The 576,716-nt window shown below is 44.5% G+C and overlaps 4 protein-coding genes and 1 long non-coding RNA gene across 7 annotated transcripts; 4 read left to right on the top strand and 1 right to left on the bottom strand.

Annotated features, from left to right (window-relative positions):
- Nucleotides 1-93,277: 93,277 nt before the first annotated feature.
- Nucleotides 93,278-395,772, top strand: KCNB2 (potassium voltage-gated channel subfamily B member 2). Of its 2 annotated transcripts, XM_088471445.1 has the most exons (3): nucleotides 93,278-93,602; nucleotides 116,211-116,906; nucleotides 392,650-395,772. In XM_088471445.1, the coding sequence occupies exons 2-3, from the start codon at nucleotides 116,328-116,330 to the stop codon at nucleotides 394,768-394,770; spliced, it is 2,700 nt and encodes an 899-aa protein (XP_088327571.1). In that variant the 5' UTR covers nucleotides 93,278-93,602; nucleotides 116,211-116,327; the 3' UTR covers nucleotides 394,771-395,772. The 2 variants fall into 2 exon arrangements, with proteins under 2 accessions (XP_088327571.1, XP_088327572.1); XM_088471446.1 differs by lacking the exons at nucleotides 93,278-93,602; nucleotides 116,211-116,906 and adding an exon at nucleotides 193,310-193,397.
- LOC148525012 (uncharacterized) lies at nucleotides 150,420-179,436 on the top strand. Its single transcript, XR_015878324.1, has 3 exons — nucleotides 150,420-150,505; nucleotides 156,746-156,813; nucleotides 178,511-179,436. It is a non-coding gene; the product is annotated as an uncharacterized LOC148525012 (long non-coding RNA).
- Nucleotides 395,773-443,699: 47,927 nt separating the features above from the next.
- On the top strand, nucleotides 443,700-517,715 carry TERF1 (telomeric repeat binding factor 1). Its single transcript, XM_088471444.1, has 12 exons — nucleotides 443,700-444,201; nucleotides 451,198-451,293; nucleotides 453,876-454,006; nucleotides 455,376-455,462; nucleotides 459,586-459,735; nucleotides 480,712-480,803; nucleotides 487,181-487,258; nucleotides 490,791-490,862; nucleotides 492,469-492,534; nucleotides 497,411-497,499; nucleotides 509,698-509,765; nucleotides 517,414-517,715. The coding sequence occupies exons 1-12, from the start codon at nucleotides 444,045-444,047 to the stop codon at nucleotides 517,579-517,581; spliced, it is 1,254 nt and encodes a 417-aa protein (XP_088327570.1). The 5' UTR covers nucleotides 443,700-444,044; the 3' UTR covers nucleotides 517,582-517,715.
- Nucleotides 517,716-521,623: 3,908 nt separating this feature from the next.
- Nucleotides 521,624-571,516, bottom strand: SBSPON (somatomedin B and thrombospondin type 1 domain containing). 2 transcript variants are annotated; one of them, XR_015878330.1, is made up of 6 exons: nucleotides 570,966-571,516; nucleotides 550,752-550,946; nucleotides 548,172-548,262; nucleotides 540,208-540,384; nucleotides 533,291-533,819; nucleotides 521,624-521,689 (listed from the first exon to the last, which is right to left on the bottom strand). XR_015878330.1 is itself a non-coding variant. In XM_088471571.1 (5 exons), exons 1-5 carry the CDS (start codon nucleotides 571,204-571,206, stop codon nucleotides 533,702-533,704), a joined length of 822 nt encoding a protein of 273 aa, XP_088327697.1. In that variant the 5' UTR covers nucleotides 571,207-571,516; the 3' UTR covers nucleotides 532,868-533,701. The 2 variants fall into 2 exon arrangements, 1 of the variants encoding a protein (XP_088327697.1); XM_088471571.1 differs by lacking the exon at nucleotides 521,624-521,689 and having other exon boundaries at nucleotides 532,868-533,819.
- On the top strand, nucleotides 524,650-529,817 carry LOC148525009 (uncharacterized). The gene is made up of 2 exons (XM_088471491.1): nucleotides 524,650-525,970; nucleotides 529,627-529,817. Exons 1-2 carry the CDS (start codon nucleotides 524,650-524,652, stop codon nucleotides 529,815-529,817), a joined length of 1,512 nt encoding a protein of 503 aa, XP_088327617.1.
- Nucleotides 571,517-576,716: the final 5,200 nt, after the last annotated feature.

The following is a 576,716-nucleotide window of genomic DNA, read 5'->3' as shown; positions in this document are numbered from 1 at the left end:
TCAGAATACAAAGTCGTACATTTGATGTAAATTTATTGGTATCCCAAAAAAAATTAATGCACATATTTAACACAAACATTTTTGGCAGTGTTCATTCCACAATATTTATTAATTGTGCAAACAATAAATTGTTGGTAAACGTAAATGCAAAAATTAAAAACAATTCACAAGAAAGGAGAGGGAAGTTTTGGCCAGAAAGGAATATGAGGCAAGCACAGAAGGAGTGTGGGAAAAGTAGCCAATGCTGTCACCGTTTTTTTCGGCCGTTTGGCTGGGGGAGGGAGGGCGCCAGACCGTGTCCGGGATGTCATCGGGCTGGCCTGTCCAGAGGCAGATGTTGTGGCCTCTGGACTAGGCCCAGGGCTAGGCACATTTGGAGGATTGGCTGATGTTGTGCCAGAGGTGGAGGATCCTGATGTTCCGGCAGGAAGGGAGGTCGGCTCCACCATGTGCTGGCGAACGAGCTGCTCCAGGGCATTGGCGATGCGGATGTTGGCCCTGGTATTTTCCACCAGGGCCTGACCAATGGTCACGTTGGCAGCAACATTTTGCTCCAAGGCTTCAGCCACCCGTACCAGACTGGCGTCCATCCTCTGCAGAATCTCCGTATGGAAATCCGATTTGAAATTGAGTTCTGTGAGGAGGGACACTGCCTGCGAGGGGGATTGCCCAGGACTGGCTTCTGCAGGGTCCTCAGCCGGATGTACTGGTTCATCCCCTGCAGAGCCTGCAGAAATTCTGCGGCCAAGGCTCCCCTCTGGAGCAGACTCATCCGCCTGTGTCTCTGTTTGAAAAATGAGAAAAGAGTCACATTAGAATCTACATATTGGCACAATAACATTTCAGAGTTGGTGACATCACAATATTTACCTGGGACAACATGAGGAGCCGCAAAGTCTGGCATGTCCGTATCCATGTTGGACACGCCAAACACCTCCACAGGCTGCACACACCCCTGTGCCAGCTCTTCTAAATCATTCAATTCCAATGACACAGGGGTGGGACCCCAACCTGTCCCCCTTGCATGCCTAGCCCTGTCCGCCAGTTTTTGCTTCAGGCGATATTTGAAGTCGGCCCATCTGTGGGATGAAATTGGAACCATTATTTTTTGGGGGATTTGGTTTTTGGTTTTAGGGTGGTCAAGTGTTTACTTACCGCCGTTTGACATCCCGGGCTAGACGGACATAATCACCCACCCTATTGACATCAACGGCTACCTCTTCCCACATTCTCCACTTCTGGCTTGCACTCATATTCCTGTCTGCCTGTGGCAGGATGTCCACACACTTCTGAATCAAAACCTCCATCTCCTTTCTTGTGAATTGTGGCTGCCTTTTCTTTTTTGCAGCTTTGCCCGGAATACTGGGCCCAGCAGCCTCTTCCGTGTCATCCTCCTCACCTATTTGTGTAAATTTGGAGAATTCTCAACTTCACAACTTGCACAATATTATGTTTCTAATTAATCATTGAGTCAAAATGCCTGAAATACTTACCGCCAGACTGTTGTCCATTGTTTCCCTGGTCTGTAGCCATGTCTGAGCTCCAAACAAGAAATACACCAGAATGTTTGTTTTGGCTCGTGACGTATTTATACATGCGTCCTTATTTTTCGGCCGCATCATTGATTGTGCGTTTTTATGATCCCTCCTTAATTTGTGCGGGAAACTAAACACTATTTATGGCTTGGGGCGTCTCGAGTCGAGGTGGCGTTTTTTGAATGTTGGAGGTTACGTTGGTTGGAGTTGATTGTTGGCTGGTTTAGGAGTTTGCGTTGGTGGAAGTAGTTTATTTTGGATATATTCGCTTTTTTATTTCCGTTCGCTTTTTTTCGGGTGTAATTTTTTTTGGCGTTTCCTGTTTTGGTAAGTTTTGGGAAGTCTAACTTTGGTTCAATTTGTGTCTCCTTCTGTTTCTGAATTTTCTAACGTTTTTTTGGCGTCATTTCATCTCTCTTAGGTTTTATTTTGGGTCTGCCCCAAAGACCTTTTGATCCGGAATCTTATATATTATCTCTTGGTAAGTTCATTTTTTAAATTGTTTTGTAAATGTTCTTGTTTGTCTTTACGCAACTTTGGTTGGCCTTACACTTGTAACTTTTGATTTTCTAAATCCGAAATCTGTTTAATTTTTTTTTTTTTTTTAGCTGCGTTTTTTTAACTTGTATTTGCGAACTAATTAGCGCATTTTTATTACTTTCTATTGTGACTTGTATTTGCGAACTAATTAGCGCATTTTTATTACTTTCTATTGTGACTTGTATTTGCGAACTAATTAGCGCATTTTTATTACTTTCTATAGTGACTTGTATTTGCGAACTAATTAGCACTTTTTGAAATGCTTATTCATCCCGTAAAATTGTTTGTGTTTTCTCTTTAGCATGTGTTGCTTACATTTGGCCTCAATTTGACGTAGTGTGCGCAATGTCGTTTTGCTCTTTGCCCAAATGTGTGTTTCTCCCCTTTTATGTTTTGTCTTGCTCAAAATTTGGAATCAGAAATGGCCAGCATAAAATGATGTATATTTATGTTGTGATTATTTCCAGTTTGCACGTATCATGACAATACCCCGGCATGTAAGCATCAATGGATGGTATCTTCAAGCTAAGTTAAAATTTTTATTTTTGGGGGGGTTAAAAAGCCTGACATTCAAATCTTGCCATTTCAGGTTGATCTGGGTCGGATTGTTCTGGCCATGCTCCCGGAAGCCGACCAACCTCAATCTCGTCCCAGGCGTAGGCATCGTAGGCGTGCAAGGCCCCAGATATTTCGAACATGTGTCACCCTTTATGGAATGCCCGATGATGAGGTTTTAAGACGCTACCGTCTTCCTCCCAAAATCATCATAGACACTCTCTCATTAATAGAGAGTGATCTTGAGCGGCAAATTGACAGTCCTACAGCAATACCACCACTTACGCAATTTATGGCGGTGTTACATTTCTGTGCCTCAGGATCGTTTCAAACAACGGTGGGAATAGTGGCGGGAATCTCACAATCCTCCTTTTCCCGGATCCTGAGGGCAGTGATGGAGGCACTTCTCAAGCACCTCCATCATTTTATTCAAATGCCTTTGGATATGGGTGCCCTTAGTGTGGCCAAGGCCAGTTTTTACCAAATAGCTGGCTTCCCGCACATCATAGGGGTTGTGGATGGTACTCACATACCACTTCAGCCTCCAGCACGGCTGGAGGCAATATTTAGAAACCGGAAACACTATCACTCCCTCAATGTAATGGTGGTATGTGATGCCTCCCTCCAGATCCTGTCCCTGAATGCAAAATTACCAGGAAGTGCACATGACTCCTTCGTCATCCGGCAATCAGGGATATGGCACAAATTAACCAACCTACAAGCTGGTGATGCGTGGCTTCTGGGTAAGTGGAGACCTTTAGTACATAACAATGTTAAGCTTCATACAGAGTGATCCTGATGTTGTCTATTCTTTTTCACAGGAGACAGTGGCTACCCTTGCACGCCCTGGCTGCTCACTCCTTATTTGGCTCCCACACCAGGGCCACAAAGTGAGTATAATTCCGCACTTACAGCCACCAGGCAAGTGGTGGAGAGCTGTATCGGCCTTTTAAAATGCCGATTCAGATGCCTCCACCGCTCTGGCTCATGTATTTGCTGGATATGGTTTCGAAAATTGTGGTCCTGTGTGGGATATTTCACAACATCGCCATAAGGAGTGGTGTCCCAATGCAGCCAGAGGATGCCTTACCTGAGGATGGCCCCCCCGAGCTTGGTCGGAGGTCAGTATGTGGGGGGGCCATACGCGATGATGTGGTGGCCAGATTTCTTAGGTAATTATTGTCAAAACAACAGTGTTTATACCCAATGTGGTACGGTTTGTTTGAGAACATCTAATTAATTTTTTTTATTTTCTCCATCTTCTGTTTTTTCCCAAAATCTTTGGCACTCCAACGATGACTACTTCCTGCTACTCTTAAAAAACCTGTATGTGGACATTTTGGGGATATATTATGGAACCCATATTGCAACGCCATATTTTGGAATCATGTTGGCATGGTCCTTCGTCAACCAGTTCTTGATTTGTTGTGTATTTTTTTTGTTTTGTTGGTATGTGTTGTATTTGTGATTATCACTGTGTGTTTTGTTTGTGAGTGACCACTTTGATTTTTGAGTTATGTTGTGAATAAATGTTTTGAGAGTGAAATTTTGTACCTTTTTTTGAACGTTACAAGCAAGAGTAGCCAGGTTCACACACGTTACATTTGCCTAAGGGGTAATCCAGTAATGACGCCAGTTGAGCTAAAATGTAATATGTTTTCAGGGTCCAAACCAACACCCAAAGGAATCCTGTACAGTCAGTTGGCTTCGTAATATTGGCCTAAGCAGCTTGCACCCCAACTAGGAACCTGTAAAATGTAGTAATATCTAATTGTGACTACACCAAAAAAGGGAAATGAGATTGTTACTGTTAGGTGTTTCTTGTGCCTGTTTTACATAAAAATACAACACACAATCTTATTGACAAAAATTGCAAATCCTTGCAGGAAGAGTCTACTTATGTCAGGGTAAACAATCTCTGATTTAGAAATAACGAATGAGACAGAACGTTACTTTGAAAATATTAATTTATTTAAATTTGGCAAAAAAACAAAAAAAACTAGTCCCTAAGGAGGACCGACATATGGTCAAGGACCACCAGCAGACAGATTATATTGTGCCGCATACGGGCCACACAGGCGGCTAATTCAGCCCGACGCCTCTGTTCCTCTGTGGGTGAGAAAAGTGTGGGGATTAATACAACAATAATGAAACCACATTAAAAAACAAGCCAAAACCAAAAAATAAAAAACACAAATATTTAGAAACTAACCATAATTACACCATTAAAACCCATCCACCCAAAATGGTGTAGGCCAAAAATACAAGGCCAATCAACAAATTCCGACAGGTGTGATATGTGTATGTTGAAATCAGCAGTAACAGGTAAAGGCAATCTGCAAAATCACCAAAAGTCTAGCAAAAAACTCCAAAAAAGGGAACAACACATGATTACATACAAACAGTTTGTGGCGAAAAAGAAACCAAAACAAAAAAATACCGGAAGAAAAAACGGCAGCTCCAGAAGGCCCTCCCTCGTCCTCCTCGGAGGTGCCTCCATTCCCCAACGATCTGGGCGGAGTAATTTCCGATTCCGGGGAGGGGGTAATTCGAAGAGGGGTGGTTGGAGGAGAGGGGGAATTGGGACGGAGGGGAAGGAGCCCCGAAATTTCCCCCAGAGGGTCTTGGAAGGCTGGGTAGGAGTGGGGAATAGGGGAATTTGGGGTTGTGGAGGGTTGGCTGGGGGTTGGGGAGAGTGGCCGTGAGCGCCGTCTGGGCTGACGATGACGGCGTAGTCTTCGCTGTGCCCCTAAAAGATGTGAAACAAATTGTGGTTAGTTTCAACACAAATCCGAGAAAAACACCATTTTCTGATCTCAAAAAACAAAAAAATGGCCATGCAGATATGAGTACAATGAATAAATATGACCTACATGGAAAACATGGCCATGCAGATATGAGTACAATGAATAAATATGACCTACATGGAATACATGGCCATGCAGATATGAGTACAATGAATAAATATGACCTACATGGAATACATGGCCATGCAGATATGAGTACAATGAATAAATATGACCTACATGGAAAACATGGCCATGCAGATATGAGTACAATGAATAAATATGACATACATGAAAACATGCACACGCAGTTAGGGCCACAAAGACAAACATGAAAAGTCCCTAAAACTTACTTTCTGTGATCAGCATGCAAAAGCATGCCAGCAAGCTGCAGGTCCGACCACCTGCGCTCCAGCTGCCCGATCTGGCGGCGTGAGCCGAAGGAGCGCAGGCGGGCCCGTACCTCCGCATATGCGGAACACTTTTCGCGGTTGGTGATGGGTGGAGGCTGGCTGGTGATCCGCCTATCCATCACCTCCGTTAGCACCAGCAGCTCGCGCCTGGTGAATGCGGAGGCTCTCATGATGGCAATGGTGTATTTGTTAAAAATCATTTTTAATAAAGTGCCCCAAAAATTTTTGATTGGCTAATGTATTTGGGTAATTAACAGGACCAATTCTATTGGTTAGTGTATGAGTCATGTGTTCGACAGGGCCAGAAATCTCTTGAGAGTTATGATAGGCTTGATGCAGTGACATGCGTAAGCAAATTTAAATAAAGAAATGAACTCTGGGAAATATGCGGGTAGAAAAACAAATAGAACAATTGTTTAATTGGGGCTAACATGTATTTTGACAAATAAATGCGAATGTTTAAGCCGTACGTATTCTGCGGGTAAATACAAACACGGACAAGAATTAAGTTTATTGCATTGTGTTAAAAAAAAAAAAAAAACCAATTAAGCTAATTGATATATTGATTGGCATGATACGATTGAGGGAGGTAGGCAGAATAAACGAGCAGTTAATCGAAATCTGACAGTCCCACTTCCGGGTAGTACTTGTGCGTGCGTTCCCTTCAAGCCACTTCGGGGATGTACGCTCGCTATTTGGCACGCTCGTTAGTTAGAGGAGGGGTTGCTTGAGTTTGGGGAGGATGTTTGGCTGCGATCGAAAATACGAGCGAGTGCTTGAATTTAAATATTTTTTTACGTACGCCGAACGTACGAACGGCCACTTGCGTCCAAGTCTGAATGAGGGCCTTTGTTCACATATCTCACAACTATTGCTAGTAGGGGTGAGCGGGTTCGGATTTCTGAAATCCGAACCCCCCCGAGCCCCCCCGATCCGAGGCAGTTCCGAGTCAGGCTCGACTTTTCCCGCCTGACTCGGATCTGAAATCGAGGCAAAACGTCATCATCCCGCCTTCCGAGTCTCGCGGGTTTTGGATCCTATATAAGGTACCCGCGTCGGCGCCATTTTCTCACTCGGCTGTGGACAGTGAAGAGGGAGGGTGGGAGTTAGGGCTGTGTAGTGTAGTGTAGTGTAGTGCTGCTGTTGTCCACTACTTCAAAGTCCATAGGGGCTGGCTGTGTTGTGCTGTGCTGCTGTTGTTAATAGGGGCTGTGTCCACTACTTCAAAGTCCATAGGGGCTGGCTGGACTGTGTTGTGCAGTCAGTTCTCTATAGGGGCTGTGTCCACTCCAAAGTCCTGTGCAGTGTCCCAGTCCTAAAGGGGTGCTGTAGTGTTGTCCAGAGGGAGCACTGTCCATCAGGGGTGCTCCCCCCAAGTGCTAAAAAAAAAATATATTTTCTGTGTTTGTGAATTGTGTGCGCAGTAGCCGCACGTGCATCAACAAAGTAGTGACAAGCGTGCGCCTGTGTCATAAGTAAAGGGCCGGCTGGCTTGACCGTTAAAGGGTGCTATAACCCCCAAAGTACACTCCAGTCCAAACCAAAAAAATAATTATTTTCTGTGTTTGTGAATTGTGTGCGCAGTAGCCGCACGTGCATCAACCAAGTAGTGCCAAGCGTGCGCCTGTGTCATAAGTAAAGGGCCGGCTGGCTTGACCGTTAAAGGGTGCTGTAACCCCCGAAAGTACACTCCAGTCCAAACCAAAAAAAAAATTATTTTCTGTGTTTGTGAATTGTGTGCGCTGTAGCCGCACGTGCATCAACAAAGTAGTGCCAAGCGTGCGCCTGTGTCATAAGTAAAGGGCCGGCTGGCTTGACCGTTAAAGGGTGCTGTAACCCCCAAAGTACACTCCAGTCCAAACCAAAAAAATTATTATTTTCTGTGTTTGTGAATTGTGTGCGCAGTAGCCGCACGTGCATCAACCAAGTAGTGCCAAGCGTGCGCCTGTGTCATAAGTAAAGGGCCGGCTGGCTTGACCGTTAGAGGGTGCTGTAACCCCCGAAAGTACACTCCAGTCCAAACCAAAAAAAAAATTATTTTCTGTGTTTGTGAATTGTGTGCGCAGTAGCCACACGTGCATCAACAAAGTAGTGCCAAGCGTGCGCCTGTGTCATAAGTAAAGGGCCGGTTGGCTTGACCGTTAAGGGTGCTGTAACCCCCGAAAGTACACTCCAGTCCAAACCAAAAAAAAAATTATTTTCTGTGTTTGTGAATTGTGTGCGCAGTAGCCGCACGTGCATCAACAAAGTAGTGCCAAGCGTGCGCCTGTGTCATAAGTAAAGGGCCGGTTGGCTTGACCGTTAAAGGGTGCTGTAACCCCCGAAAGTACACTCCAGTCCAAACCAAAAAAAAAATTATTTTCTGTGTTTGTGAATTGTGTGCGCAGTAGCCGCACGTGCATCAACAAAGTAGTGCCAAGCGTGCGCCTGTGTCATAAGTAAAGGGCCGGCTGGCTTGACCGTTAAAGGGTGCTGTAACCCCCAAAGTACACTCCAGTCCAAACCAAAAAAAAAAATATTTTCTGTGTTTGTGAATTGTGTGCGCAGTAGCCGCACGTGCATCAACAAAGTAGTGCCAAGCGTGCGCCTGTGTCATAAGTAAAGGGCCGGCTGGCTTGACCGTTAAGGGTGCTGTAACCCCCGAAAGTACACTCCAGTCCAAACCAAAAAAAAAATTATTTTCTGTGTTTGTGAATTGTGTGCGCAGTAGCCGCACGTGCATCAACAAAGTAGTGCCAAGCGTGCGCCTGTGTCATAAGTAAAGGGCCGGCTGGCTTGACCGTTAAGGGTGCTGTAACCCCCGAAAGTACACTCCAGTCCAAACCAAAAAAAAAATTATTTTCTGTGTTTGTGAATTGTGTGCGCAGTAGCCGCACGTGCATCAACAAAGTAGTGCCAAGCGTGCGCCTGTGTCATAAGTAAAGGGCCGGCTGGCTTGACCGTTAAGGGTGCTGTAACCCCCGAAAGTACACTCCAGTCCAAACCAAAAAAAAAATTATTTTCTGTGTTTGTGAATTGTGTGCGCAGTAGCCGCACGTGCATCAACAAAGTAGTGCCAAGCGTGCGCCTGTGTCATAAGTAAAGGGCTGGCTGGCTTGACCGTTAAAGGGTGCTGTAACCCCCAAAGTACACTCCAGTCCAAACCAAAAAAAAAAATATTTTCTGTGTTTGTGAATTGTGTGCGCAGTAGCCGCACGTGCATCAACAAAGTAGTGCCAAGCGTGCGCCTGTGTCATAAGTAAAGGGCCGGCTGGCTTGACCGTTAAAGGGTGCTGTAACCCCCAAAGTACACTCCAGTCCAAACCAAAAAAAAAAATATTTTCTGTGTTTGTGAATTGTGTGCGCAGTAGCCGCACGTGCATCAACAAAGTAGTGCCAAGCGTGCGCCTGTATCATAAGTAAAGGGCCGGCTGGCTTGACCGTTAAGGGTGCTGTAACCCCCGAAAGTACACTCCAGTCCAAACCAAAAAAAAAATTATTTTCTGTGTTTGTGAATTGTGTGCGCAGTAGCCGCACGTGCATCAACAAAGTAGTGCCAAGAGTGCGCCTGTGTCATAAGTAAAGGGCCGGCTGGCTTGACCGTTAAGGGTGCTGTAACCCCCGAAAGTACACTCCAGTCCAAACCAAAAAAAAAATTATTTTCTGTGTTTGTGAATTGTGTGCGCAGTAGCCGCACGTGCATCAACAAAGTAGTGCCAAGCGTGCGCCTGTGTCATAAGTAAAGGGCCGGCTGGCTTGACCGTTAAGGGTGCTGTAACCCCCGAAAGTACACTCCAGTCCAAACCAAAAAAAAAATTATTTTCTGTGTTTGTGAATTGTGTGCGCAGTAGCCGCACGTGCATCAACAAAGTAGTGCCAAGCGTGCGCCTGTGTCATAAGTAAAGGGCTGGCTGGCTTGACCGTTAAAGGGTGCTGTAACCCCCAAAGTACACTCCAGTCCAAACCAAAAAAAAATATATTTTCTGTGTTTGTGAATTGTGTGCGCAGTAGCCGCACGTGCATCAACAAAGTAGTGCCAAGCGTGCGCCTGTGTCATAAGTAAAGGGCCGGCTGGCTTGACCGTTAAAGGGTGCTGTAACCCCCAAAGTACACTCCAGTCCAAACCAAAAAAAAAATAATTTTCTGTGTTTGTGAATTGTGTGCGCAGTAGCCGCACGTGCATCAACAAAGTAGTGCCAAGCGTGCGCCTGTGTCATAAGTAAAGGGCCGGCTGGCTTGACCGTTAAGGGTGCTGTAACCCCCGAAAGTACACTCCAGTCCAAACCAAAAAAAAAATTATTTTCTGTGTTTGTGAATTGTGCGCGCAGTAGCCGCACGTGCATCAACAAAGTAGTGCCAAGCGTGCGCCTGTGTCATAAGTAAAGGGCCGGCTGGCTTGACCGTTAAGGGTGCTGTAACCCCCGAAAGTACACTCCAGTCCAAACCAAAAAAAAAATTATTTTCTGTGTTTGTGAATTGTGTGCGCAGTAGCCGCACGTGCATCAACAAAGTAGTGCCAAGCGTGCGCCTGTGTCATAAGTAAAGGGCCGGCTGGCTTGACCGTTAAAGGGTGCTGTAACCCCCAAAGTACACTCCAGTCCAAACCAAAAAAAAAATTATTTTCTGTGTTTGTGAATTGTGTGCGCAGTAGCCGCACGTGCATCAACAAAGTAGTGCCAAGCGTGCGCCTGTGTCATAAGTAAAGGGCCGGCTGGCTTGACCGTTAAAGGGTGCTGTAACCCCCGAAAGTACACTCCAGTCCAAACCAAAAAAAAAATTATTTTCTGTGTTTGTGAATTGTGTGCGCTGTAGCCGCACGTGCATCAACAAAGTAGTGCCAAGCGTGCGCCTGTGTCATAAGAAAAGGGCCGGCTGGCTTGACCGTTAAAGGGTGCTGTAACCCCCAAAGTACACTCCAGTCCAAACCAAAAAAAAAATTATTTTCTGTGTTTGTGAATTGTGTGCGCAGTAGCCGCACGTGCATCAACAAAGTAGTGCCAAGCGTGCGCCTGTGTCATAAGTAAAGGGCCGGCTGGCTTGACCATTAAAGGGTGCTGTAACCCCCAAAGTACACTCCAGTCCAAACCAAAAAAAAAATTATTTTCTGTGTTTGTGAATTGTGTGCGCAGTAGCCGCACGTGCATCAACAAAGTAGTGCCAAGCGTGCGCCTGTGTCATAAGTAAAGGGCCGGCTGGCTTGACCGTTAAAGGGTGCTGTAACCCTCGAAAGTACACTCCAGTCCAAACCAAAAAAAAAATTATTTTCTGTGTTTGTGAATTGTGTGCGCTGTAGCCGCACGTGCATCAACAAAGTAGTGCCAAGCGTGTGCCTGTGTCATAAGTAAAGGGCCGGCTGGCTTGACCGTTAAGGGTGCTGTAACCCCCGAAAGTACACTCCAGTCCAAACCAAAAAAAAAATTATTTTCTGTGTTTAGCCGCACGTATATATCAAATTGATATAACATAAATGGAGGACCAAACTTTCTCCGATAAAAATAAAATAGAGAAAGATCAAGAACCACTTCCTCCTAGTGCTGAAGCTGCTGCCACTAGTCATGACATAGACAATAACATGCCATCAACGTCGTCTGCCAAGGCCGATGCCCAATGTCATAGTAGAGGGCACATACAATCCCAAATGGCAAAGTTCAGGAAAATGACCTTGAAAAAGACATTTAAATCAGCTGAAGAGAAACGTAAACTTGCCAATATGCCATTTACGACACGGAGTGGCAAGGAACGGCTAAGGTCAATCCCTAGTATGTTCATGACTAGTGGTTCAGCTTCACATGACGATGGAAGCCCTCCTCCCACTAAAAAAATCAAAAGAGTTAAGCTGGCAAAAGCACAGCGAAGAACTGTGCTTTCTAAGAAGATATCACAAATCCCCAAGGAGAGTCCAAGTGTGGTGGTGGTTGCGATGCCTGACCTTCCCAGCACTGGACGGTAAGAGGTGGCTCTTTCCACCATTTGCACGCCCCCTGCAAGTGCTGAAAGGAGCACCCACAGTCCACTTGCTGATATGCAAATTGAAGATGTCACTGTTGAAGTACAACAGGATGAGGATACTGGTGTAGCTGGCGCAGAGGAGGAAGTTGGCGAGGAGGATTCTGATGGTGATGTGGTTTGTTTAAATCAGGCTCCGGGGGAGACAGTTGTTGTCCGTGGGATGAAAAAGCCCATCACGGTCATGCCTGGGCAGAAGACCAAACATTCCACCTCTTTGGTCTGGCAATATTTCTATCCAAATCCGGACAACAACTGTCTTGCCATATGTACCATATGTAAAGGTGAAATAAGTAGGGGTAGGGACGTCAACCACCTAGGAACATCCTCCCTTATACGGCACCTGCAGCGCGTTCATAAAAAGTTACTGTCGAGTTCAGAAACTTTGGCTAAGACCGTAAGCAGTCCAGGGACACCTAAATCCCGTTGTCCTGTTGTATCCAAGCGCCTGCAAACCACACCGTCAACTCCCTCCTCGTCAATTTCCTCATTAGTCAGGATCGGAAGTAGTCCTGCAGGCCATGTCACTGGCATGGCTGACTCTCCTATCCGGGATTCCTCTGGAGGATCCTGCATTGCTACGCCTACTGCTGCCGCTGCTGCTGTTGCTGCTGCTGGGAGTCGTTCATCATCCCAGAGAGGAAGTAGGAACACCACTACTTTTACTAAACAATTGACCCTCCAACAGTCCTTAGCGAGGAGGATGAAGTACGACAGCAGTCATCCTGAAGCAAAACGTATAACTGAGGCCTTGACTGCTATGTTGGTGTTAGACGTGCGTCCGGTATCCGCCATTAGTGCAGTGGGATTTAGACAATTGATGGAGGTAGTGTGTCCCCGGTTCCAAATCCCGTCTAGATTCCACTTCACTAGGCAGGCGATACCGAGACTGTACAGAAACGTCAGAAAAAGTGTCCTCAGTGTCCTGAAAAATGCCGTTGTACACAATGTCCACTTAACCACGGACATGTGGACAAGTGGAACAGGGCAGACTAAGGACTATATGACTGTGACAGCCCACTGGGTAGACGTATCACCTTACGCAGCAACAGCAGCAGCGTCACCAGTAGCAGCATCTCAGAAACGCCAGCTCGTTACAAGGCAGGCTACGCTGTGTATCACCGGTTTCAGTAAGAGGCACACCGCCGACAACCTCTTAGAGAAACTGAGGGAAATCATCGCCCAGTGGCTTACCCCACTTAGACTCTCCTGGGGATTTGTGATATCTGACAACGCCACCAATATTGTGCGGGCATTACATCTGGGCAAATTCCAGCACGTCCCATGTTTTGCTCACACAATAAACTTGGTGGTGCAGAATTTTCTGAAAAGCGACAGGGGCGTGCAGGAGACGCTTTGGATGGTCCGAAAAATTTCTGGCCACTTTCGCCATTCAGCGACTGCGTGCCGAAGACTGGAGCGCCAGCAAACACTCTTGAACCTGCCCCGCCATCACCTGAAGCAAGAGGTTGTGACGCGGTGGAACTCAACCCTCTATATGCTTCAGAGGATGGAGGAGCAGCAAAAGGCCATACAAGCCTATACATCCACCTATGACATAGGCAAAGGAGGGGGTATGCACCTGACTCAAGCGCAGTGGAGAATGATTTCCGTGTTGTGCAAGGTTCTCCAGCCCTTTGAACTTGCCACACGTGAAGTCAGTTCAGACACAGCCAGCTTGAGTCAGGTCATTCCCCTCATCAGGCTTTTGCAGAAGCAGCTGGAGAAAGTGAAGGAGGAGCTAAGACGGAGCGATTCCGCTCGGCATGTGGGACTTGTGGATGAAGCCCTTCATTCGCTTTGCCAGGATTCCAGGGTGGTCAATCTGTTGAAATCAGACCACTACATTTTGGCCACCGTGCTTGATCCTAGGTTTAAAGCCTATGTGGTGTCTCTCTTTCCGGCCAACACAAGCCTGCAGAGGTGCAAAGACCTGCTGGTGAACACACTGTCAGCTGAAGCGGAACGTGACACGTCAACGGCTCCTTCTTCATTTTCTCCCGCAACTGGGGCTGCCAGGAAAAAACTTAGGTATCCTAAGCAACCCGCTGGCGGTGATGCAGGGCAGGCAGGACCAAGTTTGGACATCTGGTCCGGACTGAAGGACCTGGCAACAATTTCTGACATGTCTACTGTCACTGCATATGATACTGTCACCATTGACAGAATGGTGGAGGATTACATCGGTGACAGCATCCAAGTAGGCATGTCAGACAGTCCATACCTGTACTGGCAGGAAAAAGAGGCAATTTGGAGGCCCCTGTACAAGCTGGCTCTATATTACCTGAGTTGCCCCCCTCCAGTGTGTACTCCGAAAGAGTGTTTAGTGCAGCCGGGAACCTTGTCAGCGAAAGGCGTAGGAGGTTGCTTCCACAGAATGTGGAGAAGATGATGTTCATCAAAATGAATTATCAGCTCTTCCAGGGAGACCAGCCTCCAGAAGGTACAGAGGGACCTGTGGTGGTGGATTCAAGTGGGGACGAGTTAATACTTTGTGAGGATGAGGATGTACACACTGAAGAGGGTGAGGAATCGGTGGATGAGGAGGATGAGGATGACATCTTGCCTCCGTAGAGCCAGTTTGTGCAGGGACACATTAATTGCCAGCTTGTTTTGTGGGGGCCCAAACGAACCAATCATTTCAGCCACAGTTGTGTGGCAGACCCTGGCGCTGAAATGATTGATTTGTTAAAGTGTGCATGTCCTGTTTATACAACATAAGGGTGGGTGGGAGGGCCCAAGGACAATTCCATCTTGCACTTCTTTTTTTTCTTTGCATTATGTACATTTTGGGGCCTAGTTTTTCAAACTGCCATCCTGTCTGCCACTGCAGTATCACGCCTAGATGGGTCACGTGTTTGTGCCGCCCACTCGTGTCGCTTAGCATAGTCATCCAGCTACCTCGGTGCAACCTTTTGGACATAAAAACACTATTGTGAGGTGTTCAGAATAGACTGGAAATGAGTGGAAATTAAGGTTATTGAGGTTAATAATAGCATAGGAGCAGAGAAACCAACAAATTCTGTGATTTTAGCTGTTTTTATGCTTTTTTTCAAAAAAATACAGATCCAAAACACAAAACCCAGAACCCAAAACACGGAAGGGTGGTTTTGGCAAAACCAATCCAGATCCAAAACACGAAGAAAGATCCAGATCCAAAACCAAAACACAAAACACGAAAAGTGGCCGGTGCACACCCCTAGTTTATATATATATGTTATATATATATATATATATATATATATATATATATATATATATATATATATTAGGGGTGTGCACCGGCCACTTTTCGTGTTTTGGTTTTGGATCTGGATCTTTCTTCGTGTTTTGGATCTGGATTGGTTTTGCCAAAACCACCCTTCCGTGTTTTGGGTTCTGGGTTTTGTGTTTTGGATCTGTATTTTTTTTTAAAAAAGCATAAAAACAGCTTAAATCACAGAATTTGTGGGTTTTTCTTCTCCTATGCAATTATTAACCTCAATAACCTTCATTTCCACTCATTTCCAGTCTATTCTGAACACCTCACACCTCACAATATTGTTTTTATGGCCAACAGATTGCACCGAGGTAGCTGGATGACTATGCTAAGCGACACGAGTGGGCGGCACAAGCACGTGGCCCATCTAGGAGTGACACTGCAGTGGCAGACAGGATGGCAGTTTGAAAAACTAAGCCCCAAACAGTACATACTGCAAAGGAAAAAAAGAGGTGCAAGATGGAATTGTCCTTGGGCCCTCCCACCCACCCTTATGTTGTATAAATAGGACATGCACACTTTAACAAACCAATCATTTCAGCGCCAGGATCTGCCACATGACTGTGGCTGAAATGATTGGTTCGTTTGGGCCCCCACAAAACAAGCTGGCAATTAATGTGTCCCTGCACAAACTGGCTCTACGGAGGCAAGATGTCGTCCTCATCCTCCTCATCCACCGATTCTTTGGATAAAACAGGAAAAAGGGATTTAGGTGTCCCTGGACTGCTTACGGTCTTAGCCAAAATTTCAGAACTTGACAGTAACTTTTTATGAAAGCGCTGCAGGTGCCGTATAAGGGAGGATGTTCCTAGGTGGTTAACGTCCCTACCCCTACTTATTTCACCTTTACATATGGTACATATGGCAAGACAGTTGTTGTTCGGATTTGGATAGAAATATTGCCAGACCAAAGAGGTGGAATGTTTGGTCTTCTGCCCAGCCATGACCGTGATGGGTTTTTTCATCCCACGGACAACAACTGTCTCCCCCGGAGCCTGATTTAAACAAACCACATCACCATCAGAATCCTCCTCGCCAACTTCCTCCTCAGTGCCAGCTACACCAGTATCCTCATCCTGTTGTACTTCAACAGTGACATCTTCAATTTGCATATCAGCAAGTGGACTGTGGGTGCTCCTTTCAGCACTTGCAGGGGGCGTGCAAATGGTGGAAAGAGCCACCTCTTCCCGTCCAGTGCTGGGAAGGTCAGGCATCGCAACCGCCACCACACTTGGACTCTCCTTGGGGATTTGTGATATCTTCTTAGAACGCACAGTTCTTCGCTGTGCTTTTGCCAGCTTAACTCGTTTGATTTTTTTAGCGGGAGGAGGGCTTCCATCGTCATGTGAAGCTGAACCACTAGTAATGAACATAGGGAAAGACCTTAGCCGTTCCTTGCCACTCCGTGTCGTAAATGGCATATTGGCAAGTTTACCTTTCTCTTCAGATGATTTAAATGTTTTTTTCAAGGTCATTTTCCAGAACTTTGCCATTTGGGATTGTATGTGCCCTCTACTATGACATTGGGCATCGGCCTTGGCAGACGACGTTGATGGCATTTTATCATCTATGTCATGACTAGTGGCAGCAGCTTCAGCACTAGGAGGAAGTGGTTCTTGATCTTTCCCTATTTTATTTTTATCGGAGAAAGTTTGGTCCTCCATTTATGTTATATTGATATATACGTGCGGCTAAGGCGCACACAAACACAGAAAATAATTTTTTATTTTTGTTGGAGACTAGTGCACTTTGTGGGTTACACCACCCTTTAAGAAATGAGCCAGGTGGCCCTTTACTTATGGGACACAGGCGCACGCTTGGCGCTGCTCCTTTGTTGATGCACGTGCAGCTACTGCGCACACAATTCACAAACACAGAAAATATTTTTTTATTTGGTTTGGAGTGTACTTTGGGGGTTACAGCACCCTTTAACGGTCAAGGCAGCCGGCCCTTTACTTATGACACAGGCGCACGCTTGGCACTACTTTGTTTATGCATGTGCGGCTACTGCGCACACAATTCACAAACACAGAAAATATTTTTTTATTTGGTTTGGAGTGTACTTTGGGGGTTACAGCACCCTTTAACGGTCAAGCCAGCCGGCCCTTTACTTATGACACAGGCGCACGCTTGGCACTACTTTGTTGATGCACGTGCGGCTACTGCGCACACAATTCACAAACACAGAAAATATTTTTTATTTGGTTTGGAGTGTACTTTGGGGGTTACAGCACCCTTTAATGGTCAAGCCAGCCGGCCCTTTACTTATGACACAGGCGCACGCTTGGCACTACTTTGTTGATGCACGTGCGGCTTCTGCGCACACAATTCACAAACACAGAAAATATTTTTTTATTTGGTTTCGACTGGAGTGTACTTTAGGGGTTACAGCACCCTTTAACGGTCAAGCCAGCCGGCCCTTTACTTATGACACAGGCGCACGCTTGGCACTACTTTGTTGATGCACGTGCGGCTACTGCGCACACAATTCACAAACACAGAAAATAATTTTTTTTTGGTTTGGACTGGAGTGTACTTTCGGGGGTTACAGCACCCTTTAACGGTCAAGCCAGCTGGCCCTTTACTTATGACACAGGCGCACGCTTGGCACTACTTTGTTGATGCACGTGCGGCTACTGCGCACACAAATCACAAACACAGAAAATAATTATTTTTTTGGTTTGGAGTGTACTTTGGGGGTTACAGCACCCTTTAACGGTCAAGCCAGCCGGCCCTTTACTTATGACACAGGCGCACGCTTGGCACTACTTTGTTGATGCACGTGCGGCTACTGCGCACACAATTCACAAATACAGAAAAAATATTATTTTTTTAGCACTTGGGGGGAGCACCCCTGATGGACAGAGCACCCCCTGGACAACACTACAGCACCCCTTTAGGACTGGGACACTGCACAGGACTTTGGAGTGGACACAGCCCCTATGAAGAACTGACTGCACAACACAGTCCAGCCAGCCCCTATGGACTTTGAAGTAGTGGACACAGCCCCTATTAACAACAGCAGCACAGCACAACACAGCCAGCCCCTATGGACTTTGAAGTAGTGGACAACAGCAGCACAGCGCAGCACAGCACAGCACAACACTACTCTGCACTACACTACACTACACAGCCCAGCCAGCCCTAACTCCCACCCTCCCTCTTCACTGTCCACAGCCGAGTGAGAAAATGGCGCCGACGCGTGTACCTTATATAGGATCCAAAACCCGCGAGACTCGGAAGGCGGGATGATGACGTTTTGCCTCGATTTCAGATCCGAGTCAGGCGGGAAAAGTCGAGCCTGACTCGGATCGGCCTCGGATCGGGGGGGCTCGGGGGGGTTCGGATTTCAGAAATCCGAACCCGCTCACCCCTAATATATATATATATACACACACACGTAAATACAGTATATATATATATTTATATATACTGTATTTCTCTGTGTGTATATATATATATATATATATATATACACACACATATATACTGTATTTCTATGTGGGTATGTATATATATATATACACATATATATACACATATATATACACACATATATACTGTATTTCTATGTGTGTATGTATTGTGACACAGTTAGGTTAGGGGGTCCCTCTCCTGGGTAGAGGACTCCTTCCTTACACACACACACAGCAGCAGGGAAGCAGCACACCAGTCTGGATGCAAGTACAAGCTGGTCGGCACCAGTCTTTATTGTACAATGTCAGAAATATAAAGAAAACATAAATATAAATCCTAGCCCTGTTGGGGCACTAACTTCACAGGTAGTTCCCTCACTACTAGAACCTGGCAGGGCCTAATGCCCTCGCCAGCAACAAAAGCACAGCACAACACTCACAGTTAGGTTTCCAAGAGTCTCTGAGCAAACTCCCTGCCTGCTCTCCCAGGTGAGACCATCAGCCCTCAACGCACTAGGCTTATATTGGCCACTCTCAGGTGGAAACCCTAACAAGCCTGTTACCAGGCTGCGAGAACCAAAACCTGGAGTGGCCGTGGGTGGAGCCCTCCCTCTCCTCTCACCCACAACCCCCAGGTCCCAAACCGGCTTTTCAAAAAGCCGAAACTCAAGCCTGCTATACTGCAGACTTTCTCCTGGGGGTTTAAAACACATAAGACAGGAATCTGGGACAAATGTACCTGCCACAGACCACTTTACCAATGATCCTATCACATATCCCCCCCCTTTGTTTCGACCTGTGCGGCGGAACAACTGAAGCCCCCAAACAATGAACGCGTGACAACGCGTCAGCATTGGCCAGCTGGCTTCCTGGCCTGTGTTCCACTGAAAATTTTAAAGTTTGTAATGCCAAGAACCATCTCGTAATTCTCGCATTACTGTCCTTATTTTCGGACATCCACTTCAAAGGGGCATGGTCAGTGATCAATTTGAACTTTCTTCCGACCAAGTAGTACCTGAGAGCCTCTAACGCTCACTTTATGGCCAGCGCCTCCTTCTCCACTGTGGCATAGTTTCTCTCATGTACATTCAACTTTCTACTTAGATAGAAAATTGGGTGTTCCTCACCCTCCTTGTTCTGGGACAGGACCGCTCCTATACCTACTTCTGATGCATCGGTTTGTACTATGAATTCCCTTTCAATATTAGGAGTCATCAGGACTGGTTGGGAACACAATGCTACTTTCAACTCCTGAAAAGCTTTCTCTGCCTCAGGACTCCATTCTACCATGACTTTTTGTTTGCCTTTGGTCAGGTCAGTCAGTGGGACTGCCATGGTGGCAAAGTTGGGTATAAACCTCCTGTAGTACCCCGTAATTCCCAAGAAGGCTCTCACCTGCTTCTTATTCAGAGGCTGTGGCCAGTTTTGTATGGCATCAACTTTATTGAGCTGAGGCTTTATCAGGCCTCTGCCAATGGTGTATCCCAGATATTTTACTTCCTCCATGCCTAGACAACACTTTTTTGGGTTGGCTGTCAAACCTGCCTTATAGATGGAGTTCAACACTGCTTGTACCCTGGGTAAGTGAGACTGCCAATCAGGACTATGAATGACCACGTCATCCAGATAAGCAGCCGCATACCGTCTATGGGGCCTTAGAATCCTGTCCATCATTCTTTGGAAGGTAGCAGGTGCCCCATGTAGCCCGAAGGCAACATCTTGTACTGAAACAAGCCCTCTGGCGCTGAAAAAGCTGTCTTTTGTTTGGCGCTCTCGGTTAACGGTACTTGCCAATACCCTTTGGTTAGGTCAAGAGTGGTTAAAACCTTGCCGTCCCTAGTATCTCAATCAGTTCATCCACTCCGCATCGGGTAGGCATCGAATTTTGAAACACTGTTCAACTTTCGGAAGTCATTGCAGAAACGCACACTCCCGTCGGGCTTTGGAATCAACACAATGGGACTTGACCATTCACTATGTGATTCTTCAATAACCCCTAACTCTAGCATATTTTTAATTTCTTTCTACACCGATTCTCTTTGTGCTTCTGGTAACCTATAGGGCTTTAGATTAACTTTAACCCCTGGGTCAGTGATTATGTCATGTTTAATGACCGAGGTTTTCCCAGGTACGTCAGAGAACAGCACCCTATTTCTGATCAGAAACTCCTTGACCTCTTGTTGTTGAATTGCCGACAGGGTTTTTGAAACTGTCACTTCGGGAACTAAGGGCCCTGGATTTACTGGAGGGGCTCGGACGGTCGACAGTACCGTTCTATCTTTCCTGGGCTTTAATAGATTTATATGGTATATCTGTTCCGGCTTTCTTTTCCCCGGCTGGTAAACTTTGTAATTGACCTGTCCCACTCTTTCTAAGATTTCAAAGGGCCCTTGCCATTTAGCCAAAAGTTTATTTTCCACAGTGGGAACCAACACTAACACTCTGTCCCCAGGAGCAAAGCTGCGTAACCGGGCATTGCGGTTGTATACCCTCTGCTGTGCCTGTTGAGCCTGTTCCAGGTGCTCTCTCACTATCGGCACTATCGCAGCAATTCTCTCCTGCATTTGAGAAACATACTCAATCACCGTTTTGTAAGGACTAGACAGCCCCTCCCATGTCTCTTTGGCAATGTCTAGTAACCCCCTTGGGTGTCTTCCATACAACAAGTCGAAGGGTGAAAACCCGGTGGAGGACTGGGGAACCTCTCTTATGGCCAACAATAAATACGGCAATAAGTAATCCCAATCCCTACCATCCTTGTCGACCACTTTCCTAAGCATGTGTTTTAACGTCTTGTTAAACCTCTCGACCAGCCCATCGGTTTGGGGGTGATAAACCGAAGTTCTTAACTGTTCAATTTTGAATAGGCGGCATACCTCTTTCATGACTTTTGACATAAACGGTGTACCCTGGTCAGTTAGTATCTCCTTGGGTATACCCAGCCTGCTAAAGACATGAACTAGCTCTCTGGCAATGGTCTTGGTTGACGTATTGCGCAACGGGATCGCTTCCGGGTACCTGGTAGCGTAATACATTATGAACAGAATATACTGGTGTCCCCTTGCAGACTTCATTAAGGGTCCCACCAAATCCATCGCTATTCTTTCAAACGGCACCTCTATGATAGGCAATGGAACTAGTGGACCCCTAAAATGTGGCCTGGGAGCATGATACTGACACTCAGGGCAGGATGCGCAAAAGTCAGACACCTCTTTATGAAGCCCGGGCCAGAAAAACATCTGCATTATTCGCTCAGTGGTTTTCTCTACCCCTAGATGGCCTGCCGTTATATGACCATGGGCCAGATCCAACACTGTTCTTCTGTAGGCTTTGGGAACTATTAGTTGTTCCACAATATCTTCCCCCTTCTTAGTCACCTGATATAACAAATCCTGACACATTGCCATGTGGGGATAGGACAAAGGACTATCAGGGTCTACGGGTTTACCATCAACTACTTTTACATTCTCCCTGGCTTTTACCAAAGTAGGGTCATTCAACTGCTCCACGGCAAAGACCTCTCTTCTGACCTCTAATTCAGGCAGACGATCACCTGGCCCAACAACACTTCCCACCTCAATGGGAGGCACATCAGCTGGCGGGCCACCGTCACGTTCCGCATTCTCTAGTTCGCCAACCATAGTAGAAAAAGGGAATAACTCTGACTCAGAAGAAACTCCCTCCTCCACTACATCGACAACCTTCTCAAATGGATCGGGGTTGTTCCCCTCTGGAACAAAACGGCTTTCCCACAACTTCCAGTAGTGAGCAAAGTCTCTCCCCAATATTGCATCGTACACCAGACCATGCACCAAACCCACAGAAATGAAAGCAGAGCCACATGGTGTCTCGATGTTCACCTCGGCCGTAACATAATATCGAGTATCCCCATGTATGCAGGTCACACCAACAGTTTTCCCTGTATGCCTCAAAGGGTTCACCAGCTCAGCTTTTATAAGTGTCACCAAGCTACCAGAGTCTAACAGTGCCTCTACTCGGTTGCTATCTACAGTGAGTACACACATGTGCTTATCAGTCTCAGCCTGCCGGTCGGCCGTACAGGCTGTCTGTGCAAAGAAAGACCCCCTGCGGTACACATGAGCAATATCACATTGCATAGGTTCAGTTGTAAGTGAACAATTAGCGGCAATATGGCCGAAGCCACCACATCGGAAACACTGAGTCATATTAATATCTAGTCGTTTACGGGGCAAGAACCTTCCTGGCCTGGCAGGCCTGTCTCCAGGTTCTACACCCTCAGTCTTAGGTACATTCCACCGCCCAGCACCCTTCTCCCCTGGAACAGTCTTACCAGTGTCTATGGGAGTTCGCCGGTGCGCCATCGGGACTTGGTGGGGCATACTCATCAGCTCCTCAGCCGCCACGAACCTCTCCACCAGCTCGACCAACTGGTCCGCGGACTTAGGGTCTGCATGGCTCACCCACTTGCGCAGAGTCACAGGTAATGATCGCAGGTACCGGTCCATCACGACCCTTTCCACGATCTGTGGTCCTGTCAGCGTCTCGGGCTGTAGCCATTTTGAGGACAGATGGACGAGGTCATGCATCTGTGAACGTGGAGGCTTGTCCCTATGGAACTCCCCGCGGTGGACCCGTTGGGCACGAACAAAGGTGGTGACTCCCAAGCGAGTCAGGATCTCCTGTTTTAGTTTTTTATAGTCCTTGGCATCAGCCAGGCATAAGTCGAAATAGGCCTTTTGTGGCTCCCCAGACAAAAAAGGTGCCACCAGACTTGCCCACTGCTCCTTGGGCCAACTCTCCCTTTCGGCCGTTCTTTCAAACGCGGTGAGATAGGCCTCCACATCATCGCCCAAAGTCATCTTTTGGAGGAAGTGACTGGCTCGTACGGAGTGAGTGGGGGTGGGAGGACCAGTAGCAACATCTCTGGGCCGGGCGAGCAGGTGCTGTACCACCTCTTTTATGGCCTGGCAGGTTTCCTCGATGGCGACCTGTTGTTGCCTCTGGGCTGTCTCCAAGGCCAACAGTTGCACCCTGGTGGATTCCTGCTGAGCTCTGGTAGATTCCTGCTGAAGTTTGTTTGTCTCCTGCTGAGCTGCTGTAGCTTGGAGCAAGGCCTTAATAATGTCCTCCATTTTGTCCTGGGGTGTAGGTTGGAAGCTGAACCTTGCCTCTCTGAGCATTGGCTGACGCCTCCTCTATGGGACTCCAAGGACACAGCGTTATTTCCACACTTACAAATTGGGTGTCTGTCCCTTTAATTTTTAAATGGAAAGTTTTCCTCTTGCTGCAACTTCAGTGTGTGTGGTTACCCGCATTCTCCACCATATAGTGACACAGTTAGGTTAGGGGGTCCCTCTCCTGGGTAGAGGACTCCTTCCTTACACACACACAGCAGCAGGGAAGCAGCACACCAGTCTGGATGCAAGTACAAGCTGGTCGGCGCCAGTCTTTATTGTACAATGTCAGAAATATAAAGAAAACATAAATATAAATCCTAGCCCTGTCGGGGCACTAACTTCACAGGTAGTTCCCTCACTACCAGAACCTGGCAGGGCCTAATGCCCTCGCCAGCAACAAAAGCACAGCACAACACTCACAGTTAGGTTTCCAAGAGTCTCTGAGCAAACTCCCTGCCTGCTCTCCCAGGTGAGACCATCAGCCCTCAACACACTAGGCTTATATTGGCCACTCTCAGGTGGAAACCCTAACAAGCCTGTTACCAGGCTGCGAGAACCAAAACCTGGAGTGGCCATGGGTGGAGCCCTCCCTCTCCTCTCACCCACAACCCCCAGGTCCCAAACCGGCTTTTCAAAAAGCCGAAACTCAAGCCTGCTATACTGCAGACTTTCTCCTGGGGGTTTAAAACACATAAGACAGGAATCTGGGACAAATGTACCTGCCACAGACCACTTTACCAATGATCCTATCACAGTATATATATATATATATATATATATATATATACATATATATATATATGCACACACACACACATATATATAGTTTATATATATATATATATATATATATATATGTGTGTGATGTGTGTATATATATATATATATATATACACAGATACACAGTATATATAGAGAGAGCTATATATATATATATATCTATACTGTTTATGTGTGTGTGTATATATATATATATATATATATATATAGTGTGTATCTGGGCATGGATGGACCATGGTAATTAATTCAGGTACTACTACTTGTTGTTGCTGTCTGCTGATGGGCGGTGGCCGCGGAGAGCTTTGAAAATTAAGGTTGGAGTTGGCAGTGAGTGACACTGTCAGTATGGAATGGCTGCTGGCTGGCTGGGGCAGGTCGCGGCAGGGCTTGCTGGCCTGCCCTGGATGATCATGGATCTGCTGCCTGGGACAGTGGGACTGGGACTGGGAGGAACAGAGCGGCGGTGAGTTAAACACTTACTTACTTGAGACGGAGTCTGGTGACTGGTCTGCAGTCAGTGTATGTGCCGCGTGCAGGCTCACACGCCGGGCCGCATACACAGTCTCTCTCAGCCGCGGGACTCTGTGGGATTTGGAGGCGGGACCGCGTGATGTCATGACGTCACGCGGTACTCGCACAGTGCTCCTCTGGGAGCACTGTGAAGTTTTAGAAGCCGGGTGGTAGTGATTACTTCGGGCAAAGGGGCCCGTCCACGGGCCCCTTGGGTCCCGCCGGGCCCTAGGCGACCGCCTAGAATGCCTAGCGGGAAATCCAGCCCTGCTTAAATGTATCAAAGGGCTGTGGGAGCAATTTTTGTAAAAAAAACTTCTCTGAGCAGATCACATTTTCTATACTTGTAATGGGAAATCCAATCTGTTTCCGATTTACTAAGAGAAATTATAAAAAAAACTAAGAGAAATTATAAAAAAAATACTGTGAGGGAGCCATGCAATAATAATGCTATCTGGAGATGGTGTTAATCAGTATATCATGGTATCCTGAGTGCTAACACTATATGAGATAAAGGGTGGGATGCAGCAAAGGGAGAAATGCGCTCAAACATCCAAAATGAGGATTTGACCGCATTTCTCATATGCACCAAGCCCCGGAATGTGATGCATTTCGGGGTTTGGTGGCGGTGGGTAATGCCATCTTACTGATGGCATTACCCTGTAGAAGCTTATGGGCTTCTATCGGGAGAGTGCTGTTTGAGGGATCCAATTGGATCCCTCCCAGCACCCCCCACAGAGCATGTGTCCTTCTGCGCATGCCTGAATTACAGGGAGACCCTACGCACATTTTTCTCTGTAATTCCAGAACCAGCCCTGGTTCCCATAGCCCAATGCTGGTTGTACTAAGTACAGGGAGACCCTACACAATTTTTTCCCTGTACTTAGTCAACCAGAACTGGGTTTGAACAGTCCGGGGCTGGTTCTGTTTTGGGGGGTACCTCACGTCATTCTTTTTAAAGTTTTAACTCTTTATTTGCTTGTTACAGTCAGATACATGCAGGCATCTCACTGATGTCTGCATGTATCTGTGTGAGAACGAACTGCTCATGCTGAAAGTGAAAGCATGAAGCAGTTCTATGCTGTCGGGAATTTGCAGTTCGGCTTGAAGTGTGATTTGCCGTTCGATTTGTACATGAACATCCCAAATCGAACAGAAAATCACTGTTCAAAACCTACTCAAATCGAATTTGTTTTGCAAAACAAATGGAACTATAGTAATTCTGGCAAAAACACTGGTTTTTCAAAATTTGATTTGAGTCGGTTTGAGAAGAGCTAAATCACTCTTTAAATCGACCAGCAAATCGACCTTTCATAAATTTACCCCCAGGTCTTTTCCTATACTTTGTAAAGTGAAGCTATTTGCACCATCCAGTTACTTTTCCACAAAAAACACATTCCTAGGTGTGCTGCAACCAATGTAATCCAAATCAATATACAAAGGTTACACCTCTGGCCATTTACAAGTAGGTGCATTGTGGGTCCACACTCAGGGCCTGATTCAGAGCCGGACGCTCTGACCAGAGCGCTCGCTCTGAATCAGGGCCCTCCTACCTGAAAATGGAGCGGCCTCATGGACGCTCGCATAGCTGTGGGTTACCACCCACAGCTATAGTGAGCGTCCATGATGATGGTCGCGATGGTCAAGACCATCGCGACCATCGGGCTTGCGACGAGACCCTGCGGAAGGGTCTCGCTGCCGCAAGCCCAGGAGTGATTTTGGCTCTATCAGAGCCAAAATCACTCCCACTGACATCATTACTGATGTCGGTGGGGCCGGACTCAGACGGTAGGCGTTCCCATGGAAACGCCTCCGTCTGGCAGCCACGCCCCCGGCACGCCCACCAAAGGGGGCGTGCTGTCAGTCACCATCGACAGCACGGCCCCTTTGGTGCGAGACCCATAAAGCCGTCGTTATTCGGGTCTCGCGTATGCGCACGACGGAGCTCCCTCCGTCGTGCGCATGCGCATTAGGGCACCATCGACCCGCTTGCGAGCGTCCTATGCTCGCGAGCGGGTCTGAATCAGGCCCTCAGTTGGGATCATAAATGATCCTCATTGTGTTTCTTTTGAATACCTCTTACTGCACTATTTCATGCTTGCCAACTCTCCCTGATTGTCAATGAGACTCCCTGAAATAATAGCAATCTCCCTGACTCCTTAAAGAGTCTAGGAGGTAAATTTACTAAGAATTCAGTTTGGTTGTGTTTGGTTGTGTGTTTAGTTGTGTTTGTAAACTCATGCGAGTTTCGCCTTTTTTTCAAACTCGCAAATTTACTAAGACCAAACCGGTGCGAGTTTAGAAGTGAGTTTTCTCTTCTCACTGTTAAAACTCATGCAAGTTTGCAAACGAAACTAAACTCACCATCGGCCAAACTTGGAAGTAGTTTACATGGAAAACATGAAACTCGTAAATTTGCTAAGAATCAAGTTTACAATATCGGGTGAGTTTGTAGAAAACTCACTGTTAAATTGAAGTTTTAAACACTTACCTCCTGAGCTGTGAGTTTGGCAGAAACATACACAGATCAGTGTGATTTGTGTATGTTTCTGACTGAATACCTAATATAAAGTTTTTTTATTTAAAAAAAAAAAAAGACATAGGGTCCCCAGCCCCAGACTTGCCAGCCAGTCCTGGTTCCTAAAATTATGGGGAACAAAATGAATAGTGTTCCTCCACAATTTAAGAACCAACACCAGACAGTAGGGCCAGACCTACTGCCTCCAAAGAGGGCATCGGAGACACTGTAACAAGACGCTACAGCATATTGTTATAGTATCGCTAATGACGGCTGCGGGCTTGAGCTATCATTAGTGCCAATCAGTGGCAGCTTCCATTATCGGCCGCTTATTGGCTGGGACCCACGTGGGCTTAGCCAATGAGCGGCTCCTCCACGTGGGTCCCATCCAATGAGCGGCCGCTAATGGAAGCCACCGCTGATTGGCTGGCACCCCAGCACTTATGATAGCTCATTCCCAGAGCTGTCATTAGCGATACTGGACCAATATGCTGTAGCGTCTTGTTACAGTGTCTCCGGTGCCCTCTTTGGAATACTGCGGAGGACATCGTGGGACAAAAGGTGAGTATTGGATCTTTTTTACAGGTACAACCATTGGATACTTTACATTGAGAAGGGGACATGAACATCTGGGAGCAGGTGAGTATGTATGTGTATATATGTATGTAATAAATCTTTAGTTTCACGGTGTGTGTGTCTTGTTTTATTTTACACATTTCCTTACAGGTGAAATACAGGTAACAGTGGCCCCTTAATGCCCCAAATGCTGGTACTTGTGGTTCTCCAAGTACCAGCATGCTGGGGAGGCTTGCTGGGACCTGTAGTTCTACTGTAAAGGCAATGTTGTTATTTCAATTTTTATCACTACACCTACACTATCAACCCGCCACCCACCACCCAGGGGTGGCGGGGATAGCCCTGGGCTATCAGCCTAGCCAGGGGTGCCCTGGAGAGGGGGTCCCCTTTATTGGAATGGTCCCCAACTCCCCAGGCCTGAGCTGACTAGCGGTCAGGGCTGATGCTGCGGCTGGGGGGCCCGGTGAAAGGGCACCCCAGGCTGTGGCATCAGCCCCCAGTTAGAAAGGGTCCAGTGCTGGTTTTAATTTTAGGGGTACCTCTATGCAAATTTTTTACCCCTATAATTAAAACCAGGACTGGCCCTGCAGCCAGTTTATGTTATGGTGGAACCCTACTCATTTTGTTCGCCATAATTTTTGGTACCAGGACTGGCTGGCAAGTCCGGGGCTGGTTATGCCTTTGGGTGGGGACCTTATGTCATTTTTTTTCTAACTTTTAACAATTACACTGCACAACAATGAAAATGTTTCCGATGTGAAAATAGTTACATCTAATTGATTTCAGCATGGAAAGAATGAATATGACATTTAAAACTCTCAGTTAGGTCTGAGTTCCGAGATACAGCCCATTTATGACGATGTAGGGGTATTCCTAGTGACGTGGGCAGAATGGAGAGAAACTTACCAGCAATCTGCGTTCTGCACAGAGGGGGCGGGGCCTAATGCCCAATTAAATGAATCAGTTATTTGTCCCCTCCCCTATTCAAATATATGCGATTCCCGGGATTACCCACACAAGATAACTGTGGTGCACTGAGTGACAAGCATAGTGAGTGATTCCACCAAGACATTTCAGCAATGGAACAAAGATATCAGGGTAGGTGACTCACTACTGTTGGACAGTGACAAGAGATGCCCCAGAAGAGGAGTACAAGCGACAAGCAAAGAGAAAGCACCCCCATGAATAGGTCACTATATTAGATAGTACTTTCGTATGCTGTATGTTTGCTTTGTATGCTGTATGTTTTTTTCGTTTTGTGTTCTTATTTGTGATTGATTGAATTAAAACAACTGTTATTTATTTTCTATCAAGAAAATATCAGATTATTTTAAAATAGCTTTTCACTATGACTATAATACTAATGTACATACAGTATAGTGCAAGTAGTGTAGCTCAAAAAATAGAGCTAGTAAAAACATTCTGAAATCATTTTAGGTTTTCTTGACCTCAAATTAGTAATGTATGACTATTTTTAGAAAGGAAACAAATTAAAAGTATTAATTTGTTGTACAGTGTTATTTTACAGGTTCAATACACAAGCAGCCTTCACATATTTCACTGATATGTGCAGGCTTCCAGTAAGTAAGCTCATCTAAACTCTCATCTAAACTTGCATCAAAACTCGCAATTTTGAGGAAAAAAACTCACTTTGCTTCACCATCGGAAAACTCACTTTCAGCTAAACTCGCTTCATAGTAAATTTGCGAGTTTTAAAAGGAAAAACTCTCCCGAGTTTTGGTGAAGCAAAGTGAGTTTATTTAAACACAACCAAACTCGATTCTTAGTAAATTTACCCCTAGCAATCTCTCTGATTGCACCTTACCCCAATTATATATAAATGAAAACAGAGATATATAGATTCAAATGGAATCATTAGCAGCATTTCCCTGCATTGGTTAAAAAGGCACAATGATCCCTATGGCTACATGCATTTCCTGAATAGAATCGTTGTGTTTTCATCAACAAGTAGCTCTTACTAACTGCTTTGGGACTCATTTACAATTGGATGTAAGTCAGTATTATAGCACGCCTATCAGATGTAGCAGTACACGTCCACTTTAACGCGCGCTCATAGGTGTTTCTTTCAAAATCTCCCTGAAATGCTTTTTCAAAAGTAGGCAAGTGTGCTGTATTTATTCGCTGGAATGTGAAGATTTAAACAATTTGAGGAGGCTCAAGGAGGTGCTTTATATTACCTAAGACTGCACAGTTGTGTGCCCAAAACAGGCAAGAATAAATGTGCGAGCAAGGGACAAAAATAAACAATTACATTTTCCTGAATATAAACAATGCTTGTAATGTAAATGGAAGACCTGCAATATTTACACTGCATACACAAGGTGAAATTTCTCCACTGAGTGTTGTCTCTTAAACTCACTTTCAGTGTGATCTGTGTTGTGTCTGTTTTGCAGTTTGGAGCTCTGCTCTTTCCATGGTCTCACTTGCAGTCAACTACAAGATATAATCCCAGTGCACATGCCATTTGGGCCTATATGTTCATGAATGCACCCATTTTAATGAGAAGGATCATGTATTTGTAAATCCAAGATGGCGACATCCAGGGCCGTAGCTAGGGTAGTGCGGCCAGTGCCATCGCACAGGGCACCACAGGTCAGGGGGCACTTTTTGGTCCTGTAAAATTCCTGTTTATATTTATAATCATTCTCACTTGTAGCTTCCTCTTATTTCATCCCCAGCATCTCCTGGCCTCCCCTATCTCTTCCCTGGCCCTTCCCCATGAGGCCATTCCCCTTTTTTGGGTGTATTATGTCCCTTTGAAAAATGAAGGGGTGCCAATGTTCTTTCTGGCACAGGGCACCAAAAAGTCTAGTTACGGCTCTTGCGACATCTACAGGTGTGCATCATTCTGAATGTGTAGATCTGGGGATTCCATGCAAAGCTAGCTTCTGTGCATGTCACACTGCGACCACATACAAAGATGAGATTACACATTGTGGCATTATACATTTAAACGTTATTGAAGAACAGTTATGATTGAGTTAATTGTTTTCAATTTTACATCTCATCAGAAGTGGTGGAAATCAGTTTTTGGCCTATACTAAAAACAATAGGACACAACATCCAGGTCCTTTTCATGTGGGAGAGAGCACACAAATACCAATGTGATAAAAACATGTTAAATATGACATGAATCAAATGCAGTCTCAATATCAATTAGCTGTAATTATTAAGACTTATTTTTATGATGCTGCAAAAAACTTTATTTTAGTAGAAAAAAACCCAAAAGACAAAATGAATTAAGGCTAGCCAAAAAGTGAAAGCAGATGTAACTTTGAAGACATATATTTTACTTTTCTAAAAATGCATCAGCTACATTCACAAAATCAGCAATCCCAGGTACAAATATAGGTGCACTTCTACCAATGTAATGAAATATTAAAATGGACAACAGTGAAACATTTAAACAATACCGACCCTATGTCCACTCACTCTCATGATTTATTTAAAGTGAACCTGTCATGGTGACATTTGAGAGACGGCAGGACAGTAGCTGCTTAATAGCACAAGCTCTTTCCGAAAATCTTTATACTAGAATTATGGCTGGTGTCTGCATAATTATATGCCAAATGGTAGTGGGCAGGCAATGGCAAACACACGATTTCCAGAGGGGGGTTCCAAAGGCTTAATTTTAGAGCGAGTTCGGCCTGTCAATGAAGAGGGTAGAATTAGTACTTAACCAGCTTTAATAAGCGTCATACAAAGTGTATTGTGTGTATTAATACCAGCATATACAATTAGATGCACCAGTGGGGCCATCCTGCCTGAGCTGAACGTATTTATTTTAGATGTGGGCACCATTCCAGACTATTGGAGCAAGTCTGGGAGCCTGGAGGAGCAGCAGAAGAACCTAGCACTGCCCTGGACATATATGTACATATTGGGCTCTATAGCAGTGCATCCCTAATAGTGCATGTTTTCCAGATCTCCTAGTTGGTGCACAGGTTATTTATTACTGGATGATACATGTTAAAAAGGTGGTGCTAATTATTTAATTTGTGATAATGAGAAGAACATGCAGCACTAGTAACAATCCATTATATTACTATTTCTATTGTGGTCATGGTGTGGGACTGGGGAGGGGGGTTTCCAGGCAGACAGAAACCCCCCCTGAGTTGCCTATGGCAGGAGTGATGTCATGCTGTTTCACACAGCTAATCTCACGGTACTACTTCTAAAGAGATATGAACAGAGGGCCTGATTCAGAGCCGCTCGTAAGCGTTCGCTCCGAGCGATGTTCGCACATCTGCGCATGCGTATGGATTGTAATGCACATGCGCCAACCAGTCAGTGCGGTCGGAAATTGTGTGCTCGCAAAATAGCGAATGCCTGCTAATTTGAGTGACAGGATGAGGCGTTTGTGGGTGGTAATAGGGGAAGGTGCTTGAAAACGGGGAGTGAAGATCTGAACGCAGGCGTGCCAAACGGTCAAAACGGGCATTTTAAGGGTGTGCATAATTAACAAAGCAGCGTCATCTACCACGTCACTTGGTTGTCTTTTAGCCTGAACTGCTCGCATGATTGCGGTAGGAAAATGCTACCACAAGCACTGCGAGCAGTTCATACGCCTTTCGATGTACTCGATTAATCAAATAAATAGCGGAGATGACATATGATGCGAGCGGCCAGGGGGCGTCTTTACAAAATAGTGAGCGCATGTTTCATTCGCTCGTTCAGACATAGAGGCGTCAACAGACCGCAAAGTGTGAGCGCTCAATTTAAATATCCGGCCTGATTTTCTGAACGAGCGAGCGCAAATAGCGTCCGGCTCTGAATCAGGCCCAGAGCTATAACAGGTGGCAGAGGGTATATACAGTATTTCTGTAGTTGAATTGAAGTTCTGTAGTATGTAAAAGGCACTCGCTTCAATTCCCAGTATATCGGGGAAGCTCTATCCTCCTTCTTCAGTTGCACAAGAGACTTGCTCAGCTTTACAAATCCCTAGTAGAATGATGACACTCAGAGATAATGGAAACGGCCCTGGAATGTATGTAAAATGGTAAATACAGTATGTTTTATATTTTATGATATAATAAACAGTGGAGATGAGTAAAATCGTATGTAGCGGAATAGGTTGTTCTACAGGAGGTGCTGAGGGCCTGATTCAGAGCCGCTCGTAAGCGGCCGCTCGTTCGCCCCGAGCGATGTTCGCACATCTGCGCATGCGTATGGGTTTTAGTACGCATGCGCGAACCAGTCAGTGCGGTCGAAAATCGTGTGCTCGCAAAATAGCGAATGCCTGCTAATTTGAGTGACAGAATGAGGCGTTTGTGGGTGGTAACAGGGGAAGGTGCTTGAAAACGGGGAGTGGAGATCCAAACACAGGCGTGCCAAACGGTCAAGACGGGCGTTTTAAGGGTGTGCATAATTAACAAAGCAGCGTCATCGACCACGTCACTTGGTTGTCTTTTAGCGTGAACTGTTCGCATGATTGCGGTAGGAAAATCCAACCACAAGCACTGCGAGCAGTTCAGAGTCTTCAGACACCTTTCGATGTACTCGATTAATCTAATAAATAGCGGAGATGACGTATGATGCGAGCGGCCAGGGGGCGTTTTTTCCAAAATAGTGAGCGCATGTTTCGTTCGCTCGTTCAGACATAGAGGCGTCAACAGACCGCAAAGAGCGAGCGCTTAATTTAAATAGCCAGCCCCTTTTTCTGAACGAGCGTCCGCAAATAGCGTCCGGCTCTGAATCAGGCCCTGAGGACACGATTTTCGACCGCACTGACTGGTTCGTGCATGCGTACTAAAACCCATACGCATGTGCAGATGTGCGAACATCGCTCGGAGCGAACGAGCGGCCACTTACGAGCGGCTCTGAATCAGGCCCTGAGTTCCAATGCTACAAACTTGTTTTGTTTTTTTTTATTTCACCTTTCTGCGGAATGCCATGCCACAGTGTAGAGTCGCATTTTGCAGAATAAATAGATATTTGCTGACGATGGGCAATACATTCTACCGCACCCCCAGTAAAACTTATTTTTGCCATGTGTGGAATGGGGCAAATATTTTGCGGAACAATTTTGAACATTTACCAGATTTTTACAGATGGTCTAATAAACAATGATAGACTCAGATAAGCCATGTGTACTATAAGAAATAAAGCATGAATGAAGTGTTTGTGGGGGGGGTCATAACTTGCTAGTATGCTGGAATTTGAAGCACACCTATATATATAAGTGCAAGGCTGATAAATAGGAGCATTTGCACTTAATGAAAGGTAATACAGGGCTGCAGTTTAGCATTTTTGTACATGTTGTCCCTGATTGTCCCAAACTGATGGGTGACATTATATTACTGAAAGTGTAAAAGGTGCTTATAACTTACTTAAAGCAAAAAGGTATAGTAGCCAAAAAAAAATAGTCCTAAGAATTTATTTTTAACATACTAAGGGTTAATAGTATTGTCCCATCATTTGGTGTGTCGAAGCTGGATAATTGGCTGAGACAAGATCAGCTTAAAATTAGATCGAAACGACGCCATCTTGCGAATGGCCGCAAGACACCATCTTGAAAATGAGATCTGCGAGATGCCATTTTGCGACTGGCCGCTCAGCGCCATTTTAGCTAACCTCACACTTAAGTACATATGGCGATCCTATTATTAGCATCATGCGATCGCATATTTTACCATACCCCATACACACATTAATACACAGTTGCGCTGTTAACATGTCGCACATTAGCGAATGCATAATACCCCGCATGCGAACGCTGTTTATTAGCTTTGTGCGGACGCATCTGCCCCAAGTTAACTAGCATCTTTTCCCAAACCCCTAATACTTACACAATGTACACTCACATAAAAGGTTCCATAGCTTCAACGTATAAGATTCAAGTTTTATTAATTTAGCACTATTGCTGTGAAATAAAGACTATTTGGTATCTAAGGTTTAATACATGATAAGTAAACCGTGTTTGGTGTTATACTGATCTGCACTTTCTCAACAGCTTTCCGGTATCATCGGTGTGAAGATCGCAACATGCATTCTCAACTTATGGACCGTAGAAAGTTAAAGCACCAAAATTTACTTTGTAAAATTAACAGCTTAGGTTTGCATGAGGCGGGAAAACGGAGATAACCAGCTGTCGGAGGCTGGTCTGTGTCCATTTGAATCGACCTGTTAAATGTTCTGTAACAGAAGCACCGCGATGGAGAACCAATGGGATCGCAACAAACCTCTCTATTGTATAGTCTATTTCTGTAAGGGTATAATTATGTGTGTTCTGACCCCAGTCTTCATGCTGATGCTGTTGATGGAGGTTTCTTGTTGATGCTGGAATCTGGTCCCAGAGCGCGTGCGTATGTATAACTGTACCTTGGGTCTGTATAATTTCTTTGCGCTAAATTGTATTTAGATCACAGCGTGTAACTATCTGTACTTTGCTTGAATATTACCGTGTGCGTTGGAAACACATTTTCTCATAGTCTGAGGGTATTTATTTACTGTATGACTGCGTAAGCAGTCCATCGCGACCATCGCCAGTGTGACCAGAAGCCTGTGGTCGGGGTTTTCGACCACAATTTTAGAAGGTATAGGCAGGTTTTAGAAGGTATAGGCAGGAGCGTATAGAGGTTCAAATTCAGAATCCTTAGGTGTCACCACTGAATCAATGACAAAATCTGTATCCAACTTTGTTGCATATGTTCTCACCTCCAAAATGACAATAGTGGACAGGCTGCTGGCTCCCACAGAATCAACACACTTACATTAAATACCTCCCAACTGCCCCCAGACTAATGAAAGAGGGGCGAGCCATGAGACCACGAGGCCACACACCCTTTTGGCTATGCATCCCGGCTGCATGTACTGAGTACCTATTTACAAGTATGCACTTATCTTATTAAGTAGGCATCAGAATCAGTGACAGGCCACACTGAGTGGCCCTCTAACTTTAAAAAGGGCCACACAATACTCTTAGGGTGGGGAAATTTATCAAAGCTTGGAGAGAAAAAAAGTGGATAGAGATAAAATAAAAAACAATCAGCTTCTAACTGTTATTTTACAGGATTTTTTTGAAAAATGACAGGAGCTGATTGGTTGGTACTTTATCTCTCTCCACTTTATCTCTCTCCAAGCTTTGATACATCTACACCTTAATCTCAATTGGAAATTAAATGACTACATTTAATCGATGAAAGAGACGTCTATGTGTAATAACATTTCTGCAGGCCCTTTAATCAAAAGTCACAGCCTAGAACAAAGAAATATGACAACAGCGCAGGAAGGAGGTAAGGGCTGCAAGTGGAGGCTTGGAGGGCCGGTCCCAGGGCTCCCCGTTGCCCATCCCTGAGTTGGATAATTAAATTTAAGGCATGTTGTCCTTTCCCCACTCACTTCAAGACTAGGCACAACAAAATGTGTAGGATGTAAAGAGTTATAATAAGTAGGTGTATTAATGAACTTTAAGGATAAAATAGTCATGTTATGGAGCAGCAGGTCTGATTCAGACCAGCTCGCTAAGATGCGTTCACATGCAGCCAGTCAATTGTTTGCATTCTGCGCATGCATACACATCGCAATGCGCGTGCGCGAACCAGTGCGAGCAATCAGGATGCGTTCGCTCGCTGTGAATAGACAGCCCGGCTGAATGAGTGACAGGAGAAGCCGTTTGTGAGTGGTAATAGGGGCAGGCTGCTAGAAATGGGGAAGTGGAGGCGTGGCTGAGCATCCTAACGCCGTTTCAGAGGCGTGCATAATTAAGAGGCAGCATCATAGTACACGTCACCTGGTTGTATTTCACACTGAAGTGATTGCGGTAGGGTGTGTTCAACCACAAGCGCTGCGTTTGCTTCCGATGATACCGATGGTTGCATACACATCCCGGAGATGACGTGTATAAGTGGGCATCTTAAGACTGGCTGGTGGTCATCTGCATACACAGTGCGATCATATGCCAAGACATAGTGGGCATGCTAATGCCTTGCCGTGCGATCGCCTGCCTTCCTGGTGATGTGCCAGATTTACATACAATGGGTGCGCATTTAGCGAGCAGGTCTGAATCTGGCCCAGTGTCTGTACCACTTCATCTCAGAGATAAAGATGCTGCCTATTACTGTGCATTACATAATACATTATCCACCAAGAAGAGCCTAACACACGCTAAAGGTAATTTACAAACAGCAATGCAGTGTAAATAACCTGCTACTGTTGTGTCATGAGAGTGTGTTTGTGGACTTATCTGCTTTATTCTATATGACTATACACAAAAAATTATGGCCCTCATTCAGAGCCGGACGCTCTGAGCAGAGCGCTCGCTCTGAATGAGGGCCCTCCTCCATAAAAATGGAGCGTCCTCCTGGACGCTCGTATAGCTGTGGGTCACCACCCACAGCACATACGAGCGTGCAGGATGATGGTCGCGTTGGTCTTGACCATCGCGACCATCGCCAGTGCGACCAGAAGCCTGTGGTCGGGGTTTTCGACCACAAGCCCTGGAGTGATTTTGGCTCTATCAGAGCCAAAATCACTCCCACTGACATCACTAGTGATGTCAGTGGGGCCGGCTTCTGACGGTAGGCCTTCCCTTGGGAACGCCTCCGTCTGGGAGGCACGCCCCCGGCACGCTCACCAAAGGGGGCGTGCTGTCAATCAACATCGACAGCACGCCCCCTTTGATCAGACACAACAAGCGAAGGAAAGTCCTTCACTCGTCGCATCTGGCGCATGCACACCATCGACCCACTTGCGAGTGGACAGCCGCTTGCGAATGGGTCTGAATGAGGCCCTATGTTCCATTTTGCAAAGTACTGTATGATGGATGGACATGTATAGATCATGGGCATTTCTAATTGTTGCAGGTTAGTGACAATAATGGCTTTGATTTTTCCAGAAAAATTGCAAAAACAAGAATTAACTTTTTGTGATGAGATATCTCAATGAGCTGGAAAAGATATACGCAAAGCACTCTTATCACAGAGATTACAGAATAACCAGTTCTGATGAAGGTATTTGACCCATGAAACGCGTCATAGCATTATGCTATATAATGACTCTGTCAAAAGCTAGCTATTGTGCTTTTACTGTTATGTACTGAAAAAGACATTGTGACCAACTTTATCCTTTTAATGGGACACCAATTAAGAAACTATTCATTTCATAATTTCCTTTCTGGTCTAGACTATATTTTCCTAAACTGGTAAAGCCTGCACTCAAGAGAAAATTCCATATTCTGGATCCCTCTACTCTGTGAAAGGCAGCAGAAATTAACCATAACACAGTAGCAATAGCGGAGAGGTGCAAAAATCTTACTCCAATCATTTTAAATGATGCAGGGGGAATTTTAAGTATTGAAAAATGGCTAGAATCCAACGCCAGCTACCAGGCTGCAGAAAATAACTTTTAAAATATTTTTTAAAATTGAAATAAATGAAGCCGTGATAACCCCATGTTGGCAGGAATGATATGATAGATGATTATTAGTAACTGAACAGTATATTTGTATAGAATATATAAATATAGAATGTAAGCTTTAGAATGTAAGTTCTCACGAGCAGGGCCCTCTTCCCTCATGTGTTTTTCCTTCCTTTACTTAGATTTTTATCTACTCTATACTTCAATGTTTATACACCATGTCCTTGTCCTGCAATGTCTTGTAGTGTATGTCACGGTTTTCTTGCTCTGTTCAACTGTTTATGCACTGTTTCTGTACTTTGTTTATGTACTTTGTAAGGCGCTGCGGAACCCTTGTGGCGCCATATAAATAAAGGATTAGAATAATAATAGATATCAGTGATGGAAACAGGACAAGGTTTGATTCTGAGTTGAGCGCAATGGCAATATTCCCACAAATGGTCAATGTTTTTTTAATGTGCATGCATCTAAGTTGCTAAAAAGTCACACAGTGCATGCCTCCCATGGTGTGTACACATAGAGGTGCAGTAGTGGTTGAGACACATGGGGGTCTATTTACTAAGCTTTGTTAGGAGATAAAGTGAACAACGATAAGGTACCAGCCAATCAGCTCCTAACTGTCATTTTTCAAACACAGCAGTGTTGACATGGCAGTTAGGAGCTGATTGGCTGGTGCCTTACCACCGTTCACTTAATCTCCTAACATAGCTTAGTAAAAAAAAAGACCCCATGGTCTTAGAAATGCATCTGAAATGTTTTGGGGCGCTACCGGGCGATGACCGGGGGTGAGGTGGCAGGGGCGTTTCTAGAGAGGAGGGGGCCCGTGTGCAGTCTCCGACATGGGCCTCCTCCTCTCTGTCCGGCGGCCGGCAGCGCACTGAGCTGTGCGCAGCCAGCACCGGAGTTATAGACTCTGGGCACTAGATTGCGCCCATAGTCTATAGAGTATGCACAGGTCATCGAGTAAAGGGCCGCTGCGGCCATTTACCCTGTACTGAGCATGTGCAAATGACGGGAAAATGTCTGCGGCCCCCGTGCCGACGTGGGACTCCGGAGAGGTAAGTAATACTATGGGTGCAAGGTGTGCGGTGCAGGACCCTCCTGGACCCAAGGGCACGTGTGCCCCACACACTCTGCACCCATTATAGATACGCCCCTGGAAGGTGGCTATTCAGATGCACGGAGATCCACTGTCTTAAGTACAGGTTATGGGAGTGTTGCAGGCGTGTCACATAACTTGTTGCAAAAAGTTGCAGACGCAACTATAACAAAAGACACTAAAGCAGCAGCAGCATTTTGCAAATCTGAATCAGTCCCCAAAATGTGATACCGTGACGCAGAGCCGTAACTAGCCTTTTTGGTGCCCTGTGCCAGAGAGAGCATTGGCACCCCTCCTCCCATTTTTTAGATAGGGACATAAGATAGTGCACCTGAAAAAGGGCCTCATGAGGAAGGGCCAGGGAAGAGATAGGGGAGGCCAGGAGATGCTGGGGATGAAATGAGAGGAAGCTACAAGTGAGAATGAAAATAAACAGAAAAATATACAGGCCCAAACAGCGCTCCCTGCCCTGCGGTGCCCTGTGCCATGGCACTGGTCGCACTGCCCTAGTTACGGCCCTGGCGTGACGCTCGGAACAGTGAGTATTGACTTATAGACATAAAGCTCAGTAGAGTCCCATCTAACAATCTGAAGTATCCCCATCACACTGAAAGTGCTGATATCCCATGGCCAATCTCCGTTTTAGTGTAATCATATTTATGCACTGAACTGTTAAAGTAGGGGAAAATGCATTTAACTAGAGGTGCTCTCAGGGCCGGATTAAGGCTTGTGGGGGCCCCAGGGCAACTAAGTTGCGGGGGCCCCCTTCAAGCCACACAGAGCCGAGCCCAGCCGTGCCCCCAGTAGCAGTCCCCCTCAACAGTAGTCCCCCCAGAAGTACCCCTAGTAGTGATCCCCCCTCTATGCTGTGTCCCCCAGTAGTGGTCACAGCAGTGTGCAGTGCCCCCACTAGAATCCCCAGCAGTGCCCCTAATAGTAGTCCGTTCCCCCCAAGCAGTGCCCTTAGGAGCAGTCCGTTCCCTCCCCAGCAGTGCCCTTAGTAGTAGTCATCCCCCCCCCCGACCGGCCAGACACACACTCACACACAGGAAATAAAAAAATCTCCACTTACCTTAATCCCCGCTCTGGCATCTGTTCCTCCGTCCGGCATCCTCCCGGGCCAGCCCGCTCTGCATGATGGGAGAGAAGTCGACGTCTCTCCCATCAGCCACTGCGGGAGCCGGAAGACGGAGGTTCCGGCAGTGGGCCGCAGCACAGCAGCCGATGAGAGTTTGTCTGACTCTTAACGGCTGCTAAATCAAAAACACACAACTGCCAGTGCCGGCGGCTGTGTGTTTGTGCTGTGTAGTGCGGACGGCACTTATGTGCTGTCCAAACTACCGCCCTGCCCCAAGCTAATGCAGCACCACTGAATGTGCTGCTGCATGCAGTAGTGTGGGGGCCCTCTGTGTGTGGGGGCCCAGGGACGACCGCCCCTGTTGCCCCCCCCTTAATCCGGCCCTGGATGCTTTGCCTTAGTCTTTGCAACTCTTTTGAAAAACATTAAAGGGGCCTTATCTGGCTCCCGATAATAAAGTATTCAACTCGGTCAAGTAGCGGTAGCGGATACATAATTAGCAGCTGCCCGCGCTATGTCCTAACAAGGGGCGGATTGGCCATACACCTCACAGGGAGTTTTTCCCGGTGGGCTGGACAATTTTGGGGCCACTGTAAACAATTTATTTTTCTGTTTCGTTTTTTCTTTTTTAAATATGTGACCCAACATACCCAGTCGGTCCTGCCATATTAATGGCTGAAACCGACATGATTTGTTCATGGTGGTTGTACCCTCCCCAAGGACCAGCCACCTATGGCTGTGCTTCTAAGATCAGTCCATCCCTTACTTATCCACTACTCACCCTCCCTTGATTACCTGCTAGTGGCGTCAGGTGCTGAAAAGTATGGATATCAGCTGAGCAGTAAAGTCAGCGTCTCAAAGCCGGGGGTCACACACATACACTGACTGCCTGTTGATCTATTCTGTGGATGCTGGGATTGGTGGCTGCTTCCCCTCCCAATCGTTGCGGCAGAGGTCACCCATTGCTCCTTCTCCCCTACCTGCAGATCGCCGGAGATCATCTTCTCTTTCATCACTGGGTATGAGCTAGCGAGCAGTGGACACCAAGCATTTCCTGCCGCTGGGTGAATGCCTCTGTGGAATTCCTAGGTGTGAATGCACCTGGGGGGCTGCTGTCTGGGGCACTGCTGGGTGTTTACCCACCTGGTTGTCTGTGAGGGCTGCAGCATCTTTCATTGCTTTGTAATACAGGCCCCTGGAAGTATGCCAGGGCATATAGCCAGGCAGACTGGAAGTACTGTATGGTAGGGTATAGGCTGGCGGTTTATGTGTTCCCCTCTTTGCCCTTACAGGACTTGGTCAAATTTTGAGGCTTTGGAGCTGGGTGACCTCTACTCCTGGTAATCTATCTCCAGTAGTGTCTGCAAACATGTGTGAACAAGTTGCGACTCTTGTTGTTTGTGTAGCTGGGGACAGCCCCATGGGTACTAACTGGTGCAGGGGTGCCTATACTGCCTTCATCCCCCTGAACACTCACTGCTGAATGTGTACCTACACTGGGGCCAGCACACTGGACTAACTGCTGAGAGGGTCCCTACACTGCGGTTGGCACTCTGGGCACTCACTGTTGAGGGGGTATCTATATTGGGAGCAGTCATGAGCATTCACTGGTGAGGGAGTAACTACACTAGAGTTAGGCCCATGTACACTCACTGCTGATGGCATGTGCGGATTTGCCATAGCTTCACCAGTAATTCCCAGTGTACTGCTTTGTGTTTTTATTTTGTATATACTGTAAATAATATTTTTAAGTCGCCCAGTGGTGTAACTTCCCTATGTGCAGCCATTCGAATAGGCTGCATAACACAGAAATGTCACCACTTGTCCTGCCCCCTTTGAAGAATAAGTAGCCTTGCTTCTCCTAACCATGGCTGACAGGCAGGGCTGCATTAAGGGCTACATGGGCCTGGGGCTGTAATTGTTCAATGGTCCATATTGAGAAGGGGAGAATCTGTGACCAGTGCTGTATGGTGTGCCCACCTCCTACACTCTCAGCCCCACTGTCTCCCTATATACAGAAAAAAAGAAAAGTTGCTACATTTTGTGAAAAAAATAAATAGAAATACCATTTTAATAGTTAAGATATCTGGCCGAATATTTGATGCAGCTGGTCACCATCATGTTGCCATGATGATAGATCTATTTTTATGTGGAGGCCTTAAGCTGTAGCTCCATCCATTGTTAATCTGGCCCTGTAGACAGGAGTAGAACAAACGCCCCAAGTCCAGAAGCTGGGAAACTCCCTCACAGAAAGGAAAGTCCTGTCTACATGGTCACCAACCAGCTAGAGGATTCATCTCTGGGGATTAGCAGAGTGGGTCCCAGCCAACAAGACCTCCCCTCCTCAACATTTAATTGACATCCTCTCTCATAAATGGGGTGAGGGAAATATTACATAAACATCCAAACACACAGTGCACATATGGAGATCCCTTTATCAAACTAATAGAAACACGTTATTATGCCAGCAATCAAAATACAATTGTGATTAAACCAACTCAGGGATACGTAATTTGGTATTCTCGTACTCTAGTCTGCAAATTACTAACTTTAGCTACTGGCAACTTATGAGAAAACATACCTCTGTATAATAACTTAGATCAAAATACTGGCTAATTTTACTAAACTATAGGAAACAATTACTTAAAATACTGATGTAGACTAGAATAACTAGCAGGGTGGATTGGTCATAGGCTTCACTGGTAGATGTATTATATTGTTTTGTCCAACATGCAATAGGAATTGGGCAAAAAGGGTCACTCAAGTATGGTGATCCCTCATGCTGGTCTCCACACAGTATATGGACTTGTACTATGGCCAGAATGCTGTTCCATGAGTTTGTCATCCAGAAGTGATCAAGCTACATGTCTGGGGGGCTATGTATATTATGATGTTCTGTATGGCATCACCTTGATGCTCAATGTACTGTATGACTTTCGATGGATGCTGTCTGTACATTATGGCACTGGAATGCTGTATGGTGATCATGGGATATAGTCTTTGCTGTATGGTGGTAACTAGGATGCTGTTTGTGCTGTATTGTCACTAGGATGCTCAATTTAATGTGTGGCAGTCGCTAGAATGATCTATGTACTTTATTGGGGTAACCAAGCTGGTCTCTGTTCTTGTGGTGGTGACTGAGATGCTCTTTGTACTGTATGATGTTTACTGGGATCAGCGGCATAGCAAGACCTATAGGGGCCCAATAGTTAAAATTTCCAAAAGCCTTCCCCTCCCCCGTGCAAATTATTTTGCAGTTTATTCATTTGGATTGTAAATGATCTAATATCTACCTACTTAGTTGACATGCAGGATTACATAAATGGTAATTAGCATATAGTAAGCATTATAAACAAAAAAATATTTTTAAAAAAATGATATAGTGTCTCTAATCCTAAATGTTTCTTATACAACATGGTATATAAGAAGATTATGATTAATTAATCAGTTAATGAAGAGAGATGGAGGCAGAGACAGTTGGGTCAGTGACAACAAATGCCCTGCAGCAACAGGGCAGGCTGGCCCCATAGCAGCCCCATTCTCTGTACCTACTGTCTGAGATTTGCTGCAAAATTGGACAGGTGTGTAGGCATATACTGGGTGTTGAATTTGCTTCCAGGTCTCCAGTAGGATTGTGTCAACAGTCTGACCTGGAGTTAAAACCTCAGAGGATTGAACAAGTGTACAGTATATCCATCTTAAGTCATGCAGCGTCATATCAGATTAATAATTTGCTTTATCCATTGTTTCTAAATTAAAAACCATAGATAAAATGGAGGGAGGTGTCTGAAAAGGTAAGGGTAGTGCCGTAGCTAGGGTAGTGCGACCAGTGCCATGGCACAGGGCACGGCAGGGGGCGCTGTTCGGGCCTGTCAATTTTCCTGTTTATTATCATTCACACTTGTAGCTTCCTCTTCTTTTGTCCCCAGCATCTCCTGGCCTCCTATCTCTTCCATGGCCCTTCCCCATAAGGCCATGGCCCTTTTTCAGGTGCACTATCTTATGTCCCTATTTAAGAAATTGGGGGGGGGGGTGCCAATGCTCTCACCAAAAAGTTTACGGCTCTGGGTAAACCTGGCCATACATGGCACAATATAGGTGCTAAATCGTGCAATGTATGGGCACGATATCGTACCTGATATCGTGCTCCGCGCTCCCACAGGATCGTACATCGCATACCCAGGTCTTCCTGCAAAACCATCTGACCTGGGATGCGATGTACGATCCCATTCAAATGGTGGAGGGGGGAGCCGGCATATCGTGCGGTCTGCGGGGACTGCACGAATGCCGGCAGTGCCGTCTGCTGACGGATCGGCAGTCACACTACACGGTGCATCGTACCGTGTATGGCCAACATAAGGGTGACCAAAATTTGTTATAAAGTCCTTACCTGAATATGTTATTCAGATTCTTTTTCTGAAAATGTTGCTGTTCAGAGCCTTATTGGGAGATAAAACCCAAAGTTCATATCAGTAGTTGTTATCCAAAGTCACCTAAATAAAGCAGGAACTACTCAGAGAGTATCAATGTAGCAAAATGTCACCACAAAATGGCTGCCAGTAGCTGGGCATCCTTTATATAGGGCTGTGACCTGCATTGTGACATCACAATGCATGCAGGCAGCAGCTAGAGATTGCTGTAGCTTAGATCATCTCTGGGCTCAGATACCCTGCAGCAGCACTCTGGTGAGAATAGAAAAGCCTGGCCTCAGGGAGAGGGTGCCCGTAGCAGCCGCACTCTCCTACTATAGCTACACCCTTGACTGTGATGCTGTTTGTGTGGATGGCAGACACAAAGATGCTCTCTGTATTGTATAGCTGTCAAGTTGGCTGTTTGCTAGCACACCTTATGATTGTTTTGGGGGCACCTGCAGTTTAAATTTGAATGAGGCCACTCTCAGAATTTTTTCCAGGGTCACTTTAAGTTCCCAATCCTGCCCTAGTCCTAACTGATACTTCAGCAGCAGCGTTACTTACTGGATTTACCGGATTGTGCATGCCGTCAGCGCATACATGAACTTAGGTCAGACATGCACACAGCCAAAGGTGATGCTGTGCGGAGACAGCGGAGGAATCCACTCAGATCTCTCTTCGCAACCCCGAAACTCCTTCCCATAAGAAGGAGCAGAGCGCTGGATCTCAGCATCATTTGAACATGGCGTTGATTCTCGGAAGCAAACTCTATTTAAGTTTGCTAAATATTATACAGCCCCTAATAATGAATGGACCCATTACATAAACCACGTGGAAACAAGCGTTTCCGCATGTGTAATGGTCCATTAGTGCTGATGAATAGGCCCCTAAGTCTAATACAGAAGTTAAAGTAACACCCTATGTTAAAAATTGTTATAACAGTAAACAAGTTTTGAATGTGATAAACTGTATATATTCCATATAGCAGAGTAAGGGAAAAGAATCACAACTTATTTAGGACGTAAATAAACAATAAATAATTCCTTTACTGCTGGGAAAGGGGAATGACATCAGAAAGATTTATTATATAGAACTTTGCTCAAAGCAATACAATTAGATTAGTGAACTGTGATAAATATAGTGAACAATTTCATTTCAAGGGCAGTTTTATTAATAATTCTTATGAGTTGGCCAAATCTGTTTTAATATGTTTTAACCATAATTTGAATCAACACTTTAAATAGCATACCAAGGCCCCCCCTGGAAAAACAACCCTGGTACACTGTAGATAGCTAACCTGCTGTGAGGTTTAAGGTCCTGATTCATTAAGGATAGGTATTGCGATCGCAGCTCCGTAATCGCATGCAGGTCTGCTGCAAAGATATGCTAATTATTGCAATCGCAATGCTGTCGCACTGCCAGCATGGAAACGCCCATTGCCTCCCACTACCGCTATCTCACATCTGTAATACTTTGCAAACCTTCCCAAACATCGGTAACATCGAGTACCATCGGTCCCTCAAGCAGAATTACAGCAGCCCTGACCTTACTCAGAAATTGCTAATCTCGTTGCACGCAGTGAGTACACAAGTTGTGTATGCCATCGCACTGGCTAATTTATGCACGCCCATGCAACGGTGTTCAAATGGTCAGGCACACTTGCTTTTATCCGATCCCCCCCCCCCGGAACCACCCCCAAACGCTCACTGCCTGTCAATCACTCTGCGTGGTCTCTGCGATCGCAGTGCAATTGCACACTGCGATGTATACGCATGTGCGGTACGCAACAATCAATAATCGACCAACTGCGAGTGCTATTACAGTTGCGGTCCTTAATGAATCAGGTCCTAAGTACAATTCTGACCTTTTGGCTCCTCAGTTAGATTCACTTTTTACATTTTCTTACAAATCTGGTATTTTTCTGATCTCTATAAGAGAATCAATAATGATATAAATTCTTATGGATAGGAGTGACAGAATTGAGGATCTTTATTTCTACTCTTTTTAGAATTTTTTGTTAAGGTGCTGACCATAATTATCCAATTAGATCTCTTAGGCCAGGCAATTGAAACTTTAAATTATTACATTCCAAAATCTTCTATAAGCATGGCCATCCAAACTTCGGGGGTCTCTAGCGATTACTGTTAATCATTTGATCAGTTTAAGTGGCAATTCATCTGGGGAGTCTGGATAAGGTATGTCTTCTGTCCCAGGTTAGTTAACCTTGTCAAAGGTCTTCACTATTTAGCCAGTATACATAACCTCTCTACCCGTCACCTGAGAAATGTACTAAAGTGAGAGTTTTTTTGTTTTTTTAATATATTATGTACAGTATTTCTGCGTATATTTTCCCATAGCACCTTGAGTACATTTGCAGATCTTTCTCACAGGTATGGACTTGCTATGAATATGATATTTAGATATATATATATATATAGATATTGTGCGTTGCATCATGTGTTTGTGGCGACTGCTTGTTACACTGTAGCTAGATTATGTATTTACTGAATGGGAAGATGACATAGGGGTATATTTACCAAAATGCAGGTTTTCAGAACAGGAGATGTTGCCCAGAGCAACCAATCAGATTCTATTTATTCTCTTCTAGAAGGTGATGTTTAAATGTTATGTAAAATCTGATTGATTGCCATGGACAACATCTCCACTTATAAAAACTCTCACTTTAGTCAATTTACCCCACTGACTCACTGAGGTATATTTAGTGCAGGTTTTTATAAGTAGAGTTGTTACCCATAGCAACCAATCAGATTCTACTTATCATTTATCTACCACCTTTTAGAAGATAATAGCTAGAAGTTGATTGGTTGCTAAAATCATAAAATGTCAAAAACGACCAGTGATGAGCGCTCCCGCTGGTCGTTATCGCCATCTGTCATCACCGGAACATGCAGGCCAACCTGCCGATATCGTCAGGTTGTGCATGTTCGGGGATGAGGGAGGGACCTGCACTGAATGACATATCGTTCAGTGTGGGCACATTATTCACTACACAAGGATGATGAACGACTGCACGATTACAATGTTGTAATCGTACAGTCGTTCCACTCTCGTGTAGTGGATATGCACCTTTAGGCCACAGGTGAGGGAGGGTAATGTGTTGGTACAGGTGTGAGGGAAGGAGTGTGTTACTACAGAGGTGAGAGAGGAAAATGTGTTACTACACAAGGGAGGGAGCAAAATGTGTTACAACAGCAGTGACAGGGGAATGTGTTACTACACAGGTGAGGGAGGGGAATGTCAAATGTGTTACTACAGGGTGAAGGAAGGGAATGTGTTACAACATGGGTGAGTGAGGGTAATGTGTTACTACAGGTGTGAGGGAGGGATTGTATTTCTACACACACAGGTGAGGGAGGGAAATGTCGAATGTGTTACAACACAGACGAGGGAGGGAAATGTGTTACTACAGAGGTGAGGGAGGGGAATGTGTTACTACAGAGGTTAGGGAGGGGAATGTGTTAGTACATTACTATAGACAGTGAGGAAGGGGATGCATTACTATAGAGGTGAAGGATTTATGTGGTACTGGAGTAGTGAGATGGAAATAGTAAATATCTAAGGTCTGCCCAGGTGAAACCGGGTACATCAGCTAATTAATTAATATATATATATATATATATATATACACACATACTTCGCAGTATTAGTCATAAACTATTTCCCTCCGAATGTGAGATGGCTGCAGAATTCTTCAAATGTGATTATATTCAGAAATCATCAAAAATAGTAGTGAAAAAATATGAAGAAATTAGCTCCTTCAGTGTATATAACCTTATTATTAAGTATATAGAAAGCACAACAACCAAGTCCGTATTCTCCAATGAATGTCCTTATACGTCCTTTATTTTCAACTGATGATAATGAATATGTAGATTATAAAAAAAGAGAAAAATCTATAGTGTAATACTGAGATGTACAATAATTAAGTGCTCCCATGCAGAGTGCAAGCGGTGAATAAACCATTACATACTGTAACTGTGATACTATAGTGCAACTGTTGTGAACACAGTAAGTGCACAAAAACACTCCGCTCGTGTTCATAAAAATCACTTCCCAAAAATGAGGTATGATCTTTACCAGATTATTAAGTCAAAATTATGTTGAGCATCTTATAGGTACATTTCAAAGAATAATGCAGGGGCTCATTTAAAAAAAAAAAAAAAAAAAAGAACAGCCTCCAATGGTGTAGCCTAAGAGATACATACACCTTAATACAAAACAATAAATAGTAGAGTACTGGAGGCTTCTATGGGGGTACTCCTTTGAGGGCCATAACAATAAACTACTCAGATAAGGTTGCCCACCTGGTGTGGAGTCATTACCCTATACGGAGGTGTTTAAGATGGCCAAGGCTAGGATCATGTTACCACTTATTGTGCAATAAGTTCCCTCCTCCAGACTTCTGTTTATTTTTTTTAATACATGGTATATGTATTTCTGCGTATATTTTCCCATAGCACCTTGAGTACATTTGCAGATCTTTCTCACTGGTATGGACTTGCTATGAATATGATATTTAGATATATATTTAGATATTATGCATTATGCGTTGCATCATGTGTTTGTGGCGACTGCTTGTTACACTGTAGCTAGATTCTGTATTTGCTGAATGGGAAGATGTTGCCCAGAGCAACCAATCAGATTCTAGCTATTATCGTCTAGAAGGTGCTAGATAAATGTTAAGTAGAATCTGATTGGTTGCTATGGGCAACATCTCCACTCTAAAAACTCTCACTATAGTAAATCTTCCCCATAGGGTCTTTTACCCAGAGGACAGAGATAACATCTTACAGGTACTTCCAGAAGGCGATCGTCTTGACAGGTGTCCATATGCTGAATTCTAGTCAATATATATAACTCTGTGTGGCTGTATAGTTCAAGTGCCTGGAGGTGCCTGGTTTTAGGTATTTTACATTTATTCCATACCTCTCCTTATTTTCTCTTCACTTCTCCTTCCTTCTTGTAGTTTATATTGTTTTAATGAATACAGTTTTGCTTATTAAAAAAAATAATCACATTTCCCCAGATTATGTTGTAAACCATTTTCCTAGTATCAAAATAGTAACTATGAATAAATTGGGTGCATAAACTTTCTATAAAATAGAAGAGTTTTATACAAGTCTTTAAGACAGTGGTTCCCAAAATGTGTGCTGTGGCACCCCCCTAATTGCCCTAATGAAAATGCACCAGCATTGATACGTTAGCTTTTGCTACCTGGTGGTCTGGTGTGTCTTTTAAAACCCTGAGTGCCACCGATTGAGTGACATATATATATAAATCCCCCCCAAAAATCCTGCATTTGCCCCTGGCGCCCGGCTCCTTCCCTGCAGCGCCGCGGTAGCTGGATGTTGGAGTTCTCTACTGAACTCCAGCTTCAAGGCTCTCCCCACAGGCCCTATGGGAGCAACGTCATGACGTCTCTCCCATAGTTCCGAGGAGCAGCCGAGTGGACAGGACGGCGGCAGACGTAAGAGCAGGGTTTAAGGTAAGTATTGTTTTTTTTTGTGTAAGCGGCACTACAGGGGCATTTCAATGGGGACATTACTATATGGGCACTACTTCAGGGGCATTACTATGGAGGCATTACCATATGAGCACTACTACAGGGGCATTACTATATGGGCACTACTACAGGGGCAACACTATATGGGCACTACTACAGGGGCATTACAATGGGTGCATTACCTCAGGGGGCATTACTATAGGTGCACTGCTGAAGGGGGCATTACTATTGGGCACTGCTGCAGGTGGCAATACTATGGAGGACTTCCAAGGGGGCACCAAATTACTGTCTTGCCCCGGGTGACAAAAATCAAATGAGGTGTGCTGTCGCTGGGCCATTCCATGGAATTACATTCTGTGCCGTATTTGTAAATTTGCATTTAGCTGAATTCATAGCCTATGAATAGAGCTGGAGCGGGGACTATCAGTAATACTGATTTGATATAGGTTAGGGGGTGCGTGTTAAATGTAAAGAATGTGTGGGTGTGCAATACCTGTAAAAAAATTAGAGATATGTGTGACACCCATGAAACGGACACCCCTAGGACTGTGAGGGGTTAATACCACCTTGGGCAAGGAAGGAGTTAATACATATCTCCCCAGCACGTGTGAAGCAAGGGGACAGCTGGTGCTGATTGGATGAGCCTGTCCTGTCTCTCAAGCGGTGGGTGTGGTCAGGTGCCCGCGAAGAAGAGGGTGAATTATAGAGGGCGTGCCAGGAGCTGAGGAGAAGTGTGGCATGCAGCACGAGAACAGCGGGCAGAGACCGTCAAGCTGCAAAGCTCTAGTGGAGTGTGGAGCAGCCGAGCCGGGAGCGTGGACGCCGGGGACCCGCGGAAGATAGACCAGTCAGGTGAGCCACAGCAGTGGGAAGTTGGGACCAAGAGCAGCACACCATTAAGGCGTCCAGCACAGCAGCAAGAGCCGCTCGTGGAGGTACACAGCCACAGTGGCAACACGCAGTACAGGGTAATCATCCTCCCTGCGCCATACCACAGCAGCAGCCATCATAGGGTAACTTCAAAGCACCCTCATTTGTTATACTACTTATAAGAGAAGGCGCTGTCCTATTGTGAGTTATAACTTTTTCTGCCAACCACAAGATGGCCACAGGCCAACAGCAACACTTGCTTTGAGTTGCCATGCTGCCAACCACAAGATGGCCACCGATTAACTGCAGTGTAGACATACAGCTCCAGCAGTGAAGAAGTTACATAGCCTTGCACCAGAGGTAACTACAGGAGTGGTGAGTGGAAGATTGATTGCACCACAGGCAGAGCTGCACTGACACTCAGTAGTACTGGACTTTCTCATACCTTGTTGCAAATAGCAGAACCTCAGTGTTACTTTCACTTTCAGTATATAGGAGTTATCTGCTTCACTGACCGAGCTCACCAATATTTACCCTGTATGTTTTCCGGACCACACCAAGACTGTCCTATTTCACAGCACAGTGATTCTTTGATACTTGAAAGCTGGAATACACTACTGAAAGGAGATAATATAGCCCTTCAACCTGGGATAGAACTGCGGGACACTTTACAGTAACAGTTGTTTAGGAATATTGAATAACCTGATTGCCTGAGAATTGAATGTGCTTATAGAGAGAAAAGTGGAATTAACATTCAGTGACTGAATTGCTGCACTGTGTACAGGACTTCCATACACACATTGGCGATTCTTCCCTCCCAGATTTAATACTAACAAATGCTACACTAAGTGGGACTAGTACCATGGTCAACTTAAACTGATCTATAAGAGCTCCACCAGCTGCAGCAGCGAAGACGGGTAGGAATACAGTGTTTTGTGTTTAAGGTCATCTGGACATTGAAACTGTTAGTTTAGTACTGACATCATTGCTGAACTGTTTTCTTGTAGTGTGCAACCGTTTGAGATAAGAATGTATGCTCAATACTGAATTCAACTGTGAATAGTAACGTAAAAGTTGCCTTACATTGTATGGTCATACTGCCGAAGTATTATTACACCAATCCGTATGGTGCCATGCAAATGCCATTGTTTTTATGTGTAATCTCATTATTGATGTTTTTCCCACTGATGCAATACAAAGGCTGCCTCATTGAATGCGGAGTGTTATTTATGCAAGTGCCCTGCCGACTCTCTAATAAACCTGTGTTCACAAAATAAAAACCACAAGCTGCCTCGTCACCCCTTCATGTGCTTCCATTACTCTCACCTCTCCGTAAGTCGAGTGAAGATTGAACCACAACACACAAGGTAAACTCTTTACTTACCACATAAAGTCAAGGTTACCACATATGGAAAGAATTTACCTTTTGTTATCTCTCTTTCTATGAAGTCCACAGGGTCCACAGGGTGACCTTGGGGTATAGGTGATGCAGAGTCATCCGGGCACCTTACGCAGTAAAGTTTTCTCCCAGGATGCACTTGGGTCTCCCTCTATACCCCACCCCCAGGCCAGAGGCACCTCATTTTCATAGCAAGCCAAAGGCCGGAGGAGGATAAAAGAGAGAAGACAGGAACACACGAGAATCACATTCTCACACAGAAGGAGATGGAAAAACCGGTGACCAGTGCGAAGCACAGGTGCGAGAGGGTGGGTGCCCTGTGTACCCTATGGACTTTGTAGAAGGAGAGATAACAAAGGTAAGTTCTTACCATATTTCTAATTTTTTACTTCAGGGTCCATAGGGGGTCCACAGGGTGACCTTGGGGATGTCCCAAAGCAGTACCCTCATGGATGGGGACACTCCTGTGCAGAGAGGAGAATCCGCAAACAGAAGGATGCATCCTGAGAGACAAAGGTACCAAAGGCATAATACCTCAGAAAGGTCTGGACAGAAGACCACGTGGCCGTCTTACAAAGCTGAACAGCCGAGGCGCCACAGTGAGCTGCCCATGAAGGACCCACAGACCGAGTAGAATGAGCAGTAACAGAGGGCAGCACTTGAAGGTCCTCATGAATGTAAGCCTCAGAGATAGCCATGCAAAGCCATCTAGCCAAAGTTTGTTTATTGGCTGGCCATCCCTTCTTGTGAAAGCCGTAGCGAACGAACAAGGTGTCTGACATCTAAAGGGAACTGGTACAAATCCTGAGGGCAAGTACCACACCCACGGAGGCTCCTGCGGAGTGGCTGGGACCATAGAGGGACCAGGGGGAGCATAACACCTCAAACATAATCCCTCCAGTACCGTGTCTCCCACCCCTAAATCCACTGTACATTTGTTACAGGACAGCTGGGCGGGAGCCAAATTAGACATATCACTCTGCCAGACATAGTGAAGAGGATACCAATATACTGAATGTGACCCCCTACACAGAAATAACAGTCTGTGAGGGTGTACCCTGAGAACACCTGTGTTAGGGCTCAGAGAGAAAGAACAGGCACAGAGAAAGTAAAATGGCTGACAGTTCAGAAAGTGAAACTCCGACAGACAGCGCTAGCATACGGTCACATACAATATGCGTTGGAAACGACAATCCCTACCACAGGTTTGGGAAAGAAGTCATCGTATCACGCCGCTCAGCGAGAGAAAGAGACGCACACGGAGCGAACCAGCCGGTAACATTTGGATGAATAAATAAGACGCACACGGAGGGAACCAGTCAGCAACGGCAAAAAATTGCAAATGAGGTAGGCAGTAATAGGGCCAGTTATTTAGCTCTCATCTGCAGCCTTCCAAGCACGGCCAATAGCTGGCATTTTTGGAACCCCCCCTGCCACCCATTACGGACTATCTTTCAAAATAAACTAAAAAGAGCGTATAACCATTTACATGCACTAATTTTTATTTTTTACAGGTATTGCACACCCACACATTATTTACATTTAACAAGCGCCCCTAACCTATATCATATGCTAACTCTTGAAGTGGAGCTGCTATATTTATGTAACTACTATTAGCGCTGTGTTATTGACATTTTTATAGTAATATTGATTTGGTTGGAGTAGGCCTTGGAAAACGTATGGTCAAATTCCACTTGTCAAACACCATAATTCTACAATCAATGACAGAATGAGAATACTCAGTTTGAAAAATGTTACTCTATAGTCTCTACTGGTGAGTAGTATGTGCAGCAAAGCCCAATAGAGGTAGTACAGTATATACAGCAATACCCCATTTATGGTGCCCATTATACATAGCACAGCCCCATTCCCGTGACTACTATAGTACAAGCAACACAATTCATGAATATGTGGGATTTCATTATTACTGGTGGAAAGGGGGGCCAACGTGCAGTGGTGTAACAAGCATTGGCGAGCGGGGCATGTGCCCTGGGTGCTGAGGCTTAGAGGATGCAAGAGCAGAGTGAGAATGTACGATTTTGATCTATTGGGGCAGGCCAGCTGTCTGCTTCTCAGTATATACTGCATGAATGTGCCTGGAGCTGCTATCCATGTCCATGCAGAATAAGAACAGGACGGAGCTATTGTGGCTGCGGAATGATTACTCTCTGTTTCCGACTTCCTCCCCCCACAGTACAGAGGTCTCTGGAATAATCTCCAGAGGCCAGTAACTGACATCCCGGGGGTTTCCTGGTCCAGCATAGGCCCATAGGTATGATACGGCTGCCAGAAGAAGGAGCTCTACCTCTGCAGTGTAGACTCCGCCTTCTAATAGGGACCCCTGCTGCCTGCACACTGAAAGATCACACAGTGCGGATCCTAATCACACTACAACTTAGGTGAGTGTACATATCTAACACTTCTTCCCTATCCCACCACTCACCCCCACACACACACACACACATTTGCCCCTGAAGGAGGCAGTAAATTAAGTAAGACTTACGTGTTTTATTTAAGTATCAATAGAATGCTTTAGCCAGAAGTTTAAAGAACAGTTTTTATTTTCCCTGGGCGCCATCAACCCTAGTTACGCCTCTGCCAAGATGGATTGTGATATTTAAACCTGTGCAGTAACTTGTTCACCGCACAAAGCAAAATCAGAGTATATAATTTCTGATGGGTCTTTCTAATCATATGGATGTCGTCCAGGCTTCTCTTGCTACTGGTATACAGTAAGTGTCAAGAGCTACATCAGTTTCTGTAACTACAGTATGCCTGCACAGCCCACCTGTAGCGTGCCTATTCTTCTATCATCCACCAACAGTGGTGAGACCAGACGTGCAGGGTTTTTCTTTCTATAAGAGTTCTATGTATTTCATACTCTACTCCAGTGGTGTAACTAGGGTATTTGGAGCCCAGGGCAAATGTGAAAAGGGAGCCCCCCCCCTCCCTCCAACATCCCGTGGGGAAAAAAATGGGCGTGGTCACTTAAAAATGGGGCGTGTCAACATGACATACCCCTTTATTTTCACGCTGAACATTCCTATCCATATGCACCTTAACCCCAGTAGTACCCCTTATACAGTACCCCCAGTATGCAGTTGTGGTCCCTCTTATGCAGGCCCATAGTAGTGCCCCTTATACAGTATCCCCAGTAGTGGTCTCCCTTATACAGCCCCCAATTAGTTCCCCTTACTCAGTGCCCCCAGTAGTGGTCCCCCCAAATGCAGTGCCCTATGTAGTGTTCCCCCTTATGCAGTGCCCCCAGTAGCAGTCCCCACAATGCAGTGCACCCAGTAGTGGTATCCCCTTATGCAGTGCCCTTTATATAGTGCCCCCCCTATGCAGTGCCCTTTATATAGTGCCCCCAGCAGTAGTCCCCCCCATGCAGTTTTCCCAGTAGTGGTCCCCCTTATGCAGGCACCCAGTAGTGATCACCCCCTATCTAGTGCCCCCTGCAGTGGTCCCCGCAGTGCCGCTAGCAGTAAGCCCCTTATATAGTGCCCCCAGCAGTAGTCCCACCCCTCCCATGCAGTGCCCCCAGTTGCGGTCCCCCTGATGCAGGCCCCCAGTAGTGACCCCCCCTATCCAGTGGTCCTTCCTGTTATTGCCCCCAGTTGTGGTCCCCCCAGTGCAGTGCCCCTAGTAGTAGGCCCCTTTTATAATGCCCCCAGTAGTAGTTCCCCCCCAACTAGTGGTCCTAAGTTGAGGTTCCCCCTCCCGATTAAGTGCCCCCAGTAATAGCCCCCCCCAGTAGAGGTCCTTCCAATAATGGTGCCCCCAGTAGTAGCCACCAACCCCCGTTGTGCCCCCACCCCAGTAGAGGTCCCCCCAGTAGTAGCCACCCCCCTCCCCCATTGTGCCCCCAGTAGTGCTGACAGATTTAAAAAAAAATATATATAAAAACATACTTACCTGAATCCACGCTGCTGCTCCGGACCGCGACACCGCTCCCGCCGCCGCCGCCAGTCCTCCTGGGCTGGCGCGCTCAGCATAATGGGAGAGACGTCATGATGTCACATGACGTCTGTCCCATTACCCACTGCAGGAGCCGGACGGAAGTCCGGCTCTTGCAGTGGGTGCTGCAGCAGTCAATGAGAGTCTATCTGACTCTCATTGGCTGCTGTTTAACACACGTATCGCTGCCAGCGCTGGCGGCGATGCGTGTGTTATGCACAGCCTGAGCCCGCCTCCTGGCGCTATTGGGCAAGCGCTCAGGGGGAGGGAACGGGCTCAGGTGTGCAGCACAGGACCGGCGCTGGAAGCCTAGCGCCGGTCCTGTATAAATGTGTAGCGCTGACCGCACTCATTGCGGTCGGCGCTACACTGGCTAACTAGGGCGGGCCGGCCGGTACCGTGGCACCCAGGGCACGCACCCCGCTCGCTCTGCCCTAGTTACGCCACTGCTCTACCCTGGTACTATTGTCTCTTGTAAGAAGTTCTGGGTTGCGGTTCTCCTCTCTGGGAGAAAGACTTTTTCTTTTGTCTGCACCAGAATACTATCAATGCTGATTCATATGTTAGTCAGTTGACCACGCTGGTATCTGAACTTGCCTGGAATTGTGAAACATTGGTAGCTGCCTTCTAGCAAGGCCTTCATGAGCTACTCATTGAAGAATTTGCAATCCATTAATTTTCTGACAGCTACTGATGACCTCATTAATCTCTGTAATAACAAGTTTATGATTCCTTTTCAAAACAGTATATAAGGGATCACATTACAATATCTTTGTTCACTCATTTGGGTCTAACCTGCAGAAAAATGTTACTTCTCCGACAGATGAGTCAATGCAGCTAGGACAATCTTGGAGAATACTCACACAGATGCATACCTCCCAACATTTCAGTTTCCCAAAGTGGGACAGGTCACGCACCATTGGCGTGCGCAGCTGAAAAGGGGGGGTGAGGCTTCGTGGAAAGGGGAGGCACCCCGTTTGAGTCACCGTTGGGGCGTGCCCAGCACTATCCGAGATGCTGAGTAGCCCTCAGGATCTCTCTACACACTGCTATGCAGAGCAGCGGTTTCTGCTCCCCCCAACTTCCCCCCCACCGTGGGACACTGCGGCCCGCAGGTGGGACAGCGGGACTGTCCCGCTGAATGTGGGACAGTTAGGAGGTATGCAGATGTTCACTTGATCTTTATATACAATGTAGCACCTAGTGCAGTGGTCTCCAACGTTAATTAAGGTGTGAGCTACTTTAGAAAAATGAAACCTCCTGAAGAGCTACAGTACAGTACTAAAACTGAAGGAAAATAAATCTAGCTAATAAACAAACAATTGAAGGTAATTTAATGAAAATGAAAAAAAAAAAAATGTTTCATAGAAAATAAAAATGCTTTTATTTATTACAGTGATATTGTTGTAGTTTGTAAGTAAAATTTAAGCACAGGCACATTTCACTGTTAATTACCAGCTCCAAGGAGGTACGTGCAGTACAGGAGCAAAAGACAGGCAGGGCTGCTGTGTGATTTTCCGTCAGGTCTGGGCGGGAGTCACTCGCTCTGCCGTAGCGTATATGTCGTGGGTGGAACCACGGGGAAGCAAGTCAGGTGATTGCTGCAGAGGCTGTGGCAATCACCTAACATGCTTCCCTGTGGCTCCACCCATGGCTTCGATGCCACAGGGGAGCACACGTCAGAGGTTGCTTCCTCCTAGTTGACTTGGCAGTACTGCAGCCAGGTGAGCTACCAAAATTAAGACCGCGAGCTACCGGTTGGAGACCATTGACCTAGAGGTTATTTATCAGTAATTTCTTTAAAATAAACAGTGTTATAAATTGACTGTCTTGGTCTAAATTTCTCACCTGCTTCTTTTTTGGCCTCTATTTTCATGGATTCTTGAATTTGGCAGCTGCGGAAAATTTCATTGAGCACATCCCCTTTTTTATTGCTGGAAAAACTGTATAACCTCAGTCACTGCTCTACAGACATCTCAGGATGTTTCTGTTTATTCCACTTTAGTAATATGTTCCTGCTGTATGGTGGCAGCCATCTTGCCTGAGGTCAGTTGACACCATTGCAGCCACTCACAAAGACTTACTTCTCACATGACTCCTGTGTTCAATCCCAGTGCAGCAAGTACTATATTAACCTTTCCCAGGCACCTGTGCTTTGCTAGTTCAATGGGTTGGGTATGATATCCCGGCAGTCAGGATTGCCTGCTGTCAAAATTCAGACAGCAGCATCCCGATGCTTGGAATCCTGACAGGGGTCGGGTAAGTATACTAACCCTCCCCCCTTCTCTTCCTAACCCTAACCCCTCCTTCTTGCACCCTAACCCTTCCAACCCCACACCCTAATCCTCCCCATTAGTGCCTAACCCTATCCCTCCCCTCTTGGTGCCTAAACCTAACCGCCCCCAGTGCTGCCTAACCCCCCCAGTAGTGCCTAAACCTAACTGTCCCCCCAAAGCCTAACCCTAACCCCTGCTGGTGCCTAATGCTAACCCTCCCCCCCTCCGTCCCCGCGGCTAACCACTAAGGGCGTCATGCTGTCTGTCAGGGTTTCCGGCATCAGTGTGTAGGCTGGCTTCTGGATTTAGCCACCTATGTTTAGTATCGGGCCGGGATTCCAACAGACGGCATCCCGGCCGTCTGTATTTTGACTACATCCCAGTTCAACTAGTCTTCTGAGCTCTAGTATCTGTATAAACCTGAGCAAACTCTCCAACATGATCCCTTCCATCCAGTACAAAAAGCTCTGCTCCTGGATTTCTCTCTTAATTGATGATTGCAGCCACCTGTGGTGATACACCTGCCTCATCTATTAACAAGCTCAACACAGGTGTCTGCAATCATTCATTAGGTGGGAAGCCCAGGAGCAGGGCATTTTGTACCGGATGGAAGGGGACATGTTGGAGCTTGGAGGGTAGGCCTGAGCAGCTTCCAACACTGCTTAAAACACCTGCAGCTCCCTCTACAAATCTGAGCACTTCCCATATTGCTGTTTTACCTGTTACAGCACTTAACTACTTTTCAGCTGTATCCTTCCATTAGCTTCCCTGCTGCAATCAACTCTCAGCCATCACATCTGTCTGCTGTCTCCTGCAAGTCCTGCAGATCAGCTCCAGCTTACAGCTTCATCCTGCCTTCAGTCTGCTGTTCCCACACTGCAGAGTAGCACTCCAGGCTGCTGAATATATTTTCTATCCCTAGTCACTCTGTCTACAGTCTGCATCCAACATTCCTGATCCTATTTGCACTGTGCTAGTGCTCTCCTGTGGTGCGCAGCCTTCCATACACCAGTGGTGCTCCTGCCTGCATTCCCTGAAGACCTGCTGGAAGCCTTGTTCTGTTGTATATAAATATGCTGCAACGCATAGGCCGTATTCAATTTGAGGCGAAAAATCCAGACTTTTCGCCTGCTGGACTTTTCATCTCCTTCGTCTGTTTTCCAGGCGGAAAAGTATTGCGCATGCCCGCTATTCCTCGTATTCAATTCCAAAGTAGGCGAAATCGGGAACTGCCGAAATCTGGATCAGTGAAAAGTCATGTACATTTTTGGGTTTTGTTCCTAGGACCCCCATGTCCAGATATGGGGGTTCAGTCTGGGTACCCCCGTTTAGCCCTGCAGAATGTGTTCTGCATTTGTAAATAGCCGTGGCAGGTGTTTTTTTTCCGTGATGCAGAAGACCACTTAGCTTTGTTTTGTTTGTTTTTTAAAAGTGGTCCCATCAAGTTTGGGGTACATGAAAATGGTTACTAGCATATTTTGAAGTCCCTAAACTAATTTTTTAGAAATTCTGCAAAAAAGCACCTGCCGCTAATACTAATAGCCTAGAAAATACCTGCCGCATACTTACAGAATACCCCTGAACCTATTTCACTATTTTTAAACACTGTTCCCCTATTTTTATTTTTCTCCCCAAAATTTTAAATACTTTTTTGGGGTTGTCCTGATTTTTTGCACTTTTCATTTTAAGGGAGCATTCCCAAGGGTGCAGGCTATTTTTTTTAAGCCTGCACCCCTAAACCCCAATTCTGCATTTTTTTTCCACCTGCTAAAGGCTGGTGAAAAATTATCCCCGTTTTTTTACATTGACTTTTCGCCGGTGAGAAAGTCAATGTAATTGAATACGGGGATATTTCAAATAGGCGAAAATGATGTAATCCGACATTTTGCCTCAAATTGAATACGGGCAATAGACATCTCGGAAACTACTTGCACCCATTCAATCTGTGGAGTTACAGGTTCTCTGTGCATAGTCTCCTAGTGGGTTGGGTACATGATGCCGGTGCTCGGGATCCAGGCAGTCAGAATCCCAACGCCGGCATCCTGACAGGGTTAGGATACTGACACCTGACTGTAAGTATCCTAACCTACCCCCTACCCCTCTTGCTCAGCTGCCTAAACCTAAGCCACCCCTCCCAGTGCCTAAACCTAACCTCTCCCCAGCAGTCTTAACCTCCCCCCCCCCCCGTGCCTAACCCTCCCCCTAGTGCATAACCCCTAACCCTTCCCCTAACCCTACTAGTTACATTTGGGGTTCTGGTGCCGGGATTCTGACAGGTGTCAGGATTCCAGCTCCAGCATTCTAATCTCCGGCATCCTGACCGTTGGTATTATAACTACATCCCATCCAAGTGAATATATTCCTGCAAACGGCTCCCCTTGTCTGCTAAACCAGTGCAACTTCCAAAACACAATTTCAGTATATTGTTACTTCAGCTAAAACTCCAATTGGCTGAATTCCTATCATACACCTGTGCTGTATACAGACATCCAGCTTCTATTACAGACCCTACTTGCAGAGGGCGCATGACATATAGTGCATCCTGTACTTTTCGACTATCAATTCATCTGTCATTCAACCTTTATGTCTTTGTAATAAACGGGGATAAGTTTTCACCATTTTTTACATTGTGAAAAAATGTGCAGAATTGGGGTTTAGGGGTGCCTGCTTAAAAAAAAAAAAGCCTGCACCCCTGGGAGTGTCATTTAAAAATAAACTGTGTCAAAAACTGAAAAAAAATTGCGACACCCCGAAAAAATTAACTTTAATTTGGGGGCTAAAATAAATAAATTAGGGAACACACTTCTAAAATAGCCAAATTAAATTCAGAGGGGTTCCCAAGTATGCAGCAGTTGTTTTCTTCATTGCGGGAGTAGCGGCAGGTGCATTTTTGCAGAATTTTTTAAATCATTTTAGGGACTTAAAAAAAAATGCTTACCCCCATTTTCATGTACTGCAAATTTGATAGGAATAGTTATTTTTACCAAAAAAAAAATCCCGCAAATATGCACCTGCCGCGGCTATTAGAAACCCTGACTTCCTTCATCAGGTAAAAATGGGGGTAACCATAGTGGTCCCCCATGTTTAAACATCTTTAGGGGGGTCCCTGGAATATTTCCCGAAAATTCCCGTTTTTTGGCTATACCTTTCCGCCGGCTCCCGTTTTCGTTGATTTCTAATTGAATACGGGGATAAAGCGGGCACGCGCCCGATACTTTATCCCCGGAAAACCTGCTCCCAAATTGAATACCCCCCTAAATTCTTATTGCAAGCAACAAAGAAAATGAAACCTGCTGAATACGCAGATCACCAATAATGGCTCAACTGCGTCAACACTGGCATCGCATCCATCCCTGAATCTGGCCCAGAGACCATAGAAATAGACATTTTTTATGAATGTCAATAAATCATATTATAAATTACATCTCATACAGCAGCAAAAAGATTATTTATAAAATAAAAAAGATTAATTAAAACATTATTCAAAAACTTAAAAAATGTAATTTACTTTAATAATTTGGTCTCTCTTTCAGCTTTATGTGTCATATTACCAGGGGTAGGGAACCTGTGGCACTCTAGCTGATTTGTAATTAAGCCCCCCCCCCCCAAAATGCTCTGCCACAGTCTTGCCATTAGGGCATGCTAAAACTGTGGCAGGGCATGCTGGGATTAAATTCACTTAACCGAACTTGACACAATATTTCCTAATGGGTGTGTTGTATACTCGCATACCCTCCCAGAAGTAGCGGGAGGCTCCCGATTGTTCAGGTAACCCCTCAAACCCCCAGGAGGGTAGGCACTTCTCCCAATTTCTGCTCTCTTCCTAGTGAAGTGGGCAGATTGGGGAGAATATTACCATGGATCGGCAATTCCGTGCATTGGGGGCGGGACCCAATGATGTGATTCTATGAGAATTGCATCATTTAGCCCCTCCCCCTTTTTTAAATATCTGCCATTCACGATGAATTCCAGAGGGGGCAGGGCATAATGCCACAACCTGACCGGCCCCACCCCCAACTCCGCCCACCTGCTTCTCCTCCCCAGGCTTATCCCCGGGAGGAGAATTTAATAGTCGGCAAGCATGGTGTAATAGTAACAATTTGAAGATTATAGAGGGTGGTTTCCATTTTATGCTTTTTATACTCCACAGTGGTGTTATGTAAAGGCAGTTTTTTTTTAGAAGGCTTGCCTCTAGTAACAGGTAGCATAAAGGTTCCCTGGAGTGAATGTAGAGAAAAGGCGAGCTCCATCCCTGAGGCCCTGATTGGTCCTCATGGCCTCTCAGCAAAGCAGCAGGCTAATTAGCAGCTACAGCTGCACGGTGTAAATAACAGGGTGTGTCGGTCTGCAGTGTGTTTCTCACTACCTGAGGATAGAGGCAGGAAGCAGAGGCAGATACAGATATCTGTGATCCTTGAAAGTCAGACAAACTGTTATGTCTGTAGGTTGGATTATGGATACTGGGCATTCCACAAAGACAGAGGCTATGGGTTAGTAAGGGTGCAGTCTAGGATTATTTTTCTTATTTTACTGTGATGTCTAATAAAACTAGCTGCACAATATCACTGGACTTTTGTGTCACTGATGCCCCTTTCAGACCTACATCAAAGTCCCGGGTTTTTGCTCGTGAACTCACATCGACCCGGGATTTGGTATGTCTGAAAACAAACAACCCAGGGCGAAGTCCTGGGTTCACGACACTGCTCTTTACCGGGGTCAGGCTGAGACGAGGGAAGTTGCTGGGTGGCAGTAAGGGGTATAACTGACTGCTGCTGTGCTAAGTGGCAACATCTACTACAGGAGACTGCATCGGCTACCTGTTCCCAGGACAAGGGGACATTGCTTATCATGCAATGTGTGCCAAACCAAGCATCTAGATTGTAGTATATTGTATTCCTCTTGGAAGTCAGTTTGGTTACGTATATATAAATAAAAAACAGCAAAACTCACAAAAGCCAACTGCGATTAACACATTTTTATAGACAAATCGATTGTACATCCTGTTCAGAATCACCACACCAATTTCAGTCTACAAGCAGAGAATGACAATTGCTAATTGGCAACACCAGGCAGAAGTACAGAGCATGCTGAGAGCTGTAGTTCCACAAAATCTGGGAAAGCTGTAGGATGCCTAAGAGCTGGCACCATGCCTACAGATCATAAAAGAAGCCTTGAGATGACAGCCTGTCACATCATTAGCTGTGCCTGAGGGAGGCCAGAAGCGGAGACTGTCAGCGAGGAATCTATTGCTATAAAATGACGGCTTGTGGAAGCCAGAATTAGCCCCTGGGATGGCAGCTTGAGACACCTGCTGAGTCTTTATGATAGAAATTGCCAGTATAGGAAATTGACTTCCAAGTGATTTTTAACAATTTCATTTCATGCCCCAAGTGAGGGACTGTTTGTACACATGAAATGTGCAAATTAAATATTTCAAACTAAAAATATTTTCCTTTGCAGTATAAAATATCATACAGGACATACCCAGTAGCACTGCAGTCATGACCAGCTCATCTATTATACATGACGTTACCTAAGGCAGAAAACGTCTAAGTGCATACGGCCAGCAGACTTCTCTATAACGTGACAAAGGTGAAAACTAAATAACAGGGATGGAAATTTTCCAAACCAAAGTACAGAAAACAATAAGATGTATATAGTGTATTATCTTATCATGAGCTCTGAAGAAGTGTTCTGGATATGTTTTTCATGTTTTTAATGTTTTTAATTAACAAATGTTTCTTTTGTTAGAATTTTTCCACTCATTGATAGTCTAAGGGTCCAATTACAAAAGTATATTGTGTCTCATATAGTTAGAATTTGCAGGCTTTCTTTGCAGGAGCAGATAACCATGTGAGACGTGATAGGTTCGAGTCCCGGGTATGACAGTATTTTTAAATATGTGTGTTAAATAAAGGAGTATGTGACTTGAGGAGGTGGCAAGATGGAGGGTGAGTCGGCCAGGGAAGAGATTAGGGGCGACCAGGAGATTCCGGGGATAAAAGAAGAGGAAGCCACTATTGAGAATGATTATAAACAGAAAATTGACAGGAGCTGCCGAATAGTGCGCTGCGGTCGCGCCACCCTAGTTATGGCCCTGCCCTGAACACCATAATGTCTCATGCGCAACTCTATGGTGTGCAAATAAAAACTAGCACCTTCTACAAGATAATAGCTAGAATTTGATTGGTTGCTCTGGGCAACATCTCCACTTCTAAAAACCTGCACTTTTGTAAATACAGTGCGTCCGGAAAGTATTAACTACGCTTCACTTTGTCCACATTTTGTTATATTACAGCCTTATTACAAAATGGAATAAATTCATTTTTGTCCTCAAAATTCTACACACAATGGCCCTCATTCAGAGGCGGTCGGAGGATGCAAGCGGTCGCTCAGAAACTGGGCGGCCGCTTGCATCCTGACTGGCCGCCTCTGTTTCGGTCGTTAGACTGTGAGTTTACACCCACAGCTCTAACGACCGCTAGGGTGATGGTCGCAATGGTCATAGACCATTGTGACCATCGGGGCTTACGACGAGACCCTAGGGTAGGGTCTCACTTGTCGTAAGCCCCAGAGAGCTTCTGGCTCTGTCAGAGCCGGAAGCTCTCCACTGACATCACTAGTGATGTCAGTGGGGCCTCCCCCAAACGGCAGGCGTTCCCATGGGAACGCCTCCGTTTGGGCTGCCACCCCCCCGGCCCGCCTTCCAAACGGGGCGAGCTGTCAATTAACATCGACAGCTCGCCCCCTTTGGAAAGAGACCTGCTACGACCGGCGCTGTCGGTCATAGTGGGTCTCACGCATGCGCACGTAGGAGCCGGCTCCCTCGTGCGCATGCGCACTGGACAAACATCGAGGCGGCCGTGCGGTCGTAGACCGTACGTCCGCCTCTGAATAAAGCCCAATATCCCATAATGTCAACATGTAAAAAGTTTTTTTGATATTTTTTGCAAATTTAATAAAAAAAGAAGCACTAAGAAATTACATGTACATAAATATTCACTGCCTTTGCCATGAACCTCAAAATTGAGCTTAGGTGCATCCTGTTTCCACTGATCATCCCTGAGATGTTCCTACAGCTTATTTGGAGTCCAACTGTGGAAAATTCAGTTGATTTGACATGATTTTGAAAGGCATACACCTGTCTATATAAGGTCCCACACTTGACAGTGCATGTCAGAGCATAAACCAAGCATGAAGTCCAAGGAATTGTCTGTAGACCTCTGAGACAAGATTGTCTTGAGGCACAAATCTGGGGAAGGGTACAGAAAAATATCTGGTGCTTTGAAGGTCCCATGAGCACTGTGGCCTCCATCATCCGTAAATGGAAGAAGTTTGGAACCACCAGGACTCTTCCTAGAGTTGGCCAGCCATCTAAACTGAGCGATCAGGGTGGAAGGGCCCTATTCATAGAGGTGACCAAGAACCCGATAGTCACTCTGTCAGAGCTACAGCATTCCTCTGTGGAGATAGGAGAACATTCCAGAAAGACAACCATCTCTACAGCAATCCACCAATTGGGCCTGTATGGTAGAGTAGCCAGATGGAAGCCACTCCTAAGTAAAAAGCACATGGCAGCCCCCCTGGAGTTTGCCAAAATACACCTGAAGGACTCTCAGACCATGATGAGACAAAGATTGAACTCTTTGGCGTGAATGCCAGGCGTTATGTTTGGAGGAAACCAGGCACCACTCATCACCGGGCCAATACCATCCCTACAATAAGCATGGTGGTGGCAGCATCATGCTGTGGGGATGTTTTTCAGCGGCAGGAACTGGAAGACTAGTCAGGATAGAGGGAAAGATGAATGCAGCAAAGTACAGAGACATCCTGGATGAAAACCTGCTCCAGAACGCTCTTGACCTCAGGCTGGGGTGACGGTTCATCCTTCAGCAGGACAACGACCCTAAGCACACAGCTAAGATATCAAAGGAGTGGCTTCAGGACAACTCTGTGAATGTCCTTGAGTGGCCCAGCCAGAGCCCAGACTTGAATCCGATTGAACATCTCTGGAGAGATCTGAAAATGGCTGTGCACTGACGCTTCCCATCCAACCCGATGGAGCTTGAGAGGTGCTGCAAAGATAAGTGTGCCAAGGTGCACAAAGATAGGTGTGCCAAGCTTGTGGCATCATATACAAAAATACTTGAGGCTGTAATTGCTGCCAAAGGTGCATCAACCAAGTATTGAACAAAGTATTGAGCAAAGGTTGTGAATACTTATGTACATGTGATTTCTTATTTATTAATTTTTTATTAAATTTGCAAAAATCGTAAAAAAACTTTTTACACGTTGTCATTACAGGGTATTGTGTGTAGAATTTTGAGGACAAAAATGCATTTATTACATTTTGGATTAAGGCTGTAACATAACAAAATGTGGAAAAAGAGAAGCGTAGTGAATACTTTCCGGATACACTGTATACACCTTAGAATATTCTCTGTACTTCACTGCATACTATGGTGGCACTATTGCAATATATTATATGAATAACATTTTGGATGAACTTATTCAGTGTTTGAATCACAGCAAGTTGTATCCTGGTAATCTTACTGATATTTGCAGTTTCAATTGCGTCTGGTTTGCCTTAAACGTGATACCTACAGTAGTCTAGCACTAATCTTGTTACGGTGTTTGCAAGCCCGAACAGGATGAGATCTCTCCTCCATTGTGTGTTCTTGCTAAATAATACATATGACTTTTGTACACATCGTGTTGGGTGTTCATGTATTGAATCTTAGTAGAAATTAGTGTTCTCTTTCCAAAATTCTTATTCATTCATGTTATCACACTTCTTAGGGGTAGAGCTTTGGTAGTTTTTTCAATATAGAAAGGATCAGTAAATGTTTCTCAAAGGTAAAAATAATTGAGAGATTATACTTATTTTAAGTGACCAAAGGGCCTATATATAAAGTAATATTTGTGGGATATTCCCCAAAACCAGTCATTTTCGGGGATACCTGCAAATATTAAAGATCCTCAATGTATTATGGAGGGACCGCAACAGATATTCTGTAGCTTGACCCCAATAGAATAACACCATCTCCAGATGGCATTAACCCATAGTAACCTATGGGATACTATTCAGCAGAAATTACTGGGAGGGATTCCTCGGGAACCCTCCCTAACAATTTTTGCTTTTGCGATCTTTTCATTTCTTTACAAATGGTAGGGACGGGCCCTTTTCTGAGCCCATATCCCTACATGTGATTCAATACATTAGGGCAAATGTGAATTTCTTATTTCCGCAAATAGCGACGATAAGAAATTCTAATTGTTGATTCTAAAACCAAATTAGTAAATATGTCCCCAAATAACAATGCAATGAGGGTCTTTTACAGTATTTCCAACAATTTAGATTGATATTTCAGTACCATGGACAGAGGATGTATTTCCATATTCCTTATGCACTGGAAGAATACATGAGTACAGTAAGTGGGTGCAATATTGTTATGTTCGTACAAAGATTATACACATGGTTGTTCCAATAATACATAGATTATACGCATGGTTATTCCAATTATACATAGATTATATGCATGGTTGTGCCAATTATATTCATATACTCATTGAGTAAGTATGATTGGCATAACCATGACAGCACATGTTCTGGAGTTGTGCTGCAACCAAGAAGAGAAGGACTGAAGATAAATCCTTCCTGATATAAAGCACCTGGCAAAGGCAAAATAAATCCATTTTTGGAGCTATTTCTAGTTTCTTATGAGCCTTAGGAAAATGTCAATATGCGTCTAGCTAGCAGCCAAAGAGAAACAATGTCTTGCATATCTCCGAAGATGTTAGTACAAAATATTCTCCAAAAACGATATACTCGATTTCATAGTAACATTGCATAGACTTTTACTTGGCGTGCAAATGGTCACAATTCTGAACTTTATTGCAAATTGGATGAAACGTGAAACATACACAATAATATCATGTTAGGAGAGGGGGAAAGGCAGAAGTGTTTGGCTCACAGTGTATCATTACCACTCACATGTTTACAATAACAATAATGTAGTGGTTACAATTCATCAGAGCTGTTGCTGAGTTCTAAACCCCTTTTTTTCTTGCACTCGTTACACCACAGCATTTATATCAATCATTTTGTTATGCGGTACCCACACAAATTGTTTATGTCCGGAGACTTTGGGCATGATTCAGTACAGATCGCTACTGCGATCGCAATTACGCACGCAGTCTCACTGCGAAGATATGGTAATGATTGCGATCGCAATGGCATACACAACCTAATACCCCTTTTCCACCTAAATTCCGGGTCTGACCCGGAGATGGAACAAAGGCCCTCATTCAGAGCCGTTCGCTATTTGTGGTCGCTCGTTTAAAAACAAGGGGTGGCTATTCAAATGATCCGTACGCACATTGCAGTCTGTTCACACCTCTAAGTCTGAACGAGCGAGCAAAACATACGCTCGTTTATTTGTTAAAAACGCCCCCTGGCCGCTCGCATCCTACGTCATGTCCGCTATTTATTAGATTAATCGAGTACATCGACCAGCGTATGAACTGCTCGCTATTCTTGTGGTTGGTGTTTGCTACCACAAATTTGCGAGCAGTTCTGGCTATAAAATAACCCAGTGACGTGGTCAATGACGCTGCTGTTTTAAATATGCACACCCATAAAACGCCCGTTTTGACCTTTAAGCACGCCTGCGTTCGGATCTCCACTCCCCATTTTCAAGCACCTTCCCCTGTTACCACCCACATACGCCTCATTCTGTCACTCAAAATAGCAGGCACTCGCTATATTGCGTACCAACGATTTTCGGCCGCACTGACTGGTTCGCGCATGCGTACTAAAAACCGTACGCATGCGCAGATGTGCAAACATCGCTCGGAACGAGCGTACTGCCGCTAACGAGCGGCTCTGAATGAGGGCCAAAGTTCCTATCCGGATCAGACCCGGAATTTTGCCGGCGCCGACTTTTCCGGAGTGAAAGTGGTCGCTTGGGGATGACATCATCTCCAAGCGCCATTGAAGCCGGACCAATTGGCCGGCTAGCAGCGCACTCCAGGTCATCATGACCCGGAGTGTGCTGTTCTCACAGTAGGGTTTCACGGGCGATGCCCATGTTAAACCCTGCTAGTTACCTGGGTTGGATTGCCGGGTCACTCGACCCGGCGATCCAACCCTCTCCCCTTTTACACCAGGGAGCTGCCGGGTTTACCCTTCAAAAACCCGGGTTTTAGCTCCGTTGTAAAAGGGGTATAACTTAAGGATGCCCCCTTTACCTTACACACATCCGTAATACTTAGACTGCGAAACCATCGGTAACATCGGATACAATCGCAGCCTCACGCACACTTGCACAAGCTGATTTTACTCAGGAACTTCTAACCTCATCGCACGCAGTGTAAGCAGAAGCTGCGTATGGCATTGCAATAGCTAATTTATGCATGCCCCTGCAACGGCATTCAAATGCACTGGCACGCCTGCGTTTTGCCGGCCAACCCCCCATCACCACCCCCAAAGGGTACTTCCTGTCAATCACTCTGCGATGGGTCTGAGTAGTCACTGTGATCGCAATCCTGATCGCAGTGGAGTGTTCACGCACGTGCAATTAAATGCATGTGCAGAACGCCACAATCGGCCAATTGCATTTGTAATCGCTTCTGAATTAGGCCCTGTGTACAGTATTTTCAGAAAATATCATTAGTCTTTTTACTCATTCTAACACATCAACAAAAAAAAAGATAAATTGCCAAAATAGTATTTTTCATTGAAATTTACAAAAAGGGAACCAAAAGCAAATTTGTTTTTGTTTTATAAACACCACAGAGAAATACTTTGAGGTTCTTGTATCGCCAATAATCCACCTTTCCAAAATTGAAAAAATGTGTAGGGTTTGACAACCAAAATCTGCACTTGAATTGAAAATGCATTTTGTCATAAATTTTTACTGCCTGAAATAAATGTCTAGGAAGAATATTGTAGCCCAACATGGCCACCATTTTGAAAACAAGACAACCTACCACATTAAATGAGGCATCACTTTTTTTTTTGTTTGGCACAGTATGGAGGGAGATATGGGCTGTAGATGTTCCTCCCATCTGTGGGAAAAATAATTTTTTTGTGTATTGTTTCAGTTATTGTCTGGTAGGGCTAACATCAGAAATGATGGGACCCGGGACTGACAAAAAGAAGGCAGGGCTCCCCAGCCCTTCTCCCTCTGTATCCACTGGTCTGAAATTGACTACACATCCATCAAAATGGCCTGGCCCAGAGTCTGGGACAAAGGACACAAACACACACACAAAGACACTCACACATACATACACATACACTTAACTTACCTATCTCGCTCCTTCTTCAGTCTCAGCCTCTATGCTCCGGACGCTGGCTCCTCACAATACCCACCCGCCGCAGCTAGCGGCGCTGCATGACGTCATGATGTCACGCCACGCCTGCTTCAGCGTAAAAAAAAAACGTTATTGGGGGCAAGGTAGTGGGCACAGCGGCCAATGCGGGAGGGCAGCTCGGCTGGGGCTGGGTGAAAAGTGACTCACAACGAGTCACTTACTCACTGTATTGTGCAGCGGGGAATGAGAGCGGTGGGCACTCACGCAGGTGGCTGCAGGCCTGCAGCATACTGGTACTGGGACACCCCCCAGGCCTTTCACTGCAGGGGGTGCAGGCAGCAGCAGACGCCAGGCAGCCCCCCGAATGTTCGGGCTCAGAACTTCAGTCCCGACAGCCCCCCCCCCCCTGATGGCGGCCCTGCTGTCTGATGATCACCAGGCAATATCTACTAAGGGGGCACAGTGTTTGAAAGAGGACACTCCCATCTTTTAAGACAGGGTGTCCCCATGTGTGTGCAGGCCAGTAAAGTGGAGATAGGGTACAATGTGTTCTTTCCTCATATATGGAAAACGACTTTTTCTTTTGTAGCGCTAGGTAATCTGGTCTGGTGAAAGCCACACTGGTATAAATGTTGAGGTTTACTATATGTATGAATATTGGTATATATTGTGCTGCGATTGATTACACAATTGTATGAAATATAAACATCTATCAACAAATAATTATGTGATCAGGTGCAGTCAGCGCCAATCACTCCTATTTTTTTACAACAAGTCACCAGACAATAGTTACTAGTGGGCCACATATTATTTAAAAGTGGGGACTGCCGCTTTGAAATATGGGTGCCCACGTAGTTGCTGATGTCATTAGGGGATGTGATAGGACACGTGGTGCAATCCCCGTTTTCCTTTGTGTGGGGTACTGTACATTGTCTTGTGTGATTACCAGGCAAAAAGTACTAAGGGGCCCCAACATCTGAAAGAGCAGATCCCCCTCTTTCTAAAATGGGTACCCCTTAATTATTTGTAGCCTGGCTGGGGGAGATCAACTCCCATGCATGGACTACACTATGTTTCTGTAGTGCAGGGGGTTAATGCCTGATGCTCATTATGATCACCAGACAGTGGACCTCATTCAGAGCCGCTCGCAAAATGCGAGCGCTCGCCCTGAATGAGGGCGGCCGCTTCTATGGTCAGAGCCGGCCTCCTGGCCGCTCGCTAGGCTGTGGGTTTAGCGAGCAGCCAGGTTGATGGTCGCGATGGTCAAGACCATCGCGACCATCGGGGCTTGCGACGAGACCCTTGTGGTAGGGTCTCGTCTACTGCAAGCCCCAGTGAGCTTTCGGCTCTATTAGACCCGGAAGCTCACCACTGACATCACGAGTGATGTCAGTGGGGCCGCCCCCAAACGGCAAGCCGCCTACAAAACAGGGTGAGCTGTCGATCACCGATGACAGCCGCCCCTTTTGTAGTGAGTCCCGGAGCGAGAGAATTTCTCTCTCACTCCGGGGCTTGCGCATGCGCAGTGCGGCCGCTGCGCGTGTGCAGGGCCTCAACATCAACACGTTTGCGAGTGCATAGGCGCCTGCAAGCGGGTCTGAATGAGACCCAGTAGCTTTTAGGTGGACACACTGTCTGAAAGAGGGGGGCTCCCCTCTTTCAGATGAGGATACCCCCATCTCTCTAGGTGGTTGGGGAGTTAGATGAATTTCAAAACCGCTCCCCCCCCACCACCACCACCACTTTTATTCTTTTTTTTTTTCAAAAGTGACATTGGCGGATGGACTCGGCAGCTGCGGGGGGTCTCCACCGATTAGGACTGGCGGGGGACCACTAAGTAATTTAGCTTTTTGTTTTATTGTCCCTCATTGCGGAGGACAAGTGGAGCTCGCAGTTTTACTTTATATACGGAAGACGAACCCCACTCATTCTTCACAGCCAATGGGTTAAACTACTTCAGGCAAGCGGGTCCCTCTCCCTCAGAGATATTCAGGAAGATGGTGCACAAGAGAGCAAAGGCTCTGCACAGTGCCAGAGACTTTGTTTTCATTGCACAGCGCCATCTTCCTGAAACTGGCCCTGATTCAGACCCACTCGCAAGTGGGCGTACGCACGTTCGCCGTACGTAAAAAAATATTTAAATTCAAGCACTCGCTCGTATTTTCCTACACAGCTAAAAATCCGCCCCAAACTCAGGCGACCCCTCCTCTGACTAACGAGCGTGCCAAATAGCGAGCGTACATCCCCGAAATGGCTTGAAGGGAACGCACGCACAAGTACAAACCGGAAGTGGGACTGTCAGATTCCGATTACCTGCTCGTTTTTTCGGCCTACCTCCCTCAATCGTATCATGCCAATCAATGTATCAATTAGCTTAATTGTTGTTTTTTTTTCAACACAATGCAATAAACTTTAATCTTGTCCGTGTTTGTATTTGCTCGCAGAATACGTACGGCTGAAACCTTCGCTTTTATTGTTCAAAAGACATGTTAGCCCCAATTAAACAATTGTTCTATTTGTTTGTCTCCCCACAATTTTTCAGTGGTTCATTTCTTTATTTAAATTTGCTTACGCATGTCACTGCATCAAGCCTATCATAACTCTCAAGAGATTTCTGTCCCTGTCGAACACATGACTCATACACTAACCAATAGAATTGGTCTTGTTAATTTCCCAAATACATTAGCCAATCAAATTTTTTTGGGGTGCTTTATTAAAATTATTTTGTCAAAAAAATACCATTGCCATCATGAGATCCGCCGCATTCACCAGGCGCGAACTGCTGGTGCTGACGGAGGTGATGGACAGGAGGATCACCAGTCAGCCTCCACCCATCTCCAATAGGCGCAAGCGTTCCGCATATGCGGAGGTACGTCGACGCCTGCGCTCCTTCGGCTCACGCCGACATATTGGCCAGCTGGAGCGCAGGTGGTCGGACCTGCACCGGCGGACGCCCCGCTTGCTGGCATGCTTTCGCATGCAGATTGCGGAAAGTAAGTGTTCTGGACTGTGGTTTTCAAGTTTATCTTGTGGGCCCTAACTGCGTGTGCATGTTTTCATGTCTGTCCTATGGAGTCATTGTAGTCATATCTGCATGTGCATGTTTTCATGTCTGTCCTATTGAGTCATTGTAGTCATATCTGCATGTGCATGTTTTCATGTCTGTCCTATAGAGTCATTGTAGTCATATCTGCATGTGCATGTTTTCATGTCTGTCCTATAGAGTCATTGTAGTCATATCTGCATGTGCATGTTTTCATGCCTGTCCTATAGAGTCATTGTAGTCATATCTGCATGTGCATGTTTTCACGTCTGTCCTATAGAGTCATTGTAGTCATATCTGCATGTGCATGTTTTCATGTCTGTCCTATTGAGTCATTGTAGTCATATCTGCATGTGCATGTTTTCATGTCTGTCCTATAGAGTCATTGTAGTCATATCTGCATGTGCATGTTTTCATGTCTGTCCTATTGTGTTTTTTTTTTTTTATTATTTTTTTTTGTTTTTTTTTTGGTTTCCTGTTGAAACTAACCACAATTTTTTGGTCATTTTTTAGGGGCACAGCAAACACTACGGCGGCATCGCCACACAAGACGCCGGTCCCGGCCCCTCTCTCCAACCCCCAATTCCTCTATTACCCCCTCCTCCCCAGACCCTGTGGCCGAAATTTCAGGCCTACTTCCCCTCCAGCCCAATTCCCCCTCTCCTCTATCCGTCCCTCCTCCAAATACCCCCTCCCAGGATCCCGAAAACACCTTGCCCCTCGGGTTGGGGAATGTAGCCACCTCCGAGGTGGTCCAGGGAGTGGCTTCTGGCTCTGTCGTTTTGGAGAACGGTATGTTTTTAAAGTTTATTTTGGACACCACAAACTGTTTGTATGTAATCATGTGTCGTCCCCATTTTTTTTTACTTTTTTTCGCCTTAGGGTATTTTTGGGGGTTGTCTTTACTTGTTCCTGCTGATGTCACCATACACATATCACACCTGTGTGCCTTTTTTTAGGGCCCTTGTATTTTTGCCCTTAGACATTTTGGGGTGCTGGGTTTTATCCGTGTAATGTTTTTTTGGCCCACAAGCTTGTAAGTTTTTGTTTGCTTGTTTTGTGTTTTTTTACAATGTTGCTTCATTATCGATTTATTAATCCCCAAACTTTTGTCACCCACAGAGGAACAGAGGCGTCGGGAAGAGATCGTGAATTGTGTGGGCCCGTATGCGGGAGCAGGTCACCGGGCTCATGCAGGGCCTTGACCATCTGTTGGTCCTCCTTAGGAATTAGTTTTTTTTTTTATCTTTTTACAAATTGTTTCTTAATAAATCTGTTTTAAATCAAGCTCTGTGTCATGCGTTTGGAGTAAATCCAAGATTCTTTACACTGACATAAGTAGACTCTTCAAGCAAGGTTTGCCCCAGAATCTCACTACAGATTGTGTGTTTTATTTTGAATGCAAACAGGCACAAGAAACACCTCCCAGTACCAATGTCATTTTCCTTTTTTGTGGTGGTCAACATGATAGTTTACACCATTTTTCAGGTTCCTATTTGGTGGCCAAACTGCTTAGGACAATCTTACGAAGGCAACTGATTGTACACGATTCCTTGTTGTGTTGGTTAGTACCCCGAAAACTTATTACATTTTAGCTCCACTTGCTTCATTACTGGGTTACCCCTTAGGTAAAATTAACGTTTGGGAGTTTGTTTACACTTGCTTCTAACGTGCCCAAAAAGGTAACAAATTACACTCTCCAAATATTTATTCACAACAGAAATCAAAATACAAAGTGGTCACTCACAAACAAAACACACAGTGATAATCAGAAAAACACCACATACCAAAAACACTAAACAAACACACAACAAATCAAGAACTGGTTGACGAAGGTCCATGCCCACATGATTTCAAAAACATGGCGTTGCAATATTGGTGTCAGAATATATTCCCGAAGTTTCAACAGAAAGGTTTTTGAAGGGTAGCAGGAAGTAGTCATCGTGGGAGTGCCAAAGATTATGCAAACAAACAGAAGATGGTGCAAGAATTAATATCAAAAAAGATGAACGTTAAAAAACCGTAACACATTGGGTATACATACTGTTGTTTGATCAATAATTACCTAAAATATCGGGCCACCACATCATCGCGTATGGCCCCCCCACATACTGACCTCCGACCAACCTCGGGGGGGCCATCCTCAGGTAAGGCATCCTCTGGCTGCATTGGAACACCACTCCTTATGGCGATGTTGTAAAAGATCCCACACAGGACCACAAACCATATCCGGCAAATACATGAGCTCGCCACCAGAGCGGTGGAGGCATCTGAATCGGCCTTTTAAAAGGCCGATACAGTGCTCCACCACTTGCCTGGTGGCTGTAAGTGCGGTATTAAGCTCACTTTGTGGACCTGGTGTGGGAGCCAAATAAGGAGTGAGCAGCCAGGGCATGCAAGGGTATCCACTGTCTCCTGTGAAAAAGAATAGACAACATCAGGATCACTGTGTATCAAGCTTAACATTGTTATGTACTAAAGGTCTCCACTTACCCAGAAGCCACGCATCACCAGCTTGCAGGTTGGTTAATTTGTGCCATATCCCTGATTGCCGGATGACGAAGGAGTCATGTGCACTTCCTGGTAATTTTGCATTCAGGGACAGGATCTGGAGGGAGGCATCACATACCACCATTACATTCAGGGAGTGATAGTGTTTCCTGTTTCGAAATATGGCCTCCAGCCGTGCTGGAGGCTGAAGTGGTATGTGAGTACCATCCACAACCCCTATGATGTGTGGGAAGCCAGCTATTTGGTAAAAATTGGCCTTGGCCACACTAAGGGCACCCATATCCAAAGGCATTTGAATAAAATGATGGAGGTGCTTGAAAAGTGCCTCCATCACTGCCCTCAGGATCCGGGAAAAGGAGGATTGTGAGATGCCCGCCACTATTCCCACCGTTGTTTGAAACGATCCTGAGGCACAGAAATGTAACACCGCCATAAATTGCGTAAGTGGTGGTATTGCTGTAGGACTGTCAATTTGCCGCTCAAGATCACTCTCTATTAATGAGAGAGTGTCTATGATGATTTTGGGAGGAAGACGGTAGCATCTTAAAACCTCATCATCGGGCATTCCAAAAAGGGTGACACGTGTTCGAAATATCTGGGGCCTTGCACGCCTACGATGCCTACGCCTGGGACGAGATTGAGGTTGGTCGGCTTCCGGGAGCATGGCCAGAACAATCCGGCCAAGATCAACCTGAAATGGCAAGATTGTAATGTAAGGCTTTGGACCCACCCCAAAAGAAAAATCAAAACAACTTAGCTTGATGATACCATCCATTGCTGCTTATATGCCGGGGTATTGTCATGATACGTCCAAACTGAAATTAATCACAAAAATAATTTGACAAATTTCACTCTGCATTTTTGTTTCTAAATTTTGTGCTAGACAAAACTTTAAATATGCGAAACACACATTTGGCAAAAGAGCAAAACGACATTGCACACAGTACATCAAAATGGGTTGAAATGTTTGCCAAAAAAGCGAAAGGGCAACCACAAAAAATTTAAAAGGATTAATAAGCATTTAAAAATGCGCTAATTAGTTCGCAAATACAAGTCACAATAGTAAGTAGTAAAAATGCGCTAATTAGTTCGCAAATACAAGTCACAATAGTAAGTAGTAAAAATGCGCTAATTAGTTCGAAAAATACAAGTCACTATACAAACTGAGAAAAATGCGCTAATTAGTTCACAAATACTAGATAAAAAATGGACTTACCAAGAGCAAATATATAAGAGTCCAAATCAAAAGGTCTTTGGGTCCGAAATTAATCAAAAGCTAAAATATATGAAATTATGGATCCAAAAATTAAAAAAAAGAAGAAACACAATGAGACAACAATTGATCAAAAGTTAGACTTCACAAAACTTACCAAATCAAGAAACGAGGGCAAAAAAATAAAAAACAAAAAAGAGAACGGAAAATAAAAACACAAATCTACCAAACAAAATAATCTCCAACCGCCAACTCCTTTATCCGCAAACAATAAACTCCAGCCAAGGTAACCTCCAACAATCCAAAAACGCCACCTCGACTCGAGACACACCAAGCCATAAATAGTGTTTCGTTTCCCGCACAAATTAAGGAGGGATCATAGGAACGCACAATCAATGATGCGGCCGCAAAATAAGGACGCATGTATAAATACGTCACGAAAACACATTAAAATTCTGGTGTATTTCTTGTTTGGACCTCAGACATGGCGACAGACCAGGGAAACAATGCCCAAGAGTCAGGCGGTAAGTCTTTCATGCATTTTGTATCAATGATTAATTTGAAACATAAGATTGGGCAAGTTGTGATTTTGTGAAATCTGAATATTTACACAAATGGGTGAGGAGGATGACATGGAAGAGGCTGCTGGGCCCAGTATTCCGGCCAAAGCTGCCAAAAAAAAAAGGCAGCCACATTTCACAAGAAAGGAGATGGAGGTTTTGATACAGAAGTGTGTGGACATCCTGCCACAGGCAGACAGGAATATGAGTCTAAGCCAGAAGGGGAGAATGTGGGAAGAGGTAGCCGTTGCTGTCAATAGGGTGGGTGATTATGTCCGTCTAGCCCGGGATGTCAAACGGCGGTAAGTAAACACTTGCCCCCCATAAAAACAAACACCATTTTAAACAAAAGGATAATGGCTTCCATTTTTTCCCACAGATGGGGCGACTTCAAATATCGCCTAAAGCAAAAACTCGCGGACAGGGCTAGGCATGCAAGGGGGACAGGTGGGGGTCCCACCCCTGTGTCATTGGAGTTGACGGATTTAGAAGAGCTGGCACAGGGGTGTGTGCAGCCTGTGGAGGTGTTTAGCGTGTCCAACATGGATACGGACATGCCAGACTTTGCGGCTCCTCATGTTGTCCCAGGTAAATCTTTTGATGTCACCAACTCTGAAATGTTATTGTGCCAATATGTAGATTCTAATGTGAGTCTTTTCTCTTTTTTTCTAACAGAGACACAGGCGGATGAGTCTGCTCCAGAGGGGAGCCTTGGCCGCCGAATTTCTGCTGGCTCGGCAGGGGAGGAACCAGTACATCCGGCTGAGGACCCTGCAGAAGCCAGTCCAGGGCAATCCCCCTCGCAGGCAGTGTCCCTCCTCACAGAACTCAATTTCAAATCGGATTTCCATACGGAGATTCTGCAGAGGATGGACGCCAGTCTGCTACGGGTGGCTGAGGCCCTGGAGCAAAATGCTGCGGCCAACGTGACCATTGGTCAGGCCCTGGCGGAAAATACCAGGGCCAACATCCGCATCACCAATGCCCTGGAGCAGCTCCTTCGCCAGCACATGGTGGAGCCGACCTCCCTTCCTGCCGGAACATCAGGATCCTCCACCTCTGGCACAACATCAGCCAATCCTCCAAATGTGCCTAGCCCTGTGCCTAGTCCAGAGGCCACAACATCTGCCTCTGGACAGGCCAGCCCGATGACTTCCCGGACCCGGTCTGGCGCCCTCCCTCCCCCATCCAAACGGGTGAAAAAACGGTGACAGCAATGGTGACTTTTCCCACAATCCTTCTGTGCTTGGCTCATATTCCTTTCTGGTCAAAACTTCCCTCTCCTTTCTTGTGAAATGTTTTTAAATTTTTGTTGTATGTTTATGTCAACAGTTATGTTGGGCCAATTTGTTTGATTTTGGGGCAGATCTTTGCCAAAAAAAGATGTCCCCAAATTTTTAATTAATTTTTTTTTTGTTTGAGCAATAAATTGACACCAAAAATCTGACATTGGATTGTGAAATTATTGTACAAATGGGTTACATTTAATCCTGGACCAAAAGGCAAAAACTGGCAAAAAAAAAAAAAATGGCCTCTTTAAGGAACGTTTAAAAAATCATATAACGAGGCAAATTCAAGAGGCAAAAATAAAATGGTGCGAAAATTAAAACATGATGACATTATTGTTACAATAGGCCCTAACCACCAAATTGAGGGCAAAATAAACCCCCACAAATGTACGCAAATTGATTGTGTCATCCTGACATTAGCAGCTCTGATTTCCACCTGCGTACGGTTTTGTGCTATCCCAAAAAACTGATTTCAAAACACATACCAAGCCGGTTTTCAATCCAACACTAATTGCTTTTCAGCCCTCCCGCGATTAATCGCAACAACATCGTGGAGTCCCGGGACGGAGGAGAAGGCCATCGCCAATGTGGTCGAGTAATCCAGACCCTAAGCTGTGCGAGCATTTTGAAGGGAAAGAGGATCATCCAGTGACGTATGAGTCGGTCCGAACACATTTTACGCTCGCATTTGCTAATGTATGTACGCCCCAAAAACGCCTCGCCACGCCTGCGTTTTTCCATCTCCACCCCCGTCAACACCCAAAAATGCCCTGTTCTGTCAATCACATTTGACATGTCACTTCCTGTACGCTATTTGACGAACGAGACCAAAAAAGCTCGCAATCTGCCATACGCACATGCGCAGTGTTACACCGACGCATGCGCGGTTATTCAACATCGGAACGCAACGAGCGTACTGCTGTTTGCGAGTGGCTCTGAATGAGGGCCACTGTCAGTACTTCCTATCAGTGCTGCCTAACTGGTGGTCAATGTTTTATTTAAAAAAACATATCAGAATTCACAAATTAAATTACTTTTTAAATATTTTAACAAAATTGTATACAATGTCTTTATTGCAAAGTATAAAAAAAACAACAACATCATAAATGAAAACAAACCAATGATGCATGTTATAGGGGCTGATTCTGAATTGGATGCAAATGACGAGGCTTAGCAGTGTGCAGTAGTAGGGAAGTCTGTTTCAGATGGATCTCTTGCATCCAGCATGGGGCCGGTCCAAGTGCCGATACTATTGATGACGTTTATGGCTGAGTGGACAGTGGGCGGAGCAATTTACTGTTTGAAGCCATACCGAACCTGGCATTAGCACAAGCTGTAATTCTAGGTTCTGTGGCATCAAAAACAGCCACTTTGTGTCCAACTCAGGTTCAGGCCCATAGCCTCAAAGTGTTCTTGTATTTAAATCAGTAATAAAATATATGTCAATTGAATTCAAGGAATATGAAAAATACTTCTGTGAACCGATTAGATGGAGAATATCCTAATCTGGGTTTGACATCTACATGTGTGTGTGTACTTTATGCGTATGCTATTAATATTTCAAAACATGTAGTTCCTCAATATTTGCTTAGCACAGTGCTAAGGTGAATTTGCACCAAACGCAGCAATAAAGAACAGAGGCCCTGATTCAGAGCCTGACGCTCTGACAGAGCGCTCGCTCTGAATCAGGGCTGGTCTTTTTTTTTTTCTTAGAACGGCCTCCTGGCCACTCGCATAGCTGTGGGTGACCACCCACAGCTATAGCGAGCGGCCAGGAAGATGGTCGCAATGGTCGAGACCATCGGGCTTGCGATGAGACCCTTGTGGTAGGGTCTCGTTGCCGCAAACCCCAGAGAGCTATCGGCTCTAACAGAGCCGAAAGCTCTCCCACTGACATCACTTGTGATGTTAGTGGGGCCGGCCCCAGACAGTAGGCGTTCTCATGGGAACGCCTCCGTCTGGGCAGCCCCCCCCCCGGCCCGCCCACCAAAGGGGGCGTGCTGTCACTCAACATCGACAGCACACCCCCTTTGGTGCGAGACCCGGAGCGACGGCTTGCCCGTCGCTATCCGGGTCTTGCGCATGACGGAGCCGGCTCCGTCCTGCGCATGCGCTCTGGGCCACCATCGACCCAGTTGCGAGCGCTCAGCGCTTGCGACCGGGTCTGAATCAGGCCCAGATGTCATAAAGCAGCAGTAGGAGTAGGATCCTGTGCCACTTTCACCCCAAGTGCAATACTGGGCCTCTGGATCTGCAAAAAATGCTAAAAACAATAAGTTATTGATTTACAATCCTGACTTTCACAGTATGGAGTGGGATAGGCGGACGTTTTCACTTACTGTCTTTATATCAATCTATTGTGATCATCAACTGTGTTAGCACCTTGTGACGCATTGGCAACAATCTACAGTAGTAAAATGTTCTGTACACAAATATTTCCATCAGGGACATTATTTGGTTGTCAAAAAAAAAAACCAGAGCCCAGCTATAAAACCAGGGCCGTTTCTAGGGGCAGGCGACCCATGCAATCGCACGGGGCGCGCTGCCTCCTACCCCTGCTGCAGAAACAGCCTGTTAACTGCCGGGCGCCCGCTGAGATTCAGTTACCAGCGGGCGCCCGGCAGAGCAGCCGGAGATGGAGACGGAGGCTCCGGCTTCCGGCTCCGGCTCCCACAATGTGCACTATGGGAGGACGTCATGACGTCTTTCCAATAGTGCAGAGAGAGGAGCAGCCGAGCGGAGCGGACACCAGAGCGGGGCTGAAGGTAAGTATTACTGGGGGGGGGGGTTTTGTGTGTGCAGGCAGCCTGGACAATACTTGGGGGGAGGCACTACCACTGGGGGCACCCGGGCACTACTACTGGGGGCACTTCTGCTGGGGGAGCCACCACTACTGCGGGCACCTGGGCACAGCTACTAGGGACATTACTCTGGGGACACTTCTACTGGGGGAGACACCACTACTGGGGGCAACCGGGCACTACTACTAGGGACATTATAAGGGGGGCACTTCTACTGGCGGAGGCACTACCACTGGGGGCACCCGGGCACTACTACTGGGGACATTACTCTGGGGGCACTTCTGCTGGGGGAGACACCACTACTGGGGGCACCCGGGCACTACTACTACCAGGTACATTACTCGGGGGGCACTTCTACTGGGATTACTGCTTAGGAGGCACCACTACTGGGTGCATTACTCAGGGGCCAGGGGCACTTCTACTGGGGGCACTACTACTTGGGGTTTTTCTACTTGGGGCACTACTACAAAGGGAGCATTACTATTGGGGGCACTAATACAGGGGCATTAATACTGGGGAGTTTATAAAGGGGACACTACTACAGGGGGCATTACTATTGGGGGCAATACAACTGGGGACACTACTACTGGGGCACTACAACAGGGACCATTACTATTGGGGGCATTACTGATGGGGGCATGACTACAGGGGACATGACTACAGGGGGCACTACTAATGGGGGCTCTGCATAAGTTACACTACCACTGTGGGCACTGCATAAGGGGCATAAATACAGGGGACACTGCATATGGGGACAACTATAGGGGGCACTGCATAATGGGCACTTTTGCCTGAGAGCCAGTGAGGGGGGAACCTAAGACCTGTCGGGATGGAATGGCAAGGGAGAGGGCTGGAATGAAGTGTGTATTTTGTGAATCATGTTTTTTCAATGTGTTTTATGTGGTTCTGGATTTAATAATGTATTTGAGGTGGATGTGGTTTTAAAACGTAGTTTATGTGCCTCTGGCTTTTCCAATATATTTGGAGTGGTTTGTTGCAGTGTATTTTATGTGGATCTGGCTGGGCTCGCTCCCAACGCGACTAAAACCGGGTGTGATGCAAGGTCATACTTCTGCAAATGTCACACCAAAGGCATGCACACAGAAATGCGGCGTGGGCTTGTGACAGCTAGGCCACACCCCATTTTTTGACCGCGCGCCTCCGGCACGCGCATGCTGTCTATCTTTTGTTTAGCTACATATATTTTTCAGCGCTTTGCCTCTGACAGGTTAGACACCCCTGTACTCAGTAGTCACGGTGGCTGTCATTCTGTGGTCTTTCTAGATCACGCTCCCTTACTGTGATACCACACCCCCTCACGATGACACCACGCCCACTCCACAATATTACTGCTTCGAGGGGGGGGGGGGGGCGCATTTTGACTGCTCGCACTGGGAGCCTCAGACCCTAGAAACTGCCCTGTATAAAACCAACCATCCAAGCTTCCCCATTACAGGTATGAGGTACAGATCGCTTGTGGAACTGAGCTCAAGATACACCCATCTCTACGACGAGGATAGCACATGTGCCAGTATCATAGCAGGACAGACGAGTGATATATGCTCAGATTAATGCTAAGAGAAAGGAATAGTAAATGTGTCTGAGTAATGCAAGGAGATTTGTCATGACAGCAAAGAAGTAAATGACAATGTTACAGTACACAATTAGTCAACAATATAGTAGCTTAAAGAAGCATATACAAAAGGCAGTCTCTCTGAGTCTGGACAGTGTTATTAATAAATAATATCTTGCATTTACCATGTAGAAAACATTTAGACACTGATGCAACTAAACATTAATGTACTAATTAAGATCAATTTAAAACAATCATCCATTGTCTTCCTTTTTTATAAAAAAAAAAAGCAACTCGGAATTTTGTCCGTGGACCAATTACATATCTATAATAAATAATGTGAATAGAACACAGTGGCCACGCTTATAAAAGTAAAGGTATCATTGGGAGGGATCTTAGGCCCTGATTCAGACCCACTCTCGAGCGGCTGTCCGCTCGCAAGTGGGTCGATGTTCTGCACTGAGCATGCGCACGACGGAGGGAGCTCCGTCATGCGCATGCGCCAGACGCGACGAGCGAAGGACTTTCCTTCGCTCGTTGTGTCTGATCAAAGGGGGCGTGCTGTCGATGTTGATTGACAGCACGCCCCCTTTGGTGGGCGTGCCGGGGGCGTGCCTCCCTGACGGGGGCGTTCCTAAGGGAACGCCTCCCGTCAGAAGCCGGCCCACTGACATCACTAGTGATGTCAGTGGGAGTGATTTTGGCTCTGATAGAGCCAAAATCACTCCGGGCCTTGCAGTTGAAAACCTCAACCGCAGGCTCTGGCTCGCAGTTTCGATGGTCGCGATGGTCAAGACCATCGCGGCCATCAAACTGCACGCTCGTATAGGCTGTGGGTGGTGACCCACAGCTATACGAGCGTCCAGGAGGACGCTCCATAGTTATGGAGGCCGGCCCTCATTCAGAGCGTGCGCTCTGCTCAGAGCGTACGGCTCTGAATGAGGGCCTTAATGCACTCGGTCAATCAGAAATGACGGCCAATTGTCATCATCAGTGTGTGTTCTGCACCAGGGTTTGAGCACTCACAAGTGATATGCCTCCTGACAGGTCTGTGTCTGTGATGTGTCTGTGTTCTGGTCTGGATACTCTGGCGTATTCCTAATGATTGCAGGGTGTGTGGTGCATATGGGTCCCTGGGTCCATGGGATCTCATACTACACAGTCCGCAACCATTTAATTATACTTACCAGTCCCACTTTGGCCGGCGCTGCAGAGCAGCAGAAATCGCCGGGAAAAAGGTGCGGCTGACATTTTTGCAGAGACTTGTGTCTGCACGGTAGAGAAGTCACCAGGAACATTCAGTGGGCACCATGTTCCCAGAAGCTCGCGCATGTGCAGCATATTCTGGCACAATGCCAGAGTCTACTGCCCTGCCAGAGAGGAGAGGGCTTGCAAGGAGCTAGCACACAGGCCCCTTCCTCTAATAAACTGCCCCTGTCTGGATAAGTTACTTTTATGTGAATACGCTCTTACTGTACTCAACCTGTGTTTCCACGCCCCCTCCATGGTCTGTACCGCCTCCCTAAGTGTAAAGGCACGCAAGGGCAAAACATATCTGACGTAACCTATGGATGGAAGGATAAGATTTTTTTGTGTGTGCAGTTCAGCAAATTGCGAACTGTGCTTAAAAATATGCTTACATCCAACTCTACATCAATCCTTGTATTTGTAAACTCACAACTTATAGACCCTATAGTCTATACTTGTATACCGTAAGTCTATACTAGTATAAATAGAGCTGGGATAATCACAGTCAGTTCATTCTGCTATGGATCTCTTATGGGTAAAACACAATACCAAATATTCTGTGAAAGTTTTGAAAATGTTGCCTTAAGCTGTTGAGCTATTCAGCTCTGATGTCCAGGGCCGGCTCCAGCTTGAGCCGCACCGACTGAAAATGGGGCGTGGCCTAATTACCATAGGCCACATCCCTAAATGATGCTATTTGGGGTCGTGCCTGTATGGTACGCCTCCCATTTAACGTCAGGCTGGGGGCAAGCCCAGCACTACGTCACTAGCTGGGCTGCCCCCAGCTCTCTCCCAGCACTGAATGGAAGCCCCGCGCATGTGCACGGCATCCATTCTTGTTCCCTGGGGCCAGCACCACCGCACAGCTGCAGCGGTTGAGGTGCCCAACATCCCGACCACCAGCGGGACACTTCGTCCCGCGGGAGGAACAGCAGGGCAGTGCCCGAAAGACCTGACTGTCCCGCTGAAATCGGGAATGGCTGGGAGGGGTGCGCCCTCTATGGGGTGGCGCCCCAGTTCGACCGCACTGATCCAACATGCCTCGAGCTGGCCCTGCTGATGTCAATATATGTAGTGATGTAAACATAATGTATTTACCGCTTTCATATTACAAATCAGCAGTTCCGGTTACTCAATCAGTTCTCGTTGAACTGCACCTTCCCCTTAGTGGGATCCCAGAAAGTTGAAACTAAATGCTGTTTTTCCAGGGACTCCGCTGTTTCTGTAGTATAGCCATACTTGCCTACTTTTGTAGTTTCCCACAGGTTTCAGGAGAGTAGGCAAGTGTGAGTACAGCAACAGAAAAAGAGAGTCTTGTGCGCAGTCTAACATGGCCATAAGGGCTGCCATCAGGAGGGGCCGATCTAGAGTCCCGGGCCCAGCCGGGCCCACCCAGGGACGGACTTACCGGCGATGCAGTAGGGGCCCCTTGGGAGTAATAGCCCCGCCGGGATCCCAGCACATACCAAATCATCACTGAGGATCTGCAGCACTGGGCAGCAGTCACTGACAGCTGTCATAAATATACTTCCTGGTGGCTGGCCCCTCCCCCAGACCAGCCACCTTACAATGAGCTTAGAGCAGCCAGCTCAGCATATGCCTGAGGTGTGACCAGCGCACTCTTTCCTCCCCAGCGTGCTCCGCTAATTGGACTCCTCCCTCTTGCAACAGGCTGTAGTAAGGGCCCACAGCGCACTAAAACAGGTAAATGGGGGGCACAGAACAACAGAGGGGAATGTGTGTATGTGGGGAGGGGGTTGGGTGTCACTGACAGGCAGAAGGGAATGTATGTGTGTGGGGGCGGTTGGGTGTCACTGACAGGCAGGGGGGGTTGTGTGTGGGGGTGGTTGGTGTCACTGACAGGCAGAGGGGAATGTATGTGTGTGAGGGTGGTTGGGTGTCACTGACAGGCAGAAGGGAATGTATGTGTGTGGGGGTGGTTGGGTGTCACTGACAGGCAGAAGGGAATGTATGTGTGTGGGGGCGGTTGGGTGTCACTGACAGGCAGGGGGGAGTGTGTGTGTGGGGGTGGTTGGTGTCACTGACAGGCAGGAGTGTGTGGGGGTGGGGGTGGTTGGTGTCACTGACAGGCAGAGGGGAATGTATGTGTGTGGGGGTGGTTGGGTGTAACTGACAGGCAGGGGGAGTGTGTGTGGGGGTGGTTGGTGTCACTGACAGGCAGAGGGGAATGTATGTGTGTGGGGGTGGTTGGGTGTGACTGACAGGCAGGGGGAGTGTGAGAGGGTGGTTGGTGTCACTGACAGGCAGGGGGGAGAGTGTGTGTGGGGTGGTTGGGTGTCACTGACAGGCAGAGGGGAATGTATGTGTGTGGGGGTGGTTGGGGTTAACTGACAGGCAGGGGGGGTGTGTGTGGGGGTGGTTGGTGTCACTGACAGGCAGAGGGGAATGTATGTGTGTGGGTGGTTGGGTGTAACTGACAGGCAGAGGGGAATGTATGTGTGTGAGGGTGGTTGGTGTCACTGACAGGCAGAGGGGAATGTATGTGTGTGGGGGTGGTTGGGTGTCACTGACAGGCAGAGGGGAATGTATGTGTGTTTGGGTTCTGGTTGGGTGTAACTGACAGGCAGGGAAGAGTGTGTGAATGTGGTTGGTGTCACTGACAGGCAAGGGTGTGTGTGTGGGGGGGGTGGTTGGGTGTCACTGACCGGCAGAGGTGAGCTTATGTGTGGATCACAGAGAGACAGAGAGGGAAGCGTGTGTTGTGTGTGTGGGCTCACTGACATGCAGAGGGGAATGTGGGGGGGATCACTTACACACAGAGTGGAATGTGGGGGTATCGCTGAGAGAGAGATGGGAATTAGGGGGGGTATCGCTGAGAGAGTGGGGAATATGGAGGGTATCGCAGAGAGAGTGGGGAATATGGAGGGTATCGCTGAGAGAGTGGAGAATATGGAGTGTATCGCTGAGAGAGTGGGGAATATGGAGGGTAACGCTGAGAGAGTGGGGAATATGGAGGGTAACGCTGAGAGTGAGGAATATGGAGGGTATCGCTGAGAGAGTGGGGAATATGGAGGGTAACGCTGAGAGAGTGGGGAATATGTAGGGTATCGCAGCGAGAGTGGGGAATATGGAGGGTATCGCAGAGAGAGTGGGGAATATTGGGGGGTTCACTGACAGGGAGGGGAATGTGGGGGGATCACAGAGAGCGGGGAATATGCCTTCCTACCTATATATCTGTCTGTTATTACCCAGTTTTGTTCTATCAATGTTGACAATTGTAAAGCGCAACGGAATATGCTGCGCTATATAAGAAACTGTAAATAAATAAATAAAATAAATAAATAAATGGATGAGATTGTTGAGAGAGAAGGGAATGTGGGGGGATCACTGAGAGAGAAATGTGGGGGGAGGTTGCAGCTGTCTGGTACAATAAAATTATTTTTCTTTCTTATTGAGACAAGACGCACGTGATATCACATTCACCGCACCACCTATAGGGAAACCAGCCGCAGCACAAAGAGGAGCAGCCAGAAGACACAGGAGAAGGTAAGTGCCTGTGGGCTGTAAAGGGCTGCATGCAGGGGCTGGCTGGAGATACAGAAGGGGTGCTGACTGGAGAGACAGAAGGGGTGCTGACTGGGGAGACAGAAGGGGTGCTGACTGGAGAGACAGAAGGGGTGCTGACTGGGGAGACAGAAGGGGTGCTGACTGGAGAGACAGAAAGGGTGCTAACTGGAGAGACAGAAGGGGTGCTGACTGGAGAGACAGAAGGGGTGCTGACTGGGGAGACAGAAGGGGTGCTGACTGGAGAGACAGAAGGGGTGCTGACTGGGGAGACAGAAGGGGTGCTGACTGGAGAGACAGAAGGGGTGCTGACTGGGGAGACAGAAGGTGTGCTGACTGGAGAGACAGAAGGGGTGCTGACTGGAGAGACAGAAGGGGTGCTGACTGGAGACAGAAAGGGTGCTGACTGGGGAGACACTGTGGGGTTAGAGTTGCAGAAACACAGGGAGGGGAGGGGGCTGCCTGTTTTGTCAGTCACGAGCCCCATGATTTCTGATGTCAGCCCTGATGACCATTAAGGTACGGGAGGACCAAAAAGACCTTAGGCCCTCATTCAGAGCCGCTCGTTAGCGGCAGTACGCTCGTTCCGAGCGATGTTTGCACATCTGCGCATGCGTACGCTTTTTAGTACGCATGCGCGAACCAGTCAGTGCGGCCGAAAATCCTTTGTACGCTATATAGCGAGTGCCTGCTATTTTGAGTGACAGAATGAGGCGTATGTGGGTGGTAACAGGGGAAGGTGTTTGAAAATGGGGAGTGGAGATCCGAACGCAGGCGTGCTTAAAGGTCAAAACGGGCGTTTTATGGGTGTGTATATTTAAAACAGCAGCGTCATTGACCACGTCACTGGGTTATTTTATAGCCAGAACTGCACGCAAATTTGTGGTAGCAAACAACAAACCACAAGAATAGCGAGCAGTTCATACGCTGGTCGATGTACTCGATTAATCTAATAAATAGCGGACATGACGTAGGATGCGTGCGGCCAGGGGGCGTTTTTAACAAATAAACGAGCGTATGTTTTGCTCGTTCGTTCAGACTTAGAGGTGTGAACAGACTGCAATGTGCGTACGGATCATTTGAATAGCCACCCCTTGTTTTTAAACGAACGACCGCAAATAGCGAACGGCTCTGAATGAGGGCCTTAGTTATTAGTGCACTCCATCTCTTGCCCTGTACATGAAAAGCTTATACTTCACTGAAAAAAACGAGGAGCTTCGGGGAAAACTATTTCAGCGTTTAGTTTCTGGGGCCCCAATAATGGGAATAAGCAGGACAATGAGAAGACAAGTAGTCATGCATACTGCTTTAATGTTATTGTTATGTTAATGAAGGTTTTTCTTTTGCTTTTTTCACAGAAAATTGTATTTATAGCATAATAAACAAATTAAATATAATACAACATGTACTGTGATGTCCAAACACTGTATGGGGCTTATTTAGCAATATGAACAGATCCATTATACAAGTACAAAAAGTAGCTTCCACATGTATTAAAGTTTTTGCATGTTCTTTGCAGATTTAGAGTCTGGACCCATTCATCAATATACCAACAGAGTCAAGCTCAAAAAACGTGTAGGTTTCGAAGCTTGATGAACAGTGTAAATAATTAGTATCGGTAGGCGTGCGGTGAGGGGGGGGGGAGCGGGTACTAAATTCCCGGGCACAAGCTTGTTGGAGGGGCCTGGCATCATCGGAAAATGAGGTTGGGCTGCTGTAGCCTGTTGGCTAAACTTCTAGATGGCCACGGCGCATGCATGGCCAGTAGACCGTGCCTGTGCGGGAGTCCCGGGACAGGAGTGAAGAGACTACTGATACCGGCTCTTCACCCTGAGCACATCGCACAGACAGGCTCTTTTCAGTCACACCCAGATCGCATTGCAATTGATAAAGGGGCCCCTATGTCCCTATACTAGTGTAATGAGATGCATGACACAACGGGTATTTGCTGTACGAAGGAGATATCCAATCCCTGCGCCTCTTCCAACCCTCACTGCGTGACCTGAGGTTGGGAATGCACAGTAACACTGACCGGATGGAACCTGGCAGTGTAGACTTCCGCTGCTACTATCAGCTGTGAAAGTGGTAGCATTAGGGTTCGTGAGAGCGGCTACTTTCGAAGCAGCTGCCCCAGCACCGGCGCAATGATGAATTACTCGGGTAGATTTACGTGTGAGCCATATAATAATCATTGATGAATAGCTCCCTAAAACTGTACATGTAAAAGCATTTTGTTTATATCAGAGTATCTTTTAATATTGGCACTAGTAAATAAATATATAAATAAATATTAAACAGGTCTTTCTACAGCTGTATTTTATTTATATTCTACCTTTGATATTGGGGAATCTTATGGTTTGCAGTATTAGTAATTATGTACATGTTCTCCTTTGAGTGTCTTTAAAATATACTGTGATCCATTATTTATTATTATTATTATTATTATTATTATTATATTATTATTATTATTTCACAACATTTGTCCTATTTTGTGATGATCAGACAGTATTCATTTGAACGGGTTAATATCACAATATCTACCAGGCACAGGCGTTCAATGGATAAAACATTTCATGCACCAATAATGTGCTTCTGTAAACAGAGTCATGCAATATTAATGTGAGCAGCAGCTACAATAACAAATATGATATTTAGACCAAAAGCAGGGTGTACGCCTGGTGACATACTGTCCATAATAAATGGCTGCTGCACACAGGCTCATACAGTACAGGGAGCCAGTGGGGTTTTCCTAGCAACCTTAACACCGGGATTCCTCCTCCTCCTCCTCCCAGTGTGCTCAGGCTGGTGATTAGCAGTGAAGCAGCAGAACCTCATGCACTGTGTCATCATTCATGACACACGTTGTCCTTTACCCCTATTCTCCCTCCTGTCAGTCACTAGCACCTTCACACACACACACACATGATCCAGCCCCTGAGCTGCGCTTACTGACACTGCCGGTACATGGCCTGTGGCCTCCATACTGCAAAAGAAAAACAATATCTATTCTATTCACATAGATTATCTCCTTAGACCTCAAATTTCTATTTTTGAAACCCCCTCCCCCCATACATTTAATAACATGTATTTATATAGCACCAGCATATCCCTTTGTGCTTTACAGTTGAGAATATATAAGTGCAAAAAAAACCGTATAGCTGTAATGAAACAGCAAGAGCACGGTGCTTGAAAGGAAAAAAAAACTTTAAATTATTACTATTATTTTATTTATTTATTGGTCCTTGGAACAAGCAGGGAAAGCAGCGAGCAAAGGGTTACCGAGCTCTCCTGCACTGTGCAGCATGCTCTCTGCAATGATACACTGTATCACCTACAGCACTGTAACAACGATGTGTGTATCAGCCGCCTGGGGTATGGTTCACACTCCGGGGCAGTCATCTGGCTGGGGGGAGGGAGACACGTGTATGTGACCCTGACCAACACAACCTGCACCCTCCATCTGGCTGGCAGTGCCACCGGCTATGTCCCATCGTATCTCAGCACTAACACTTTCACGCATCTCCCTACTGCTCCGGGGAACCATAACAACCAAGCCTATAGTTATACAGAGGCAAATATAGCTGCTTATTAACCCCTGACGTTATAGTGGGCTGCACACACAGCTCTGCCATCCTGCAATGGATGCGCAGGACTGATCTCACTCACACTGTACTGTATATCATGTAACTGACATAGGGGCTAATTTGCATCTTATTATAAGGTGTTTTCTCAGGTATAGTACAGAGTGGCATGGACTATGGAGCATGTGGGGGCTCCTTACTTTAGGGCATGGAGGGGTGGGCTGCAGGCATAAATGTGTTACACTGTATAGAAGTGTCACTGACAGCAGAGAGCTCTGGAAGGGGGGGGGGGGGGGGCGGCACTTTAATAGTTCTGGGCCGAAGGGGTTAAAGCTGTTCTCAGAATAGGATTCCCCCGGCCCCCTCCCCTCCCCTCTCCTCTTCTTCTCCTCGGGATTTCTTGGCTTTGGTCAAGAGCACTTGCCGATCTGTTGCTGCTGTCCTTGGTGATGCAGAGCTCAATCCAATTAGCTTTCACCTCTAGATCCTCTGAGCCAGATTGCGGGAGATGCAGCCCGGTGTGTCCCTGAGTGTGTGATGGTGGCGGTGTGTGAGTGTGTGTGTGACTATCATGTATCTGCTGCAGCTGACTGTGTCTCCAAGCTGTGCTAGCTGAACTGCTGCCTGCTCTTCCATTCCACAGTCCGTCCACAGGCGCAGCACATGGAGAGGATGCACCCCACACACCACCAGGGCTAGGCTGCCTGGCACTGCATGCCACTCCTGCTCTAGCCCCGGGCTTGCACACCTTCACCCCCTTTAGACTTGTTGAGCTGTGGAACGGTCCAACAAGCACACCATGGGACAGGACAACATTGTCCAAGGCAGTATGAAGGGTCTTCTCTTCCTACAGAACATCTAGTAACCTCTGTATAAGGGATGAACCCACCCTTCCTGGGGCTGGACAGTTTGCAAGGTAAGTAGATGGGGGTATATCACCCCCAGGGATAAATAATCCATGTTTACAGCACCTTGGTGTTAGTTCTCTTAGGAGTCCAATGACAACAAGGGTCAAATGGCATCAACTTGAGAGACTTAAAGGCTTTTCAAATCTTATAATGTAGACTACATTATTATTATTATTATTATTATTATCATCACCACCATCATATTTTTTTAAGGGACAAGTGATCAATAATATTTATGTTGTGATGGAAAAGTGTGAATGATCCATGTTACTTATTTATCACTGTCATATGCGCGTTTTGTCAATGTATGTATTGTAATCAGTCACCCATACAAATATACATTTTCTCCTGTGTGTGTGTGTGGACCGACACTGTGTCCAATCTATTATACTAGGAGAGAGATGCTTTTATTTTATGCACAATTTAAGTATAGGCTGTGACTATTGTGCCAGAGTGATCTTGTTACTCTGTGTAATCTAGAATTGTGTTTTATATGTATTTATTAGCCTCAATGAAAGCAGGAGAGTGGAACGTACTGGCTGATTATATCTGTATAATTATCATCCTAGTCAGATTAATAAAACCTTCGCCATGAACGTGACACATGAAAGTGTTTGTTTTAATTAATGACACAATGATGAAACAGTGTTCTCTGTGTCATAAGCTATAAATACATGGAAATGTACACACAGGGGGATATTCTCCTACTGCCGCTGTAATCCAGGCAAATCAAGTTATATAACATTTAATCTTGAAGAATCTGCTGTTTTGTTGAGGTCATACAATGAAAGTCTCTTTTACGACCATTTTGCCCCATGATGCTGGGAATAAACGAAAGGGTGGATTCTCTGCAAATAATCAGTAATGAAAGTTCAATACTAAAATGTAGGATGAAAAAGAAGTCTAAAAAAGAGAGATGATTTCAATCAATAATAATCCTATCCGGTGCTGGTAAGCAGCTGGCAGAGCCTATGAGAGAAAAAGAAAAAAATATCCAGCACAAAATGTACTTGTCTATAAAAAGTTTTACAAGCGTATGGCTTTGTGTAACTTACCAGTGTAATCTGTCGTTTCTCTACTGAACAATGGGCCTGCATTGCTTAGCAACATTATGAAGGTCCATAGACATTTACCAATACAGCTAGAAATCCAGTGAAAGAGCATCGATGGTATTGTACCCGTAGACAGCTTGTGACCTTCATACCAAGGTGGTTATTGCATATCGCTAGTGGTGCTGAAAGTCGGGGACAAACATTCGCTATATGGTGCTATAACACCATATAGCGCCCTATAGCAAATGTTTGTCCACAGCATGGCATATAATGTATCCTACCTACATAGTAATTAAAGCAATATACTGTACATATTGCTTTATGACCAACATAGAACCCATATATAGGCGTATTTAATTACATGGTGCAAGCAGAACTGATGTTCTGTAACCAATGGCAACCAATCACACTGCTTTATGTAAAAGGGCGATACAATGACATTGCATTTGTTTTCTTAATGGTGCATACACACATAGCGATCTGTCAGTGATACGATATCGCTGGCAGATCGTACTGCACCCTCCCTAGTGTGTTGGATGATCTATATAGATCATCCAACACACCACCAACTTGCTACCAACTATAGCGACCCGCAATCAGCATTTGTGGGTCCCTATAGTAACCTGCTCGGTTACAGGTTGGCCAGCATGCAGGGACGATGTGCGATATCGATATCGCACATACGTGCCCGCGCATCGCTGGTCCAAGGTAAGTTGGTAGGGACCATTTAAATGGACAATTTGATAGATAACAGGAACGATAACGATATCGATAGCATTATCGTTCAAATCATCCTTTAAAATCGCCACGTGTGTATGCACCATTAGATAGAGACCTAGGTGTGTGGATTTGTTTAATGGATTTAAATAATTTACTTTTGTCTTTATTTTCATATACAAACATAATGTTTGCATTGCTTTATCAGGTAGTGCATGTTTTGTTGCTGTTGGTATTATGCGCATGCTTAGACCTAGGGATCTATTTATGACGCTGAGAAAAGTCCTTTCTCTGGCGTTTTTCCGGAGAAAGGGGCTTATTTCAGCTTCTCTCAGTTTAGGAAAAGGTGTACACCAGAGAAATCGGAAATTTCTCAGTGATAAGCTATTCTGCGCCGCTTACCACCATTCCCATAGCTCTCTATGGGATTGATGCACTGAGTTTATTTAGCAAGTAGCGAAAAGCATAGTTTTTGATATTGGCTAATGTTACGGATGGCGTTCGCTATACACGGCAGCGGAAACCCAGGGATGGCGGAGAGGCTTAACTGGATCCCCGCCTGGTCACACTAATACACACATGTGTGGACGTTAGTCACCCAAGAGTACAGTATAGTGCTTTAGCCCATTGCCAGCAGCATCAGACTGCTGGTGAACCCCACTGAGCAGAGGGGCTTTCGTGATAAATTGCTGAAGTAGGACATTCTGCATTGATGTGATTAGCGACAGTACAGAATGGTGATTAACGCAGCGTCATGTTAAATAGGCCCCTTAGATTTCATATATTACTTTTTATTTATTTATTTGTGAATACAGTCTTTAGTGTTGTTATAAGTAACAGTTATATCCTGTGGTTACAGATATTTTACAGACAGGAGAGAAGACACGTTTATGTTATTTAGGGAATCAAAGGGAATGTTGAGCAGGTTGTTTTAGGATTGAGGGGTGTGAAACGAGAAAGGTAACTAACTGGTCAGTGACTTGTCCATATCGCCAGATTATTAAAAAGTGTATGTAAATGAAAAAGAGTCAGTTTATTCCATAAAAATTGCAAATTGTACATTTTTGTTGAGTATATGTAGTTTGTATGTTATGTTGGGTCAGGTGCCAATTGGGTAACTGGGTGTTCATGAAGTGACTGCAGGTTACATAGGAGAAGAATAGTGATAGGTGTTATAAGATGTCCAAGCGCTATACGTAGTGTATTCACATTAAGTGCAGTCTCTGTTTTTTAGACTGAACAATGTACCTTATTCCCATAATAAATAGAATTGGTATTTGCAACAGTTCTGCAATATATAAAGTAATTGGTGGAAATACAGCTTTTGTTTATGTAGAGTGTTCTGAATGTAGGGTTCTAAATACAACAGCAGTTTCCTCTGTGAGAAATATTACTTTAAATTCACCAGATTTCAACCTCAGACAGGAGTTCCTGTAGGTCAGATTCTGGTTGGGTTAGGCCTGGCAAGATGTGCGTCTGTATGTCCCTTCTGTCATTCTCATAAATGTCAAATCTGTAGCTATTAGGTAGGTCATTTGTTTAACACACAAGCACACAGCCCATGCTATATAACACACAAGCACACAGCCCATGCTATATAACACACACGCACACAGCCCATGCTATATAACACACAAGCACACAGCCCATGCTATATTGAGAGAGATGACATATACTGAAATAAGCCAGAACACAATCACTTATACTGTATATCAGCATATTAAATGCATTTACAAAATGAAGTAAAACTGCTCTTTGAGGGGACTGTTGTGTTCATGGGTGTAACTACAAGGGGTGCAGCTGCTGTTGTGGCCGTGGAACGAAGTACTGGACCTACTGGTGGGAAGTGAGTGTGCCGTTATAACATGTCTAGCATAAGGAAAATGGTAAAAGTGATTTTGGCAGTTCTGGTGTCTCAACGTTATCTTATTGCGTTTATTTAGTGGATTTGTATTTAGGGAAATTTGTGTGTGTTACATAATATGTATTATTATGTGCTCTATAAAGGGTTCTTATAATTGGATTTATTGTGGCAATTCTGCCTTTTTCATTTTGTTTTCATTGTTTCTTTTATTTCTTTTATTGGATTTATTATAGGCCCAAGCAACTCCAGTCCGGCTCTACCCTTGTCACTTCTTCATGCTGTATGTTATTACATTAACATTACATCTAAGTGAGCTGCATTCTGGTTGGAGTCCAGAGTGACAGCACCTGATTTAACGTTGGATGTAAATCCTTATGTCTGTAATTTAAATTGAGCATATTTGGTTACAGTGGTACAGGGAGGCTCGCTATGTAAGCTTAGTACAAAAGCGGAGAGTAGATGTGAGTCAGTCACAACCCTTAGAGCATTTTTCTTTTCATACATTCTTTAAATATGCCCTTTGGGAGGTGTGTCTTTGCACGTCCTAATAGGCCAAGTGCACTTTTCAAGTTGACCATAATGAGATGTAGTTAGTATGTCGGCAGACGGGATGCTGGTTATTGAAATCCCGGCGTCGGAAGCCCGACCCGGGACTAAAGATAGGCATCGAAATCCCGATGCCAGTCTAGATCCCAATTCCGGAAACTCAACAGCCGCCATCCCAATTGAAGGTACACCAGAGCGTCTTAGTTGTTAGCCGCATGGGGGGGGGGTTAGGTTTAGGCCCCACAGGTGGGGGTTAGGCTTTGGGGGGGAGGTTAGGGTTAGGCACCACTGGGGGTTATGGGTTAGGCACCACCTGGGGGAGGTTAGATTTAGGCACTAAGGGGGATAGTTAGGTTTAGGCACCGGGGGGGAGGGTTAGGTTTATGCACTAATGGGGAGGGATAGGCTTAGGGTGTGGGGTGGGGAGTGTTAGGGTGCAAGAAGGGAAGATTAGGGGGAGAACAGGGGAGGGTTAGTATACTTACCGGACCCCTGTTGGGATACCGAGCATCGGGATGCCGCTGACGGCATTATGGCAGCAGGCATCCCGACTGCCGGTATTTCATACCCAACCCAATCCCAACAATGGCAGCATTTTTGTGCCAGGTCTATCTACAGGCTAAATTTAAAGTTAAACCATCTCAAGATGCATGCTACTCATATACAGCAATATAGTGGGCACATTTGCATGAAAAAGTTGCAACTTTATAGTCCGAAACTGAGACCATATTTGGTGAAAACAGTAGATTTTTCAGATTCCGTGCATAAGTGAATATGGGCGCATATCTTTCAAGTGCTAATTTTTTGACTTTCAACAAAGTGGACCAAGATGTGTTTGGTTAAATAAAAGAAAGAGAAAATAGAGTTTAGTTCATATTCCAGGAAATATTTTACATAGATTGAAATTATTATTATTATTATTATTATTATTATTATGCTTCATTGTTTTTGTTCAAATGTTTATTAAGCATAACAGTATAATCATACTGCAGGCATGTCAGTCCCTGAGTCTGAGGAGATGACACACACATACAACAGGGACAGTTTAGTCGGAGGCCTTGTTTATCTGCCAGTTTGTCTGGTAACTGTGGAGTGAACCAAGAGGAAGTGGATCAAACCTGAACATGGGAAGAACATACACTTCACACAAATATCCCGCTGGTCAGAACTAAAACCAGGATATCAGCACAAGACTGATGCATCCAGATAGCTTTCCGCATTCGTGTGTCTCAGTGCTGAGACTGAATAGCAGTAACCTCCACATATGGCTTGCTTAAGATGTGTTATGTAGAAAATATATGTATCTAGATGGTGCCTTTCTTAAAAATTTGAATCAGTTAATTTATGTTTCGCTATGTAATTATAATTGTATATCTGTCATTCCATAATAATAAGAAATTGATGTCTGTGTCTGGTGCTAAGAGGCCAGAAAAAACGTTGCTTAAGGCACTAAGGGCCTCATTCAGACCCACTCGCAAGCGGCTGTCCGCTCGCAAGTGGGTCGATGGTGTGCACTGCGCATGCGCACGACGGAGGGAGCTCCGTCGTGCGCATGTGCCATACGCGATGAGCGAAGGACTTTCCTTCGCTCGTTGTGTCTGATCAAAGGGGGCGTGTTGTCGATGTTGATTGACAGCACGCCCCCTTTGGTGGGCGTGCCGGGGGCGTGCCTCCCAGACGGAGGCGTTCCCAAGGGAACGCCTACCGTCAGAAGCCGGCCCCACTGACATCATTAGTGATGTCAGTGGGAGTGATTTTGGCTCTGATAGAGCCAAAATCACTCCAGGGCTTGTGGTCGAAAACCCCGACCACAGGCTTCTGGTCGCACTGGCGATGGTCGCGATGGTCAAGACCCACAGCTATACGAGCGTCCAGGAGGACGCTCCATTTTTATGGAGGACGGCCCTCATTCAGAGCGAGCGCTCTGCTCAGAGCGTCCGGCTCTGAATGAGGGCCTAAGACCCCTATTTACTATAAACCGCATTTAAAATGCGTTTGTAGGGTGATATTTTCGACTAAATTCACATTGAGAATTTAGGAACTATCACATACATGTACTAACATCTGCATGCAGGGAAAGAGCTTGCGATAAAGCTCTGTGCCTGCTAATACCGTAGGCACCGTAGGCACACTTCTCTCTGTATATTTCGGAAGGCACGCGCTGCCGCCAGATACTGCAACCAACACCCCCCGCGCGCGACAGGTGAGGCCCTCTCTCTGGGATTCCGGTCAACTGGTCTCCCACCTCCTGCACTGTGACCCTGGTCAGCTGCTCTATGCAGCAGCTGACTAGGGTCACAGTGCAGGAGCCCGGAGACCAGCTGACCGGAGCTCCATAGGACCTCACTGGAGCACAGATCTCTGGTCCCTGGATTCAGGTCAGTGTTTGGTTTTTTTTTCAACTATTTTAATTTTTTTGCAGTAATCACCTTGTGGACTATTTAGACCACAAGGGTCGGCTCCCACCTCTGCTCTGCCTGCCAGATCAGAGCAGGAGTCGGGGGACCTGGAGAAACCCTGGATAATGCCATCACCAGGTGCCGTTATTATCACAGTGCTTCCCCCGGTATTTTTTCATAATATATTTTTAGTAAATCTGGGCAAATCACATTTCCCATTACAAGTATGGGAAATGCACTTTGCTTACTAAATATATGTGAATTGAAGGAATTGGAGTAAGTTTTCACGAAAACTACTCCAATTGCCCTTTACTAAATGTATGTGATGCTAAAATAATGTGGTTTTTAACATTATTTTAGTAAAAATAATGTTAATAAACATGCCCCAAAGGAGTCTATGTGCTAAGCCTTGGATGGAGATAAAGTGGACAGAGATAAAGTACCAGCCAAACGGCTCCTTATTGTCATTTTTCTAATTGCAATTGTTTTAGTTTGAAAATGACAGGAGCTGATTGGCTGGTACTTTATTTCAGTCCACTTTATCTCTCTCCAAGGCTTAGTAAATGAACCCCAAGGAAAAATGGGGCATCGTTAAACACTTTCTATTTCACTCTACCTGCAGCACTAAAACTGCTGTCAGGCTACTCATTAGGATTATTCACCATTATGGTGCCTGTGGGTAAAACCTGTGGCCCAGATTTATCAACGAGTGGTATTCTTGTTATCACTCATTATTAATCTTAAATGGTGCTCTAACCAATCAGCTCCTAACTGTCATTTTTCAAACACATGAAAGTTAGGAGCTGATTGGTTGGAGCACCATTTAAAATAAGTAACGAGTGATAACAAGAATACCACCCGTTGATAAATCTGGGCCTGTGGTTTGTTGCCAGTTGTCCCAGAGAGAGTATACCATACCTATTTACTTTCTTGATATATCCGGCAGACTTAGGGCTTTCGGGAGTTCTCTCAAACTCTCAGGCGAGTAGACCAGCTTCCCAGATCCAGCTGTCTTCACTGGGGAAGTGGGCGGGCTGTGGGTTTGAAGAAGTGAAGCACGTTATTGTAGCCCCGCCTCCCCACTGCATTGTACAGTGGTGGGTGGGGCCAAGATGATTCAATTCAGTGCACCATACACCCTTCCTGCACCATCCCGTCTAGACTTCCCCCATGGGATCTCCCAGAGGGCAGTAATAAATAATTGGCAAGTATGGAATATACTACACACAGGGCAAGTCCGATCGGGCCCATAATCAAGACAGGAACTTGCATCACCATTAGACTCAGTTAAACTTGAAAACTACTTGTATACAGTAATTTAGTAAAATTCACTTCCTTGCCAAGAATTGATCTGCTGTCAGAGAAATACATGATAATACACTAACGAGTTTATAATCTGTTCAGCAGTCAGTCTCTAGGCCTTCTTTTTGGCGTTCTAAAATACAATTTGAATCTATTTACATATTACAGATTTTTTCAGTTTGCACTGAAACCATTTTGCATCTGCCCACAAATGTCTTTTGGAGTCTACTAAGACATTAACCTTTTCTACTAAAATAGCATGAAAACATGATGATGCCAGATTAAAAGTACTCACTGAAAACTAATACATAGCTCTGCCATCCAAGGACTAAAGAAAATTTTGCCAGAAGTTATATCATTAGCAGTAAAGCAAAGGCACCATTTTAGGATGTTGTTTGGAAAAGACCATACAGACTTATTTCAGTCATAAATATATACAAGCAGATAATTAACATAGCCGATGCTGTAGCCTGAGTACAACATTTACCACAGTATTAAACATTATAATACGGTTGCAGAGTATAGTATAACAGCTTAAAGGGAAAAAACAAATATATGACTAGTTGAAATCTAATTATTATTAATTAATATGAGTATTATTATTAATTATTATTATTATTTAGTATTACTACCTATTTTTATTTTTTATTTTCTTACACCTTAGTACTTTTTTTTAATATCTATCTGCTAAGCGCAGAACTATTAACTGTTTGCTTGGCAAGCATTTTTGACCATCATCTAAAGGGATGTAGCCTACGCTCCATTGGGAACCCTGATCGTATGACATGAACAAGTCTAGTACTATTGTATTTTTACAAATAATGCACAATCACTAAATAAAATAAAACATGGACTAGAAAAACGATGATGCTGTCAGCAGAACTTCCGCGTCTGGTCAATCTAGTGATTCTTCCCTGAGGCCAGTCTTGGAGCGATATTCTCTCAAATCACATATTTTCCTCTCTTCAACATACAATTGGTGATCAGAAGTGGCATAAGCCAGTATCTGTGGTGCTGGGAATAGTCAGGGGTGTTCTCCTTTCCAATATGCCTTCTGAGCAGGCCTGTCCCTTCTAGCACCCACAACCAGGCCCAGATTAACAAATGGGCAGATGGGACTACAACCCCAGACCTCCACATAAAATATGCCCATCTTCACAACAGCATGCTGATGACCAGCCAAAAGCTGGCTACATAGTTGTCCATAAATTATAAGTGTTCAAATTGTATTTCTGTTCTCCTCACAAAATGAAGCAATTTTTCTACTGTTATGTATTGCCAGAGACATTGGGATAGGGTGTGTACATGCCCACATGGCATGGGCCACACCCACATAGCACTGACCACACCCACACAGCACTGGTCACACTCATATGGCAGGGGCCACACCCACACAGCAGTGGTCACAGCTCCTCTGCTTCTCACAATAGACCCTTGATCATTTTCAGCCCCAGGCCCAAGTAGCCCTAAATCTTGCCCTGCCCACAACGCATGCTGGCTGGAAATTACCTCTCCTCTCCAGTACTTCCACTCCTCATATACTGATTGCAGGAGGAAACACGCTGTGACAACCGTAGCAGTCTCTGTGCGCTTCCTCCAGCTGTGTGTCAGTGACTGACAGCAGGAGAGGAGAAGACAAGATACATCTCCTTCCTCTTCTGAACCTCTTATTCTCAATGTACTTCTCCTCTGTTCTTCCCTATAGTCACCATCCTATCCTACTGGTCCGACCTGATGACCAGCACAGGAGTACTGAGAAGGGAGAGGAAATGGGCACATAGCTGGGAGATGAGCACGCTGTCCATAGCATTTGTACACCTCAGAGGAGATGTCCACGGTAGGGATTCCTCTGTGTATGTGGCAACTTATGATTTGCCCTTCTCTTTGCACAGTTGCTACAGTGTATGATAATGGGAGTATGTGGATATTGCTCACTTTTATTGAAAACAATTTTCTGTATTTTAAATGTACACACCCAGTGCCCAGAATTAGTTATCTGACCTGGGGGTCTATGTACTAAGCAGTGATAAGTGACAGAGTGAAAAGTGATGTCTGTGATAAGTGACAGCCAATCAGTTCCCAACTGTAATTTTTCAAAAACAGCCTGTGAGATGACAGTTGGAAGCTGATTGGCTGGCACCTTATCACAGACTTATCACTTTTCACTCTGTCACTTATCACTGCTTAGTACATAGACCCCCTGGTGCTTTAAGCTTCACTAGAAATCACTTGACCAACAGTTTGACTTTTGTAGCTAAAGTCACAGCTACATATGAAGATCTGCTCCAAATAATAGAAAACATATCGGCATACTAATAACATCTTAACAGTCTGCCTGTTTCCTGTACTTCCAAGTTTAGCATCAGTAGCTGCTGAATCAGATTACTGCCTGAAAAAATCAATTGCAGCCAGAATGAGGCACTTTTCCCTCTGGCCCTGGTACCCCAACGTTGCTGAAATTAAGGGTGAGAAGCTTTCAAGGCTGCAGTTACACCCCTGCTCCCTATTACCAGAACCACAACCTCCTATAATGTCAAGCAGTGTCAGGATGTCTAGGCCAGTGACCAAGGATCAGGTCACTAAGATAGTCCACAGTGTCTTATTTCATACTATAATCAGCGGTTTGCCATGGTTCTCAGTTATCTTGGGCAGATACTCTTCCTGTTTATGGGACAATGATTTAATGAGGCTTTCTGTGTATATAAGTATACTGGGTGTCATGGTGTTTGTTCTTCTGAAAACATTTTCTGGAATCATTTGTGCAAAATTATATAAGCTTTTTAGTAGGTGATCAGATATGTGTAAAAGACTGGAGTGTTTATAAAGTGGCTGTCCGGGGACAGACTAAAGCTAGAATTTGCAGCATTCAGTTTTATGTGCAAGGGATTTTACAGGCCCCACCACTACCTTCCTTTTCTATGCAGCTTTACATTACTGGAGCTGCAAGAGCCCAAAGAAGAATGAGGCACAAATGGAAACTGCACATCTATTTAAGTGTCTGTGTATCAACCCTCAAGAGGCTACAGTGTGGGAGCTCCACAGGTGTCGTGGGTCCAGTTTAGGGTTTACAGTAGTTATTATTACTTTCTTTTAGTGTGTGACACGGCAATAGACTATGGGCCTATCTATCAAGCCTATCAGCTCCTCGGATTATTCACAAAGAACAGTATAATAATAAAGTATCCCTGCAATTTACCAAAGGCTGAGTGCAAGATACTGTATTTCCTTATTTTAGCTAAGTAATAATAAGATACAATAGTTCCCATATTCTGAAATTTGGACTGTCGTCAGCATCTTTTAACAAACTTGACCCCATTAACTAAACACTATTTTCAGATGACATTACCCATTTTAGCCTATAATGTACATTTTTGCTTCTTTTTTTTTTTGTGCCAGTTAGGGATCTTTGCAGTGTGTACATGCCGAGGACCGTTGCCTTCTTCGCTGCTGCAATAAGCAAGCAGGGAAGGAGGTTTTGTTGGGGGAAAGCTGTCACTGGGACAGCCTCTTATACATAATAACCTACTTTTGAAAAGCATTTCAGGGAGAGTGTGAAAGCACCACCTATGAGCGCAGCGGTAAGGTGGGCGTGTACTACATCTGAGAGGCGTGTCAAAAAAATGATTTACATCCAAATGTAAATGAGCCCAAAAGCAGTTAGTAAGACCTACTTGCTGATGAAAACATGCTGATACCTTTCAGAAAATACATAGGGATCATTGTGCATTATAACAAATGCAGGGAAATTATGCTAATGATTCCATTTGAATGCATATATCTCTGTTATATATATATATAATATATATATATATATATATATATAACAGCTTCATAATGGGGTGAAGGTGCAATCAGGGAGATTGCTAGACTCTTCAGGGAGTCAGGGAGATTGCTACCATTTCAGGGAGTCTCCCTGACAATCAGGGAGAGTTGGCAAGTATGCTCTTATAAGATGCATTTCCCAGACTTCACTTCAGTGATAAATAGCCACATGAATTAATCTGGTCTTACTGGGAGTAGCAGCAATAACAGGTGTCAATTAACGTGGCAAAAATGTGGACATACAGAGAGCATGTACAGGTGCATAAATATTGGGACGTTGACAGAATTTTCATATTTTGGCCTCTATTCACCACCACAATGGCTTTGGAATGAAACAAACAAGATGTACTTTAACTGCAGACTTTCAGATTTAATTTGAGGGTAATTACATCCAAATCAGGTGAACGGTGTAGGAATTACAACGGTTTCTATATGTGCCTCCCACTTTTTAAGGGGCCAAAAGTAATGGGACTATCAACTCAAAAGCTATTTCATGGACAGGTGTGGGCTATTCCCTCGTTATTTCATTATCAATTAAGCAGGTAAAAGGTCTGGAGTTGATTCTAGGTGTGACATTTGCATTTGGAATCAGTTGCTGTCGACTCTCAATATGAGATTCAAAGAGCTGTCACTATCAGTGAAGCAAGCCATCATTAGGCTGAAAAATCAAAACAAACCCATCAGAGAGATAGCAAAAACATTAGGTGTGGCCAAATCAACTGTTTGGAACATTCTTAAAAAGAAAGAACGCACCAGAGAGCTCAGCAACGCCAAAAGACCCCGGAAACAACTGTGGTGGATGACAGAAGAATTATTTCCCTGGTGAAGAAAAACCCCTTCACAACAGTTGGCCAAATCAAGAACACTCTCCATGAGGTAGGTGTATATGTGTTAAAGTCGACAATCAAGAGAAGACTTCACAAGAGTGAATATAGAGGGTTCACCACAAGATGTAAACCATTGGTGAGCCACAAAAACAGGAAGACCAGATTAGAGTTTGCCAAACAACATCTAAAAAAGCCATTACAGTTCTGGAACAACATCCTATTTACAGATGAGACACAGATCAACTTGTACCAGAGTGATGGGAAGAGAAGAGTATGGAGAAGGAAAGGAACTGCTCATGATCCAACACATACCACCTCATCAGTGAAGCATGGTGGTGGTAGTGTCATGGCGTGGGCATGTATGGCTGCCAATGGAACTGGTTCCCTTGTATTTATTGATGATGTGACTGCTGGCAAAAGCAGCAGAATGAATTCTGAAGTGTTTCGGGCAATATTATATCTCATATTCAGTCAAATGCTTCAGAACTCATTGGACCGCGCTTCATAGTGCAGATGGACAATGACCCGAAGCATACTGCAAAAGCAACCAAAGAGTTTTTTAAGGCTAAAAAGTGGAATGTTATGCAATGGCCAAGTTAATCCCCTGACCTGAATCCGATTGAGCATGCATGTCACTTAATGAAGACAAAACTGAAGGGAAAATGCCCAAAGAACAAGCAGGAACTGAAGACATTTGCAGTAGAGGCCTGGCAGAGCATCACCCGGAATGAAACCCAGCGTCTGGTGATGTCTATGCGTTCCAGACCTCAGGCTGTAATTGCCTGCAAAGGATTTGCAACAAAGTATTAAAAAGTGAAAGTTAGATTTAGGATTGTTTAGTTTGTCCCATTACTTATGGCCCCTTAAAAAGTGGGAGGTACATATAGAAACTGTTGTAATTCCTACACCGTTCACCTGATTTGGATGTAATTACCCTCAAATTAAATCTGAAAGTCTGCAGTTAAAGCACATCTTGTTTGTTTCATTTCAAAGCCATTGTGGTGGTGACTAGAGGCCAAAATATGAAAATTCTGTCAATGTCCCAATATTTATGCACCTGACTGTAGGCCTGATTCAGAGCCGCTCGTAAGCGGCCGCTCGTTTGCTCCGAGCGATGTTTGCCCAACTGCACATGCGTACGGATCGTAATACGCATGCGCGAACCAGTCAGCGCGGCCAAAATTTGTTTGTTCACTAAATAGCGAATGCCTGCTATTTTGAGTGACAGAATGAGGTGTATGTGGGTGGTAACAGGGGAAGGTGCTTGAAAACGGGGAGTGGAGATCCGAACGCAGGCGTGCTTAAAGGTCAAAATGGGCGTTTTAAGGGTGTGCATAATTAATACAGCAGCGTCATTGACCACGTCACTGGGTTATTTTATAGCCAGAACTGCTCGCAAGATTGTGGTAGCAAAAACCAACCACAAGAATAGCGAGCAGTTCATACGCTGGTCGATGTACTCGATTAATCTAATAAATAGCGGACATGACGTAGGATGCGAGCGGCCAGGGGGCGTATTTTTTTAAAAAACGAACGCAAGTTTTGTTCGCTCGTTCAGACATAGAGGCGTGAACAGACCGCAAAGAGCGAATGGTTCATTTGAATAGCCACCCCTATTTTCTGGACGAACGACCGCAAATAGCGTCCGGCTCTGAATCAGGCCCAGTATTCCCTAATCTGCAAAGCATACAGCATTTTTTTTATTATTTGTTTAGACCAGAATTTCCCAAAATTAGCCATTACAGTCCAGGTTTTAAGAATATCTATGCTTGAGCACAGGTGGCTTAATTAGCAGCTCAGTCAATTTGATTTAACCATCTGGGCTCAAGCGGAGTTTGGGAACCTCTGGTTTAGAGCTTGTGGATCTTGTAAACTTAACAAAAGTAGTAAAGATTGTCTGAAACATTAATGCTGGAAGTACTGACACATATAAAAGGGATGTGAGGGAAGGGGAGGGGGATACAGGACAAGCGGAGGCAAACCAATAATATCAGAGATATTTCTCAAGTTGTAACTTATTTTGCGCCACTTACCACCTTGCCCATATACTTCTATGCTGACGGCGGTCTTGGTCAATTTATCAAGCTAAGCTTTTTACCCCTTACTAATACCATCTCATAATGCCATTAGCTATACCCAACAAGGGAGACCTGCAAAGCCAGGCAGACGTTGCTGGTTACATTACCAGTTAAGTCACTATGCACATGCAAAGAAGTTAGGGCCCGATTCAAAGATGGACGCTAATGCGATCGCAGCTGCGATTTGGTACATAATGCAACTGCGAAAATATGCTATTGCATTCCAAAGCTCAGCCGGCATAAAGACGCCCACTGCTGCCTTCTTTCATGCGTAAGACGTCGCTTACCTGTGGAAATACAGTCAGGTCCATAAATATTGGGACATTGACAGAATTTTCAGATTTTGGCCTCTATTCACCACCACAATGGTTTTGAAATGAAACAAACAAGATTTGCTTTAACTGCAGACTTTCAGATTTAATTTGAGGGTAATTACATCCAAATCGGGTGAACGGTGTAGGAATTACAACTGTTTTAATATGTGCCTCCCACTTTTTAAGGGGCCAAAAGTAATAGGACTATCAACTCAAAAGCTATTTCATGGACAGGTGTGGGCTATTCCCTCGTTATTTCATTATCAATTAAGCAGGTAAGAGGTCTGGAGTTGATTCTAGGTGTGACATTTGCATTTGGAATCCGTTGCTGTCAACTCTCAATATGAGATCCAAAGAGCTGTCACTATCAGTGAAGCAAGCCATCATTAGGCTGAAAAATCAAAACAAACCCATCAGATAGATAGCAAAAACATTAGGTGTGGCCAAATCAACTGTTTGGAACATTCTTAAAAAGAAAGAACGCACCGGAGAGCTCAGCAACACCAAAAGACTCGGAAGACCACGGAAAACAACTGTGATGGATGACAAAATAATTATTTCCCTGGTGAAGAAAAACCCCTTCACAACAGTTGGCCAAATCAAGAACTCTCTCCAGGAGGTAGATGTATATGTGTCAAAGTCAACAATCAAGAGAAGACTTCACAAGAGTGAATATAGAAGGTTCACCACAAGATGTAAACCATTGGTGAGCCACAAAAACAGGAAGACCAGATTAGAGTTTGCCAAACAACATCTAAAAAAGCCATTACAGTTCTGGAACAACATCCTATGGACAGATGAGACAATGATCAACTTGTACCAGAGTGATGGGAAGAGAAGAGAAGGAAAGGAACTGCTCATGATCCAAAACATACCACCTCATCAGTGAAGCATGGTGGTGGTAGTGTCATGGCATGGGCATGTATGGCTGCCAATGGAACTGGTTCCCTTGTATTTATTGATGATGTGACTGCTGACAAAAGCAGCAGAATGAATTCTGAAGTCTTTTGGGCAATATTATATGCTCATATTCAGTCAAATGCTTCAGAACTCATTGGATGGCGCTTCACAGTGCAGATGGACAATGACCCGAAGCATACTGCAAAAGCAACCAAAGAGTTTTTTAAGGCTAAAAAGTGGAATGTTATGCAATGGCCAAGTCAATCCCCTGACCTGAATCCGATTGAGCATGCATTTCACTTGATGAAGACAAAACTGAAGGGAAAATGCCCCAAGAACAAGCAGGAACTGAAGACATTTGCAGTAGAGGCCTGGCAGAGCATCACCAGGGATGAAACCCAGCGTCTGGTGATGTCTATGTGTTCCAGACCTCAGGCTGTAATTGCCTGCAAAGGATTTGCAACAAAGTATTAAAAAGTGAAAGTTAGATTTAGGATTGTTTAGTTTGTCCCATTACTTTTGGCCCCTTAAAAAGTGGGAGGCACATATAGAAACCATTGTGTTTCCTACACCGTTCACCTGATTTGGATGTAATTTCCCTCAAATTAAATCTGAAAGTCTGCAGTTAAATCACATCTTGTTTGTTTCATTTCAAAATCATTGTGGTGGTGAATAGAGGCCAAAATATGAAAATTCTGTCAATGTCCCAATATTTATGGACCTGACTGTATCTGTAACAGTGACACACAGCAAGTGGCCATGTAACGGCGTTTAAACGCTAAGACACACCTGCGTTTTCCTGATCACCAACCTGTTACCACCTTCAAATGCTATAAACCTGTCACTCGCTTTGCGATGGATTCCTATGTGCTTTCGTAATTGCAATGCGAATGCTGCACATATCCAATGCGGCTTATACGCTTGCGTGATGGCAACAATCGCTCGATCTGCGTACATAATGACCATTGGGTTCGTCTCTGAATCAGGCCCTTAGCCAGCGATGCACATATCACTTTAACCTTCATTAAGGAGCAGGGTTCTCACTGGACTTCTAAAGCAGCCCCAGTGTGATAAATAGCTGTGGGCCAGCAATCTTATCGCTGCAATAAGTGGTGATACAAAATGTTAAAAACCGCAGTAATATAATAAATAGACCCCATACTCATCTAAGGTATTCTCCAAAGGCAGCATAGATAGTGCACTACTGTCAGCAGAAATTGTTGGCTATTTGTGTTTTTTTCAATGACTATAGCTGTGACCTGGAAGATCTCTAATAAATGCTGACATTTGTACTGTAAATAAAAGACATTGAAATCGACTCAACGTTATAAATAAAAAGCCGTTGAAAGGTTACTCGTCGCTTAATTACTGTGAAAGCAGCCAAGCAGTTCCGGTAAAACTTTATGAAAAAAATGTGACTACCCAGCTGAAATCATTCATAGATGAGATAAATCTGCTAAATGCAAACTGCCTCCAGGACTGAGCACAGCACATTAATGACCCTGGCCTGTGTGACATACACAGCCTCCTTAGGTTCTTCACACAACTACCTCTCTAATAAGCATCAACAGGTCAGAGCTGAATTAGAATGTTCCCAAATGTCCTTTTTCAAATGATCAAAACAAGACCTTTAGTGGCAGAGTTTACCTAGAACTGCAAGAATGTAGCCCCGTAGTAATATCCGCCACTGCCATTATCTACACTGGAAGTCGCTTCGCATTGGAAGCACTTACTGCTAATCGAACGCTGCAGCCCTAGAAGCCTTAGGGGTCTATTTACTAAGCAGTGTTAGGAGACAGAGTGAAAAGTGATAAGGTGCCAGCCAATCCGCTCCCAACTGTCATTTTTCAAACACAGCCTGTGAGATGGCAGTTATGAGCTGATTGGCTGGCACCTTATCACTTTTCACTCTGTCTCCTAACACTGCTTAGTAAATAGACCCCTTAGTCCCTAGAAGCCGGCCTTTTGATTTGCGCAGATTTACAGTCCGCTGGAGGCCTCCCACGGCGATTATGCTACGGCCACTGTTACTTGCTAATTATATCAACAATAGAGACTTGGGCATCAATGAGAGGAAAATTTGCAGATGATACAGTGTGACCTACGAAAGCCACAAAACTCTAGAGTCTGTATTATGACTTGTAAGCTGACTACAACCTACTTCAATACCAACTTTGGTAAAAAAAAAATAATAAAAAAATACTCTTTTTGGCTTGGTTTTGAACTGTTCTTTGCATACGGCTTGGACCATTTACTATTGGAGAGGCAGAGTGAAGGAATGAAGTGACCAACAAGCGTAAATGTAGTCTAAGTACAGTAGGGGGGCATTTTCACGTAATTGCCACTAGCGTAGACCTTTCAGTTAAAATAGCACTGCGGGTGCTGACAGACTGGTTCAATGAGACGAAATGGGCAATGACAGCACTAACCAGCTGCTTCTGATTGGATGTTTGCGTATTTACATCTTCAGCTTATAGAACGTAATTAATTGATGCGGATGCTATATTTTATGAGGTTGTAGCCATCTGTATTTACATTAATTTATTGAAAATGTCTCTTTGGACTGTAGTGGGCAAGAATTTCAGTTAATTTCATTAGCATTCTGTATCTATATAATAATTAGTATGGGGGTCAGGACGCAGGGCCAGTGCAAGGTTTCTCCGCACCCTAGGCAAAACTGCAACCTACTGAGCTTATCCCCACCACCAGTGAAAGTGAGAAGACATCATCTTAGTTCCACAGCTGCCACCTGCATTTAATACAACAAGAATGTCTCTCTCAGACACAGTCATAATATTGTGATGGGCAGACTCTGTGGCGCCCCCCCGAGATCCTGGCTCCGCTAGGCAGCTGCCTAATGGTAGAGCCGGCCCTGGCAGGACGCTTCGTTGGATGTGTGCAGCTGAGCATAAAAATCTGCTTTTTAATGCGTGTGCCGTTAATATCAGCGCTCTATGTGGGTTTTCCTGATGTTTTTCAATTATTTTTCCAGTTGTTTTTTTTACATTTATTTATTAATTTTTGAAGAAAGTTGAACTGGAAGCCTATGGGGAAAATTTAATGTGCCGCAGTAAATTACCGCACACTAACTAATCTCCCAAGGCTATCCAGTTAGCCTCGAAGGGCGGTCGCCGGCAGCACTTATCGAGGATTTTTTTTCAGGACCTCAGCAGGATCCGAAAAAATTCCTTTTTACTTAGCCTGTTTTCGGGAACCCGGCAGCAAAAACTCATAGGTTCTTGGACTTATTACGGATTGTATGCATATTCACCCGAAAACTGATCATTTTTCGGGGGGGGGGGGGAAATGGTCTCTAAATTAAACGCCAGAATTTAAAATATGTGAAAAAGTCCCGCTTTCACTCTCGAAAAATTTTCGGGGCTAATTGAATTCCCGTCTATATATGAATTTCCTGAATATTGAAACAAGATTTTCTACCAATTTTTCAATATACAAATGTTGTTTTTTTTTTAAATACTGTATAAACAATGCAAATAGCAGACAAATGCCTAAGTAGTTTTGGGTTGTAATTGATAGTAAATGATGCCAAAAACAATTGGAGTGCCTATTACTCAGAACATTTTGCTGACATGCATCTACATAACTTATGGCTGTACCTCTACTGAGCTCCATATTTTCTAGTCTTCATTAATTTTGATCTGACTATAAAACACAATTCTTGGTATCTTATGGGAATATTTATATTACTTTAATGCAACCCACCAATACATTTGTAGGCTGTGTTTACTTTTAAAGGCATCTAAGCATCTATCTTGCTATTCAGGGGGCAGGAAATAAATGGTTTCCTAAGTCACAGTTTAAGTTTTCCTTCTTTTCCTTTATTATTTGATGCTTTAACAATAACCTATTTTAAAAATAATGGAGGAGGAGGTGTTGGATAGAGGGAGATGAAAATATGGGCGCTCGAGGATGGAGTTAGGGCACCTCCTATCATGATGATAGCATCAACTCTCTCTCTCTCTCTCTCTCTCTCTCTCTCTCTCTCTCTCTCTCTCTCTCTCTCTCTCTATATATATATATATATATATATATGTAACCCTGCATATATTGGCCCTAATTCAGAGGTGGATGCAGATGCAGCGGTTTCAGGGGCGTCTTTAGAGAGGAGGGGGCCCGTGTGCATCTCCCGTCACGGGCCCCCTTCTCTCACCCCAGCGGCCGGCAGCCAACTGACGCAGCTGGACGGCCACTGCAGATTCAGTAGACTCTGGGCACTAGTGTGCCCAGAATCTACTGCGCATGCGCAGATCACCGGGGAAAAGGCGTGGCCAACATTTTCCCGGCAATTTCCTCACAGCGCATGTGCAAAACGCCGGAAAAATGCCCATTTCTTGCGTTTTGAGCAGCGCTGAGAGACCCGACGCGGGACCTCGGAGAGGTACGTTTTAGATAATATGGGTGCAGGGTGTGTGGTGCAGGTCCCCCCTGGACCCGGGGGCACGTGCGCACCACACACCCTGCACCCATTATAGATACGCCCCTGAGCGGTTGTAATATGGAAATGCTACATTTTCAGCCCTCCCCTTCTGTACTAGCGTACGCCAGACAGTGCAAGCCCTGAGGCGCCCACTCTCACTGCCTGTGGAAAGCGCAAATCTGCCGGTGTTTCTGAAACTCCAACATTGGCGCACCATTGCTACTACCATTGATATTTGCACCAGCCCATGGCAGATGCAGTGCCTCCTTCTCCACTTCGGGTAAGCATGGCCTCTGTGACTGCAGCTCTTCATTTGGAAACGTAGCTGTGAGCACTGACACGCTCATGACACTCCCACAGTACGTCCATGAGACGTGTTCAGGCCACCACCCAGTCACTGCCCAGGAACCCCGCATGGTGTTGCCTCGCCTGTGCTATACCAGCGTCTCCCTACACAATAGCGGACTCCATGTACACCCAGCAGAATGCATGCACTGTAGGAGTTGCCAGGACTTTTCACGCATGCGCAGTAGCAAATAATCGCACAACTGCGCAAACATCGACATTGGGTCCACCCCTGAATCATGTCCTGTGTGTGTTATGCTAACCAGCATGCAACACTCATTTGTCTGTATATACAGGAACTTTAACAACATTTCAGTATTCTTAATTTATTTTTGTCATTTTAAATCTTGTATAGTTGTTGATGAAAAACACTGATACTTTTCAGAAAACGCATGTAGCCATAGGGATCATTGTGCCTTATAATCACTGCAGGGAAATTATACTTATGATCCCATTTGAATATATATATCTCTTTATATATATATATATATATAAGCTTCATAATGCGGGAAGGTGCAATCACAGAGATTACTAGACTCTTCAGGGAGACAGGGAGATTGTTACTATTTCGGGGAGTCTCCCTGACAAACAGGGAGAGTAGGCAAGTATGCTTTACCTCATGCTATTTAGATTTCTTTTGCATCACAATATGGTACTAAACAGAAAATTACAATAGTTTATTAGGCATTAATACCAAAAGTCACAATAGAATCCTATATGATATTTTGATGCAAAATCTACAAAACACTCCATGAAGGAAACTTATGGTGCAAACACACGGTCAGACTTCTGGTCGATCAGATAATGATAACAATCGTTGTCTGATCGTCCTGCATGCGCTGGATGTTCGATATCGAACATCCAGCGCATGCACCAACCCCATATAGACTATAACGACCCACGATTAACGATCGCGAGTCCATATAGTAACCAGGCCAACCTGGTCGATATCGACCAGGTTGGCCTGCATGCACAGGCGATGGTTGATATCGACCATCCGTGCCCATGCATAGACCATCGTTTGGTCGTTTGAAGGGGCCAGAAACTGGTCGATTGGAGCAATAACGATATGATCGATATCGTTATCATTCAAATCGACAAGGGAAATCTGATCGTGTGTATGCACCATTATTCTGCATTTGTTAATACATTTCATTTGTTTCTTTAAATGCTAAATAAAAGCCATGTGTGGGTCCATTAGGGGTGGGCAATAAGTGGCCCCCTTGCTGTTGTAGAAATACACATCCCAGCATGCCCTGTCACCGTTTTGCTATTTGGCCATGCTAAAACTGTTGCAAGGCTTGTTGGGATCTGTAGTTCAAAAGCAGCTGGAGAACCACTTATTGCCCACTCCAACTGCTACCAACATTTCAGAGGGGCTTTTTAATGATTTAACCAATCAGAGCAAACATACAGATAATGAATTCCCTGCACAGTAAGTGGTCATCATTTATAAGACTAATATACTGTGCAAGTGCAACTAACCTAGTTGAAGATCTGCATCTCTTGGTCAAGTAGTGGTTACTTATAGTGGCTGAAGTAGAGTAAGCAGTTAATAATGTAGTGGTTACATTTGTCTAAATTTGGCTCAATGGTAGTTGGTAGTGCATTGTACTGTAAATACAATGGGATGTGCTGTAACAAAGTAATGGGCTTACCACATATGTCTAACAGAGACCCTCTGACGGGTAAAAGACTCGATGAAGCCTTTAAAACAGATTACCTGCTCTAATCACCCTTATATAGGGGAGGTAATCAAGTCAATCAAGCTAGAGCTATCTGTTTTGTCCTAGACACACGGTTAAAAAATGAAGGATTAATTGCAGCTGTAAACACATCTACATGTATCTAAAAGACATACTTAAAGTGTACCTACAGTAAATGCAATACAGATTAGGTGCATTTTAACATGCAATAAAACACATTGCAAATGCCAGTAAGTACAGGTTTTTTGGTGGTATTTTTACATTATATGAAACTGTCAAATTAATATGTATTTCTGTATATTGCAGCTTGAAGAAAGGGTCTCTGTCTTATCAGGAACCTGCCTGAAATTTGACAAATCTCCTCTGTATTCCCCATGACTACCAATTCCGAGAAGCTCGACTAAGTCCTGTGTTATACACAAAATGGCAGAAAAAGCTCCACCTGGGTTGAACCGGAAGTCATCAAGGTCAACTCTCTCTCTTCCCCCAGAGCCGGTGGAGATAATTAGAAGCAAAGCATGTTCACGCAGAGTGAAAATAAATGTAGGAGGCCTCAACCATGAGGTCTTATGGAGGACTTTAGACCGTCTACCAAGGACTAGATTAGGGAAACTAAGAGACTGCAACACACATGAAACTCTCCTGGAAGTCTGCGATGACTATACCCTAAATGAGAACGAGTATTTTTTTGACAGACATCCAGGAGCTTTTACTTCCATTTTAAATTTCTATAGGACAGGGAAGTTGCACATGATGGAGGAAATGTGTGCACTGTCGTTTGGCCAGGAGCTGGACTATTGGGGAATCGATGAAATATATTTGGAGTCCTGCTGCCAGGCCAGATACCATCAGAAGAAAGAACAGATGAACGAGGAGCTGAGGAGAGAAGCAGAGACTTTGAGAGAGAGAGAAGGGGAAGAATTTGATAATACATGCTGCCCAGATAAACGGAAAAAGCTTTGGGACTTACTGGAAAAGCCAAATTCATCAGTAGCTGCTAAGGTAAGTTCCATAATGATCTCTGTTTAGTATTACTCGTGTACGATCATAAAAATTAGGTATTACTTTTTCTATGTCTATCCACGAAGTAGACATGGTTGGTCATGCTTAAAGAGCTAGTGGTAAAATTTATTACAGTTTACTTATTGAGGTCTAAACTTTTAGAAATGTTTCCTTCACTACTAGGGGTATATTTCCTAAAGTGTGGGTTTTTAGAAGTAATGTTGCCCATATCAACCAATCAGATTTTAGCTATTATCTTCTAGAAGGTGCTAGATAAATGTTAAGTAGAAGCTGATTGGTTGCTATGGGCAACAGCTCCACTTCTGAAACTCTGCACTTTAGTAAATATACCCCATAGAGTCACTTTTTTTTAATTGTGTTTGATGTATTTGTGATTCACTTTTTCAAGCTGCTATCTGTTTAAAGAACATGTATGGGAGATCACATTTACTTTGACTAATACCCCTTTCAAACATCCTGTGTTTTTGCTCGTGAACGTTCTTCAACCAGGGATAGTGGTATGTGTGAAAAGATACAAACTGAGACGTAGTCCCGGGTCCACGTCTCTGCTCTTTACCAGGGTCGGCTGAAGCCTGGGAATTTCCCGAATCTTAAGTCTGAAAGGTGTATAAGTAGCCTCATCTCTACCCCCTTCAAAATCTGTCTGTCTTGTTGTATTGAAAAAAAAATCTATGCTTAATTTACTTTACCTGATAGACTTTACAGCTGATTATAATGCTCCACATCCACTTAGTCCGAGAAAAATATTTTTCAAAAGTAATATTTGTCCTTTATAGAGAACACATTTCCTTATAAGTTTCGGACAATGCTAAAGGGCAAATTTTGTAAAAAACAAAACAAAAAACGATTGTGATATAGTATATATATATATATATATATATATATATATATATATATATATACCGTACATCTGCTTAGAAAAATGCCACCAAGCCCTGTAAGAGCTTTTGAAATGACAGGGTATTTTATTTCATTTCAGTCCACATATATACTGTACAGTTGATATATTACTAATTTGACTCAATTAAGTGACTGCCTGCTCTCACTGCAGCTCATTAGTCAGTAAAGGAGTATAAGGGTTTGACGTACGTGTCGACTAAGTTGTAAATAATGGAGTCTGTATTGAGCCTGTATTTTATCAAGTAGCAGGATTACAGATGGGTTTGTCAGCTAAGTGCCAAATAAACCTTATTTTCTTGATGAATTTCATGCTGCATCTGATTTTCAGCACCTACTTTACTTGCCTAATGGGAACGTTCTTGTGCAAGCTTTTCAAAAATGTACTTCGCTCAGAGCTATGTAAATAAATATTTAAATTATTGTCAGTCTCTGTAAGAGAGTCTGGGTGTTCTGGAGACACTAAGCATTTACTTGCAATGTTATAGTCACTGTTATTTTCCAATTACAGTTCAAATAGGAATGTGATATCCTTTTCATGGAGTGTAAAAAAATGCAAATTAACTATATAAAGGTGTATTTTCCTGCCAAACTGATGTTGGAACGGGTCCTTAGTAAGGGCTGGAGGAGGGTGTGTGTTGCCTGACTAGAGACTGCAATCAAGAAGCACTATTAAATGTTGGGCTGCGGATGACCTTGTACTAAGACTAGTATTAAATTTGCAATCCACTAATAATGCATGTACTTCAGGTAGTGTAAATTAGCCTTTCAATAAAGCTTTCTGTGGTCATCCAAAGAGAAATCCTCCATTACCCAGAATTCAGAGCCACAGATGGATACCTAAGGAGAAATCACAGGCCATAGGAGGCCAACATAGTTTAGCAATCTTGTTACTTTAATTAAAGCACAAACTCTTAATTCTCATAATTTAAAATTTAAAAGAAAACTTATACATAGAGCCAACAATACCTAATTGGGATGGATGGATGGATTTTTATGTTGTTGGTGGCCTTTTCAAAGTCTCTATGTGACTCTTTTGAAGCTCATGATTTCCCCTGCACCCACCGCTTCAGTCTATCCTGAATTATATTATTGTTTTTCAAGCTATTCTTTGGATTGCTTTTGTGTGTGGCACAAAGTAGGGCTTACAGGTTAATCACTACTCTGATAGACATCAGATTCAGTGTTGACATGGGCTTCATACTGTAGATTGGCTGATCTTATGAACTTTAAAATATTTGGACCAAGTGGAACCCAGGGAGAGAATTTCCTTTGGAGCCCCCCGATTCACAAATCCGTTGCCCCCATACACACACACGCACATGTTGCCTTCATAGCCTCACACACTCTGCCCCCATAGTCTCACACACACACACACTGCCCCATAGCCTCACACACACACACACTGCCCCATAGCCTCACACACACACTGCCCCATAGCCTCACACACACTGCCTCCATAGTCTCACACACTGTGCCCCAATAGCCTCTCACACACACACACACTGCCCCCATAGCCTCACACACACGCTACCTCCATAGCCTCACACACACACTGCCTCCATAGTCTCGCATACCCTGCCCCATAGCCTCAAACACATACACTGCCCCCATAGCCTCACACACACTGTCCCCATAGCCTAACACACATGCTGCCCCCATAGTCTCACACACACACTGCTCACATAGCCTCACACACACTGCCTCCATAGCCTCACACACACCCTGCCCTATAGCCTCCCTCACACACACACACTGCCCCCATAACCTCACACACACACTGCCCCCATAGCCTCACACACAAGCTGCCCCCATAGTCTCGCACACTCCCTGCCCCATAGCCTCCCTCACACACACACTGTCCCCATAGCCTCATATACACTGCCCCCATATCCTCACACACACACTGCCCCCCATAGCCTCATACACACTGCCCCCCATAGCCTCATACACACTGCTCCCATAGCCTCACATACTTGCTGTCCCCATAGCCTCACACACATGCTGCTCCAAAGCCTCACACACACGCTGCCCCCATAGCCTCACACACATACATGCTGCCCCTATAGCCTCATACACACACACGCTGCCCCCATAGCCTCACACACAAACTGCCCCCCATAGTCTCACACACACACTGCCCCCCATAGCCTCATACACTGCCCCCCATAGCCTCATACACACTGCCCCCATAGCCTCATACATATTGCCCTCATAGCCTCACATACCCGCTGTCCCCAAAGCCTCACACACATGCTGCCCCCATAGCCTCACACACACACACACGCTGCCCCCATAGCCTCACACACGCTGCCCCTATAGCTTCACACACACACACGCTGCCCCTATAGCTTCACACACACACGCGCTGCCCCCATAGCCTCACACACGCTGCCCCCATAGCCTCACACACGCTGCCCCTATGCCTCACACACACACGCGCTGCCCCTATAGCCTCATACACACACACGCTGCCCCCATAGCCTCACACAGAAACGCGCTGCTCCTATAGCCTCATACACACACGCGCTGCCCCTATAGCCTCACACACAAATGTCTCTTAGGGGTAAATTTACTAAGAATCGTGTTTTGTTGAGTTTTGCCATTTTTAAACTCGATTTGACTCCCTGAAACTCGGGTGATTTTAGGCTTTTGAAACACTCACATTTACCAAAAATCGTGTTTTGCTGAGAGTGTGTTTTCCGATGTTGTATCTGATCAAGATTTCTGACCCGAGTTTGCAGTGTCTGACACTGAACGCAGTCAAACACTCCCCAACAAGCAGTCTGCACATAACAGTGAGACATGTGAAGGCTGCTTGTGTGTTTTAACTGTAAAAAAAGGTTAATTTTAAAAAATAAATTACGTAGGGTCCCCTCAAAAAAAGCATAACCAGCCCTGGGCGCCTCAGTAGTTCCACAAATGCCAAAGGGCAGGCACGCTGGCACCTGTAGTTCAACTGTAGAAAAACAATAGTTTACATTATTATTTCAACACCATTACCCCTGCACCCACCGCTCCAGGGGTGCGGGGAAGAGCCCTGGGCTTCAGCTTAAGAATGGGATGCTCGGAAGAGTGGGGACCCCTGTATTGGGAGGATTCCCACCTCCCCTGAGATCCCCGGCTTGGGCTGACTGGCTTGGGGTGATAATGCTTTGGCTGGGGTGACCCGGTGAAAGGGTCCCCTGGCTGTGGCATTATACCATGGCCAGATTTGAGCCCAGTACTGGTTTTAAAAATAGGGGAACTCCTACGCAATCCCCCCCCCCCCCCCTCTATTAAAACCAGGACAGGCTCAGCAGCCCAGTGCTGGTTCCTAAAATACGAGGGAAACCTACTCGTTTTCTCCCCTGTATTTTTAGAAACCAGGACAGGCTGAGGCGCCCGGGGCTTGTTATGCTTTTTGAGGGGGGACCCTACGTAAATTTTTATTTAAATGAACACTTCAAACTATCTGTAGATGCAGAAAAATACACAGATCACACTGATCTGTGTATTTTGGGGCAAAACACGCACCTCAGGAGGTGGTCTATTTAAAACTTCTATTTAGGTCTGAGTTTGCTACAATTACACCTGTAATTGTAATCACAATTCTTGGTAAATTCCAGAGTTGTATACTTTACAGTGAAAGTACTTTCAAGCTTGGCCGATGGTGTATTTAATCGTGTTTGCAATCTCTCCCGAGTTTTTCAGTGTACATAGAGAAATCTCTTTTATGGTGCATACACAGATTTCTTATCAGATATGAACGATAACGATTGTAAAAACGTTCAATCGTACATATCTTTGACATATAGGGCATACATCAACCAATGATGCTCGTTCCCGCATGTCAGATAACTATCTCTGACATTGACTGTGGACCTGATTCAGACCCGCTCGCTAAGGTACGATCGCTCGCTCTGAGCGATTTTCGCCCATCTGCGCATGCGTATAATTCGCAGTGCGCGTGCGCAAGCCATTCGTTGCGATCTGATTTTAGTAGCTCATAAGGTCGCTGCTTTGAGTGACAGATAGTGCCGTTTGTGGGTGTTAACAAGGGAAGGTGCTTGTGAACGGGGGAGTGGATGTGCGAACACAGGCGTGTCTGCCCGCCAAAACGCTGTTTAAAGGGCGTGTATAATTAGCAAAGTAGCGTCATTGTACACGTCACCTGCATGTATTTCAGCCAGCGCTGATCTCTGTGCTTGCGGAAGGCTAAGGCAACCCCAAGCGCTGCGAGCAGCTACGATGGCTCACGATGGTCCCGGTTAATCCTTCATTTCCCGGAGATGATATGTGTTGCGAGTGGCAAGGGAGCATCTTAAGATATTTGCGAGCGCACTTTGCCGTAGCTCGCTAAAACTTAGTGGGCATCCTTACGCGATGCAGTGCGAGTGCTTAATTTAAATATCCGGCCCCTTTTTGCCAGCGAGCGATCGCATCTTGCGAGCGGGTCTGAAAGAGCTCCTGTGTTTGCAGACAGATTTGGATGATTTCATTCATTTTAATACTGTCAGAAATCGTTCATCGTTCATGAAATCGTTGGTCAAATCATTCATCATTCATCGTTGATCTAGCAAGTCTGACCGTGTGTATGCACCATAAGTAGTAAATTATTTCTTAATCATATGCAAAGGGGAAGAATGGTAAATATTATATTACCTTAGGTTACATGCTGTGGGGATCATTAAGGTCTGAAAACTTATTCTCTGCCAATCAAGACCTCCCTCGCTACTCAAACAGCACTGGCAAAAACTGTACTTAACTGAAAGCATCTGAGCATAATAACTATGTGTGTCTTTTGTTGCCATCTAATAACACCCCTGTTCTACAAAATGAATATATATGTAAAAAAAAATTAGCATAGATCTGTTTAGGCATGTTATGTTTTCTTATTTGTCATTCATTTCCTTTGATAGAATGGATGATTGCTTTAATGTGAAAAGGTTTAGGAGCCTAGTCATCCTACTTGCCGCGAGGGATACTTATCACCAGAGCAATTCAGCAATGTTCCTGTGTGGGGACAGCTATTCCGAATAGCAGCTGTCCCCGTTATTAGTAGCACGGCTACTTCTGTATCAGCATTACTTACCTCCCCCGTTGCCAGCTTCTGAGGTCATGCGTGTGCAAAGCTGCTGGGGAGGCAGTGAGGAGGCAGCGGAGGGAACCATTCGGATCCCTCATTGCAACCCCCGAACTCCTTCCCATAGGAAGGAGCGCGGCTCCGAGAACTGGCACCATCTGAATATTAAGCAGCCCTAACGGACCCCTAATAATGACTGGCCCGTTACATAAAATTTGGAAACTATGTGTAATGGGCCATTTAAGTTATGATAAATAGGCCCCTTGATCTCATAAAAATGTGTTTATTATATTCAGCAATTCCATAAATTATGTGACAGGTTTTGCCATGTAACTAGTAAGGAAAAGAGCAGATGAGAGTGAATGAATGAAGTTGGCCGAGTTTCCATGCACCCTGGGGCATTAATCGGCAGCAGCTGTGCGCCTGCACAGACAGTGGCACTTATTAGAGCACATGGCAGTAATAAGTCACAGTGTACTTACCGGCAATGGGCACAGGCTCTGCTGCAACTAGTCTCTGTCACCCGACTCTCCACACTGTATGTGACTGACTACTGTGCAGGAACAGCAGCTGCACCAGGTGCTGCTCTCCCTGCCCAAACAGAAGCTGGCAATCTCAGGGCGGACCTCATTGGGAACAACAACACTGCAGCTGGGATGGGGCCGGGACCTGTCCGATCGAACAATGTCTGATGACAGCGGTGGGTCAAAGCCCAGTCTAACAGGGCATTACTCAAAGGTTCAGCTGGGGCGTAGAACTTCACCCTTCCAGGCTACGGCGCTCCGGGCAACAGCCCTGTCAGTCCATGCCTTGAGTCGCCCCTGGTGTTATCCAAGTAAATGGTGACTTTGGGAGACTGGCCAACTCTGTCGGGAGGATGGGAGAGCCCCCCCTCCATCAAATTTGGGACTCTCACAGAACTTCCGGGAATGTTGGCAAGTAAGATTTATACTGCGTGCAGGAAAATAACATATTGGGGCAGCTTCAGAGTTGGGCGCAAAGCGAAAACAGGCAAGTAACTTCACACCTGGACAAACCATGTTGTAATGCAGGTGGGGCAGATACATATGTGCAGAGATACTGTATTTAGAGATTAGAGGGGCGTGTTGAAGCTGAAATCTATATTGCTGTGTAAAAATAAAGCTGTCCAGCTTTTGTGGGCTACATGCAAAAGCAGCCAATATTTATCCTGCAGGCAAAAATAATAAATGTATTTGCACCCCTTAAATTGCAGCATGGTTTGTTCCAGGTGCTTTTGCTTTTTTGCTTTTCTCCAACTCAGAATCAGCCTCATACTGAGATTTTCATATGGAATCTGCAAAATATATACTGGACAAAAACCATAATTACGAACATCATCATAGTGTTACTGGAAATACAGAAACAAATAGCAACTAACCTATTTTAATTTGAGTAGCCATGGTATCTGTGAAGATGATCACACGTGTGAAGGGTGAGCCTGTCTTTGTGGCTCGGAGCTTTCTGTTTTCTATTACACTGTCTATTGTCTGTGCGCTTAGTGGAGTTTGTAGGAAAACGCTATCTATATCGCATGTGGTGTTATCACCTGTGAGCACTAAAGACACCATCAGACTGACAACAGGACTAATTTATCAGTACTACTAAGTGGCTGATGATTTTCCAAAGTAATGACTTCGTACACAGGAGAAGTGTTTGAGATTATACCGTATGAAGTGCAAGCTTACATTGTGTACATTTTCATTCCACCCTATGAGTAATATCTGACAACTCCAATTAGTTTTCATTGTGTCATATTTACATATAAATCAGACAACAGCAGAGAATAAAAGCTCCCCATGTATCTGTATGATGAATATTGCATAATGTTATACGGTCAACAGGATGTAGTTACGGTCTTGGCATCCTGATGGTGAGTATTAGAGTTAAGGGGAGAGTTAAGATTAGAGGTTAGGGTAAGGAACTAGGGCGAGGGGTAGGTTTAGGCTGCGGGGGGAGGGTTAGGCTTAGGCTGCTGGTGGCGGAGGGTTAGGGGCTAGGGTTAGAACACTACCTAGTAGGGTCCGGATTCTGAATGTCGGAATGTCGTTGTCGGTATTTTGAGGACTGGCATCCCGAGCGCCGGGATCCTGTATCCAACCCCGGGCAACACATAGCCAACATTGCTCTACAGACATAATGGTGAGGATAAGTGGTATAAGATCTGAGTAGAAGGGAAATGTTGGTGAGCAGAGTTAGTGCACAGGTGGCTGAGCGTGGGGCGAATAAGCATATGTGTGCTAATGGCAGGGACATGAAAATGCTAAAAGACAGTATGAGATTAACAGAAGTCGTTTCTCTGCACAGACGCAGAGAGACACCAGAAGTGAACCCTCTTTTTGGGGGCACTCTTGAAATACAATTATTTTAAAATGTAACTTGCTAAAAATTATCAACTATTTGTTGGACAATATAAGATGTAAGGATTCGTAGAGATCACAGCAACTAAGGAGCCTCAGAGTGTAGGTGACAATAGGTTGTGAGAAGCTAAGGAGGGTATATATGCGAGAGAGGAGAGATCAAGGACAAGTGAGAGGATTTGAGGATGAGGGGAAGATTAACAAGGTGATGACATGTATAGGAAGACACACACATACACACACACCATGCCACTAATGGTACATAGAGGAGAATCCCTCTCATGTTGGTTAGGTTTTCCTGTGTTTTCTTTTCTCATAATGATGTTCTGTTTTGCATACACAGTATTTGGTTTGCAAATGTTCATACAAACAATACTGACAGTGGAGCAGTGGACGTTTGCTGACTCCAAACAATATAACGCTTCAATGATCTTGTGAGAAATAAGCACACAGGAAGCCTGTCCAAATCATGGGATTTGGTGAGCGGTGACATAATCACTTGTGACGGAAGAATAGTCACTTATATGACATGACTTCCTTTGGATGTTCAGAGGTAGAATGCAGAATAAGGCTGAATCTTTTGTATGAATAGATGTGATATACTGCGCTGTCATACACCATGGTACTGATAGTAGATGCTTGGGTAAAGAGTAGTGCAGGTTATCTGTAGCGCTCACTCTGTACAGCCTGTGTCAGTTTCCCTGTCACATCTTGATGTAGTTCGGTTACATTGGTCAATGAAAATCACAACAATAAATTATGTAGCAACATTCTGGGAATGATGCCAAATCTTGAAACCTTTAATAATATATGTGTATTATAATTTATTGGTACGTTATTCAAAAAAATAAGAATTATAGGGTTACTTTTTAGTGTACAACGGCCAACGTACCTCGTTTGCAATGGCGTCCACCTTGATAGAGAGCTGCATTTGCAGTTGAGGAGTTTGGATCATCCATGAAGGAGTTGAATGGAGTGAGAGCATTCCTTGTAAAATATGGTATAGGCTCACCAATGTAGTGCTTGACCATTCCTACTGGTGACATAGGACAGGACTCCGGTACGGGAGTCACTGCGTGAGCTAGAGTTAGGAGAGAGGTGTGGGACAGCAGAGAGAGAGCCAGTGGTTTGGGCTAATCGCATCATTGGGAGTGGGTGGAGCCAATAGCGTGAACGCGCCAGATGCTGCAATTGGCTGATAACCCAAGGAACCAGAATCTGTAATGAATCTGGTTGCCCCGTGTAGAGATGGCAGCCATCTTAGTCTGGGACCCTGTACTAGAGGAGGTGGTCCAGGGTAGACCTGACACTTGGGAGGGGTGCTAAAAGCCAGAATTAATGTAAAAGGAGAGATGTATCAAACATTCTAAAGAGAAAAAGTGGATACGTGCCAGTGCGATTCTAGCTATCATTTACCTAGTACATTCTGTAAAATGATAGCAAGAAGCTCATTCACTTGTCAAATTTAAAAGGTGTGATACATCTCCCCCAAATTTAGAAAAGCAAGCCCCCTATAAGTTATTTGGACCCCTCTGTAGTGCCCCATATTACAGAGAAAGAGTGGAACGGTATTAGATGCAGCAAGGCTGGAGAGAAGAGGGAGTTGCCCCCATGTCTGCGGAAGGAAGTAGAGAGCCCCTGCAGCAGGTATGAGACCCTCTGCAGAGGATCAGAGGGGGAAACTTGTTTGCAACAGTGGAAAATCAGAGATAGGGAAGTAGACCAGGGATGGTAAATTGCAGCACAACTTAATTATGCTTCTTTGCGATATGCAGAGATACATATATAGGGCTCTTGTTAAGAATGAGTCATAGCCCCTTCAGTACTTTTGCTAAATCCTCAGGTTGAAGTACAATGCGCATCAGTCAGTAGTAACCTGTTGCCAACAAGGGTAATTAGGCTGCTGGCAACACAGCAGGAGATGGCACGTGGGAGGCATACAGTGCTAGACCCCGACGTATAGGTAAGTTACGGTAAATAGCGGCGGCATATACCTTAGTATGACTGTGATACTAAACAAAATATTTGTACCATTGTTAAATGGAGCCCATAATGCTAGTTTTAGTCAATTCATTGCCCCCAATGGTAAACAGACCCCTAAATGAGTACTTCTAATGTGGTAGGAGTATAGACTTTTTAGATCAGGGGTGGGTAATAAGCAGCCCTCTAGCTGTTGTTGAACTACACATCCCAGCATGGCTTGCAACAGTTTTAGCATTACCAAATAGCAAAACTGTAGCAGGGCATGCTGGGATATGTAGTTCTACAACAGCTAGGGGAGGGGGGCTTATTGCCTACCCCTATTTTAGATGATATTTACACTTTTGAGCAGTCTGTCTCTTCAGATTTTCTTCTCCACAAATCTAAAAAATATAGTAGACGTGCACCATCTGGTCTCACAGGTTTTCTAAAAAAGCATTTTTCACTGTGCTCTACATGTTCATCTTATATCATATTATAACGTATTAATTGGTGAGACAAGCATTATACAGTCATTATTCTGGACAAATGTATAGAGTATATAGAAGTAAATGTGTAGTAAGTATCATCAATTGTTCGCAATTCCATCGAACCATATTATTTCCTGCATAGGTAAAAACATATTTATATACCCTTGCAGGATATCTGGGGAAATCCCCAATTTCCAAGATTTCTCCTGAACTCCCCGAAAAGGCAGTCTGCCCCCCACCATCCAGCCCACTACTCTAGTAAAGTGGGTGGTAGCGTAAACTTTAAAAGCACCACTATGCCCTCAGCGCTTTGGACCTTCCAGAGGGAAGGGGGAAGTATTGGCAACTGTAAAAACAGGTAAATGTCACCGGGTGTTGTGGAGAGACTGTGCTATATTCAAGCATAACCCTTAGATGAAGGTGATTGCTTCAGTATTATTTTCATTGAAAGGGACCGAGCCAATATGGTAGCCAAAATTGCTGGCTATGTGATGATGAAATTGAAACAGGGCACAAAAATTTTGGTTATTTCTTCCTTGTATGTGGGATTACAAGTGCTATGTCTCTTAAAGGTCATGCTGACAATAACAGCTCTATTTCTTTTAACAGCATGATTTATATGAAGATCAACTATGACATCTGGCATCATGTAACTATCGATTCAGTTATTTTAAAGATCTTGAAATATCCTGAAACAATATCTTCCAACAATCCTTGATCTTTACTGTTTCTGGAAAAGTTCCAGCCCTGCTGCTCTAACAGTGAATTATCGTTTAATGCTGTGAACATGACACAAGTCACAGATCATATACAAACATCCGCAAGGATTTAATCATAGAACGTGTTCTGCAGTAATGTGTATGAACACTTTTATTGTGTTATAATTACTTCTTGGAACCAGCAATATCATTCACTGGTTCCCTCATATCAGTTTCTGATTTAAGACAATATTCTCTCTCATACTGAACTGAAAAGTTGTGTTTAAGGGGTATTTAATAAACAAAAATATAGCTTTTCTCCTGCACTTTAGCTGTGGAAAGCCATACTCTTGTGTTCTCACATTCCTGCAGTCCCCATTAAATATAATAACGGTATTTATACAGATGAGGGAAGTGTGCCGACCCCGTGTTTTGGATCTGGATCTCCCCTGGTTTTGGATCTGGATTGGTTTTGCCAAAATCTCACTCCGTGTTTTGTTTTTCGCTTTTGGTTTTGGATCTGGATTTTTTCTTAAAAAATCATAAAAACAGCTAAAATCACATAAAATTGGCCTATTTTTGGCCTATTTTTGTTCCTCCAGTATTATTAACCTCAATAACATTTATTTCCATTTGTTTCAAGTCAATTTTGACCACCTCACAGCTCACAATATTGTTTTCATCCAGTTTAGGCCCAAAATTTTCACCAAGCTAGCTGGGTGACTAAGCTAAATGGAGGCAGTGGGCGGCACAAACATGTGGCAGTTCAACTTCCAACATGGCACATCAGGGAACAAATGTTTTTATTATTCAAGAGAGGCCTGAGGGACTTGGAGTATATATGTAGTTGAAGGCAGGGCAAGGACAGGAAAGGTTGATTTATTAGTAAATTTAATTAATTTTTTGATTCCAAAGAAAATTTATGAGGGAGAAGTCGAGGGGAGGAGGAATTTACAAAAAAATATTTGACACATTCACATCAGTCCTTGATCCAGAAGAATCCTTGAGGGCCATGCCTGCTGCTGGGAGTGGATTTTCTCACCCCAGAAGGGGACCAGGAAGACTTCTAGTAGTGCTTTCCACATGGAAAAGCATTTCCCAATCTGTAGAGGGACATTAAAAAAAACATAGTTAGTGGCCTCAAAGTGGCACTTAACCAGCATATATATGTGGACAAGTGTAAGATCTATGATTTAAGGCAGGGGTAGCCAACCTTAGTACTCGAGAGCTACCAACAGTGCATGTTTTCCATGTCTTTGGTCCCCTACCCGTCGGGTCACTCCTCCCTGATCCCCCGGCCGGCTTCGCTGATCAGCATCGGGCTGACGTCGCTGACACTGATCAGTGCATACGCAAATCTGCTCGCTTAGATAGCCTTTTCCCGCAAGGGCTGCCCCAGCACCTAAAAAACTAGAAATACGGCGAGTGTTCAAAGAGCTTTGTTTTATTACCGTATATACTCGAGTATAAGCCGAGTTTTTCAGCACATTTTTTGTGCTGAAAAAGCACCCCCTTGGAGTTCGGTCAGCGCTACACAGCACAAACACACAGCCGCCGAAGCTGGCAGCTGTGTGTTTGTTGTAATCAGCAGCCAATGAGAGTCTGTCAGACTCTCATCGGCTGCTGCTACTCCCACTGCGGGAGCCATCTTCTGGCTCCCGCAGTGGGTGATGGGAGAGACGTCATGAGTAATGACGCCTCTCCCATGCAAAGCGGCCAGAGGAGCTGTTAGCGGCGGGACCAGGAGCGGGGGTTTCAGGTAAGTGATTTTTTTTTATTTTATTACGTCTCTCTCTACTGGGGGGGGGGGGGGGACTACTGGGGACACTACCAGGGGGGGGGATTACTACAGGGGGCACTACCAGGGGAGGATTACTACAGGGGGCACTAAAAGGGGGTATTACCACTGGGTGTACTACCAGGAGGGGATTACTACAGGGGGCACTAAAAGGGGGGATTACCACTGGGTGTACTACCAGGAGGGGATTACTGCTGGGGCACTAAAAGGGGGGTGTACCACTGGGGGAACTACCAGGGGGGGATTACCACTGGGGGCACTACCAGGGGAGGATTACTACTGGGGGCACTAAAAGGGGGGATTACCACTGGGGGCACTACCAGGGGGGATTACTACAGGGGGCACAACCAGGGAGAATTACAACTGGGGGCACGACCAGCTGCTGCATTTCCCACCCTAGGCTTATACTCGAGTCAATAAGTTTTCCCAGTTTTTCGTGGTAAAAGTAGGTACCTCGGCTTATATTCGGGTCGACTTATACTCGAGTATATACGGCAAATTGTCCCCTTAATCTCTAGTTATATCCCAAAAGCACAGCTAGCAAATAACCTATATATATTTTTTGTTTATTTATTTATTTGAACAAAGAATACACCCTGTGTGTTTTATTAACGCAACATTGATATAGATATTTGTACTCATATATATGTGGCCAGAAATAACACCCTGTACCAGTGCCTATCTACAGTACCAGACCGTGGGGTCTATTTATCAAAGGGAAGAAGGTTATTTACAGTATAAAAGTCTTCCTCCTAGTGGTGACTATCGCTGATGGTCGCCTTCATCGGGGCTTCCTGTGATACTTCGCCTTTATTATTAAAATCAAGCAATTTTTTCCATTTTTCTTTTATATTTGGTTTCTATTTTATTTTATTTATTTTTTCTTTAAATCAAACTTTATTTTTTTTTTGTGTAATCTGGCACTTCAGTCTCAGTGTACATGTTGAAGCTGGGAAGCCGGCTTTTGCTAAAGTACTGACGGGCCTGGCAAGTGGTACCACTTACCACTGCTGGCCAGGGTTTTGGAGGGGCATCGCTCAGCTGACCTGGGTACTTTTTTTTTCATAAATAGACCAAATTAGGATTTTTTCATAAGGTTCTTGACAAATAGACCCCTAAATTGTGGCTATATTTGCAGAGCTGGTGCTATTTTCAACCCTAATTAATTTCCTTGTAAATCGTCCCTCTTATATAAATTCCTACCTATCTTTTACAAATATATTCACATTTTTTATTTAGATTCAGCTTCACTTGGGGTTTGGAAAGTAATGTAATGTAAATTATCCCCAAACCCCCATTTAAAGACATCTACATACTTCAATCTCACAATTTCTAAAATAAAAAAATAATAATAATGAGGGAATCCTGGCGGTAACCGACTGAGGGATTTATTTATCAAGCAGTGAAAAGCTTAGTGAAGCAGACCAGTGGAGAAGTTGCCCAGCTTTGAAGTAACATTTATTAAGTACAGTCTATAAAATAATAGGTAGGAGATGATTGGGTTTTCACTGCTTGATAAATAGACCTCTTAGTTATGGAGGATATTATGGATATTAGTTACTGAGGATATTACAGTGATAATGAGTCCGTAATTTGGGGGTATTTATCATAAAGATTTCTGCTGAATATTGTGGAACAACCACATTGGGCAACAAAACCTTTCTATTATGACAGCAGTCTGAAAATGGTTGTTAATCTGCTCACCCAAGAAGTGTAGGGCCCCACAGTTCACACATTGCACATACATAGGACCCAAAGAGTAGTATTGTGAATATGTCATGTCCAATCCAGCGTATCAGTTGATCTTGTTATATGTTGTTTAAGATCTTTTAACTGTGCGCTGTGGGGATCCTGTAAGGGTTCCACTATGTTGGCTTCCTCGAGGCTGGCCACTAGGCATGTTGATGCAAACAGTGTGAGGCGAAGTGAATAATGACATAACACACAGTCAGTGATTGAGGTCCCCGCAAGACGTGCTGCTATATTTGACTGCAAACAACTGTCACAGTTTCCAGACTTCCCAGCAGGTCACATGTCCCAGGTCACCCAGCAGGTGCACAGGGAGAGTTCACCAACTGTCACATTTTCCAGAACACAATTGGAGGGAGGGGGCAGCCAGGTCAGCACAAAAGAGGCATGGTGGCCAAAAAGGTGGGCTGTGCAGGGGGTGTGTAGCACGATCACCCCTCTCCCACTATACAATGCTGAGAAAACAGGGTGCAAGCTGGTGGAGGGGGGTGCGGGAGGCTTGAGGGGGGTGCGGGAGACTTGCTCTGCAGGTAAGATCTGGCAATCTCTTTAACGATGCACTGGGAATCATTAATGACGCACGATAGTTAGATCGCTTGTCAAAATTAACATTTTATGTACGATATAGTTTGTCCAGGACTGCCAGGGTGCTGCCGGAGAGTTGAAGGGAAATCGTTAACGACATTGCATCGTTTGCGAGTCGTTCAGTGCGTGGGCACCTTTAGTCACAAAATCTGTGGCTCACCAAATGGGACTATTTGGTGCTATTTGAGGATAGGTGTAGTGGATGCATCTGTAGTTGGCAATTTACACAAACAAACAAAAAAAGATGATAGATTCTATATTACTGGGACTTATTCTGATTTTAAATTACTGAGCAAAAAGCAGTCCGAGCTAGAGTAAAATAATACCTGGAACGTCCTCTTTTTAATCTACAGCTTTATCTTCTCCGTTCTAGCTATATTAGAGCGAGCTGCGGATTATAAATCATTAGGTCCAATTAATAATTAATGGTGTCTTTCCTCATGTCTTATTTTGTTCTGCACTTGCATTTGTCTCTGGGTAGCTTTCAGCTTAGAAAATGAAAACACTGCATATTCCTTACAGTAAAATATGGGTTTAATAATCTAGATCAGAAAAATATCAACGTTCATTTTACCAAATTGACCCAGGCAGCTGGGTGTAATAATAGAATGGAAACGCTTCAGGCTCTATTGTAATATTAAATGTTAGTCGAGGTAACAGCAGCTATTTTTAACCAAGTAAAACAAGTGCTTCTTAACCTTTTCTCTGGATTCAGCCCTTCTGGCTGCCAAAGGTTTAACTACTTTCTGTTAGTGATACAAGCATGCCTCTGGGATGTGACAATAGGAGGCAAATCTATAGAACCCGCACTGGTAAAATTACTTTAGTGCAAGGTCATCTGAAACCAGCGAATGATGCAGTGCTGAATATAAAATTCCAGACTAACGCAGTTTGACATTCGACAAAGGATTATGTCTGTTTGTGATATAAAGAGGGATGTAAGAAAATGATGGCTCCTGTAGGGTGCGGTGATTTTCTCGGAGCGGGGATGTGTGTGGTTGTAATTTGGCACTGCATGCTTCACGCAGCTACTCACCCTCACCTATAAACGTGGTTTATTTTCCGAAGATTATGTATTCCTCTGCATCCTTCACATACATATTGATTACACCACGTCTATCGAGTCCTTATGTAACCATAAGCAACATTCTAAAAATAGCAGATAGCAGTCACAGCAGCCCAGTGACGGTGATATACTTCTGAATGTCACATGGAATCTATAAGATGTTCAGTATCAAGAAAGAAGGGAACGCAGTTTAGTGCCTGAATTGCCATGTTTTTTTCAAATCTGCTTCTAAGTATTCATGAAATAATGTACGTATATGTAGAATAGGCATAGAATTCGGGTTTTAACAGTTTAATTTAACATCTTTTTAAAGCCATATTTTTTTTTTCTATTGCATTATTAGTCATGCACTATATAATGCTGATTTAAAGATTTGTGTCTCAGCAAGTGCTGCAAGATAAAAAAATTATATTAAGATTTCTATCATGATATACTAAGAAATCTTAAAACACTTTGGTATTTTCTTGATAGGAGAACTACTGTATTGTTGGATACAAACATTCCGCTCACTGCATTGACGTATCTTTAAGGGGTGCAGGGTGTGCAGTGCATTGGGTCCAGGGGGGCCCACACCATAGCCAGATTTAGATCTCATAGGTCCCTAGGAAAGATACCGGTTTTGGGCCCTCCTCCCTCAAACAGTCCATAGCACTACTGTATATTTTCATTCCTGATTCATGTCCCTGTACAGCACCCTGAAGAAAAGGTCCACCACGGCTTTGAAACGTTGGCTATGAAAGTATAATACTTGATTTTTGCTTATTTAGCTAAGCTTTCTCAATTTTGGACCTGTGATTGCCCCTTCTATAGCTCTCACTGCCAGTGCATTCCATATCACACTGACTCACTGTCCTCTCACAGCACTCAGCACACTGACCTCCATCCCAGCTCACTCATGCCCTCCCATAGCACACAAGCCCCTCACAGCACACACACTGACCCAGTTACTGCCCACCTTACAGCACCACATACTGCCCCTTCACTGTCCACTCACAGCACCACATACTGCCCCCTTCAATGCCTGTTGCACAGCACCCCTCTCCCCCTCACAGCACAGAACCCCTCCCCTCACAGTACAGACCCCATTCTCTTATAGCATAGACCCCTAAACACAGACCCCTCTCCCCTCACAGCACAGACCCCTCTCCCCTCACAGCACAGATCACCCTCCCCTCACAGCATAGACCCCTCAGCACAGACCCCTCTCCCCTCACAGCACAGACCCCTCTCCCCTCACAGCACAGACCCCTCTACCCACAGCATAGACCCCCCCTCCCCTCACTGCACAGACCCCTCAGCACAGACACCCCCTCACAGCACAGACCCCTCTCTCCTCATAGCACAGACCCTCCTCCTCTCACAGCACAGACCGCTCTCCCCTTACAGCACAGACCCCTCCATCCCCTCATAGCACCTTTCTCCCCTTACATCTGCTGGCATTAGCAGCACATAGATAGGCAGCATGAGTAGCGGGATGCAGGTGAGAAAGCATAGTAGCTCCCAGATATCACCACACTGAAGCAGTCCTAATGGAGGAGAGTCTGTTGAGGGGGCGGGATACTCCCTCCTCATAGGGCCTGATTCTGAGTTGGAGGCAATAGCAAACTTCTTTGCGTCTTTTGCTGCAGTTGCGGCTAACTTTATGCTAACGCAGCTACTGTACAAAACTGGCATATCAGGGAACGGGTTCTAAACATGCATAAGCATCCCACCATCGGAGATGTATGCAAACCATCGGGTTTGAGTACATCTTTGAGTGACCCTCAAATACTTTGCTATTCTCTAGATACCTCCGAACTTTCCATCCCACAGGACAGAGGTGAAAGGGACAGTACAGTGGGAAAAGGGACAGGACAGTGGGAAAAGGGACAGGACAGTGGGGACAGGACAGTGGGGACAGGACAGAGGTGACAGGGACAGGACAGAGGTGAAAGGGACAGTACAGGGGGAAAAGGGACAGGACAAAGGTGACAGGATCAGGACAGAGGTGACAGGATCAGGACAGAAGTGACAGGGACAGGACAGAGGTGACAGGGACAGGACAGAGGTGACAGGACAAAGGTGACAGGATCAGGACAGAGGTGACAGGATCAGGACAGAAGTGACAGGGACAGGACAGAGGTGACAGGATCAGGACAGAGGTGGCAAGGACAGGGTAGTGGGGACAGTAAAGAGGTGATGGGACAGAGAGAGCAGGGCAGGACTGGACAGCGGTGACAGGACAAAGGTCACAGTGGCAGGATAGAGGTGACAGGACCAGGATAGTAAGGGCAGCGGCTAATGGATGTCACAGAGGCAGTGGCGTAACTAGGGTATATGGAGCCCAGGGCAAAATTAAAAATAGAGCTCCCACCCCATCCCATATGCGCACGCTGGAAAAAAATGGGTGTGGTCACATGCCACAAGGGGCATGTCAACATGACACACACCCCTTTCTCATCACTCTGGGAACATTCCTTTCCATTACATATGCACCTTAATGCCCCGAGTAGTAGTGCCCCTCTTGCAATGCCCACTGTAGTAGTGCCCCTTATGCAATGTCCCCAGTAGCAGTGCCCCATTTAGTAGTGCCCTTTATACAGTGCCCCCAGTAGTGCACCCTTATACTGTGCTCCCCTATGCAGTGCCCCTTATACAGTCCCCCTTTTGCAGGCCCCCAGTAGTGCCCCTTATACAGTACCCCCAGTATGCAGTGCCCACAGTAGTGGTCCCTCTTATGCAGGCCCCCAGTAGTGATTCCTCCTATGCTGTGCCCCTTATACAGTGCCCCCAGTAGTGGTCCCCCTTATGAAGACCCCCAGTAGTTTCCCTTATACAGTGCCCCCAGTAGTGATCCGCCCTATGCTGTGCCCCTTATACAGTGCCTTCCGTAGTGCCCCCGGCTAGTAGTGCATAACATACAGACACAAAACACTCACTAACTTACCTGAATCCCCGCTCCTGCCATGTCTGCCGCTGTCTGCTCCTCTGTCCTCCCGCTCTGTACTATGGGACAGACGTCATGATCAGAGCTGAGCTCCGATCGCGGCACCTGGCCCCGCAATAGTGTGAGCCCAATCTACTCATACCCTGCCCTGGCCTGTAACGCCTCCTCCTCCCCTTTGCTTCTGCTACTATACTGCCTGTTGCTTGTGTATGCTGTGCAAAACACAGCGCAGCAGGGCCAGGTTCTATTTAGGGACGGATTTCAAGGGGGCCCGGCTACCAGCCCTATGGGATCCAATGGGCCCTAGACGGCCGCTTAGGTTGCCTAGCGGTAAATCCGCACCTGCTCTACACCCATGTTTAATACTAACCTCTCTTAAGTCCCGTGTCGATGCTGCATCAGCAGCACAAATCGTGTTGAAAATGGCACCATTTTCCCGGAGGTTTGCGCTGGCGCCTTGCTACTGGAGACCTGTGCAATCCAGAGTCTACTGCACCGCAGAGAGGAGGGGGGGCCATGTTCAGTCTCTCTAAAACCAACTCATTGTCACTACAAGCCACCAACATGATTATTAGACGTGACCTGTGCTGTGTCTGGTATTCCACAAATAAATACGGTAATTAGTTAGTGCAGGTTCATGCAGCACTCTTTATTACTTCATGCACCAAGAAAAACAAAGGAAATTCATTTGAAGTCTTTTCTCTGATGTTCTCCTGATTTAGTGTCTCTGGGCCTGATTCAGCAAGGATCGCAACTGCGATTACGCACACAATCGGCCGATTGTTGCGTTCTGTGTATGCATCACAGTGCGCGAACTAGCCATTGCAATCGGGACTTCGATCACAGAGACCACGCAGACCCATTGCAGAGTGATTGACAGGAAGTGCCACTTGTGGGAGGTGATGGGGGGGGTGGTCGGCGAAACACAGACGTGCCAGTGCGTTTGAACGCTGTTGCATGGGTGTGCATAAATTATCCACTGCGATGCCATACGCAGCCTGAGGACTCATAGCGTGAGATGAAGTTAGCAATTCCTGAGTAAGTTCAGGGCTTGTGTAAGTGTGTGTGAGGCTGCGATTGTACTCGATGTTACCGATGGTTTTGCAGTCTTGCTAAACATTACGGATGTGTGTAAGGTAAGGTGGGCGTCCTTATGTAGTGCTGCGGTGGCATAGCGATTGCAATGGATTAGCATATCATCGCAGTCAGACTGCGCGCGTATTCGCAGTTGCAATCTGTAGTGAATCAGGCCCTCTGTTCTCATGGCAAGATGGTTCAGCCCACAACATGTCTGCCTCTATTGGGCATAAATGATGGGTGAAATTTAATTGTAATGTTTTGAATGTAAGGTTGCTTATGAAATTTCATTTCAAAGCCATGAATTTTCTTGCCCTTATGTGATTAGGATTTGTATGCCTGTTACTAAAGTGTTAGATTTCACATTGTGATTGAAGCTTTGGTAGCAAGTGAAAATTTGTATGTAGTGTGAGGAAAAATGTTGTAATTTTGAAAGCTTGATATAACAAACATTGGCCCTCATTCAGAGCCGTACGCTCTGAGCAGAGCGCACGCTCTGAATGAGGGCCGGGCTCCATGAAAATGGAGCGTCCTCCTGGACGCTCGTATAGCTGTGGGTCTCCACCCACAGGCTATACGAGCGTGCATTTTGATGGCCGCGATGGTCGTGACCATCGCGACCATCGAAATTGCGAGCCGGAGCCTGCGGTTGAGGTTTTCAACCGCAAGCTCTGGAGTGATTTTGGCTCTATCAGAGCCAAAATCACTCCCACTGACATCACTAGTGATGTCAGTGGGCCGGCTTTTGACGGGAGGCGTTCCCGTGGGAACGCCCCCGTCAGGGAGGCACGCCCCCGGCACGCCTACCAAAGGGGGCGTGCTGTCAATCAACATTGACAGCACGCCCCCTTTGATCGGACACAATGAGCGAAGGACTTTCCTTCGCTCGTCGCGTCTGGCGCATGCGCACGACGGAGCTCCCTCCGTCGTGCGCATGCTCAGTCCATAACATCGACCCACTTGCGAGCGGACAGCCGCTCGCGAGTGGGTCTGAATCAGGCCCATAGAGTTCTATCTTATCCAGATTCCACATGTTCTGCTGCATTTTTGTTAAAAAGTATTCAATATTTATTTTGTATTTCTATAAAAAAAAAACAGCAGAACCTTATTCCAGAGAACTTGAGAGATTGTCTAAAATGGTGCTAACCCAGAGCAGAAATCTTCTGTATGAATCCTCCATTTTCCAATCTATACAAAGTTTCTGTTACCTATGAGACTGTACATTAGAGTCTGATGAATAGGAAAAGTTCCTAAGCAGCTGCTAGGAAATGATCGTTTTCACTCATTTTGGACACAGTGGGGGAGATGTATTATAGCGGCACAGATCGTGCAGCTATAACCCTTCCTGCTTCACCTCTTTACCGAGGCGAAGCAGGAATCACTAACGATGAGAAGTATGAACATCTCATTTGCCGGAGTGGGGGAGCACACACAGATATACAATGTTGCATATCAAATTTATCCGCTCAGTCTGCTGGTGCATCCTAGTCGTATAACATGGCGACATAGACACAGTTTCAGCGGAAAAAGACTCGAGAATTACACCCCGCGCTAGCAGAGTCTCACAGGACCTGGGGATTATTAGAGCAACTGCAGCAAAGATGTATAAGGACTAGGAGTCAAGGATACATCTGTAGGAGAGGAAATTAGAGGAAGTTGTAAGGGTATATACCAGGGCTCGACAAATCCTGGGGGCCAGGTCGCCATGGCTACCAGATTTTGTTGCCTGGCTACTAGATTTTGCAGTGAGGGAGGAAGCAGATCCTCATCAGCTCTGGTGGAGATTCGTGCCTATAGTATTGCGGCGTTCATATGCACAGGAGCGCATGTGCTGAGTATCGCCTGCGGTGACTGCTGTGCCTCTGTCCGTCCTGGCCTGCACTGACGACTCCTCTCCATCCTGGCCTGCTCTGATCCCTGCTGTCTGTCGCAGTCTACGCTGATCCTCCTGTATGTCCCGGCTGTCTACTGTCTCCTATCTCCGGCTGCAAGGAGCTCTCCGGTAGTAGGGTCTATGCGTGGCCAGGGATTGTGGAGCAGCTTCAGAGGGATAGCGGTGTGACCATGAGGGGAGGGGGGTTTTGTTGTACTTTCTAGCACCATTGTTTTATGTGAAATGTGATCCGTTATTACTGGAGGGTGGGGGGTGGATCAGGGGAACTGTGCAGAGCAGTGAAGGGGCCTCCATGTTACTATATCCATTCAACTGTGACCATTTTGTGGACTAGTATAGCGTGTATAACAGTTGTATAACACACAGAGCTGTGCTCCTCACTCACTCCTGTAATTTTTTTTGGGGGGGCGGTGGTCTGGCTCCTACACTTTCATCCTGGCTCCAAGATTTTAGAAAAAATTGTCAAGCCCTGGTATATACTATTAGACATGCACTATTGGTGGTCCATTTTTCACACACAGGGTGGCATTTTCGGTGTAATGGTTAGCGTTACTGCCTCACAGCACTGAGGTCGTAGGTTCGATTCCCACTGCGGCCCTAACTGTTCAGCGTTTGTATATTCTCCCTGTGCTTGCGTGGGTTTCCTCCAGGTGCTCCGGTTTCCTCCCACACTCCAAAAATATACTGGTAAGTTAATTGGTTCCCAACAAAAATTAACCCTAGTGTGTATGTGTGTGCTTGTACATGTGGTAGGGAATATAGATTGTAAGCTCCAAAGGGGCAGGGACTGATGTGAATGGCCAGATCTTCTCTGTAAAGCGCTGCGGAATATGCGTGCGCTATATAAATAACTGATAATAAATAAATAATCTTAGAAGCAAAAAAAGAATTGCACTATGTGTATTGTTATTTTGTTTTATTTCATGTACTCACATATGTGAATTCTATGTGAATACTACAAACACAAATGATTCATTAATACACAGCGCTTTAGGAAGTATTCATTTTTAATTCTTTTGTTTAAGTGTTTGCTGGTACTTCCTACATAATAAATATGCTCCAAATTGATTAAAATCATGTTGGGGATAACATGGAACCGCTGTTCTACAAAAATAGGTAACGAACAAACAGACCACATTATGAGCCCCTCAGAGCCCTCTCGGGGGATTTGACACCGTCGCTAATCCTGTGCTACTGTATGTCCTGCTGGGAGGGTAATACTGTATGTGGAAAAATCATGTGAGGCAGGCCTGGCCAACCTGTGGCTCTCCAGCTGTTGTGAAACTACAAGTCCTAGCATGCTTTGCAACAGTTTTAGCATTCCCTAATAGCAAAACTGTAGCAGGGCATGCTGGGACTTGTAGTTTCACAACAGCTGGAGAGCCACAGGTTGGCCAGGCCTGATGTGAGGACTGTCAGCTTGGTACTATCCTGGAATCGATATGTTATACCGCAGGATCTAAGCTGTGACCAATGTCTAAGTTGCCACAAGCCAATATGGCCCCAGTGCTGGGCTGATTTCAATAAATATAATCATTTATTCCAGGTATATTATGTAGCTTATTTATACGCTGTGATTTTACTCGCTCTGTAATGTGACTGGATAGGATAAATCACTAATTAGTTTCAGAGTATGTTCATTATAATGCCATCACTTTGAAACAAGAGTCGTTTTGGCTGTCATACTTGGCAGCTACGTACGTTTGACAGTTTTGGATTTCCTTTTATCCGAATGTGTGTTCAAAAGTCTTGGTAGCGTACAGATCTTCATCATCTCAGATTTGATTAGTGTTTGCGCACAATAGAATTCTGTATACACAAAATACACAGTAATAAGAGCTATGTTAGGGACCTTAATAATTCCTTTTTAAATTGTTTTGCAGTTTATTTTTTTTTAAATGTAACTTTTTTTTCCATAGTATTGCCCACGGACTCAGCTGTCCCTGCAAAATGTTATTTCTCTCACCGCCATAAGCAGAATTTTCTTTACAGCCTGTTCCTTGTAGGAAGTGATAACCAGCATTGCAGGTGACCGCTGTACACACAGTTATCCCTCTTAATAAATTACATTGTGCGGAGCTGATTTTAGATCTTTAGCTCTAAAATAATAGAAGTATATAACACTGTACTATTCTTATGGTTAATGACATCCAGTCGTTACATATTTTTTAATACCTGTTCCACTAGGAATGTATTGTGTGTAATAATTATATGACTCTTGTTTCCTTCAGTGCTCATCACCTTATTTAATTTCAGACCAGCATTACTGGTTTATGGGCTATGAAATTAAGAATAAAAAGTTATTACAAATGTTCCACTACAAAGATAAGCAGTAGGCCAGGGCTGGTGTTTTGGGTTTTCATTCTGCACTTCCCAGGAAAGTAATCTCATCACAGTTGCACACGCTGTGTATTACTGTATTACTGCCTTTTCACTGTTTGCAAAGTGTAGCTTTTAAAAGGTTTGGAATTGCTTGAAACCACTAACCAAACACTCTACAGTGGGAATTTCTTTAATGATGTTTATATACGTTTTTATGCTGCAGCGGACTCATATCTATTGACATGGAAACACAGAACTTAGCATCACAAAAGGAGCATGCAATCTCTAGTATGCACCCTGGCAATCTATATGGCTCTTTTTCCTTTATAGCACATACAATAGTTATGCAGTGCTGTACGTAAGAATATTTTTAAATAATTATGTTTATATCCATTTTGTGATATTACAAATCTCAGAGGGGGAAATGTATCAAACCTTGGTGAGAGATGAAGTGGAGAGAATCAGCTCCTAACTGTCATTTTTCAAACACAGCCTGGAAAATGACAGTTAGTTGCTGATTGGTTGGTACTTTATCTCTCTCTAAGCTTTGATACATTTCCCCCAATATGAGAAAAAATAAATAAACAGTGTTGGCAGATGTGTCAATGACTGTTCATGTTAGTTACTTTCTATCTGATTAGTCATACTGTAGTTACTGCACTTTTTTTAAAATTTAAAAGAAAGTAAATGATTTTAATGTATTAAGGGCTCATTCACATCTATCCGCTTTTACTGCTCGTTGATAATTCTAATAAATGCCAGTTCCAAAACTGCTGGCTGAGAGGTACACTTACTAAAACTTCTAAAAAGGAAAAGTGGAAGCGTTGCCTATGGCAACTAATCACTTTCTAGCTATCATTTTCTAGACTGCACTAGATAAATGATTGCTACAATCGGAACGGATGCCATGAGCTTTTAAAAATGTAAGTAACTCTACCCCTAAAAGCTGCCTGTAAAATTGTATTTGTCATGTATTAGTGCACTACTAGTACAAAAGATTGTACTGATAAAAGCTTAACAGATGAAAAGTGCATGGAAAACATATGACTAAAGCATGCAGTAATTTTCATGCATGTTAACCTATTTTCCCAGCACATGTATTTTAAAGACTCTTAAGAGTTTGTCCATCGTTTACTGGAAACAAAAAAAATTGTAAACATGAGATTAGCAACATTCCATTGTTATACAACCAGAGAGCACTGCTAGCCTTCAAAATGCTCTCATCCACTCCATTCACACACTGATTGCTGTCTCACCTCAACTTCTTTCCACCTACTCTCTTTCCAGTTCACATTCCTAGTTACGGGATGTAGTCAGGATGCCGGCTGCCGAAATGCCGACCGCCGAAATCCCGACAGTGAAAGCCCGGCATGGGACTAAAGATAGGCATCTAAATAACGATGCCTAGCATTAGTCCCACTCCGAAATTCCTATTCCCGGCATACCGAACGTAGGTAAGCCGGGCGTCTGGAGCTCTTAGCCGCAGGGGTGGGGGAAGGTTAGGTTTAGGGACTCCCAGGGGGACTTAGGGCTCTGTTTACTACAATCCACATTTGTAATGCAGATTGTAGTGTGATATTACTGACTGAATTCGCATTGCGAATTCAGGCAATATCACAGGGATTTGCGATAAAGCTCTGCCCCTGCGAATCCCCTCCGCACATTTATCACGGTATTTTCGCAAAAAATACCGTGACAAATGTCGACGCATGCGCCGACTGACCGCTGTTAAGCTCCGCCCCATCACTAAGCCCCGCCCCCCACAATCACGATCCCCCTATCCTCCCCCTCACGACTCCCCTCCCTTAATTACACTTACCTGCAGTGTTCTGTGATCCGGTGATGTCCTCCGTGGCTCCGGTCAGCTGACATCTCATACTGCACTTTGACCCTGTCAGTGACGACCGGGGCCCCAGTGCAGCATGGGAGACCAGCTGACCGGAGGGAGGACATCACCCAGAGCCCGATCCCTGGACTCGGGTAAGATTTTTTTTTTTTTTTTTTACAGTGAATCAGCATGTGGTCTGTTTAGACCACACAGCTGATTACTGGGGCCGGCTCAGGGCTCTGCTCTGCCCGTTAGAGCGGAGCAGGAGTCCGGTAACTGGGGGAGACCCTGGATAACGCCACCTCCAGGTGGCGTTATTATCACAGGGCTTTCCCTGGTATTTTTTCACAATTTATTTATAGTAACTTACAGACAGATCACATTTCCCATTACAATTATGGGAAATGCGATCTGCTTACTAAAAAAAAGTGATAATTAGGGGTTGGAGTAGAATTTTACGAATTCTACTCCAATTGCCCTGTAGTAACTTTAGGTGAAACTTAAATAATGTGAAAAGGGTGTGAAAACACCCTTTTTCACTTTATTTTAGTAAAAATAATGTTAATAAATAGAGCCCAAGGTAATATGCTTTCTGACCAATACTCTAAACATAATTATATATTAGGATGAGAAACAGGTTTGCGCTTACAGATTTCCCTGGAAACCTGGGGTAGTTAGGTTTAAGGTGCATGGAGGGGGGGTTAGGTTTAGGCACCCCTGGGGGGAGGTTAGAGTTAGGCACTAGGAGGGGAGGTTAGGGTTAGACACCACTAAGGGAGGGTTAGGGTTAGAGGGGGGAGAGGGGAGGGTTAGAGGACTTACAGTACTTACCCTAGTTGAGATCTTCATCTGCCGGCGTCGGGATCTCATCTTCCAGGCTTAGGTCCGGAGGTATTACATACCGATTCCCTAGTTACACCCCTCCACTTAGACTGTAAGACCTATCAGGCAGGACCCTATACCAGTTTTCTGCTTGTAGCACTACCTTTGTCACCTGTGTACCTCTATTCCCCTGTCTCCCAAACCCAGCAACTCTGTTTCTGTGTGTCCTATACCCACTTTTTGGGTATAGGATTATTGAATGGTGATTTACCTCCTACTTATCCCCCTTATTACTTGCTTTCACTAGCCATAATGATTTGCTGTACCCTTCCCCTCACTTCCCCCATTAACTCCACCCTATGTTTGAGTGTATTGTTTTGTTATAATTATATTGATATTCAATTGTATTGTTAACCAGTGTACAGTGCTGCAGGAAAATACAGCAGCGCCATAGAGTGGCACCAAATAAAGCAAATACAATGATAATTCTTATAATTCTCTTGGTCTTTTAAAAAAGTACAAGTTACGTACTACATAAGTGTGGATTGAAAGATCTACATATTTAGATAGCCAATCAATAGATTGACACCAAATGGCCGACAGGGCTCAAAGGTCAACAGTTAAATGGTCGACAGATGAAATGATCGACATGGAAAAACGGTCGATGCACAAATGGTCGACACAGAACCGGTCTATACATTTTTTATTATTTTAACCCTAATCCTCCCCCTAACACCCCCACCCCTGTGCTTAACCCTAACCCTTCTCTTGTGCCCAACCCTAAGCCTCGCATTAGTGCCTAGCCCTAACCATCCCCTTCCACAACCTATTCTCACCATCCGCCAAGTGCCTAACCCTCATTCTAACCCTAAAAATCATGAAAAATCATGTGTCAACATTTTCTGTGACCATGTGTGTGTCAACCTTTGGATCCTGTTGACCTAGGTTCATGTTGATATTTAACTGACGGCCATTTGACCCTGTCGACCATCCGGTGTCAACCTATTGACTGTCTTTCTAGAATCTAGACACTGTAGATCTTCCATCCATGTATTGTACTAAACATATCTGAGGCAGCTATTTTGTGTGCAGAACAAATTATTTAGAAAGGAGTCAATACATTTCCTAGGAACTAATGACACCATTGGGCGACTTGACTAATATTATGACTAATACTCATGAAAACTGACTTCTATTTATTAGTACATATCCCTAGTACCCTAATGGTAATGGTCAAAAAATAAATATATGTGGTGATTGGTGCACTTTAAATTCAAAAAGTCTGTATACAGTACCTTATTGTTACTCTTTTAAGCCAATATTATATTAAACATCTTTTTTTAATATAGCCAAATGTGTTTAATCTCAGGACGCCGTATTGATTTGTTTGTGCTATTAAACATTGGCCAACTGTGCAACAAATTTAAAAATAACTATTGCAGCTACAGGCGTGTCCTCTGGAGTGGCTGCATCTGAATAGACCCATAAAATTAATTGTGCTATTTATGTTTGTTGATTGTTATAATTTTTATGTAATAACCTTTGGAAAGCAGAGAAAAATAACTGTTTTAAACGTAATTTCTAAGGTCATTTTGGTCAGCTTTATTTACCTATAAATGTATTGTTTTAATTACCCGCTGCTGGCTTGTCTCCTTTGAATGTGCAGCTCTAATTTCCAAATAGCATACCATATACAAAATAATAATAATAATAATAGTAATAATAATAATACATGTATTTAGCCATGAGTGTATGGACCCCAGTATTCAGTTAAAAAAATAACACTTAAACAGTTGGTTTTTTCCCCCCGTTTTTTTACACATTAATAAAAAAAAATATATGATTGGCTGAGTACATGGACAGCATATTCACATCCATTTTGTGTAACCCGATTAGTTGACTCTCTATATTTTATAGTGGTCACACACAGGGAGATCCTGGCGCTCATTCTGAATACTGAACAGGCTCAGTTTCTACCTTGAATCAGGGGCATATTAACGCCCGAGGGAATCTATGTGCAGTGGGCTCACTCCTCTGAGCAGCGGGGCCCCCCCAAGTCCCGCATCTTACCTTGTGCCAACAAGCGAGTCCCTCCTAATCCGCGGCACCATCTTCGCAGTTATATTTGGGAGGATGGTGCATACACACAAGAGTGCAAAGGATCTGGCACAGTGTCTGAGTCTTTGCTTTCACTGCGCGGTGACATCTTCCTGAACATGTCACTGGGAAGATGGCACCGCGGAGGAGATGGGACCAGCTTTTCGGTACAAGGTAAATATATAATGGGCTCAGAAGGGAGACCAGGTACTAATTACCCGGGCCTGGGCTTGATAGAGGGGCCCGGTGGGGGCCTGGGTCCACTGCCCTCCACCTTACTTTTCAGCAGCCCAGCACATGTGATGGGTTGCAGTGGGACCAAAGAGACTGCTGCCGCTGAGCAGCAGCAGCAGTCTCCTCTACTCTGCATATGCGGAGGTGGGAGCGGTCACACTGATCGCGTCCCCCCTGGATTTGCCCCTGGCTGAGGGGCTTACAGCACCCCTCTTGTCGGCACACAGCGCCGCTGCAATTTTTTTCCTATGGGGGCATGGCCATGCCTCCCATGATTAGGCCATACACCCGAGTGTAATAGGGCCCGAGCCAGCTCTCTATGGATTTGGGTGCAGGGTTTGCTGAGCAGGCCCCCCCTGGACCAAGAGACCCAGGTGTACCACACATCCTGAACCCATTATAAATATGCCTATACCTTGAATACATACCAGAGTGGCTTTGGCCTCAAGAGATTGTTCCACCTTTTCCACATATGGGGAGGAGTTTGGGCCTCCTTAAGACCCTTTCAGTCCCATGTTGACTACTGTTTGGGGAGGTTGTTAATTATTAATTGAACATGTTACGTCAGTTCATTTGTGACTGCAGTGCAAGAAAAAATGGCTGCTCCACTTGTGATTTGCAGAGAAGAAGAGAAGCGTGCAGTGATTTGTTTTTTGTGGTCTTTGTGCACAGTCCATCCATGTTCACGAATGTTGAAAACATTGAGTGTGCACGTGAACTGATTGTGTTGGATAGACGAGTGATATCGGACTATCACCTGTTTGGTCCCCTGAAAGAAGCCCTAAGAGGACGAAGATTCACATTTGATGAAGAGGTGAAGACAGCGGTGCATTCGTGGCTCGCAGCTCAGCCCAGGGACATATTTATAATGGATGCAGGGTGTGTGGTGCACACAGGCTCCTGGGTACAGAGGAGGCCACACTGCACACCCTGCCCCCATACTTTCTAATGCTTACCTCTCCGAAGTCCCACGTCAGCTGGAGAGGCGCTACACAGAACACCTGGAAAATGGCCGCAGTGGTATCGTTAATGATATCCCCAGATTGAGCTGCATGTACAGCAAACTGGGGATATCATTTTCGACCCGCAGGAGCACGCATCGTTCGTCGGTGAGTGCATACACACTGGTCGATATGAACGATTTATCGGTGAACTATATCATTATCGTTCATATTAAAGTCAAATAATAGCTTAGCTTACTCTTCAATATTACTGGCCAGTCATGCATCCAGGACCATTAACATTACCTATATATATATATATATATATAAAACCTCCAGACATCTGTTTCAATTTGTTGGATCTTATCACTGAGAGACATTTATCTCTCATCACAATGTTTGTTAACCAATTCAATTTCTGAGGTAAAATACATGGAACTGACTGATTTATGTTATGATAAAATGTCACATAAACTAGAGTGAGTATATAAATCATAAATGAACAGATGGCTTCTAAAACCAGAAAAAATTAAAGAGTGGATACTAAAATACAAAGTTGTTTGCTGTCTCTCATTTATATTCATTTATTTTAATGAGCTACAATAAAACAAGTTTTATTGTCACATATAAATGTAGCTATAATCTGATATCATTCTGAAGGGCATACTCCTAGCCTCAATACGCCATGTGACGTGAGGCGCGACCCGGCTTGCGCCGAGCCTCTTTTTTGCATGCGAAAACACGCTTCTCAAGACTGCACTGATTTATTTGACATGTGACACTTGTATATTTGTGTCTGTATAACCAAACTTGGTGTAAGAAACAGCCACGCCCGCTGCATCATAGTACTTTGTATACCATACCTCCCAACATTTACAGTTGTTAAGGAGGGACAGGTCGTGCGCCTTCGGTGTGCGCGGCCGAAAAGGGGGTGTGGCTTAAGTAAAAGGGGAGGGGCTTATGGAAAACAGGGCGGAGCCTCATGGCTTTTCCCCGTTTTTGTCACTTTGGGGGTGTGCCCAGCACTCTCCGAGATGATGGGCAGCCCCCAGGCTCTCCCTACACAAGAGAACAGATGCCGTGCACATGTGCACGGCATCTGTTCTCCTCCTGCACACCCGCTGTTCTGCTATGCAGGGCAGCGGTTTGTACTCTCCCAACTTCCCCTCCACCGCGGGGGACACTGCGGCCTGTGGGTGGGACAGCGGGACAGTGACGGAAAAATGGGACTATCCCGCTGGAAGCGGGACAGTTGGGAGGTATGGTATACTAAAATGCGTAAATATTTAAACAAACATAAATGTGTGGCAAATTTTATCGCTTGTCTGTCAGTTACTATCGTTTCACAACCGCAAACTACCGGCAAGTCATTGCTACTCCTATGGGAGCAACAGTGGTACTAACATGAGCAAATGTATGTTTTGTTGTGTCTAGTCACTGCAATGTAATAGGTAACGCTGTCTCCAGGGGTAGATGGTGGTTGTTTATAATGTAACAGGAAGTAAACAACACCAAAAGTCATTCTGCAGATAGTTTTAGTAGGCAAGAAAATGATACAGCAACAAGATAAATCCTAGTCTTTCCGCATCTAACAATTTAGTGCTTCTGTAAATATGGGAAACCACATGTGGAACTCTCAAACACAAATATTACTGGCAGATCAGTCTCACTTGCAGCAAGCCAAATGTATCTCTTTGTCAGGCTTGCCTACCCTCCCGATTTGATCGGGAGCCTCCCGAATATCAGCAAGCCTCCCAGCTGCCGCCTCCCCGCCTCCCCCGGACTAGTACTAGAAACCCCTGCAGTGGGGGGCCCGATGATGCGATTTGCGCTGAATCGCGTCATCGTGGCGCTGCCCCCTGCTTCACAATGCCTTTATTTTCGGCAATGTGAAGAGGGGCTGGGCCAAGATGATGCGATCGCGTGGTCACGCCCTGACCCTGCCCCCATATGGAGTCAGTGCCCGGCCACGCCCCCCGCTGTATGCAGGCATTCAGCTCCCTCTCGGAAGGAGGGAGCTGAATGTCAGCAAGTATGCTCTTTGTACATGCTTCCTGTTACTTTCCTCAGGTAGTGAGACTCTATTTACTAAGCAGTGTTAGGAGACAGAGTGAAAAGTGATAAGGTGCCAGCCAATCAGCTTCCAACTGTCATCTCACAGGCTGTGTTTGAAAAATGACAGTTGGGAGGTGATTGGCTGGCACCTTATCACTTTTCACTCTGTCTCCTAACACTGCTTAGTAACCAGACCCCTCACTCACTCTCTAGCACACCCTTATATTAAGCAGGTGCAAATACTAATCTGGATGGAAGGCCAGAAGACATGAAATGGGCTCAAGAATGGAGCGCATCCTGTCTCTCCATTCACTCCATGGAACCCGCTTATACTAGATCAGTGGTTCTGAAACTCGGTCCTCAGGACCCCACACAGGTCACATTTTCCAGGTCACCCAGCAGGTGCACAGGTGTAATCATTACTCACTCACACATTTCAAAAGATTCACATTTTAAGGTGGAGCTAATTATTTCACTTGTGATTCTGTGAGTAGACCTGGAAAACATGCACTGTTTGTGGTCCTGAGGATCGAGTTTAAGAACTTGTGTACTAGAGCAAAGCCTATTGGAAGGTTGTCTTTCAATTATAGTGCACAATTTCCCTGAGTTTAAAAAGCATACGATAGAACCCTAAGACACACATACAGGGAACATGTGCTCCCTCTCTCGTTGGGCCCCCAGATGAGGCCAAGCCAGGTCAGTAAATTAATTCCCACCTCTCTTTGGCTGCACCTGACTCTTGCGATTTCCACTGCATTCACCACTTACCACAGTCCTATGTACCTACGGTAGAGGGGCTTTGGAGAGTACAGTTAATGAGAGGCAGGTTTCCTAATACGAACTGGTGGCACTGTGTGGCATAATATAAACTGGAGGGCTCTACACTGTAGCATACTGTGAACTACGTTACTACTACGGGGTATAAAATGAACAACTGCTGCAGAGAGAGGTGTCTCTATAGCAAGGGCAGACTGGGCCGGGTGGCATATTTCTTTGCTGGTGCTCGACCAACAGTGCAGCTGAACATTATCTGAGGTTGCTGCCTATGTGTAGCCCACGTCATTTACTGCCTGAACGTGAAAAAGCTGCAGGTGAGAATTGATTCTACAGGGCTACAATAGCCTGGAGGAGGCTGAGCCTACTGTGTCAAGCGGTGGGGACTCAAATAGTCATGTGTCCCCACTACGGTAGAACTTATTTTCCCTTCATGCTAAGGACCTGGAAGTGACGTGCAGTGAGGGCGGAAGTGCAATTCCATGCCTATAAAGTCCACCTAAAGAAGAAACTTGAACGCTCGCCACAAGTTTATATTTCCCCTCTATGACCACGTGGATGGTAGGGAATGACGTTGGACAGTAGCTGATGACGTCAGGGTCCTCTTCGTGAAGGGTATCTAGCCACTACCCTACTACTACATCTCTGAATAGAAAAAATTATTCAAACATTTATTGTTCAGATAATGGTGAGATTATTACTATTCTTTATAGTTTTATTTATAAAGTGGAGAGGAGATAAAGTACCTACCAATCAGCTCCTAACTATCATTTTTCAAAACGCAGTCTGAAAAGTAGCAGTTAGGAGCTGAATGGGTAGTACTTTATCTCTCTTCACTTTATCTCTCTCCAAGCTTTGATAAATCTCCCCCAAAGTATTTTTTTGTTTTAAATATTTACTTATCTAGTCTCCTGCAACTGCTGGGAGACTCCCAAATATGTGTGGAGTCCCCCCAGCTCCCCTGAACAGTAGGTGATCCTCCTGCACTCCATCCTCATCATAAGTCATTAGAATCTTGTCTCTGGGATTCTCCCAGAGAGGAGATAACAAGTGAGTGTAGGCAGGTGTGCTTTAGTTCAGGAATTCCCAACCACGGTCCTCAAGGTACACTGTGGGGCATATCCAATAGCTATTTCCCCGCGTCATTGGACCGGGACTCCTGCGCGAGAACACACTGATTCCGCGAGAACTGCGGAATCTGTGTTATACCCTCTCGCACGAGGCCGAATAGGGTGGTTTCATGCTGATTTTATCACGCACCTACATGAGTTGCAAGGTAAAGCCCGACAGCAGGGACTTGCTCGCGGGGTCTCGGGGACACCCGCGCGTGGAATCCCCGCTAATTGAATCCCGACCAGCGTGACAGTTAGCCGTGGGGCTAATTGGATATGCCCCTAACAGTCCCAATTTTAAGGATAGCCATACTTGAGCACAGTTATTTTGCTTCATGGATATCACTAAAACCTGGACTGTTGGAAGGTTGGGAAATACTGCTTTAGTTGTACTAAAAATATTTTATTGATAAATAATGGTCAATTAGTGGCTATAATTAAATTATCCTTTTTGTCAGAGAAAGATTCAGCAGCGGGCGCAATGCTGATATTCATTCAGATCGAGCGATTATTTGCCATTGCGCATGCGTGTAAGTCGCACTGTGCACACGCTGCGATTGCTTTTGCGATTACATATGAACAGAGTATCCATTCTCAAAACGAGTGTCATGTGGTCAGCGTTTGGGGGAGGTAACGGGGGTGGGTAGCTAAATGCAGGCATGTCTGACCATTTAAACACCATTTCATGGGCAGCATGAGATCGCTCTGCGTGTGAGGAGAGCTGCAGTGTTTGCGGCTGGTCAGACTTGCTGTACATGCTGCGTAACTGCTTGAAGTGCGTCGATGGTACCGATGTTTATGCAAGCGTTTGTCATTGGGCGCATATGAGAAGGCAGCAGTGGTCTTCTTTATGCCGGCTGTGCTTTATCTGGCACTAGCATATTTTCGCCACTGTATTCCAAGTGAAATCGCAGCTGCGATCGCATTCGCATCATCTGCTGAATCAGGCCCTCTATAGGGTAAACCACTTTTGAAGCATGGGTGCTGGTTATAGGCCAGTGTGTGTGCTTGCCCCCCGTGCTAAAACTTTCCAGCCAGCGCCTGCCCTTTAGAAGCACAGGGGGCAAATAAAGTTCTCGTAATGTCACTGTCCATCCGTAATCGTTGGGCTTGATTCAGCAAGGATCGCAGTTGCTAATACACATGCAATCGACTGCGCATGCGTATGCATCGCAGTGTGCGTGCGCGAACTAGCCACTGCGATCGGGATTGCGATCGCGGTGACTATGCAGACCCATTGCAGAGTGATTGACAGGAAGTGCCATTTGTGGGTGGTGATGGGGGGAGGGGTGATTGGTGAAACGCAGGCGTACCAGTGCATTTGAACGTCGTCGCATGGGCGTGCATAAATTAACCACTGCGATGCTGTACGCAACCTGAGGACTCATAGCGTGAGATGAAGTTAGCAATTTCTGAGTAAGATCAGGGCTTGTGCAAGTGTGCGTGAGGCTGCGATGGTACTCGATTGAACCGATGGTTTCACAGTCTTGCTAAACATTACGGATGTGTGTAAGGTAAAGTGGGCGTCCTTAGGTTTTGCTAAGGCCGCATTGCGATTGCAATAGATTAGCATACTATCGCAGTTAAACTGCGTGAATAATCGCTATTGCATTAGCAGTTGCAATCCGTTGAATCAGGCCCTGAGTATTTAGTTTGCACATCACAATTATCGATAATCATTAAGTACAGCTAAAATCCCAGAATAATTAACATGTAAATCATTATCATCATCCTCCTCACTAAATTACATTATTTTGAATATTGGAACTGCCATCTAATTTACAGGTTTTGTATGTTTCTGCACAAGGAGACTTTGGCCCTCATTCAGAGCCACTCGCTAGCGGCACATCTGCGCATGCGTACGGTTTTTAGTACGCATGCGCGAACCAGTCAGTGCGGCCGAAAATCATTTGTACGCAATATAGCGAGTGCCTGCTATTTTGAGTGACAGAATGAGGCGTATGTGGGTGGTAACAGGGGAAGGTGCTTGAAAACGGGGAGTGGAGATCCGTTCGTAGGCGTGCTTAAAGGTCAAAACGGGCGTTTTATGGGTGTGCATAATTAATACAGCAGCGTCATTGACCACGTCACTTGGTTTTTTTTAACTCAGAACTGCTCGCAAAATAGCGGTTGAAAACACCAACCACAAGAATAGCGAGCATTTCATACGCTGTACGATGTACTCGATTAATCTAATAAATAGCGGACATGACGTATGGTGCGTGCGGCCAGGGGGCGTTTTTATCAAATAAACGAGCGCATGTTTTGCTCGCTCGTTCAGACTTAGAGGTGTGAACAGACTGCAATTTGCGAACGGATCATTTGAATAGCCACCCCTTGTTTTTGAACGGACGACCGCAAATAGCGAACGGCTCTGAATCAGGCCCTTAGATCCCTCTTCATATATTGGGCCGGAAATGGCGTTCCCAGTTTTGTTACATTGATTAATATTATTTCTTATATTGTTATTTATAAGATACTGAAATATTAGGCATTGTGGACAAATGAGGGGATCATGACATGTCACAAATTACATACAATAGCTCAGTGATTCCCAACCTCAGTCCTCAAGGCACAATAACAGTCCTGGTCAGTCCATGATTGTGCACAGATGGTTAAATCAATATAACTGAGGTACTAATTAAGGCCCTCATTCAGAGCCGTACGCTCTGAGCAGAGCGCACGCTCTGAATGAGGGCCGGCCTCCATGAAAATGGAGCGTCCTCCCGGAAGCTCGTATAGCTGTGGGTCACCACCCACAGGCTATACGAGCGTGCAGTTTGATGGCCGCGATGGTCTTGACCATCGTGACCATCGAAACTGCGAGCCAGAGCCTGCGGTTGAGGTTTTCAACTGCAAGGCCCGGAGTGATTTTGGCTCTATCAGAGCCAAAATCACTCCCACTGACATCACTAGAGATGTCAGTGGGCCGGCTTCTGACGGGAGGCACGCCCCCGGCACGCCTACCAAAGGGGGCGTGCTGTCAATCAACATCGACAGCACGCCCCCTTTGATCAGACACAACGAGCGAAGGACTTTCCTTCGCTCGTCGCGTCTGGCGCATGCGCACGACGGAGCTCCCTCCATCGTGCGCATGCTCAGTCCAGAACATCGACCCACTTGCGAGCGGACAGCCGCTCGCGAGTGGGTCTGAATCAGGCCCTAAGTCACTTGTGCTCAAGTATGGCTATCCCTAAAACCTGAACTGTTAGTGTGCCTTGAGGACCGTGGTTGGGAACCCCTGTAATAGCATATACAGAAGGTCATGCTCAAATTAGCTTAGAATCCAAAAAGTGGGCACTAGCGTAGCCAACCTTTGACACAAGGGGAAATTGAGATGGTAAAATAGGCGCAACAAAGCACATTCTAAGCATTGACTATTATGCTGCAGTAAGTACATCCCAATTAGCCCAAAAATATGACAGGTGTATATTGTTAGACACATTGCGGGTCACACATGACACTAACATAATAATACTAGTATAATATGCAGAAGACTGACAATCTCTCACGCTATTCTCTCTTCTGCAGCAGCACATACACTTACCTGCTTAAAGCAAGCTGCTTTCCTTTAATCTCCCGAGGACTTTCCTCTCCCCCAGGAGTCCTGTCCTGTTAGGGTGAGGCAGCTGTCACAGAGTCTGAGAGCCAGTCTCACTGTCCATGTGCGTCATCAGTGTCCTCATAGCTGCTGCTGCTCTGCTCAAGTCGGGACAACTAATCTTTAGACCATACTTGCCTACTTTTGAAAAAGTATTTCAGGTAGATTGTGAAAGCAACACCTATGAGCGCGGCGGTAAAGTGGGCGTGTGCTACATCTGAGAGGCGTGCCATAACATTGATGTATAGTGAGATCTACATGTTGATGAAAATACACTGATACTTTTCAGAAAATGCTTGTAGCCTTAGTGATCATTGTGCCGTATAACCAATGCAGGGAAATTACAGTATACTAATGATCTCATATGAATGTATATATCTCTAGAGTTTCTTTTTGTATATAACAGCGTCATAATGGGGGTAAGGTGCAATGAGGGAGATTGCTAGACTCTTCAGGGAGTCAGGGAGATTGCTACTATTTCAGGGAGTCTCCCTGACAATCAGGCAGAGTTGGCAAGTATGCTTAGACTTTTCCCCCAATATGAATGACCTGTTGTCTTAACATCACAATCACTTCTTAGGCGGGTCATACACGGGGCGATTTTGAAAACGTACAACACCTCGGTACATTTTCAAATGCAGCCCGATGCATTGCATGCTGCTGTGAATGGTAAACGATGCATCTTACAAGATGCTTCAGTTACCTATTTAACAGCATGACGGATCGCAGATCTTCTGGTTTTTCCATAAGATCTACGATGCCGATGTACGACGGTGGGGACGCGCATCGCCGTCGTACAGCATGCCAAACCACACACGATTGATCGTTGCGATCGATTGAAATCGTGCACCTCGTCTTAAAAATCTTACCGTGTATGGGCCGCCTTACATGGAGAAATATTAGGGAAGGGAAAACGGGAGACTCTGAGCACTGGTGCCAAATAAATTAAGATAAAGGTAGAATTACTCCAAATTACTACAGATGCAAATGCAGATAGTAGTATCAGGGATATATTATTTTTATGGAGGTGCACCCTTTAGAGTAAGAACAGCATATAGAAAAAGGGAAAAGGAAAGAAAGTACTCTCTTTTTTGGGGGCAATCTACCTTGGATAGTAAAACTTTACTTTTAATGTTTTTTCATAAAAGAATCATAGGAAACGAAAAACTTAAATTATAAACATACAATAATATACATACAATAAATTGCACAACGTTATATTAAAAAAGTGAACACTTGTATCATATCAAACAGCACATCAGAGAGTGGTCAAGATTTATGTCAATAGATTTAATAATCCAAGGTACCAATACCACAATACAAAATGTAAAGGAAACCATCCCTAATTGGTTCTGATGCAGCTGTAGCCAAGTTGAAGTTTTAAGTTTGTATGTATATTTTATACAAGGGAAAAATTATCCCAATATCTGTATTGTGCTTGTCTTACAGATATGAAAAGGCCCAAGCCAAGCAACAGTTCCCAACCACAAATAGTAACATATACAGACATTTTTATAGTAAGTGCCATAGGGTGAAAAAAATGTTAGATTTTATGATAATATGAGCAAATTTGCATATATTAATTGAAAAAAAATCTTCGGTCTTCCACTAAGCTTAAAGTTTATAGGCAATAAAAGCAATCAATTAAAGTTACAGGATATCAATCATTCCCCCGTGAGGAGACTGGCGCAGTATCCAGGCAAATACAATTCATCCAACAGAACACAAATCAGCTTCTCGTACAGGAGTTGAACACTTTATGCTGTCAACACATTTAAATTGCTGAGAGGAGGACAGATGTTCAGTCAAAAGCTCCCCATTCAAAATTTTCCTCCAGATGCAAGAGCAGCTACCTACATTCCTTACCGAGCTGTCATTTATACACATAGGACTCCCGCCAACTTCCATGCAGTTTCCTTATTTGTTTTACAGCTATATAAATATGATTGTCTCTGATGTCTATGATTAGTTGTTAGCATACACCAGCAATTCATACCTGCCTACTCTCCCGAAATGGCCGAGAGCCCCCCAAAAATTGTGTGTCACTCTTGGCCCCCCGAAAGAGTGGGCAAGTCTTCCGGCCGGTCCACCCACCCGCCCCCCACAACGGCATCCGCCCCCACCCGGTAATCTCGGCATTGTGTAGCGGGGGTGGGGCCGCAATGACACGGTCACGTCCCCTCTCCGTCCACAAAACCGCATCACGCCCCCCTGCTGTGCCCAGTTGGCTGCCTTCTCCTGGAAGAGGCAGCTAGATAGTCGGCAAGCCTGCAGCAATTGTGTTTAGTAGGTTAGGTACAAAATATCAACATGGTCATAATGTCGACGTTGACTATGTCCACATTCATCATGCAGACAGTGCTGAAATGTCGATATGTCAACATTTCTACCTGGTGACTCAGCGGCGACTTACCTTCTCCTGGCGTCTGCAGTGGCGTCTTCCGGATCTTGGCAGTCATGTGACCGTCACTTCCGGGTCACAGCTCTGATCCTCCGGCGTTCTGTATTTCTCCACTATTCCTAACCCTCCCTCTAGTGCCCAACCCCCCCACTGCAACTCCCCCCACCCTAACTCTAACCTTGCCCAACAGCCTAACCCACCTGCCCTTAGTCAACCCTAATGTCAACATTCTGACAATGTAGACATTTCCTCTGTCTACATACTGAGAATGTCGACCTGTTGCACGTCGACATTTTAACAATGTTGATGCCATAACTGTCGGCATAGTTGTGTCGACATTATAAATGTTGACATAATTACTATCGACCTTGTGACTACATCCCGTGTATAGTAACAACATAGTATAATGATTTGCTGTAACCCATGGCATCCAACTAAATGCCAGCTTTCATCAGTCCTACCCATCTACATTTTTAAGAGCTCATAGCTGATTGGTTTCTGGCACACCACAGATAGAACATCTCTGCACTCTATCATTTTATGCACTAATTGCATAACTGCATTCAGGGCCATAACTAAGGGTGTGTGAGCGGTGCCGTCTCCAAGGGCATGCAGCCTAAAGAGCCGACTGTCAGGCAGTGCTATACAGTACTTCCTGGTGTCGGTAGCCCCACCTACTAAGCGTGACATCATGACATCACATGATAGGGTGGCAGGGCCGGCACAGGCCAGCACACGCTGCATTACTATTACCAACATCCATTAGCTCACATTGGGTTAATTTATCAAACAAGGTTAATCACTTCCTGTAATATTATTCTCCATATAATGAAAAGGGGAAAAGATATTCAGGCTCTTTATTTACTTATATGAAGGCAGAGTCAGGCCCTTCTGTCCTGTGTAAAGTCGGCACACAAGCTATTACTTCTACTGCACCATTATTGCATTACTAGGTCAGCCAGCAACACAACTGGAACCACACTCACTGGCTAATAAAGAGCATGGATAATGATATTGTAATTAAATGAAAAAGATGTGTGAATTTATCAAGACACACATACCTGCCAGGCCCAAAGTTTCTACTCTATTAAATGTCAGTTTTCATTGACAATATCAAGCTGTGTTTTAAAGGTCCTGGATTACATAACTTATGGTTTAATTAAAACTTAGAGAAAAAAGTTCTTCATTGAGAAATATTTCAGTATTTTAACTTAACAGTGATTCTCCCAGCTTTTGCCTTTTTCAATTTACATTAATATGAAGGATAATTAATTAATTAATTAATTTACAGTTCTTTATATTAAACAAAAATGAATTTTCCACATATGGAGGGGATCGAATTGTCAGATCTCCCCTAAATTAATGTGGTAAGTTTGCAAGCGAAAAAAATGCATTATCAAGTGCAGATTTTATTATGAAAACCTATGTGTAGAACTCTGCTTTTTGCTGTTTTGGAAAGGAGGATTAATACAAGAGTATTTTCAAGAATAAAACACTTTTTGACAATTTGATATGTTAGAATGAGCGAAAAGAGTAATAGTGTTTTCTCAAAATGCAATGTCTTCTGAAAGAAACAATGTATCATTTGTGTGGGCACTGTATAGAAAAATTACTGATGTTAGCTTGATGCTTTGAAATCATCGACGGTTGATGGCCATCCCTAATTTATTAATCTTTTCCTCCAACAGTTTCTTAAGTGTCATATTTTGATATAAAAAAATTAAATAATTGGTTCCCTTCTATATTTTCTGTATTTGATTAATTTTTACTGAGATACTATTTAAAGTAGCTTCTGGGCTAATTTTATAGACTAGACCAGTGGTTCCCAAACTTTTTAGCATCATGGCGCCCTAGAGTATCAGCATTTTTTCCATGGCACCCCTGGGGCAAAAGTTTCTTATTGAGAAATTCAGCAAAACTTAAATGAAGTAAATTGTGCTTATAAGTCACACTTGGGTTCAGTCACGGGGTGGTTGACTTTTTTTTGTCCACATATTTTTTGACAGGCAAAACCAGTGCTGACTTCTACCAATCACACTGACTAAAGAGAATTTTATTTGTACTGGACCTCCAACCCAAGGCACCCCTTGCAAATGTACTGAGGCACCCCAGGGTGCCACGGCACCCAGTTTGGGAACCATTGGATTAGACAATCTCTCTATTAGGAGGTCAGGCTGTTACCAAAATATCTGAGAAAATCTACAAATGCATTATCTGTCCTTACATTGAGGGAGGTGACAACTTGTGGAAAGGATCAAATTATTAGCATTGTCCTTGATAACAGACATGCCTGTGAAAATATTATTTTAGTTGTCTACCTCAAACATTAAACAAATTAAGTCTTTTTATTATCCTGTTTCTATGTAAATTTGAAATTCCATTCAGCTTCTCCACTAATTTATAATTGGGATTTGTAACTTGAAACAAATTTAGGTTGCCTCTTATCTCCTCTTGGCTCTCTTTAATCTAACTATAGAACTGTAATGTGCTTTACATATATCTTTACGTATATAACACAGACTAGCAATAGGTACCAATATCTGATGTCTTATTATCTGTTGATGCTTTGTTGGTATATGTAGGTAACACTAGCCTCTATATTGGAGATATTATGAGGAGAATGAATAATTTTAAGTCATCTGTGGTTTATAAAGTACTTGGAGAATTGTGATAGATTTTGGGCCTGATTCAGCACGAATCGCAATAGTGATTACGCACGCAGTCTCAAGATATGTTAATGTCAGCGATCGCTATGCCGTGTACGCAGCCTAACATAAGGACGCCCACCTTACCTTACACACATCCATAATACTTAGCAAGACTGCGAAACCATCGGTAAAATCGTGTACATTCGCAGCCTCACACACACTTGCACAAGATCTGACCTTACTCAGAAATTGCAAACCTCATCGCATCGCAGTGCAAGCCCAAGCTGCGTATGGCATTACAGTGGCTATATTATGCACGCCCCTGCAACTGCGCTCAAAGGCACTGGCACTGTTGTGCTTTCCTTACAGAAAATTTCATTAGTTATATCCAGTTAATGGCTGAATATTATGTATTTACTTATACGCTGTCATTTTTTATTTCTAACCAATAAAATTAGATACAGTACATTTAGTGTTAAATGAATACAGCAGGGAAAATGACCTTGAATATACATAAAGGGTTTTTTTAAGCTCACAAAGTGCAGTTACCAAAGTAAGAATGCTATAAAACTTCTACATCAGTTTGATATATATTTAGTTGAAGGTCACAGAGTAATTGTTATTCCTTACAAAGACAGATTAAATGTGATTAGAAGACATCAAAGAATTTGCCTTTTGAGGGTAACCTAAAGTGGGCATAATTTGTAAGGTTTAATGAAATAAAGGGATTATGAAATTGTCCGAATAAATTGATGTTGGCTAAAGAAAATATAAACTTGAAATTGTCCGTAAAACAAATTGATTATTTGTATTTTTGTTATAATTTAAATCTTCACCAGATTCAGGACTTACTAAAAATGCCGAAATTGATTATTGTTTGAATTTTCTTCTTCATAAGATAAGGATATTGCATGTATATAACTATTTGAGATCAGTTATCATCAGGGCTGGATTAAGGATTGTGGGGGCTCCAGGACGACTAACTTGTGGGGGCCCCTATCAATAAAACTGTCAATAAAATATGCTGGCAATGTTAAAGTATAAAGTATAACGTGTAAATACTTCCAGCACCACAATTGTAATAATTACACTGTACTCGATGTTACCGATGGTTTTGCAGTCTTACCAAGTATTACGGATTTGTGTAAGGTAAGGTGGGTGTTGCGCTGCGTCTGCATAGCGATCGCAGTGGATTAGCATATCATCGCAGTCAGACTGCATGCGTAATCGCAGCCATGATCGCAGTTGCAATATGTACTAAATTAGGCCCATAGTTAATTTATTTATGCATAGCAAAATGAATAACAAAATAAAGAATATATAATAAATCTAGCCCATTTTATAATGTTTATAACTAAGCGACCAAGACATTTGATTTTCCTGAATGGGAATAGTAAATATTTCAGGTGGCTTAATTGCTTAATTAAGTGTTAATTATAATAGCATTAAACATTTTAATGCCTATTAGAAATCCATAAGGCCTGCACAATTGAAAGAGGTAGAGGTCACCAACATTAGTTTTACATTTTTTTTTTTTTACTAGATAATCAACTATTTGCCCTCACGTTTCATCATCAAGTCAAATTGTATTTCTGATGTGGTTTGAGTCAAAGGATACATTACGCTGAATGAGTATGTACTCTTGATGTGCTTCTCATGCATTAGCTAAAGCTCCATTCAATTCAGTGGTGTCATGCTGATTGCACCAAAAGCACATAACAAGGGCATACGCACATTTTTCTGCAATTAGCATAAAGCCTCCAGACAAGGGCATTGCCAGAACTTTGTGGGCCCCATAGCAACATTTTGAAGGACTCCCCTCTCCAATGCTTCTAGAGAGACACACCCTCTCTCAACAGTGGCTGTTCATTTTATGCCCCATAATATTGTCCTAGTTAATTTTATGCCCCATAGTAGTGTCTTAGGACCTGACTCATTACGGATCGCAACTGCGATCGCGGCTGCGATTACGTACACAGTCTGACTGCGATGATATGCTAATCCATTGCAATCACTATGCCGCCGCAGCACTACACAGGGACGCCCACCTTACCTTACACACATCCATAATGTTTAGCAAGACTGTGAAACCATCGGTAGCATCGGGTACAATCGCAGCCTCACGCACACTTGCCCAAGCTCTGACCTTACTTAGGAATTGCTAACCTTGTCACACGATATGAGTCCTCAGGCTCTGTATGGCATCGCAGTGGATAATTATTTCACACCCCTGCAACGGCGTTCGAACGCCTTGGCACGCCTGCATTTTGCAGACCACCACCCACAAACGGCACTTTCTGTCAATCACTTTGCTATAGGTCTGCATAGTCTCTGCAATCGCAATGGATGGTTCGCGCATGCGCACTGTGAAGCATGCTCAGTACGGAAGAATCGGCCGATTGTGTGCGTATTAGCAGTTGCGATCCTTGCTGAATCAGGCCCTTAGTTCATTTTATGCCACACAGTGTCAACAGTTCATATTATGCCGTGTTATATCGCCCTAGTTCATAATATGTCACATTGTAGTGCTGCCAATATACTTTATGCCATAGAGCACCTCCAGTTCACATTATGCCACCGGGGACAGGAATCAACCCGCTCCTATATTAGGGGGATATTTTCTAAATCCAGGAAATTCCACTTTGGGTGGAGATCTTGTTATTTTTCGCCCACTGTCCTTTTCTGGGACAGTCCTAATCTCTGAGCTCAAACCCTGTCCCCCAACTTCACAAAGGCTTTAATCAAGGAGAATCTCCTCTCCGGCAGTGCTGAGCTCGCTGATTAGCTCAGCTGTGTCTGTGAGCCTAAAGCTGGAGTGCAGGAGATGTATAATATCAATTTGGAGCTTTACTGAGAGTGAGAGACAGAGATCACTACTGACTGGTCCCGCTTTTTAGGCTGGGCAATGGGCCTGACCAAGTTCCATAGCACATAATTTCAGTAACTTGGGAGACAACTATATGAGCTGGGTCCGGGGCACCTAAGCCTCTAGGCCCCTTAGCAATGTCACCCCCTTCACCCACTATAGCTATGCCCATGCTTCCAGTTCACTAATTAACTAAAAACTATTGAATCTTGAAGCAAATGAATAAAACCTCTATACAGGGGAATTTCAGGAGAGGTGCAGTCTCCGTGCAAGCCCCCCTCTATCACTGGTGCATGTCCCCAGTAGACTCTGCCACTGTGCCTCCAAGTCTCTAATCAAACCCATTCTCAGTACACAAACCACATTCTGCAATATTACTTCCTGCTCTTTGTCTATCGATATATGTATAGCATGTCAGTTACCTGACAGCTATTTATCCTTGTGCTTATATGTTTGTTAAAAGAGATTATTATTCACTGCTTTTGCAAGCGGCCAGGTGATGGTCACGATGTTCTCGACCATCGGGCTTGCGATGAGACCCTTGTGGTAGGGTCTCGTCTGCCGCAATAGAGCCGCCCCCAAACGGCAGGTGTTCCTTCGTGAAACGCCACCGTTTGCACAGCCACCCCCCTCCCCGCCTACAAAACTGGGCGTGCTGTCAATCAATATCGACAGCCGCCCCATCTTGTAGTGAGCCCAGGAGCGGCGGAGCTGCCGTTGCTCGCTGGGGCTCACGCATGCGCACACCGGAGACGGCTCAGGCGTGGACATGTGCAGTGGGGGACCGTCAACCCGCTTGCGAGCGCTGTGCGTTCGCGAGCGGGTCTGAATCAGGCCCTGTATTCCGTATCACTTGACTCAAATTCACTTCAACATGGCTTCTCTCAATAAAAATACATATTTAATAGACACAGACACTTAACATATTTAAAACACACATATCATATAGCAAGTATGCAAATGTATTATAATAAAAAAAATTCTACATGAAAAATGCTTGAAATAATACCTCTTTTAGCTGCAATATTCAATTTAGTAGTATTTATAAATGGTTACCCATAAAAGCCCAAGTCTGTCATCTCACTAATCAGAGAGGCTAATTACAGTCTCCTGCGTGTTTGAGAGATAGATACAATGTATAAAGTGCTCAGTTGAGATAATTACTTTGTTTCCTTAATCAGCCTGTATACATGGGTTCAGATCACAAAGTTCTTAATGCAGTGCGTTGACTCACCGCACTGGTCTTTGTCTATGGTGTGCCAGACTCTACGTGCCTTTGCTGTAAACCCGTGCTTGTGCTCCAGACCATGGCTCATTATGCCTTATTGAACCTGAGATTATAAACTCCAGCCTCAGCTTGTATACTCATTCTGAACATGTGCCCATGACCCTGACCTCACTTCTGCTTGACCACTCTTCTGCCTACTTACTGTGGACCTCATTCAGAGCCGATCACAAAATGCGAGCACTCGCTCTGAATGAGGGCGGCCGCAACTAAAAGATGATCCGGTCTCCTGGCCGCTCGCTAGGCTGTGGGTTACCACCCACAGCCTTAACGAGCGACCAGGATAATGGTTGCAATGGTCAAGACCATCGCAACCATCGGGGCTAGTGACGAGACCCTTGTGGTAGGGTCTCGTCTGCCGAAAGCCCAGAGAGCTTTCGGCTCTAATAGAGCCGGAAGCTCTCCCACTGACATCACTGGTGATGTCAGTGGGGCCGCCCACAAATGGCAAGCATTCGCTTGGGAACGCCTCCATTTGTGAAACCACCCCCCCCCCACCACGCCTACAAAACGGGGCGAGCTGTCAATCAACATCGACAGCCATCCCTTTTGTAGTGAGCCCCGGAGTGAGAGAATTTCTCTCTCGCTCCGGGGCTTGCGCACGCACAGTGCGGCCGCTGCACGTGCGCACAGCCAAACATCGACCCGCTTGCGAGCGGGTCTGAATGAGACCCAGTGTACTGTGGTCTGTTCACCCATCTAGTTACATCCAAGGAGTAGCTAGAGGGCTGTGACCTATGGGCTCCCGTCAGCAAAGCCCATGCCACTTACACTGGTACCTGGTGAAGACTAGTGGGTTTCTTATACTCTGTAGCTCTACACTGCAAGTCCAAATACAACTCATGATAAGGTTTCACAATCTAGTATTCTATAGCGTTTTATAGAATACAGTGCTAGCTTGTGACACCTTATTATAAGTTGTGATAGCTTATCATGAAATGTTTTATTCATATCACCCCAAGCCTCTATAAGGACACATCTGTGTGTGTAATCCTGCTTATGACTCCACTCTTCCCAGCCTCTCAAATTTGCCCCTTGTATTAATTTCTCCGGAAGCTTACAGTAAGATACATGTGCAGTATGACTTTTTCTGTGTACACTGTAACAATGGATTTTTTAAATTATTATTTTGAGGGAACTCAGGGTCTGATTCAGACCCGGTCGCAAGCGCTGAGCGCTCGCAACCGGGTAGATGGTGGCCCACAGCGCATGCGCATGACGGAGCCGGCTCCATCGTGTGCATGCGCGAGACCCGGCTAGCGACGGGCACTCCGTCGCTCCGGGTCTCGCTCTGTCACTCAACATCGACAGCTCGCCCCCTTTGGTGGGCGGGCCGGGGGGGGGGGGTGGCTGCCCAAACGGAGGCGTTCCCATGAGAATGCCTGTCGTTTGGGGGCGGCCCAACTGACATCACAAGTAATGTCAGTGGAGAGCTTCCGGCTCTGTTAGGGGCTTGCGGCCACGAGACTCTACCACAAGGGTCTCGTCGCAAGACCATCGCGACCATCATCATGGCCACTCGCTGTAGCTGTGGGTGGTCACCCACAGCTATGCGAGCGGCCAGGAGGCAGTTCTAAAAAAAAAAGCCCGGCCCTGATTCAGAGCGAGCGCTCTGTCAGAGCGAGCGGCTCTGAATCAGGCCCTCATTCCCTAGGTACTGTTATGTACTAGCAAATTATTGTTTAATATAGAGAATATTACTGAACGTCCCAAAGATATTTCCCATTTGATGTAAGCTTTGGTATTAAAGATAGCAACAAAATAAGGCTGAAATTAGCATATACTATAAGCTTTTCTACTACAAAACGTTCTTTGAGGTCAAGCACAGAAATTGTGATTAGCAAAATAAAACTATCTATGGGCCTGATTCAGCACAGATCGCAACTGCATCAGTGTACGCAGACGGACGATTTTTGCGCACTGCTCATGTGCATGAATACCTTACTGCGATCACAGTGACTACACAGACCCATTGCAGAGTGATTGACAGGAAGTACCGTTTTGGGGTGGTGACAGGGGGATGGTCGGTGAAAAACACAGGCGTGCCAGAGCATTTGAACGCCGTTACAGGAGCGTGGATAAATTGGCCACTGCGATGCCATGCGCAGCTTGGGCTTCCACTGCGTACCGGAAGGTTAGCAAGTCCTGAGTAAGGTCAGAGCTTGTGCAAGTGTGTGTGAGGCTGCGATGGTACTCCATGTTACTGATGGTTTCGCAGTCTTGCTAAGTATTACGGATGTGTGTAAGGTAAGGTGAGTGTCCTTATGTTGAGCTGCGACAGATTAGCGATCGCAGTGGATTAGCATATCATCGCAGTGGGACTGCGTGCATAATTGCAGCTGCGATCTGTACTGAATCGGGCCCAATATATGCAGTAACTGAAGTATTGGTGATCAAAATAAAACACAGTCACTTAAGATTTGAAAGCCTCAATTTCTTATGCATTCAATTAGGTTTTACTGTAATAAAGTAACTTGGGAAATGCTACTATAAACTTTGCTTCAGTAGAATCTAGTGCTGTAATAATTGTCATTTTATATACTGCTCTTCCTTTTAATAAATGTACTCCTGCAATAAAATGATTGCCTAGCTTGTAAAAAATAATGCAATTTTAATGTTTGCAATGCACGAAGCACCAGCATTTAGTTACTGCATGAGTTCTTTTAGACATGTCTCTAATATATTGTTTATGTATACTCATTTATTATAGTCTTTATTTTATAAAAGCTTACACAACCTAATGCATCACGTTAAGTCATTGCCAGACAGTAATAGATGGATCTAGAGGAAGAAATTGTGAAACCTCAAATTCACTTCATTTTTCCCAAGGAAAACACTATATTTCTATTATAAAATTATAATCTTATGATGACTCTAACAGATATTTACTAACCTCAAAGTATGATGGCAGGCAGTACACTTTTGTTTGTGCAAATGCACCTAATTGCTTGGTTTTGGATATTCTTACCTCCCAACATTTAGAAACACAAAATCAGGTCTAAATAAGCCCAGCCTTAATCCACCCCACTCTACCGCTATCCGCCCAAACCCCAACACTATCCAGCCAGAAACAAGCACTTTTGCATGATACACCCTCCCCTTTATAGGTCCTTGAAAATTGTGTCATCGCAACCCAGCCCTGCACATTACAATACAGAGATTTGAGGCATTGTGCAGCAGGGAATGTGTCTACAATAATACCCCTTTTACACCAGAGCAAAAACCTGGGTTATTGCTGGGTCTACCCGGGTCGTAGCTCAGTGTAAATAGGTCCCTGAAAAATCACCCGGGTCAAGTGATCTGGCAATCCAACCCAGGTAGCTACGAGGGTCAGACCCAGGATGGACCTGGGTAATGGTGCAGTGTAATCGGCGCAACCTGGGTTATCAGACCTGGGTCATGTCTAAAATGAGCTGATTGGTAGCTGTGGAGCAGTCAACTCCCACTTTTTATGATGTAACAAGTTTAGCAGGGCAGACCCAAGTTCAGTGTGAAAAAGGCTGACCTGAGAATAACCCAGATCAGTGGCGCTGTGTAAACAGTGTCTGACCTGGGTCTGACTTGGGTTGGAACCATGTCTGAAAACCCAGGTCAAACCCGGGTTTTTGGTGGAAAAGATGTGTTACTGTGTAAGTGAAGTGGGCAGAATTCGGAAGGCTAGTTCCTAGAGTGCAGAAAAACCCTCCAAAATTTGGATAGACAAGTATGCTGTTAGGATCACTCCTTCACCTGCCGCAGCCTTGGGTGCTCTTCTGACACGCAGAGCTGCGTTTACAATCACAGTGGCTAATTTATGCACACCCATGTAACGGCGTTTAAATGGACAGACACGCCTGCGTTTTTGTAACCACTCCCCATTACCACCCCCAAACGCTGGCAGTCTGTCACTCACTTAGCGATGGATTCCTCTGTGTGTGCGTAATCGCAATGTGATCGCAGCGCATGTGCAGTGTGGTTCATACGCATGCACAATGGCAAACAATCGCTCGATCTGTGTGAAAATTACATTAGCATCCATTTCTGAATCAGACCCAGAGTGAACTCCTTTGAAAGTGTTGGTCAATAACTGGTGTCCACCAGCTTTCAGCATGTATAACAGGGCTGTCTGTTGACTTTTAGGTGGACTGTATATATGTCCTCATTCAGCAGTGCGCTGAACGCAGATTCCCGATCGGGAAATTGTGCAGGTGCCTGACCCGTTCTGTGCATGTGCAGAATGGGTATGCGATCACGCAAGGAGACTCGCAGCCAGTGGCGGTTCTAGGGGTGGGCTAACAGGGCAGTCGCCCAGGGCGCCGGCCCCTAGAGGGCGCCACTGAGTCCACAGAAGGTTAAAAAAAAAAAATCCCATTAGAAAAAAAAAAAACAGCGCCGGTCCCCCCTCCCCCCCGCGTTGCCGGGCGCCCGCTGATATTTGTTATCAGCGGGCACCCGGCTCCCTCCCTGCAAAGGCAGCCGAAGCTCACACCACAGCTCCGGCTCCTTCATAGATCACTATGGGAGGGACGTCATGAAATCATGACATCTCTCTCATAGATCCGTGGTGGAGCCATGGTCGGACCAGACGGCAGCGGACGCAGGAGCGGAGCCTAAGGTAAGTATTGTGTTTGTATTTTTTATTTTTCAGAAGGGAGGCATGGGGGCATTACTACTAGGGGCATGTCTATAAGGGGGCATTACTACTAGGGGCATGTCTATAATGGGGCATTACTACTGGGGGCATGTCTATAAGGGGGCATTACTACTGGGGGCATGTCTATAAGGGGCATTACTACTGGGGACATGTCTAGAGGGGGGCATTACTACTGGGAGCATGTCTATAAGGGGCATTACTACTGGGGCATGTCTATAAGGGGGCATTACTACTGGGGGCATGTCTACAAGGGGCATTACTACAGGAGGCATTACTACTAGGGGCATGTCTATAAGGGGCATTACTTCTGGGGGCATGTCTATAGGGGGCATTACTACTGGGAGCATGTCTATACAGGAGCATGTCTATAAGGGGGCATGTCTATAAGGGGGCATTACTACTGGGGGCATGTCTATAAGGGGCATTACTACTGGGGGCATGTCTATAGGGGGCATTACTACTGGGAGCATGTCTATAAGGGGGCATTTCTACTGGGGGCATGTCTATAAGGGGGCATTCCTACTGGGGGCACTACTATAGGGGGCACTAATGGGGGCATTCCAACTTTGGGCACTACTATAGGGGGCATTCCTACTGTGGGCACTACTATAGGGGGCATTATTACTGGGGCACTACTAATGTGGGCACTACTATAGGGGGCACTACTACTGTGGGCATTGTATTAGGGGCACTACTACTTAGTACTGTGGGCCTTGTGTATAAGGGGCACTAATTTGGGCATTGTGTAAAAGGGGCACCACTGTGTGTCATAACATGAATAAGGGACTAATGTGTGGCGTAATTTGAATTGTGGATACTGTATTATAAAGGGAATTACTGCATGTGGCATAATGTGCTATACAGGGCATTACTGCATGTGGCATAATGTGTTATACAGGATATTACTGCATGTGGCATAATGTGTTATAAAAGCCATTACTGCATGTGGCATAATGTGTTATACAGGGCATTACTGCGTGTGACATAATGTGTTATACAGGGCATTACTGCGTGTGACATAATGTGTTATACAGGGCATTACTGCGTGTGGCATAATGTGTTATACAGGGCATTACTGCGTGTGACATAATGTGTTATACAGGGCATTACTGCATGTGGCATAATGTGCTATACAGGGCATTACTGCGTGTGGCATAATGTGTTATAAAGGTCATTACTGTGTGTGGCATAATGTGCTATACAGGGCATTACTGCGTGTGACATAATGTTTTATACAGGGCATTACTGCATGTGGCATAATGTGTTATACAGGGCATTACTGCGTGTGGCATAATGTGTTATAAAGGTCATTACTGTGTGTGGCATAATGTGCTATACAGGGCATTACTGCATGTGGCATAATGTGTTATACAGGGCATTACTGCGTGGGGCATAATGTGTTATACAGGGCATTACTGCGTGGGGCATAATGTGTTATAAAGGCCATTACTGCGTGTGACATGTGTTATACAGGGCATTACTGCGTGTGGCATAATTTGTTTATAATGGGCATTACTGCATGTGGCATAATGTATTTATAAAGGGCATTACTGTGTAAGGCGCATTACTGCACATGGCAATTATTCGCCACAAGGGGAGAGCTTGGGGGAAGCCCAGCACCTTCATAAGTGCTGGACACGCCCCACAGTTTGATGAATTGGGGGTGTTTCGCAAGGACACGCCCCCTTTCCGGAAGCGCGTGTGCTTTCAGCGCGTGCAGAGGAACGTCATCTACAAAAAGTTGTTTTTTGGGGGGGTTTTGAGGGGGGTGGGGCGCAACTGTGAACTTTCGCCCTGAGCTCCACAATGTCTAGAACCGGCCCTGCTCGCAGCAGACTGTCACTGATTGACAGTCTGCTGCTGTTTGTGGGCGGGGAGGGGGCGGTGATGGCCCCCTGTTTCCCGAAACGGAGACACGTTGCCACCGTCGTAGGGGAGGGAAGAAGCCAGAATCTCTGTTGGCTAACGGAGATTTCCTGGCTTCTTCCTTTCATCTACGGCGGCCGGCTGTGTGACCTCATAGGTCACCTTAGCCGGCCGATGTTCCGCAGATTATCCGATAAGTAATGCAGCAGGAGGCGTGATGCCTCCTGTGCATTAGCATATCTGCACAGACGGTATTGCAAAGCAAGTTTGCAAGCAGCTTTGCAATTCCGTCCGAAGCTGAATCAGGCCCATAGTTAAATAGAAACACTCTAGGCGCTCTATTCATCATCAGCTAATGTGCCTTTTTACAATTGTTTTATGGAATTTTCTCTGTTTTAAGTGTCAATCCTATTCATGAAGCCTGTAACAAAGGAAATGTCACTTAAATCTTCTTGTGACAAAACTGGCCTGATAATTTCCACACTCCCCATTTTTAGATATGGGGATGTATAAATTGTGATATTTATCAAGTTCCAAAAATGCTTTATTTTCGGAATTTGATAGTGAAACTGTACGCCATCCTGAGATGGCGTACAGCTCCTGAATCCCTTCACAATCTGTGCAGCTGTGTCCTTCCTACCTGCAGCTACTATCTACTCTCTCCAGGCTTCACGGCACCTGCAGCACCCATAATGCCTGCTGCAGAGGATCCAGGGATGGAGAGGAGGCATCGGGGCAGGCTGCAGGCACGGACCGAAGGGAGAGGAGACATCGGGGCAGGCTACAGGCATGGAGCAGAGGGAAAGGAGACACCGGGGGCAGAGGCTGCGGGCATAGACTGGAGGGAAAGGAGACATTGGGGCAGGCTGCAGGCACGGACCGAAGGGAGAGGAGAATCGGGGCAGGCTACGGGCATGGAGCGAAGGGAAAGGAGATACTGGGGGCAGAGGCTGCGGGCATGGTCCAGAAGGAGAGGAGACATTGGGGTAGGCTGTGGGCATGGAGCGGAGGGAGAGAAGACACTGGGGGCAGAGGCTACTGGCACTGATCGTAGGGAGAGGAGACAATGGAGTTGCTGCAGGCATGGACCAGAGGGAGAAGAGACATCGGGGCAGGCTGTGGGCATGGAGCAGAGCGAGAAGAGACATCGGGGCAGGCTGCGGGCATGGAGCAGAGGGAGAGGAAATACCTGGGGCAGAGGCTGCTTTGCAGGGAGAGGAGGCACTGGGCAGAGGATGTGTCTGCTCCCCTTGTCCCTGTCTCCAAAACTATACTTTATTATATTTATATATGGGTTTTTTTTAACAACTATGCCAATATATTGTGGCTGATCTGGTACTGCGCTTGCGCAGCATGAAGTATATGCTGCCAAAAACTGCGCTGCAGGAGACAATTATAACTTTTCCGAAAGCTGTCTCCGCAAAAGAGGCAGCTTTTCGGAAGAGATCATATTAGGAGAGTCTGATAATGAATCCAATCATTTTGTGTTAAAAAAATGAGAGATGGAAACTAAACTATCACAGATGACATTTATTCATGATGAATAGAGCCCTAGATCTTACCCCAGGGGCAAGTGTTACTGCCTACAGTATATTTGTCCATATCTTCTACTGTAACTGAGTTTATCCATTATCTCAGAGCAAGAACATTTAGGTGTCAGACATGTTTATAGCTCCCAGAATTGTCCAAGGCAGTAGTCAGTGAAAGAGGAATAGTCATGTCACATTTGTGGGTGTGCTCAGTTATTCCGAAGTGCTAAGTTATAGAGTTTTCCAGCAAAACTTTTACCATATATGAATGTGCCCACATACACCTATCCTCAAACTGTTCCAAATAGCCCCATTTGGCGCACCCCAGACTTTGCCACTAAGCCGCACCATGCATCCTGCCACACAGTGTTGTACCAAATATGCATCTTATTTGCATCACTAGTGCAAACAGAAGTACAATTCACGAGTACACTGGATACTGGCACTGGCATTGCATGCACCTATTGTGTGCAACTCAGAGCAAAAGGCAAAAGACTAAGGATCAATAAGAGTGAGCCAAGCCATGCATCACGCCACGCGTTGTGGTGGTTAATCTGCAACTTTATACCAATTCATTTGTGACAAAAATACTAATCCTACATGCCTAGGACCCTATCGGTGACTGCAGCTACAATGCAGATAAAATGCTAAATTCAGAAGTAAGTATGAAGGTCCAGGAATCAGTACCTGAGTGTCCAAGTCGCTCCATGAGTCTGCTGCAAAAATGATGAGGTGTATGATGGCACTTCTGTATGGTCAATGTTTTATAGCCATCATTGGGAATTCATCAGTGGTTCACGTCTGCACATTGCACAAGCAATGAGACCCAAAAAATAACCAAAAATAAGACCCCTGCCATTGGCTGATAATAATTCACCATCAGGGGAGTACCACCAATATATGACAATCATCGGTGGTCAATGGACAACCCTACTAGGTTGAAAAACAATGGATTGGATATAATCAGCGCTTCAAAAAAGATTTTGATGCAGCACAGGGATACTAGAGTGGTCTCAGTCACTCTAAACCTAAGTACCTAAAAATACACAAATGTATCACCCTTCACCCTTGCGCACGCAAATGGGAAACAATTTATAATGTACAGAAATAAAATGAATATGTACTCCAATATTGCACACAAAAAAAAAATTATATATTTGACAAATATATATTTCACATAGTCCAATAGTAAGTTTACTTGACCACAAAAAATCCTCCACAAATCTTCTCCTTTTTTCACCTTCCCCTCTGGTTAATGAAGGTTTCAAACTTATGATTCTACATCAAGCTCCAAAAACATAAAAGGTCAGAGACAAAAACGCCTCAAATGGTGAAAAGTACCGTTTTGTTCCAATTAAAACACAAATAAAATGCAAATATTAAAACACTTCCACCATCAAATTACAAATGAGAAGGCGTACCAGATGCCAATGGTGCAGTTGCCTGACACCCATAAGCACGTATGTTAAATATCCACAAGGGCCTCCCGGAATTGATCGGACCAAGGGACTCACGGCAGTCCGGATAACTCTGTTACTTTGTTTATTCTCTAAGACCAGAGAATAAACCAATACCCCTTTTCCACCTAAATTCCGGGTCTGACCCGGAGTTGGAACAAAGTTCCTATCCGGATCAGACCCGGAATTTTGCCAGCGCCGACTCGGGATATTCCCGAGTCAGCGCCGCTCACACCGCAGTCTGGTCTGCATAGACCCGGCTTTTGCGGAGTGAAAGTGATCGCTTGGAGATTACGTCATCTCCAAGCGCCACTGAAGCCGGACCAATCGGCCGGCTAGCAGCGCACTCCAGGTCATCGTGACCCGGAGTGCGCTGTTCAGCTGACCGGGTCCCAGTGCAGGATGGGAGATCAGCTGATCGGAGCTATGGAGGACATCACCCGAGCCCCGATCACCGGAGTTAAGTGTAATTAAGGGAGGGGTGTCGCGATCGCGGGAGCGGGGCTTAGCGGTGGCCGGTCAGCACATGCGCAGGCAATTGTCACTGTATTTTTTTAGAAAATACCGTGATAAGTGTGTGGAGGGGATTCGCAGGGACAGAGCTTTATCGCAAGCTCTGTCCCTGCAAGGGAGTTTTAGTAAAACCCTGTGATATTGGCAATGCGAATTCAGCCGGTAATATCACACTACAATCTGCATTCCCAAAGCGGATTGTAGTAAATAGAGCCCTTAATGTTTCTTTTTTTTTTTGTAGCGTGTTTTCTTATTGATCTGACAGTAACAGCTTTCTGCTGCTAGAGAATCAATATTCAATGCAGAGCATTTCTGAAATACAGTATACAGCCTCTATTAAAAGTTAATGTATTTATTTCCTTTAAACTCTTTGGTACATTCAAAAACTTCTTGACCATAGCAGTTTGGTGTTGAAAGGATAAAATTCTATCTTTGGTTAGAATGTTAAAATAAAATGGTAGCATGACTCAGTATTTGCACAATTAAAGGGAAGTAACCTTATTTCTATGTTTTATACAGGGGCATTAAGGGGGGAGTGGGCAGGGCCGCTGAGAGCGGGGGCAGCAAGTACTAATTACCCGGACTTGTCTGATGCCGCCCCCCACTCCCCCTCTTACCCGTGAGCAGCAGTCTCCTCTGCCTGTGCGGGGGTGGGGGTGAGGAGCAATCACTCGGATTACCCCCAACCCCCCCCCCCCCCACACACACACACACACATACACAGCACCCCCTCCCCTGTTCGGCACCCAGCTTTGCAGCTATGTAAATGCTTTTTGTTTTTTCTAAGTGGGCGTGGTTAGATTGATTACAAAGCAATTGCAGGCTGCACACGCAATGCACCATGCGTATGCACGCAGGAAGAGATTGAAAGTGCAGATGGATTGACCTGACCATTGCCAGGTATGCAGTCAGGAAGCCGATGGTTGAAATGCCGACCGCCGGCTTCCCGACCAAGAGGGGACTAATGATAGGCGTCGAAACCCTGACGCCTATCATTATCCCTACGCCGAAAGTAAACCGGGCCTTTGCCGCGGGGGGGGGGGGGAGGATTAGGTTATGGGCTCCCGAGGGGGACTTAGGGTTAGGCACCTCACCTGGGAGGGTTAGGCTAGGGGAAGGGGGGGTTGGGCACCCCCAGGGGGAGGGTAAGTTTAGGCTACGGGGACAGGGGAGGGTTAGGTTTAGGCACTTACGGGGGTGGTTAGGCACTAGAGGGGGAGGTTAGGGTTAGGCACCCCTAAGGGAGGTTTAGGGTTAGGTGGTGGAAAGGGTTAGCAATAGTGTATTTACTTGTCTGGATTTTCACTGCTGCCGGTCTTCCGGCATCGGGTCATTCATATCGATCCCCATTGCCAGACCCTTCTTTCCATGAAAAGGGCATTTCTGGTCAGCGACCATGCAAACACATGGAAAAGATCCATCTCGTGGGTGTGTAGCCACACTTCTGTACTTGTTGTGGTATGCAGCCGGAGATGGGATGCCCATTTCAGATGGATTTTGCAACAAGCATGGGGTAGGTATAAGTCCTGATACTTATAATGACGGCTATAGATAGAAAATAATTGACTGCCCAGCCTTCCACATGCAGATGTATGGATATGTACATACTTGTATTAGTATAAGGTAGTAAGCAGGCTGCAATAGCATACGGAAAAGAGGCCAAAGATGCATCCAAATCAGGCCCTATGTTCAGTGTATATCCGGTCTAAAGATCTACAGTAAAAAGGTAGAAAATGTCTTGATAGACACCAGATGTTAGACAGACAGTAGGTCGACAGGGGTAAAAGGTCGACATGTAAGAAGATCGACAGGAACAAATGGTCGATAGGGTCAAAAGGTCGACATGAAAATGGTTGACATGTGATTTTTGTTTAGTTTTTTTTTAGTGTTAGGCACTTACCAGAGGGTTAGGGTTAGGCACTTACCAGAGGGTTAGGGTTAGACACTTACCAGAGGGTTAGGGCTAGGCACTTATCGGAGAGTTAGGGTTAGGCACCAGGAGGTAGGGTTAGCGTTACGCACTTACCAGAGGGTTAGGGTTAGGCACTTACCGGATGGTTAGGGTTAGGCACTTACCCCAACGTTTAGGGTTAGGCACCAGGAGGTAGAGTTAGCGTTAGGCACCGGAGGGTTAGGCACTAGAAGGGATGGTTAGGGTCAGGCACCTACCCTGACTGTTAGGGTTAAGCACCAGGAGGGAGGGTTAGTGTTAGGCACCAAGGGGAGGGTTAGGGTTAGTGTGAAGATTAGGGTAGAAAAAAAAATGTCAACCATCTTCATGGCGACAATATGCATGTCAACCTTTTGACCCTGTCAACCATTTATACCTGTTGACCTTCTTACATGTCGACCTTTAGTATGTCGACCTATTGCCTGTCTAACATCTGGTGTCTATTTAGACATTGTCTACCTTTTCACCGGTCAGAAACACTATTATTAGTATGTCAGGGACCAAAGTATACTTGCAAATATAGCATTACAGAATGTTCTCTGACTTATTAAAGAATAAAACCTCATACAGGTTATATAGGTCTGGTTACAAAGAAAAAAACAAACAGTCCATTTCAATATGTGGCTAAAAAAAAGATTTAGCAAACCTCAGTATAGATGTTTCCCATAGCAACCAATCAGATTCTCAATATAATGTATCTAGTACCTTTTATAAATAACTACAAGCTGATTGGTTGCTATGGGAAACACCTCCATTTGTCCTCTTTAGAAGGTTTGATAAATCTAGAATCATGACACATTGGTGTATAATGAATTGTTATTATTATAATATCATACTTTAATTACAAAACATACTACACATACTAAGTACCTCTGTACATGGTGAGAATCATAATACAAATAAATAACTTACAATTACACCAGCTTTTGAAACCATAATCTGAACATAGCCCTGCCCAAATGATGTTACAATCCAAGAGCTAGGAAAACAGTAGATAAAAAAAACGTCAGAGGAATAACAACTGTAGCTACTGGAGGGGAAGGATTGTGTCTAACTACTGTATTGATGGGGACACACTGGCCGATATATCGTTCGTACAGCTGACAAAATATATATATTCCCGACCATCGGTCACTTTGTACACACAATAAACGTGAACAGTCTTGTTCACTGATATATGACATCTGCTGCTCTGCATGGTGGGTACACACGACCGAATTATATATTCGGCGCATGATACTGTACATTGAATATGAAGTCGCAAGTGGGCGGGCATATTCAAATGGACTCTGCTGGGCCAACACATCGAGAGGATGATTGGTAATTGTGTATGCACAAGATCGTTTATGCATAGACATTACCAGCAGTTGGATTGGTCATCCGCTTGTTTGGACAGCTGATCCGTTGGCCCAGTGTGTACCCCACATAAGATAGCAGCATTATAATCCACTTATAATAAAGCAAGCAGCCATTGGTGACTGCCATTTCTGTGCATTTACCGATGATGTGGACGGTTCAAGTGAGGAGAGACAGTCGCTGGTGAACCGATGAAAATAGAGCTTCAGTACTCATTGAAGGAATCTTAAAAAATCGTTGGCATTATACAATTATGGTACTTATGGTACTTCCTCATCTAAAAGTTCTGTAGAAGGCTTTTGTGCATGCTTGGTCACTATTGTGGTTATCTGCAATCTTAGAGCAGCTACTGTATGTGCCATATATATATATATATATATATATATATATATTTGTTTGGCACAAAGATCATTTACAGTCCTATTCATCATCATTATCATATATCATTATCCCCGTTCTAAACTTCTACAAGAAATTCAGTCGCTATCATGTGTTTGTATCATAACAAAACATTTCATATTATACTTTTGTTCTACTATTCTCAGACAGAAACTTTGATTCCATTTCTTGTCTCAGGTCCCAAAAGTTAATATATATTACATGCACAAACAAAGAAACCTGTATGATGATAGTACGTTAGCTGTGCAGTAGTCATCTCTAAGAAGAGATGCACTTTGAGCAATACTAAAACATGTTTTCCTTTCTCCAGAAACTAAAATGTCACAGCTTAAAAAGAAGAAGAAAGCTTTTCCTTTGGTGTGTGATCCTTTTTAAGTCTGCATTGAAAATTCACTGATGCTATTTAAATATTTCTGAGCTGAAAACCTGCCAAGATTTCAAGTGTTGACCTTCCAATCTCTCGTCCAGAACATCAAACATGTTGACAGATCTATATTATATAATCTGTCTTTTTATGTTTTATATACAATAGATATGAAGTATTCTGAACACATATACCGCATGTGTATACTGCATGTATGTCTTACGGCCAGTCAATCGCCCTGGAGAAAAAATATAATGTATGTGGGGTCATGTATAATTTAATGGGTAAAGGGCATAAACAATTGAATCTAAGTCTATTCAGCTTCAAAGTCATTTGGGACAATTATAGGGCACTCTGGGGAGCATTTACCATGGATTTATTGACAATTGTACATAATGCAAATGAGTTTAGTCTGTATTGTGCATACATTTGCCTGATGAAGGCGACCAGTTTGAAATTTGTATATCTTTCATTTTGCAAACTCAACTGGTGCTCGTGTTTTCTCACCTTGAGTGCAAGGACAAATAATATATATATATATATATGTGTTCTCTATCTTCCAATAAGCAAGTCCATATCACTGACATAACTGATTTTTTTTTCTTCTTATGTTTGTTTTCAAATAACCCATGGAAATAAGTGTATCAGATTTGGTAACTACTGTACCTTGGTTGCTGTGATTGGGTTTTTGTGGCCACAAACTCTGCACCTGATGTAACTTTATCTCCCGACATAATATTGTGATATCACTAGCACTTTAACATGACATACAGTTATCATATTTTACATTTAATTATACATTTCCAAGCTGTCAAATGTGATCTAGCAATAAGGTATTGAATTTCTATATACTATGGCACAAGCATGCTACTTTTATATGCCTTACTAAAATACTGTATATAAACGTAAAAAAATAAAAAGCGTTCACGCATCGGTCTGAATAAACACACACATTCCAAAACAAAACAAAAAAAAGTATTTATGATACTTACATTTATTATAATACACTGCGTGTTTTCAAAAATTAAAACGGTACCAATATTATTCTTCAGTAGTAAAAAAATTACCAAACCAAAGTCAAGATAACCCTCCTTTATTTATGTCATTATGCTGTCAATATATAATTCATTCAATCCACAAATGCTATATATTTCCAGTGCATCAGCAGACGTGTACACCCGATATGTTTGTGAACGACGTCGCTCACAGACATCTCAGGTCGGCCCTGCAGCACTGCTGATGTGTCTGAAAGATATATCGTTGCATCTGGCTGTGTGTACCGGCGACCTGCCGACCGCCCGTACACATGCTGCAGGGACCGCCGTCACTGATATCTTAACTGGGCGGGCAAATTTAAATGCCCGCCCACTTGTGATGTAAGCTTAGACAGATTGAGCGGCCGATTGTTTTGTATAACTTCGGCCGCTCTGATTGTTGAATCGGTCTGCTGGCTGATCCTTTGTTAAAGTGTGTACCCAGCATTAGACTGTCCATCTATTACATAAGCTGCATACACACACAACGATTGAGTTAATGAACGATTTTAGTAAACGATTTTCTACCTTGAAAAAATGAACTAAAATCGTTTACTAAAGTTGTTCATTTACTATGTTCATTTAAATGTAATGAACCATTTTTAAGAACTACAAACGATTTTTGCATATTAACTTGAAAATCGTTGAGTTGACAAGTCTGACTGAACTACAAACTACAAACGTGAACGCACATGAACAATGATCGTTCATCGTTTGACTCAGAAAGTGAACGATTTTTTCAAACGATTATCGTTAAACGATATAGTTTAACGATAATCGTTCAAAAAATCGTTGTGTGTGTATGCACCTATAGTATTATGGAAAACAGACAAATGAAGAAAGCCAGATGACTAGCTGAGATGGTCCCTAAACAGAAAGCTCCATGTATATTTTGGTGCTTGAAAGTCTAAACTCATTCAGTGGTATACAGCATATTAGGACATTTTCTTTATCTCAGGGAGCCACCAGAGACAGTGCAGGCACCAGATACAAGAGACTAGAGATACTTATGAACTTGCTACATTTCTGTAGTAAAGATTTTTTTATCGCCACATATCACAGTGATAGAAAATATTCTGTACACTTTTCACTTTGCCAGCCAGGCCTTTTCGGGGGCATGGGCTTCCAGTGACACAGATTCGTAAAAAAAATTGAAAAGAAATAAAAATATAAGTTTTTAATATAATTAGCAAATAAAAAAATGCTGTATTTTAAAAAGAAACCATTTTTTCCTGTCAGGATCATCATCATCCTGAGATATAGCGATAGGGGATAGCTGATGGTACTACCAACTCTCCTTGTTAATTTGGCTTCCTCATGCTGGCACTGGCTGAAGGAGGAGGTGAGAGGTCTTTCGCTTGCGACAGATTTAAGGCCTTTTTCCCTATGATTAAAAGTACCCAGAATCACTAACATTATGGGTAACATTTTCAGTACTGTTTTTGCACATTGGTAGACACTAGTCATTTTATTGTAAAATGACATTAAGGGCAGTATTCAATTGTTTTTGCGGTCCGGATCTCCCGTCTAAAGTGACAGGAGATCGCGGGGCACTATTCAATTGTTACTGCTTTTTGCGCTGATCATGCCCAAAGTGGTCGGTTGAGCCGCGTAAATCGGCTTCCCCTGACCAAAGTGCTGGGCGCGATCGCAAAAAGTGCAGTTTGGGCGCCCAAACTGGTCACTTTTCGCCCATTTCAGCTCGCACCCCCCTGGGGCTGCGAGCTGAAATGGAGCATTGGCAACTGATCGCACCCGACAGGAGCAACAATTGAATAGCTCCATCGGGCGCGAAGGGGGCTGGAAACCATTGAATTTCACCCTAAACTGCAGAATTCTAGATTTCATAACATTCTTGTTTAATAGCAATATAGTATCCTTATTCACTTATTTGTCATATGCCACTGGAGGCTGTACCATTATGGGTGTGTGGATGATATTTAATTTTATCTCTGCCTATGATTCTTCACGGAAACTCTCACCTACCTAATAGTATAGTGAGAAAAGACCTGCAGGTTGCATGTGTGTTTTGTTTACACTTAGGGGTTAAATTTACTAAAGTGAGAGTTTCTAGAAGTGAGTTTTAGAAGAGATGTTGCCCATAGCAACCAATCAGAGTCTACTTAACATTTGACTAGCACCTTCTAGAACACAGGTTCTCAAACTCGCTCCTCAGGGCCCCAAACAGTGCATATTTTCCAGGTCTCCTCACAGAGGGCTCTATGTATTAACATTATTTTTACTAAAATAAAGTGAAAAGGGGTGTTTTCACACCCTTTTCACATTATTTTAGTATCACCTATAGTTATTACAGGGCAGTTGGAGTAGAATTCGTAAAATTCTACACCAACCACTAAGTATCACTTATTTTTAGTAAAGCAGATCGCATTTCCCAGAATTGTAATGGGAAATGTGATCCGACCAAAGTTACTAAAAATAAATTGTAATAAAATACCGGGGAAAGCCCTGTGATAATAACGCCACCTGGAGGTGGCATTATCCAGGGTCTCCCCCGGTTACCGGGCTACTACTCTGCTCTAAAAGGCAGAGCAGACCCCGGAGCCGGCCCCAGTGATCAGCTGTGTGGTCTAAAAGGACCGCAAGCTGATCTCTGCTAAAAAAAAATGTACTTACCTGACTCCATGGGCCGGTGATCGGGGCTCTGGTGATGTTCTCCCTCTGGTCAGCTGGTCTCCCATGGTGCACTGGGGCCCGGTCATCAGGTGATCGGGTCCCAGGGCAGTGTGGGATATCAGCTGACCGGAGGCATGGAAGACATCACCGGAGCACCGATGACTGCAGGTAAGTGCTATTAAGGGAGGGGGGTTGCGGGGGGGGGGTCTTAGCGCTGGGTGGGTAGCAGCGGTGGACGGTCGGCGCACACGCGGGCACTTTGTCACGGTATTTTTTACGAAAATACCCTGACTAGTGTGCGGAGGGGATTCGCAGGGACAGAGCTTTATCGCAAGCTGTGTCCCTGCAAGGGATTTGTAGTAAATCCCTGTGATATTGCCTGAATTCGCAATGCGAATTCAGTCGTTAATATCACACTACAATCTGCATTACAAATGCGGATTGTAGTAAATAGAGCCCGGAATCACAAGTGAAATAATTATCTCCACCTGTGAATCTTTTAAAATGTGTCAGTGAGTAATGAATACACCTGTGCACCTGCGGGGTGACCTGGAAAACTTGACCTGTGTAGGGTCCTGAGGACCGAGTTTGAGAACCACTGTTCTAGAAGATAATAGCTAGAAGATGATTGGTTGCTATGGGCAACATCTTTTCCAAAACTCACTTCTAAAAACTCTCACTTTAGTAAATTTACCCCCTATAATTTATATTTTTCCTTTAACACTTCTGTACTTACAAACAAATCCTACATAGAGCAACCTGTATCCAGATGGAAGATCAACAATGTTTAGTTAGACAGTCAATAGGTCGACATCAGATGGTCGACAAGCAATATGTTAACATTGTCAAAAGGCCGACATGGGCAAAATGATGACTAACAAATGGTCAACAAGGTTAAAAGGACGTCAGGTTCAAATGATCAACACACAAATTGAACTTTTGATATTGTTGCGCTATTACCTGTCCACCATCTGGTGCCGACCTATTGAATGGGGGCAGACAGGGGATCGACGGCATGCGGGAGCCTTGCCTGCCTTTACGGGGGGGCGGGAGCTGCACCCGTTTATCGGGAGGCTCCCGCCCGAATCGGGAGGGTAGGCAACCCTGGCGTAATGTCTGGACTCTGGAGTGTGAGCCATTTTTTCTAACTAGATATAATTCTAACCTTGTTTTTTGTCTCTAAATACCTGAGCTCCAGCAATACCATACAGAGTAACATGCAGAATTTGCAATGGGATTTTCTGTATACAGGGTCGGACTGGCCCACAGGGGTACAGGGGAAATCCCCAGTGGCCCCCACTGCCTGTGGGCACCACCCCCTCTTCTAGGTTACCTGATACAGCAGGACCAAGGATGAACATTGGTGCTTGGTATGTTTCCATGGATATTACACAAAGATTCACCCTTCAGCCAATCAAAATTAGCGGTTAGGTTAACAGATCTTCCGGTTTCTTCTGTGAAAGAAACATTTCAAATATAGCATATTGCAAACTAAGAATGTAGCTGTAAAACAAAATAACAAGTAACCAACACTTATGTGATCTCACTAGTAAGAGCTTAGGGGCCGATTCAGCATTGCATGTAAGTATTAGCTAGGATGGAATGGCAAAGCTGCTTGTGTGTGGCTTTGCAATTCCATCCTGTGCTGAATCACTCCCATAGATAATAGAAACTTTTTTATTTTTTTTACGGTAGCATGTATTTAGACTTTACTAGTCCTAATGCAGTTCTGCTTCTCACTACTGCCCCCTTCATTTCACCACAACTTCCTATATATCACCACAGCCCCTTGCATCTTCCCTCAGGCACCTGTTTCTCACTCCTGCTTCTTACCAAAGCCCCCTCCCTGCATCACGCCACAGTCCTCAGCATCTCACCACAACCAGGGCCGGCCTGAGACTAAGTTATTTGGTAAGCAAATATATATTTTGGCGCCCCTTGGTGGACCACAACCACATAACATATATATATATATATATATATATATGTGTGTGTGTGTGTGTACACACATATCTACACATGCATATGTGTAGCCAAAGGAAGAGGTGAGCAGAGAGATGGGGGGACGGATCTGTGATACCCCTAGCCTGGGAGTATCATTCAGATATCATATTATAAATCCATAGGCATAGTGAGTCATATATATATATATATATTTATTTATTAAAAGGATGGAGGGTATTAATGCAGGGTGGGTGAGAGGAGGGAGGGTATTAATGCAGGGTGGGTGAGAGGAGGGAGGGTATTAATGCAGGGGGGGTGAGAGGAGGGAGGGTATTAATGCAGGGGGGGTGAGAGGGGGGAGGGTATTAATGCAGTGAAGGGTGAGAGGAGGGAGGGTATTAATGCAGGGTGGGTGAGAGGAGGAAGGGTATTAATGCAGGTGAGGATGAGAGGAGGGAGGGTATTAATGCAGGGTGGGTGAGAGGAGGGAGGGTATTAATGCAGGGGAGGGTGAGAGGAGAGAGGGTATTAATGCAGGGTGGGTGAGAGCAGGGAGGGTATTAATGCAGGGGGGGTGAGAGGAGGGAGGGTATTAATGCAGGGTGGGTGAGAGCAGGGAGGGTATTAATGCAGGGTGGGTGAGAGGGGGAGGGTATTAATGCAGGGTGGGTGAGAGGAGGGAGGGTATTAATGCAGGGTGGGTGAGAGGAGGGAGGGTATTAATGCAGGGAGGGTGAGAGGAGGGAGGGTATTAATGCAGGGGGGGTGAGAGGGGGGAGGGTATTAATGCAGTGGAGGGTGAGAGGAGGGAGGGTATTAATGCAAGGTGGGTGAGAGGAGGAAGGGTATTAATGCAGGGGAGGATGAGAGGAGGGAGGGTATTAATGCAGGGGAGGGTGAGAGGAGAGAGGGTATTAATGCAGGGTGGGTGAGAGCAGGGAGGGTATTAATGCAGGGTGGGTGAGAGGGGGAGGGTATTAATGCAGGGTGGGTGAGAGGAGGGAGGGTATTAATGCAGGGTGGGTGAGAGGAGGGAGGGTATTAATGCAGGGAGGGTGAGAGGAGGGAGGGTATTAATGCAGGGGGGGTGAGAGGGGGGAGGGTATTAATGCAGTGGAGGGTGAGAGGAGGGAGGGTATTAATGCAAGGTGGGTGAGAGGAGGAAGGGTATTAATGCAGGGGAGGATGAGAGGAGGGAGGGTATTAATGCAGGGGAGGGTGAGAGGAGAGAGGGTATTAATGCAGGGTGGGTGAGAGCAGGGAGGGTATTAATGCAGGGTGGGTAAGAGGGGGGAGGGTATTAATGCAGGGGAGGGTGAGAGGAGGGAGGGTATTAATGCAGGGAGGGTGAGAGAAGGGAGGGTATTAATGCAGGGGGGGTGAGAGGAGGGAGGGTATTAAAGCAGGGTGGGTGAGAGGAGGGAGGTTATTAATGCAGGGGGGGTGAGAGGAGGGAGGGTATTAATGCAGGGTGGGTGAGAGGAGGGAGGATATTAATGCAGGGGGGTGAGAGGAGGGAGGGTATTAATGCAGGGGAGGGTGAGAGGAGGGATTTTATTAATGCAGGGGGGGGTGAGAGGAGGGAGGGTATTAATGCAGGGTGGGTGAGAGGAGGGAGGGTTTTAATGCAGGGTGGGTGAGAGGAGGGAGGGTACTAATGCAGGGGAGGGTGAGAGGAGGGAGGGTATTAATGCAGGGGAGGGTGAGAGGAGGGATTTTATTAATTCAGGGGAGGGTATTAATGCAGGGTGGGTGAGAGGAGGGAGGGTATTAATGCAGGGGGGTGAGAGGAGGGAGGGTATTAATGCAGGGTGGGTGAGAGGAGGGAGGATATTAATGCAGGGGGGTGAGAGGAGGGAGGGTATTAATGCAGGGGAGGGTGAGAGGAGGGATTTTATTAATGCGGGGGAGGGTGAGAGGAGGGAGGGTATTAATGCAGGGAGGGTGAAAGGAGGGAGGGTATTAATGCAGGGGGGGTGAGAGGAGGGAGGGTATTAATGCAGGGAGGGTGAGAGGAGGGAGGGTATTAATGCAGGGGGGGGTGAGAGGAGGGAGGGTATTAAAGCAGAGTGGGTGAGAGGAGGGAGGTTATTAATGCAGGGGGGTGAGAGGAGGGAGGGTATTAATGCAGGGTGGGTGAGAGGAGGGAGGATATTAATGCAGGGGGGTGAGAGGAGGGAGGGTATTAATGCAGGGGAGGGTGAGAGGAGGGATTTTATTAATGCAGGGGAGGGTGAGAGGAGGGAGGGTATTAATGCAGGGTGGGTGAGAGGAGGGAGGGTTTTAATGCAGGGTGGGTGAGAGGAGGGAGGGTACTAATGCAGGGGAGGGTGAGAGGAGGGAGGGTATTAATGCAGGGGAGGGTGAGAGGAGGGATTTTATTAATGCAGGGGAGGGTATTAATGCAGGGTGGGTGAGAGGAGGGAGGGTATTATTGCAGGGGGGTGAGAGGAGGGAGGGTATTAAAGCAGGGTGGGTGAGAGGAGGGAGGGTATTAATGCAGGGGGGGTGAGAGGAGGGAGGGTATTAATGCAGGGTGGGTGAGAGGAGGGAGGATATTAATGCAGGGGGGTGAGAGGAGGGAGGGTATTAATGCAGGGGAGGGTGAGGAGGCATTTTATTAATGCAGGGGAGGGTGAGAGGAGGGAGGGTATTAATGCAGGGTGGGTGAGAGGAGGGAGGGTTTTAATGCAGGGTGGGTGAGAGGAGGGAGGGTACTAATGCAGGGGAGGGTGAGAGGAGGGAGGGTATTAATGCAGGGGAGGGTGAGAGGAGGGATTTTATTAATGCAGGGGAGGGTGAGAGGAGGGAGGGTATTAATGCAGGGTGGGTGAGAGGAGGGAGGGTTTTAATGCAGGGTGGGTGAGAGGAGGGTGGGTATTAATGCAGGGTGGGTGAGAGGGGGAAGGTATTAATGCAGGGGAGGGTGAGAGGAGGGAGGGTATTAATACATTGTGGGTGAGAGGAGGGAGGGTATTAATGCAGGGGGGGTGAGAGGAGGGAGGGTATTAATGCAGGGGGGGGTGAGAGGAGGGAGGGTATTAATGCAGGGGCGGTGAGAGGAGGGAGGGTATTAATGCAGGGGGGGTGAGAGGAGGGAGGGTATTAATGCAGGGGGGGTGAGAGACGGGAGGGTATTAATGCAGGGTGGGTGAGAGAAGGGAGGGTATTAATGCAGGGTGGGTGAGAGGAGGCAGGGTATTAATGCAGGGTGGGTGAGAGAAGGGAGGGTTTTAATGCAGGGTGGGTGAGAGATGGGTGACCATTAATGCAGGGTGGGAAAGAGGAGGGAGGATAAGGATAGTGACTAGTAAAAAGCTAGTGGCAGGGTAAGAAGTGAACAGGGATACATGATGGAAGGGCAGGAGAGCAATGCCGGATGCAGGGACAGAGGTGTATGTGGGCAGTGCAGTACTCACACAGGGAGAGATGCTGGCGTCCAGGCTGGCTCCTCCCGGGCACCACTGCTCTGTGTGCTCTGGGTGACAGTTGCTGGGCCCAGTGGTGTGGTACTGTGACCCTGCATGTTCTGTTCCTGCCTCTGCCGGTGATCCTCGATGTTCTCCCCCAGGTGCGGCCGTCACTTCCTTAGAACCAGTCCCTTGGCTTACATGGACTGACACTGGCAATTGGCGGACAGCAGCGTGTCAGGGCCAGCGGCAGCATTGTCTGCCTAATAGATGGCCCTGAGTAATCACCCCGGGCCTGTTCTGTTTGTGTTGTGCCGGGCTGGGGCATCCTCCAGGTGGCTCTGCCTCCCAGTACATGCCTCCGGGGGCCGAGCAGAGCCAAACCTCCTCTGAGTAGAGGAGTCCGTGTCCGGGACAGCCAGGGGGCCAAGTGAGTGACTCACACTGTCACTGTCTAAATCGCCAGGCAGCGGCATGTCGGCACCCTCCAGAGTGTGGCACCTTACCGAGCAGTGTACCCGGCGTAATGGTAGGGCCGGTTCTGACCACAACCCCCTGCTACTCACTCCTGTCCCCTGCATCTCACCAGTGTCACCACAACCTCCTCTGCTGCTGCCCTGCAGCTGGTTGGGGCCCGTCCACTGGGATGTGCTGGTAAGGGCAGGAGGATTATGGATGAGAGATTTGTATTGCAGATACTGTAAGCATTATCAGCAGCATGTCCCCAGGGCTGGGGCACCTGTGCATATTTCTTCAGCCTCCATACACACCCCCGCCCCAGCTGCCGAATATGGTGATAAGCAATGTTCTTTTTGCACAATATACCCTGTATTGCCTGGGCTTCCTGTTGAGCTTCCTCGTAGTGGTGCTCCTGTCCGAAAACAGGGCCTGATTCAGGGCCGGACGCTATTTGCGCTCGCTCGTTCAGAAAAAGGGGCCGGCTATTTAAATTGAGCGCTCGCTCTTTGCGGTCTGTTGATGCCTCTATGTCTGAGCGAGTGAACGAAACATGCGCTCGCTATTTTGTAAAGACGCCCCCTGGCCGCTCGCATCCTACGTCATCTCCGCTATTTATTAGATTAATCGAGTACAACGAAAGGCGTCTGAACTGCTCGCAGTGCTTGTGGTTGGATTTTCCTACCGCAATCATGCGAACAGTTCAGGCTAAGAATCAACCAAGTGACGTGGTCGATGACGCTGCTTTGTTAATTATGCACACCCTTAAAACGCCCATTTTGACCGTTTGGCACGCCTGCATTCGGATCTCCACTCCCCGTTTTCAAGCACCTTCCCCTGTTGCCACCCACAAACGCCTCATCCTGTCACTCAAATTAGCAGGCACTCGCTATTTTGCGAGTGCTCGATTTTCGACCGCACTGACTGGTTGGCGCATGCGCATTACGACCCATACGCATGCGCAGATGTGCGAACATCGCTCGGAGCGAACGAGCGGCCCCTAACGAGCGGCTCTGAATCAGGCCCACAGCGCTGACTTCCATGGGAGGTGCCTTTTGTTCACCGAGGGTGTGTGGCTGAGCAGGAACATCCCGCTGGAGAGGGAGGAGCACTTCACAGCGGAAGAGTGGTTGTCGGAGTCCGACTGCAGGTTCAGCCTAGCGATGAACATTGGAATCCGATGGTTACTAACCATCGATGTTTTGCTCCGATGGTAGTGTTTTTACCATTTGTTGGTGGCAGTCCCATGTTTGCCACCATCTACTGAAAATTATTTGATGGTGTTCCAATGGTTGTTTGTGTTTATCAAATATCTGATAGCTATGCCTCCCCTGGCTCCTTGGTTACTGTGACTGCATCAGGGCATCTTCATGGGTTCGTTGGAGGCTGTTTCTCACTCTCTGGGCCTGATTTAGACTTGGGAATAGAGTAAGAGCAATGCAAGGGGTGCAAATACATACTTTTTTTTGCATGTGGGGTAATTACTGGGGTAATGTACTGTAGCGTCCAAACGCTGGACAGCTTTATTTTTAAACTGGAATTAAAATTTCAGTTTGGACACACCCCTCCCAAATCTAAATTTCTCTGCACATTTTAATTTTAAGATGCACAGTATTACTTGCTCTTCTTACTCTGTTCCCAAATCTGAATCTGCCCCTCTGTCTGCATCAGATGTGATCCTGCTCTAGTCTCTGACTCTCTCCCCTCTCTAAGCTGCTGCTAAGCAACAGTGCTCATTGCTAGCCTCTGATTGGCTCTCACTTTGCTGTTTCAGCACTATGGGCAACTACTGCACTTCAACTTGGTGTAAGATTAGATTTTTTGTGTGACTGCTTCACTGCAATAGTCACTTCTCAGCTCCCTTTTGTCACAGATAAATGGTTCATACACCTAAACCTTCCTCGACCATTGCTGTATAGAATAGTGAAAACCTCAACAAAACACATTTATTTAATGGTTCAAGAGATTGAATAAGTATACCTAAGTATAACTTAGGTATACTTGTCCAGGTGCCCTCCAGAGTAAACCAAACTCCAAAATAATGCATGTAAGGCGGCACTCCAAGGACTCAAAGAACAAATACACAACAAGCTGTGTCATGTTCTGTGTTCAGCGTTTCAGTCTTGTGACTTTTATCAAGAACATTGAGTCCTTGGAGTGCCGCCTTGCATACATATATAAAAAAGAATCCAAGTAAGCCCACACTCACTGCAGCCAAACATCCACTTGGGGTGCAACCTCAATGAAACCAACAATTGCGTGCTGTCCACTTGTATAAAGAATCCAAATTTGGAGGGCACTCACCATCTCAGCAGAAAAAATGTCCTTTATTATTACATACCAGCAGCGTAACAGTAAAATATCTGTGTCTGCCATTTCGGTCCCATGTTAAGGCCCCCATACATCAGCAATCTATAAACCACAATTGAACAATTTGAAGATTTATTGCCCGATCTTAGGATTTCCCAATTGAGCAATCTGTACCCATACACTACAGATCTTTTTCAGTGATTTGCAGATCGATTGCAGCAAAAACAGATCTGGCAATCTTGAAAGGCCCATCATTTTGCTAGAAACGGTCTGCAAATCTGCTGATCATGGCCATACGCTAGCAATCTACAGCCCCAATCGATCTGTGAAATCCAACATGTTGGACAATCTGAATAAACAATTCCAATCACTTTTTGGTTGCAATCTGTGAAGCCCATACATTGCATATTTTTATACACAATCGATTGCAAATTGCACGATTGCTGCAATCCATCTCTGATGTATGGGGGCCTTTAGACCTTTAGGCCCCCATACATTAGAGATAGATTACAGCAATCGTGCAATTTGCAATCGATTGTGTATAAAAATCTGCAATGTATGGGCTTCACAGATCGCAGATTGCAACCAATAAGTGATTGGAATTGTTTAATCAGATTGTCCAACATGTTGGATTTCACAGATCGATTGGGGCTGTAGATTGCTAGTGTATGGACATGATCAGCAGATTTGCAGACCGTTTCTAGCAAAATGATGGGCCTTTCAGGATTGCCAGATCTGTGTTTGCTGTAATCGATCTGCAAATCACTGAAAAAGATCTGTAGTGTATGGGCGCAGATTGCTCGATTGGGAAATCCTAAGATCGGGCAATAAATCTTCAAATTGTTCAATTGTGGTTTTCAGATTGCTGATGTATGGGGGCCTTTTGTCAAGGTAGAGATAATCCACAAGACGCTCAAGCACGTGAGAGGTCTTCTTACCCTCATATAATGTTATATAATGTGTTCTGGGACTTTCCTCTCTTTTTATCCTAGTTCATATAGAATATAAATAACAAATCTGAGGCACAGATGTCTTGTCGTAAAAAAAACAATATTAGTTGTGTCTACCAAATATTATTTATACTTCTTCTGCGGAGGTGGGAGATGAAAGTGAAACATTTATTAACTGACAACCGGCAAGCTACTGACAGGTAAGAGATACCTACGTATAAAGAATCATCTAGGTCACATACCTTGCTTTCAATTTAATTGGAGTTTCTACATTTCATTATAAATTGTTAAAAAAAAAACCTACCATGTTCTCCTTGTAGAGACGTAGTGGAAAAGCTAAGAGGGAAGAAATGTGAGTTGGCTTCTAAGGGTAGAGGGGCATATGATGATTTGCAGTATTCATTGTGTACATTCAGATAAAATGGAATTTGAAGCAGACTTTCCACTAAGGCTGTCCTGTTAAAAGAGTGGTGGGATTGTGAGTTGTAGAATGTACTATATTTGCCTACTCCCCTGGATCGGCCAGGAGGCTCCCTATTCTTGTGTGGTGCTCCCGGATGCTTGTAAGTGTGGGCAAGTCTCCCAGAGGCCACCCGCTGACAGGCCGCAGCGTCGCGGTGGCCCTGCCCCAATGCCTGTAATCGTGGCATTATATAGTGTGGTGTGGGCCAAGATGACACGAACTGGCCATCAACCCCAGTGCCGTTCATTTGTCCACAACACCCCCCCCCCCTACAGAGCTGATTTGACTACCCCCTCCTGAAGGGGGCAGCCCAACGGTCAAGCAACTATGAAATGTACTTGAGAAATGATATCGAGAGGCTGATTGGTATCATGGGCAACTTCTCCACTTGTCCTTGTTTGTAGGTTTGATACATCTCCCCCTTATACAGAATTAAAACTTAATTTTTAGGTCTCTTCCCTATGGGGGTGTTATATACTGTAGCACAGAAAAATTAATTAAAAAGCACAACATGTTAGTTATTCTTGTTGTAATATCTCTTGCCCTGACAGTCACTACGAATCCATCAATCTCTACTTTGGAGACTTACTAGTCAGTCAGCTCTGGTTTTGCACTGATGCAAGATAGAGAAGCGTCACTCTCCTAGGCAATGTCTCACACAACAGAGCATACTGGACACATTAAGCATAAACATATCAGATATTATATTTATATTACTTAACTCAATATCACAGACTTTCATTTGTGTTATAGGTTATAAATATCAAGTTTCCTTGCTCTTACAAGTCAAACAGTTTACCGACTCATTCCATCAAGAACTCCCTAGTAATGCCTGCGGTCAACCCCTAATATAGCGTATTTGATATTTTATTCCAAGTGTGCCCCATAAAACACTTAATAATAAAAATAATAATATTCAAAAAAGATGCAATAAAAAACAAGCTATTTTAATAATTAAAAAACAGTAATAATAACCACAATAATAACAATGGTAGTAAGATGCTATTTCATAAGAAAACTCCAAGCATACATATTGAAACAAAGAACACATTTAACATGAAACAATGTTGCCATACATAGAATAATGTTGCCATACATAGAATAATCACAATTAAAAATAGCTTCTAAAAGCTCTCTGGTTATATGTTCTTAAATAGAACCAAATGTTTTTTGTTGTTAGTTTTGTACAGCCGCGTCCGGCTGTTTAGAAAGAATTAATGATCCAGATTGCTTTTTTTGTATGTTTGTCTCTCAATCAATTCTCATGAATGGTATAGTTAAAAACGTTAATATTCGGCCACCAAGTGTCTCATTCAATATATCTAAAGAAAACGGGGTCACACAGAGCTTGATTAGTCCACCGGAAAAAGCGCTCTGGTGTAAGAAGATGTGATTGTCCCTAATACGTTTCTTCCATTCAGGGTTTCTTCAGAGGGGTGTGGACTAATCAAGCTCCGTGTGACCCCCTGTTTTCTTCCTCTGAGTACTGCTGTTATAAAGGACTTCGGGTATAGAGCAAGTAACTGAATGGATTGACCTCTAGGAACAGAGGCACTGCTCAGACAATCCCGTTCCCCCGCCTAATGCATGTGCACGGATCCCCAGACAGCAACAGGGCGAGCAGCCAGACAAGTGAGTTCCATACACAGCGGCATCACTGCATCTACACGTTGGTTGTTCTACTGAGAGGAGCCACTAATTTGATATTAAAGAGCAGTGCTGCAGCAGCACATCTATAACAATATTTACTAAACAAGGAGGCACTATCACTGCACGTTTTTAATTGCACCATGCAAAAAGTGACTTTTTTTGAACATTGATACAAGGTGCAGTAATATATATGTATTAAGTGGCCCCTCTTACTATAGGGATTATGAAAACAGTGGGCCTATAACCATCAGTATACACGGATATATTGAATGAGACACTTCGTGGCCGGATATTAAAGTTTTTTTAACGATACCATTCATGAGAATTGATTGAGAGACAAACAAACAAACAAAACAAGAGATCTGGATCATTAATTCTTTCTAAACAGCCGGACGCGGCTGTACAAATCTAGCAACAAAAAACATTTGGTTCTATTTAAGAACATATAACCAGAGAGTTTTTAGTAGCTATTTTTAATTGTGATTATTCTATGTATGGCAACATAAAGAGAGGCACATTGTTTCGTGTTATATGTGTTTTTTGTTTCAATATGTATGCTTGGGATTTTCTTATGAAATAGCATCTTACTACCATTGTTATTATTGTGCTTATTATTATTGTTTTTTTTATTATTAAAATAGCTTGTTTTTTATTGCATCTTTTTTGATTATTATTATTTTTATTATGAAGTGTTTTATGGGGCACATGTGTTATCACTAAACCTATATTGAGCATTTTTTCTAAGTGCGGTTAATTTTCTCTTTTTCCATGTCATTGCCCTCCAAACACAATTACAGCATCTTAAAAATTTTCCAAAAAATATAGAATAGAGTTTTTCATTGGGTGATTATAGTTTATTATTCTGTTTAAAGCGCAGAGGCTATATATATTGATCAAGCACAGACAAGCCATAGTTAGGGGTCTGCAAAGGGAATGGTAATGTAATGCCGGCTGTCAGGATGCCTCCTGTCATGATACAGATAGCGGCATCCCGATGGATGGTATCCCTACATGGGTCGGGTAAGTATACTTCTCTCCCTAACCCTCCCTTCTTGTAGCCTAACCCTAACCCTCCCCACTCCGCACCCTAACACTCCCCGTTAGTGCCTAAACCTAAGTTTTCCCCCTTCGTGTCTAAACCTAACCCTTTGGGCGCCCCGGCTTACCTTGGTTTGGGCATGCCTCCTCCTGGATTCCGATGTCGGGATTAAAATAGGCGTCGGTATTTCGACACCTATCTTAAATCCCTTGTCAGGATTCCAGCATCGGGATTGAGACCGGCGGCCGCGACATAACTACATCCCCTGCAAAGTACTGTATATTTTCCATATGCCATTTTGTAAATGCAGAGTGTGTATTACTTACCATGTAGCAGTATCAACATATTGACAGTGTAAGCCACGTTTCATTCTCTGAAATCACTTGAATAATTTACTGCTAAATTTACATTTAATACAATGCAAGGTCATCGTAAGGTTAACTGATATATCCGTGATGTCTCCTCATAGAGACACCTAACTGTACCACCTTTGAAGCCTTATTGAACTTTCTCCACAGTAATTAATTCTAAGTACCTATAAGCGAATCTGTAGAAACAGTTGACAGTGCTGTAACCGAGACTTAATGCTCTGTAAAGCACTGTACAGCTTGCATTTTCTACTATATTTTTGCTTTAAATTTTAATGAGAATTTTGATAAGTTGTTAGAAAATTGCCTCAGGCATATTTTGAAAGTCTATTAATTTGCTTCTTTCATATGAAAGAAAGAGCATAAAAAGAGATTAAACTAGTGTATTATTGGAGCCTTAACTTGACTACCAAGAAGAATGGTGGGGTTTTTACTGGGTTGACATAGATTTCAAATGGAAGCTTCCCAGTGGGAAATTGGAAATAGATTTGAATCACTTCATTCCATTACTTTAGAGACACACACAGTAGCACCAAAACACAATTAAAGACAATTTGTTTTGTTTTATTTTGCCTTTTAGAAATCCTTCACTCTGGAAGATTATTTTACCGTATTTTTCAGTCCTCATGGATACACTCTAGATTAGATAAAACAGTAGGAACATATATTTTTAAAGCTGCTTTACTGATTATGCTCCTAAACTAAAGCAAAAAGTGGTAAATTAAGATTGGTGAAACTTTAAGTCACATAGGGGGAAATGTATCAAACCTTAGAGAGAGATAGAGCATCCAATAAGCTTCTGCCATTTTATAGACTGTGCTAGATAAATGATAGCTAGAAGTTGATTGGTTGCTCTGGGTAACTTATCCACTTTATCTCCTTCTAAGGTTTGATACATCTACCCCATGGTCTTGATTTTCAATGTAAAAATAATGTAAGCTGTAATGGTAGAGGGTAATAAAGTAAAATAATTGTGAAGTCCGCTCAGCTTACTTGGAGTTCCAAAGTCCAAAATATTTATTTGCACAATGAAATAGAGTACCGCCCCTTACAATGTGCATGTGCGGTTGGCGCCAACAAAAGGCTTCAATTCAGAATGCACTGACTTCCAACAGTCACTGCAGTACAGTTTATAAGTTCACATTCAAATAGTCCTTAGGCAATAAAATCATTGAGTACAGGCAGGGATCTGTGTATACTTGACGTTGGATAGATCAGTTCCTTCTCCTTTGTGTGTGCAGCCGGATCTTCATAAGACCAGAGGGCCCCGCCGATGACTATTCCATGCTGGATTTCCTTTGTCTTACAGTATCATGGATGAGGGGAAATATTTGAGTTTCAGGGGCAGCACATTACATTGCTCAACTACAAATAAAGGGATCTAGAACATTACATCAATAATATTACATTTATATTTAAGGCAGAGATACAGTATTTATCTATAAAACAGTACATATTAAATGCTGATTAAAATAATATTCAGTTATGTAAAATTAGAAATATACTTAAAGTATATTTAAAGTAAGAACTTTGTATTAATGATATTCCATAACCGCATGGTGTGATAATTTCTGCAGGGTCACCAAAGTTATCCTATTGGAATACAGAACAAGCCCAAGGAATGGTGCAATATTATACATCACAATAGCATACAATCAGATTTCATACAATCAGATTGACCGATTATTATTTGCAATTTATATAAGTAAATGCCTTCATCCAAGATATCTAGCTTTATCAAGGGTCACTTCTGACCCCAGAAACAAACATATTATGGGGTTTTTGCTTGTTTTTTCTCTTTTGTCATTCTGCAGCAAATTTCTCAAGAACAACAAGGGGTAAATTTACTAAGGTGAGAGTTTTTAGAAGTGGAGATGTTGCCCATAGCAACCAATCAGATTCTACTTAACATTTAACTAGCACCTTCTAGAAGATGAAAAGCTAGACTCTGATTGGTTGCTATGGGCAACATCTCCACTTCTAAAAACTCTCACCTTAGTAAATTTAACCCCAAGAGTCAATAAAACACTAAAAACATGGGGTCTCATTCAGACGCGGTCGCAAGCACCAATGTGCTCGCAACTGGGTCGATAGTTAGCCCTGCGCACGCGCAGCGGCCGCACTGCGCATGCGCAAGCCCCACAGCGAGAGAGAAACTCTCTCGCTCCAGAGCTCTCTACAAAATGGGGGTGGCTGTCGATGCTGATCGACAGCTCGCCCCGTTTTGTAGGCGGGCCGGGGGGTGGTTTCCAAAACGGAGGCGTTCCTTAAGGAACACCTACCGTTTTGTGGTCGGCCGCATTGACATCATCTGTGATGTCAGTGGGGAGCTTCCTGCTCGATCAGAGCAGGAAGCTCCATGGGACATGCGGTTGCCGAGATCCAACCTTAGGGTCTCTTTGCAAGCCCCGATGGTCGCGATGGTGTTCACCATCGCGACCATCAACCTGGTCTGTCGCTAAGCTGTGGGTGGTAACGCACAGCTTAACTAACAACCAGGAGGCCGCATTTCAAAAATGAAGCGGCCGCCCTCATTCAGAGAGAGCAATCGCTTCTTGTGACCACCTCTGAATGAGGGCCATAGTCTGGCAGAGGAACATCTAATATATCCTCCGATATTTACTTCAATGAATCAGTGCATTGGTTTTGATATTTTTTTGTTTTTGCTTAATGTATCAGTGAAAGTGTTTAGTAGTTTGCTACCACATTAGTCTACAGATTTCAACAGAATTCTTCAAAATGTAATACACATTAAAGATTTTTCACCTTTTAATCATTTGTACAGATATTACTTATTTTATTAATTACGCCGTGGAGGTGAAAGTTTGACAGCTGTGTTGTGACTGGGAGCTGATGCTGAGTTGAACTTATTCCAGCATAAAATATAGCATGGATCTGACACTTGCAAACGTGACTGTAGGGGCAGGGCAGGGAAAGTCTAGCATAGACCATAGGCCAGGTACAGTATGTGTGCGGATGTGAACAGATACAGGCTGACAAATAGATGAATATACGCATATCACAGTATCAATTGTGCAGAACGCCCAACCGTCCCAAATTTGGTGGGATAGTTCCGCTTTTCATTCGCTGTCCTGCCTTACCACACACAGGTCAGTGTCCCACAGGTCTCTGCTCTTTGTGATGCTGCATTTAAATAGCATAGAGAGCTTCTGAGGGCAGCCCAGCAGGTCAGAAAGCACTGGACCTACCCCCAGCATAATGTGTAACGGTAGCATGATGTGTAGCCACAGCTCCGATGTGACGTACAACAGGGGTGTGATGCATGGTGAAATCCCTTTTTTTGGCGCACGCTCAAAGTCTAGATCCTCCTACAAAATTATGTCTAGTGGATGTAAAGTTATTTCCTGAAATAGTGCCCCTGGGCTGATGCAGACAATCTAATACCTGGGTTCATCTAAATCCTATATAAACTCTTAATAATACCCCCTTTTCACATATGCCAAAAACACTGTTTTTTCGACCCCGGGGTCTTGGCTAGGTAGGAACAGAAACTAACTGGGTCAGAGTTCCGGGACCACGATACTGCTCCGGACCTGGGCTTTTCTCGGGAGCGACACCTGTAGTGTGAACTGGCGTGACCTGGGTTTTTAGACCCAGGTTGCTCAGAAAAGTCTCTGATTGGCTGTTTGGTAAACCTGGAGAAGACACCCATACCACATGACAGGGAGCAAACGGAGCAGAGTGGCAGCCGTAACCACAGCACCAGTACAGACGCTGAAGGAGACAGAGTGGCCAGACGCAGCAGCACCAGTGGGTAGATGCAAAAAAAAGCGCCCCCTATTTAATTGGCTCACCATATTCCTAGGCAGACCCCGGTTCAGGGTGAAAGTGTCCTATTCGGGAATTTCCTGGGTTTTTGGTGTAGTGTGTACTGGCAGGCTCTAGGACCGGCACATGCGCACAAACACCAGCTGCTAGGGATTGCTCCGATGTGAACAGATGCAGGCTCACACAGAGATGCATATACGAATGTCACAGTCAAGGGCACCGAGAGGGGGGGAGTGGTTACTAATTACTCGGGCCCGGGCTTGCTGGAGGGGCCCGACGCAGCCCCCATCCTCCCTGTCAGCTGAGCAGCCCAGCACATGCTGCTGTGTGCTAGGCTGCAAAGGGAGACTGCTTGCTGCTGCAGAGCAGCAGCGGCAGTCTCCTATACGTGTGGGGGGGAGCGATCATCCTAATCGCGCCTCCCCTGGATATGCGCTGGGCTGAGGGGCTCACAGCTCCCCCCTCCCCAGCACGCAGTGCAGCTTCACATTGCTGCAACAAGGTTTTTTCTTAAGGGGGCATGGCTACACCTCCCACGATTAGGATACGCCCCCTTCACCCAGACCCGCCCTTGCTCTTGGCAGCCCTGGTCACAGTATCAATTGTGCAGCAGAATAGTCATGCTTTTCATTTACTGTTCTGCCACCTCACCCAAGGGCCACAGTGTCCTGCAGGTCTCTGCTCTGTGTGATGTAGCACAGCGTTTAAATTGTATAGAACGCTGTCATGTTTAAGTTTGTATCCTGCAAAGTTTGTGTTAACTTATTTCCACACTCTGATTTCCCCTACCGAATGCCCAAACCTTTTCACACAACTCTATACTGGGCTGGCCAATGCACACCAACGTTAATCTTCATTAAACATTCAGGAGATGGCATAACTGAAACAATCTTCTGCTAATAACATTGTAATGCTGCACAATGTTCTAACCATGGCCACATTTCCTGCTCATATATGTCCCCCCCTGTTTTGAAAAGTGAAAGTAATAGGTACTCAGACGCTAGTCAAACATTCGTCATATATAAATTGTTGTAGTGTTGGATATTCTTATATAGGTCACGGACATCAAGTAAATTGCCTCATAGATATATAGTGCATTGCTGGACAAACTAATTTTAGCAATGGGAGAGGACACATCGAGTTATCAGTAAACTAATCTGTATAGATAATTATAGTATAGATTATTGTGTCGTATGTGCATGGGGTATTATATAGAAGGTAATTTGAGTGCTACTTATCATTATTGGACATTATCTGGAAGGGATTATAAAGCCATTTCCAAAGAATTTGATGTCCATCATCATACTATAAGAACTATTATTTACAGATAGAGAACGCTGATGACAGATGCCATGCTTCCCAGGAGTGCACGTCCCAGCTAATTCACTATAAGCTGGAGGGGCCACCATATAATCAGCCAATTAGAACGGCTAGATACTGTAGTGCCGGATGCTTTAATAAAGTAGAAATCAGCTCTTTTCCGAGAAGAAAGGGAGAGACCATGTGGTGCTGGCTGCACATCCGCCCTCTTCTGCTCCCTGGTCTAATGGTGGTGCTGTCGAACACTGTGGCCTAATTCTGAGTTGGACGCAGCGGTGATGTTAGACACAGTGGTGTGATTATTTTCTTCCTAGCATGCGTGTAAGTCCAGATTCCTCGCGCACGAGTTGGAGTTGCGATTGAGTCACACTGTTCCAGAAATGTTTTTAAAATGTTTTGGGCGTTCCTCGGTACAGGGAGATAGCTTAGAGGAGGCATGGAGATGGTCCATTTTATGGGCGCATTATTGGCGTGACGCGGACGTGTCGTTGATAGTGGATGCGTACAGATGCAGAATCATTCACATAGGAGACCATATTCAGAGGGAGAAACTGCACCTGCCATAGGCCAGGTGCAAGTTTCCATGGTATTTGAGCACAAAGTGGGTATCTCAGTCCTGGCATAAGCAGACGCACGGCTGGATATCAGGGAAGGACTTGTAGCGGTATTTGCGCAAAGTCTCATAAGCAAAAGACGCTCATCTGGACCCTGCAGCGTCCGATTAAAAATCAAGTCCCTTGTATTAGGAGAAGTTAATGTGTTCCTCCATGCAAATAATATCAAGTTCTTATTCTTTATTTTGTGACCTTTAGAACGTCACCTGCTCCTCCATCAAGAGCAGCGAGTGAAGTTGGGACTGTGGGCTAGCACTTAATTATATAAAACAGAGAATAATAGTTAGAGCCAATGAAGCATAAAGTTGAGAAAAGAACAGATGACGCATAAATCAGGAAAGAGCAGAAGAGCTGCAGGAAGGAGCCGAGGAGCCACAGGAAGGAACAGGGGAGATGCAGCAAGGAACAAGGGAGCTGCAGGAAGGAGCGAGGGAGCTGCAAAAAGAAGCTGAGAGCTACAAGAAGGAGGAGATATGCAGAAAGGAGCAGGAGAGCCACAGGAAAAAGCAGGGGAGACAGACAAAGAAGCATGGGAGGTCCAATAAGGAGCAGGGGAGACACAGAAAGGAGCAGAGGAGCCGCAGGAAGGAACAAGGGAGCTGCAGGAAGGAGCGAGGGAGCTGCAGAAAGAAGTTGAGAGCTACAGGAAGGAGGGGATATGCAGTAAGGAGCAGAGGAGACGCAGAAAGGAGCAGGGGAACCACAGGAAGGAGCAGGGGAGTTGCAGGAAGGAGCTAGGAGCTACAAGGAACTAGGCAATGCAGGAAGGAGCTAGGAGCTACAAGGAACTAGGCAATGCAGGAAGGAGCAGGAGAGCCACAGGAAGGGGCTAGGAGCTACAAGGAACTAGGCAATGCAGGAAGGAGCTAGGAGCTACAAGGAACTAGGCAATGCAGGAAGGAGCTAGGAGCTACAAGGAACTAGGCAATGCAGGAAGGAGCAGGAGAGCCACAGGAAGGGGCTAGGAGCTACAAGGAACTAGGCAATGCAGGAAGGAGCAGATAAGCCACAGGTGAAGGCTTTTGACCTATTTTTGGTGTAATGTGTTGAGCTTTCAAACCCCCTGAGGTGATAAAACAGAGCAACCATTCCCATCAGAATGAAACTAACCTTACAAAATAGGACAAATCAAGAAATATAATGTAAACTGGAATATATTTCATACATTTCCTACATATTCTATACTTTTTAGTTTGGTCAATCTGTATAACGAAAACATGACCGTGAAAGAAGAGATATGCTAGATAAGAGGGAATATTTCATGGACAGATCCTTTGACCATTTATTTATGAAGTTATGCATTTTTAAGGAACATTTTTGCTATCTTTAATCTTTCTCTTCTAGTTTATGACTACATAAACTGTACATGATTCAGGTCTTCTAGTGTTAAATAATTTACTGACATCAAATGCTCTATACCCCATACAAACAGCTGAGTAATCATGTTTCCAGTCCTTATATAATTCAACTTTCCAATTCAAGAGACACTATCAATATCATCAAGATATATATTTTAGCGTGCTTTATACAATGAAATGGAGGTTAACTTATTAGTCTTTTTCAGCTGTTTTTTGTTGGTTAGTCTCTTCTTACATTACATAGTCCCTGCCGTGGTGATACAATGAAGTGAAGGGGAACGCTCCCCCATCACAAAGGTGTGATTCAGCCCTGAAGAGGTAGCATGCTGTGTCTGTAGAGCCTAATGGCTCTTGTGTAACTGGGGAGGAGCGGATGAGCTCTTATCGACATTGTACTTTTCCAGCTGGAAAATCACAACCTTCAAGTGATGTGACACCATACTTACTTTACATCTAAAAGCCCAGTGTCAAACGCAGGATTTCTACAGGGCGGTTTCCAAATGCTTGAACTTAGAATGAGTGTGGTCAGTCCATGGATAGGACATAATTAGCACTTAACAAGTTTTAATATGCGTCACACAAAGTGTAATGTGCGTCATAATTCCAGCATATACAGGACCAGTGATCACAGTAAGCCATAAAATGTGGCAGTAGGGCCATCGTGCCTGAGCTAAATGTTTTTATTTCAGATGTGGGCACCATTCCAGAGCATTGGAGCAAGTCCAGGAGTCTGGGGGAGCAGCACTGACCTGGATATTATATGTACATATTGGTCTCCTTATGCACTGGATAGTGTATTATCATACAGTGTTAATAATTAACCCTATAGATTGTCTATATCAATGCACCCCTAAAAGTGCATGTTTTCCAGATCTTCTAGTTGGTGCACAGATGTATTTATTACTGGCTGGCACATGTTAAATGATCCACAGGTGGTGCTAATTATTTCATTTGCGATACTGAGAAGAACATCCAGCACTAGTAAAATTTCTATTATATTACTGTGTCTATTGTGGTCATAGTGGATTGGGGAGGGGACTTTCCAGCTAACTGGACCCCCCCCTCCCCCTGTGTTTGCCTATGAAGCATTCCCATAGACAGCAAAAGTAGCAGCCACAAGATATAATATAGGCACTACCTAAAAAGAAAAGGGGTTCATAACACGACAAAACAAAGGAAACAAAGTTGGGAGCCTATGTTTTACTTCATATGGAATAGGCCTATTTATTTTTATTAATTTTTTAATTTTATTTATATAAATTCTAAACATTTCATTCACCCTTGCTGTACAGGGCTTTCCTGCCGGATGGCACAGTGGGCCTGATTAGCGCTCGCAAGCGGGTCGATGTAGGGGTACTGCGCTGCGTGCATGCACAAGCCCCGGTGCGAGAGAAAAATTATCTTGCTTCGGGACTCACTACAAAAGGGGTGGCTGTTGATGTTGATCGACAGCTCGCCCCGTTTTGTAGGCGGGGCTGGGGGGGTGGCTACACAAACGGAGGCATTCCCGAAGGAACGCCTGCCGTTTGTGGGAGGCACCACTGACATCACCAGTGATGTCAGTGGAGAGCTTCCTGCTCTAACACAAGGGTCTCGTCGCAAGCCCCGATGGTCGCGACCATCACTTGACCGCCCGCAAAAGCTGAAGGCCGGCTCACAAAAAAAAAAAAAAAAGCCACCCTGATTCAGAGCGAGCACTCTGAAAAGAGCGTCCGGCTCTGAATCAGGGCCGGTGTTCCAAGTATAATACTGCCAGAGAGCGGAGTCCTCCAATGCTGATGCCTAGTAGTAAGAGAAACAAGCAGACTGTCAGTGATGTATGTGATTTAGTTGATGAGCCAAAGATGGGGCAAGTTATAATTGAATTATTACTTCTAGGGGGTTAAGGCCCCCATACATCAGAAATCTGAAAACCACAATTGAACAATTTGAAGATTTATTGCCCGATCTTAGGATGTCCCAATCGAGCAATCTGCGCCCATACACTACAGATCTTTTTCAATGATTTGCAGATCGATTTCAGCAAACACAGATCTGGCAATCTTGAAAGGCCCATCATTTTGCTAGAAACGGTCTGCAAATCTGCTGATCATCTCCATACACTAGCAATCTACAGCCCCAATCAATCTGTAAAATCCAACATGTTGGACAATCTGATTAAACAATTCCAATCACTTTTTGGTTGCAATCTGCGATCTGTGAAGCCCATACATTGCAGATTTTTATACACAATCGATTGCAAATTGCACGATTGCTGCAATCCATCTCTGATGTATAGGGGCCTTTACTGCTAGTGAAATGTATAGCTGACCTGAATATTCCACCAGACAAGTTGAAAAATAGAATTTTAGACTGTAAGATATTAAAATGAGAGGGGATATTGCTCTTAAGGAAAGAGGGTATATATATATATATATATATATATATATATATATATATATGGGGCAGCACAGATGACATAATGGTTAGCATTACTGCCTCACAACACTGAGGTCGTAGGTTCGATTCCCATTATGGCCCTAACTGTGTGGAGTTTGTATATTCTACCTGCGCTTGCGTGGGTTTCCTCTGGGTATTCCGGTTTCCTCCCACATTCCAAAAATATACTGTTAGGTTAATTGGCTCCCAACAAAAATTAACTGTAGTGTGTGTGTGTGTGTGTGTGTGTATGTGATAGGGAATATAGATTGGGGCAGAGACTGATGTGAATGGCCAAATATACTGTACTCTGTAAAGCGCGGCGGAATATGTGTGCGCTATATAAATAACGTAATAATTATATATATATATATATATATATATATATGTGTGTGTGTATACAAAGTATATATATATATATATATATATATATATATATATATAGTCTTATTTTATTTATTTTTTTGCTTTCTTTTTTTTTTTCTTTAAATAAAGGTTTTATTCAATTTTTTTTAGTTACACAGTGGAACTGGAAGCGGAAGCTGAGCCTCCACTTCCATACATGCTCGGGCACCTCATGCATGCTCAGTAAACATAAATAGGGCAGTCAGAGTTACAGAGGTAATACCGTACTTATAATGCATAGTTTTCAACCTGCAATTAGAGTTTCACTCACCTGTCCAGGCAATAACATAGTGGTTAATAAATGGTGACGATAAGTCATTTCTTATTGTGGTGAGAAAGAAAAAAGTCACAGTATTCCCTGGACTATAATAAATGTAATAAATAGATCCCTATGGGGCTGATGCAGTGTCAGCAGTAATTGATCAAACATTGCGTGCACGATAGTGTAGGTGTATATTTGCACGTACTGTATTGTGCAGTGTACTTTTCTCTGCTGCCAGACCATCCCCATCTGTACACTTGGTTTCATAGCCATCATCATCATCACCAGCCCTATCCCTGGTGCTATACATCTGTCTGGAAATGGGAGCAATTAAGCCTACACACATCTCTGCATACCACAGTACTGTAACCACGCCCTCTCTAAACTTAGCCTACGTAAAAACGCACTGTAACAACCAAGTAATGCCCGTCAGTCATCAGTGGAAACGCGTTTGGTTTGCATACGACTCAGATTTGCACATAGTTGCATATGCTGGGCATACTTACATATTCTCCTGGAAGTTGCTGGAAGATCCCCATTTTCTCAGGTAGTTTCCTGCACCCCTAGAAGAGTAGGCGGATATCCTGCATCCCGCACTCTTGCTAGTGAAGTGGGCAGGATGGAGAGATTATACAGGGAATTTGCGGGTCCGTACTGAGGAGTGGGGCTAAAATGGTGAAAAATTGCATTATTTAGCCCCGCCCCAATCTCATGGATCTGCGAATCGGGTCATTTTGCAGTGACGGGGGAATGGCCTAATGTCGTGGTGAGCTCAGCCCCACCCCCCGAAGCTCTGACCTGCAGCTCCTCTTCTGGCTTCTCAAGGAGAGGAGTTAACTAAAGTCTACAAGTATGATGCTGGGTTACAGAGCGGGTTCAGAGCGATAACAAGCAAGTTATGCTCCGAAAATGGTCTCTCTGGCATTGCTTGTAACCAGTGATGTAAAACAGGAGAATTTATGTTCACTGTTCCTTGAACATTAGGACTGAAATTAAGCAAATGTTGCAAAAGTCTAAACACGAATGTAGTCATTACAATAATAAATGAGTAATGAGATGCTTTTTAGCACCTAAGGAAATGTGTGTTTTTGCCAGTAAACTACGTGTATCTATTAATGGAACTAATGCATCCTTGTAACCACCTAATATATTTTCTCAATGTCATATGAGCCTGATATGTATTTTATAAAAGGCAATATATATTTTTGAAGGTGGATATACATAGAATGTCTTTTTTAATATTATTTAAGGCAGTTATCCCCTTTTATGAGACTAATGTCTTTAGAATAGTGTAGCATGGCTTATGCTCCAGTCATCAGTTTGTAGAGAAACCTTCTGAAGATTTAGTGTAGCTTATGTGTACCTCCCAATATATCTGGTCTAGGAGGCTTGGCATTGTAGTCACGGTAGGGATGTGGTTGTGGTATTATGGGGATGTACTTAGTGCTAGTGAAGAGCCAACAAAAAAACAAAATCAAATAAATGAAGCATCCATAAAATCTTCGATATAGTTATAACAACCTTAGCTACACTTAAGCAGCTAGAACTAAATGCTGTGCACTTCATAGGATATCTATTGGGGCCCCAGTACTAGCGGGCGGCAATCGTTTGTGGGCATGTGACCTCAATGACTCCTAAAAAGATGATCTCATATGTTGTGCTGTATGTGGTGCAGGGTTTTTTTATGTTTTTAATTTACAATAAAGGATAAAAGAGACAAACCTGCACCATGTGGATGCAACATTATGTTCATTTGAAACCATATGAAATGTTAGTCCAAGGGCTAAGAACAGACAGAATCCCTCTGTAATTGGGACTTGGAGGAAAAGCGCGTTTGACTTGCTCTAAAAGAGGTCAGACATCAACTAAGACCCTGCGGCTCATGCCCATATTAACCGAAGAGCAGGCAAAGCCCCCATGACTTCAATAGCACTGACAGGCATGATGTGCACATGATTTATATTAGAGATGAGCGGTTCGGATTCTGTGGAATCCGAACCGCTCCGAACATTGGGGATCCGAGTCCACCCGAACCCTGTTCGGGTGTTCACCGCCTGACTCGGATCCCCGTTCGGGGCCGAACGGCGGCCGCCTGATGTCGGATTCTCACTAGAGAATCCGACATCAGGTCTCCTCGCGTGTAGGGCAGAGCGCAGTGATAGCGCTCTGCCCTACACAGACACAGACACACAGCCGCCAGCGGCAGCTGTGTGTTTGTTACAGCAGCCAATGAGAGTCACACAGACTCTCATTGGCTGCTGCACGGAGGGAGCCGGCTGGAGCTCACACATGAGCTCCGTCTTCCGGCTCCCTCCTCAGCGTGTGACAGAGCGGACGGCGCGGGAGCGGGGATACAGGTAAGTTTTATTTTTTTTATTTTTTTACTTGTCAAAGGTCCGGGGGCGCTACTGGGGGGGGGGGTCTGCACTACTGGGGGGGTCTGCTACTGGGGGGGGGCTATACTACTGGGGGGGCCATACTACAGAGGGGCCTGCTACTGGGGGGGCTATACTACTGGGGGGGGTCTGCACTACTGGGGGGGGTCTGCTACTGGGGGAGGCAATACTACTGGGGGGGCCATACTACAGAGGGGCCTGCTACTGGGGGGGCTATACTACTGGGGGGGGTCTGCTACTGGGGGGGCCATACTACTGGGGGGGATCTGCACTATTGGGGGGCCATACTACAGAGGGGCCTGCTACTGGGGGGGGGCTATACTACTGGGGGGGTCTGCACTACTGGGGGGGGTCTGCTACTGGGCAGGGCTATACTACTGGGGGGCCATACTACAGAGGGGCCTGCTACTGGGGGGGGCTATACTACTGGGGGGGGTCTGCTACTGGGGGGGCCATACTACTGAGGGGCCTGCTACTGGGGGGGGCCATACTACTGGGGGGGCCTACTACAGGGGGGGCCATACTACAGGGGGGGCCCATACTACAGGGGGGGCTACTACTGGAGCAGCCTACTACTGGGGGGGCCTGCTACTGGGGGAGCCATACTACTGGGGGAGCCATACTACAGGGGGGCCCATACTACAGGGGGGGCTACTACTGGAGCAGCCTACTACTGGGGGGGCCTGCTACTGGGGGAGCCATACTACTGGGGGAGCCATACTACTGGGGGGGCATACTACTGGGTGGCATGCTAATGGGGGGCATACTACTGGGGGGGCCTGCTAATGGGGGACATACTACTGGGGGGGCCTGCTAATGGGGGGCATACTACTGGGGAGCATTCAACTGGGGGCACTGCATAGTGGACCGTACTACTAAGGGGACTGCATAGGGGGCACCACTGCTGGGGGACATTGTGTAAGGGACACCGCTACTGTGGGCATTGTGTAAAAGGGTCACTACTGTGGGCATTGTGTAAAAGGGGCACTACTGTGTGTCGTAACATAAATAAGAGACACTACTTTATGGTGTAATGTGAATCAGGCCCTATGTGCGGTGTAATGCTAATAAGATTGTGCACTGTGACTCCTAGGGCCGTAGCCCACTTTGTAAACAAGTACTGTGACTCTGCTGGCCGTACCCCACTGGGTGGGTGCACTACTTTTCATTTCTGCCACTGCTGTGTGGCAATGTGTCATAGATGTGCTTTATACTGTGGTGTCTGTGTCGTTGTGCCGCTGCTTTGTCGCTTAGTAACCAGTCAGCTCACTGCAACCTTTGGCCAATAATGTTGAAAACAATATTATAAGCTGTGATATGGTCTAAATTGACTGGAAATTAATGTTATTGAGGTTAATAATACTCTAGGAAGAAAAAAAAGACCAATTTATGTGATTTTAGCTTTTTTTGTCAATTTTTGTAAAAAAATCCAAATCCAAATCCAAAGCCAGTCACCGCAGTTTGGCAAATCCAAATCCAAATCCAAAGCCGGACGACGAATTAGAACCAAATCCAAATCCAAATCCGGCAAAAATGGTCCGGCGCACATCCCTAATTTATATGTATGTTATATTATTGTAATACAAGCTACTTCTGGCTGTAGCTGCATTTGTTAGTTAATTGTAGCTTTAATAGCTTTTCTGTATTGAAAGAAAGCTTGATCCTTTGCATTGAGTTCATTCAAAAAGCAGGCCTACCACTAATATAAATAAAAGGTTACTTATTTAGTAAATGTTTGCAAATATATACATAGCATACTTGCCAACTCTCCCTGATTGTCGGGGAGACTCCCTGAAATAGTAGCAATCTCCCTGACTCCCTGAAGAGGCTAGCAATCTCCCTGATTACACCTTACCCCCATTATGTAGATGTAATATATAAAAATAAAGAGATATATTTACAGTCAAATTGTATCATTAGTATCATTTCCCTGCATTGGTTAGGTGATCCCTATGGCTACATGCATTATCTTATAAGGATCAGTGTGTTTTCTTTAAAAAATAGATCTTACCGACTGCTTTTAGGCTTGTTTACATGTGAATGTAATTTTATGACGCCTCTCAGATGCAGCAGCACACGTCCACTTTACCACCACGCTCATAGCTGTTGCTTTCACAATCTCTTTTAAAAGCTTTTTCAAAAGTAGGCAGCTCTGATACATAACCTGATTTGCTACAGCAGGATATCTTTGTAATAGGCTGGTACCTAACCGTGAGATAAACCATGGTAACTGGGTAACACTAATTAGTTAGAGCAGCCATATATGTGAATATTAAACATGAGGTTACCCAAGTCCTCCTAAAATTTGTCATGCTTTTGACCGCATACTGTAGTGAAAAATTATCAGGTACTAAGTATGTGCACTACGTAGGTAGCTCACATCTATATCCATGTACCTATGTACTAAATTAGTTCAGGATGCCCATTAAGGACAACAAAATACTAATTCTGCAGAAAGTTTCCTACACACTGTACTGGGTTTACCGGTGATGCACACGTGTATCAGTCAGGTACAGATATAATCTGGCTCATTGATTAGCTAGTTTGTCAAACATTAACAAAATCTGCAAAACAATTGGATTAAATTTACTATACAAGCACAGTACATTATGATGTGGTAGGCTACAGGCTGGGATGTGCCAGAGGTCATGAAACAGTCTCTTAGCTGAGGCGGTAACCATGAGAGCAGGACAACTCTTGGGACTGACAGATAATACGGAAAGTAATGGAAAATGCTTTTGAGCAATGTGTTTTGAAAGGAAAAAAAAATGTCTCTAAATATAAAGCAGAAGTTGACATAATATCAAAATGTATAAAGCTAAAATAATAATATACATTAAAGAGAAAACAGAAAAAATAACAATGACAATGTGAAATAAATACATTGAAACGTTGGATTGTATTTGCTGCCGTCTTGTATTACTTTTGAGAGACCTGAGTGCCACCTTTTCCTTGCAGCTATATATATATATATATATATATATATATATATATATATATATATATGCTGCGCTATATAAGAAACTGTTAATAAATAAATATTAAAAAAATTATATATATATATATATATATATATACACACACACACACACACACACACACATGAGGTGAGTCAAAAATTATCTGCACTCCAGTTATATGAAAACTTCTGTTGGCCGCACTGTCTTATCAACGCTTTCCGTACTAGGTCGTTGTCTCCCCAGTCACTGCTGTGCAGGTTTGAACTTGTTGCATCAGTTCATTTGTGACTGCAGTGCAAGAATCAATGGCTGCCCCACTTGTGATTTACATGAAAGAAGAGCAGCGTGCAGTGATTAGTTTGTTGTGGTCAGAAGGAATACGAAAGTTTGTAGACAGATGGACAGAGTGTATTGAAAAGCAGGGAGATTATGTTGAAAATAATTTATTTGCCTTTTCTGAAGTTGAATAAAATTCTACAGCCAGGGTGCAGATTATTTCTGACTCACCCTCATGTATATATACATATAATATATATATATATATATATATATATATATATATAGCCTTAGAATGAACAGCGGCACTCTGAGATTTTGCAAAGTCCAAAATGTATTTAAGACATAGTCAAGAAAAGGCTAATGTTTCAGGGCTCGTACGCCCCTTTGTCAAGGTGAGTAACTGAGGTCTGAGTAGAAGATAGAGCTGCGCCTTTCTGTCTCCCCTAGCCACACCGCTCTGTCTCTTCCCCCATCGACCCCACTCTTATTCTCATCTGCACAGCTCTATCTTCTACTCAGACCTCAGTTGCATAGACTGCATGTGTGTATTCCAGTGAGCACACAATTCTGTGAATTAGCAGCTCCACCATTTTGTGAGTGACAGCAATCTCACTCTGTGAGAGTGCTGAATCTGCAGTTAACCACAGGGTGTGATGGCATACCATATCTGTATTGCGCAAAGAACAGTCCATTAAGGCATCAGCATTAAAAATCGGGATTTAATTGCCTTTTAAGTTTGAGTGGCAGAAATTCAGTAGAATTTGTGAAATTTCAGATCTTGTCTAAGAAGCCTTAATGGGACTTGTGAAACTGTACGTTTTTTTGACTATGGAATATATATATACAGTATATATATAATTTAGCATTATTATTATTGTTTATGTACCAGCCCATCACAAAACAGCATTATTCACAGAGTATTTTGAAGAATATTTAGTAATTCATATTAGCCCCGCCCAGCCCTATTTGACATGATAGTCTAAATTCCCTACCTCACAAACACAAACACACAAGCACATATTAGGGTCCATTCTTACTGGCTGATTAACTTACCAGTTCTTGGATCGTGAGAGGATATTTAACCCCACCTATACTCACATTAACATATATAGTATGTTCAAATTATATCTCTAAAGTCTAGAGACTGATATGGATGTTGAGCACCTGTATGTAATTTAGCACCTGTATGTGACACCATTGAGTTATTAAAATGATTCACTGGTGTTATTTTTAATTTCGGAAATGAAAAAAAACAAACTTCTTAACACTTACAAAGAGTGTGGAAGCTGCTATAAAGCTTGTAATATCTTATAACGTTAGGTGAGTGCCGGAACCTTTCTTCTGAGTACTGGTACAACTCACCCATTACTACAGTAGCATTGAATTCAGAATTACCCATTATTTACAAGAAAGTATACATATTTATATTAGCATAATTTATGTATTAAATATGAAAATTGACAAGGTTGGAATTGATGTGTGGCCTTGTTGTGTAGTCTAATGCACAGCAAAAGTTTAGCCTTAAAATCACATGCTATACTGTGATATCATAATCCATACTTCTCTCTTTTAAATTGTAGAAAAAAAGAACACTCCTGTCTCTCCTTCCATCCAAATTATTTTGTATCTAATGCATACATTATGACTTTGAGTAGCTATCCTACTTCCCAACATAGAGACTTGCAAATCGTGATAAAATAATCACTCCCGAAAAAATTCACCCAAACCCTCATGTGATCCACCTGGAAATGCCCACTTTGGGGTGAAACTCCTGCTCTTAAGGGGTCAGCCATAATAAAATAATTTAGGAGGTGTGCTCTATTATTTATGTATACTACATATACAGTCTATCAGGATGGGTTTGGGTGTTTGTACTGTAGCATTGTATAGTAAAGTAAGCTGTACTTTATGATCGTTTGTATACCTCCCACCAGTTCTAATTGTCTCTAATTGAAAAGGGGTGTGGTACAGTGAGCAATGGGTGTGTTATGGGTGGTTCTGTGTATCATGGTGTGGGTTTCATTTGTCCTGATTGTCCAATCAGCAATGGTGTGAGGTAAGCATATGTGCCAAAAGGAAAATATAGTATACTGAGGCGTCTGCAGCTCTGTAAGTATAAAAGAGTGTAATGTAACAAACCCATTATTGTAGACCAGAAGAGCATTGGGTAACAGGAAAGTTACAATTAGAAGAATTAGCAGCTGTCAGATACAGTGGTGCAGTGGTATGAAGCCCCGTTCTCCCAATTTCAAGGCACCAATTCTAAAATGTAGCTCCTGAAAAGGGGAAGGGTCTAACTTGTATTTAGATGATGTTGCCTCCTCCACTAAGTAGGGAACAGTCTGCATGGATTTGAGGCTTGTTAATGTTTTAGATATTGTAATTGCTTCTGCTGTGTGCCACACTGATCAGTCATATAATGTTGTGAGTACTGGTATGCATCTACAGTATGAGAGTCTGATCAACAAATGATGTAAGAAACTCAATAATCAATATAGATACAGGTATTGTGCTAGCATCATATTAATAAGTTCTGAATTTCTCATGAATAAATAAGTATCACAGACGTAGCAGAGCAAAAATGTACTAGGTTGATACACCCGCCATCATAGCGTCGTAAGGAGGGGGCTGGCCCATCGCACGTACCAGGAAGCTGAGCTCCAGGAGCTCCCCCAAGGGGAAGGAGCTAGATCCCCTGACGTCATCAGTTACTGACCACCGTCATTCCCTACCATCCACTAGGGCACAGAGGGGGAATATATCGCTGCAGGGCGAGCGAAGCGAGCCTGCAAGGGGACAACTTTCTTCTTTTGGGGGCAAGTGTGGGCAGAAACCTGCACTTCCACCCTCACTTATATCACTTACAGGTATGGCTACTGAAGGGGATTTATACCTTTCCCTCCCCAAGGACACACAGGGCGGCTCTCTAGCTGATCTGCAGGCTGCAAGGTGCTGTTCCTTCCAGCCTGCAAGCTAAATATGGGGGTGCCATTTAGCAGCGACAGTGCCGCCCATTCAGCTTTACGCCCTGGGTGGCAATACTGCTTGCACACCCCCAATTAACTCTAGAGGAGCTTACCAGAGGATACTTCCCTATATATTTAATCAGTATATACATATAGCAGCCCAAGACAACCCAGCATTGTTTCTCATGTACATCTCAGAATTGAAGAATATATTGTTATGTAAGTTGTTCAGAGATATTGATGACATTAACAAAACTGTGTAGTAAAAGTTATGATGCCCATAGCAGCCAATCATATTATATACATACATTTTGGAAGACACTTTACTAAAACTATGCAAACTTTTGGTTGCATGTTATGGGTTACCCAACATTTCTCCATTGTCGCATATTTAACAGTTTTCATAAATGTCAACCATCGTGCGTCCAACTTTAGGAGTGGTGGTTTTACAGACTCCAAGAGGGAAAACATCTATAAATATACCATAACAGAGGCACTTAGCTGCATTCGATAGACAAGACAACTTATTTAGTTATTCAAGTTTATTACTCAGATTCATACTTAGGAGACTTTATTAAGTACGCAGACATCCACATGTAAGTCAGTGCCATTTACATTTGGTGACATCACCACTTTCTACCACCTCTAACCACATTGTAGGTTTTAAGCTAGAGTGTTAATATAGCAGTTGGAATCACATTACTTATGTATGTATGTGTATGTATATATATATATATATATATATATATTCAGTACTTAACTAAAGGTCCTTTTACCTAAATGCAGCTTATCTCAGTCATGTACTCTAGAAGAGGTTGTAAAAGGTGTAGTATGAGTTTTATCAGAAGAGATGCTGCAGCGTTAGATGGTTTTTGGATGGAATTGTGGAAACATTTCATGATGTACAGTGACATGTTTCCAAAATATGCATCGTCTCAATTAACCACTAATATATAAGGTCTTGCTGCTGTAAGGCACACTTCACATTAATATCATCTTGTAATAAGATTTTACTGCACTATGGTATATTCTGAATTTATTTATCCCAAAATACCACTGCTAAATTACTCTTCATTAAGTCTAATGGGGGGCATCCACTAGACGATTTTATCCCTGTCCAACCTCTAAACGATTTTCCCTTGAATTTTCCCTTGAAATTTGATCTTCCACTCTGAACGATTTGCAAACGATCTAACGATAAACGATGTTGTTTCAATCTGTGATTGACAGCTTTTAGCTATAGTGGGTTTGGGAGTGTCAGGGAGTGGTTCATCGTTTGATCGTTCAGCGTGAACGATGTGTAAACGATATGTAAAGGATTTGTAAGCTATCTTCAAGTGATATGAAAGCGATCAAGTGAAATTGACCTGCATGTTCAGTCGATGGAGGAGACGATCAAACGAGCAGCAGGAGCGCGCATCGTTCATCGATAGAAACAATTACTGCACAATTTGCAAACGATTTTTAAACGATTTTTAAACGATTGAACAATATCGTTATCGTTCAATCGCCTGCTAAAATAGTCTAGTGGATGCCCCCCTTAACTTTGATGTAGCCAAGCATTGGTTTAGCTTTTGTACCCATATATCCACCCAAACACGACAGAGCTTGGTATCACCTAACATTTACAATTTTAGGCTACACCTAGATGAGCAGAGACCACACACTTCCACCCTCCACCCATAACAGATCCCTTTCCCAAAAGACCAGCACCAGTCCTGTGATGGGCCACATCACTTTTCAGCAATATAGTACAGCCTAATACAGACAGTATATAAATTCAGGAAATAATACAAAAATAGAGGGCGCTGTGGTATAAATATTGAATTCTAAATACAGCTCACCAAAAAGGGTGACTAATCCCTGATTGGAAGAAGAAATATGCAAGAGATGGGAGCGCAAATAGAATTCTTAAACATTTAATAAGAAAATTACATTGTGTTAAAATTAAGTTTAAAATTAGAACTAAGGGCCTGATTCAGAGCTGAACGCTCTGACCAGAGCGCTCGCTCTGAATCAGGGCCCTCCTACCTTTTTTTGGAGCGTCCTCATGGATGCTCGCATTGCTGTGGCTTACCACCCACAGCTATAGCGAGCGTCCATGATGATGGTCGCGATGGTCTTGACCATCGCGACCATCGGGCTTGCGACGGAGACCCTGCGGTAGGGTCTCGCTGCCGCAAGCCCTGGAGTGATTTTGGCTCTATCAGAGCCAAAATCACTCCCACTGACATCACTAGTGATGTCAGTGGGGCCGGCTTGAGACGGTAGGCGTTCCCATGGGAACGCCTCCGTCTGGCAGGCACGCCCACCAAAGGGGGCGTGCTGTCAATCAACATCGACAGCACGCCCCCTTTGGTGCGAGACCCGGAGCGATGGTGAGCCCGTCGCTCGCCGGGTCTCGCGCATGCCACGACGGAGCTCCGTCCGTCGTGCGCATGCACAGTGGGGAACATCGACCCGCTTGCGAGCATCCTGCCGCTCGCGAGCGGGTCTGAATGACCCCCTAAGTTGTTAAAGACAGATCAGAAACACAACAATACATATTGCTGTACAAACATATTAAGTAGCAATATTGCAAGAATGGTGTAAATTCACATAGGTACATAATTACAGTGTGCAGTTAGCATCAGGACCGTAACTAGGGTAGGTGACCAGTGCCATGGCACTGGGCACGGCAGGGCAGGGGGCGCTGTTTGGGCCTTTTCCTGTTTATTATCATTCTCACTTGTATCTTCCTCTTCTTTTATCCCCAGCATCTCCTGGCCTCCCCTATCTCTTCCCTGGCCCTTCCCCGTGAGGCCATGGCCCTTTTTCAGGTATCCCTAATTAAAAAATGGGGGGGGGGCACCAATGCTCTCTCTGGCACAAGGCACCAAAAAGTCTAGTTACGGCTCTGGTTAGCATAATTATGTAGGCAAGACAAAGGGTAGAGGGTTAGTTTCTTAAAAAGTGGAACTGCTGGGCTATGGTAATTTTTATCATGTGTCATTTATGTAAAATAAGTAATGCTGGAATATATATACATTATGAAAGGGATGTAGTCAGGATACCGGCGGGCACTATCCTGCCCGACGATATCCCAACACTAACAGCCCGACATGGGACTAAAGATAGGCGTCGAAATCCCGATACCTATCATTAGCCCCCCGCTGAGTCTCATTCTAACAGAACCAGTCTAACGATCCAAAGCTACAGAACAGAACAAGTAAATGAGTTACCCATTAAACAAGGTTAGCAGAATACTTGGCTGCATAGGGATTACCAGTAGGAGGAGAGAAATTCACTCTATAGTATTACAGTAGTATTGTATACAGTTCTAAAGCATCATTTTCATTCCTATACAATTGGTCTGTAAATAAGCACAAATGTTACCATGTAAGCCTGATAGGAGGCAACTAGAAGCAATGGTGGCAAAGTTCTGGAGCAACGGCGCTAACACTAGTATCTCCCGGCTATCTATAATAGTGTAGAACTGTGGGAATGACACTTTGGGATATCATACGTCCATGTTTGGTTTACATAGGATAACATTGATTTGTGGAAAAGATGATGTAGTCTGCCATGATAACATACTACAGAGAGATGCTTTTATATGGGCACAGTGACTACTAAAATCTATATAATCATCTCCTAAGGTCTGTCCTATCTCATCATAGTCATGATAAAAAGAAGATAAGCCTGGCACTATGGTTTAAAAATGTAGATCAGTCATTATTTTCCATGTAATTATTCTTTATGGAAACATGTAACATATTTTTAAAGTTAAACACTATAAAAACTGATAAATAAAATGTCAGCATCATATGGAAAAGTCTCTTGATAATTTGCTTTTGGGTTGGTTTTGACTTTTCAATACTCATCTTCACAAAAATATAACACACGTTCTTCAATTGATACGAATCTTCATATACACGTCGGGGACTATCATATAAAATAGCTATAGGTTAGAAATTAGATTTCATAGGGTTAGTCATGTCTGATCTTTCTTTCCACCTTTCAGTGCTGGTTACTATTTTATGAGCTTCCTTGGCGGTTGACACAGAAAATGAAAGGCATGGGGATCCCACGTCTTATAATTAAATTTACTACTCAGGGGCCTATTCATTATACCTAAAGTATAATTTTTCATGTATTTTTACACATACTTATGTACGTGGTGTATTCATTAAAAGACTTAACGCAGGCGATATGACAAATATCTCCTTGTTAAGTCAGTCTCCGTTAATTTCCACACTCCCCATATATTAATATGGGGATGTGGAAATTACTGTATTCATCAAACACCGAAAATCTTATATTTTCTGGTAATTGATGCTGTTAATTTACGCCGTCTGCAGATGTTTAGACGGCATGGCAGCTTGTATAGCACATATTCCCCCAGCCTGTGCGCTCCCCCTCAATCTACGCTTCCGGCAGCGGCCGCCCGCTCCTCAGCAGGACACAGATCTTACCCCGGCCGCTGCCTACTGTGGGACCTCACGCGACGCTCCGGCTCAGCTTGTGTTCCCCCCGACGCTCCATCCTGCTGCATACTGAAGCATCCCCCCTCTGCTCCCCGGTGGCACTTGTAAGTAAGCTTAATAATGAACTGTTTACTTACTGTTAGAGCACTTACAAGTGCAGAGGGGAGAAGCTTCAGTCTGCAGCAGGACGGAGCGTCGGGGGGAATATGGGTAAACGTTATTAATAGAAATATATTTCATATTCTTATGGCAGCTGAAATCAATGTTGCGCATGCGCCACTTCTGTGATTAGCAGCTGCGCATGCGCAGAACTGACTACAACTGTGCTAAGGTAGGAGAAGCAGGGAAAGTACGGTAACTATTTCCCGAAAAGCTGTCATCGCAAAAATGACAGCTTTTTGGAATAGATAGTTATGGGGAGGAGGAATGATGAATTCCTCCGGTAATTAGGTAGAACTCCATGCGAGTTCTAAATCTAATTACCTCCATCGTATGTTAAGTAATGATGAATAGGCCCCACAGTGATTATTATTTGAAAGGATTGTGAAATGGTAAAGCCCAATTTTTGTTCATGGGAAGAATATAAACTGTCCCATATATCAAGCTGCAGTTTGTCAAAACTACTTGGCTAACTACAACTTTTTAGTAAGTAAAATAGACATGGTTCTCACAGAAATAGAGTAGCTTAAACCATGCCCTGTATGAGAGACCTAGCCCATGAGAATGGGGATAAAAATCATTTAAGTTTCAAAACAAAACCAGAAAGATGACTGGTCCAATGTTGATTAGCACTGGGCCTCTTCTGGTTCCCCTGCCTGATGGGTACATACCAGGAGGGGGGAAAAAAGAGTAAAATTTAGAGCCAGCAGAACTACAAGCACCAGCATCTACGTGGCCAACAGCGAGATAAGTGTACACTCCCAAGTGCTGATTACCTAAGAAATTAAATATTAGTGACCCCTTTATCTAAATAAATCTCTCTGTATAAATAAATAATGGTGTCCCCTTTATATATATATATATATAAATGTGGTTCTTCTGTATAAATTATGAATAGCGTCCCTTTAAGATAAAATTAATAATTAATATGGTTGCATTATTCATTCTGTTATTATTGCCTCAATAAATTTTAATTCAATGTTAAGTCCCCAATAAATACTTACCTGCAATAAAAAAAAATCTTCTACGAGTACTGTAATGGTATATGTTCATGTAATTGAGAATACAGTAGACCTGGGCGCAGACCCCGATTCACCTGCTAGGAGTAATCCCATGTGAGTGCTGGTGCAAAGAGAAACAGTGATGTAGCCACTTCTGGTTGTGGATTGACCTCTCCCTCTAATAGTACTTAACTTATGCTGAGCAAACACTGCCAGATAAAATGCCTGTCACCCTCCAGATATCGCGGGCATACACTGTGAGATATCTCACAGTGTAATGGCCCCAGGGCCGGATTAAGGTCTGTGGGGGCCCCTGGGCAACAAACTTGTGGGGGCCCCTATATACCACAGATTCTCCTCACCCTAGGAACATTTTTATTTTCTTTTTAATTCACCTCAGTAGTAATGCCCCTCTTGCAATGCCCACTGTAGTAGTGCCCCTAAAATGTCCCCAGTAGCAGTGGCCCTTATGCAGTGCCCACAGTAATGGTCCCCCATATGCAGTGCCCACTGTTGTAGTCCCCCCTATGCAGTGCCACCTGTAGTAATGCCCCTTATGCAGTGCAGCCAGTAGTGGTCCCCCTATGCAGTGCCGCTTATATAATGCCCCCAGTAGTGGTCCTTATATAGTGCCCCAACCTGCATAGGGGGGACCCCCAGTAGTGGTCCCCCCCTATGCAGTGCCCCTTATATAATGCCCCCAGTAGTGTCCCATATATAGTGCCCCCAGACCCAGTAGTGGTCCCCCCCAATTCAGTGCCCCTTATATAGTGCCCCCAGTAGTAGTCCCCCCCTATGCAATGCCCCCAGTAGTAGTGCCCCCAGCAGTAGTCTCCCTATGCACTGACCTTAGTAGCGCGCCCCCCCCATGCAGTGCCCTCTGTAGAGGCCCCCCCTATGCAGTGTCCTCTGAAGCAGCCCCCTTACACACACACAAAAAAAAATCACAACTTACCTGAATCGCCGCTCCTGACGCGACCGCCGCTGTCAGCTCCAGGTCCTGGCTCTTCTCCTTCAGTTCAGTGTGGGAGTGACGTCAGCATCATGACGTCTCTCCCATCACACCCTGCGGGGGAGCCGGAAGGCGGAGCTCATGAGTGAGCTCCGGCCGGCTCCCTCCGTTGTGCAGCAGCCAATGAGAGTCTGTCTGACTCTCATCGGCTGCTGTAACATACACACATCTGCCGCCGGCGGCTGTGTGTATGTCACTGTGTAGTGTGGCCGTGCTCACTGCGCGGTCTACACTAAACTAGCGGAGGGGACACTAGCGGCGGGTGCAGACAGCACACCGCTGCTAGTGGGGGCCCCTCCGTGTGTGGGGGCCCAGGGACGACCGCCCCTGTCGCCCCCCCCCTTAATCCGGCCCTGAATGGCCCCGATATCTGCGCTCCGACCCCAAGGGAGGAAACATTAGTGCCCCAGGCAAGATTTTGGGTGGTGCCCCCCCATAGGATCCTGAAAGTGTGTGGCCTCACAGAAGGGACGTTGGTCTCACTGTGCTGTGGCCCCTTCCCCATTGTGCTGCGCTCCCAGCACCCCTCACCGAGCACAGATCACAGGACACATCACCCAGCACAGTACTCTTCTACCAGCACAGATCACAGCACAGTACCCCTCACCCAGAACAGCCCCCTTCTCCAAGCACAGCACCCATCACCCCTCTCCCAGCACAGCACCCTTCTACCAGCACAGATCACAGCACAGTACCCTTCTCCCAGCACAGCACCCATCACCCCTCTCCCAGCACAGCACCCGCGCTAACAACTAGCTGTCATCCGTCGCTGCCCGCTCACTGTCTGCTGCTGCCAGGCCCGATTGGAGCTGTCAGCTGAGCCCTGATCATGAACGCTGCACAGTGACAGCAGCAGCTGCCAGAGTCTCTGCCCAGCCAGCAACAGGTCCCCCGGCCATACATGCCCCAAACCTCTGCCGGCCCTAGACGGGCTTGGATGCTCCTAGGCATTTGCTTAGTTTGTCTATGCCTAGGGCCGGCTCTGGGCTGCACCCATTATCCCAGATGATTATCCACCTAGTAACCTCAAGAAAGCAGGAACACAGGCATTTATCACAGTTTAAAATTATTGAAATTGTGAAATGCTGTCAACAAAGCTCAGGGAACATGGGTTATAGAGGGTTTTTTTCGGTTTGCATTTTATCTGTAAAAGCAAATTACAAACATCGGTGCCAAGAGGTCCACCGGCAGTGACTCATGTGTGAAGTCTCATTCGACACTTCTCCTGGCAGTGCAGATGTAATGTGCCATTTCCTGTACGGCTTCACAAAGGAAAAGATTCCTTGTTACACTTACACCATTCATTACGACAGGTTGTCATGGTATTTGCTTTGTTCTTTCCTCTAACCCCCATCAATTGTGCTGCCTGCTTCAATAGTCCATTTTCATTTTGTGGGTTACAATGTGTGACATTCAGCACAATTCACCCTAGAAATAAAGGCCTTTTCAAATGTCATGCTGTCTATATTTAGCTGCCGAGCATCATGATGTACAATTGCTGGGCGCATTTGAATGAAATACAAAAATAAATAAAATCGCAGCTTATCTCCATCTGTTGTCCAGTTTGTTTTCTGTTTATTTGAAATAGGCGACGAGTCTCAGTTCTGCAGCAGTGCTGAATGATCAGGACATCTTAGGTTTCCTTTTGAAATGACTTTTTTGTATATTCTCTACACACCTTCCCTGCGTCTCATTGACAAATCAAGAGGCTGTTGTCTGTGCCCGGTGTTTGGTCACAGAGGGAGGCATTGGAATTTTTGTTATTGCTCATGAACTTTTTGTTATTACTATTAGCAGTAATACCTTCGCCACATATAGACAACTACAGCTTCAGGGATCTATTTATCAAGATTAAAAAACATTCTCTCTGTGCTTTTACAAAATCTCTTTCCACCCAATTTTCCATTCAAATTGTGACAGGGGCAACTGGTTAATACTCAGCTTTCTGTCGATAAAGCCTGGCAGCAGCAATTGCACTGGTATAAGTAGCAAAGAGTTCCCTAAAATTACTGAGGGCTCTATTTATTAACATTATTTTTACTAAAATAGTGTTTTCACACCCTTTTCACATTATTTTAGTATCACCTATAGTTATTACAGGGCAATTGGAGTAGAATTCGTAAAATTCTACTCCAACCCCTAAGTATCACTTATTTTTAGTAAGCAGATCGCGTTTCCCATAATTGTAATGGTAAATGTGATCCGACCAAAGTTACTAAAAATAAATTGTAAAAAAATACCAGGGAAAGCCCTGTGATAATAACGCCACCTGGAGGTGGCGTTATCCAGGGTCTCCCCCGGGTTACTGGGCTCCTACTCTGCTCTAAAAGGCAGAGCAGAGCCGGGAGCTAATCCCAGTGATCAGCTGTGTGGTCTAAACAGACCGCAAGCTGATCTCTGCTAATAAAAAAAAAAAAGGAAAAAAAAAATTTACTTACCTGACTCAATGGACCGGTGATCGGGGCTCCGGTGATGTTCTCCCTCCGGTCAGCTGGTCTCCCATGGTGCACTGGGGCCCGGTCATCAGGTGATCGGGTCCCAGTGCAGTATGGGATATCAGCTGACCGGAGGCATGGAAGATAGTGAGCAGAGGGGATTCGCAGGGACAGAGGCCCTGATTCAGAGCCGGACGCTCTGACAGAGCACTCGCTCTGAATCAGGGCCGTCCCTGCTCCTTTTTGGAGTGGCCACCTGGCCGCTCGCATAGCTGTGGGTGACCACCCACAGCTATAGCAAGCGGCCAAAATGATGGTCTCGGGCTTGCGACGAGACCATGCGGTAGGGTCTCGCTGCAGCAAAGCCCAGGAGTGCTTTTGGCTCTCACTAGTGATGTCAGTGGGGCCGGACCCAGACAGTCCCAGACGGTTCCCATGGGAACGCCTCCGTCTGGGCAGCCACGCCCCCGGCATGCCCACCAAAGGGGGCGTGCTGTCAATCACCACCGACAGCACGCCCCCTTTGGTGCGAGACCCTTAACGACGGCTTGGCCGTCGTTATTCGGGTCTCGTGCATGTGCACGACGGAGCCGCCTCTGTCGTGCGCATGCTCACTTGAGCACCATCGACCCGCTTGCGAGCACTCAGCGCTCGCGAGTGGGTCTGAATCAGGCCCAGAGCTTTATCGCATGCTCTGTCCCTGCAAGGGATTTGTAGTAAAGCCCAGTGATATTGCCTGAATTCGCAATGCGAATTCAGTCGATAATATCACACTACAATCTGCATTACAAATGCGGATTGTAGTAAATAGAGCCCTAAATCTTTCTTGTCGGTCATGTATACTAAAAAGACTAATAAACAGGGATTCTTTATTTCTTTATGGGTCCTTGTTGTGAATGACTGGCCGCAGTGATTACTTACCTATCCCTTCTTTGCCTAGCCATTGCTGCCATTCACTGTGTAGAAGGAGCAAGGGTGAGAAAGGAAGGACTGGCCTACCTGGCTCTCCCCCCTAGCTTCATGACATGGCATGGTTCTCCTTTATCTTGCTCCAGCACCATTTTTCAGTACCTTCATTTCCGTATGGGGTAGAGGCCGATCTTTTTATGTGCGGTACACACCTGGCCGAACAATTAGCTGGCCGGCCGGCCCGCTGACCGATTTGATAATATACACACTTACCAATTGCCTGCTCAATGTGTCTGACCAACAGTGGCGTGACTAGGGTTTTTGGAGCCCAAGGCAAGATGAAGAATGGCGCTCCCCCCCCCACACACACACACTGAAAAGTCATTCTGCACACTGAAGCCGTGCAACCCCAAAAAATGGGCGTGGCCACATACCGGAGTGGGCGTGGCCACTGAAAATGGGGCATGCCAACATGACCTGCCACCCATTTCTGATCACTCTGGGAACATTCCTTTCCATATGCACGTTACCTATATGATGGTTTCTCACAATGTGGAACCTCTGAAGAAATGTATCCTCCCTGGGAAGCCGGCATCTTCAGTTGGCAATCACTATTCATGTAGATCACATCGTCCAGAAGTTGCCTGTTTGTGTAGGAATATTAACAAAGTCATCATCATACTATATCAGTTCAACCAGACTCATGCTCCCTGTGTAACATCCTGCCCCTAGCATCTCTCAGCCACACCATCATCTCCCCCCTGCATGTCTCAGCCACACCATCATCTCCCCCCTGCATCTCTCAGCCACACCATCATCTCCCCCCTGCATCTCTCAGCCACACCATCATCTCCACCCTGCATCTCTCAGCGCACCATCATCTCCCCCTGTGTTTCTCAGCCACACCATCATCTTCCCCCTGCATCTCTCAGCCACACTATCATCTTACCCCTGCGTCTCTCAGCGCACCTTCATCTCCCGCCGGCGTCTCAGCACACCATCATCTCTCCCTTATGTCTCTCAGCCACACCATCTCTCCCTTGTGTCTCTCAGCCACACCATCATCTTCCCCCTGCATCGTCTCGCTCCCCTGTATAATTAATCTATGCCACCTGCCTCCCTCCCCCGTATAATTAGCCTGTGCCACCAGCCTCCCTCCCCCTGTATAATTAATCTGTGCCACCTACCTTCCTCCCCCGTATAATTAATCTGTGCCACCTGCCTCCCTCCCAGTATAATTAATCTGTGCTACCTACCTCCCTCCCTCTATAATTAATCTGTGCATTCCACTGTTCAGTCCTTTTTGGGCAGCTGTCCAGGGCATTGCTTCTCCGTTTGGACAGCATTTGTCTTCTCAGTCGGGAGATGAGATGTCCTGAATGCAATGCACAATAAAATTTGCATGCAAGATCCGGTTCGTCTCAGAGACATCATCACTGAGGTCCGAGTTCAGATGGCCAGCATGGCGTGTACGTCAACTTGCCGCTTGTCAACCCCGCTCTGGTGCCAGCACCGCCCACTACGTAAGAGAGCCAGAGGAACGATATCAGAACAAAACCTATAACGCCTCTGGATACCCCGCCCACCCAATGATGCTGGCTCCGTCCCATCCTACCTCTATTGGCCCGGTGGAGGTCACCTACTAGTAACATCCGACTACCTGTCCCATGCTGCCCGCCCACCCCTGGAAGGTCTGGTGCAATGGGAGCAAAGCAAAGTTAGTAAAAACCTGATTGGATGTCAGCACCGGACACCCCGCTTGGTACACTACCCTGGTCAGTGGTGCCCCTCTCTGCCGGGCCTGCCACGGTGTCCAGAGCACATGCCCTGGCTGTCCTGCCATAGTTACGCCACTGCTGACCAAACATCACAACTTGGCAGGCATTTAAATTTTCCTCCCAGTTGTGATATAATTGTTGGCGGTTCCTAGGGCCAACATAACTGGTGGGTCGCTCATACAAACCAGCAGATGATCACACTATATCTGTAATATATCTTGCATCTGCTGTGCTGCTTGGCAACCACGATATGTGAGGAAATGAGATGTATGTTAAAAATTTAATTGCAGCATCTCATTCCCTGCAGCGTTTAATGAAGTTTTTATAGTCCTTTCGATCCCCTATCGTCTGCTAGTGTACATGTGTTCATTCACAAGACTTATAGTTTTGCATTAGCAGGTATATTATATACTGTAATAATGTGAGGAAATGTAATGTTTAATACTGTTTAGCCCTTGATGGTTTAGCCTTTGTCCATATGTCTGTTTTATCCATTCATTATTCGGATCTAGCCACACAGGTAGAAACCAGCAAAGCAATGTAACATCTCTCAGAAAAGCATCTCATGGGAAAAATTACACCTCCGCAGGGGACACTCAGGACTTAAACCTATTACCCTGTCATTGTTTCTTCTATTTGCCTTGTTCCTCTCTAGTCTTTGGTAGACTGCACGGAGCCAAGCCAGCATGAGGTCATCAGGAACATGACATCAGGGGAAAGTAGGAGGGATGCAAAGGATAAGGGACCCTCACCAATCAGGAAACTATGCAGCTCCTCTGGGTGGACATGAGCACCGTGAGAAATTGGAAGATTTTAAAAGAGGTCACGCAGGGCAGCTCCTCATGTTAGTCGCTGACCTTGGCTAAGAGGTAGCGCTCTTTAAAGGTGCATAGTGGAACGCATCACCAGTCCTGTATGGATGTATACATTTGGAAACTCCTGTGTGGAGATCTTCGTTCTCCGGTGTGGACTTATACTTTATCACTGCTGTGTGAACTGTGATAGTTTTGACGGGATCGGCATGATATACCGACGCTGGAAGACCAGCAACTGAAGATCCCGACAAGTAAGTATTTTAACTATAACTAACCTTCCCCCCTCCCCTAACCCTAACTCTCCCTTAGGGGTGCCTAACCCTAACCTCCCCCCCAAGTGCCTAACCATAACCCTTCCTGTAAGTGCCTAAACCTAACACCCCCATCCCCGTAGCCTAAACCTAAGTCTACCGGGGGGGTGACTAACACTAACTTCCCCCCCGGGGGTGCCTAACCCTAACCCCCCTTCCCCTAGCCTAACCCTAACCCTCTCGGGGGGGCTGCCTAACCCTAAGAACCCCCGGGAGCCCCTAACCTAACACTTCCCCCCCCCCCCCCACGGCTGTCTGCGCCCGCCGCCTGGCTTACCTTCATTTGGTATGGTAAAATAGGTAGGTAAAATGACAGGCATCAGGATTTTGATGTCTGTTATTAGACCCCTGCTGGGATTAGACAGTCGGGAAGTCAGCGGTCGGCATTTCAACCGTCGGCTACCTGACCGCATCCCGTTTCGACTGTGTGGTATCCTGGAAACGCTTGGGTGGACTCATACTCTATCACTGCTGCGTGATCTGTGGTAGTTTTTCCTGTGTTAAACTGTATGTCGTTAGCTCTTCTGTGGACTTGTCTTGGAACTTTACCCTCTCAAGGGACTGGCCCTATCTGGTTTGCTACCTGCATATTGACTGTTCACTGTATTTACCTTTTTTCTGTGTGGATTATCTATTTGTCTGTCCCGTGAAAAATAAACCACCGCTTTGGTTTCATCTGCTCGGTGTCTGGGTGATTGAGAGAACCCCGTATCCTAACAATCTGTGAATGACATTGTTCACAAAGATATATTGTGTGTACACACAGGCCGAAGCGCTGAACCATATACCATTCATAGGCTGTTCAAATGATATTTTGTACAGTGTGTACCCAGCAGGGGCATATCTATAATGGGCATATACTAAAAATAGAATACTATAAAACTCTCTCTCTCTCAATTAATGGGAGAGGTCAGTGATCTACTCCTGTGCATGGCAGTCAATAATGTGGGTAAGGAAGATTGTGGTGGGCATCGGGAGTCATGTAGGCAGTGCAGTGTTAGGTAATGGTGAGTATGGAGGAGTCAGGGAAGTACTGGTGAGCCACCCTTGCAATGCTGGTCAGTTGTGGGTAACCACTACACATGCACTAACATTATGCCACACTGTAGTGCCCCCCATATTATGCCACACTGTAGTGCCCCCCATATTAAGCCACAGTGTATTGCATTTACTTTATACCACACTGTAGTGCCCCCCACATTATGCCACTGTAGTGCCCACATACTATGACACACTGTAGTACCCACAAATTATACCACTGTAGTGCCCACACATTATGCCACCTGTAGTGCCCACACGGTAGCAAAAAGTGCAAGTTGCCTCTGTAACAAAGGTGCAAAGTGCTCTGGTGTCCAAATCTGCAGATAGCCCCAATGTGTCTGATTTACTTGTGATGTTATTTATATCTATATTTTTAAATTGCTTCCCCTAGACATGTGATTTGTAAAGGTAATAATCTAAATATAGGGTGTTATTTATCAGTAATTATATAAAAATAACATTTAATTGTAACACTTTGCTTTCTGTTGATGTGAAATCACCCCGGGTGCAGTGAAAGTGAAATTTTGTACTGGCGCGTGCTGATTGCTCTCTGTTTTAAGGACAAGCCCATGGACTTCTATTCCAAGTCACCACAGACCATTGACAAGGTTAAAGAGACAAAGAGGGTGTATTACAGTCTCTGCTTTTCAAGGGGGCACACAGCTATTTCTTTCCTTGAAAAGGGACTTACCTATCCCACTACCAAATAAATATTTATTTATTCGCAGGACACCCCTTGAGATTTATCCGCCTGACTGCAAACCTATGCGCATTTAGGGCTTGTTTCAGCAAGGAACGCACGGATGCAGGCGCACGCAATCGGACGATTTCACCGAATCCCGGGCGGCCCAGTCCGAGCCTGGACAGGGGGAGGGTTAGCATACCGAACAACAAGTGTCGATATGCTAGCCCTGTCAAGATGCCGGTGTCTGGATACTGACAGCTGGGATCCCGACTGCCGGCATCTCATACCCAACCCGCTGATAACACTGACAGCAATAAAAAGACCTTTTTCGTGCCTGGTTAACAAACAATTCCAATGCAGTGCTCAACTCCTCAGTACTAATGGCTGCGCTTGGGCTTCCAGGTATGGATTCGATTGAAGTTAAAAAAAAAGTATAATTATATAGATATTTGTATAAATTTAGGAAAAAACAAATTCCAAATAAAAAAATTATTTCGTATAAATAAAGCATTTTTTTCTTCACTGATCACCAACCATGGATGGTAATATAGGGAAAGTGGTATCACTTGTACTGCCCCTGTACTTCTTAAATAAGCATTGCCCACCCTTGGCATTTGTCTTTGATAAAGAGCAAAAAGCCCTATCTATGGTGAGAACAGACTGCGATAGGGATTTTTGAGAATTCATAAATGGACCTCTAAGAGGCATATTCAATTAGCCGCGAAAAGTCTTGTACTTTTCGCATGCCGCACTTTTCGCCAACTTTGCGTGTTTTAGCGACGGAAACTTATCGTGCGCGCCCCCACTATTCGCTGTATTCAATTCAAGAGGACACGAAAACGCGTCCCGGCGAGACCCAAACGTGCAAAAAGTGCTGTCAGTTTTGGGTAAATCAGCCTGACACCCCCCAAAAGATGCACTAACAGTGGAGCTATTTGCGGTACTTAAGTGCTTTCAACTGCCTCTAGATAGCGTCTTTGCACAAGTGGTGAAGAATAGTATTTAGAATTTTTTTTGGGAGGAAATAACTAATCCCAGCAAATTTGGGGTACTTGAAAATGGGTGCAAGCATGGTTAAATATCGCTAAAGTGAAGTTTTAAAAAACGTAAAATAGGCACCCTCGGCAAGCACCTGCAATCAAAAAAGCAACTCCCCCATATTTGCAGACCCCCCCAAAAGCTTATTTTGCTAGTTTTTAAGTTTGTACCCCAACTTTATACTTTTTTGCCCCCTTTTTCAAAGTAATTTTTTGGGGTGTTCCTTATTTTTTTTAAGGATTTTTTTTTTTTACACAGTTAACCTTTGGGCTCTGTTCCAAGGGTGCAGGGTGGCACCATTTCACCCCAAAACCGCAATTCTGCACTTTTTATCGACACCTATTCATAGTAAAATCTTTTTCGCCTATTACATTGCATTGCCTTTTGTGCTGGCGAAAACTGTTTGGAATTGAATACGGGGGAAACTGTCACACTGGCGAAAAGTCGCAATCAGCGATACTTTTTTGCGGATCTCGGCTTTTCGACACTAATTGAATACGGCCCTAAGTGTGTTGTATTATGGCCTATTACATTGCATTGTGTTTTTTGCATCGACGAAAACTGTTTGGAACTGAGGGGGTCATTCACTCCCGCTCGCGAGCGGCAGTACGCTCGCAAGCGGGTCGATGTTCCCCACTGCGCATGCGCACGACGAAGGGAGCTCCGTCGTGCGCATGCGCGAGACCCGGGGAGCGACGGGCTTTCCATCGCTCCGGGTCTCGCACCAAAGGGGGCGTGCTGTCGATGTTGATTGACAGCATGCCCCCTTTTATTGGGCGTGCCGGGGGCGTGCCTGCCAGACGGAGGCATTCCCATGGGAACGCCTACAGTCTGAAGCCGGCCCCACTGATATCACTAGTGATGTCAGTGGGAGTGATTTTGGCTCTGATAGAGCCAAAATCACTCCAGGGCTTGTGGCAGGGAGACCCTACCACAGGGTCTCCGTCGTAAGTCCGATGGTCGCGATGGTCGCGACCATCGCGACCATCTTTTTGGCCGCTCGCATATGCTGTGGGTGGTCACCCACGGCTATGCGAGCGGCCAGGAGGCCGCTCCAAATTTAGCTGGGACAGCCCTGATTCAGAGCGAGCAGCTCTGAATCAGGCCTTGAATACGGAGGAAACTGTCACACTGGCGAAAAGTCGAAATCGGTGATACTTTTTTACGGATCTCGGCTTTTCGCCACTAATTGAATAAGGCCCTAATTGTGTTGTATTATGGTACAGTACTGTAAAAATTGGGATTATTGAAGTGGCTGTCACAGTTACAGTAGTAGGCTTACTGGCTAAGGATGAACTGAATATTTTCTCTTTATATCACATTGGACTAGCCTGCATTCTGCAAGTCTCTCAAGTATTAGTTTTGTATACAGAAGCATATGTTAAAATGTCACATTTCAAGGTCAGATTATCCAGTTTTTGGGTTGACGGGCCTGCTCAGAAAAAACTAAGGCCTAGATTTATCAACGATTGAAATTCTTGTTATCACTCGTTCCTAACCTTAAATGGTGCCCCAACCAATCAGCTCCTAATGGTCATTTTTCAAACACATGACAGGAGCTGATTGGTTGGAGGGAGCACCATGTAAGATTAGTAATGAGTGATAACAAGAATATCAATTGTTGGTAAATCTGGGCCAATTAATTATGGCCTTCAAAATACCAACGATTAATTACCTGTTTGGAATGGGTATGAAATACCTCCGGCCGCATGGCCGGCGGTTCGATTCCCATCAGCGGCAGCCCGACATCAGCAGATTGCGAAGCAGCGGAAGCCCGACAGCGCTGGAAATCCCGATCGTGGATAGGTGAGTATCCACTAACCTAACCTAACCCCCCTAACCCTAACCCTCCTAAGGGGTGCCTAACCCTAACTTCCCCCCCAAGTGCCTAACCCTAACCCCCCCTCTAAGTGCCTAACCCTAACTACCCCCTTCCCCGCTGCCTAAACCTAAGTCCCCCGGGGGGGTGCCTAACCCTAAGTCCCCCCCGGGGGCCCTAAACCTAACCCCCCCGCGCGGCTGTCCGCTCCCGGCGCCCGGCATCACTACGATCGTGATGCCAGGCGCCGGTCTTCTGGCGTCGGGGAAATGCGGGCGTCTACATCTAGACACCCGGCATTTCACCCTTGCCGGGATAAGACAGTCGGGAAGCCGGCTGCCGGTATTTAGGCAGTCGGCTTCCCGATCGCTTCCCACCTGTTTAAATATCCAAAAAGGGCTCTTATTCCACCAAATGACTAGCATCCCGTATATAAATCATATTTAGAACCCTTTCACATGTGCATAAACTGATGCACATTGCTAAGCATACTCATTAGTTATAAAATGGACAAACATTCCCATGTTATATCTAAAGCACATCTAACAGTTCCATGTAATGTAAAATGCATTTGATCAGGTTCCCTTGTAAAAACAGCATTTCAGTATCTGCTGTCCCTGATTTAATAATGTTCATATAGCCCTAAATATTCATATTATATAATTCATGCATTTATCAAACTAGACATTTGGCTAAATAAATCTGTATATTGATGAACATGTGAAAGGGATGTGCCAGCCCTAGTGGGCTGTAGGCTGTCCTTGGACTGGACCCTTTTTCTAAACCCCTTGCACTCATCCAGACAATTATAGACGTCAGGTCCTATGATATACATGGGTACATCACTGCACCTACTTGTACACTATGCACACGCCGTTATCTACAAAGATGGCACGAGAGCCGTAAGTAGACATTTTGGTGCCCTGTGCCAGAAAGAGCATTGACGCCCCCCTATTTTAAAACAGGAACATAACGCACCCGAAAAAGGGGAATGGCCTCATGGGGAAGGGCCAGGGTAGAGATAAGGGAGGTTAGAAGATGCCTGGGATAAAATAAGGGGAATATTCAAGTGAGAATAATAATAAACAGAAAATTGACAGGCCCAAACAGATCCCCCTGCCCGGTGATGCCCTGTGCCATGGCACAGGTTGCATCACTCTAGTTACGGCCCTGGATGGCACACACCAAAGGCAGCTTTGCAAATCATTGACATCAGCCATATAGGCAGATTTTCTGCAAAGAAAGAAAATGAGTCATATTTTGAATGGGAAGCTCTGTATAGCTTTATGTGTGTTTCTGAGTACTGGGAAGCAATGTTATAAAAAGGTTTGTGACGACATGAAACACTTATGAAACACAAATGGGCTTCAATCTGCTGTGAATTCAGACCAGACGATAAATAAAATCCCGTCACTCCTCCGTTTCCCATGGTCTAACTGCAGGAATCCAGGTCTCAGTAAATTAAAAGGCCAGAAAAGCTAAAAGTCACTGACTGGGTAGGCGACAGTTCTTTCTCTGCCCCCAAAAGTCTGCCTTGACGTATATAGATTTGATGTGGAGATGTTCTAAATTAAGCCATGTAATTTGTACCTAGAGAACGGGCTTCAATTCCATCTCAGACAATTGAAAGAAACTAGAAAATGTGTGTACTTTGGATCATATTCAGATTTGAACGCAAAGCCGCTTTGTAGCTGAATCGATCAAATGTAGGATAAGTGTTCTATAGTCATGTAGACGTAATTGCGGCCAATTCAGAGATGTGCGTTCGAGAGAGTTATCAGAAGGCTCTCTTGTGTCAAGGATAGGGCTCACACAAATACACACTGGTAGTGATGACGGATATTTCTACAAGCGAATGTATAGAGGTGGTGTGTCCACAAGGATGCGGGCCAATTCAGAATACAGGAGGAGATCCCAATTTATTACCAAGCTACCAATGTGGCCACAATTTCCCAGCAATTTGTAGTTATTGTGATCTGTCATATCTCCGGCGTTGCATTATTCCAAACTTTAATTTTGCAATAATCAAGCATACTGTCCATTTGCATATGATTTATGGCTTAAAAACGTTTTCAGAAATAGGCCGCACAGTCCAGATATGGTAAATGCAATTTTAGTTGGCATTTAGTATGTTATATATAAAATTAAGTGGTCTGTCTTATCTGTTTGCTTGTTTATCTGTCCGGTTATGCATTCGGTCACACCTGCACATATTGGGATGAAACCTATGCGAGGTGGTCCAGAACTTTTACCCAGGGAGCCTGTTCTGGGCCTTCCACTGGATGGATTTGGATGGAGTGGTAATATTGGATCCCAGAAGACATACTAGGAGGGTTGAGGTCCTGGGCGGACCTCCCTTTAGTGTACTTTGGGCAGAACTTTGACCCAGGGAGGCTTTTCTGGGCCTTCTACTGTATAGAATTGGATGAAAACTTCACAGAGGGTGGCAGTTGATCTGGGATGCCTAATGGGAGTGGTTGGGGTCCCAGTCTGACCTCACGGTGGAGTTCGCCTGGCAGAACTTTGACCCAGGGAGCCTGTTCTGGGCCTTCCACTGGATGGATTTGGACAACATCACATAATGAAACGTAATAACTTGAAGATTTAAAATCGGGCAAATGCCGGGTAGTTCAGCTAGCTAAGATAAAAGTCAAAATATTTTTTTTTATTACCTCGTCATTACCCAGATGTGGTGGGTGCCTTAAGAGCAGTGATTGGCAACTTGATATGGTTCAAGTGCTGCATGTGTGGCCCACGAACCTTCAAAAGAGATCACTTGTTTCAAAATAGCTCTGCATGCCCTTGTATTTCCACCTATCACTAAAAGCTCCCACATGAACTCTGACCCATCATGAACTCAAACCTACATCAGGCTTGCCTACCCTCCCAATTTGGCCGGGAGCCTCCCGATTTTCGGGTGCCGCTCCCGGCCCCCCGGAAAGGCAGGCAAGCCTCCCGGAAGCCTCCGACCCTCCCGTCCTCCCCCCTGAAAATATTAGAAACCCCCGCAGCGGGGGAGCCGGTGACGCGATTCGCCCTGAATCGCGTCATCGCGGCCCCGCCCCCTGCTTCACACTGCCAAAAATAATGGCATTGTGAAGAGGGGCGGAGCCACAATGACGCAACCATGCGGCTCCGCCCCCAGCTCCACCCCCAATGTACCACCTTCTGGCTGGCCCGCCCCCAGCTCCGCCCCCAATGACCGACCCCGCCCCCCCGCTGTTAGCCGGCAATCAGCTCCCTCCCGGAAGGCTGGAGATGATTGTCGGCAAGTATGACCTACATTCATGCCCACTTGTTTCCTGACTTCTTCACGGGCCAGTGACTTTCTCATGTTAGTAGTGGTGGTGGTGGTGGGGGGCTCATTACACGGAGCACACAGAAGAAGTAGGGACAGCACAGTCCACTCCATCCTCTGGTATGGAGCCTTAACTCCCTGCAGTGTGCTTGAAGTCAGCTTTTCCATTTAGGCTTATTCTTCATCTTATAACAATTGAGATCGGGAGAAGCAGACTGGTTGCTGTAAGTGGAAGCTCATTGTGTCACTATTGGTCCACGGGCTGTTTGTTGCCCATTACTGCTTTAGAATGTTCAGTGGTCTACTTTTGTGCCTTTTCCACATTTCAGATCATACCACAGGTTGAGTCTCCCATATCCAAATATTCCAAATACGGAATATTCCGAAATACGGAATATTTTTAGCATGACTGAGATAGTGAAACCTTTGATTTTTGATGGTTTAATGTACACAAACTTTGTTTAAAGTGCAAAATTATTAAAAATATAGCATAAAATAAACTTCAGGCTTAGTATATAAGGTGTAGATGAAACAAATTAATTTAATTTATGTACACAATTTTTTTGATGCACAATATTATTAAAAATATTGTATAAAATTACCTTCAGGCTGTGTGTACAAGGTGTATATAAAACATAAAAGCATTCTGTGTTTAGATTTGGTCCCATTCCCAAGATAATTCATTATGATATGAAAATATTCCAAAATGCGGAATATTCCGATATCCAAAATACCCCTGGTCCCGAGCATTTTGGATATGGGAGACTCAACTTGTACTGTTATCCTTTCATCTACTAAGCTGGGGATTCTTCAAACTAGCAGTGATGTTGGGGATGCCTCCTCCTTCTGACCATTCCTTTCACTTGAATGGAAAGTTCATGGCGGAGGGATATTTATAACATTGCTGCCTCTTCTAATTAGATAAATAATGGTAGAGATAGGATCATAGCACTCTGTATGTCAGTTTATCAAAATGTCATTTATCTCAGTATTAAATACATATGCTATATCACCACTTATTGGAGCGATACAGGATGTCTTTGCCCAGCAATAAATGAAAACAAAAGTCGCCGGAGAGATATTGTGCAAACTTACCCCTCCAGCAAATAAACATAAATGTGAATGTGAATATATTAGTTTAGATTTGGGGAATCTAAACATAGGGATCTGCAGCACTTATACCTATTTCCCCTACTACTACCAGTGAGCGCCAAGACACGAATCCACGTGATCTCGCTATATATTACCCCTCCAGCAATCTGATGACCTCCAGTATTGTATCAGCGTAACACTAATGCGATACATTGTCCATATGCACAAGACTACACAGCATGCGATGATATTGTTTCTGGACTGCGGAGATGCGAGTCTATCAGAGCGCGAATGTGCATTAATCAAATAAATAGCATCCTCAGATAGCATTATATTTTTTTTTTACAAGAGACAAAAAGCTACGCATGTGCGCCTCCCGTGTTTCGGTCTCTGTTTTTTTTTCTTTTTTTTTAAATGTATAAAAAATAGCTAATATCACATAATTTGGACCTGTTGTGTTCTACAGTGTTATTAACCTCAATAACATTAATTTCAAGTACATTTTGACCACCTCACAGCTAACAATAGTTTTAATTTTTCACCAATATAGGCCAAAGGCTGCAGCGCGCTGGCTGGCTAAAGTAAATGACAGCGGCACAAACGCACGGCAGTTTAAAAGAATATAGACCATGTAGGAAATATTGCCACACAGCAGTGGCAGACAGGACGGAGGTTTAATAAACTATAAAAATATTTGTCGTCTATGAAAAATGACAGCCATCAATGCCCCAAACAGCGCATAATGCAAAGAAAAGAGGTGCAAGATGGAATTGTCCTTGGGCCCTACCACCCTTATGTTGTATATTAAACAGGACAATGCTGTTAAATTATTACCTATGCCCAGGCTTGGACTGGGCTGCCGGGGATTCGGGGAAATCATCAGGGCCCACCAGCGTTTGCCAGTGAGTCCAGGGAGGAATGAAGCAGGGTCCAAATGATAGATCAGTTCTATATACAGGAATGCAGAAAAGGTTTCAATGCGTTTCACTGGGCAAAATAAACCACCCAGCTTCATTCCTCCCTGGACCCACTGGCAAACGCTGGAACTATTTTCTATGTGGATTTCCCTTACAGCCTACAAAGTTTTGTGTCTTGGATGCTAAAGACTGTGCTGGTGACTGTGATACCACTTCATGGTAAATAAGTGATTGCCTCTCATCTAACTTCATTATTTGGGACATATTGGAGGTTGTCCTACAGTAGGTCCAGCTGCGAATAATACAGGAGCAGATATTCACCTTGGTTCATATTGTGAACTTTTTACTGTGTCATTTGATATGCATATGTGTTACCTTTTAATAAATTAATGTACTTTTGTCATAACAACGTCCATACTTTATAGCGCTGGTTATAGTGGTTTATGTGTTTTCTTGTATTTAGGGACTGACTATCCCTTGTTGCCAGCTGCCTTGTGACAGCGCTTTGACACCCATTAGATTAGGAGGGTGGTTCGGGAATTTGGATGGTTGATGCTGGGTACACATTTGTCAATATATTGTTAGTTTGAACGATGAATGATATATTTCCTGTGCATTGCAGGTGTGTATACCCGATATGTCTGTGAACAACATCGTTGACAGACATATCTGGTCGGCCCTGCAGCACAGCAGATGCCTGAACCACCCTTTTTTTTTCCACTTTGCAACATCTGCAGGCGTGTACGGTCAACCCGCTGACTGCCCATACACTTGCTGCAGGGACCGCCGACACTGATATCACAACTGGGCAGGCAAATTTAAATGCACGTCCAGCTGTTGCTGACAGATGTGTGATTGTAGTGTGTACCCAGCAACAGAGATGCAGATCTTATGCAGAGCAGAAACATGTTGGAAGTTACAGTATATTGAGACAAAGGAAGAGCTGATACATTGTTGTTAATGGCTTTGTATAGAAGTATCTTATATTGGCTTGAGTAATATACAGAAAAAAATGTAGTGACTGACAGAAGCCCTATCAGTCTACCCACTGCTGCATTCAAAGCAAATTCTAAGGGTGAAAGTCTGGTGTAATGAAAACCAGTAAGGGGGAAATTACAATAGTCAGTACTGGAGATAATGGGCCTGAAATGCAGATTTCTGTCTGTACTCTACAGAACAATCAGCAAACCTGTCACTCACACACTGCCTGTACAGTTAAAGAATCACTTTCTCTAGGATGGCAATCTGCCCCAGAGGGGGGAAAAAGGGTAAATTGGACATATTATGTTAAGAAGAGATGTATGAAACCTTTGAGAGAGATAAAGGGGAGGAGTCACTTATAGCAACCAATCAATTTCTGTCATTTTACTGACTGTACTTGATAAATGACAGCTAGAAGCTGATTGGTTGCTATTTGCATCTTCCCCACTTTATCTGTCTTGTACATTTGATACATCTCTGTTTGATGAAAATCAGTTATTTCCATTAGATTATTGAGGATGTAAATTAAACGTATGCTATGTAGCTGTATATGCTAATTTGTACAATTTCCCTTTCCCTACCCTTGTAAAATGCTGAACGTCCACTATTTTCATAATGTGAGGTCCGGTGCTTACTGTCATTGTCAGTAATGATCTTCCATTCCCAGAGGTGTCACCGGACCTGGTGACACCCGGTGCGCAGTCTGGATAACCCCTGCGCGCCGGAGGTGCGCCCAGCTGAAAAGGGGATGTGGCCTAAATAAAGGCATGGCCTTGCAGGGGATCACTATAACATCACTCGCATCACCGGAGATGCAGGGCTGCCCCCGGAGAATGGGCAGTCTGCACTGTCGGCTCCTCTTCTACGACAGGAGCCGGGTGCTGCAGGAGAATGTCAAACTGCAGCACCCGGCTCCTGTCACTGCAGAGGAGCCGGCATTTTGGTGTCACCCCCTCCGGGCCCCCGCACCCCACTCATGACGCCACTGTGCAGTCCATAGTAATGATGCAACGCATAGCTGTTGTTTAAACATGTGCCATAGATTCTTCAGCACATACACATTATTACTGAACCCTTCCAGCCGGATGTCCACTGGTAGAAAATATGGGACCTTACTGTGTTGGTCAAACATAAATAAAAACCCAAGGTGGGGACCCACACTCATTTATTAATCTTAAACTGGGTACCCACCTGAACGAGGGTTCGACCCAGTGATGCACCGTACACACTGCACGATCCGGCGTATGATGGCATGATGTATCGTTACATGCTGCATCTAACAGCACAGCGGAGTTCATTGCATTGTCACAACTGCCGTGCACAACAGCAGATGGGAAGATGTGATGAACGACCATGGAGATCGGGCATACACACTAAACGATGTGTACGATTTACCTTTCCGATCCATGTTGGAATGATATATCGTACGTTACATCGTATAGTGTGTACGTAACATAAGGGGCGTTAATAAATAATAATAATAATAATGTGGTTGTTAACTCCGAAAAGGTAGTAAACCAGCTTAATGTCATGTACAAATACAGTGTAATGGATCTGCTTTGTTTAACTTGTATTCTTTTATTCTTGCTCTCATAGGGCCTGATTAAGTAAGGATCGCTATTGCGATCACAACTGCGATTATGCGCGCAGTCTCACTGCGAATATATGCTAATGATTGCAATCGCAATGCCGTCTCAGCCAAACATAAGGAAGCCTACTTTTGCCTTACACACATCTGTAATAATTTGCAGGTCTGCAAAACCATTGGGAACATCGAGTACAATCGGAGCCTCAGGCATACTTGTACAAGGCCTGGCCTTACTGAGAAATTGCTAACCTCATCGCACGCAGTGACAGCCCAACCTGCATATTGCATCACAGTGGCTAATTTATGCACGCCTCTGTAATGGCTTTCAAACGCACTAACATGCCTGCGTTTCGCCGACCATCCCCCCCCCCCCCGTCACCATCCCCACACGGTCACTTCCTGTCAGTCACTCTGCGATTGGTCTGCGTAGTCACTGCGATGCCAGCACTATAAACTCCCCATCGCCTGATGAGTGGTCTCTCCTAACAGTGCAGGGTAAATCATCAACCATAGTCATAATTAAATAATGACACAGAGACTTATATAAGGGGAAAGGAAGGTCAGCTTTATTTAATTTTAAACTAATTAAACTATTTAATGTATAACTGAACTAACTAATAGAATAAGAAAGAAAGACAGACAAAGTATGGTGGCGCAGAAAGAACGGCCCCACAATGCAAGATCACCAACTGCATACTCACATCGATCGTCTAAATGGGAGGCGAGCAGCCAGCCCATTACCACGCCCAAGGTATCCACCTCCCACCCCAATGACACGACGTGAGGCCCACCTGGTTAGGTGGTTGCCGCTGACCCCAGTAGGGTAAAATCAGCCTAAGCCATGTATTGGAAGGGAGAGCACCTCAAGCTCCAAAGACAGATGGCGACTGCTACCGTTCTTTCCCGCCAACAGCGGTTCCCAGCTAAGAACCGCACCGCCACCATACCCTAATCTACAACACCTTGACTTCTTCTAACTAACTCCTCAATAACTCCATTCCAATGCACCATCCATCCTTAACGAGGAAATCAGTGGATGAAATCAGTGGACCTAATCAAAGCATGTAAAAGGACCACTCCTCCAAAACCCTGGACACTGCAACTCACAGCCAGGTTTATCCATCTTCTGACCACCTACAGGGTCCCAGGAGACAAAACCAGTTCTCCAATTCACAGCCAGGTTTATCCATCTTCTGACCACCTACAGGGTCCCAGGAGACAAAACCAGTTCTCCAGACCTGCTGTGGAATTATATAAAACCACAAAACTCTGCAATAGGGGGCACATGGCAATGATCATCCCCAAATGAGCTGAAATGGAACACTCCAAAAACCCTAAACCATCTAACCCTCTCCAAAACGGAATAAATTCTGTATATTAAATAAATACACAACAAAAACACAAATAGGAAAGAAAATAGCAAAGACAGAAGCCTAATACAGGGAGAGAGAGGGAGGGCGGGGAGTGGAGGGGTGATCCTAACTTGACCTGAGGCAAAACACAAAACGTCCACCAGCCGGCATGCAGCAAAAGTTATAAACTAGTGGTAAAACAAAATTCCTCAGGACCCCCAAATTTGACGAGTAGCTAGTCCTCAAGTTAGGATGTAAAGCAAAATTTTTACCGAAGTCTAAGGTACGTTTTTAAGCACTAGACTTTCCTCAGCTCATGGCCTAACTGTGATCAACGAAAAAAAAAAAAAAAACCCGACGCAATAGTCAATGCAGCTGCATCTGGACTCTAAAACCAAAAAACTGCCGAAAAAACTTGTAATAACCATGCAGGAAGACGCAAATAGAGTGGGCGCTGACCAACAGGAGGAGCAGGGACCAACTTGTCCCACCCACTTCAAAGCTCTCTTGACCAAGAAACACTTTGGAAGGTCCTCCAGGCCCAAGACACAGAAAAATTTGGGACAGGCCTGCTAATATCATTACCACTATAGCACTGGACCTGTCCCAATGCAAAGAAGCTCTACGCAAAAGCAAGAATAAGCTTTCAACTGGTCTTACCTCGGCTCCCTCCATGGGCCAAAATGCAACGCCATGCCCACCAAGCAACCTGATAAATTGCATGGTCCTGGGAGCTAAGGACTGGTATGCTAGTCCCTCCATGCTGGCTTGATAATATGCTGTACAGCAGAAGGGCAAAAATCGCTGATCTAACTAGGCTAGCAGGGCCAAATCGCAAAAATGCAACTAATCAAAATAAGACGAGGCATAGGCAAGCATGTTCTAACACCAGGGGTATGCCTGGCCCAAAATAGACTATTAGAACAATGTACGGCTTCATCCAGGTCCTCCAATACGGAAAAACTATGGCTGCTAGGCTTATGCCTTCGCCGTTGCTTTGACTAAGTACGCCACTGAATCTGCATAAAGTGCAAAAGTTGTCTCATCAGAGCTGACCATCTGTTCGCTATGTCCAGAAACTGCAGTTATATCTCCATCCTGAGCGGGAGCACCATTCTCTGGCACCGCAGCCTCTGAAAGAGAAACAGAAACCAAAAGAACAACAGGACCAGCCATTGTAGACCTTGCACTATCCTACAAAGGAGTGTAAGAATATTGCCCGCATTTGTAGCAGTATTAGGGCTCCCTTCATGGAATATCGTAAGGGGGGGGGAGGCTGTGGTTACCGCTACTGCCAACGGGGTCAAAGTGTATTATACGGTGTGGTGTGACCAGTGCAATTATCCGAGAAAAGTAGGTTCAGGAACTGTGAGTGGCGCTACTGGGGGAGGAGCTAAAGAAATTAATTATAAACACACACATAGCCCTGTGTGTGACCATTATCCGTGTATACTTAGTATTACCATACAGAGCGGTGTGCTCACCATCAGTTCTCACCTCAGTGTTATAACTACAAACCGTGCATACTGAGTATCATTATACAGAGTGCGCTGTGTAGAGAGTGTTGTGTTCATCATCAGTGTTATCACTATACACTGTGCATACTCAATAATATCATACAGAGCAGTGTGCTCATCATCAGCACTATTATACAGAGCAGTGTATCTTACCTTAGTGGTGTAACTATACAATGTGCATTTTTATACTCAGTACCATCATACAGAGCAGTGTGTACACCTCAGTGTTACAACTATATACCATGTTAACTCAGTACTACTATACAGAGCAGTGTTATAACTATACACTGTGTATACTCAGTGCTCTTATACAGAGCGCTCACCTCAGTGTTATCAATATACCGATAGCTATATAAATAACTATATATAAAAAACTATATGCAATATGTTCTATAAGATCCCATTTATGAGACATTTTACCACAGTATTCGATATTCCGCTGTGGGTCCTGTAATGTATGTATTTCTCCTAGCAATCAAACCATAAAAATTTAAGAAATCACATCTTATGCCACTACACAAATGTTTAAAAATTTAAGATTTTATTACATGCCACAGTACCAATTGTATTTATTTAATCGAATGCTTGTGGCCTCCAATATATTTGAAAAGCCACAAGGAGATTCCGAAACAGATAGGCAGAACACCTGCGGAATATTAAAAAAGGTGTTGCCAACCATTCCCTCAAAAATTTCAAAAGCATTATAGGGATTAAAAAGATTGAAGGCAATTGGCGTACAAAAGGTACTGATACATTTTTAGCGAAGGCAGAAACGAAATCCATATACGAAATTAAAACACTACAGCCATGGGGTTTAAATACAGATTTCGAACTAAAGTGGTTTTTATAGTTTTTAACATTTTTAAATGGTAAATGGTTTTGATTCATATAATAACATGATTTAAAATTATTTTTATATTGTGTTTTTATGCTGGTTATTTTATAGATCTTATTACTGTTTACATACATATATGCACTTTTATTATAATTGATATGCAGTTTTATATTTATTGTTTAGAATACCAAAGCCGTTTGCTATATGCTAATTATAGTAGAGAATTACCTATTTTGCATTTTTATCATGTTATACAATGATGTCCCCAGGGTAGTTATTTCCGGTGGATGGACAAGTGCTGGAACACAGACGTACACCCTGACTTGTCCAGTACTTTGCCGTAATGTTAGACCTAGTGGTCATGTGGTTTGCGTCATGTGCTCCATGGCGTTGCACACACACCGAGTCCCCCGCCACCACTTCATGTCCGTGGGTCACGTGGCCGGCAGTATGCGTTCCATTACTAGGCACGCAGGAAGCGTCCTCGAGTTACAGGAAGTGATGATTATCACTAACAAAAGGGGACCTAATTAGCGGTGAGTTTATATATTAGTACTTTGGATGTGTAGAGGTTTATTTTTATTTATACCTATGTCCGCACACAGGGCAGTTTCTGGCCCATTTGGCTCCCAGTGCGAGCATTCAAAATGCGCCCCCCCCCATTATAATATTTTCACTAAAACCTCTGTTGTGTGATTTTGCAGACAGCCTGCACCCCCCCCCACTGATATTGCGCAGTGCGCACACACAAGCAGCCTACACCCCCTCCCCCTTCGCGGAGGTTACCTTACCTGGTGTAGCTGCTTGTCCCAGGCCAGCCAGTCCAGACTCCGGAGTGCGGCACTGCGGCAGATGGGAGCGGTCGGACAGCCGGGGCCCCTGCTACCACCATGTGACTCAGTCACTGTGTAGGGCGCTGAGACCTGAATGAGGCGGCGGCCGCGCCCGCTGCGGGAGTCAATCTGAAGCGGCAGGCGGCAGCAGACGGAGCGGAGGCAGAAGCCAGACAGGGCAGGGAAGCGGACCCTCCTACAGGACTCAGAGTCCGGCTGCGACCCGGGGGGAGTGGTCTAGCGGAGGACGGAGGTCTCTCCCTCTTAGCCGGCGCCCAGAGTGTCAGTGCGGCTGCTGTGAACGCCGAACGGGAAGAGCGGCTTCCTGTCATGTGACAGTGCCACCCATGACGAGAGTAGGGAGGCGGTGATTGGACGTTGGCCGCGTATGTTGAGATCAGTGACAGGGTGGAGCGCCCCATGCGATTGCACGGGTCGCCCGCCCCTAGAAACGGCCCTGTCCGCACACTAGACAGGAAATGGGTGGAGACTTGAATCCCTATAAAGACCTGATCCTGGTCTGATATACAAACACACCTAGAAAAAGACCTATAGGTTGAAACTAGGGGTGAGCGGGTTCGGATTTCTGAAATCCGAACCCCCCCGAGCCCCCCCGATCCGAGTCCGATCCGAGTCAGGCTCGACTTTTCCCGCCTGACTCGGATCTGAAATCGAGGCAAAACGTCATCATCCCGCCTTCCGAGTCTCGCGGGTTTTGGATCCTATATAAGGTACCCGCGTCGGCGCCATTTTCTCACTCGGCTGTGGACAGTGAAGTGGGAGGGTGGGAGTTAGGGCTGTGTAGTGTAGTGTAGTGTAGTGTAGTGTAGTGCTGCTGTTGTCCACTACTTCAAAGTCCATAGGGGCTGGCTGTGTTGTGCTGTGCTGCTGTTGTTAATAGGGGCTGTGTCCACTACTTCAAAGTCCATAGGGGCTGGCTGGACTGTGTTGTGCAGTCAGTTCTCCATAGGGGCTGTGTCCACTCCAAAGTCCTGTGCAGTGTCCCAGTCCTAAAGGGGTGCTGTAGTGTTGTCCAGGGGGTGCTCTGTCCATCAGGGGTGCTCCCCCCAAGTGCTAAAAAAATAATATATTTTCTGTGTTTGTGAATTGTGTGCGCAGTAGCCGCACGTGCATCAACAAAGTAGTGCCAAGCGTGCGCCTGTGTCATAAGTAAAGGGCCGGCTGGCTTGACCGTTAAAGGGTGCTGTAACCCCCGAAAGTACACTCCAGTCCAAACCAAAAAAAAATTATTTTCTGTGTTTGTGAATTGTGTGCGCAGTAGCCGCACGTGCATCAACAAAGTAGTGCCAAGCGTGCGCCTGTGTCATAAGTAAAGGGCCGGCTGGCTTGACCGTTAAAGGGTGCTGTAACCCCCGAAAGTACACTCCAATCCAAACCAAAAAAAAATTATTTTCTGTGTTTGTGAATTGTGTGCGCAGTAGCCGCAAGTGCATCAACAAAGTAGTGCCAAGCGTGCGCCTGTGTCATAAGTAAAGGGCCGGCTGGCTTGACCGTTAAGGGTGCTGTAACCCCCGAAAGTACACTCCAGTCCAAACCAAAAATAAAATTATTTTCTGTGTTTGTGAATTGTGTGCGCAGTAGCCGCACGTGCATCAACAAAGTAGTGCCAAGCGTGCGCCTGTGTCATAAGTAAAGGGCCGGCTGGCTTGACCGTTAAGGGTGCTGTAACCCCCGAAAGTACACTCCAGTCCAAACCAAAAAAAAAATTATTTTCTGTGTTTGTGAATTGTGTGCGCAGTAGCCGCACGTGCATCAACAAAGTAGTGCCAAGCGTGCGCCTGTGTCATAAGTAAAGGGCCGGCTGGCTTGACCGTTAAGGGTGCTGTAACCCCCGAAAGTACACTCCAGTCCAAACCAAAAAAAAAATTATTTTCTGTGTTTGTGAATTGTGTGCGCAGTAGCCGCACGTGCATCAACAAAGTAGTGCCAAGCGTGCGCCTGTGTCATAAGTAAAGGGCCGGCTGGCTTGACCGTTAAAGGGTGCTGTAACCCCCGAAAGTACACTCCAGTCCAAACCAAAAAAAAAATTATTTTCTGTGTTTAGCCGCACGTATATATCAAATCGATATAACATAAATGGAGGACCAAACTTTCTCCGATAAAAATAAAATAGAGAAAGATCAAGAACCTCTTCCTCCTAGTGCTGAAGCTGCTGCCACTAGTCATGACATAGACGATAACATGCCATCAACGTCGTCTGCCAAGGCCGATGCCCAATGTCATAGTAGAGGGCACATACAATCCCAAATGGCAAATTTCAGGAAAATGACCTTGAATAAGACATTTAAATCAGCTGAAGAGAAACGTAAACTTGCCAATATGCCATTTACGACACGGAGTGGCAAGGAACGGCTAAGGTCGATCCCTAGTATGTTCATGACTAGTGGTTCAGCTTCACATGACGATGGAAGCCCTCCTCCCACTAAAAAAATCAAAAGAGTTAAGCTGGCAAAAGCACAGCGAAGAACTGTGCTTTCTAAGAAGATATCACAAATCCCCAAGGAGAGTCCAAGTGTGGTGGTGGTTGCGATGCCTGACCTTCCCAGCACTGGACGGGAAGAGGTGGCTCTTTCCACCATTTGCACGCCCCCTGCAAGTGCTGAAAGGAGCACCCACAGTCCACTTGCTGATATGCAAATTGAAGATGTCACTGTTGAAGTACAACAGGATGAGGATACTGGTGTAGCTGGCGCTGAGGAGGAAGTTGGCGAGGAGGATTCTGATGGTGATGTGCTTTGTTTAAATCAGGCTCCGGGGGAGACAGTTGTTGTCCGTGGGATGAAAAAGCCCATCACGGTCATGCCTGGGCAGAAGACCAAACATTCCACCTCTTTGGTCTGGCAATATTTCTATCCAAATCCGGACAACAACTGTCTTGCCATATGTACCATATGTAAAGGTGAAATAAGTAGGGGTTGGGACGTCAACCACCTAGGAACATCCTCCCTTATACGGCACCTGCAGCGCGTTCATAAAAAGTTACTGTCAAGTTCAGAAACTTTGGCTAAGACCGTAAGCAGTCCAGGGACACCTAAATCCCGTTGTCCTGTTGTATCCAAGCGCCTGCAAACCACACCATCAACTCCCTCCTCGTCAATTTCCTCCTTAGTCAGGATCGGAAGTAGTCCTGCAGGCCATGTCACTGGCATGACTGACTCTCCTATCCGGGATTCCTCTGGAGGATCCTGCATTGCTACGCCTACTGCTGCTGCTGTTGCTGCTGCTGGGAGTCGTTCATCATCCCAGAGAGGAAGTAGGAACACCACTACTTTTACTAAACAATTGACCCTCCAACAGTCCTTAGCGAGGAGGATGAAGTACGACAGCAGTCATCCTGAAGCAAAACGTATAACTGAGGCCTTGACTGCTATGTTGGTGTTAGACGTGCGTCCGGTATCCGCCATTAGTGCAGTGGGATTTAGACAATTGATGGAGGTAGTGTGTCCCCGGTTCCAAATCCCGTCTAGATTCCACTTCACTAGGCAGGCGATACCGAGACTGTACAGAAACGTCAGAAAAAGTGTCCTCAGTGTCCTGAAAAATACCGTTGTACACAATGTCCACTTAACCACGGACATGTGGACAAGTGGAACAGGGCAGACTAAGGACTATATGACTGTGACAGCCCACTGGGTAGATGTATCACCTTACGCAGCAACTGCAGCAGCGTCACCAGTAGCAGCATCTCAGAAACGCCAGCTCGTTACAAGGCAGGCTACGCTGTGTATCACCGGTTTCAGTAAGAGGCACACCGCCGACAACCTCTTAGAGAAACTGAGGGAAATCATCGCCCAGTGGCTTACCCCACTTAGACTCTCCTGGGGATTTGTGATATCTGACAACGCCACCAATATTGTGCGGGCATTACATCTGGGCAAATTCCAGCACGTCCCATGTTTTGCTCACACAATAAACTTGGTGGTGCAGAATTTTCTGAAAAGCGACAGGGGCGTGCAGGAGACGCTTTGGGTGGCCCGAAAAATTTCTGGCCACTTTCGCCATTCAGCGACTGCGTGCCGAAGACTGGAGCGCCAGCAAACACTCTTGAACCTGCCCCGCCATCACCTGAAGCAAGAGGTTGTGACGCGGTGGAACTCAACCCTCTATATGCTTCAGAGGATGGAGGAGCAGCAAAAGGCCATACAAGCCTATACATCCACCTATGACATAGGCAAAGGAGGGGGTATGCACCTGACTCAAGCGCAGTGGAGAATGATTTCCGTGTTGTGCAAGGTTCTCCAGCCCTTCGAACTTGCCACACGTGAAGTCAGTTCAGACACAGCCAGCTTGAGTCAGGTCATTCCCCTCATCAGGCTTTTGCAGAAGCAGCTGGAGAAAGTGAAGGAGGAGCTAAGACGGAGCGATTCCGCTCGGCATGTGGGACTTGTGGATGAAGCCCTTCATTCGCTTTGCCAGGATTCCAGGGTGGTCAATCTGTTGAAATCAGACCACTACATTTTGGCCACCGTGCTTGATCCTAGGTTTAAAGCCTATGTGGTGTCTCTCTTTCCGGCCGACACAAGCCTGCAGAGGTGCAAAGACCTGCTGGTGAACACACTGTCAGCTGAAGCGGAACGTGACACGTCAACGGCTCCTTCTTCATTTTCTCCCGCAACTGGGGCTGCCAGGAAAAAACTTAGGTATCCTAAGCAACCCACTGGCGGTGATGCAGGGCAGGCAGGACCAAGTTTGGACATCTGGTCCGGACTGAAGGACCTGGCAACAATTTCTGACATGTCTACTGTCACTGCATATGATACTGTCACCATTGACAGAATGGTGGAGGATTACATCGGTGACAGCATCCAAGTAGGCATGTCAGACAGTCCATACCTGTACTGGCAGGAAAAAGAGGCAATTTGGAGGCCCCTGTACAAGCTGGCTCTATTTTACCTGAGTTGCCCCCCCTCCAGTGTGTACTCCGAAAGAGTGTTTAGTGCAGCCGGGAACCTTGTCAGCGAAAGGCGTAGGAGGTTGCTTCCACAGAATGTGGAGAAGATGATGTTCATCAAAATGAATTATCAGCTCTTCCAGGGAGACCAGCCTCCAGAAGGTACAGAGGGACCTGTGGTGGTGGATTCAAGTGGGGACGAGTTAATACTTTGTGAGGATGAGGATGTACACACTGAAGAGGATGAGGAATCGGTGGATGAGGAGGATGAGGATGACATCTTGCCTCCGTAGAGCCAGTTTGTGCAGGGACACATTAATTGCCAGCTTGTTTTGTGGGGGCCCAAACGAACCAATCATTTCAGCCACAGTTGTGTGGCAGACCCTGGCGCTGAAATGATTGATTTGTTAAAGTGTGCATGTCCTGTTTATACAACATAAGGGTGGGTGGGAGGGCCCAAGGACAATTCCATCTTGCACTTCTTTTTTTTCTTTGCATTATGTACAGTTTGGGGCCTAGTTTTTCTAACTGCCATCCTGTCTGCCACTGCAGTGTCACTCCTAGATGGGTCACGTGTTTGTGCCGCCCACTCGTGTCACTTAGCATAGTCATCCAGCTACCTCGGTGCAACCTTTTGGACATAAAAACACTATTGTGAGGTGTGAGGTGTTCAGAATAGACTGGAAATGAGTGGAAATTAAGGTTATTGAGGTTAATAATAGCATAGGAGCAGAGAAACCAACAAATTATGTGATTTTAGCTGTTTTTATGCTTTTTTAAAAAAACATACAGATCCAAAACACAAAACCCAGAACCCAAAACACGGAAGGGTGGTTTTGGCAAAACCAATCCAGATCCAAAACACGAAGAAAGATCCAGATCCAAAACCAAAACACAAAACACGAAAAGTGGCCGGTGCACACCCCTAGTTGAAACGCATTGGTGGAGTATTTTTGTACAGCTCAGTAGGGGGAGCTAATGAAAAGTTCCCCTATATGTATTGATTTGTACCTTTTCCAAAAAGGACTTAAATGGTATGCAGCCATTTATCATGTGTATTTTATGTTGCAATAAATTATTTACTGCTTAACACTATGGATGTGTTCCCCTTATATTTTTTATGACGTCAATAGAATATTAAGGGACACATAGTATTGAAAACTGCTTTTTGGAGGATTCAAGTTTGGATTACTTTATGACTTTCTGGATCATATTGAAGTATTGGTGACATCACTATCCGGAGGAAATTATCTTCCTATAAAAACCTGACTATATATCAAAGATCTTATATTTGTATCTTTGAAACTATATGTATTAATCCTTACCCGTTAATTCTGGATTGTGGTGTACGCTTGGACCTTTTTATTTTTTAAGAATTTGTATCTTGTGATCTGGTGTTTATCACTTAGGTATTAAGCAGCCTTCCTTCAGTGTGAGTGCACAAGTGTGTATTTATAATGTGTATACTCTACTATAATACACAGCAGTATGCATACCTCAATGTTATCACTACACACTGTGTATACTATGTACCATCATACACAGTAGTGCGTACACCTCAATGTTATCACTACACACCGTGTATACTTTGCACCACTATACACAGCAGAATGCACACCTCAATGTTATCACTACACTGTGTATATACCGCACTATTACACACGGCAGAGTGTACAGCTCAATGTTATCACTACACACTGTGTATATTCTGCACTATACTTAGCAGTGTGTACACCTCAATGTTATTATCACTACACATTGTGCATATATACTGTACTATTATACATGGCAGAGTGTACAGCTAAATGTTATTATCACTACGCACTGTGTATATACTGCACTACTATACATGGCAGTGTGTACAGCACAATGTTATCACTACACATTGTGTATATTCTGTACCAATATACACAGCAGTGTGTACACCTCAATGTTATTATTACTACACAATGTGTATATACTGCACTACTATACATGGCAGTGTGTACACCTCAATGTTATTATCACTACACAATGTGTATATACTGTACTATTATACATGGCAGTGTGTACAGCTCAATGTTATTATTACTACACAATGTGTATATACTGTACTATTATACATGGCAGTGTGTACACCTCAATGTTATTATCACTACACAATGTGTATATACTGCACTACTATACATGGCAGTGTGTACACCTCAATGTTATTATCACTACACAATGTGTATATACTGTACTATTATACATGGCAGTGTGTACACCTCAATGTTATTATCACTACACAATGTGTATATACTGTACTATTATACATGGCAGTGTGTACAGCTCAATGTTATTATCACTACACAATGTGTATATACTGTACTATTATACATGGCAGAGTGTTTACCACCAGTGATCACCTCAGTGAGGATACTTTAATATATTTATACAATGGGAAGAAGGAAGACAGGGCAGAAATGGAGGCAGATATATAAATAAATGGGAAAAGAAAAAGGCAGAATACAGGGTATAAGAACAGTGAAAACATGTAGAGGGGCAGAGAGAAGGAGATGACAAGACAGAGAGAAGAAATAGAAGTAGGTAGAGATAATAAATAGAAGTGTAAGTCACATAAAGTGAAGTTTTCCTGTCACTAGCCCAGCACCTGCTCAAACAGCCGACCAGAGAAATTTCTATAACATGGCTGCCAAGCAGCAACTCTGAAATAGCACTGACCCACCCTCTGCCAATCCTATAGGCTAACCAAACCTAACCCAACCCAACAACACTACCCCACTAAACAACTAGCCCCTTCTTGTCTAGAGGCCGACACCCACAGGCTCAGGTGTTTACTTTAACTCCTTGCATATGAAATGCACTCCGTCCTAATTATTACCAGCACCAGAATCCTGACGCCTATTACAATCCCAGCGCCGATATCCTGACCGCCAGGATACCGAAGGTAAGTAGTGGGTTGGGGGGGAGGATAGGGTGCAGGGTTAGGCACTATGGGGAGGTTTAGGGTTAGGCACAGTGGGAGGAGGGTTAGGGTGCAGGGATTGGGGAAGTTAGGTTCAGGCACCAAAGAGGGAGGGTTAGGGTAGGGAGATGGGGACGGTGAGCATACTGAACAACAAGTGTCGGTATGCTAGCCCTGTAGGGATGTCGGTGTCAGGATTCTGATAGCCGGGATCCCGTCTGCCGGCATCCCATACCGATTTCCCCTTCACGCACTGAGATGCATGCGCAGACTGCAACAATCGACCGATTGAATGCGTAATTGCAATTGCGTTCGGTAGTGAATCTGGCCCATAGATATTAGATTACTGTACTTTTTTTCTTACAGTAATGTTTTACTAGTAACATTGAATCATATTGCATCATCATGTTACTTGTGTTATTTGTAGTTATTACAATGAAAATAAAGCTCATAAGATCATTCCCTGTGTATAATATTAGATGGATATCATTCTAACACATTCTGTAGGAGAAAAATCAATAAGTATGGCAATTAAAAAGCCTTAGAATTACAGTGCGGGGAACATCCATCAAGGAGGCTTTATCAGTATTACATATATCACTTAGCTCTAGTTCCTGCCTGGCATCGTCACTAAAGGTTGCCAGGAGCTGTCCATTCTCTGTATTTCAGGTTACTTAGTGGGGAAGTGATGCAGAGTTGTGTAAAAAATTAACTTAGTAGATTTGCTCTCTGGGGAGCATATGTCCATAGACTGTGATGTCAGACCCAATTAGAATACAGGCGAAAGTGGAAAGTGGTTAGCGTTAGCACTGTTATGCCAAATACAGGATCTTTAGCATTGCCATAGAAAAAAATCATTAAATTCCTCTATTATAAAGTTAGAGAAACTTTATGCTGAAATATATATGTATATATATAAATGTTTTTCTTAATTTAAGATGAGCCAAAAGGCATATAACTCCCACCAAATGATATTCATTGTTAAATGTATTATAGGGATGGCTGTATTTATTGTAAGTAGAATTGCCGAATTTGCGGGAGGAACTACTTTCCACCAGATCCAGGAGGGGGAGGGTTTTGCAACAGGAGACGCAGCCACCACGAATTACAAAAGCTAAGCATTTTGGAGCTTGTGAAATTACTACTTTGTTGTCTCCAGCGTCAACTATCAGGACAGCAGTGCTTTAATTGAGATATCTGTGATACGTCCGTTATAACATAAAGAAAAAGGTCTGATATTAGGATGAGGCAAGGTGAATAGGGGATGATTTCACGTGGCATAAACAATATGAAATTGCAAATAGTTTCTAAAGACACAATGTTACTAATGCTGCAATAAACTCACACAATGGCACCTCATAATCCCCTGTCAATCACTCACGTAGCTATTTATATTTATATACCACTTCAGTTAAACACAATAGTGTAGTATTAAATACAAGCTGGTACCATTGATATACATATATGGTTGGTAACCTGGGTTTTTGTAGATGGGAATTACTTATGTCTGGGGAACACAGATATCCAGATTAACACTTTGGCAAGTCTGCACACTCAGGACCTGATTCAGACCCAGTCGCTAAGTTGCGCTCGCTCTGAGCGATTTTCGCCCTTCTGAGCATGAGTATAATTCGCAGTGCGCGTGCACAAGCCTGTATTTGCGATGTGATTTTGGTTGCTCGTAAGCCCCTACCAGGTCGCTAATTTGAGTGACAGATAGTGCCGTTTGTGGGTGGTAACAGGGGAAGGTGCTTGTAAACGGGGGATTGGTGTTGCGGACGCAGGCGTGTCAGGCCGCCAAAATGGCGTTTAAAGGGCGCGCATAATTAGTAAAGTAGCGTCATTGTACACGTCACCTGCATGTATTTCAGTCCGCACTGATCACTGTGCTTGCGGCAGGTTAAGGCAACCTCAAGGGCTGCGAGCAGCTCTGATGGCTCTCGATGGTCCAGACTAATCCTACATTTTTCGGAGGTGACGTGTGTTGCGAGTGGCAAGGGGGCATCTTTATACACTTGTGAGCGCACTTTGCCGTAGTTCGCTAAAATATTGTGGGAGTCCTTACGTGACGCAGTGCGAGCACTTCATTTAAATATCCGGCCCCTTTTTGCCAGCGAGCGGCCGCAACTTGCGATCAAGTCTGAATGAGCTCCTCAGTCTCTGATCACAACAGAAGTTTCTGTTCCAAAGGCAATATTCGTCACTGACTTATCCCGTATACTACTGCCGCTATCATCCGGTCAGTTTTGTTATTCAATAATACCGCCTGTACTTAGATTGTGAAATGGTAGGCAAGGCCGTAACTACGGTAGTGCGGCCTGTGCCATGGCACAGGGCACCGCAGGGCAGGGGGAGCTGTATGGGCCTGTCAGTTTTCCTGTTTATTATCATTCTCACTTGTAGCTTCCTCTTCTTTTATCCCCAGCATCTCATGGCCTCCCCTATCTCTTCCCTGGCCCTTCCTCAAGAAGCCATGGCCCTTTTTTAGGTGCACTATTTTATGTCCCTATTTAAAAAATGTGGTGTGGGGGCGACAATGCTCTCTCTGGCACAGGGCACCAAAAGGTCTAGTTACGGCTCTGATGGTAGGCAACAACATGAGCTGGAGATGAGCTCTCTTAAAAAGAATGGGGCTTATATAATGTTCTCATACACACTTATAAGACAAATTTATAATCTGTGGGCGGTAAAGTGTAACAGAGATGATGTACAACAGCTGTTGTTCTCACTGATCCTTCTCTTACTTCAAGTCCTGTGCTCACTCAACATTCACCATGGCCAGGGGTCTCCATCTGTGACCATGGACCATGTTTTGCAGTTGTCCAGACAGGTTGTACTTGTTATAAACCTGTCTGGAGTTATTTTTTACCAGTTCCCAGCCAATCCTCACTGATTCTCTTAGGGTGGTCTCTCTCTACTGGGGTGCACCCTGCTCTCCACACTTCCTCTCTAGTACTCTTTACGTCCTTCTCTGTGCTCCTCACTAACCTCACTTATGATATGGACACAATCACACCCGGTTCAACCAAAACTGTGCTTCTTCTCTCTGATTCACACATACCAATTATCTTCTTCTTCACCCCTCCTCTTCTCCCCCACTCACTTGGGAGCACCACAAACCCACCCTGAATTGTATTTGAGTACTGTGCCAGAACCCTATGGTGAGTGGAGCATGGCACATGGGCTTCCATATTGTTCTGGGCACTACAGAAATCACATCTGTACTTCATATATGCAATAATAAACCTTTAGTGACACTGACTACTCTGATTTGTAAGTATGACATATATATATATATAGAACTCAACAGTTCAGATTCTGAAATGGGTGGAGGAGAAGGGGTGTTGCCCCATGCTCCCCTTTTATATTCTGCTACTAATATAAATCAGTTTGTAAGATTGGGCCCATCAAAATTAAAAGATCGTTATCTAACATTGCTAATATTGTGCAAAGTATTGAGGCAAAAAGCAGATTTTTTTTTATTAAAGACATCAATCAATGGTACAGTATTTCATTGTTTCTGTTTTTCATAGAGGAAAAATTAATATAACATGTCTGATTATATAATACACTGCACTCAAGTTACAACTAACCACACACTTACTAGCAAGTCTTGACTGAGGTTTGCTGCCAAGCAAGATACAAACTACACAATTGTACAGTATAATCAGGTTGGTCAGCACATGACCGGTGCTGCTTTGGCTGCGGCTGCAGGGAAACAGGAGCCACATCAGTTTGGTAGCCTGCAAAGCTACTACCGATATAGGTCCCCAAAACTCCTGTTTTTGTTTTTTTTTTCATGAAAAAAGTGACATGAAGCAGGTGACCTAAATGTTCTGCTTTTCCATTTCAGAATGTTGTGAGGTTTGCAGGCATAACAGATTGAGACAACTGACCACATATTAGAACTTGCTGTATACCCATTATATATACTTACACCACTATTAAGTGCTAAGTAAACTATACTCTCCTATACAAGTACTCCGGTATTACACACATCAGTGCCAAGAGAGTTAATTGATAAATATCTGATAGAGACGGCATCCTTCTATTTAATGATAAATCCACTTTAGATTTTATTTAAAAACTCCTTAATCCCTAGTCTACCTCTTGGCTGTAGTTTGCAAAATGTAGGCACCACTAACAACTCCTGCTAACAAAATGGTGACCCTGGGTTGTTAGGGGATATCCTTCCTACATCTGGGGTCACTCTCCCCCTGGCTTTGAATCCTGTCATTGTCAACAAAATCTTAACAGGGACACGCGTTATATTATTCCAGCCAGGAACTGAATGTATATTTCAGATGTATCATTAGTAAATCATTTTGTCTATACACATCTTATTAATTTGAATTGCAAGAATACATTCAGTCCCCCATATTTAATGCACACACATACAGTATATATGTATTGTCTAGATTTCTTTACCATTTAATTTTTAATTCTATTTTTAACATATCACTTTGAATTAGCATAAGAAATTCTTCTGTGCTTACATGGTCATTTATTGTTTGGTTTCTAGAAATGGTATTGGCAATATAGATGTCATTGTAAAACTAGTGCTTAAAGAGTAGCATAGCAGGCAACAAATGTACATACACTAAAGCTTAATGTTCCATTTCCTCTAGCGGAATAATTAGCAGTGATTAATAACACTTTGTATCATTTCATTCCTTTTTAACAGAAAAATGTAACCAGTACTTAAGCGGATTTATAGTTTGTTCAATTGAAGTATTAGCCTAACACAGATGAAACTGGTTGATATTTTTCCTTTCTTTGTGTAGTAGGAAATAATTTAGATTGATATTATGTCTACTGTACTATAATGTATAACACACTGTCCCAGCCAAAGTTTCTTCTAATTCACTATTCACCACCAAAGGAAAGTCATAAATACCCACAGTATGGTAAGGTCATCTGCACGAGGTCCCTAAGACGTCACCAGTAAAATATTATTATTATTAATATTACTAGTGGTAGTAGTATCACACAGATAATGACCTCTCTATGCTTTTCTTACGCACCCCATTGCTCCACAGTCTGAATTTAGTATTTGATAAAACAAAAACAGGATTTTCTCATGTTATCATCAGTTAAGCAAGATATACAGGTCCTCATTCTGAGTTGGACACAAAAAGTGTCGACAAACGCGGACGGCCGCGGCAGTCAGATCTAGGAGTTTATTTAGTAAACTGTACATACTTTTGTCAATCGATCTCATTGTTTATTCTTTTACCGCCATATTTATATGAAACCAGCTGCCTTGTCTGTAAGTCACACACATATACACATACAGTATATACTTATAGATAGTGTCCCCCTCTTATCTTACATCATCACTTGGCACCCAGACACACACTGTCTGAAGCTGCTCCTGCCTCCTCCTCTCCTCTCTCTCATGCTGCTTTCATTGACCTATTGAGCTAAATGCAGGAGAAAAGTGATTATTTTGTGTATGAAATAGACCCCTTACTACCTTATGCTAATTTGTCCGTCTGTCTTCATGCATATAGACTCGCCGCCAAGTGTTTTTCTATCTGCAGCTGAAAGCGTCATCATTTGTGTCGGCACTTACTCCTACCCTGTGCTGGATGCAAAAGATCCATCAGAAACAGTCATCCCTTCTCTCTCTGCTCGCATCAGAATAGCACGGAAATTCGGCTACATGCCCACGACACTCCTTTGAAATGGTATCTGCACAGTTGAGATGCGGCTCCGTACTGAACAAGCCGACCTCTCTTATAGCCTCTGTCACTGAGCGTGTGCATCGTGCAGTCTGCAAATATGCGCTAAACACTCACATTCACACTTGCATCCGCCTCAGAATCAGGACCACAATCTGTGGTGCAAAAAAAACCCAGATACAAATAGAGAACTTTCAATCAATAAAAGGGCAGATAAACATGGGAGACACAAGGAGTGGTGGCGATGATATTTGTGAAGATGATTCCCGTATAAAGATTCCCATAAACAGCGATGAACAAGGAACAGGCGACATGCATCCTATTACATAGCTTGGTGTGGTCAGCGTGGCAGATATTGTACTTGTAGTGTATTCAACTATTAACAGTAATGTATGCCAGAGCAGTACCATCTGCTTTGAGGGATGTGGTATGAGCTGACATTGCAGACGTGATATAACTCTTTACATGATACCCATTTTTACTTTCACATTGCACTGTAGTAATATATCCATTTTACATGGAGTTTTGATTCAGTTTTTAATTTCTTTTTTAATGAACGTATATTTCTGTAGTAAGCATTACCACCCACTAATGTCCGCACCTAAGAGCCGACTTGTTTGCTTCGGTACAGAGACTGCTTCCTTCCATGCCTTGCACAACTACATGCAGTATTTTTAGAAGCAGTGAGATATGGTTGCTATGCCGGTATCCATAGATACAATAGGCTCCATCCTATACCGTTGGCCTGGACTGGCTGGCTGGTATCTTAGGTAGCAATTAGCAAAGAGAATAGGAATTCTGAGTAAACAGTTATATGGGACATGCAGCTGTTTAGTAGCAATAAAGATTTGCACTCCTGAAGTTCTAAATTGTTTTCCCTTTTATCATTTTACATTGTGGAATCACCTTTTTGTAAGTAAATACATATCTTCTTGCTTGTTGTTTTTCTCTTCAGATTTCCACATTCATTTTTATTTTACTTCACCCTTTACCATTTAAAGAGCAAGTAACTCCATTACTCTATTTTACATTAATGAATATCAAAGGATGCGCATAACTGCATTGGTTATGTACAGGTATATGTCCATCATTCTCATTCTGGTATATGTTCATCATTCTCTCTGCAGTAGCCATAGTGAGAGGGAAGTGCTACTCTAATGCCGGGTACACACTAGACGATATGTTGTCCAATCCGGCGGATCGGACGACATATCGGCACATCGGCCAGTGTGTACCTGCAAGCATCGGCCCGTCGGACCTGCAAGCAAGTGTACTGGCAGGGGCAATGTACTGGTTTGGTACAAGACAATATTGTTGTTACACATTATTCATTTAGGCATGGTGATATTTTGCCATCAGTACACTTATAGCATACCTCCCATGCGGGACAGTCCCGTTTTTCTGGCACTGTCCCGCTGTCCCGTCCGCAGGCCGCAGTGTCCCGCGTTGGGGGGAAGTTGGGGGAAGCATACACGCTGCTCTGCTATGCAGAGCAGCGTGTATGCAGAGCTAGAATAGATGCTGTGCGCATGCGCACAGCATCTATTCAGAGTACGGGGGGAAGCCCGGGGTGCCCAGCATCTCGGAGATGCTGGGCACGCCCCATTAGTGATGTAAAGGGGGGGTGTCATCAAGCAAAGCCCCCTTTACGGTTAGGCCACGCCCCCTTTTCGGGCGCACACACCTTCGGCACGCGCAAGTCCCGACTCCCTCCCAACAAATGTTGGGAGGTATGCTTATAGTGGTCTATTTATTAACGGTATATAAGTCCTGTCTCCAGCAAAAAAAAAGGTGACCAAAGGGATGCCGGGCGCCGCGAGCAGACAGCCGCCGGGGGGGCGGGGGAGTGTTAGGTTTAGGGCTCCCAGGGGGACTTAGGGTTAGGCACCCCCCCCTTCCCGGGAGGGCTAGGGGGAGGGTGGGTTAGGGTTAGGCACCCCCGGGTGGAGGTTAGGGTTAGGAAGCGGGGAAGGGGGGGGTAGGTTTAGGCACTTAGAGGGGGTTTTAGGGTTAGGCACAGGGGGGGAGGTTAGGGTTAGGCACCCCTAAGGAGGGTTAGGGTTAGGGGGGTTAGGTTAGGTTGGTAAGTACTTACCTAGGGATGATCAGGATTTCTAGCGCTGTCGGGCTGCCGCTGCTGGGATCTCTCCAGCTGTCTGACTCACGCTGCCGGGATTCGAACTTACGGCCATGCGGCCGGCGGTATTTCATACCGCTTCCCTATGTACTAACCCCCCTTTTTGTACTGCTTGAAAATCACCTCTACCATTTTTATTTTATTTCGCAATTACAGCTTGTGTTTTACACCATGTAAATGTATTTCTTCACGTTGATTGTCTCTTGTTTCAGGGGCATGTGCTATACTGGCAATCCTGCCTATCTCACACACACACCAGCTTTTAGCAACTCCCATGTATTCATCACACAATGCAGCAGGCATCAAGCCCACCCTTTTACTTGGCTCCACCCTTTTTAATAGGCACTTGAATACTTCCTGACTTCCTGTCATATAGAACTATATCTCACAGCGAAACATACGTAAATTGAGAGCACCCCTCCCAACACGTTAAAAATCACATCCCTCTGCATCAACCTCACTTAAACTTTCTCTTGTCACAGCTGATCGATATAACTTGATGAAAACCAAATACAAACTTTCACTGCAGATTCACTTGACTTTCTCTCCTCACTTACATACATGAGGTAATTATACAGTACAAACTAACATCTGTTTCATTACAGCACTTACAGTTTTAAGGCCCCCATACACGGCACGCTATACCTGCTGATCTGACGGATCGACATGATATAGGTGCTATATCGTGCCGTGTATGGGCATGATATCGTACCGGATATTGTGCTGCGTGCTCCCGCAGGGTTGTACATCACATCCCCAGATCTTCCTGCAAAACCATTTGATCTGGGATGCAATGTACGATCCCATTCAGATGAAGGAGGGGGAAGCCGGCATATCGTGCGGTCTGCGGGGACCGCGCGATTGCCGGCAGTGACAGCACGATCCGTCTGCCAACGGATCGGCAGTCGCCCTATACGGTGCATCGCACCGTGTATGGGCACCTAAAGTCTCTACACAATTCCAAACATTCCATTGTTATCAGAATAGTATAACAGAAACTATTCATGATACAAAGCTTATGGTTCTGCAATAGCAATACTGTGAAAATACATTTAGAAAAAATACTAGTTTATTTAAAATGCAACATGCCTTTGGGTCAAGGGGTCTATGATTGTCTCATTCTTTTCTTCTTCACACTGCCTCGCTGGACAATGCAAATCATCTTATCACTGCAATTTCAACTCTCCTTTACATTTTCTGTACTTATGCTCTGCCAATGTGTGCAGGGCCGCCATCAGGGGGGGACTGCCGGGCCTCCTGTCCCAGGCCCGGAGAGATAGGGGGCCCGGGTGGCAGCGGCGAGGAACAGCATCGGTGCTGCTGCATTTGCACTACTGTGGAGCCGGCCGCGAACCAATCACAGCTCGTGGAACGGCAGCCAATCAGGAGAAGCCGCTCCTGATTGGCTGCTGTTCCGAGAGTTGTGATTGGCTCGCGGACAGCTCAATAGTATTCAGCTGGCCGCGAGCCAATCACAGCTTGTGGAACAGCAGCCAGTCAGAAGCGGCTGCTCCTGATTGGCTGCCATTCCGTGAGCCAATCACAGCCGGCTCCATACTTCTAATGCCGCATCGCAGATGCTTTTTCTCCGCCTGCCGCCCGGTGCATTGCTCGCCGCTGCCACCCTGGCCCCTTTCTCAGGTAATTGTATGTTTGTGTTGACCCTGTCTTGTGTCTCCACTCAAATACAGCCAGACTTCCCTAAGCTCTCTCCTTGCCTGACCACCCCCCCAGTCCAGCCAGCCATCCTTCCATGCCCCCCCATTGCAGCCAGCCTTCCTTTCCTGCCCACCCCCCCTAGTACAGCCAGCCTTCCTTCCCTGCCCACCCCCCCAGTGCAGCCAGCCTTCCTTCCCTGCCCTCCCCCCCAGTGCAGCCAGCCTTCCTTCCCTGCCCACCCCCCAGTCCAGCCATCCCTCCCTACCTACCCCCCAGTCCAGCTTGCCATCCTTCCCTGCCCATTTGCCCCCCAGTGCAGCCAGCCTTCCTTCCCCGCCCACCCCCCAGTCCAGCCAGCATTCCTTCCATGCCCACCCCCCAGTCCAGCCTCCATTCCTTCCCTGCCCACCCCCCAGTGCAGCCAGCCTTCCTTCCCTGCCCACCCCCCAGTGCAGCCAGCCTTCCTTCCCTGCCCATCCCCCAGTCCAGCCAGCCCTCCTTCCCTGCCCACCCCCCCAGTGCAGCCAGCCTTCCTTCCCTGCCCACCCCCCAGTGCAGCCAGCCTTCCTTCCCTGCCCACCCCCCAGTCCAGCCAGCATTCCTTCCCTGCCCACCCCCCAGTCCAGCCAGCATTCCTTCCCTGCCCACCCCCCAGTCCAGCAAGCCTGTCCTGCACTACCTCCCCCTTCTAGTCCAGCCAACCAGCCTGTCTTCCCTGTCCTAGTCCAGCCAGTCTACCCTGCGGCACCCCTATGTCTAGCCAGCCTTCTCTGCCCCTCCCCTAGTCCAGCTTGTGTCTAGCTTGATCTTTGTAATGTTATTCAGTGTTTACGGCACTTCACTCATATCTCCCGACTCAGAATTTTGACCATTCAATTTCCACACCTGCTAGGAATTTAGCCAACCAAGCATACATCTTCTCTCTCGTAAGTGTAACATTTTCTAAATGTGCTTGTGTGTCGATGTTGTGGGTCGCTTTGTATGAAGGAGCATCTGGGCTGTCATGAAAATCATAACAATTCCTCTATATATGCCCCCTCTTCCCACCACAGAAAGACAGTTCCTTGTATTGAGCTGTCTGTGGATTAACTTTATTCTTCCTAGATCTATTTGATCTACAGGTATGTGGATTATTACACAGTGGACTGTCTACATGTTCAATAGAGGTATTTAGAATTTAACTCCTATGACTTGTTCTGTCTGTGGGTTCTGCTATGGGTTCACTGAGACGAGGGCAGTGAAAACACAAACCATTCTACATATAGGTTTGGGATCTTTGACTAATTTTAACATTAGATAACATTATAGCAACAGGTGACACTGTTAGCCTATATATATATATATATATATATATATATATATTTCTTTTTTAAATGTGCGCCAGTATTTTGCACTAACTGTTGCCGTTTTCCTGATGATTGCACAACATAAATAGGCAGTGATGCTAATTTAGCCTTAGTCAGATAATCTATAAATGTCTTATCATGTCCCTTTTCCTATTCAAATGCAAGTCTGTTGCACTTATCAATCCAATCATCTAACTTGTCATTCAAATCATGTCTATTAACAGAACCCCTGTTTCTCTTTCTCACATCCATCATTCTGTGGTGACCAAACCAATCACATCCAGGGACATTAGCTTTGTGGAACACCCTCATCATCTTGTCAGCCTTATACTCGCCATACAGCTTCTTAACAACCTGACAGGCAGTACCCACGGGCACATTCTTACTCTCTGCGCTCCCTATGGTCAAAAAGAAAACAATCTCTCGGTTTGACCTTTCTTGCGCAACCAAATTACCTTATGGTCCCTTAAAAATCTTCGAGTCAAAGTAACCTTATGACTCAGGGGGTCAAATTAACCTTATGACGCCCTTATCTTCGAGCCAAAGTAACCTTATGACTCAGGGGGTCAAATTAACCTTATGACGCCATTATCTTTGAGCCAAAGTAACCTTATGACTCAGGGGGTCAAATTAACCTTATGACACCCTTATCTTCGAGCCAAAGTAACCTTACGACTCAGGGGGTCAAATTAAACCTTATGACGCCCTTATCTTCCAGCCAAAGTAGCCTTATGACGCCCTTATCTTCGAGCCAAAGTAACCTTATGACTCGGGGTGAAATTAACCTTATGACGCCCATATCTTAGAGCCAAAGTAACCTTATGACTCAGGGGGTCAAATTAACCTTATGATGCCCTTATCTTCGAGCCAAAGTAACCTTATGACTCGGGGTCAAATTAACCTTATGACGCCCATATCTTCGAGCCAAAGTGACCTTATGACTCAGGGAGTCAAATTAACCTTATGACGCCCTTATCTTCGAGCCAAAGTAACCTTATAACTCAGGGGGTCAAATTAACCTTATGACACCCTTATATTCGAGCCAAAGTAACCTTATGACTCAGGGGGTCAAATTAACCTTATGATGCCCTTATCTTTCCTGGAGCTAAATTCCCTTATAACTCTGGGAGCCAAATTACCCCCCTTAATTGCTGATATTAAGATCAGTCAATTAAAAGTTCTCTACCTCCTTGAGGCAATCTGAGAACTGATCTGTGGTTTGCGCAGATCTTTCAGTCTGACAATATACAGTATGTTCCAGCAAAGCTCATGGTCCAGTCATCTTCCTCATGAACAGAATGCGAGTCACCACCTAACTCCTGACACACTGTTATCCAAGGTCTACCTTGATGACTGTTACCAACCCAAAAGTGACAACAAACACACTTCAGTAAATCAAATCCTTCCACCCAGACACCAGAATCTGCACTTTCGGCACCGAGTGGGGGTCCCCCTTTTCAGTAACCTCAAGTACAAACTACTGTTAGTCCCCCTATTCACTATCTAAAACAGTTGGGCATATCAAGGTAATTATACATATGCAATCTGGACAGAATATCATCATTGCATTAAACAGAGACAAACAAGGACATATCCTCTGGTCTTGGGCTGCACGGCCCCTGCCAGACATCCAACTTCACACAGACGAACAATAGATTCAGACTTTCATACTCTGATGCACAAAACACATAAGTTATAACAGATAAAAGAACATGGAAAGAAGTTGAAAGGTGACTATCACAAAAAATACTAAGATATAACCCACCTGACAGAGCGTAACATAGGGTGACGGGATAGACTCTGAAATCCGAGCAAAAATACTCACAACGCGGATGTTTCAGCGTCTCTCCCTCCAGCCAGCGTCTATGTGTCCGTCAGAGAATTAGAATTCATGAGTATCTCGGTGGAAATTCCTCCATTGCTGCCGAAGTTCTGATTAATTCAAGATGATAAACCTGTAGTCTTTTGCTGTGAGTTCTGATAGCCACGCCCCAACTCTTTGTCTGCAGACTGCCATGGGAGACTATACATAAGCATACACAGAGTATGGTTGAAGTATATCTGAACTTTATTGTATTCAAGGTGTGGTATTTATAGGTTATTGTAACATGGGTGCTATGGAACTCTAAAATCTGCCTACTATGCACTAATTTCTGGCTAATATCCTAACCAATCACCTTATAGTGTATTTCCCAATTATAAAATATAAAACATACTAATAATTGATACATTCCAATAAGCACATGTCAGAAGTTACATACTCCCAGAAACTCATTAAATTAAGAGCTTGCATATTCTCAGAGAGTTTAGATAACAATGTAGCTGTGTACTTGTCCTTGACCCAGAGAAATTCAGCATTTGAAATAACTTCTATGTCTGTTCCACACAAGAATATTAGAAAATGGAAACCTCTTAACAAAATGGTGTCTTGAACAAAATGGCGTCATATCCTGACTTCAACGATGATAACTAGAATCTGATTTGTAAACACCTCCAATTGTCAGTCTTGTCAGTCTCTACATGGGCTATCTGTACCACTGTAAACATTTGGGCTCTATTTATTAGGTAAAGTCCTATCTCCAGGTCAAACATGCATGTGCATAGCTCCCAACATGACCCTCTCCAGGAGGGACACAATGCTCTGGTCCTGGACTTTTTCGCTCTACCAAAGACTGTCTTTGATAAAGCCCCTATCTGGTGGAGAGAAACACGTCAGAGGAATACCTGTGAACCTGGCAGGATCAGCTACACACTGACCTTAATACTTTGGACGAGGAGGACCGGAGAAATTGTTTGCAGCTTTGGGGGTAGAGGCCGGGATAGAGACGCGGCTGGAGCTCCACGTATTTGCCGCACACACCCTTTACATTGGGTCTCTCCTAGCGTGCCTCCCCTTTTTCTGCCAACCCGTCTTCACTCGTGTAAGCTACCATATATTTTGGAGAGATCTACAATCACATCTACCTGATGGTATGAAGCTCCACGGAGCTTAATACTACTAACTTTGTTGTTCATTATTACACATTGGATATAATTGACTTCATCACTCTCCAAGTGTGGACACGCTGATTATCTCCATTCCCTTTCTATTGGGATTACATATGACTGTGCTAATAGATCCACCTCTTTAAGTGATTTATACATCGTATATTCACATTATTGACAGTCAGATTTTTCTATTATTTAGTATTTTTATTATTTTTTATTAGGATTAATGTACTTTTGTACTTTATACAAGATTTTGCTTACAATATGACTGGTCATTTAATAGTATTTATTTAAGATGATTATTGACTTTGATATGCATTTTTATTAAATGTGCTTATAAACTTATGTGTAGTGCATGATTCATTCCATACCGGTCTCATTCTGGTTACATTTAGCGCAAAGATATATTTATTTATTTTTTTCTATGTTTCACCTTTTTGGTGAATATTGTCTACCCACAGGCACATTTTTTCTTTGCCGCTGTAGCATTATTATTTGGAATTATCCATTGTTGAAATTTATCACTGTATAGCGCTGGGTTTCAGTTCTTTCATTTTTTCCTATTTGGTAATTAACATACAAACAAACCGAGAACCGTCCATCACTTCAAATTGTAAAAACAGATTCTCACTATATCCCACGGTTATAAAAATTCAAGGGTCTTAAGAACATTAAATATAAACATTATAAAAACCATATTGGTATTACCTTTAAATTTCATTAGAGCTGATCAAAAACCAGCTGTGTGCTTAGCAGGGGCCCTGGTCCGTGTGCCATAAGCCTAAAATAGTTTGTTATTGACCATTAACCATCTGGTTAGCTATTGCCTATTTAGTTTGCTTCCCTTAAAAGCCAATTCTTCTCTGAACAACACAAGCCTTGGTAGTTTATTTAGTGCAGAGGTTAATATCAAAGTCATTACTTGCATTGTGAAATTTATATTGATTAAAGGTAACAAATGGCTGTGCAGACTTAATGGTTATTCCATCCACTGGGAAGCAGGGTTGACTACTGCAAAGGATAAAAATTTAATGAACATCTTTTTGCCTGCTCTAACATGTATAGTACATTATGAAGAGACATTTAAAATAAGAATCTTGTTTCAACTTGTAGAGTTTTACTGTCATTCTCAGAGAAAACTTTCTGTACATGAATTAAAGTCTATAAAACCGAGTTATTTATTATAATTATATTATGTCACTTTACCCCCAGTAGAAAGCCTATTCTGTAAAGATGGTGTGATATTTCTTTTGGCAAGTCTGAGTAGATAAAAATAGAGTTTTATTAACATCCCGGTCTCAGATAAGAAACAGAAGCTAATGTTGCTTCCTTCTGTCTAAAGTCCTATGTTTTGTGTCAAAAATCACATCTACTCTACCAATAAACTCCACAGTTGGGCTGCCGAATTGATTTTACATAGTAAACACCATGCCTAAACCTATATATATGTATATATATATATATATATTTATATATATATATATATTGTAATAAAAATGCATCTTATTACAATAATTGTATATGAACTTAGGGCCAGCATGGATCACAATTGCAACCACATACACAGATCAGCCGATTGTTGCGTACTGCGCATGCGTATGTATCGTAGAGTGAGTGATAGGCCGTGAGCGTTTGGAGGTGGTGACGGGAATGGTTGCAGAAACGCAGGTGTGCCTGTCCGTCTGAACACCATGCATGGGCGAGCATAAATTATCCACTGCAATTGCCAACGCAGCTTGAGTATTCACTGCGTGCAATGAGATTTGCAGATTCTGAGACAGGTCAGAGCTGCTGTAGTTGTGCATGAGGGGCCGATGTTCTCCGATGTTACCGATGTATACGCAGGTCTGCAAGGTATTACAGATGTGAGAGGGCAGTAGATGGCGTCTTTATTCTGGCTGAGCGGTGGCAGACATCATATTTTCGCAGTTTCATTGCTTGCGATTACACAGTTGTGATGTGTGCTGAATCAGGCCCTTAGTTTGATAAATTTAATGATTAGATATTCTTTGTATTTTTTGAAAAATAAGGTCAGCACAGACGGTGTAATGGTTGGCATTACTGCCTCACATCACTGAGGTTGTGGGTTCAATTCCCACCACGGCCCTAACTGTGCAGAGTTTGTATATTCTCCCTGTGCTTGCGAGGGTTTCCTCCGGGTGCTCCGGTTTCCTCCCACACTCCAAAAATATACTGGTAGGTTAATTGGCACCAAACAAAATGTAACCCTAGTGTGTATGTGTGTGCGCATGTGGTAGGGAACATAGAGTGTAAGCTCCACTGGGGCTGGGGCTAATGTGAATGGCCGAATATTCTCTGTAAAGTGCTGTGGAATATGTGTGCTCTATATAAATAACTGGTAATAATAATAATAAATAAGATTTATTTTTTATTTTTTTTAATTTCTCTTTTTACATTTTTATTCTTCCATGAACCTTATGATGGAATTTCAGTTGGAAAAGTAACATGATACAAATGAATTTCGTATTGTGTTGTTTTTGTGTAATCTGTATTTAACTTGTTTTTTTTTTTAATAATTATGGCTTACTTACGTTATTATTTGCGGTACCATACTCTGACCAATTGCCATATCCATGCAAAGAAGGGAGCAATTTGAGACTAACTCCATCCTTTGTGGCGTGAAGGGTAATTCCATCTGTAAATATAATCTGTAGCAAAGATAATATTTGCACCATTATTTTTCTGAATTTATTTCTAGTAATTGTGCCATCACCCTCAGTTTGGTGCTGGTGGAACTTATGGGGAACTGGAACTGGGTGTCCCTTAGTCAGAAAATGGAAGAGCTTGGTCAGATTAGGGCGGGTGTGCCCAGAAAAATGTTGGGAGTATAAAGTAAATTTTGACTAATATGTATATTATGGCCTATGTATATTACAGATTTGATCATATTTAACACCTGCACTTGGAAAGAGTACAGCTGCTAGTTAAGTGAAACAGAGTACACCTAAACTCTATATGGATATCGTTATAGTATAAAAATCACAAAACCAGCGCTACCCTTAAAATGGTATAACAATAGGAGGTAGAGGTATCCACTGATCCTTTAGAGTCTGTTCAGTTTATTTACACAATAGACAGACACTTACATTAACTTCCTCACCCGCCTGATAGAAAAGCACTTACATTTATTTTCAGTCTCGAGTTCCCATTTTATGACATGGATGTCCATATTTTTTGTATACTTTTATTGAATAAATTCTCTACTTTTTCACTGGATGTGCGTGTCCAGAGGAATTGTCTATGGTGGTCGATACCAACCTGGGATAAAGAAAACTTTATGGGAACTCGAGACTGAAAATAAATGTAAGTGCCTTTCTATCAGGCTTATCATATATGATATATGAGAATCTGGGTGACGTGGAATTGAAAATATACCTTTATGTGTATGCAGGTGAGGAAGTTAATGTAAGTCTTTCTGATATTCCAGTCAGAGGAAAGATACAGAAACATAATGTAAGTGTCGGTCTATTGTATAATACCCCTTTCAGACATACAGCAAAAACCGAGGTCTTTGGATGTGAACGTGCATCAACCCAGGCATTTGCTATGTGTGAACAGCAACGACCCGAGTCGAAGTCCTGGGTCCATGACCCTGCTCTGTCCCAGGGTTTTTCCCAGGTGAAACCTGGGTAGGCTCTAGTGTGAATGCATCCAAACCAGGTTTTTAGACCCGGGTTTTTAGAAAACTTTCTCAATGGCTGTTCTGTGCACCTGCAGTTGACATCAACTGCAGTCACCCGGACCACATGGCTGGGGAGCAAACAAATTTAAGTGTGTATTATTTTATGTTTAACTTTTACTAATTTCCAGGGTTGATAGACACAGGAAGTACCCGTACATTTCCCGGGTCCTATGTCTGAAAGAGGTATAAAAAAAGCTGAACAGACTCTAAAGGATCAGTGGATACCTCTGCCTCCTATTCTTATACCATTTAAAAGGAAGCGCTGGTTTAGTGATTTTTATACTATAACTATATTACAGATTTAGTGGAAATAACTTGTAAACATTTCTGCCAAATACTTTGCGCTTTGCACACAAATGCATCTCGATTATTATGTGTTTCAATCAAGTGTGTCATCCTGGTCATTATTCACTCTGACCCTGTGCATCTCCAGAGAAGCTGCCGTATAGGCCCACAAATACCTATACAGTGGCTGGCACATTAAGTCAAAAACGCTTTGTAAGAAAAGATGCAATCTGCTTGCAGCTACTGTCAATGCTGTCCTCCTCCCCCCTTCCCCACAGACACATTAAAGTGCCAACAATTTATTTACATCTATACAATTTATAAGATGTATACCTGTACAATATTTACATACTAATAACAAACTGATACGTGCTTAGATGGTTTATTAAGTATAACAATAAAATAAATTAAATAACACAACATCAGTTCATTAAACATATAACATAAAGAAAAGTTGAAATGGTTGGCATTTAACCATCCTGTGCCATGATATTTAAACAGCAACTCTTAAGCTGTTTAGAGAAGAAGAATGCAAAGCACTAGGTTAATCTTCTTAAATCTCCCAGAGCCAGATGTTCCAAGGACTGTGGTAGACCAGAGGTCATAGTTAACCTGAAGGCTTTCTCAGCAGCAGAACATTATTCCTTGTGATGAATCAATCTCGAAGGGAGATTAAGGCTCCCTCCAACAGTATTTAAGTTCTTTGGGAGTTGCACAGTCAGGAGATTGCACCATTAAGAACTCAAACTTTTTTTTTTTTCAAGAAATCAAAACATCACATCATTTTTACTGGATAACAATATGGCAGACAGATACCAAATTTGGGATTACCGTCTGTACCTCCTTGCATTTTATATACCTAGATGTGTCAACAGAGGAGCTTTTCATGATTATTTGTCTGACTGTACTTGGTCTCTATTTAGGCATTATGTACAGGATTCTTTTTTATGTTACAGACAATGCTTCTAAAACTGAACTAATTGCCAGTTGTCACAGGAATAAATATTTATTTTGTAACTGGGACAGTGGAATTGGTACACTAATTTTGGAGTTGCTCCACTCAATGCAGGGCTAATGGATATCTCTGGAGCAGGGCTGCAACTAAAGGGCGGCTATGGGGACTTGTGACCTTGGTGCTGGACTTGAGGGGGTGCCGGGGAGAGGCTGCTGGGAGGCTGGGTTGCTGCTCTTGCGGGTTTGGAGCCGCATCCCGGCCTTGAGAGGCACAGAGACACCGTCAATCTAATGTGGTGCCGGTCGCAAGCCAATCAGTGTTTGCGGACCAGCATCTAATCAGCAGAGGCTTTTGGCCCGTGAACTCCAATGGGTTCGCAAGCAGCGCCACATTACAATGATGGCAGTACTGACAGTTCCCCAGCGCGTGATAACCCCGTGCCGCGCTACCCCGAGCTCACCCACCGCACGGACGCGGCAGGTAAGAGAAGGAAGATGGGGCCTTACTGGGGCATAATGTGTAAGGAGCCTTACTGTGTCATAATGTAAAGGGGGCCTTACTGTGGCATAATGTGTAAGGAGCCTTAATGTGGCATAATGTGTAAGGAGCCTTACTGTGGCATAATGTGTAAGGAGCCTTAATGTGGCATAATGTGTAAGGAGCCTTACTGTGGCATAATGTGTAAGGAGCCTTAATGTGGCATAATGTGTAAGGAGCCTTACTGTGTCATAATGTGTAAGGAGCCTTAATGTGGCATAATGTGTAAGGAGCCTTACTGTGGCATAATGTAAAGGGGGCCTTACTGTGGCATAATGTATATGGGGCCTTACTATAACATAATGTATATGGGGCATTCCTGTGGCATAATGTATAAGGGGCATTACTGTGGCTTAATGAATAAGGGGCATTACTATGGCTTAATGAATAAGGGGCATTACTGTGGCATAATGTGTTGTAAGGGGCATTACTGTGGCATAATGTGTTATAAGGGTCATTAATGAGTGGCATAACGTGTTATAAGGAGCATTCATGTACTGTAGTTTTTTTTGGGGGGGCGCCAAATTATGGCATTGCCACGGGTGACAAAAATCCTAGTTTCAGCCCTGCTCTGGAGCATAGATACTTAGGGGTAAATTTAATAAAGTGAGAATTTTTAGAAGTGAGTTTTAGAAGTGATGTTGCCCATAGCAACCAATCAGATTCTACTTAACATTTAACTAGCACCTTCTAGAATATAATAGCTAGAATGTGATTGGTTGCTATGGGCAACATCACTTTTAAAACTCACTTCTAAAAACTCTCACTTTAGTAAATTTACCCCTTACAGTGCAATTCGGCAGGAGATGGGGGAGCCTAGCACAGCGAATGTGCGTCATCCCATTGCAGGGGAGAGCTATGGGGACACAATTCACCACTAAACACTGCGGAATTGGGTGTGATCAGGATGGGTTGTCTAGCTAGCCCAGGAGAACACTCTTTAATTTGTGATTCTCTAGAAAATTCTGGAAGAGTAAACAAGTGTAATCTAAAGTATATCTTTAATAAGTCTTACAGTGTATAACAAATTCTGGTGTTAAGTATTCAAGCCTAGATATATCTATTAATGCTAACAGTATAAGATATACATTAGTGCAGCCTTATAATACAAGTGATACATTTCAATCCATCAGAGATACACCAATAAAGGGACAGTCAGTCTTTATCTCACTGAAAATGTAATGGTGCCCACCTACAGGGGTACCGAGAGGGGGGGGCGGGTACAGATTACCCGGGCCCGGGCTTCCTGAGGGGCCTGGCACCGCCCCCCCCCCCCTCCCTCACAGCAGCCACAGCAGTCTCCTATGCCTGTAGGGGGGAGCGATCACACTGATAGCGCCCCTCCTGGCTTTGAGCAGGGCTGAGGGGGCTCAGAGCTCCCCCCCTCCCCAGCGTGCAGAGTTTTTTTGGGGGGGTCGGGAAGGGGGCGTGGCCACGCCTCCCGCGATTAGGCCACGCCCCCTATTACCCGGGCCCGCCACGGCTCTCAGCAGGCCTGCCCACCTATTGCAACCCACACTTAGCCAGTCATAGCTTGTAATGTGATGCTGGTACTTACATATAGATTCTTAGAGGTATATTTACAAAAGTGAGAGTTTTTAAAAGTGGAGATGTTGCCCATAGCAACCAATTAGATTTGAGCTATTAACTTCTAGAAGGTGCTAGATAAATGTTAAGTAGAATCTGAATGGTTGATATGGGCAACAACTCCACTTCTAAAAACTCTCACTTTAGTAAATATACCCCTTACATGCTACTATGCATATTTAAAGTGATTTCTTTCTTACCTCGCGCTGCTCTTGTCACTACCCCTCATTGTATAGCTGTGCTCCTCGCAGTGACTAGACCGGAACACTTGGACATTATGTCTGTGTGACATTATTACCATGTAACAGCAATTATTTCCTTTTTTTAATTTAGTTTTCAAACTTTTTGGAATAGTAGATTTTCCGTATTTTCTGGCTTAGCGGGTTTTCGGGATTTTGGCATAGCATGTTATCACAGAAAGAATACTGTATCTTTTATTTAAAAATTATATATAGTGAGAAGAAATTAAGTGTCACTAAAAATGAGCACAAGGTCAATATTGTTAATGAAAGCCTTAATGTGTTATTAAGTATAATGAATTCTACTCTGTCTTCAGAAGATATACCATACTATTTTCTTCACAGTTCCATTAAGAACGCGATGACAGAACACGTTAGCAGGAGCTTTTGCTTTTTGGAATCAACTTTAATAAATATGTCAAAGCCTCATCCTACAGCACCAAGCAACACACAATTAAAAATGTGTTAATAATTCATAAAGCAGTTACTGGTCCATTAGGCGGGCACACCCTCAAGCATAGCTCTACACGCCGAGGAAGTTAAACAGAAAATGGCTTTTCAAATCAGATGGCATGTATGTTCTTTGGAGTCAATTATGATTGCTGATATTGCTGTGTTAAATCATTTAAGAACCTAGGTTAAAATGGTTTGTTTCCATCTACCATCATAAAAAGTAACTTTAAATAAATGATTTGTAATAGGTTAAATTCAGTACAGATGTGTCTTCAGACATGCCATACAGCCCCTTTCGGCGTGCCAGCTCCCAGGAGCCACGTCCGTGCTGAGCGTCTTATTCGCTCAAAATGTGCCTCTGATTTACATAAATCATACTTGCCGACAATCTGGCTGCTCCTTCCGGGAGGGAGCCGCCAGATTGGCAGAACAGGGGGCGTGGCTGGCAAAAGGGGGCGGGTCCAAATGAGCTGAGGTCAGTTTGCGGCCGTGACAGGGGCGGGGCCACGCGATCGCGTCATTTTAGCCCCGCCCCTGCTACACAATGCAGAAAAAAGGCATTGCGAAGCAGGGGGCGGGGCCAAAATGACGCGAATTGCATCAGCGACCCCCCCCCGCTGCGGGGGTTTAGCAGGTAATGGGAAGGGGGGTTCGGGGGATCGGCGGCAGGCGGGAGGCTTGCCTGCCTTTCCAGGTGGGTGGGAGCTGCATCCGTTTATCGGGAGGCTCCCGCCCGAATCGGGAGGGTAGGCAACCCTGACATAAATAAAACAACTGTAAGCACCAAAATTATTCAGCTAGACTACACTGGTCAATCTTATATGCAACATTTGTTCATCTGTGTGGGCAGCGGCTGTAGCTTTTTCTTAAAACTAATTTCTGTGTAGTTAAAGTTGCAGCCCAGCGTCTCTTGTACAGCCATGGCCAAAAGTTTTGAGAATGACACAAGTATTGGTTTTCACAAAGTTTGCTGTTTCAGTGTTTTTAGACCTTTTTGTCAGATGTTACTATGGTATACTGAAGTAAAATTACAAGCATTTAATAAGTGTCAAAGGCTTTTATTGACAATTACATTAAGTTTATGCAAAGAGTCAATATTTGCAGTGTTGACCCATTTTTTTCAAGACTTCTGCAATTCGCCCTGGCATGCTGTCAATCAAATTCTGGGCCACATACTGACTGATGGCCGCCCATTCTTGCCTAATCAGTGCTTGGAGTTTGTCAGAATTTGTGGGTTTTTGTTTGTCCACCCAACTCTTGAGGATTGACCACAAGTTCTCAATGGGATTAAGGTTTGGGGAGTTGCCTGACCATGGACCCAAAATTTCGATGTTTTATTCCCCGAGCCACTTAGTTATCACTTTTGCCTTATGGCAAGGTGCTCCATCATGCTGGAAAAGGCATTGTTCGTCACCAAACTGTTCTTGGATGGTTGGGAGAAGTTGCTCTTTTAGGATGTTTTGGTACCATTCTTTATTCATGGCTGTGTTCTTAGGCAAAATTGTGAGTGATCCCACTCCCTTGGTTTAGAAGCAACCCCAAACATGAATGGTCTCAGGATGCTTTACTGCTAGGGGTAGATTTACTAAAGCTTCTAAAACAGACAGGTGGTGGTGTTGCTCCTAGCAACCAATCAGATTCTAGCTAACATTTCTCTATTGTATTCTAGAAAATAATATACAGAAACTGGCAGCTATGGCAATATCACCACTTGTCTGTTTTAGAAGCTTTAGTAAATCTACCCATTGGTGTATGAGGACACATATCTATTTTGGTTGGTTGCTTTTTGGGGCATATTACTGTCTCATACTTGCCTACTCTTTCCAAAAGTCAGGGAGATTCCCAAATTGAGCAGCAGTGGGGTGGGCCCCGAAATTGCCTTGAGTATCCCAGAGTACATTCTTAAAATGTCATTTGGAGTCATAAAGTGACCACTAAAATAACTGGGATCACCATATGTCTGATTAAATTGCCATATGGTCTATGTATTATAGGGAGGTAAGCCCTAAATCCCCACAGTCACTGATAGTTATCACTGGATTTTGCCTTCACCAATTACCTCCAGTGATAGCCTTTCCATGCTTGCCTACTTAAGAAAGGTTGTGATAGTACAGCGCTGTAACAGGGCTTTACAGCGCCCTGTGTTGACCACGCCCCCCTGAGTGAATGATGTCATGCCAGGGGGCGGGGCTGCCAGCCGCTGGGGAGAACAGCACTTCCCAGAGCATCCTCAGAACTGTACCTATACTACAAGCTGCTTGTGCATGTCTGGAGCTTCCAAAGGATGCTCCGGACGGCACTTCAGCATTAAAATACAGTCCCTGCTAGCCAGATGCAGGGAAGGTGGAGCAGAGACGATGCCGCTCACAGAGTCCTTGGCTCTGTACGGCAGCATCACTCGCACACCCCTAGTTATCGCCATGTGGCAGTTCATGTACAGCCGCAATCTTATTATCGCTGTCATCATCTCATATTATTGCTATTCCAAGCATTCACCACAAAATATTGTTCTACCAAATATCTGCATTTTTGTACAAGGTTTTACGCTGTCATTTTAGCTTGGATTGCAGCAACATTTATATTCTGCATTTTTAAGGTAGTATGGCAATTCTGATATAGACAAGAGTTTCTAACTGAAGAATTACATTATTGAAGAATAAAATCAATGTGACACAAAACAAACCACTAGAATAATTGTTGCTACAACAGCATCGCAGTGATTGAACCACTCCTCCTATCAAAGTTAATCAATCATAGAATTTTAAAATACTCCATCATGTTGAGAAAAGTAGCCATTAGTAATGTGATTTGTGGCTTAGTAATAACCTAAGTGGTGCGTGCAGAGTCAATTAGGACAACATGGGTAATTATTGCCAACCGTATACTGTACCATATTTTGTTTGTTCCTTTTCTCTAAGTTAGACATTTTTCATAATAATTATTAGAATTAATTTTACACTATGTCTCTGATGCAGCGGTTATATATCACCTGAAAACCTAAAGCTAATTAAAATGCAATATTTCTTCCATGATTCAAGGCACACATGAACGCCCACCTTCTAAAAGCATCACATTATGGTGCCTATTTATAATAGGGAGAAAGCCGCAGTATCACAGGATTTATGGACTCTCCCTATGTACTATTCCTCATGGGATGCAATTGGCATCACTGGGTATTGCCGTTGGTAAATAACGCAGGGGCTCTTTACAATATCTTCCCTATGCAAAGCATGGGGAAGCTGTTTAAGGAACATTTTTAAAGAAAAGTAGCCTAGGGCTGGTTGTCCTTGGGGATGGGGAATCCCACTTCCCTAGGGATTCCAGCCCTGGGCTGACCAGTTTGGGGCTGGCTGCCATTATGGTAGGGGGACACCATGCTCTGCCCCCCTGCTATAGCATCAGCTGTCCTGGTTGGTTCAGCACAGTACTGGTTATTGGAAAATTGGGGGGACCCTACACCCTTCGCCCACCCACGATCACCCCCTCTAATTTGCCTTTCCTCTACAGCAGCAGCCCACTGCAATGATCGGCTTCTCTGCTGGGAACACTACTACTATTACACATTAGAGCAGGCAGCGCAGCAGCTACCTGCCCACTGAGCTCCGCCCCCTCCCCCATTTGTGGAAGTGTCTTCAAGGACAGTCCAGTCCCACAGTGCCCTGCACGAAGGAGCCATTCCTTCAGCGTTGGGGCCGGGCTGCAACCCAGTCAGTGCAGAGAAGGAGGTACAGGCGGGGACAGAGACTGCGGCTTTCCCTGGCATAATGTGTAAGAGAGAGGGGTGGGGGGGGCGGTGTTGCACTGTATGGCATAATATGTAAGGGGGGAGGGGGGGAGTTTTACTGTGTGGCATAATGTGTAGTGGGGGAGGAATTTGTACTGTCTGGCATAATGTGTAATGGGGGAATTTGTACTGTGTGGCATAATGTGTAATGGGGGAATTTGTACTGTGTGGCATAATGTGTAAGGGGGACTACTACAATTTAGTGCAATGTGTATAAGGGACACTACTACAGGTATGTAGTGTAATGTAAATAAGGGGCACTACTGTGTGGTGTAATGTGAATTGGGGGTACTATAGTGTAGCCACGACCTTTCCCTATGAGACCATGCCCTATTTTTGGCCCACGTTCCCGAGGGGCGCATTGTCCCTGCTTGCGATGAGGGGGCACCCAAGCTCTTTCTGGCACAGGGCTCCAAAATGTCTAGTTCCGGCTCTGTCCCCCCCATCCTATTTTACACCTTTTTAACAATTTTTAAATCAACAATGCTTGGACAGATCATAGTGATCTGTATAGTGCTTCACAATCTACTGCACATTGACAGTGGAATCATGGCAGATTTATGGCGGAACAGGGGATTGCAAACCGATAGCCATGTCTGCAGCTTTCAAATGTCAATCAAAACCAATTAGTAAATCCTGTATTTTTTGGTACAAAACCTGATGCACATCAGTTTATAATTGAAGTTCAAACACTGCTTAGTAAATCTACCCCCAAAGCTTTACAAAACAACCTTAAAGGTGTGTGGCTGTACTGGTCAATGATTTAGTTATCCAGATGCCAGATTACCTATAGCGTTGCATGTGACGGCAGCTTTAGACTTAGGCTGGGTACACATTAGATGACCTATCATCCGATATATCGTTTTGAGACGGATCGGAACGAGATATATCAAGCACATCGACGTTGTGTGATTGGCCTACTGCACGGCCAATCACACGACATCACATGCAGGGCAGTGTAGTTTAATGAAGGATGGAATGAGTGATTGTTCCATCATTCTTTAAATCTTTTCGTGTGTACCGGCAATCTTGCTTGGTCAGGGCGAAAGTAAATCGCCCCGACCATCTTACCGGGTCATTTAATCTGTACCCGGCCTTAGTGCAGGCCAGAAAAAACACAGGAAACTAAACCTGAGTGACACAGATGTGTTTGCAACTTTCCATTAATTCCGATTGCTGTGTTCTACAGGAAACAGTGGCCTAACCCTAACCTCCCCCCTTAGTGCCTAGCCCTAACCTGCCCCCGGGAGTGCCTAACCCCCCTTACCGCTGCCTAAATCTAACCCTTCCGAGGGGGTTGCCTAGCCCTAACCTCTCCCTGGGAGTGCCTAGCCCTAACTCTCCCCGGTACGGGTGCCTAACCCTAATCCCCCCCCCAACACCTAACCCTGCTAGACTCCCTAATCCTAACCAGGGCTGCCATCAGAAATGGTGGGGCCCGGTACTGACAAATTAGGCAGGGCCCCCCTCACCCCGGAGTATGGGGCAGAAGTGGGTGGAGCTGTGGATGTGGGTGGAGCTACTTTGGGGGTGAGAGACAGGGAGGGCTGGACCTATTGGGGGCACAGATTAATCGTTCGTAAATTCTGTTATATTACTTGCTGTGCTGACATTTTTAGTTGCATGTTTTTAATTTAACATATCTAAGCACAAGATGTTTTGTGTGTGTATGTATGTATGTATATATATATATATATATATATACATATACATATATATAACATACATACAACAAACAAAAGCCTCTGGTGCTTAGCTATATTAAATTAAAAACATGCAAGTGTCAGCACAGCAAGTAATATAACAGCACTTACCCACATGTATGTGTATGATTTTATATATATATATATATATATATATATATACATACACACACTGTATATACACAGTGTATATACTGTATATATATATATATATGTATATATACACGACTGCTGCTGATTGGCTGACAGCCGTTCCGCGAGCAGCTGTGATTGGCTTGCGGACGGCTCCATGTATTAAATACCACCAAGTCACTTTACTTCTTTGGCTGCCTCCGGTGCATTCCAGCAGTGATGTGCGGTACCGCACATCACTGCATTTCACAACTTCACACTTCCGCTACCCGGGCCCCCTCTCTCTGTGGGCCCGGGACTGGAGTCCCCGCAGTCCCCCCCTGATGGCGGCCCTGATCCTAACCCTTCCCCCCCCACCCCCGCGGCTAACGCTAAGGGAGCCCCGGTCTTACCTTCATACGGGATGGCGTCCTCGGCATTCCGGCGTCAGAATTATGATAGGCGTCGGTATTTAGACGCCTATACAGATCGCTATGATCTGTGCAAGCATTGTTGATTTAAAAATTGTTAAAAGGTGTAAAATCGGATGGGGGGGACTGAGCCGTAACTAGACATTTTGGAGCCCTGTGCCAGAAAGAGCTTGGGTAAGACTACATCCCGTTCTACCCCCTTAGTGCTGAGTGATAACCATTTTAGGAGACATCCTGCAAAGAAAACATCCCTGACACTTTGATTTCAATATATTCACAGTACAATTATATTGCATTTATGTTTAGGTGATGTGCTAGAGTGACATAACCACCACCAAAAGGATTCTGCTAGATAAAGGAATGGTTGGCAGATATTTAGGTCTGGAATACAAAATTAGCTGATATAAAGATGCAATTTTGCAAATAATAAAATAAATAACAGCATGAGAAATATTTGTAATACCAATAAAAACAGATAATAGCTGTACTGTACATAATTGCCATGTGATGTGTAGCTAGCCAGCTGTTTCTTTTTTTACAGCATAGGTAAACAATATTTTGGTGTAAAGCTAATTTTTCTCCAGGGACTTCTTATTTTTCAAATAGATTCCTGATTGCACACATGGCTGATGATAAAATCCTCTGTGTATTACAAATCATTTCATAAGAAGGTGTATAATTTGTAGCAAATCATATATGATGATGGGAAACCTGTTGCTATGACAGCCCAGCTCAGCCTCTAGCACTCTAGCAAACCTTATGAACGATGTCTCCATGTTCTGCTGTCTATAGCCTCCATCCCCAGCAACTGTTACAAATCTAGTGCAATCATTATCTATTTACTAACATTTATTGATATAGCGCCAGCATATTTCCTAGTACTTTACAATTGGGAACCAACAGTAATAAAACCAGACTGGGTACTAACTGATATACAAAGCAGTAAGAGGGCCATTTTCCCAATATGGCAATATACAGGATTATAGGAGTTTAATACATAAATTCATATTGCATAATTGTCCAGTGCTTAGCGTTTTATATATTATCCAGTCACACAGCAATGCTGGTCTGAGGGTCAGATGAATGTTTGAATTTAAAAAGTGAACATATGTAAATTTTGTGTGAACTGTGTACAGAGTAGGTAATCTGGTAGAAAAGAATAGGGGGGGTATTAGTTGGGTAGAATACCCTAAGGAGGCTATCTTGGGAAATTAATATGTTTGCCTGAAGATGTAAGTTTTCATGGAATGCTTGAGGGTTTGGAGGCTAGGCAAAGTCTTGTGCCAGGGAGGGAATTTCACAGTGTGGGAACAGTCTGAAATAACTCCCGTAGCCAGGAGTATGAGCAGGTAATGAGTGTGTATGACAGATGCAGATCCTGCACTGAGTGGAAGGGATGAGTTGGGAGTATTTTAATTTGGATTTGGTAAGATCAGTGCATTATAATGTCATTACAATTGCTGGAACTTAATGAAATTTAGTACAAACTAGCAATTAGTGACAAGGTCTGTGCCCAGTTTTGAGGTAAAAGTAAACATTAAAAAGTTATTAAAATAGATCAGTTGAGATTAGAGGGAGTAAACAATTGCTGTGAATAGTGTCTGCAGTGGCAGGCACATGCATACTACATATGTGGGTACAAAAAGATCCCTATTTAAGGACAAATTAGTCTATGCCTCTCCGGTTGGAGACTACTTTACAAAGAGTCTAGAACGGCGTCCTTTTTTAAGCGCATATGGGAGGGTTATATATTGTTTGCCTCTGGAGTTCAAGTGTCAAATTTATCGTTTTAATATAACTTCATGGTATGAATTCACCCATTTTGTTGCCATTTGACACTTAAATATTTATGTTTTTGCCTTACCCTTGGGATTCACATAATACCTGTGACAGTATGTCGGCCATGTCTGGTTTGGAAAAGATTGGGGAAGAGTTTCATATTTTTCTGTTAATTCTTTATTTTGCTTTTATATCTTTGCTGGGTACATTTTCTTTTAATTTTTGTTGTTGCGCCCGCACACCCTCCCTCATAATGTAATATCTGCGTGACGCAGCTAGACGGCCAATCAGGAGCCAAACTGGGCAGAACATAAACAGTGTCCGCACATGGCTAGGGCGCCGGGTCCATGTGAGAGCACAGACCACCAGTAGTGCGTGAGAACAGCAGCCGGCGGCGGGCACCCCAATCCTGCTTCACCCGGGGCACTGTGCCGGCTCTGTGTGCTAGTGGGTTTTTTTTTTTACATTTTCAGGTTAGCTATAATAAAGCATTTATTATGCTGATTGAAATCCGTTGCAAAAGAATCAAATTAATATCTTAATTAGTCTTTGAGATATTCAAATTGAAAGAGCGTTCCGGACAAAGGGACTAAGCAAATTATATATATAAAGTTTATTTTTTTATTGCTTCAATAAAAGGAAAAAGTAATAGATCAGTTGATGAACAATGATAATTGGGGAACATTACTCTACAAACATACATGTTGGTTGGTGGCTGGGAGAGAACTTTGCATGGGTACTGTAGCTTTTTTTTTCTTCAGAGGGTAAAGAACTGTTCAAATTTGCACTGTAATATTGGTGAATTAAGTCTAGTATGTTAAACTGGGTACACACTATAGGATGTGTACACTCAGCGACGGTGCCATGCGATGTAACTATACATCGCGCGCACTGTACACACTACACGATCCGGTGTATGATGACGCAATGTGTTGTTACATGCTACATGTAATAGGACCGCATTGTTGACTGCATCGTCCCATCTGCAGATTAGCAGATGAGACGATGCCATAAACGACCATCATTGACGACGGATCGGACGTACACAATATACGTTGTGTACGATATATACAGACATCCGTACGTAGATCGTAATGATATATCGTTACGATCCACGTCGGAATGATACATCATACGATATATTGTATAGTGTGTACCCAGCTTTAAACTATATAAAGGGGTCATTGGTATTTTGTAATGGGAGTATACTGCTTGTTGTGGCGGACAATTTAACACATTGGAACAGTGCTCTCACTATAATGGTGCTAACACTGGTGGGTGGGTGGATGGTAGGAAGTGTTGGAACTGGTAGCTGAGAAAGGGGTTGTGCTTGGATACATGTATCATTAATTTATTATTTTTTGATGATTAATTAGGGTATTTATTGTTTATCCTCAGATATTCATATAGCTTTTCACATATCTTTGTTAAGATTATTTATAGCTGCCTGTATTACATTTTTGGATTTTAAAACTAACTATACAATTACACCTATAAGTATACTATTTGTATTCTAATTGTAATCTGTTTCATTTATTAAATTGTTTTTTTTGGGGAACATTTCTTATTCCCATTCCTTACTGTATATTACACTACAATATTACAGTACATCAAGTGTCATCCTATTGGGAAACTACTGTACTGGCATTTAGTAAATAGGACGTAAAATGCCTCATGTGGCGAATTCATTGCAGAGCTTCTCCTTTACAAGCCAATCACCTCCACTCACCTCTGATTGGCTGAAACATTGCTTGTCAGGAACCACCGACGCTGGGCTTATGGGGCAGGTATATATATTTCATCTCTCGACAATTAATTTTACTTTTTGTTTCACTTCCAAAAGTACAAGTAGTAAGTTATAAAGAGGAGTAATAATCCACAAAGCATACCTATTCCTTAAAAATGTACTGTAACTGATACCGTTATTTTTGTAAAAATTGTTTTTCTTTTAATGTGTTCTCTATACACTGTTATTTATCTTATATTAGAGCCAGCTGAATTGCCTACAGAGAAACTGGCAGCTCTCAGTTATACTGCTGTAACATGTCACCTTTTATTAATTTATTTACCTAAAATACTGCCTGGTTGTGTTCTTTGTAACGGATGACAACGAGGTATTAAACATTTTATATATTTGTTTCTTCATTTCTTGGCTTTATGCTGTAGCTGATGTAGCTGTAACTTGCCACCATATATCCTAAAATAGAAGCACATCATTTATTTTTCTTTTGCGTGTATATTGTTTTAAGGTTTGATAACACCTTTTCATTTCTTTGGGTGCTCTGGTATATTTGCACAGTGAAATACTATATTGTTCATATGGCTATATATGTCAATATGTGGTTTTTTTTGTTTCCGCGTATAAACACAAAGATTTTTGATGGGATTATTTGCTAGGGGGCACCAAATTGGCTAGGGCCGGCTCTGCCACCGTGTAGCTGATGTATATGATAACACTGTGGCAAGTTATTTTTGTCATGTTATATTAACGCCACTGAAAGAAATCACTCACACGCATGTCCAAAGCCACCATTACAACAATGGGTTTTAAGACAATTGAAAAGGGGGGGTTATATTTCGGGAGGCAGTACCAGTTATATGACATTGCTGTCACCTGAGTTATTTACACACCTACCTTTCATATTTCCATCACAAACACCATAGTATTACGGACATTACACTAGCTCATTAGACGTAAGTACACACATTAAAATTCCATACTTTTTTAATTTATTATTTAAATAACATTAACTCCATTGGAAATTCATAGGTTGCACTAGGGTCATCAGATTTGAAACTCCCAAATAGGTAAAGTATTCCAGTTAGAATCTTAATGTCCAATGAGGTTAGTAAGATGGTGTTAGAGGTAGGGCAATAATCTGCTGTCTATTTGTTCTCCTGGATGACTACCATGGAAGACTTTTAAGCTAGGTACACACCTGAACGATGTAACAAGCGATGCAACAGCCAATACAACTTCACTTACAATGATATGATCCCAGAACATAAAAATGTATTGCATCGGGATCGTTTCTCCTGTACACTAAGGGCCTGATGCAGAGTTGTACGTAAATGGAGCGATTTCTTGATACTGCGCTTGCATCACACTGCATATTTGTCTGTGTCATGGTACATTACCGTAGTCGCACGCTGAGAGTCTTTATTCATAGTCAGATTGACAGGCAGGGAGCATTTGGGGGTGGTAACAGGACTGTCAGCAAGGAAGTCCCAGCCGCTGTTGCAGTAGCATTTTTTCGTACATCCATAGCAGAGAAAATTGCACTGCTGCAGCAGTAGTGTACAGCCCCTGAATCAGGCCCTATGTGTGGTCGTACGTACATGCTACACGATGTGCACCACAACGTACATTGCATGGTCCCATCTGACGTGCAGCACATCAGATGGACGATGTGTGTGAACGATAGATACACACTATATGATGGTTGTGCAGATTGGTCGTAAATACCAAGATTGCACAATACAGTATATAGTTATAGTGTGTACCCACCTATTTAGAGGGAAATGTATCAAGCCTATTAAAAAACAGTGAAGTGGACAAGTGCAGAAGTTACCAATAGCAACCAATCAGCTTCTAATTAGCATTTATTATGTACATTATATCAAACCACAATTATTCCACTTTTTCACTCTTAGATATGACTCTCCCTAAACATTTTTAGGCCTCCTGGTTGGAATTGAGAGGTACCAACAGGACTCTAGGGATGACATCCCCTTTGACTAAAATTGCACTACAAATATGTTCTCCATTTCCATCTGTACTTATTTATCATCTAATTACGATCTCCCACTGATTATAAAAACCACCTTTCAGGGAGATTTCTGTATTCCAGGTCAGGGATAAGCAGCCTACGACACTCCAGGTCTCACCACGGGTTGGGTATGAAATACAGATGGCTTAAAAGTTCAAATCTCGACCCTGGAAGCCCGAGACATCATAATCCTGACACCGGCTGGTAAGTATCTTTGACCCTCCCTTGGGGGTGCCTAACCCTAAGACTCGGGGGGTGGTGCCTAACCCTATGTCTCCCTCGTGGTACCTAACCCCCCCTCCCCGCACTCTAAACCCTCTCTCTCAGGGAGGTGCCTAACCCTAACCTACCCCGGTTGTGCCTAACCCTAACCCTAACCCCCCCTTCCCCTATCCTAACCCTAACCCTCCTGGGGGGGTGCCTAAGTCCCCCCGGGAGTGCCTAAACCTAACCCTTCCCCCCCTCCCGCAGCTAACATGTGGCGACGCACAGCTAATCTACGTTCGTTATGCTGGGCGTCAGGATTTCAACATGGGGCTAATAATAGGCATCAGTATTTAGACGCCTATCTTTAGTCCCATTCCGGGCTTTCAGTGTCGGGATTCTGGCGGTTGGCATTTCGACCGCCCGCATCCTGACTACATCCCCTCACCACTTGTAGCCAGAAAACACAGTGAATAAGGATGATGGGCAACATTCTGGTTCAGCAATAACAGCTGTAATTATGCTAATCCTGGTTCTAGGTGATCATAATCATATCCATTTATATCGCCAGCAGTAGAACCTTCTGACACTAATTATCGCCTACTAAAAAACTGCCTAGTAGACAAATGAAGGGCTGCCACATATTAATCATTGAAGCGTGACCTTAGTTTAACCACCGCCAGAAATACATTATACACCTTGTACTTAACAGGAAAATACAGGGTAAACACACAGATACAAAAGCATCAGAGCTTTAATTGTCATCAGTATTTTCTGACTACACCTGCATAGATTAGCTTCCAAGAATTAATAGCAGGGTAATTAATGTACACAGTGCTACCATCATCGTGAGGTCCTCACTGCAGCCCCCGTCTCAGTCTATGCAATCCACTTAATGAGGGGCTAAAAATACATATTCCATGTTTTGTTGAATGACTGTGCAACAGTGGAGGTGTTTTTGCCCCGTAATAGAGTTCTGTTTATTATTAAAATCTGTTCTTTTTGTATGTTGCTAACCAGACATGAAAGGGAAGAATCGCTAAAAGGGACTGCACAGCAGCCGTGTTTCAGATGAAAGTCATCTACATAAGAAAGCAAGGCTTTTTACAACATTTCTTCAATACTGCTGTTGTAGACAGAGGGAAAAAATTGTCAGTACATTAATAAAAAAAAGGTTTAACAATGGTGCAGGAAATCTACTTATTTAATAATGTATAAGAGTGTATAAGAGGTTCTTTTGTAATAGTGAAATAGTCTGTTATATCTTAAACAAAAATATTTACTGTATCTTCATAAAGGACACTCAGGGGCCTATTCATCATAACTTAAAATTCTCTGGAGGTAATTAGGTTTAGAACTCGCAATAGGTTTTAGAACCTAATTACTGGAGGAATTAATCATTCCTCCTCTCCATAAGTATCTATTCCAAAAAGCTGTAATTTTTGCGATGACAGCTTTTCAGTAAATAGATAGTTATCTCTATCTACTCCAACTTACCGCAGCTGTAATCAGTGCTGCGCATGCGCTGTTACATTCGTAAAACCAGTGCATGCGCAGCACTACCTATAACTGCGGTAATTTTGTGTGCCCCCCTCCGAAAATCTCCCCCCTGTCCCACACTTACCTGGCCGCTGCAGCACCTCTGCTGAGACACGTGTTCTCCCTGCAGAACACAGTACAGTTTAGAAAAAAAAAAACTTTTTTTTCTTCTAAACTTTACTGTGTTCTGCTGGGAGAACACAGTGTCCGAGCAGCCACCGGAGCCAGAGTATGGACCAGAGCGCCGGAGGAAGATGCCGGGGGACCTCACCAGCTGGAAGAAGGTAAGTCCCACCTGCTATTCGCCACCTCACAGTGGCGTATTGTAACCCCATCAAATTCCGAAAATACATTATTTTTGGAATTTGAGGAATACCATAAATCCATATCCCCATACTAATGTATGGGGAGTGTGGAAATTAACGCAGGGGGACTTAACCAGGAGATATCAGTGATAACCAGGAGATATCAGTGATATCTCCTGTGTAAAGATACTTCATGAATACTAAAATAACAGTATTTAAGGAAAATGTCCTTAAAAACTTTATTTTAGTGTTGATGAATAGGCCCCTCATTTTTATATAACCATAATGTAAGATCATCCATAGTTGTTACATTTATTAAAAAAACAAACAACAATTTTCAGTAGTATTTTCCTTTTAGATTTCTAAGTTGCCTACTTACATGTAAGATATACACTATTGGTTCAGTTCTTCTCTAAATGGCTGCCTTCATTGTATGAGACAGGTGTATATATAATAGCCCACTTTTGTGGCCTCACCTCTGGGGATCCCAAAAGGGAAGGTCCATGTGGAAAGCACATAGGGCATGGCCAGATGATTCACATCATCAAGGGCCTTCTCCCCACCGAGCAATGCCTCCATTTACCGGGGGTGGGCCATGATAACACGGTTCGCAGTGAATCGGGTCATCAAGCCCTCAAACTGCCCTATTCACCATGGAAGTGATCAGGATGGTAACCTGCTCTTGACAAAATTTGGGAGTCTCCTGGACTTTTCACATTTAACAGCCAATGCAGCATATACTGTACATATACGCAATACGGTCCCCATAGGTTTCTATGAGAACTGTGAAAATGCCCAATGTATCAAGCTCTGAAAAGCATAGCTTCTTGGAACTTGCCTCTGGATAGCTAAAACCTGTGGCAATTTTATGGTCCTGCAGACCTCCCAGTAAAATCTGCTATCCCAGTGACAGCCTGGCAGTGGCTTCCCATTGGACACAGTCCCTACTGATCATATGATGGACAGGTTGTCCCAGGGGAGGTGTTTTCTTCTCCTAGGACTGCTAATCCTGACTGCAAATAGAAGAGAGAGTACTTTCAATGGGAAGCCACACCCCTGCTATTACGGCAGCCCTATCCGGCGTCTAGGGGCTGCAGCTGATGCAGTCCCCAGAAGCATGCTTGTTGATTTGTGCACTTGTATGGGATCACAATCCCGCACATGCGCACACTTGCAGCCACACACCTTCCCCCGCCCTTCAGGAAATACAGGTAGGAACAGCCGCTGGCTAACACTATATCTTCAAATGCTGCAATTATAGCCCCAAAGTAATTTTAATGTCCAAGTCTGGGCCATATTTTAAGCCAACATTATGGGTTTAGCAACTGCCAAATTTCGAAGGAACCAATAAAGTCAAAACATGTCAAGAAGATCTGTAACATAAAAATATAAAAATAAATTATTTGGCTATCAATTGCCTGATCCATCGGCTTTCTGACAATCATGGTTTCTTCTGGAGTTAACAAGCAGTAATCTGACACAATATGTCTGTACATCGCTGTCTTTTCATCCATCATTCACCTTTTCCAGTCACATTTGAATTGGCATAAATTCCTCTATTTAATGATCTGAGTCAAATATCAAACACATAATTAGCTTGTGACATGCTGTGTAACACTAATCCAAAGGGGGAGGCAAGCCATTACAATCTATTTTAGTGTCTGGCAAATAAAAATTAAGTCATTAAGCACTTAACCCTAAATCACTGTGACATATGACCATAGAGTATGTATTTTTGCTGACCTCTCAGTCAGGCCTGAATTCATGAATAGTCACAGGGTCAGCCAACTGCCCTTAGTTATATATTATAAAGAGTCTATAGAAAAGTGACTGCTAACTGTTTACTTCCAGGTTCTGGCCCGGTCACTGCATGCATTGCTATTTCACTAGGAGGTTGTCGGGATGCTGGAGAGTAACCTCCTCTGCCTAAAGTCTGTGGGTACACCCCAAATTCAGTCCCCTAGGCATTCCAGGAGAGAAAGCAAGTTTACTGGGGATGGATCAGAAGATGACATCAGCTTTGTGGGTCCAGACAGCCATCCACATTGAGGATTATGGGGCATGCGGTTTTCTGCGTTAGTTTGCCTAATACAGAAGATATAGCGGATATCACTTGCATGCAGATTTGGCTAAATGGCCTGACACTAAAATATGCCTAAACTATGTAGAAACAGTAATTTAGTATGTTTTTTGGCATGAAAAATAGGCACAGAGGACTTTTGAGAGTCGGTAAAAGTGTAACCATAATTGGCCATTTGGTTTCCCAAGGAAGGAATTAAAGGTCGGACTTTTGAGACACTTTTGCAGAGTGGTCCTGTTGTTTCCACCTCCATGCATGCCTACAGTAGGTGCACCTCTAGTTTGCAGTTGCAAAGAGTTCCCTGAGAGCAGAAGTAGACATGTACCTCAATGGGCATTGGGTAGACTGTTTACATGTGCTGAGCAAAACGTCTGCAACAGCTTTTTTTCATTAGTGTTATAGAATTACAGGGTGACCTCCTTAAGTGGCCACTCAACAGCTTTGCTTGCTATCCTGTAAGCCCGTGATTTCCAACCAATGTGTCAGTACATGTAATTGACACAATGTTGGGCTGCATGTTTCTTATGAATTTAGGGATAATTCTTAAAATATGTATAATATATACAATGGAGATTCTGGGTCTGATGCTGAGCTAGATGCACGGTGGCTGTAGTTATGGACAGCCGCAGAAGCCTGATTCTGTACAGCTAATGCGAGGATCAGTGCCTCTGGCAGTGGGAAGCCTGAACATCCCACAAATTTTAAACCAATTGGCGTAACCGTCACCATTAGTATCATTAGTATGGGCACTTGCACCGGCCCCGTGCTGGGTACAAGTGTTCCCTTTAGAATTAGGCTTCCCTTCCCGTATGCACAACTCAGAATCGCAGGGACATCACGCTACACGCCCACGACACGCCCACAAGTCAGAGCAGTTTCATGCACTTGAATTGTTGCCACCCAGATCCCACCCCAAAACACCCATTACACAGAAGGACAGATCCGGCAAAGGTCCATCTGACGGACGGACGTAGATAAAATTGCGTAAAGTCACATCTGCGCAAGCGCTGTATGATAAAACTCGCCGTTTGCATCCATGCACAGAGATCCCTCAAACTCAGAAATAGCCCCTATACCTGGACAATTGAAATTTACACATATTAGATGCAATTCACTTGTTTTGAAGTATAGAGACACTTATTCATGATTCTGGTTTTATATATTACAATAATTTAACATTGGTGTCACAAAACAATTACTCATGTGGCATCTATGTTGGTAAATTTGTCACAAATACAAAAACATTGGGAGCCAATGTAGTAAGTCTTTATCCTACTTCTTAGAGCATGAATTCCTCTGTCTAATATGTAATGTGTTAAAATAAAAATGGTAGTTTCTTAGACCGAAAACATGGAATGGAAATGATAAAATGCAGAGTAATTTGATTGTTTTTAAATGCAGATGACTAGTATATAATGAACCCCTTCATGACAAATCTACAGGGGAGTTAAGAGAGGCTCGGCTGGTACAAAGGACATGGGATTGACAAGGGTACAGGCCAGCTAAGGTCATTCCCCCTCAAGAGTCATTCTGCTGTTTTGCAGGTGCATAGTATCTCCATGGGGACCCGATATGTTAAAGTTGTTAATTGATGGTTGATGTTTCTAAACCATTGATGTTCAGGGACCGATGTCAGATACATTTGCTATAGATGGCGTGAGATGGACCGTTTGCCACCATCTATAGCTTTGTGCCTATGGGGTTTATAAATATACGGTATTTCATGCTCCATTAGTCAGTGGCAGTGCTCCTTTGTGTACATGCATACCATAGATGGTTCCAACCAGGGGCAAAACTAGGTATTTGAACGCCCCATAGCAAAAGTTGGTAAAAAATGTATATAACACATGTAACTTTGACAAGGAAGATGGGCCCCACTAAGCTCTGGGCCCCATAGCACCTGTACCCCTTGCACATATAGTAGTTATGCCCATAGTTCCAACCGTCAATGGTTTTCCGGCAATGTTAGTCAAATAATGACCACTGATGGCTGCCCCTTCGATGCACATCCCAACGATATTCACAATGGTGTATGGCATGGCACTGATTGACCAGGCCCCCTTAAGATATCAGGGCTCAAAAATTTTAATGGTGGGGTTGGGAGCAAAGCAAAAAAAGAGCACGTAGCTTTGCACCTTGGTCAAACCACGTTGTAGAGCAGCTGTAAAATGTGCAGAGAGACTTAAATTTGAGAGGGGCATGTTCAAACTCAAATCTAAATATTGCAGTGTAAAAGATATTGCATGTAGCCCACAGTATTTGTTGGCTACATGCAAAAGCAGCCAGTATTTATTCTGCATGCAAAAGTAATAAATGTATATGCACCCCTTGCATTGCATCATTTGTTTCTTCCACATGCACAGTCACTTACATTTTTTTGCTTTGCTCCCAACTCATTAACACAATCACAATCAATCACAATCAAATCTGTGTGCCGATCCAATAAACGTTCCAATTCGACTGAAAGATTATCAGTTAAGAATGCACTGAGCACACGCTATCTCAGCTGTCTGATCTGAGCTTTGCAGAAGCATTTGAAGACATTTATAGGCTAACGCTCCTGCATACACACTATCCAATTATCGGGCCGATCAGCCATATATCAGCTGATCGGCCCGATAATTGGAGAGTGTGTACCCGGCTAAAGATTTGTGCTCCTTACTCTTAACTTTTGATAATCAGATTTCGGATAATCTATGCGAACAACGGAGATGTACAATATTATCTGAGAATATATTAACATTTTCTCCATTTGCTATAATGCATCACAGAGTAATGACTTGTGCTTTGCAAGGATTTCTCTTAAATCCTTCAATCCATTAAATTGAAGGAAAGCACTTTAACATTTATTTGCATGTACAAATATGTCACATTACATCATATAATGAAATTGAATCATAATGATAGACATTTTCAGCCATGTAAAGCATTCATATGTTTAATGTATGTTTAATAAATGATATTTAATTGCTATTGACATTCAAATCCAAATCTGGAAATATAGGGAAACATAAATGCTTTTGTTGGGCGTCAGATAAGCCTGCCAGATGGATCTATAAGGCACCAAGGCAACACATTAAAAGACCACATGTGGAATGAAACAACTCCACAACATTAATCCAGAAGTTAACGAGGCTTGCTAAGCTACATAAAGGAATACATGGTATCTCTGATTTCTCTGAGATTGAAAACACATAGAATGCCTGAATGGCATGGGCAGTATTAAAAGGCAAAAAGCAATTTCTAGGGTTAAAATGCTGTCTAAAATGTATTGTAAAGCCATAGCTTCAATCTGCCATAAGACTATTGTTTGTGATGTACAAAAGGTAGAAGGGACTTCTTTTTGTTCAGAGCTGTCAAGTTCAACTACTTGCACCTTGTGCGTAGCCTTAAATCACGTGGAGGGGATATATAATAATAGACTTTAGCCACAAAGAAAGAAATTGTTGGTGCCAACCATTGGTATACAGTAGGGATGCAGCTAAAAGGACCTTTGGATACAAGTTGAAAATGAAATAGCCAAGGAAACAATTGTGCACTCTGTCATCACTGACTTTAACAAATGTCATCCACCCTTATAGTTTCTCCCTAAAAAGAGACATCTGACTTTGGCCCTCATTCAGAGCCACTCGCTATTTGCGGTCGTTCGTTCTAAAACTAGGGGTGGCTATTCAAATGAACCGTTCGCTGTTTGCGGTCTGTTCACGCCTCTATGTCTGAACGAGCGAACAAAACTTGCGTTCGTTTTTTGGAAAAATACGCCCCCTGGCCGCTCGAATCCTACGTCATGTCCGCTATTTATTAGATTAATCGAGTACATCGACAAGGGTATGAACTGCTCGCTATTCTTGGGGTTGGTGTTTGCTACCACAATTTTGCGAGCAGTTCTGACTATAAAATAACCCAGTGACGTGGTCAATGACGCTGCTGTTTTAAATATGCACACCCATAAAACGCCCATTTTGACCTTTAAGCACGCCTGCGTTCTGATCTCCACTCCCCATTTTCAAGCACCTTCCCCTGTTACCACCCACATACACCTCTTTCTGTCACTCAAAATAGCAGGCATTCGCTATTTTGCGAGCACATGAATTTCGGCCGCACTGACTGGTTAGCGCATGCGTATAACGATCCGTACGCATGCGCAGTTGGGCTAACATCGCTCGGAACGAACGAGCGCCCGCTTACGAACGGCTCTGAATCAGGCCCTTTGTTTCCTTTAATGTCTAATTAGTGTTTTATTTCTATGCACTAATGCCAGGTGTCACATGACAAGTAGACAGTTCTAAAGTTCACTGTGTAATGTCTATTTGACTGATTGCTCCGATGATTTGTACTGTAAGTGGATGGCTGGGTTTCTAATGTCACTATAGCATTAGCATCACAAACAGAAACACCAGAGTGGGGTGCAGTTAATTAGTTAAAAATAGCAAAATTTAAAGATACGATTAACTAGATCAGTATGTTATTATAAGCAATTTTTATCACTAATAAAGAGCTGAATGATGAACAGGAAAAAACAACAAAATAAAAGGAACCTACACAGAGTAGATGACATGTACATTGCATTCCGTTATTGGAGTTCTTTTTGTCTATGAAAAGTCGGCTTTTGGTAACCATGGTTACAGTTTAGGCTATTGTTACCATAGTGACAGTCTGGAAATTCTGCCATGTTAAATGCTGTTACTGATTTTGTTACAGTATTTTAAGTATGCTCCAAGATTTTGCAACATCCGAGACAATGACAAAAGACAAATACATTCACGCATATAGATACACTAAGATTGTCTACAAGCTGGTATAGAGTTAACTACCAGAAGTGATGATGGGACATGTGCCCTGAATGAAAACTGAGGGTCAGTATCAAAGCTATGGTCCCAAAATCTGTATTTATCTCCTCTGAGTATATTTTGGGTTGTCCGGACAATAGCAGAATGACTCTAATGATACCAGAACAGTGGCACAAATACACTAGCCCTCCCAGAACAAGGCACACTGATACTAGTGGTTCCACAACAAAGGTACACTGACAGTAGTGATAATGAACAATTGTACACTGACACTAAGGATCCCAGAACAATGATACACTGGCATTAGGGATCCCACAACTATGGTACATTGGCACTAGGGATCATAGAACAATGGTACACTGACCTTATGGATGCCAGAACTATTATACATTGATCCCAGAATAATAGTACACTGGCATTAGGGATCCTAAAACAATTAGATACTGACACTATGGATCCCATAAATATAGTACATTGGAATTTGTGATCCCAGAACAATAGTACACTGACATTAGTTGTTCCACAACAATGGTACAGTGACACTAGTGATAACAAACACTGGAGCACTGACACTAGAGATCACAGAACAATGATACACTGACACTACTTATACCAGAACAGTGGCACTAGATGGTCCACAACACTGGTGCACTGGTACTAGGCATCCCATTAACATGTTATAATGACACCAGGGGCACCGAGAGGAAGGGGTGAGTGGGTACTATTTACCCAGGCTTCCTGAGGGGCCCAGCGGGGACCCGGGTCCGGCGCCGCCCCCTCCATTCTCTATCCCTGTGTGCTGAGCTGCAGTCTCCTATGCCTTTGGGGGGGGGAGCGATCACACTGATCGTGCCCGCCCTGGCTTTGTGCCAGGCTGAGGGGCTCACAGCGCCCCCTTCCCCTTGCGGCGCTGCAAAAGTGTGTTTTGGGGGGTTTTTTTGCTCAAGTTTTTTACCTGGGCACGGCAGGGCTCTCTACACCCCTGAATGGCAGTGATTCCAGAACAATGGTGAACTGACACTAGGGGTTACATAATAAAGGTATGCTGACATTTGGGGGTCCTTGCTTTAGACAGGGGCGCCGAGAGGGGGGGGTAGGTACAGATTACCCTGGCACGGGCTTCCTGAGGGGCCCGGTGGGGGCCCGGGTCCGGCGCCGCCCCCCCCTCACAGCAGCCAGCACACAGCGTGTGCTGAGCTGCAGTTGGAGACTGCTCGTGGCTGCTGAGCAGCAGCCACAGCAGTCTCCTATGCCTGTACGGGGGAGCAATCACACTGATCGCGCCCCCCCCCCGGCTTTGCGATGGGCAGAGGGGGCTTAGAGCGCCCCCCTCCCCAGCACACTGCAAATCTTTCTCTTTTTTTCGGCAAAGGGGCGTGGCCACGCTTCCCACGATTAGGCCACGCCCCCTATTACCGGGGCCCGCCACGACTCTTGGCGGCCCTGGCTTTAGATGATAGTCTAAAAAAAAACAGTGCATGCTTTTTTATCCTATTTGTCCTGTTTTGTCCTCCTGTATTTTTTGATCAGTGTGGCAATAGACCAAACTGAAATTTAGCACTATAGAGATTATACATACTACCCTTTCATGAGCAGCGAGTTTTGTAAGCCGCACCCCCTCGGGCCCGGGCTTGTTGGAGGGGCCCGGCGGGGGCCTGGGTCTGACACCACCTCCCCCCCTTCCCTCTTAATTGTCAGCAGTTGCTGTGTGCTGGGCTGCAGTGGGAGACCAGGGAGACTGCTGCTGTCACTGAGCTGCAACAGTCTCCTCTCCTCTGTCTGTGAGAGGGAGCGATCACACAGGGAGCGATCACACTAATTGCGCCCCCTTGGATTTGCACGGGGCTGAGGGGCTCACAGCGCCCCCCCTCCCCAGCATGCAAATAAGTTTTGTTTTGTTTTTCTAAGGGGGCGTGGCCATGCCTTCAGCAATTAGGCCACACTACCTCGACGGTAATGGGGCCCGGGCCGGCTCTTAACAGCCCTGGATGCAGATGCCGTGGGGCAGCGACGGTGCTGCCCCCTGGCCTCGCACATCCCTCCCTACGGTCATGAGGCAGAGTGACATCAGGCATGCTTAATTACAAATAATGCATCTAGATCTCTGCTAAATTACTCCCAGGTGCACGCACACACCTAAGGAGCAGAGCATATGGTGGGCATGCAAGGACTTTGTAGTAACAATGAGGTGAAATTCATAAATTTGTGTAAAAGCATCTAGATTTTGACCACATCGCAAGGTCTTCTGGAGTAAGATAACAGCGTTTCCAGAGGCTACTTGGCAGAAGTTGATTGGAGTGAGAACATTCTGGTATCCGGTTGTCTGATCGACCTCAGTTAGATCGACAATACATACATCGACCACCGTACATCGACTCCATCACGGTCGACAAACTATAGATCGACCGCACCTCTATATCGACAAACACGAGATCGAAACGGACATTAGATCGACACTGCATATGATCGAAACATAGCATACCGACAATATGAAGATCGACAACACACGATAGACATAATAAAAGATCTAAACTAAATAGGTCGTCAGTTAATAGATCGAAATATAAATAGGTTGACAGTTAATAGGTCGACGTATAAAAGATAGACGACTCCAAGTTCGACACCAAATAGTTCAACAGTTAATAGATAGACATATCTAAGATCGACGAGTCTGCATAATGGTGGGTTTCGTTCTGATCGAAATGAAATAGTACACACATGTGACCAAAATGAGTGCGTACAAATGAACACACTTTATTTACAAGTATCAAACAAACAAACAAACAACAAACAACATACAAAGTATACTGTATACTCAACTTTTGTCTAAGTATTCAGATGACACCGGTAATTCATCATCTCCAACATAAGATGTACTTCATCTTATCTTCTTCATGGGGTATGGTACCAGGGATCCCTCGTTTCTTCAATGCCTGATTCAGTCAATATACATTGGCAGCACCCTACTGCAGTCTCAGGTCTACCATGAGCTAAAGGGTCCTTTGTGTACCTCTGGTTTATATACCTTAGTCTGGGGTGTTAGCTTTCCGGATATTAAGCCCATATTAATTACATACAGTGCTAGGTATCAAGCACTCATTGGTCCGAGGTAGCATTGACCAAACTTATCACTCTTGCACATGCTCCGTAAGCACTAAGATATACTACCAGACAAAGAAATACAGTAATGACGTATCCTAGTATGTATGGAGATGAACTGTTTCAAAGCTCCTTTGTATAGAGTCTGGACATCACTGTTAATTACCCATAATGCTTAGCATCGCAACACATTTTATGATGGAATGTGGTTCACTACTGATAAGAACATAGAAGCTATGATTGGCTCATTATACTTCTAGTTGCAATAGAAATGACAGGTAGAGCTAGGCCTCAATTTATGTCTTCTTGACCCCAAAAGGTTATATCTAACAATTCTATGCAAAGACTGCAATTGTATTAAGACAATCTCATTTCAAACCTCAAGAGGCCTAGCAAGGGGTATATGTGTTTGTAATTTATATGCCTATGTAGAAATTAACTATTTAATCCACTGATTACAGAGTCCTAGATCGAAACTAAATAGGTCGAGAGTTAATAGATTGACAAATAAATGATCGACATATTACAGTTAGACAATACAAAAAGGTATACATCCTAGATGCTGCCCCGGTAATAGCACATCCCCCACCGCTACTTTCAACCGTGGCACTACAGGTCCCAGCCAGCCCTTGAATCCCTGGAAGTGCTCCTGGCAATGCAAGCCCCAACATCCACACTGCAGCCTTTGTCCCTAATTGCTGGGCACCCCCATGCTCTGCAGTGCACCCCTTCATCAACCCCCCCTCCCTGTGCTCCCCGCTATTCCTGGAAGCCTGGATCTGGGGGCATCTTCACCCTGGCAATAAAAAGCCGTCTAGCTTAAGACGCTGCCCCGCTGGGCATCTTCACCTCGGCAATAAAAAGCCATCTAGCTTAAGACGCTTCCCCGCTACTAGCGGTCAGCATCTTAAGCTAGACGGCAGCCTGGACCTGGGGGCATCTTCTCCCTGGCAATAACATGCTAGATTAAGATGCTGCTGTCTAGCTTAAGGCGCTACCCGCTAGTAGCGGGACAACATCTTAAGCTAGGCGGCTCGTTATTGCCGTGGTGAAGATGCCCCCAGGTCCAGGCTGCCGTCTAGCTTAAGACGCTGCCCACTAGTAGTAGGGCAGTGTCTTAAGCTAGACGGCTTGTTATTGCCGGGGAGAAGATGCCCCCAGGTCCAGGCTGCCGTCTAGCTTAAGATGCTGCCGAGCAGCATCTTAAGCTAGACGGCTTGTGATTGCCAGTGTGAAGACGCCCCCAGGTCCAGGCGCCCAGGAATAGCGGGGAGCACAGGGAGGGGGGGTTGATGAAGGGGCACACTGCAGAGCATGGGGTGCCCAGCAATTAGGAGCAAGGACTGCAGGGTGGATGTTGGGGCTTGCATTGCCAGGAGCGCTTGCAGGGATGTAAGGGCTGGCTGGGACCTGTAGTGCCACGGTTGAAAGTAGCGGCGGGTGATGTGCTATTAGCAGGGCAGCATCTAGGATGTATACCTTTTTGTATTGTCTAACTGTAACGTGTCGATCATTTATTTGTCAATCTATTAACTATCGACCTATTTAGTTTAGATCTAGGACTCGTCGATCTTTGATATGTCGATCTATTAACTGTCGAACTATTTATATGTCGATCAAGGAAGCGGAAGCGTCGATCTATTGTTACTGTCAGACTTTACATTATCTATTAGTTGTTGATCTAAGTGCTGTCGCCCTTATATACCTGTCTATCTTAGATATTCAATATATTACGTATTGCTCTATTGTCACGTTCGACTATATTACAGTCTAACTAATGTTACTGTCGATCTACGGTAAGTCGATCTACACTCCCTGTCTAACTAGCGTGGTCGTCCTATTTATTGTCTATCTAGACACGGCCGATCTATTAATCCACACCCGAACATTCTTTGCTGAGTAAGGAGTAGATGCACCTTATTTTGAGAATTAGTGTAATAATAAGATTATTTAAGAGAAAAAGATATATCCACATATACCTGCACACAAATCGTGCCAAATGGCCCCAACTGGTGCGCCATGGAAAATATGCCACGCATCTTTTTTGCTCAATAACATACTCAGTTTGTATAATTTTCACACTACAAATGCGACATAAGCACTAGGTATGCGTACTCTGTACACTACTAGTGGATTTGTGTGCTATAACTGTACAAACGGGGACCGATATGACTGAGCCGCAACACGCATCTTGCATCGTGCAAATTTACACTGCCTCAATTTTAAGAAAAGTGCAAATCCTAAATCATCAGTATTTATTTATTACCAGTTATTTATATAGCGCACACATATTGCACAGCGCTTTACAGAGAATATTTGTCTATTCACCTCAGTCCCTGCCCCTTACAATCTATATTCCCTACCACATGCTCACATACACACACACACACACACACACACACACGGGTTAATTTTTGTTGGGACCCAATTAACCTACCAGTATATTTTTGGAGTGTGGGAGGAAAACAGAGTACCCGGAGGAAACTCACGCAAGCACAGGGAGAATATACAAACTCCTCACAGTTAGGGCTGTAGTGGGAATTGAATACACAACCTCTGTAATACTAACCATTACACTGTCTGTGCTGCCCATCGTACTGATGGTGGGCGCTTGTAGTGCAAAAAATACTCTACTATATGCGGTGCAAAAAAGAGGCTAGGATGCAAAAATTCCAAACTCGCTATCCATGTTGTAGCATCTAATTTGTGCCACGCATCTCGCGACCATATGGTGCAAAAACACTAGGTGAATGAGGACACATCTGTAAAATAAGGTCAGTTACCGCACATGATCTGGAGAGCAGAGTAGAGGCCTTGGGAAAATGGACTGGCATTGCCATCCTTTCTCCATGCCCATAGAACGTTATATCGGGCACATCAATGTACTGTTCCGCCTCTTCTTGGCACTCTCCTCATTGCTTTCAGCTATAAATGAGGCTGAACTGCAGTATTTTGGGAGGAAAAAAATAAAAATTTAAATGATTGAAATGGGTATATTAAGTGGTAGAAGGTTGAATTGCATTTTATATTTTCTGCAAGAGTAGTACTGTACCTTGAAGTTTTCTGCAGATAATCCAGGACCAGCAAGTCAAAACCAAGGCATTTTGCAGGGGTTCCAGTCAACAGATCTACATTAAAAAGGTTGACAATGGTAGACAGTCAATAGGTAGACAGGGGCAATTGGTCGACAGGGACAAAAGGTTGATGCACAAAAGGTCGACACTGATGAAGGTAGACAAGTACAAAAGGTCGACATGAAAATGGCTGACACAAAAAAGGTCAACACATGTTTTTTTTTCATTTAAAGTTAGGGTTAGGCATTTACCTGAGGGTTAGGCTCCAGGAGGGACAGTTAGGGTTAGGTACTAACCCCGGCATTTAGGATCAGGCACTAGGAGGGGCAGTTAGGGTTAGGTACTTACCCCGACAGTTAGGATCAGGCACTCGGAGAGACGGTTAGGGTTAGGCATTTACCAGAGGGTTAGGGTTAGGCAATAGGAGGAACGGTTAGGGTTAGGCACCAAGGGGAGGGTTAGGTAAAATTTTAGGGTTAGAAAAGAAATAAAAGAACATTTTTGGATCTACCTTTTGTCTCTGTTAACTTTTTGTACCTGTCTATCTTCATCCATGTTAACCTTTTGTGTGTGTCGACCTTTTGTCCCTGTCTACCATGTGGGGTCTATCTAGACAATGTCTATCTTTTTCATGTAGCTCTTTTATACCAAACTGTGTTGCAGTGCACATCTCTGATAAGCTATGGAGGCAGCATATCAGGCTCTGGAGCTCACACTAGCCCTTTATTACCATTGCAAAAGGTAATACTTAACACATAATAATAATAATAATAATAATAATAATAATAATAATAATAATAACAACACATCTGGCAGATGTATTTGGACATGTACAGAATGCTCAGTCATACCATAAATAATATATAAAAGGGAGTCTTAAAGAAAGAAAGATCCATTTCAATAACAATATGATTGCAGATGTCTCTGCTTCTTGCCTCAGGCATTACTGTTAATGGCCGAACGTGTCTCTGTTGGTTTTTCGATGCTTCTATAATATTTTACTAACAAAACCACTTCTAACTTTTTACTGACTGACAGAGCTGGCGTCAGACCCAATGAGAAAAGCATTGCCCCCAGGCACCCCCTAACTGCTTTGCCAGACCTGTATAATGCTGATTATCATTTTTAAGTTGACAGCACAGGATAACACTATATTAAACAGAATTTTTATCTACAATAATATATTTTTAGTAACTAGGTTGAGGCAAACTGACAATAGCATGAATTCTGACCAAAAAAAAATAATTAGACTTTGAGACCATAAACAGTGATATATAGTTATTATGTGCTGGTATTATTTTGTAGAAGATTAAACAGGAGGATGGTTTATCAGTACAATCACTTTTTCAGCACATTTTAAAGGGGAAATAACATACAAAACATGTACTTGTGGATGATAACAGCATTATTGGCCAATCACAGTAGGCCAGTGGTTCCCAAACTTTCTTGAATCATGGCACCCTAAAGGATCAGCATATTTTTCATGGCAGCCCTAGGCCAAAACTTTCTTATTGAGAAATTTAGAAGAAATTAATAAATTAAGTAAATTGTGCTTACCTATCATCCTTAGGTTCAGTTATTATTGTCTATTATCATATAATTTATGACTGGCAGCCGCCTGCACTGGTTTTGGTTATCACATTGACCATAAATAATTTTATTTGATCCTGGACCACCAACCCGTGGCCCCCCTACAAGTGCCCTGTAGCTCCCCCAGTTTGGGAACCACTGCAGTAGACCAGTCAAATGACAGCACATTGCTGTTTGTATCCAATCAGTGCACTGTGTGAACAAGAGCTGATCTGAGAAACGTGCTGCACTTTTCTCTAGTAGTGTTGTAGCTAGCAGTCTACTCAGCAGGTACCAAATAGAACAAACCACAGAAGGAATAATTGTGCCTTCTCCATTGTATTTGTAAAGTAAACAGAAACAGAATTTGATGGTAAAACTCTCCCCTGTCCGTCTTATGCTGGGCATCCACTATACAATTATCTATCAGATATCTGTCCAATCTGGCTGGTTGGAATGAAAACCTGGTAATGTATGGGAGCAAATGACAGTCGATCATATGGTCTTAAACACTGGAAAATGGACAAAAAACAATTGTTCAAATTGGTTACATTTGTGTGTTTTACTGTTAACCAATTTGTCTGAACGACCATTTTTGTCTGTTTTCCAGTGTTTGTGAGCAAATGGTCGATTGTCTTTTTCTCCCATACATTACCAGGTTTTCATTCCAACCAGCCAGATTGGACAGATATCTGACAGATAATTGTATAGTGTATGCCAAGCATTAGTACCTTTCTTTTTACAATAGCATAGTCTTACGATTGTCTTATTTGTGAAGAAATAGCAGTTTTGAAAGGGAGAGGAATGAAGTGAACATTTTAATGGCAAAGTACAGAGCAGTCATATTGGTGCCCCTCATTTATTTTTTAACAGTGCATATATTATTATGGAAATTATATGCAGAAGTTAAATTTTCAACAAAAAAATTATTTTCACCTGTACTAAATACGGTACCCATGTCCTCTCACTGTCATGAATAATATATCCATTATTTTATGAGACTTTTCGCTCCACATCAGAGCTATTTCCTGGGATAAAATATCGGGCGCATCCCCGTATTCAATTAAAAAGCTACGAAAACGGGAACCGGCGAATTAGGATCGGCGAAAAAAAACGGGATTTACCTGGAATAAATTGTAAGACCCCCTAAAGCTGTCAAAACATGGGGGATCACTATGGGTACCCCCGTTTTAGCCTGCACATTAAAGTCGGGGTTTTAAATATCCGCGGCAGGTGTTTTTTTTCCAACATTGAAGAAGTGATACAGAAGAGCACTTAGGTTATTTTTTTCGTTTTTTTAAGTGGTACCATCAAATTTGGGTACTAGCATATTTTTAAGTCCCTAAAGTGTTGTTTTAAAAATTCAGCAAAAATGCTCCTGCCGCTAATAGTCTATTCTAGCAAACACCTGCCGCAAAGTGTTAGACACGTTTAGGAAGGACACGTGTAAAATGCTGTAGGCTGGAAAAGTCTGAGGGAAGTATAGGTGTGAAATATGTTAGAGAAGTGTATGAGGCAGAAGTGTTAGCGATGCTTAGGTGGAAAAAGTGTTAAAGTAAAGTAGGTTGGAAAAGTGTTAGAGAATTGTAGGTCGGAAAAATATTAGATAAGGTAGGCTGGAGAAGTGTTAGAGAGGTGTAGGAGGGAGACGTGTTAGAGAAGTTTAGGAGGGAAAAGCACTGGATAACTGCAAATTAGATAACTATGTGGGAATAGAACTGTAGGTTGGACACCTATAAAAGTTACAACTGGGAAGTGCCAATGGAAGAGAACTGCATGTAGGAGCACTCATAAGGAAATGTAGGAAAAGCCAGTGTTTTGCAGACTACACACAGCAGTATCGCCTGCAATCCCATTCATTTGTAATCCTCCATCCACCTTCCCTGCAACTGTGAATAGAGCATAAGTGGGTGCGTTATTATGTGCCAGATATCATACTACAGTAGATATGATGCAGTCTTAGCAATGATCAATATATAGAATATCAACAGACATATTATGTAAGTCTGATAAAGGGAAATCATTGTATTATATTAACATTCACTCACAATCTATGTGTTATTTGTTATTAATTGGATTGTTGTGTTTACTTTTTTTCATGGTACTGTACCTATGCTGATTATGTACCTTTTCTATTATATATTTACTTTTCACAGTACAGCACATTTATTTTATGCTATATACTCCTTAAATCATATTGAACATTTGGCAGATCTTGTACCTAATGTAAACGCTGCTGTAAAGAAACGTTAGGAGTTTTTTGTCTTTTTTGCAAAATTTCTGCAAATTCTATTTATTGCATAATGAAACCAATAGCTGGGCCTTAAAGAGACTTTAACTTAGCCATTGTCCTTCTCAGGGACTCATCATTTCAGCATTGGCAGAACAGGGACTGGTCTACATTTCATGTGACTGATCTGATGATTGATCATCACATAGAGAACATCATTGAATATGCAACATGATTTAAAATTAAAAGACAGGATGAAGTTATAAATTTGGAAACTGTTCGGCTATTAAGTTGCAAAGCAGGACCACAAATAAGCAATGGCTTCAGTCTCTTGCCAAGTAATAAATACTCTGTATCAAGTTAGCCCTTGAGTCTCCTTCACCAAATTACTGTGCACAGTATTTCAAACAATGCAATTTATTATTCTATTATTGTTGTTTTTCAGATGCATTGGTGGAAATAAAACTTATGGGGTATGTTGGTGATTATGGGCCTGATAGCATATAAAAAAGAGCTACAGTAGGCACATTGGCAAAACCACTGCAGATGGGGCAAATTAAAATTGTGCAGAGAGATTGAAGTTGTGGAGGGGTGTGCCCTGGCATAATTCTAACCTTCAATGTAAAAACAAAGATGCCCTCTGAATCAAGCCCCATGTTTTTAATATAAACTGCACATGGGACTGCCAGATCCCAATACAACAAAAGAACTAAAAAGAGGAAAAGAAAAAATAGAAAGAAAAGGATAGGGTCATAAATGTTGAAGAAGGAAAAAGAAAAAAATAATGCACTGTTTTAAAAATTATTACAGGTATTATTTCAGGCATAAGACCCAATAAAAAGCACCAGGGACAATCAGTTCCATGTTGGACAAGACAAGTAAATCCCAAAGATACCAGGATCAATTTCATACAGTTTACAGACTTAAGAAAAGTGTTTGTACATCTGTATATTGGGCCTGATTCAGATAAACACACAAATACCATCGATCACAATTGTGAAAATATGCTAATGACGCACTTGCCGTCCAGTACTTAGAAACACCCACTGAAAGCATCTCACATCCGCCACTAACGCACAAAACCGGAAACATCAAACGCAGATCAGGCAGCCATCAGCCTTCTGAGTAAAGCAGGGTACACACGGAACGATATGCTCTATGAGCAATATCGTTCAGTGTTGTCCCCTCGTCTGCCAGGCTCAATGTCGTCCTCTACATTGAGCATACACACTGAACGATATTGTTAACGATATCGTTCAATGATGTCACCGGCCACAGTCCCCGAATATGCAGGGCCTGGCGATATCGTCAGGTTGGCCTGCATGTTTGGGCGATGGCAGACATCATTAACGATCCGTGGGAGTGTGCATTGTTAACAGTGTCATGCATACACACAAAACGATATTGAATGAACAATAACGATATCATTCATATCGTTCCGTGTGTACACACCTTTAGTCTAAGCTGTAGCAGACATAGCGGGTCTCCAGACACACAAAGGGCTCTCCTGCTGCAAGCAAGAACGCAGTGGCTAATTTATGGATGCCCAGAAAACAGTGATTAAATGCTACCGACATGTCTGCATTTCTCTAGCCACCCCCCAGTACCACGCTGACTACCTGTCACTCACTTTGGGAGTGAATCCTCTGTGTAAGCGTAATCGCAAATCAATCGCTGAGCGTACGCAGTGCGGCTTTTGTGCATGCGCAATGGCTAACTATTACTCAATCTGCATAAATATTGGCATTGTGTCTGAATTAGGGCCTTAAGCTACCCATACACTGTGCGATGTGCACCTTGGCCGATCCGATGGCCGACATATCAGGCGGTCCCCACACACGGAGCGATCTGCTGTCCGAACCTGCCCGATGTGCCGGCACCCCCTTCCCCCACCCACATAGAGCTGCATGGGATCATACATTGCCTCCCCAGATCAAGTGAACACACAGTAAGATCTGCAGGTGCGATGTACAACCCCACGGAAGCGCGCACTGGCCGATGATATGCCCACACACGGTACGATATAGCAGCGATATCGTACCAATCCGTCAGATCGGCTGCTATATCGCACCGTGTATGGGCAGCATTAGACTACAATGAGGCAATGTGCCACAGTCGGGATACGGTTGATCAGGCTAATCACCTTGTTTGGCAGTTTAGGAGTTAGGAAGCCTGAGAAAAAAAGTGCTACAGTACCTGTGAATGAAAAGGCTGCTATATCCAACCAATATCTAATCAGCACAAGGCCAGAATATATGGTACATTGTATTTCTACATTGGGATCATCCCCACCACAGAAGTGAGGAACCTGGATATTTATACAGGAAGGTATCTGCCGTCACTGGCTATCTGGCAACTGTGGAAAATACCAGAAGGGTCATTGGCCTGATGGGCTGGTTCAACTGTCCGGCTATACCCTGCCACATGCTTGCCTACCCTCCCGATTTGGTCGGGAGCCTCCCAAAAATCAGGTGCCGCTCCCGACCTCCCAGGTAGGCAGGCAAGCCTCCAGGGCACCAGCGACTCCGCCCCCCCTGCACTTACTATAAAAATCCTGGCAGCGGAGGGGCTGGTGACGCGATTCGCGCTGAATCGCATCATCGTGGCCTGCCCCCTGCCGCACAATGCCATTAATAACGGTATTGTGAAGAGGGACGGAGCCGCAATGACACAATCACGATGCCACTCACCCATGCTCCACCCCAAAATGCTCGTCACCACCGGACCACGCCCCCTTTTCGCCACGACCTGCCCCCCTGCCGAGAAAGCCCAACAGCTCTCTCGTGGAAGGAGGGAGTGAAATGTCGGCATGTATGCTCTGCCGTCATGCTTAAACTGGATGTAAAATGAGACGTCCCCGTAACTCGCGGCACACCCCGTGATGTGTGGTCACCAGGGATGTGTGGTCAGGGCAGGCAGGGGAGGCAGATGCCCTCCCCTATTATACTCCCTGTCATGCTTCAGAGTTTTGATATAAAAAGTTTTTATACATGTGTGCCTCCTCAGCCATTGACCTCACTGGTGGTCACGCCTCCTTTTTGCATGCACGCGTGCATGGGGACGATACCGGGGCCAATTTTTGGCCCCAGTCCGTCCCTATCTATGGTACAATGTTGCCTAAACATACATTTTATTTTATGCAATCTATTTTTTTTTTAAAAGAAGTGAAACAACAGGAGAATAGTATACAGGCAACTAATAAGAAAAGTACACAACCAACAAAACAAAGGCCCTGATTCAGAGCCGGACGCAAGTGGCTGCTCGTTCGCTCTGAGCGATGTTTGCCCAACTGCGCATGCGTACGGATTGTTATACGCATGCGCGAACCACTCAGTGCGGCCGAAATTCATGTGCTCGCAAAATAGCGAATGCCTGGTAATTTGAGTGACAGAAAGAGGCGTATGTGGGTGGTAACAGGGGAATGTGCTTGAAAACGGGGAGTGGAGATCTGATCGCAGGCGTGCTTAAAGGTCAAAACAGGCGTTTTATGGGTGTGCATATTTAAAACAGCAGCGTCATTGACCACGTCACTGGGTTATTTTAGAGCAAGAACTGCTCGCAAAATTGTGGTAGCAAAAACCAACCACAAGAATAGCGAGCAGTTCATACCCTGGTCGATGTACTCGATTAATCTAATAAATAGCGGACATGACGTAGGATGCGAGCGGCCAGGGGGCGTATTTTAAAAAAAAACGAACGCAAGTTTTGTTCGCTCGTTCAGACCTAGAGGCGTGAACAGACCGCAAACAGCGAACGGTTCATTTGAATAGCCACCCCTTGTTTTAGAATGAACGACCGCAAATAGCGAGTGGCTCTGAATGAGGGCCAAAGAGCACAAGACAAACATCAGAACATTATTTTATACAAAGTGCAAATGGGAGAAATCCTTACATGCTACCAAATTATACCCCAGGTTTCCAGGGAAATCTGTAAGTGCAAACCTGTTTCTCATCCTAATATATAATTATGTTTAGAGTATTGGTCAGAAAGCATATTACCTTGTCATTTTAGAGAGGGTTGCCCAGCATATAGCTGCTCAGAAGCTCTCTGCTTAGGGAAAATAAGAGTCCTAGCTAAATATTGTACAAAATACGGAATGTAAAATGCATCAGGGTGAATGATGAAGCTTAAACCTAGCCTGAAGGTCAGGTAATGAAAATAGCTGGTTTGGAAATAATAACAATTTTTGAGATACAGTGGGCCTGTGTATAGCCAAGGGCGTGCCATTCTACACTCCATGCAGGGAAGTAATAACGCATTATTGAAAAAATAAATCAGAGGTATGGTTATTTAGTGCAGTAAACAGATGCCAAATGGCTGTTCGAGTGCTATATTTCTAGCTTTATGCGCTGTCCGGACTAAATAAATGCAAAGTATCAATAAATAGCCTATGGGGTATATGTAATAGGGTGCGGACTCCGCGAACCAGCGCTATCTCGGCGATTAAGCCGGTAGATTTAAAGCGGCAGTAACTTAAAAGGCAAAAGCAACCTGGTTTTGCCTTTTAAGTTATTACCACTTCAAATCTACCGGCTTAATTGGCGAAATTGCGCAGGTTCACGGAAATCGCACCCTATTACATGTACCTCTAGAACTTTATTTCCACCCACCTGCTGTATGTATACAGGGAAGTGACCAGGTGATCCAGCAAGGTGTTACCCTATATAACCTAATCTAGGAGTGAAAGACTCCTCTCAGCTGACTTTATCAACTCTGTAACTTATTCTGCCAAAAATAACATCTTCTACACAGGATGTGGTCACAATAGCGACATTCGGGATGCCAGCTTTTAGAATGCCGGTGCCGGCCACATAGGGGACTTTAGCTGGAAGGGTTTACAAATAATATTCTCTATAAAATATTTATTTGCAAGAGGCAACCAGGGGCGTATTAAGAGAGGAGGGGGCCCATGTGCATTCCCCGTCTGTGGCCCCTCCTCTCTCCATGGTGTCCGCCAGCGCAATGACAGCAGCAGTACCCTCCGGGCATTAGTCTGTACCCGGAGTCTTCTGCGCATGTGCAGGTCACGGCAGCCATTTCCCTACTGCGCATGCGAATAACGCTGGGAAAATGGCAGCGGCGGCCATTTTCCAGGCATTTTGTGTAGCTCTGCTCCAGACGATGTGGGACTTTGGAGAGGTAAGTATTAAAAAATATGGGTGCTGGGTGTGCGGTGGGGCCCCCCCTGGACACAGGGGCCCATGTGCAACGCACATCCTGCACCCATTATAAATACGCCCCAGTCAGTCGTAGAGTCTAGGTCTGCACCATATTGATCTTATCATATAGCTGTAGGTTTATAGTCTGTAATGCATTATAATATGATGTTATATGAACACCTAAATATTTTATTTGCTCAATTGTCAGGAATAAGGAAAAATCTAATTTAAAGTCTTAATCATAGCTAAAGGTGTTTGAGTAGTAAGGGCAGTGTGGGAGTCATGCAATTTTTGCAGGGTTTGAATTGATTTTTAAAAGGTCTCGGAACCCCCCCCCCCCATAAATGCTAGAGTCTAAAAACAGAGACACATGAATCACATTATTTAGATGGAAGGATTTTCTGCACCCAAACTCACAACTGCTGCTCAGGTTTTCAACCTATTAGAAATGTTTATTAGGTTAACTGTTCTTATCATATATAATTAAGTAAATTGTTTCTAAAACTACAGTGCTCTATTGGTATCTATTTATAGACTTTTTTTTCTATTTCTTATCATATTATCTCCTACCTGTACAATTTTGAGCCCCATTTGGTGTTATGGATGAGTCATGGCAGCAGATTACTAATGCAATTACCTAATCAATTACCTAATATTTTGTACAGAGCTGCATACCATGCTGCACATTATAAATAAGAAAATATTATGTAATATTTTTAGATCCGCGTCTGAGGGAAAAATTGGCCTATTGGTGGTATATTAAAAGTTTTTTTCCCCTGCTTTGAGTTTTGGTATTAGGTGGAAGTAGACCATATGATAGTTCAGAGGGTCACCCCTAAAACCAGTTTAGAACAAGAAGACCATGGGGGGAGAGGTGCTAATTACATTTAGTAAACCTACGGGTGGCCATCAGGGTCCTCCTGAGCTTTACCTGATTTCATGTTTTTCTGATGCCCCTATGTAAAGTGTCTTCAGATTGTCCTCCAAAATTGCAGGAAGATGTAATAAGGGAAGGAATTGGGAATGTCAGAATGAGAGCATCTACATCTTTATAACTACCTGAATTGCCATAAGTGGCAAATATATGCACTGTACATTCCAGTGTTGTTTCATGAAGCCCTGTTTGGAACTGATGCGGGCCATACACCCATGGCCCTGTATTCCCGGTCTGACGATCTGATACGTAGATCACAGGCCATCGATGATTGGCGATCCGTCGTTAGATCGGGGGAAAACAGCATGTTAGAAATCCCAGACTCGCCAGTCCTGATTATTTTTTTATTGGAATCTGCGAATCGAGGATTTCCAACATGTAGGATTACCCCAATGCCCTGGCATCGGCAGAACGGGGAATTGGGGCCACATTAGGCCTCTGCCTTTCTTAGAACAATTTATGTGTTCTTTATTGCCATTGTCATAATAGTTTTGTTTGTACCACAATACTGTTAGTTGATCTACCAGGCCCCTGTTAACACCAAAATACTACGCAAGGGAAAGGGTATATTTTAAGAGAAATTCATATAGCCTTTAGTTACCTATAAACTTTGATGTCCATACTTTAGTCTATGATCTAACATTCATTTCGGAGCACATAAAACTGAAAAATAATAAATTCTACAGTGTGATTTATGTAGGCTAGAATAAAATAAACACTTCTGTCTGGCTCTATAAGGTGGAGAATAATTCTCCAACAGTCGTCCAACAGACCAGTACGGCAAGTGAACTATGATTATCAGACTCTTTATAACTTATCCAATCATACAACATAAGCTATAAATTCTGGGTTTCTAAGGCCAAAGGTGTAATATCTCCCATGACCATACAGAGTCCAATTCTCTTGGACCGCTGAGAGATGGAAGGAGATGATGAAGCTCTCTAATTGCGCAGGGTAATGTCTCTGGCTGCATTCATTAAATGTTTTGATAAGGATTTTTCAAATGTAAAACACAGAATATTAAGTTGAAGAGCCAGACCTCAGGAGTGAAGGGAATTGGGAGACCCATTATCTCCTCTAAGATGCACCTCACTAGTGTAAGTATTTTAACTTATGAGGAAGTTATTAACAAAATGATGCTCATAATTTAGAGGGGTTTTTTTAGCATGTTCATGAGATGAGTGTCAAGGCTTGTTATTCTAATGCAGGCACTTCAGCAGAGATCCACTTTCAGATAACAGTGCATCAACCCTGCATCAATGATTAAACCTCTACTGTATAATCATTTATTAAAGTTAAACTTTAAGAATAAACCACCCACCAGTGTACGTGTGATTGATGAACAAACTGATCCCCAGCGTAGGAGCTATGATCAATTCCTGCAGGGAGCTGGAATTCCACACTTCACACACACTTAACTAATATAGATTTTTAGGCCATTACTTGTCAGGCATTCTGTAGATGTACTTGGGCCAATCTCATTATACTTATCCTAGGCAATAATAACACTTTCTAAAAGCTTAAACCTATATCTTTTATAGACGGGCAACAATTTCAAGCATGTTAGATCATTTACAATGTGTGAGGGCCCAAAAGTACTGACTATATCATGAGGGAATTATTAGTGCTGGTTGGAAATCACATTTAATGCACTATGGGACTGATTCTGAGGTGGGAGTGAAGGGAAAAAAGAAAAAGTAACTGTGCACCTGGACAAGCCGTGAAGCACGCTTAGCAGGTGGGGCAGATCTAAAATGTGCAGAGAGATTTTTATTTAAGAGGGGTGTGTCCAAACTGACATCTAGGGGTAAGTTTACTAAAGTGAGACTTTTTAGGAGTGAGTTTTAGAAGTGATGTTGTCTATAGCAACCAATCAGATTCTACTTAACATTTAACTAGCACCTTCTAGAAGATAATAGCTAGAATCTGATTGGGTGCTATGGGCAACATCACTTTTAAAACTCACTTCTAAAAACTCTCACTTTAGTAAATTTACCCCCTACAGTGAATTGCAGGCGCACATCTACTAGGTGATATTAATGAGCGTTTCAACGATAAAGACATCGTTAATCGTGCACTATAATGTCGGAAACTACAGCGATGCGCGCTCCAACTGGTTGTTTCCGACATCAATCATCGCCTGAACATGCTGGTCAATCTGCCGATAACAATAGATTGACCATGTTCAGGGATGAGGGAGGGTGCCTGCACTGAATGACATATCATTCCGTGTAGGCACTGCAGGGGAAGAGGAATGTCTGTACGATCACAATCGTACTGTCGTTCCACTATCTGCTAGTGGATGTGCCCCATAACAATAATGCTGTCCAGCATTTGTGTGCTACATTGAAATGCAGGCAGTATTTACCCTGCATGCAGAAAAACAAAGTATGTATTTGCACCCCATTCATTGCAACATGATTTGTCCAGGTACACAGTCACTTGCTCTTTTTTGGCTTTACTTTCACCACAGAATCAGGCCCTATTTATGGCGCCCCTTGTCGGTACTTTCCGTCTATGGCAAGTCTAAATCCGAGACAGGAGGAGGCAGATGGGCAGGATGGAGGCAGAGCATTGCTATACATGTCATCATGGCCTCGCCCCATTGATGGTTTGCCGGTATTCCAGGTTTGTGTGGTCAGAATAGGCAACACACATCACGTCATCATGGCTCCGCCCTCTGTGATGATTTGTCATTACTAATGTCTTTTTCACACTAAGGACGGATCGCGTCATCAACACCTGCATCCCGACCACTTCACGGTCAGTCGGCAGGCAGGATGCAAGGCATTTGCCAACTGTACCAGGAGCAGGGAAAGACTCACCCCAAATTTGGGAGTCTCCCAAAGCTCCCAGTAGAGTGGGCAAGTATGCCTTTGTGATTTTTCAGAAGAAAATTGCATTGAGAAAACTGTCAAAGGAGGCAGCCATCTTTATATGTACAGTATGTATGAATTTAGACTTTTTTTTTCAAATATTTACTATTTGTTTTTTTGCACTGAAGCCTTAATTGCTTTTGTTCGATTTGAGCGGATCGTTTTTGGCTCAGATCTTCAGACCAAGTTTGAATCTCAGAACAGGGAAAAATGTCATCTTTCATGGACATCTGTGCCGACATGTCTGTGGAAGTTGACGTTTTGCCTTGTTCTGAGATCCGAACTTAGCAGAATTATCTGAGCCAAAACCGAACTATGCATCATAAGATGATTTAATTATTAAGTCTTTGTGGACATCTGCTGGCCAGAATACATGGGGACCCTTGAAAATGGGTCATTCCTCACGTGTGGCCATATTAGAAATCAATTTCGATATGCTGTCCTTTTGCCATATTCCAACTTATCATCTATAGCATTATATAGAGTACTGATAAAAGACAAACCAGCAGTATACAACTTGTTTTTTTGACCTGGAAATAACTTTCAACATTCTATACAGACGGGATTTGAGAAGAAACTCCTCTGCAAAGTGTGATTTAATGCTGAGCCTTTTAGGCTGTGTGAGTGTTGTGTCCCTTCCCAGAGATAAAATAGAGAGCTGACTGTGTTCTTTATTGCGGCACCCTGTTATGCCATAGGCAATTTTCTGCATTAACATCCACGTTTCTGTAAAATGCTAATGCATGAGTGAATCTTACTGAGTTTCTGTTCAGTCGTTGCCTGTTGAGAGATTACTGAATGTAAGTGCTGTGCTATGAATGTAAGTGCTGTGCTAAAGACTGTTTTGCATACTTACGGGAGAAGCATAGAGAGGAGCAGCTTTTGGACAGTGATGGGGGCGGGGCCAGACTATTTGTGTCACTATTATCAAAGAATTGCATCATTAAGCCCCACCCCCTAATGTCGGACCGCGGATTCCAGGTAAGTTTCTCCCCATTCTGCCCACTTCACTAGGAAGTGGACGGGATGCGGGAGAAGTGCCTACTCTTCCGGGAGGTACGGGGAGGCTACACGAAAAAATCGGGAGCCACCCACAGATTCCTGGAGGTGAGGAAGACGTTCGGTCCCTCCACTGTGAGAGAGGGGATAATTTTAGAACCGGACAGGCCAGGATTTACTTTTATGTGGTGTTTATTTTTGTGCTGCTACTTAAACGGGATGCAATTGGGAAACTGGCTGACGTGATTCCGACAGCCGGCTTCCCGATTGCTTTATCCCGGTGTGAGTTAAATGACAGGCGTCTATATCTAGACGCCTGTCATTTTCTCGACGCCGGGAGACAGGCGCCCGGCATCCCGATCGAAGGGATGCTGGGCACCGCGAGCGGACAGCCGCGGGGGGGAGGGTTAGGTTTAGGGCTCCCGGGGGGGACTTAGGGTTAGGCACCCCCCCGGGAGGGTTAGGGTTAGGCTAGGGGGAGGGAGGGTTAGGGTTAGGCACCCCCGGGGGGACTTAGGGATAGGCACCGCCCTCCGGGGGACTTAGGTTTAGGCAGCGGAGAAGGGGGGGGTTAGGCACTTACAGGGGGGATTAGGGTTAGGCACTTGGGGGGGAGGTTAGGGTTAGGCACCCCTAAGGAGGGTTAGGGGGGTTAGGTTAGTATATACTTACCTGAGGACGATCGGGATTTCCAGCGCTGTCGGGCTGCCGGGATCTGTCCATCTGTCGGGCTGCCGGTGGTATTTCATACCGATTCCAATTAAACCCTAGGAAATGCACCCTTACCCCGATCTTGCCACGATAGATAGAACATGGGCAGTAGGTCAGCACTCCCTTTACCAGTTACTCAGTCTCTGGTGACCTCCATAGGTACTCCTAGCATGGAATCCAACACAATATGCAGATAAGGCAGCACTGAGGTAATACAGCATACACAGCATGTGTATTACAACATTTCAATGTACCTTATTCCATCATTTTCAGGTAACGGTGGAATACAGTACATAGTAATGTAATAAACATGCTGTGTCTGCCGTATTACCTGAGTGCCGCCTTATCTGCATTTTATATATGTACAGTATATATATATTTGAGATGTTCACTGACCTGTCTTTTGGTTTTGGATCTGGATCTCCCCGGGTTTTGGATATGGATTGGATTTGCCAAACCTCACCTCCGTGTTTTGTTTTTCGGTTTTGGTTTTGGATCTGAATATTTTCTTAAAAATCATAAAACAGCTAAAATCACGTAAAATTGGCCTTTTTTGTTCCTACAGTATTATTAACCTCAATAACATTTATTTCCACTTGTTTCCAGTCAATTTTGACCACCTCACAGCTCACTATATTATTTTCATCCAGTTTAGGTTCAAAATTTTCACCAAGCTAGCTGGCTGACTAAGCTAAGCTGCAGTAGTGGGTGGCACAAACACATGGTAATTCAACTTCAAACATGGCACATCAGGAAACACTTTTATTATTCAAGAGAGGCCTGAGTGAGTTGGAGTATGTATGTAGTTGAAGGCAGGGCAGGGACAGGAAGGGTTGATTGATAGTATATTTAATAAGAATGTTTGATTCCGAAGAAAATTTATGAGGGGGGAGGGGAGGAGGCATTTACAAAAAAAATGTGATACATTCACATCAGTCCTTGCCACAGAAGAATCCTTGAGCATGGCTGCTGATGCTGGGAGTTGATTTTCTCATTCCCAGAAGGGGACCAGGAAGACTTCTAGTAGTACTTTCCATATGAAAAAGCATTTCCCAACCTGTACAGGGACATTAAAAAAAACATAGTTAGTTAGTGGCCTCAAGCGTAAGATCTATGATTTAAGGCAGGGGTAGTCCACCCTGGTCCTTGAGAGCTACCAACAGTGCATGTTTTCCAGGTCTCTTTACAGAATTACAAGTGTAATTATTAACTCTGCCTGTGGATCTTTCTAAATGTGTTGGTGAGTATTGAATACACCTGTGCACCAGCTAGGTCGTCTAGAAAACGTGAGCTCTCGAGGGCCGAGTTTGGCTACCCCTGATTTAAGGCCTTACGTTGTGTCTTTCTTGAGAATCCTGCGCCTGCTTCTGTGGCTAGGAGTGGATTTTTATCCCAGAAGGGAACCAGGAAGAGTGCTTTCCAAAAACTAATAAACAATTGACTTAAATAATCCTTTGCAAACCTTCTGCAAAGGCATTTCCCAACCTGTAGAGGGACATAAAAAAAACATAGTTAGTTAGTGGCCTCAAAGTGCCCTTAACTAGCACAGATATGTGGACAAGCGTAAGATCTATGATTTAAGGCAGGGGTAGAAAACCCTGGTCCTCGAGAGCTACCAACAGTGCATGTTTTCTAGGTCTCCTCACAGAATCACAACTGTAATAAATAATTAACTCCACCTGTGGATCTTTTCAAATGTGGTGCTGAGTAATGAATACACCTGTGCACCTGCTAGGTGGCCTAGAAAACGTTAACTGTTAGTAGCTCTCGGGGACCGAGGTTGGCTACCCCTAATTTAAGGCCTGCTTCTGTGGCTAGGAGTGGATTTTCATCCCAGAAGGGGACCAGGAGGAGTGCTTTCCAAAACCAATTGACTTAAATAATCCTCTGCAAACCTTCTGTAAAGGCATTTTCCAACCTGTACAGGGACATTAAAAAAACAGAGTAATTCTGCATACGCACTGGACGATTTTTCTGAACGATATGAACAATAATGATATAGTTGAACGATATATCGTTCATATTGTTCATTTTTAGGCAGTGAACAATCGACCAATGACCAAGGATGCGCATTCCAGCATGGACGATAAAGTTATCTTTCATCGTCCATGCATGCAGGCCAACTTGGACGATATCGTAAATTTTCCCTGTTCAGAGATGTGGCAGGATGACTCACTGAAAGATATCTTAGAAAGATATATTTCAAGTCGTTGGTGGTACAGATCGTACCGTGTGTATGCACCTTTAGTTAGTGGCTTTCAAACTGCCGTTGTTCCCAACTGTCCACTCAACCAGATCAGATATGTGAACAAGCGGAACAGAGCATTAAATGCAACATTTCAGATTTAAGGTTTAAGTCTTACGTTTTGTCTTTCTTGAGAATTCTTGAGTGCCATGCCTGCTTGCTGGGAGTGGATTTTCATCCCAGAAGGGATGAAGACATTGTTTTTCTTCCCAACAGACACAGATCTGAAGAGAAAGATATATATATATATATATATATATATTTAATATAAAAGGAAACAATAGCACTCAGTGGAAATAAGCTGAATATCACAAATTAACGTACAACTATTTATAGTGATACATATACAAGATACACAAGAGAGTTTAGCAGCCTCCTTGGACAATACATCTGTACAGTGTAGAACCTTGCCTATGTGCATATGGCCCATAATCACACAGTTACGCCCCTTCACCCGTATGTGGATATGTGACTGAGGCCCTGATTCAGACCCACTCGCGAGCGGCTGTCCGCTCGCAAGTGGGTCGATGTTCTGCACTGAGCATGCGCACGACGGAGGGAGCTGCATCGTGCGCATGCGCCAGACGCGACGAGCGAAGGACTTTCCTTCGCTCGTTGTGTCTGATCAAAGGGGGCGTGCTGTCGATGTTGATTGACAGCACGCCCCCTTTGGTGGGCGTGACGGGGGCGTGCCTCCCTGACGGGGGCGTTCCCACGTGGGAGTGATTTTGGCTCTGATAGAGCCAAAATCACTCCGGGGCTTGCGGTTGAAAACCTCAACCGCAGGCTCCGGCTCGCAGTTTCGATGGTCGTGATGGTCACGACCATCGCGGCCATCAAACTGCACGCTCGTATAGGCTGTGGGTGGTGACCCACAGCTATACGAGCGTCCAGGAGGATGCTCCATTTTTATGGAGGGCAGCCCTCATTCAGAGCGTGCGCTCTGCTCAGAGCGTACGGCTCTGAATGAGGGCCTGAGTTGCATGTAAATCTGCATATGTACAGTTTTGGAAACATGTGCAAATGCCAAAACACTCAAGATACATCTGCAAATCTGACTTACGTTATACTCTGCATCAGTCCTATACATTGTTTTATTTTTTCTAGCTTTCTCCTGTGCTTTATAGGTATGTTTCCTGTTTCTATACCATCTGACAAAGTTATTATTTTACTTTCCCTGAGATGCAAGACAGATACATACTGTACATTCTGCAGCTGCAACGACATTCCTTGAAGAGAATTCAGCTGTACTATCTGATATCTCATGACAATAAAAACAACAACTTTATCGGACATTCATTTGCAGCAAAATATCCCAGTGTAGGGGGTAGATAAAAAATATCTGTCACTTGCAGGGTAGAACAGGAAAACAAGTGAGGGAATAGGAGAAACAAACAGTGAATTTGGTGTACAACTACAGATCAGTACATACATGTCTAACTATTGTCAGGGACTACATTCAAACAATTTATGGAGATTGATTTCCTAAATCCTCGGTCACTTGCATATACCACTCAGGATAACTAAGCATTTCAAGCTTCCATGGTAGTAACACTTTATTTTATGTTTTCCCTTGAGCCAGGTACACACTAGAACGATATCTTCACAATTTGTCATATTGGAATGACAAATCGTGAAGATCGCTTAGTGTGTACCCACAATTGCGCGCTCCTGCGGGTCACATACAAGATCTTTTGGTTGGCCATTCTGCACGGGGCTGTGCAGTTTAATTAAGGACGGAAATAGATTAATGAAGACGGAACAAGGTATCGTTCCATCGTTCATTAAATGTATGGGCAATATTGGATGGTCCGGGCGAAGGGAATTCATCCCGACCATCGGCAAGATTGCCCGTCATACAGATGTGTACCCAGCCTTTACACTACAATATGGATTCATTATAACCATACACATAAATTAGTAAAGACTGTCGAGAGGACCTGTCACTCTGTAGAAAGGAGGCAGCTCTCATAGGTAATAGCGTGCCTAACATACTAGTTATTAAAGCTCTTATCTTAAAACAGTCTGACAAGTCCAGCAAGTGTGTCTGGCTGTTGCCTCCTCTGGGCATCCAGTGAATCAGTTTGGGTAGATGGAAATGTTACAGTACCAGGCAGGTCCAGTGAGGGAGCATTGTTTTGAGAATGGGTACAGCAGTGATCGAGTGCTGCAGTGAGTAGTGATTTAAGATTAAGGGACCAACAGAGAGACAGTGACAAACTTGGATCACCTTCACATTCCTTCATAAGAGTGTTTTATATCAGTTTCATATCTAATGCTATAAATACATGGCTACAAGCACACAGGAAAAATTCTATAAAAAAATGTTTAAAAATTCTAATCTAAAAAACAAACAAACAAACAGATTGTTAATGCTGGGCATACACGGCCAGATAAAATGTCTGTCAGACCGACAGACATTTTATCTGGCAGCCTGCCAGCCGCAGATGTGCCGGCATATACTGTGATTCCTCTCACAGTGTATCAGCCCGACATCCGCGCTCTGCCCCCGGGGGAGGAGACATTTCCCTGTTCCTTCCATAGGAAGGAACACAGGAAATGTCTGTCGGTCGCGGCTGGGCATACACTGCCCGATGCGGCTGACAGTTTACCGGTAAATATCGCATCGGACGGGCATGCTGGACAATATTTAACCCTCGGTCGCCCCCCCACACGCTGCAATTATCGGGGCGATCCGCCGATATCAGGCGGATCGCCCCGATAATTGTAGCGTGTATGGCCAGCTTAAGTAATAGTGGTGTTGTCGCTAAAGACAAAGTAACAACAGGTTGAGAGAAAGGAATGCATATACTAAGGACTGTGAGGTACCATCAGAACCTCACACCTCAACACTATGCGCATTATGTGGGCAGGAAAACCTAGGTAGTTGTTGCTTGCAACCTCCAGTAAATTCAGCCGCACACTGCATGATATTCCGATGGAACTTTTATGCTTTATTGAGCCAATCACTAATTCAAAGTGATATAGTTCAGAAATGGGAATATAATGTTTATATTGCCACAGTTACCGTTACCAGACCAAGAGCTGTGGTATTATATTGTTCCAACATTATATAAATAGTAAACATAGGGCCTGATTCAGCAAGGATCGCTATTGCAAAGCTGCACGTATGGGAAGGTATCAACTAGATTCTTTATTATAGTAAATGTTATTATTCTTATTAGAAAACCAGGGCCCTTCATTCAGAGCCGTACGCTCTGAGCAGAGCGCACGCTCTGAATGAGGGCCGGGCTCCATGAAAATGGAGCGTCCTCCTGGACGCTCGTATAGCTGTGGGTCACCACCCACAGCCTATACGAGCGTGCAGTTTGATGGCCGCGATGGTCGTGACCATCGCGACCATCGAAATTGCGAGCCGGAGCCTGCGGTTGAGGTTTTCAACCGCAAGCTCCGGAGTGATTTTGGCTCTATCAGAGCCAAAATCACTCCCACTGACATCACTAGTGATGTCAGTGGGCCGGCTTTTGACGGGAGGCGTTCCCGTGGGAACGCCCCCGTCAGGGAGGCACGCCCCCGGAACGCCTACCAAAGGGGGCGTGCTGTCAATCAACATTGACAGCACGCCCCCTTTGATCGGACACAACGAGCGAAGGACTTTCCTTCGCTCGTCGCGTCTGGCGCATGCGCACGACGGAGCTCCCTCCGTCGTGCGCATGCTCAGTCCATAACATCGACCCACTTGCGAGCGGACAGCCGCTCGCGAGTGGGTCTGAATCAGGCCCCAGATTGGTTAATGATAATCAATTATTGTGTGTGTTTGACCATTTGCCAACCATTACCACTGAAAGCTATGATGCAGACCCGCGCTGTGGGAGACCTCCCACAGCTTGTGCGAGTGGCCAGGAGGCCGTCGCGATAATTGCGACCATCGGCCTTGCGACATGACCATGTGGTAGGGTTTCAGCTACCGCAAGGCCAAGTGGACTTCCTGCTCTAATAGAGCAGGAAGTCCACTACTGACATCAGTAATGATGTCAATAGGGCCTCCCACAAACGGCAGGCGTTTCTAAGGGAACACCTGCGTTTGTGCAGCCACCCTCCCCCTCCCCGCCTACAAAATGGGGCGAGCTGTCACTCCCCATCGACAGCCGCCCCGTCTTGTAGTGAGCCGGTAGCGACTGAGCTGCAGTCGCTGGACGGAGCTCACGCATGCGCCCCCCGGACGCGATGCATGCGCACTGGGGAACAACGAGCGGCTCTGAATTAGGCCCTATGTGTGGTCACTGGTCATCCTTACTGGTCTGCAGAATAACTGCAATAGCACAAAATAAAATACTTGTGAATATATTTCTGGCCATTTAATCCTTTATATTTTACTCAGCTCTTTCGTAAAGAGACCATTGCAGCCTCTTTTGTACTATCACTGAAATGCTGTTACTGGCATCTTAGCGATAACACCTATCAGCCTATATATAATACGGCTCCAAACCAAGGAGATTACATAATTTGTTTGTCACATGAGATAATAGGAACATAGTATTGACAGACGATAAGGGCCCATTGTTCCATCAACAAGGCAACCTGTTTATCTCCTTTTGCACTCTTATAATGTAATTGCTTCTCCTCGCTCAGTCTCAGGACCTGCACTTATTCTAAATATTTCTACATTCTCAACACTGTATTTGTCTGGCTATACACATGTTCTAGTCAACTTCAGCTGGGATTTGAGAAGTAGAAGCAACAGTCCCTTATAATATTGCTTTTGTTGTATTGATATTAGTTAGATACATTTTTACTCCTGTATTAGCTGGAGATTTGGCAGGAAGACGTGATAATGTGATGTCCCTGACACTGTCTTTATTCACAGCAACTGCCACACATACAATAACATTTTAAAAACATTATTTTCATTTGTATTATTAATAATAAAGTCCCCAGAGACGGATTCATAACAGGGGAACTAGGACGATTGCCCATGGGGCCCCCACATATAGCTACATCAACAGTATGGGGACCTCTGTAGCATAATGTGAACTGGAGTTTCTATGTGACATAGGGCTCTATTTATTAACATTATTTTTACTAAAATAAAGTGAAAAAGGGTGTTTTCACACCCTTTTCACATTATTTTAGTTTCACCTGTAGTTACTATAGGGCAATTGGAGTAGAATTAGTAAAATTCTACTCCAACCCCTAGTATCACTTATTTTTAGTAAAGCAGATCGCATTTCCCATAATTGTAATGGGAAATGTGATCCGACCATAGTTACTAAAAATAAATTGTAAAAAAATACCTGTGAGAATAACGCCACCTGGAGGTGGCATTATCCAGGGTCTCCCCCAGTTACCGGGCTCCCACTCTGCTCTAACGGAGAGAGCAGAGCCGGGAGCCGGTACCAGTAATCAGCTATGTGGTCTAAACAGACCGCAAGCTGATTGCTGTAAAAAAAAAGAAAAAAAAAATGAAATATTTTTTTTTGGACTTACCTGAATCCAGGGACCGGTGATCGGGCCTCCGGAGATGGGTCCTCTCCAGTCAGCTGGTCTCCCACAGTGCACTGCTGCCCGGTCATCAGGTGATCGGGCCCCAGTGCAGTATGGGAGATCACCTGATCGGGAAGCCCGGAGAAGATCACCGGAGGCCAGGAGGATGCAGGTAAGTGTAATGAAGGGAGGGGGGGTCGCGGGGGTCCGCGATTGCGGGGGGTGGGGCTTAGCGCCAGGGGCGGGGCTTAGTGCCGGTGGGGGGGCAGCAGTGATGGTGGGTCGGCGCATGCGCGGGCTCTTAGTCGCAGTATTTTTTCCGAAAATACCGCGACTAGAGTGCGGATGGGATCCGCAGGGACAGAGCTTTATCGCAAGCTCTGTCCCTGCAAGGGATTTATAGTAAATCCCTGTGATATTGCCTGAATTCGCAATGCGAATTCACTCGGTAATATCACACTACAATCCGCATTCAATATGCAGATTGTAGTAAATAGAGCCCATAAGGTGAACTGGGGGCACTGCAGTGGGTGTAAGACATTTCTACAATGGTCAACATTGCTGCCTCACAGCACTGAGGTTGTGGGTTCAATTCACACCTTGGCCTAACTGTGTGGAGTTTGTATATTCTCCCCATGCTTGCGTGGGTTTCCTTCAAGTACAGATGCGTCCTTACACATCTTTGCTGCAGTCGCACCAAAAAGCCCCTCTCAGCACGCCATGTCCAATGAGACTCTGCTTGCGCAAATGCGAAAATGCATCCAAGTTGCAATGTGATGTGACTAAAACGCACCAGCAGACTGTGCTGATTCATTTGATTTGTCCCTGAATCTGTACAAGAAGTGCTACAATGCAGCAGCCGCAGCTGTTTTCATTCCAAGTTCCGTTGTGCTTCATATACAGACTCAGGTGCACACAGATATACAAGTGTCACATATTAAATTAATCAGAGCAGTCTGCTGGTGGGTCCTAGTTGCAACATACACCCGATGCTAGCGGAGCTGCACGGAACCTGACGGCTCACTCACGCCAAGCAAGTTGTTCTGCGTGGTGTATTGAGGCAAAATGTTTGCGGAAACATCTGTTCTCCAGTTTCCTATCACACTGCAAAAATACAGTGATGGGTTAATTGGCTCCTGACAAAAAATTATAGTGTGTAATGCTGCCCATCCACTTAACGATGAGGGGGACGACGGCACGATTACGACGCCGTCGTCTCCCGTGGGGTGAACTGCACACACTGAATGTTCAGACGTTCAGTGTATGCAGATCAATCATCCCCGAACATGGCAACCTGACGGCGGTCGTCAGGTTGACCGTCATGTTCGGGCGATGATTGATGTTAAAAATGAACAGCGGGCGCATGCAGCGCTGGTCGTTTTTAATCTTTTACTGCCTGATTTGCGGGCGATTACCAAGCGATGGAGCGATAACGATCATTGTTATTGCTCCATCGCTACATTTAATCGCCTAGTGGATGGGCAGCTTAAGTGTGTGTGAGCATGTGATAGGGAATATAGATTGTAAGCTCCACTTAGGCAGGGACTGATGTAAATGGCCTAATATTCTCTGTAAAGCGCTGCGGAATATGTGTGCCCCAACATGTTAGTTGCCCTGTGGCCTCCACAAACTGTAATCTGGCCCTGAATGTCCCTATTACTACTAAGATCTACCATCCCTCTGCACAGTACCTCTTCTCTAGCTTTGTATTGTGGGTGTATGTTGTTATTCTGCATCCATCAGTGACTCTGACATTACAGTCTGTTATCCTTGTGGGAGCCCTACAGTGTTTGTACCTAGAGATACTCAGAAGTGGAAAGGCTGGCCTGCTGAGCTTCTCCTCTATGTCATCTGGAGGTTCCCAACACACAGCTCTGAGAAGAGGGGACTTCCCTTAGGGTATTATTTAGATACCTGATCCGTAGGGAAAAGAGGGTCTGTCAGCGTGCCTGTACCTCGGTCCTGCGTGTGTCTCTGTCTGTCCTATCAGTGTGTCTCACTGACCTGTGAGCCTGTCTTCAAGCACTATCAGTAGGACCAGTGTCGGACTGGGGCATAAAGGGCCCACAGGGGAATGCAATGACAGAGGCCCACTGAAGGGGCGTGACCATGACCAGCCTTTTGTAGGTATGGTCATCCCCATTAATAGCAATAATCTATGACACTTTTAATATAATACCAATAATCCGTGCCCACTTTTATTATAGTATTCTGTGCTCTGTTTTATTAAATGAGCAATAATCCGTGCCCCCTTTCTAAAAGTATAAATAATCGGTGACCCTTTTATTATAGTAGTCTAATAAAAGGGGCACCAATTATTGCTTATATATAATATACATAGTTAACGCACACACACACAACACACACACACACATATGCTGAGTGTGTGTGTGTGTGTGTATATATATATATATATATATATATATATATATATATATATTAGGGGTGAGCGGGTTCGGATTTCTGAAATCCGAACCCCCCCGAGCCCCCCCGATCCGAGTCCGATCCGAGTCAGGCTCGACTTTTCCCGCCTGACTCGGATCTGAAATCGAGGCAAAACGTCATCTTCCCGCCTTCCGAGTCTCGCGGGTTTTGGATCCTATATAAGGTACCCACGTCGGCGCCATTTTCTCACTCGGCTGTGGACAGTGAAGAGGGAGGGTGGGAGTTAGGGCTGTGTAGTGTAGTGTAGTGTAGTGCTGCTGTTGTCCACTACTTCAAAGTCCATAGGGGCTGGCTGTGTTGTGCTGTGCTGCTGTTGTTAATAGGGGCTGTGTCCACTACTTCAAAGTCCATAGGGGCTGGCTGGACTGTGTTGTGCAGTCAGTTCTCCATAGGGGCTGTGTCCACTCCAAAGTCCTGTGCAGTGTCCCAGTCCTAAAGGGGTGCTGTAGTGTTGTCCAGGGGGTGCTCTGTCCATCAGGGGTGCTCCCCCCAAGTGCTAAAAAAATAATATATTTTCTGTGTTTGTGAATTGTGTGCGCAGTAGCCGCACGTGCATCAACAAAGTAGTGCCAAGCGTGCGCCTGTGTCATAAGTAAAGGGCCGGCTGGCTTGACCGTTAAAGGGTGCTGTAACCCCCGAAAGTACACTCCAGTCCAAACCAAAAAAAAATTATTTTCTGTGTTTGTGAATTGTGTGCGCAGTAGCCGCACGTGCATCAACAAAGTAGTGCCAAGCGTGCGCCTGTGTCATAAGTAAAGGGCCGGCTGGCTTGACCGTTAAGGGTGCTGTAACCCCCGAAAGTACACTCCAGTCCAAACCAAAAAAAAAATTATTTTCTGTGTTTGTGAATTGTGTGCGCAGTAGCCGCACGTGCATCAACAAAGTAGTGCCAAGCATGCGCCTGTGTCATAAGTAAAGGGCCGGCTGGCTTGACCGTTAAAGGGTGCTGTAACCCCCGAAAGTACACTCCAGTCCAAACCAAAAAAAAAATTATTTTCTGTGTTTGTGAATTGTGTGCGCAGTAGCCGCACGTGCATCAACAAAGTAGTGCCAAGCGTGCACCTGTGTCATAAGTAAAGGGCCGGCTGGCTTGACAGTTAAGGGTGCTGTAACCCCCGAAAGTACACTCCAGTCCAAACCAAAAAAAAAATTATTTTCTGTGTTTGTGAATTGTGTGCGCAGTAGCCGCACGTGCATCAACAAAGTAGTGCCAAGCGTGCGCCTGTGTCATAAGTAAAGGGCCGGCTGGCTTGACCGTTAAAGGGTGCTGTAACCCCCAAAGTACACTCCAGTCCAAACCAAAAAAAAATTATTTTCTGTGTTTGTGAATTGTGTGCGCAGTAGCCGCACGTGCATCAACAAAGTAGTGCCAAGCGTGCACCTGTGTCATAAGTAAAGGGCCGGCTGGCTTGACCGTTAAAGGGTGCTGTAACCCCCAAAGTACACTCCAGTCCAAACCAAAAAAAAAATTATTTTCTGTGTTTGTGAATTGTGTGCGCAGTAGCCGCACGTGCATCAACAAAGTAGTGCCAAGCGTGCGCCTGTGTCATAAGTAAAGGGCCGGCTGGCTTGACCGTTAAAGGGTGCTGTAACCCCCGAAAGTACACTCCAGTCCAAACCAAAAAAAAATTATTTTCTGTGTTTGTGAATTGTGTGCGCAGTAGCCGCACGTGCATCAACAAAGTAGTGCCAAGCGTGCACCTGTGTCATAAGTAAAGGGCCGGCTGGCTTGACCGTTAAGGGTGCTGTAACCCCCGAAAGTACACTCCAGTCCAAACCAAAAAAAAAATTATTTTCTGTGTTTGTGAATTGTGTGCGCAGTAGCCGCACGTGCATCAACAAAGTAGTGCCAAGCGTGCGCCTGTGTCATAAGTAAAGGGCCGGCTGGCTTGACCGTTAAAGGGTGCTGTAACCCCCGAAAGTACACTCCAGTCCAAACCAAAAAAAAATTATTTTCTGTGTTTGTGAATTGTGTGCGCAGTAGCCGCACGTGCATCAACAAAGTAGTGCCAAGCGTGCGCCTGTGTCATAAGTAAAGGGCCGGCTGGCTTGACCGTTAAGGGTGCTGTAACCCCCGAAAGTACACTCCAGTCCAAACCAAAAAAAAAATAATTTTCTGTGTTTGTGAATTGTGTGCGCAGTAGCCGCACGTGCATCAACAAAGTAGTGCCAAGCATGCGCCTGTGTCATAAGTAAAGGGCCGGCTGGCTTGACCGTTAAAGGGTGCTGTAACCCCCGAAAGTACACTCCAGTCCAAACCAAAAAAAAAATTATTTTCTGTGTTTGTGAATTGTGTGCGCAGTAGCCGCACGTGCATCAACAAAGTAGTGCCAAGCGTGCACCTGTGTCATAAGTAAAGGGCCGGCTGGCTTGACAGTTAAGGGTGCTGTAACCCCCGAAAGTACACTCCAGTCCAAACCAAAAAAAAAATTATTTTCTGTGTTTGTGAATTGTGTGCGCAGTAGCCGCACGTGCATCAACAAAGTAGTGCCAAGCGTGCGCCTGTGTCATAAGTAAAGGGCCGGCTGGCTTGACCGTTAAAGGGTGCTGTAACCCCCAAAGTACACTCCAGTCCAAACCAAAAAAAAATTATTTTCTGTGTTTGTGAATTGTGTGCGCAGTAGCCGCACGTGCATCAACAAAGTAGTGCCAAGCGTGCACCTGTGTCATAAGTAAAGGGCCGGCTGGCTTGACCGTTAAAGGGTGCTGTAACCCCCAAAGTACACTCCAGTCCAAACCAAAAAAAAAATTATTTTCTGTGTTTGTGAATTGTGTGCGCAGTAGCCGCACGTGCATCAACAAAGTAGTGCCAAGCGTGCGCCTGTGTCATAAGTAAAGGGCCGGCTGGCTTGACCGTTAAAGGGTGCTGTAACCCCCGAAAGTACACTCCAGTCCAAACCAAAAAAAAATTATTTTCTGTGTTTGTGAATTGTGTGCGCAGTAGCCGCACGTGCATCAACAAAGTAGTGCCAAGCGTGCACCTGTGTCATAAGTAAAGGGCCGGCTGGCTTGACCGTTAAGGGTGCTGTAACCCCCGAAAGTACACTCCAGTCCAAACCAAAAAAAAATTTATTTTCTGTGTTTGTGAATTGTGTGCGCAGTAGCCGCACGTGCATCAACAAAGTAGTGCCAAGCGTGCGCCTGTGTCATAAGTAAAGGGCCGGCTGGCTTGACCGTTAAAGGGTGCTGTAACCCCCGAAAGTACACTCCAGTCCAAACCAAAAAAAAATTATTTTCTGTGTTTGTGAATTGTGTGCGCAGTAGCCGCACGTGCATCAACAAAGTAGTGCCAAGCGTGCGCCTGTGTCATAAGTAAAGGGCCGGCTGGCTTGACCGTTAAGGGTGCTGTAACCCCCGAAAGTACACTCCAGTCCAAACCAAAAAAAAATTATTTTCTGTGTTTGTGAATTGTGTGCGCAGTAGCCGCACGTGCATCAACAAAGTAGTGCCAAGCGTGCGCCTGTGTCATAAGTAAAGGGCCAGCTGGCTTGACCGTTAAGGGTGCTGTAACCCCCGAAAGTACACTCCAGTCCAAACCAAAAAAAAAATTATTTTCTGTGTTTGTGAATTGTGTGCGCAGTAGCCGCACGTGCATCAACAAAGTAGTGCCAAGCGTGCGCCTGTGTCATAAGTAAAGGGCCGGCTGGCTTGACCGTTAAAGGGTGCTGTAACCCCCGAAAGTACACTCCAGTCCAAACCAAAAAAAAAAATATTTTCTGTGTTTGTGAATTGTGTGCGCAGTAGCCGCACGTGCATCAACAAAGTAGTGCCAAGCGTGCACCTGTGTCATAAGTAAAGGGCCGGCTGGCTTGACCGTTAAGGGTGCTGTAACCCCCGAAAGTACACTCCAGTCCAAACCAAAAAAAAAATAATTTTCTGTGTTTGTGAATTGTGTGCGCAGTAGCCGCATGTGCATCAACAAAGTAGTGCCAAGCGTGCGCCTGTGTCATAAGTAAAGGGCCGGCTGGCTTGACCGTTAAAGGGTGCTGTAACCCCCAAAGTACACTCCAGTCCAAACCAAAAAAAAAAATATTTTCTGTGTTTGTGAATTGTGTGCGCAGTAGCCGCACGTGCATCAACAAAGTAGTGCCAAGCGTGCGCCTGTGTCATAAGTAAAGGGCCGGCTGGCTTGACCGTTAAAGGGTGCTGTAACCCCCGAAAGTACACTCCAGTCCAAACCAAAAAAAAAATTATTTTCTGTGTTTGTGAATTGTGTGCGCAGTAGCCGCACGTGCATCAACAAAGTAGTGCCAAGCGTGCACCTGTGTCATAAGTAAAGGGCCGGCTGGCTTGACCGTTAAGGGTGCTGTAACCCCCGAAAGTACACTCCAGTCCAAACCAAAAAAAAAATTATTTTCTGTGTTTGTGAATTGTGTGCGCAGTAGCCGCACGTGCATCAACAAAGTAGTGCCAAGCGTGCGCCTGTGTCATAAGTAAAGGGCCGGCTGGCTTGACCGTTAAAGGGTGCTGTAACCCCCGAAAGTACACTCCAGTCCAAACCAAAAAAAAATTATTTTCTGTGTTTGTGAATTGTGTGCGCAGTAGCCGCACGTGCATCAACAAAGTAGTGCCAAGCGTGCACCTGTGTCATAAGTAAAGGGCCGGCTGGCTTGACCGTTAAGGGTGCTGTAACCCCCGAAAGTACACTCCAGTCCAAACCAAAAAAATAATTATTTTCTGTGTTTGTGAATTGTGTGCGCAGTAGCCGCACGTGCATCAACAAAGTAGTGCCAAGCGTGCGCCTGTGTCATAAGTAAAGGGCCGGCTGGCTTGACCGTTAAAGGGTGCTGTAACCCCCGAAAGTACACTCCAGTCCAAACCAAAAAAAAATTATTTTCTGTGTTTGTGAATTGTGTGCGCAGTAGCCGCACGTGCATCAACAAAGTAGTGCCAAGCGTGCGCCTGTGTCATAAGTAAAGGGCCGGCTGGCTTGACCGTTAAAGGGTGCTGTAACCCACAAAGTACACTCCAGTCCAAACCAAAAAAAAAATTATTTTCTGTGTTTAGCCGCACGTATATATCAAATCGATATAACATAAATGGAGGACCAAACTTTCTCCGATAAAAATAAAATAGAGAAAGATCAAGAACCACTTCCTCCTAGTGCTGAAGCTGCTGCCACTAGTCATGACATAGACGATAACATGCCATCAACGTCGTCTGCCAAGGCCGATGCCCAATGTCATAGTAGAGGGCACATACAATCCCAAATGGCAAAGTTCAGGAAAATGACCTTGAAAAAGACATTTAAATCAGCTGAAGAGAAACGTAAACTTGCCAATATGCCATTTACGACACGGAGTGGCAAGGAACGGCTAAGGTCGATCCCTAGTATGTTCATGACTAGTGGTTCAGCTTCACATGACGATGGAAGCCCTCCTCCCACTAAAAAAATCAAAAGAGTTAAGCTGGCAAAAGCACAGCGAAGAACTGTGCTTTCTAAGAAGATATCACAAATCCCCAAGGAGAGTCCAAGTGTGGTGGTGGTTGCGATGCCTGACCTTCCCAGCACTGGACGGGAAGAGGTGGCTCTTTCCACCATTTGCACGCCCCCTGCAAGTGCTGAAAGGAGCACCCACAGTCCACTTGCTGATATGCAAATTGAAGATGTCACTGTTGAAGTACAACAGGATGAGGATACTGGTGTAGCTGGCGCTGAGGAGGAAGTTGGCGAGGAGGATTCTGATGGTGATGTGGTTTGTTTAAATCAGGCTCCGGGGGAGACAGTTGTTGTCCGTGGGATGAAAAAGCCCATCACGGTCATGCCTGGGCAGAAGACCAAACATTCCACCTCTTTGGTCTGGCAATATTTCTATCCAAATCCGGACAACAACTGTCTTGCCATATGTACCATATGTAAAGGTGAAATAAGTAGGGGTAGGGACGTCAACCACCTAGGAACATCCTCCCTTATACGGCACCTGCAGCGCGTTCATAAAAAGTTACTGTCAAGTTCAGAAACTTTGGCTAAGACCGTAAGCAGTCCAGGGACACCTAAATCCCGTTGTCCTGTTGTATCCAAGCGCCTGCAAACCACACCGTCAACTCCCTCCTCGTCAATTTCCTCCTTAGTCAGGATCGGAAGTAGTCCTGCAGGCCATGTCACTGGCATGACTGACTCTCCTATCCGGGATTCCTCTGGAGGATCCTGCATTGCTACGCCTACTGCTGCCGCTGCTGCTGTTGCTGCTGCTGGGAGTCGTTCATCATCCCAGAGAGGAAGTAGGAACACCACTACTTTTACTAAACAATTGACCCTCCAACAGTCCTTAGCGAGGAGGATGAAGTACGACAGCAGTCATCCTGAAGCAAAACGTATAACTGAGGCCTTGACTGCTATGTTGGTGTTAGACGTGCGTCCGGTATCCGCCATTAGTGCAGTGGGATTTAGACAATTGATGGAGGTAGTGTGTCCCCGGTTCCAAATCCCGTCTAGATTCCACTTCACTAGGCAGGCGATACCGAGACTGTACAGAAACGTCAGAAAAAGTGTCCTCAGTGTCCTGAAAAATGCCGTTGTACACAATGTCCACTTAACCACGGACATGTGGACAAGTGGAACAGGGCAGACTAAGGACTATATGACTGTGACAGCCCACTGGGTAGATGTATCACCTTACGCAGCAACAGCAGCAGCGTCACCAGTAGCAGCATCTCAGAAATGCCAGCTCGTTACAAGGCAGGCTACGCTGTGTATCACCGGTTTCAGTAAGAGGCACACCGCCGACAACCTCTTAGAGAAACTGAGGGAAATCATCGCCCAGTGGCTTACCCCACTTAGACTCTCCTGGGGATTTGTGATATCTGACAACGCCACCAATATTGTGCGGGCATTACATCTGGGCAAATTCCAGCACGTCCCATGTTTTGCTCACACAATAAACTTGGTGGTGCAGAATTTTCTGAAAAGCGACAGGGGCGTGCAGGAGACGCTTTGGGTGGCCCGAAAAATTTCTGGCCACTTTCGCCATTCAGCGACTGCGTGCCGAAGACTGGAGCGCCAGCAAACACTCTTGAACGTGCCCCGCCATCACCTGAAGCAAGAGGTTGTGACGCGGTGGAACTCAACCCTCTATATGCTTCAGAGGATGGAGGAGCAGCAAAAGGCCATACAAGCCTATACATCCACCTATGACATAGGCAAAGGAGGGGGTATGCACCTGACTCAAGCGCAGTGGAGAATGATTTCCGTGTTGTGCAAGGTTCTCCAGCCCTTCGAACTTGCCACACGTGAAGTCAGTTCAGACACTGCCAGCTTGAGTCAGGTCATTCCCCTCATCAGGCTTTTGCAGAAGCAGCTGGAGAAAGTGAAGGAGGAGCTAAGACGGAGCGATTCCGCTCGGCATGTGGGACTTGTGGATGAAGCCCTTCATTCGCTTTGCCAGGATTCCAGGGTGGTCAATCTGTTGAAATCAGACCACTACGTTTTGGCCACCGTGCTCGATCCTAGGTTTAAAGCCTATGTGGTGTCTCTCTTTCCGGCCAACACAAGCCTGCAGAGGTGCAAAGACCTGCTGGTGAACACACTGTCAGCTGAAGCGGAACGTGACACGTCAACGGCTCCTTCTTCATTTTCTCCTGCAACTGGGGCTGCCAGGAAAAAACTTAGGTATCCTAAGCAACCCGCTGGCGGTGATGCAGGGCAGGCAGGACCAAGTTTGGACATCTGGTCCGGACTGAAGGACCTGGCAACAATTTCTGACATGTCTACTGTCACTGCATATGATACTGTCACCATTGACAGAATGGTGGAGGATTACATCGGTGACAGCATCCAAGTAGGCATGGCAGACAGTCCATACCTGTACTGGCAGGAAAAAGAGGCAATTTGGAGGCCCCTGTACAAACTGGCTCTATTTTACCTGAGTTGCCCCCCCTCCAGTGTGTACTCCGAATGAGTGTTTAGTGCAGCCGGGAACCTTGTCAGCGAAAGGCGTAGGAGGTTGCTTCCACAGAATGTGGAGAAGATGATGTTCATCAAAATGAATTATCAGCTCTTCCAGGGAGACCAGCCTCCAGAAGGTACAGAGGGACCTGTGGTGGTGGATTCAAGTGGGGACGAGTTAATACTTTGTGAGGATGAGGATGTACACACTGAAGAGGGTGAGGAATCGGTGGATGAGGAGGATGAGGATGACATCTTGCCTCCATAGAGCCAGTTTGTGCAGGGACACATTAATTGCCAGCTTGTTTTGTGGGGGCCCAAACGAACCAATCATTTCAGCCACAGTTGTGTGGCAGACCCTGGCGCTGAAATGATTGGTTTGTTAAAGTGTGCATGTCCTGTTTATACAACATAAGGGTGGGTGGGAGGGCCCAAGGACAATTCCATCTTGCACCTCTTTTTTTTCTTTGCATTATGTACAGTTTGGGGCCTAGTTTTTCAAACTGCCATCCTGTCTGCCACTGCAGTTTCACGCCTAGATGGGTCACGTGTTTGTGCCGCCCACTCGTGTCGCTTAGCATAGTCATCCAGCTACCTCGGTGCAACGTTTTGGACATAAAAACACTATTGTGAGGTGTGAGGTGTTCAGAATAGACTGGAAATGAGTGGAAATTAAGGTTATTGAGGTTAATAATAGCATAGGAGCAGAAAAACCTACAAATTCTGTGATTTTAGCTGTTTTTATGCTGTTTTAAAAAAAAATACAGATCCAAAACACAAAACCCAGAACCCAAAACACGGAAGGGTGGTTTTGGCAAAACCAATCCAGATCCAAAACACGAAGAAAGATCCAGATCCAAAACCAAAACACAAAACACGAAAAGTGGCCGGTGCACACCCCTAATATATATAGTGTACACATACTGGGCTTCATTAAGAGCTGCTCGTAAGCGGCCGCTCGTTCGTTCCGAGCGATGTTTGCACAACTGCGCATGCGTACGGATTGTAATACGCATGCGCGAACCAGTCAGTGCGGCCGAAAATCATTTGTTCGCTAAATAGCGAATGCCTGCTATTTTGAGTGACAGAATGAGGCGTATGTGGGTGGTAACAGGGGAAGGTGCTTGAAAACGGGGGAGTGGAGATCAGAACGCAGGCGTGCTTAAAGGTCAAAACGGGCGTTTTAAGGGTGTGCATAATTAATACAGCAGCGTCATTGACCACATCACTTGGTTATTTTATAGTCAGAACTGCTCATAAGATAGCGGTAGGAAAAACCAACCACAAGAATAGCGAGCAGTTCATTCGCCTTTCGATGTACTCGATTAATCTATTAAATAGCGGACATGACGTAGGATGCGAGCGGCCAGGGGGCGTATTTTTCCAAATAACGACCGCATGTTTTGTTCACTCGTTCAGACATAGAGGCGTCAACAGACCGCAAAGAGCGAACGGTTCATTTAAATAGCCACCCCCTTTATCAGAACGACCGTCCGCAAATAGCGTCCGGCTCTAAATCAGACCCTCTGTACATAAACAATCATGTACATAGAACACATGTATATATGCATAGCATGCATACACAATTAACTATACATAGAATACATATATAGTATACATATACATTGTATACATAGACATGCAACCATACATAACATACAAACATGCATGCACGCACATACTGTACATATATAATACATACATATACATTGTATACACAGACATGCATACATACTGTACTTATACATAGCATACACATACATACATACACATAGCATACATATATACATACATAGTATACACATGCATACATATACATAGTATACACCTACATAGTATACATACATATATAGTGTATATTCTATATACATACCTAGTATATTTAATCTATTTTTTAGCAGGAATAAAATCTATACTGTACATGGAATAGGAGGCTGGCAGGGAGAGGGTTACAAGACAAGAGGGTCTGTTACATTCCAGAGATGAGGAGGATTCCAAGGATTGGGATGCAGAGAAAATGGACATGTGTAGTGGATTGGGGGGGGGGGGGGTTGGGGTGTTGCACTTATTAACTTTTTTTATTGTCCTATGTTACCTGAAGCCATTCTCATGGCAGGTGACTGGAGAGAGACATTTGCTGCAAGTGCAAGGAGACATGAAGCAATCCATGCTGCACACTACTATATAAAGCAGCCTCCAGCCAGCCTCACACTCTCTGTAATGTCAGAGTGCTGTGCAGGGAGGATGAAGCCACAGCCACAGGAGTCCGTGCAGAGAGAGGAGAGGCGGGCGTGTCTAGAAGAGACAAACCTACCTCATTGGTGGATGGTCCTGGGGGAGGGGCAGCAGCTTACACCAGACGGGACTCTGCAGGCAAGACTATAAACAAAGTAGTGAACAGCGCGGAATGCCGCTGCAGGTGATGTGAGACAGCCCAGTGCAGGGAAGGAGGGGTCAGCGATCAGCAGCCGGGTCAGTCACCTAAACAGCCTGCTATAAAATAAACCCTGCATGCGACCTGGTCTAGACCACGCCCACTCGCAAAAGAGTGCGTGGCTATTAAACATCGGGGCCCACCGGGGAAATCCCCGAATCCCCGGGGCCCCAGTCCAAGCCTGAGTAGGACTGTCCCTCAGTCCTGCTTGTGTCTCTCTGTCTTGTAGGTGTGTTTGTCTCACTGACTTGTATTTCTATCTTCTAGCAGCACAGATGGTGTAATGGTTACCTCCCACCACGGCCCTAACTATGTGGAGTTTGTATATTCTCCCTGTGCTTGTGTGGATTTCCTCTGGGTACTCCAGTTTCCTCCCACACTCCAAAAATATGCTTCTAAGTTACTTGGCTCCCAACAAAAATGATGCATTGTGTGTGATGTGGTAAGGAACATGGGCCCTCATTCAGAGCCACTCGCTAGCGGCAGTACGCTCGTTCCGAGCGATGTTCGCACATCTGCGCATGCGTACGGATCGTTATACGCATGCGCGAACCAGTCAGTGCGGCCGAAATTCATGTGCTCGCAATATAGCGAATGCCTGCTATTTTGAGTGACAGAATGAGGCGTATGTGGGTGGTAACAGGGGAAGGTGCTTGAAAATGGGGAGTGGAGATCCGAACGCAGGCGTGCTTAAAGGTCAAAACGGGCGTTTTATGGGTGTGCATAATTAATACAGCAGCGTCATTGACCACGTCACTGGGTTATTTTATAGCCAGAACTGCTCGCAAGATTGTGGTAGCAAAAACCAACCACAAGAATAGCGAGCAGTTCATACGCTGGTCGATGTACTCGATTAATCTAATAAATAGCGGACATGACATATGGTGCGAGCGGCCAGGGGGCGTTTTTAACAAACGAGCGTATGTTTTGCTCGCTCGTTCAGACTTAGAGGCGTGAACAGACTGCAATTTGCGAACGGATCATTTGAATAGCCACCCCTTGTTTTTGAACGAACAACCGCAAATAGCGAACGGCTCTGAATCAGGCCCATAGACTGTCAACTCTACTGGGGTAGGGACTGATGTGAATGGTTGAATATTCTCTGTAAAGCACTGTGGAACATGTGTGCGCTATGTAAACAAATGGCATTATCAGTGTGTCTGTTCCTCAGTCCTGCTTGTGTTTCTGTCTGTCCTGTCAGTGAGTCTGTGTAACAGTCCTGTCTTTTTGTCCTCCACAGGGGCGCCGGGAGAGGGGGGGGAGTGGGTACAAATTGCCCGGGCTTTCTGAGGGGCCCGGTAGGGGCCGGGGTCCGATGCCACCCGCCCACCCTTCCTCACAGCTGAAAATAGTTTTTTTTAAGGGGGTGTGGCCACACCTCCCACAATTAGGCCACTCCCCCTATTACCCGGGAACTGCCGCGGTTCTGGGCGGGCCTGGTCCTCCAGGCCTGTCAGTAGCCCCTGTACAAACTAGGTTGCTTTTAGGATTCAGAGTGGCAGTCCACAACCAAGCATGTGTATGTGTAATATTGGCTGTGGTTGTACATATGTAAGTTTACAGTACTTGTTCTAAGGGCTGTAACAGTAACACACCATTTTAGCTGCAGTCTAGTCACCAGCATCAACCACAAGGTGTATGCAGCAAGAACTATCGTCTCTATGGTAAATGTACTTCCTGCATATTTACTGCAGTCATGAATGTGTGGGTTGTAAGCTTACGAGCAAGGCCTTCCTACCCAGTTTTGTTCTATTTATGTTTCCAATTGTAAAGCGCTACGGAATATGCTGCGCTGCATAAGAAACTGTTAATAAATTATGTACTGTAGCTGACTTCACTGAAGTTAAAATGTTATTTTATAGTGTGATATTTTTTTATTACCCTTTGAAATATACTATTAATCTCACTTTGGGACTCAACCATTTTTATATGAAACAATTTAACTACAAAAAAGTGTCTTCTTTAAGATTATTGTAGAATATTTTTGTTACTTTGTTCCTAAATCGTGCATTCCGAAATCCAGTCTTGCATAGAAGCTTAAAGGTTATTTGTCAACCATAAAGGGGCCTATCCATATAGAAGATTTTTTTTGTGAAAGATCAAAGACTTTTCCTGCCAACAAAAAGGCTTTCATGGAAATAGTCTTTCACAAACATGATAGACTTTTGTGAACAATTTCTTTATAGACCAAGGACCAAGGATTATCTCTGAAGAGACAAGGGAGTGAACATTTTTAATGAGTGCAGTGAATAGTCATTAATGAAGTCGTTTGCAGTTCACTGTTGGTCGTTCACTGCATATCCACTGAACGACTTTATAAAGTCGTTCAGCAATATGCAGAAATTGCCCAGTGTTAGAACAATAAACGTCTTCAAAAGTCATCCGCGGGAGTGCGCGTCGCTGGACATTTGCCGCCTATCCATTACACGACTTTGTGCACAATGCGACAAAAACCTCCTGGTGTAATGGATAGGCCTCTTAAGTCAGTAGACAGATCTGTAAATTATTTGCATAATCAACATTTCTTGCTACTATCAAGTGAGGAATGTAATTTAAAATATGAGTGAACACAAATTGCCTTACATAAAGAACAGTGACAGGTATGTGTGTTCCCATGCTATTTGACATTGTATTTGCTATGCAGCTTTCCGCAAGCTAGTATTCTCTGTTAGCAGTCATTTCAGGCTGAGGACAGGCTGACTTAAATGTCCCTCAGTGAGATAATTGTCAGAGAGTCTGTGAGTGGGAAGATATCGCACTCCTCTTTGAAAATGTTATATCAATTATCTTCCGTTGATAAGCTCTATAACTTTTACATTTCTTAAAATGAATTAGGATTTTTATTTATGACAGTGGTATGTTGTTTATATGGTGCATCTTATTATACTTTTTGTAGAACCGGAATATCAGCGCAATAACTGTGTTACATGAGCTTTAAAATCCGCAGAGGCTTCATCATCTCGTTGATAAAGCTTTAAAGATTATTTAGCAATAATACCTTGTTTGACTGATATGTTGGTCCATTAAACAGGATTACATACAATTGTTTCCTCCATACGCTACACAGAACTGTTTCACTTGGTTTAAAAATACACCTGCCTCCGCCAACGGATGTACAGTAGATGAATCTGATTTTGATTTAACCCTTGGAAAATCGAGAAATCTTGTTCGATGTTACCGAATATGCAGACATATCTGTGAGAAGATGATTATAAAGGAGGTTGGACACAGAGCTAATATAAAGTGCAGACATCTCTAACTGCCGTCTCCATGCCAAATATATATATAAAGCAAGCAATATATTCCAAGCAAAGTATCCAAAGTGCTACTTGGCAAAAAGAGCTTTACAAAATATATCTTGTTTTGGTCCTTTTTTTTTTTTTTTTTAAACAAGTACATTATGCTAGACTGTTGAAAATACATTATCCAGCAACTGTATCAGCAGTAAAACATTTTTGTAAATTGAACCATTATTGCCGTCACATTAGAATTTGAACCGATTTTTTTGTTGTTGTTGTCAGCCGACAGTAATAGATGACATGCAGGTACATAATGATGAAAAGTGATTAAAGGACAAAATCCCATATAACTGAATATCCCCCTCACTCCCACAATCGCTGTCATACAGAATTATTTATTTGTTGTCAAAATGATTTTATCCGAGGTTATTCTAGCATCGAATAATATCCAGTCTTCTGCTTTTTCAAGCACAGAGTGAATTCATTTATTTTGAGCTGCAATTACACCCCAAATCTATTGTATGTTATATTCACTCATATATTTTCCATGGAACCTCGAGTATTAATTACATTGGATTTTGTTTCCACTAATTCCGAGTCTAATGAATGTTTAATGTTTCGTTTTTTTTCTAGGCCTGGCACTAGAGTATCTTAATTTCTACTTGTTCTTCATTAGATAACCTTGTTATTGGATGATCTTGTAAAAACAAGCGTGAGTTTACATTATGTACCCTGCAGGTATCTTACTGTATCTCCATCTCTATCTCGTCAACACAGGTGTCTACAGAACCAACCTACAACATACTGTATTCAGTCTGTGTAAAGGAAATAAATATATGTTATGAGACATTTGTTTAGAACTTAAAGGCTATTTATTATAAGACAATCTGGATTCTAGAAATCTATTTACCAGGGGTTTGAAATTTATACAGTTGCATACCTGCAACATTCTAACATGGAAAATCGGGAGAAGACAGGCCCCACCCTTGATTCAACCAAACACCGCCTCTGATCCATTGAAAATGGCCACTTTGGAACTAATCTCCATCCATATTTGGTTGTCCCACTCCTCTCAAAGTCCATGATTTGGGTCTGTCCACCAAAATAGGCACAGTTAGAAGTATATGATTTGACTGACAGCACGTTGTTGAATGTCAACACTTTGTCTGTATAAATACATAGGGCAAGATTGAATTAGCAATGAGGTTTGCACAACGATCATAAGCGCAATTACGGTATGCTGATTACTGCTTGCACCTCCGTAGGCTGCAAGCAGAATCTAGCCGGAGAGGTACATCCCGAAAAGCTGGCGGAACTCATTTCAAATTGAATCTATTCCAGTAGTCAGGGCCATTTCTAGGGGCAGGCGACCCGTGCAATCGCACGGGGCGCGCCGCCTCCTACCCCTGCTGCAGATACAGCCTGTTAATTGCCGGGCGCCCGCTGAGATTCAGTTACCAGCGGGCGCCCGGCAGAGCAGACGGAGACGGAGGCTCCAGCTTCCGGCTCCCCGAATGTGCACTATGGGAGGATGTCATGACATCTTTCCCATAGTGCAGAGAGAGGAGCAGCCGAGCGGAGCGGACGCCGGAGCGGGGGTGAAGGTAAGTATTACTGTTTTGTTTTTTTTGTTTTTGTGTAGGCAGCCTGGACAATACTTGGGGGGAGGCACTACCACTGGGGGCACCCGGGCATTACTACTGGGGACATTACTCTGGGGGCACTTCTGCTGGGGGAGACACCACTACTGGGGGCACCCAGGCACTACTACTGGGGACATTACAAGGGGGCACTTCTACTGGGGTCATTGATTAGGAGGCACCACTACTGGGTGCATTACTCAGGGGCCTGGGGCACTTCTACTGGGGGCACTACTACTTGGGGCTTTACTACTTGGGGCACTACTACAAAGGGAGCATTACTATTACTAATACAGGGGCATTAATACTGGGGAATGTATACAGGGGACATTACTATTGGGGGCAATACAACTGGGGACACTACTACTCGGGCACTACAACAGGGACCATTACTATTGGGGGCATTACTGATGGGGGCATGACTACAGGGGACATGACTACAGAGGGCTCTGCGTAAGTTACATTACCACTGTGGGCACTGCATAAGGGGCATAAATACACGGGACACTGCATATGGGGACAACTACAGGGGGCACTGCATAATGGGCACTTTTGCCTGAGAGCCAGTGGGGGGGAAGCCTAAGACCTGTTGGGATGGAATGGTAAGGGAGGGGGCTGGAATGAAGTGTGTATTATGTGAATCTTGTTTTTTCAATGTGTTTTATGTGGTTCTGGATTTAATAATGTATTTGAGGTGGATGTGGTTTTAAAACGTAGTTTATGTGCCTCTGGCTTTTCCAATATATTTTATGTGGAAGTGGTTTGTTGCAGTGTATTATATGTGGACCTGGCTTGTATTTTCAATGTGCTGGGCTCGCTCCCAACGCGACTAAAACCGGGTGTGATGCAAGGTCATACTTCTGCAAATGTCACACCAAAGGCATGCACACAGAAATGCTGCGTGGGCTTGTGACAGCTAGGCCACACCCCATTTTTTGAGCGCGCGCATGCTGTCTGTTTTTTGTTTAGCTACATATATTTTTCAGCGCTTTGCCTCTGACAGGTTAGACACCCCTGTACTCAGTAGTCACAGTAGCTGACATTCTGTGGTCTTTCTAGATCACGCTCCCTTACTGTGATACCACACCCCCTCACGATGACGCCACACCCACTCCACAATATTACTGCTTTGAGGGGGGGGGCGCATTTTGACTGCTCGCACTGGGAGCCTCAGACCCTAGAAACTGCCCTGCCAGTAGTGAGAAGAATGCAGCAGATATTCGGGATCTCTCCACAAATCTAAAGGGTACACACTGCAAAGATATATCTGCAGACTGAGTGATCTGCAGATATATCTGTAGATGATGGTCATTCATATACACTGAACAACCATCATCTTCCAGGCAGCCGCGGGTCCAGCTGCCCGGGGGGCGGGGCAGGGACAGGTACACCCCCCTTCCCGCGGTTGCCGCTGCATGTGTACGGGCAATCGGCTGATCGCCAGTACACACTTGCCGATGGACAGATATATCTGTACTTTGCTGTGCAGCACAGCCGATGCGATATATCTGTGAATGACATCATTCACAGACATATCACTAGTACACAGATATATTGGCTGATCAGGGCCACACACTATCACCCAAGCCCTAAAAATGGAGACACTCTTGAATTACACAGGTTTCGGGGCTGGCTTCAGTGGAAATTGGCAGTCTGCAACAAATCTGTGAGAAAGCTACAAAAGTATAATTTTAACCTCAGTCTTAACAACGTTGAGTACTCATGCAAGTTCATATTAAATCCAGAGCTATTGTGTTTGCATGCAAGGGTGTAACTAGAACTTTATGAGCCACATAGCAAAATCTTAAAAATGGGCCGTGCCCCATGAAGTAAAAAAAAACCCACATACATTTGCCCCCGCACAGAGCCCATTCATGTTATGCCACACAGAGCCCATTCAGGTTATGCCACACAGTAGTACCCTTTATACATTTTGCCACACAGTAATGCCCATTACACATTATATCACACAGTAATGCCCTTTACAGATTTCTGCCACAAAGCAGTAGTGCTCCATATAACACATTATTCCACACAGTAGTAGTGCCCCTTACACATTATGCCCCCCAGCAACTCACCTCCCCATGTTCTTCCAGCAGCCTCTCGCCTCCCCCTGTGTGTCATCTCAGCCAGCAGGTGTTGATATGGGGCTGGGCGCACCAGCTGGCAGCAGCAGACATGGACAGACAGCGGCGGTGCAAGTTAAAACTGGCGCCGGACGTGAGCCAATCAGAGCTTGCAGACCACCAGCCAATCAGGAGCTACTACTGCTGATTGGCTGCCAGTCGGCCAGCTCTGTTTGCATTGCACCTGCAACGGTGTCTCTCCATAGCTGCCTGCCAGTGCGCCAGCTGTAATCACTGGCTACTGTGTCTGCATCAGGGCACCTTCATGGGTTTGTTGGTGGCTGCCTCTCACTCTCTGTATGCCCCAGACGTGATCCTGCTCAGTCCCTGACTACCACCCCTCTCTAGACTGCTGCTAAGCAACAGGGCACATTGCTAGTTCTGATGGCTCTCACTTTGCTGTTTCAGCACCATGGGTAGCTTGATGTAAGATTAGATTTTTTTTAAACTAAAATATTCACTGCTCAGCTCCCTTTTGTCACAGATGAATGGTTCCTACACCTAAACCTTCCTCGACCAATGCTGTATACCTTCCTCGACCAATGCAAGTTAGGGTGAACTTTATTTTATATATATGGAGATAGAGATAATTGCCAAGGTCTGTTCCAAGTCACGCAGGTTAGCTGATTGTGTGGAAGTGTGTCACGGGTTAGTGGGGATGGAGAGTGACTCTGAATGCCGTTACCAATATACTAGTATATACATTGTTCTGCAGTTGGTATAAGAATAATCTACCTCTGCTTAGTTTTAATTTACCATATCTAATCAAAATGGATTTGTTCATTAATTCTTACAATTAATTATCCCAATATACTCTGTAATATTAAATAAAAATACTGTTCTAAATCCTGTTTCTTAACTACTGTACTAACAAAAATGAGACAATAAATGATTAGATGAGTTCAAACCTAAATAAACCCTGGAGCTATCAGTTGTCTTCGGAGATTGTGTAACTCACTCCTTGGAGGCCACCTGTGTATAATTAAACTGTTACAATTGATTTAAAAAGAAACATCTATCTGTGAGAGGTCCCACAATTGGTTGGGATATCGTTAGTATGCCGGCGGACGGGATGCCGGCCATCGAAATCCTGATGTCGGAAGCCCGACCCGGGACTAAAGATAGGCGTCGAAATCCTGACGTCAGTCTATAGCCCGATCCTGGAATGTCGACACCCGCCATACCGAACAAAGGTACACCGAGGCGACTTAGCTAACCACGGGTGGGGGGGGGAGTGTTAGGTTTAGGCACCATGGGGTGTTAGGCTTTGGGGGTGGGGTTAGGCACCACTGGGGGGGGCACGGGTGGGGGGGGAGTGTTAGGTTTAGGCACCATGGGGTGTTAGGCTTTGGGGGTAGGGTTAGGCACCACTGGGGGGTGGGGGGGTTAGGCACTAAGGCAGGACTGTTAGGTTTAGGCACCAAGGGGGAGGGTTAGGTTTAGGCACTAACAGGGAGGGTTAGAGGAGAAGGGGGGAAGGATACCGAGCAACAGGATGCCAATGTCTGCATTTTGACAGCAGGCATCCCAACTGTCGGGATATCATACCCAACCCAGTTGGTTAGTGCACTTGCAAAGAAAAGCCTCATCATGAAGATCAAAGATCAAAACAATCCAAGGACAAGTTATTGAAAAGCACAAATACATGTGTCAATTTTGGGTGTTATTACACTGCTTAGAGCACATCTAGTATAAAGATATGCATCACCACTGATGGGTGTGGTATATATCAACAGTAATCGGGTCAACATGAGAATGTCGACATGGTTGAACTGTCAACAGTGACTATGTCGACATTCAAGGATGTCCACCTAATAAACTGTCAACAAATAGTCCCTGATGGCCCAGTAGTCACTTATCTTCTTGTGGTGGCTCCAGCATCTTCCGGATCCCAGCGGCCATGTGACAGTCACTTCCAGTGCGGACCTGTAATACTCCAGCAGTCCAGTAATTATTTCTGCCCTTATCCCTAATCCTCCCCCACCCCGCAGCCTAACCATAGTCCTCCCGGTGGCGCTTAATCCTAACTGTAGGCATCTTCAGCATGTGGACAGTTCACATGGCGACAGTGCTGAAGTCGACACTGTGAACATATTGACATTCTGCGGCTTGCCTGTCAACAGTTTGAACCATGTTGACATTATGGTGCCGACATTATGAATGTCAACATGGTTACTGTCAACCTTATGACTGTATACCCGACTGAAGTGCAACATGGGGCCCATTAAAATATGGGATGAGCTGAAGTCTGCTAGCACTGAGCTTGTACCAAACTCATCTAATTTTGTGGGGAGAAAGTATCAGTGTACAGTATACCGTTACAAATATACCCTAGTCTTTTCAATAATCTTGATTTAACTTTGCAGAATGCGAAGAAATACAGTTGGCATAATGGTAATCTGACCACTGCTGGTTCGAGACTATGGGATAATAGCACCTTTAGAAATCTGCACTTTGTAAGAAGGTGGAAAATAAATATATATAGTTGATTAATGAAATCTTAAAATAAGTTTGCCATACTGTAAATAATATTATCATTTATTACAAAGTACATAAACAAACAGGTGACCAGTGACTTACAGTACAGTAGTACAGTACAATACAATACAGTACAATACAATGCAGGAAAAGGAAATGGATAATGTAAAGAGCTACATGAGCGACCATAAGACCCACATAAACAGCAGAGCTTAAGCAACCAAGGGTTAGGTGCCCTAGTGGGGAGTAAGAAGTAGATTAAAGCAAAGTATGGAAAAGCACAAGAGGGTAGAGGGCCCTGCTCGTAAGAGCTTACATTCTAAAAGGGAGGGGCAGACAAACAGGTGTGACATGGAAGGAACATGTAGCAGCAAGTTAGGGTGACAGCAGGAAGGCTTTAATCAAGTAGTGGGTCTTGAGAGTCCATTCGAATAATAAAGGTGGAGAGTCTGATGGGGAGAGGGAGAGAGTTCCAAAGGTGGGGAGCAGTGCGAGCAAATCTTGGAGGCGGGAGTGGAAGGAAGTAATCAGTTGGCTTGAAAGGCGGCGTGCATTAGTTGAACGAAGAGGGAGGAGTGAAGGGAGATGAGATCAGAGATGTAAATGGGAGAAGATTGGGTGAGGGCTTTGTAAACGAGTGTGAGAACCTTAAATTGGGTTCTGAAGTGAAGGGGAGCCAGTGGAGGCCTTGTAGGAGAGGGAAGGCAGATGTAGAGCATTTGGAGAGGAAGATGAGCCGAGCAGCAGCATTAAGGACAGACTGGAGAGGAGAGAGATGGGAGTTGGGGAGGCCAGATAGGAGGAAGTTACAGTAGTCCACTCTGCAGATGACCAGTGTGTATATGAGGGTTTTTGTAGCATCCTGGGTGAGATAGGGTCTGATCTTGGAAATATTTTTGAGATGAAAACGACAGGACTGCGAGAGGTAATGCATATGTGGTTTGAAGGAGAGGGATGAGTTCAGGATAACCCCAGATAGCACACTTTGGGACTAGATGAGATACTGTAGTTGTGCCACCAATTGATAATGAAATAGTGGGAAGTGAGGTTATGTGGGAGGGCGGGAAGACGATCAGCTCTGTCTTAGACATATTAAGTTTAAAGGTGCGTATCCACTAGTCGATTAAAATGACTGATTGAACGATTACGACATCATTATCGTTCAATCGCTCATAAATTATTCATAAATCGTGCATTAAAATGTCGAAAATGACTAGCGATGTGCACTTCTGCTGGTCGTTTTTGAAATCTATCATCGCCTGAACATGCAGGCCAACCTGCCGATAACGACAGGTTGGGCATTTCAGGGATGAGAGACGGTGCCTGCACTGAACAACATATCACTATCTTTTCTGTGAAACATAATTTTGACAGCATAAAGTTATGGGGAGGCGCCTCTGTATAATTTGTCAAAATAGAGGTAAAATGTACTGTCGAATCTTGGAGGAAAAGCTGCTGCAGTCTAGGACCTAGGACTTTGGAAAAGATTTATAGTTCAACATGACAATTCCCATGCAGCAAAAGGCACATGTGTGGCTTAAAAACTGCTTAAAACACTGCACATTACACCTCCTCCTTTATTGCTATAAAGCACAGCCCGTGACCCTCCGCGCTGGCCACCCGCCACTCAGTCAGGTAAGAGGGAAGGAGGAGGGGAGGGGAGAGGGAGGGAGGGAGGAAGGAAGGGAGAAAGAAACCCCCCAACATAAGATAGTTTCGATGCCCCTGTTTATATACAAAACAAAAACTTAGAGTGCGCAAATGTATCCAATGTCTTTTGTTACATCAATTAAACTACTGAACAAAAGCTCTTTTTGATGTTAAGAATTAAAAGTCAATTCAAATTGTCACCAAGTGGAGGTTCTTTTAACAGATAATCCAATTCACAGTCTATTCATTTGTTTTGAATCCCATATTGTTGATGGTAGCAGTGGCGTAAACTCATCCCAGATGCCCAGAGGCAAGTTATAATTTGGTGTGTCCCCCCCGGTCACAGCTGCTGACACTGTAATGTAGCAATCCACATGCAGACAGGCAATAGATAGACGAAAGTGGCAGCTGATGGTCTGACATGGAGCTCTCCACTAGTGTATGGTGGCTTCCCAGGTGCCGGGAAGGGGTGCCATGTAATGGGCGGCCGTGACGGTACACTCCGGGTACATAGTTACAGCCCTAAGTGGGGTGAATATGTTGTGGACAATGGAGGAGGTGCCCCTACAGAGCTGGAGCCCGGCGGCAGGCGCCTCCATTGTCTCCCATAGTTCTGCCCCTAGATGGTAGGCTCCATATGTTCTGAAACAATTTGTCTAAAAAAGACCCGCTCACCAGAGAACACCCAAAAACATGGCACAAAGGCCAACCATTAGAATCGTTTGAACAATAAAATAGTTTTATTATTATAACATTTCTCTGTCAATCTGACATATAAAATGTATACACAAACATGCTTACATAATCAATTTTTTGACATGCATAATCCTGATTAGAATCCAATGTACAGATAAGTCCTCTCTGTTTGATGAATTCATTCCACAACCCAACGCGTTTCGTCCGTTAGGACTTCATCAGGGGTATACTTTAAAGAGAAGAAGGGTGAACTCTAAACATCGGCATAATAAGACCCTTATTATAAGGAATATACCCATAATGTCATGTTTCATATACATACCAATTTTGAAGAAAAGATTCAAAAATAGAGACCTGGTAAATTGATGTATGTAGATCAATAAAACTCTGGCAAATTGGGGTCACTATGGACAACCTAAACATTAAACAAACCCATGTAGTACAAACCAAAACTAATAATATTTGTATCATAAATTCATCTAATTAAATAATTTTAAAAATTATATCTGGTTAATATTTTTTAAAACAGATATCTCTACAGTGTATTATATATCCATCACAAATTTCAATACCTAATGTAACATCATATTTTTACAGGAACAAAATTTCTTATATACAAAATACAAATTTCTTATATACAAAATAAATACAATAAGAACCAAATTCATTATCTACTATATATATATATATAAATTCATTTGGAAGATAAATAGTCCAATGCCTAATACAAAAAAATACAAAAGAATTTATAACCCAGACTGAGCTAAAGGATTGCAACAAGTTTACTATTTGCTAGATATACCTCCCAAAATGTGCTGTGCTCTGTCAGAATCAAGCTGTAATGAGCTATGCTGTTAAAATCTGCCCTTATATACCCAAGTGGGGAGGGTGTCATTTCCTGTCTATTGGTGCTTTTAAAAGGATTGTATATCCCATAAAACCATGTTCACATAACTCTAACTCACCTTAAGTTAGCCAACTAATTATTAGCTTCCTCATTCATTAAACTACACACTTTTATACATTATTTAGAGCTGTAAATTACATTTAATTAAGGCACCTGCCTAATTACAAGCTAGTATGGAGGTCTGACAATTTCCGGGTGGGTTGCTAAGCAACGCATGTGTTTGCGTTCCAGCAGACATATTTATAATCCAAGGCAGATTCCTCTGCAACAAAACTACATTCCAACGACCACTGAATCTCCATTTATTATCCACCTTACCACATAAAGTATGTGTCTGACGTACATCTATGTAGGTTATACAGCTAACATACCTCCCGATCATCTGGAGTGCAGCTCACCTTACATCCCTGTGTGTACCTGTTGCCCGGCAACCTTTGGATCAATATACGAACAGCCCTGGGGAACATGAACCTCTTTTCCGGGTGGTCGCATAGCAACGCTAAATATTTGTATTCCAGCAGCAATAACCCGATGATCGCTTAGCAACCTTAGTTGCTAACGTACCAGTGGCCATAACTTGACCGCCAGATATTCTAAACATAACAGACCTCAAATATATAACAAAAAAAAAGTTCTTACTTTTGAAAAATAATAATAGGAAACCAATAAACTCACCTTAAATTAGCTAACTAATTATTAGCTTCCTCTCAGATTACTTTAATACATTATTTAGAGCTGTAAATTACGTTTAATTAAGACACGTGTGGAAGTCTGACGATTTCCGGGTGGGTTGCTAGGCAACACATGTGTTTGCGTTCCAGCAGACATATTTATAATACCAGGCAGAGTCTTCTGCAACAAAACTACATTCCAACGCCGACTGAATCGCCATTTTTTATGCAGTCAGACACCTGGCAACATAAAGTATGTGTCTGACATACATCTGTGTAGGTTATACAGCTAACATACCTCCCAATCATCTGGAGTGCAGCTCACCTTACATCCCTGTATGTACCTGTTGCCAGGCAACCTTTAGATCAATATAAGAACGGCCCTGGGGAACATAAACCTCTTTTCCGGGTGGTCGCATAGCAACGCTGGATATTTGCGTTTCAGCAGTCATAACCGGATAATCGCTTAGCAACCTTAGTTGCTAGCGTTCCAGCGGCCATAACTTGACCGCCGAAAGTTTGAACATAACAGACCTCAAATATTAAGAACTCAATTCATTTGTATTCAAGTGACTACTTTTAACATATGACGTAACAAATAATTAATAGAATGGATACATTCCTTCCCATATTATAAATATAGTGGGAGAGTGAATATTGTGAGCTTTAAATGTGTTTCATGAAAACCTAATTACTTAGGTGTGATACCAAGTGAAATAAATATACAATTGAAAGTGGGACTAAATTATCCCTTACATAATTATATATACAGAAATCCTTCAGTTCAATCATGGGTTTCACAAAACAAATAAATAACTTAATGTACTAAATGACCTATTCTTTTAAAGGAAAGACACTATATCTATATTTTCATTAAGGCCATTTGGGGCCAGAGAATTGAAAGTGTAAATCCAATATGATTCCCTCTTAGAGAGCTGAAGTTCCCTACTACCACCTCTAGGGGCACTCTTTGCATGTTCAAGAATAGTAAAAGAAAAACCTTTAATACTGGAACCATGGAATTCAATATAATGTCGCGGTAAACTATGTGTTTTCAAGTTGTTTTTTATTTTCCGCATATGCTCCTGAATACAGATTTGAACACATCTTTTAGTCTTTCCAACATATTCTAAATTGCAACTACACCTGATTTTATACACCACAAATTCTGTGTTACAATTAACAAAATCTTTTAAAGAGTAAATATTATTATCATCAAATTTCCAGCTGAAACTTTTCTTTTCCATATGCTTACTTTTTTTTTTTTTGTTATATATTTGAGGTCTGTTATGTTTAGAATTTCAATGGTCAAGTTATGGCCACTGGTACGCTAGCAACTAAGGTTGCTAAGCGATCATCCGGTTATGGCTGCTGGAATACAAATATTTAGCATTGCTATGCGACCACCCGGAAAAGAGGTTCATGTTCCCCGGGGCTATTCATTTATTGATCCAAAGGTTGCCGGGCTACAGGTACACACAGGGATGTAAGGTGAGCTGCACTCCAGATGATCGGGAAGTATGTTAGCTGTATAACCTACATAGATGTACGTCAGACACATACTTTATGTGGTAAGGTGTCTGACTGCATAATAAATGGAGATTCAGTGGTCGTTGGAACGTAGCTTTGTTGCAGAGGAATCTGACTGGTATTATAAATATGTCTGCTGGAATGCAAACACATGCGTTGCTTAGCAACCCACCCGGAAATTGTCAGACCTCCATACTAGCTTGTAATTAGGCAGGTGCCTTAATTACATGTAATTTACAGCTCTAAATAATGTATAAAAGTATGTAGTTTAATATGAGGAAGCTAATAATTAATTGGCTAACTTAAGGTAGGTTAGAGTTATGTGAACATGGTTTTATGGGATATACAATCCTTTTAAAAGCACTAATAGACAGGAAATGACACCCTCCCCACTTGGGAATATAAGGGCAGATTTTAACAGCATAGCTCATTACAGCTTGATTCTGACAGAGCACAGCACATTTTGGGAGGTGTATCTAGCAAATATAAGTATGTTGCAATCCTTTAGCTCAGTCTGGGTTATAAATTCTTTTGTATTTTTTGTATTAGGCATTGGACTATTTAGCTTCCAAATGAATTTCTATATATATAGTAAATAATGAATTTGGTTCTTATTGTATTTATTTTGTATATAAGAATTTTGTATTTTGTATATAAGAAATTTTGTTCCTGTAAAATTATGGTGTTACATTAGATATTGAAATTTGTGATGGATATATAATACACAGTAGGGATATCTGTTTTAAAAAATATTAACCAGATATTTTTAAAATTATTTAATTAGATGAATTTATGATACAAATATTATTCATTTTGGTTTGTACTACATGGGTTTTTTAATGTTTAGGTTTTCCATAGTGACCCCAATTTGCCAGAGTTTTACTGATCTACATACATCAATTTACCAGGTCTCTATTTTTGAATCTTTTCTTCAAAATTGGTATGTATATGAAACATGACATTATGGGTATATTCCTTATAATAAGACCCCATGCCGATGTTTAGAGTTCACCCTTCTTCTATTTAAAGTATACCCCTGATGAAGTCCTAACGGATAAACGCATTGGGTTGTGGAGTGAATCCATCAAACAGAGAGGAATTATATGTACATTGGATTCTAATCAGGATTATGCATGTCAAAAATTGATTATGTAAGCATTTTTGTGTATACATTTTATATGTCAGATTGACAGAGAAATTTTATAATAAAAAAATATTTTATTGTTCAAACAATTCTAATGGTTGGCCTTTGTGCCATGTTTTTGGGTGTTCTCTGGTGAGTGGGTCTTTTTTAGACAAATTGTTTCAGAACATATGGAATCTACCATCAACAATATTGGATTCAAAACAGATGAATAGACTGTGAATTGGATTATCTGTTAAAAGAACCTCCACTTTGGTGACAATTTGAATTGACTTTTAATTCTTAACATCAAAAATAACTTTTGTTCAGTATTTTAATTGATGTAACGAAAGACATTGGATACATTTGCACCCTCTAAGTTTTTGTTTTGTATGTCTTGATCGTAGTGTTCCCACTAACGGGTTCACCTTGAGGTGCAGCAATTTATATTCTAGCACATAATAAGGACATTCTTTTTTCTTTGTGCCCCTGTTTATATGTAAAAAAAAAGTTATTTTATTTGACTTTACAGTCTGTTTTGTAATGATTTGTAACAAACAGTGGCAAGTATTCACAAATACTAAAATGCCAATTGCATGATGAAAGAAAAGAAAATATTAAACTAATAGCAAAATGGGTGAGGTACTTGATATAGTCACTTTAGTGAAAAATGTTCAGAATAATTTGTGGAACTCTTAATAAACTACGTTATCTCACAATATTACTGCAGGAATGATAAAATTCAGATATTAGCAAAAAATTGTGATAAAAATAGTGGAAGTTCCACACAAATATATTAAGCTCTGTATTTCAATAAAGAAATTACCTAAAATATTCTGGTTTCATAGTTTGATGTCAGTGTAGTTTGTAAATATAGAAGCCCAATATGGCCCATATTCTTCTATCACCTTGTTACAAATTGGTGCTCTATTTTCAGACGTTTTCGATAACTTTATCTATTTGTTTCTTGCCATGTGTGGTTAAATGTGCTGACCTTATCTAACCATGACTTTACATTATTTCTAGTATTAATTGGCAGAATGTCCTTCATACAATGACACTGACACTTCAGATCTCCATTTAATAAAGTGTCTAACTGCTTCTACAAACACATTTGCAAGCCAAGGTATTATCCAATTATAATCTCAGTGTGTAATATGGTAATTTGCTTAGTAGAAGTGGATAAGTTCAATTATAAAGGGCCAATTACTGTTCTTGTCCCCAGTGGTAAAAATGTATTTAAAGTCAACATATCATTGAAAAACATAATAATAAAGTCACCTTAAATTTTAGTATTATTTTAAAAGTCAAATTATTTGGTTTTGTTCTCAAAGTCACAACACTTGTTCGGTTTTACAATTGTTTTAAAATATTGTAAAAAAGAAATTAACTTGTTTAAAAGGTTTATAAATGAAGTTTACATTTGTGATGTTTAAATACTAAAATTTCTTCAAACCATGAATAGTCTGTACAAATATTTGTAGCAAGTTTGTGTTCTTTTATATCTTGTTCATGCTAATACCTGAGGTAGTGATGGTCATTGGTGGGTTAACCATCGATGGTCGATGGATTTTAACCATTGTGAGGAAAACCTATATGGTTGAACTTTTTTTGGACCTCAATTGCGCATGCACAGATTGAGGTCTTGCATGCGCAGATCGGACCTCCACAGCTAATGTTCATCATTGGTGAACATCCATAGATGGTAAACCTATTGGTGGCAGACCATTGATGTTTACTAACCATCGATGGACATAGCCATCCCTAACCCGAGCCACTATTAAGATATTCATGGCGCTCAAAAGATACATTCCAACGAGGCATGCTTCATTCATAACCTCCCCTACCAAACACATAGAATAACAGTGCACTGATAATACTAGTTCTGAAGAGCTACTGACAGTTATGTATAGAATATTAAACAACTGCAATAAGTCCATTAAAGAAATTGACCCAAGGCATTGTTAGGGGCTCAGGGCTTGGGTCTAGAGTGTTAGTATCATATTTTCCCATATTATAGCTGATTGGGAGATTTCACAGATTCAGTTTCAAAGCTACTCTGCCCTTAAAAGATGTGTGCAAGGAGTAAGGACCTTCTGCAAAGAGTGTTTAATGAGGCATTGGGTTTGCGATGAGTGGCAACTGAATTTATAATATTCATAGTCATTCTCTATACTTAGGACTAGTCAGGTTCCCATTAAAATATGTTGTACATTATTATGGAAATGGTATTTCAATTATATACTGTATATTATGGTCCAAACCCTATAAACATATAAAATATATAAACAAAATGACTTATGCAGAACATGTTCTTAAAGTGTATCTTAGTACGGATGCTCTTAGCAAGGATCTTCCTGCTCAGAAGAGCTTATTTTTTAAGGAGATCAGGGCATTAACAGGAAACACCAGGGAAATGGTCTGGAAAGTTAGTAAGAGGCTCAAGACATGTTGTTACTTGTAGTGTTGCACTATATACTAAATCTGAGCAATGTTCTAGAGTCACATGAAGACACGTATCCTCCCTCCGCTGTCATGGCTGCTGTATATTTCCACATGATCATCAGCAGTGATTAGGTAATATCTCCAAAGTGATGTCTCTACTTGGCTTCCCATGACAGAAGAGTTAATTCGTCTCCCAAAATAGCAACTTAAGTCACATGTGTTCTAGTCTGAGCTGTAAATTAAACATCAACAGCTTTCCATTGCCAGCAAGTGAGGGATGAATGTCTAGGTATATTGCATGCTCATTACATATCCATACAGTATGTAATTGTTCTGTCACCAACTTCAATGCCTCTTACTGTTAACCTAATTTGAATAGGTGTTAATTTGAATTTTCATGTCAAAAAAAGCTTAGCAATAAAATACTTACGCGCCCACTCTGATTGTTTTTAATACTTATTATTGCTGTGTTCCCGGGAATAGTTTTACTAGCCTTCTTTAATGAAGTCATTACCTTTATAGTAGATATATAGTAGGGACAGCTATTTGACCTCAGGCCATACATTGGACACTTTCTAAGGGCTCCACTGTGCAAATGCTTTATAGGTCACTTTAGTGCAGAGTGTGTAATAGATAAACCACTCCTGGATGTGCAGTCACTCTCTGTTATACGCACGCATAGGTGCACGTTGTGAAGTACGAGGCCAAAGGCCGATTGCATTTAACAGCCCAAGGTGTGCGTATATCAGAGCATGACCGCACACCCAAGAGTGGTATATCTATCTTATAAAATGGTCCTTGTTGTGACAAAATAGTTCTATGTGGAGATGGAGGATGAAACATACAGAACAGGAGGAGAAAATTGTTCAGAACTGGACGTTTCATTTGATATATACAGTATTTAATGACTAAACATTTAACTGGATAACAGTGTAAGTGAATAAGACGGTTGAACATTCAGAATAGGCTGCTTAAACAGTTGAACATTAATAACTACTGTCACTTTAAGAGTGGCTTATTTTGGAAAGAACACGTGTTGTACAGTGAATTGTACTGGCAGAAAGTGCTTGATGCTTCTTCAGGCTCAGGACTGGCATGTCTGCTCACTGTTTGCTCTGCTGGATTCTGAAGTGGCTGTTCAGGTAAGTGTTCACCTCTTTGGTTAGGACTGATGTCAATTCCTATGACTTATGTAGTGATTTTGAAATTTCTTGAAAATGTTCTGTCAGAAATGTTTATGCCTATCAGTGAGGCAGCAATGTGTTGCTTTTCTTTGAGCAGAGGTTATGTGAGAGATGTTATTGTTTACACTTGTGAAGTTATACAGCTGTGGCTTTGTGATGAGGTTTTGACAACAGTGGGAAATCGATCAGGCTTGAGGTGTGCGGTCGATGGGAAATAATGCAAGGTCATGTGATCTAATCTATCCAATCAGATTGGTGGAATCTGTCTCAATATACCATACATATTCCATGCTTTGATATATGTGTTTTATTTAAATAGCTTAAGTTTGCTTGTATATTATTTTTCTAATATTTGTGTTTTACTACAGGGGAACCATTAACATACTGTGTCTGTTTTTTTTCCTATAACATACAAGCGACAAGGCTTATAATTATCCTTTGTTAGTAAGCATTGAAAAAAGCCCCGCCGCCTGAAGACCCCACTCTAGACCCAAGCCCTGAGTCACGGGTTAATTGAGAGGGGGCTTGGCAATAAGATGTAATTTTTTTAGAAACAGGTCACATTGGCCCCGCCCCTTTACTGTTTACCCGCAATTCACTGAATTATCCTCCCTATAGTGCCCACTTCACTAGGAAGTAGGTAAGATGCGGGAGGGCTGCCTACTCTTCCGGTGTGCGGGGGAATGCCCGCAAATTCGGGAGACTCCCACAAGCAGGTATGTATTTTAACCCTTTATTTTACAAGCACTGAAAATTCCAAGAATATATTCTTTTATTATTATTTTTTTTATTATGTTTTTACCTAATCGTGAATTTTTGGATCTTCTGAAACAGCCGACTGCCATGAAAGCACGCATTTAGATGTAGCTGGAAGGTCTCGCTGTGTAACAGAAAGGAAATAAATGTTAAATGTTAACACTACTATATTTATACATGTAACACAAAATTCATATTGCTTGAGAGTTAAAGGGTTAAGGTGGAGATGTAGAGTCAGGATTTGTAGGCTAGCGTAACACTTCTATTATATAATATTTCATTGGAAGCCAATGGAAGGTTTGATAGAGCGGAACAGCAGATGAAGACGGCTGTGTCATGTGAGCAGCAGTATTAATGAAGGATTGCAGCGGGAATAGTCTTTTCATTGGCAGGGCAGTCAGAACAAGGTTGTAAGAGTCATAGTTGCCTTGTATAACCATCAGCGAGGTTCCATTACAGTTTTCCCTAGTGGGAACTGAGCATTACACTCATATAAACTTCTACAAGCCCATTGCAGTTCTTCTGACAGTTCCAATTGTACAAAAAAGGTCTATTTTTGCAGCACTGTACAGCAAGCCGAGCTCCTTGTACCATTCTACCAGTTGCAGGTGATACTTGCTGTCCTATTCCTGTGTGTTTTTATGCTGCTGTAGTGTGAAGTTTCTATTACTGATCTCTCACAGAAGAGGTGTAACTGGCCCCAAAAGCAAATTTGTATAAACGTGGGGCTTTAGCAGCTTTGGCCTCATCCAGTTACACCATGGGCTACTATGGGAGCTACGTCTTCGTATCAAAGTAAATGACTGCAGTTGTTGATGAGATAATTTCACACTTGCCAACCCTCCTGCAATGGCTTGGGGACTCCCGAAAATTGTGTGGATCTTCCGTCCCCTCTCCCATTCTGGGCGCCTCCCCCGCACTCTCCCGCTTACTGTACGAAAGTGGGTGGTCTGAAAGGGGACAATTATGCGATTCGCGATTCATCGTAGCCCCGCCCCCTGCTTTGCAATACCAGTAATCTCGGCATTGTATAGCGGGAGCAGGGACGCAATGATGCACCTCCCTGCCCACCTATGATCAACATATCCCATGAACACCCAGCAGGTCCAGCTCCAGGTCTTTTCTAGCGGAATCGGTATGAATTACCGCCAGACGCAAGTCCAGTGGTTCAAATCCCGACAGCGGCTGCCCGACATGGGTGAAAATCCTCATCGTCCCCAGGTAAGTATTTACTAACCTAACCTCCCCCCTAACCCTCCTTAGGGGTGCCTAACACTAACCTTCCCCCCCAGTGCCTAACCCTAATCCCCCCTCTAAGTGCCTAACCCCCCTGGGGGTGCCTAACCCTCCCTCCCCCTAGCCTAACCCTAACCTCCCGGGGGGGTGCCTAACCTGAAGTCGCCACCCCCGGGAGCCCTAAACCTAACTCTCCCCCCCGCGGCTGTCCACAGCGGCGCCCGGCATCACTTCGATCGGGATGCCGGGCGCCGGTCTCCCGGCGTCAGTACAATGACAGGCATCTACATTTAGATGCCTGTCATTTAACCCTCGCCGGGATAAAGCAGTTGGGAAGCCGGCCATCGGGATTACGTCCGCCGGCTTCCTGACTGCATACCCTTCTAGCACCTTGTGTGAGAAATTTTGGAGCACCTCACCCCCCAATTCAACTATATCCATAATGAATACTTTAATTGATATTTTGAATATTAATATTAAAAAACACACACATTGTCCTCCATAGAAAACACACACACACCTCCACAAAAGCCCCCCAACATAAATAGGCCTCCATACGCCTAATTCAGCAAGGAACACAGTTGCTAATACGCACGCAATTAGCCGATTGTTTTGCAGTGCGTACGCATCGCAGTGCGCGAACCGGCCGTTGCGATGTGGACTGCGATCCCAGCGGCTATGCAGACCCATCGCAGAGTGATTGACAGGACGTGCCCTTTGTGGGTGGTGAAGGGGGGGTGGTCAGCCGAACCCAGGCGTGAAAGCGCAGGGGCGTGCATAAATTATCCATTGCGATCCCATACGCAGTGTGAGGTCTCATAGCGTACGTGGTTGTTAGCAATTCCTGAGTAAGGTCAGGGCTTGTGCAAGTGTCCGTAATGCTGCGATAATGCTGCGATGGTACTCAATTGTACGGATGGTTTCACTATTCTGCTAAACATTACGGATGTCTGTAAGGTAAAGTGGGCGTCCTTATGTTGTGCTGAGTTTGCATTGCGAACGCAGTGGATTAGCTTGCTATCGCAGTTGAACTGCGTACTTACCCAATATTGCGATCCCATAGTCCTCCACACAAAAAAACACACACATAGGTCACCACAGGAAAAATAACAAAATAAAACACTTTGGTCTCCACAGAAACAAAATAAAACCCACATTAATTGCCAACCCCCACCCTCATAGAAAACTGTACTGACCTGACAGTTTTCTGAAGATTAGAGAGCTCCCAGTTCCTCCCTGCCCTCAGTCGTCGGAGGACACCCAGCAGTGGCTGCAGCCTGCCCAGCTGCCTCAGTGACTGTCACTGGCTACAGAGCTGAAAGCATTGTGCAGGCGGGCCGGTGGCCGGCTGCGTAACCTATGAAGTACGCCGCCGCCGTAGGTCATGGCCCGTCTGTACGAGCCCAGCGCTCAAAGTTAGAACTAGCAGTACGGCTGGTGCTACCTGCCAGTCTTGATAAGTGGCTATGGGGTGGCTTGTGCTGCCGCTGCCCTGGAACGGCCCTTGAGCTGGCCCTGACACCCAGCATATTTCCCATACATTTCTGATACTGTGTGTCTCAATTGCAACTTCACCTCTGTGCAGACACACTGTGTCAAGTATGCGCTGTGCGACTTCTTAGCAACTTTGACGAATGCAGTTGAAAAAACATTGACAATTTGCGCAAATATCGGCATTGTGTTCAAATCAGAGCAATAGAATATGATACGTCTCAATTATTTAAAAAAACAATGGACTAAGGGCCTGATTCAGACCCACTCGCGAGCGGCTGTCCGCTCGCAAGTGGGTTGATGTTATGGACTGAGCATGCGCACGACGAAAGTCCTTCGCTCGTTGTGTCCGATCAAAGGGGGCGTGCTGTCAATGTTGATTGACAGCACGCCCCCTTTGGTGGGCGTGCCAGGGGCGTGCCTCCCTGACGGGGGCGTTCCCACGGGAACGCCTCCCGTCAAAAGCCGGCCCACTGACATCACTAGTGATGTCAGTGGGAGTGATTTTGGCTCTGATAGAGCCAAAATCACTCCGGAGCTTGCGGTTGAAAACCTCAACCGCAGGCTCCGGCTCGCAAATTCGATGGTCGCGATGGTCTCGACCATCGCGACCATCACAATGCACGCTCGTATAGCCTGTGGGTGGTGACCCACAGCTATACGAGCGTCCAGGAGGACGCTCCATGAAAATGGAGCCCGGCCCTCATTCAGAGCGTGCGCTCTGCTCAGAGCGTACGGCTCTGAATGAGGGCCTAAGACTTAGGCCCTCATTCAGAGCTGCTCGTTAGCAGCAGTACGCTCGTTCCGAGCGATGTTTGCACATCTGCGCATGCGTACGGTTTTTAGTACGCATGCGCGGACCAGTCAGTGCGGCCGAAAATCGTTTGTACGCTATATAGCGAGTGCCTGCTATTTTGAGTGACAGAATGAGGCGTATGTGGGTGGTAACAGGGGAAGGTGCTTGAAAATGGGGAGTGGAGATCCGAACGCAGGCATGCTTAAAGGTCAAAACGGGCGTTTTATGGGTGTGTATATTTAAAACAGCAGCGTCATTGTCCACGTCACTGGGTTATTTTATAGCCAGAACTGCTCGCAAATTTGTGGTAGCAAACACCAACCACAAGAATAGCGAGCAGTTCATACGCTGGTCGATGTACTCGATTAATCTAATAAATAGCGGACATGACGTATGGTGTGAGCGGCCAGGGGGCGTTTTTAACAAATAAACGAGCGTATGTTTTGCTCGCTCATTCAGACTTAGAGGTGTGAACAGACTGCAATGTGCGTACGGATCATTTGAATAGCCACCCCTTGTTTTTAAACGAACGACCGCAAATAGCGAACGGCTCTGAATGAGGGCCTTAGTATTTAGCACTCTGTCCTGAGATAGAGCCAAATAAAACTGATATAAAAATGTATATATTCAGGAAAATAACTTTCTTGTAACTGTGAAACAAATACAAGAAATAAGACTGTAGCTATAAAAATGGTTCACACACATTTGTTAACATTTGTCTATCTGTTTACTTGTGGAGGGATGTTCCTCCATCTACCTTTTATGTGTTTGTAGTGAATGCAAAAATATGGAATATGCTGCACCTAAAAGACGCAGTTGACAGTAGACACTAAAATCCCACAGAAACATAAAAACATGATCACATACAGTCACTGTCATTTACATACTGTATACTCAGGTAGCACCTGTTTCTTCAGAGCACCTGCTGTTTGCAGTTGGTAAATCTAGAGTAAACCGCACAATAGATGAGATGGTAGTTACGTAACATATTGTAATTGGGAATACAGGGCCTGATTTTAGAGTAGTACGCAAACAGCCGCAGCATGATTGACTTGCTGAGGCCGTTTGGGGGCAGGGAAGGGGTGGCATTGGCCAGTGTCTGCGCCTTCCAAAGCAAATTCACTGGCCTCAGCAGCATAAAATACACGGCCATCCTGATTAACCTGGATGTTAGAAATTGGTTTAGATGCAATTTAAAATGCTTATGATGTTTAAGGATTTTCTGGATTAGGGTTTTCTCTATGTTTGCGTAAAATATACTGTGGGGTAAATTTACTAAGCGGCAGCTTGCAGATACCACTGCTCCTTGGTGTGTTTAAGCAGGAAATTTAAATCAACAATTTATTTAAAGCAAAACAGACCGTGTTATGCTTTGAATAGTATTGCTGTGTTAAATTTGCATTTTAAAGGCGCCGAGAAGCAGCGACACATTTAAAAATGAATCTTGTTTTGTCCCCACAGTGCACCTGAAATTCCCCTCCACATTTAATTATTTTTCTGTCTCATGCGGGTAAAGCTCTAGGTTTAACACCCGGAGCTACTCAATCAGTCAACATCTCCAGGCGGCAAATCCACGGGTAGTGCGTGTAACCGTTACCCCATAGATTCCGTGTTAAGTGATGTTATCTATGGGTTACCCTGGGGAGACTGCCTGAATAGTAGCAATCTCCCTGACTCCCTGAAGAGTCTAGCAATCTCCCTGATTGTACCTTACCCCCACTATGAAGCTATTATATAAAAAAAACAAAGATCTATACACTCAAATGGGATCATTAGTATAATTTCCCTGCATTTGTTATAAGGCACAATGATCCCTATGGTTACATGTATTTTCTGAGAAGTATCATTGTGTTTTTATCAACAAATAGATCTTACTAACTGCTTTGGGGCTCATTTACATTTGGATGTAAGTCAGGTTTATGGCACGCCTCTCAGATGTAGTAGTACACGTCCACATTACCGCCGTGCTCCTAGGTGGTGCTTTCACAATCTCCCTGTAATGCTTTTTAATAATAGGCAAGTATGAGCTTAGTTAAATAGCGCAGGGCTGACAATTACCCCACGGCTAGTTTAAACTGCCCCAAAGAATCATTTGATGATTCTTTCACAGACAGGCAAATTAAGTAGAGAGCTGTGTGGGCATCAGAACGGTCATTGTACTGTTGGCATCGCTATATATCTGTGCTTTGTGTTTATGTGGAACAGCACTTAGCTGTATTCATAAAATCAATGACACAAGCAGAGTAATCTCTGTTCACTGTAAATACTAAACCACGAGGTGCATTTTCTGTCAAATAGAATACTCGGCTTATGCACGATTTCCTTTAGCTCTGTTGCTGACATGTCTGCGACAGTGCCTCATTATTGTACTTTCAGACTAAGTAGGCCAGCATATAAAAGCAAAGTTTGCTTTAAGTACCGCAGTGGAGCTATTCCAGCCTGCAGCTGCCTTAGTTTTAAGAATAAATATAGTGCCTTGCAGAGCAGAAATGTCTTGGGAGAGCTATAATTAGGCAGATCTACAAGGTACTCTACTCAGCGATACTAATGTTATTCTTACAGAAAGGATTGTATTAAGCAGTGGTGTGACATCACACATGAGGGAGAACTTATTTGGCTCCTTTGTGCTGTTTAGTCATAAATGAACACAGCGATTAATGTATTCTTCAAAGCAAAACAATAACATTAGCAATTGCAAAGCTTATAAACGACTCCCCTCATCCCCCTTTTCTTTGTCTGCGCGTCAATACGAAATCTTATTTCATTATTTATGGTCAGCTTCTGGTGCTTTATAAATATGTTATTGATATTAATAATAGATTCTAATTTAAAAAAATCAGTTTGTATTTTATCATTTAGAATCTGCTATTTACATGCACAATCTCCTAGTTGTCAGAGAAAATAATAGGTTGTGTGATGCCATCGACCATTCCTCACTCAGTTGTTTTGAATAACAATCTTTAACCTACTCATTGAACTAGTCAATAATGTTTAGAATTATGCTAGTGCACACCTCCCAACTGTCGTGATTTAGGTGGGATATTCCCAATTCGGAGGGACTGTACCACTCTCCTGATGGCAGGAATGATGCAGGTATGTGCTGCTCCCTGCTGCTTTGCATGCGCAGTGAAGATATTATGTCGTCATTGATTTAAATCTCTAAAGGATGTTTCTAGCACTTTGTGGAATCTATGCCACTAAGAATTCAGGCTGTTTTGGGGGCAAAGGACCTGATTTAGAGCCGCTCGCTAGATGCGTACGCTCGCACCCAGTGTATGCAAATCCGCCCAACCCACAGCAAGGCAGGCGATCGCACAGCATGGCATTAGCACGCCCACTATGTCTTAGCGTGCGATTGCTTTGTGTATACAGATGCCCAGAGCATGTCTTAAGATGCCCACTTGTGCACGTCATCTCCAGGAAGTGTATGCAACCATCAGTACCTTGGGTACCATCGGATGCGATCACAGCGCTTGAGGAAGACCATACCCTACCGCAAGCACTTCAATGTACAAACCAGCCAGGTGACGTGTACTATGACGCTGCCAGTTAATTATGCATGCCTCTGAAATGGTGTTAAGACGCTCAGGCACGCCTGCGTTCGCACCTCCACTCCCCCGTTTTACTTGGTCAGCCCCTGTCACCACCCACAAAAACGGCTTCTCCTGTCACTCCCTCTGCTGGATAGTCTATGCGCAGCGAGCGAACGCTTCCCGATCTCTCACACTGGTTCGCGCACGGGCAGTGCGATGCGTACGCATGCGCACATAGCAAAACATGGGCTGGCTGCGAGCGAACGCATCCTAGCGAGCGGGTCTGAATCAGGTCCAAAGTTCTATCCAGTACTAGAAAGGTATGCCTAGTAAAGTGTCCGCTAAAATTTTTGTAAATAATTTGTAATCGACAAAGGGATATGGGTCTATATGAAGACGGAGAAGAGGGTCCCTGCCAGGCTTTGGCAGAACTTTTATTATGACAGAATTAAAATGTAGTGGTAATTTACCGGAGGTAATAATGTGATTAAAGAAATCAGTAAAGGTGTTAATGATATGAGAAGATAACATTTTGAAAAATGATCCACTAAAGCTATCAGGGCCTGGGGATTTCATAGGTTTTACAGATGTTTTTAGCCGGAGTTACTTCGGTTGTAGTTATTGGGGCTAGTAGAATTTCCGATTGATCACTTGTAACTTGAGGGAGAGAAAGATGATGACAAAATGTATATTTATTGTCCTTATTAATGGGCTCTTGTGTGTAAAGGGATGTGTAATAGCGATGAAAAATATCTGCAATATTGTTACCATTATATTGGGTTTGTGATTGTTTGTCTTTAAGGGTCGCTATATTTGAGTTTCCTCTGTACCCCCTCAAGAGCTTAGATAAGATGCGACTAGGTTTGTTGTCATATCTCAAAAAATGGTATTTGCCTGCTGTCAGGAATTTAGGGGTGTATTTACTAAGCTGTGTTAGGAGATACAGTGAACGGAGATAAGGTTCCAGCCAATCAGCTCCTAACTGCCATTTATTAAACACAGCCTGTGACATGGCACTTAGGAGCTGATTGGCTGTTACCTTACCTCAGTTCACTTAATCTCCTAACAAAGTTTAGTAAATAGACCCCATATTATCTATCGTACAGTTTGCGATCCCGATATGTATCTCTATTAGCTAAAGTAGGGGAAGCTTTAAAAGACTGAAAAGCCATAGTAAGGGAGATTTGGGCATCTCTATAAACACGGTCTTGAGCTCTTGTTTTTTCACAAAAGAAACAATGTCTCCCCGAATGACTGCTTTAGCAGACTGCCAAAAAAGGCAGGGGTCATCTACGTGGTTTTGCTTGTTAAAAAAATTATTCACCCAAGCTGTTTCTAACATGGAACGTCTAGGAGGCCCAACTGAGTCGCTATATAATTTAACCCAAATTTAGGATGCATTAAGGATGCAGTGGATGTACCTTTCCAGTCTAAAACAGGGGATGCAACAAGATTAAAATCCCCACCCATAACAATTTGAGAATCTGCTAAAGGGTAGAGTTTATTGACAAGATGGAAAAAAAAGGATCCTTTATATGTAATAGGCCCATAGACGTTGCACAAAGTATACTTAACACCGTCAATGGTAATATCCATTATAATATAGCAGCCATTTTGATCACTATCTGTAGAATGGATTTCAAAAGGATACCTTTTCAAATTAAAATCGCCACACCTCTAGCCTTAGAAGAGTAAGAGGATGAAGCTATAACTTAGTCAATATGGCATGCTCAGTGGGTGTCAAATGGGTCTCCTGTAAGAACGTGACATCAGCAACCTAACTTATTAAGATAAGTCAAAATGCGTCTCCTCTTAATAGGTGAATTAATGCCCCTCACGTTCCATGAACAAATGACTTCTTTCTTTTAATAGAAAGGTAAGCACTATTTTAGATGGGATTGCTGCTGTAACAGAATTGCACGACAATAATAGAAATGTATTAGTTTCTGGCATCATATTGAAAACACAGAAGAATTCTATGAAACTTTACATGATTAAATTGTAAGTGATTTATCACAGTGACATGGATAAAAACTAAATCATCCTTTTTCTTGATGTCACTTCCAGTGTATGCATCTACTAGCATCCTAGCGTGCCTCAGTACAAACATCAGCAGAGCTCTTCCTGACAAGCAAATCATCTGCACCATTTTACTCTATCAAGGCGATTAGTTGTGGTATAAAAAAAAAATAGGTTTGCGAGGCACAATTAATTATGGATCTGCACAATCAAGCATGAAGGTTGTGCTACTCGGCAAATAAAAATGACATGTATATCTCTGAGTATTGAAAACAAGAACAAAGGGGCTGATCAAAGAGGGGCAATCACTGTTACATGACTAATCAATTATGGTCGAAGACCTACAAGTCTCCAGTAAAGCTTAGCACTTACTTTCTAAAGCAGTTTTTTCACCACTAGAAAGGTGTAGAGGAGCGCCCTGGTAGCATTTATAACTAAATGGCATGTCTAAAAATAGTTGCAGACAATGTAATCCCTGCTTTTTGCTGCCAAGTAACTATCAAGATAATTTATTACTAAACTACTGTATACCCTGCTCCAGATTTCACACAGGCTTGTCATCCATTACAATGCAGTGTGCAATGCTATGAGCAAAATTATTAAAATCTCCTGAGATTTATGCATGGCACAGGAAATCCCTACAATGGCCATTAATAGTGCATACAACTATTTCTAGTGACAGACAGTGCTCACCAGATAGATGAGGTTCTTCCACACTTGTTCTTACTTTATGTATATGGCAATACGAGCAGCGTAGCAGGCTTAGGGATCTATTTACTAAGGTACCAGCCAATCAGCTCCTAACTGCCATGTCACAGGCTGTGTTTGAAAAATGACAGGAGCTAGTTGGTTGGTACCTTATCTCCGTCGACTTTATCTCCATCCAAGGCTTAGTAAATAGACCCCTTATCATTTTGCTTATGCAATAATATTTATGTATCTCCCTCTGACTATAAACGGCAGTCTCAGGCAGGTTAGACTGATGGGGACCGGAGCTGTAGGTTAATGTTGATATTTGCAATATGCCCTGGTAGGTATTTTAGCACTTGTTGGAGTTTTAAGAAGGACTGTTAGACAAAACTATTATGGGCTGTGCTATTTTATTTAATTTAGGTATATAACAAGAATAGGAGATGAGTATTTGACCCTGGCAGGTCAAATAAATAACTTGAAAGTGTTATGGATGAAGTTGTAGTGTTTAGTGGATGCTGATGTACAGTAACACCAAGTAATATTAGGTGCAGTAGTAAGGACATCAATCAGTGGTTTCATCATTGCTGTGCGTTGTCTATGACCATGTAGTCTATCAGTGGGGTTCCTCACCTTCATTGGGATTGGGAAGGAGATTTGTATGAGACATCTGATTGGACAGAAGCCGTGGCAAAACATTTGAAGGATTATATTTTACAGAGCAGAGATTTTACAAAACTGGACATCATACATCCTCCAACTATTTTAGATATGTATTGTAATTGCATTAAACCTGGTCTTTAAAAAAACTGGGGCTAATATCAGGCAGATTCAGATGTATTTAGGCACTCTTATATCATTAGTTAGAATTTAAAAGTGGTTCTGTCAATTTTTGTGATAAATACAGGATTGGTCCACTGACCTCTATGTTGGCAAGTAGGTCTAGGGGTGTAATGGTTGGAGCTATATTTATGAAACTAGTATCAACTGTAGTACAGAAATTGAGTACTACACCAGTACAGAGTGAGTATTATACTAGTTTGTGCAATGTATCTTGCATGAAATCTCTCTACGCTTGCCCAGATTACGCGTTGCATGTACAGTATATGCACCCATGCAGAATTAATGTCATTCTGCCACTTATGTCAGCCTGCATATGAATGGGTGGTAGTATACTCTGATGGACAGGCACCTTGTAATGTAGGCCAAGTACAGTAAGGTTGTATTTGTGCAATTGAAAACATATATAGACTGGGAAAAGACTCGTACAGCTGAGAATGTCATATCATTTGCGTGTGGTTAAAGGCAGGTGTAAATAACGGATAATGCTGGTTGTTGGCACTAGCGAATCGCTTGTGATCGGCTGTTTGCTAAAGCTCCACTGACACTAACTGGTTTCTTCATCACTCAGTCATAGATTATGGTTTTGTGAGCGTGTTTAAGTATTGTTTCTGTCTTGTTTGTGAGCTATTTTTGCTGTATTGGAGAGGTTTTGTAGTATTTTTGATGCTTATAATGAAGGCGTTTGTTGCACATAAATGGCTTACATCATGGCTGCAAGTGTGACATAAGTGCCTGACATAAACTATACGCAATGCTACTGTTGCTGACTGGAACGTATTCTGAGCTCTGCATATGCAACTTTTTTTTAATTTGGAAATTAACGCTGAATTTAGGGCCAAATCTGCTTCCTATTGTGTTAACTGAATTTCCCATATGTCAAGGTTGTTGGAGACAGAGGTAAAAGTCAATTTTACACAAATATTCCAAATCCTTAACATTAAAAAAAAACCTTAACATTTAATTTTTGTAACAATTTTAAAGGACACCTCGCTATCATTACAAGGAAGGAATATTTTGACAGGGTGCCAATGCCTGAAGATCATCTATATCATATGAATAAGCCTTTGCCTCACTCAGAGCATCTTTGCACGTCACATCTGTGACCCTGGAAATTGCATTCATTAGGCTGATGGATAGTAACCGAACTAGCTGTCATACAGGGAACAATGAAACACAGAATCAATGTTGAATACATCAGTTATTTAAAATAGATTGAATCGTATGAGTGACAACTTGTTCTTACAGCAATATGTAGCGGTGCTTTAAATTGAATTATATTTTTAAAAGAGCTACATTCATTTAAATGAATAGGTTACCTTATCTGTCCAACTTAACTATGTCTTTATGCCAGTCACTGTTGCTGTGTATTTTAAAGCACATTTTTCATGATTAAATAAGAACCTTAAATCATACCGAAGGAAGGAAGAAATAGAACTCAGCTGAAGGTTTGGCTGACAGGTTCTGTTGTATTGACATGATTACAAATCACACCTAGACCATTGGTTACTCCCATTTGAATTGAAGCTGCCTAACTTTGAGGACTTGTAATGATAAATTATATTGGTTAAATAAAGATTTGAGTTTATGCTCCTCTGCACTGTAACACATGATTAACATAGCAAAACAGACTCACAACGCTACAAACAGATCATCATATGTATTACTGCAAAATTTAGATGTACTGCTTCATAATATTCTAAAAGTAGAACAGTCGCCATAGCAACCCTTTTTCTCTGTGAAGTGTAATTAATAAGGAACTCGAAAAGTACATTACACATACATATCCCGTTGTCTTATAACTAAAAAGAAAGTTGTATTTATCCTTTAAATGTAATATAAAATGGAGTATCTCATCACATTAATTTGTGCCACACAATATGCCTTTAGATAGCAGAATTTGATTTTAATACATTTTCTAGGATACCAGAACTTTCTATAAAAATACTGAAAGATCGCCTGCTTACTGTACATCTGTGACCAAAATAAGGCTGCACAGGCCTCAAGTGAGCGGAGGTCATAAATGTTTAAACAAACCTCCCAACCATACCAATTTCAGTGGAAGTCCCAACTTCAGGTCTTTGTCCCGCCATCATGACCTGGACTGCAGTTTCCTGATCTGCTCCACAGTTGGGAGGTATCATGCAATAGCAGCAGTGAATGGGCACCGCATGCGCCTTCCAGGGCCGCCATCAGGGGAAAACTGCCGGGACTGTAGTCCCGGGCCCAGACACCAGGAGGCCCTGCCCGCTTCCACCCCGACACCACTGCACAATAGCAGTGAGTGATTGACAGGTCCAGCCCAGGGAGGCCCACCCACTCCGCCTCCTACCAACACCGCCGCCGGTCACTCAGGGGGCCTGCTCGCTCCTAGTACCGCTCGTTACTACATTAAGTGGCATAATGAGGGCGGCGTAAGCGGGGAATGTTCCATGAATTCCGGTGTGGAGGGGGCACCAGTGCAGCACCGAACCAGACATGCTGATGAGAGCTGCACACCAATACTGTCAATCTACATTCAGAGCCGTAACTAGACTTTTTGGTGCCCTGTGCCAGAAAGAGCATTGGCGTCTTCCTCATTTTTCAAAGGGACATAATGCACCCAAAAAAAGTCCATGGCTTCATGGTGAAGGGCCAGGGAAGAGATAGGAGAGGCCAGGAGATGCTGGTGATGAAATAAGAGGAAACTACAAGCAAGAATAATAATAAACAGAAATTTGACAGGCCCAAACAGCGCCCCCTACCCTGTGATGCCCTGTGTGATGGCACCGGCCGCACTACCCTAGCTACGGCCCTGTCTACATTAGAACAATCCCGCACCAGTATTTAGAGGACCTGTAATATTAATTATCCAATAACTATTGGTTGTATATCCTTATATCATATATCACATATTTTTTAGACTTTTCGTCATTATAGTGCAGACATGGATATATGGTGCTACCCTGATGCTATGAGTCTTAGGGCCATATTCAATATGCGAAAAGTCAATGGTAAAAAACGGGGATAAATATTCGCCAGCCTTTTGCTGGCGAAAAAAAGTACAGAATTGAGGTTTAGGGGTGCAGGCTTAAAATAAAATAACCTGCACCCTTGGGAAAGCCCCCTTAAAACGATCTGTGTTAAAAAAGTAAAAAAAAAAAAATAGGGACACCCCAAAAAATTATATAAATTTTGGGGTTTAAAAAAAATAAATAAATAGGGAACACACTTCTAAATTAGCGGAATGGAGTACAGAGGGGTTCCCTTATATGCGGCAGGTGTTTTCTTCATTGCACGAGTAGCGGCAGGTGCATTTTTGCAGAATTTAAAAATATAATTTCAGGGACTTAAAAATATGCTTGCACCCATTTTCAAGTACCCCAAATTTGATGGCCATAATTATTTTTCCCCAAAAAACCTTCTAAATGCTCTTCTGCATCACCTTCTTCAAAACCGCATTGATGCACATGCTGCGGCTATTTAAAAACCCGACTTTCTTCTGCAGGCAAAAATGGGGGTACCGATAGTGATCCCCCATGTCTGGACACCTTTAGGGGGTCCTAGGATGATTTCCCAAAAATTCCTGTTTTTTTTCGCCGATCCAAGTTTCGCCAGTTCCCGATATCGCCTACTTTGAAATTGAATATGGGGAATAGCGCCTGGACTTTTCGCCTCAAATTGAAGACGGGCCTAAAGCTGGCCACACACTAGACCAACTTACATCCAACCAGCCAACTAGTTGATTGGTTGGAATGAAAATCCGGTAAGGTATGAAAGCAAATGACAATCAGCAATTTGCTCCCAAACGCCGGAAATTGGACAAAAACTGTTGTTTGACCAAATTGTTTAGATCAAACATTTCACAAACTTATCTGACGGCCATTTTCATCTGTTTTCTGGCATTTAGGAGCAAATTGCTGATCATCATTTACTCCCATATGTTACCAGATTTTCATTCCAACCAATCAACTAGTTGGATGGTTGGATGAAAGTTGGTTTAGTGTGTGGCCAGCTTTAGACCAAATGTTTTCAAAGGAGAAGAGAAAAGAAAGCATCTAATAGAGTGCACTCTGAACCAACAAATATTAAACCTTCTACTTTTATTGTTATCTATTTAAAATCTTATAGACTTTCAAAATATTGGTGAAATAATAAAATATATAGATGTGTATTAAAATAATTATTAAACTATAACGGCTGCTGTTTTCATTATATGATCCGATTCACCGCCTTCCATATAAATACTATATTGCTAATTTTGTTCACATGAGGTTGTGCTGATTACAGTTATTTCATAGCCATTTGCATTTGAGTATGAAAAGTGTCAAACTTAACCATATATAATATGGGATATCCTGTCCCTAAAGTTTTAAACTCCAGCTGTAAGCATATGAATCCTTATATTTGCTGTTTATGTGCCATGTGTCCATACATAGTTCTCTTTATTAATGATCTCACAAGTCAGATATATTATAGGCAGATTATTATGTCCACAATAGGATTTTTATCTGGATCAGAGAACCTAGTCTATGTCCACACGCCATATAGCTGACTGGCACGGTGATCAGGAGATCTTATCTGTCTCCTCACTCTGTCAGTATGTTTGTCACTCACTGCAATCAGGTTGAAAACCATGCTAATTTTTGCCCACAACTCCTAGAGGCCAATCCCTTTTTGTTCAATTGCCATAAAGAACTAACGTTCATGCTGTGCATCCTGAGTTCCTCTATGATAGGAATGCTATAATATCCCTTTAATCAGGGACACATATGCATTACAAAGTTCTGTGATTGGTTACGGCCAGGAGAAATGCACACTTGGTATATTTACTAAAGTGAGAGTTTTTAGAAGTGGAGCTGTTGCCCATTGCAACCAGTCAGATTCTAGCTATTATCTTCCAGAAGGTGCTAGTCAAATGTTAAGTAGAATCTGATTGGTTGCTATGGGCAACATCACCATTTTCAAAAACTCTTACTTTAGTAAATATACCCCTTGAAGTCAGCCATCAACAAAACCTGTGCAATTTATATGTGTCCCTGATTAAAGGGACATTACAGCAACCTTACTCTATGGCAGTGGGTCTCCATGCTGCGAGGTTCACTGTGACAAATCATATCATAGCCTGATGTTGTCACTTTAATTCATTAATTTATTTATTTTTAATTTACTCTCAAAAGCTATACGCTGACATTATCATCACCATTGGTATGTATCTTTTTACATGTGGTCCAGTAACTGCACCAGATGTAAATGTCAATGTGGCCTGCCAAAAACTGTATTTGAGTTGTACGTATACACCTTAATTCTGCGCTTGGGAATTTCTCTGATTTCACACTCTAAATGAAGCCCGATGTCACAAGATAGTATATGTGCCAGCAGGGGGTGTTTCTGCACATTGGCAATATATTGTTAGTGGCGTGTTCCCAGTGCAGTGGCTACCCTGAAAATAAAGCCTTCATTTGAATCCATTAGCAGCATTGCAGGTTAGCTTTCTGTCATTATTATGTGCTGGAATTGCAACATTGTTAATATTGCATTTTTTTGTCAGCAATAAGATACTTGTTCCAGTAACAGTATCCTGATGTTTCTGTATTTTGGAAATCTGGCACAAATACAATAATACCGTACAGATGACACTACTGAATAAATTAGATATTGTACACTGCAACTATTACATATGTATGTATGTATGTATGGATTTGAAAATAAATCAATGTATTTTTACTGTACAATTAGCAAAGCTGTGCTCCATCATGTAGGTAATAAATCGTATCTACCTCAACACAATAGCATAAGAAATTATTTCATATTATTACTTATAATAATCTTGATTAGCATAATTATGTACCAGTTTCTTCCAAAGAGTCGTATACATTTTATATTTGTCTGTACAGTGATTTATAGGGGGTTACCAACTTTAGATGACTTTAATTACTGGTCTTTGTACCCTGCTATTTGACAGATGGTAATTACATTGCTTCATTTCTGTTTTACACGTTTTCCCAAGGTCTTTACTGTCCTTCATTACAGCAGAATTATTATTCTCATTGCCTTTAGATACAACAGGGTTCAGCTCTGATTTGTATTTTAGCCACAATGGGGATGATTCTGAGTTTTAGACGGATCTCTGTGCATGGATGCAAATGGAAAGTTTTAGCATACAGTGTATGCACAGATGCGATTTTATACATTTATCTCCATCCTATTCTGAATTGTATGGAACCTGGCTGGATCTGTCTTTCTGTGAAATTGGGCATTTCAGCTGGCTCCCGATAATTAAGTTTCCAATTCGCTGCGAGTAGCAGCGGTGGATACAAAACCACTGGTGCAATTCAACATTGGTCTGGTGCGGAGACAGCTGATCCGAAGATTAGATGCCCCCGTGATTTATATCACTGTAACTTCTGTAGCACTGCCGAGTCTGACTAGGGTTAGGCAGTAGGGGGAGAGTTAGATAGCCTATCCAAGACCCAGGAGGTTTTGGTCGCATTGTTAACAAAGTCGGGTAATGGATAGCTGGCAAGGACCAGCGATGCTCGTGCACGCTGGGTCCTCGCTGTACCCAACTGTCTACTGAACATGCCTCTCAACCTGACGACGCTCGTCAGGTTCGGCATGTTCAGAGATAGGAGGTCGGACTCCTGCACTGAATGACGTTCAGTGCGGGCACTGCACCTCGGCGACCTGAAGGTCTGAACGCTAGACGTTCAGTCTTTCAGGTCGCCTAGTGGATAGGCCCCTTAGAGACTTGGGTGAGGGTTAGGGTGAGGATTAGGCTGAAATTACAAAAATAATGTGTCAACTCTTTGTGTCTGTCAACCTTTTAACCGTCGACCATCTGGTGTCGACCTATTGAGTGTCTATCTAGACACTGTCAATCTTTTATACTATACCCATTAATAGCATATTTTGGTTACAGTATCAATTAAAATGCATTTCGTATTTCCCCAGTTTTCGGCATTCCACTAATCTATCCTCACAACCTATGTTCATTACTTTTAGCATACGCTCTATTATTTCTACATTTTATTCGACCTGATGTGCTCCGCAGGCCGTCAGAGAAGGGCACCGCTTAAAGTACTGTACAGTATTACAATGGCATCTAATTGTAGTGGCAATAAAAAGAGGAGTTATAAGCTTCTTACTTTACATGCCATGTTAGAAAGATAATGGGCAAAATTTACTAAGCGGCGGTTTGACGGCGGTTTCTATTCTATTCTAAACCCCGGGGGTTGGTGGCGATTTTGCAGTGGTTTCTAAATGACAGCCCTGTTCTATTCTATTCTAAAATGTGCTTTGACTGTAGTTTGGCGGCAGTTTTGCTATCTGCAGATTTACTAAGGCCAAAACCGCTGCAAAACTGCCATCAAAACACATTTTAGAATAGAATAGAACAGGGCTGTCATTTAGAAGTTTTGCCCAATGAGTAAGACTTGGCTATGGCTGCATTTCTGATTGAACATGATGCAATGCTCGGCTGTTTAGTAATTTTTCCAAATCACTGAAAAGTAGGGGTCTCGCAATAATATGAGTTGGGCCCCTACTATAGATTTTTGCTACACCAATATAAACACAGCTCATCATGCAATTACTATATGCAATGGATGTGCAGAACAGAAGACAATTTTTAATTCACTCTTATAAAAACAACAGTTGACAGCAGAAAGATTATTGCTTAGAAAGTCATTGGGATGAAGTTGCATCTGGCCCATGACCATTACCTCTTGATAACGTGTCCCCCTGTATGGAATACCTGCACAATTTTTAAATCACAGTTCTGGATATTTTGGAATAGGCAATGCGGCACAAAATACCCATTTATCACTTTCACATGTACTGTAATAATACAGTTTAAATCCATTGTTTGCCTTAGCATCTTTATGTTATGTATATTTCATTACATGTAGCTTATACAGGCTTCAGAGCTATGTGATTATGCTATAGTCAAATATATGTAGCAAGTTGCTTGTGAACATATAAAGATAAATGTGATTTTTGAGTTGAAATTAGATTTAACCTTGATTTGTCTGGCATCTATTATTAATCATGGTTATTTTTCTGTTCCAAGTTTGACAGATGATGTTGGATGTCTTTATGTGAAAATATGAGCTAACTGTGCATAAATACTTAGCCCTGGTCATACTTGCCGACATTCAGCTCCCTCCTTCTTTTTTTTGGGGGGGGGGCAGGTATTAATGATGTTTTGGGGGCGGGGCCAGGGCATCATTGTGGCCCCGCCCCCTCTTCACAATGCCGGAATAAACAGTATTGCAAAGCAGGGGGCGGGGCCACGATGGCACGATTCAATGCGAATCGCGTCTCCGGGACCACCCGCTGCAGGGGTTTCTATATTTACACTGGGTGGGGTCGGGAGGGTCAGCGGCCGCTGGGAGGCTTACCAGCCTTTCCGGGGGGCGGGAGCAGCATCCAATATTCGGGAGGCTCCTGGCCAAATCGGGAGGGTAGGCAAGCCTGGCCCTGGTGCACTATGGGGCTGATGCAGAGATGCACGCTAACCCGATGGTTAGCGCACATCTCCGAAGGCCAGTGCTGTGCGCAGGTGCATGACCCGTACTGTACATGTAAAGTACGAGACTGAAATCCCTAATGCAGTCCAGCATCATACTGTCAGTCTGCTGGCATTTCTGGGAAGGGAGGGGTGGCGACGGCATTGGGGGGGAGGGAAGAGGCCAGGATCTCTATCAGCTGATGGAGATATCCTGCCCTCTTTTGTGCATCTGTGGCTGTGTGCTTCAGTGACCCCATGGTCACTCAGCCAGCCGAGGATCACACAGATAATCCGATGCTACGTCCATGCGCGCAGCTCAGATCAGTAATGCATGCAGGAGGCGTGATGCCTCCTGCTGCATTATCGTAAAAGTGCTATAGCAGCTGCTACCATGCTAGCATCTGCGATAGCACCTCCGTCTGAGGCTGAATCACCCCCTATGTGGAGTAACTGGATGTCCTGGGTATAGACGCCTGGAGTGCATAAGGTGCTTGGTGAGATAGAGGAGTAGGATTGTAGAGATGGATGGTGACATTTTTAGACAATGGGGGTGATCGCAGCTGCTAACATGGTATGAGCTGCGCTAGCACTAATATGGTAATGCAGCAGGAGGCGTCCTTCCTCCTGCATGCATTACTGATCCGAGCTGCATCAGTGGACGCAGCATTGGATCATTTGCGTGATCCTCCGATGGCTGAGTGACCATTGGGGTCACTTAAGTCCGTGATTGCAGTTGCCCAAAAGAGGCCAGGAAATCTCCAGCAGCCGACGGAGATCGTGGCCTCTTCCCTCCTCCCCAACTGCGGTGACACCTCTCCGTTTTGGGAAACAGAGGCCGTTGCCACCCCCTCCCGACCAGAAATGCCAACAGACTGTCAATTACTGACAGTCTGTTGCCGCTCTGCGTGCAGGGATCACAGACCCGCATTGCATATGAGTAGTACGAGTCCTGCGCCTACTCAGAGCGACTACAATGGGGGATGTGCGCTAATCATCAGGTTAACGTACATTTCTAATTTAGCCCCAATGTTGTCTGTTCAAACAGTGCTTGGGATAAAGGAAGACAATGTGATTGGTCTAAAGCTGGGTACACACCTAAAGATTTTCTGTCCAACCAGCCAACTAGTTGATTGGTTGGAATGAAAATCTGGTACGGTATGAAAGCAAATGACAATCAGCAATTGCTCTTAAACGCCAGAAAATGGACATAAACTGTTGTTTGAACACATTGTTTAGATCAAATATTTAACAAACTTGTCTGACGACCATTTTCATCTGTTTTCTGGCATTTAGGAGCAAATTGCTGATCATCATTTACTCCCATACGCTACCAGATTTTCATTCCAACCAATCAACTAGTTGGCTCGTTGGACAGAAAATCTTTACGTGTGTACCCAGCTTAAGGCCTGAAAGTCTGACATTGGGATATGCCTCAAACCATTCACTGTATGATTACCAGGTGCTTTTAGCCCCTAATCAACAGTACACTTCTTTTGTTAAAAAATGAAAAAAGCATTTACATATTATTATATATGATATTTCACAGGGCTCATTTATACTTTTTTTTTATTAATGAATTATCCTTATATACAGCATATATATATATATATATATATATATATATATATATGTACTGCATACAACCTATTAGAGCATGTAAAGTACTCATGAATTTACAGAAAACCTGGATATGTGGTATGTCCACATACGGTATGTACCTGTGTGTATGCTGGGGCACACACAGCTACTAGCACAGTGTTTTCCAACTCCAGTTCTGAGATACCATATCTCTTTGCTGGAGAAAAGGTGAATTCCTTACTGACACATTTTAAAAGATCCATATTTCCATGACAGCAGCACCTCCACCTTGACATAAATTCTGAGAACAATATAAATACAATTACAGGTTGAGTCTCCCATATCCAAATATTCCGAAATACGGAAAATTTTTGGCATGACTGAGATAATGAAATCTTTGATTTGTGATGGCTCAATGTACACAAACTTTGTTTAAGGCACACAATTATTAAAAAGTATAAAATTACTTATAGGCTGTATGTATAAGGTATATATGAAACAGAAATTAATTTCATGTATGTTCACAAACTTTGTTTGCGCCACAAAATTATTGAAAGTATTGTATAAAATTACCTTCAGGCTGTGTGTATCAGGTGTATATAATACATAAATGCATTATGTGTTTAGATTTGGGCCCTATTCCTAAGACATTTCAATATGATATACAAATATTCCAAAATACGGAATATTCCAATATCCAAAATATCCTTGGTCCCAAGCATTTTGGATATGGGAGACTCAACCTGTATTAAGATTATAACAACTGAGGACCATTCTTGTTATCAGATGGTGTTTTGCGAGCCTGGGAAACTGCGCCCTTAGACGCAGATCCTGGCCTTGCCACTCCTGTAAAATGGGAGCGATACGCCCCCGTTTCTGGGAACCCCGTCCGCCCCCACCCCCGCACTGCACTGTCAATCAGGCAAAAGCATAGCAGGGGCTGCGTGCGATGACATGCAGATTCCCAATAATCGGGATCTGCGTTCAGCATTGTATGCTGAATCAGGCCCTAAAGCAGGTGTTGTTCCCTCTGCAATGACACTGTTAAAATTCGCACACAGCATTTTAAAGGTTTGTATCTTGTTTGCATACAGAATATTTAAAAGGATGTTGAAATAGAAAAATGTTTCCGAACGATACAAAATGACTAAACCCAAGTGGCAACAGGCTTTGAATTTACCGTTGCAAAGAACACACTTATCACAGAGGAAACATATTAATCAGAATACACTTAGAGCTTGAATGAATATAAATCAGTTTGTCTGGAAATCTGCAACATTTAAACCTATGTATTTTTTTTTCCCCTGAACCACATTACATTGTAATGATTCACTACAGGAGTAGAATTGCAGAACAATAGCTGGCAGCGTGCAGAGTGAAACAATACAACTTCCATTATGCTACTGAATTTACAAGTAGAGCTGACATTATTATACAATATGATGTGCTCATGGTTAGTTACCATTCAGTTTAAAAGGTGCTGAATATGTAAACATTGTATAACCATATTTACTAAATTCATCATTGAGAATTGCATTCTAGATGTACGTTGCTAATTTGCATTGCATTAAAAGATGGTCAGATTACTGGAGTTTTACAGTTGTTATCTGAAGGTCAGAAAGGCTACAAGGGTGCAATCTCCTTACTTCCTAGACTGAGTGCTTATACTGTACTATTTTTTAGCCATATATTTATTCCTAGAAATGGGCAACATTTTTTTTATCTGACTGCATTTGGATTCCATGCCTGTAGCAAATACACCATCACCTAAATTTTGCCTTCAGATTTTACACTGCTGACTCCATAATCAAACAAGAGTGGGAAAGCTATTAGTTAGTGCCTGGCTGGTACACAGGTTTCTTCTCCACCTTCAACACCTACTAATTTTCTGACCTGCACTAGCCCACTCTTATCTCACTTAAGGGGCCCATTTATTATGGATCGCATTTTGCAATCCGATCAGGGCATGCAGTATCGCCCATGATCGCATTGCAAAATGCGATCATACCGGCCAAATGTATGACCCGGCACATGCACGGAGACGGGCTCCGAAAAGAGCCCGTCCCTGCGATGTGGCCGGAGCGCATTCTGGGCTGCTGCGCATGCGCAGTCCCGCGGACTGCACATGAGCGACGCCCATTGCCGGCAGAGGGATCTGGAAGATCCCTCCGCCGGCTCAAATGCGGTAAGTGCCCATAGGACACAGCGGCTAACGCTATCTGCAGATGGCGTTAGCTGCTGGGGTCAATATCGGGAATGCTTCGCATTCCCGATATTGATACATTTGGCAGCATCGCATCCCCCATAGAAACCTATGGGGGAGGCGGCTGCCGGCGGCAATGGGGGGATCGCAGCAGGTATCGGAGATACCTGCTGCGGTCCCTCCTTCATACATTCGGGGGATACTAAGTAATTGAGGTAAACCCCCAAAAACAGGTGTTTTCGGGGAATTTACCTCAAATGATCTTTGATAAATGTGCCCCTAAGCTGTTTAGGTACTGTTTAGATCACATAGGAGGAGGCACAAGCAAGAGCTTTTCTGCTAGTATCTCATACACAATAAGCAAACACGTATAGAATTGTTTATCACCTGTTGCATGGACCAAAACTGTGTTTTGCTTGTAGAAATGGGCATTGCTTTTTCTTTGTCTGTGATTGCCTGAAGGGAAATATGTGACTGCATTGACATTGAAATACGTAGCGTCATCTCCCTGGAGAATGAATTGCTGACTGTAAGCTTTTGTATATGAAATAAAAAGAAAAGAAAAAAAAAAATAATACTAATACATATTGGGTAAGGGTGGTGAGTTTGAAATAATTTGATTTGCCAATTTTAATGGATAGCATATTGTATTGGAATATTACTTCCCCAATCTAACCCAATTAAATACACTGATGTGACAAGTTTAAAAAAAAAAACTTAGAACAAGGTTGGAGGGACCTTGCATTTGACCATCAATGTTTCTTCAATAGAAGAAAAGATAATGGTGTACCAACGATATATACTACAATAGGGTTTAATTCATTACAAATACAGGTTTGGTGATGCTCCAGGGGTGTATCTATAATGGGTGCAGGGTGTGCGGGGAACACGGGCCCCTGGGTCCAGGGGGGCCCCGCACCGCACATCATGCACCCATAGTATTACTTACCTCTCCGGAGTCCCATGTCGGCGCGGGGGGTCCGGCGCTGTAAAAACGACTGGAATATGACTGCCGTGGCCATTTTCCCGGTGACCAGTGCATACGCTATAGACTCTGGGTGCACTCTAGTGCCCAGAGTCTATAACTCTGGTACTGGCCGCACACAGCTCAGTGTGCTGCCGGCCGCCGGACAGAGGAGGGGGCCCGTGTCGGAGACTGCACACGGCCCCCTCCTTTCTAGAAACGCCCCTGTGATGCTCCCATGAGTCAGTAATATATAGACTATAGGGACTACTGCAAAAAGAAGGGAAAGAAGACTTTTTTGATGGGGCACTCTTATAAATCAATTTAAAGTATAACTTTATTTATTACAGTTAAAAATAAAATAGTATGTTCTTTAAGTATTGGGGATAGATGATTATCATAAATGTAAAAATTATGTGAGAAAAAAGAAAACAAACAAAAATACGGGACATGGAACTGTACTTTAATATTGAGAGATACAGAAACCTAGAATCATATTGGTTCAATTACCTTCTCACCTAGTAGGTCTGGTTAACAATGTGTGCGAAAATATTTCTCCAAAGATCATATCAGACTATATTAGCTGAAACTGGTGTCCTAATTGCATAGGTCACATTCAATGATGGAGCTCTTGGTATATGCTGTAGAATTAATATCTACCTAATAATAATAATAATAATAATGTCTGTGCCACTAAAATTATGTAAGAACAACAAGGACAAGAAAAATATGAAATATGAAATGGATCATGTGTAAAATGCATGTAAATCTAGATCAGGGGTAGCCAACCCTGGTCCTCGAGAGCTACCAACAGGTCTCCTCACAGAACCGCAAGTGAAATAATTAGCTCCACCTGTGGTTCTTTTGAAATGTGTTAGTGAGTAAAGAATGCACCTGAGCACCAGCTAGGTAGTCTGGAAAACGTGACCTGTTAGTAGCTCTCGAGGCCTGGGTTGGCTAGATCATATTTGGCTACTCCCTCGGAACGGCCGGGAGGCTCCTGAAAATTGGGTGGCACTCCCGTCCACCCAGAAAAAAAGCCAAGTCTAGTCTCCTGGTGCCCACTGCTCACTTCCCAAGTGAAGTGAGTGTTACAGGCGGGCGATGACACGATTTGTGGTGAATCGTGTCATCTTGGCCCCACCCCCTGCTTTACTATGCCTGTAATCTCTGCATTGTCTAGTAGGGGGCAAGGCCCAGGTGACGCGATTGTGTTGCCACACCCCCGACACCGTCCACTACAGCTTCTCCGCGCCCCCCACCGTGCTGACCTGACTGCCCTCTCCCAGAGGGAGCAGCTCAAAGGTTGGAAAGTATGGTCTACAGTAGATGGTTGTGGAAATAAATAATATTAATAATCCAAAATGGTACCTTGGTACATTTTTAATATAAACAGAAGGTAACAGAGTATTTGAAAGTACCCTCTATCATGGAAGACATTCTGTCACCAGTACAAATCAGAGTTTGCAATGTGTCTATAAGTATCCCTGTTGATAGTATGCTTTGAGAAGTATCTCCTTTAAGCAGATTGCATGTGGTAGTAATAGATAGCTGCCAACTAATGAATCATTTTGAAACAATGTAACAAAAAAAACATTTTCTCAAATAAAATTAGTAATCATAGATGTTTGGTGTGTTTGTATTCTGGCTGTTTCATAGTATAATTTATATAACAGCATATTTCAATTGCATTCTTTCAGCAGTTAGGTAAAAGTATCTTCTTTAGGCAGATTGCATATGGCAACAATAGATAATCACCTAACAGAAAAATATTTTGAAATAATGTAACAAAATGTAATGGAAAATGTGTAAAAAGTGTGCGGGGGCTGGTATTTTGGGGGCTATATGGATGGGACAGATGTTTTTGAGATTGCAGAAGGCTGCAGCAGGTGTATTTTTAAGTGTATTTTTAAGTTTTTTTTAATCTTCATTTTAGAGACATTAAAATTAACTTGTAACCTTTGTCATGTACCCCATATTTAACTACAGTACTTATTTTTCTGAAAAAACATTGCTTTCTATCATTTTACCACACATATGCAAATGTGCATATTACAGCTCTTTGCCTCAAAATAAGTTCACTAAATACTTTTATTAGGGCTATTACTACTATTCTATATGGATTCCCAGGGTCACTGAGGCGACATGCATGGAGAACTCATCGTGGGAAAACAAGCGAATGAGGCAAATTCATTACGCTTTTCGCCAGACGGCACTTTTCGCGGCTAATTGAATTCGGCCCTATATTAAGTAATCAGAGATATCTGTTATGTTTGTATTCTGACAGTTGTGTAGTTTAAATTGCTTAATAGCATCTTTCAATTGTATACTTTCATTAGAGTTAGGTAAATACAATATACACTTAAGAACAGTATGCTTGTCTAAATTTTAGTGACAAAACAACCACTCTGATTCATATATATTCTCCACATAAGTTGTTAGGGGATCGGTATGATTTACTGCCGGACGCATGTCCGGAGGTTCAAATCCCGACACCGGAAGACCGGCACCAGTGAAGATCCTGACTACGCTAAAGGTAAGTATTAAATACCTAACTTCCCCCCTAACCCTCCTTTAGGGCTAACCTCCCCCCCTAGTGCCTAACCCTAACCCCCCCCCCACGGCCCGGCTTACCTTCGATCGGGATGCCGGGCATCGGGCTCCTGGCTGGGTAAAATGACAGGCGTCGGGATTTCGACGCCTGTCATTAGACCCTTGCCAGGATTAGACAGTCAGGATGCCGACGGTCGGCATTTAGACTGTCGGCATCCCGACTGCATACCGTTGTTAGACGTCACTGAACAAAGTGTTCACTTCCCACAAATGGACAGATGTAGGTAGATCTGGGGTACCTAGTGCCAAAAATAAAACCTATTTCTATTGCTCCCCTGTGTGCCTGGGCAGTGAACTGGAGAATGAGAGCACATGAAAAAATTAGATGGGAGTAAGAAAATGGTGGTGAATCTGCTGTTGTGAGAGCTCAGGGTGAATGTCCTGTTGGGGAATCCAAGATAAACAAACAGATGATTTCACTAAGAAATACGCAAGAAGGTTAAACTGAATATACAAATATGGTTTACACAAGCAAACAATACAGCCAGGTGAGACTGTTTCTGTCTATAGCACAGGGGAATTGTTTAATCACTTTTACAGTTTGAGGCCCCAAGATTTAGTACAGTGGAAGTTGGTTTATTTAATGGTGTTTTTAACACTGTTTTTGTTAAAATCTAACAGCATTGCTACAATAATAATAGCCCTCTATCTATCTTTTTAGAATGTAAGCTCTCACGAGCAGGGCCATCTACCCTCTTGTGCTTCTCCTTACTATAGTGTAATTTACTTCTTACTCACAACTAGGGCACCTAACACTTGGTTGCTTTGCTCTGTTGCTTATCTGGGTGATATGGTCGCTAATGTAGCAATATATATTATCCATGTCCTGTATTGTATTGTTCTGTAAGTCACTTGTATACAATTTGTTTTTGTACTTTGTAAGGCGCTGCGGAACACTTGTGGCGCCATATAAATAAATGATAATAATAATAATAATAATAATTCATATTGAAAAGAAATAGGTCTGCAAGTATTTTTTTCCTTCATATTAGTTACACCAATGTCACAGAAATATAAAAGCACAGTGCCATCTACTGGTGATGGAATACAACCAACATTTTATTGATATTGTAACAAGCAAGTATTTATGATTCATGGCCGACCATGTAGCCGGCTGGTAGCTGGTCATCATCATGATGATGGGCCTTTTTTATGTGGAGACCTGGAGCTGTAGTCCCATTTTCCCCCTTGTTTATCTGGCCCTGTACAGAGAGATCCAAATACTAGTAAAATCACTGTGCAACACAGTGGTACACTGGTTAGCATTGCTGCCTTACCGTGTAGGTGCCTCATCGTGTAGGTTCATAGGTTCTCTTGCAACCAGACCATATCAGTGTGGAGCTTGTATATTCTCCTTGTGTTTGCATAGCTTTCCATCAACAGCTCTACTGGGGCAGCAGCTGATTAAATATTGTAAAAATGGAGAAACAGCGCAGCCGGTTGCGAGAAAATCAAAGCTCATGGGCTGGCAGCCAATATTACGGCGTGGCATAATGTATATAAGGGGTACTACTGTGTGGCATAACCTGACTGGGCTCTGTGGGGGAGGGGGGGGGCAAATGTATGTGATTTTTTTTAGCTCTGGGGGGTCTTTTAAGATCTTGTTATGTGGCCAACAAAGTTCTAGTTACGTCCTTGCATACAAACACAGAGGCTCTGGATTTAAAATGAACTTGCATGAGTCATCAAGTTTGCTCAGACTGAGGTTAAAATGATACTTTTGTAGCTTCCTCACAGATTTTTGGCAGACTGCCAATTTCCACTGGAGCCGTCCCCGGAACCTGTGTAATTTAAAGTAGCGTACACACTAGACAATATGCTCCCTGAGCGATATCGTCTAGTGTGTCCCCGGCAGGGTGTGCTCAATGTCGTTCATGAAATTGAGCACACCCGCTGAATAATATCATTAACGATATTATTCAGTGCCGGGCTCTTTCTCCCCCATTCCCCAACATGCAGCAACCTGACACCGTCAGGTTGGCCTGCATGTTTACTCGATGAACGATAATGACGCACCTTTAGAGTGTCCCCATTTTTAGGTACTGTGGGCCTGATTCAGACCCGCTCGCGAACGCTGAGCGCTCACAAGCAGGTCGATGGTGCCCTAGTGCGCATGCGCACGACGGAGGGAGCTCCGTCGTGCGCATGCGCGAGACCCGCATAGCGACGGCCAAGCCGTTGCTATGGGTCTTGCACCAAAGGGGGCGTGTTGTCGATGGTGAATGACAGCACGCCCCCTTTGGGGGGCGTGCCAGGGGCGTTGCTGCCCAGACGGAGGCGTTCCCATGGGAACGCCTTCCGTCTGGGGCCGGCCCCACTGACATCACTAGTGATGTCAGTGGGAGTGCTTTTGGCTCTGATAGAGCCAAAAGCACTCCTGGGCTTGCGGCAGCGAGACCCTACTGCAGGGTCTCATTGCAAGCCCGATGGTCGCGATGGTCTTGACCATCGTGACCGTCTTTTTGGCTGCTCGCATAAGCTGTGGGCGGCCAGGAGGCCCCTCCAATTTTAGGTAGGAGGGCCCTGATTCAGAGTGAGCGCTCTTGTCAGAGCGTCCAGCTCTGAATCAGGCCCTGTGTGTGGCCCTGACAAAGTTCAAACCTAGGCAAAAACCCAATCCTGGTCAAACTACACTACCATGTCAAATTTGGCAGAGCTAGGTCCAAAACTCTTGCCGTGCATGAAGTGTATGACACTTAGGGGCTGATTCCGAATCGCATGCAGACGTGGCCACATCTTTTGCCGCAAACCCGTCTTTTTGTTAATGCTGCGGCCGATTTTGTGAATATAATGCCCCAACTTACAGTGTCTTGTGGCGGGGCAAATCTGTATCTGTGTGTCTTTAGACACATTATCAGTGCACCACCAAAACTTGCACCAGCTCTATGGCAGGTGCAGTTTCTCCGCCTGAGTATGGCGTACTGTGTGAGCGGTTCTGCGCCTTTTGATGCAGTCGCTGTTAGCATCTTGCCCACGTCTGCCATCATGCCCGTGTCTGGGAAGGGGTGGACCGAGTAGCTGGGGCCATTTGGTATCTCGGGATCCGGATACAAGTGTCCCCCTTGTAGCTCCTGTCACTGGGCCTAGCAGTGGCAGACGGGAATCAGGCCCTTTTAGACCATAGGGCCCTAGCGCACACCTGTAACGTCTTGTTGGCAATCCGGCTCTGCATCAGACAGCTTTCTTGCATTAGGTATAGTGATGGTGTAAATGCATGATGAGTGCTATTTTAGCACATGAATGGACGCATGGACGTTTTTAAGAGAGGAGAGGGATTGTTCCGGACAATTAGTGCTCAATATATTATATTGGTCCTTTAATCATATTAGCTCCTGCAATCCTTTCAAATAATAATCACTGAGTCCTAATTTAATTATAAGACGTCTCTCTATAATTAAATTAGCAGGGGTCTCTAGTAAATGGTGCCTGTGCCTTATTCCAGGGGACATCTCTACTGCGCATGCACAAGTCACCGGGAAAATGGCCGCTGCCATTTTCCCTGACCTGCTGCAGCCCTTTTCTGCAGAGCTGCACTCTGGAGACTGCGGAGAGGTAAGTGTAATTATATATGTGCGCAGGGTGTGCTATGTGGGCCCCCCTGGACCCAGGGGCCCGTGTGCACCGCACGCCCTGCACTTATTATAAATACGCCATTGAATGGGTGGGGGCAGTGCGGCCACATAGAGGTGTCCAACTCTGAATATGAGGCAGACTTATGAGCTACTCTTACTCCTGCCCATAAATCATAGTAAAGATAACTAATTTTTCTATCAGTTTTGGAACTTGTGTATAAAAGATATTATTTAAAACATCTAGCTTGATCTCCATGCTTTCTGAAAGTATACAGCATTTCTGCATTAAGTCTCCCCAAAATACCTGGTTTTTGAAGATCCATACTTGACAACTTGGCTACATGTCACAGTGTGATAACCAGTATGTTTAATTTATTATCTGTCCTATAATATAATACCAAGCAAAGTCGTGCTCTCATTCTAGTTACTTATTCAACTACTTGACAAAGGTAATTGCTTTTTAAATTAGGTAAATGTGCTTAATTTGCCAGAACCACTAGATTTACTGTCCCATTTAATATGGGAGTAGTAAAAATCACCCATAATGAAGACTTTGCTGCTGTCTTTAATGGCGTTAATAAGTGAAATTCTATACAATGATTTCTACTCCATTGAGTATTTTGTCTTCATGAATATCTATCAGTATAGTCTCTTCCCCTGTATTATTCCGATTACTATTTTCTCCCAGATTCACAGACCAGCAATGCGTTGTACTCATCATGTTATAATTACATTCTAAATATATTCATACAAGTTCACCTGCTTAGTTTGGGCAACTACTAGAATTTGTAACCATATATGTGCTGTGTTTTCTGAAATTTTTATTTGAATGAACTAGTTATTCCTGTTCTGTGCTCATTCTTAATTTTTCACCCATTTGATTAATGCTGAGCACTGTCTGCATCACCTATCCCAATGCTACCATATTTGCTCTTGCGCAATTTTTACTTTAAAACCTACTTGCCGACTTTTGAAAAATCCACTCTTGTCCAAGTAGCAAGCGCAGAAGGCGTGGTTACGTTACTTGCTTAATTATGGCCACGCCCCCATGGTGTAAAGCAGGAAATTGCAGTATCGTGGCGCGGTGTGCTGGGTCATGATGATGTCATTGCAGCGAACTGCATCATCAAGCTCCCTGCCGGGTGGGATCCAAAAGTGTTCCTTGCTCTTTCAGGTGTCAGGGAGAACTCGCCAAGATTTGGTAGTTTTCCAGACATTCCAGAATAGTAGACAAGTATGGTTTGATCTCAGCCTTTTTGGCCATCTCCTTCCTTAACTCAAATACACCTGCCCTGCTGATGTCAGGTAGTGTTAAATTATTCTTTATCTAAAATCTAAAATTATATTTATAAAATATCTTAAATTAATCTAAAATTATTTTTTCATTATCAACTTGTTTGCCTCTAGTTCAGTGGTTCTCAAACTCGGTCCTCAGGACCCCACAAGGTCACGTTTTCCAGGTCACCCAGCAGGAGCACAGGTGTATTCATTACTCACTGACACATTTTAAATGATCCACAGGTGGAGCTAATTATTTCACTTGTGATTCTGTGAGATGTGGAAAACATGCACTGTTTGGGGTCCTGAGGACCGAGTTTGAGAATTACTGCTCTAGTTTATATCTCAAGTTTGGATTTCTTCAGCTGAACGTCAGTTATACTTTAATTATGAGCCTGCATACTACACATATCAACATCAGCTATGACCACTGTAACACATAAAGAGACCAGATATTATACCCGTGAACAGCTCGAGGGTTTCTCGAAAAAACAAAGGTTTACTGATGGTAAAATTTTCCTAAGGACCCCACACACGGAGAGATGCAGCGGCCGCTCCGACGGTTTTAACGATATCGCCGCTATATCGTTCCGTGTGTGGGCATGATATCACCCACTGCACGCTCCCGTGGGGTCGTCTGTCGCTCCTCCTGATCTTTCTGCCTGTTCAAATGATTTGGGGGATCGATGAACAATCCCATGCAGCGCTATATGGGCGGGGGAGGAGGGTCCCGGCATATCAGGAGGTCGGCCACCATTTCGCTCCATGTGTGGGGACCGCCCAATATGTCGGCCGCCGGATTGCAAGGTGCATATCGCACCGTGTATGGGGCCCTTAACTCTTCATTGGGACATCTAAACTACTGCTTGTTTTTGGGAGTTGGATTTGTTTTCATATTGATGTTCATCATGTCAACACTGAAAATGTTGACATGGTTAGAAGAATGTCAACAGAACAGCCCTGGTGGTACAGCGGCTCCACTTACCTTCTCCGGCAGTTCCAGCGGTGTCTTGTGTCCACCGGTCAGCTGACGCGGAGTTCCAGTGGAGTCATCTGTGGTGAGTATGCTAACCCCCCTCCCGCAGCCAAACCCTAATGTCGGCATGTCGAAATTCTGCAGGTGTGGACATGTTGACATTTCAACAATCTCGACTTAATAACTGTCGACATTGTGGTGTCGGGCTGGTAACTGTATACGTTTTTTGTATTTCAGATGTAGAAAAAATGGTCATACTAATATAGGGAGAGATGTATGAAGCGGCTATAGGTGAGAAAACGGTAAGTGCACACATTAAGTGCCGCAGTTACCGTTCTCTCCCATGCATTAATGCAGTTATCTACGTTAAATGATGGGAATGCATAGCACCCCTGTAATTTTTGGTGCCTGTTTTAAATGTATGTGGCGATGTGGCCAGTCAATGTCCAATTCTTACCTTTTTCGATTTTGCCAACTTCAGCGTGGCGTTGCTGCAGTCTCTCATTTATCTGTCCATTGGCCATCTTTTTATTGTGTCAAAAAAGTTTGTTGTGTTGTTAACACACAAGTGGTGCATACACAGTCAGAATTTCAACATCAAAGAGGAGAGCCAACTTTGGGAGAGTGCAGATCACCAGACAGGTGATATAACGCTCTACAATACTGAAAACATCCACATTAATACATGTAGCCGGTAGCTGCACACGCTTCACCGCAGTCCGGCAGTGAAGCAGGTCCAGACAAATTACGCCCGGAGCCAGCTGCTTCATACATTTGCCCCATATTTTATTAAAACTCACCTTACAGTTTAAGTTCTGTGAAAATTACTATAAATTTACGCTCTATACAAGACAATGGTCTTTGCGCATGATTCAGAGTTGTGTGCTGTTAGTATAGCTGCTGTGTCCTTGGCAATATATTGTAATGCAGCAGGAGGTGCCTGGTGTAAACAGGCGCCTCCTGAATGCTTGTGTGATAGGCAACCGTCAGATCAGTTGCGAGACCTTCGCCCATCTGGTTATGGTGACCGTCTCAGAACCGTAGCTGAGGCCAGGAAATCTGCATCAGAAGATGCAGACCCTTGCCTTTGCACTCCCAGAAACCGGCAACACACCCGTTTTTGGGAACGCTGGCCAGCCCCGCCCACTTTCTGCCCCTAAACGGCAAGAGATCTCGCCGATCTTCTATCATCGGCGTAGTAGGCAAACCATTGGATTTGCATACTACTCTGAATTAGGCAGCTTATTTCATTTCATTTTGAACCTTTGGGGGCGATGTGAGGGAAGATATTTTGTTTATTCCCTTAAATACTTTAACCAAAGTCTGATTAGAATAAAATAAAATGTACGTTACACTTCTAATTTGTGTCCTCTTCCCTCCGTTATGTGCTGTAAATAACTGCAAGCAATATGCTGTATTTAATTATATTATTACAATGCGTAGTCATATTTCTGTATATGCTGAAGTTGTTAAATGCTGCAAAACCAGCAGATGCTATTGATCTGCCATTTATATTTTAACATTTTTCTTCTGCCGAGCTTTGAGCTTTCCCAGCAGGCAGAAGACTACAATAATACCTGTAAATAATGCAATTAATGTAGGCTATGATTCTGCAGACCGTGCACATAAGCTGGCATAGTACTGTACTTTATTACTGAGTTTCACAAAACCAAGTGTATTGATACATTTTATTTTGCCGGCGTGTTATACAGTAGTGAAGCCAATGCAACCAGAGGCACATATTGTACTGGTTTCATTTTAGGAATAACTATTGGTTAGGAATAACAATAAGGAATTAGTAATCATGCTGTCTACTAAAGCGTGCAGACTTATGGAAATATTGTGCTTATGTGTGCAATTATTTCACTGCTTACAAAATGTATTACCACACCTATAATGTAAATGTAACATCATTCATGTTCATTTCTGAAATGCAGCATTTATAGACTGCTGTCATTAGTCAGGGTTGATAGTAATTTACTAGGTGTATTCCTTGACTTGTTACTTTTGTAGACTGAACTTTGTTATAGTTTCTGTGTGAAAATACATATTGTTGTTTTTTTTCACATTTCATTAATTGTTCATTTAATAAACTTATCAGTTTACACAGTGTGTAAGGATAGATGTTATTAAGGATTTTTTTGTTATACCCCTTTTACACCAGAGCAAAAACCTGGGTTTTTGCTGGGTCTACCCGGGTCGCAGCTCAGTGTAAAAGGGTCCCTGAAAAATAACCTGGGTCAAGTGACCCTGCAATCCAACCCAGGTAGCTACCAGGGTTGGACCCAGGATGGACCCAGGTAATGGTGCAGTGTAAACGGTGCAACCCGGGTTATCTGACCTGGGTCATGCCTAAAATGAGCGGATTGGTGGTTGTGGAGCAGTCACCTCCCACTTTTTATGACCTCACAGGTTTAGCAGGGCAGACCTGAGTTCAGTGTGAACAGGGCTGACCTGGGAGTAACGCAGATCAAAGGTGCAGTGTAAATGGGTCTGACCTGGATCTGATCAGGGTTGGAACCATGTCCAAAAACCCAGGTCGGACCTGGGTTTTTGGTGGAAAAGAGGTATTAGTCTGAAGCAGGGGTTCCCAACCACAGTCCTCAAGGTACACTAACAGTCCAGGTTTTTAGGATAACCATGTTTGAGCAAAGATGACTTAATTAGTACCTCAGTTATTTTGATTTAACCATCTGTGCTCAAGCATGGATATCACTAAAACCAGGACTGTTAGTGTGCCTTGAGGACCGAGGTTGGGAATCACTGGTCTGAAGCCTTTTGTTAACTGACAGCACACACTTATACCCCTTTCACATCATAAAAGTAACCTGGTATATTGCCGGGTTGACCCAGGTCAAAGTGCAGTGTGAACGCGCCAACAGAAAAATTTCCGGGTTGATGTGCAGTGTGAACGGGCCCAACCCGGGTTATCCAACCCGGGACTCAGCAAACACCACTGATTGAATGTTCCTGGGTCTCACTTGATGATATCAGCAGCCAAACACACAGACAACGCACTGCAGACAACAGCAGAGGCAGTATTCTGGCAGCCTGGAGGGGGCTAATAGCACTACTGTCATTACAGTGATGGCTAATTGGAGTGAAGAAGTGAACTGTACACTATGCTGTCAGAAGCTGCATCATGCTCTCACTGGCTAAATCAAACAGCAGTAAAGCACAAACACTCATGAACTCCGGACTACACAGTGATAATCCATCAGCCATGATTCCTGCAATGCTGAGAGCAGTCCCCGCCCCTCCCTTTTGTGATCTTATCTTTGTGAGCCTGAAAAAGTCAATTTTTAATGACATCCATAGAGTTTTACATGGCTGACCCGGGTTCAGTGTGAACTGGGCCAACCCGGGAATAACCCTGGTCGAAGGTGCAGTGTGAAAGGGGTCTGACCTGGGTCGCAGCTGAGTTGGACCGGTATTCAAAATCCCAGGTCAGAGCAGAGTTTGTGATGTGGAAGTTTATTACTAATGGCTAGTTCTCTTGATTTAGTTGGATATAGCCCCTTTGTAGGAATCATGCTGTGTGAGAATTATGGTGCATACACACGATCAGATTTTTTCTTCAGATATGGACGATAACGATTTAAAAATCGTTCAGTCGTTCATATCTGAAGGAAAATCTGACATATCTGACATGCCTGAACGATGGACGATCAACGATGCGCGTTCCCGTTTGTCAGATAACGATATCTGACATCTGATGGGTTTGCAGTCAGACTTGGACGATTCCATTCATTTTAATGCAGTCAAAAATCGTTCAATCGTTCAAATCGTTCAAAACTTTGGTCAAATCGTTCAGATCGTTCAATCGTTCATCTGACAAATCTGACAAGTCTGACAAATCTGACCGTGTGTACGCTCCATTAGCTATCATAGAAAAGTGCATGTGTTGCATTTGCAGAGGTAGTGCGTTTATCCCGAAACACCCCAGGATTCATCCTCCAGTTGTTCTGATTCTTGAGGGATGACTTTTTAATAATAATGTATTTGGGTGGACATCTCCTTTAAGCTCCCTTTTATTAAACTGTTTTTGCAATGCTGCCGGCATCTCGATCGTAAGGAGATCCGGGCAAGGTATCAGCCACGGGGGGGAGGGAGAGGGTTAGGTTTAGGCACCCCATGGGGACTTAGGGTTAGGCTGCAGGAGGGGGGAGGTTAGGCACTAAGGGGGGAGGGTTAGGTTTAGGCACTTACCAGGAGAGTTAGGGTACTGGGTAGGGAGGGTTAGTATGAGGGTACAAAAAAGGAAGGTTGGGGGTAAATAGGTCAGGGGAACATTACTCACCGTTCCCCTGTCGAGATTCCAACCATCAGAATGCTGCTGTCACTGTACTGACATCCGGCTTCTCCTCCATCTGTATTTCATACCGATTCCCTCCAAGCGCCGGCTCAGCAGTGATGACAGTGACGTCTTCGACCCGGCATTTTTGCTGGGTCGGGCCGCCAGTCTGAAAGGGGTCTCAGGCGGGTCGCACCCGGGATGGACGCGTGTACAAATCCGGGTGTGACCCACGCATTTGCAATTTGAAAGGGGTAATAGTCTCTATTACTAACCCTGCAAGATCATTTAATATAAGAATCATGGGTTTCTCATCAAAGCCAAGTCCCTCAGACCCTGGTCGAAGAAGGTACCATGTGATAGAATGTCTGGTCTGAGTGGAAAATTCTTAGGCCAAGCTATTGTCATGCTTACCAAATCAGCATACATGTCCTTTAAGGCAATATGTCATGACTAGAATAGAGAGTTGAGTCTGAGCTTGCTAGTGGAAGGAGAGGAAATAGAATCTGCAATCTGCAAGGAACTGCTACTGTATCCATCCATACTTCCCTTTGACTTTAAATTTAGCTGCAATGGTTTATGTAGAGCCGCTTATCAACTTGCCGATTAAAATGAGCGATTGAACGATAATGACATTGATCGTTCAATCGCTCATTAATCGTGCATGAATCGGGTATGAAAATGTCGAAAACGACCAGCGATGCGTGCTCCCGCTGGTCGTTTCTGACAGCAATCATCACCCGAAAATGCCGGTCAATCTGCCGATAACGACAGATTGGGCATGTCCGGGGACATATCGTTCAGTGTGGGCACCTACAGGATGAAGAACGATTGAACAATTATGATGTCGTAATCATTCAAACGTTTTCAGTCGCCAAGTGGATACGCGGCTTAAGCCTAGTATTACTGTCCATTTCATTTTGGTGTCATACAATTGATTTTTTTGCATTGAAGAATAAGCAATGAAGCAGCTATGTTTATACAAGCCTATACACACATGGTTGAAAACATTTCAGAAAATTAGAAAACAATTCTTGCCTCTACATACTGTAAACCATGTTTATTTTATTATATAATGCATATAAATGTACCCATAGTAAATATAACTTTTTATCTTGTCTTTCAGATTTTGGCGATTATATCAATCCTGTTTATTGTGCTTTCGACCATCGCATTATCATTGAACACGCTACCTGATTTGCAAGTGCCAGATGAGTTTGGACATCCAACTGACAACCCACAGCTGGCACATGTTGAAGCCGTATGCATTGCTTGGTTCACAATGGAGTATCTTCTACGCTTGCTCTCTTCCCCAAACAAGTGGAAGTTTTTTAAAGGACCACTGAACATAATTGATTTATTGGCCATTTTGCCATACTATGTTACAATTTTCCTTACAGAATCCAACAAGAGTGTTCTTCAGTTTCAAAACGTCCGCCGGGTGGTTCAGATATTCAGAATTATGAGAATATTGCGTATCCTCAAACTTGCCAGGCATTCAACAGGTCTACAGTCACTAGGATTTACACTCAGGAGAAGTTATAATGAGTTGGGATTATTGATATTATTTTTAGCAATGGGTATAATGATATTTTCTAGTTTGGTATTTTTTGCAGAGAAAGATGAAGATGCTACAAAATTTACAAGTATACCTGCATCTTTTTGGTGGGCAACCATAACCATGACAACTGTTGGGTACGGAGATATATATCCCAAGACGTTGCTTGGCAAAATAGTGGGCGGTCTTTGTTGCATTGCTGGAGTGTTAGTGATAGCGTTGCCTATCCCAATCATAGTTAACAATTTCTCAGAGTTTTACAAAGAGCAGAAGAGGCAGGAGAAAGCAATAAAGAGGAGAGAAGCCCTTGAAAGAGCAAAAAGAAACGGAAGCATTGTGTCCATGAATCTGAAAGACGCATTTGCTCGCAGCATGGAGCTGATCGATATTGTCGTAGATAAGTCCGCTGACGGAACTAATAAAGTAGAGAAAGCTAATGATAACCATTTGTCCCCAAGCCGATGGAAATGGGCACGTAGGACAATGTCTGAAACAAGTTCAAACAAATCATTCGACAATAAATACCAGGAGGTCAGCCAAAATGACTCTCAGGAACTATTAAACACCTCTTCCAGCCCACAGCATCTCAGTGCCCAGAAGCTAGAAGAGCTGTACAATGAGATCACCAAAACACATTCACACCCCAGTGTTAACTCTGCATACCACGAGCAGTCTGTTATTCCTCCTGCATATGAGGAGGAAATAGAAATGGAGGATGTTTCTTCAAAGAGAAACCAGCTGTCCGTTGCTCCAAAAGATATAATAACGGACATGAGAAGTGTTTCCAGCATTGATAGCTTTGCTAGCTGTGCAACAGATTTTACAGAAGCAGAAAGGTCTCCTCTGACACCATTTCAAGGATGTAACCTCGAAACCAGGTTTCCTTCATATCCCGTGCCTGAGGAAGGTAGTCAAGAGGTCAAAGTGTCTCAGTTACTGCCACGTTCAAAATTTACAGGTTTTGCTCCCAAAGATGTCACCTTTGAATATAAATTATCTGAGGCATCTCCCAGAAGTGATAGTGGAACCCCAAAAATAATTCTGCAAGAGCAGGTCAGTAATGAACTGGACGATGGCCAGAGTTCGCAGAAAATGAACAACCCACTTAAGGCTAGATCCCTGAAAGTTAATTTCAAACCAAATAGCAGCGCTCCCCAAAATCCGACAAAAATTACAAGCACGTTGCCACTAAGTACCATAGACCACCCATTATACACTCATCTTCAGCTAAGTACAGTTTTTCTGCAAGACTATTCTTCACCAGAGCAACCAACACAGACGCAAACTGAACCATCAGGTGAATTTTCAAGACATTCAACGTCACCTTCTCGAAACCCCAAACTTATTTCACTCTCTTCAAAGAAGAGGAGCAGCTTTACAGAAATTAATACAGAGGACGATGACTTCATACAGGTATGTGGTGCACAACACGAAACTCAGGAGGATGTCAACACCAACTGCACTGAAGAAAGAAATGATGGCAACGCTATGTCTGCAGGAACTGATGTTCTCTCTCTTCAGAAAAATATCAATCAAAACTGTACTCAGGACATTTACCTGGCAGGAGAGGACAGTAAACCAGACAATAATCAGGAGGAAAGCAAAGTAGAAAATCATTTATTTATCCCAGAAATCCACCCAGACACTGGTGAAATAGGTTATTGTCAGACACGTGAGACCAGCATGTGACTAGCTCAAAGAGCAATAAAGACGTTTTTTTTTTCTTAAAAGCACTAGAGGTTGGTAACGTCTGTGAACTCAAAGGGAAAAGCCTCAAAAACTATTAATTTTGCATGGCATGAAGAACTGCTTAGTTAAATAGTTCAGGAACTACCTTTTATAACGAACCATATAATGACTTAACGGCAGCGTGTAATAATGAAAGCCCTTAAGAGCCAGTGTACTGCAAATGCCTGACATTCTTGATCCTTTAATCCATGATTGTAGATGTATTCTGGAACATTTAAAAAAGCAATGTACAGTTTGCACAAGAAAGGATTAAATGTCAATGCATGCATTAAAAAAATGGAAATGAGGTACTGTGAGCTTTAAGAAAGCCTATATGTGTACATACTGTATGTTAGGTAGAAGACTGAATATAAACAAAGTATATAATGAGAACCCACTAATTAGGACACAGGTACAGTACTTCCTTCACAGCTTGGAAGATTTGTATAGACTTCTTATGTTGCAGAAGTGCAACTTTGCTGTTAGCTGGTCCAGTAATGTAAAGGATTGCATTATAACACTGCTACTACAAAGCTCACCAACACTGGAATCGTTATGCAACTCAAGTAAATGCTTTCTTTTCAGAGATCTTTGTTGGTTTAAATTAAGAGAATATTTTTTTTTTGTGCTATAAACCACTACAGATTTTGCTGTGCATAAAAGATTGTTTTTGCATTTCTTACTTAAAAAAAATAAAAATAAAGCAAAGAAAAAAAAAAACAGGCAAGATTTAACAACCAGAAATACGAGTGTGAAGACTGATATTTAATGTGTTAACTTGCCAAAAATATTATTACTAATAATCTCCCAATGTTGAGTACAAAAGTACGGTTATTTATCGCCACATAAATAGTGCCAATTATCAAGAAATAACTCAAGTTTCTCTATATACCTGTTGAATGCCATGTTGTGTAATACTTGTCTATATTATTTCTCTCTTAAGGGACTGTTAATTAATTAGGAACAGAGCACTTTCAGCACTTCCATAAAAATCCATTATATACAAAAATCAGTTACCTTTGTCACATTTTTTAATCTGTATATACCACTGTCATTAAATCGGGCCTACAAACCAGAGCAACTGCTGTGCTAATTATAATATTATGCTCGCTGTCGAAGTAATACAATTTTAAAGTTCCAGTGCAGGTTCTCTGTTGGCACTAGGACTTTCAAATGGTATTAATTTGGCAGAGTGTGGCACTAGTTTTATACAGTTACGGGCAGTCCCAATTTTATATTCTGTCAATCTGGTTCTTCCTAGTGCAGTGTTGGCTAACCTTGACACCCCAGCTGTTGTGGAACTATATATCCCAGCATGCCCTGCCACAGTTTTAGCATGCCCTAATAGCAAAACTGTAGCAGTGCATGCTGGGTTATGTAGTTCCATAACAGCTGGAGTGTCAAGGTTAGCCAACACTGTCCTAGTGGAAAGTCCTGGCTTCATCAAGTGCACTACAACACAGAAGAAGGGAGTTTCAGAAAGGGACCCTCCATCATTCATTTTTGCAGTTTAAAAACAAAAAAGTATAAAGATGAATATTCTAATTCTTGCACACCCGGGAGGTAAACATACTCCTACTGTATGTGGTATGAACAATAGATAAAAAGCTTGGAATACCATAGCAAACATATATCATAGTTGCCTACCTTTTAATATCTCTTCCCGGGAGAAGCCCGGGTAAGAGAAGCAGGAGGGTGGCGACGGGGGCCTGATGATTCGCATCATGAAGCCCCGCCCCCTCATGGTAAAATTGACCATGATTGGCTAAAATTTACATAGAGGGCGGGGCTAAATGATGTGATTCATGTAGAATCCCGTCTTAAGCCCCACCCCCTACACAGAGACCCACGATCACTGCGGGAATTCTCATTCTGCCCACTTCACTAGGAAGTGGGCAGAAGCTTGGAGATATGCCTACCCTTCAACGGGGGCGGAGGTTACCCAAAAAATCAGGAGCCTCCCGCGAAAACCGGGAGGGTAGGCATGTATGACATATATTCATCAAAGTAATGGGGAACTATATATTTTTTATACATAATTTGGTTGGCAACTTCACAGTATCAGTGCAGATGGCCATAATGGAAACAAGAAATCACATTTCTGGATTTTGAAACATATATTTGCTGTATGGGACACTTAGGGGGGTATGCAATCAGCTAATTGCTGTGCCGGAGCAATCCTATTAGTGGGGATTACCCCGCACGCAAGCCCCCGCAGTCGGACTAAAGTCAGCGGGAAAACCACAAAATTGGGTTCACGCGCTGGGTAAAAATTTATTGAGTCCGCAGTTTCCTGAATCACGATTTTTTGGCGCGGGAAAAAGGCTATTTAATTGAATAGCCTTTCCCCATGCAGCGGGGATTTTTGAAGGTAATTAGTCACGGGGGAAACCCCCCGGCTAATTGAATACCCCCCTTACAGGCTTTTCACTTGCTTGGAGCAAGACCACTAGATAAGCAAATCTATTCTGCATGAGCTTGGCTTGCCAATAACATTAGAGTATGGGATAAGTTCATAACATTGATGCGCTGTAAGCCATAGCAACCATCTATTAATCTATCAGCAATTTAGTATTATCAGAGAAATGAAAGCTAATTTCTAAGTGAGTGCTGTGGGCATTATTTGGGTGCAATCTACACACTGGGTCTGACTCTTAGTCTGACGCATCCGCTTTTCTGATTGGCCGTGGTAGCCTACTTCCTTCCTTATGCTAATGTGAGAACCAGCCCATGTACAATAAAAATCTGTGCATCTGCATGTGGAAGCCTCTCCCACCCACAGCAGTCGCAACCATCATCCTAAGTGTCTGGAACTGCACCCAGACCATACTCGGTTCACAATATCTGTCTGAAACAGGTGACCAATGTCCGTCCGCACGCTGCGATCGACCAAGGAAGCCGGAATACTTGCCCACGATGCACCCACAAACTGGAACAGTTTCGTGCGTTCACCCACAAACGCCCATTTTAAGGATAGTGTGCTCCGTTGATGTATGGATCAATCCATATGCACTAGCAAATACCGTCCATGTGCGTACTTGATTTGGTGCATGCTCAGATGCAGGTATAGCCACAAAATCCTTCCGCATTTCCACTTGGGTCCTACTCAGAATCAGGCCTACTTTCTGCGTGAAAGCCCTTATGAAAATCCCAGAAAAACAGTAGATATGCCAAAAAGCCAGTTTTGCCATTAAAAATTCCAATTCTTTTGGAGCTTTAGTTCTGTTTCAAGAAGCATAAGAAATTGTGTTGGGTTTCAAAATATGTCCAAAACCATGTCCTATTTTGTTTTGTTATGAGAGATATGGGTATGTAAAAGTGTTTAATTGGCACATAGACAGCACATCTGACTAAAAGCTAATGCAGCACAGGGTGAGGTAAGGTGGGCATTTATTATTAAACACAAAATATACACTCTCTGTTACTGAGCTTGAGGTCTTTTTAGTAATTTATTTATGTTAGTGGGCAAGCTTCTGGGACCTCGCAATTTGAGTATAACTACCGACTTGAATGCACTATCAAACCTTTACTCATTGCTGGAACAGCAGAATATTAATAGGTCATTTAGGATAGCTGACGTGCAGAGCAAAACGCTGCAAGATGGCGATATGGTCTTTAATTTGCAGAGTAAATAGGCAGCACATAATGAATATAACCTCAATGTCCCCTCATGATAATTTACTACAAAAATTAGGGTAAATTGAGCGGTATTGTAAGAGAAAAAAAAAAGTGAAATGAAAAGGTATGGCTCCTAAGAGCCAGGATGCTGGACACTGATCTGATGTTTACCATTAGTGTGCCTCTTCAGGTTTTCCCACTTCCCTGCAAACCCAGATGCTAGTGTATAGTTTGCAGCTGTATTTCATGAGGTGTAGCCATGATCTGGTCTTTCTGCATGGGCGTATTTATAATGGGTGCAACACACCAGACCCCCACATCCAGCACCCACAGTATATACTTACCTTTTCGCCAGATGCACTGTAATTATCTGAAAAATGTAGCGGGTACCATTTTCTCGAAGATCATGAACAGAAAAAAAAATCACCAGGAAAATGGCACCCGCACCATATAACAGGAGATCTGCGCTTGTCCAGTAGACTCGAGTGCCAGAGTCTACTCTGTGCATGTTTCAACGAGAGAGCAGGGGACCCGGAGACTGCACATGGGACCCCTCTATTGAATCGCCTTTGTCTTTCTGTGTATGTAAAACTATTTATTGCATTATGGGAGTGCAGAAATGAAGGAGCAGCTGGAAAGTGCACATTATGTCCCATTAAAAGTATGGCATAAGCCCCCACCCTGAAAAAAAATCGCCATTTTTTTGCGCAGTGAAAATGGCTCTGCGTTCCTCCACACAGTAAGGAAGAACTCTAGAATGCATCATCTCCACCTGTCTTTTTCTTATTTCAACAATCTCGCTCTGCATGCTGACGTCTTGGTTTTGCATTGCTCTGTAAAGTGGGCTTACTGGTGTGCCTACCCCATACTTTTCTAGAAATAACCTTACTCTGCTTAATTCCTTTACCTGTGCAAACGTCTATTCCTCTGTGCACACCGCCATATTACTCCACAAACCTTTGCGTTTCTGCAAAAATCTAAACCCCCTTGCACAAATTAAGGTATACAGTGGTGCTAAAACTATATTTGTACCGAGCCTGAGACATTTTGTGCATAATAAATGAACTCAGTGCCCACAAAAAAGTCAGGTCCCAGGTCACTAATAGTGATAATTTAGGATATGTGTCGAATATAGCATATACACACACTTTCCACAAGAACTATCCAGGAAGAACGAATGCCAGAGTCAGTTAGCCCCCTATGTATAGGGCTATAGACATATGACACTTGCTGATGTTTGCTAATTAAGGTCCAGATTTATTATCAAACAATTTTCTTGTTATCACTCATTACTAATCTTAAGGGGCGTTAACAATATCATTCATTGAAGTCATCGTGCCGCATCCCTGAACAGGCACTTTCTGACGATATCGTCAGATTGGCCTGTATGTTTACACGACAGCAAACATTGCTAATGACCCGCGGGAGCGCGCAGTGTTGGTCATTTGGTGCATACACACTGGACGATATGAACGACATATCGTTGAACAATATCATTATCGTTCATATCATTCACTTTTATCATCTAGTGTGTATGACCCATAACATTGTGCTCCAACCAATCAGCTCCCGCCATGTGTTTGAAAAAATAACAGCTAGGAGATGATTGGTTGGAGCACCAGTTAAGATTAATAACAAGAATATAATTCATTGATAAATCTGGACCTAGAATAGTTACGTTTGATGCACTACGAGTGGTCCGATTCTCCTCATGGGAGTAAATTATTCACCAAATTATAGGAGAATTTGGACCTATTCCTGAATTGCTGAAATCCAGCTGCTTTCCATGATCTATTGAATTGGTTTGCCCATCTCCACTACTTAATGTATAATAATAGATACAAGTAATATTTATTAGTCAAGATTATTAGCACAGCAATAGCTTAACCATGTTTTAAAAGAATTCTACAAAAAAAAAAATCCAATCACTAAGTATAATACAGACTTACACAACCTGTGGCTCTGGCTCTTTGGAAACTCCCAATCCACTCATGATCTATTCAGTCTAATTTCTTAGTATTTGCTTTGCACATTTCTATTCTAGTAATGAAAAAATGATTCAACGAAGAAGGAATATCTTTAGCACAGGACTATACTGTAAATACTGTCTTTGATATGATGAGTGTGGAAAATATAGCACATTTTTCATTCTAAACAGAGAACACTGAAGATACTTAGCTGCAAAAGTAGAAAGAGACACTTTGAATTCACTTTTTAAAATAAAAAATGTGAGTCGCACTTTATTTTATAATTACTTATATCAATATAGTTGTAGGGAATAAATCAGCTGTACTAACCTTTTTCAAATCCTATGTACTGAAAATGGATGGTAAAATAATGATGATATAATAACAAAGGGTACATTACACATATAGGTAGTTTGAATTTCCAGCTGCCCACTACTTTGTCTCTGTACTAGTGGGATAATTAAGGGAATTGGGATAGCCCATAAATGATTCTTCCGGAAGGGCCAATTACTCACTAGAGTTGGTTTCATTAACTAGTACAAACATGACAGAACACACATCGCGTTCAACATGAATTTGCTATTAGCATTTTTACTAGCGCCTTGAGCACCCTATAGGCTTCCTTAATGGTAAACACACTGTTTAAAAAAGCTGCATTCCAAATACCAGGAAAAAGGGAATGCTAGTAAAGTGGCAGTAAGTATTATGACACTAGCAACAATGGCTTCTAGTATCAGACCTGGATACATGGATTTTACTAGCAAAATCAAAACACTATTAAAACGCATGGCATAAGCAGTGGGTATGGGGCACAAAGCACTTATTCCAAACATGTTAAGAGCACAAATTATGCAAACGTATGCTCAAATGCTGTATACTGTACGTATCTCCCGTGCTCAGACACAGATGTGCATCCTCACTCACCGAAGTTATGTCAGCCCCCATGCTAAATGATGGTCCATGATAGAATCACACAAGTTGTCCACAGTGACAATTTTACTGCTTACTATCACTTTTGGACTACTTCAGTAATTCAAAATGTCATTATTCTATCCCAAAGTACAGACCATTAGATGCATAATCTTATGAGTAAGGATACATTCTTTATTTTATGTATCCACATCTGTCCATTTTTTAGCTAATTCAATTTACAATACACATATATCGTAACTACACTGGTCCACATTTAGATGGTGCAAAAGGCATAAAAGTAATGGTACACGAACAACGCTACTGTAGAGGACATGCAACATGTGTTTCCAAAAAGGCACCCTCTAAAGAATGCATCCCAAAATAAGCAGTCTGCAGCGATTGAAGTTTATCATGTTGCTAAAGTAAAATTTCCTTTCTGCATTGTGCTGCAGAATTCGGTGCACTGCTACAGATTCTTTATTCTCTGTGCATAACATTCTTTGTTCTCCATTTATTTTCTGATTCGCCTAGCTCTGGTGATCTTCCCCAATTAATCTGAGGTAATTTTTTTGCCTATAAAAATTTTTTTTTAAAACCCTATATTTGTTCTGTGTCTCTGCAGTTTTTCAGATTGTAACAAACTCACGTGAAACTAACATGGAATCAGCTAACTTAATCATTATTAGTATCTGACTGCAAAGGTCATTAATATTGAAAGAGCCTTTGGGCGGAATTCAATTAGGTGCGAGTTTTGTCCCGCAAGGCGACTTCATGGTAAATTCACATTGTGAATTACATTTGCAATTCAATTCCAAATATGGATTTATTTTTCAGAGTAAATTCGCCTGTTTTCGTTTACAACATCCTGAACACGTGAAAAGGTAGGGAAAAATGTTGAGCATTGCTTCAGAACCCCTTGAACACCCCCATAAGGACTAATTAGGCATTTGGAAGTTTTCAATCAGCTTAATTGGGCCAATAATTACATGTAATTTTAGGGGTGAAAAAAAAATGGCCTCCAATTACCCCAAAATAAGTTTCTTTGCCAAATAATGCCAAATTTAATAAAAGTATTTATTCAAAGAAAAATCATTGCTTTTTAGAATTTGTTTACAATTACCCCAAAAGCATCTTTTTTTTTGCATTTTCCGTTTAATTCCTTTATAATTAAACGAGATTCTACAGCTTTTTACATTATTTTACTTTAAAAACAGTACTTTCCCTATGGCCACTAACAGTCTTCTATATGATTCTGCTAGCAAATCTGTTCACTTTTTGGACAAAATTCACTCAGTGTAGTGCCAATTGGCGTCTCTAATTGAATTGTGCGTATCTCGGGTGCGCGTATGAAGGTCAAGTTTGCAAATTTAAGGCAAAATGTGTGAGATTAACACCTTTTGCAAACTGGCACCTAATTGAATTCCCCCCTTTAACTTTATAAAATATTATGTTTATCAACATATAAAATGTTTTTGTGCTGTCAATATTTTTTCTTATTATATAGTGAAATAATTACTTCCTGCAAGTCTAAAACTAAACATAAAATAGATTATATATAACAGGGGTAGGCAACCTCCTGCACTCCAGCTGCTGCGGACAGGGGTGCCAAGAGGGGGAAAGCGGGTACTAATTACCTGGGCCCGAGCCTCATGGAGAGGCTTGGTGGGGGCACGGGCAAGTTGCTGAGGAGGACAAATATCACCCCCTGCAGCCTCCAGGCACTGTATATAGTATTTTCCATAATTTTTTTACGGAGGGTGCATGGTCACATCTCCCGGATTTGGACACGCTCCTTCGGTGCCCAGGCCCCAGAGCTGTGGAACTACACACCCCAGCATGTCTTGCCGCAAATTTAGCATGCCTTAACAGCAAAACTGTGGCAGGGCTTGCTGCGACATGTAGTTCCACAGAAACTGAAATGCTACAGGTCGACTTAGCCCTGATATATAAGAACACTGAAAATAAAAGTAAAGGAAAAACTGCACTCCATGCAGTATTAGTAATGTTCTTAAATAAAAACTATACCTGTTATATTAATATGTCACTATGGGGGCAACTTAATTAAATGCAATGTTGAATAGTGCCGGATTAACAGCACATCCAATTGAATAGCTCCTGGAACTCATTCCCGATGCTATGCAACATTGCATTTAAAAGAAGTCCCCCCCAATGTATCAAAAAATAAACCAGTCTTTTATTGGATCGTGGAAGATGGCTGTGTCATAATATACAAGGGCAGAACATCAGAAAAAGTTTTATACAGATACTTTCATTTATCAATAAGTCAATCACTTCCCTTAAATAAATATCTGTGTAAATTTAAAATTAAGAAAATTATTTAAAAATGGAAAAACAAAATCTACAGTAAACATAACTTGTGAGTAATTTAAATTGCAATAAAAATTGTAATTGCATGTTGTGATAGCTTTTTTATTGGAAAAAAATAATGAATAAAACTAACTGGGATCAAAATGTTAACACTGAAGTGTTATGTCGCGTATCCACTTGCTGATTAAAATGAGCAATTGAACGATAACTATATCGTTATCGTTCAATCACTCATTAATCGTGCTTGAACTGGGCATGAAAATGTTGAAAATGATCAGCGATGCGCGCTCCTGCTGGTCGTTTTCAACATCAATCATCGCCTGAACATGCTGGTCAGTCTGCCGATAACAACAGATTGTCTATGTTCAGGGATGAGGGAGGGTACCTCTTCCCCTGCATTGCCTACATATCGTTCACTGTAGGCACTGCAGGGGAAGAGGTACGTTTACAATGTTGTAATTGTACTGTCATTCCACTATCTGCTAGTGGATACGCACCTTTACACTGCAGTAAACAGAAAGAAAATAAGTAATAAGAAAAGCAAATATTTTTATACAATGTGATTAAAAACTATATTGTATTGGCAAGTACAATGTTAAATAAAAATAACAAACCAATAAACTAAATTTAACTTTTTTAGTTTATGAAGGTGGACTGGATTTTATACATATTATTTTGCACCGTTAAAATCGACTTTTGGTTTTCTATTTATAAGATAACAACTCTTTTTCAAAATTTTAATAATAGTGGAGACATTGAGTTGTTGTTATACCCACTAAGATAATAAACCTATTTCTGACTACTACATGAAAAATTATACACTATAATGCTGACTACTTCATTTTAGGTATACCAGAATGCTATCTAGTATAATATATACTCACCTAACCAATTATTTTTTATTTTAAAAAATCAAGGACATTTCAGTGTTGCTCCGTGCAGAGAAATTTTGAAAAGTTGCATTTCAGGACATTTTAGAAAGTAAATTAGCCCCATTATAAATATAATTACTGAGCAAAATGCCCGCTATATACAGTGTATATGTGTATATATATGGATTTAACTCCCCCCCTCCCCCAAAAGATAAAGAATATAAATCTCTTCATCTGCATAGAATTCTATCATCCTACATTATTTTGGTTGGGTGTGGCGTTTCCCAACACACCTGCACACTCCTGATAGTAGTGTAACGTGACAAATCAGGCAACAAGGAGGATGTGAAATAAATTCATTCACAAATAGGTTTATTGTTTAAATAGGTCACTAGTAAATTCAGTCCAAATGATTGAACATCTGCCGTTTTTAAGCATATCTATCATATTACAGGGATCTCCATATTGAGTTTTGATCAGTGCAATTTTGTCATAATATTTTTTTTTGTCAGCAACTAGAGTATTTATAGTTTTGCCCTGTTAGTTCTCCATCAATATACACCAGCAGATTATCATTCTTAATCCTAATTACAAAGAAGAGCAAGTTGCAGCTTAACTACACAAGTTTGTCTTATGACTCTTGATAACTGTATCTTACATTTCTTATTATTATAAATGACCTATGAAAAATCAATACAGCATAATAAGTCAATAATGCAGATTAGGTAGAATTTAAAAGGTAATTGAAATACTTTATATAAAAATATGTTGCTTCAAAACAGTACTATTAAACAGCACAAAGGTGTTACTTGTATACTTTTTTTTTAAATAAATATTATTTTTCCCAAACAGCATAGAACGTGACATATAGGGGTAAAGCAGTACAGACATCATCTTTTTGGTCTTATCTTTAATTCTTAAAACTAGTTACAGAAACAGGAAGAACTCTTTTCATATATGAATAAAATAAGTAAGTATCCGTACACTTAGAGAGCCCATGCAACCCTTGCATCAACTTATAATTTTAGGTGAGTGCCAGGACTCTTTGGCGCACACACACATAAGAATTAGTATAAGCGTTATGAGACCAAACAGTCAGTTTTTCTACTATATTACAAAATTTCACTGTACCTGGAGATCATCTGTATTATTCTGTAATTAAGAGAATCTAGCAGGAGTAAAAACATAAAACAATGTCATTAACCAGAATGCACAATGATAACTGTAGTAAGAAGCATGTTTAGTATATGATACCAAGCCAACAGGGTTCTTACTTTTATAAGTATTACAACCCAACATATCTATTGGGGTTATTATTAACACATAGACTAGAATGCACCATGCACAACGCTTAAGCATTCATGATGACAGAATCTGTAGCACTGAGTTTATGTCAATTTTTTTTCTGTATATAATTTATGTTGTCAAATAGTAAGTTTATTTTTTTGCTCTGTAAATATATATGTATATACATATAAATTTATATTTGTACAATATTTGTTTCAGTAACTATCCTGAATGCTGCAAAGAACAAAAAAAGCACAAAAGCAACGTTTCATCCTTACTTTGATCTAAAAACTATCTGACCTTCTCAAATTTAGATTTAATAAAGCTTAATTAAAATTTGTAATGTATTTTTGCAAGACTAAAAAGATTTCTCTGAATGTCGAAGGATTCTACGCGTTTGGTATCATTTCAAGAATGCCCCAAAAGGGCCATCATAAAGGATGTTGATCTACATAGTTGCAGGAAGAGCACATGTATCAGTAAAATATTGTTTCATCTTTACAGGGTGCTTGGGTCAATTAGTAATTATAAATACAGTAACAATCACATTCTTGTTTGACTTGTATTACTGGTATCCAGCATGTTTCATATTAATTCAGCCATACTCTTCACCCATCCAGCTGAACAAACTGATAAACCTCTTTCTGCACTTTTTCATCTACATCAATAAATTCTTCTCAAACATATCTAATGGCACTTTTATCAATGTTTCCATGCTTGCTGCCTTTGACATACAGAAAGGAGAGGAAATGTGACTTTGTAATACCTAGAATGTTAATGACTTCCATACCAATCGTCCTATGAATTATGTATGCATGCAAGTAACTATTGAACATTTATGTCGATTGTGTGTACAATGACTGCATTACTTTTCTTCATTTCAGTCTGAATGCATATGCAGGATAGAAATAAATGTATAAATGACTCATTTCTGTTTCATTTCAGTTCTCTGTCATTTACATTAGCATCACATTAATTCCATCAAATCCATAGGGAATGGCAAAAAAAAAAAAAAGATCAATTCCCAACAATACACCAATCACAGCATGCTGTTAATTTTCTGATAGTTTAATACTGAATTAAGACCAACAACAGCAACAACAAAGCATAATCATTTTGGAAACTGCCGAACTGCCACTCACAATTTACATGGTGAAGCATATTTATAAGAGCACACATACTGATCTAGCAAAAACATCAAAAGTTGCAATTTCATGAGATAAAAACAATCCCCATGTCCTCTTACTCTAATAACTTAATTAAGCCCCACAAACACTTATTTGGGAAGAAATAGAAATGATGTAGATAGTTCAGGGGATAGTCCTAAAGTGATAGTACATAGGACCTTCAAGAAACATTTTCACTCATCCTACCACTACATTCCCATCTGGTGCCGCAATTCCACAAACAGCCAATCAAAGTATTTGCAGGAAGGCTCTGTCTAATGTGGATAGCGTGTGTGCACCATTATATGCAAGAGCTGGCCAATTAACCGTGTTTGACCAAAATGAAATGTGCTGTGCTAAAATATGTTTTGTGATCAGTAAATGACTGTTAATGTTACCCAACACTACAATTTGGCCAGATTTGTCATTGATCTGAAGTAGCACGCAATGGCGGAGGTCACGGAGTTAAGTGATTTTTTTTTTGTAACGTGTACTGGAAAATCCCTAAAAACTAGTATAGCACGATGTCTCATGATGCATAAGTACATAGTTGCAATTGAGAGCACTTTATCAGAAATGTATTGTAAATGTGCTTGAAGTTCTTGGGAGCTGACTGGGAGGTGGCAATTCAGACGCACGAAGATGGTCCATCTTGTGGGTGTGTTATGGGAGTGTCACGAGTGTATCTCTGATATTGGTTGCGAAGTAAGACAATCGCTCACATTGCAGGTCCTACCCATGACGGAAAATATGCACCTAGCCTGGGGCCGGATCAGGTTTTGGTGGTACAACAGATGGTTGCATTTAAAGACGCACCTAGCGAGATTAGTGCATCTAATGTAGGATTCCCAGTCCTTGCACATTCAGACGCACGGCTGTACACTAGGATAATGCTCATACTAGAATTAGCACAAAGTCACAGACGCAACTACAGTAGAAGAAGCTAAAGCGGTCGCAGTAGCGTGCAACTCAGAATCAGACACTCAGGTGAAGTATTAAATGTAAACAGTAATTCACTTATGGTGTAAGTATATCCATTTAGCATGTATAAGGACAGTGACTACCTGTCATAAAAATAAATAAAGAGAACCCAATAAATCAAATAATACCTAAAACGATATACTTATCCATTTGCTTGGTCAAAATGAGCCAATTTAAAATTTCTTTGTTGTGAACTTCTAGGATTATCAGTTAAGTTTAGGGGATATACGTAAATGTTAAGTGCTGTTGAGCAGTACTAATCCAGCTGCGCTTACCTACAGATGTGTCCGGCTTCATCTTTGCTCATAGCACGCCATACAGGCTTCTAAGTCACGACATAAGAATATCGCGACATGGGGCGGTAAGGCGCAGTGAGACTTCATCCACGGCATGCTATACACAGCTTCACCACTGGGTGGCCAGTGCTCCACTGAATAAGTGTGAATACAGTGTAAGTAGTGAATAATACAGCAGTGGATGGATACAGTCACACACTGTACAATGATTGGATATGAACTGGACCTGTGTAAATCTGTTAAATTGGAGACACCCTGCAGCAGTAAAAAAAGAGGTTTGCCAGCCTCAGAAATGGGCAGAATAACAAGAAAAATACTGCGCTGGTGTGTCCCTGTCAAAACACATATAAACACATAATGTAGATATTCACATATATTTATTAAAATTGATCATATAATAATGTTGATAAAACAACAATAAGACTAAATCTCATCAATTGTGAGAGCGGGACTCTTGCAGGTATCTATTGGACTCAACGTAGCCTGCTGGGCTGCTTGTCTGTGGAGTTTGGGCTGGAGACGCTGCGTGACAAGCCATCTATACAGGGGCCCATCCAGCTCTCTCCTTGTGGGCACACTTACCTTGGGGTGGGTGCGATCGGACATTGCCCAGCTGCACACTCCTCATAAGCCATATTTGCAAGGTATGATCTACAACTAATGTCTCCTTGCTTGGATTTATATCAAGTGCTGGACTTTTATTTCATCACGGCTCACGCTATTTCATCTCCCCGTGAATGACAGTATTTTTTTATTTATTTTTGTATGGGACATTATTGCACTAAGGCCCTCATTCAGAGCCGCACGTTAACAACAGTACGCTCGTTGCGTTCCGATGTTGACTAACCGCGCATGCGTCGGTGTTACACTGCGCATGTGCGTACGGCAGATTGCGAGCTTTTTTTCTCTCGTTCCTAAAATAGCGTACAGGAAGTGACATGTCAAATGTGATTGACAGAACAGGGCGTTTTTGGGTGTTGACGGGGGTGGAGATGAAAAAACGCAGGCGTGGCGAGGCGTTTTTGGGGCGTACATACATTAGCAGATGCGAACGTCAAATGTGTTCGGACCGTCTCATACGTCACTGGAACATCCGCTTTCCCTTCAAAATGCTCGCACAGCTTAGGGTCAGGATTACTCGACCACATTGGCGATGGGCTTCTCCTCCGTCCCGGGACTCAACGATGGTGCTGCGATTAATCGCGGCTGGTCAGTAAAGTAATTAGTGTTGGATTGAAAACCGGCTTGGTATGTGTTTGGAAAGCAGTTTATTGGGATAGCACATAAGCGTACGCAGGTGGAAATCAGAGCTGCTAATGTCATGATTACACAATCAATTAGCGTACATTTTTGGTGTTTTATTTTGGCCACAATTTGTTGGTTATGGCCTATTGTAACAATAATGTCATCATGTTTTAATTAGCTCCCCTTTTTTTTGGTTTACTGTGGAATTTGCATCGCTATGTGATTTTTTAAACGTTCCTTAAAGAAGCCTTTTTTTTTTTTTTAAGAGGGTCAGTTTTTGCCTTTAGGGCCAGGATTAAATGTAACCCATTTGTACAATAATGTCACAATACAATGTAAGTTTTTTGTTTTAAATTTATTGTTTAAACACAAACAAATTGGCCTAATATTTTGTTGCCTTTTTTTTGTGGCAAAGATATTTGTTAAAAAAAAAAAAAAAGCCATAACTGGTAACATAAACGTAAATACCAAAATTAAAAACATTTCACAAGAAAGGAGAGGGAAGTTTTGACCAGAAAGGAATATGAGCCAAGCACAGAAGGAGTGTGGGAAAAGTCGCCATTGCTGTCACCGTTTTCTCGGCCGTTTGGCTGGGTGAGGGTGGGCGCCAGACCGGGTCCGGGATGCCATCGGGCTGGCCTGTCCAGAGGCAGATGTTGTGGCCTCTGGACTAGGCACAGGGCTAGGCACATTTGGAGGATTGGCTGATGTTGTGCCAGAGGTGGAGGATCCGGATGTTCCGGCAGGAAGGGAGGTCGGCTCCACCATGTGCTGGCGAACGAGCTGCTCCAGGGCATCGGCGATGCGGATGTTGGCCCTGGTATTTTCCGCCAGGGCCTGAGCAATGGTCACGTTGGCCGCAGCATTTTGCTCCAGGGCCTCAGCCACCCGTATCAGACTGGCGTCCATCCTCTGCAGAATCTCCGTATGGAAATCCGATTTAAAATTGAGTTCTGTGAGGAGGCCCACTGCCTGCGAGGGGGCACGCCCTGGACTGGCTTCTGCAGGGTCCTCAGCCGGATGTACTGGTTCCTCCCCTGCAGAGCCAACAGAAATTCTGCGGCCAAGGCTCCCCTCTGGAGCAGACTCATCCGCCTCTGTCTCTGTTAGGAAAAATGCGAAAAGACTCACATTAGAATCTACATATTGGCACAATAGCATTTCAGAGTTGGTGACATCACAAGACTTACCTTGGCCAACATGAGGAGCCGCAAAGTCTGGCATGTCCGTATCCATGTTGGACACGCCAAACACCTCCACAGCCTGCACACACCCCTGTGCCAGCTCTTCTAAGTCTGTCAACTCCAATGACACAGGGGTGGGACCCCCACCTGTCCCCCTTGCATGCCTAGCCCTGTCGGCAAGTTTTTGCTTGAGACGATATTTGAAGTCTGCCCATCTGTGGAATGAAATTGGAACCATTATCCTTTTTTTTACAATGGGGTTTGTTTATAGGATGGGAAAGTGTTTACTTACCGCCGTTTGACATCCCGGGCTAGACGGACATAATCACCCACCCTATTGACAGCAACGGCGACCTCCTCCCACATTCTCCACTTCTGGCTTTGGCTCATATCCCTGGCTGCCTGGGGCAGGATGTCAACGCACTTCTGGATCAAAACCTCCATCTCCTTGCTTGTGAAATGTGGCTGCCTTTTTTTTTTGGCAGCTTTGGCGGGTTGACTGGGGCCAGCAGTCTCTTCCATGTCATCCTCCTCACCTATTTGGGTAAATATGCAGATTTAGCCACTTCACAACTTGCACAATATTATGTTTTAAAAGAATCATTGAGACAAAATGCATGAAGGCCTTACCGCCGGAATTTTGGCCATTGTTTCCCTGGTCTGAAGCCATGTCTCTGCTTCCAGAATGAAATCAACCAGAAATTAAATGTGATTTCGTGACGTATTTATACATGCGTCCTTAGTTTGCGGCCGCATCATTGATTGTGCGTCCCTATGATTCATCCTTAATTTGTGCGGGAAAATAAACACTATTTATGGCTTGGTGTGTGTGGAGTCGAGGTTGCGTTGTTGGATTGTTGGCGGTTAAGTTGGTTGGATTTGGTTGTTTGCGGTTGGAGGATTTGGCGGTGTTTGTATTTTTTTTGGTTTGCTACAGTTGTTTTGGTTTTCCGTTCGCATTTTTTTGGTTTATTTTTTGCCATCGTTTCCTGATTTGGTAAGTTTTGTGCAGTCTAATTTGTGGCCAATTGGTGTCTACTTCTGGTTTTTTGTTTTATTTTTTTTTTTTAACACTAATTTCATCTATTTTAGTTTGTTTTGGCTTTCGGACCCAAAGGCCTTTTTGAGGGAAATCTTATATATTCGATTTTGGTAAGTCCATTATTTTTCTTGCATTTGCGAACTAATTAACGCATTTTTGACTGTTGGTGTAGTGACTTGCATTTGCGAAATAATTAACGCATTTTTGACTGTTGGTGTAGTGACTTGCATTTGCGAACTAATTAACGCATTTTTGACTGTTGGTGTAGTCACTTGCATTTGTGAACTAATTAACGCATTTTTGACTGTTGGTGTAGTGACTTGCATTTGCGAAATAATTAACGCATTTTTCGAGGCTTATTCATCATGTAAACCAGTTTTGCTTTTCCCTTTTCCATTTTTGGGGTCCATTTGACCCCTATTTGACGTACGGTGTGCAATGTCGTTTTCATCGATGGCCAAATGTGTGTTTCGCCTATTTTATGTGTTGGCTTGCACCAATTTGACAAACATAAAATCACCCTCTAAATTTTTGATGTCTCATTTTTGGCTTTTTTACAGTTTATACGGATCATGACAATACCCCGGCATGTAAGCAGCTATGGATGGTATCATAAAGCTAAGTTGTTTTATGTTACTTTTGGGGTGGCTCAAAAGCCTTACATTGTAAACTTGGAATTTCAGGTAGATCTGGGGCGAATTGTTCTGGCCCTGCTCCCGGAAGACGACCAACCTCAAACTCGTCCCAGGCGTAGGCATCGTAGGCATGCAAGGCCCCAGATATTTCGAACACATGTCACCCTTTTTGGAATGCCCGATGATGAGGTTTTAAGACGCTACCGTCTACCTCCCAAAATCATCATAGACACTCTCTCATTAATAGAAAGTGATCTTGAGCGGCAAATTGACAGTCCAACAGCAATACCACCACTGACGCAATTTATGGCGGTGTTACATTTCTGTGCCTCAGGATCGTTTCAAACAACGGTGGGAATAGTGGCGGGCATCTCCCAATCCTCCTTTTCCCGGATCCTGAGGGCAGTGATGGAGGCACTTTTCAAGCACCTCCATCATTTTATTAAAATGCCTTTGGATATGGGTGCCCTTAGTGTGGCCAAGGCCAATTTTTACCAAATAGCTGGCTTCCCACACATCATAGGGGTTGTGGATGGTACTCACATACCACTTCAGCCTCCAGCACGGCTGGAGGCAATATTTAGAAACCGTAAACACTATCACTCCCTGAATGTAATGGTGGTATGTGATGCCTCCCTCCAGATCCTGTCCCTGAATGCTAAATTACCAGGAAGTGCTCATGACTCCTTCGTCATCCGGCAATCAGGGATATGGCAGAAATTAACCAACCTACAAGCTGGTGATGCGTGGCTTCTGGGTAAGTGGAGACCTTTAGTACATAACAATGTTAAGCTTGATACACAGTGTTCCTGATGTTGTCTATTTTTTTTCACAGGAGACAGTGGATACCCTTGCATGTCCTGGCTGCTCACTCCTTATTTGGCTCCCACACCAGGGCCACAAAGTGCGTATAATTCCGCACTTACAGCCACCAGGCAAGTGGTGGAGCGCTGTATCGGCCTTTTAAAAGGCCGATTCAGATGCCTCCACCGCTCTGGTGGCGAGCTCATGTATGTGCCGGATATGGTGTCTAAAATTGTGGTCCTGTGTGGGATATTTCACAACATTGCCATAAGGAGTGGTGTCCCAATGCAGCCAGAGGATGCCTTACCTGAGGATGGCCCCCCCGAGGTTGGTCGGAGGTCAGTATGTGGGGGGGCCATACGCGATGATGTGGTGGCCAGATTTTTTAGGTAAGTTGTAACAAAACTACAGTGTTTATACCTAATGTGTTTGTGTTTGTTTGCGAACATCTAATTTTGTGTTTTTTTTCTCACCATCTTCTGTTTGTTCACATAATCTTTGGCACTCCAACGCTCACTACTTCCTGCTACCCTTACCAAACCTGGATCTGGTCCTTTTGGGCATATATTCTGGAACCCATATCGCAACGCCATGTTTGTGGAATCATGTTGGCATGGTCCTTCGTCAACCAGTTCTTGATTTTTTGTTTTTATTTAATTATTTCTTGGTATGTGTTGTATTTGAATTTATCACTGTGTTCTTTTTTTGGGAGTGACCACTTTGTTTTCTCTGTTATGTTGTGAATAAATGTTTGGAGAGTGAAATGGTCTTCCTTTTTTGGGACGTTAACAGCAAGTGTAACCAGGTTAACACAAGTTACATTTGACTAAGGGGTAATCCAGTACTGACGCCAGTTGAGCTAAACTGAAATATGTTTTCAGCTTCCCAACCCACACCAAAAGGAAGCCTGGCCCAACCTTGGGATTTGTAAGATTGGCCTAAGCAGCTTGCGCACCAACTAGGAACCTGTAAAATGTAGAAATATGTAATTGACACTACACCCAAAAAGGGAAATGACATTGTTACTGTTATGTGTTTCTTGTGTCTGTTTGACATACAAAGACAAAACACAATCTAACTTTTAAAAAAGGGAAATCCTTGCAGGAACAGTCTACTTATGTCATGCTAAACTATCTTGGTTTTGGATTTAAAAAATGAGCCAGAACGTATATTTGTCTGAATAAATTTATTTTGAAACGTTAACAAAAATAAAAAAACTACTGGTGAAGGAGGCCAGACAGCCGGTCGAGGGCCACCAGAATGCCAATTACATGTTGGCGCATCTGGCCAACACAATCCGCCACCTCTTGCCGACGCCTCTGTTCCTCTGTGGGTGAGAAAAGTGTGTGGGTTAATACAACAATAGGGAATCCACATTAAAAAAACAAAAACACAACGAAATCACTCCTAAACTTAAAAAAAAAAAAGGGGGTGCTGCCAAAAATACAAGGCCTAGGTACAAATTCCCACAGGTGTGATATGTGTATGTTGAAATCACCAGGAAGAGGTAAAGGCAAACTGCAAAATCACCAAAAGTCAAGCCACAAAAACACGAAGAAAGGCACGACACATGATTACATACAAACAGTTTGTGCTTTAAAAAAAAACAAAATAAAAACATACCGGGAGCCAAAACGGGAGCTCCGGAAATGCCTCCATGATCCTCCTCGGAGGATCCGTCATTCCCCAAAGAATGGGGAGGAGTTATGATGGACTCCGGGGAGGGGGTAATTGGAAGAGGGGTGGGTGGAGGAGAGGGGGAAGTGGGACGGAGGGGAAGGAGGCCCGACATTTCCGGGAGAGGGTCTGGGAAGGATGGGGAGGAGTGGGGAATAGGGGAAAGATTTGGGGTGGAGTGTTGGCTGGGGGTTGGGGATAGTGGCCGGGAACGCCGTCTGGACGGACGGTGACGGCGGAGTCTTGGCTGTCCCCCTAAAATATGTCAAAGAAATTGCGGTTAGTTTATGGACAAATCCGGGGACCAAAACTAAAAAAAAAAAACAACCCAAAAAATAAGCCAAATAGGAGTAGAATGAATAAATCAGAAATAGAGGGAAAACATGCACACGCAGATATGAGTACAAATAATAAATAGGACAGACAGGAAAACATGCACACGCAGATATGAGTACAAATAATAAATAGGACAGACAGGAAAACATGCACACGCAGATATGAGTACAAATAATAAATAGGACAGACAGGAAAACATGCACACGCAGATATGAGTACAAATAATAAATAGGACAGACAGGAAAACATGCACACGCAGATATGAGTACAAATAATAAATAGGACAGACAGGAAAACATGCACACGCAGATATGAGTACAAATAATAAATAGGACAGACAGGAAAACATGCACACGCAGATATGAGTACAAATAATAAATAGGACAGACAGGAAAACATGCACACGCAGTTTGCCCCACAAACACAAACATTAAAACCACAATACATAACACTTACTTTCCAGGATCTGCATGCGAAAGCATGCCAGCAAGCGGGGCGTTCGCCGTTGCAGGTCGGACCACCTGCGCTCCAGCTGCCCGATGTTGCGGCGTGAGCCGAAGGACCGCAGGCGGGACCATGCCTCCGCATACGCGGAGCGCTTCTGCCGGTTGGTGATGGGTTGAGGTTGGCTGGTGATCCGGCGATCCATGACCTCCGTAAGCACCAGCAGCTCGCGCCTGGTGAATGCGGAGGCTCTCATGATGGCAATGGTGTTTTTCTTAAAAATCATTTTTGATAAAGTGTGTAAAAATTTTCTGATTGGCTAATGTATTTTGGAAATTAACAGGAGCAATTTTATTGGTTAGTGTATGAGTCATGTGTTCGACAGGGCCAGAAATCTCTGGAGAGTTATGATAGGCTTGATGCAGTGACATGCGTAAGCAAATTTAAATAAAGAAATGAACCCAGGGAAATATGCGGGGATCCACAGCAATAGAACAATTGTTTAATTGTGGTTCACATGTTTTTTGAACAATAAAAGCGAATGTTTCATCCGTACGTATTCTGCGGGTAAACACAAACACGGACAAGAGTAAAGTTTCTTGCATTGTGTTGAAAAAAAAAAAACAATTAAGCTAATTGATACATTGATTGGCATGATACGATTGAGGGAGGTAGGCAGAATAAAGGAGCAGGTAATCGACATCTGACAAGGCCACTTCCTGTTTATACTTGTGCGTGCGTTCCTTTCAAGCCATTTCGGGGATGTACGCTCGCTATTTCGTACGCTCGTTAGTTAGAGGAGGGGTCGTCAGAGTTTAGGGAGGAATTTTAGATGCGAACGAAAATACGAGCGAGCCATTGAATTTAAATATTTTTGTACGTACGCCTAACGTACGTGCGCCCGCTTGCGAGTGGGTCTGAATGAGGGCCTAAGTCCCTCATTGGATAAATTTCTTTCCACATACCAATTGCTACTTAGTAATGAAATTTACTGTGATGTGTATTAGGAATCCCTGCACTCAACAGGTTTATTGATGAGATTTAGGGCTTCATTCAGAGGCGGCCGTACAGTCTACGACCGCACGGTAGCCTCGATGTTTGTCCAGTGCGCATGCGCACGAGGGAGCCGGCTCCTTTGTGCGCATGCGTGAGACCCGCTACGACCGACAGCGCCGGTCATAGCGGGTCTCTTTCCAAAGGGGGCGAGCTGTCGATGTTGATTGACAGCTCGCCCCGTTTGGAAGGCGGGCCTGGGGGGGGTGGCAGCCCAAACGGAGGCGTTCCCATGGGAACGCCTGCCGTTTGGGGGAGGCCCCACTGACATCACTAGTGATGTCAGTGGAGAGCTTCCGGCTCTGACAGAGCCAGAAGCTCTCCGTGGATTACGACAAGTGAGACCCTACCCTAGGGTCTCGTCATAAGCCCCGATGGTCTTGATGGTCTATGACCATCGCGACCATCACCCTAGCGGTCGTTAGAGCTGTGGGTGTAAACCCACAGCCTAACGACCGAAACAGAGGCGGCCGGTCAGGATGCAAGCGGCCGCCCAGTTTCTGAGCGACCGCTTGCATCCTCCAACCGCCTCTGAATGAGGGCCTTAGTCTTATTGTTGTTTTATGAACATTATTATATGATCAATTTTAATAAATATATGTGAATATCTACATTATGTGTTTATATGTGTTTTGACAGGGACACCCCAGCGCAGTATTTTTCTACATACTGTACAATATCAAAATAAAATCAACCAAAAGGTGGGCAATCACCGAAAGAACGCCAAAATTAGAAGAACTTGCTCTGTGTAAAATCTTGACATCCACAATGTACTGCACTGTACTGTATACTACAGTAGTAAGGGAATCGGTATGTAATGCCGCCGGATCTATTCCCGGCAGACCAAATACCGATGCCAGAAACCCGAACAGTGAACATCCCGACTAGGGCTGGTAAGTACCCTAACCCTCCCTTCTCCCCCCTCTAACCCTTCCTTAGTTGTGCCAAACCCTAACCTCCCCCCAGTGGTGCCCCCTAACCCCCCCTTCCCCTAGCCCAACCCCTACCCGGGGGGTGCCTAAACCTAACTGTCCCCCCCACAGCTAACAGCTAGAAAGCCCTGGCTTACCTTCGTTCAGGATGCCGGGCGTCGGAATTTTGTTGTGGGGCTAAAGATAGGTGTAGGGATTTAGATGCCTATTTTTAGTCCCTGGTCGAGCTTCCAGCGGCATTCCAGGAGGCGGTATGTTAACCGTATCCCATACTAAGCATTGATGTACTGTTATGAATCCCAAAGCCCGCTCCGTGTGAACCCCCTTGAACCCAGGCTAGCGAGGTCTTCCGCCACTAACAGCCACCTGTTGTTCCCTTAGACCTATAAACGATCACCGGTACTTAGGTGGCCGTCTGTTCTTAATACTCGGGGTAGTAGCGGTTCACACGAATGTACAATGGGATCCGATGGTGAAAGAATAGGTACAGTCAGTGTTTCAGCTTGGGAGCCGATGATGCGGCTTATGAGCCGAGGAAGTAACTTGAGAGTCGATGGTGTGGCTGAAAGCCTGGAGCAGAATTTTGTGTAGAAGTGGTGCGGTTTTGAGAGCCGATGATGCGGTTTTGGAACCGATGGTGCAGCAGAAGCTGGTAGCAGAAATAAGTGAGTTGATGGTGCGGCTTTGAGAGCCAATAGTGTGACTTTGAGCCGGTAGTAGGAGTTGTTGTATTTGAGATGTGACAAAAAAAAAAACACTAAGCAGGCGCTAATAAAGAATTAAAAAGATATATCACTACAGCTAAAAAAGCAGCAAAACAATTATGAGCTTGTGTGAGCTCAAATACTGTGGCCAAAAAATGGTCACTAGATACTAGAAACAGAAATGTGTTTTGCGCTAATTGATAATATATATTTGAAAGATATAAAAATATAATAGGGACATGGTAGAACCCACACAAAGATCATGACGCCATTTTTAATATCATATACTGTTTATATATGTATTCTGAATAAAAGTAACAATAATATAACAATAAAAATATAACAATACACCCACATTAATAATCTTGTAATAGCAGCATGAATATTAGCAGCAGCCCACTGGGATCTAATGCACTATAATAATAAATCCTTAGTCCAGACCTGAACCATCGATAGTCAGCTTTGAAAAGTACAATTCTTTATATATAAGTACAAATTTAGCGTCCGCATAGGAACCTCACCTCATCCAACCGGAAATGGACACCAGAGTCCGCTCTTATGTACACAGGTCTCCAGACCTGTCACAGAGTGTGCAGCTGTGCCGAGAGAACCTACAGAAACGCTATAGTCGGCAAAAGGCCAGCGTGCACAAATAAGAAGAGGAATCAATCACGCCGTGCTGAGGATAACACATGACCTCCTGTGGTGTGCAGATCGCCTAGCAACTGAGGGAACTGAAATAACAGCATCACGAGAAGGTAAACTGCTAGAGGGAGACAAATCGTGACCGCGAATTGTAACATGTACTTTAACTCGGGTGTAGTCCCCTTAAAAATTGCCTTGTGAGCCCGTGAGCCCCTTTGGTCCTCTGGCCGTCTGAATTCCCAGAGAGGAATTAGCTCTGTTTTTAAAACAAAGATACAGTATGATTATGCATTATGCAACATTGTAGAGCTGCTACGTAACATTATATCGAATTGTAGCGTCGCCACTTAACATTGACAAATTGTAGTGCTCACAATTCACATTATACCACATTGCAATGCAACTACAGTACTTCACATTATGCCACATTACGGAGGATGAGAGGAAGATAACATGTAATTTCAGAGCATGATATACTGTAAATTGTATATTGGGGCTGATAGTGTAGGGAGTGTACATGCCCACATAGCACTTTTTTTTAAATATATTTTTAAGATTACCATTTTAGAATGCTCTGTGGAGCATTGGACCAAATCTGGGAGTCTGGAGGAGCAGCAGAAGAACCTTAGCCGGTCTGTATGTAAAAGAAAAATGCTTTAAATCAAATCCTTTTATTGTTTCCATGTTACAATATGGGGGAGAAGTGGTATCATCACACATAGGGCTAGATGTATTAAATGGTGCTATGGGGAGAAGTGGTATCAGTGCACGTTATGTGCGCTGATACCGCTTCTCCCTTATGTATTATTGAGGGGCTGGGCGGTAACAGACAGGGGGCGCTATGCTCCCCCACTCCAGCAGATGGTTCTTACATCTCATCATTAGCGATGATCTGTGCTGCTATAATATATCTCACACTAAATGTGTGCTTATGCCACTTTTCCCCATAATACCACTTCATACATGTCCCCCACTGTACTGTACCAATACTTGTGTGGAAGCACTGATATAAAAAACGCAAGGTTTAGGCTTACCAGATTTACTGCTGTCCTCCGCACTCTCAGGCTTCACGACAATGATACGGAGGTGTTCTGTGTAAAGAAAAGAAAAACACAGTAACCAAAACCAAAAAGAGCACAAGTAACAATTAGTACCATAATTCTCAGGACACAATAAGTCTGGGAAGAAAGGTGAGCAAGGGAGTAGTCAGTGAATGGTCTTTAGAGTACAGGAGGTACAGTACAGGAGGGAGTGAGACATTCTTAAAAGGTAGAGACGTACAGTAGTAAAACAGAATGTACTTACAGTACTTATCTTGGCTGGGGAGGGCTTTCGGAATCCGCCTCTGCCTCCATCTCAACCTTTGCCTCCTCCACCTCATTGTGGTGGTGTGGTTCTGAGCCGGTGTAAACAAAAAAATATATACTTACTTGGCTGGGGAGGGCTTTCGGAATTCTGAGCTACTGTAAATGGCCACTGATTAAATGAAGATTGTCAATGAAGTGATAGAGAAGAGGGCTGTAAGAACAGGAAGAAGGAGGACCCTGCTCTTGGGGAGTACAATCTAGGGGAGATGGCAGACATAGAGATATCATGAGGCGTGAGCATGTTCATGGGCACCTGATGGTAGAAAGTAAGCAAGGTAGAAATGGCCGAGGTACAGTAGCAGGATGTGGTGACCAGGTATGTGGTGGAAGGGTATGCTTTGATGCATCAGTGGGTTTTCAGTGCACGTTTAAGAAAAGGCAAAGCGCCGGTCATTGGCTACCAGAGAGGGTGGGAGACAGTGTTAGGAGACGAGGTTGGAGATGTAAGGAACAGTGTAGTCTTGGGAATACTAGAGGAACAGAGACATTCTTAAAAGGAAGAAAAGTACTGTACTGTCGTAAAACACAAAGTACTAAACTGTATAGTACTTACATGGTTGGGGAGGGCTGAAGGGCTCAGTTGCCTTTCCACTGCTTTGGTCTCCCTCCGCCTCATGGCAGCTGGGTGGTTCTGGGCCTGTTTAAACAAAAAAATTGTAACATGTACACTTATATACAGTAAATAAATCCAGACTGTACTATTACACTTCATGTACAGTATAAGGCGACACACATGTACAGTACATTTCAGTAACCAAAACATAAAAAGAGCACAATTAACAGGATGTAGTTAGAATACCTATGCTAGGGAAGCCGTCTGATGGAATCCCGGCGTTGAAATCCCGACTTAGTACTAAAGGTAGGCATCTAAGTACTGTCGCCTATCTTTAGCTCGACGACGGCTTCCCGAAGGAAGGTAAGCAGGGACAGGGTTAGCATTAGCCGCGGGAGGGAAGGGTTATATTAAGGCACCCCCGGGGGGATTTAGGATTAGGCAACCTCCAGGTAGTGTTAGGCACCCCCCAGAAGGGTTATATTTAGGGTCAGGCCCGGCGACAGGATGGGACTAAGAGGACACCCGTACTGGGACCCAATGGGATCCATAGCCACAGCTGCCCAGCCCCTTTAGCCTGGCCCAGGCAGCACTGGACTCTTACAGGTGGTTCAGCTGTGGCCCGGGCTGGGCAATGACCTTTACACTAACAGCTGACCGCAACGCGGTGGCATGACGTCATTTGTCACGTCGCTGCACGTCTTCCCTGCCCGGGCGGATGTGGATGGATCCCCTGCCTGCCATCACATGAGGCTGCTGTTGGAAGGGGCAGAGGAAGGTGATGGGCTGGACGCGAAGGACAGTGATGGTGCCTGGTGAAAGAGGCTGATGCAGAGGAAGTTGACAGGCTGGATGCAGAGGAAGGTGATGGGGTGGAAGGTGATGGGCTGGACGCGGAGGACAGTGATGGTGCCTAGTGAAGGAGGCTGACGCAAAGGAAGGTGATGGGCTGAGGCAGAAGGTGACAAGCTGAACGCAGAGGAAGGTGACGGGGTGAGGCTGAAGGTGACAAGCTGGAGGCAGAGGAAGGTGATGGGCTGGATGCGAAGGACAGTGATGGTGCCTGGTGAAAGAGGCTGATGCAGAGGAAGTTGACAGGCTGGATGCAGAGGAAGGTGATGGGCTGGACGCGGAGGACAGTGATGGTGCCTAGTGAAGGAGGATGACGCAGAGGAAGGTGATGGGCTGAGGCAGAAGGTGACAAGCTGAACGCAGAGGAAGGTGACGGGGTGAGGCAGAAGGTGACAAGCTGGAGGCAGAGGAAGGTGATGGGGTGGAGGGTGACGGACTGGACTCAGAGGACGGCGATGGTGCCTGGTGAAGGAGGCTGGATGCAGAGGAAGGTGACAAGGACTGGGGTAGGTGATGGGCTGGATGCAGAGGAAGGTGATGGGGGCTGGGGCAGAAGGGTACAGGGGCTGGACGCAGAGAAAGGTGATGTGGGCAGAGGAAGATGAAGGAAGCTGGGGCAGATAAAGGTGATGGGGCTGGGGCAGAAGGTGACAGGGGCTGGAAGCAGAGGAAGGTGAAGGAGGCTGGATGCAGAGGAAGGTGATGGGCTGGGGCAGGTGACGGGATGGATGCAGGGGAAGGTGAAGGGGTAGAGGAAGATAAAGGGGGCTATGGGCAGAGGAAGGTGACAGGGGCAGAGGAAGATGAAGGGGCTGGGGCAAAGGTGATAGGGGCTGGGGACTGAGGATGGGATCTGGGGACGTAGAAAGGTGATGGGGGCTTCTGGGCTGAGGATGGTGGTGAGAGGCTGAATTTGAGGAAGGTGATGAGGGGTGGACGACTAAGGATGGCTGGCTGCAGACACCATCCCTCCTACCCCTGAGGCATCCACAGCACTGACATCAAGAAGACCTTATAAGAGAAAGCAGAGAAGAACTACAGCCTGCATCATCAGTGACAGACACACATGTGGTATGTGGTCAGTCATAGTGTATTTTTACTTTATTTAAAGACTGGTGTATCTTTTAGTTAACATCATGCTTCACATATCACACATTCAGGGGAGGGATGTGCGGGATTGGGGATGGTGTCGAGAAGGTGGGGCCCCCTGAGACCTCAGTGTACCAGGCCTCGAGATTTCTGTTGCCGGCCCTGTTTAGGATGCAGGAGGGGGGGTTAGGTTTAGGCACCCCCAGAGGGACAGTGTTAGGCACCACTCTGAGTTTTAGGGTTAGGCACCCCTAAGGGAGGGTTAGGAAATGGAGAAGGGTAGGCTTAGTATACTTACCTGCCCCGTCAGGATTCTGGTATGTCACGCTTCCTGCGTCGGCATTTCACCCGGCAGCTGGACAGCCGCTGGGATTTCATACCAAACCCCAATTAACAAATAAGCTCTGAAAAGTGATAAATTGTAAAGTGATAAACTATAAGCCACTCAGGGTCTGATTCAGACCCAGACACTCCAAGAGCGCTCGCTCTGAATCAGGGCGTTTCTGAATTTTTTTTGCGGCCTCCTGGCCGCTCGCTAAGCTGTGGGTCACCAAGTGATGGTCACAACCATCGGGGCTTGCGACGAGACCCTTGTGGTAAGGTCTCGTCCGTTGCAAGTGTCAGAGAGCTTCCTGCTCTAACAGAGCAGGAAGCTCTCCACTGACATCACTGGTGATGTCAGTGGTGCCTCCCACAAACGGCAGGCGTCCCCTCAGGAAAGTCTCCATTTGTGTACCGACCCCCCCTCCCTGCCTACAAAACAGGGTGAGCTGTCGATCAACATCGACAGCCACCCCTTTTGTAGTGAGTCCCGGAGTGAGAGAATTTCTCTATCGCTCTGGGGCTTGCACATGTGCGCGCGCGCATTACCCCATTGACCCACTTGCGAGTGCTATGCGCTCGCGAGCGGGTCTGAATCAGGCCCTCAGTTCCATTTGATTGCTTGGTAGTTTATCACTCTCCAATTTATCACTTTCCAGAGCTTAATACATCTGCCCCTTAGTACCATAATTCTCAGGACACAATACGGGTGGAAAGCAAGGAAGTAATCAGAGAAGCGTGGACCTGACTCCAATAGTGATTGACTCCAATAGTGATGGCATAAGTAGCAGAAGTAGAGCCGCTGAGAGTGGAGGAAAGAGGTACAATAGAGTACAGGCAGTACTTACTTGGCTGGGTAGGGTTGTTGGGCCCCGCAGCCCCATCCACCTCCTCCTGAAATGAGGATAGCTGACAGATGCGCCACCGACGTACTACTGTGAAACAAAATACTATGGCCTGAATTCAATTTGAGGCAAAAAGCCGTTTTTGCATGTTTTTGGTGAAAACTTTTCGCCTACGTCATTTTCGCCTGTTTTGATTTTACTCGGAATTCAATTTGAAAGACTTTCCGCCTAGGCGGAAAGCAATGCAATGTAATAGGCGAAAAAGTTTACGCCTATGAATATCAGGCAGAAAAAAGTGCAGAATTGGGGTTTTGGGGTGTAAATTTGCGGGAACCCCCGTGCAGCCTTCAGACAGTGCCCCAAAGGTAAACTGTGTCAAAAAAAATTAAAAAAACAATTAAGGACACCCCAAAAAAATCACTTCGAATTCTATAGATTGTAAGCTTGCGAGCAGGGCCTTCCTACCAATATATCTGTCTGTTATTACCCAGTTTTGTTCTATTAATGTTTACAATTGTAAAGCTGCGCTATATAAGAAACTGTTAATAATAATAAATAAATTTGGGGGCGAAAAAAAAAAATGTTGGTCGACAAAGTTAAAAACTAGCGAACTTGACTCTGGGTGGGTCCCCAAGTATGCCCCAAGTGTTTTTTCCATTGCAGGTGTTTGCGGCAGGTGGATTTTTCACGATTTTTTCAACTTACCCCAAATTTGCTGGGATAAGTTATTTTCTGCAAAAAACCCCCCAGAATACTATTCTTCACCACTTATACAAAAACTCTATTTAGCAGCTATTGAGCCCATTTAAAAACAGCAAATACCTTCAGCAAGCCAAATCGGGGGGTACAATAGCTATCCCTCATGTCAGAGCATCTTTTGGGGGTGTCAGGCTGATTTCCCTAAATCTGACAGTACTTTCCGCTTGTTTCAGTTTCGCCGGGTCCCGTTTTCGCCTACTTTCAAAAGCGAGCGATACTTTTCCGCCTGCAAAACATGTGATGTAGGCGAAAAGTCAGAGAGGCGAAAAAGTATCGCGGCTTGGCTCAAATTGAATATGGGCCTATAATGTCATTTTGCCTCAACACAAAAACCCCCCCAAAACTCATGGAAACAAACTCATGGCGCAAGCATAGAATAACAAAATCGAAATTTGAACTACAGTACATGTAAAAAATCCAAAACATTGGCCCAGCTGGTAAACAATTTACTGTACTGTACAGAACTTACTTGGCTGTGCAGGCTCTTCTGCCTGCTGCTGTCTCCTCTGGCACTGACATACTGTAAAAAAACCCAGTGCAATATATACTAACATTGGTCTGAAAACAATTGGAATAAAATTAATGAGAGTTATGGTAAGAACTTACCTTTGTTAACTCTCTTTCTTCAAAGTCCATAGGGTCCACAAGGAGACCTTCGGGTGTAGGTGATGGAACTGAGGGCCTGATTCAGAGTTGGGAATAGAGTGAGATATCTCTCTCAACTGTGAACCTGAACAAACCATATTGCAATGCAAGGGGTGTAAATACATACATTTGTTTTCACATGTGGGGTAAATACTGGCTGCTTTTGCATGTAGCCCACAAATACTGCACAGCTTTATTATTACTCTACAATTTAGATGTCAGTTTGGAAACTCTCCTCCCAAAAGTAAATCTCTCTGCACATTTTAAATCTTCCCCAACTGCAGTGCAGCATGGTTTCACCAAGATGATCAGTTGAGAGAGATATCTCTCTCTATTCCCAAGTCTGAATCAGGCCCTGAATCCGGGCACCATGCAGTTAAAAGCTTTCAGCTCCCAAGATGCATTGGTCCACACTCCCTATACCCTGCCCCTGAGCCAGGGGCACCTCAGTTGGTAATAAGCCATAGGCCAGAGGAGGATAAGAGAGAAGGAAGACTGGCACACTCAAGAAACACACTTTCACACAGGAGAAGGGAAACCGGTGACCAGCAAGTTCGCCCATATGAAGCCAGGTGCGTCAGGGCGGGTGCCCTGTAGACTGCAAAGAGAGTTAATAAGGGTAAGTTCTTACCATAACTCTCATTTTCTTATTCAGGGTCCATAGGCTCCACATGGAGACCTTGGAGATGTCCCAAAGCAGTCCTTTTAATGGTGGGGACGCTCCTGCACTGAGAGGAAAATCTGGCACCCAAATGAAGCATCCCGAGAGGCGAAGGTATCAAAGGCATAGAACCTTAGAAAGGTCTGAACAGAAGACCACGTGACTGCCTTACAAAGCTGAACACCTGAGGCACAACGGCGAGCTGCCCATGAGGGAACCACAGACCGAGTAGAATGAGCATTAACAGAAGTTGGAACAGGCAGGTCTGCCTGCGTGTAAGCTTCTGAGATAGTCATACGAAGCCATCTAGCCAATGTTTGTTTGTTGGCTGCCATCCCTTCTTGTGAAATCCATAGAGCAAAAATAAGGAGTCATCAGATGACATCTCAGACACTGATAGCTGTGTGGATTGAGATGACAACACAGGACGCTTAGTTTGTCATACAGGTTTCTCACTCTGCAACATGGTCTGAAAGGCCATACAGGAAGCTGCCAGACTCTGCACTGAAGTAGAGAAAACATCCACCCATGGTGGAAGTATACCCTGTGGTAATCCCGGTGTGGGAATGACAGCCTGCTGTGACACAGGAGGGGTCTGCATAATTAGCAGTAGTCCCTTCGAGGGAATGACAGGCTGCTGTGGTAACCCCATAGGAGGAAAAGCAGCCAGGACCGCTAGACAGCTCGCATCTGAGAAAAGACCGCCCAAGGGGGCTCCTGTACCGATGTCGGGGGGTTTGAGGTACCTGGTGGATTATAACACCTCATACATAACCCATCCCGAACCAAATCCTCCTCACTGAAACCTGCAATACATAATCTGCATTGCAGAATGGGTGCAGAAATGGGTTCATTACCCTTGTCAGACATCTCTGCAGAGTAAGATAACACACAATATGGCACTGGGTACAATGCAACCACGAGTATGTACTAATACTAGCAGGGAAGCAATATACTGGTCCTGTCTTATGCTTGGGTAAGCCGCAGGGACCTGCTGCCTAAATAGGGCACAGTGCAGCACACAACAGTATGTGACAGACCTCACATATTGTTTCTATATATATATTTATATATATGAGGTTATGTACGAACCACCCTAACAACACCTGTATTAGGGCATGAAATAGAGAAAGGGTATAGCCTTATGCTGAGAAAGAAAAAAAGAGACACAGACAGGCATTCATTCAGACAGGCACACAGACAGACATTCAGCTCCCTCCGGAAGGAGGGAGCTGAATGTCGGCAAGTATGCTTACCTGTCCCCTAAAGTCCAGTTGCAGTCTGGGTCCTCTCCGGGGGCCCTGGCTAGCGCAGACCCCCGGAATGGTGCGTGATGGACCCCCGGAATCAGAGGGGTGATGGAGCAGCAGTGCAGACATCCCTCGGACAGTTGAAGAAAAGATAAAACAAATCAAATCATAAAAATAATAGCTTAAGGGCTGCCTAAGCAGCCCCCCTGCATAATGGTAACCCGACTCCAGCCGGGCACCAATGAAACTGAGGTGCCTCTGGCTCGGGCTATAGGGAGAGTGGACAACACAACCTGGGAGCTGAAAGCTTTTAAATGAGTGGTGCCCGGATTCAGTTCCATCACCTACACCCCAAGGTCTCCCTGTGGAGCCTATGGACCCTGAAGAAGGAAAATCCCTACTGTACTACAATTCTATACGCCATTAGTAGGGCCCTTCAGTTATACACAATCTGTGACAGGGCAGGGGTACAACACGGCCCCAGCACATGGAGAGGAAATAAAAAAATACATTGTTTGGCTCTGTGCTATTAATGGCGGTGAACCATTGGTTCCGACAGCTGCGGCTATTGATATCGACATTCTGCGCATGCCCAGTGAAGCCGGCCGGGAGGTGAGACACAGCACATCAGCACTAAGCTGTGTATTCAGACAGGGATCTCATCGGTAGTGCTTCCTGCTTCGCCTCAGTAAATAGGCGAAGCAGGAAGACTACCTCCTCACCAAATCGCTCCATTGGCACTGTAGGGAGAGAATCGATCTATCCCGGTCTACTTGGGCCAGGATATCACGGCAGGCATTTAACAATGCAAGGCGCGTCTCAGATTTCCAATTTTCCATAGCATATACTGTAAAAGCAGCAGCAGGACGCACAACGCCGGATATTAACACATAGGAGAGTAAGCATGCACAAGCCATGTTTTAATCAGTGTATTAATTCTGCGATGTATACCAATTAGCGACATGTTGTCCAAGCTCCTAGTGGCATAACAGTGCCGACATTGCCACAAGTGTGCAGTATAAAACGCAGTCAGTTTGTAATCCAGATACACCTCTTTCTGGGCTGAGACTTGTAGTTCAGTGATGGTTTTATACACCACTGCTCTTGTCCTACTACCCATTTTCTAAGGCATGTGATCACTGTGTGAGCGCTACACACCAATTTCTACAGTGCCGCAGTGACCGGCACTTACTGATGTGTACAGATTAGCGACATGTTGTCCAAGCTTCTAGTGGCACAGCAGTGCTGACATTGCCGCGAATGTGCAGTATAAAACAAAGTCAGTTTGTAATCCAGAGACACCTCTTTCTGGGCTGAGACTTGTAGTTCAGTGATGGTTTTATACAGTGCCCTTCAAACCCAACTGTTCAGTTCTAAGGCATGGTATCACTGTGTGAGTGCAACACATCCCTGCAGAACAATGTTGAACGGACTGGCACTGACTTTTCTAAAATGAGGTGTTATCTTGATGATACCTGTATCTAGCATAATATACTGTAATAATGATGGCAGAACACATTTATAAAATTGTTTTTCAAAAGTGTACTCGGGACTCACACACCGAATGATTTAATCCTTTATTACACACTCAATTACAGCTCTCGATCCATGACAACTATAGCGTACCTACTGTAATGACAGGTTCAGTCAGCCAATCAGCGGGCGATACTACACACATTGCATTGTCTTTTTTTACGCATGCGCAGTGCAGTGTAGGAAAAGCAACATCTGGTGGACAGAAAGTTGTATTACACTCTCTGGCTTTTCCTGCGCTTTACTAGTTACGATGTGACTCGATACGCCACAGCACAGCGAGACTAGCAGGGCTTGCTACATGGTTTATGGAGCAAAGATGTAGCAGGACACATCTGTATGTGAGATATACATGTGTTAAAATTACATTAAACTGCATTGATAATAGGAATGCAATATAAACGGCTGAAATGAGGTTGACAAATTATGAAGAAACGTCTGTGTATACTGTCAGGACAATAGGATGTGCAAATAAAACGGTGTCAGCGTTTTACACACTTGGTTAGTCACTAAAAGAAAATAGCTCACATGAGGGAAGGTGGTGTGAAAATGACGGTAATGGGGGAATAAAAACACTGTAAAAAAATCCAGAGAATGATAAAACAAAGAAACACAATAATAGCAGTGTTCGCAAATACGGGCTATAGCGCGTATTTTACCCGATATCGGCACTGGGGACTCACTTTTTTAAAGTACCCGGGTCCCCGGGGACGCGCTGTGCTGTGGCCAATCCCTGACAGCTGGCTGCAGCACAGCGTGTCCCCCTGCAGAGACAGACATAACGCTGTTAGAGCAGCCAATGAGAGTCAGATAGACTCTCATTGGCTGCTGCTGTGGAAAGCCGTGCTGGGATCAAGTGTCCAATCCCAGCATCGGCACAGCATCCGTGCCCGGCACTGGGACAGTGTTTGTTCCCAGCGCCGGGGTAAGCCACCGCGGCGGGTACCTGGTGAAGGGACCACCTGGTCCCTTTCACCAGTGTCGGTGGGAGAAGCTTGGCTCCGGGCGCGAGCTGAGCAGAGCTCGCTGCCCTGAAGCCAAGTAGCGGCGGCGGTGGTTTGGCTCGCGGTCCAGCAGCCAATAGGAGGCAGACGCAACAAACCAATCGCTGCGTCTTGAATAGACGCTGCTGAGCGGGAACGTTCAGTTTGCCGGCAGAGGGGAGGAGTGAAGACCTCCCGAAGACAAGTGAAGAGCGGCGCGGCAACAGTTCCGGCGGCCGCGCAAGAGGCCAGAAAACGGCGTGATCAAGAAGGAAGAGGTGGCGCGATCAAGAAGGAAGAGGCGGCGCTGCTGGCCAGGACGGGCCAGTGGCAGAAGACTGAAGCTGAGGACTGGAGAGGACTGCGGGGGTGGAAAGTAAAAGAGCTATCAAAGCTCCCCCCCGCAGCCTCTTCCACCGTGCGGGTAGGCGGCCTTGGGCCACCGTTATTTACCCCTCCCTAGACCACCAGGGTTGTCGGGCACTAGGCCCATGGCATAAATTCAGGCAATAGGCCTGTGGGTATATAGGCAGGCACAAGGCCCGGGCTACATAGGGGGCATTAGGCCCAATTGGAGGTATCTGCCCACCCAAATAGGTGTGTGACTTGGGCATTAGGCCCAGGTCACTAAAGGGCAAATAGGTGGGTCCCCAGTAGTTGACCCACCAATTTGCCCTTTAGTGACCTGGGCCTAATGCCCAGATCACTCCTATTTGGGGGGCAGCTACCTCCACTGCATAGGGGGTCTGAGAGGCATATGGGGGACTCTTGGGGGCACTGCATAGGGGGACTACTACTGGGGGCACTCCATAGGAGGACTACTACTGGGGGCACTGCATAGGGGGACAACTACCGGGGGTACTGCATAGGGGGACTACTACCGGGGGCAATGCATAGGGGGACTACTACCGGGGGCAATGCATAGAGGGAACTAAAGGGCATTAATGTGTAGCATCATGTGTAAAGGGCATTAATGTACGGCATCATTTGTAAGGGGTATTACTGCATGGCATAATGTGTAAAGGCTGGGCATTGCTGTGTGGCATAATGTGTAAAGATCGGGCATTAATGTGTGGCATAAGGTGTAAAGGCTGGGCATTGCTGTATGGCATAATGTGTAAAGACCGGGCATTAATGTGTGGCATGATGTGTGAAGGTTGGGCATTAATGTGTGGCATAATGTGTAAAGACCGGGCATTTATCCTTTGATAAATATGCCTATTACCTAAAGCGTTATTCATAGGCTAACCATACTATCGCTTCAAAACGGGACACATGAATTAATTACAAAGGTTCTGTGACTGGCTGACTTCATGCCTGGATTTCACCTGGTTTTAATGAGCCACAGAACCTGTGTAATCCATGAGTGTCCCAGTGTAAAGTGATGATATGGTATATCTACTTATTCACTATGGGTTTTGTGAATGGACAAGTCATATTACCTGAAAGATCGTGGAGGCATTAAAACATGCATTTAAGGGGCTTGTGGGGATATCTGATGCTGTTGGGGTTATCAGATGGGCATTTTAGGGGGATGTGGGGAGGTCTGAGAGGCATATGGGGAGCTCTAAAGCATAAATTATGATGGGACCAAGAAATGGTCAGGTAGGACCCCAGTTTTTTTAAAGTGGTGGGTCCCTGGGACCCACAAATTTTGTCACTCACCGCGATCACTGAATAGTAAAAAAATTTTAAAAATTAAAATTTCAAAACTTAATATGGGAATAAAAAATTCAAGAGTTCAACTTAAAACATTGACCTAGGATGTATTTAGTTAACCAATAAAGGGATGTTCTGTGTAATCTCAGCGTTGTATTGAAGTCAAGATGAAACATCTAAAGCTGTCAGATGATGATTCTTTAAAAAACATAAACCGAAGCTATAGCTGCCAAAGTCTGGTCTTCACCATTCAGGTTTGTGAATGCATGACATACCTCAATTGAAGATCAAATGTGTTGTCTTGGCTCATCAGGCAGGAGAGCTAAAATGATTCCAAAAGACTTTGGCCTTCGCCAATCTACTGTCAGACAGATAATGAAGAAATTGAGAAAATTAAACAATAGTGCTACTGCCCCAGAGAAAGGTTGTCTAACTAATCCACTACAAGTATAAGACAAAAGTTTATTGTATGTTGTTATTCATTTGGTCTACCTCTGGATATTAGTATCACAGGAACAGTGGGTGTTTATGTAGACAGGTGCCCCTGCACAAGCAGGCTTAGTAACAATAAACTTCTTTAGCATACAGAGTCAAAGTAACGTAGTACAACCTCAGTTGTCAAAGGGGCATCAGGCCATCTCTCAGATTAAATAAACAATTACTTTTATATCACATTTTCTCTACAGAGAATTTATTTGCATAAATCACCATTAAGCTATGTCACAGTATTGATCCCTGTAACACTGTCATTGATTGGTACCACAACAATGGACCAAATGGGCTATGATTTGCTGACACCGATGTGATTTCAGGCCCTGATTCAGAGCCGGACACTCTGACAGAGCGCTCGCTCTGAATCAGGGCCGTCCCTCCTCCTTTTTGGAGCGGCCTCCTGGTCGCTCGCATAGCTGTGGGTGACCACCCACAGCTATAGTGAGCGGCCAAAATGATGGTCGCGATGGTCAAGACTATCGCGACCATCTGGCTTGCGACGAGACCCTTGCGGTAGGGTCTCGCTGCCGCAAGCCCTGGAGTGCTTTTGGCTCTAGCAGAGCCAAAAGCACTCCCACTGACATCACTAGTGATGTCAGTGGGGCCGGCCCCAGACGGTAGGCGTTCCCATGGGAACGCCTCCGTCTGGGCAGCCACGCCCCCGGCACACCCACCAAAGGGGGCGTGCTGTCAATCATCATCGACAGCACGCCCCCTTTGGTGCGAGACCCATAACGACGGCTTGGCCGTCGTTATTCGGGTCTCGCGCGTGCGCACGACGGAGCCGCCTCCGTCGTGCGCATGCGCACTTGGGCAACATCGACCTGCTTGCGAGCGCTCAGCGCTTGCGAGCGGGTCTGAATCAGGCCACCAGTGCGATAGTCCCTAGATTTAAAGTCTTAATTATTTTTAACGCAAAACCAGGCTGGTTCTGCTAAAAAATAATTGCCGCTTTACACCTAGTAGATACCTCGCAAGAACTGTGCTGGTGCAGATAATGTCACTCTACTGGGCACCCTCCATCTGAACTGCTCTCTCAGTTCTCTGCTTGGACCTGCCAGCTTCTGTACTCTTGGATGGGCAGTCTATCCAAACACACCTACCCAGATGTCTTTGAGCGAAGACATAATTCTACCACTCGTATGCCTGACAAGTCAGGCTGACAACTAGCTTGGTTGAACCTCATGAGATGTTACTACAACCATCACTAGGTACCACAGCCTCTCACTCAGTGTTAATTGGAAAGGTAAAAAAAAATAAAAAAAAGTACCCTCTCCCCCAAACAAAAGGGTCTTTTTCTTTTTTGTTAATCGCACAAAAGTGGATATTTAAATACCTTGGTACCTCCACAATACTGTGGTCATGCGTCTCACACAAAAAAAAAAAAAAAAAAAAAAAAAAGAGTCCCAAGATTGCTATCAGTATGAGATGTTTATGGTGCATAACCTCAATGAATGGTTCCTTGTGGTCTCAGCAACTGGGTTAGAATCTTTACAATTCTGCAGTGTCAAAGAAGGCTAGTCACTTAGCTTGTTGGTTAATCACAAACTTTCAAAGAATTATATATGTTTTGCTATAAAAGACTGTCTTATGCTAGGTTAACACTGCACAACATTCAGGTCAATCAAGTGATTTTCATCCACTTGATCCGATAATTTCAGAGTGTGAACACAGCACCCAAGGCTGATATTGATTGCAAAACCAGTCAAATCAGATGATAAGAAAAGAAGCCAGCACGTCAGATCCTATGCTCAATCTAGTCACTGGGGTGTTAGATTGTTAAAATGCACCTATACACCTCAAATCCTCTCCCACAACTTTGTCTCAATTGATGACTCATGCCACTTCTACCTCTCCAACATCTGTAAATTGGGCCCTTTCTACTTTAGGGTCCACAGGGAGACTTTGGGGGTATAGGTAATGGGAGTCATCCGGACACCACGCAGTTAAATTTTTCTCCCAGGATGCACTGGGTCTCCCTCCTATACCGCCCCCGGGCCAGAGGCACCTCAGTTTCGTAGCAAGCCAAAGGCCGGAGGAGGATAAAAGAGAGAAAAGAAAGTCTGGAACACTCAAGAATCACATTCTCACACAAAAGGAGACGGAAAACCGGTGACCAGAGAGAAGCCCATCCGAAGCACAGGTGCGTCAGGGTGGGTGCCCTGTGGACCCTATGGACTTCGTAGAAAGAGAGATAACAAAGGTAAGTTCTTACCATATCTTTCATTTTCTACTTCAGGGGTCCATGGGCTGCACCTTGGGGATGTCCCAAAGCAGTCCCTTTAAAGGTGGGGACGCTCCTATGCAGAGAGGAGAATCCGCAGCCCAAAGGAAGCAGTCTGAGAGGCAAAGGTATCAAATGCATAATACCTCAGAAAGGTCTGGACAGAAGACCACATGGCCGCCTTATAAAGCTGAACAGCTGAGGCGCCACGGTGAGCTGCCCATGAAGGGCCCACAGACCGAGTAGAATGAGCAGTAACAGAGGGCAGCACTGGAAGGCCCTCACTGGTGTAAGCCTCAGAGATCGGCATGCGAAGCCATCTATCCAAAATGTGTTCATTGGCTGGCCATCCCTTCCTGTGCAAGCCATAGAGGACAAACAAGGAGTCTGGCTTGCGAAGGGAACCTCTTTAATGTGGAAACTAGAAACCACCTCAGGAAGGAACCCAGGGCAAGACCGAAGCACCGCCCTGTCCTGGTGAAAGACAAGAAATGGGGAACGGCAAGAGAGAGCCCCCAAGTCTGACACTCTTCTGGTGGAAGCAATAGCCAAAAGAAAAACAGTCTTAGCTGCAAGCCATTTGAGATCCACTGAGTCCAGGGGTTCAAATGGAGGGCCCTAAGAACAACAGCCAAATCCCAAGCTGCCACAGGAGGGACAAAGGGAGGCTGAAGGCGAAGGACACCCTATAGGAGTGCGGATATCAGGGAGAGGAGCAATCCTTTGCTGGAACCACACTGGAAGAGCATATACATACACCTTCAGTGAGGCAAGGCGGAGAATAAGATCTAAACCCGCCTGCAGGAAATACCTGGGGGTTGTAACCTCTGGGACGACACCATTGATAGCAGATGTTCCACACCCTGTGGTAAATCCAGGCAGAGGCCCTGATTCAGAGCCGGACGCTCTGACCAGAGCGCTCGCTCTGAATCAGGGCCGTCCTATTTCAATTTGTAGTGGCCTTTTGGACGCTCGCATAGCTGAGGGTTACCACCCACAGCTTATGCGAGCGTCCATGATGATGGTCGTGTTGGTCAAGACCATCGCGACCATCGGGCTTGCGACGAGACCCTGCGGTAGGGTCTCGCTGCCGCAAGCCCTGGAGTGATTTTGGCTCTATCAGAGCCAAAATCACTCCCACTGACATCACTAGTAATGTCAGTGGGGCCGGACCCAGACGGTAGGCGCATCCATCTGGCAGCCACGCCCCCGGCACGCCCACCAAAGGGGGCATGCTGTCAATCACCATCGACAGCATGCCCCCTTTGGTGCGAGACCCGGAGCGACAGCTTGGCTGTCGCTATCCGGGGCTCGCGCATGCGCACGATGGAGCTCCCTCCATCGTGCGCATTTGGGTACCATCGACCCTCTTGCAAGCGTCCTGCGCTCGCGAGCGGTTCTGAATGAGACCCAGAGGCCGGTTTACGCGCTCTGAGCATGGTGTTAACCACAGAGCCAGAAAAACCCTTGGACTCAAGAGCCACGCCATCAAAGACAGACGACCAGGGTTCGGGTAAAGGCAAGGACCTTGAGACAACAGGTCCAAACGTTGAGGCAACAGCAACGGAGTGTCAATGGAGAGACTCTGAAGAGCTGAGTACCAGTGACATCTAGGCCACCAGCAAGACAGTACCTCCTTCTTGTTTGAACTTCCTAAGTACTCGAGGTAGGGAGATTGGAAGAAGCAGGTACGCAAACTGGAAGGTCAACTTGACTGACAGAGCGTCTAACGAGAGCATTGGTGTCTCTTGTCCTCGACCCCTACACTGATTGTGTCGGGAGGCCATGAGGTCCACATCCGGAAGACCCCACTTGTCCACTAGGAGCTGAAACAATTCTTGGTGAAGAGACCATTAATATTATTATCCTTTATTTATATGGCACCACAAGGGTTCCACAGCACCTTACAAAGTACATAAACAAATGAGCACACAAGAAAAAGTTATTAACAGTACAAACAATGCAGGACAAATACACGATTTATACACTGCTGTATAACACTTAAATAAGCAGCATGGTGTCAGCAACCAAGGGTTAGGTGCTGTTGTAAATTAAAGTAGGAGTAAGTGAAGGAGAAGCACGTGAGGGAAGAGGGCCCTGCTCGTGAGAGCTAATATTCTAAAGGGTTGACACAGATGGGCTGGATTGTGAGGAAGGAACATGGAGTAGTGGGTTAGGATGAGAGCGGTTAGGATTAACCGCTACCAACATGTCCACAATCCTGTCCATGTCAGGACCGAAAAATACTTCTCCAGTGTATGGGAAGCATTGTAGGCCTTTCTTGGAATCAGCATCTGCCCTCCAAAAATGTCACCACAAGAAACACACGAGCCGCCACAGCTGCCGCCGAGACATTGGAAGTCAGGAGAGTGATATCCAGAACAGCCTTCCCAATATGTGTAGCTGCACAACCAAAAAACCTCTGAGGCCTAGAAGCATTTGAGGGAATGTATATAGACTTCCAGCAAACCTCCACCTTCATAACCTTCAGGGAAGAAATGGAAGGCATAGGTAATGTAGCACTTGTAATTAACCATATTACATGTGAAGCCACTGCAGGGGATGAGTTCCATTTCGCGTAGGGAACTTCAGGAAATGGATAACACGCAGCCAAACGTCCCTGAGGTTGATACGTCTTACTGGGCGTTCGCCAGGCTGTAGGCCTGCGATCAACTAACCGATCCGGTAAACGGAATTCCGCAGAAGTAGTCCTTTAATTGTACAAACAGAGCCTGTTTGAACAGAGGAGCTGGTTCATTATCCTCTATGACCCAGACGGCTCTGACAGTTCACACCAAAGCAGGAATAGTAACCCCAAACCGAGTCTCCATCTCCAGTGGAGGGGACTCAGGGTTAGAGACATCCGCAATCTCTCAGTCATCAGATGACATCTCAGAGAGTTGTGTGGACTATGATGACAACAGAGGACACCTAGATGGATTAGTGGCATTCTCCTCCTGTAGCAAGTATGTAGAGCAGTAGAGGTAGCTGCCATCTACCCCTGGCGGGGGCACAGGAGGAATCTGCATAACAGTAATCTGTTGTGGCAATTCCTGAGAGGGAAAAACAAACAGACTGCTGTGGTAACCCCATAGAGGGAGAAACAGCTGGCACCGCTAAGCCCACAATAGTAGCCAGGACCAGAGATAAAAGGAAGCCAAAGGGGGTTCCTGCACAGGGACCGGGACATTAGAAGGTCCTGGTGGATACTACCTAATCCATCCTGCACCATCTCCTCCTCACATAAGCCTGCAGCACCTGACCTGCAAAATAGCAGAGTGGGTGCAGCAGAGCGCACATTTTTGTCCCTCACAGACATAGTTGTACAGCAATATTGCACACAGGGCCTGATTCAGAGCCGCTCGCTCTGACAGAGCGCTCGCTCTGAATCAGGGCCGGGCCATTTTTTTTTTGGATCGGCATCTTGGCCGCTCGCATAGCTGTGGGTGACCACCCACAGCTATTGCGAGCGGCCATGATGATGGTCGTGATGGTCAATACCATCGGGCTTACGACGATACCCTTGTGGTAGGGTCTCGTGGCCGCAAGCCCCAGAGAGATTTTAGCTCTAACAGCCGGAATCTCTCCACTGACATCACTCGTGATTTCAGTGGGGCCGCCCCCAAACGGCAGGCATTCTCATGGGAACGCCTCCGTTTGGGCAGCCACCCCCCCGGCCCGCCCACCAAAGTGGGCAAGCTGTCACTCAACATCGACAGCTCGCCCCTTTTGGTGCGAGACCCGGAGCGACGGATTGCCCGTCGCTAGCCGGGTCTCGCGCACGCGCACGACGGAGCCAACTCCGTCGTGTGCATGCACTGTGGGCCACCATCGACCCGGTTGCGAGCGCTCAGCACTTGCGACCGGGTCAGAATCAGGCCAACAGTACGTATTAATGCCACCACTAAGTGTATTATATATATATATATATATATATATATATATATATATATAAAATACAAAAAAAGAGGGCACTTTTTCCAAAAAGAACTGATGCTACAATGCATAAATCCACAGTTATTAATTAAATGCAGATTTCTTCATCACCACCCAGTGTAGGTAAGTCTTAACTTCTGGCACAAGTAGGTAAATGCTACTCAATCATAAGGCTTCCATAAGCAATCCATCACTGTTAATGGAAAAATCAATGCAGGAATACTCATTTTAGTCTGTCGATCTCGGTCCCTTTGTTATTGGGCCGTTAGAGACTTGCAGCATACCAACACAGTATCTCCACCTGTAAACTCCCAGAGAAAACTAAAAGAGTCACTCACCTCAAACCACTTTAAATGCGCGCTCAACAAAGCAATTAATCTGCACATTCCGCAGCCAGGTGCTCTCCACGTGTGTCCCAAGTAAACCACGCCGGAGCTCTCATCCTTCCCATTGCACCCGGAAGCACCATGTGCTCCGGGTGCATCTGCTGACATCATGCGTTCCAATATGCGTTCCACCTCGACGTGTATCTCCCACGGACCACTCCGGGACTCTCATACTTCCAGGTGCGTCTGGTAGCATCTCATGCTCCTGACGTATCTAATGACGCCTTGTGTTCCAACTATGCGTTCCAATGCCCGGCCATGTATTAAACAGCCACAGCGATCAACTTAACCCTAGTGGACACCCTACGCAAATGCATCCCATTCAACCCGGTCTGCTACATTTTTACATATGAACAGATAATAACCACTAGGAATAAAATCCTAATACATCCTTAGAGCTGCCATGAGCGCACATCTCCTGTGCCCTTGAAGTGAGTGACCCTAAACAAGGTGCAAAACATACCCAAAAACTACATAAAAAAAACCTATTACCTTAAACGTAAATAACAAAAAATATTATTATTAAAAATATTAAATACCAAAAAATAATGAATATCTAAACAATTGAACCCCTACTTATACATTCTTATTCAATAGTCATAGAAAACACTTCAAATTTATATTCTCATTAAGCCCTCTTGGGGCAATGGTATCCAATTTAAAAATCCACTGTGCCTCTCTTTGCAACAACATTTTATTGCGGTCACCACCCCTCGCTGGTTTAGGGACATGATCGATGAGAATAAATTTCAACGAAGCCACCTGATGCCTCAACTCCAAAAAATGGCGTGCCACTTGGCTTATCACTCACTCCATCATGTAAAGCTTGCCTAATGGAGCACCTATGATTCGCCATTCGTTCACGGAAACTTCGCGAAGTTTTCCCGATATAAGTCCACACGGGCACATCAGGGCATAAATGACATATGAGGACGTACAGGTAAGCCAATATTTAATGCCCATCTTTATTCCCGTGTGGGGGTGGGCAAATTCTTTGCCAGGTATCATACCCCCACAAGTAGTGCAGCCAAGACAGCGGTAACATCCAACCTTTCTCTGCGTCAACCAAGAACCACCTTCCTTTTTAACATTTTTCAAGTTGGGCCCTCTCCTAAAGGTAACAAGTGGAGGCCTCTTCAAATTTTTCAGGTTGGAATCACTGCCCACAATCGGCCAATGCTTTTTAACAGCTTTCGCAAAGATAGGAGCCTTTGTATTATACTGGGTGGTGACAATTAAACGTCCTTCAATTTTCTCACATTTTTCAAGTGAGGATCTTTTACAGATATTCCTGGCCCTTTTCAAACATCTGGCCACCACTCTTTTTGAATATCCCCTTTCAACAAAACGAGCTGTCATTTCTTCCAATTGGACCTCAGCCATCTCATTAAGCGTGTTGTTACGGATCACGCGAACAAACTGTGAAATAGGTAGCCCCTCTTTTAATGCCTTGGGGTGGTGACTAGTCGCATGCAAAAAGGTGTTCCGGTCAGTGGATTTCTGGAACAAAGTTGTACCTAAGACATGTCCGTGTCTAAAAATCAACACATCTAAAAACTCTATACTGGTGCTTTCAACCCTACTCGTAAATCTAATAGGGGTTTCCAGTGCATTTAATTCTTCCACCATCATCTTAAAAGATTCACTGGTGCCCCGCCACAGGATAAGGATGTCGTCAATTAACCTAAGTAGTGCAGAATGCTGGGACCGAATCTGGGATAAATGTACTTGCGTTCATATTGCGTCATGTACAAATTGGTGTACACCGGCGCCAAATTCGAACCCATTGCGGTCCCAGCATTCTGCACATAATAGGAATCACAATATTGAAAGTGGTTGTAGACCAAAACACACTCAATAACCTCACAAATAAATTCAATTGGTGGACCAACAAAATCAGTAGTTGTCAAAATATCTCTGCCTGAATACCACTTTGATGAGGAATTACGGTATATAAGGACGTAACGTCCATCGTTGCCAATAACATATCGCTAGGTACCTCAACCAATGTTACCACCCACAATCACTCTGCGAGTGGTTTGCGTAGCCACTGAGATTGCAGTCCTGGTCGCAATGGCTAGTTCGCGCACGCGCACATATTAGGCCAGAGCTTCCCAAACTCCGCCATTACAGTAAAGGTTGTAAGAATATCCATGCTTGAGTCCAGACGGTTAAATCAAATTGACTGAGGTACTAATTAAGTCACCTGATATTAGGGCATAAGGGAGCTTTGGGCAAACATATTGAGGCATGAGGGAGTTCTGACATGCAAAGGGGCTTGATGTGTATATATATAGGGAGGAGGCTCTGGGCTGGCATATTAACGGCATGAGAGGGGGCTCTTTATTAGAGTGGTAAGAAAATGGCTTGAAATCTAACAAAATGGCTATAACTCTACTAAAGTTTCGCCCACTCCCCCGAACAAACCTCCTAGTCACGTTTCCTGTCCGTGAATCTGAACTGGAAACGGCGGTAACCCTACTACTAACTGTGCACTACAAGAGTAGTGTTTCAGCTTAGGCTGCTTCAGTATAGGGCCCCACCAGATTTTAAAATGACAAAATGCGCAATGCCCTTATGAAGGTGCCCCACTGAAACAGCCTGCCTTCAGCCATCCACACCAATGGGCCGCAGTGTCCTCTGGGTGGTAAAAGTTGAGATTTAGTAATTACGGCCAGTGAATAGATGCACACCTATTTACAGTGAGGAGAGAACTTGGAGGCAGCCTAGCATCTCTATAAGTACTTGGCATGCCCCCTAGAGTGACGTACAAGGGGCGTGACAAAGCCACGCCCGCTCCCGAAGTGGTCACGACTCCTTTGCTCCGGTCATAGTGTGAGGAAGCTGCAGTCTGCCAATCAGCTATTTGGGGGCACGTGTCAGAAAACGGAGGTGTGTCGACTCTATTTCTGGGGAGTGCTGAAGCCAGTGACTGAGACGTCAGACACAACTTCACTAGACTCGGCAACTGGACAGTCTAAGCAACCTTAGGGTTACGAACATGTCTGATGGTCCGGCTGATGATCGTGATGGTGATCTGATGCTGCGTCTTCGGTGCAGGCAGTGGGCGTCTTTTTACAGAAGACGCTTCCTGCTGCATTACCATAACTTCTCAGATCTGCTGCGGTAGAAAACGCAGCATCGATCACTACTGCGTCCATCTTTGAATCAGGCCCTATGCACTAGTGGAGAACAAGTGGAAGCCCCACTACTGACTAAGGATGGACATCAATGTTTCTGATTCGATTGAAGTACTTCTTTCATCGAATACCGGGAATTCGATGGTTGCCAGACATTGGATGCAGCTTTCCGATGCCCATCCGATGGCTGGCTATAGGGGGAAGCACACACTGCTGCTCCGCATAGCAGCGGGTGAGCAGCAAGAGAATAGATGCTGTGCGCATAGCGGGTTCCGGACTATAGACAGACAGTAATTAGTTAGACAATGTCTAGATAGACACCAGATGTTAGACAGTTAATAGTTAGACAAGGATAAAAGTTCGACACAGACAAAAGTCAGACACACTAAAGTTAGACATGTAAAAAGTTTGACAGGTACAAAAGATCTACAGGGTCAAAAGTTCGACATGAAAAAGATCGACACAAAAATGGTCAACTTTTTTTTGTTGATTTTTAGGATTAGGCACTTACTGGAGGGTTAGGCACTTACCCCCACGGTTAGGGTTATTCACTTACCCAGACGGTTAGGGTTAGGCACCAGGAGAGAGGGTTAGGCACCAAGGGGAGAGTTAGGGTGAAGATTAGGGCTAAAAAACAACAAAAAAATTTCTACCATTTTTGTGTCAACAATTCTCATGTCGAACTTTTTACATGTCTAACTTTAGTGTGTCTAACTTTTTCCCGTCAAACTATTGACTGTCTAACATCTGGTGTCTATCTAGACATTGCCTAATTACTGTCTATCTCTTATACCACACCCGCGCATGGCATCTAATATCAGTGTAGGGGGAGCCAGGGGGCAGCCCAGCATCTCGGAGAGTGCTGGGCATGCCCCCACAGCGATGTGGTAGGGGTGCCCGTGAGGCTCTGCCCTGTTTTTGACAAACGTATAACCATTCCTATGGTTATAGATCTAAAAGTTTGCTGGATTTGATGTCGGAAGCCCGGCAACCATTTGATACCGGGCTTCCCATGTCCATACCTACTACTGACTGTGCACTAGTGGAGGACAAGTGGAAGCCCCACTACTGACTGCACTAGTGACGGACAAGTGGAAGCTACATTACTGACTGTGAACTAGTGTAGGACAAGGGGAAGCCACACTCCTGACTGCAGGGCTGCTGAGACTTCCACGGGACCCAGTACTGAGGGGACATGAACAAATCCAGGAGGCGTAGCCATGCCCCCTCTGAAAAAAAAAATCACTATGAAATATGTGCCATAATGAAGCAGCACCGCACACTGCAAAGGGGGCCTGAAGCGGCACCACGTGCTGGAAATGGGAGCACCTGGTCTGGCCCCATCCGTCTCGGCGCCCCTGTCTGACGCTGCGCACTGATAGAGGACGTGTATAAGCCCCACTACTGACTGCAGTGCACACTAGTGGAGGACAAGTACAAGCCCTGACAACACTGTAGTGAAAAAAAGGGCAACTTGCAGCTGCTTAATATTTATTTACGGTTTCTTATATAGCGCAATAAATTCCGTCGCGCTTTACAATTTGAATTAACATTATACTGGGTTGTAAAAGACATACATACATACATAAAAGACATACATAAGGGTAAGAGGGCCCTGCTCGCAAGCTTACAATCTATAGGGAAATAAGTGTTGATACACAAGGATAGATGCTACATATTGCAAATTGGTCCAGCCCGATTGCAGATGTTCTTGGTGGGCTGTATAATCCAATCACACTGGAAAGTTGGCCTAGGGTTAGGAGGATGTTAAATTGAAGAAAGAGAAGATGTGATAGGTGTTTATAAGAAGAGAGTTAGATAGGGAGCATGTTAATATGTAAAATATGAATATAAAAGATGACCTCATTACACACAGGACATTGGCAGACAACAGCAGAATCTAGTAATTCTGGCTATAAATGACAGTGTGGTTTTTGTATATTAAATGGTTAGGCTGGATGATCCCTACAGCTGACAGGAATTAGGGTATATGCGAAGCCAGAAAGTGTTGTCATTTGCCGAGTGACGTCACCATACAAGTCCCAACTTTTACTGAGGCAATATTACCCAGCCAAAACTAGCCACGCCCACTCCGAGTCCACTCTTCACTTTTTGCCTCTCCTGAGCCCCGGAAATCGGGACGGCTGTCTGGAACGTATGTGAGGGGCAACTAGTCCCCCTCCGCCTGCCAGTTGCAACGCTCCCATACACTCACTGTATCTCCTGCTGCCACGCTCGTCGCTCACTCATTTTTTGAACTTGGGAGGCGCGAGTCGACGCACGGACTGCGCATGCGTAGTACTTCGGCTCGTTGATCGTATTGGACGGGCCCGGTAATAGCGGCAGCGCACTATTTGAACTGTCCGTCAGTGAGTGAGCCCGACAGCAGCATCTGGTGAAGGTGCGGGCTACATGGAGGATAGCGCGGAAGAAGAAGCTCCTTCATTCGACCAGCTGGCCGGCGTGGCCACGGCCTGGGTGGTGGATTACTTATTCGCCAGTTTGTGTCATTACTTCATTGAGGATGACCGGGCGGAGGATTTCCATCGGACGTGTAAGGCAATGGAAGGTAAAAGAGTCCCGAGGATGGAACTATATCCTGTCCCCTCCACAGTCAGCACTGTCAACGCTATTGTTGTTGTTGTTCCCGGGTCAAGATGGTTAATGGTTATTACTAGCTAACAGCACAGTTGAATAATGAGGTAGAGCGTTCTCTGATGCCGCACACCCCATGGTGTTGTCATCATATCCCTATTTATTTTACTTGGAACAATGGGGCAGATGTATGAAGCTCTGGAAAGTGATAAAGTGCAGAGTGCTAAACGACCAGCCACTCAGCTCCTAACTGACATGTCACAGGCTGTGTTTGAAAAATGACAGTTGGGAGCTGATTGGTTGGTCGTTTATCACTGTCCACTTTATCACTTCCCAGAGCTTCATACATATGCCCCAATGTTTGCTAATGACACTTCTATCTACACTGCACCTAAAGAATATGTTATTATTACTATTATAGTATGGCTGTGATATGTCATTCTGCACAGGTAGTACTGCAAGTAATATGCACACATTTTCTTTTATTCAGGTCAGTGCATTTGTGTTTCCAACTTTCCATAGAATGCTTCTTGTGTTTTAGAAATAATACATAATGAGGTGACCCGTGCCCATAGAGCTTGCAATTTTGTTAGAAGGTATTGCTGCTTAATAAGAATGATGCATATTATTACATGAGCCATGCGATAGTTAATAGGACTTGCATAATGGCATTGTCCCTACTTTAACAACTTTATTACTGGCAGCAGTCTGAAAAGATATGGTCCCAGTTCATGTTGAAGCACATGCATTATTCAGCTCCTTCTGAGTATTGTCAGCAGGTTTAGTTGCCAAGACTCCCAGACTGTCCGAGAGACTCACAAGAGACAGGTCCCTAGATTGCGAGGAGAGGGGATCCAGTCAGGATGCCGGCGGTCGGAATCCCAACGCCCGTCAGAATGCCGACACCCCGAATGATCAAGATACCGGTGTCTGCATCCTGACCGCCAGCATCCTGAAGGTAAGTATGCGGGTTCAGCCGGTGATGGGGGGGTTAGGGTTCAGGCACCACCGGGGAAGAGTTAGGCTACTTACCGGCCCCTGTCGGAATCTTCAACATCGGGATGCTGCTGTTCGTCTACTGGCATCCTATCCGCTGGTAAATCATGGATTCCGTGAGGAGAGCAGGAAATTCTGCTGCAAGGTGGACAGGGGTGTGATGATGTTGTGCATATCATGCCATCAAGCCATGTCCACCGTAGTGAACGTCAGTACCGTGTTTCCACTTTCAAGTGCTCAGATTTCATGTTTTTTCAGGAAAAAAAAAATCCCAGGGAAATGTTGTGGTAATTACATAACCGCAGAGCTGAAAAAAAAAGTAAATAAAAACTGAATAGGTAATTCTATCCGACCAGGAAACAATATCCAAAGGTGGAAACAGTATACCTTAACACTGCCGAAACTGGGGAAAAAATCCAAAAGTGAAAATACTGCTGCAAAATGGGAATAAACCCCAAAAGTGGAAACACTGCATCAGTACGCAAGGAGTGATGATATAATTAGTGTAATTGTACACATTTGCCCCACTCAGTTGATGATGCAGTTGAGATTAGTTTTCAACAACTATAAAAAGAGGGGGATTCAATTTAAAAGAATGTGCTCCCGGGCATCACTGTGATATCCAGCTGCGCACATTACTGTCTATTGCAATATAAATTCTATTATTGAAGATACTGGTATTGTCCAGCAGCACCTGTCCTTGTATTGTATCCAAAAGCTCCAGCAAACTTACCTAGGAAATGTCTAATTTGCAGACAGTTTACAAATACTTACAATGTTTCAGTGGAGTGCAGTATAATATTGCATGCATTTCTTAATAGTTTAGGGCACTAAAGCAATAATGAAACAAGTGTTTCTACTTCAGGGTCCATAGGGGGTCCACAGGGTTGACCTTGGGGTATAGGTTGGGAACCAAATCCGGGCACCACGCAGTTAAAGCTTTTAGCTCCCAGGATGCACTTGGGTCCACTCTCCCTATAACCCCTCCCCCCAGCCAGAGGCACCTCAGTTTAAGTTGGTGCCCGGCCGGAGTCGGGTCACCGTTACTGCAGGGGGGCTGCTTAGCAGCCCCTAAGCTTATAATTTATTTTAAAGAGTTTTATTTTATTATTTTTTACTACTCTTCAGAGCAGCAGCATCAGACTGTCCAATGGACGTCTAAGCTGCCGCTCCGACACCCTGCCGGCGCTGCGACGCCAGTACAGATCTGGGGATCGCAGCGGGACCCCAGAGTCTGTACTAGCCGGGCTCTGGAGGACTCCCTGGGCTGCTGCCGGATCGACGGGGACAGGTAAGTCGCGCGGTCACCGCTTGCGGTGACCCGCTTGTACATGCAGCCTTATGCCTCCGGTCTCTGGGGACAGACCGGAGGCGCTAGCGGTGGCGGCGGGCTCCCCCTCCATGGAGGCATGCCCCGCGTGTCCACAGCCCACCAGGGATTATAGCGGCAGCGGGAGCCGGCATCCCGGGGGGTTAATTGCTAGCCAGGGGAGGAAGCCTTCCCTGTCTAGCGGCTCCTCCCCTCAGCTCAGCGCGCCTTTCAATACTACAGTCTGGCGTCGCTGAGCTGCTTCCTCCACGGGCCACGCTTCTTCTGAGGTTTCCAGCGGCCATTATCTCTCGGTGGTGCTGCAGAACTCCTAGGATGACAGTGAGCCCAGTCCCCCTGCGTACCTGGCCATTTTGGGTGAGTGTACACAGCGCTATAGCCTTCCCAGACACTGAATCTGGGCAGTTGAATGTAGCGACATTGTGCAGTATATTATATGTCATGCTTATGTATGTACAGTATATATGTCTGCATTGTATGTGACTTATGCTAGTGCTGACTGTCTGCTTTTTCTCTCACCTGTCAGTGTATATCTATCCCTTTTCTTTATCTGCCCTAATACAGGTGTACCTGGGGTGGTTCTGAGACCTCACATATATATATATACTTGTTAATATTTGTGAGGTTTGTCACATACTGTTGCGTGCTGCACATTGCCATATTTTAGATGGAACTGTGTGTTGCATACGCTGATAATGGGTCCCTGCAGCTACTCTTAGCGTTAGTCAGGACCGGTATGGCGCTGCTTAATATTTCCGTCAAGATAGTCAAATATATCTGACCAGGAGATTGCACACGATACTGCACCCATTATTGCTATCCTGCAAGTCATAGCCTGCAGGAATTAGTGCGGAGGATTTTAACTCAGAAAAGTTTATGTATGCGGCGCCATCTGGTGCCGGGCCCCTTGCTCGACCCCCTTAAAGGGCGGTTTATTTCTCAGGATCCTCTCCTTTGAGGATTGCCGGGCGGGCCCCATTGTCGTCACTCGCTTGGAGTTACTTCACCATACTGCCCTTTTCAACTCGGGGTATCTCGCAATTTCTTGCAGTTTACCCCTGTGTCACAGACTACCGCTCCCTGCCGGGGTTTTTCACAGTACATGAATTACCTCCGATACCACATCGGTCTGTCATTCCCCTTGCAGGGATTACCACAACGGCCACCCTGGTGGATGTCGTTTTCTACGAAATACTAAATGGCGTGATCTACGCCCTGTGGTTACTTCCCAGTGGCTCTGCCGTGAACTGGATGGTGTATTCGGCTCTTTCCCTCTCACATGGGGGGAGCCGATTTCAAGTATTATTATCCCTGCTTTGGGGCTGGTAGCCAGGTTCATTCTGGATATAGAGAATGTCGATCCTGCACCTGTATCATACATTTTCCGTTTCTGCCTAGCGGGTGGATCTCATCGCGGGAGTCTGGCTGTCGCCAGATACGAGGAGTCACAAGGCCTCCTGTTTCCCATTCCCTGAGGGTCCTCACAAGTAATGGAATCTCCTTCTGGGGTGGATTTGTATGTTAATCGTCGGATTACAGGCATTAATACGCCTCCCATCCCAGCCTGGACGGATTTTACGGATCCGTAGGTGGTAGCCTTGCCTGAAATCAATGTACTCGTTTTCAGGGCCTGTTGCCCGTCCTACCATGGCCATCGCATGGTGATGCTTTTGTAACGTTTTTCCCCTCCAACACGTCTGGGGTTCAAATGTCTTTTGCCGCTCACATAAAATATGCAGTGGTCGTGTGGGATTACCTACATGGGATGCCGGTCTTCTAACTTTCAGGGTTTCGGCTGCGACTGTATCCGCCGCAATACCCTATGGCTACGTTATGGGAAAGCAGAGGTGCAGACTCCTTCCATGGGGAAGATCTTGTTTGGTCCTGACCTTGACAAGATTGTTGCATCATTGGCAGTATCACTAATGGAGAGATACTGTCTTTAGCTACTCCCACTACATTCGGACTAACTCTGTTAAGTCTTTTTGTCCTAGGCTGTCGGCCTCCACGGGGGCCACCATATCCAGTACCGAGCAGTCCTGGACTTACGGACGACCCTGCTTCTACGCCTGAGGATAAACCTTCAGCCTGACGGGACAGGTCTACATCTGGGGAATTCTAGAGTGAGGTACTGATTTTCAACGGCCTCTCATTGCTCAGGCGGCCTCCTCACAGGCGTTGTTCCACGGGCCCTTCTTCAGACGATCAGGGCCTTACATTCCTAGTGTTCCCTCTAGCTCCGGCGGGAGGCAGGGCGCCGGAGCTAGAGAGGGCATGTCCGTGCGCGCGCGTGACCGAGAAGGGGGCGTGATCATCGAAAAGGGGGCGTGTCTATAAGACGCGTCCCCTTTTCGTCACTCTTGGGGGCGTGCCCGGCACTTACGGACACGCAGGGCAGCCCCCAAGCCCTGCAGACAGGGAGAATAGATGCCAGGCGCATGCGCACGGCGTCTATTCTCCGGCGGTGACAGGGTCACCGCACATTTCTTCACCCGCGGGACACTGCGACCCGCGGGTGAAGACTGTTCCCGCAGGCTGTTAGGGCAGGGCGCTTTTTGCCCTCCTTCTGGAGGGTAGGGCGCTTTTTGCCTTCCAGAAAGAGGGCAGGGCGCCGCGCCCCGCTAAAACAGCCTAGCGGGAACGCTACTTTCCCAGAAAGCTATACAGTCTTGGCGGTAAGCAGAGCTATTTCGGCCAGCCTCACTATCTCAGCGAGGGACTGGTTGTTCTACTTTCTTTCTGAGGCAGTGACCGACTGGTCCTCATTTGCCTATACTCTGTCTCAAATCCTTGAATCAGATTCCAAGGGTGCCTGGACTCAGGTGGAATCCTTCATGCTCCATCATCCGACATTTGGAACCTGGGGATTTTATGGTATATCTGAGTATTCAGGATACGTACCTACGGGTACATACAGAGCCCTCTCATCAGCATAGGTTCAGGTTTGCTGTGCCACAGTAACATTTGCAAGTTTCGGGCTCTGCCTGTTGGGACTGTCCTCAACTCCACCGGGGTTTACAAGCTTTATGGATTTTCTGACAGTTCACCTGTTCAGTGTATCCGAATGCACCTTTATCTGTGCGCCCTCCTGCTTTTAGCAGGATCACCAAGGTACTTTACCGCTAGGTCAGGCTAACCGTGGCTTCTTCTCGGCACAGATAAGTAGTCAACGGAGAAAAAGTCCTCCCTGCATCCCTCACAGGGTATTCTTCATCTGGGAGCACTGCTGGATTCTCAGAATCTGAGAATTTTTCTGGCGTAAGACAAGATCTCAGCTCTTCAACTTGGAGTGTGCGGATGTCTCTACGCAGTCGACATATGTCATTACTCTTGGTGATGCGCGGTCTACCAGAGTGTCTACCTTTTGGTAGGGTGGAATGTGCTCAGTTACATTCCAGGCCTTGCCATAATTGACTCCTCTCCGGATGGATCGAGTTTTTTCCATCGGATCGCTGTTCGCACGATGATGCTCTCTCTGGAGGCGAGTCGGTCTCTGTCCGGGTGGCTATGGCCATCTCGTCCAGGGTATTCTTTGCTACAGACAGTGTCTGGTCCGCATTCGTTTCGGGGCAGCTGGACGTCTGTCGTTTCCGCCCTGCCACTTAACTTGTTGGAACTTTTAGGCTGTCTTGGGCCTTCACTCTGGCCTAACCCATATGTCACGGTGAACCTGAATCATTGCCACCCAACTACCAGTGTTGCCTAGATGGAAGCCACTGTTGATGCTTGTTTTTTCTCGGGCCAGGTAACCCTTGTGGGCGGCTCGCTGTGGCGCCTTGTTTTGCCTTGCTAGGTGGCCACGTGGTCTTCTGTCCACACCTTTTTTTTTTTTTTTAAGGTTCTAGGCATTGGTTTCCTTTGCCTCTCAGGATGCTTCCTTTTTGGCGGCGGATTCTCCTCTCAGCACAGGAGCGTCCCCACCCTTGGTTGAACTGCTTTGGGACATCCCCAAGGTCAACCCTGTGGACCCCCTATGGACCCTGAAGTAGAAAACAAGAGATATGGTAAGAACTTACCTTTTGTTATCTCTGTTTCTACGAAGTCCATAGGGTCCACAGGGCGCCCGCCCTGACGCACCTGGCTTCATATGGGCTGTGTTACTGGTCACCGGTTTCCCGTCTCCTTTTCTGTGAGAATGGTTCTTGAGTGTTCCAGTTTTCTCTCTCTTTTTCTCTCCTCCTCCGGCCTTTGGCTACTTACAAACTGAGGTTCCTCTGGCTGGGGGGAGGGGTTATAGGGAGAGTGGACCCAAGTGCATCCTGGGAGCTAAAAGCTTTAACTGCGTGGTGGCCGGATTTGGTTCCCAACCTATACCCCAAGGTCAACCCTGTGGACCCTATGGACTTCGTAGAAACAGAGATAACAAAGGTAAGTTCTTACCATATCTCTTGTTATTCCCAGGTTATATTCATATGGTTTGCAGGCTCTTTGGGACTAGTAACTTCATCCTTCTGTGTTATTTCTCAACTCCTGACTCACATGTTTATTTGCTATGTACACTAGTGGTACTATAGAAATACATTGGTGCATAAATAAATATTGTAGCACCACAGACCTAGGTAAGAATGCACTTGTGGGTTGAAATAGGGGTTCTTTATCGTTTTTCTTTACATAAAAAGTAAATTAATTTATTTTAATTTACAGTACTTCTTGATGCGATGCCTACATCGAGTTCAAAGAACATGAAAGCTGTATTAATCGCACAATTCCTTACACATGTTGCAGAAGGAAAACATCTAGGTAACTAATATAAATAAATAAAATTATATATAAAATATATGCATGCTGTAAGAGGTTTGTGTTATGTGGTTACTTTGAACAAATTAATGTGTATGTTGTGACAGTTGAGCTCACATGCCAAAGTGAGGGAGGAACATTTCTCCCTTGCGCTGTACGCTGTCATTTATTTTTAAACTTCAGACTTGTAATGTAAGAGACTGATTTATTCTTAAGTACATGGCACTGGGTTCCCAACATGGCATGACTCTGGTGAAAGTAACCTCTGGATGCTGCAAGTTCACTTAAGTTGCAAGGACCTTAACCGCTAAATAACACAGATTTCATTCTTAGCCAGAAGTATACACTGTGATGCTTATTACCATACAGCATGGGACCTCATGCACACTCTGAAGTAGTGGTTGATTGTGCAAAGGATAAACACACCCTTAGGGGCATGGCTAATTGTCAGCTCAGATCTATTCAATTAGATCCTGTATCATCCGCGTTTTAAGCTCCGGGGATGATGCACTTTTCCTCGCAGCCTCAGGAGCTGCGAGACGAAGTCCAAATTAAAATTCACCCTCTTGGATTTAACACGTGGGAAACACATTGGTTTGTGCATTTTTTGGGGGGGAATCTGGGTTACCGTGCATTGCACAAGAGTTTACCTCGTAGGCAAAGTTACGAATAATTGAATAGCTCCAGGTGTGGAACCTGGAGCTCTCCCCCGCGCAGTAAACACTGTCTTTCTTGGTAAACCCTGCATTTAATTGCATATTCCCCCTTAGCAATAACTAAGACTTTCATTTTCATTGGCAGCTTGATTCCTCCCATTTTGCTAAAGCGCCAGAAAATAAATATATAACTTCTTTTCAGTCATTGGGCTCAATCCAATTAGCCGCGATGATCTTGTGGATTCGCGTCATCGCGGCAACAGCCGCACTTTACTGGCTCCGAGCAAAATTGTGTGAATTTGAGCTTGGAGTGGACCGCAAGGGGTGCAACTTCAGGTGCCTTTGCCGGTGTTTTAAGTGGCAACGGCAACTCCCACCCTTCGTGGATAATTGGATTAATCCCTTATATTGTATTGCATTTTAAACACAAAACTGCAGCAAACCCATGACTATAATTTTGTGCCTACATATTCCTCTTTAATTTGGGCCTAATGGAGCCAGTCACTTAAACAACTACTGGTAATTGGTTAAAACACTCTTGGTTTTAACAAAGTATAGCTAACTTAGGGACAAATTCAATTCAGTGCGATGTTGAATAGCTGTGGGAGGGAGCTCCCGCAGCTATTCAACCGCTGTTAGCGTTGTCAGGAAGCAGGTAAGTCTGAGAATGCCGGTTCTCGTGACTTAACCTGGGTGTTAAGGTGCAGTAACCGGAATTCTCTGACTAAAGTGCCGGGCGCGCAGCTGTTAGCGCCGCGCTAAGCCGGAAAACTTCACTTTGTCGGATTTCTCCTCTCATCCCCAGGGGGGTGTATTGAATAGCTGTGGGAGCTCCCTCCCGCGGCTTTTCAACATCACACTGAATTGAATTCGGCCCTTAGATACTGTATCTACTCTTAAATGTAGAGTGCAAAGTTATGTAAGTTAATGTCCAACTTCTGCTTGCCAACAGTGCTGTATGAATGGATCATACAGCCCTCTAAGCACTTTATAGCCTTTCAGTGTGGCTGGATCAGTAAGGATCATATTCTTATTTACATATAGGGCTCAATCCAGTTAACTATCCTCCCACATGTGAGTTGCCCTTGTATCGGCGTATAGTCTGTGGCAACCGTATCAACTTGCCCCCTCCTCCCAGGTTTGTGGATTTTTGTACGCTGCCCTACAGGGCTGTGAATCTGCAAAACGGGCAGCACCATAAGTGACATTGCACCTAATTGGATTGAGCCCATAGATTGTAAGCCTGCAGCTAGGGCCCTATTACTTCGTTTGTTTCTCTGCTAATATCAAGTCTTAATTTATTACCGTTTTCCCAAATGTAAAGTGCTATATAAATGTTGATAATAATGGGTGGTACTAAAGGGTCAGATGGTTGGACTTTGAATTGACATTTACTCTGCACATCAAGGGTCACTTATACTTCAGAGTTGGCTCCAGATAGCAGACAATTAACCGAGGTGCTTCGTATTGCACACCGGATGTGTTTCATAAGTGACCTTCATAGACTGCAGACCAAGGGTGGTATTCAATTGTTTCGCCTCCTTACGTGCCCAACATGAGATATTCATTTGTTGCTCCTTTCAGGCGCGATCAGCTACCGGCGCACCATTTCAGCTCGCAGCCCCAGGGCGAAAAATTACCTGTTTGGGCGCCTAAACAGCACTTTTCATAATCGCGCCCAGCAGTTTGGTCGGAGGTAGCCGTTTTACGCGGCTAAACCTGACCACTATGGCGCAATCAGCGCGAAAATCAGCAATTGAATACCGCCCCACGATTTCCCGTCACTTTAGACTGGAGATCCAGACCGCGAAAACAATTGAATACCGCCCTGAATTGTAGTCACTTTGTTAATTTACCGGCAATTTCAGGCTGCTTTGGATTATGGGATGTGTTCCATCTCGGAATGATATATATGCAAGTTTTTTCTAGATGTCCAGTTTGATACAGATGAGAAGCTTACACCTCTAGAAACCGCTGCAATGTTATTACATCAAGTTGAGGAAGAGGATGAAAATCTAAGTAGTCTTCAGGAAGATATAGAAACATTGGTGAAAATTCAAGTGAGTGCCCACATTTAATGTAATGCTTAAAGGACATCTAATGCCTCCGACCCCACTCCATTTATCCAGTCTGCTTACTCACTTGCAGCGCTCCTCCAACTGTTTTTTAAATTCCACTCAGTAGTGCTTTTGATCTGTAAGCGGTCCCAGTACACCTATTGAGGTTTGGGTGTTAGGATCCTGTATGCTTTTGGAATAAGTACTACTTAGGGCAGTGTTTCCCGACTCCAGTTTTCAGGGATCCCAATATTGCAGGTTTTCCATATCTCTTAAACTGGATAAACACTAGACAATATGTCTGAGCGACGTATGGGGTACATTGTCTAGTGTGTACCCATGATATGCACGCTCTCGCGGGTCACTAGCGGTATCACCCGTCGGCCATGCTGCATGCTGGGTCCCGTCGCCAGCGATGGGTACACATTGTGTAGTGTGTACCCAGCTTTAGTTGGTGTGAAGTCTTGCAAGAAGTGTAAAGAAAATTGTTTTTATACAGTTAAAAACAGTTAAAATATATATATATTTTATGTGTTTAAAGTTGTTTTAACTGTATAAAACTATTATTATTTTTTTTAAATGATTACATTATGTCAAGAAGAGCTATTTAACCCTTAGTATGATTTCTTTTTTTTTTTTTTAACATATGCATATTTGTTAATAATATTATACTGAATCGGGTTTAAAAAGCTCTTATTTACATAATTTGATAATAAATAAAATCATTAATTTTGGGGACATTTTTGGATGTGATATTGGATCATTTTCCTCAATAAAACATGAGCATGTCTAATTTCTTTGTCTCATTTGTTTGATTTGCTTCTCTTTATCTACTTTTAGGACCTGTGTGAAAATCTGAGGTAGTTTTAGGCCAAATTTCAGCAGAAATATAGAAAATTCTGAAGGGTTCACAAACTCTCAAGCCCCACTCTACGTAAAAACTTTCCTAACAAATGTTTAAGTTTAAAATTTGTTGCTAAAGATGTGGTTTGGTACTGGTAAGGGGGGAAGCAAATATGGTTATGGTTAATATTCGTAGGTGCCGCATTTTAACATTCATACAGAAAATATATGCACACTTTTCTATCCCTTGGAGCAGGGACTGGTGGGGCGAAAGAAGAAAGTGCGAAGGAGCATGGTGGGTAGTACATAAAGACAATAGATCCGTCTAAAGTGGAGCAGAGGGGGTACGTGCTGGAATATCTGGAAACAATTGTCGAGACTTTGTATATTAAAATTTAAATCTCATCTTGCAAAAGAATGCCTGTGCTTAAAATATACAATCCTCTAATGTGAATGAATTGTTGAGTATTTTTATTGCTTTCACCTCAACAGTCTAATTACGTGTTTTTGACTTTTTGTTATTATTTAGGCTGTTGCAGTTTGCATGGAAAAAGGAAGATTTAAGTTATCATCAGAAGTTCTTGACCGACAGTTTGAAGAATCTGAGGCAAATAAGGTGACATAAGTCTTTTGCATCTAAAATACAAGTTGCATTGTGTAAAAGAGCTACGAATATTGTAATATATAAGGATAAGATCCCATACAGGACCGGAGTTGTCTGACATTCAGGGGCTGATTCTGAGTCGCATGTAAAGTGGCTGTACAGATGTGTCCTCACACATGTAGTTTAAGTACACCACGCGGTGCGAGATGCCTGACAAGACTGAGCTGCCAGATCCTGTGTAACTCTGCTAGCGTTTGGGCTTTTTTTTTTTTTTTTTTGCTGAACATAAGTGATGTGAGTAAGAAGCACCAGGAGACGGCATTGATTCATTTAATATGCAGCACTTGTATATCTGTGTACAACTGAGTCTGTATACGAAACACAATGGAACTTGGCGTGGTAAAAAGCCTCGGATGTTGCATTGTAGCACTTCATACTTAGTGTAGAGATTCAGAGACTGTCGCACACAGATATACAAGTGTCACATGTCATGTTAATCAGCACAGTCTCCTGTTGCGTCCTAGTCTCATTGCGATGAAGACACATTTTTTGGCTAAACAGATGTCTGTCGCTAGCAGAGGTGCACAGGACCTGGTGCACTGAGAGGGTCTGTTTCGCGCAACTGCAGCAAGGATGTGTGAGGACACATCTGTAGTTACGGATAGAAGCAGAAGTCTGACTTACTACCTTATGCTAATGCGGGTATTCGTTCACCTAATGCGTATGCAAGCATAAACACATGCTGACCATTGTTTTTATGCAAGCTGCTGCAACTGTATTAGTATCTGCACTTGCAGCAGCCCCAGGCAATTTATGTACCACTTAGAATCGCACAGAGCTTTAGATACACTCCCATGACACTCCCACAATGTCACCATTCAGTTCCTGCCCCGAATGTTCCATACGACTCAGTATAGGACAGATATTTGCAAAAGTTAGTAAATTCACTTCTGCGCTGTATGCAATAACTCGCCGCATATGTCCGTGAACGATATTTTTCTTTATTGGCCAGAGGTGACTAAAAGAGGCTGATTATATGTGTCCTTCAATAGGAATACTGACTACAAGTGTAGGACAAAGTCTTCCCACATGATCACATTTATTTCATACATTTTCCATTATGATAATAAGCTCCTGAGACATCTGTCTATATACACTGAAGTGCCAAAAGTCATGGGATAGCAGTATGTAAAGGTAATGGCAGGTGGGGTCACCGTTCTGGGGCATCTTGGAAATGCCCAGACTTGCATCAGTTGTAATCTGACATCTCGTGAGTCAGTTTGAACACAGGCTAGGCTGCTCATGGTAAGGAGATGTGAATTATCGGAGTTCGAACTTAGCATGATGGTGGGTGCCCAACGGATGGGACATTCCATTTCTGAAGTAGTGCGGGGATTCAACATTCCTCTAACTACGGTGTCACGGGTGTACTGAGAATACCTCATGAAAGGCATTATCACCCACCATGAACAGTACAGTGGCCAACCAAGTGTGCCTAATGATCATGACCAGTGGCGTCTGGCCAGAATTGGACCCTGGAGGACAAGCAACATGTGGCGTGGTCCGATGAGTCACAGTTCAATTGTTTCTGGCTGATGGTAGGGTTCAGGTGTGCCACAAACCCGATGAGGCCATAGACCCCAGTTGTTGACATGGCACTGTGCAGGCTGGTGGTGGTTTCATAATGGAGTGGGGTGTGTTCACGTGCAATGGGTTGGGTGTGCTGGTCTGCCTGAACACGTCATTGACCGGTACACCTGCGTTGCATTGCTTGATGACCATCTGCAGTCCTTCATGGACTTCATGTACCCACACAATGATGCAGTATTCCAGCAGGATAATACACTGTGTCATCTGTTCAAAGTTGTCCAGAATTGTTTCGAGGAGCATTCTTCTTGAGATTTCCGACATTTGCCTGATATGAACCTAATCAAGCATTTATGGGATGTGGTGGAGAGGTATATTGGCACTCAAGATCCTGCACCTACAAATATCAGGGAGCTGTGGGAAGCTATCCAGACAGCATGGGTCAACAGAGGTCTTCTCTACAGAGGTCTTCTGTCAACTTGTGGAATCAATGCCACGTTGAGTTGCTGCACTTTGCCGGGCTAGAGGGGGTCCTACACGATACTTGGTATCTATCCCATAACTTTTGGTACTTTAGTTTACGATTGTATATTATTTGTTGTAATTTATATTGTGTCCCTTATTAAGGGGACAACTTTTGAAATATGTACTCTTAAGCGAATTTGAAAAGCTATTTATGACAGAGATACAAACGTTCTATAAAGAATATGTTTGTGCGTGCTTTTAGATGATCAATGAGTAAATCTTGCTGCTGGTGTTTGCAGAAAGAGCTGACCTGAATCACATTGTACTTTGAAGATATTGCAATTGTTAAGCTTCCTGGACATCTTCAGCCCTTGGTAAAAACTTCAAATGTAATGAATTTGTTGGTACTTTCATAGAACTTGCAAGGTTTGATATGTCATACATTCTAAGTATAGCTTAGATCTAACATCTCTGTGGATAAATTTTTTATTTATTTATTTTTTTCTTCATAATTTGATTACTTGAGCTGTTCTCTATTTAATCTTATGTTTTTACCGTTAAAGGGAATTAACAAATTTTTTTATTTTATTTTTTATTATTAATTCCTCAAAATACACTACGGCTTACTGTGGTTCCGCTGTAATCCATTTATTATGACAATGCTCTTACAATGTTCTTTGTGAGAAACCCTACCTCATCTTTAGACTAGATTGTAACACTGACATTGTATCTGATATAGGTTGACTGTTTTGTGTACGGATATGATGTATTCAACATTGTAACAGTATGGTAGTAAAGGCACTAATCTGAGACCATTGGAATTCAGATAAGTTTTAATGTGCAGTGATTTGGATCCATTTTTTTATTTTTTTTTCGCAAGATAACATAGAGAATTAAACTATGTATATTTTCAATTTAGTCCTCTTCTTTTTTTTTTTTTTTTTGGTCCTATTATTCCTAGCATTAATGTGAGTAGGCCATCTAGTCGACTTTGAGCTAACTGCAGCACCTGAAGGATGCTGTAAGAAATAGCATTCAATCAAATTGTAATTTTTGTAATACAGTTCTCAAAATAAAAAAGGACCGTAATGCACTAGAGTGATGTTGCGCTAATAATAGAAGGACATCAAAAAAAGTTATTGTACCTTGACATGACAGAAATAAACACCGAGACGCCTATATGTTCAAAATACAATTTATGAAAAAGTCGCAACAACACTAAAAAATATATTGTATCATGCATAAGATAAATATCTCATCTGAAGACAACTCCAGAAATCCCTATACATTGTATAGAAATATTGAATCCACAATAAAGGATTTCCTTCATAGGATATCAATTTATGTTGTAATATTGTAACACAGTCATATAGCTTTCATCAGACTTGTATATAAGGTCCTTTTTAAGTCCTCATGAATCAGACCTCTCAGGTTGTAGTAGTGGGAGACTCGCTGAGCAAGTAGCGGTGCTTATCCTGTATAATGTGAGGAGTCCCGGCTAAGGAGAAAAACAAGCCCGATGATCCCAGCTTGTGTGGCTTTGAAGGCAAGAGTTTAGTCAGCCCGTGAACGACTTTATCCAGCCGTTATTATAATACGAGTGTTATGGACTTCATCTCCACCTGTAAATGCACAGCTCACACTCCGTATCATAAGACCTCCAGCTGAAGTCAAATATAGTCCAGCAAGGTAAGTAGTAATATCGGTAGCAGATATCCCTGATGCGTTTCGCTTTCGTTTTAGGAGGCTTTATCAAAGAGCATGGATCAAAATTAAAAAAGACAAAACATTTTATTAGTGAGTTACAGATCCTCTTTTGCAGCAGTACGTATATGCCAGTTTTTATAAATTTCTGACTGAAATTTTAGAATAATACTGTTTAATGTGTTTGTACATTGTGAAAGGGTAGTCCAGATGGAGTCTTATTCACATTAGTTTACAGCTGTATGTCTATTAGATATGATATGTAGGGAATTGGTTTATTTAAACATTGCCAGATACTGCAATTCAATTACTATACATTGATCATTGAAATGTTTCCCACATGTTAGTAATCATGTCTGTTTTCTTACCTGTGTTCCAGTATCTGCGAATGAAGCTTTCTATGGTAATCAGTAAGAAAGATCCATACCATGAATTTCTCGAGAATTTCTCTTACACCAAAATGTTGAAGAAGATAAGATCCTACATCAGTCTTAAATTGGCTGGACAGCCCCCTGTTTTTCTGCTGCAGGTGAGTCTGAGGGATAAATAAAACAAAATTACTTTTTGTGACATAGCTCCCAACAAGTCATAATAATCCAGCCAAAATAGGCCACATTGACAATCTTTCCAGGTCACGTTCCTAATACCAATTCATAACTTAATAAAATATGCAATTTAAAAAGAAAAGTAAAACTTCAAATAATCATAATTCGGAGTGTAATACATGATCCAAAAGAAAGGATATAAAAAACTTAATTTATTAGGGGCCTATTCATCAACACTTAATTTTTACAAAAGTAGGTGAAAATGAACATTTTTCACCTGCAATTGTAAAAATTAAGTTACTGGGCCATTCATCACATAGGTAAAGCAGGAGAAGTCGCAGATATCTCCTGCTTACCTCCCTGTTACGGAATGGCCCGCTGTCCCCATACACTAGTATGGGGACAGAATTCATCAAGCTCTGAAAATACAATATTTTCGGAGCTGGATTGTGGGAACATTCGCCATCTTCAGATGGCAAGTGCTCCCGCTATGGGGTCACGAAAAGGGCCCGTTCGGACTCCGATAATTAACATGTTGGATAGACCCCCTTAATTATCGGATCCTGATAATTACCGTGAAGAATAGCCCCTTTATAACAATCAAAAATCTAATATAGGAATTTTATTTAATAGAAATGATTTAACTACAAAATGCAGTTCACCACAATAAGACCAAACATACAGGTTACTGTAACTCAAATGGGATCTAAGAAAACTAGCTAAAAGCGTGAAATAACACTATCAAAATTTCCAATAATTGTACCAATGTTCCGTGTTATACACACTGATTGTGACACAGAAATCACACTTCTGTGCCTGTTTAAATAAATTGATTTATTTAGACACAAACTCTTTACAGTATTTGTTGGTAGTTTCAGTATCTCATAAACTGATCTCCAGTATGGAGTTTACAGAGGTGTGTAAAGCAACTCAAAACCAACCATGTTTTGCTTTATTAAACATTGCTGGTTTAGGTTTTATCTTTTAACTCTACAGAAATTTTTTTTAAAAATCCGACCCCGCACGTTATTACTTTGCCCCATATGGTCTGATTCAGAGTTAGATGGAAAAAAAGGAGCAAAAATGGACCAATATTCTCCTGGAGCAAACCATGGTGGGATGCAAATACATTATGTACTTATTATAATACTGGCTATTTCTACTTCAGGGTCCATAGGGGGTCCACAGGGTTGACCTTGGGGTATAGCTGGATCTGGATCCATGGGCACCACGCAGTTAAAGCTTTGCTGCTCCCAGGATGCACTTGGGTCCGTCCTCCTCTATACCCCGCCCCGGCCACAGGCACCTCAGTTTTAGTTGGTGCCCGGCCGGAGTCGGGTCACCCTGCGCAGTGGGGCTGCATAAGCAGCCCCTAAGCTTTATTCTTTATTTAAAAAAAAAAAAAAGAAGATTTTATTATTTTATTTTTACTGTCTTCAGAGCGGCAGCATCAGACTGTCCATCTGGACGTCTATGCTGCCGCTCCAACAGCCCCGCTGGCGCTGCGACGCCGGTACTGATCAGGGGATCGCAGCGGGACCCCGGAGTCAGTGCTAGCGTGGCTCCGGGACCTCCCAAGGACTGCTGCCGAACTGAAGGGGCCAGGTAAGCCGCGTGCAGCGCTGTCAGCGCTGCACGCGGGGAAAATGCAGTCTTCATGCCGCCGGTCTCTGGGGACAGACTGGCGGCGCTAGTAGCGGCGGCGGGCTCCCCCTCTTCAGCCATACCCCGCGTGTCCGCTGGCCCCCGGGGTGTAAGTACCGGCGGGGAACCGGCTTCCCCGGGGGTTTAGTACTAGCAGGGGAGGCAGCCTTCCCTGCTTCAGCGCTCCTCCCCTCAGCCCAGCACGCCTTCTCTCATGTGTGCTGGCGTCGCTGGGCTGTTCTCACTCGGCCACTCCTCCTCAGAGCTCTCCGGCGGCCATCTTCCTCAGGCAGCATAGCAGAGCTCCCAGGCAGGCTTCCAGTGGACCAGTCCCCCTGCGTACCTCTCCCCCTGCAAAGGACGGTGTTCGCAGCGCTATAGCCCTCCCAGACACTGAATCTGGGAGGTTGATTGTAGCGGAAGGTGCAGTGAGTAATACTTCTCTGCATGGTATGTGACTTTTGCTAGTGCTGCTGTCTGTGCTTATTTTCTACTTACTGTCAGCTTTTTACCTATCCCTTTCCTTCTCCTACGGCCCGCAGGTGCGTGGGGGAGGGGTGTTCTTTCTGTGTACCTCACTTATATAAATCTACGTATTTGTGAGGTCCGTCACATACTGCGGTGTGCTCCTTAGTTCCATATTGTGGGCTGTTTGGGTTGCATACTTGGGAGTGCGTGGGTGTTATACGCCTTACCTCGTTTCGGTGAGACACTTTTTTTGCAAAAAAAAATTTGTGTCATGTCTGATGAGGGGAATGAGCGCTCCGAGGCTCCTGTGTTGTTTTCCTGCCGACGCTGTTCGGCAGGGGTTGACGGGGCAGATTTGTCTCAGGACGGTCTGTGCGGGCGGTGCCAGTTGGTACCTGGACCCTCTAAACCCCCGGTGGCGCAGGATCCTCCGTGGGCAATGTTTACGCAAGTGCTGGCGTCAATCGCGGACCGACTTGCGGTCCCGACTGCGGCCCCTTCTAGGGCGTTGCCCCAGCCTACCATGCCCCGTTCCCCGGGTGTGACTCGTCTGGTGCAGTCTCCTCCCGGGTCTCAGACTGTGGGTCCTTATGCGGGTTTGCCGGTATACGTGCAAACCCCCACGGTGCCGCAGCAGTCGATGGTACCTTTTCAGGGGTATCCTCAGGCAGTACCCCCGCCTTGGGTGGACGTCCTCTCCAGCTCTGTTCAGAGTCTGGCGGCTTCGTCATCGGCTTTTCAACATATGTTGCACAGTGATTTGCCCCCACGGGCGTCCAAGCGTTCCGTTCCGGCTTCACTGGCGGCTCAGTTCACGGACACGGACGTGTCTTCGGATGACTGGGAGATCCATGAAGACTCTGACTCGGATGCCGGGGCCCAGGAGATGGAGGCTAAGTCTTCCATTAATGTGCCGGCATTGGTTAGGACGGTGCGGGCCATCCTTCACATTGAGGAGGATGTGCCCGCCCCCAGGTTAAAATACCCAAATTTTAAAAAGGCCAAGGTAGCTTCGACGGTTTTTCCCCTGTCCGATCAATTGACGGATCATATGTCAGGGGCCTGGCAGTTGCCCAGCAAGAGGTTCCAACCGCAGAAGCGGTTGGCTTCAAACTATCCGTTTCCGGAGGCTCATTGCAGGAAGTGGGAAACTCCTCCAGCGGTGGATTCCCACGTTACCCGCTTAATTAAAAGCGCTACGCTGCCTTTGCCGTCGATCTCCTCCCTGAAGGATCCCACGGACAGGAAGGTGAAGACTTGTTTGAAGTCTATCTACTCTCTCTCGGGGGCGGTGGCCCGTCCGTCCATGGCCATCTCTTGGGTGGCTAAGGCCATCGAGAGCTGGGCCAATGCTTTGGAGGATACCTTTCCGGAAGATGCTCCGGAGATCCAGAGAGCGTTGATAGGTCAAATGAGGGATGCGGCTTCCTACATTGGGGAAGCATCGTTAGACGCAAGCCTGCTAACCTCTCGGGTGTCGGCTGCAGCTGTGTCGGCGCGTCGGTCCTTGTGGCTGAGGTCTTAGAGAGCTGACGCTGACTCCAAAAAGGGACTGGAGGCCTTACCTTTTAATGGGGAGTTGCTTTTTGGTCCAGACTTGGACAAAATTGTGGACACTCTGGCTAAGTCTAAATCAGCCTTCCTCCCTTCGGCTTCTGCTCCTACCAAGGTACGGAGCTCTGCTTTTCGGTCCTTTCGGGTTCAGGGCAAGGCAAAAGGTCAGTCCTTCCCGAGGCAGTCGACGACCAAGGCCGCTTCTAAGCCCAAGAAGCAGCTCTGGAGTGCCAGGCGCCCTTCTTCCAAGCAGGAAGATAAACCTTCTGCCTGATGGGACGGCCTCCCTCTCTGGGGGACCCCAGAGTGGGAGGCCGACTTCTATTTGCCCAGTGCTGGCACAATACCACCACGGATGCCTGGGTTCGAGAAGTGGTCTCCCAGGGGTACGCCCTGTCTTTTCGGCACAGGCCGCCCCACCAGTTTTTCTGCACGAGTCCTTCTCAGGATACGACCAAGTCTTTACAGATTCAGGAAGCTATAGAGTCCTTGCTGACAGCAGGGGTCATTGTTCCCGTTCCTCAATTACAACGAGGGACGGGGTTCTATTCTTCTCTGTTTCTGGTGCGGAAACCCAATGGTTCTCATCGCCCTATCCTCAACTTAAAGTCTCTGAACAAATTCCTCAGAGTTCCCAAGTTCAGGATGGAAACGTTACGTTCCATCATTCTGGCGATGGAACCTGGGGATTACATGGTGTCCCTGGATATCCAGGACGCCTACCTCCATGTTCCGATAGCACCTTCGCACCAGCGGTATCTGAGGTTCGCTATCCTTCAACACCATTACCAGTTCCGGGCGCTACCCTTTGGTCTCTCCACGGCACCGAGGGTGTTCACGAAGATTATGGCGGTCATGGCCGCACATCTTCGGAACCAGAATGTACGGCTACTACCGTATCTGGACGACCTCCTGTTGCTGGCGAGTTCCCCGGAGGTACTGCTTCATCATCTCCACTTGACGGTCGCTTGCCTGCAAGCGCACGGGTGGCTGATAAATTGGAAAAAGTCCTCCCTAATTCCATCTCAGCAGATGGTTCATTTGGGAGCCCTGCTGGATTCTCGGCAGCAAAGGATCTTCCTGACCCCGGAGAAGGTCTCCTCCCTGCAGCTGAGGATACACAGTTGCCTGAGCAGTTGCCGCCTGTCGGTCCATTCGGCTATGAGGGTTTTGGGCTCCATGGTGTCAACATTCGACATGGTGGAATTTGCCCAGTTCCATTCCCGGCCTCTGCAGGGGCTGATTCTATCGGAATGGAACGGGTTACCTCACCGGATCCGCTCTCAGTTGCCGGTGTTGTCCCCGGCGGTTCGGCAGTCTTTGGCTTGGTGGCTTCAGACAGCTCATCTGGTCGAGGGGCGTCCCTTTTGGATCCCGGACTGGGTCCTGCTCACGACGGATGCCAGTCTTCGGGGTTGGGGGGCAGTGACCGGCTCGTTGTCACTTCAGGGTCGTTGGTCTGCGGAAGAAGCTCTTCTTCCCATCAACATTCTGGAACTGCGGGCGGTTTATCGGGCCCTGCAGTCGTCCGGTCCCGCTCTTTACGGACGGGCGGTTCAGGTGCAGTCCGACAACGCCACCACGGTGGCGTATATCAACCACCAAGGAGGAACTCGAAGTCGGGCAGCAATGTCGGAGGTGTCTCGCATCCTTGCTTGGGCGGAGTGTCACATTCCAGCGATCTCGGCAGTCTTCATTCCCGGAGTCCTCAATTGGGAGGCGGACTTCCTCAGCCGTCACGACGTGCATCCCGGGGAATGGTCGCTTCACCCAGAGGTGTTTCAGCTACTCGTGGACAGGTGGGGGCTGCCGGAGCTGGACTTGATGGCCTCCCGTCACAATCACAAGTTGCCCGTTTACGGGTCAAGGACAAGAGACGCAGGCGCCAGTCTGGTAGACGCGCTGTCGGTGAAATGGACGTTTCACCTGGCGTATCTGTTTCCTCCGATATCCTTACTTCCTCGGGTTCTGCGGAAATTCAAGCAGGACGGCGGCACGCTCGTGCTGGTTGCTCCGGCGTGGCCCAGACGTCCTTGGTACTCCGATCTGAGGTCTCTCCATACCTTCTTCCTCAGCGTCGGGACCTGTTGTCTCAAGGGCCCTGCCTTTACCCGGATCTGGGTCGGCTGTCTTTGACGGCGTGGCTCTTGAGACAGCCGTCTTGAGGTCTAGGGGTTTCTCCAGTTCAGTCATTGGTACCATGCTTAGGGCACGCAAGCCTGCCTCCGCACGGATTTACCACAGGGTGTGGCGCACTTACTTTCAGTGGTGTGAATCCAGAAACTATGATCCTCAGGTGTTCCGGGTTTCCAGAATCTTGGAGTTCCTTCAATCAGGTTTGGACCTCGGCTTACACCTGGCCTCTCTGAAGGTTCATGTGTCTGCATTGTCCGTGTGGTTTCAGCGTCTGATTGCTACACTACCGGATGTTCACACCTTTTTCCAGGGTGTTCTCAGGATACAGCCTCCCTTCGTGCCTCCTGTGGCTCCTTGGGACTTGGCGGTGGTGCTACGGGTCTTGCAGGGTCATCGTTTTGAGCCTCTTGAGGTGGTGGACCTCAAGTGGCTGACGTTCAAGACCGTTTTTCTCCTAGCAATTGCTTCTGCCAGGAGGGTGTCAGAGTTGGGGGCGCTTTCCTGTCGCCCTCCTTTTCTGATTTTTCATCAGGACAGAGCGGTGCTCCGCACTCGTCCTGAGTTTTTGCCCAAAGTGGTCTCAAAGTTCAACATTAATCAGGAACTTGTTGTGCCAGCTTTTCAGTCGCCTGATCTTTCAGCTGGTGAGGCTTCCTTAGATGTAGTCCGGGCACTTAGAATCTATGTGGATCGGACTGCTTCGGTTAGGAAGTCGGATTCTTTGTTTGTCCTCTTCGGTTTTCACAAGAGGGGTTGGCCTGCCAACAAGCAAACGTTAGCCCGTTGGCTTCGTTCCGTTATTTGTGAGGCTTATGCACAGGAGGGTTTACCTGTGCCAGCCTCTGTTAAGGCTCATTCCACTCGTTCTGTGGGTCCCTCTTGGGCTGCTAGACGTGGCGCCTCCGCTGTTCAGCTGTGTAAGGCGGCCACTTGGTCTTCAATTCAAACGTTTTTGAGGTTCTATGCGTTTGAGACCTTCGCCTCTCAGGATGCATCCTTCAGGCGCCGGGTACTCCTTTCAGCACAGGAGCGTCCCCGCCCTTAGTTGAACTGCTTTGGGACATCCCCAAGGTCAACCCTGTGGACCCCCTATGGACCCTGAAGTAGAAAACAAGAGATATGGTAAGAACTTACCTTTGTTATCTCTGTTTCTACGAAGTCCATAGGGTCCACAGGGCGCCCGCCCTGACGCACCTGGCTTCATATGGGCTGTGTGGCTGGTCACCGGTTTTCCGACTCCCATTTCTGTGAGTATGGTTTCTTGTGTGTTCCAGTCTTCCTTCTCTCTGTTTAGTCTCCTCCTCCGGCCTTAGCTGCTTACCAACTGAGGTGCCTGTGGCCGGGGCGGGGTATAGAGGAGGACGGACCCAAGTGCATCCTGGGAGCAGCAAATCTTTAACTGCGTGGTGCCCATGGATCCAGATCCAGCTATACCCCAAGGTCAACCCTGTGGACCCTATGGACTTCGTAGAAACAGAGATAACAAAGGTAAGTTCTTACCATATCTCTTGTTTTTTGCATGTAGAAAACAAATACTGGGCAGCTTTGTTTTCTCACTGAAATGCAGTACTAAGCTAGGACTCACACCTTCCAAAGTCTAAATCTTTCTGTACACTTTAAATCTTGCCCCACCTTCGGTGCAACATGGTTTTACCAAGGTGTGAATGGCTCGTCCTTCTGCCCTCCTTTTTTTTTTTTTTATATTATTTGTAATCCTGAATTAGGGCCATAGTGAGCGGCTGTTCTGTGATTGATAATTAACCATACGATACAATGGTGGTATACAGAATAGCATCACTGAATACCTATTACATCGAACCTTAAAGTGGATGGCCTACACAGCAGCAGAAGACTACAACAGGAGGTCAGCTCGGAACCATAAACTGAGGCTACAGTGGGCACAAGCTCACAAAAACTGAGTTGAAAATTGGATAAACTTTGAGTGGTCTGAAGTATCTATTTCTTCTGTGATGTGCAGATGGTAGGGTTAAAATTTGAACATAGTTTAAATGCCACAGCCTAATTAAGTATTGTTGCTGGCTGTGTTTCCAGTCTACCCATATTCTAATAATGTTTCCATGGGAGTACTGTATCATATAACAAAGCATACGTTCTCTCATGCTGGTTCCACTAACATGACTATCAGTTTACTCCAATGTCGTCCACAGCCACCATATGTTAGTACAATAGTGCACCTTTGGGATGTGATGGAGCAGGAGATTCACTGTAATAATGTGTAGCTGACCAATCTGCAGTAGGGGCAAAGATATGCCTAATGAAGTGGCTACTGAGTATACATTACGTGCCCAAAAGTATGTGGACACCCAAACATAACAATTATATGTGCTTGTTGTACATCTTATTTGAAAACCATGTGCTATAACAGTGTTGGCTAACGTTGACACTCCAGCTGTTGTGGAACTATATATCCCAGCATGCCCTGCCACAGTTTTAGCATGCCCTAATAGCAAAACTGTAGCAGTGCATGCTGGGTTATGTAGTTTCATAACAGCTGGAGTGTCAAGGTTAGCCAACACTGTGCTATAATATTGAGTTGGTTGCCCCCACAGCTGCTATTACAGCCTCCAATATTCAGGGAAGACATTCCAAGTGATTTTGGGACCTGGCTGCAGGGATTTGTGTCTATTCAGTAACAAGAGTATAAGTGAGGTCAGGCACTGAAGCTGGTTTAGAACACTTGACTCATCCCAAAGTGTTAGTTTCGAGTTGAGGTCACATCGAACTCAACAAACCATTTTTTTTTTAATATGATAGATTTTGATATATACAGTATATCCACACTGCATAGATTGAATGGGATATTGTCGGCTGGATCACCTTATAAAGAGCTCATGCAAGCTCATGGGGGAGAGAGTGTGTGTATGTATTTATATATAATATATATATGTGTATGTATCTTCTTTCTGTCTTTCTTTCTGTCTTTCTTTCTTTCTGTCTTTCTTTCTGTCTTTCCTTTCCTTTCCTTCCTTTCCTTCTTCTCCCCCATGAGCTTGCATGAGCTAAGGTGATCCAGCCGACAATATCCCATTCAATCTATCCAGTGTGGACCACTCATTTCTGGATTTCAGGTAAGCCTAAAAGATTTTCTGTTTGATATGAAAATATATATATATATATATTAGGGATGTGCAGGCTCGGATAGGTTCGAGTTTGCACGTGGAGTTCGGATTTTTCCCTCCAAAAAAACGGCACTCAGAACGAGGCAAAACGTCATCTTACATGGACGAACATCATCATTCCTGGTCTTTTGTCCAGGAATGATGATGTTCGTCCATGTAAGATGACGTTTTGCCTCGTTCTGAGTTCCGTTTTTTTGGAGGGAAAAATCCGAACTCCACGTGCAAACTCGAACCTATCCGAGCCTGCACATCCCTAATATATATATATATATATATATATATATATATATATATATTATTGTAGTATTTCCTTAAAATCAATGTAATGATTATATATAGAGGCTGCGTACCAGATATTGCTAATTTAATAGCCTGTAGTATGACTTCCTCCACGTATCTCCTAGTACCCCTTTTCAGTCCCTCTCTGGAACATATATTCATTGTATGCGAGCTAGATACAGATGATCCCTCGTCAGTACATTTAAATATGGGTTTTTATTGAGTTACAAAAGTAAGCGGATACAGTGTACAAAACACACAAAATGAAAGTAAAAAAATTTGCTTATCTTATAAAATGGTACACAGTCCTCTTAGATAAGTATCCAAAGAATAAAGAGCCTGGGTCAGCTGGCCTCAAAGTGTTTACATACACACACACACACACACACACACACACACACGCACACACACACGATGGGGGGGGGGGGGGGCTTTGGGGGTGTATCGGCGGCACTCCAGAATAAAACACCACAGCGCACAAAACTTGCCTGCGCTGTGGTGTTTTATTCTGGAGTGCCGCTGATACACTGGGCACATTCGGGAAGCCTCCAGCTTTCCACGGAGGGCACCCAGGTATGTTTTCTATTTACGTGGGAGTGCCATCCACAATATATATCATTGATATGAAAAAACAGTTTCCATTGAGGGTATTGTTTTCACTAGTCTCCGAGGGCCGCCTGGAAACTTATATATATATATATATATATATATATATATATATATATATATATATATATAATATATATATAAAATATATTAGTTCTGGTAGTCCCATCAAGTTTACTTTTTGTATTGATGAAGGTTCTGTCAGTTTTCTAGATGTGCATGTTCTCAGGCAGGCAAAAGCCAGGGCTCCAGCATTGAACAGGGATGATCCCTTTAACTCGAGTTTAAGGAAAAGCAATAATAAACAAAATATTCCCTGGGTGAATTACTTTAACACTCATAGTGATGTTATTCGTAAATCTGTGAAGAACCTGTGGCCTATTGTCAAAAAGTGATGCTGACCTCAATCTTACTAATATGTGCATCATGCCCTGTTACACTAGAGGCTGCGATATACGAAGTTGGGTGATGAAGACCGATGTGACGGGGGAGTCTGACCACTTTCTGCATCCTAAGTTAGGATGTTTCAAATGCTTAAATTGTTTGACTTGCCGATATATGACAACTGGCAATAGTTTCTGTCATCCCTACAGTGGGAGTAAATTCCAGATAAGACACAGGGTAACATGCACTACAAAGTTTATAGTGTACCTTATTACCTGCCCCTGTGGGTTGGTATACGTGGGGAAGACTGACAGAACCCTGAGAGAATGACTGGTGTTGCATCGGTCTGTTGTTAGAGCCGCGATTCTGGTGACAGTGAGCAACCGGTGGCACACCATTTTGCACAAAAAGGTCATTATCTGTTCTCCGATATATTATTACAGATCACCTGCCTAGGTCCATCGGGGGGGGGCAATAGATCCCCACAGGCTTTTACAGTGCAAGGCACGATGGATCTCTAGGTTGGACTCCTTGGCACCAAGGGGTCTCGATGAAAATCTTGGATTGCATTGTTTTTTATGATAGATCATGCTAATTGCTTCATTTATATGGTCATGCCTTTGGTCATCATGTAAGGGTAGTGTGTTTAACATTTTGTAAGACAAGAGCGGTTTGTGATGCTGCAGTCATGGGGTATTATGCTATCGAGTATAGGGGTCGTTACCAGTATTGTGTGTTCTAATAGCATTGTTCCCATTGTATGACAGATATTGGTGGGTTCACACACACTGTTATGGTTTTATTTAATCATGACAGGTTGATGGATTAAATTGCAGTTTAGCAATTGCATTTCTTGCAATAATGCAAATGCAGCAGGCGTTGTATGACACCCCCTGCTGCATTTGTGACCGTCTTTTTGGACACGCCCTGTTTTCAGGAACCCTGGCCGAACCCGCCCCAACACACCACCTCTTTTAAATACCTCTGCCTGTCAATCAGGCAGATGCGTTCAAGGGCTTGCATGCGTCTTAGCAGGACCCATTCTGCACACTCGCAGAATGGGTCCTGCGCACGCGCAGATTCCCGATTATCGGGAATCTGTGTTCAGCTGCTGAATCAGACCCAGAGATGGCTAGAGGCAACAGCACTAATATTGTAGCTGCTTAAGCAGCCGTAAAGCTGGCTCCTATGTTTGTATATGTGACCTTTCTAAATCCATAAAATGTACTAAAACAAATTACTTTGTGATGTGTGGGCCAGGAGCATATGCAGTTGAAAACAGAAGAGTATCTCCGGCGCTGAGAAGGTTACTTTATTAATGAAAACTCAGTTGTGACACTTCTGCTATGTAAAACTAGTCCCTTACTTTACTGTATGTCAGTGTTCCCAAACTCATTCCTCATGGAGCACCAACAGTCCATGTTTCTTCTGTCTCCACTAGGGGGCATGGGGGTGACACGGGGGTATAGCATAACAGGAGTGTCTGGGCACCAAATAGTTAATTGCAAATTCCCACAAGCCCAGGCTCCTCTCCTCTATACCCCGCCCCCAGCCACAGGCCATAAGTTGTAGTTAGGTGCCGGCTAGGATCGAGCACCTTGTTGGGGGCTGCTTTTTAGTCTCCTTCCATTAGATTTATTTTATCTTCTTTACTTTTCTGAGCAAGCGCTGCAGGGGGTCCTACAGGGTGACGTCACCGCTGCTCCACCAACCCAGTGCCAGGGCCACAGGAAGGAGCCACGTGCCACAGCCTGATGCTGGTGAGAGCCGGATGGCTTACAAGTAATAGCGGCTCCCATCTAGCAGGAGACCACCACTGGTGCTGGTTGTGAGGGCACCGGTTGTCTCCGTGCCGCTCACTAGACCACCTGGGTTGTAAATATCTCATTAGGAGGGTCTTTATATCTGATCAAGCTGGTCATTGATATTTTGTATACCATTGTCTAGTTAATTGTATCTTTCATGCGCTTTTGATGGTGTCTCAATCAGAATACATACAAACATAGTAGAAAAAAAAACAATTATTACATTACACGTTAAGGATATAGATTGTTTTTTTTTTTTTTCTAATGGGTATAAGTGGTCTTATTAATAGACAGAATGTTTTCATCGAGAAAATTATTAGTAGATTGTTTTTTTTTTTTTCTAATGGGTATAAGTGGTCTTATTAATAGACACAGAATATTTTCATCGAGAAAATTATTAGTAGATTTTTTTTTTATTATTTCATATGATACTTTTTTTTCAGGTTTTCAAATTTTTCACAGATCATTTTCTTTTAACATTTTTTTTCACTTATTTTACCTTGTGGTTTCTCATTATAGTTTTTCTCATTATAGCTTGACAATAAGGCCCGTATCCAGTTTGAGGCGAAAAGTCCAGAATTTCCGCCTGCTGGACTTTTCGCCACCTTCGTCTGTTTTCCAGGCGGAAAAGCATCGCGTGCGTGCCCGCTTATCCCCGCATTCAATTTCCATGGACGCGAAAACGAGACCCGGCGAAATTGGATGCGGTGAAAAAATGTGGCAATTTTCAGGAAATCATCCTTGGACCACCCCATCCCCCCCCCCACCCCCCTAGATGTCCAGACATGGGGGATCACTATTTGCATGCTGAAGGGAAGTCGGGCTTTTAAATAGCCACGACAGGCGCACAAATGCGGCTTTGAAGAAGGTGATGCAGAAGAGCATTTAGCAATTTTTGGGGGGAAAAAGAAGTATGCCCATCAAATTTGGGGTACTTGAAAATGGGTGTAAGCATATTTTTAAGTCCCTTAAATGATTTTTTAAAATTCTGCAAAAGTGCACCTGCCGCTAGCACCCGCATTGAAGAAACACCTGCCGTTTACTTTGGAACCCCTCTGGATTAAATGTAGCTATTTTAGAAATGTTTTTTTTATATTTTTTATTTTTTTTAACCCCAAAATGTAAACATTTTTTGGGGTGTCCTGATTTTTTTTTTTTTAACACACATTAATTTTAGGGGACATTCTCAGGGGTGCACCCCTATACTCCAAATCTGCACTTTTTTCACCAGCTAAAGGCTGGACAAAACTTATCCCCGTTTTTTACAAACACTTTTCGCATCGGCGAAAAGTCTTTGTAATTGGATAGGGGAATAATTACAATAGGCGAAAATGATGTCGGCGATAATGGGTTTTCGCCTGTAATTGAATACGGGCCTAAGTCTCTTAACACTATTATTTATCACAGATATGACATGCTCATTACAGCAGCGCCACCCAGTGGCAGGGGATAACGAGACATCCGTGGTTCCTTGGCAACGGACCACGTCATTCAGCAGACAGTCCAATGCCGGTGGCAGGGTGCCATGTGCCCCCCCCCCCCTCCCGGGCCGCAGCGCCATATACTGTCCCGGGCCGCGGGCAGTCTGTGTCTCTCTGACACAGCTGCACCGTGCGTGTAGTGCTGACCAGACGGATTTCGGTCAGCACTACACAGTGACAAACACACTGCCGCCGGCGCTGGCAGCTGTGTGTTTGTTTTAATTATCATCCAATGGGAGTCTGTCAATGAGTCTGACTGCCGCGCCCACTGCCGGAGCTGGGCTCAATCTTCCGGCTCCCGCAGTGGGTGATGGGAGAGACGTCATGCCGTCTCACCCATACTGCAGAGCGGGCCGGCGCGGGAGGACGGACGGAGGAGCGGATGGCGGCAGCAGGAGCCAGGTAAGTTTTTTTTTTTATTATTATTTTTTTTTATTTTATTATATATATATATATATATATATATATATATATATATATATATATATATATATATATATATATTACATATTACAGTATGTGTGTCTACTGGGGGTGGACCACTACTACTAGGGCCACTACAAGTAGGGGGACTACTACTAGGGGCACTACAAGGGGAGGGGACTACCACTGGGGGGCACTGCATCGGGGGACCACTACTGGGGGCTCTATATAAAGGGCAATACTGGGGGTACTGTATAAGGGGGGACTACAACTGAGGCCACTATTTAAAGGGGGTACCACTATTGGGGGCACTGAATAGGGGGGACTACTACTGGGGGCTCTATATAAGAGGCTTACTACTGGGGGCACTGCATAGGGGGGGGGGCACTACTGGAGGCCTGCATTAGAGTATTAGCAGAGGGCCTGATTCATAGTTGTACGTAATACCGAATGTTTACGGAGTGGAGTGATTACCGGTAAATAAGGGCCACTGTCTTGTACTTGCCCTCCAGGCTAAAAGTTGCCAGCCAGCCCCTGGCTGGGTCTGTCATGCAGTGTGAGTGTCTGACAGTGACACTGTGAGACTGACTACTCAGTTACCAATAGCTGCACCAGCCAGACACCGCAGCAGCCAACCAGTGTTCACTGAGAGCAGTACCAGTGACAGTGAGCCAGGGGTGGGACTGTCCTATGTGCTGCTGCTCCTAATTGGCTGACCAGAGTGTCTGTCACTGCAGCAACCACCCCCAGCAGCATCATGCACGCAGCAGCAGTAGCGCAGTCAGTGTTTGTACTCTCTTCTTAAGTAGTACGTGAATATAAAACAAGGAGAGACACAACTGGCAGCCCAAAGCCATGACATCACCACACAGTGTCACCAAAAAAAATATATATATATTGGAAAAGCAGGGAAAAACATCAAGGGAGAAATCTTGCGATGGTGATGAAACATTGGATCCTAAACATTGCAGGGTTGAACATCGAACCCATCTGAAAGATGTTTCAGATGAAACATCAAATGATTCCCATCCCTAGTTCCCTGAAGTCCTGCCTCCAACCAACGGAATGGCAGCGGCATGCAGACTTATACACACTCCTTTTTAAGTTAAGACACCATCACTTGGTCTTGTTTTCACAATTGTATGAGTCCTGATGAAAAGGTATTGGGACCTTAAAACGTTGACTGTATTTCAAGTGACTTGACCAATACACGACATCACGTTTTTGTAAGAAAAAGGAGTGCCGCCTGTTATTTTCCTCTGAGTCGCATGAGGTGCCAGTGGAGAAGTCTATCTTTATTAATTCAGGAGGGCACCCTTTCATTACCTATTTCTCACCTAGAGTGCCAAGCTTCAAAACTATGTATATCTGTGTATGTATGTGTATTATAATCCAGGACTTTGGTCTTGTCATCGATGCAAGCCATCAGGAGTGGGGGTTGGTGACGTGTCCTCAAATCTTCCCAGGTCGATGGACGTTTCCAGAAAGCCAGCTGTGCATAAATGTCCTGGAGCTACGGGCTGTCAACAGGGCGGTTTGCCAGCTTTGGCCTCATAAACCATCAGGACGGCATTCGTGGTGCCATGAAGGAGGACGGCCGCATTCTCCATGGGCAGAGCATCATCTTCCAGCTCTGTCCTCAGTTTTCATCCCTGGAGTTCAACATCCGGACATCTTTCAAATGCTGCCACACCTAACAAAACATAGCCCCACACCAGTATTGCACTAGTATTGTAATGTCCATTACTTAATTGTGTAATAATCCTATACTCCTATAATGTTATAAAAGTAATCTCTATTTAGATTAAGTATAACTCCTCTATGAGGGGGCTACCCATTGCTCAGAATTGAAAGTATCACAAATAATCAAGAGATAAAGAGCATTTTGCCAGGTGCACTATTTTCAGAGTCATTTAAAATAATAATCCATTAAAAAGATATCCCTTCGATATCTCAATAAGGTGAAGTATTGAAACTTTAGAATGTGAATAAAGATAAGAGAAAGCCATAGGTTAAACAGCCATCGGCGGAGATGTGGCCGAGGTCCTTGTTCATAATAAAATAGTGTCCGTGTATATCCCAATAATGAAATAGAGAATGTATGCTTCAAACACTTGTTAATGCCGTTGCCTGTCCCTGCGGGAGCCGAGCGGTGTGAATCAGAGCACCACACGGCTATCTGAACTGGGGAAACAGCAGAAGTTATGTGTAATAAGATTGGTGTCTGACTTAATACAGCAGCCAAGCGGTGTGGACACTGTACTCATAGTCGAGAGAATAGTGCACCGCATGGTCATCCGGATCAGGGATAATAACTATAGTTGGCCGGAACAAGATTGGTGTCGGATAAGCTACAGCATCCGATCAGTGTGGACGTGGCACAACAGGTCGGGAGTGTATAGCAGGGGACTGTAGCCATTAATTTACATATATTACAAAGAAGATGATGCTGAATTAACATATTACTGCACTGTGGGAACTGGTGTGAGCGGAAAATTAGGGGTGTATACAATTTGTAGTTAGTAGAATATTCTAACAATAAATGTGATTATGAATTAGACACACTAGTATGTGAATATGAAATGGATACACTAGAAACGTCCTTTGGAGTAGTGACAATAAGTACCTTTATGGAATGAAAAGAAGAATTACAGTCTCTAACATTAGATTTAATAAGGTCTTATGCATGGGAAATGGGGACATGTATATTAAATGAATTTATATTTATTATTGCTGAATAGGTATAAGTGTCAAGTGAGGTACACAGATCTAGTTCAGATTCGGGCAACTAGGTACACCGGTGTCAGTCTCTGCACGACTTGTCCTACTTCAAGCCACTAATTACATAAAGGATAGAAATATTGAGATATAGATAGCTATCAGCAGTATGAGAATTTTGATAGAGAAACTCCACAAACATGATAAAAGGATGACACCTAGTGGTAACAGAAAAACTTATAATATGAGTATGAGGATAACTTTAGAATACTGGGCCTGATTCAGAGCCGCTCGTAAGCGGCCGCTCGTTTGTTCCGAGAGATGTTCGCACATCTGCGCATGCGTATGGGTTTTAGTACACGTGCGCGAACCAGTCAGTGCGGTCAGAAATCGTGTGCTCGCAATATAGCGAATGCCTGCTAATTTGAGTGACAGAGTGAGGCGTTTGTGGGTAGTAACAGAGGAAGGTGCTTGAAAACGGGGAGTGGAGATCCGAACGCAGGCGTGCCAAACGGTCAAAACGGTCGTTTTATGGGTGTGCATAATTAACAAAGCAGCGTCATCGACCACGTCAGTTGGGTGTCTTTTAGCCAGAACTGATCGCATGATTGCAGTAGGAAAATCCTACCACAAGAATAGCGAGCAGTTCATTCGCCTTTCGATGTACTCGATTAATCTAATAAATAGCGGAGATGACGTATGATGCGAGCAGCCAGGGGGCGTTTTTTACAATATAATGTCCACATGTTTTGTTCGCTCGTTCAGACATAGAGGCGTCAACAGACCGCAAAGAGCGAACGGTCAATTTAAATAGCCAGCCCCTTTTTCTGGACGAGCGAGCGCAAATAGCGTCCGGCTCTGAATCAGGCCCACTGTGTGAAGTTGTTACAAAAGTGATAGTTTATAATCACATTGTTTCTCCCAAGTGGAAAGGGAAACCCAAGTGGAAAGGGAAACCTACTGAGAATTATCGATGAAAAATAAAGACACTGAGCGTGAATAATCCTAAACATAAATGAGAACAATTTAGGGCAAAAGCCACAGCATTTGAATGTAATAGTAATTTTAATTTCTATAAGCACAAATTTCTTCTTTTTATTCACATTCGATATTTTTAATACTTCACCTTATTGAGATATAGGAGGGATATCTTTTTAATGCATACTATTAAAGCAATATTATTTTAAATGACTCTTTGATCCTAGTGTACCCAGAAAAATGCTCTTCTTTTTCTCTTGATTATTTGTGACATCTTTGAAATGCTGGTCCGCCGTTTGGGCATGCCGGACATAGACATGATGATGTCTCGTCACAACCTCCAGTAACCAAGCTACTGCTCCCGCACCAGGAAACCCGACGCTCTCCTGGTAGATGCTCTGACGATTCCATGGGAGTTTCCTCTGATATACATTTTCCCTCCAGTCTCTGATTCCACGGGCTATCCGCAAATTCAAGCGGTAAGGAGGCATAGTGATCCTGATGGCACCAGATTGGACATGGCGAGTGTGGTTCTCAGATCTTCTGAGCCTCTCCATAGACGTGCGACTGCGTCTCCCTCTGCAACCGGATCTTCTGTCTCAAGGTCTGTGCTTATATCCGGATTTGGCCTGTCTCGCTTTGATGGAATAGCTCTTGAGACTTCCGTCTTGAAAGCAAAGAGGTTCTCCAGAAGGGTCATTCGGACCAGGCTTAATGCGAAGATCTATCTCCGGGTCTGGCACACCTATTTTGCTAACCCCAGGTCTTTTCGTACTCTATTTTCTGCAGACAGATTTGGCTCTCTTCCTTGAAGGTCCAGGTTTCGACCTTGTCTGTTCCCATTCAGAGACAGAAAGCACTGTTACCTGATGTGCTGACCTTTTTTCAGGGAGTTCTACACATTTGTGGCTCCTTGGGACCTGTACCTGGTTCTCCAGGCTCTTCAATCGGCTCCCTTTAAACCATTACAGACTGTTGAGCTGCGTTGGCTCTCTTGGAAAGCATTTTTTCTGCTTGCCATCGCATCGGCCCATAGGGTGTCAGACTTGAGCGTCTTCTTTTGTCGCTCCCCGTTCCCGTTCTTCTACTCTGATAGGGCTGTACTGCAGACACACCAGAGTTTTCTCTCAACGGTGATGTCGTACTTCCACATCAAACAGGAAATTTTGGTTCCGTTTTTTTCGGGTTGCGAATTTCTCTCAGCCAGAAGCCTCCTTGAATATTGTGCAGGCTTTCTGGCTTTATGTCAAAAAGACCAGAGAGATTCGCAAGTCTGATTCCTTGTTAGTCTTCTATGACATTCATAAGAGGGGCTGGCTGGCTACTAAACAGACCTTGGCCCCTCTTCACCATTTGCTAAGCTTACTCCTTGGCGAACTTTCCTACCCCTGCCATGGTGACGGCCCATTCCACTCGGCCAGTGGGGACTTCTTGGGCAACGCGCTGTGGGGCTTCTGCAGAACTGCTCTGTAAAAGCTTCCACATAATTGTCTGCTCATACTTTCATCTGCTTTAACTCTTTTGATATTTTTGCATCCTTGAATGCCGTCTTTGGGTGTTCTTTGCTCACTGCAGCTCAGGAGCGTCCCCGCCCATAGGCGACAGCTTTGGGATGTCCCAGTGTCATCCCTATGACCCCTAGTGGAGGAAAAAGAAAAGGAGACTTATGTTGCTTACCTGTTAAGTCTGTTTCTTTGACTCCTTATGTGGCACAGAGCGCCCACCCCGATACACCGATCTGCCGGGGTGTATTTCATTGGTAACCTGTCCGACTGTACTTTCCATGGTTTGTATGGTTCTGTATATATGCCGGACTTCCTTCTCCTCTGCCTCGCTCCTGCCATTGGCTTGCAAACTAAACTGATGGCCTGTGGCTGGGGGCGGGGTATAGAAGAGAGGAGCCTGGACTTGTGGGAAGTTTCAGTTAACTATTTGGTGCCCAGACTCTTCTCTCCAGGCTATACCCCAGTGTCATTCCTGTGCCCCTATGGAGTTGAAGAAAGAGACTTAACAGGTAAGCAACATAAGTCTCCTTTTTCCAGGTCTCCTCACAGAATCACAAGTTAAATAATTTGGCTCCACCTGTGGATCTTTTAAATTGTCAGCCAGTAATGAATACACCTGTGCACCAACTAGGAATAATGGAAATCATGCACTGTTAGTGCTCCCTGAGGATTGAGTTTTGGAAACATTGCTTTACAATATAGGACTGTTAAAGGTCATGCCAGTACTCAAATTATAAATGGTCAAACAACTTTGGCCCTGATTCAGAGCCGGACGCAAGTGGCTGCTCGTTTGCTCCGAGCGATGTTTTCCCAACTGCGCATGCGTACGGATCGTAATACGCATGCGCGAACCACTCAGTGCGGCCGAAATTCATGTGCTCGCAAAATAGCGAATGCCTGATAATTTGAGTGACAGGTTGAGGCGTATGTGGGTGGTAACAGGGGAAGGTGCTTGAAAACGGGGAGTGGAGATCCGATCGCAGGCGTGCTTAAAGGTCAAAACGGGCGTTTTATGGGTGTGCATATTTAAAACAGCAGCGTCATTGACCACGTCACTGGGTTCTTTTATAGCCAGAACTGCTCGCAAAATTGTGGTAGCAAAAACCAACCACAAGAATAGCGAGCAGTTCATACCCTGGTCGATGTACTCGATTAATCTAATAAATAGCGGACATGACGTAGGATGCGAGCGGCCAGGGGACGTATTTTTCCAAAAAACGAACGCAAGTTTTGTTCGCTCGTTCAGACCTAGAGACGTGAACAGACCGCAAACAGCGAACGGTTCATTTGAATAGCCACCCCTTGTTTTAGAACGAACGACCGCAAATAGCGAGTGGCTCTGAATGAGGGCTTAGTTCCTAACATTAAATCTAGGCTACAATTGGTAAATAGTGAATGACCCAACAAAAATTGTTAATCAAAGAGCAAATGATTTATTAAATACATTAAAGGTATCCTAATACTCTCACTATTGTCATAGATAAATGTACTGATACATTGTTTTTAGGGTTGTAGACAACAATGGTTAGAAGAATAATTAAAAATACAAATATATTAAAAACAAAAAAACAGTATCACACATGTTAAAAATCGGGCATAAAAGATAAAATACTCACTTAAAACTGCAGTGTGTTTTATGCCACCCGGCTGCTTTCTCAGGCAGTGTTGAATGAATCTTTTCATTTTGTAAATGGGTAATCGTTTACACACAGTTATCATCAGCATAGATGTAGCCTGTGAGATTTGGTTACATTACAAGGTGATCTTGTTTCTGATATGGTAGTACAGTATGACAATATATGCAAGATTACAGTTCCTTTCTTTCCTTGTATGTTTAAGGCAGCCGCAAAGGTGGTAAAAGCTAAAGCAGAAAGCAAGCTGGATAACCAGACGGGAGAACACAAGGACCTGAATGTTCTCACTAGTGAAAGGTATTGTTTGTTCTTATGTAGATTTATACCACAGAGTCTGACACTAAATGTTTGTTTGTGTGATGCTGAGGAATCCTATTATACTAACATCCACAGCCACAATCACCCTTCTAATACATATATGTGTAATATATATTTCTACTTCAGGTTCCATAGGGTATCCACAGGATACCTTGGGGTATAGGCGATGGTGGCAGACGTCCAGGCACCACAGAGTTAAAAATCTTCCATCCTCCCAGGATGCACTGGGGTCCCTCTTCTATACCCCGCCCCGAGCCTCAGGCACTCAGTTTCGTCACAAGCATAGGAGGATAAAAAGAGAGAAGAAAGTCTGGAACACACAAGAAATCACATTCTCACCAGAGGGAGACGGGAAAAACGGTGACCAGAGCAAAGCCCATCTGCAGTACAGGTGCGACAGGGCGGGAGTCCTGTGGAACCCTATGGACTTCGTCGAAATAGAGATAACAAGGGTAAGTTCTTACCATATCTCATATTTTCTACTTCAGGTTCCATAGGGTATCCACAGGATACCTTGGGGATGTCCCAAAGCAGTATTCTTTAAGGGTGGGGTCGCTCCTGTGCTGAGAGGAGAATCCGCCGCCCGAAGGAAGCATCCTGAGAGGTGTAGGTATCAAAAGCATAATACCGTACGAAAGTATGGACAGATGACCACGTGGCTGCCCTGCAAAGCTGAACCGCTGAGGCGCCATGTCGAGCCGCCCACGAAGGACCCACAGGCCTAGTGTTTAGTGGCTGGCCAACCTCTCTTATGGAAGCCATAAAGGACAAACAAAAAGTCCGACTTCCTAAAAGCAGAAGTGCAGTCCACATAAATTCTCAAGGCCCACACCACATCCAAGGTGGCCTCACCAACCGAAAGGTCCGGTGAAGTAAACGATGGTACAATAATGTCCTCGTTGATATGGAAACTAGATACCACCTTTGGAAGAAACCCAGGACGAGCGCGCAGCACAGCCCTGTTTCTATGAAAAATTAGAAATGGAGGTCTACATGAGAGAGCTCCCAATTCCGAAACCCTTCTGGCCGAAGCAATAGCCAGAAGGAATACAGTCTTAATGGTTAACCATTTCAAATCCACTGAGCCCAGTGGTTCAAATGGCGGTCCTTGAAGAGTCTTCAAGACCACAGCCAGATTCCATGGTGCCACAGGTGGAACAAAGGGAGGCTAAATAAGAAGCACCCTTTGCATATCCAATCAGGGCAAGGCCCGGGAACTCAAGAAGGTATTGCACTCGATGCTCCAGAATGGAGTTATAGTGCCAGTTCCTTTGAAGGGATTGGGGTATTACTCCAATCTTTTTCTGGTGCAGAAACCCAATGGGTCCTACCGGCCAATACTCAATCTCAAATCCCTCAACAAATTTCTGATGGTTCCTCGGTTCAGGATGGAGACCCTGCGTTACATTGTTTTAGCAATGGAACCTGGGGATTTCATGGTGTCGCTGGATATTCAGGATGCTTACCTGCATATCCCTATTGTCCCAGCACACCAATGCTTCCTCAGATTTGCAGTGGTCAAGGACCACTTCCAGTTTCAGGCTCTGCCCTTCGGTCTGGCTACAGCACCTCGGCTGTTCACCAAAGTTATGGCCGTCATGGCAGCCCACCTGCGGTTGCAGGGAGTCCGCCTGTTACCTTATCTGGATGATCTCCTGTTACTGGTGGAGTCCTCAGAGAAACTTCAGCGCCATCTGCAACTAACAGTCTCTGTATTGCAGTCTCATGGCTGGCTGATAAATTGGTCCTCCCTGGTACCATCACAGAGGATGCTCCATCTAGGAGCTCCGTTGGATTCCCAACATCAGAGGATCTTGGTGACGGGAGAAAAGATCTCTGCGTTACAGGCAAAGGTCCGTCTTTGCCTGCAGAGTCGCCGGGTGTCTATTCACTCGGCAATGAGGTTACTGGGATCCATGGTATCCATGTTCGACATGGTGGAGTTTGCCCAGTTTCACTCAAGACCTCTGCAGAATCTGATCCTCTCCGGATGGAATGGGTCGCCCCAAAGGATAAAGACACAGACTATGGTGCTTTCCCCGGAGGTGCGATTATCTCTGGCCTGGTGGCTACAGACAGCTCACCTGAACAAGAGGCGCCCCTTTTAGAATGCAGACTGGCCCCTTCTGACGATGGATGCCAGTCTCCGAGGCTGGGGAGCGGTGATGGGTCCACACTTCTTTCAGGGAAGGTGGACATCGGTAGAAGCTGCTCTTCCAATAAACATATTGGAACTGCGGGCAGTATTCAAGGCTCTCCAGCAAGCAAGACAGTTTCTGCAGGGAAAACCTGTGCAGGTACAGTCGGACAATGCCACCACGATGGCATACATAAACCGTCAAGGAGGGACTCGCAGTCAGGCGGCTCTGACAGGTGTCCCGCATTCTAGTATGGGCGGAAAAGTATCTCACCGCAATATCAGCAGTGTTCATACCAGGAGTTCTTACCTGGGAAGCAGACTTTCTCAGCCGTCAAGACGTGCATCTAGGAGAGTGGTCTCTTCACCAGGAAGTGTGTCAGCTACTGGTGAACAAGTGGGGCCTTGAAGAGATAGATCTCATGGCCTCACGACACAACAACAAACTGCCAATGTTCAGGTCAAGAACAAGAGACGCAAAGGCTTGTCTAGTGGACGCTCTGGCGGTCAAGTGGACCTTCCAGTATGCGTACCTCTTTCCTCCATTCTCCCTTCTTCCTCAAGTGATACGAAATTCAAGCAAGAAGGCGGCACGCTACTGCTGATTGCTCCAGCGTGGCCCAGGCGGCACTGGTACACGGATCTTCAGAGTCTGTCAGTGGACACTCCGCTGTTGTTGCCTCAACGTCAGGACCTGCTATCTCAGGGTCCTTGCCTTCATTCGGACCTGAGTCGGCTGTCTTTGACGGCGTGGCTATTGAGACTGCCCTCTTAAGGTCCAGAGGTTTCTCCAGCTCGGTGGTCAACACCATGCTGAGAGCTCGGAAGCCTTCATCTGCCAACATCTACCATAGAGTGTGGCGGGCTTTCCTCCAGTGGTGTCGCACTAGAGGTTATGCTCCTCAGGTGTTCAGATTGTCCAGAGTTCTGGCCTTCCTACGGGCGGGTTTAGACCAGGGTCTTCGCCTAGCTTCCCTGAAGGTACAGGTGTCTGCACTTTCAGTGTGGTTTCATCGTAGGATTGCTATGCTTCCTGATGTCCGCACCTTTATGCAAAGGGTGCTTCTTATTCAGCCTCCCTTTGTTCCACCTCTGGCACCATGGGATCTGGCTGTGGTCTTGAAGACTCGTCAAGGACCGCCATTTGAACCACAGGGCTCAGTGGATTTGAAATGGCTAACCATTAAGACTGTATTCCTTCTGGCTATTGCTTCGGCCAGAAGGGTTTCGGAATTGGGAGCTCTCTCATGTAGACCTCCATTTCTAATTTTTCATAGAAACAGGGCTGTGCTGCGCGCTCGTCCTGGGTTTCTTCCAAAGGTGGTATCTAGTTTCCATATCAACGAGGACATTATTGTACCATCGTTTACTTCACCGGACCTTTCGGATGGTGAGGCCACATTGGATCAGGTGCGGGCCTTGAAAATTTATGTGGACCGCACTTCTGCTTTTAGGAAGTCGGACTTTTTGTTTGTCCTTTATGGCTTCCATAAGAGAGGTTGGCCAGCCACTAAACACTAGGTCTGTGGGTCCTTCGTGGGTGGCTCGACATGGCGCCTCAGCGGTTCAGCTTTGCAGGGCAGCCACGTGGTCATCTGTCCATACTTTCGTACGGTATTATACTTTTGATACCTACGCCTCTCAGGATGCTTCCTTCGGGCGGCGGATTCTCCTCTCAGCACAGGAGCGTCCCCACCCTTAAAGGATACTGCTTTGGGACATCCCCATGGTATCCTGTGGATACCCTATGGAACCTGAAGTAGAAAATATGAAAATCAAGAACACTCTCCAGGAGGTAGGTGTATATGTGTCAAAGTCAACAATCAAGAGAAGACTTCACAAGAGTGAATATAGAGGGTTCACCACAAGATGTAAACCATTGGTGAGCCTCAAAAACAGGAAAACCAGATTAGAGTTTGCCAAACAACATCTAAAAAAGCCATTCCAGTTCTGGAACAACATCCTATGGAGAGATGAGACAAAGATCAACTTGTACCAGAGTGATGGGAAGAGAAGAGTATGGAGAAGGAAAGGAACTGCTCATGATCCAAAACATACCACCTCATCGGTGAAGCATGGTGGTGGTAGTGTCATGGCGTGGGCATGTATGGCTGCCAATGGAACTCGTTCCCTTGTATTTATTGATGATGTGACTGCTGACAAAAGCAGCAGAATGAATTCTGAAGTATTTCGGGCAATATTATATGCTCATATTCAGTCAAATGTTTCAGAACTCATTGGACGGCGCTTCACAGTGTAGATGGACAATGACCTGCTGGGTTAGCCGATACAGGCATTCCTGTATTACACAGCTGGTTGCGGCGCTCACTCAGTCTTTTACGGCCGGATTACAGTGAGTCAGCGACGCTTACCTACCCAGCCGCACGGACTGAGTGCCCCCAAAGCTTCAGATATACTTACTTTGAGGACACAGATTACTACTAGTGTCCATAAGAAGCTATAGTGTGGGATATACTTGGTCTGACCAGATATCTTATTCACAACACAGCATTATTATTATTTGTTCATTATTGGGATGTTTTTTTATGGATATAACACTATTACAGACACATTACTACATCTTTATGTCTGATGTCAAGTCTGACTGATTTGGGCGCATTTTGTCTTTGCAATGCTTTTAGCAACAAAGACAATCTAACACCCCTGAAATCCTTAACAGGCTTGACACTTCACTGTTGTTTCATGAGGAACTAGTCTTTCTCACTCTCTCATCACTCATTCTCATGAGTGTAACTGCAGAGAGTTAATATATATAGTTCATTTATATACCTTGGACTATTATATAAATATATAAAGAAAATATTCTTGGGATTGATTGGAAGTTAATTAATCACTTGCTTGTATTCATTTACCATCTAAGGAAAGGATAACTATTTCAAACTATCAAGCATTCATTTTATATTATAGCCCTTATGCTCTCTTTATTTAAAGGTTATGAAAACATTGGTGACAATGATTCTGTGATTGCTTATATGAATTAAATGTATATCATAATAACACACTTCAAACCAATGTGAAGCATATTGTTTGAACTAACCACGACCTAATTAGCTGTTTGATTATACCCTCCAGATATTGCTTGTTTTATATGATTGATAAAATCAGGGTATATATCCATACTACAATAAGTGTGTGTGTGTGTGTGTATATGTATGTATATATATATATGTATGTATGTGTATATATATATATGTGTGTGTGTATGTATATATATATATATATATATATATATTTTGTTGTGTTTTCTATGTCGGTTAATGGCAATTCTCTACAAATGTGTCTAATCCTGGAGATGATTATTTATTGACATTTGTACCATTCAAACATTGTGGAAGATATATTTTTTTGTATGATCTAACATTTTGTGTATGATTCAACAACCTCTATCTATGTTTGTGACACATGTAAATCTTATATTTTCCGTTTAGGCTCATACTTATTACATACTTTCTTCCCATTTTCAGATTATTAAATTTGAATGAACATATTATATTTTATTATTTATTTAGCTAGCGTTTGTGAATGAGAGATACCTACTCCTTATTTATTCCACTAGGATATTGGATTGTCTCTTAGGAGTTTTTTTTGTGATCATATTCTCCGTTTTTTCAGGAAATTACCAATTTATTTGTATTTATTTCCCATATATTTTATGAGTATACTAATAAAATGTAATATTTTAATTTTATCATCATTTCATATTATTTTGATACATATAATAATTTTGATCTAAGAGTGCCCCGTAAAGGAGTCTTCTTTACTTGCCTAGGCAAGGAAATTTTGTGAATAATTTGACCTCCTTGACTCCAAGGTGCACCACCAACCAATATTTAAACCTAAAATAGATGTTTTGAATCTATATGATTATATTACTGTTGGTCGTCTTCTATATTTCACAATTGATAGACATTCCTGTGCAGAATTCTTTTTCCACATTTCCCTTTTCCCTTTTACTTTTTTGAATGAATACTTTAAAAGCACTATGTGGCACCCCCTGTCTCTGTTTTACTTTTAGTGTTAACCCCCGGCTGGATTCGGGTTTTTTTGGAGAAGACTCCGATCCATCTCATCTTTGGGATCTTTGCTTTATTCCAATATATACAGCCGCAATCTCCCTTGATGACTTGCAATGTTTTTCTAATTTGCAGTAGGATATACATTATCCTCTATATTAACTCCCTGCTTATCTCTCTCACAGTACAGTGGAGGACCTACAGACCAGTGAAGATACAGAGAGTGAGAAGAGCCAGCGATCCCAAGCAGGGTTTGATAATGAGTAAGCTCTGATAGAAATTAGTTCTGTTTTAAGGTTGCATGGTTGACCCTGTGAGGATAAAGGTCCTGATTCAATACGGATCACAATACTGCGTACGTACGCAGTTCAACTGTGATAAAAGGCAAACTAGGCACTACATAAGGACGCCCACTTTACCATACGTACATCCGTAATGTGTAGCAGAATAGTGAAACCATTGGTACAATGGAGTACCATCGCAGCTTCATACACAAGCCCTGACCTTACTAAGAAATTGCTAACCATGCACGCTATGAGACCTCAGGCTGCGTAGGCTCTCGCAGTGAATAATTTATGCACGCGCCTGAAATGGTGTGCGAACGCACCGGCATGCCTGCCTCCCCCTGAACACCCCCCCCCCCCGACCGTCACCACCCACAGACAGCACTTCCTGCAAATCACTCTGCTATGGACCTGCATAGCCTCTGCTATCGCAGTACCGATCGCAGTGGCTGGTTTGGGTATGAGCACTGCGATGCATACACATGCGCAGAACGCAGCAATCGCCCAATTGCGTGCATATTAGAAACTGCGATTCAAGCTGAATCAGGCCCAAAATCCAATAAAAAGAATATTTATTTATATTGATTGCTCAACAAACCCCTCCACAGCTTTGGTTTATCTAATAGAAACATTACATTTATTCTTTCAAATTCGAAAACCCTTTCATATGGCTCACTAGAGAAACATTTATCCACAATCTGACTTGATTTAAAAGATGTATATCTCCATACCAATAAGAGCTGTGTCAAATTGATTTTTTGTGTAAATCCAGTCACATATTATCTTCATTGTGTATTCAAGAAATTGTAGGTATTGCTGTAATTCCTGCCCGTCTCTGCTACTATTTTCCTTCTTTGACACTGAACCAATCTACTACTGGCAGGCGGTTTTCAAATAGTGCTCCCTGTACTACCACATATTCCACCTGTCAGAGGTGGATGCAAACTGAACACAATTTTGATTATTTGCTATTGTGCATGCACTAAAATACTGAAAACCCCACGGCACATAGTGTATGCTGTTGAGTACGGGATCTCTAGCATTAGGAACCACGAGGCAAAGCCATGGGCGCTCCTACGTGCTGATTGGGAAGTGTTTGCAAAAAAGGTCTGTCACAGGTGTGTTTTTAGGAATGTTGCGGGCGTGTCAATCGCAGAGGCCATGTTTATAGATTTGGGAATGAGACAATGCACCTGTCAAAGGCTGGTGCCCTGGTCACAGGTGTACCGATGGTGGATTATTATGAACAACCGGCGGAGTTGCACTGTCCACGGGCATTGAAAGTGGGCATCACAGGGCTTGCACACTCTGGTGCTCGCTACTACAGAAGGGGAGGCTGAAACTGACATTTGTATATTACCACCGCTGCTTCTCAGCAAAAAGTCAGTCGTAACTGCAATAGTATGTGTTTCTGAATCAGGCGCATAACGTGCATTAGTGTAGGTAAAGACAATAGATATGATGTGCTGCCTGCAGTACCTGGAAAGCACAAGGAGGCAGGTAATATTGGTGACAGTGAGAACTCTCTACCCTCTAATATGTTTACGGCACTCAACTGTCCCAATTTATTTATTGCACATAAGACTCTGGGACTTCTGCCACTACAAAACCCTGGGTGTGAGAGAGAGATGTATATATTTATTATTATTATTATTATTATTATTATTATTATATCATGTATGTATAGGCAGGTGTGGAACAAAATGCTGCAAAATAAGACTGCTATCAAAAATAGAAGTGTTAATAGTTTATTTTTATAAATTAACAAAATGCAAAGTGAATGCACAGAAGAGAAATCTAAATCAATATTTGGTGTGACCACCCTTTTGCTTTCAAAACAGAATCAATTCTTCTAGGTACACTTGCACAAAGTCAGGGTTTTTCATACCAAACAGGTGATAATGATCATAATTTTCATATGTAGGTTGAAACAGTCATTAACTGAAACAAACAGCTGTGTAGGAGGCTTAAAACTGGGTGAGGAACAGCCAAATCTGCCTCAAAGGTGAGGTTGTGGAAGACTGTTACATGTCACAGGTCATACACCATGGCAAGACTGAGCACAGCAGCTAGACACAAGGTAGTTATACTGCATCAGCAAGCTGTCTCCCAGGAAAAGATTTTAAAGCAGACTGGGGTTTCAAGATGGGCTGTTCAAGCTCTTTTGAAAAAGCACAAAGAAACGGGCAATGTTCAGGACACTAATTGGTCAATGAAACTTAGGGGGGAATTCAATTCAATGCGCTATTGAATAGCGATGGGAGGAATTCCCGAAGCTATTCAATACACCGCGCTGTTCGGGAGCACTAAGGATTTCTTCTTGCACCGCCCTGCGGATGTGAAGAGAAATCCAACCAAAGTGCCGGGTGCGCGGCTGTTTTTCTGCATAGCGCGGCGCTAACAGTCGCGCGCCCAGCACTTTGGTCAGAGAATGACCGTGATAACCGGCATTATCCGACCACACAGCGCATTGAATTGAATTGCCTCCTTAGTGCATCAGATTTAAGACACCTCATGCTTCCCTTCGAAATCGGAAGATGTCCAGTAGTGCCATCAGCTCAGGACTGGCAGAAACTGGTGGGACCCAGGTGCACCGTTGTCTTCATGGGAGAATGGTGGCCAAAAGCCAAACCTTCTACGTGGAAACAAGGCCAAGCGACTCAACTATGCACGAAAACATAGGAACTGGGGAGTAGAAAAATGGCAACAGGTGCCCTGGAATGATGAGTCAAAATTTTAAATATTTGGCTGTAACGGAAGTAGTTTGTTCGCCGAAGGGCTGCAGAGCGGTACAGTGAGTGTCTGCAGGTGACAGTGAAGCAGGGTGGAGGTTCCTTGCAAATTTGGGGCTGCATTTCAGCAAATGGAGTTGGGGATTTGGTCAGGATTAATGGTGTCCCTAATGCTGACAAATACAGGAAAGTACTTATCCATCATGCAGTATCATCAGGGAGGCATCTGATTGGCTCCAAATTTATTCTGCAGCAGGACAATGACCACAAACATACAGCCAATGTCATTAAGAACAATCTTGAGCGTAAAGAAGAACAAGGAGTCCTGGAAGTGATGATATGGCCCCCACAGAGCCCTGATCTCAACATCATCGAGTCTGTCTGGGATTACATGAAGAGAAGGATTTGAGCAAGCCTACATCCACAGTAGAACTGTGGTTAGTTCTCCAAGATGTTTGGAACAACGAGTTCCTTTAAAAACTGGAAGGCAATGGGTGGTCATACCAAATATTGATTTGATTTAGACTTATCTTCTGTTCATTTACTTTGCATTTTGTTAATTGATAAAAATAAACTATTAACACTTCTATTTTTGAAAGCATTCTTACTTTGCAGCATTCTTTGCAGCACGGGGTCACCTCAGTCTCTGACCCCCTCCCCCCTATCGCGGCTCCTTCCCAAGCATAGCTTTTTCTGCTGTTATCTCTCATCTATATGTTGCAGTAAGCAAATATTTTTTTATACATTTCAAGTATCCAAATGTATTTATTGTTTTGTAGGGTGCAAAATGAAAATTCTTCAAATGAATGTGAAAATCTCCCTGCACAGAAGAGCAGTCATGACTTAAATTAGTAAGTTTATTGTTACTATGTAAATTTCTATTTTGAATGGTAACCTTGTTATTGTCCTGTTTAATTTATGACATTAGAAATGCAGCGTAAAGTTTATTATTTTGAGTTTCATGTACGTGTAATATATTTGATTGTAGATCAGCCTACGTGTTGCATCCCATTCACTTAGTTACATACATAGCATGAGCATTTTGCAAATTCTCTCATTTATTGGGATGAGTGAATATTAATGACAATGCAGCCTATCAATTCCTTCAGAACCATAGATGTTACTATGTTCCTTCGTCACCAATATTTCTGATTTAAATACATTTTCGTGATTATCGGTTCTACCCACAAGGCCTCATCCTAAAATTGCGCAAAGGCTGAGATGCGGTTCAAAATCTTCTTCTTTTTTAAAAAGCCATATGTGTAGAAATCTGCTAAAGTACATAGCAAGATGGAGCGGAGTAACAATGCAGCATAGGAGCGCACAGCTAAGGAGAGGAGTTGGGCGGATTGTGGAGGATGTTCCTTGCATAGTATGGAGTAGGTGGACCTTCACCCACTTTGATGTTGCGGAGATGGGGGTCTATGGATGGCAATGTTGCGCTCGCACGCAAGAGGTCCGTGTGGTGGCCGAGTTCCATGCGATTCTGAGTCGTGCGTGTAGTGATGGGAAAACTCTTTCTTACTGATGTCTTGCACACAGCACAGGGCATGTACAAGTGCCAATACTGGTGATGAGAGTTGAGGCTGTGGGCAGAATAACAGTGGGCAGTTTGGCTTCCTGCTTGAAGCCGTAAAGATACTCATATTAGCATAAGGTAGTAAATTGCAGCTTCCCGCAATTACTGCCACTTTTAATTCTACGCAGAATCAGGCCCTTAAGCTGGCCACACACTAGACCAACTTACATCCAACCAGCCAACTAGTTGATTGGTTGGAATGAAAATCTGGTAACGTATGGGAGTAAATGATGATCAGCAATTTGCTCCTAAATGCCAGAAAACAGATGAAAATGGTTGTTAGACAAGTTTGTTTGATCTAAACTATTTGTTCAAACTTTCCAATTTTCCGGCGTTTGGGAGCAAATTGCTGATTGTCATTTGCTTTCACACCTTACCAGATTTTCATTCCAACCAATCAACTAGTTGGCTGGTTGGACAGATAATCTTTAGATGTGTGGCCAGCTTTAGTGCTGAGCAACGAGCCACATTGATCAGGGCCACATTGTGCAGGTGATGTGCACTTTGAACTGAGACGGGAAGAGGAACTTAAATTAAGAATTCATTGCCCATGCTGGGAAAGGGTCATTAATTGGGGTAATGTGCCGATCCCATGCTTTAGTACTATTATGCTTGATTGAGAGGTTTCAGATTGCTAAGGGCATCCTGTCATTGTGTCACAGTACTGCAGTTATCACAGTGTCTAATGTTCTTCTGTCCTGAGCTACATACTTGTGTAGCAATGACTTCTCAGTCATCCTGTGCTCTAGGCACTTTTGTGAGCTTGTTTTTATTTAATACAGAAATGCTATGTTGTGCGCAGAATACCATTCATAAATGTTAGTATCTTCTAAACCACAACAGTCATCATTACATTTTTGTTTTTTATTATTGGCAAGTAATGAAAAGGGCAGAGCCAAGTGCACAGAAAACAAAGCACCTATAGCCGATAAAGCAACAGACAGGTAAGGAAAGCGTTGTAATATGTCTGAAGTAGTTAACTTCCGGCTCCACTCAGATGTGCCATGGAGAGCTCTCCGCTAGGACCCAGTCATGAATACCCTCTGGGTCTTCTAGTCTTATGGAGAAGCCCAGGACCTACCCTGACCTCCCCTCTGCATCTATCCTTCACATCGGGTGCACATTTTTCAATTGCCACTCTGCTCCTCCACTTCTGCTAATCTAGATTGTGGTGTCGGCCTAGACTCCACTGCTCCTCCCCCTCCAGGATACTTCTAATGAATTGGGCGCACGGACTTCCATCCTGCTGGTATCCTGCCCACTCCTCCGTCTCTCCTGCTGTACGTCCTTTATTCGCTTAATCAACTCCCGCTCTGCTCCTCCTCATTTGGGCTTCAGGCTTCTCGAAACCACCTGCTGCCTCTTGCATCTGTGCTGCCTCTCCTGTTGCTGCAGATAACGTCCACCACAGACCCAATCAGATTTACCCCGTCAGCTTAAAACTGCGTCCCCTGGATCCCTCTTGGCTGGGCCTACACACCTGGCACCCCTGCATTCTCTTTTTTTTTTTTAAAGACCCTGGACACTCCTGCCCCAATAGCTGGACATTTTCTATGACCTAGCCAAACAAACTATCTCTTGTCCCCTTTCTCCCACTAATCCCCCATTTCTCCTCCTCCTCATGATGGTTCTTTCCTCCTTCCGAGCACTATCATTAAATGCTATCCTGGAATAGTTATTCTAAACACATCTTAGCTTCCTGCACCTTTTGTAATCTTCTAGGTATGTTTAGCATGCCAGTTTGGATATTATTACTAACCTTGCTTTATCATACAGATTCTTTGGCAGTGTGGTGTAGCAGCAGAAAGTCAGTGTGCTGTATGTCTTTAATTCTATCAATTGCCATTGTACAATCGATTGTCTGTTTTACTTCATCATGTCTTCTTTTTTTCTCTTTACTAATCTCCCCCCCCCCCCCTTTCCTCTCACCACCATTCAAACACTGCCGCCCCATACAGACCTCTCACATCAATCACTCCACTCCCCTGTGCTCCTGCATCCCAACTACCGTCATCCACATTTCTTCTCTTCCATCCCTCCCTCTCTCATGTGCTCTCTGATATGTCAAGTCAGTTTGCACCCACAACCTTGTCATCTCATTTCTGACTGACTCTACTTCAAGCCCATTCTGTTCCTATAGTTCTGCTCTCTGTTCTGATTCAAGGCCCTCATTTCTTCCTAGTTCACTGACCTTGGCTACCTCTTTTCTAACTTGACTCCATCCTCTCCCCGTCTCTTCACTCATTGTGCTTGGCTTTGCCACCCACTTGACCTCCAAATAGAGTCCAGAATATCTCATCTCTTCAGGCTCTGGCCCCTTCTCCTCTCAACTGGGACAAGTAACTTTGTCATCCTTCTTCCCCGTGTCAAAGGCTGAAGTCCTTGGTCCCCATTCTCAAAAAAAAAAAAAAAAATCACTTGACCACTCTTAACTACCATCCCATCTCTATTCTCCCCTATGCCTGCAAGATCTTTGAGCAGGTGGTATACAACCATCTTACAATCAACAAAAAAGAGATGATTAAAACATCCGTGCAATTGGATGCTGCCCTCCTCCACAAGCACCTGGGTGTCACCAAACACCCCACCAATAAGACAGTAGACAAATTCGGAGCTTAGATAAAGGCGCTTCCTAGGTTCTTTATTGCTCCTAATTGTTAGAAGCTTGCTTGTTCACTCATCAAGCATAGGTATATGTAAAAAGGATAAAGACAAAAAACAATATGTGTAGTAATGTTTTTAAGAAAAAGATATAAAAAAACCATTCCTTTATTCCACAGCGAAAACTAAAGGATAGATCTATGCGCTATAATCTGCCAAATTTGTGAGCAGTATGGAATGACTCATGCACTAAATTGCTAAAAACACATTTAATATAAATACATAACAAACAAACGTAAATGACTGGTCATATTATAAGTAAAAAACAGATACATATATTCAGTAGATCTCTTTGGAAAACTGACTGTCTATTGTGTGAATAATTAAGCACACTTAAAGAGGTGGATCTGATATATACAGTCATAAAAGAACCCAATCAGTTGGGAATAAGGATAATTGGCGTGTCCACACTTGTAGATGATATTAATAGTAGATAATGTCCAAGCACTCAATAGAAACAGTAAGTATCAAAGTATATAGAATTGAGCTCTGTGGAGCTTCATACCATCAGGTAGATAAAAACGGTGATCTCCCCAGAGGGCTTGGAAGTTCGCACGCATGGAGATGGACTAGCAGAAGGGGGGAGGCGCACTTCAGGGAGAGACCCGATGCAATGGATGTGAGCGGCAGATGTAAGGAGCTCCAGCCGCGTCTCTATCCTGGCCTCTACCCCCAAGAACTGTAGCCAATTTCTCCATTTCTCCTTGTCTGATAAGGTAAGTGGGTATATAGTTTTATCCCAGCGGGTCCACAGACAATCCACTGACTCGTTTCGCTCCACCGAATAGGGGCTTTATCAAAGAGTGGCTTATAGCTCCACAAGGACCCTTTATATATCCAGCAAGTGGTTTCTCATCACTTAAAGAGGTGGATATAGAGGTGGATCAGGTTAATTTGAGGTGTTATATTAATGATTTAAACAGGTGTAATTAATCCAATTTATTTCAACACCAATGAGAAATCACTTGCTGGATATATAAAGGGTCCTTGTGGAGCTATAAGCCACTCTTTGATAAAGCCCCTATTCTGTGGAGCGAAACGCGTCAGTGGATTGTCTGTGGACCCGCTGGGATAAAGCTATATACCCACTTACCTTATCCGACGAGGAGAAACGGAGAAATTGGCTAAAGTTCTTGGGGGTAGAGGCTGGGATCGAGACGCGGCTGGAGCTCCTTACATCTGCCGCTCACACCCATTGCATCGGGTCTTTCCCTGAAGTGCGCCTCCCCCCTTCTGCTAGTCCATCTCCATGCGTGCGGACTTCCAAGCCCTCTGGGGAGATCACCGTTTTTATCTACCTGATGGTATGAAGCTCCACGGAGCTCAATTCTATATACTTTGGTACTTACTGTTTCTATTAAGCGCTTGGACAATATCTACTATTAATATCATTTACAAGTGTGGACACACCAATTCCCAACTGATTGGGTTCTTTTATGACTGTATATATCAGATCCACCTGTTTAAGTGTGCTTAATTATTCACACAATAGACAGTCAGTTTTCCAAAGAGATCTATTGAATATATGTATCTGTTTTTTACATTAATTAGGTCTCCAGACTGATTTACATGACTACGGGGAGTCCCTTCTAAGGTAGGTACACTTACCATTAACCAATACGGAATGGTTATTATTTTTGAACCAGCTTGTATCTTTCTTGATTTTTTTTTTTCTGGGAGCCAAGAGTCTGATGATTTTTTAATTTGAATACTACTATTGTTTTATTGAAGAAAATTTGCCTTGGAATCTAAAGTCATCGGATGTCCCTGGTGTGTATCCACATATGGTCTAAAGATACCTTGATAGGAGGATAATGTATATGTCTTCTGTGAGTACGGTCCACTTATTAAAGATACCTTTTATATGCATTATTTCATCTATAACAGAGTGAGTGGGGTACGCCCCCTTGAAATTATATTTTTCCTGCACAGTGTGGGGTGAACCAGATAATTTCCAGCACAGGAGATACCATCTATAAGGGGTATGTGATCTTTTGGTATGCTGTGGAATAAGGAATGTTTTTTTATATCTTTTTCTTAAAAACATTATTACACATATTGTTTTTTATCTTTTCCCTTTTTACATATACCTACGCTTGGGGAGTGAACAAGCAAGCTTCTAACAATTAGGAGCAATAAAGAACCTAGGAAGTGCCTTCATCTAAGCTCCAACCATCTTACAATGATGGGACCGGGATAGGCGGACGCACCTCTGCTCTTTATGTCCTAACTCGATCAGAGCTCTTAGCTCAGCTCTGATCGGGCTGCAGCTCATACAGCCAGCAGCAATGACACTGGGAAGCAGAGACAGTGGGGGCAGCGGGCAGTAACAAAAATCGTCACTGAAGGAGGGCTGCTGGGGATGTCCAGCCACAGCAACTCCTCCTCCCATGGATCTTTGCAAAGTCCAGTAGCAGGAAGACAAACGGGGGTGGGGGTGCCAATGTTCTTGCTGGCACGGGGCACTAAAATGTCTAGTTATAGCTCTGTGGATGAGGATTGCAATGGGTGAGGGGTGATGCATGTTGCTGGCTGCTGCTGTGATCTGCACTGCTGGTTGATGGTGCTGTGCTGGGAGAGGGGTGCTGGGTCAGAGGCGGAACTAGCGATGATACTAGGGGGCACTACCCAAAATTTTGCCTAGGGCATCAAACTGCTTAGGGCTTGTTCTGCCTGCTGCAATGCAAGTGGTGTAAATGCACACTTTACTCTGCATGTGCGGTAATTACTGTCTGCCTTTGCATGTAGCCCACAAATGCTGGACAGCTTTATTTTTACACTGCAATTTAGATGTCAGTTTGGACCCCCCCCCCCCCCCCCAAATCTAAATCTCTCTGCACATTATAAATCGGCCCCATCTGCAGTGCTGTGTGGTTTTATCCAGATGCACAGTTACTTGCTCTTCTTACTCTATTACCAACTCTTTCTCCTTCTACTTCTCCCTATTATGTACACCCATGTATCCTATAGATTATCGAGCTACATAATTATGCTACCTGTACACTGTAGTTATGTATTTATGTGAAACTGTTAACTTGACTCTTGTAAGTTATTGTCAGCTGTATTCCCCCTGCTTGAGCTACAGAACTTTTGTGGCACCTTTTATAAATAGACAATCGTATTAATAATAGTACATATTGCTGTGATAATTTTTTGCAGGCCTCAAAGGCGACTCTTTTCCTTAGAACAGAGAACACCGTGGCATCCAGACAAACCATGCAAGAGAATAATATGCAGTACCATCATAAGTGAGTACATAAAACATCTAAACTACTAACAAATGGCAGCTGATCCTGTATACCAAGGGTGGCCAGACTTTTGGACTCTGTGATCTACTTTAAAAACGAAAAATCTTTTGTGATCTACCGAGCCCGAAAAAGGAGGCGTGGTGTGCAAAAAGGGGCGTGACCTTGAAGCAAGGGGCTGGAGGTCTGTCCTGCCGGAATCACAATTCAAATTACACCACACAGCAGCACAATCTTATTCACATTACACCACATAGTAGTGTCCCTAATTCATGTTACGACACACATTATACCCAGTGCCCCCTGTAGTTGTGCCCCTTATGCAATGCCCCGTAAAGTAGTGCCTCCAGTACTAGCTCCCCCCTCCCAGTGCAGAACAGCCTGCCCACTCCCCTGTGAAGCAACGTACCTGTCTTCACGCTGCACAGCTCCATGCCGTCAGGACTCCTGAGTCCCGCTGTCGCTGCTGCTACCTGCTGGATCTAACTGGATCCAGCAGGAGCGCAGGCTCCTCACATCGGGGATGACATCATGACGTCACCTGCGCACTGCATCACTGGGAACGGTGGCCTCTGAAGCGCTCAGAGCCTTCTTTAGCCAGCTTTTCTAGTTAATGTGATTTAAGTTGTTTATAATCTGCCGGCTGTAGTTCCGCAAGCTCCCGGTAGATCACGATCGACCTTTTGGCCGGGCTTGCTCTAGACCCAGCAGTATTTTGAATGTAGATGATTGTGTAGAGATTCTCTGTCTACTTTTCCCTTCTTGACGCCTAGCTAAGACAGCTGTGTACACTGTTCTGCTGCCTCTCTAAAAGGATCAATGATCCCTTTAAGTTTCTATTTCTTCTCCGTTTACTTGTCAAAAATGGAGCAGATGGTTTATATGAGAGAGATTTTGGATTCCAAACTTGAAGTATTGTTGCATTATATAGCCATCAATGACGAATTTGATTTAATAATGTTAACATACAATGTGCATACATCATTTTGTATCTCTCCTATAACAGTGTTTGTGAGCATGCATAGGGATACCACCATGTTTGAAGGAAAAACATTGCATTATTCTGTGTTCAAAATGAACACGTTATAGGGTCTGGTGCAGAGTTGCATTTTGCATAAAGAAAGACAGAAACAGAAAATGCACAAAAATGGTGCCCAAGTAGCATTTGCGGCAGGTTTACAATACAAGATAAACCGTACTATATGTACCTTGTTAAGCCTGGAGATGTGACCTGACAGTGCTAGTAGTATATTGTAACTTTACATTATACAATGAAGTGGCAAAAGTCATGGGATAGCAGTATGTTAAGGTAATAGTAGGTGGCGTCCCGGTACTGTGATATCTTGGAAATGCCCAGACCTTCATTAGTTGTAATCTGACATCTCATCAGTCAGTTTGAACACTGGTTAGCTGCTCATGGTAAGACGACAAGAATTATCAGAGTTCGAATTGGGCATGATAGTGGGTGCCCGATGGATGGGACGTTACATCTCCAAAGTTGAAGTTGTAAGGCTTTACCACCCACCGTGAACAGTGCAGTGGTTGACCACGGGCGCTTAATGATTGTGACCAGCAGTGTCCAGCCAGAATTGTCCGTGGGAACAGACAAGCAACACTGGTTCAATTTGCATCGACATTCAATGCAGGAGGTACCAGGCGCATATCCAGCAGGTCAGTGCAGTGGTCTTTAGCTACTGTGGGATGTGGGACAGAAGACTCACTAGAGTGCCCCTGTTAATACTACGACACCAGACACAGCGCCTCACCTGGGCTCGTGATGTCGCTAATTGGACCATAGAATACTGGCAACATGTGGCATGATCCGATGAGCCACTGTTCCGGTTGACATTGATCTGTACATTTAGTTGTTTTGGACTGATGAAAAGGGTAAAGGTATGATGCAGGCCGGATTATAGGCAGGGCGATAGGGGCGGTCGTCCTGGGGCCCCCACATACTGTCCCCGGCCACATCCCTCTGATTGACCATATTTGTTTTTTTTTTAAACGGAGCCTGCTGGGGACCGCAAATAAACCCCGCCCCTCCCGGCATTTTGCACTGTGGAGCTTGGCATTTGGTGTGTCACTGTGTAGCTCTGCCCCTACAGCTCCTCCCCCTCATTGAGATGCTTGCTGCTAGCGCCTACATGGGGTATGCCTGCCGATTGGGCCCTGCTCCCCTTCAGCTAATGCCGGGCCCAGCCATGGAGAGACAGCTGAGCAGCAGCAGCCACAGCGCTGGTCGCTCAGGCAGTCCAGAAGTCACGGGGTGATTTCAGCTTCGCGTCCTGTGCGGAGAAGCAGGAGGTGGGGCTGGACGGCTCAGACTAATGTGCAGCCGCTCTCTATGACTCAGAACCGGATCCGCCTAGAGAGCAGAGCAAAGACTTCGGCCAGGACCCCGAGCAGGGCAGCCGGAGAATGTAGCGGAGCCACGGGATAGTGACAGGGAGCAGCCACAGCAGGAGGAGGAAAAAGGTGACATACGAGTATATCACAGGCCCATCTTTTACTGTGCACATACTGTCTTCCCTGTCACTATGTCTGCACTGTCTCCCCTCCCTGTCCCCCTGTGTATATACAGTCCTCCCCTCCCTTTCCTCCTGGTTATATATGGTCCTCCCCTCCCTGTCCCTCTGTGTTTATAGTCCTCCCTCCCTGTCCCCCTATGTATATACAGTCCTCCCCTCCCTGTCCCCCTGTGTATATACAGTCCTCCCCTTCCTGTTCCTATGTGGTACTGTCCTTCATAATATATATATATATATCAACTTTTATTGATAGGGGCCCCCACACGTTTGTTGCCCAGGGGCCCCCACAGACCTTAATCCGGCCCTGTGCAGACCCCATGCGGCCATGGCTTCAGTTGTCAAAAGACACTGCACAGGCTGGTGCTGGTTCCATAGTGGTGTGGGGTGTGTTCACGTGGCATAGGTTGGGTCAGCTGAACACGTCATTGACCAGTAACCGCTACGTTGCATTGCTTGATGACCATTTGCAGCACTTCATGGACTTTATGTACCCCCCACAATGATGGAATATTCCAGCAGGATAATGCACAGTGTCAGTGCCAGATTAAGGTCCACATGGGCCTGGAGCTGAAATTTATGAATGGCCTATTGTGTGGCGCTGCAGGGGAGTGTGATAACTTCTGTGGCAGTGTGACCAGTGATGTGGTCTACACAGGGGGCATGGCTATGTCCATGGGGGCAAAACTTGCGCCTACCTTTAACAAATTTATAGTGGAGCTATAACAAAAAAGTTTTTTGTTTCTTTTGTGAAAGTGCAAACACAGCTGCCATCCGCGGCCTGCGGCACCTCTGGAGGTTATGATTGATCATAATCACCCCTCATAGATGCAGCAGCTCCCTATATGCATACACACAGAGACATATATATATATATATATATATATATATATACACACACACACTGTATATAAACACTAATATATATATCAATGGGTTGGGTATGGGTTTCCAGCGCCGGCATCCCACCAGGGTTAGGATAACAACACTTGCTGGTCAGTATCCTGACCCTCCCCCCTAGTGCCTAATCCTATAGTGCCTAATCCTAACCTCTCCTCTCTGCACCCATAAACCTAACCCTCTCTACTTAGTGTCCAACCCTCCCCCTAATGCTTAACCCTAAGCCCGGTACTTAGTCAGAATGCCGGCGGTCAGGATGCCCGGACCAGGATTCTGACAGGTATCAGGATTCCAGCGCTGGCATTGTAAGCACCGGAATCCCGACTGTCGGTATAATGATCGCATCCAATACCAGTGAAGGCGACACTCTGACTGCAATTGTGGATCACACAAGACCCCCAAGATGCTTTCAATGTTTCAGAATTCTTTACTTAGGTTCTTTCATGATTAAAGAACCTAAAGCCAGGTACACACTAGGTCGATGTTGGACTGACCCGCGACCTGCTGATTTTTAAGTGTATACACACTTGCCAATCATCTGCCCGATGACCCGGCCTTGACAGCTGCACAGCAGATCGGATATGTCTGTGAACCATGTCGTTCACAGACATATCCGCTGTACACACACGGTGATGCACTATGGATATATCGCCTGTTCAGTGAAATGGGGGATATATCTATCAGTGTGTACCCAGCTTAAGTAAAGAGTTATTGTATTTTGAAAGCAATTGGATGTCCTGTGTGGTCCATAATCACCATCAGGGTCGCATTTATTGGCATAATTGTGTGGATGCCAACCTATTGCAGAAGTTGGCAATTAAGGAGGACACTGGCGCAAATTCTATTTACGAGCATGCAGGGGCGTTTTAAGAGAGGAGGGGGCCCGTGTGCACTTCTCGTGCGGGGCCCCCTCCTCTCTCCCTGGTGGCTGGCCGCCGACTGACGCGGCTGGCTAGCCACTGGAGCATTAGTCGACTCCGGGCACTAGAGTGTGCCCGGAGTCTACTACAAATGCGCAGAATGCCGGAAAATGGGCGGGGCAGCCATTTTTCCGGTGTTCTGAGCAGCAGTGACCCCCGACGCTGGACCTCGGACAGGTAAGTTTAAAAAAAATATGGGTGCAGTGTGTGCGGTGCGGGGCCCCCCTGGACCCGGGGGCCCCACACCGCACACACTGCACTCATTATAGATACACCGCTGCGAGTATGGGAGTGCCAGGTTCAACAACTGATCTATATATATATATATATATATATATATATATACCCACACATATACAAAAACATATATATATTTACATACTTGTGCACACATATACAAAAACATGTACATATATATATACACACACACACATTTTTTATATATATATATATATATATACATACACACACACACATTTGTGTATATATACACATATATACATACACACACTTAATAGATGCCAGACATTACACTGACCTGTGGGAAGGAACGCTGGTTAAGCATGCTGGCTTCTTCTCACAGCAGCTCAGCCTCTGCACTCTGCTCAAAAGGCTAACCTTATAGTTTAATTTCATTGCGCAGGGAGGAGGGGAGTAGTGGCCCCTTAGGTGAAACGGCTGGGCTTCAGATGACCCAGGGAACCTGAGCCAATTTCACGTGGCCAGGGAAGCTAGTACGACCGGGGGGGCGGAGCTTCGGGCGGCATGGGGGCGGAGCTTCGGGCGGCATGGGGGCGGAGCTTCAGACTGCAGGGCCAGGGAGAGAAATTGGACAGTCAGTGACGGAGCTTCGGACTGCCGATGCGCGGAGGGGGGTGAATGGACCAGACTTCGAATCCTCCATCACTGCAATGTCGGATTCAAAGTAGCGCAGACAGTGTTCACAGGGATTTTTTTTTCCTGTCTGCACTGCGTTGGGCCTATTTGAATGGTTGGCCTGGAGCTGGAGCTCCACCCGGCCCATTAGTAATCCAGCCCTGCACAGTGTCATCGATCCCAAGTTGACCAGAACTGATTCAAGAAGCATTCTGAAGAGTCGGGACGTATGTTGTGACCAACACGTTCGCCCGACATGAACCCAATTGAGCATTTATGGGATGTGGTGGAGCTGTCCTTTAGCACCCACTTACAAATATTAGTTAGCTGTGGGACGCTATCCAGACAGCATGGGTCAACAGCGCTCCAGAGGTTTTCTGTCCACTTGTGGAATCGATGCCACGTCTACTTGCTCACTTCGCCGGACTACAGGGTGTTCTACACAATACTAGGCATCTATCCCATAACTTTTGTCACTTCGGTGTAATACACCAATGAAGTATCATACACCTAAACAGTCCTTTATGTCTGGACGATGTTATCAATAAATGCTAAAGACAGATTTACAATGTAAAATACAAGTACCAATTACGTTTCTGTTCAGTAAAAACTTCCATTGTCTTCCACTTTTAAAAAAAAAAAATCAAGTGGGCATTTTCTTTACTGCTGCAAAATGAATACAAATATCAAAAAAATAATGTTAATGTACCACCGTAGCCATACTAATAATTTATATAGCATCTGTGGGAGGTATGATGCACCCAGCCAATCATTGGCTACTGATCATTATTGTCACCAGGGGTAGAGAACAAGCAAGATATTTGCTTCCTGAGAGATGCATATGTTTCTCTGTCCTGGTCTGGGTATGTCACATTTACGAGAACATGCCTTTTACTGGATTTGACCTATGCTTGCACACCGTTCCCGTCTCGGTTCTGCCTCTCTAGACATAGGGAGTAGTAAGTGCAAGATGCTACCATTAGTCATAGGGATTGAAGCACAATCATTTTTTGTGTGTATATACAGAGTATTTTCCATCCAACTTTGCAATAGGTCCAGCATATTTATTCCCTGTTTCTACTTCAGGGTCCATAGGGGGTCCACAGGGTTGACCTTGGGGTATAGGTTGGGAACCAAATCCGGGCACCACGCAGTTAAAGCTTTTAGCTCCCAGGATGCACTGGGTCCACTCTCCCTATAACCCCACCCCCAAGCCAGAGGCACCTCAGTTTCAGTTGGTGCCCGGCCGGAGTCGGGTCACCGTTAGCGCAGGGGGAGCTGATTAGCAGCCCCTAAGCTTATTTTATTTTTTTAGGGACAAAGTTTTTTCCATGGACTTTGGACTCTTCAGAGCGGCAGCGTCGGACTGTCCATAGGACGTCTAAGCTGCCGCTCCGTCACCCCGCTGGCGCTGAGACGCCAGTACAGATCTGGGGATCTCAGCGGGACCCCAGAGTCTGTACTAGCCGGACTCTGTGGGCGCCCAGGACTGCTGCCGGATCCACGGGGAGCAGGTAAGGTCGCGGATCACCGCTTGCGGTGATCCGCGCATTTTAAATGCAGTCCTGTGCCTCCGGTCTCCGGGGACAGACCGGAGGCGCCGGCAGTGGCGGCGGGCCCCCCATACCCCGTGTGTCCACTAGACCACCAGGGACTTAACGATCGGTGCAGGGAGCCGGCGTCCCGGGGGTTAATAGCCGGCCAGGGGAGGCAGCCTTCCCTGTTACAGCGGCTCCTCCCCTCAGCTCAGCGCGCCTTTCAGTATCCATAGTCTGGCGTCGCTGAGCTGCTTCCTCCGCGGGCCACGCTTCCTCTGAGGTCTCCAGCGGCCATTTTATCTCTGTGGTGCAGCAGAAATCTCTCAGGATGGCAGTTGGTCCAGTCCCCCTGCGTACCTCACCATCAGGTCAGTGTACACAGCGCTGTAGCCTTCCCAGACACTGAATCTGGGCAGTTGAATGCAGTGTAATAGTGCAGTATATTATATGACATGTTTATGTATATATGTATATATCTGCATTGTATGTGACTTATGCTAGTGCTGACTGTCTGTACTTTATTCTCTCACCTGTCAGTGTATATCTATCCCTTTTCTTTATCTGCCCTAATACAGCTGTACTTAGGGTGGTTCTGAGACCTCACATTTATATACTTGTTAATATTTGTGTGGTTTGTCACATACTGTTGCGTGCTGCACGTTGCCATATTTTAGATGGAACTGTGTGTTGCATACGCTGAAAATGGGTCCCTGCAGCTAATTTTTGGCATCAGTCAGGACCAGTATAGTGCTGCTTAATATTTCCGCCAAGATTGGTCAGATATGTCTGACCAGGAGATAGAGCGTTATACTGCACCCATTTTTACTATCCTGCAAGTCATGTGCTGCAGGTGTTAGTGCGGAGGATTTGACTCATAAAGGGTTCTGTATGTGGCGTCATCTGGTGCTGGCCTCTTTCACGACCCCCTTGGGCGGTTTGTTTTCTCGGGATCCTCTCAATTGCGGATCGCCGGGCGGGCCCCATTGTTGTACCTCACTTGGGGTTACTTCACCATACTGCCCTTTTCATCTCAGGGTATCTCGCAGCTTCTTGCACTCTTCCCCTGTGACACAGACTACCGCTCCCTGCAGGGGTTTTTCGCAGTATATGAATTCCCCCTGGTGCCACAATAGTCTGTCATTCCCCTTGCAGGAATTACCACAACAGCCACCCTGGGTGGATGTCGTTTTCTACGAAACGCTAATTGGCGTGGTTGACGCCCTGTGGTTACTTCCCAGTTGGCTCTGCCGTGAACTGGATACTGTTTGGGGCTCTTTCCCTCTTACACGGGGGGAAGCCTATTTCAGGTATTATTATCCCTGCTTTAGGGCTGGTAGCAGGTCCATTCTGGTTAGAGTGAATGTTGACCTGCACCTGTATCATACACCCTCAGTATTGCGTGCCTTCGGGTTCCCTGTTGCTGACTAGCGGGTGGATCGCATAGCGGGACTCTGGCTGTTGCCAGATAGGAGGTGTTACAACAGTGTTTGGCCTCCTGTCCCAAATTCCCTGAGGGTCATCACGAGCCCCTCCTGGGGTGGATGGGCGTGTTACTCGTCTGATTACAGACGTTACTACGCCTCCCATTCCTGCGTGGTCGGATTCTTCGGATCCGTAGGTGGTAACTCTGCCTGAAATCAGTATACTTGCTTTCAGGAGTTGTTACCCATCCTACCATGGCTATAGCATGGTTGGTTAATACTATTGCATATTGGGTTGATGCATTTGTAACGTTTTTTCCCCTCCAACACGTCGGGGGTTCAAATGTATTTGGTCGCTCACGTAATATATGCAGTTGTCATAGGTGGAAATGCCTATATTGGATACCAGTCTCCTAACTTTCAGAGTTCCGGCTGCGACTGTATCCTCCGTAATACCCTATGGCTGCGCTCTGGGAATGCAGAGGTGCAGATACCATCTTTAGGGTTGATATTGTTTGGTCCTGACCTTGACAAGATTGTAGTAACATTGGCAGTATTACTAACGACAAGTTTACCGCTTTCAGCTATGCCCACTACAAGGCCTCAGACTAAGTCTGTTAAGTCTTTTTTGTCCTCTGGGTCAGCCTAAAGGTCTGTTTCTTCGTAGACTGTCGGCATCTACAAGGGCCGACATATCCAGTACCGAGCAGGCCTGGACTGCCAGCCGATCCTGCTTCTGAACCTACGGATATCTCTTCAGCCTGACGGGACAGGCCTACAACTGGGAGATACCGATTTTCTCAGTTCGCCCGGTACTAGTGTCAAGTTGCCGCGGCTACGTGGGTAGGAGGGTACGCCCTCTTTGCTCAGGCGGCCTCTTTACAAGGGCCTTACAGATCCAGAAAGCTATGCAGTTGTTGCGGTAAGCGGAGCTAATTAGGCCATCCCCACTATCTCAGTGAGGGACTGGTTGTTCTGCTTTCTTTCTGGTGCGGTGGCTGAATGGTCCTCTTTGGCCTATTCTCTGTCTCAATTCCCTGAACCAGTTCCTAAAGCTACCTGGGCTCAGGAGGAAATCCCTATGCTCCATCATACGATGTTTGGAACCTGGGGACTTTATGGTATCACTGGATATACAGGACGCGTGCCTACGGGTACTTACAGAGACCTTTCCTCAGCATGGGCTGAGGTTTGCTGTATCACAGCAACACTTACAATTTTTCGGGCTCTGCCTGTTGGGACTGTCCTCAGCCCCACAGGGGTTTACCAGCGTTTTGGATTTTCTGACAGTTCTTCTGTTCAGTATATCCCAATGCTCCTGTACCTGGACGGCCTCCTGCTCTTAGCGGGATCACCGGGGTACTTTACGGCCAGGTCAGGATGACTGTGGCTTCTTCAGGGTGCAGACGTTTAATCAACGGGGAAAAAGTCCTCCCTGCATCCCTCTCTGGGTATTCTTCATCTAGGATCCCTGCTGGATTCTCAGAATCTGAGAATTCTTCTGGCGTAAGACGGAATCTCCACTCTTCCATTAGGAGTACATGGTTGTCTGCGCAGTCGACAGATGTCTTTACACTCTGGGATGCATGGTGGAATGGGCTCAGTTCCATTCCAGGCCTTTCCATAATTGGCTCATCTCCAGATGGAACGAGTTTTTTCTGTCGGATAACTGTTCAAACGATGATGCTCTCTCCGGAGGCAAGTCGGTCCCTGTCCGGGTGGCTATGGCCATCTCGTCCAGGGTTTTCTTTGCTATGGACAGTGTCTGGATCGAATCCTTTTCAGTGCAGTTGGACGTCTGTCGATTCCACCCTGTCAATTAACTTACTCTGGCATAACTCTTGTTTCCCGGTGAACCTGAAAAGGTTCAGTCCGACAGGGTCAGGACAGTGGCTTCCTTTTTAGCAACACTGTTCGTTGGGTGGCAATGACAGGTATGTCACATATTCGGACATAGTCCGAGGGTCTCCTCCCGACCATCTCGGCAGCGTTCATTTCAGGAGCTCTCCATTGGGAAGCGGGAGTCCTCAGCCGTCACGACGTGCATCCCGGGGACTAGTCTCTTCCCCAAGAGAGGTTTCATCTCCTGGTGAGCAGGGGGGGCCCCCCTGAGGTGACCCTCATGGCCTTCTGACTTTATCACACTATGGTGTTACAGTCCAGCTCTGGGGATTCTGAAGCAACCTTCAGCGACTCTTTGTCGGTGAAGTGGTCCTTCCACTTTGTGTACCTGTGTTCTCCGGTCTCCCTTCTTCCTCGAGGTCTTTGGAAGTGTTTTCAATCGAGACGGAGATGCTTTCCTGCTGGTGGCTCCTGATTGCCCCAGATGTCAGGGGTACTTGGATCTTCGGAGTCTCTACATCGATACTCCATCCCTGATGCTTCACTGCCCGGACCTGTTGTCTCAGGGTTCTTGGTTTTGCCTTGGACCTGGGTCGTTTGTCTTTGACTGTGTCCTTACAGTGGTCTTACGGCTTCCCTGGCTTTGTCATCGTTGGAATGATTAGAGCACATGGATCAGCTTTTGCTGGGACCTACCACAAACTGTGGCAGCCATAAATCTTATGGTATTGTACCTGTCGATACAATCCTCCGGTGTCCAGGATTTCCAGATATTCTGGCATTCCTTCCGGCTGGCTTGGGTTTCACACTTGGCCTGGTCTTCCTGACAGTGCGGATCTCTACACTGTCAGTATGGTTAAGATATGGAATTGCTCCACTCTGGTATCCAGTTCATCCTTTGGAGTGTTTTCTTGATTATGCCTCCATTTGTCCTCCCTAGGGACTCCTTGGGAGTAAGTAGTGGTTCTTCGTTACCTCCGGGGACAGTCAATGGAACCGCTGGTTGTGATAGCCATTACATGGTCTATTGCTTAGGCTCTCTCTTTCTCTCAGGGTGTTTATATCAACCAGGAGAGTGTCTGAATTGGGAGCGTTCTCATGTGGCTCCCTCTTCTGGAGGGCATCATGTCAGGGTGTGAGTTGCTCTCGCCCTGTGTTTCTTCTTAGTGGTTTTCAGGTTCCATATTATTCTGGAACTTATGGTACGGCCATTCTGTCCCCAGTCCTCTCGGCTGGTGTGGCCTCATTGACTGTGGTCTGGCCTCTTTGGATTTATGTGATCCGTTCAGGTTCCTTACGGAAATCGGACTCCTTATTGGTGGTCTGAGATTTCTGGTTTTCACAGGAAAGGATGGCCGGCCTATAACCAAATGTTGGCTGGATGGCCTCGTAGGTCTTCCTCAGGGGCCTACCCATGGGTAGGCCTTCCTGTTGTTGATGCTTGTTTTTTCTCGGGCCATGTGACCCTCGTGTGCGGCTCGCTGTGGCGCCTCGGCTGTTTTGCCTTACTAGGTGGCCACGTGGTCTTCTGTCCACACCTTTTTAAGGTTCTAGGCATTGGTTTCCTTTGCCTCTCAGGATGCTTCCTTTTTGGCGACGGATTCTCCTCTCAGCACAGGAGCGTCCCCACCCTTGGTTGAACTGCTTTGGGACATCCCCAAGGTCAACCCTGTGGACCCCCTATGGACCCTGAAGTAGAAAACAAGAGATATGGTAAGAACTTACCTTTGTTATCTCTGTTTCTACGAAGTCCATAGGGTCCACAGGGCGCCCGCCCTGACGCACCTGGCTTCATATGGGCTGTGTGGCTGGTCACCGGTTTTCCGTCTCCCATTTCTGTGAGTATGGTTATTGAGTGTTCCAGTTTTCTCTCTCTTTTTCTCTCCTCCTCCGGCCTTTGGCTACTTACAAACTGAGGTGCCTCTGGCTTGGGGGTGGGGTTATAGGGAGAGTGGACCCAGTGCATCCTGGGAGCTAAAAGCTTTAACTGCGTGGTGCCCGGATTTGGTTCCCAACCTATACCCCAAGGTCAACCCTGTGGACCCTATGGACTTCGTAGAAACAGAGATAACAAAGGTAAGTTCTTACCATATCTCTTGTTATTATTTGTAAAGAAATCTATTTAATGTTTATTACTCTTCTTTCACTCACCTGTTAAGTTATTTTCTTCTTGAAACAGACAAGAGAAGTCATGACAATGATGAGAATAAATTACCCACAACGTCTGGAGTGGCCAAGAAAAAACAGGTATTGTTTTTAACATTATTGTGTCCTGTGTTATGTTTAATTAATGCAGGTCTAAAAGCTGGGTACACATTAGACGACCTGTGTACCCAGCCGGCGGCAGATGCGACGGGCGGCATATCATGCGGTCCGTACACACCATACGATTTGGTGAACGACCGCATGATATGTCGTTCCCCCGCCACATCCAAATGCATGGGATTGTCAGTCACATCTTCAGATCTGCCGTACATGCTGCTCGATCTGAACATTTCGACGAACAACTACGCGGGAGCGCGAATAGTGCACACACACTTTACGATTTGAACGATATGTCAGAAAACGACAAATCGTTTAAAAAATCACCTAGTGTGTACCCAGCTTAAGATGTAGTTACTACATTGTATTTTTCTCTCACAGATGATATCTGATCACTGCTTAATTCTGTTATGGATCTAAAATTAAAGGGTTTTTTTTTTTCTTTTTGTTTTTTTTCTTTACATATGTGAAGCTCCTCAGCCAACAGCTGAAAAATACACTTTAAAAAGGATAACACAATGAAATAAAGACCCTGTGCAACAGGGGGAAGTGTTGGTGAATTGCCGCAGGACCTTGGCGGCATACATGCCGGTCCTTTCAGTGCTTTGAAGTGCTCCGATTTAATCTAAATTACCAGAACAAAAATCTAAAAATCTGTGAAAAATAACCAGCTCCACATTACATTTTGTAATTGTGTCCATAATGTTTTTTCAGCTCTAGGTGTCCCCCTTACTTAGCTTATTTGATGTGCCTTGAGCTTTCTCTTGTGCTACATGCTTTTATCTTCTATTATATACTGCCCTGCTGATCATTTTTTATATAGCTTATTTTCTTTACATTTTTTTATGCTTTTTCTACAGATTATCTGTTATTTATTTAATATAAAGTTATAAACCAGAGTATAAATATACACAACCAGAACAGTTTCCTATTCAAGTCAAATTACTCCTTTTAAACAAGAGTAAGGACCAGGACGCACAGGAGAATTAACCCAATGTGAAGATCACAGTGCTGCGTTCCCATTAGGTCTTGCATGTAGTGTGAATAGACCAAAAAACCTCATGGATATATAGTAGTGAAACATATGTTAATACACACAGGGTATCGTACACGCTTGTTAAAAAAGACAAACCTACAATCATGACCAAGTAGAAGAACATATGTAAAAAATTAACACTGATGGAGGAATACAATCATCCACATTAAATAAGTTAACGCGTGTTAACTTAACGTACCTATCGCCCATTGTCACTTTTCGCCTGTGTGTGCACTTCCATTTTACACCCAATTCAATTTGAAAAGTCGTCTTCTGGCATTCGGGCGATAATTCTTGCAGGTGTTACATGCGTTAAGTATAGCTGAAAATTAAGAAATCAGCCTGTACCCCAAAAAATGCAAACTAATATAGGATGACAGTATAGAAGTCTGTTAGTGGCCCAAAGCAAACTATTTGGGGTTCTTAAAGTGTGTCAAATGTCTGTTTATAAGCATTTTTCAATAACTGAAAAAATCAAGAAAGCAAGTGTTCTACAGCATATGAAATGCTGTAGTAGATTAACAGGGGTATTCAATTTGGAGCGAAAAGTCTGTGCTGGACTTTTCGCTCCACAGTGCTGATTTTCCTGATATAAAGTATCGGGCGCGCGCCCGCTTTATCCCCGTATTCAACTAAAAAGCTACGAAAACGGTAGCCGTCGAAATAGGATCGGCGAAGAAAAACGGGATTTACCTGGAATAAATTGTAGGACGCCCCTAAAGCTGCCAAAACATGGGGGATCACTATGGGTACCCCCGTTTTAGCCTGCAAATGAAAGTCGTGGTTTTAAACAGCCGCGGCAGGTGTTTTTTGTCCGACATTGAAGAAGTGATGCAGAAGAGCATGTAGGTTATTTTTTTCGTTTTTTTTAAGTGGTCCCATCAAATTTGGGGTACATGAAAATGGGTACTAGCATATTTTTATGTCCCTAAAGTCATTTTTTTTAAATTCTGCAAAAATGCACCTGCCGCTAATAGCCTATTCTAGAAAACACCCGCCGCATAATTGCAGAATAGCCCTGAACCTATTTCCCTATTTTTAAACACTTTTTTTTTCCATTTTTTTTTTTTTTTTCACCCCAATTTTTAAATATTTTTTTTGGGGTGTCCCTATTTTTTTCTTTTTTTTAACTTTTTTTGACAGTTTATTTTTAAATGACATTCCCAGGGTTGCAGGCTATTTTTTTGTTTTAAGTCTGCACCCCTAAACCCCAATTCTGCACTTTTTTTCGCCACCTATTCAGTGGTGAAAAGTTATCCCCGTTTTTTTTCAAAGACTTTTCGAACCTGCGAAAAGTCTTTGAAAGTGAATACGGGGATAATTGAAATTGGCGAAAATTACGTCATCGGCGATAAATTATCGCCGATTCCGAAATTTTCCCTCCAAATTGAATACCCCTGTAAGAGCTGTCTAAAAATGCCTGTCTGTTTATTTTTTGGGTCATTTTAAGCCACGTTTAAAAAGTGTTAAACATCTGTAATTGCCACCTGCAATGTTTAAATCGCATCTATACAGCTCCCCCATATACCTGTCTCCCTTCCATACAGCACACCCATATACCTGTCCCTTCCATACAGCTCCCCCATATACCTGTCCCTCCTCTTTTAACCCATTATTCTGCACTTTGCAGGACTTCACCCCAAAAATGACATGTCATTATTGGCCAACTTAAGCTAATTACAACATTTCTAAGTACCTAATTAATCATTAGGGGGAGGGTGTCACAGTGGTTCTGAACCAAGTCCCAAATATTTTACCCTAAAATAGGGATTTTCTTCAACTTTTCACCTGCTCAGGGGCGTCCCGATAAAGACGTGTTAACCCCTATGCAGAACTGACTAACTGGGCAGTTAATTGAATATGGCAAATTTATTTCCACCCGAAATTCACTTTTACACGTGAAAATGAGTTATCGCGGCTAATTGAATTCCCCCCCTTAATATGTCTAAAAAAGAATTGCCAGCTGACAACAGAATCCCAATGCGATCTATTAATAAAGAGAAGGATAACTTCAGGACACAAATAAATCTCCCAAAATAAAAACAATCAAATGCTTATAGGTCAGTGAAGTAATAAATGATCTAAATCTGGATAGTTGATGCATTTCATCTAGAAACTTAGTAATAATGAATTTGCAACAATCCTTTAAGTTCAACTGGAATGCATTTCTTAAAATAAATCATATGAGGAGTAATGAGGAACTCCTACAATAAAAAACAAAAAAAACAAAAAAATTAAAATGCTAAATAGTCAGCCAGGTGTTTTTTTAAAATAATGCAGCTCTTGCAGTACGTCACAGAGTGTATCCACAGGGTGTATAACAGTGATGTATAGAAACTGCCGTAGTGTGCACAGTTATTCCAATCTGTTTGTCTGCGAGTGGTGTAATCAACACAAGGTGAAAGATAAATAATTAGCCCCTTCAAGCCCAGATAATAATCTATTTGGGATTCTGTTGTCAGATGGCAATTTATTTTTTTTACACATTAAGTGCTATTTTTTTTATATATGCGCATATGTTCTTCTACTTGCCCATTATTATATGTTTATTTTTCCTGTTTTAATGTGTCTATGTATTGACTATTATATTATTGTGATTCTTACATTTTCAATCATCCATTTGCTCTCCCCTTTCTCTTTTTTTCCTACCTACATTGTTTTGGGGCTCAGAAAATGTAAATGTATACAAAAGTGTATTCCATCAGTAACCACAAATGTCTTCATACAGTGGAGTAACTACATCACACAGCAACAATAGAGTCCTTGCAGAGCAGCCTATTCCTTGACAAAAAAAAGATCTATGGTCCTTTTTGCACTATTCTGGACCTGAGAAAGTCCAAAGATTTTTTTAGTCAGTGACTTTTAATGTGGATTGGAATCTGTGACTCATATCCTCTTGGCCATCAGCAAAAGGGGACCTTCTCATATCCATAAATCTGCAAGATGCTTACTTTCATATACCAGTTGCAGTACAGAATGGGATGCTTCTGAGGTTTTTTATTCTAGGATAACACTTCCAATTCCCCTGTCGGGGTTGCAATGTCTTCAAGAACCTTTATAAAAGTGTTGATGACATTAATAGCAGAGTTAAGGAAGCAGGGGGTCAAGATATAGCCATGTCTAGATGACATACTGGTTATAGAATAAGCAGAGCATGCAGTAGAAAATACAGGTGATATTATATAAATATGGCTGTATTGTGAACAGGACAAAAAGTCAACTTGTTCCCTCACAGCAAATACACTTCCTCAGGGTGCAAATAAATACCACACAGAACAAGTAACTTGGAGTAGAATGGTCTCAAAATTCTTCACTTGGTGCATTAGGTGCAGGTCCACCATTGGATATCAGTGAGGAGAGGGCTTCAGCTGTTGGGAATGATCTCTTCCACCATGAGTAGTTACCTAGGCAATTTGGGATATGTGATGTCTTCAGCTAGATTTGGTAACTTTGTGGGGTAACAGGCTGAGAAGTCTCTAGTGGTGATAAGATACAGAGTATGCCACACACAGGTCCAGAATGGATAATAATGACAGCAGAGGCTGGGAAGTTCTGTTCCTCACAAAGGTAACCCAAGGGACTAACAGAGTGAAAACTCCATAGACATGTAGTGGATCTGAGAGCTGTATGAAAAGCATTCAACAGCAGTTACTGGGGAAACATCTGAGCGTATACATTAGTGAGGGCAAGTAAAAGTCAGAGCCTACAACCCTTATTCTCACACGGTAAGGTATCGAGTCCAACTGAATCCAGCCAGAAGTGTTTCCATACAGGCTAAATTGGCTTTGCAAAAACTGATTATTCAACATATTAACAGCTGCCATGAAGTGCTGAAGTAGTAAATGACAATTCTTTTCTTATTGATAATTTATTTTCTTCAGAGTACTCCATGGTAACCCAGGTTTCCAACCTATGTTATTTATATGTTATAATGTTCAGAGAACGCTTGGGAAAGATACAGTGGCAAGGAAGGAGATACAGGGCTCTGTTTAGAATATATACTGTATTTGTCTCTACCTAAATTAGAAGGGACTTAACCCTTTTGAAGGGCTGCCATGAGGTACTGGGAAGAAACGGAATTATCAGGAAACACAATTTGCTAACGTCTACCATTACTTTATTGCATGCATGTGTAAGATAATATTGAATATGTTTCCTATAAGTTTTTATGGAAGTTACTCGTTTTTAACAAAGATTTCTGGCTGATTTTAAAAATGTGATGTCATTTAGACATTTACTGCATGGATTTGTTTTACTTTTGTGGTGTTTGTGACCTAAAACCACTCCTATTGAATACAGGCAGTGATCGTTACAGCACATACAGCTGCAGGGCCCCAAACTCTTGGCCTTGCTGCCAGTGATAGGGTGAACACTTTGCATGCCACCCATTAAGAAATCACAAAGAAGCATTGTCATTTCTGTGCAGTGCACATTCCTGGTACAAGCTCATACTGCGGGCATAATGACGTGATCTCTCTTGCCGTGACTAACACTCTTACGTGCCAGGGAATGCCATTTACTACTAAGTCCTATCAATGTGGACACTTTTTATTTTATACATGAGCTCATATTATCGTGGTTCATTTCTACAAATCAGAAATATAACTTGTGTTGTGAGATGCTTGTATGTGGCATATTATACTACATATTTTGTTTTTTCTTTTTTCCTTTTTAATTATGTTTCTATCTGTCCCTTTGCTAAGACAATCCAATGTAAATGGTCGAAGCGCCATAGACGAGTATAATAAAACTGTTGTATGTACAATTTTGTAGTTTAAGCATTTGTAAATAGGACATTTGTTGCCAAGAACTTGGTAAATGTCAATGAAAAGGACACGTCCATTTGTAACTGGTTCTATCGAGAAATTATGTCTACAGACTTCATTGTCTAACTGTAATTCTGTCTGTATTTTAAATTAACCTCTTTTGCTACATGAAAATGTGTAGTGCCGACAAGGGATGAATAATAGTAATTGGATAAATATAATTAATATGAAAAATGTAGTATCTAGTTATTGGTAATTGTAGGCTCTAGGGCCAAATGTATTAGCCTGTGAGTTGCGGCTATCTAGCTGTGGATATCTTATACCTATCTACCTATATGAGAATACTTTCTTGTGAAATAAAATCCTATGATTTGTATTAGGAGTCCACTGAAGCGTTTCTCCAATCAGTGCAATATCTTGATTCATTATGTTCTAGTAAGGAATTCTAATAATACAGAATATACATATAGAAAATGAACCATATATTTCTAATTTAAGATTAAAATATCCACAAATTTTATATGAAATGATTTAAAACAAAATCTTCTGAACTGGCTCTTTGGAATGTTTATGGCTATTTATGACTTAAGGAACTGTTAATTTAAGAATTAAATAAGGCATTACATGCAATTTAATTCTGCATGTAGGGACTTTTCATGAGTACAGGATTGTGTTTCATCATAGGAACCAAGACGATGGAGTTATGATAAGTATGGCTTTAACTATGTGAATATTGTTTAAGCAATTATGCGTTATTGACCAATGAGCTATATTTCCACTTATATAATTAAATAAAATGTATATTCCAGTGAATTTGTTATAGTTGTGCATTAACATTCTACACCCTGTGGGATATATATGTAAATATTCAATGCTTTCAAACATATCCCTTGCCCTAGGCCATGCCCCCACAGATATTGTATTGTTAGAGCATTATTACACTGAGAAGATGTAGAGTGTATGGGTAAGAGAAAGGAAGCAATGGCTGGACACTGTATTGTGAGAGATGCAAGCAAGACACTAGTAAGTGAATTCCTATAAAAAAAAAAGTCCCCATTCATTTTAATATCTATGGGCAGAATTCAATTGTTTTAGCGCGCCGGATCTCCGGTCTAAAGTGACGGGAGATCACGGGGCGCTATTCAGTTGCTGATTATAGCGTCCATAGAGGTCGGGTTTAGCCACGTAAAACAGCTACCCCCGACCAAAGTGCTGGGTGTGATCGCGAAAAGTGCCGTTTGGGCGCCCAAACGGGTCACTTTTCGCCCATTTCAGTGCGAGCTGAAATTGTGCGCCGGCAGCTGATCGTGCCCAATAGGAGCAACAATTGAATAGCTCCGTCGGACACGAAGGGGAATGGAAACAATTGAATTCCGCCCTATATTTGACAAGTATAATATAAATCTTGAAAGAACGGTTACGCCGGGTACACACTAGACGATCTATCAATTGTACAGCTGACGAACAATATATTGTACAGTCCATCTGCACGTGTGTACACACAATATATCAGTGAATAATGTCTTTCATAGATATATTCACATCTTATAGTGTGTACACACAACCAAATGGCTGCATGTTATGAAAACTGCAGTTTCTGTATAAGTTTAGGTAAAAGACGGCTTGATACATAGGCCCTTTAATTGTTACAAGAATGCTAATTTCATTCTCCCAAAATCAATCCCATTGTAATTTGCATTTTTTTGTCCGTGTTTCTTGCAGGCTACATGTTTCTTTTAACGTACATCATTTTCCATTTCTGTTTTGGCTTTGATGTAATCCAATGCTTTACAGATTTGCACATACAAATGTTGATATTTATTTTCTTTAGCCATGGACATGGGAAGAAGATAGACTATTGAAAAAAGGAGTGAAAAAATACGGAGTAGGCCAGTGGCGTAAAATACTTGTTCATTATAAATTCAACAACCGCACAGGAGTCATGCTAAAAGATCGATGGCGGACAATGAAGAAGTTAAACATAGTCGAAGATGAGTGATGTTTTCATGGCAAGTCGTGATAGACCCAGCATTCGGTATAGATGAATGTGTGCAAGATTTTTGTCTTTTTAAACCTGTAAATATGTGTTTTTTTTAACCAAATATGTACTGCAAATAAATAGTAGTAATATCAGCCAGTTGCAGGCGTTTGATTAAACTTCTCTTTGCGGAATACTTACCGGCACAAACGCTAAGATCCTGATTCAGGGTTGCACACCTTTCTGAATGCGTATGCATCTCGCATTTTTAGAGTTATACACACCCCGATTGCAACTCCATTGCAGACGATTGAGCGTTACTGTGCGACACGAGCTAAGCGTCCCCTGGGTGTGTAGACAGAGATCTCTGTAGTGAGTGTATGCGGAGATCTGACTTCTGTCGGAACTCCTGCACTAAGGATAGTGCTGGTGCACATGTAGATCATAGGGATGACTGCTGCCTTCTCAAGTGGAGGGAGGGGGTGGCCAACTCTGAATACGGGCGGATGTTTGCAGAGATTTCTGATTGCTGGAAGCATTGAACAAGAAAAGAGCAAAATAAAAAAGAGCAAATAACTTTGTACCTGGGCAAAACAGTGTTGCATGTGTAGGTAGATTTGAGTGGGGTGTGTCCAAGCTCAAATCTAAATGGCAGTGTAAAGCTGTCCAGCATTTGTGGGCTGCATGCAAAAACCGCCAGTATTTACCCTGCATGCAAAAATAATAAATGTATTTGCACCCCTTGCATTGCAGCATAGATACAGAGATACTTTTTTTTTTTTTTTTTGCTTTCATCTCAAAATCAGCCCCAGTATATTGAATATTGGTTATTTGAAATGTGATTTTTGTATATTTTAGATGCGGTACCATTAATCAAAAGAATCTGTAATTTGCCTCTCACCAGCCTCTAATCTACAACTCTCAGAATTGTTTGATCAGATGAGTATCCTAATATTGTATTAGCAAATATCCTGTGACCTTTTCATGAAATATGTAGAGGGGGTAATTATTGCAAGATAACAAACCAATCAGGCGCTACTGTGGGTGTTCTTCCAGGCAGCTGAACAATTGTGAGAGTCCGTCTCCACCATAGGGATATAGTAATACAAAGATAAACAGCGCACCAGTGGCCTCAAGGCCTGTAAACAGTAATCAATTACTTAGCGGATTAAATACAAGATAGCATTTAAAAGTAACAATAGGTAAGATTAAATAGCTGTAAAACAGTTAAAAAGCAGCATACATGTATAGGCCTAATGGTGCATACACACTGTCAGATTTTGTGTCATCTGAACGATAACGATTAAAAAAATCGTTCAATTGTTCATATCTGAAAGAAAATTTGACATGTGAGCCTGCAACGATGAACGATGCGCGTTCCCGCTTGTCAGATAACAATATCTGACATCTGATGTGTTTACAGTCAGATTTGGACGATTTCATTCATTTTAATACTGTCAGAAATCGTTCATGAAATCGTTGGTCAAATCGTTCATCGTTGATCTAGCAAGTCTGACCGTGTGTATGCATCATTAAAGTTGAATAAGTCAGCAGATAAAGTCAGGAATAATATGGACATAAGTTCCTTATCCTCCAATTGGCCTGGTAGGTGATAATATAATTGGGCCTAAAATTAGGGGTATTTCCCTTTTTTAAATATTAAAAAATTATTCAGCATAAGGTAATTTTTTTACCAGTTACTTGAGGATAATATTGGGGTAATTCCAGGTAAGGAGTGTTGGTTCTGTGGTATCGTCACCCGAGTGATTTATAGTGCAAGTGCTGCTGACAGGGTATGTTACTGACACGTATTGCTGCTCCTACTGGCGGCTTTCTCAGAGGTGTTTCATGAATTATGTCTCAAGACCACTAAATATATTATTTCCATTTCTACTCTTACCTCCATAACTGTAACAAGTCAGTCACTAAAATGTTCAATGTACTCCACAAAAACTATTGCAATAAGTATGCTGGAACAATTTACATTGCTTGGCTATATTTGGCTAATTGAGATACATTATTAACTGTATGTGTTGATAAACGGGAAATAATTAAATTGTTGAACTATATGTAACATACAGCAAGCAATCCTTTGACAAACCAAGTTAAATATCTCAGTCAATATCAAGCCATTTGCTTGTAGGTAAAAATGAGACGATGATAAGCAGGCTTATTAATGTGAGCACACCATATTTAGGCTGCGTACATACCTTTAGAGATATCTATAGGAAGGAAAATCTGGTCCATTTTCCAGTGTTTGGGAGTCAATTTCTATGGTTATTTGCTCCCACACATTATCAGATTTTCCTTCCTGCCATACAGTTTGGGCAGATATGTCTATAGGTGTGTACGCACTTAAGCTGAGCACACACTGACGGTTATATTGGCCGATCAATTGATTGGCCAATATATCTTGTGCACGACGACCGGTGTGTACCAGGGATATGTCTGCGGACGATGCAGGGATATGTTCACAGACATATTGCGTCGGCTGCGCTGCACAGCCGGTGGACCGAGCTCAGGGAGGACAGAAACTCAGTATCTATGGATGATCAGCCGATCACCTCTACACATGCAGCGGCAGCCTTGGGGAGGGGGGCAGCGGGACCAGAAGCTCCCTGGAAGATGCTGATCGTTCAGTATATGCACAACTGTTATCTACAGATAGAATCGGTATGAAATACTGCCAGCCGCACGGCCGGCCATTCGATTCCCGGCAGCGTCAGGCCGACAGCGGAACAGATCCCGGCAGCGGCATCCCAACAGCGCTGGAAATCCCGATCGTCCCCAGGTAAGTATAAACTAACCTACCCCCCTAACCCTCCCTCAGGGGTGCCTAAACCTAAGCCCCCCCTTCCCCGCTGCCTAAACCTAATTCTCCCAGGGACCCCCCCCCCCCCTTCACTCTCGCCGGGGTATGACAGTCGGGAAGCCGGCTGTCGGTATAATGTCAGCCGGCTTCCCGATTGCATCCCCTACAGATATATCTGCTAGGTGTGTATCCACCTTTAGATAGAGAATGGGCAGATCAGGGGATTTAACTTTCATCAGAAGATGCTATAATTTTGGCTTGCAGATCATAAATGACTTTTGCTAGCTTTATGCTCAGGCTCCCTTCTTTTTAGGGGTTTATATATCTGTAAAATAATTGCTCTAAATCCAGACTCCCAGTGAGTATGTTGCACAGCACTTTATAATGTCCCTCTAGGGAGCACAATCTAATTTGGCAACTCCAACTCATCATGCTCTAATAGTTGAATATGTTAAACCAGCATTCAGTACAGGCATGGCTGGCCATGCAACTGATAATGAAGATGTTAAATGACTGCTGTACAAAAATGTGAATTACTTTAAATGGAGCCATCTATCTGTTTGTCTACCTATCATACAGTACTTGATAATGGTGCAAAATAGATCTCAACTGTGTAATATCCATATAAAGTTGTCAGAATCCCCCGATAAAGGATTGAGTATGGATCGCTGCCTCTTCCTGTCACACCAGCACCATACAATTTCTAATAAAAAGACAACAACAGGGTGTACGTAGTTTAATGTTACAACAAGGTAATTAAGCTTAGTGGTAATACACATACTGGTAAAATAGGGCATATCAGAGTACTCCTATGTTGTGTAGAAATCCTCAGTATCCCAATGATGAAACATCAGCTGTATGACACCTTTTGCTGATTCTGACCCTTCAGTGATGATACATCTGCTGCCTGGACCCCAGGTGACAGCGGTACGTTACTTTATATATTCAAACATAGTGAATGTGCAAGAATACTATCTTATGTAAAGCAGTCTTCTGAAGGACACATACAAGGCCTAATTCGGAGTTAGACGCAAAGCCAAATGGGAACGTATGTCTCGGACCTCTGCAAATTGTGAGCGCTGTAATATGCATGCGCACACAGATAGAGATTGAAAGTGTGGACAGATTGATCTGTCCGTACACTGATCTCTGCGTGTCGTCGATTTTTTTTGGGTGGCAACATGGTTGTCTGGTGGGGGTGCACCCAGTCTGCCCTGCTCGTTGTGGAGCTTGCGGATGAAGATGGGATTTCTGCTTCTGATGGATCTTTTGAACCCAGCATGGTGTAGGTGTGTGTCACGATACTAATGATGTCAGCTGTGGATGAAAAACAGTGAGCGGCACGGCCTTCATGAAGACAGACGGACAATAGAATAGGCATAGACGGGTGTATATTTTCATTAGCATAAGGTAGTAAGCAGCCTGCTGTGTCCAAATGTTAAAGGTTTTTATTTTTTGCAGACATACACAATTAAATCACAGCCTGTAAATGATCTGGTATAGCAGACCAGAAAATGTGTACTGGTGGTTGGGGAAAACTAAAGCACTGGGGGGTAGATGTATGAAGCACAGAAACGGTATCAGCGCACGTTATGTGCGCTGATACCGCTTCTCCCCGATGTATGATCGGGGGTCTGGGCGGTAAATTACAGGGGCGCTATGCGGCCCTGTCATTATCGGCGCTATCTACAAGATAGAAGCGCTGAGCGGCAGGGCTATGTACGAACGGTCAGATCGTCTGACCATTCGGCCAGCTGTAGCTGTCGTTATCGACAGCTACAGCCTGGCGCTAGCCTATCCCCACAGCAGGGACAGCGCTGTCCCTGCTGCGGCAGCTGCCGGCTCCAGGGCTCCATGCGGGGATCTCGCGATACATGCGAGATCCCGCGCATGCTCAGTAGAGCCGGCCGGGAAGAGACAGCAGGTAGCGCCGGAGGGGGGAGTTAACGCTCCCCCTCTCCGGCCGATGAGATGTTTATACATCTCATCGGTAGTGCTTCCTGCTTCGCCTCGGTAAAGAGGCGAAGCGGGAAGCGTTATAGCGGCACGTTAAGCGCCGCTATAATACATCTACCCCTGGGTCCCATACCACACCTTGGGGTAGATGTATTATAGCGGCATGCAACGTGCCGCTATAACGCTTCCCGCTTCGCCTCTTTACCGAGGCGAAGCAGGAAACACTACCGATGAGATGTAAGAACATCTCATCGGCCGGAGAGGGGGAGCGTTAACTCCCCCCTCTGGCGCTGCACGCTGTAGACAGCAGCGCATCAGCCTAGTGCTGATGCGCTGTGTCTCTTCCCGGCCGGCTCCACTGAGCATGCGCGGGATCTCGCATGTATCGCGAGATCCCCGCGTGGAGCCCTGGAGCCGGCAGCCGCCGCAGCAGGGACAGCGCTGTCCCTGCTGTGGGGATAGGCTAGCGCCAGGCTGTAGCTGTCGATAACGACAGCTACAGCCGGCCGAATGGTCAGACGATCTGACCGTTCGTACATAGCCCTGCCGCTCAGCGCTTCTATCTTGTAGATAGCGCCGATAATGACAGGGCCGCATAGCGCCCCTGTAATTTACCGCCCAGACCCCCGATCATACATCGGGGAGAAGCGGTATCAGCGCACATAACGTGCGCTGATACCGTTTCTGGGCTTCATACATCTTCCCCCTTGTATAAGGGGCAGCATGTAAGTCTGTTCGTCCTGCAGATCTCACTCCGCTCTTCTGATCTTAAGCAGGAACTATTTGCAGGGAAGTCCTGTTTCAGTTTCACAAGTCTTGTAATGCCATTGTAATAGACCATAGGTAGGTGTGGAACTACTGACATTGCAGGTGCATGGCGGCTACAGGCCCCACCACACCTCTGGGACCCATAGTTGCCACAGCACCTCTTGTACCGGCCGTAGTTCTCCGCTGTGGTTTTGGCATGTGCACCTATTTACACACTGTATGACAAAATACCAGGAGGTGTATGAAAAGCTATAAATCCAACAATAGAAGACAGATCAGGTGTATAAAATAAACAGAGAATAATTGTAGTCGAGGACAAAGCAACACATGGTTAAAACCATACAATATCCAAAAGCACTGAGCAAAGGTGCTCATTTCCATCATTTTCACAAGGTTAAAACCGACCTGTAAGTAAAAAGACCAGCACCCACAGGTTTTCTGTATTGTTCTAATGCAAACCCACAATTACATTGCGCTTGCCACAGACTGATCATTGCACTATTTTTTCATGCAGCTGTCACAATACGAAACTCAACACATTAACCTTATTTCTCTTTCATCCACTAGGGGACACTGGAGGTGCTTACGCTGGGGTATAGAGGCGTGGATAGCTGGAGCCGGCACTTTAAATAATTTAACATATAACATTAAGTGTGAAGCTCCTCCCCCTCTATGCCCCACCAGCCCTCAGTTTAGAAAATGTGCCTTGGAGCTGGTCACAACCTGCTGTGCTCCAGCAAGTCAATTATTTTATTTCTTTTATTTAACATATATTTCTTTATTTTTATTTTATTATTTCTAACATCTTTTACACTACTTTTCTTAGTACCCTTCGCCACCTCTCTAAAGGTGGGGTCCGGGTTACTGGCACCCTGTTAACCTTCTGGGTTGCAGGAAGGAGTGTGCAGTGCTTCACTAAAAGCATCTGACAGCTCCTTACTGCCGCACACAGCACACACACACACGGAAGAAAGAAGATCCTGTGAGTGCTGTTTCAGAGGAGCCGTCCGGAGGGGAGTGCAGTGAGTATAAATCATCTGCGCATCCCCAGTCCCCTGTCCTGCGGCCAGCGCTGGCTTGATAGAGCGCAATATCGCTGTTTACTATATGCAACTCTCCCCGCTGATGAGCGCGGCTAGCGGCTCCTACTCAGCGGGGCTTGCACAGAGGGGAGAGGATCCTGCAGGCGGGGGCAGCCATTTTCTAGCCCTTAGGGCATAGAGAAAGGGGGCGGAGCCTAACAGCGCGGGCTCCCGGTCTCCAGAGCGGCTCCCTGGCTAGAAAACGCGGCAAGAGCTGCATGTACAGCGTGGCTGCTGTGTTAACCTCAAAAAAAAAAAAAAGAACTGCATCTCTCCACTACAGGCTGTATGCAGTGATTACAGAAGGCTGATCTCCTGGCTACATCCCTGGCAAGAGGTTGTGAGTAGCTGGGGTGTTTGGCAGGGAATCTAATCTGTGGGGAGTGCCTCTTCCTCTGTGTCCCATACCAGCCTTCTGTTCTATTCTCTTTTTACTGCTGTCCCTCTGTGTCTGGGTGACTGTGTGTATCCATGTCAAACAGAACAAAAGCGGCTCAAAAGATGTTTGTCTGTTCTAAGTGTAACAACAAACTATCCAAGCCGCATGCCGCTGGGTCTACTTTATGTGATGCTTGTATAGCAATAGATCCACCTATGGCTATTACGGCCGTACCTGCTCCCCCATGGGCCGCTGACATGGTTGGAGTTATGACGGATTTAACGTCTGAGTTAGCTGAGGCACGTAGGTCTCAACCTCCCTGGGTGGAAGGGCTAACCAAGTCTCTAGACACCCTGGTACAGGTGATGGGTACAGTGGTGCCTGCACCCTCCACTTCCTACCAAAGACCGACACAAAAGCGTACTCTGGCGACGGTTCTCCAATCAGAAGAGTCGGACGAAGAATTCCTCGCTACGGAGGAAACAGAAGAAGGGGAATTGGAGGAAGCGTTACAGAACGCTTCTCCTCAAGAATTAGAGTCCACCTCTCCAGGGGTGGAATCTCTAATTTTGGCGGTCAGAAAAGTTCTGCATTTACCTGAGGATGTACTACCGGCATCCCAGGAGTGTGAATTATTTCATGAACGACCAAAGAGCTTTACGGTTTTTCCGTTCTCACAGCAGCTGCAACAGCAGCTCTCAGTGGCCTGGAAGCAACCGGATAAACGGTTCCAAATTCCACGCCGGTTTCCGTCTACTTATCCCTTTCCATCAACCATGATGGAAAAGTGGGAGACACCCCCTCCAGTCGATGCGTCAGTCTCCCGTCTCTCTAAGAAAACAGCACTCCCAGTACCGGGAGCTACAGTACTAAAAGATCCTTCGGATCATAAGTTGGAGACAACGCTAAAATCAATTTATACTGCAGCGGGGGCTCAACTTAGACCCACCCTTGTTACCGCTTGGGTTAACAAGGCAGTGGTCGGCTGGACTGACCAGTTGATTACAGGTTTGGACTCTGGTACATCAAGAGCAGAGTTACGTCTACTAGCAGAACACATCCGTGAGTCTGCAGTTTTCCTGGGAGAAGCTTCGAAAGATATTAGTCAGATTAGTTCTCGCATATCTGCTTCTGCTATTTCAGCCCGCAGAGCCCTCTGGTTGCGCGCTTGGCAAGCGGACGCAGAATCCAAGCGAGCGGTCGAGGGTTTACCTTTCACAGGCGATATGCTGTTTGGCCCGGAACTGGACAAATGGATATCCCAGGCCACGGGGGGGGGGGCTTCCTTCCTTCCGTCGGTTGCTCCAGCTCCCAGGAGATCGTATAATGGACCTTCCTTTCATTCCTTTCGTGCGCCACATTCCTTTCGTGGTAGAGCCAGAGGTGCTCCCACGCAACATAGAGGTGGCAGAGGTAGAGGTCGTCCACACCCCGTTGCACGTAGACCAGAGCCTAAACCAGCGGAAAAGCAGGTGGCATGACGGTCTTCCGTCCCATCTGGGACCTCCTGCAGTAGGAGCCCGCCTGAAAGATTTTCAACAGGTTTGGAATCGGACCTCTACAGAACCGTGGATCCGCAGACTAATTTCCCTGGGGTACCGAATAGACTTCGAAGTCCCCCCTCCACCTCGGTTCTTCACCACAAGTCTGCCAACGCCTGCAAGCAAGGCCAGGGTTTTACAGGAGGCTATCCGGTCTCTAGTAGTATCATCTGTACTAGTTCCGGTCCCGGAACATCAGAGAGGTTTGGGGTTTTACTCGAACCTGTTTGTAGTACCAAAACCAGATGGCTCGGTCAGGCCTATCTTAAACCTCAGGTCTTTAAACCTGTATCTGAAGATTTATCGCTTCAAAATGGAGTCTCTGCAGTCAGTTATAGCGAGCTTGGAACCAGGGGAGTTCCTATTATCCCTGGATATCAAGGATGCCTATCTCCATGTCCCCATTTGGGAACCTCACCAGGCTTTTCTGCGTTTCGCCATATTGAAGGATCATTATCAGTTTCGGGCATTGCCGTTCGGGTTATCCTCGGCTCCCCGCGTCTTCACTAAGCTTATGTCAGTAATGATCGCTCTCCTTCGGTCATCAGGAGTGAACATAATCCCTTATTTGGACGACCTGCTAATCAAGGGTCCATCGGTATCTCTTCTATCAAATCAGGCCTTACTGACATATCAGACCCTAATCCAACACGGTTGGATAATCAACTTCAAAAAATCACATCTCAATCCGTCCTAGAAACTTCTGTTTCTGGGCATGATCTTGGATACGGCCTCACAACGGATTTTTCTTCCAATAGACAAGGCCCGGGATATCCGGTTGTTAGTTCAGCTGTTCCTCAGAACAAGAAAGGTGTCCCTGCTTCTTTGTCTGCGCCTCTTGGGGAAGATGGTAGCAGCTTTCGAGGAGCTACAGTTCGGCCGATTCCACTCCAGGGTGTTTCAGCTGGAACTGCTATCACACGGGTCAGGGTCTCATCTGCTTCTTCATCAACAGATCCGTCTGAGCCCCGGTACCAGAGTGGCCCTTCTTTGGTGGACACAATCCACCAATCTGTTAGCGGGCAGAAGATTCGGAGTGTGGGACTGGATCATCGTAACAACAGATGCCAGCCTTCGAGGATGGGGAGCAGTAGTCCTCGATCATCACTTTCAGGGTCGATGGTCCCCTCTAGAACAAAAGTGGCCCATAAATGTGTTGGAACTCAGAGCGATTTACAATGCTCTGATAGAGGCAAAAGACTTGCTAAAGACTCGTCCGGTAAGAGTTCAGTCCGACAACGCGACGGCCGTCGCTTACATCAACCGCCAAGGAGGGACTCGGAGTTGCATGGCTATGCGGGAAGTAACTCAGATCCTTCGGTGGGCCGAAAGACAGTCAGTAATCCTGTCGGCGGTATTCATACCGGGTGTGGACAACTGGGAAGCGGATTACCTGAGTCGACAGGATATGCATCCCGGGGAATGGATGCTTCATCCAGAGGTGTTCAACGCGCTGATACGTCGATGGGGATGTCCTCAGGTGGACCTCATGGCGTCGCGATTGAATCATCAGCTCCCAGTATACGTCTCAAGAACTCGGGATCCGCAGGCGGCAGCGGTAGACGCCCTGACAAGTTCGTGGATCTACGACTTCGTTTACCTTTTCCCTCCGATTCCGCTTCTTCCTCGTCTTCTAAAAAGGATAAAACAAGAAACAGCCTCTGTAATTCTTGTAGCTCCGAACTGGCCTCGGAGAAGTTGGTTCTCGGACCTTCGGTCCCTATTGTCAGACGATCCGTGGCCCCTTCCTCTACGCCCGGATCTTCTACAGCAGGGCCCATTCGTACACCCCAATTTGGCGCAACTGCGTTTAACGGGGTGGCTCTTGAAACCGATATCCTAAGACGCAGGGGCATCCCGGACGCGGTTATTCCTACTATGCTACGTGCCAGGAAACCAGTTTCGGCTGCGCATTATCATCGCATCTGGCGTGCTTATATCTCATAAGTCGGGGTCTGCCGTCTAGAATTTTTCGGTTGTCCCGGTTTCTGCTTTTCCTTCAGACGGGTCTGGATTCTGGTCTTCGGCTAGGAACTCTAAAGGTGCAGGTTTCTGCCCTTTCCATTTTCTTTCAACGAAAATTGGCCCTCATTCCTGAGGTGCAGACATTTCTTCAAGGAGTCTTGCGGGTGCAGCCTCCTTTTGTACCTCCGATAGCTCCCTGGGACCTAAACTTAGTGCTTCGGTTTCTTCAGTCGCCCATGTTTGAACCTTTGGAGGAGGTTGATCTTAAGTACTTGTCTTGGAAGACTGTCCTCCTCCTGGCTCTCGCTTCGGCTCGTCGTGTTTCGGAATTGGGAGCTCTGTCCTGTCGGCCACCTTACCTTGTGTTTCATGCGGATAGGGCGGAACTCCGGACGGTAGCCTCCTTTCTTCCCAAGGTTGTGTCGGCTTTTCATACCAATCAGCCTATTGTCGTACCGTCGTTGCTGGAGGACTCTGGTGGGTCTTCTACCTTGGATGTGGTTAGGGCTCTCCGCATCTATGTTGCCAGGACGGCGTCTCTCCGTAAATCTGAGTCGCTTTTTGTCCTCTATGATGCTGTTCGGAGGGGTTGGCCGGCATCTAAGCAGACTTTGGCACGTTGGATCCGGCTGACTATTCATCAGGCTTATAATAGTGCTGACCGTCGTCCTCCTTCCTCCATTTCGGCTCATTCCACACATTCTGTGGGTGCGTCATGGGCGGCCGGTAGAGGAGCCTCCACGTCACAATTGTGCAATGCGGCTACTTGGTCTTCAGTTCACACGTTTGTCTGGTTTTACAAGTTTGATACGTTTGCTACTTCTGCATCCCGTTTTGGCCGCCTTGTTCTGCAGGCGCCGCAAAGCGCTCCCGCCCGTGGGGAAAACTTTGGGACGTCCCCAGCGTAAGCACCTCAAGTGTCCCCTAGTGGATTTAAAGAGAAAATGGGATTTTGGTACCTACCGGTAAATACTTTTCTCTGATTCCACAGGGGACACTGGACGCCCACCTCAGCGCTCTTCGCCTGCCTGTTCGGTTTGTTCCGTATGTTGTATGTTTTGATTATTGTGTGTTCTTCTCTCCCTTTCACTCCGCTTGTTCTCCATCTCCTCTCGGTCTTCATTTTCTAAACTGAGGGCTGGTGGGGCATAGAGGGGGAGGAGCTTCACACTTCTAAATTATTTAAAGTGCCGGCTCCAGCTATCCACGCCTCTATACCCCAGCGTAAGCACCTCCAGTGTCCCCTGTGGAATCAGAGAAAAGGATTTACCGGTAGGTACCAAAATCCCATTTTTTTGTTCAATGTATTAAATTCAGCAAATAAATAATCACTGCACTAAAGTGTGCAGAATATGTCCTGTATGTACCCTGCAGAGATGTATTAACTTCTCACTGTGGAGATGTTTCAAACTTTCGAGAGAGATCAAGTGAAGAAGTTGCCCATAGCAACCAGCTGATTGGTTGCTATGGGCTATGGGTCCACTTGATCGCTCTTGAAGGTTTGATACATCTCCCACTTAGTGATTGGGTGAAATATGCAGTTTGAATATTGTTTAATCCCAGGCAGATTAAAGCAAGCAGTATTACCACCTATGTCAGTGTGCACTAACTGCCACAAAGCTGCCTTTTTGCACTGGATCCAGTTTTTCCCAATGATCCCTGAATTCTGGCATAATGAGGTCATCTTTGTCACTTGTTCTGTATTGGTCCACAAGACCCCAAAATGTCCAGTAATGATGGCAGTATTAAAATAATTTTTAGGAAAATGTATTCGTCCCCACTGTCACTGTATACCTTGATCAGCACACGAGGTACTCCAGCCCAGATGTTTGTTGGGACGGTAAATGTAAGGCGATTTCACTGTGGATTTAGGACTTACCAGCTGCAGTGAAATAAACCTCTGCGGAAGTGACGCAGTGAGTATCATTGACTTCTAATATTGAATCCCTTAATACAAAAACTTTTGCCATGTTCTGAAGATTTTCCATCTGGTAAATACTCATCAATGACATGCAAGGGTAGAGAATATTGTCTACAAGCCCAGATGAATCCTATTCAATTTGGATCAAGATTTGTGAGACCTCAGCAACTGTGGCATAGAGCTATTTATAGTTTTGTTTTTTCTTAAAGTCCTCTTGCTACTTTGACCTATCCTGCTGCTCCATCTCGTTTTGTTCTCTTGCAATACAGCGTCTCCACCCTGCTCCTAGTCCTCAGAATCCATTGCAAATTCCTGACCATCATATATAAAGCCCTTCACCACTTGACTAAGGGGTCAAGCTACCCCTAGGCACAATATTATTGGCAACCCCCTCCAGCAACCTTCTTATTGTCTTTTTGCAGGTTTAGTAGCTTCTCTTCCGGGCTCCCGAGGTGCATCCCCCATGGTGGATGTACTTTGTTACATGCGAGCCTCCTGTGGCTGAATAGCCGCAGATAACTTGGGGCAATGGAAAGCTCTGATGCAGGGGGCCAGCTGTCCCAACACCAGCTAGTGCTGCCCCAAGACATGTGCCTACTTGGAAATCCACCACTGCTCCTCCCTATGGACGTCTCCAACCTCTCCTATAATGCTCCCTGCTCTGCCACTGAAAGCCTAATTCTGAGTCATACACTATGTCCATATTGTATGTAATTGTGCCATTTTATTTCTTTACTGTTCATGTGTCTAAGCCGCGTCCCGATTGTGAGTCGCTGTTGTGATTTCGGATGCATGCACAGAGTAGGACATTGAAACTGTATTGTGCGTTCATGGGCAGTGACAGGGAGGTGACTATTTAAACAAAAGGAGATGGGTCCATCTTCTGAGCGTGTCATGGGACTGTCGCTGGGGTATCTCTGAAAGTAGTTGCGGGCACAGATGCTGAACTGCCCGCATAGGAGGCCATACTTGGACGCAGAACCTGCACCTGCCATAGGGTTGATGCAAGTTTTGATGGTTTAAAGATGCACAAAGTGGTATTTCAGTGTCTACGGACCCGGACAGCGGGCATCTCAGTCCTTGCACATTTGGCCACACGGCTACATCCAACTCACAATCTACCCCTAAGGCTGCGTACACACTAGATGATGTATACACAGCCCGACCTCGCTGGCGGGGGAGCTGGCATCGGCAAGTATGTATGCACTTGCAGATGCCGGGTCCAGTCACGAGCAGCGACGGAGCAACGGCGGGGGCCATACTGCATTCAGCAGCATAACCCTCGCTAACGGCATTTCCCGTCGGCCATCCATGCAGGGCAGACAGAGGGTGTCGCTAATGACCCGCGGGAGCATGCATCCTGCACCCTAGCGTATCCGCATTTTTTCCACAGCACTCCTGGGCCAAAAGATTCTGAGAATTTCAGCAAAAAATAAATGTAATTGTGCTTATATGTCACCCTTAAGGTGTGTACACACTGGGCGATATTACTGAGCGATTGCACGATTACAACATCGTAATCGTGCACAAATCGTGCACTAAAATGTAGGAAACGAGCAGCGATGCGCGCCCGCTGGTCGTTTCCGACATTGTCCATCGCCTGAACATGCAGGCCAATCTGTCGATAACGACAGATTGCCCATGTTCAGGAATGATGGAGTGTGCCTCCACTGAACGACTGATTGTTCAGTGTAGGCACTGCAGGGGATCAAGAACGACTGTACGATTACAATGTTGTAATCGTACTATCTTTCCTGATCTCACAGTGTGTACGCACCTATAGGGTCAGTTATGTGGTGTTTGACAGGGCTGCGCTTCTTTTTGTCCTCATTTTTTTATTGGCAGCCATTGGCACTGGTTTTGCCTATGACACTGCCTAAAATCACTTTATTTGGTACTGGACCACCAACCCGTGGCACACCTGCAAGTGCCCTGAGTCACCCCAGATCCACTGCCCGATGTGCCCGATAAGCTGCTCCGATCCACCGGATCGGACGACATATCGTCTAGTGTGTACCCAGCATAAGTCACACCCTTCACCATTACACAGCCACCATTAGCTTGCCCAGCATGTTACTAAGCAGTTTATTATAGTCTGATCCTCTCTCTGTAGGCTTATAATCAAAGCACTTGCAGTATTCATCTTATTCACATTAATAACAGCCCCTGAAAGGAAAGGCCACAATATATTGTATGCCACCACATAAGTAGAACTCTGGAAGATTCTCGTTGTAATTTAAATTTAGCATCTAATAGACAGAATAACAAGTATCTATCCAATTTGGACACTCATGCCAAGTGACTAATCAGAGATGGACAGATATGCACACAAGCATCTGTGCAATTCAGTCCATCTCGGATGCAATTGCAGAAGGAGGTGCCAGACACCACCTTGCTGCGATTGCAATTCCAGCACTGCGACCGACGTCACAGGCTGGGATCACAATCGCGACCGATGGTTGCTCCTTTGGCCACCCCCATTTCCGGGCACGGTGACCATGCACCATACATATCGATCATACTGCGACTTGGGGGTGGTCTGCGAGCAAGATCGCAGGACCCGTTCTGTACTTGCACAGAACTCGGCTTCAGAGATGTACGTTAATCATCGGATTAACGTACATCTCTGAATCAGGCCCTAGGTCTGCAGTAAATGGATGATGTGAATATTTGATGAAAGAGAAAGTGGCGAGGCCTAAATCTTAAAGTGCAGCCATTTTTCTAGCACATGATCAGTTTCGGTAACTATTTTAATGGCACATTTTTTTTTTCCCGTCTAAAAGTATTCACTTGTAGCAATAGATGGGCTGATATTGTGAAACAAATGCTGGTCAGACTTAATGCATTAGGATTACAAAAAAATATTTTATTACATAATGGCACTTTAAGTTCTGCAACATTCAAACAGTGATTTTTCTGTGTGACAGTAAAACTGTACATTCATCCTGAAAGTCATTTTAGTGTTTGGCAGAAATAAACAATATTAGGCCTCATACCCACTCACACTAAAACACTGTACATGCATTAACCATTAATTTTTATGTGGCGAGTGCAATGCATACAAACGGGTCTGACAATTGGGCTGGTGCTGCATTGAAGTGCTTCGTGTTAGATTCTATATAGTGCATTTGCATGTGATATTTAAATTTTTTAAATGAGTGTTTAGATGCATATATAATGCCAGTGGTTATAAGGCCGTATAGTGGCAAATAGACACAGTAGATACAATGTGTAAAACATATATGTTAATACAAACAGATGCACACTATATGGCATTTAACTAAAAAATCATGGTGGCAAACATACCATAAAGAAGGCTGTTACCCATTGGCATCAAAGGGCAGGGTTCTCATCCACTTGGCTCTTTGTATATTCAGCAGCAAGTCCGTTATATCCACCATGGAAATATTGCTGTCCACTGAAGTATTAGGCTTTTTGTGCATTCCTGCATGTTGTAATGTTGATTCTTTGGTGTGGATTTACTAACACATCTCAAAAGGTCATTCAGAAGTGTTCCCCATAGAAACCAATAAGATTCTAACAATGTACTAGATAAATGAAAGCTAGAATCTGATTGGTTGGGCAACACTTTAATTTTTTGTTAAAGATTTAGTGAATGCCTGTTAGCCAGGAATGCAAATGCTATTTACTAGTATATGTCATATGTAGTGATATTTAGTAGATGTTACTACAAACTCATAAGACTAACTCTACACATCATGTAAATATAAAGCTATGGACCATGGGACATGAACAGTTCTCAACTTCTCTGACTTTTCTCCAAGAACCCCGACACTTAGCGTTTCCCACAGCTTGCCAATGAAGGACTTGGTTCCTGAAATATAGGGAGAGAAAGTAAGAAAATGGACAGTGGAATATATAGATCGTTTTTTTCTTAAGGACTTTTTCAAATACACTGGATATCATCTAAAACCTTAATCATACCTTCATTTATGTTCAATGTCATACACGATGTATAAAACAAGATCAAAATCTATTTGCTTTTGAACTGTGAGCCGTAATGGCAGCTTTTACATAAACATGACACATCGCAAGTGAACGGTTCAGGGAGAGGAACACATGCCTATTTCCTACATTGAGGTGGGGGGTCACAAAGAGGGATGGATATCCAAATGTGGATAACCCATTTAGGTGCTATGTCCATGCATTGTTTGAGCTGCATTAGTTTCCTCTGCCCTCCTCTGTACAGCCATGGCCAAAAGTTTTGAGAATGACACAAATATTGGTTTTCACCAAGTTTGCTGCTTCAGTGTTTTTAGACCATTTTTGTCAGATGTTAATATGGTATACTGCAGTAAAATTACAAGCATTTCATAAGTGTCAAAGGCTTTTATTAACAATTATGTTAAGTTTATGCAAAGAGTCAATATTTGCAGTGTTGACCCTTCTTTTTCAAGACCTCTGCAATTCGCCCTGGCATGCTGTCAATCAACTTCTGGGCCACATACTGACAGATGGCCGCCCATTCTTGCCTAATCAATGCTTGGAGTTTGTCAGAATTTGTGGGTTTTTGTTTGTCCACCCACCTCTTGAGGATTGACCACAAGTTCTCAATGGGTTTAAGGTCTGGGGAGTTTCCTAGCCATGGACCCAAAATGTCAATTTTTTGTTTCCCGAGCCACTTAGTTATCACTTTTGCCTTATGGCAAGGAGCTCCATCATGCTGGAAAAGGCATTGCTCATCACCAAACTGTTCTTGGATGGTTGGGAGAAGTTGATCTTGGAGGATGTTTTGGTACCATTCTTTATTCATGGCTGTGTTCTTAGGCAAAATTGTGAGTCAGCCCACTCCCTTGGCTGAGAAGCAACCCCACACATGAATGGTCTCAGGGTGCATTACTGTTGGCATCAATCTGTTTGTACTAAAAGCACAATGCAGGAGATTTCACAAATATCGCAGCAGTCCCCATTGTTATCAATGGGGACTACGATCTGACCCCTATGTGCTAAACTCCAGAAAGCTAAGCTTTTCGGAGTTTTGCCCCGGTAATTTACACCCTCAGACTATGGGGGCTCCTGGTTCAGGAGAGAAATATTTTGAACTCTCCCCCACAGACCCCAGCTGGCTCTGGAAGCTAACACTGTAAGCATGCGCAGTGTCAGCTTCCACTTCTGTAAAAAACTTCCATAATTTGCCAGGGGTATAACTTGCAGGGACAGTGAGTACCGCTGCCCCTGCGAGTTTCTCTTTATACATAGCGGGGATATTTTCATTAAAAATGAAAATATCCCCAGCGATATAGATAGATATATAATTGCAGCTGGTCGGAGATTATTAGTACATAGACCCCTTAATCTGAGATGCAGTATTTCTGTATCTTTTCCTATGCATTCCACTGATGATCATGTCATGAATTTAAAATAACAAAACCGTTAGGTAAGAGCCACACTACCCACATTAGACAGATTGTGATATATTGGGTCTTATAAAATTAAAGTGTTTGTTATTTTGTCCCATATCTCATCCAATTGCTGTTTGGCTGTTTTTTTTTTTACCGAAATGTATCATTGGCAGAAGTTTGTACAGATGCCACAAAGGATCATGCTGCCCTACGTTGTTGTCATTAATTAAGAACTTAATAAGTAATTGTGTACCCACTCATCATATGTTCTCTCCAACACTACCCCCCCCTCATAGTTTTAACTATATTAATTGTTTTTTGGCACAGACCAAACCGCTAAAATATTGAGTTTGATTCGGTAAGTAGATTGCTACAACGCAATTATTATTGGCACCACTGAGAAGTGTGCGTCTTAGACTAAAAGAGAATGCTGTGATATAAATACACTTCAACGTGTTTGTTTGCTTTTTTAATAACCGAGGGGAAGATGTAGCTAGCCTCGGCGGGAGATAACGCAGAGAAGTTCCAACTAATCCGCTCCTAACTGACATTTTTCAAACACCGCTTGTAACATAACAGGAGCTGATTGGTTAGTACTTAGGGGTCTATTTACTAAGACTTGGATAGAGATAAATTGCAAGCCAACCAGCTCCTCTCATTTTTTCAAAAACAGCCTGTGACTTGGCATTAGGAGCTGATTGGCTGGTACTTTATCTCCGTTCACACTATCTCCATCCAAGGCTTACTAAATAGACCCCTTAATCTCTCTCCACTTTATCTCTCTCCAAAGCTTGATACATATAGCCCCATATATCGGGATGTAGTGAATATGTCGTCGGAGGGGATGCCAGTCGTCGATATACTGACGCCGGAATCCTGCCGATGCCGCTATCCCGAATGGGATCAGGATACCTGCCTCAGCATCCTGACCGCCGGAATCCCGAACAAAGGATCCGGAGTAAGTATGCGCATTAGCCCTGGGAAGGGGGTGTTAGGTTTAGGGACCCCTGGGGGGGAAATTAGTGTTAGGTACCCCTCGGGGAAGGTTAGTGTAAGGCTGTGGGAATTTGTATTGAGATGCCCACTGGCGCCTTCGTAAATCCATGCGATCGCATGCAAAGAAGTAGCCACAGTTAGAAAAATTCTTCGATTGGCCTCCTGAGTAACCCTATAGGCTAGTAGCATGGCAGCGGGAAATGAGACATTGGAGCCAAATTATCTCCATATGGGGTCGCAGACGTAGGCTCTGATGCACCGAAAACAATTGCCACAGGTCTGCATTTTTGCAGTCACTCCGATGTTCTCACCCCCCCAAACGGTGCCTGACTGTCAATCACCCTGCATGAAAATCATCGCTGCGAGCGACTACAGTAATGGACCATGACGCATGTGCAGATAGCCAATAATCGCTCAACTGCATAAACATCGGCATAATGTACTTCTCTGAAGTTATCACAAATGTTTTTTTGCACTTGTAGGTTGCTTTGCTTTTACCCTTCTGTTCAGTTCATCCCAAACCAGGTAGATGGGGTTAATGTATGGAGCTTTGCTGGCCATTCCATGTGTTCTTTCCTTGAATGTAGGTCTGTTAAAGCCTGAGTCATTATCTTGCTATAGGATAAACCCTTGATCAGCTAGACCAGAGGTTATTGCAGGATGCTGCAAGTCGCTGACTGGGGATTCAACAAAAGAGCCCCAGGCCATCACACTTCCTCCACTTTGCTTGACAATTGGCGTCAAGGGTTTATTTACGAAGTGGCGGCTTATAAAAGCGGAGGTTTTCTGCCGTGTTTTTGTTCATGTGGTGTTTTACTATAAAATTTTGGGACTAAACACGTCATACTGTAAACCACCGCTTAGTAAATAAGCCACATACTCTAAGGAACCATCCTGTCGCCAACTCGACGGCTTCCGAAACCTTTGTGTAATGAATCGAAGACTTCAAATTTTGCTTCATTAGTCTACAACACAGGTTCTCACACTCTGTCCTCAGGACCCCAAACAGTGCATGTTTTACATGTCTCCTCACAGAATCAACGAAATAATTAGCTCCACCTGTGGATTTTTTAAAATGTGTCAGTGAGTAATGAATACACCTGTGCTTCTGCTGGGTGACCTGCAAAACGTGACCTGTGTGGGGTCCTGAGGACAGAGTTTGAGAACCACTGGTCTACAAGACCTTCCAGTCCTCAGTAGTCCATTGGTGGGACTCATAGCCCAGGCAAGCCTCTTCTTCATTGCTGCAGAACAGTTTTAACTCATTACTTATTCCCTGAAAAATACTTTTTTTTTTAAAATATACTCTGAGACAATATTTTTCTGTTTTTCCTGGCTTAATTTTTTTTTTTTTTTTAACCTATACCAGTTTACCCCTTACCTGTGTAGCATTTCAGGTTATTCACTTGACTTCAATTGCTTAAATTTCAATAAAAACTAGAAATATGGGGGTAGTATATACACCATTTGTATAAATTTGTCCCAATTACTATTTGTTTATTTTTTATTTTTGCAGTCTGACTGCTGTGGATACAGCTTTTTATACTGTGCATTATGTAATATACTAGAAGGTGCCATATTTCTGAGAATTGCATACCTAGATGGTGAGTTGCCATGTTAGCGCTAAATGTAAGCAAGGGTGATTTTAATCTAGATGCTGCTCAGGGCACACAAAATTTTGCTGCTTTCTGTTTCGCTTATTAAAAATGTTACTATCTCAGGACAGCTAAAAGGGCCTCCTGATGGGTGAAGAGCAGTGAAGATCGCTGTCTCTCTGCCTTCTCCCTGTTCTTCTCAGTCAGCGGCCGAACAGGGGCGAAAAATCTGCTCCCCCACCATCGCCGTTCTGAACTGTATGTGCCGAGTCTTCTTCGTCTTCTGCTGACTGCCCGCTGCTGGCTTGCTCTGCTCCCAACCCCGCCACTGCTATATATTAATGAGGTGACCCGACATATGCACATACCAGGTCACCGCTGACTGCCTGATTCCCCCACGGCCGACTCGCTCTGCACTTCTGCCGCTACTACAGCGACCTGTGTGATAACCTGGAGCATGCGCAGAAAGGACCTGCCTTCCACTCTCCGGTTACACAGAGGACCGCAGGAGAAGATAGGATCACCAGAGTCCCCATTTTCGGATCACTTTACCGGAAAAGTATGTATGAATTGTTACTTAAAAAAGCTATATATCGCATCGAACTGATAGGAGTTGATTGGTTGGTAGTTTATCTCTCTAAACTTTATCTTTCTCCAAGGCTTAGTACATCTACCCCTAACTCTGAACAGTCAGTTTGGTCTTTATTGGAAGCCCCTGATATGACTCTTCCTGCTTTCTTCAGGGGGTCAGGGCGCTACCACTAGGCAAACTTAGGCAGCTGCCTAAGAACGCCGGCCCTGCAGGGCAGTGGTGTGGACTGCACATAAGTGCAGTCAGCACTACACTAATAGGAACAAACACACAGTCCCCGGAGCCGGCAGCTGTGTAGTTGTTTTAGTAGCTGATGAGAATCAGACAGACTCACATCGGCTGCTGCGCCCACTGCTGGAGACGGGCTGGAGCTCACTCATGGGCTCCATTTTCCGGCTCCCGCAGTGGGTGATGACGTCTCTTCCATCATGCAAAGTGGCCCGCGGGGACTGCCGAAGCCCGGGGGACAGAGGAGCGGACGCCAGAGTGGGGATTAAGGTAAGTGGAGTTTTTTTTTTTTTTTACATGTGTCTGTCTGGTGGAAGGCTACTACTGGGGGGGCACTGCTGGGGGGAGGCTACTACTGTGGGCATGATTACTACTGGGGCATTGCTGGGGGGAGGCTACTGCTGGGGGGGAGGCTACTACTGGGGGCACTATATAAGGGGCACTGCATAGGGGGCCACTACTGGGGGCACTGCATAGAGGGGACTTCTGCTGGGGGCACTGTATAAGGGCTTGTTTAGCTATCTGAGGGGAGGGGGGGGGGGCGCAAGGCTGAAGAAATGCCTAGGGTGCCCAGAAACCTTGCACCGGCCCTGCAGGGGGTACAGTGGTTTAATTTTCTAAACGGAAAAATGTGATTGGGGTCAGCACTGAGAGACCTTCGTGTGGTCTATGGGAAAGCAGCAGAATTCTATGCACTTTATAGAGATCACCAAGGACAATGGAGGCATGCCCAGCAAGTAGTACATATGTATCCTCATACATTCTTGCTGTAGTCACGCCAAACAGACCCTCTTACAGCGCCTGGTCCCATGCGTCTTTTTCGCCCCATAAATGCATTTAAGTCGCATTGCAATGCATCTAGGTCACAGCAGCAGACTGTGCTAACTGGTTTGATATGTGACACTTGTACATCTGTGTGCAACTGAGTCTCATAATCTGTATACGAAGTGCTAAGATGCAGCAGGCGTTGCTATATTCCACGCCAAGTCCCTTCATATACAGACTCAGGTGTCACATATGAAATGAATCCGCACAGCCTCCTGGTGCACTAGTACATCACATTGTGACTAAGAAGCATTTTTGGGCAAAAAAAAGTGCGCAGTGCTAGCAGAGTTGCGTGGGACCTGACGGGTCACTTCCGCCAGGCATCTCGTGCCACATGGCGTATTCAGGCTGGATGTATGAGGACGCATCTATTATGTTCATGTTAAATTATCGGTGTTATTAATTTAAACGATTATTTCCTAGGTGACAATATCCTTCTCTTTGGTACAACAAATCATATTTATTATTGCATTCTACCTTTCCCAATTCAGATTATATAATTGAAGAATGTATGACAAAAATGAATTGCACTGTCAACTTATACTTACAGCTGTTCTGCTAGAAACATTATTGTATTCAATGTATTTATATTTGTGGAATGTTCTAAAAACCTTGAGCTCTCACCCGTCTGCATCGCTGCTGTCTCCATAGCAACGATGGTTCCTTATATTCATTGCAGGGTGCTGGCAAGCCACACACACAGTGTACCCTTCCCGCAGGTATAGCATCCAGCGGGCATGTGGGCGATCCTCAGTTAGACAGGCTGCAGATAAGGATTCAATCTGGAACTCCACGCAGTACCTATTGTAAACATTAAAGAGTTTTGGAACTAGTTGGATACACTTTAACACATTATTATGACAATATGGGTCTATGCGGTGTAATGTTGTAACTTCATAATCAATAAAAATGTATACAAAGCAGCAGAATATTCCCATCTAAAGTTGTCCCATATTTGCCATGATGATGACCCTTAATGTGTAATCATCATTGCAGCGACCATAATACAAGTAGTCTAAGTAAGCTGAACCAATATTCATAATAAACTGGCCTATCAAGAACAGGAGGGTCTTGCACAATGGACAGTAGTTAACATATATTTAATGTCATTCAAAATAAGATTTTAGAGTTTTATTTTTTTTTTTTTTTAATGACACCATACTTTCTCTTTTACAAATTCTTCAGTGACCTTACGGCTTCTCTCTGCTTGTTCTATAATTTGCTTCTATTGTCATAAAATACTTTTTATTGATTTTTGCAAGAAAGTGGAAGGTGAATATAGGTAAACAGATGCAGGAGATACAGAATAGAAGTGTGGGTAGGGTGAAGTGTAATTTAATAGAGCAATGTAGTTTAGATTGTTAGAGCATAAACAGTGCTAACAATAATATACAATCTCAGTCTCCCTGTCCTCCCATCCGACAACCCTAACCAGACATTGCTCTTTTTCAAAAAGCAAGCGATCGGCCATGTAAGGCATTAATAGGTGAGAGATGATGTCATTACTCTTCAAAATCTGTCCAGTGAGTTAGAAAGGAGTTGGGTACATTCCTTAAGACAGTCAAAATGTAGACATTCAAAACACAGACAATAGGTCTATGTAATAGGTTCTCATCTTCAGCCGCTGCAGGGATTTATGTGAGTGTCCCTGTATTTTTAAAGTGGCAATCATTTAAAGGCTAAACCAGCTTGGACATAATTTAGACATTCAATATATATAGACAGTTTGAAATGTCAATAGGGTCAAAATGTCGTAGATGTAAAATTCTATGGTCAGTTTGCTATTTTATCTTAATAAATAAATTAAATAAGGATTTAATGTTCCTGCAACCTTACAACATTATTTAAAGCAACAGACTAAAGGCCCCCATACATCAACGACGGCTTGCCGCGATGTTGCAATCCTACAACCCGGCATTGCAGGATCGCTGAAATCCAACATTTTGGATTTCACAGCTATGCCGATCACGATCAAAAAATTATCGTGATTGGCAGATTGGTGAAATTTAAAATGTAGAATTTCTACTTCAGGGTCCATAGGGTATCCACAGGATACCTTGGGGTATAGGTGTGACGTCAGTCGCTGGGCACCATAGAGTTAAGCTTTTCAGCCTCCCAGGATGCACTAGGGTCCCCCTCCTATACCCCGCCCCCGAGCCAAGGCACCTCAGTTTAGTTTGGTGCCCGGCCGAAGTCGGGTGCACCTGTCGGAGTGGGGGGCTAGAAGAGCCCCTGAAGCTTTCTTCAGTGCAGCTGTGGCTGCACATCTGGATGTACAGCATGGACAGTCAGTCCTGACGTCCATGCTGTCTTCCCTACACCCCCGCCGGTACCAGAACGCCGGTACCGATCCGGGGATGCTGGTGAGCATCTGGGGTCACAGCTAGCGGTGACCCCAGATGTTCCGGACCATGGCCGGATCCAAGGGGGACAAAGGTAAGCAGCGGGGTCCCGCGGTGGGTCCCCGCTGGTCACATGGTCCTAAGTCCCCAGGCAGGGGGCTCCCTGGGGACAGGCTGCAGCGTGGAGCCAGGCGACCAACCTGCGCTTTCCACTACCCCCTGGGACAGCGGACCGCAGCAGAGCGGTAGCGCTGCGGCGTCCCAGGGGTTAAATGCATGCCAGGGGAGCGCGCCTTCCCTGTCTCACAGCCAGCGCCTCCCCCGCTGCACACAGCCCTCTCTGCATGCTGCCGACTGGTCCTGTGGCAGCGCTCCTCCCCCAGGCCAGCCTCCTCTCTGCTCCTCGGCGGCCATCTTCTCCAGAACGCATGGTGGAAGCGCTGGACGGAAGCATCGTGGTCTGGGTCCCCCCGCATACCTCTCCTCCGCTGTGGCTCAGGTCTGTGTATGCAGCGCTGTGTCCTACCAGGCCCTGTGTCTGTGTAGTTGAGTGATCAGCGCTGTTAGTGCAGGAATTGTTATTTCTCTGCATTGTATGTGACTGTGCTAGCGCTGCCTGTAACTTTTCTTCTCTAAACTGTCAGCTTTATTACTGTCCCTGTTCTTCTGCTAAAGCCCTTGCGGTGCGGTGCTGCAGGGTGGTCTCTCGCCTATTTAATACTTAATTGGTGAGAGAGGTCACATACGTGGTGCCATCATGTCTGAAAGTGATTTTCCCCTCCGGCTACAGTGTACCACGTGCAAAGTACCGTTAGCGGAGGGGGAGGGTAGCGCGGAGGGCCTTTGCCGGCAGTGTTTGTCCATGGCGCGGCCTATTACGGTTACAGCACCGGTACAGGAGCCGCCCTGGGCTTGTTTCGCTCAGGCGTTAACAGCTTTAGTGGGCCAGTTAGCTCCGCAGCCCGCGTTTACTCCGATGGGTTTGTCCCAGCAGTCTGTGGTGTCGTCACCCATGCAGGGGTTCCCACGACAATTGGTGGTACCCCACAGTCTCCCTATTTCCCCGCTCCCGGGTTCTCAGGAGCCAGCGTGGGTTAACTCCCTGACGAGTTCTGTACAGCACTTGTCGGATGTGTTGCAAGGGGAGTCTGTGATGCGGCCTCATAAAAGGCCGGTGGCGTCTCTGTCCGCTCCTTATGAGGATGACGAAGGGACGTCTGATGATGGGGAGATTCTGGATCCTTACGATCAGGAACCTCTCCATACTAAGGACGCTGATGCTAAGTCCAAAGTATATATTCCTGGACTTATTCGGGCGGTCCGCACAGCCTTGGTGATTGAGGACGAAGTTCCCCCAGCGGCTAAATCTAAGTATGCCTTTTTCAAAGATGTGAAGGGCGATGCCACAGTCTTTCCTCTTTCGGGTCAGTTGGCGGACCATTTAGAGGAGGCGTGGAAACAACCTGGCAAAAGATACCAGCCGCAGAGACGCCTGGCGGTGGCTTATCCGTTCGCGGATAATTATTTTGCTAAGTGGGAATCCCCTCCACAGGTGGATTCTCACGTGACCCGTCTTGTCCGTAGTGCCACATTGCCGATGCCATCCATGTCCTCCCTTAAGGATGCTACGGACCGCAAGGTAGAAATCTGCCTGAAGTCCGCTTATTCCCTTGCAGGGGGGGCAGCACGGCCGGCTATGGCCATTTGCTGGGTTGCCAGAGCGATGGAGCGCTGGGCGGATTCATTAGAGGCTTCTTTTGAATCCGACTGTCCGGCCGAACAGGCGGAGTTGATTGGCAATCTCCGTGATTCGGCCACCTACATCAACGAGGCGGCTCTAGACATTAGTACTCTGGTGTCTAGAATTTCTTCAGCAGCGGTAGCTGCTCGTCGCACCTTGTGGCTGCGATCCTGGAAGGCGGACGCAGATTCCAAGAAAGGTCTGGAAGCGTTGCCGTTTACCGGAGAAGTTCTCTTCGGTCCGGATCTGGATAAGATTGTGGCCACGCTGGCGGCAGCCAAATCTGCTTGTCTCCCATCGGCCGCTGCTCCTTCTAGTTCGGGACCATCGTCCTTTCGGTCATCTAGGGCCCAGGGCAGACCCAAACCACAGTCGTTTCCTCGACAGGCTGGCCCTAAGAAATCGGTCAAGCCCCGGAAGCAGGCATGGAGTACCAGACGTCCGGCCCCCAAGCCAGATGACAAGCCTGCGGCCTGACGGTCCGGGCCTCCCTTTGGGGGATCCCAGGGTGGGAGGCCGCCTGCTACAGTTCGCCCAGTGTTGGTCGACCACTACGACAGACACTTGGGTTCTGGAGGTGGTTTCCCACGGATACGCCCTCTCCTTCCGGCACAGACCCCCGGCTCGCTTCTTCACCACGGGTCTCCCATCAGACCGGAACAAGGCTACGGAGCTGCGGAAGGTATTGCACACTATGCTCCAGGCTGGAGTTATAGTGGCTGTTCCATTCTCCCAGAGGGGCCAGGGTTTCTATTCAAATCTATTTTTGGTACAGAAACCCAATGGGTCATTTCGTCCGATTCTCAACCTCAAAGCACTCAACAAGTCTTTGCGGGTCCCGAAGTTTCGGATGGAGACCCTACGGTCCATCATTCTGGCGCTGGAACCTGGGGACTACTTGGTGTCATTGGACATACAGGACGCTTACCTGCATGTCCCTATTCTTTTGCGCCATCAACAGTTCCTCAGGTTTGCAATCCGCAGCGACCACTTCCAGTTTCGGGCGTTACCTTTTGGCCTGGCAACAGCACCACGTGTTTTCACCAAGGTGATGGCGGTCATGGCGGCTTCTCTGCGGCTGCAGGGAGTCCGCATGTTGCCGTATTTGGACGACCTGTTATTGGTGGCAGGATCTCCAGAGCTCCTGTTACGCCACTTGGACCTGACCATTGCACTGCTGCAACGGCACGGCTGGCTAATCAACTGGCAGAAGTCCACTCTAATCCCGTCTCGGAGGATTCTGCATCTTGGAGCCTTATTGGACTCGGGACAGCAAAGGATCTTCGTGACGGAGGACAAGATCTCTGCTTTACAGTCAAGGGTGCGCAGTTGCCTGCACAGCCGCCGGGTGTCCTTACACTCGGCGATGAGGTTACTGGGCTCCATGGTGTCGGTGTTCGACATGGTGGAATATGCCCAGTTTCACTCCAGACCTCTGCATCACCTGATCCTGTCCAAGTGGAACGGGCTGCCTCAGTCTCTGAAGTCCCAGACGATTGTGCTCACCCAGGAGGTTCGCCTGTCCCTTGCGTGGTGGTTACAGACGACCCACCTCAACAAGGGACGTCCGTTCTGGGTTCCAAATTGGGTCCTGTTGACAACGGACGCCAGTCTTCGGGGCTGGGGAGCAGTTTCGGGTCCACACTTGTTCCAGGGCAGGTGGACGCCGACAGAAGCGGAGCTTCCAATAAATATCTTGGAACTCCGTGCGGTCTTCAATGCTCTCCAGCAGGCACAGCGGTTTCTCCAGGGTCGCCCGGTGCAGGTCCAGTCGGACAACGCTACCACCATGGCCTACATAAACAGGCAAGGAGGAACTCGCAGTCGGGCGGCTCTCGTAGAGGTCTCTCGGATCCTGGTTTGGGCGGAGCGCAATCTTCCGGCCATATCAGCGGTCTTCATCCCGGGAGTGCTAAATTGGGAGGCGGACTTTCTAAGTCGCCAGGACGTTCATCTGGGGGAATGGCCCCTGCACCCGGACGTTTTTCAACTACTGGTGGACAGGTGGGGTCTTCCAGAAATCGACCTCATGGCGTCCCGGCACAACAACAAGTTGCCGGTGTACGGGTCTCGCACAAGAGACGAAGGGGCGTCTCTGGTGGATGCTCTGTCCGTCCGGTGGACGTTCCGGTTCGCATACCTGTTCCCTCCGGTCTCCCTTCTTCCACGGGTAATCCGGAAATTCAAACAGGAAGGAGGGACGCTCCTGTTGATAGCTCCCGCGTGGCCCAGACGGCACTGGTTCTCAGACCTTCAGGGTCTGTCCGTGGACAGTCCTCTGCGGTTGCCGCTACGACCGGACCTTCTGTCTCAGGGTCCTTGCCTTCACCCGGACCTGACTCGGCTGTCTTTGACGGCGTGGCTGTTGAGACGGCCATGCTGAGGTCCCGGGGGTTTTCCAGCTCTGTGGTGCGTACCATGTTACGAGCTCGGAAACCGTCTTCCGCGAGGATATACCATCGCGTGTGGCATACGTTCTTCCAGTGGTGTCGACCGAGAGGTTATGCACCGCGGGAGTTTCGTCTGTCTCGGATTCTCGCCTTCCTGCAAGCGGGACTAGATCATGGACTTCGCCTTGCTTCTTTGAAGGTACAGGTTTCGGCCCTATCTGTCTGGTTTCACCGTAGGATTGCTACAATCCCGGATGTGCGCACCTTTATGCAGGGTGTTCTCCGCATTCAGCCGCCCTTTGTTCCACCTGTGGCACCTTGGGATTTGGCTGTGGTCCTGAGGGCTCTCCAAGGACCGCCGTTTGAACCACTGGGCTCAGTGGATCTTAAATGGCTAACAGCTAAGACTGTTTTCCTTCTGGCCATTGCTTCGGCCAGACGTGTTTCTGAGTTAGGGGCTCTTTCTTGTAGACCCCCTTTCTTGGTTTTTTATGGGAACAGGGCAGTGCTCCGCACTCGGCCCGAGTTTCTTCCCAAAGTTGTTTCCCAGTTTCATGTTAACGAGGAAATAGTTGTTCCGGCCTTTAACTCACCGGGTCTTTCCGTGGGTGAGGCCTCTTTGGATGTTGTGCGGGCCTTAAGGACTTATGTTGACCGCACTTCTTCGTTTAGGAAGTCGGACGCTTTGTTTGTCCTCTATGGCTTCCGTAAAAAGGGTTGGCCTGCTTCAAAGCAAACTTTGGCAGCCTGGATCCGTATGGCTATTTCTGAAGCTTATCTTCATGAAGGCCTACCGGTCCCTCCTTCTCTGAAGGCTCATTCCACTAGGTCTGTGGGTCCTTCGTGGGCAGCTCGACGTGGTGCCTCGGCAGTTCAGATCTGCAAGGCTGCTACGTGGTCCTCTGTCCATACCTTCGTGAGGTATTACAGGTTTGACACCTTCGCCTCTCAGGATGCTTCCTTCGGGCGGCGGATTCTCCTTTCTGCACAGGAGCGTCCCCACCCTTAAAGGATACTGCTTTGGGACATCCCCAAGGTATCCTGTGGATACCCTATGGACCCTGAAGTAGAAAATATGAGATATGGTAAGAACTTACCCTTGTTATCTCTATTTCTACGAAGTCCATAGGGTTCCACAGGACTCCCGCCCTGTTGCACCTGTGCTGCAGATGGGCTTTGCTCTGGTCACCGGTTTTCCGTCTCCCTCTGGTGAGAATGTGATTCTTGTATGTGTCCAGATCTTTTTTCTCTCTCTTCCTTCTCCTCCTCCGGCCTATGGCTTGATAACTAACTGAGGTGCCTTGGCTCGGGGGCGGGGTATAGGAGGGGGACCCTAGTGCATCCTGGGAGGCTGAAAAGCTTAACTCTATGGAGCCCAGCGACTGACGTCACACCTATACCCCAAGGTATCCTGTGGAACCCTATGGACTTCGTAGAAATAGAGATAACAAGGGTAAGTTCTTACCATATCTCATATTTTCACTGATCATGTGACGGATCGCGGAACATCGAAGTCCGCAGGTCGGCATTTCCGACCGGTGGATCGGCGTTTCGTATCCGATCGCAGGATTGCGGTAATCCATCTCTGATGTATGGGGGCCTTTATACTGCTGTTGGCATGCTAATTGCAATGAAACTGATATTGCTGTTGGCATGCTAATTGCAATCAGACTGTTGATATTATCATATTCGCATAACAACAGTAGGGGCAGTCTCATTGCAATTAGCATAACAACAGTAGTAAAAGGCACCAGAAAGCTGAAAGTCAATTGGCCAATTCTGAGTAGTGAGAAATCAACGTTGTTCCTTTATCATGCTGCCAGGTTATGTAATTATGTAGCGGATTGCTACGCCTCCAGATATTAGGATAATATAAAAAAAATTTGTTTTAAATAGTCAGAGATATTATGAAATATCAATGGAGGCACGTGGGTGGTATTGTTGCTGGGTCCATGGGGGCAATTGGGTTTCCTCCAAGTACTCTGGCTTCTAGCATAATAAGCCCTAGTTTCTGTGGTAGAGCATTTACAATGCAAGCTCCACTGGGAATGGTATATATGATAAATAAAGGTTAGGAATATCCAAAATATAATATAATTATTTATAATATAATACCCAGAATCCTCGGTATGGGAAGCCCAGTCTGAAGACACGGCACGCCGATTTCTTGCTTTGTTATATTCAAAAGTAGTAATAAATGCAGGCACTGTAAATTAGAGAACATGCGTTACAATTCCATATAGAACAACTACTAATATTCAATTACATACTAATATTCAGCTTGTAAAAGAAAAAAAACACTATGGAACAGCAACCTGGCCATAATTTAAAGATATTGTTAGTGCTAATTATTATCCACATTGCGATGTGCAGGTACTCAGTCAGGGACTGAAGATCATCGATCAAAACACCAACACGGTATGTAGTATCAACGTTCCGGAGGGTCAACTTCCTTTATCGAGACATGAATAAACAAGTGTGAAATAGACATTTAAATACCTTAGCGTTGATACTACATACTGTGTTGGTTTTTTGATCTATGATCTTTAGTCCCTGAGTGCCTGCACATCGTATTGTGGATATTATTTCTATTTAGTGGAGTACACCAGGGCACGTTGTATTTTCTATTGCAAGTGCCAGATATCCTTGGAACATTGTTATTGCTAATTAGATATAAATTTAGGGATACCACTTTTAGATAGATAATCTCCTTGGAACAGTGTTGTCTGTCAGCTAGTGAGCCTTTCTTCACTTCTATAATGCTCATCCCCTGGATGACTTCAAATTCTCCTAAATTCAGCTGTTAGAAGAGACAGTAGGATCATATCAGATGGGTAAATTGTAATGCAGGACAAATCTTGCGGCAAATTTGTAAAGGGTTTGTCCTCCAAATAACCGGATGGTAATACCCAGTAACTTGAAGAATGAAAGCCAAGCTGCCAGTGATGTGATGCCAGTTTACAACTCCTACACTGCCAGCAGAATGGGTTAGAGCGTTAAATTTGTATTAAAGAAAAGTACCCCATTCTCCATTAGCCCCGTGCTATTCAATGCTAAATCTCACTGGGCCCTTCATGGTACCCCTGGGCAGCGGGTGTCTGGTGTCTTTTTTTAAAAATGAAATCAATTATAGTGTCCATTTTAATAAATATAATGGTCCCAAATAAATGAAATAATTAAATATTGCCTCCTTATATCTCACAAAATAAATATTGTGCTTCCTTATTCTGATAATAAATTTGTGCCCCCACTGGTGTAAAAAAAAAAAAAAAGAGAAGGCACCATAAAAAAATTAATTAAAAAGTAAAGATTTTGTTAACTTAGGGCTCCATTTAATAACGAATTTGATCCATTACAAACTCGTAGCGTATGTTAATTACAGCCTGGACCAGCTGCACAACTGGGATTTGTTCCATTATTTCCGGACCGGCAACTCCACTCTTTCCAGCCCTATTCTCCTCATTTGGAACCACGCTGATTACATTGCCTTATTGGATTCCTATCAGAACGTGACTCTCCTATGGAGGCTGGTAAGTATACATTAGTTGGACATTAATCCGGATTGAACATTGACCTATGTTTGATTTACAACGGTCACATTTGCTCAATTTGACCTATATGACTGTTGGAGTATCATCTCCTATATGACTATACAATATTGGACATTTACCATTGGCAGGGTCCATATATGAGATCCATTTTCAGTTAATTCTTTTATTGAAGTAAAGTGTTTGTTTTTATTTGATGCTATTAAAAGTTTTAATTTTTGATTACCTCGACCAAGCCGTAATCCATTATTGGTTATAACACCTATTCTATTGCATATTCATGTATAATACATCTGTCACATTCTTGTTACTGATTACGATATTCTCCATCTAATTGATTTTCTGATGTGATATATTTTATTGCACAATAGTCCCTTTGTTGACCAGATATAAATATCCCAATTGTGGCTTTTAGCGCGGTTCACTCATACGTTTCTTACTATTTAACAATGAGTGGTATTTGTCACTTACCGCTCTTTGTCTTAATTGAAATTCTCCATGGTTCAGTAGCTTTTATATAGCGTTGACAAATGCTAAGATTCCAGCTAGAAGGCGGCAGCATCTGAGATCCTGCCCACAATGCACTGCAGCAGCTTTGTCCGCCCCTTCCATCCCGCTCTCCACCCATTTCCTCCCACTCTTCGTCTCCTAGTCTCCGCCTCCTCCATCCAGCTCACCGCCCACTTTCTCCTGTTTACTGGCATCCACACTTATCCTCTTCACTCGCCAGGGGGAGGGCACAGAAAAACACAGCTGAATTCACTATTGACTCGGCGAGCGGGTCAGTAGTGAATTCCGGTTAAAATAAAAAACAACTTGCAGGCGTGTCGTGAGCATTTTCAGTGCGGATCGCAGTCTGCATCTATGATCCAGTAGTAGATAAAATGGCTCCGGCATCTCAACACAGAAATCCAATCATTGAAGTATATGCGACTGGTGCTGTGTCTTTGTACACAGTTGCTTGGATTTGTGAAGCTGCAGGTGGGCATCGTGATACATATCCCAACGGCTAGGACATTTGCATCATTTCGCACAGCAGCTGTGTACAAAGACAACTATCGTCCATCTCTGAATTGGTCAGGAACAAGGGAACAGGTACATTCTATCTCTAATAAAACACAGCCCTTGCCTTTGCTTTTTGTCTTACCATGTAAATGCCCACACTCGGTGCCCTGTTGTGTGAGATATTCCAGACATCCCGCCTTCTCCTCTAGGTGTGGGCAGGGATCCCCACTGTTTTCGGCCTCCTGCAACACTTGACGTCTGCGCAGTCTATATGAAGCGATACACTGGTTTGCACAGCCGCTCCAATGGCTCCATTCGCCAACAATACATGCACGGGCTATTGGAATAAGCATATTTATTCAGTCACAATATTCTGACTTTCAAAAGTGTTCTCTAACGTTATAAGACTATAATTATAACATGCAGTTATTATAGATTTGCTTTCTAATTTCGGACCAAAAAATATTATAATTTTGTTAACAGGACTTTTCAGCTATAACAAAACATGCTTACATAGGGTGTGATATGTATTACCGCCGGCGGTTCAAATCCGACAAAGGAGGAAATCCCGATCGTCCTAAAGGTAAGTATCAACTAATCTAATTCTACCCCCTAACCCTCCTTTAGGATGCCTAACCCTAACCTCCCCCCCTCTAAGTGCCTAAACCTAACGCCCCCTTTCCCTGCTGCCTAAGTCCCCCCCGGAGGTGCCTAACCCTCCCTCCCCCTAGCCTAACCCTAACCTCCCGGGGGGATGCCTAACCCTAAGTCCCCCCTGGGAGCCCCTAACTTAACCCCCCCCCCCGCGGCTGTCCGCTGCAGCGACCAGCAGCCGCTCGATCGGGATGCTATGCGCCGATCTCCCGACGTCGGTCAAATGTTGGGCGTCTAGATTTAGACGCCTGTCATTCATCCCTAGTCGGGATTACAGTGTCTGGAAGCTGGCGGTCGGCATTTAGACCGTCGGCTTCCGGATTACATCCCCTTACAAAGCCACTGAAACGGGTTGCTTAGTATATTGTTAATATGTACATCTAGTTTCATATTTAAGATTTTTGCATTTATGTAGCCTACCATTAACTGAAGTTACACATTAGGGTGGTCATACGTCACCTCTATTACAGGATGCTTATAGTTACAGAAGGCGCAGTGTATACCTGTACAAACACACAGTGGCCACCGTATTAGGTACACCTTTCTAGCTCAGGGTAACTCCCTTTCTTCCCTCTGCTCATAGAACAGCCTGAATTCAGAATTGCATGGATTCAACAAAGTCCTGGAAACATTCCTTCAAGATGGTCCATGGAGACATAACAGCATCACACAGATGCCACAGGTTTGTGCTGCGAATTGCCCATTGAGCCACATCCCAAAAGTGCTCCATTGTACAGGGAAGTGGTGACTGTGGAGGCCCTTGGAGTACACTGAACTCATTGAAATGTACGTGAAACCAGATTGTGCTGATGTGTGCTCTGTGACATGGTGCTATATCCTGCTAGTAGTGTCCATTAGGACAAGTAAAGACTGTCTCCATAAAGGAATGCATAGAAGGCCTGATTCAGCAAAGATCGCAATTGCTAAGCTGCATGCAGGCTATAGATATATGATGTATGCACGCAGGCTATAGATATATGATGTATGCACGCAGGCAGCTTTGCAATTGCGATCCTTGCAGATATGGTAATGCTCAGAAGGCATCACACCTCCTGCTGCATTACTTATCCCAGCTCACTGGATGTTTTGTGAACCATTTGCTGTATACTGTAGAGTAGGGGCAGGCAATAAGTGCCCCCCCCAGCAGGCCCTGCCAATGTTTTGCTATTTTGCCATGCTAAAATTGTTGCAAGGCATGCTGGGATGTAGTTCAACAACAGCTGGAGGGCAGCATTATTGCCCACCAATGCTGTAGACTAGAGACTATTGTGGGTGAAAACCCCATGGAAATCAGCAGTTTCTAATATTCTCAAACCACCCTATTTGGCACCAACAATTATTCCACGGTCAAAGTAACTTGCGTCATATTTCTTCCCCATTCTGGTGTTTGGTCTGAACAACAACTGAACTTCTTTACCATGTCTGCGTCTATGCATGGAGTTGCTGTCACATGATTGGCTGATTATTAATTTGCATTAACGTGTAGAAGGAGTATACCAAATAAAGCTGCCACTTAAAGACAGCATATTAATGCATTAAAAACATTGGGCCTGATTCAGACCCACTCGCGAGCGGCTGTACGCTCGCAAGTGGGTCGATGGTCTGCACTGAGCATGCGCACGACGGAGGGAGCTCCGTCGTGCGCATGCGCCAGACACGACGAGCGAAGGACTTTCCTTCGCTCGTTGTGTCCGATCAAAGGGGACGTGCTGTCAATGTTGATTGACAGCACGCCCCCTTTGGTGGGCGTGCCGGGGGCGTGCCTCCCTGACGGGGGCGTTCCCACGGGAACGCCTCCCGTCAGAAGCCGGCCCACTGACATCACTAGTGATGTCAGTGGGAGTGATTTTGGCTCTGATAGAGCCAAAATCACTCCGGAGCTTGCGGTTGAAAACCTCAACCGCAGGCTCCGGCTCGCAATTTCGATGGTCGCGATGGTCACGACCATCGCGGCCATCAAAATGCACGCTCGTATAGCCTGTGGGTGGTGACCCACAGCTATACGAGCGTCCAGGAGGACGCTCCATGAAAAAGGAGCCCGGCCCTCATGCAGAGCGTGCGCTCTGCTCAGAGCGTACGGCTCTGAATGAGGGCCATTATGTTTAGAATGCATTTGTGTGTACATAAATTGTACAGGTTATATTAGTTCATAATGTACACAATATAGTTATGTCAGTTTTGTAACCAGTGTGTTTTATGGTTTAGTTGTGTCACATCTGAGTTTGCAAACCATTTATGAATACTCAGATTTTCACCTATAGTATGAAAGAGGGGTTTCCAAATCCTTGGTTACCGAACCAATGAAAAAACATCTAGCCACAAATAAATATATACAGCTTACACAGGATATAGGACCACTACAGTAAAATATACCACTCAGCCTATGTCGGGGTACACACACAAATACACACACACACACACCTCTATCACTAAAAAACATGAATGCGGCAGGCAAATAAATACAGCCAGCATTATTTATTAAAGACCCCCCTCCCCCCAGTAGTGCCCTCCCTATGCAGTGCCCCTAATACAGTGCCCCCAGTAGTGGCACCCCTTATACAGTGCCCTCAGTAGTCCCCCCTATGCAGTGCCCCCAGTAGTGGTACCCCTATGCAGGGCTCCCAGTAGTGCCCCTTATACAGTGCTTCTTATACAGTGTACTCAGTAGTAGTCCCCCCTATGCAATGCCCCCACCCCTATGCAGTGCCCCATACATATATAGAATAAAGACACAATAAAAGAACACTTACCTGATTCTCCGCGCCTGCTGCTGTCTGCTCTTCCATCTTCCTGGCCCACTCTGCACTATGGGAGAGCCGTCATAACATCTCTCCCATCACCCACTGTGGGAGCTCATGAGTGAGCTCCAGGCCGGCTGCGGCAGTGGGCGCAGCAGGCAATGAGAGTCTGACTCTCATTGGCTGCTAAAACAAACACCCCGCTGCCGGGTAGTACGAGTGTACTACCCTGCACCGGCAGCAGTGTGCTTGTTACTGTATAGTGGGACTGCACTCACTGCGGTCTGCACTACACTTACTGATCGGCGGGCAGGGGGCGGGGTGGTTCTGGGCACACAGAAACCTCCCTGTGTGCACGTATGAGCAACACATCCTTTAACTCTTGACTGTTGACGTCAGTAGGCCCCTTTCCCGGGAAAGTCCACGATTTGTGGGTCTGCAAGGGGGGGCGGGGCTAAATGAGGCAAATCGTGAATTCCCCATTAAATCTCCCCGTCCTGCCCTCTTCACTAGGAAGTGGGCAGGATGCAGGAGATCTGCCTATACTTCCAGGTGTGCGGGGAGCTACCTGAAAAATCAGGAGCCTCCCACCACTTCCGGGAGTATAGTCAAGTATGGTTTGGTGATAAGTGGGGTGTGGAAATATGTGCAGGAATATAACAATGTGTGTGGTGGCTGAGAATAGATAATAAAAATAAGGATTTCACCAAACAGGAATCAGCAGGATCACCAGCAGACTCCATCAGTAGTCCAGCGCGTTCTCCACAAAATAGATGCTGCAACCACGAGTGGCGACATTTTCTTTTAGCGCTCAAAACGGGAGCGCGCACATTCCAAATCATGTGCGAAGGACGCAGGAAATTTTAATCAGCGGGGGAAATAAAAACACGCGGTCAATTGAATATGTCCCAAAGTAGTGATCAGGAAGCTTTGAGTGCCACTGTGTGTTTTTCTAAATATTTACTATTTATTTTGCATGTGTGTTTATTCACTAGTGGAGGACGTTGTATAAGGAGGATAACCAATAAGATTTATAAGAGTTGTTATTATAGATTTTATATATATAGATATATACAGTCAGGTGAATAAATATTGGGACATTGTCAGAATTTTCATATTTTGGCCTCTATTCACCACCACAATGGCTTTGAAATGAAACAAACAAGATGTGCTTTAACTGCAGACTTTCAGATTTAATTTGAGGGTAATTACATCCAAATCAGGTGAACGGTGCAGGAATTACAACGGTTTCTATATGTGCCTCCAACTTTTTAAGGGGCCAAAAGTAATGGGACAAATTAAACAATCCTAAATCTAACTTTCACTTTTTAATACTTTGTTGCAAATCCTTTGCAGGCAATTACAGCCTGAAGTCTGGAACGCATCAGCTGTAACGCATAGACATCACCAGACGCTGGGTTTCATCCCTGGTGATGCTCTGCCAGGCCTCTACTACAAATGTCTTCAGTTCCTGCTTGTTCTTGGGGCATTTTCCCATCAGTTTTCTCTTCATCAAGTGAAATGCATGCTCAATCAGATTCAGGTCAGGGGATTAACTTGGCCATTGCATAACATTCCACTTTTTAGCCTTAAAAACTCTTTGGTTGCTTTTGCAGTATGCTTCGGGTCATTGTCCATCTGCACTGTGAAGCGCCGTCCAATGAGTTCTGAAGCATTTGACTGAATATGAGCATATAATATTGCCCGAAACATTTCAGAATTCATTCTGCTGCTTTAGTCAGCAGTCACATCATCAATAAATACAAGGGAACCAGTTCCATTGGCAGCCATACATGCCCACGCCATGACACTACCACCATGCTTCACTGATGAGGTGGTATGTTTTGGATCATGAGCAGTTCCTTTCCTTCTCCATACTCTTCTCTTCCCATCACTCTGGTACAAGTTGATCTTTGTCTCATCTGTCCATAGGATGTTGTTCCAGAACTGTAATGGTTTTCTTAGATGTTGTTTGGCAAACTCTAATTTGGTCTTCCTGTTTTTGAGGCTCACCAATGGTTTACATCTTGTAGTGAACCCTCTATATTCACTCTTGTGAAGTCTTCTCTTGATTGTTGACTTTGACACATATACACCTACCTCCTGGAGAGTGTTCTTGATTTGGCCAACTGTTGTGAAGGGGTTTTTCTTCACCAGGGAAATAATTCTTGTGTCATCCACCACAGTTGTTTTCCGTGGTCTTCCGGGTCTTTTGGTGTTGCTGAGCTCTCCGGTGCGTTCTTTCTTTTTAAGAATGTTCCAAACAGTTGATTTGGCCACACCTAATGTTTTTGCTATCTCTCTGATGGGTTTGTTTTGATTGCTCAGCCTAATGATGGCTTGCTTCACTGATGGTGACAGCTCTTTGGATCTCATATTGAGAGTCGACAGCAACTGATTCCAAATGCAAATGTCACACCTAGAATCAACTCCAGACCTTTTACCTGCTTAATTGATAATGGAATAATGAGGGAATAGCCCACACCTGTCCATGAAATAGCTTTTGAGTTGATAGTCCCATTACTTTTGGCCCATTAAAAAGTGGGAGGCACATATAGAAACCGTTGTAATTCCTACACCGTTCACCTGATTTGGATGTAATTACCCTCAAATTAAATCTGAAAGTCTGCAGTTAAAGCCCATCTTGTTTGTTTTATTTCAAAGCCATTGTGGTGGTGAATAGAGGCCAAAATATGAAAATTCTGATAATGTCCCAATATTTATGCGCCTGACTGTATATATATATATATATATAGATATAGATATACTTCTTATCATTGCATGGGGCAAAATAAAATTTATACTAGTGCAGAAGTATCCAATTCTGTTTCTCTCGTGAAAACAAAGTGGCCCATTATTTGTGGGCTACATTTAAAAGCAGCCAGCATTTACCCTGCAAGCAAAAATGATAAATGTATTTGCTCCCCTTACACTGCAACATGGTGCAAAGTTACGCTCTTTCTTTTCTTTACTCAAGCCCCACCATATAGGATTTAAAGGCAGTAGGTAAATGTAACGATGGGCGAAAGATATATGAAAATGAACACAGCCGACCTATGGGTCTGATACAGAGAGGGACGCAGCAGCGATGCTAACATATGGTAATGCAGCAGGAGGCGTCTGTAGGATAAAGACGCCTCCTGCCAGCATCTGCAATCCGATTGCTGCATCCAAAGATACGGCATCAGATCACAATTGAGACCATCTGTAGTGATGGCTGCAGTAATCACGTAAGCATAAGCTTACTCAGAATGTTCACGGAGCTGCTCAGCCATGGTCAGGAAGTCTGAGTCAGAAGACACAGACCCTGGCCTCAGCACCCCCAGAAAATGGGGGCAACGCGCTCTCTTTTCTGGAACCACAGGCCAGCTCCAGCCACTCCCCGCCCCCCAAACAGCTGCAGGCTGTGGCTTTGGGAAACTGCAAGAGATCTCGCAGTAGAAGTTCAGCGCATGTGCTGATCCTGTCTTCTAACATTGGAGATAGGGCCATAACAAATGCGGGGTCAGCAGCACAGGTAAGTGCAGCGTGACCGGGCATCCTGAGGGCGCCTGATTGGCTGCACAGACTGCAGTTTGCCAGTCTGGAGCATCCACAGGAAGCTCAAGACAGCACTGCACAAGCGATCCTGGCTGCAGGGTGCCGTTCCAGAAGCAAGGGCCATGGGGCGATGACTGTGCTGTCCACAGATCCCTGCACTCTGTGCGGAGGCACTGGTCGCACACCCCTAGTTACAGCCCTGATTGGAGATGTACATAAACCATTGGGTTATCCTCATAATTAGACGAGCACAGTCGGCCCTGTTCTCTACCTACATTACTTATCCTGATTCATGCATCGTACACACCGAGATATAATTTTAGGCTACACTGTGCAGGCGATTTGCTCCCTTGTTGGCACCTTATTATCTGCATTATCTTGGCTGCTTCGCATTTTGTGGATTTAGAACAGAGCAAATTGTTCTCATCTCATCAGGCTGAAATTCCTCCAACAGCTTCCAAAGAAACTTTATCTAATCCTTTGCCAAGATTTTTCTGTTTGTCATTTTCTAGCGCTGTCAAAACCAAACAGCAGCCAGTTTTGTTATTTTGAACCATTGTAAGACATGTAGGAGGTATATACAAAATAAATCCCCACATACTTGTTGTATACCATTGGAAGGAGATGTATCAAAGCTTGGAATGATACAGAGGAGAGAGATAAAGTAACAACCAATCAGCTCCTAGCTGTCATTTTACAGACTGTGTTTGAAAAATGATAGGAGCTTATTGTTTGGTATTTTATCACTTTCCACTTTATCTCTATCCAAGCTTTGATAAATCTCCCCCCGTTGATCATTTCTATTGCATGGATGTATTGTAATTTTATTTATTTTTTTTAACTATAGTACATTAGTCATATATTTCTTTTTCACAGTGTTTTAATGAATATTCCATTGGTAGCAGAAAAATGTAAGCCTTCTGCTTACTGCTCCTGTCCTATAAACCTACTGTATATGATCAATGTATCCATGATTTAATTTATTGGTTCAACTTTATGTTTTGTAAATTACAATGGACATCATTGTAGTCCACAGTATATTACAGTATATTATTATTATTTATCTCTGACCCCTCTTCTACTGCAGTTATGGGAGACAAAGTTCCTACATTACAACAAAGTGATCAGCAGCTCCTGTTCCCAATGGGTGCCCTGCTGGGTATGGAGGACATCCGCCCCTACCCCATCATCCCATTGCCCCCATGACTGTAATATCGGCTCTTGAAGCCTGTCTACCACTGAACCAGAGCTGGCTGCTCATACCTACATATTCACTTCCGTGATCAGTGTACATGAGGCAGGTTCCAGAAAGCATTATACCATTGGTCATATTGGGGAGACCGAGAGGGCTAGGGCAGCTCTAATTAGCACGAGAAAACAGTATATCCAGCAAGAACGGATTAATATTGGCTGTAGTAAAGCATATTAAGGGGGGGGGGATTTTACTAAGTAATATGGAAATGACACCGACATGCAGGAGGGGTTACAGCGAAGGTGAGGGTTATATATCAGGTACAGGATTGGATATATTCAGCACTTATATGCAAGCAGAGTAGAATGCTATTTAATATATAACATTATATATATAAATAAAATTTAATGATAAGGAGAGCTATGGTAAAACTTACCCTTGTTAACTCTCTTTCTTCAAAGTGGTCCATATGGTCCACAGGGGAGACAATGGGGTGAAGGAGGGACCTGGAGGACCGGACACCAACAACAAGGCTTTTCAATCCCAGGATGCTCCGATCCTTCTCCCTATACCCCGACCTACAGCCTGAGTGTAACTCAGTTTTGTCAACAAGCCCAAGGCAGGAGCAGGAAAGGAGAGAAGGAAGACTGGTACACTGAAGAATCACACTCTCACACAGAGAAGGAAACAAGTGACCAAGAGAAGAAACCCTTTAGAAGCCAGGAGTGTCAAGTTTGGTGTCCTGTGGACCCTATGGACTTCGAAGAGAGCGTTAACAAGGGTAAGTTTTACCATTACTCTCCGTTTCTTCTTCAGGGTCCATAGGGCTCCACAGGGGAGACAATGGGGATGTCCCAAAGCAGTTGTTCACGGGCGGGAATGCTCCTGAGCTGAGAGGAGAACCCTGCACCCGAAGGAAGCATCCTGAGAGGCAAATGTATCAAAGGCATAGAACCTAAGAAAGGTGTGGACAGAAGACCATGTAGTCGCCTTGCATAGTTGTTCAGCAGTGGCGCCACGCTGGGCTGCCCACGATGGACCGACCGATCGAGTAGAATCAGCAGATACTGTAGCTGGCACAGGAAGACCAGTCTGCACATACTGTAAGCCTGTGAGATAGTCATGCGAATTTGTTTGTTAGCTGGCCATCCCTCCTTATGAAATCCGTATAGGAGTCTGATTTCCTGATGGAACTAGTATGGTCTACGTAGATCTTCAGACCACGGACCACATCCAAGGAGGCCTCACCTGCCGAGAGGTCTGGTGATGTAAATGCCACAATTTCCTCATCAATATGGAAACGAGAAACCACTTTTGGAAGGAAACCCAGGTGTAATCTTAGAACAGCCCTCTCCCGATGAAAGATTAAAAAGGGGAAGCAACAGGAAAGCAGAAACAGTCTTCTCAGTGAGCCTTTTGATATCCACTGATTCAAAGGGTTCAAATGGAGGTCCCCGAAGTGCGTGGAGCACCACTGACAAATACCACGGAGCCACAGGAGGGACATAGGGAGGTTGTATATATAGCACACCCTGCAGGAAGGTGTGAACATCTGGTAGAGGAGCAATTCTTTGCTGAAACCAGATCGAAAGAGCAAAGACGTGCACTTTCAGAGAGGCTAGGCTGAGGCCAAAATCCAATCCAGTCTGAAGAAAGGCAAGTATTCAAGAAACCTTAAAAACCTGAGGGTCATAGTTTCAAGCCGGAGCTATTAGCAGGACTGTGCTCCCTACCTGTTTGAACTTCCGAAGAACTCGAGGAAGAAGGGATATTGGAGGGAAGAGGTACGCCAAATGGAAGATCCATTTAACAGATAATGCATCCAAGAAGGCCGTGTTGGGGTCCCTTGTCCTGGCTCCATACACTGGAAGTTTGTGGTTGTGTCTCGAGGCCAATAGATTTACATGTGGTAGACCCCATCTTTCCACCAGAATCTGAAAGACTTCTGGATGTAGAGACCACTCTCTGGCATGCACGTCATGACAGCTTAGGAAAGGGGCACCCCATGTCCAAGTGGGATGCCTGTAGCCACCAGGCCAGAGACAGGTGGACCTCTGGGGGTAGACTCATCATCTGTGATCTGAGCAGATGAGGCAGCCCGTTCCACCTGGAGAGAATCAGGTGTTGTAGGGGCCTGGAGTGAAACTGAGCGAACTCCACCTTGTTGAAGGTGGACACCATGGATCCCAGGGTCTACACTGCAGAGTGAATTGACACTCGGCGACTGTGTAGTAGTCTGCGCACCTTGTGCTGTAATACTGAGATTTGTTTTCTCCTGTTAGGAAGATTCTCTGGACCTGAGAGTCCAGGAGAGCCCCCAGATATACCATTCTTTGAGAAGGTGTCAAGGAAGACTTTTTCCAGTTGATCAGCCAACCGTGAGTTTGTAGAAAGGCAATGATTATCTGTATAGATGGCTGTGAAGCACTTCTGGGGAGCTGACAAACAGCAGGAGGTCATCTAAATATGGGAGCAGTCTGATTCCCTGACAACGAAGATAGGCCGCCATAACTGCCATGATCTTGGTAAAGACCTGATGAGCCATTGAAAGGCCAAAGGGCAGAGCCTGAAATTGGTAATGTTGCTGTAGTATAGCAAACCGGAGATATTGTTGATGAGAAGGTGCTATAGGTACATGTAGGTAAGTGTCCTGAATGTCCAGTGACACCATAAAGTCCCCAGGCTCCATAGCCAGAATAATAGAGCAGAGGGTTTCCATACAAAATCTGGGCACCCTGATAAACTTGTTCAGATACTTGAGGTTTAGAATAAGTCGATGAGACCCGGTGGGCTTCTGAACTAAGAAAATGGTAGAATAATAGCCCTTCCCTCGCAGTACGGAGGTGACCGGATTTATTACTCCTGAGAGTAGTAGGGACTGAATGGTTTTTTGGAGCAGCAGGGCCTTGCCTGGGTCCGCTGGAGGGCCTGTGCAGAAGAACTTCTGGGGGGGGGATCGCCTCAGCAAGGATAGGGCATATCAGTGGGAAACCAATTCTCTTACCCAAGTGTCTGTTGTGGTCTGACGCCAGCACTGGGCGAATTGAAGTAGTCTTCCCCCAGGGAGGAGCCCACCCCGTCAGACTTGTCTTGTCCTCACATTCGGTAGGTGGACGTCTAGTGGCCCAGGCCTGCTTAGTTCTAGGCTTGGAAGCCTTATTTGATGCCTGACACCTTGAAAAGGACTGGCTTTTTGTTTTTTCTTGAGGACAAAAGGATGACGTCCGAGGCTTCGCACTATGGGCCTGATTCAGACCCGGTCGCTATGCTGCACTCTCTCGCAGCAAAAAAGAGGCTGGGTATGCAAATATGCGATTGCACTGTCTGGCTGAAGATCGCCCTCTGTCTTAGAGTGCGACAGCAGAGCGAATGCACGCTGTAGTATACGTCATCTCCAGGAAGTGAGTGATTAATCGAGTACATCGAATGGCTTTATTGCTGCACGCAGCTCTTGTGGTAGACCTTACCCCACCGCAACAGTGTGATCAGTTCAGCCTGAAATACACCCAAGTCACGTGTACAATGACGCTACTTTTCTAATTATGCACTCTCATTAAACTCCGTTTTGACGGTCAGACACACCTGTGTTCGCAGCACCACTCCTCCGTTCACAAGCACCTTCCCCTGTTACCACCCACAAACGGCACATTCTGTCACTCAAAGTAGCGGCCCGTCTGCGGGCTACGAGCGATCGCTTAACCGTCACAGTGACTGGTTCACGCACGCGCACTGTGATGCATACGCATAGGCAGACGGGCGACCATCGCTCAAAGCGAGCGAGCGCAACTTTGCGACCGGGTCTGTATCAGGCCCTATATGCAGAGGGCAGGAATGCCATCTTAGAAGCTGCTAAGGTAGTCACAATTTTGTCCAACTCTGGACCAAACAGAATATCTCCTGAATAAGGCAGAGACTCCAGAGCCTTTTTAGAGTCCGCATCTGCCTTCCATGAGCGGAGCCAAACAATATGGCGGGCTACTACAGAAGTGGCAGATACCTTGGAGGCTAGGAGAGCCATATCCATAGCTGCTTCACCCAAATTGGAGGCTGCATCTCTAATGTGAGATATGTAGGACAGCTGTTCCCTCGAGGCATAAGAGGGAAATGACTCGTCTAGGGCCTCAGATCGGGCTCTCAATGGCCTTTGCCACCCAGGCCCTAGCCCTAGACAAGCCTCAATCCTTCTATCCGTAGTCTCCTTCAAGGAGGTTGCAGTATGGATAAGTTAGGTAGCATTTTTTACTAAACGTGTCTCGTGGTAATCCACTGCTGGGGGAACTCCCCATTTAATGCAATCAGTAGCGGGGGAAGAAAAGGAGCTTAAACGCTTAGACAGCTGATATATTTTAGTAGGCATAGTCCACACCTCACTCATATGATCAGATAGCTGATCGGACTGAGGGAATTCTAGTAAAATCACCTTCTTTTGCTTAAAAACTGGCTGCTTTGTTTTAGGGACAGGTTCTGTTTCCTCGATTTGAAGAATAGATTTTACAGCTCTTACAAGTGCAGGTATATTCAATTTAGAGGGGGGCTCCTCATCTCCCCAATGGGAGTCAGAGTGAGAAAGGTCTGCATCTTCTGCCTCCCCAGATGATAAATCAGAATCTGATAGCTGGATGGACTGGGAAGATATCACAGCACGCTTAGTAGATTTACTAGTTAAAGGTCTCTCTTTTTGCAGCATTTGCTGTCTCCGCCAGACTCTGCACTGAAGTAGAAAGCAAAGCACATCTACCCATGGGGGAGGCAAAGGATTTGCAGGGAGTACCTGCTGTGGCTATCCCATAGTTGGAGCTACCACAGGGACCCTTATATGGTCCGCAATTTTTGCTAGCACCTGTGAAATGGTAGCCCATGGTGGGTACTGAGGAGAGGACATCGGGGCTGATGGGCTCAGGCCAATAGAGGAAGATGCACATAGACCATCCTGAATGAGGTCCTCTGAAGTTAAGCCTGCTGAGCAGGACTTACAAGACACCACAGTAGGGGGAGCAGGTTGCTTGTCGGTCTTGCCTCTGCCTGACATAGCTGCAAGAATAATAAAACACAATCTGACAAAGTGCAGTGAGCAACCCAGATGTATGTGCAATATGGCACATTGTAGTGCGCAACAGCGATATGTAGTATGTGATAGCCCTCAGAAATATATGGAGATGTGAGGTACATTGAACCCCTTATACCTCAGTATGCTAGGGTTATATCGGAAGAAAGGGAAAGGTATAAACTGACAGTCATATGAAAAGAAAACAGACAGTAGCGCTAGCATAAGTCACATACAATGCAGAATATACAATATAACTGCAGTGGGCACTAAAATCAACTACACAGACCGTAGTGGCAGGCAGGTTATAGCGCTGTATAACCTGGCCCTTGGGAGAGGTATACAGCGAGACTGGACCCAGCGGTCCCAGAGACCTGTATGCAGAAAATGGCTGCTGAGAGTCTCTGAGGGGGCGGAGGGTGTGGGAGGAGCAGCTCAGGAGGCAGCAAGACCGCAGTGGAATGGCGCCTTGAGCTGGGGAGGGGCCGCAGGGAGAGCGCCTTGTCCCCTATGCTGACTTCAACCACCGGGTCCCCTGGCCCTACAAAATGCCCTGCACCAGTTGAATTTATGCCCTGTTGGTCTAGTGGAGTCCCGGATGAACCGGTATCCACGTCAGCGCCTCCGGTCTGTCACCCAAGACCGGAGGTAAGACTGCACATACATGCGTAGCCCGGCGACTGGGGTTTCGCCTTTCCTGTGCCCTTGTTCCCGGCTGCAGTCTGGAGTCCAGGGAGCCTCTGCTAGTTAGGTCCCCCACAGAGCCCTGCCGAGAGTACCTAGCCGAGGGCTGGTGTCCCGGCGCCGTGGAGGGGTGATGGAGTAGCAGTGCAGACATCCCATGTGCTGACTCGTGCTGCTGTTCATAGTAGATAAATATCAAAATAATGAAAATCATAAAGGTAAGCTTGGGCTGCTTAATAGCAGCCCGCTCCTAAAAAGGTGGTCCAGCTCCTGCCGAAATTGAGTTGCCCTCAGGCTGTGGGCGGGGTATAGGGGGAAGGACCGGAGCATTCTGGGATTGAAAAACTTTGCTGTTGGTGTCTGGTCCTCCAGGTCCCTCCTACATCTCATTGTCTCCCATGTGGAGCCCTATGGACCCTGAAGAAGTAAATAATAATTTAATGTACCATCCTACCCTATAAGCATATGCAGAAACCTTTTCCTTCTTACTTGCTACTTAACTGCTGGGCTTATTAGGCTAATCTTGTTGTTTGCTCCAAATACTACTCCTACCTATTCTTCTAATACTCCACCTACTACTATTGACATCACCACTACTACTACCAACACCGCTATTATTACTGCTACTAGCACCCTTACTACTACTATTACCACCACTACAACTGCTGACTTCACCACTACTACTACTACTACTACTACCACTACTACTATTGCCTTCACCACTACTAGCAGTACCTCTACTTCTATTATTACTACTAATAGCACTCTTGCTACTACTATTACTACTAACACCACTGCTACTACTAGTATTAACACCACTACTTCTATTAAAACAATAACTATCACCACTACTACCAACACTGCTATTATTACTACTACTAGCACCCTTACTACTACTATTACCACCACTACAACTGCTGACTTCGCTACTACTACTATTGCTGTCACCACTACTAGCACTACCGCTACTTCCATTATTACTACTAATAGCACCCTTACTACTACTATTACTACTAACACCACTGCCACTACTACTAACACCACTACTTCTAGTAAAACAATAACTATCACCACTACTACCAACACCACTATTATTACTACTACTAGAACCCTTACTACTACAATTACCACTACAACTGCTGACTTCACCACTGCTACTACTACCTCTACTTCTAATACTCCACCTACTACTACTGCCGTCACCACTACTACTACCACCACCGCTATTATTACTACTATTACCACCACAACTGCTGACTTCACCACTACTACTACTATTGCTGTCACCACTACTAGTACTACCGCTACTTCTATTATTACTACTAATAGCACCCTTACTACTATTACTACTAATACCACCGCCACAACTACTATTAACACCACTACGTCTAGTAAAACTATCACCACTACTACTACCACTGCTACTACTATAAATACCACTACCACTGTTGCTAATAGTGCTATTACTACTACTACTCTATAACAATTACTACCACGACTACTACTACCACTGCTGCTACTATACATACCACTGCCACTGTTGCTAATACTGCTATTACTACTAATTACTACTACTATCACCACCACCACCACTAGTACTATCGCTACTTCTATTTTAACTACTACTAGCACCCTTACTACTAATATCACTGCCACTACTACTATTAACACATCTACTTTTAGTAAAACAATACCACCACTGCCACTGCTACTACTATAAATATCATTACCACCGTTGCTAATACTGCTATTACTACTACTAATTACTACTACTATCAGCACTACTACTACCACCACCACTAGTACTATCGCTACTTCTATTATTACTACTACTACTAGCACCCTAAATATTACTACTAATACCACCGCCACTACTACTATTAACATGTCTACTTCTAGTAAAACAATTACTACTACCACTGCTACAACAAATACCACTGCCACTGTTGCTATTAGTGCTATTACTACTACTACTACTCTATCACCACTACTATTACCACCACCACCACCAGTACTGCCACTACTTCTATTATTACTACTACTAGTACCCTTACTATTACTACTAATACCACTGCAACTGCTACTATTAACACATCTACTTCTAGTAAAACAATTACTACCACCACTACTACAACCACTGCTACTACTATAAATACCACTAACACTGTTGCTAATACTGTTATTACTACTACTTACTACTGCTATCACCATTACTACTAGTACTACGTCTGTTATTACTACTACTAGCACCCTTACTACTACTATTACTACTAACAGCACCGCCACTACTACTATTAACACCTCTACTTTTAGTAAAACAATTAATACCACCACTACTACTACACTGCTATTACTATAAATACCACTAACACTGTTGTTAATACTGCTATTACTACTATTACCACCACTACTACTACTGCCATCACCACTACTATTACTACCACTAATAGTAACTTTTACTTCTATAGGTACTACTACTACTAGCACTCTTACTACTACTATTACTACTAATACCACCGCCACTACAACTATTACTACTAATACCACCACCACTACTTCTAGTAAAACAATTACTATCACCACTGCTACTACCATAAATACCACTGCCACTGTTGCTAATACTGTTATCACTACTACCACCATCACTATTAGTACTACTGCTACTTCTGTTATTACTACTAGTAGTACCCTTACTACTACTATTACTACTAACACCACCGCCACTACTACTATTAACACCTTTACTTCTAGTAAAACAATTACTACCACCACTGCTACTACTATAAATACCACTACCACTGTTGCTACTACTGCTATTACTACTACCACTGCTACTATTACTACCACTACCATATCTCCCAACATCTGGGAGGTAAGAAGAGGTATGCCCTCTTCAAAATGCACCTGAAAAGGGCTCTGCTCCCAGGCACTCTCTCACACTGTTTAAATGCTGTATTCATGTGAGAGAGTGCTCCCCCAACCTTTCCCCCTCATGTGGGACACTGCAACCAGCACTACTACTGCTTCTACGGCTACCACTACCATTACTACTGCTTCTACCACTTCCATTACTACTGCAATCACCACTACTACTGCTTCTACCACTACCATTACTACTGCTTCTACCACTACCATTACTACTGCAATCACCACTATCATTACTACTGCAATCACCACTACTACTGCTTCTGCCACTACCACTATTACTGCTTCTACCACTACCATTAATACTGCTTCTACCATTATTACTGCTTCTACCACTACCATTACTACTGCTTCTAGCACTACCATTACTATTGCAACTACCACTACTACTGCTTCTACCAGTACCACTACTACTGCTTCTACCACTACCATTACTACTGCTTCTACCACTTCCATTACTACTGCAATCACCACTACTACTGCTTCTGCCACTACCATTACTACTGCTTCTACCATTACTACTGCTTCTGCCACTACCATTACTACTGCTTCTACCACTACCATTACTTCTGAAATCACCACTACAACTGCTTCTGCCACTACCATTACTACTGCTTCTACCACTACCATTACTATTGCAACTACCACTACTACTGCTTCTACCACTACCATTACTACTGCTTCTACCACTACCATTACTATTGCAACTACCACTACTACTGCTTCTGCCACTACCATTACTACTGCTTCTTCAAGTACCACTACTACTGCTTCTACCACCACTACAACCACTACTACTGCTTCTACCACTACCATTACCACTGCAACCACCACTATTACTGCCTCTAACACTACCATTGCTACTGCAACCACCACTACTACTGCTTCTACCAGTACCACTACTACTGCTTCTACCAGTACCACTACCACACCTGCAATACTGCTATAACAGGGATGTAGTTAAAATGCCGACCATAGGAATGCCAGGTGATGAAATCCTGGCGCTGGAATCCCGAACCGGGGACAAGACACCTGCGCCAGAATCCCGACAAGAGTGGAGATGCCGACACCAGGATCCCGACATAACCAACCCCTATAACACGCCCAGTCAATGGACCATTTGTGCATACATTTCTAGCCACCTACCTGTCACCGACCAGGAACGTCCAACTTCTGGTACAGTGCTTCTCGATTACAACAGCCCCTCTGTGCGCACACTCTGTGTAACGCATGCGCTGTAGGAGTCATTAGAAATTTTTATGCATGCGCAGTTGCAAAAACCACTCAACTACGCGAACATCGGTATTGCGTGCGGCTCTGAAACAGGCCCTTTGGCGTAATTACCTACAACCCTAACTTTCCGCTGGCTTGTAGAATCTATGTTCACGCTCTGGATTTGCAAGATAAAAATTCACCAGCTCTGTCTTAATGCATTTTTAAAAACAGAATGATCATCATTGAATATTATCTTCATCTTATCCATAGTCTCCGTTCACATTACAGGCTTTTTTTTTTTTTAATTAAAAGCAGCTGTTCCTTTTATACAGGCCCTTCTCATAATTGTCACTTTTATAAAACCACATCAGTTTTTAATATGGCTTCATGTCAGGGTTGTGTCTCACAGCCACTTTTCCCACTTTAGAAGCACTTATGCCTAATCTTTATAGAATCTTTATTACAGCTGTAAAATCGCAGCACATTTAGGGTAACGTAACAAAGACGATTCAGAGCTGATGCAGAGATGAAAGTAAATGTGTCCATAAACAGCATTGTATAATGTACACATCCTGAGATGCACTCGCGTCTACATGTGTAGCATGTCCGTCTTGGTTTACCACAAGCCATCACCATACTTGCACCCACCTTTTACTAGGTGAATAAGATACACCTCCAAAATGACGTATAATTGCTTACACCCAGGTCTGCATCGCCTGCAGTAGTGTGAGTACTCGCTCACTGAGCTTTATTTACATGAGAATACCCCATCACACCCCACTTTCATCTCTACGCTCATCAGCATAGATGCAATTGAAATGTGTTTGATTGTGTATTACCTGTATTTGTGAGTGCTCATATTTTGGCTCATGTACAGTGCAAAATTCATGCAATAGACGTTCCACAGATAGGCATACATTCAGCTGTGCACAACACTTTTATGCGCTTCAGAAGCTCAATCATGACAGCATTTTTATAGCAGCTGCAAAAGTGCAGCACTTTCAGGGGAATGAGATTGAAAAACCGGCGGCTGAACAGCCACCAGTTCAAATCCTGACAGTGAAAACCCGACGGTAGGAGATCCCGACGGGCGGTGGTAAGTATCCTAACCCTCCCCTCTCCCCCCTAACCCTCCTTTAGGGGTGCCTAACCCTAAACTCCCCCCCCTAGTGCCTAACTCTAACCTCCCCCAGGGGTGCCTAAACCTAACCCCCCCTCCCCGCACCCTAAACCTAACCCTCTCGGGGGGGTGCCTAACCCTAACCTCTCCCTAGTGGTGCTTAACCCTAACCACCCCTTCCCCTAGTCTAACCTTTCCCGGGAGGGTGCCTAAACCTACACCCCCCATCCCCGGGCTAAATGTTATACTTACCCATCAGACGACGATCGGGATGGCGGGGGTTGGTCTTCCGGTGTCAGGATTAACATAGGCGTCAATGTTAAGACCCGTATCGGGCATGAAGTGTCGGTATTCAGACCGGCGGCATTGCGTCCGCAGGTCTAATAACTACATCCCCTTTCGGGGTAGTGTCACAGCAGAACTACATCTTTATTATCACTGATCTTTATAGCATTATTATTGTAGCAGAAAAAGTGCAGCGATTTTAAAACTCGCATCTTATAATAAGTGCTTAATCTGCTCTGAGTGACAGGAATTGCTCGGTTATAATATATTTTAATTGCAGAGCATTTATAGTGAGATTTTTTGATATTTGGAGACACTGTTGCCAGTGGTTCAATAAACAATGAAATAATGGGACATTTCCTACGATGTGTTCACAGAAATGAATGATTTCAGTTTGGAGAGAAAAGCACCAGTTTGATGCCATCCCAATTGTAAAGCACAATGGAATATGCTAGCGGTATATAAATAATTCTTAAAAAATAATAATCCTTAATAATATACGTCACTGGTTTCACAGACTTCTCTTACTGTATATTATCATTGCTTAAAATAAAATAAATCTTTGTTGTACAACTAGAGCTTTTTCCCTACAGTATTATATTTATAACTATAAGAAGCAAATCAGAAATAAAATGTACAATCAACAAATAGGACCCTATAGTCATTTCCTAATGTACCAGGGCCAAGTTTGATCCACCCACATGGTTATTAAAAGGAATTGCTGAATTGTTTCTCGCCTTCCTGTATTACTGTGACTATTTTGCAATTCTGGCCACACACATGCACAATATAGCTACAAGCTAGATAAGGCTCTGGCAACTTTAGGCTTTGTGGAACTACAACTCCCAGCACTGTCTGTAGTGCCTATATCTGATATACAGAACACAACCTGACTCACTGTCTACAGTCAATGTAACATCCTTAACATTAGATCTTTATTCTTAAAAGTTTTTCTTTACCTGGACATGCCTGTGTGTAGTCATAGCAGCAGTCCCCCGTTGACTTGCACACCTGGTCGCAGAAGCAGGTCCTATACACCTTGCCCAGCCACCAGCCCTTGCTGACACATGTCAGATCCCTACCTTTGCAGCACTTCCCAGCCTTCAAGCACCCCCCGTCAGCCCAGCCACAGAGTCCCAACAGTCCCATCAAGAACACCCAGGGCCATGCACAGCAGCTTTGTCTGGCACAGAGACCCATGGCTGCAGCACAAGTAATCCAGGGAATGAGTGGCAGACTAGGGCGACAGAGGTCTTGATTTAAAGCTCAGCTTGCAGTGCCATAGCCGGTGTCTTGCAGAACTTCTCAGCAGCCACGTTCTCTAAAGTGGCCTCATGCAATGTCCTCGGGCTGTTAAACAATTAAATCAATATCCAATCTGAGCTGCAGGATTTTCTAGGCTAGCTAAGCCTGGGGTCCAGAATAAATGGAAATAAAGACAGGGCAGCAGGTGCCAGTGCCAATGCCTGTATTTCTGCTGCTTCTAGGTGTATTGGTTTCCCCATAGAATGAGAGTGAGCAGTACAGCAATGTGTGCACTGGTCTCCCTCCTCCTCCCAGTGCAGAGCTGTGTGTACAGTGATGGGATGAGGCATCAGCCCTTTCATACAGGGCACAGATGTTCTACATGCTCTATTCCATCATAGCCAGTTACTGCTAATGCTCAATGTATTTAACAAATAATTGAAGCTCTATTACTTCCTCAGATTTTTTGATTAAGCAGGAAAACTGCTGTTACTCTATTCAACAATGCTTTGTTCATCAGGGAGGGGCAGCCTGTGTACTGCAAACTGGGGCTAAATATTGATCATTCCTTTTATATCTCTAATGAAATGTCTAGATATTACCCTTTGTCAATTTGGACCTATTGTGTGGGCAGTCCTAGAAAACATTAAAAACATGGATGCAGACTGTGAGTTTTTGCATACAGCGCATGTGCGGAAGTGACTTTACTCATTCTGAATTGGAGAATTGGACGCGATCTGTCTTTTCGTGAAATAGGTTTCGGGGTGGGAACTGGACGGTGGCACAGAATTAGCACAGAACCACCCTGACTTGTAGAAGTGTCTAGGGAGTTTTGTGGGCGTGCATCAAAAGCTCAGTGCAATTCTGAGTCCTGTGCATGGAGAAGGGACGCCTGTTTCTGATGTTACTCATGCACATTGCATGGGGCCGGTGCAAGTGCAGATTAGGGATGGACATCAGAAGCCCAGCATCACATGGTTGCTGGATTCCGGCATTAATTAAAGTGATGCTTTGGCTACTATCCATCACTTTAAAACCGTTTGATGACATAACCATCGATAGTTACTATGTACATGTGGCAGAAGCAGTCGGAACATTTGGTGTCTGTAGTTGCATACAAGGCTGTCAGCCATCGGATGGGCATTGAAAAGCAGCATCTGATGGCTGGTAACCATCGAAAAACCGTCAATTCAATGGTAAAAGTATTTTCATCGGATCAGGAACATCAATGGTTGCAAACCATCAGATGTCCATCCCTAGTGCAGATACAGTACTAATGCTCGGTATTTCCCTCTGTATTACTGGTAGCCACGCTCTAATGCTATTAACATTATTTTAGTGCTGGGTATATTGAGAAAATAGGCATACCTCCCAATGAAACCGAGTTTGGTAAGACAGTCCCTCTTTTTGGGCACAGTCCCTCCATCCCACATATGGGTTGCAGTATTCTGGGCAGGGGGTGGGGGAGGGGGAGGTGGGGGGGTGAGTGAGAGACGACTCTTGCGTACCACTGCAATAAAATGGTGAATGGCGCATGGCATTCAAACAATGCCAGGAAAGGCTGGAGGCAGCTCAGCATCTCCATAAACGCTGGGCGCACCCCTAGCATGATGGAAAGCTGAGCGGCATGACCCAATACAGGGGCATGATTTGCTCCACATGCATGGCGTCCCATAATGTTTATTGTGCATTATGATATTCTAAAATTACACCAGGTGGGTTCTGTAGTTACAGCTAACTTGTCTAATATGATCCCTAAGATATATATTTTCACTTGAGCAGCGGTTCAAGACTGAAATCAGAGACGGCCTCTATTAGTTCTCGCACAGACGCTCTTGAACGTAAAACTGATGAGCTCTGCCAATACCAGGGTCTGTTGCGTCACCAAGCTAAGGGTTAATGTGGCTCCACTATAAAATCATTAATCCTGGCCCACGGGCAAGAATGTACCCTCTACCCTATACAAGGGAGCAAATCTAACAGTTTTCCATGCCTTAGCTCCTAACATTCTGTAGGAGCGGTGTGCTTTGATCTCTGTTATGGAAGGGTTTGTCCTTTCATCCAGAGGTGTATCTATAATGGGTGCAGGGTCTGCGGGGCACACAGGCCCCTGGGTTTGGGGGGGTCCACACATCACACCCTGCACCTATAATATTAATACCTCTCCGGAGTCCCACGTCGGCAGTATCATCGCTGTCAATTACCTGGAAAATGGCCACTGCGTCCATGTTCCCAGCATTTTGCACATGCACAGTAGGAAATTGCCGGGAAAATGGCTAGTACCCTTAGTCTACTGCTATGGCGCTGCAATAAGTGCACTGCCAGCCGCCACAGAGAGCGGAGGGGGCCCCGGACAGAGACTGCACACAGGCTCCCTCCTCTCTTAATACGCCCCTGCTTTCATCTGATGGCAAAAAACATATACAGAAAAGACTTCTCAAACTCGATATGGAAGTTGAGAAATGCTTGGGATGCCTCTCTAATGAACCTCTATATTCCACACCCTTCTCACCAGAGAAGAAGAGAGGTTCTTCATCTCCTGAGTAGTCACAAGCTTAAAAACTCCGGTGTTTAAATACTGGTAGAAAACTATACTGGAGAGTATAGTTCTGAAGCAAGAGCATCTATGTACCAGTGACGTGAGCAATGAGGTAAATGCTTGGGGAGGCACTGGACCCGAGGGATCATGTGGGCATTATACAAAGGTGCAGCAGCATATAGTGCTGGAAATTTGGTGTGTGCAATGAGGTAAATGGCTGGGGAGGCACTGGAGCTGATGGTTCATGTGGGCATTATACAAAGGTGCAGCAGCATATAGTGCTGGGAATCAGGGATGTGCGGAAATGGTAGATAGGGGAGGCAGTGCCTCACCTGCCATACACTTTTTACTCCAGAATTTTGACTATAAAAATGATTAGAATAACAGAGAAGATATTTAAATATTTTCTTAAAATGTTCATAGTAAAAACTCTGGAGTATACTGAAGTATGACAGGAAAGGCTCTTCCTCACCTGACCGCACATCACTGATTGATACTCCAGCTGGAGGAGTGCACTGAGCAGGTTCTTGTAGTGGCTGGCTGAGTGGTGATTTCCTGCATGAATCATCGTGCTGGAGGTTAGCGGCAACACCTGAGAGAGGTGTTATGTCATCTCTAGCCTGAGGCTGAGCTCAGCTGGGTCCTGAGTGTTGGAGGCATGCCAGTGGTGTCTATGACTGACAACGATATACTCCAATTTTCAAACTTTGGACTACTCTTCCATCTCTATATGATCTGGACTACAATATTTATTTATTTTTATGTTTGTTTGTTTTTTTACTGTGACTGGTTCCAGCTGTTGTTATATGAGTTGTGTATACTAGTTAATTGTATCCAAGTTAGTTGTTTGTTCCAGGGTTATTGCATTTACTAAATGTATGCTATTGTGATTATATTGACATGTGTCACGGTGACCTGCTATGGGGTCCCCCTTCTTTTTGATTTACAAGCTTAGTTATCCTGAAATTTCTTGTTCTCCTATCTCACATGTCCTCCCTGTTTTGTGCTGTAGATTGTGTGTGTCTCCCCTTCCCCTCCCTAATATTATTTGGTATCACTCCTTTAGTGCCCGTTACATGCTGTGGTGCTAAAGTGCCTGCTCTCCTACCATCACAGAAGAGCTCCCTATCCTTCTCGGGACCATTGCTGTATTCCGACCCTGATTGGTGACTACTCACACTTGGTTCTTCTTTGTCACTTTGTCACAAAATGCCCTTTCTCTGTCTATGGGGCCTATTCATCATAACTAAAAAAATCGATGGAGATAATTAGGTTTGGATCTCGCATAGAGTTCTACCTAATTACCAGAGAATTTCATCATTCCTCCTCTACATAAGTAACTATTCCGAAAAGCTGTAATTTTTTGCGATGACATCTTTTCAGAAAATAGATACTTTTCCCTATCTGCTCTAACTTACCGCAGCTGTAATCAGTGCATCATGCGCCTTTACGTTCACAAAAGCGGCGTATGTGCAGCACTGATTACAGCAGTGGTAATTTTGTCCCCATCAACCGCCCGCCCCCCCCTCCGCTCTTCTCCCCCACCTACCTGTCCACCTGTCACAGGCTGCAGCAGCGGACCCCGGCCTCCCGCCCTCCCCGGTCTGCAGCGGACAGTACGGCCAGGCAGAGGGGAGCGGGCTGAAGATTTTTTTTTTTTTTTTTAAACTTTACTGTGTTCTGCCGGGAGAACACACAGTCTGTGTCAGAGCAACAACCGGAGCTGGAGGAGGGACCAGGGAGCGACGGAGGGAGCCAAGGAGGACCTGTTCACCTCTATTAGAGCAGGAAGTCCACTGGGGCTTGAATGGACGAGACCCTTCCACAAGGGTCTCGTCGCAAGCCCGATGGTCGCGATGGTCGTGACCATCACCTACAGCTTAGCGAGCGACCAGGAGGCCGGCTACAAAAAAATAAAAACCTCCCTGATTCAGAGCGAGTGCTCTGAAAGAGTGTCCTGCTCTGAATCAGGGTCTCTGTTCCCAAACTCATGTAAAAAACCTTCCCATAATCATTCTATTTCTTCTCTGCTTAAAAACAGATACTGTAGGTACCGCCACTCTTACTTAATAATGAAATCCTTCTCAGACTACTGAATTCTTTTTCGGACCCTTCCTCTCTATTTCCTTTTAGCCTCTCTAATATCCACTGGTTAGAGAACAGGCTCCTCGTCCTTTTGCATCTTGTATGGATTTCTGTGATAGTTATTACCATGATCTCATTATCGTGTACTTTGCCCCCCTTCCCCCCATTTTCCTTTCTGTACCCTTTCCCCCACACAGTTTATTTCTTACACTGAAATATTCTCAATAAGCAAAGTTTAAAAAAGAAATGTTTGCAGTGTGTGTAATGCTGACTTCTGAGCTACGCTTGTATTTATTTTAGATGTGGACACCATTCAAGACTATTGGAGCAAGCTCGGGAGCCTGGAGGAGCAGCAGAATAACCTAGCACTGCCCTGGACATATATGTACATATTGGGCTCTATAGCAGTGCATCTCTAACAGTGCATGTTTTCCAGATCTCCTAGTTTGTGCACAGGTTATTTATTAATAAAATACATGTAAAAAGATCCACAGGTGGTGCTAATTATTTCGTTTGTGATACTAAGAGGAACATGCAGCATTAGTGACATATCTATTGTGGTCATGGTGTGGGCTGGGGAGGGGGGTCTCCAGGCAGATGGAAACCCCCCTGCGTTTGCCTATGTGTTTTAGACAGATCTTTTGCACCCAGCATGCTGTGGGTGCAAGATCCGAGAGTAAATATGACGGCCGCAGACAGAAAAATGGTACCGGCATCCCACCTGCAGATACCTGGAAATTTGGCATACAGGAAAGTTTCTCACATTAGTATAAGCTAGTAATTACACTGCCATGGCCATATAGAAAATCAACTATGGATGCGTTCAAATCAGAATGTTGCA

This window comes from Taudactylus pleione, unplaced genomic scaffold (assembly GCF_031769625.1).
Source record: "Taudactylus pleione unplaced genomic scaffold, aTauple2 ptg000114l, whole genome shotgun sequence".
Taxonomy (NCBI): Eukaryota; Metazoa; Chordata; class Amphibia; order Anura; family Myobatrachidae; genus Taudactylus; species Taudactylus pleione.
Note: the sequence above shows the minus strand (reverse complement) of the source record. Positions and strands in the feature narration are given on the sequence as shown.

Excerpts from the sequence above, each read along its gene's own strand:
- LOC148525009 (XM_088471491.1), top strand. The coding sequence starts at position 524,650 with ATGTCAAACAGAACAAAAGCGGCTCAAAAGATGTTTGTCTGTTCTAAG. Across the intron at positions 525,971-529,626 it reads GCAACATAGAGGTGGCAGAG|GCAGATTAAAGCAAGCAGTA; the intron begins GTAGAGGTCGTC and ends GTTTAATCCCAG.
- TERF1 (XM_088471444.1), top strand. The coding sequence starts at position 444,045 with ATGGAGGATAGCGCGGAAGAAGAAGCTCCTTCATTCGACCAGCTGGCC. Across the intron at positions 454,007-455,375 it reads AAACATTGGTGAAAATTCAA|GCTGTTGCAGTTTGCATGGA; the intron begins GTGAGTGCCCAC and ends GTTATTATTTAG. Across the intron at positions 490,863-492,468 it reads AGCAGTCATGACTTAAATTA|TAATGAAAAGGGCAGAGCCA; the intron begins GTAAGTTTATTG and ends ATTATTGGCAAG.
- SBSPON (XM_088471571.1), bottom strand. The coding sequence starts at position 571,206 with ATGGGTCTCTGTGCCAGACAAAGCTGCTGTGCATGGCCCTGGGTGTTC. Across the intron at positions 548,263-550,751 it reads CGAGTGTGGGCATTTACATG|TGCCTGCATTTATTACTACT; the intron begins GTAAGACAAAAA and ends TCTAATTTACAG. Across the intron at positions 533,820-540,207 it reads GACAGCAGCGATGCAGACGG|GAACCAAGTCCTTCATTGGC; the intron begins GTGAGAGCTCAA and ends CCTATATTTCAG.
- KCNB2 (XM_088471445.1), top strand. The coding sequence starts at position 116,328 with ATGGCAGAAAAAGCTCCACCTGGGTTGAACCGGAAGTCATCAAGGTCA. Across the intron at positions 116,907-392,649 it reads ATTCATCAGTAGCTGCTAAG|ATTTTGGCGATTATATCAAT; the intron begins GTAAGTTCCATA and ends CTTGTCTTTCAG.